General features: G+C 38.7%; 1 protein-coding gene across 14 annotated transcripts; it reads right to left on the bottom strand.

Moving 5' to 3' along the window:
• Positions 1-92,401: 92,401 nt before the first annotated feature.
• LOC149240432 (nudix hydrolase 19, chloroplastic-like) lies at positions 92,402-484,269 on the bottom strand. 14 transcript variants are annotated; one of them, XM_089373698.1, is made up of 14 exons: positions 483,993-484,267; positions 433,137-433,231; positions 416,721-416,816; positions 352,976-353,151; positions 352,669-352,804; positions 352,452-352,553; positions 352,145-352,201; positions 332,116-332,243; positions 331,794-331,995; positions 262,526-262,712; positions 259,568-259,623; positions 118,346-118,406; positions 117,151-117,230; positions 92,402-92,974 (listed from the first exon to the last, which is right to left on the bottom strand). In XM_089373698.1, exons 1-14 carry the CDS (start codon positions 484,102-484,104, stop codon positions 92,807-92,809), a joined length of 1,656 nt encoding a protein of 551 aa, XP_089229824.1. In that variant the 5' UTR covers positions 484,105-484,267; the 3' UTR covers positions 92,402-92,806. The 14 variants fall into 14 exon arrangements, 13 of the variants coding, with proteins under 13 accessions (XP_089229824.1, XP_089229825.1, XP_089229831.1 ...); XM_089373699.1 differs by having other exon boundaries at positions 483,999-484,266; XM_089373705.1 differs by having other exon boundaries at positions 433,137-433,211; positions 483,999-484,266.
• Between the last annotated feature and the right edge of the window lie 92,447 nt (positions 484,270-576,716).

The following is a 576,716-nucleotide window of genomic DNA, read 5'->3' as shown; positions in this document are numbered from 1 at the left end:
AAGAAGTTGCATGTGCTAGAGAGGAAACTCAAGGAAGAATAAGAGCTACACAGATGAGAGAATGAGCCGCAGTAGGAATAGGTACAGCAGGAAATGCAACATGCATAGATGGATGAAATTGTGCTCGTACAAGTTATAGATCCATCCCAGCAGCTGGCGCAGAGAAGACAAGGTGAGTAGTGTTGTTGGTAGTAGGAAAGGGAATTCAACAGCATGCATGTCATTATTGCACACATGCGATCCAACCCATTTGACACACTCACCGAGGCGAAGACAAGAAGAAATTCCAACTGGAACTGAACATGTAATTTGACAAGTTGATGTGCATCATCACTAGAATACACTTGGATATCAACACAGACACTATGCATCATAATTTTGTTGGTCTAGCCACACTTAAGACAATGATGTGAATGCTATCAAATGAGTCAAACAGAGGGGCCATATCAATGTACCCAGATGCAACAGAGGAAAGAGTTCGCTTTCAGTGGGATGTCACCATTGAGCGCACGGACACCATCATGGGTGACCAAGCTTGGCATCAGTACGCCACCATCTACCATCACAAGGATGTCAAAGAGTTGGTCTCACCACAATGGTCTGAGTGTTAGTGATGTCTTGCATGGCTTACTCAAGCCATCTTATCTCACATGGGTACATGTGCATTTTAATGTAATGTCATGTAAGTGAAAGTCCAAGTGTTGATAATTGGACGTAACATTCATGTAGTAGGTGAAGAGTCATGAGGGTAGATGAAGAGTCACAAAGGGGAATGTCAAGGGCCACCCCACCCTTTGCTATAAATAGAATCTCATAACCCATTGTATAGGCTTTTGGTCAGCCAAGCTTCCACTAGGAGTATCTTAGAGAAATCTTGGACAATATTGTAACAAGCCTTGGCTTCTCCATTGTGTAGAGCTAGTATATCTATTTGGAGGAGCAGGCGGTTGTGGCTGTAACATTCCACTATCGGAACTAGTGGTTGGACATGGATGTATTGTATGACTGGAACTTACACTTCTTAATATAACAAAGCCAACACGTTTCATGCATATGTTGTATTGTATTCCAGCTATCTTGTTTACTCTAAATGATATATGTATATGTTTTCTTACGCATGCATGTATGGACTATTCTTTATAAGTATGTATGAAACTTACTGAAATGTTCTAATTAGTTTAACCATCACTTTGGATTGATCATTATCTTTCTTTCTAGCTTGTGATGCATCTTTGCTCATGTGTTCCCTTCCAAGCCGCGTACTATTATAGGTTTCCAAGGGGCACACTCACCCCACTTTCCATGTGTTAGAACCATTCATGCACCTTCCTTGACTCGCCACATCTGTCGCACCCTTGCTACCAACAAGAACATCTTACTTTCCTCTATGAAAAACCGTGGTCAAGGAAATACCATACGAACCACTACTGGGACTCCTACACCAAACGATCTGAGGTCTAATTGGGACTTCTTACTGGGGAGAGCCCCTAACATGTTGGCGGGTCTAGCACTGTCAACAAAATCAAAAAGAAAGATCAAGGTAGAAACCATAAGACTGGGAGAGAAAATTTTGAAATTTCAGGTTTGAGGGAAGAGGGTGGCCTCATGAATTGCACATTACGTAATATTAACATTCAAGGAGAAGCTTAAGGCTTGAGACTATGCAATGTGCAATCTTAGCATGAGTAGACTGAAGGAGAGACTGTGCATTACACAGTCTCAGTGGCCAAGGATGAGGCTTAAGCCCTAGGACTGCGTAATGCACATTTGGGTAGGCTAGGAACTATGCATTATGTAATATCATAGGCCAAGCACGAGGCTTGAGCCTTGGAGTTGCAAAATGCCTAGTTGATCATGGAAACTACTGGCCAAGTAAAGGGAAAATATTCCCAGGAAGAGGATGGGAAAGTGGAAGATTTTAATGATGATGCAAGTAAGAGTGTTGCACTGATTAAGGGAAATCTATATCAGTGAAAATCAAGTGTAGAATATCAACATGCAAAAGGAAAAACAAGCATGCATAGGGAGCCACTGAAATGACGACCACTAATGGGAAAAAATAAGAAGTTGATGTGACACTTGTAAGAAGTGAACGACGAACTAAAAAAACACTTGTACAAGATAATATGAGATAAAATGCTAGCAACTATGAAGATAAATAATCAAAACAAAACTCACAGAAGTGAAACAACAAAAAGAAATGAAAAGTGACAAAAAGAATACTCACCCAGAAAAGCGTCGCAAACTTAACCAAAGGTTCCTTGATCTCCTTGGGAAAGCTAGAACTATAGGATCGAGTGCAAAAATGAGCTCTATGGGCATCTGTTATATATATCTAGGTTGGTTAGGGTTTCTGATGCATATACCTAAAACCAAGGAAAAAGTGCCACTTGTCTGAAAGTCATAATTAGCAGCTTAGTGGACTAAACTGGACATCAATTGGGAAACTCCTCCTTTTTAGGGATACCAACACTTGCTTTTCGAGAAACTAATTTTCCACACTGGAAAAGGAGATTGTGTAATTCCCATGTTCAAGGGATTAAGCAATTTCTTGCCTTAGTGAATTGCACAGCATATGAGGGGAAGGATAGCTCTGCACAATTTCTAAGCTCAAGCCTGGGTTCCCTCTCGAGATTACACAAATTCTAAGCTCAAGGTTGGTATACACCTCTTGATTACACAATTCAGATCCTCAAGGTTGGCCTACCTTCCAAGATTGCATAATTTCTAAAGGGAAGATTGACAAAGCTGCAAAGTCAAGGCAAAAGATGGCTTGTGTTTGAAAAGGTTCCGGTCGGGATCAAAACAAGACATCACAAGCACTGCATGAAATACATGTCTTCAAGATAGCATGAATACTTGATGGCAATGAACGATGAGCTCCTGTGGACAAAAGGGAGGCTCCAAAATCTAATCTTGGGCAAAATTTTGGAGGGTAGTTGTAGTAGCTACAAAGCCAAGATGGTCAATGATATTCCAAATTCATGGCATATCTCGGTGGTTGTGAATTGATGCAAATTGAAATAATGGAACATCAATTGTCAAACAACATGATCTCAAGTTTCCAACCAACTCAAGATTTTGATGTCTCACAATTTTGGTGTCGACTCACGGTTCTGGAGTTGCAACACTAGAGTCACAAGAGTGAGTTGCAACAATGAGTTGGGACACAAATGTTGTAGCAACGAGTTGTAGCAGTCAATTGTAGCACTAGAGTTGCAACAATGAGGTGTACCAACTAAGTAACATCAATTGTGACCATGATACACCCTGTGGTAACATTACAACCAGTAGAGAAACATTTTTGGCATGTACATTTACTCAAATATAAATACAAATATGATATTTTTCCAGTGTTATTCATAAATTCACGTAAAATACTAAGGAAATACAATGGAAAATAATTTAAGATTAAATCTCAAATATAACCATTAGAATGGACTAATGTCAGGTTATAGGAAACTAAAATGGAATTAAGAATAAGGAAAAGAGAATAAAAACATTTCAATTCTAAGGCCCATCATCTCCCTTGGTTGACAATATTGCATGACCTCATGCATCCTAGTACCTCTATATTAGCCATACTATAGAGACACTTCTTTTTTTCCACTGCATACATCTCGCTATTGTTAACATTTTTCAATTTCCTCAAATGCTTGTTCTAAAATGTCATAAAGTATCCTTCAGTCTTCAAAATTAGCATATTGAAAGAATTTTAATGAGCTCATAGAAAATCGGGTGGATTTGCAACAACCCTTTACAAGGTTTTGCAACAACAATTATGTTGTAGGAGTAGCAACATGCCTCTTTTAGCCATTATCTTCAAACTAATTTTCCATGAAGTTTTGAAAGCATACTTTTCCTATTTCATTCATTTTCCTCAAAAAACAATATTACTATCTAATGAAAATATTTCAAGATATAAACAAATCCTTTTCTATGCGTTAAACCTAGAGTAACAATAGTTGTGTTATAACAACAATAGAAACAACAAATAAGATGTTTTTATTTCCTACTACTCGTTTTTTTGTAGCAATGACAATATTTCTTTATGCCACTCTTGTTATTATACTTCCTTACTAAAACAAATGATGATAGTTATCAAACATATCCAAAAACTATTCATTTTGTAGTACAAGATATATTTATGTAGGAATGGATTCTATAATTGGTTCTTTCTATTGTAGGTTCTTGTGGAGCAACTTATTCCTCTCTAATTGACATTTTTTTCCATCCCCCAAACTAAAAATTGGTATTGATCTATTAGATATGATGTTTAAAAATGTGGACCTAAAGATGTCCATGGATTGAGCAAGAGAGATATGGCATTTGCAAATGTTGGTTATCTATTTCAAAAGCTTATTTTTCATTTTTTGGTTCTTGTGGAGCAACAACATCTTATTTTTATCTTGTATTGGTTATTGAGTGATAACAACAAGGTTTTCTATTTTTCTTATTATTGGTTCTTTTGTGACAACAATGAGGACTTTAAATTTTCTTATTGTTGGTTCTTGTGTGAAAATAGAAAGGCTTTATAGGGTATGTTGTAGTTCTTCTCATGCATGCATAATGGAGTGAAGTTGAATAACACCGGTGAGGAAAATTTATGGGAGAAAATGATAGTCACATTGTCCCCCAAAAAAAAATCAAAAGATGAAAAAGTGGGACAACGTTCTAAGTGATCTTCCAAATGAAATTCGACAACATTCAATGAGTATAGATTAAATTTAAAAAAGAAAAAAAACGTAATTACACCTACGCAAGAGGTGTTATAGAAAATAACTGATAGGTGTTGCAGCAATTGACTAGTAGATGTTGCAACAACTAATTGATAAGTGTCGCAAACACTATAATAACACCTATGAAAACACTTGTAGCAACACCAACTCTTGTAGCTGCATGTTTGGAACAATGTATTGTGAGATTCGCAACCTATGCATGATAGCTTGTGATGGTCCAAAATGAGGAAAACTTTTGCAAGGAATAACAATATGGATCTTCGATTCTTGGATCACCATGTGAGTTGTAAACTGAGATCTAGAAAAACCTTTTATGTGAGACTTGTGAATCGTTATTTAAAGAACAACTAAAACTTGAAGATGGAATTTTATTTCTATTTGCAAGATATTATATTGAAATAAGTTGGTTTTCAAACAAGATATTTCTAGCTATGCCCAAAGGGTTTTAACAGTTAGAATTATTATTATTATTATTATTATTATTATTATTATTTATTTTTATTTTTATTTTTATTTTTTATTTTTATTTTTTTTTCTTTCTGAGGAACCCTTGCTAGCAAGCTAGTTTTCAAACATTCTAAGGTCTAATGGTACCTAAGTTAGGCTTTAACCATCAATTTTATTAAGGAAAGAGATAGAAAAACAAGTTAATTCAATATTGTAAGTTACTTGAGCCACGTTATTACATCAGAAGGGATGGTATGAATAAGATGTGGGACTAAAAGATTAAGCTACAAGGGAAGCCACATAAACACGGGAGTTTCTTAACATTCAACATGAAATTATTTTGAACTAAAAAGGAGGAAATGCATGGGCATACCATAGTTTTGATTAATGAACAAGATGAGTAGAAGGTCTCATTGAAAGGCTTCACCTAAAGTAAGGGAATTTGAAATGTAGTGATAAGACTTGATTTCTAGAAAAATGTTATTTCACTTTAGCTTTACATCAATTCTTCATTTCACTTATTCTTTATGCATCTATAACTTCAATAAAAATTCGTCATGTATTTGATTTAGTTGAGAAACTATTGGGCCAAGCTTCTAGAATTTAGAGCTTAAAATCATGGTGCATGTAAGGACTCAAAATCACACTGTTTGAATGTCTATAGCATATGCCCCTTTGTGTGAAATTCTATCCTTGAGGGTTGCTTGTGTATGGATTGAAATTATTTTTCCTCTCAGGAACAACAAAAATTAGCACTTATTTGCAATAAAACATGAGAATTTATTCACCCATCACACATGAAAACATAGATTCACAAATAATAGTAATAAAATAGATCCAAATAAAGAAAAAAATTTGAGGTGTTGCAACATTGGTGTTGGGCATGCTGTAGCAATGAATTATGACATTGAGTTGCAAAAGTGACTTGTAGTATTGTGTTGTAGCAATGAGTCACAATAGTGAGTTGTAGTAGGAGTTACAACAACAATTTGCAAGCAGTGAGTTGTAGGAGCAAGTTACGATGAGTTGTGGCACTAGAGTTACTACATCATAATTGCATAAGTGAGTTACAACACCAAAGTTGAAGGAGTGAGTTTCAACACCATAGTTGTAGAAGCAAGTTGTGGAAATATATTTGCAATGAGTTGTGGCACCAAAGTTGTAGCAACGAGTTGCGAATAGAGTTATAGCAGCGATTTACAACACTAGAGTTGCAGTAATGAGTTGGACCAATCAAGTAACAACAACGGTGACCAAGATACACCATATGGTGACATTAAAACCTATAAAGCAACTTTTATGACACATTTTACTTGCACATTAACTCAAATATAAATACAAATTCACATAAATACTAAGGAAATGCAAAAAAACACTTTATGTCTAAATCCCACATATAAGCAATAGAATGGACTAATACAGGGTCATAGGCAAGTGAAAAGGAATTAAGAATAGGGAAAACAGGATGTAAAAGGATGTCAATTTTGAGGCTTGTTAAAACTATCCGAGGATTACAAATTTTGGTTGGGACTAGGGAATGCCATGGCAACCCCTGGCCCCTCGAATCACTAAAAAACATCATCTATAGCCCTAGAAGTTTGAGACCCCAAAAAAACATAGAAAATCTTAAAATAATATAGATAATCATTGATTTAGTGAAAGAGGTTGGGGGAAAATGATATCCACCTAGGTCAGGATATTTTCTGATGCATTTATTATAGTATGTTATGTGAATTTATTATTAAATATTAGAAAAATGATATATTTTTAGTTATCAGACACACAGTTAAGATTAGTACTATCAAGGTTAAGGGAAAATAAAACTCAAATAAGAAACATGTTTGGCAAGACACTTAAATTATATGTTTAGTCATTAAAATTAGAAATAAATTTTATTTATGTACAAATTAATTGATTTTTTACTATTTCATGTTACAAGAAAAAAGCCTAATATTAGTAGCTCTAATGGTGATGTATTTGCAAGTTATATTGAGAGCATACATGTTGCATGTTGGGAAAATGATAATATTTGTAACTCCATTCTTATGAATGAAAAATATCGATGGAAACATGGTCCATTATTAGTTTATGATGTTGTGACAAAAATGCAAATACGCAAAGGAAAAGATTTGAAAGGAAAGATAATTCAAATTTATCAAAAACCATAAACAATAATTAATTATCTTATAGATGGATTTTCAAGTGAAGGAGCTTGGCTTTTGTATGCATTCTTATGTTTGGATAAGATTTATGATTTAAAAGATCTAATATTTAATCTTGATTAATTTAGATGTGTTTACACTAATTTAATTTTTCAGACCAGTAGGTAACTCCACAATGCGATTTTATTTTGTATTAAGGTTGATCATGGATATATACATGGAGGGAGAGACTCCTGGGATTCACCTCCCAACGTATCTTCATGTTTCTATTCTCCTTATTTACCATTTACACTATTTTACATATATTCACCCAATCCCAATGATTAGGTGTCAACATTACCCCCCTTAATCTAAAGGGATGTTGGTGAGTCCAAGCATCATTCTGAATCTTTCAAACTTTTCTCTTCCAAGTGCTTTGGTGAAGATGTCTACAATCTTCTCATTTGCGGAACAATGGCATAGATGGATTTTCTTGGCCTCAACATTATATTGAATCATATGGTATTGATTTGTTTCATTTGATCATGAAACTTTGGGTTCATGGCCAAATTTATTGCAGAATTGTTGTCAATCATGAGTGGAGTTGAATGAACTTGTTTCACCTACAAATCTTCCATAATTTTCTTGAGCCACACAATTTCCTTTGTTGCTTCAGTTGTTGCTACACATTCTACCTCTGTTATGGAATTCGTTGGAACTCGTTGTTTGCATGACCTCTAGGAGACAACTCCTGATCCAAGACTCATAGTGTAACCTAAAGTAGATACCCCATTTTCTTTATCTCCATCAAAGTATGAATCAGAGTATCCAATCAATTTGAATTCACCCACTTGTGTATACTTGAGTCCAAATTCTTGATTTACCTTCAAGTATTTTATAGCTCTTTTTGTAGAAAACCAATGTCCCTCACAAGGTTTTTGCATAAACCTGGAGAGGATTCCAACAACAAATGAAATGTCTGGACTGGTAGTAGTTAGGTAGTTGAGACTTCCAACAAGTTGTCTATACTCTTTTTCATCCTAAAATTCTTTTCCTTTAATGGATGTGAGCTTTAAGTTCTGTTCCATTGGAGTGGTCAAAGGATTTCACTCAACCATGCCAAACATGTTCAACAGATCTCTAATGTACTTATTCAGGGAGAAGAATATAAAGTTCGAATGTTGAGTTACTTCAATACCACGATAGTAGTGAACATAGCCCAAGTCAATCATTTCAAAAACTTCCTTCAATTCCTTCTTTATGGATGCAATGTAGCTCCCATTGTTCCCTATCATCAAAAGATCATCTACATAAACCACAAGATATACAATTGATTTTCCAACTTTGTTGACAAACAAATTTGTATGATTAATATCATAATGTTTGAAGTTGAGTTTCAGAAGATGCTTAGTTAACTTTTCATACCAGGCTCGTGGTGCTTTCTTGAGTCCATACAAGGATTTCATAAGCTTTCATACTTTGTGTTCTTGGCTGTTTACAACAAATCCTTCTAGCTAGGACATAAAAGCATTATCTTTCAGATCTCCATTCAAGGAAGAAGTTTTTACATCCATTTGATGGATTTTCCAACCGTTCTGAGTTGTCAAGGCAAAAAGTGTCCAGATGGTATCCCATTTTTTTATGGGGGAAATCGTCTCCTCATAATTGACCCCTTATTTCGGTGCAAAAACCTTTGCCACAAGCCTGGATTTGTGCTTGTCAAGTGAGCCATCATCTTTATACTTGTTCTTGTAGACCCACTTGCAGCCAGTTGGTTTAGTTCCCAATGGAGGATCAACTAGCTTCCAAGTGCCATTCTTTATCAAGGCATTGTACTCCTTTTGCATTGCTTCTTTCCATTCTTCATGAGAAGTGACTTCTTTGAAGGAAGTTGGTTAAAAATATTTAGACAGATTCAATTTGCAATCATAAGAAACATCCATATTAACAAGTGAATTAGAATCATCTACGTCACCTCCATTTTTCTTGGTTGTACTTCGTGTTCCTGTCTTTCCAACCTCATCAGGATGAACACTTTTAAGTGTCTTTGTGAACCATTTTGGAGGACCTTTTTGAGATGGCCTAGGATGCTCAGTTGACAAAGTTGGGGCTAAGTCAAGATTTAGCCTCCCAATTCTGTCAATCACATCACTCAAATTATCATCAGTGGTTGGAGCTTCATGTGGGGGAGAGAGTGATTCAGAAGAAGATTCCACGGATTGATCTAGTATAGGAATCCCCCCTTCAAGATGTGGTATCTGATTATCATATTCTTGAAATGATTTTTCATGTTTGAATATATCCAAGCAATTAAGTTGTTTCTCAACAACATTGTCATCTTTGGAAGATTCACGAAATATTACATCTCTAGATACAACAAACTTCTTATCAACTTAATCATAGAGACAATATGATTTGGAGGTATTTGAATACCCCAAGAGGATACACTTATGACTCCTTGCACCGGGTTTGTTTCTTTGTTCCTTTAGTATCAAGGCATAACAGTTGAAACCAAAGACCCTGAGGAGTATTCTTTTTAATAGCATTAGATAGACATATATTCTTTACATACACAACACATATAACTGCATCATCCCAAAACATCAATTTTACATTCTTGAAAAACATCATGGATTGTACCATATTTAAGATTTTCTTGTTCATTCTTTCAACTACTCCGTTTTATTGGGGATTATAAGGCACAGTCGTTTTGATCCCATGTTGGTGAATATGGTTTTCTAATTCATTTGAAGTGTATTCTTTTCTAATATTGATGTGAATAAATCCGATATGAGATTGTGAATCATTTTCAATCCATTCATGAAATTTCTTGAATGTTTGAAAAGCATCAGATTTTTTCTTCAATAAATAAACCCAACACATTCTAGTGTAGTCATCAATAAATGTCATCATTTATTTATTTCCATTTGTAGAAGGAACAATAATTGAACCACATAAATCTGAATGAATGAATTCAATTTTTCTATGTTCCCTGGAATGTGAATCATGAAAAGATTGTTTGCTATGCTTTCCTAGAATACAAGCATAACATTGCTTAAGCTTCCCATGAATTGTAGGAAAACCAGTAACACCATTTTTCTTCAACATATGAAGGTTGTCATAGTTCAAGTGTCAAAATATATCATACCATAAAATACTTGATAGAAATGTACCTTCATCATAATGAGAATTGTCTGAGAAGTTTTGTGCATGAGCAAAGGTACCTTGCAACTTCAAAAGTCTTTCTTCTTCTATCCCTGTCATGACAAGTGAGTGACTTGATGATTTTATGACCTCAACCTTTCCATCAAACATATGAATGGAGTGTCCTTGATTGCATATGTGGACCAAGGACAACAAGTTTCTCCTCAACTCCAGGAGGTATAAAACATCTTGTGGAAGAAAGTCTGGAAGACTAGGCAATTTGAACATAGTTATACCAATCCCTAATGGCTTGAGTTTTGATTTGTCTGCAAAGTATATTGCTCCATCAACATTGTCAGTAAATTATTCAAAAAAAACTCTTCTAAATTTCATGTGGCAATTTTCCCCTGAATCAAGCAACCAATCATTTTTCCAAGAAGCAAGTGAAGAATTAAACAAGTCTTCAGTTACTCCAATATTGCAATGTGCCACAACATAGTGAGAGAATTCAGGTACTTTACCTTTCTCTTTGTCATGGGTTTTACCTTTGGCTTTATTTCTTTCCTGCTCAATTCTATCCCAAGGAAATTTACATTTGGATGCATCATTTCCATGTCTATTGAAATGTATGCAATGAATATCATACTTTTCTCCTTTGAAATGTCTACCCCCCTGCCTCTAAAATCTACTCTTACTCTTCCTCTTTGACCACCTCTTCCTCTAGAAGAATCTCGAGCATGATTCTTCTCTCTATGTGCAAGACACATAGCTTCTTCAGAAGACTGAGGATATGTCTTCTTCCCAAAATCCTTTTGTCTCTCTACAAACTTCTTCTCAAGGGAGTCAAAGGTAATATCCTCGAGGTTTCCACTTGCTTGCAATTACTTAAGATAATTTTAATAAGTGGGATATAGTGCCTTGAAATAAGCTATAAAAGGAATGTCTATTTGAACACCAATGGTTTTAATATCATGCATAATAAATCTTACTTCTGATGCTAAAGAAAGAGGGTCATCATTTTCCAATTAAAAACTGTACAATTTAATCATCAATTGGACAACTTTGAGTTCAGAGTGTGAGTCATAGATTTCCTTCAACTTCTGTAAGGCTTCAAAAGAATTTGAAAATGGTGAAATATGGTGACTCACATCTTCATTTACATATGCTGCAATCAAGGCATAGGCCTTGTTTTTCTTATTTTTCCAAATGGAAATCCCCTTATCTAAGGTGGGCTTTGCAGAGTCATCATCTCCTTCTCCTACACAAACTCCTTTCCACAACTCATTAAAAATGAGAGTGTGTTTAATCTTCCTTGACCATTTTGGATAGTTCTCTTTTCCATAGAGGATTACTCCAACAATAGATATGAATGAATGCACCTTAAATACTATCTACTGTATAAAAAATATACTCTGTTGCCAGTATATATAATTTTCACACCTAGTGGTAAAAAAAATAAGTTTTGGTGTAAAATAAAATAAAAAAAATACACTTTGATATAGGATAGAGGTAATACTTTGGGGAGTGGTTACTTGGGGAAGGTTGATGTGGGGAGGATATTATATGGGGTAGGGGATATATAGGGAGGGTAAAAAATAGTGGGGCACATATGACATTATTAACGTATGGGCCAATAGGGTATTAATGCTATTAGCATTGTATTAACGTTATTAACATACTCAACCAACTGTGAGTGGGTTGTTTATTGTAAGCCAGATATGGACACCGGTGAGGAGTGTTTGCAGCGTTTGCAGTGGACTATGTAACACGGAGTTTAACACAATTGACACCATCATTCAACATATACCAAGGAGGCAGTATTAAGGATTGGGGGGTATCCGGGTAGTAAGAGATGCGTGGGTGTACAGGAGAACCAGCCAAGGAGAGGGCCACAGGAAATCATAATGGGGGTATTGAATTGAAGGCGGATTGAATTAGGAGCACATTCAAGGGACCGAAAGGGTGTAACCGCTGATTGTGAGGGTTCCGAGGAATGGTGTCGAGGGATTGAACTATGCATGGGAGGATATGAAGAGGTTGGACTATGCTTGGGACATTGTTTCCTGTGCAGTGGGGAGGGACTGCAGTGGGGAGTCGACTGTGATAAAATCATAGTGGAGGCAGTGTACAATGTAATATAAATAAAAGATTGGGACTATATGGACTATGGAGTTAGTGCATAATTGGGGGAGATCCAAGAGGCTGAGGCTCGAGGGAGATGTATTAACATATATGGAGGAGGGACTATGTATTATAGCATTGAACGGAAGTAATTGCAACATAACAATGCATTGTTCTTCGCAAAGAGTTCCATATCATTCGAGAGTGATATTAATTCAGGAAAACAGAGTGGAATATGCATTCAATCCAAATACAGGACAAAGAATATGGAAGATTTTAGAAATGGGATAGACAGTAGAAATTGTAGAAGGGAGTTACAAAGAACAGGAAGGCTAAAAATTGAGTTGGCCCTAATACCATGTCAAGCAGGAGGTAACTCCACAACGAAAATTTTATTTTGCATTAAGATTCCTCATGGATATATACATGTAGGGAAAGACTCTTGGGCTTCAACTCCTAATGCCTCTTCATATTCCTATTCTCCTTATTTACTATTTACACTATTTTACATATATTCACCCAATTCCAGTGATTAGGTGTCAACATACTTAAATTATTTCTTCCATATTTGGTGGTTGGGTACAACATTAATATGTTGTGTACAAAAAGGAAGAAATTGCATAGCCATTGAAAATAATCCACTCCAATGCCATTTTTTTCAACAAAGAATTAATGATATTAAAGTTCTTCTATATGAAATGAAAGAAATTTGGTTTGAGGAAAGGAGATGTTAGTGAATCATGTGAGACAAAAATGTCAAATAAACCTCAACCATCATTATATAAATTGTTTTCACATGATCACATTAGGAGACACATGAACATCAAAGATCAAAATGACCCAATGGAAGCAAATAATAATGTGGAAGAAAATATGAAAAGCCTCTTGAGGATGATGAATTTATCATATATCAAGTTTTTGATTAGTTTTTAAGATGTTCTTAAAAACATGCTCAATTTTGCAAATTGTTAATAAGTTATAATTATAATGCTTTGAATATGAGATCTTTTATTATAAGAATAAATATCCATTTATTGTTTTTTTTATGATAAATATTTTTATTATGTTATTTGTACTTCAATTTTTATTTAAATCATTACATTAGAGAAAATAACATTAAATATTATATTTTAACATGAATGTATATACATGGTGTGTGTGTGTGTGTGTGTGCGTGTTTTTCCCTCTTTTTTAAGTCAATTTTTTTCGAAGAAAAATCGTACCTTTATTCAACCTATAAACAAGGAACAAATTACATTTTGTAGATGCCATTAGGAATTCGATCATGTCATCCTATTGGTTGATTACACAATAATAGAAAAAAATGAAGAAAAAATACATAATTTTGTTGGGGAAAATGTGACATTAATCAATTAACATCCCCTTTTTTCCTTTCTTTTTTCTGAACATTTCTCCAAACCCCATGATTGTGATCAGCGATTACGATTTCTAATTGATTTCCAACTTATTGCAAAGGGACTTATTTTTCTAAATATGAACTCTTGGATACATGGGTTCTCTTTATACCCCCTGATCTCTTTTAAACTATCCTTTCCTCTTTCTATTGTTCTGGTGATTTATTTTTTATCTAGGTGGATATTCGTGGCCACCTCCTTGTTCCACCTAGGCCTCCAGTTAGTTTTGTCCATTTCCTTGATTATTATAGCATTTACTATTTTTGGTAGCTTTTCACGTCTTAAACTTCCAGAGCTGTTTTGACCCCCTAAATGACATTTTTTTCAAGGTCCGCAATAGGCCTTCTACTTATGGGCCTGTGAAAAATCTTGTAGTACTAGGGGATATCTTTCCAAATAGGTAACGTACATGCCAAACGAAGGCTACATGGCCAATTTATGACCTCAGGAAGTTGGTTTCCCAACTAACCCTAACAGGGCCCACAAACTCTTGGTGTTTCATCTCCTAGGGTGGGCTTTGGTTGTTTAAAGTTTTCCTTTGTTGTTCAATAATAAAAAGGCCCTTGAGACTCATTGTAACAGTTCAGAGGAATGTAATCAGCACATCTCTTCTCAGAGATAAGCTACCATCGCTAGAGCTATTTTATTTCCATTATATATGTAAGCATATTTCATTTCTTTCATATTAATGAAATGAAGTTCTATTTCTGTTGCATCCCTCTGTTTATGTTTATATCTATATTTTTTTCATTCCTGCATAAGTCTGGATCAGTGGGATCAAAGTGGTCTTATTTTTCTCTGTTTTTCTTTGCATGTCCCCAATGAGGTCAGGGTATAGGGAGTTAGGGTTGGATCTAGTTCAACCTTTGCAATACTAGCATTGAAAACCCTGACGGCTTCCCATGGCGGAAGAAAATAAATACAAGGCAGCAAGAGATCCTTTCAAAATATTTCTCAAGGAAGCCCTCAAGCATTAGAGGCACACGGTGATGGATAACTTTTCCCAGATCCTTTTGCGGATACCCACAAATGACGCATCTTCATCCAACATCCACTCTGGAGGCGCCACTCCCTTTAAGGTACAAGTTAACTTTGACATTCCCATATTTGACGACCAAATAGATGTAGACATTGTAGATAGATGCTCAAATATGTTGGAAGGATATTTTCCAATTCATGACTTTTCGAATTAGGAAAATATCACTTTTTCACTCCTCAAAGCAGCCCCCCATGTCAAGGACTTGTGGGAACCTATTGTGAACAAAAGGACGAGAGGGAATCCTCACTGTTTTCAGCCACACCCATTTGGAATTATTTTTGAGATGCCTTCAAGGAACAATATTACCCTCTTGGGAGCTATGAAGAATACATAAAGTGGACCATGCAAAAATAGGGAAGGGAGCAAGATGTTCCTAAGTTCACAAATATTTTTCATACCCTTCACACGAAGATAGGTATCAAGGATTCTAAGTGACATTTGGTACTCAAGTACCACGACTGTCTACACAAATACATACAAGATGAGATGGAGTTCTTGAACATCTCCTCACTTAGCACCTCCTATCGATACATTGTCAAGATCGAGCAAAAATTTAAACAGAAGAAGAGAGACTTTGGATCAGTGAATCTGAAGCAAGGGAAAGGCGCCCCCAAACCCTAGAAAAAAGGAAAAGGCCAAGGTGGGGTGACCCAGGACAACCTGCCGAAGCTAAAAGCAAATAACAACACCATGAAGACAAAGAAGGACATAGGGAAATGCTGTGATTTCCATAAGAGCCCCACTCACAACACAAGTGAGTGTCAATACAAACAGTCACTGGTGGCCGAACTGAAGGATTTTGACTCATATGCATGTTTCGACTCTGAGTCGAAAACTGACAAGGGGAATGACAAAGGGAAGCATATTATTGATGCAAAGCCTATTGTCACCGTTTCCACCCCCAAGATCTAAAATATTGTGCCCAAAGATCTAAAGGAGGGGGAGCAACTCTTCCACTCACATATGTGGGTGAAGGGTACTCCATTTGTAATTCTTCGTCGATAGTGAAAGCCAAAAGAACCTCATTAACAGAGGTCGTGAAGTGCTTGGGCCTACTGACCACACCACACCCACAGTCATACACCATCGGATGGCTTCACCAAGGGGGAGATCTCCATGTCAGCCAACAATGTCTCCTTCCTTACAACATCAAGCCCTTCACAGATGAGGCACTATGTGACATTTCTCCTCTTGAAGTTTGAGATGTATTATTAGGCCAACCATAATTGTGGAAGTGACATGTTGTGTATGAGTCTAGGCCTTGCGCTATCATTATTTCTTTGCGTAATAAGTTATACGGGATACCAGAGGTAGTACCTCCTATCATCATCTCATTGATCTTTATGAAGAAATGTAGAAAGATCATTTCCGAGACCGGGAAATTTTTCTTCTTTATGATTTGCCCTTAGGGAAAGAAGAAGATTGTGGCCACATCTACAACCTCTAGACAGGGCTTCTCTACATGACAGTAGCAGATGGACAAGGCTATGGAAGAGTACAAGGACATCTTCACCTCACCCATAGAGGTACCCCTACACTGTTAGGTCAAGCACTCCATCAATCTGACCCTAGCCACATCGCTACCCAACAGACTGATCTACTGACACCCTATTCTAGAGAATAATGAAATTAAGAGGTAGATTCAGGAGTTGTTGCAGAAAACAAACATAATGCCAAGTTCAACACCTCGTGGGAGCCTGATCGTGTTGGTACATAATAAAGACAACACTTGGAGACTCTGTATTGACTATCGGATGTTGAATAAGATCATTGTCCAGAATAACTATCCAATCCCATGGATTCATGACCTTCTAGACTAGCTCAAGGCAACTAAAAATTTTAGCAAGATTGACTTGAAGTTCGGGTATCACCAAGTACAAATTGAACCTTCTGAAGTGTGGAAGATTGCCCTCAAATCCAAGGAGGGCCTTTTGAAATGGATGGTCATGCCTTTCAGGTTGACGAATACCCCCACAAACTTCATGTGGTTCATGGATGACATCTTGCAGTCCTTTACCAACTCGTTCATGGTAGTGTACCTGGATGACATCCTGATCTTTAGTTGGAGCTAGGAAGAGAACATACACCATATCGCATAGGTCCTCCAAACCCTACGACAACAAAAATTGTGCGCCAATTTGGAGAAATGCACTTTTGGTATGACCCGAGTTTAATATTCAAGGTACATCATTAATGAGAGGTGTGTGCATGTGGAGCCAACCAAGATACAAGTTATTTGAGATTGGCCAGCCCCAACCACTCTAACATAGATCCGCATCTTTCTAGGTCTTGCCAATTTCTATCATAGGTTCATGTTGGGATTCTCTCATATCACTTGGCCTTTGAGTCAAGTCACCAAGGGTGGAGTGAAAGAAAATTTCTTTTGGTATGAATCCCAAAATAAGTCATTTGTCGAATTGAAGCAACATCTCTGCTCTACACCAGTGCTCACATTATTGGACCTGCAACTATCATTTGAAATTGAGATAGACGACTTCAACTATGCTATTGGTGCAATTCTTACCCAATAGGGGCATCCGATGGCATATCATAGTGAGTCACTTTTAGATACCATCTAAAAGTATCCCACTTATGACAAGGAGATGTATGCTATTGTGTAGGCATGTCAACAATGGAAGCATTACATTTTGGGGAAGGAAACAGTCATCCACATAGACCACTGACCCCTACAGTTCATACAAACACAAGGGAAATTGCAAAATGATCGCCATCAGAAATGGTCCACATATCTACAACAGTTCCATTTGAAAATCAAGGACAAGAAGGGAAACACCAATAATGTTATAGATTGTCTCAGTCGACCACCAGTTATGGTGCTAACCATTGTGCTCGACTCTTGTGGACATGAGACTTCGAGGTGGCCACACCTTTACAAGAGAAATCCATAATTCATAAACACATACCAGATGCTCCTAGAAGGCAAGAAAATTCCATATTTTCACCTCTATGGTGCACTATTATGCCACATGGGACACCTACGTTTTCCTACAAGTGAGCATGCCAAGATGATTTGGGAGGTGTTGAGTAAATTAATTGCTTAATAAAAGAAACAACTAATCACCTAAACACTGATTATTAACCCGAGGAATATTTTTCTGTTTCAAGGCAACTTGCAAAATATATGCCAAGAACTTCCAACAGCTAACACTGGTTCTACATGATTGGGTTCTACATTATCAATCTCATTCCACAAGAAATAAAATGTAAGACTTGAAAAACAATACTAGATTTAAAAACCAGAAAGTAAATGACAGGAAAAGAATTATGCTAATCACATTGTTTGAATCAATACTAAATTAAACCACACATTGTTGAATTAGAAATTTAACCTATTGCACCCAACCAATTCAAATGCTAATCTAGGGAAGCAAATTAAATGAAATCTAGAAATTGCAGGAAACAACAAATCTAGAAAATGCAAGAGCAAACAAATTACTCTTAAAAAAAGGAAATTTACTTTAAGGGAATCCAATTGAAATTCAAACAAATAAGAACACAACTAAACTACTTTAGATGTTCAAGGCAGCATCTCATCCAAGGTAGTGGGCCCAACTACCCAAGAGTCAATTCTGCCTTAAAAAATAAATCAAATCAAATTACAAGTAGATAATTATGAAATTTCGTTGATAGCTCCTTTCATTAAAAATTAGAAATAGATACAATATAGCTCTTAGCTCTGCTTCTAATTCAATACTTGTCCATCTTCCCTCTTTGATCTCGGTTTTCATTTAAATACACAATGAGTAAAGGAAAGCTACAACTACATTGATTACATAATGATTTCCATTGCAATTGTAGATTGTCCACAACAAATTGATTAGCAATATTAGATATGAAATATATCTCCATCATGATTCAGCTGTAACAAGTTGAATATAGTATTGAAATTCGAAGAATTTGGAAATTGACCACAACAACAAATATGAGAAAATCACCTTTAGAAAACCTTGTGTTTCTCTCAATCCAGACCAACTTTTGGAAAACTGCTCATTGGAAAACTAATTTGTTTCGTTATGCACAAAACTCGTGACATCTCAGATTTTCAAGATTTATCTTCATTTGCCCAAAATGTCTAACACAAAACTGTCACTTTTTATCCCAGCGAATTTCTGAGTTGGAATATTTAATTATGAGTTGGAGATCAAATTTGCAATCTAGAAGGGATATTGGAGGTTAAAATGGTGAGTGGTGTTATAAGAAATTAATAAACCATCATTGGAAAAATCATGCATAATAATCAACAAGTTATTAAAAATAAAGGAGAACAAGTATTACTTATCCACAAGAGCATAAATAATTATGAAATGGAATTATATGATAAATTATGAAAAATAATGTGATAAAAGAATAGTATAATTGGATGAAATGGATGTTAAGAAGTGATAATAATAATGACAAATTAGTGACCCAACAGGACGCGCACTATAGTCAAGTCACTAGACATTTTGAAGTAGAGAAAACAGTGGCAATGTTGTAGAAGTATTTTTATTGGTTGAACCTTCGAAAGGATGTTGGGAAGTACATCAGATCCTACACATTGCCAAACCAACAATCAATAAGAAAGGCCTATATAATCCTCTATGTACTCCTATTTTGCCTTGGAAATCTATCTCCAAGGATTACATGTCGAGTCTTCCTTATACCAAGCTTGGAAATGACTGTGTGTTCATGTTCATCGATAGATTCTCTAAGATGGCCATTCTAGCAGCTTGTAAGAAGAGTATCATAACAGAAGCCACTATTAAGGTCTTCTTTGAACGAGTGTGAGTAATTTTTGGGATCCCACAGTCCATTATCTCAGATCAAGACAAAATGTTCCTAAGTACAATTTTGTCAAGCCTATGGTCGATGTTGGATACCAAGCTCACTAAGTCCACGACCTTCCACCCCCAAACTGATGGTCAAACAGAGGTCGTCAACACGATGATTGTGCACATTTTGCGCATGTACAACTAAAATATTCCAGGCACATGGAATGAAAGCCTCCCCTATGTCCAGCACTGCTACAACAAAGCTCTCCATAGCTTAACTCGCCATAGACCCTTTTAGGTGGCGTTGGGATTCTAGCCACTATGTCCCACTGATGCGGCCATACCATTTGCAACTACTCAAGAAAATTTGGCTCATGTCCAGTCCGATGTTGACCAGGATAACAACTTCATTGAGCCCATTCAGCACATCCTCCTGTAAGTCCATGACATATTGTACAAATCCAATGCTAAGTACAAGCAGCGTCATGACTAGCATTGAGTGCAACATAAGTTCCAGTTGTGATCCAGATCTTGGGGGGAGGCCCCCAAGATCTAAAACATTGAAATGACAAAAGAAAAAGAGGAGAATGCCCAATAAACAAAACCACAAAGAATTTTTTTATTAAAATAGAGAATTTGTTAAAGCTACATTATGGTGGACAACCTGTCCTTTTACAAAATGCGACTTGTTACTTATAGTATTTTTCGGTTACAATACCAGAGGTAAATTCCATGAGTGGATGTCAAAATACCATGTGAAAATACCATGGGTGAATGAATACCATGGGTGGATGTCACTTACAATACCATGGGTTAATAAATACCATGCGTGTATGCCACTTATAATACCATGGGTAAATTCCATGGTTGGATGAATAACATGTGAGGATGAATACCATGGGTTGATGCCATTTTCCATTCAGATCATTCCTCCCTCCTTAAGAAGCAATGGTCCCCATTGCATGAATTTCCCTCCTACGAAGCCTTTGTTGAATATGAAGAGCCACTAAAGAAAATGGTTTTATGTGGTTAACCCATAACCATGATGAACAAAGATCCGAGGATAGAGATACCCTACAATGATTGTGACCAATTATGATATTGATAGTGTGTGGCCTAGCAAATGGACTTCAATGAAGTGTGGGTTTGTGGACGACCCATAACCAGGATGAATGAAGATCCAAGGATAAAGATACCCTGTAATGCTTGTGACCAACTGTGATATTGATAATGTGTGGCCTAGAAAATGAACTTCGATGAAGTGTGGGTTTGTGGATGACCCATAACTATGACAAACAAAGATCTGAGGATAGAGATACCTTGTAATTCTTGTGACCAACTGTGATACTAACAGTGTGCATCCTAGCAAATGGACTTCGATGACAAGGATTTTGTGTGGTTGACCCATAACCATGATGTTGGTTGTTGATGAAGTAGCGGGTGCCTACATAACTTGGGGTAGAAGGGTACGTCTCCAAATAACCCAAGTCGAATGCTGCTATGCTGAAACTGATGAGTATGAAGAAGGTGCCTACTAATGCTACTCCAGAATTAAAATGGACATAACTCGGTCAATATAACTCAAAATATTTATTATAACCTATTTTTTGAAACAGAATGACCATTTTTCATCTTTCCATGTGCTGGAAATCTTTATCTGGACACTCTAGAATCTCATATTTGCACTGCAACTTTTCCACCATCACAAAAGTTCTGAAAAAATAGTTGATTTTAAATCAGCAATATCTCCCACATTTAACTTTGATTCGACCCTTTTTTTTGAAATTGAGCGATTTTTGAAGAGGATCTCAGATATGCAATCAAATTTCTGAAATTTTGCACCAAAATTTCAAAACAAAAATAGGAGAACCATCGTCCACAAATTGTCTTCAGAAACATTTATGTAACATAGCTGATTTTAAATTAGTGATATCTCCCTCATCTAGACTCCGATTCGGCCAATATTTTTTTTGAATTTGGGTATTTTTCGCAAGAAATCCAGATATGTTATTTTTTTTGTAAATTTTGCACCAAAAATTTCAAATATGATCTGCAAAATCACCTCCCAAAAACATTCCTGCAAAAAAATGAAAAAAGAAAAATTCTTCCCCCCTTGGCCCAAGAAAATGCTCTGTGGAGGACGTAGCACAAACCTGAAGTTTGTTGAATATTGCTGCAAAATTTGAAACTAAAATATGCTTCAAACCTTCATTCCCATGGAATCATAACCTGATCTGATACCAGTAATCCAGATCTTGGGGGGGGGGGGGGGGGGGTGGGCAAGATCTAAAATATTGAAATGACAGAAGAAAAAGAGGAGAATGCCCAATAAACAAAACCACAAAGAAAGTTGTTTATTAAAATAGAGAATAATTGTTAAATCTACATTGTGGTGGACAAACTATCCTTTTACAAAATGTGTCTTGTTAATTATAGTATTTTTCGGTTACAATACCACGGGTAAATTCCATCGGTGAATGAATACCATGGGTGGATGTCACAATACCATGGGCAAATACCATGGGTGAATGAAGACCATCGGCGGATGTCACTTACAATACCATGGGTGGATTCCAATTACAATACCATGGGTAAATTCCATGGGTGGATGAATAACATGTGTGGATGAATACCATGGGTTCATGCCATTTTCCATTCGAATTAAGGTGGGCGACAAAGTTTGGTTACATCTGCAGAAGGAATGCCTCGTTGGTTGCCACCTCAAGCTTCACCCACTACAATATGGGTTGAACACCATCACTAAGGGGAAAGTTCATTCAAGCTCAACATTCCACCATTCCTTGGTTCTCACCTAGTATTCAATGTGGGCTAGATGTGACCATACTTTCCTCCATTGTTGGACACATTCGACATTACTGAGCAGCTGACACAAATAGAGCTCAACCCAAGTTGCATTGATCATTCCACAAATGAAAGGATCATGGACACATAAATAAATAACACTTGCCAGCAAAGGATCCAACTATATCAAGTTGTCAAAGCAGGCCATCTCCTTCACCAAGGAAAGTGGCTCACAAGGGACCAGGTTCAACAAAACTTTTATCACCTCATGGGGCCTTTGCATGCAATGGGGACTATTGCTTCCTAAGGGGGTACGACTAATCCAAGTGGATATTGGTAGCCACCCTACTATTCCACCTAAACCTCCAGTTGGTTTCATCTATTTCCTTAATTATAACATCTTTTACTATTTTTGGCAGTTTTTTGGGTCCTAAACTTCTGGAGTTGTTTTGACCACCTAAACGGTGTTTTTTTGAGGTCTAAATCAGGCCCATAGTCATAGTATACAAGTATGGCCTACGAAAAATATTGTAGTATTCATAGATATCTTTCCAACGAGATATTGTACGTGTCAAACAAAGATCATATGACCAAGTTACAACCTTGGGAAGTTGGCTCCCCAACTAACCCAAATGGGACCCACAAAATCTTGCCATTTCATATTTTGGGTTTAGGGTTTTGGTTGTTTAGGTTTTTTCTATGTTATTCAATAATAAAACGTCTCTTGAGCCTCATTTTAATACATTTCAGAGGCATGTATTCACCACATATCTTCTCAGAGATAAGCTACCATCGCCCGAGCTATTTTATTTCCATTATGTATGTAGGAATATTTTAGTTCTTTGATATTGATGAAATGGAGTTCTATTTCTATTGCATCCCTATGTTTATGTTTATATATGTACTTTGATGCATTACTGCATAAGTCCAAATCGATTTTCTTCTAATTTTGTAACCTTTTGGATGTGAGACATGATCCCTGATTGGTCCCCAACTCCTTCATCTTCTTGGCTTCCATGTTGTGCTTGAACAACCATATTTGGAATATTTGGGCCTTCGTGTCTTCTTGTTCATCCTCATAACAATCTGGTATCTTCCATACCTTTGGCTTATGGGTTTTTCTTTTTTGGGATCTTTTTTTCTTGTTGGCATGTTTTCTATAGGTGCCCTATTTGAAAGCATATTCAACATCTAAATGTTGTATTCTCATAATCGAACACCTAGTTCCATTGAAATTTTTCATGTTTTAGATGGATATGAGTAGGTAGACATTTACTACGGTGTATCTCTACTCAAATTTTGGTTAATGTAAAGACACCTTTTTCAGTCTTGTTAGTGTATATTTATTTCAATTTTCCAAGAGTATTCCCAATATATTCCAAGACTTTATGATGCCAAAAAGGGAGAGTGAGATTGGGTAATTTCACCCATATCGGCATTGTAGTGACCACCATGCTTGTAGTATCAAATTATGGGAACCATGGGGTAATAAAAATCCCACAAAAAGACCAACTCTACCCCAAAACCATGGCCCATAATTTAGGACTTTCTCCCCATCTTTCTATGTGTCAAATTGAACTATGAAGAACCCCTTTGAACATAAACAAAGTTCACAATTAGGTGTCCAAGAAGAATATACCCACTTATGTAAATATTTAGTTCTCGGCCAAAAGCCATTAAATCTGCATATTAATGTCATAGATTGTTTATAAGCAAAAACCTATTTTACCTCTGGGGTTTGAAATCAATTGTTGGAGTTTTTTCCACTTGTTCAACTACATAAGGTCCTAGTGGATTTTGGATCTATTCAATAGGAGCCACAACCTTCCCTTTCACTTCATCCTTGAACGAGGCCAATCCATTAGGGTTTTTGACACCTGAAGCTCCACCTCGTAGCCTCATATTTAATATTATGGTAGAATTCTTTGTAATACCATAATCTTTCAACTGACAGATGTATTGTATCAATTTCCCCTCAAATAAAAATCTTCGTATAATTGTTGGTATACCCAAGATTTTCTCAATAGTTTTCTTCATATTTTCTACTAGATTTGAACCCCAAATCCAACAGATAAAGGTCTTCTCATTATTTTATTTTTTAAGTCTAAAAATTCTCTATCTTTGCTTATCTCTTGGTTATATCTAGGGAGAAAATGATGAAAGGGTTTAACAAGGGAGGCCAGATATGAAAGCTTCAATACTATGAGCCCCATATCCATTGCATGGTGTTTCTCCATCGACGTCTTCAGCCCTCATGGAATAGTGAATTTGGCCAGATCTAGAGACAAAAAGTTGAAAGGTGTCTCATGATCGTAAATATCAAAACATTTCTTTGGATCATAATCTAACGGGGTATCCTTGTGCACATAGATCTGTCCCACAATGAATTGAGAGCCCTCCTTGGCATTGTCCAGATCCTATAGTCCTTTTGCAAACCCAATAACCTTATTTTCACTCTTTTCATCCATAACTAAGGGAATAATGAATTCATCTTGAATCTTTGATGTATGCCAATGAGGATGCAACCAATTCTCCATGGAAAAAAATAATATCAAGACCATTTTTTCATGTGTTGATTATTGTTTCCAACTCCACTTGCCATGGGTTTTTGTCAACTATGACTAATTTATGATCGACAGTGACATCAGTGGAAGATACACAAGCACAATCCCTAACTCTCACCATCCTCAGTCTTTGAATTTGTTCGATTTTTTAGTTCCCAAGCCAGAGGTTATGTTATGTTATTCAAGTCTTTAAGTTAATTATCTCTATAGAAATGATTTATTTGACATGCCATTTCAAGAAAAAATCTTCTAAAATGTATATGTTATCTATGCTATATATACTTTTCTTCTAGTTTAAAAGTAGTGCTTTTCAACCATAACTATTTGTTGTATATAAAAGTAAAGAATTAAAAAAGTGTTAAAACTAATATTTTACACTATGTTTAAAAAATATGGCATGCTAAATTAATTAATGATATATAATTAGATGAATAATATTATCTTCAAAATACTAAATATGAATTTTATATTTTTTTAACATCGAGAAAATTGCCCCGGATGCGGGTGACATCAGGGACGAAGGAGGGGAGACACATGGAGGCCATGTGTGGCCTCATGCCTGAGACAGGCCTTTAATGCGTTCCGTCGTCGATGAGTTTAAGTGTGGGGACTGGGACGGCATTTCAATGCACAGTCCGGAGCTCAAGTGTGGTCTCAGAGCGCAGTTATGGCCTGCAGATTACGAGGAATTGCTGAAGAGATTAAAAACGATGAGGGGATGGATAGTTCTATGTTGTTTCGAGCTCAGAAATTGGAGCTTGGCTCACGGTTCAGGAAGAGCGCCCCTGTTGTGTTTATGGTTTGCGGAGCTGCTGCTCACGCCATTCCTCTGTCAACTAATTGTGGCCTCCAAGTGGAAAACGCGAAAGGTGAACGCTTCAATTCCTCCCTTGCGATTCTGTTCTTCCCTCCGGGTATCAGTGGGAATATGGTTCGGCCACGGCAACGTCTCCTCAGCCGGCGCGGCACTAGCCGAGGTGAGTCATCACGCCCCTCCGAGGCTTCAGCCCAATCAAGATGTTGTAGATGCCTCTGCCACAGAGTTGCAGAAGCACACCCCATTCAAGCGAGTCAATTCTTGGACTCGAGTAGCCCAGATTTGGACTCGGCACCTCTACCAGCGTTTGGCACGGCTGTCTTCTCTTTCAGCAGTTCTCAAGAGAATTCCCGCATCAACGCCCATGTCTCGGTCCTTTTCCTTGAGGAACCGAAGGACGAGAGCGAGAATCAACCCAGCAAGAAGAAGCACCAGGCAGGAAGCTCGAGGGATGCTGAGGGACCGCCAGAGGCTGCTCCAGAACAGGCTGCCAGTCCACCTCTGTCTCAGGCAGTGCCTTCTCCAGCGGAAGATAAGAAAGAACAGGACCCTCTCCCTGAGGACTATGGATGGTATCCAATTGTCGAGGAGGAACCGGAAGATTAGCCATCCTCTTGCTCAGAATCGTTGTTCAGGTTCTCCCATGTTATGTTATGTCTGCTTAAGTCTTCTGTTTGTTTTTGTTGTTTACGTTTGGGTCGAAAGTAGTTTTTTTAAATGGTTTTTGAAGCCCCTGCGCGGGTTCCTAATGAAGGTCTCCCTTTTCCTTTTTGATCCCCTGCGCGGGTTGTCAAGTCTGGTTCAGAAAACACTTCCATGGTTTAGAACCCCTGCGTGGGTGGTTTGTTTCAGTTGTGGTGCCCCTGCGTGGGCTGCTTTTGTTGTTAAACTCCAGTCCACAGTGCCATCCATGGCCTTGGACAGTATGACTCAACGACTGTAATTGTTCTCCTGTTTTGTATATAATAGAATAGCATAGTATTAACGATAAAAAAAAAACATCGAGAAAATTGAAAAATTAATTAAAAATACAATTTATATTATGAAAAAATAGACAAAATTGAAAAACACAAACATTTGAAAAATAATGTTGATACTTTATAGATAAGATGAATTAAAATGTAAGCCGCGATGGTTAGTTCAATTGGTTGAGTTCCTATCATTAAAGCACCTTGTTATTGAGGGATCATGGGGTCAATTCTCCTCGACCCTCTCAGGGTTAGGCTTCATTAATGAGTTGACATGAAGTCATCCCTTTATGTGGATACAACCAAAATAATATTTTTGTGGATGAGCAGTGATTGATCTCCGGAATCCATGGATCACATCAAAAAAAAGAAGAATCAAAATTCAAAAATGCCCCTCCTTCCCCCCCCCCCCCCACCTCAACAAAAAAAATAAAAATAAAACAAACTAACAAATAGAGTGCTACCATTAGCACCACTTATCAAAACAAGGGTAAAAATGTCACTAAATGTGGCCTTTAAGAAAATGAAAGCTATGTAGTGTTTCCATTAAATTGGTAACTATGCTTTCCATATAGGGCACTTTGGGGGCCACTTTACAACTCGCATTGCTACACACAAAATATTGAGTGTAGATTACCATTGGCTAACATTAGTCACTGAGTTCATCGTTATGTTAGATCTTGTCAGTTTTGCCATTTTTCTTAGGGAAACAACATTTTCCCATTTTGTCTTTGAAACCAATTGTTGTAGAAGCATGTGGTTTGGATTTATTTAAGTGAATTTAAAGATAATTCTACAAATGAATATCGATGTATTTTATGTAACATAGACTATTTCACTAGGTGGGTAGAAGTTATGCCTAGAAAGAAGGAAAGTAAAGAAGTTGTAACAAATTTCCTTGATGATAGAATAATCACAAGATTTTGGGCCCTAAATAAAATTACTATTGATATATTAGCTTTAGTCATTTTTTGCTTCAAATATGGAATAGTCATATCCCATTATTCTAATTACTACCTGCAAGGAAATGGATTGGCCAAATTTACTAATAAGAATTTCATAACTATCATTAATAAAACCATGGCTAAATATTAGCAGTAATAATAATAATTGAGAAGGTAAAAAAAAATATGCACTATGGACAAATTGTATCACAACTAAGAAATCTACTACGAAAATACCTTTAGAGACAGTTTATGGAATGGAAACAATGTTAGTTATCAGCCTTAAGATTTATGTGTATCATCTTATGCAACAATTCATAACAAATTAAGAACCATTTAAGCAAGAGTTAAACAACTTAAAGGGTTAGATGAATCAAGATGAAAGGCTTTTATCGAATGATGAGAAACTAAGGAAAAAATAAAGGAACACATCAAAAACCTTTCATAGAAGGGGATCCTGTGCTCATGTGGGATAATAAAAGGAAAATCCAAGTATTCAAAATAAGTTTGATCACATTTAGTTCTTAAAAAATCAAGATATTAGATGGAATTGATCCTTTCTACCTTACTATTTTGGATAGAAAGAGGTTTCCTTTTCTAGTTAATGGATAACTTCTCATAGTTTACTTCACAATCGACACTTAGTTTTAAAAGTAATAGAAAGCAGGATTAATAAGCTTGTAAATTAAAGTAGTACAATAATTTTCCTTCTCCGTGAATATTGCTTGTATTTCCTTGATTTAAAGTATTTCTTGACATCATGCACAATAAAGTGGTTTCATTTTATGTTTCATCTCTTGAAAGGAGAGAAAAAAGTAAAGAAGAGTCTTCTTTTTTTAATTATTTTCCCCAAATTTGGATGAACAAAAATGTGTCAATGGAGGTTGGGAGGGGCGCATACCACCCTACCATCTCCCATGGTAATTAAGAGGGGGGGGGTGTCTCCTACCCCTCCCATGCACCAAGCATGTGAAGAATTACTTCATATCTCAAGATGGTTCATCTCCTGCAGGAGCTCGGTCTTATTATGTTTTAGGAATATATTTGGCATTTATGCCCTATTCAGACTCCTTTCCTACTTCTAGTTAGGTTAACTTTTTGTTTTCTCTATGTAGAGGAATCTAAATTCAAAGTTTCCTATAATATGGAGTGATTTGTAGGCTTATATAGGATAGGTATCACATTTCTATGGAATTGCAATGGAAGTTACCCATGTATGCTGTTATGAAACTAGCTCAAGAAAAGATAGAAAAGATAGATCAATGCCTTAGAATTCAGCCTCTTCGAGGGGGCAACCTCCTTTACATTACATAAATGAACAATTATTTTATGATACAAATGACAAAACCTCCTTTCTATATATAGGAGTCTAAGGAGTCACAATATAATCCAGCCGACCTAACAATAATAATATAAAGCCACAAAAATAACAATAGAGGGATTCTATGGGGCACGGAAATAACAACATGGGGGTAATAGGGGCACAACAATATAAATAAGGGGTATAACTACAATAGTAATGGGGTAATCACTAGTATTATAGGGACCCAACATGCCCCTATCCTTCAAAAAAGTGTTGTCCTCAACGTTTGAGTAGTTTTGGATACTTCTGCATAAAATTCTCATCCTCCCATGTGGAATCTTCAGCGGATAAGTTCTTCCACTTGATAAGATACTCTGAAATTGATCGATTTCGTAGCTGTCGAGTTCTTGTTTCTGTGACTGCTTCTGGTTCCAATATAATTTTTCCTTCCTCATCAAGTTCTGGAAATATTGTTTGCACTGGGAGCTTGTCGCCTATAACCTTCTTTAAACATGAAACATGGAAAACTGGGTGCAATCGAGAAGCTGCAGGAAGCTCCAATTTGTATGCCATAGTACCAATCTTTTGCAACACCTTGTACGAACCATAATACTTTGGTGATAATTTATTATCCTTCTTAGCTTGCTTAGGGACATTTGCTTATATGGTTGTAGCCGTAGGAATACCCAATCACCTACATCAAAACTTCTTTCACTACGATGTTGATCTGCTTTCTTTTTCATTCTATTTTTTGCCAACACGAGGTTATCCTTTAAGAGTTGGAGGACTTGTTGTTGATGTTCGATGTGATGTTCCACTTCCTGAACATTAGAATTTTCTCTTAAATATGATGTGATGGATGGTGGTTGATACCCATAAAGTGCCATAAATGGGGTCATTTTTGTTGTTGTATGGAAGGAAGTGTTATACCACCATTTAGCCAAAGGCAACCATTTGACCCATTGTGTATATTTATTAGATACAAAGCAACGAAGATATCCTTCCAAACATTTGTTTACTATCTCAGTTTGCCCATCAGATTGAGGATGATAAGATGAGCTATGAGCTAACTGAGTACCAAGACAAGAAAATAATTCTGTCCAAAAATTTCCAGTGAAAATGGGATCTCTGTCACTTACAATAATCTTTGGGTTTCCATGTAGCTTTTGAATTGTTTCCATAAATGCAGTAGAAACTGTACTGGCTTTAAATGGATGTGATAATGCACAAAAATGTGCATACTTGGTAAGTCTGTCAACTACCACCATGATGACACTCTTTCCCTCAGACTTGGGTAAACCTGTGATAAAATCCATTGAAACCTCCTCCCAACATTGGCTTGGAATGGATAAAGGTTGTAATAGACCCGGTGTCTTAATTGTTTCAACTTTATTTTGTTGGCAAACCAAACATTCTGCCACAAACTTTTGAATATCTGATTTAAGGCCATCCCAAAAAAATTCCTTTTTAACCCTGTGGTAAGTTTTTAAAAATCCCGAGTGCCCTCCTAAGGGAGAAGTGTGCAATTCCATAAGAATCTTTTGTTTTAGCTGGGAATTCTTACAGAGGTATAAGCGATCTTTGTACCATAATGAATCATTTTGCCAGCTAAATGTATCAGACGTACTGGAATCTTGTTGTAGCTTTCGAATAAGTGCCCAAACTTCTTTATCATTCTTCCATTCCTCCCTTGCTTCGTTTATCCAATCTGGTTGGATAATAGAAATGGCACACAACAATGCTTCCACATCCTCATCCTTTCTTGAGAGTGCATCCGCCACCACATTTTGCTTCCCTTTTTTGTAGATGATTTCAAAGTCATAACCCAACATCTTTGTGACCCACTTTTGTTGCTCTTCAGAGGATAATCTTTGTTCTAAAAAGTATTTAAGGCTATCATGATCCGTTTTTACCTTGAAGTGTCTTCCCATTAGGTAGGGTCGCCATTTCTTAAGTGCATGGAGTATTGCCAACATTTCCTTCTTATAAATAGCTTTGCTTAAAAACTTTCCCTTGATTGGACGACTTTTAAAAGCAATGGGTCTTTCATCTTGCATTAGAACAACACCAATTCCATTTCCTGAAGCATCACATTCCACAATAAAGGTTTTTGTGAAGTCTAGTGTAGCTAAGACCGGTGCTTGGCACATTGCCTCTTTAAGATGTTCAAAGGCCTTTGTTGCTTCCGGAGTCCATGAAAATGCATCTTTCTTCAATAATGTTGTTAGAGGTGCTGCTATTCTCCCATAATTCTTAACAAACTTGCGATAATACCCTGTCAACCCAAGAAATCCTCGCAGATGCTTTATGGATGTGGGGATTTTCCATTCCTTAATGGCTTTAATTTTGCTAGGGTTTACCTTAACTCCTTCATGAGATACAATATGACCCAAATATTCCACCTCCTGGACTCCAAAGAAACATTTGGATCTTTTTGCATATAATTGTTTCTCCTCCAATAGTTGTAGCACCCTGTCAACATGTTCAACATGATCCTTCCAAGACTTGTTGTAGATTAGTATATCATCAAAAAATACTAACACAAATTTTCTAAGGAATGGTTTGAAAATTGAATTCATCAAACCTTGAAATGTTGAAGGTGCATTAGTAAGGCCAAAAGGCATGACCAAAAATTCATAATGACCCTCATGAGTTCTAAATGTCGTTTTCAGAATGTCTTCAATCTTCATTCTGATTTGATGATATCCCGAACGAAGATCCAACTTGGTGAAGTAAATTGATCCATGAAATTCATCCAGTAATTCATCAATGACAAGAATGGGGAACTTATCTTTAATAGTGAGCTTGTTGAGCTCCCTATAATCTGGACACATGCGCCATGATCCATCCTTCTTGTGCACCAATACTACTAGAGTAGAGAAAGAACTTTGACTTGGTTGAATTATACCAGCCTCTAGCATTTCTGCAACCATACGTTCATTTTCACTTTTTTGGACATAGGGATATCTGTACGGCCTGATGTTTGGAGGAACACTTCCTGGAATCAGATGAATAGCATGATCATGATCACGCATAGGTGGGAGACCTTTGGGAGTCTCAAATACCTTGGAATGATTGTCCAGGACTTTTTGGAGATCTGGAGAAATAGATGATTCCGATGTGGAAACATCTAGCGAACATAATTGTGCAATTACACCTCTTTTCTCCTTTTTTAGAAGCTTTGTCATACCATTAGAGCTAATTATCTTTCTTGGTTTCCCTGCAATACCCCTTAATTCAACTTCCTTTCCTTCCATAGAAAATTTGATGAAAATTTCTTGAAAATTAAAAGCTATTGTACCCAAGGATTGTAGCCATTGGACTCCTAGTACAACATCAACACCTCCCATTGGAATGGAAAGCATTGGGCTAGTCAATACATATTCTCCCATGGATAGCTTGATATTATGGCACCTTCCAGAGCAATTTATTGTTCCTCCATTTGCAATCATCACTTGAAACACTGGTGCTGGATATAGGAACCAATTCAATTCTTTTGCTACCCTACAATGAATAAAATTGTGGGTGCATCCTGAATCAATCAACACTATTACCTTTTTCTTCTTGATTTGTCCTTCTATCTTGATGGTTTGAGGAGTGGTAATTCCCGCCAATGCATTACAAGATATGGTCGGATTTATTTGTTCTTCATCTAGGCTTTGTTCCTGGAGTATATCTTCTTCTTTTGACCTTTCTTGCTCCTTTTCTTCTTCCTCTTCACAATCTATGTAGAATAATTTCTTCTCAGCACACTTATGACCTTTAGTGTATTTGCTATCACAACTGTAACAAAGCCCTTTTGCTCTTTTTTCTTCCAATTGTTGTGGTGTCAACCTTATAGGTTGTGGAAGACTAGGGGCAACAACACTTCCGTCTTTATAGTTGTGAGTGGTATGCTTCCTGGTTGCCATAATTTTGCTTTCCATTTTTCTTGCTAACCTGAATGCCTTCTCTAATGAATCAGGTTCCCAAAGGCGAACATCATGTTGGATATTATCCTTTAAAGACCCTATGAACACATCAATCCTATGCTCCTCTGGAATATCTTTTACCCTTATGTTCAATTTTTGGAACTCCTCAATTTGCTTCATTACTGAACCCTTTTGTTTGAGACTTATCAATTGGCTAAAAAAAGTGTTGCTTTTTGTATCTTCATAATGTGCTATCATTTCTTCCGTAAAAATTGCCCAAGTGATAAATTTTTTACAAGAGCAAAGCCATTGATACCATACAAACTGATTTGGTTCCAAATATACAGTTGCCATATCTACCTTTTGTGTGTTTTGCACATTATTGAGATCGAAGAACTGCTCCATCTGTAATATCCATGTGGCGGGATCCTTGCCATCAAAATTCCTCATATCAATTTTTGGAATATGGTGGGTCTTCGATCCAACATTAGCGTCTATGGAATCATGATTAACATTACTTTTTTTCACATCATGAGTTTCCTTTACAACCTTTTCACCATTAGTAAGTATTTCTTGTAGAAAATTTGTCAAATCTGTCTTCAAATCTTCCATGTCTGTCTTCAAATCTGTCTTCAAATCTACCATGTCTCTCTTCAAATCTGTCTTCGAATCATCCATCTTAGCTTCCATACCCTTTATCTTAGATTCCATGCCATTATCTTAGATTCCACGCCACTTATCTTAGCTTCTGTTAGCTTTTGTGAGCGTGACATTTGTTGCACTTGTTCTTGTAATTTTGATATATCATGTAGCATTTCTTCCTCTTCTTCATGAGTCATGCTAGAGCTTTTAGGTTCCTTACTAGGTGTTTGCATTTTCTTTCCTCGGGGCATCAGTTACTGATAATAATGCTTTACTATGCCCTTTGAATTCTGTTAAACCAAGCTTACACAAAAATTTAAAAAAAACTACTCACCTTTTTTCACTTTATAGAAGCCTGATATTGAATTTGATGTATCTCTGTAATTTCAGATCATCCAGTTCTAAAATTGCGACCTGTAGTAGCCTTCTGCGTCCTCTTTCCAATGCCACAAGTCTGACGCAAATTGGATTCTCCAAGGAAGGGTTATGTGAAATCTCCCACAGTGACTTGCTTTTAGACTAGTTCAGTAGAGCGAACTTGTACGACGTGCCACGAGTCACTGTTTCAACCTTTGAATCTGAAACATTACAAGAAACTACAGTCTGTCCTCTTTCTATACCTTCTTAGGAAATTTCAATCCGATCCCCAGAGAGAAAGTTATGACGATTTTCCCCAGGTCAACTGTTTTGAATGTAATTCAGGAGTCTGCAAAAAGACCAACTTCCTCAGATCATATCTCCGCAAATATAGCGCGAAAAGCTCTAAAATTCAGACCCAAGGTTCAGCGCGATTTTCTTCTCAAATGGGTTTTTTTTGCGACTTCTGAAACGTCACAAAAAAAAAGTTATAGCGAAAATGCCACGATGACCTGTTTGGAGCAGTGAAACCCTAGAGTCCAGAGCTCTGATACCAAATGTTATGAAACCAGCTCAAGAAAAGATAGAAAAGATAGATCAACGCCTTAGAATTCAGCCTCTTCGAGGGGGAAACCTCCTTTACATTACATAAATGAACAATTCTTTTATGATACAAATGACAAAACCTCCTTTCTATATATAGGAGTCTAAGGAGTCACAATATAATCCAGCCGACCTAACAATAATAATATAAAGCCACAAAAATAACAATAGAGGGATTCTATGGGGCACAGAAATAACAACATGGGGGTAATAGGGGCACAACAATATAAATAAGGGGTATAACTACAATAGTAATGGGGTAATCACTAGTATTATAGGGACCCAACATATGCATGTCAGATAAACCCCCTTCTAGACTTGGTTTCTCCTTCTCACTGATTAGGATACTGGGTGGAGATTTAAAACCAAGAACTGGAGATTTTGTGTTTTGGCACTCTATGAATTCATTTATATTTCATAAATTGAAGAAGGAGGAGGCCAACATTGCTACTCAATGGTCTGAGGGAGAGTTTTATTAGCTTCAACAAATTGGGGAAGCAGCCTTAGGGTAGTAGTTCCTCTTCTAACCTCTGACCCTAGTTATCTTTTTTGTGTTCGTGTGGAGCTTAATTATGGTCATCATATTATATTGTTTGAGGAAGTGTTAAATGCAATTTGAGTCTCAAGTATTCCTAGCTTTTGGTGGCTCCTATGTCTCTCTTTCTCTTAGTATTTTTCCCATATCCATCTGAGTTGGTTCATCCTAAGCTTGTTATTTCTCTTTTTAATGGTTTTTCCATTTCTTGCTTCTTCCGTCCTATGGCTCTCTAGATTTTTTGGGCAGTCAGTTGGCAATGATCCTTTGAGTTTGAGGTGTATTGGTCCATTTACCTGAGGTGGTTCAGGTGGGTCTGTTGGTCGTATAATGGATGGGACTCAGACAATTTTGGTTGAGCTTATCTGAGTTGTCTCTAGGTGAGTTGGTTAGGGCTCTACTTTCTCATATGTTTTCTATTTGAATGGTATTCAATGCCACATCAAAGGATATGTAGCCACAGGGGCAAGGGAGGACGTGGTTAACAAGGTCGATCATGAGTCTAGGCCTAGGCACAAGAATCGACTATTATTTTTCACTCAATGACTTCTCCAAGACTTTAGGAGGAGATTCATCAACTAGAATATTATGGAATTCATGATTGAAAGGAATACTCATATTCTAAAATTCTCGAGGATGTTTCTAACTCGGTTCCTAACCCTCATCACACTAGGGGAAGACAAAACTAATACCTACATTCTATTATCCTAAACTAGCAGATGAACACTCTTTTGGGTAGAGTCCTAAAAGAGAAGCTTCATAAGGATTAGAATGACATTATTTCTTCCTTGAATGATATCCAGAGGGTGAAACGTTACCAGTGTTCCTATTTGGAGAAATTGGATGCTCGCTTAGAAGACCTGGAAACCTATCTCCAATGTGAGCTTAAGCCCCCTACTACAACTAGTACAAGTTCACAAAAATGTAGGCCAGTCTCTCATTAGGGAGACTGGACCATATCTAAAAATAGACTCTCCTTAAGGATCCTTAAGGAAGAGAGGGATAGTTGTGTACTAAAAGACACAAAATTAACTAAACTAGAACTGAAACACTAGCCTAGCCCAAGTGGTCTTGTACATAACAAAATAGTAAATAAAAGGTCAAAAACCATAAAAATTCCACAATTATGCCGAGGTATCTGAATCTGAGACTACAACCTTGATGGGTACTTTTGCGTCATCTGATGTTCTTTCTGCCACTAGAGGAATGCTTAGATTTACTTCAATGTTCTCCATTCTCCAATATATATCCCTGAAGTTTCGATGTAAGTGCTCAAGGGAAGTAAAAACTTCATTTTCCAGTAAATATCCACAGTCTACATGTATTGGTTGAATTGCCCCCTCATATGCCTAGTGTCTAGGATCCAATAAACCCATTCCATAAGAACCTTTGTATCTTAGAGGAGAGTCCTTTAAGAGTAAGCTTCCCCCTCCACTTGGGTGATTTATTCATGTATGTGAGCTGGCGCGAGATCTCGATATCATGAGGAAAAATCCTCTACATGATGGTGCATGTGGGTATGACCCTGATTGTTCCACTCTTGATAGTTAAGCGACCACCCTTCTAACACATGCCCGTTGACGCAACATGGAGGATGTTATTTCCAAATGCCCCAAGGAAGGAAACTATGTGAGAGAATATAGATGCGGTTGATAACCATATTGAAAAATGTTTGAGAATGTCAACTAATTATAATATTTGAAATAATTGAGGGATCTCTATTTGATCTCAAGAAAAAATCATATAATCTATTTTTTGGGTAATTTAATTGACTGTTAAATTACTTGTCATTACTTGTCAAATTTGGGATTCCGTGAATTTGCGAAGCATACTTTCATTATATATGTTAGGGATCAACCTTCAACTTTTAAAAGTGATTTAATCTATTTCAAAATGATGACAATAAAATGCAGCTTATTTTTGAAGATCACTAAAATGAGTATGCACATGTTCTTTCCCAAAAGCTAGAGAAATAAATAAATTCAAAACAAACTAAGATAATGTTCAAGATTTATTCTATGAGACAAAAAAAAAAAAGATATTTTTTTATTCTATGGAACTTTGAAAGACAAAACCAATAGCTACATTCTATTATCCTACACTAGCAGATGAACACTCTTTTGGGTAGAGTCCTAAAAGAGAAGCTTCATAAGGATTAGAATGACATTATTTCTTCCTTGAACGATATCCAGAGGGTAAAACGTTACTAGTGTTCCTATTTGGAGAAATTGGATGCTCGCCTAGAAGACCTGGAAACCTATCTCCAATGTGAGCTTAAGTCCCCTACTACAACTGGTACAAGTTCACAAGATACGTTTCCTATGACTTCTTCTAATTCTTGATTTTAGACTACATTGCTTTGCAATTATTTTGTTTTATCATGCAATCTAGTGGTGGATAGGTATTGTTATGATTGGCTACAATTATTCTATTTTGATATTGCTTTTTTCAATCACCAACCAACAAATCTGGTTTCCCTCGTGGCAGATTTAGGCCAATAATATTTTGGACTATGTGATTATCATTGATGTACTTTGAATTTTGAAGGTAATATCAAACTTAACTCACAAAAAAATCTGTAATAAATTTGTTTTTTAAAACCAAGATGTTTATCTCACCCTAGCTTGTTGAACTAGTTTGTTTTCATGAGAATTAATAGGAGTTGATGATTGATGCACAATGGAGATTTTAAAGTTCTAGAGATTTCTACGATTTTTGTGCACTCTATTTTGAGCACCTCTTCAGGTTGGAGCTAGTTGTTAGCTCCTCACATGTTAAAATAACAAGAGCATTTTTTTTGCTTGTGATTTTTTCACAATCAATAGTTCCATGATTGATATCTATCGTTATTCATAGAGATTTTCTAGAGATGATCCTTACATTTTCTCAACTAACTCTCATACTGATATTTTGATGGTGATTGAACCATGCATTGCTATATCTCATGTTTTGATTATATTTGATGATGTTTCTTTCTATGTTTGTCATGAATGTGATGATCATTAGTGTAATATGATAATGATTCATCATTCTCTAAATTTATGTCTCCTATTAGGTTGTATTGTGGTGTATTCATAGTTTTGTAATAAATAGACACTAAAGTAAATTTGGAATCCAAAATTGGTCTCTTAAAATTGCAAAAACATTTGTTATGTCATACTGAAGTATCAGTGTTATCTATCCACATTATTTCTTAATGATAATTTATAATTCCCACATTATTTATTAATGATAATTTCTAATTCAATTGAGTTAGAATAGAATTATAAAATGAGAATTAAAACTAATAATGAAAAGTTAGTTAAGTTATTTTTTACATTTAAATTAGTTATATAATACTATTATATATATATATATATATATATATATATATATATATATATATATATAGATATATATATATAATTCATTAGCTATATATGATATTTAAATATATTTTTGTGCACATAAAATAAAATAAATGATATAATACTATGTAATATTATTATATTAATTTATATATAAAAAATTATTTATATAATATTATTATATTTAAATTATCTATATAATAATATTATATTCGTAATTATAATTATAATTATTATATTATTAGAATATTTTTTACTATAAATTATATATGTTTTATGTAATATCTATTTGTTAATTAAATGATATATAATTTAGTCACATAATATTTCACAAAATAATTATACTATAATATAATATATATTGGTTAAGTAATATATAAGTTGGTTAATATTTTTTTTTAATATACTTGTTAATATTATTTATATATGATATCTTTTGTTATTATTATTATGTGTGTGAGAGAGAATTGTATTATTTTAAAAAATGGGATTTACAAAGTGGGCTACAAAAATGCAGGCCAGTCTCTCATTAGGGAGACTGGACCATATCTAAAAATAGACTCTCCTTAAGGATCCTTAAGGAAGAGAGGGACAGTTGTGTACTAAAAGACACAAAATTGACTAAACTAGAACTGAAACACTAGCCTAGCCCAAGTGGTCTTGTACATAACAAAATAGTAAATAAAAGGTCAAAAACCATAAACATTCCACAATTATGTCGAGGGATCTGAATCTGAGACTACAACCTTGATGGGTACTTTTGCGTCATCTGATGTTCTTTCTGCCACTAGAGGAATGCTTAGATTTAATTCAATGTTCTCCATTCTCCAATATATATATCCCTCAAGTTTTGATGTAAGCGCTCAAGGGAAGTAAAAACTTCATTTTCCAATAAATATCCACAGCTTGCATGTATTGGTTGAATTTTCCCCTCATATGCCCAGTGTCTAGGATCCAATCAACCCATTCCATAAGAACATTTGTATCTGAGAGGAGAGTCCTTTAAGAGTAAGCTTCCCCCTCCACCTAGGTGATTTCTTCATGTATGTGAGCTGGTGCGAGATTTCAATATCATGAGGCAAAATCCTCTACATGATGGTGCATGTGGGTATGACCCCGATTGTTCCACTCTTGATAGTAAGCGACCACCCTTCTAACACATGCTCATTGATGCAACATGGGGGATAGAGCAACTAAACGCTTAGGTTCTAGCAAATTCCAAGGAAAATATAGGGGTGAATTGGAGCAGGGGGGTGCCACATTATACATAAGCCAAGAAAAGAAAATTTATGAACATAGGGGGCATCCAGGAAAGGATCTGACACAACTAGACGCCTGACGCCAACAAAGAGCTTATAGAGATACCAAAAAGAGAACCAGACTTGCAAAATAGTAAATCCAAGAGAGAGGGAAAGAACCAAAGTCATTAGTAGGAGTTTAAAGGCATAATCATTAGCTACAAAAAGGTTCCATAACTAAGAGCAAGAGCCACCTAGCAAGAAAAGGGGAAGACCTGCCAATAGTACCAAAGAGTTGAGAACTAGATAGAAAACAACTCAGAACTATGTCCCCACCTAAACACCTTGCTAACTTCCCTACAAATTAACCAAAATAACTGATTTAAACTATGTCCAAGAAAAAACACATTATTACCCATTTCTAAATCGAACCACAAAGTTGGGAGGGAAGTGACACCCTTGATGGAAAATGTTTTGATGGCTACTCCATGCATGCATCTTCTCAATCCCAGTCACTGGAACTTTAGTAATTTCCACCACTAATCACTGCTTACTCCATGGCACAGAATTATATCGATGCATGTCTACAAATTTAATGCCCTGAGAAGAGTAATATCGTTCACACTCATCACACAAATGTTCCACTCGATCAAATCACTATCTACTCACTATCGTCACCTCTCCATCTTATTTCTTCGCAAATTATGATACCACTATGCTACATTTAAAAGTGTCAGGGGCATGTTTCCATGTTTCCCAATTCATTTTCTAGGTGGGATGGTGGCAACCCAGCCCTACCCCATTCAGGACTGAGAATTCTATCTAAGCCAAATACTGACCTGCAACCTTTAGAGGAAAATATACCAAGATATTGCAAGTGGATGACAATGGTGGAGAGGAGTCTAAACACTTATAGCTCACAAGTAATTAGAAATTTTGTTACTGATTCATCGAGCATGCATACGAATAAGAGTTGGAATACAAGACATAAGGGAGGAAACATGTTCCTGGAGGGATTCTAGTCTCCTAATCAATGAGACATTATAGATGTGGGTGACATTTTAAACCTTTCAGAGCATGTTTATGATGATTTTTTATTCTCCTTCCACTAGGAGCTTTGTGAAGCCTTGGGAATGAGCAAAATCCATCCCCATATGAAGACCAATAAGTTCAGTAACATTATTACTACTAGTATTAACCATTCTATAATAAATAAAGATTGGAAAGTCTATTTGATCTTGAAATATTCCCCCATATCCCATTGGCCCTAGGTTACCTTTGGAAGCTCCATCAAAATTCACTTTTAGTAAAGAGGGCGAGTGAGGGATCTAATTAACATGACTAGAAGTGGGGGGGTGGGAGGGATGAGAAGGAGAAGAAGGCAACTCTAGGGGGGAACCACCCAAGCAGAGGTTTAGCTTCACTCCTTAGATCCTACTAGTCCTATGGAGACCAAGAGAGGGTGAATATTGATTCCTTAACCTAGATTACAATAGAATTTTGGGTGGAGTCTGATGGGATAGACCATCCTTTAAATTTCTTTGATTATGTTCTTTCCAAATTCCCCAAGGAAGGAAAATATGTGAGAGAATATAGATGCGGTTTATAACCATATTGAAAAATGTTTGAGAATGTCAACTAACTATAATATTTGAAATAATTGAGGGATCTCTATTTGATCTCAAGAAAAAATCATATAATCTATTTTTGGGTAATTTAATTGATTGTTATATTACTTGTCATTAATTGTCAAATCTGGGGTTCCGTGAACTTGCGAAGCATACTTGCATTATATATGTTAGGGATCAACCTTCAAATTTTAAAAGTGATTTAATCTATTTCAAAATGATGACAAGAAAATGAAACTTATTTTTTAAGATCACTAAAATGAGTATGCACATGTTCTTTCCCAAAAGCTAGAGAAATAAATAAATTCAAAACAAACTAAGATAATGTTCAAGATTTATCTATGAGACCAAAAAATGATATTTTTTTATTCTATGGAACTTTGAAAGACAAAACTATTCTAATATGATTAAAAAGGAAACCTACATTAAAGAAGCTTCTCTTGTGAAATCTTGAAGCAAATATATGCTGAATCTATTCTAAGAATTATTCAAATAAATTTGATCTATGAGTTTTAAAACAAAATCAAAATATGTCTACTTGTGAATGCAAATCTATTCTATAGACTCAAAATTCCTCTAAAGAGAAGTCCTAAAATAGAAATGAATAGAGCATAAGATTATTAATGTGCATATTCAAAACTAGAGCTGAGACTAAACATAAAATAAATGTTTTTAGTTTTTTTTTTTGGTTTTGTTGTTAAGCGCTCAACCTATGATGAAACAAAGAAGAATAAACAAACATCTTATTCAAAATAAAATATCAGAGCTTCTAAATGGAATGAAATTCAATTAGCAATGAAAATCATAAATAAATTAATTCATAATGAAAGACATCTAACTATTCTCGCACGTCTTCAGGGGGGCCTCTTGATGAGTGTGAGTTATTGGAAACTCAAATCACATGAAGAAGATTTCCAATAAAAATTACGGGAATGCAATAACATATATGTGTATTAAGTGGAGTGTGAAAAGAAAATTTTCTTCAGTATAATAATTATTAGAAATAACATCAAAATTTGAACTATGTTTTGCTTCCAAATGAAGCGTTTATATAGAGTTTAAATTGTAACCACATTGAGAATCTTATCGTTGAGAATCAGAATTGAAATGACACCTCATTTCCATGAATTTACTGAAGCCTAATTCATTCCAACTCATTTTTTCTTGACTGGGTATTAATTGACACATTGTCGCATTGTTTTCTCACGCAATATGGAAAATATGGGTCCAAAGAACCTTGAAAATCTCCCAAACGGTAACGAATTTTAGGAAAATGCGCCTATCGGAACCTGATCGGGCTCGTGTTGAAAAAAACCCACGTTTTCATTTTCAAAATTAGTTTTCATTTTCTCAAGAACAACATTTGCAGTTGACTAGTCAAAAATGTTGTGGTTTTCCTTTGATCTCTTTTTGGAGGTCCACATGTGCGAGCTAGTTGGAGTTTTACCAATACAAATCCATATTGGAGCTTCTAGAAACTAAGTCCAATTGTCACATTTCCTCTAGAGTGGTGCTGCTACCTTAACCATGGAGATAGCTATAGAAATTGACTTGAGCTGCAAAATCTTGAACTAGTCAAACTGTCATTAGTAAAACCAAGCAAAGTTCTTCTTAATTCATTAAAAATAATGGAAATAATAATAATAAACCATGTAAACATGTATGCACAAATTTGGTGCGTTTATGAAGAAATATGGTTAAAAATGATGACAATGGGTGAATGGGATGATGTGAAAATGGATGGTTTCATCAATAAAACCATGACAAGTTGTAGGCCCAACATTCTCCCACACTGGATATTTTGCATGTCCTCATGAAAATAAAGCTTTTTTCATAATCCAATAGGTTCCTAGTGTTCCTTTATTTTGGTATTTCAATTGAATCCTTGACTAAAGCTCCAAGAGATTAATATTGACCATCTATCTCAATAAGATGCACTTTTCTCTCTTTGTTTTCAAGATTACACATCTGGTAGCATAAATCTCTATTTCTACACTTGCTTGTTGAGTCATTAAAGTAAGAAAGAAGAGTTATCCATTCTCCTTTGAAATTCAAACAAGTTGAAGTATTAACTTACTAGGCTTCTCATGAATGTTATAAAGGTAGAAGTAATGCCCATTTATTTATTCTTTTCTTAATTAAAAAAACCCTTCATTATTTATTATATGCAACTGGTGTGAAAGGCAAGGGTGCCCACATAGTAGAATATCCAAGTATTTTTCACCATTTTTAAATCCTTTGCACATATAACTCTTTCAAAAACTTGGAAACAACTTACAAGGGTTCTTGTCACTACTTAATTGTGCTCAAATTGTTCAATCCTTGGTAGAATACCATATTGTGAAGAACACATCAAGAATTTTACTCCATTTATAGAATGTGCTTTCCATCCTTGTGAAGTTCATCCCATTAGCATGGTTGGAAATGATCATAGATTGCAACCCATAATGCTTGTCTTCTTATCATCCATTCATAGAAATATTTTTCATAACAACCAATCCTACTTCAACAATGTTGTCAAATAGTTTCTTCAAGAACTCACCAACTAATGAATGATATTCATGTGAAACATGAGTGTTTTCTTGTTAATGCAAGTAGACTTCCCATTTTGAAGCTTTAACAAGATGAGTTACACAACACAAAATAAGAGTTGTACATAAGGTTTGTACAATTTATCAAGGAGAAAATATACTTCCAAGTGATTTCAAGAGTGTGTGAACAAAGCCTTGTTGCAACCTTCTTCTTCTTGTGGTTCTGTACTCATCATTTCTTAGCTTCCATTAAAAATATGAAGATGAAAAATATGACACATAATTTAAGTGCTCCATGTACTTTTTTATCATGTGTTACAAACATGTACTATGATGGTTCATTAAGAAAAGCATCTCCATATTTTGAATTAGTATCATATGAAGGCAAAAAGGTTAAATTGTTCATGAAGGAAGTATGAATCAATTTGTATTGCAGCAAGAAGAGAAAGTTAAAGAAGAGAGTGGTGGGAGACAACATTATTACTAGGAAAACATAAGGCATTATGAAGGAAAAGATTATGCAATCATGGTATGGGGTTCAACCATAACAAGGTTTGTAGAGTATCTAATAAGGGGTGAGATATGGAAACATTTATGTGGGATTGATTATGCATGCAAAGAGGAATAGGAATGAAGGGTTGAGAAATGGTTTGAAGAATGTGGATATGATTGGGTGAAATACATAGATCTTGTTTTTTACAATAGCTTTCTTATTACAATTTCTAAAAATTTTAACAAATTAAAAATCTTGAAGCTAGTTATACATCAAGTTTTCCTTTTGGAATTGGAGAAGAGAACATGATTTGATGGTTAATTTGGCTCAGGTACCCTGATCCATGATGCGTTGACCACCACTTTGATTTTGCTCCACAAAATGTTTCTTTTTCATGTAACAGACTTGTTTTTCCAATTTCTCTCAAATGGTAAATCAAATTCTCCTGAAATTTTTTGAGGTTGTTACCATTAATGTTATGCATCTTCCCACAAAACATCTAGGCCAATGGATGCACATATATTAATAAAAATGAGAAATGGTTATAGATGACGGCGATCAATTCCTTGAATAATACACATTGGAATTTCTTGAAATTTTGTTTATTGTTTTACCCTATCATGATGCATTTACCCTAAAAATTTCAGGACCAACATATTCACAGTTTGCAAGTTATGATCAAATCAATTTCTTTCATGTTTCAACCATCACACTATCCAATTTTACAACAAAAACATATGCCACGAACTCATTTTAAGGCCAAATTGAGTGCTTCAAAAGGAAAACGATGTATTTTTACCTTTTTTACCACCACATGCCTTTAGAATCCCATTTTGATGAAGAAAATATGCTACTGTGAAAAAATACTAAATTATGTCTTGATGTATGCACAATGGTGAAAAATGAAAATATGTCGTAAAAACCCCACTGAAATCTCCTGGAAATTTGTTTTCTTTTCCTTTTAATTATTCTTGTGTCTTTCTCAATTTAACATACCTTGAGAAAACCTAGTGTCTCATAATTTTTTATTTATGCTCCAATCTCTTGCGATATTTGTGCCAAAACTACCCTGGAACAAGCTCCTTCAACAAACAAACAAAATAGACTGCTACAACAATGGCTACAGAAAATGCAACTTTCTGTAAGTGTTGCAGACACTGTCAATTTCCACAGCTATCTTTGTTTTTCTTTTTAAATTTGTTTTCTCTGAGTTTGAATTGTTGACTTGGATTGTGTATTACACGCTAAAGTAGAGACCATGAAATATGATGCATGTTGACTAAAATAGACCCAATTTTGTTGATTTTCTTGAAAAGGAAATGAATGAAGAAGAGTTGCAGTGGTGTCATCATGCTATTGTTGAATGACAGAAAGATGAACATGCTGCTACAAGAAACTAATAAAATATATTGCTTCAAGTCGTTTTTGATTCCACAAAACCATATATTCTTCATCAAAACCAAAATTCACAGTACAATTCTTACCATGTGAATAAATGTGTGGAAGTCAAGCATGGAAAGAAATCATTGGATTGTTAATCAACTATCAAAATCGTTAACTAATGTGAGAAAAGTCATCGATAATGTAAATGAGTGTCAATGTACTTGAGTGCATCTTGTCAGGGATGAATGAATGTATTGAAATCAAGTCACCTACAATATCTGACAATCAAGAGACATTGTTGTATTCCCATTATTTTTAGCGAGGAGGCTTGCTATTGATGTATGCAAGTTCCAAGGCCCTCAAAGACAAATCTTTGATTTTGATCCCAGATAAGGTGTTGAAGTCGATGGGACAAGATTTGTTGGAAGGCGGGCCTTATGGAATCCCACATCATCCAACTTGAGCATAGAACTAAAAGTGATTTGAAGAACCAGAATAAAATATTGAAACTATCATGAAATTGCAGAAATTATTGTGAATGTTTCTCGCCAATTTCTTGGTTTTTCAAGCAAAGATCATGTCCAATTGTGCCAACAAGCTAGTTTTCACAATAGGACTTATTTTTCTCTTTATTTTTATTTCCTTTTTTATATGTCCTACTCTACTTGAAAAAGAAATTGTGTTCAAGTAAATGAATACTTCCAATGGAACCATGTGCATAACAAGATGATAGATAAATTCATATACATGTTTGAAAGATATTCTTAAAAAAAAAAAACTAGTATATGAGAGACTAGCTTCCTTGATTGAGATGATGTCAACAAATATTGAAGAATTGATCACTGGGATCCAATAACTGCCTTGAACCAATATTTAATTTAATATTGTCTTCCTTAGTTTCATGCTATCATGCCATGCAAGTCTTCAGAGATGTGATCCCCATTCATAGAATCTAGTGATAGACATGCAAGAAACCCTTCAATTGCAGGTTCTAAAGGCTGCTTTCCATCAGATGTGATCTGTGATTCTTTAGTCTTCTCTAGATCTTGTTTTGGATGTTGTTCTTTAATGATAACTGGACGTTCATTTTGCAATACCTTGACATTGTAAGTGGGTGGAGGTATTTTATTATTGGTGATTCGAAATAGTTGTGAAGCTAGTTGTGTGGGAATGGATATTTCGAGTGCTTGTGTTGGTGGTAATGGGAAAGGTTGAAATGAAGTCAACTAAGGGTGAAACTGATGTTGTGGTGGAGGTGAATGGTATGGATAGCATTGAGATTTGTATTGAGGATAGTGAGGAAAATATTGAGGATACGGTGGAATTTTTCTATAAGGCCCTTGCCAACTTTGTTTCCAAGATTGGTTTTGAGGTTGGGATTGAGATAGCCAAGGTTGCCAAGGCAAAAACGTTTTACAATTACTTTGAGATTGTTGTCCATAACCCTAAAATTGTGAGTTAATATCTTGCATCATATCGGGTTGATGAGGTTGTCATGGTCTTCTTGGAGATACATAATAGGATTGTTCCAATGTTTGATTTTCTCCCTAGTAAACTTCCTTTAACCTTGGTAATGATGGGAAAAAATTTAGTAGTATGTGATCCTGCACAAATTTCAAAAATTTTAATGTTATCAAGTGGGCATTCATGAAAAGCATGTTTCTTTCTACATTTAGGGAAAATTATAAATGAAGCAACAATCTCAACTTTTTTCTTATTTTACATTCGTAGCATATCAATTTGTTCATTTAAATTACTAATAATTTCTAGCAAATTGTTAAATTCAGTTTGACTTACCAATCATGCTGTGAACTTACTTACTCTTGCCATAAATGGATCTTGAGGAGATCTTCCATATTTTTCTTTTCCTCCTTATATGTTCTTGCAAAGTTCACAAATATCTTGAAAGTACAATTGAGAGACATCTCCTTTGTCGATCAGGTTAAGAAGATAAATCCATTCATCCCTTATAGCATTTACTAGGAGAGTTTTTAATGTGTCTAATCCTAAATTATTCAATTTATACCTTTTGATATTATAAGTAAATTTCTCCATTAAATCTTCTAGGCTTTCATCCTCTTTTTGATTCATCTTAAAGGCTTCACTGCTAAGGTCATGGGGTATGTAATAATCTTTATATGTTCCCAAAAATACTCTTTTCATATCATTCCATGTCCTTATAGAAATTGTTCCTAAATTCACGAACCATCTAAGAGCTCTATCCTTCAATGCTGTTGGAAACAAATTCAATTTTTGAATGTGTAATGAGTATCCATAAGATCTACAAAGTATTTTAAATTCAAAAAGAAAGGTTTATGGGTCTTCTAATCACATACCTTTGAAGTTAGAAAGTACATATGGAGGAATGTTCTTCATATGAATGTTGAGATTACTTTCTTGAATGGGAAATCCAATAGGATCTTCCTCATTGTCATCATCTCCATCCATTTCTTCGACCTCCTTTTTTTCACCTCTTCTTCGACCTTCAAAAATATGAATTCATGATGTGAAAGATGATGTGGTTCTTATTGCACCACGTGATTTAGTAGGGGTGGTAGGTGATTGAAGTCCCTTTTTTTAATGAATTTACCTCTAGGATGTACTAAAATGAAATTAACCTTATGAAACTAAATGGATTCAAATAAGAATGAGATGAAATTGAAAGCTAACAACTATGTATACTTCCCCGACAATGACGCCAAAATGTCAAGTAATTTAATTGATTGTTAAATTACTTGTCATTAATTTTCAAACCCGGGGTTTTGTGAACTTGTGAAGCATACTTGCACTACATATGCAAGGGACCAAATTTCAACTTTTAAAAAGTGATTTAATCTATTTCAAAATGATGACAATAAAATCAAAGTTATTTATGAACATCACTAAGATGCATATGCACATGTTCTTTCCCAAAAGATAGAGAATTAAATAAATTCAAAACAAACTAAGATAATGTTCAAGATTTATTCTACGAAACAAGAAAAAATGAATTTTTTTATTCTATGGAACTTTGAAAGATAAAACTATTCTAAGATGCTTAAAAAGGAAACATACACTAAAGAAGCTTCTTTTATGAAATCTTGAAGCAAATATATGTTGAATCTATTCTAAAAATTATTGAAATAAATTTGATCTATGATTCTTAAAACAAAATCAAAATTTTCCTACTTCTGAAGGCAAAGATTCTATAGACTCGAAATTACTCTAAAGATAATTCTTAAAAGAGCAATGAATAGAGCATAAGATTATTGATGCGCGTCATAAAAATTAGAGCTCAATCTAAGCATAAAATAAATGTTTTTAGTTTTTCCTTTAGTTATCTTGTTAAGTGCTCAACCTATGATGAAACATGCTTTCCGTGGAAGCATGTTCTTTCTTTGGACTTTTGTAAGAAAAGCGAGAATTTTTTATTTTGAGTCAGAGAGTCAACACAAGACCAAGTCGACCTATGTGGCAACTATTTGACTCTCCTAGAAAGCTATATATACGAGTCAACTTGACCTCTTGGGAGATCATTAATACAGACTACACATCACATCGATTTTTGTGCAAAACAAGAACATAAATCAGTTGAAGTCAAAGGAGAGAGAAGAAAGTCAAAGGAGAGATAAAAGTTGAGTTTTATGCCTAGTTATGCTCACATGTGCAAAATGTTTTGTGGTTTTATGAGGTTGTTACATGGAAAAAAATCGATCTCTATTGCAGGGTTGAAATTTTCTCTTGTTTGAACAAAATTCAAAGATTTTGACCGACATTGACTTTGTTTTGATTGGAGGAGACTTGGAGGAGGGTTGACTTGGATCTTTGTGGTGGTATTTGGTATTGGTCTTGGGTCTTGGATACCTCATTTGATCTGATTCTATAGGAAAGGGATTGTTGGGTTTTCCCCCTTTTAGGTTTTTGGATTGGCTTGGAACCTAATTTCTAATGTTCTTTGTCTCTTTGTGATCTTTATGCTTTGAATTTTTTGTATAATTGCTTAATGAAAAGAACATAAAAATAATAAGAAGACAACTAGAATTCATAAGTAATTATTAGGAAAGAGGAATAAAGCATCAAACTATAGCACTTGGTTTCTCAACATGGTATCAGAGCTAAGGTGAAGGAAGGAAGCTTGAAGATCACAGTTTGTTGTTTGAATACATATTTGCAGTAACTATATCTTATCTCTCTTTTCAATGGTAGGGTACATGGTGGAAGGTCTCAAGGCTCTAAGGAGTCTCTTTTGAATCCATCAAAGGATACATCATCAACTTCATCTATAATCTGTCTAAGAAAATTAAGGATGGAAGTATCTACTCTGCACTTATAAGTTCATTTCAAGATGAAAGCACATGGGTAATTGATTGCGGAGCTTCACGGCATATGACAGGTGAACATGGACATCTCAATACCCTATCTAGAGGAAGATTTTCTCATAAAGTCTAACTTGGAGACAAAAATATCTATTTGGTCAAAAGGATTGGAGCTACCTCTATAAAGTTGGAACCCAGTGAGCACATTCGTATCAACAACATCGTCTATGTCCCAAGCTTGAAAAAGGATTTTCTTTCTATTTCTTGTTTAGAAGATAAAGGAGACATGGTAGCATTTATTGATGGAAAATTAATTGTTTTGGAAAAGGGATCTAGCATAGAAAGTGTAAGGACTATTGGAATTCGCGAGGGGAGGTCATATAGACTAATAAGTCCTCCTCCTCAAGATTTAGTACGTTTAGACATCAACCCTTCTGAGTTGTGACGCAAAAGTTATGGCCATCTCCATTACAAACTATTTCCATCCTTGAGTCAAATGGTTATTGGTATGCCTCAATTAAAGGAAGAACATGAAGGAGTTTGAAAAGGGTGCGCCTTTGGGAAAAATGTGAAAAATCCATTCCCTAGAAGCGAATCTAGATCTAAGGAAATCTTGGATCTAATATACTCTGATGTTTGTGGGCCCATGTCAAAAAAATCACTTGGTGGTCATCAATACTATGTAATATTTATTGATGATCATTACAAAAAGACTTGGATATATTTCTTGAAAAGGTCTAAGATTTTAAGGAAGAATTTGAGAATATGACAAAAAAGAATATCAATACTCTAAGATTAGATAATGGAGAAGAATATACATCCAAAGAACTTGTGGCTTTTTGCAAAGAAGTTGGGATTAAGAAGGAGTTGATGACCCCCTATAATCCTGAATAGAATAGTGTAGCTGAAAGGAAGAATTGATTTATTGAATATTGTGTAAGAGCCATGCTACATTACCAAGACCTTCCTAAGTTCTTATGCAGAGAAGCCTCTATGACAACAGTCTACATTCAAAATAGAAGTCCTCACAAAATTTGTGAAAACATGACCCCAGAAGAAGCATTTACTGGAAAGAAGCCTAGGGTTGGTCACCTCATAATTTTTGGATGTCCTGTCTACATTCATATTCCCAAGGACAAGAGGAAGAAATTGGACCCTGTAGGTATGAAAGAATCCTCGTTGGTTGTAGCACCTCATCAAAATCATATAGAATATAAATCAATGAAGAATGTTGTATTGAATTAAGAAGAGATGACATGTTTGATGAAAGCATTGCATATAAGAAGTCCATGGATATCCCCATTGACTCTGATGAAGAAGGGCTTATCCAGTTCCTAATGAAGAGATTCCAAGGTAAGAAAATCCTCCAAAACCTACAAGTGTTCATCATGAAGATCCAAAAGGACCAAGCGAACATATACAACTTGTCATCATTCCAGAAACTTGAAAGGACTAGCTTGGTTAAGATAAACTCTATAAGAAGTTGAAGGACATGCAACAACAAAAGGGACATTCAAAGAAAGCAAGATACCCAAGAGATATTTAGGTTATGTGGAATATATGAACAAAGTCATTGAAGTATAATCTACCTCTTACAAAAATGCAGTTGAACATCAAGTATGGAAGAATGAAATGTTAGAAGAATACCAATCAATAATGAAGAATGAAGATTGGGAAACCAAACCAAAATACAAGTCAATTGTGACCTCCAAGTGGGTGTACAAAATCAAGCATGCAATTGATGGTAGTATTGACAAATACAAGGCAACATTTGTGGCTATAGGATTCTCTCCACAAAAAGGAATTGAATATGATGAAAACTTTCCTCCTATATCCAGATACACAACTATTAGATATCTCATCTCTATTGCAGCCTCCATGGGATGGGATATACATCAAATGGATATAAAGACAACTTTTCTAAATGGCACAATTGATGAAGAAGTCTACATTGAGCAACCTCAATGAATTGAAGTGCATGGAAAAGAAACTCATGTATGCATATTAAAGAAGGATATATATAGCTTAAAACATGCCTTATAGCATGGTATGCCAGAATGGATGTTTATCTAATAAGACTTTGTTTCATTAAAAGTACTGCAGATCTGAACCTACACATCAAGGTAGTAAAAGATGAGCATGTGATCATATTACTTTATGTGGGTGACTTACTAATAGCAGGTGTGGAACATCGAATTTATCAATGCAAGGAGGAACTAGCAATTGAATTTGACATGAAAGATCTTGGAATAATGCACTCTTACCTGGGGCTCAAAGTATGGAAGAAACCTAGTGAAGTTTATCTTGGTCAAGGAAATATGTGATTAAGATTCTATAGAAATTTGGAATGATGGATAGTAAGCCCATGAAAACACCCATGATCACCAATTTAAAGAATATAAGGAGTTCATACTTAAGTTTTGTTGATCCAACATCTTATCAACAACTAATTGGTTCTCTGATGTATCTTACTAACAACTGACTAGATATATGTCTTGTACTAAATACTCTTAGCCAATTTCAGATGGAGCCTAGACAAGGCCATTAGATAGTGGCAAAGCACATCTTAGGATATGTTTATGGAATGATAGATCATTGTTTAAGAGAAATTGTAGGGAATGAGATTCAATTATTGGGCTATACATATTTTGATTGGGTAGGCAGTGATGCAGATGAAAAAGTACTATAGGTGGTTGCTTTTGTTTGGAATTCGCTATGGTTTCATGGATGAGTAGAAAATGAGACTCGATTATGTTGAGTGATACTAAAGTTGAATATATGGCATCCAGTGAAGTTAGTCGTGACACAGTTTGACTCTGTAAGTTTCTTGGGCTCTTTAAGTTGCTTGTTGATTTGTTTGAAGGACCTTTCGATTCGACCATCATATGTTGTGACAATCAAAGTTGTATAAAGATGACAAAAAATATAATTTTTCATGAAAGGAAGAAGCATATAGATATCAAGTATCACTACATCTGAAGCATGTTTCAGGATGGAGTCGTGAAGGTATAATACATCTCCACTAACGAATAGGTAGCAGATATATTGATGAAGTCCCTTCCTAACAAGAAGCTTGAGTATTTGCAAGAGAAGCTTGGGCTTGTGGATATTCCCTCCCTGATTGAGAGGGAGTGAGAGTAGACACCGTGTTCTCGATGTGTCATGTACTATAGCTAGGACTAACATTCGCAAGCCTAGTTCATGAACACTATTAGGGAGAATGGTAGATTTGATAAGCATCTGGGACCAATATTTTTTGAAGATCTTCACTATGACCAGGACTAACCACCATAAGTCAAGTACATTGATATAAGATAAGAATAGTCTTGAGGATTGACATTTCTTAGTGTCAAGTATTGTGACAATGGATTAGGAAATGGTCCTATGAGGACATACCTTAGTGAACACCTAGGTGGGGTATGTGCCTCAAAGGGGTGGTGGTGTCCAAATTTATACCTCCCAACATTGTGCTTTGATCTAGTGAAGAGATAGAGCTTACATGTCAAGGTCTTGGTAGTTTGACAATGTTTCCTATGATGATATAATAATCATTGATGCTTATCAATTTGGATCCTTTCTTATATGAATATTTCAACTTGAGAGTATCTTGGTGTGTCATTATGAATACCTCCCTAGTTAAGAAGGAGTATTGAAAATGTAAATAGTGTTGGTCTTCATAATGTAATAAAATGTATTTTTTATGATTGACATATTTAGTATATTCATTATTATTATTTTATTTTTTGGCCAAAGCACTTTATTCATGCTTATAGAGTCAAAAATAAATGTATTTGAGTCAAGTACCATTTGGACTTTTGTAAGAAAAGAAAAAGAATTTTTATTTTGAGTCAAAGAGTCAACACAAGACCAAGTCGTCCCTCCTTGGAAAAGTCATCCTATGTGGCTACAATTCTACCCTCCTAGAAAACTATATATAAAGTCAACTCAGCCTCTTGGGAGATCATTCATACACACTATACATCACATCAATTTTTGTGTAAAACAAGAAGATAAATCGGTCGAAGTCAAAGGAGAGAGAAAAGATGAGTTTTTTTCCCTATTTCTTCTCACACATGTGAAGTTTTCTTCAATTTTTCTAGGTTGTTACAGGGTTGAAATCTAACCTCTATTACAAGACTAGAATTTTCTGTGTTGTGTCCAAATTTAAGAGATTTTGACTAGTGTTGAATTTTGTTGACTTTGACTTGATTGGAGGAGACTTGGAGGAGGGTTGACTTGGATAATTGTGGCAGTGTTTGGTCTTGGTCTTGGGTATTGGATATATCATTTTTATATGATTCTATAAGAGAAGGATTGTTGGGTTTTCCCCCTTGTGGGGCTTTTCCCTAGTTTGGAGCCTAATTTCTAGTGTTCTTTGTCTCTTTGTGATCTTTATGCTTTGAAGTTTTGTACAATTGCTTGATGAAAAGGACATAAAAATAATAAGAAGACAACTAACATTCGCAGGTAATTATCAAGAAAGAGGAATCAAGCATTAAATTATCTAGCACTTGGTTTCTCAACGACCTATTCTAGTTTCATATATTGATGCCCCACTTCTAATTGATATGCTTCATTGACAGAAAAAGTAGCTTTGGATTTATACCCCCATTGTAATTTATCCTATTCATTAGAGAAAGTGATCTATCTATTTTGCAAATTTCTCCAGAAGTTCTACCATACTACATTTTGTTGGGTCCCTATAATACTAGTGATTGCCCCATTAATATTGTAGTTGCATCCCTTATTAATATTTTTGTGCCCCTATTATCCCCATATTGTTATTACTGTGCCCCATAGAATCCCTCTATTGTTATTTTTTTGGCTATATATTATTATTGTTAGGTCGGCTGAGTTATATTGTGACTCCTTAGACTCCTATATATAGAAAGGAGGTTTTGTCATTTGAATCATCCAAGAATTGTTCATTTATGTAATTTAAAGGAGGTTTCCCCTCGAAGAGGCTGAATCCTAAGGTGTTGATCTATCTTCTCTATCTTTTCTTGAGCTGGTTTCATAACATTTGGTATCAGAGGTTTGGATTCTAGGGTTTCGCTGCTCCAAACAAGTCATCGTGGCATTTTCGCTATAACTTTTTTCTGCGATGTTTCAGAAGCTTAAAAAAAACCCATTTGAGAAGAAATCGTGCTAAATCTTAAGTCCGAATTTCAGAGATTTTCGCACTATATTTGTGGAGATATGATCTGAGGAAGTTGGTCTTTTTGTAGACTCCTGAATTACATTCCAAATAGGTGACCTGGAGAAAATCGTCATAACTTTCTCTCTAAGCATCAGATTGAAATTTCATAAGAAGGTATAGAAAAAGGACGGACTGTAGTTTCTTATATATATATATTTAGAGCCAAAGGTCGAAACAGTGACTCGTGGCACGTCGTACAAGTTCGCTCTACTGAACTAGTCTATAATCAGGTCTTTGTGGGAGATTTTTCATAACTTTTCCTTAGAGAATCCAATTTGGATAACACTGGTGGCATTGGAAAGAGGACATAGAGGGCTACTACATTTTTCAATTCTAGAACTAGATGATCCGAAAGTACAAAGATACATCAGAGGCAATATCGAGCTCCTACAAAGTGAAAAAAGGTGTGTAGATTCTTTTAAATTTTTGCTTAAGATTGGTTTGAAAATTTATTTTGAAGGAATTCAAAGGGCATAGTAGAGCATTATTATCAGTAATTGATGCCCTGAGGAAAGAAAATGCAAACACCTAGTAAGAAACCTGAAAGCTCTAGCATGACTCATGAAGAAGAGAAAGAAATGCTACATGATATATCAAAATTACAGGAACAAGTGCAACAAATGTCACACTCACAAAAGCTAACAGAAGCTAAAATAAATGGCATGGAATCTAAGATAAAGGGCATGGAAGCTAAGATGGATGATTTGAAGATAGATTTGAAGACAGATTTGAAGAGATACATGGCAGATTTAAAGACAGACTTGAAGACAGACATGGCAGGTTTGAAGACAGATTTGACAAATTTTCTACAAGAAATACTTACTAATAGTGAAAAGGCTGTAAAGGAAACTCATGATGCGAACAAAAGAAATGTTAATCATGATTTCATAGACTCTAATGTGGGATTGAAGACCCACCATATTCCAAAAATCGATATGAGGAAGTTTGATGGCAAGGATCTCGCAACATGGATATTACAGATGGAGCAATTTTTCGATCTCAATAATGTGCAAAACACACAAAAGGTACATATTGCAACTTTATATTTGGAACCAAATCAATTTGTATGGTATCAATGGCTTTTCTCTCGTAAACAAATTATCACTTGGGCAATTTTTACGAAAGAATTAACAACACATTATGAGGATACAAAAAGAAACACTTTTTTTAGCCAATTGATAAGTCTCAAACAAAAGGGTTCAATAATGGAGCACATTGAGGAGTTCCAAAAATTGAAAATAAGGGTAAAAAATATTCCAAAGGAGCATAGGATTGATGTGTTCATAGGGTCTTTAAAGGATAATATCCAACATGATGTTCGCCTTTGGGAACCTGATTCATTAGACAAGGCATTCAGGTTAGCAAGAGAAATGGAAAGCAAAATTATGGAAACTGGGAAGCATACCACTCACAACTATAAAGATGGAAGTGTTGTTGCCCCTAGTCTTCCACAACCTATAAGGTTGACACCACAACAATTGGAAGAAAAAAGAGCAAAAGGGCTTTGTTACAGTTGTGATAGAAAATACACTAAAGGTCATTAGTGTGCTGAGAAGAAATTATTCTACATAGATTGTGAAGAGGAAGACGAAAAGGAGCAAGAAAGGTCAAAATAAGAGGATATACTCCAGGAACAAAGCCTAGATAAAGAAGAAATGAGTCTGACCATATCTTGTAATGCATTGGCTAGAATTACCACTCCCCAAACCATCAAGATAGAAGGACAAATCAAGAAGAAAAAGGTAATAGTGTTGATTGATTTAGGAAGTACCCACAATTTTATTGATTATAAGGTAGCAAAAGAATTGAATTGCTTCTTATATCCAGCACCAGAGTGTCAAGTGATGGTTGCAAATGGAGGAACAATAAATTTCTCTGGAAAGTGGCATCATATCAAGCTATCGATGGGAGAATATGTATTAACTAGCCCAATGCTTTCCATTCCAATGGGAGGTGTTGATGTTGTACTAGGAGTCCAATGGCTACAATCCTTGGGTACAATAGCTTTTAATTTTCAAGAATTTTTCATGAAATTTTCTATGGAAGGAAAGGAAGTTGAATTAATGGGTATTGCAAGGAAACCGGGAAAGATAATCAGCTCTAACGGTATGACAAAGCTTCTAAAAAAGGAAAAAAGGGGTGTAATTGCACAATTATGTTCTCTAGATGTTTCCACATTGGAATCATCTATTTCTCCAGATCTCCAAAAAGTCTTGAACAATCATTCCAAGGAATTTGAGACTCCCAAAGGTCTCCCACCTATTGGTGATCATGATCATGCTATTCATATGATTCCAGGAAGTGTTCCTCCAAACATCAGGCCATACAGATATCCCTATGCCCAAAAGAGTGAAATTGAATGTATAGTTGCAGAAATGGTAGAGGCTAGTATAATTCAACTGAGTCAAAGTTCTTTCTCTGCTCCAGTAGTATTAGTGCACAAGAAGGATGGATCATGGAGCATGTTTCCAGATTATAGGGAGCTCAACAAGCTAACTATTATAGATAAGTTTCCCATTCCTGTCATTGATGAATTACTGGATGAATTGCATGGACCAATTTACTTCACCAAGTTGGATCTTCGTTCAAGATATCATCAAATCAGAATGAAGACTGAAGACATTCCAAAACAACATTTAGAACTCATGAGGGTCATTATAATTTTTGGTCATGCCTTTTGGCCTTACCAATGCACCTTCAACATTTCAAGGTTTGATGAATTCCATTTTCAAACCATTCCTTAGAAAATTTGTGTTAGTATTTTTTGATGATATACTAATCTACAACAAGTCTTGGAAGGATCATGTTGAACATGTTGACAGGGTGCTACAACTATTGGAGGAGAAACAATTATATGCAAAAAGATCCAAATGTTTCTTTGGAGTACAAGAGGTGGAATATCTGAGTCATATTGTATCTCCTGAAGGAGTTAAGGTAGACCCTAGAAAAATTAAATCCATTAAGGAATGGAAAATCCCCACATCCATAAAGCATCTGCGAGGATTTATCGGGTTGACAGGGTATTATCGCAAGTTTGTTAAGAATTATGGGAGAATAGTAGCACCTCTAACAACATTATTGAAGAAAGATGCATTTTCATGGACTCCAAATGCAACAAAGGCCTTCGAACATCTTAAAGAGGCAATGTGCCAAGCACCAGTCTTAGCTACACTGGACTTCACAAAAACCTTTATTGTGGAATGTTATGCTTCAGGAAATGGAATTGGTGTTGTTTTAATGCAAGATGAAAGACCCATTTCTTTTGAAAGTCATCCAATCAAGGGAAAGTTTTTACACAAAGCTATTTATGAGAAGGAAATGTTGGCAATACTCCATGCACTTAAGAAATGGCGACCCTACCTAATGGGAAGACACTTCAAGGTAAAAACAGATCATGATAGCCTTAAATACTTTTTAGAACAAATATTATCCTCTGAAGAGCAACAAAAGTGGGTCACAAAGATGTTGGGTTATGACTTTGAAATCATCTACAAAAACGGGAAGCAAAATGTGGTGGCAGGTGCACTCTCAAAAAAGGATGAGGCTATGGAAGCATTGTTGTGCGCCATTTCTATTATCCAACCAGATTGGATAAACGAAGCAAGGGAGGAATGGAAGAATGACGAAGAAGTGTGGGCACTTATTCAAAAGTTACAACAAGATTCTAGTACGTCTGGTACATTTAGCTGGAAAAATGATTCTTTATGGTACAAAGATCGCTTATACCTATGTAAGAATTCCCAACTAAAACAAAAGATTCTTATGGAATTGCACACTTCTCCCTTAGGTGGGCACTTAGGATTTTTAAAAACTTACCACAGGGTTAAGAAGGAATTTTTTTGGGATGGCCTTAAATTGGATATTCAAAAATTTGTGGCGGAATGTTTGGTTTGCCAACAAAATAAAGTTGAAACAATTAAGACACCGGGTCTATTACAACCTTTATCCATTCCAAGCCAATGTTGGAAGGAGGTTTCAATGGATTTTATCACAGGCTTACCCAAGTCTGAGGGAAAGAGTGTCATCATGGTGGTAGTTGACAGACTTACTAAGTATGCACACTTTTGTGCATTATCACATCCATTTAAAGCCAGTACAGTATCTACTGCATTTATGGAAACAATTCAAAAGCTACATGGAAACCCAAAGATTATTGTAAGTGACAGAGATCCCATTTTCATTGGAAATTTTTGGACAGAATTATTTTCTTGTCTTGGTACTCAGTTAGCTCATAGCTCATCTTATCATCCTCAATTTGATGGGCAAACTGAGATAGTAAACAAATGATTGGAAGGATATCTTTGTTGCTTTGTATCTGATAAACAGACACAATGGGTCAAATAGTTGCCTCTCGCTAAATGGTGGTATAACACTTCCTTCCATACAACAACAAAAATGACCCCATTTATGGCACTTTATGGATATTAGCCACCATCCATCACATCATATTTCAAAGAAAATTCTAAGGTTCAAGCAGTGGAACATCACATCGAACATCAACAACAGGTCCTACAACTCTTAAATGATAACCTTGTGTTGGCACAACATAGAATGAAACAACAGGCAAATCAACATTGCAGTGAAAGAAGTTTTGATGTAGATGATTGCATATTCCGACGGCTACAACCATATAAGCAAATGTCCCTCAAGCAAGCTAAGAAGGATAATAAATTATCACCAAAGTATTATGGTCCGTACAAGGTGTTGCAAAAGATTGGTACTATGGCATACAAATTAGGGCTTCCTGCAGCTTCTCCATTGCACCCAGTTTTCCATGTTTCATGTTTAAAGAAGGTTATAGGCGACAAGCTCCCAGTTCAAACAATATTTCCAGAACTTGATGAGAAAGGAAAAATTATATTGGAACCGGAAGCAGTGACAGAAACAAGAACTCGATGGCTATGAAATCGATCAATTTCAAAGTATCTTATCAAGTGGAAGAACTTATCCACTGAAGATTCCACATGGGAGGATGAGAATTTTATACAGAAGCATCCAGAACTACTCAAGCGTTGAGGACAGCACTTTTTTGAAGGAGAGGGGCATGTTGGGTCCCTATAATACTAGTGATTACCCCATTAATATTGTAGTTGCATCCCTTATTAATATTGTTGTGCCCCTATTATCCCCATATTGTTATTACTATGCCCCATAGAATCCCTCTATTGTTATTTTTGTGGCTTTATATTATTATTGTTAGGTCGGCTGAGTTATATTGTGACTCCTTAGACTCCTATATATAGAAAGGAGGTTTTGTCATTTGAATCATCCAAGAATTGTTCATTTATGTAATGTAAAGGAGGTTGCCCCCTTGAAGAGGTTGAATTCTAAGGCGTTGATCTATCTTCTTTATCTTTTCTTGAGCTGGTTTCATAACACATTGTCTAGCTTAGGGTGTCAAGTCTATGGTGGGGTCCATTAACACCATCATTGGCATGATTCCTTCTTGTCTAGTAATCCATAATTTTGATTCTACCTCATGCTAACATCTATTGGTTTAAACTTTTTAACTCAATTTGGTCCCCAAATTTGGGTAGTAGCTACCAAGAGTCATCCCATAAAAAGCATGTGTGACCATTTTTAATCTACCAAAGAAATGTTTTTGAATCAGACTCCTACCTTTTTTCCCAGTATCCACACTGATGATCTAAGGGTTGAGGTGTTCGATATAATCAAGTTTTGTTGAGATTTTTGAGGTGCATATTTGCATTTCCATATTATTTTCTAGAAATCCATACCTCCTTGGAGCCATCTCCACCAAATCTTCACATCCAATACCATTTCTATGATGGAAGGATCATGCAATCCTAGTCTTCCCTTGAGCTTTGCTCTACATACTTTGTCCCAAACCATTAAGGGCCATTGATTTTCTAACCATGAGGCACCCCGGAGGAAATATCTTTGAATTTTGTGAAATTCTTGGATAATGGATGATGGTTCCATCATAGTTAAACAAAGGTATAGAAGTAGAGCTTGAAGGATTGCCTTGAGGACTATTAATCATCTGACCAATGAGAGATTAAAAAGCCTATCTTGCCAATTTGTTATGAAATTTACTAAGAATTTACTCCCAAAAACTCCATTTGAGAGAGCTTTTCACTAAGGGAGAGCCTAGGTACTTTGACAATATTTTGCTAATTTGGATCCCCAAGATTTGTGCTACATGAGTACGAATAATCACAATGTGTTAAAGAAAAATTCCTAAATTTATTTCTATTAATATCCATACTCCAATCCATGGAAAACTAATCCAAGATGTTATTGAAAGAACAAGCTTCCCACATTGTTGTGGTTCCCAACCCCATGGTATCATCTACAAACTATTGGTCGGTAAGTGGGAGATCCTCCCCATACAATCAAATACCTTTTAACCTTTTCTCATATATTGTTGCTTTGAAGGAATTCCCAAATCCTTCCACTATTAAGATGAAAAGGAATGGAGGTAGTGGATCTCCTTGTTGGTTCCATCAAGAAGAAGAGAAAGGAGAGGATGGAAATCCATTAACCAAGATCGAGAATGTGGCTAAGGATATGAGATTGTAAATCCATTCAATCCATTCACTTACAAAACCAAAGGTGCTCATGATACTACATAGAAATTTGCAATTCAATTTGTCATCGGCTTTAGATAGATCCAGTTTAATCATCATTCTAGGTTTTGTTATGATTTTCAAAGTATGAATAGCTTTATGTGCAACCATGATGCCATTGAGAATTTGTATTCCCTCTACAAATTATGTTTACTCTAGAGAGATTATCTTGGGAAGGAAAGGTTTAAGTCTATTAACTATTATCTTGGTGATAAATTTGTAAATTACATTCCAGAGGGAAATAGGTTTGTAGCCATTAGATTCCTCCACTTTTTTATTCTTGGGCACCAAGGTTAAGAAAGTGATGTCCATATCTCTAAAAATAGATCGAGAATGCATAGATTCCTCAACTTCTTGCTAGAATTCATTCACAATGATTGGCCAACATGATTGAAAAATTTAATTGTGAAACCATTGACTCTACAACTTTATTATGGGGCATTACTTTGATTGTAGTTTCAACTTCCTCATAGGATATATTTCTAAGCAAGCCCTCATTTTATTTAGCTATTATAATCTATGGAATATAATGAGTTATTTGTTGGATTTCCCTCATTCTATCAATTATGGGCTTAGAGAGAATATTATGGAAAATTCATACCAACTCTTGTGAGATCTCCTGATGCATTTCCATTTTTCTCCCTTTGAAATAATTTAGTGAAGATATCATGTTATAGTTTCAATGCTAGAGCCTTGATTTAAGAAAGAAATCTATGTTTTTTCACCTTCCTTGGCCACTGGATGCAATATTCTTTCTGCCACGGGATCTCTTATTTATTTATTCTTTCCTCCAACTCTTGAAAAGTTTATTCCTCTTCCTTGATTAAGTTCTTAGACCTACCATATAACATTAACTTTTGTTCGATTTCTACCATTTTTTGTTATATTTTTTTCTTCTTCTAGAATGTTTCCAAAATTCCCCTTCTTCCAATATTTTAGTTTCCACTTGATGTGTTTAAGACTTTTATAAAGTATAAATATTGGCAATCCCTTTACACACCATAACTCACCCCACCATTGTTGAATATTTAATTGAGTTATAAGACTTAATGCATTCTAGAAATAGATCTTTTTGGTATTTTTTTTTATGATCGCTTTGCTAACAAAACATCTTAGAAAATAAATGAAATATATCTATCTGTTTTAATGGAGAGAAAACTATGTGAAATTGTGATGAAAACTATCTATGAGAAATTACAATGTAAATGAAAACTATCTACCCTTACAACTCTCTAGGGGGACCTCCCATGAGTGTACGATTGCCATTGATCAATCGATTGCTCAACTACGCTTTGAAAAACTAAGTATTATATTAATCCAAAGAAGTCTCTTGAAAAAATATTGCAAATACTTTATTAATCAACAACTAACTGTCTTTTTGGTTTTTTCCTCATGACTTTTATACATTTATTTATCGGACAGATCTAAGAGTCATGTGTCGATAGGAAATTTAACTAGTCATAACCTAAGAAGTAATATTAAATTGAAATTATATTTCCTCATGATTTGCTACTAGAAGAGCAAACACAAGGGATTCATCTCGAACATATCTTCTTGCCATCGAACAAATCATCTCCACACTCACTTGATATCATCACGATCTCCCGTCGAAACTTGCTTGACTGTTGAAACGTCATAGCCAGAGTTGACTTTTGGTTTGACTTCTAGATCTTTCGATCTTTGTATCTTTCCAAATCATGACTATAGGTGGACATCCATGTGTGGAACAATTGTCATTTACAAGTACCTTTCATTCCTTCTTTGGTGCATTGAAAATTGTCTAACCATGGAGATGGTTGCAAAATTCTACATTAGCTGCGGAATGAGCAAGATTTTGTAACTGTAGAGATGTTTTAATTATATTTCATAAATAAACAATAGATTCTAAAAAATGTATGATTAATACCTTTTATATGCTTGAGTAAGTATGTGATGACCTTAATTAGGTTGAAACTGCAACAAGATGGTCACAAAAAGATAAAGGAGAAGAAAAAGGGTAGTAAAAAATAAACAATTTCAGACTTCAACATTCCCCCACACCAAAGGTTTTGCATGTCCTCATGCATCAAAAATTCAAAATTGCTTTCTTCTTCTTCTTCAATGTACAATCTCAAAATCTTGTGCAAGCATATCTAGACTAGTACTCCTTCTTCTCTTTCTAATGTTGAAGATTGTCCTTGGTTTCTTTACTAGGATTTTACTCTACAATCCCCTGAATATGCTTTTGAGAAATCTATTAGTTGCATTGAATTTCTTGTTTTTCTTGTACCAATGGCATAGATGAAATAGTATGTTATCATTATGAGTCCTTAATATTTCATTTTGTGCCTTTGCTGCTTCTCGTTCCTGTGTAAGATGTTTATTAAGAACTTCTAACTCATATATATCTTGCTTCAGAGCATCCTCAATTCTATACTCTTCAGTCGTATGATCTAGTACAGGGGTTTCATCAAATGTATTCTCTTTATTATGAGAGGTGGAGTTTACCTTTTGTTGCATTCTTTGTTCCAGAGACTCCATATAACCATAGATTTCTTATTGTATTGAATCAATATCTGGTGTTTTCCTTGTCAAACTCAATGCTTGAGGAGGTGTCCTATAACATATTTCTTCGAGATTAACCATTTACAAAGATTGTAGATTTGAGAGTTTGGAAATTCTCTTGCTCCTTCTTAGTTTTATTTATGATTCTTCAATGTTCTGTCTATTCTTCCTTTTTGTTGGTTTGTTCCTGTTTCTTCTTTTCTGTTTCTTCATTCTCTTCTGGCAGTTTATTACTTGAACTAGCTTTTCTTCTTCTAACATTTTGTTTTCCATTTTTCTATTTATATTTTTCAAAATATTGAGAAAGAGGATTGTCATCTTCAAGTGGGTCTTCTAGTTCCTTTGTTTAAGTTTGCCCCGAATTTTCCTTTTCATTTTATTCTTTAGGGTTAGGGTTTGGAAGTGAACTGCATTGACTTATTCTAAACCTTTTACTAGTTCCTTCCTCCTGAGCTTCTACAAAGTGATTGCAGACTAGAAAATCTTGTCAATTATCTCCTTTAACTTCTAAATGTGCTTCTATGAGGATTTTAATAAGTCCATGATGATAGAGGGTATTATCAAGGGAATGTGGTTCTCGTTGCACATTAGAGACCATATTTCTAAGCATATCGACAAAGAAATATGGAAAATTGATTTCATTTCCATCAATACAATGCATCAAAAGTCGAGCATGATATAAGAACATGGTTCTGAATCTTCCTTCACAGGTAAAAAAGTTATGAATAATTAACAATAAATTCCTCCATTTTCCTTCAATGTTATGACTAGAATATCCTTTTCAAAGATAAAAATGTCCATACCTGGATCTCTGAGGAAGTTTACCCAGTCTCTCTCTTTGATTCTTTTATTCTTAAACCAACTCTCACCATTTTGGGGTAATTTCGTAGCTTCTTCCATGATGAAATCTGTCAGTATAAGTTTAATGTCACCAATTTCTGCCTTGACCCCATCAAAATCTTGAGCAAAAATTTTGGTCAACCTTGTCTCATGCCCATCAATTTTTTCAAAGAACTTGAGCCAACCTACTTGCTACAAGTATCCTCTGACTCATGGGTATTCCTAAATGAACTTGACTACATTAGGTTTTGATCATACGATGATTCCCATGGTGGAGAGAAGTATCGGTCCTGCATTGTTTCTTCTTGACATAGGTGATGGAAGATTGACAAGAAGGAGGTAAACAAATTGAATGGTGAGGGGTATGGAATGATAATAGACCGGAACGATAATGGAATGATATTGGAATGGGGTGCTTGCGGGGTATTTGACTTACGATAGGAATAAACCTTTTCGCAGTTCCCATGATTTTTAGATCTGATTTCATAGGAACGATAATGTTTATGTGATTTCAAGTAGGTTTTATGTGAGAGGTTAATTTATGATGATGGAATGAAGTTGTAATGGCTATGGTAGTGGGGCATAATTTTTAGGCATTTAATAACGTCTTTTCATAACACAAGATATTTAATAAAATCATCCAACAAATTAAAATCTAGTACTCTTATATGAAAATAATTTAACATTCTACATATCTCATTAGGATATTCCTTGGTTGTAGATTCTTTGAATGTGAAGTGTTTTATCTTGTCTTGACTGTAGAAATTGGATTCAGTTGCGTAATTGAAGGTTAGCTGTGGAATGGCATTAATTATGTTGTTGTTTATTCCTTGAGATTTGTTGCTCAATCAGAAGAAAATTCCTTATTGTTGTTGCTTCTTTGATGATCATTGAATAAGTTTGGTCTTCAGAATTGTTTATTACTACTAATAAATAGTGAAAAAATAAGGGAATTGTGAAAATGTAAACTACCAAGAACTCTTGGATTTCAGTTAATATTTTCTATATAAGCATGCCGACATTGTTGGTTTTCATGCTTACACCTTTATATATATATATATATATATATATAAGATTACATTGGAGTTGGAGAATGGGGGGGAAATCTCCTTTCTTGTCCAACTTGAATTCAAAGTTTTCTTGAAAATATTTGACACATTCTTGCAAATATTTCACAAAGTAACTTGTTCATCATCAATAGTTTTGATTTTGAATGCTCCATTATCAAAATAGTATCAATCTCATAAGGACCAAGCTAATGAGTTTGAAATTTCGCTTGAAAGTCTTTGAATTTGGAATAAAAAAGAAGAGCCCAGTCATTTCGCTTGAACCTTTTAGCTTTGATAAATTTGGCATGCCATCTTGATCTTTGTTGCTGAACTATATTGGTTCTTTGGATAGCATCTTGTCGAATATCATCTAGCTCGTTCAATTGTGTTAGTTTATATTTTCAAGCTTTAGATAGATCAAGGCCAAATTTATTTTTTGTCCTAAAGGACACCACTTGGAACTCAATTGAAGAAAAACTTGCTTCCCATAGACAAGCTCACAAGGAGTATTCCCAAATGTGTTTCTCCATGTGGTTCGATATGCCCATAACACCTCTGGAAGCTTTTCTACCCAATCTCTTCTATTCAGATGCACAGTTTTGGTTAGAATTGCTTCAAGTACTTTACTGGTGGACTCTACTTGTCCATTGGCTTGTGGATGATATGGAGTAGACTTTCAATGATTGATTTTATATTTCTCCATTATCGTTTGCACCAATTTGGATGTGAATTGAGTACCTTGATCTGTTACAATTTCTCTTGGAACACCAAAACGAGTAAATATATCCTCAAAAGCAAATGTAACTACAACATTTTCAGTTGCAAATAAAAGAGGTTTCTGCTTCTACCTATTCTATAACCTAGTATGTACAAACAAGTATATACCTCTTTTATTTAGATGGAGGATTTATTTGCCCAACAAAATCTAGAGTCCATTTTTTCGAAAGGTTCTACAAGTACTTGTGGTTGTAGAGGCATCTCATCTTATGGAATATGCTTCCCTGTTCTTTGACAAGTATCACATCTTTTGACATATTCTTTGGCATCTTTAAAAATAGATGCCAATAATATCCCAAAAGAAGCATTTTGTAAGAAGTTCTTTTGTCAGCAAAGTGTCCTCCACATGGCTCGTCATGGCAAGCTTTCAGGATTTCTGGTACCTCATCTTCTTGAGCACATCTTCGGATGATCAAATCAAGTCCATTTTTGTATAATTCTTCATCTATCCAAGAATAAGGTGCACTCGTTTTGATAATGTTTTGTTTTTCCCTCGCTGGTAGTTATGGAGGTAATTTCCCTATAGCTAAGTAATTGGTAATATTTGCAAACCAAGGTGTTTCAGTATATGCTACTAAAAGATATTCATCAAAAAGTTGTCTTTTACAGTAACAACATCATTATTATTCTACATTCTAGAAAGAAAATCAGCAATTGTGTTTTCTTTTCCTAGTCTATCAAGAATAGTAATGATGAATTCTTGTAATAATAACCATCTTGTAATTTTTTCATAAGTAATTGGTTTGTTCATCAAATATTTAATAGTAGAATGGTTTTTATGAATGAAAGTTTCATAACCAGTGATATAATGATGAAACTTATTGATGGCATGCACAACAACTAAAAACTCATTTTATGTTACAATGTAATTTCACTCTACTAGAGTCAAATTTTTCTTGTATAATAAATAGCATAAGGAGTTAACTATTTTTGTCCCCACACAGCTCCTAAAGATGTATCTAAAGCATCAATAGAAATGTGAAAAGGAAGAGACCAATTAGATCCTCTTAAAATTGGTGCTTTAGTTATCTTTTGTTTCAATGTCTCAAATGATTTTTGACTGTCAGAATTCCAAATAAATTCACAATCTTTCGTAAGAAGTTTGAAAAGTGGAGTGGCTATTTTTGTGAAATTTTTTTATGAATCTTCTTTAATATCCAATAAATCCAAGAAAACTTGTAACAACTCTTTTACACAAAAGAACTGAAATTTTAGAAATTACTTCTACTTTAGATGTACCCACTTTAATTCCATCACTTGAAATGTGGTGGCCTAAAACAGTCCCTTCATTGAACATCATAAAACACTTCCCATGGCTTAATGAAAGGTTTGTTTCTTTACATCTAATAAGAACTTTTTCCAAAATTTCAATAGCTCCTTCAAAAGTTTCTCCATATGCAGTAAATTCATCCATGTAAACTTCCACACAATTGTGAATTAGATCAAAAAATATACCCAAAACCATTCTCTGAATTGTTGCAAGTGCATTACATAATCCAAAGGAAAGTACCCTATAGGCATATGTTCCGCATGGACATGTAAAAGTAGTTTTATCTTGATCTTCTAGTGCTAGTTGGATTTGATTGTATCCACTAAAACCATCAAGAAATGAAAATTATTTCTTCCTTACCAAGGTATCTAATACTTTATCTATAAAAGGTAATGGAAAATGATCTTTCAAAGTCTCTTTGTTAAATTCTTTGTAATCAATACATACTCTCCATTTTCCATTTTTCTTTGGAACAATTACCAAAGGTGACACCCATTGACTATCTAATATCAAATAGATGAAATTCACATTAAGTAACTTTTGTAATTCCTCCTTAACAATTTTTCTCAAATTAGGATTCATCCTTCTCTGAGATTGTCTAGCCGGTTTGACATTTTCCTGGATATAAATATGATGCATACAAGTTTTAGGATCAATCCCTTTCATATTAGTATATTCCCATGCATAAGCAGAGGAATGTTTTTGCAACATCTTTATCAATTTCCTCTTTTGAAATTCTTCCAAGTTATCATTAATATTTAATGTTTTTCTTGGAAAGATTTCTACTTGAGAATTGCCAAAAATTTTGATAGAATGTAAATCCAAGTGATGAGATGATAAATATTCAATATTGCACTATTCCTGAAAACTTTGATCTTGCTCAAAGTATTAAGAATAATCATTATTATTCATTAAGTTTACCAATTGATATTCTTCATATATTTGTGAAAGAGTAAACATTGGTTGAATATCTTCAAAGTCTTCATTATCATCATCTATCCAAATTTCACTTTCTACTTCAGTTATTTTTTTTGCAGGTGGATATAATGTGAATTTCTTAGTGGAGTTTCCATAAAAAATATACATGTCACCATATCTACAACTTATAAATGCATCAGTTGTAGCTAGCCAAGGTCTACCAAGGATCAATGGATGGCCTCCTAAATTATTCTTGGGAGTTAAGATCATAAAATCAACAGGATATTCCCAAGAATCTAAAGAAACAGACACATCTTCCAATATACCATCTAGTTTGATAACATATCTATCTGCTAATTGTAACAATGTAGGAGTATATTGAAGATTAGGAAGCTTTAATTGATCCATAGTTTGTTTACTCATGATATTGATAGTTGCTCCTAAATCAATCAAAGTGTTTGGAATCTCGATACCATTGATGTGAATTTTTACAATGGGGCTACCTAGATCTAGATATTTTTGAACAATTGTTTTCCCCATCATAATATCAACAATTTTCCCTACCAGTTGGATCTTTTTGACATCTTTTCTTTTTCTTCTTGGTTTTCTAATGCATAGCTCCTTAATAGTTTTTCTAAATATTGGTATTTCCTTTATAGCTTGAAGAAAATGAATTTTGATGCAAATATTCTTAAGTTCATCTAGCATATCGTAATCTAGTAAAATAATTTACATTTCTATTCCTTTATCAAATTTGAGCCTTTCAGGAAAAGGTGGATCCTATAATGAAACAAAAGGTTGTTTTACTAGATGAATTGTAGGATCTTGTTTTATTTTCTCATCCTTTGATTACATAGGAACATATTCCTTTAGAGGAGTATTTTCTTAATCAAGATTTTCATCTCTTTCATGAACTTTATCCTCTTTATATTTTTGGATGGAAATTGTTTTTGAATTCTTTTGAAGAACCATATCAAATAAAAGTTTAACATAATTTAGACCTAATGGGTTTATCATACTAGCTTGAAAATTTTGACCTTCAATATTATAGGCAACTTGTTGGTTTTTATTATTTGGAATTGGGAGTGGTTGAGTAAGTAGTTGATTTCAGTTTTGAGGGAAAGATAATGGAAGTTGTTGATTTGGATTTTGGAATTGAGGGGATTGGTTTGGTTGAGGAGGATATTATTATGGTGAAAAAGAAGAATAAGATTGTTTAAATTGAGGATATTGTGGATTTCTACCATAAGGATTTTTCCAACCTTGTGTCGAGAATGGATTTTGAGGTTGTGGGGGCCAAGGTTGCCAAGGCAGAGGTGTAGTCCTGTTATTATGTGGTTGTGCAAATGACTAATATTGAGTATTGAAACCTTGAGTCATATTCGTTTGTTTATTTTTCCATGTTCTTTTAACAATAAAACAAAGTGATTCAACCTGACTTGTTCCCGCCTCATCTTGAAAAATAACTTTAAGACTATGTATTGAAGAACATTCCCTTGTATCATGATTTTCAACACATGACACAAATTTCTATACTATCAAGAGGACATTCTCTCAAGGCATGTTTATTTCTACATTTGGGACAAAAATAGACAATGCAACATTCTCATCTTTTTTCTTGTTTTGTATCTTGAGAGTATCTAGCTATTCACTAAGATTCCCAAGAATATATTTTTTGAAGTTATCAAAGCAAATTACCTATTTCAGCTCTAATAATTGTTCTAGTTGCAGATTTACTAATTCTTGACATGACAGGGTCTCTTGAATTTTTACTAGTTCTAGCCTTGCCCCTTGAAATATGTTTACACAAATAACATATTTCACTGAATGAAAGTTGAGAAACATCTCCTTTTCCCATTAAGTTTAGAAGGTCAATCCATTCATCTCTTATGGATTTCAACAAAAGAGATTTTAATTTCTCATCATCTAGTTCATGCATCCTATCCCTTTTAACATTATAAGCAAATATTTTGACTAGGTCTTCAAGGCTTTCATCCTCTTTTTGCATCATCTTAAAGACTTCATCCTTAAGGTTATGGGGCATACAATAATCCTTATATTTTTCAAATAACATTGTTTTCATTTCTTCCCATGTTCAAATAGTATGTGTTCCTAATCCCATAAATCATTTACGTGCTCCATCTTTAAGAGTAGTTGGAAATAGTTTCAAATTCTAAGTATCAAGCAAGTAGTCATAAGATCTACACAAAACTTCAAACTCAAAAAGAAATGTTTCTAGATCCTCACTTCTTAAACCATGGAAATTGGGAAGAATAGAAGGTGAGATGTTTTTCATTGTGGTTGTGGTATCTTCATCAAAGTTAGGAAATCCATAAGGATCTGGTTCTTCCCTATTGCCTCTTCCACCTCCAATCCTAAGTTCACCATTTACATTGTATAATTCTCTTTCTCCTTCCCCTGTCATTGTAGATTCTTCAGAGCTAATGTAAGGTTCAATGATGGGATTATCTATCTCTTCTTATGATTCCTCTACTAATGGTATATCATAATAAACTTCCTCTTCTTCACTAGGTACCTCTAGTTCTTGTCCTAAGAGTTGTTCTCTTGTTGAAGAGAGAAATATTACTCCTTCTGTTGGGGATGCAGGTTCATCAACTACAACTTCAATAGAAGAACTTGGTGAATTTCTAGGTTGGATTTCAGATCTATGCACCTCAGGGAGTTTATGTCTACCTGCAAATGATGGAATGCGAGTGTCAATGGATGGTGTGGCACTATGAGGTTTAGCGGGAGTGAGTGGTGATGTTGGAATTCAAATTATTCCTCTACTTAAAAATCTACCGCTAAAATCTCTCTCTATGCATAAATGATTTTTATCATGCTTTAATTATGCATCTACAAAGTTAAATGCACTTGAAATGATATGCAAACAAAGAATAGAATCCTATCTACACTTCCCTGAAAACGATGCCAAAATGTTGTGTAATTTAATTGATCTTAAATTACTTCATTAATTGTCAACCACGGTTCGCGTACTTATGAAGTGCATGTGCACCATATATGTTAATTGCATAAAACAGATCCTAATATTAATTGCAGAATTGAAATCTTAACACTACTTTGCAAAAGGAAATCTTAACTCTATTTGTAGAAAAGAAATTCTAACACTAATTTGCAGAAAGAAATACTAATGTTATTTTCTTGTAGAAGAAAAGTAAATCGAATGAAATTGTAGCTTCAAGTGATTACTGATGTGTGCTAATAAGCTCTGAAAACCATCTATTCATTATCCATGAAATTTAACTGAGTTATAAGACTAAATGCATTCTGGAAATAAATCTTTTTGATATTTCCTTTTTTTGAGTGCTCTACTGACAAAACATCTTAGAAAATAAACAAAATGTAACCATCTGTGTTAATAGGGAGAAAACTATGTGAAATTGGGATTCAAATGAAAACTATCTATGAGAAATTACAATGTAATGAAAACTATCTACCCTTACAACTCTCGAGGGGGGCCTCCCATGAGTGTAAGTTCCTCATTGATCAATCGATTGCTCAACCACGCATTGAAAAACAGAGTAATATATTAATCCATAGAAGTCTCTTGAACAAAGCTTGCAAATACTAAAAAATCAACAACTAATTGTCTTTTTGGTTTTGCCTCATGACTTTTATACATTTCTTTATCGATTTGATCTAAAAACCTTCTGTCGATAGGAAATTAACTAGTCTGCCATCTAAGAAGTAATATTAAATTGAAATTTTATCTCCTCATGATTTTCTATTAGAAGAGAAAATCATGAGGGATTATTCTCAAACATATATTCTCATGATTGAACAAATCATCTCCACGCTCGCTTCATCTCGTCATGATCCCCTGTCGAAACTTGGCTAACTGCTAAAAGGTCATAGTCAGAGTTGACTTTTGGTTTGACTTCTAGATATTTCGATCTTTGTATCTTTCCAGATCATGAATATAGGTGGACATCCATGTGTGGAACAATTGTCATCTATAGGTACCTTTCATTCCTTCTTTGGTGCATTGAAACCTATCTAACCATGGAGATGGCTACAAAATTCTACATTAGTTGCAGAATGAGCAAGATTTTGTAATTGTAGAGATGTTTTAATTATATTTCACAAAGAAACAATAGATTCTAAAACATGGATGATTAATACCTTTTATATTCTTGAGTAAGTTTATGATGACCTTAATTAGGTTGAAACTGCAACAAGATGGTCACAAAAAGATAAAAGAGAAGAAAAAGGGTAGTAAAAAAGAAACAATTTCAGGGTTCAACATTCCCCTCCACCAAAGGTTTTGCATGTCCTCATGCATCAAAAATTCAAAATTGATTTATTCTTCTTATTTAGTGTACAATCTCATAAGTTTGTGCAAGCATATCCAGACTAGTACTCTTCCTTCTCTTTTTGATGTTGAAGATTGCCCTTGGTTTCTTCATTAGGATTTTACTCTACAATCCCCTGATTCTATTTTTGAGAAATCTATTAGTTGCTTTGAGTTTCTTGTTTTTCTTGTACCAATGGCATAGATGCAACAATATATATCATTTTGGGTCCTTAATATTTCGTTTTGTACCTTTGTCACTTCTCGTTCTTGTGTAAGCTGTTTATTAATAACTTCTAACTCATATATATCTTTCTTCAAAGCATCCTCAATTTTATACTCTTCAGGAGTATGATCTGATAGAGGGATTTCATCAAATGTATTCTTATGATTCTGAGAGGATGAGTTTACCTTTTGTTGCGCTCTTTGTTCCAAAGACTCCACATAATCATAGATTTATTATTGTATTGGATCAATCTCTGGCGTTTTCCTTGTTGGACTCAATGCTTAAGGAGGTTTCCTGTAATCTTCTTTGAGATCAACCATTTCCGAAGATTGTACATTTGAGAGTTTGGGAATTCTCTTGCTCCTTCTTATAGTTTTATTTATGATTCTTCAATGTTCAGGCTATTCTTGCTTTTGTTGGTTTTTTCATGTTTCTTCTTTTCTGTTTCCTCATTTTCTTTAGGAAGTTTGGTACTTGAACTGGCTTTCTTTCTTCTAACATTTTGTTTTCCATTTTTTTGTTTATATTTTTCCAAATATTGAGAAAGAGGAGTGTCATCTTCAAGTGGGTATTCTAGTGCCTCTATTTCATTTTGCCCCAAATTTTCCTTTTCATTTTCTTCTTCAGGGTTAGGGTTTGGAAGTGACCTGTGTCGACTTCTTTTAACCCTTTTACTAGTTTCTTCCTCCTAACCTTCTACAAAGTGATTGTGGACTAGAAAATCTTGTTAATTAACTCCTTTAGCTTCTAAATGTGCTTCTATGAGGATTTTAATAAGTCCATGATGATAGAGGGCATTATCAAGGAATTTCGATTCTCGTTGCACACTAGAGGCCATCTTTCTAAGACTAAAGAGGAAAAAATATGGAAAATTGATCTCATTTCCCTCAATAAAATGCAACAGAAGTCGAGCATAATAGAATAAAATGGTTTCGAACCTTCCTTCACAGGTTAAATTTTTTTGAGTAATTAACAGTAAATTCCTCCATTTTCCTTTCAATGTTGTGACTGGAATTCCCTTTTTAAAGATAGAAATTTCCATACCTGGATCTCTAAGGAAGTTTACCCAGTCTCTCTCTTTGATTTTCCTATTCTTAAACCAACTCTCTCCATTTCTAGGTAATTCCATAGCTTCTGCCATGATGGAGTCTATTAGTATAAGTTTAGCGTGACCAATTTCTACCTCAACATCATAAAAGTCTCAAGCAAAAGCTTTGGTCATCTTTATCACATGTTAATCAAGTTTTTCAAAGAACTTGAGCCAGCCTACTTGCTGCAATTGTTCTTTGACTCGTGCGTATGCCTTAAGGAAATTGACTCCATTAGGTTATGATCAGATGATGATACCCACGGTGGAGAGAAGTCTCAGTCCTACACTGTTTCTTCTTGACAAAGGCGATGGAGGATTGACAAGAAGGAGGTAAACAAACTGAATGGCGAGGGGTATGGAATGATAATGGAATGAAGTGCTTGTGGGGTATTTGACATATGATAGGACTAAACCTTTTCGCTTGATTTCTTACAATTTTTAGATTTGAATTCATAGGATCAATAAGATTTATGAAAATTCAAATGGATTTGATGCGACGGTTAAGTTATGAGGATGGAATGAGGTTGTAAAGATTATGGTAGTGAGACATAATTTTTAGGTAGTTAATAAGGTATTTTGATAATCGAAGATTTTTAATAAAATCATCCAATGAATTAAAATATAATGCTCTTATATGAAAATAATTTAACATTCTGCATACCTCATTATGATATTCCTTTTTTGTAGATTCTCTGAATGTGAAGTGTTTTATCTTGTCTTAACTATAGAAATTGGATTCAGCTACGGAATTGAAGGTTTGCTGCAGAATGACATTAATTTTGTTGTTGTTTATTCCTTGAGATTTGTTGCTCGATCAGAAGAAAATTCCTTATTGTTGTTGCTTCTTTGATGATCATTGAAGAAGGTTGGTCTTCAGAAGTGTTGCTTACCACCTGTAAACTTATTAGAAAAAGAGGGATAAAAAGAAATAGGGAAAAGATAAGGGAATTATGAAAATCTAAACTACCAAGAACTCTTGGTTTTCAGTTAAGATTTTCTGTATAAGCATGCCAACATTGTTGGTTTTCATGCTTATATATATATATATATATATATATATATATATATATATATATATGCAGTTGGAGACTGGAGAAAAAAATCTCCTTTCTTGACCAACTTGAATTCAGATTTTTCTTGCAAATATTTGATAAATTATTCATTTGTTAGTGGTTTATGATATAATCTTAATCTATGACCATTAACAAGGAAAGTAACTTGTTCATCATCAATAGTTTTGATTTTGACTGCTCCATTATCAAAAATAGTATCAATCTCATAAGGACCAAGCCAATGAGTTTGAAATTTCCCTTGAAAATCTTTGAATTTGGAATAAAAAAGAAGAGCCTAGTCACCTTGCTTGAACTTTTTAGCTTTGATAAATTTTTCATGCCATCTTGATCTTTTTTGCTGAATTATGTTGGTTCTTTGCATAGCATCTTGTCGGATCTCATCTAGCTCATTCAATTGTGCTAGTCTTTGTTTTTTAGCTTCAGATAGATCAAGGCCCAATTTAGTTGTTGTCCTAAAGGTCTCCACTTGGAACTCAATTGGAAGAAAAACTTGCTTCCCATAGACAAGCTCATAAGGAGTATGCCCAGTTGTGTTTCTCCATGTGGTTCGATATGCCCATAGCGCCTCTAGAAGATTTTCTGCCCAATCTCTTCTATGCAGATGCACAGTTTTGGTTAGAATTGCTTCAAGTACCTTATTGGTGGACTCCACTTGTCCATTGGCTTGTGGATGATATGGAGTAGAATTTCAATGTTTGATTTTATATTTCTCCATGATCTTTTGCACCAATTTGGATGTGAATTGAGTACCTTGATCTGTTACAATTTCTCTTGGAACACCAAAACAAGTAAAGATATCCTCAAAAAGAAATGTAACTACAACATTTTCAGTTGCAAATAAAAGAGTTTTAGATTCTACCCATTTCGTAACATAATATGTACAACAAATATATACCTATTTTGTTTAGATGGAGGATTTATTGGCCCAACAAAATCTAGAGCCGATTTTTCAAAGGGTTCTACAAGTACCGTTGGTTGTAGAGGCATCTCGTCTGATGGAATGGGATTCCCCATTCTTTGACAACTATCACATCTTTTGACATATTCTTTGGCATCTTTAAAAATAGATGGCCAATAATATCCCAAAATAAGGATTTTGTAAGTAGGTCCTTTGACATCAGCAAAGTTTCCTCCACATGGCTCATCATGGAAAGCTTTTAGGATTTCTAGTACCTCATCTTCTCAAACACACCTTTGGATGATCAAATCAGGTTCAGCTTTGTATAATTCTCCATCTATCCAAGAATAAGGTGCAATGGTTTTGATAACTTTTTGCTTTTCCCTGGTTGATAGTTGTGGAGGTAATTTTCCTCTAGCTAAGTAATTGGAAATATTTGCAAACCAAGGTGTTTTAGTAGATACTGAAAAAAACATATTCATCAGGAAAATTGTCTTTTATAGGACATCACCATTATTATTCTTCATTCTAGAAGGAAAATCAGTGACTGTTGTTTTCTTTTCCTGATCTATCAATAATAATAATGTTAAATTCTTGTAATAACAAGAATTGTTAAATTCTATAGCTAAGTAATTGTTCTGTTCATCAAATATCTAATAACAGAATGGTTTGTATGAATGAAAGTTTTGATAACCAATGATATAATGATGAAACTTAGGGATGGCATGCACAACAGCTAAAAACACATTTTCTATTACAATGTAATTTAACTCCATCAGGGTCAAATTTTTCCTTGTATAATAAATAACATAAGGCGTTAAATCTTTTTATCTCAACACAACTCCTAAAGTTTTTTGAAGCATCAGTAGAAATGTGAAAAGGAAGAGACAATTAGATCCTCTTAAAATTGGTGCTTTAGTTATCTTTTGTTTCAATGTCTCAAATGTTTTTTGACAACGATAATTCCAAATATATACACAATCTTTTGTAAGAAGATTGAAAAGTGGATAAACTATTTTTGTGAAATTTTCTATGAATCTTCTATAATAACCAATAAATCTGAGAAAACTTTTAACATCTCTTTGACAAACAAGAATTGAAATTTTAGAAATTACTTCTACTTTAGATGTATCTACTTTAATTTCATCACTTTAAATATGGTGGCCTAAAACAATCCCTTCATTGAACATCATAAAACACTTCTCATGGCTTAATGAAATGTTTGCTTCTTTACATTTAATAAGAACTTTTTCCAAACATTCAATTGCTTCTTCAAAATTATCTCCGTATATAGTAAGTCATCCATGTAAAATTCCACACAATCATGAACTAGATCAGAAAAGATACCCAAAACGTCTCTCTAAAATGTTGCAGGTGCGTTACATAATCCAAAGGGAAGTACCCTATAGGCATATCTTCCGCATGGAAATGAAAAAGTAGTTTTATCTTGATCTTCTAGTGCTAGATGGATTTGGTTGTATCCACTAAAACCATCAAGAAATGAAAAATATACCAAGGTATCTAATACTTGATACCAAGGTATCTAATACTTGATCTATAAAACGTAATGGAAAATGATCTTTCAAAGTAGCTTTGTTCAATTCTTTGCAATCAATACATACTCTCTGTTTTCCATTTTTCTTTTGAATAATTACCAAAGGTGACACCCATTGACTATCTGATATCAAATAGATGAAATTCACATTATGTGTTCCCAAAAGGGTAATTACGTAGTTTCTTCCATGATGGAGTATGTCTGTATAAGTTTAATGTCACCAATTTCTGCCTCGACCCCATCAAAATCCTAAGAAAAATCGTTGGTCACCTTTGTCTCATGCCCATCAAATTTTTCAAAGAACCTAAGTGAGCCTACTCTCTACAAATGTTCTCTAACTCATGCATATGATTGAAGGAACTTGACTCCATTAGGTTCTGATTAGACAATGATACTCATGGTGGAGAGAAGTCTCGGTCCTGCATTGTTTCTTCTTGACAAAGGAAATGGAGGGTTGACAAGGAGGAGGTAAACAAACTTAATGGTGAGGGGTATGGAATGATAATGGAATGGGGTGCTTGCGGGGTATTTCATATATGATAGGACTAAACCTTTTTGCATGATTTCCCATGATTTTTAGATCTGATTTCATAGGATCGCTAAGATTTATTGAATTCAAATGGATTTGATGTCACAGGTTAAGTTATGATGATTGAATGAGGTTGTAACGATTATGGTAGTGGGATGTAACTTTTAGGTAGTTAATAAGGTCCTTTGATAATCGAAGATTTTTAATAAAACCATCCAATGAATTAAAATCTAATGCTCTTATAAGAAAATAATTTAACATTCTACATACCTCATTATCATATTCCCTTGTTGTATATTCTCTGAATGTGAAGTGTTTTATCTTGTCTTGACTTTAGAAATTGGATTCGGCTGCGGAATTGAAGGCTTGTTGTAGAATGACATAAATTCTCTTGTTGCTTAATCCTTGAGATTTGTTGCTTGATCAGGTCGAAGTAGTGACCATAGATCTTGAGGTCGTAAGTAGAGACCTAGAGATCGAGTCTCTCTAGAGAAAGCCAAGAAATACCTAGAGACCGAGATTCTCTAGGGAAAGCTTAAGAGAAGCAGTAAGAATAGAGATCGAGTTCTCTAGAAGGAGCCAAGGGAAGCAGTGTCAGAAAGGCAGAGCAAAGGAAGAGGAAGAGTATTTAGGTTTGTAACAAGGTTTTTGGAAGGATACAAGATTCAAGGGTTTGTGCCATGGTCTTGGTAATTATCAATTGAAGATCTAAGAAGAAGAATTTTGATTGGGTTTTCCTCTTAAGAGGTGAGAGGTTTTGGACCTGGCTAGAGAAGCCTATATTATGTGTCACTTGTCTCTTTTATGATTTCATGGTGGCAATTGTCTTGATGAAGGAACACATTAATAAGCTAACAAAGAATTGAATATAAGACTCAAAAGAAAAAGAGCATCAAAAGAAATTATCAAGAAGAGAAATTGTCATTTATTGAATTCCCTAGATTTCTCAACATGGTATCATAGATTAGGTGTTGAAGACAAGAAAGGGCAGTCAAGGCAAGTGAGCACACAAGAGACAATATTCAAAGAAGGATCAAAGAAATTCAAAGTATTCCAAGCAAGAAATCTAGATCTTCATCAATCTGAAACCCTAGATCTACATCTACTATATTGAAGTCATCCTCAAGAAGGAAAACAAGAAGAAAGATCGAAAAACCCTAGAAGCACTTCAGAGATCATCACTTATACATCATCAAAGAAGTAGAAGCTCTTCAAGAAAGAAGGAAGACTAGAACATTCAAGAAATATCGTGAATCAAGCTCTCCCTCATCAATCACTCAAGAAGAAGATCCTCTATCAACATCGAGATTAAAGAGGAAGCAAGCAACAATCACTCAAGTAAGTCTATGACTATATCTGATAATATCAAAATGTCTTTTTGCAAGGAAAGCAACAAATTGGTTGGGTCTGTAAATTACCTTGCATGGAAGAAAAGGACAAACCTAAATCTTATTGAAAATGAGGTCATGGATCACATCAAGGGATCGGTAACCCAACTTCCGAAGGAAGATACTCAAGCACATGCTAGATACATGAAGGGAGAAGTGAGAGCCCAAAGGATTCTTATAGAATCTATAAAAGACTCTCTAATCCCATATGTATCAAAGTTGGAAACTGCAAAAGCTATATATGACAAATTGGTAGAGTTGTTTTCTGTAAGTATTGAAGGAGAAGTAATCTCATTAAGGCAAGAAATCTACAAACTGAAGATATCCAAGGAAGATGGAATAGCCTCATACTTCATGAGGATATCAGAAATTCAAGATCAACTACAAGAACTAGGAGAAGCCATGTCTGATAGGGAGATGACCACAGTGGTACTAAATGCACTACCGGAAGAATGGGGTAACTTCACTTCAAGCTTATATGGGAAGAAAGAGACTACTCCATTTCAAGATCTATGGTCACTCTGTAAGATCAAAGAAACCAGACTGAAGGCAAAGGTTGATGTTGGACCAAATGAGCAGAATCAAGCATATGCTGCTATGACAAGAAGAAAAGGGAAATTTGGAAAGTTCAGTCCTCAAAAGAAAAAGAGGAACATGGATAAAGTAAGATGCTATGGATGTCAAGAACTTGGGCACTATAGAAGAGATTGTCCTAAACGAAGTAAGGACAAGAGGAATAGGGAAGAAGCCCACATTACTGAAGAAGTGAAAGAGCTTGAGTCAAAGAAATGTAAGAATGAAGAAGTAAAAGATCTCTACTATGACTGAGATGATCTTCTTCATTGAAAGGTACTTTTCACTTGTAAATTTATAGATAGAAAACAATGTATATAAGATAGGATGCATCTAATTAGAAAGTAGCATCATGATAGAAGCATTAGAAGTAAGAGCTCACGACATGGGAAGCAGAAAGTATGTCTGGTACAAATTCTACTGATTACAAAGAATAGGAAGCTCTTAGGAAACCTCATTAGGGAAGCAAAGGTCATCATTGACTAGGATCATCATGGTCAATAAGGAAACATTTGTCGGGTGAGGATATGAAAGATCCTCAAATCTCTCTAATGGAATCCTCATTAAAGGATTCATTGATCAAGAAAGGAAGCAAAGGTTTTCATTGAAATTCCAACTGGTGGGATTCAAGGGATGATGGTATGATGACAAAAAATGAAAGTAGGTCTAAAGGATGAAGTTCCTTCGTTCAAATGAAGTTGCTGCAGGAAATTTGGACGCCTGAAAGGAAAGATAAGGTATGTATGCTCACATATGATATTATGAAAGTCATGTCATATGGTTGCAGATAATATGATCAAAAGAAGAAGGGATCTCCTACTCCGAAAGATTGCAGAAAAGCATAAGTCACACTAGATAAAATCAACATAATATGTTCTCATATGAATCATGAAGGAGCTGACTTCAATCAAGGAACTCTGATTGAAATTTCCTGGGAATGAAGTGTGTGAGAAAAGACAGGAAGAGATCGTGATAATATGCAACAAAGGTAGAAGGTATTCAACATCCAAAGTCCAAGAATATTTGACTAGAATATCTCCCAGAAAGATGTAAAGACTCTGATAGAAGTCGAAAAAAGATAGGAAACCTTGACAATGGAAATCTATGGGAGATGTGTCAATCTGCATGCAGGAAGATGTCATGGTGAAAAATTATCACAAAGGTAATTTTGATTTGAAGTGTTCATTGATTATTTTTGGACTAATATCTAGATGGGCTTATGTAGTACTGCCAGAGGGAAATCTGTGGATGACTTCCAAGCAGACCATATAGAAGGATGTAATGTCCTTCCGAAAAATATGGCATGAAAGAAGAATGACATGAAACAAAGCCAGATGAAAAATATGATGGATCACTTGCTGATGAGTTGAAGACATGACTGACTCATGGATAAAAAGTGATGGCTGATATGTGCCCTATGTAGAAGTTCCCCAGAAATGAAGACTCCTTGACAAAGAAGAAATTCATGACATCGAAGGAAGGAGCTCTTCAAGCAGCTGGTAGTTACAGGACCTCCACATGAAGGAGTTGTGATAGGTCCCTATTTAAGAGGGAGCCTGAGAAAAAGTTTCTTACTTGGAAGAAACTTGAAATTTCCTAAGCAGGGAGGTTAGGTACATTCCTTTGTGATATGAATGAGTACATTCCTTTAATGGAATATGTCCTCCTAGTTTGAAAAGGAGAGATATACAAGCCATTTTGGTCTTCAACTAGGAAGACAGAATGGAGGATTGTGTAATTATTTGGCATTTGATACTCTTTGGGGATGAGATAGGGCATTCCATGAAAGAGCAGATAGGGCATTCCATGAAAGAGTAGTCGTGAAGGACCAATATTCTTTGAGGAATGGGGAGTCCAAGATAAGAATAGTCCTCATGGAGCATACCCTAAGAAAACCCAGGTGGGGTATGTTCCAAGAGAGACAATGATGAGTGTGTCTATAAATCATTGGTCTCGCTGGCATTGAGCTCAGATATTGTGGAGAGGTGGAGTTGTTAGTAAAGGCCTTGCTATGTAACAATGTTGGTTAATATGATGCTATAACAAATGAGTTATAAATATGAATTCTTCTTAAGAGATTCTTCAGATTGAGAAAGTCCAAGGTACCATTATGAATACCTCCTTAGTTAAGAGGGAGTGTTGAAAATTGTAACTAGGTTCTATCTTCATAATGGCATATAAATATGATTTTATGTAATGAGATGTAAATAACAAAACAAATTTATTATTTTAACTTGTTTCATGGGTTTCATGAGCAAGGGATTTTGTTTTTGAGTCAAGACACCAATTAAGAGTCTTTAGGATTTATTTGTCATCTAGTCATAAAATGTAAGAGTCATTGTCATGTAAATGAAGACATGTTACACTTTGTAAAAGGTCAATATTATCTATGTAAATTATCCTCCAAGAACTTGTCACCAAACATCTTCAAGTCGGCCTACAAACAATGAGGAAGCTGCTAGATCAAGTCGGATGTCAAGTGGGCCTAAAGGGCAGTGAAGTAGGTGTATATATATCCTAACTCGTCCTCTATTTGAAAAAAAAAATCGACTTACTTGAGACAATAAGAAGTGTGAAAGAAGGAAGAGAAGTAGCAGTACGAAGAAGGAAGAGAAGGAGAAGTGTGAAGAAAGAAAGAGGATTCTTCTGGGTAATACGAAATTAGGGTTTCTTCTGGGCTAGCGAAAAGACTTTCTTTTGGGGCAACACAAAGTCCGGGCAGTAGAATCTTCTAGGCCAGTGCAAAGTCTGGGCAATAGAATATTCTAGGAAGTGCGAAGTTAGGGAAGCAAACGAAGGAACCTTCTGGGAGGTCGAAGTGGAGATCTAAAGACCGAATCTCTCTAGAGGAAGCCAGGAAAGGCCTAGAGACCGATATTCTCTAGGGAAAGCCGAAGAGAAGCAGTAAGAAGGATAGAGATCGAGTTCTCTAGAAGGAGCCAAGGGAAGCAGTGTGAGAAAGGTAGAGCAAAGGAAGAGGCATAGTATCTAGGTTGGTGACAAGGTTCTTGGAAGGATACACAACGTCAAGGGTCTGTGTCATGGTCTTGGTACTTATCAATTCAAGATCTAAGAAGAAGAATTTCGATCGAGTTTTCCTCTCAAGAGGTGAGAGGTTTTGGCACTCACTGGAGAAGCCTATATTATGTGTCACTTGTCTCTTTTGTTATTGCATATTGGTAATTGTCTTGATGAAAGAACACATTAATAAGCTAACAAATAATTGAATATAAGACTCAGAAGAAAAAGAGCATCGCAAGCAATTATCAAGAAGAGAAATTGCCATTTATTGAATGCCCTAGATTTCTCAACACTAAAGGGTTTGAAAATAGAATTTATCAAACCTTGAAATGTTTAAGGTGCATTTATAAGTGCAAATGGCATAACCAAAAACTCATGATGACATTCATGTGTTCTTAAGGTTGTTTTGGGAATGTATTCTTTCCTCATTATGATTTGATGATATCCCTAACGAAGATCCAACTTAGTAGAGAAATTTTTTCCATGCAATTCATCTAATAGTTAATCAATGACAGGAATAGGAAACTTATCTTCGTTTGTCATTTTGTTGAGTTGTTTTTAGTTTGGACACATTTGCAATGAACCATATTTTTACATAACCATCAACACCGGTTAAGAGAAAGTGCCCTGGCTAGGTTGAATGGTCTCTGCTTCTAACATTTCTTGAACTATACGCTCAATCTCAACCTTTTGTGCATGTGGATATCTGTAAGGCCTAATGTTGGGTGGTACACTTCTAGGTTGCAAATGAATAACATGCTCATGATCTCAAACATGTGGAAGACCCCTAGGCATTTCTCCAAATACCTTAGCATGATTGTTCATAAAACTTTGAAGATCTACTTGAGCGAAGGATATAGATGTTTGAACATCTAATGAACACAATTGTGCAACTACACCTTGATGTCCCCTTTTTAGCAATTTTTTCATGCTATTAGAGCTTATCACTTTACTGGGTTTCCCTTGGACAACTCTAAGCTCAATTTTCTTCCCTTCTAATAAAATTCTTACAAAAAGATCTTGAAAATTAAGAGTCATTCTTCCCAATGATTGTAACCATTAGACCCCTAATACAACATCAACACCACCCATTTGGATTACAATCATGGAACTAACCAATAAATACTCCCCCATATTCAGCTTAATATTATGGCACTTCCCTAAATAATTTATGATATCTCCATCTGCAAGCATCACTTGAAATTCCAGTGTTGGATATACAAAGAAATCAAGAAGTTTTTTGAATTTGTAATTGATGAAGTTATGGGTACTGCCATAATCAATCAATATTGTTACCTTTTGTTTTTTGATATATCCTTCTATTTTGAGGGTTTATGGAGTACCAATGTCGACAAATGCATGACAAGAGATTGTTGTAGTATCTTCTAGCTCTAGATCTTGTGAAGTTTTCACTTATTGATCTTCTTCATCTTCACAATCTATGTAGAATAATTTCTTCTCACTACATTTATGCCCTTTACTATACTTGTTGTCACAGTTGAAACATAGTCCCTTTTCTCTTCTTTCATCCATTTGTTGAGGAGTCAACCTTGTCAATTTAGGAAATGGAGCATGATTTTCTCTATAGTTATTAGTGACCGAATTTTTGTGGACATTTTTATTTTCCATTTTCCTTGCTAGATGCTTTCTTTTAAAGTTCCCATAGTAAGTCTAACAAATTATCCTCTGAAACATTCTTTACTCTAAGACTCCACTTTTGGAATTATTGAATGTGCTCTATAACTGGACCTTTTTGTTGAAGATTTACCAATTGACTAAAGAATGTGTTGCTCTTAATATCACTATAATGTGCTATCAATTCCTCTGTAAAAGTGGACCAAGAAATAACATAATCACTTTTGTTCACAAAGTCATTGATACCATACATGTTGGTATTGTTTTAAAAACATGGATCCAATATTTACGCTTCGTAGGGATTCCACTTGGTGTAGCTCAAAATATTTCTCCATTCAATTATCAATGTTACATGATCACTACCATCAAATTTCCTCATCAATATTCAGAATGTAGTAGTTCTTTGGTGCTAACATGAAGCCTTTTTGATGTGGATCTTGGATTGAAATTTCATGATTATGGTTTTGTGATTCAAAATTTTTGTTCTCCAAATGTGATAACATACTCCCCACATGAGATTGATTCTCAACAACATGCTTCTCATTATGTTCATAATTTCCTTGGATCTCCACATCCCTTTTAGGAAGCCTCTCCAAAAGAAGACTTTCCATGGAAATCATGGATTTTTGTATTTCTTCCTTATTTTCATTCATCTTCTTCCACATTTCTCTTTTAAGAATTTATTGAGAACCTGAGAAATTCACATTTTTAAAAATATGACCATTCATTTCATTAACTTTCTTCTTTAATTGAGATAACGTAAATTCTAAGTCTTCACTTTCTTCATGAATCAAGGATGTGATTTCAATAGATTTAATTGGTGTAGTAGCTTTCTTTGGAGGGGTGTCGAAAAGAAATAATAGCACTCCTCTTTATTACAACCAAAATAGACAGTATTTCAATCAACAATTAAATCAATAGTAAGTTATGTATGTTAATTTGAAGAATATTAGAATGGTTAAAGTTGTATTAATATATCTCTAAGATTTGAGGCCTTCTGGATCTGATAATTTGTTCTGTAATACTCTGATACATAATTCTTGCAATTCCGTAGGCGTGAACCAAATTTAATGTGTCAATTGAAAGTTATAGTAACTTTCGCAAAACTTGCTAATCTTTTGGCATCTTCCCACGAGCAAACTTGTATAGCATGTCGTGTGTCCAATTCCTAGACTATAATTCTAGAACTTGTACCTGGGCTACTTCTATATGTCTCATGAAATTCCTAAAGATTCCACTAGCTAAAAATTCCTAGACAAGAAGATATGGCAAAAATACCAAGCTTGCCTATTTAAAATTTATTTCATGATTGTTCACAAACCCTAAATTCCATAAGTTATAGCTCTAAATGTATAGCAAACCAAATTCTAAAAATGGAACCAACAATTCCATGAGGTTTCTCCTTAATATGGTCCATTTCTTGAAATATAACTATGGAACTTGTACTTAAGGTACTTCTACATATCTCTTGAAATTCTTGAAGATTTCACTATCTGAAAATTCTGAGACAAGAAGATATAGCAAAAATACCAAGTTGGTCTATTTAAAAATCATTTCTTGATTGTTCAAAATCCCTAACTTTTATAACTCTGAAAGTATGGAGAACCAAATTAAAAAAATGGGACTAACTATTCCCCAAGATTTCTCCTTGATATGGTCCAAGCTTCACTTCATGAAGCCTTAGAGAAGAAAGTTATAAAAAAAATTACAAACTGACCTATTTGACACTGATTTCTAGAGCATACAAACACCCTTCCTTCCTTGGAGCATATCTCTGAAAAATAGTGAACCGATATCTTTAACTTGAACCAGATGTTCACCACGATTTTGCATCAACGTGGTCCAAGTTTTACGCTCTAAAACCTCAAAGAAAAAAAAGAAATAAATAGCGAAAATGTCGAGCTAGCTTGTTTGAGATAGAATTTAAGAGCATTTAAAAACCCTAACTTCCTCGGACCATATTTCTAAAAATATAGCAAACCAAGATCTGAAAATTGAACTTGATATTTCCCAATATGTCTTCTCAATATTCTACAAGTTTCATTATCTAAAACCTTGTATGAAAAAAGTGTAGCAAAAATTCCATGATGACCTATTTGAAACAACAAAACCCTAAGATCATGAGCTTTGATACCAAATGTTATCCACCTTAAAAATGATAAGAGACCAATAATTATAGTCCTTTTCAAGAGGGAAACCTCTTTTTACGATAAATACAATGAACAAGACAATAATTGGTGATCCTAAGATTAGGTCTCCTTAATATATATATCGGAGATAAAGGCTACAATTATAATAAAATGGGACCATGAGGGGCTCTAGCCTACATATCAATATAAAATGTAATCACTCAATACCTAGAGCTTAATAAGGGGCTTTTGGGTTAACATGGGGCTTATATAGGGCTTAACAAGATCCAACTCAATTATGATTATTGATCTAATTTCTTGAAACTTCATTAGTTTTTGAATTTCAACTCATCAACATTATTTTTCTTATGAGACCCATTTTAGACCCCAAATTTATTCCATTATGTGTTTTCTTTAGAGTCAAGTGTATTACTAGATACCTAGGTGTTGTTCCATGTAATTTTCTCATCACCCATAGCCACTTCCATGCATATTCAATAAATTCCCACTCATGGCTAACTTGTCATATGTTTTACATCAAGGCCCCTACTTAATAGTTCCGTGAAGGAAAACTCATCGTAAGAGATAAGCCCAAGGTTGAATATGTAACTAAAATAAAAAACCAAATGATAAAGCTTGAACCATGCCACCTTGAAATAAAACCAACGGCCCAAATCCCATGCTTAATAATGAATATTTAAAGAAAGGTACCAATTAGATAAAAAAGGAGACATGAAAGGGGTAGTAAGAAAAAGAGGTTCAAGGAATGGTAATTCGATGCTAAGTGCTCCCTCCCTTTAAAGGCACTCATGTGGATGAATATCTTTCAAAAATCATATGGCAAAGAGAATCACAACATAAGTTTCCCCTCTTAACATCACATCCAGTTGATCACCCACACTTACATTAATGTTATAGGAAATGCATCTTGTCATAGGGGTTTTACATGTAATAATGATTAATGTTGTCCTTGCCTTAGTCATATAGGAAGGGGGTATAAGTTAAAATATTCATTTGGCTATTAAAAATATGACATTTGTAACCAATCACCTAATGATACATATCTGGATGCAATAAACAATCATTTGAATAAAATGCTCTTGCATTGGGCTTCAGATAAAAAAGGAGACATGAAAGGGGTAGTAAGAAAAAGAGGTTCAAGGAATGGTAATTCGATGCTAAGTGCTCCCTCCCTTTAAAGGCACTCATGTGGATGAATATCTTTCAAAAATCTTATGGCAAAGAGAATCACAACATAAGTTTCCCCTCTTAACATCACATCCACTTGATCACCCACACTTACATTAATGTTATAGGAAATGCATCTTGTCATAGGGGTTTTACATGTAATAATGATTAATGTTGTCCTTGCCTTAGTCATATAGGAAGGGGGTATAAGTTAAAATATTCATTTGGCTATTAAAAATATGACATTTGTAACCAATCACCTAATGATACATATCTGGATGCAATAAACAATCATTTGAATAAAATGCTCTTGCATTGGGCTTTGTAATAACTACATTGGGATCTATATGCCTACCTCAAGATTTATCTCTACATTGGAAACTATCTACTCTTTTGCATTGGGATCCATTACAAATGCCTTAGATCACTTCCATGCTTTATAGAGGTCATTGCACCTTTGAGGATGTGCTTTCACATTTGTTGAACCTTTTTATGGAGTTGTCTATTTTAGAGAGCCCACATGTGCCACATGTGTGGCCTAATTCACCATTTTGAGGAAGAATTCTTGGTTGTTGAGGCAGTTATTTTTCTTGATGATGTCGTTAGCTTGGGTTGTTAAGGTCCTTTTGACTCCTTGCTCACTCATTGCAGAGATTATTGTATAGGTGGTATAACCATCTCATATTATAGTGTATTGTTGATCATATCTCCATAATTAATTGAGGTAACAATTCTCCTTGATTTTCTAGACCAGACCTATCATTATATTATTTTTTATAAAGAAGGTTGCTAAATCTCTTTCAATAGAACAGAAACATCTCCCATTATGAACTTTGCTAGAAGCTTGTGGATAAAGCTCTTTGTCTAATTTTTGGTTTATGCTATGGATGTTTAACTATAGCACGCTCTTGGAAATTCTTCCTATACGGATGTCTATGCAAATGGATGGATGTCGATGCTTTAGATCCTTTTGGTACTTATTTTGAAATATATATTGTGCAGGAGTACTAGTGAAATGTTGGTTGTATGCCCTCTTGTCCTCCTATTGATAGATACCTCAAGGCTATTGGAAAATTTTGGGTGAGGATTTTCATTGGACAATTTTGAAATTTGTTTATGCTACTAAAATGATTTGGTAGGGTTTGAAGTCTTCAACCCTAACTATCTTTTTAGTCAACCTACAACTTCTCAAGAAGAGTTTTAGTTGATCACATATGCCCGATCATAAACTAGACACTAGCAGATTCGTGTTCCGACCAGAATTAAAATTAAAATTCAGTTTTTTCCTTTTTGTTTAAGTAGATCTGAAATTTCTGTAACTTACACCTTCTGTTTTCATTCCTAGGACACTAAACATTTTGGTGGATTTTCACTATTTTATGTTGGAAATCAGTCTTTTGGAATATCTATCTTGCTGTGATCTTGCTAGCCCAGATTTCTATGTTAGATAAGATTGAATCAACACATTCTAGTGGTTGTTCTATGCAATTAATTTTCAGTTTAGTAAGCTACTTTCTTTTTAGAAATATTTCTTGTTTCAGTCTTGAAAAAACCATAATTTCATATTATTTTGAAGGGTTGAAGCTTACTACCATAATTTATTTATTTATAGTTCAATTCAATTCACTTTTAGACAAGTTTTATAGAAGCCTCGATTAGCTTTTAAATCTGGAATTTGTAAGTGTTAATACAAATAGGTTCACATCATAAAATAACCAAGCTTGATCAATTGAACTCTTAACTCAAATCTGGAATTAATCTTAAATAATCAACTCAATCCCAAATATATCATCATTCAAAGTTGGTTTTAATTGAGTAATAACATAGGCAACCTTAGAATTGTTTTGTCTTCACTTATGGAGACTAATTGCTGCTAGGGAAATCTCCCAAGTGTTAGGGTTTATCCCAACCTTCAAAAAGGAATAGTTGTCTAAGTGATAGCGGCAATTCTTTTGAGTTACACTAAAGCTCAGTGCCTTGTGCGGGCTTTGCACTAAGGGTGTAGATTTGTGTGATATCACGTATTATGTTAAGCAAAACCCCACCAAAGAACCAAGCATTCCACATATGCAAAACGCAGGTCTCCAACTAAAATGTGATCATCAATAAACTAATATCCATCAAAATGCCAACATTTTGGTTCCAAGACCAAAAATTTTGAAACTCAATTTGCTAAGGTAAAGGCCTACTATATGAGAGGTAACAAGTACAAAAACACACATGACCAAAGTATTTTATAACCAACTGGTCTTAAACAACTCCTATTGTTTAATATCCTAAATTTTTCTCACCTGAAAATGTGTTCACTCAAACACGTGTAATACATGTTGGGACAGAAACATTACATGTGCAAAACATGTAAGACATGCATCCAACATAGGGCACATGGGCGGGTCCAATGAATCCATGTGTCGGCATGCAAGAGGGGGAAGGAATCTTATTTTGTAGTATAATTGGATACTTAAAATTGATTATCATAAACTAAATGAATCCATGTGTCAGCATGCAAGAGGGTGAAGGAATCTTATTTTGTAGTATATTTGGATACCTAAAATTGAATATCATAAACTATATATATCATGAGAATTTTGGAATGTTCCTTGTGGGCATGTTCTCACTCAATGGGAATTGAACAAAAGGTTTCAAACCACTGGAGAGAAATTGTGTGCTATTTAACCCGGGGAAGTTGATATATGATTTTAAAAAATACTAAAAAGTTTTGAAGTTTCGTGGATAGTATGGTCTGTTCCTTTATTCCTAGTGGGATAACTGTCTGGTAGACCTATAAAGCGAGTGGATGCATTAATTTCGTAGATGAGATAAATTTCTGGTGAATTAGTGTGCCTCTCTCTGAAAAATCGCATGGGAGCATGAACACAGTAATATTTACGAAACATTTAGATGAACAACATAAATTAACAGCAATAGTGTTGCACTAGTAAGCAGGATAAAGACTTACCATTAGTAGGAAGGGACATCACTAGAGCTATTTCAACAATAACATGATCGACTCAGGTGTACATTTGTCAAACAGTTTTATCTTGAGTGATCTGCAAATTATTTATCCCAGGAGGGATGCTTGGCTTGCAAGCGAAAAGGATGCTGAGACATTCACGAGATAGTACAAAGACACTTTGTAATTTCCTTGCATTGAGATGGTAATAAGTCAGTTTCCTTGCCATATAGTCTATATTTTGCATTCCATAACCTGTAAACTTTATATACACGCAAGATTTCAGCAATCAACCATAACCAAAGTTCGAAGGTCACATTTTATGTGAATAATAAAATGATGAATCTACTTCGAATAATATTCATGTTCTGTACAATGAGAATATTTATGTATCACGCCAAAGGAAATATTAAACGCCTTGGCAACTACAACACAAGATGATAGCTGTTATAACCAACAAACAGTAAAAAGAATAACAATAAACAATGTGCATAATGAATATCTATATTTTACAGTAAAACTCTTGCACCTTATTATAAATTTCAGGCTGCTCTCATTTAAAGAACTGTCTCAGTGAAAGAATAATATCGAGGTTTTGGATGGTTGACAGATGTGTGAAATTCAATAATATACTGCACCAGATAACCAAGACTTGAATATCTGAAAGATACATTGACCTCATTATATGACCAAATAAGATTTCTTGATTGCTTATCAATGATCATATATCATGCTGCCAATGGTACATTTTCCATAGAAAAGAAGGGGCTAGATTGTTTCCAAATGTTTTGAATTTTGTAAGAGCCAATATTCACATAGACAAATTGAATACATAGTGCCTGTGCTTGATTCAGATTTTTGTATCTGAATCAATACCCGTCCCATGAAACCGAAATCTCGTGGAAGGGGAGCCACTGATGGAGAAGAACAGCTGTCACTGCATGGTTTGCCTGGCCATATGCTTGTGAAATACCATAGATATGCACAACTTTCTGTTCAGGATGATGCTCTATTCGCCCTCCACCCAATGGATCAGCCTGAGAAAATACAAAGGAACCACAACTAAAGTTAAAGTACTCTGGATAAACTCAACGACCAATTATGAAGTCCGTTAGAAAATATTCATTCCAGCTGTAATCATCGAGGAAAAGAATTGTAGGAAGGACAAGAATTGTAGGAAGGACAATAGGCATGTCAATATCTTTCTTGTATATAAGGAAAGAAATAAGGGAAATATATTATTGACCTAAAACTATCCAAAATGGTTCAATGGACTGAAAACCATAAGAACGCATACGGCAAGGCAGTGCCTGAGGCATCTCCAACTTAGTGCAATAGAAAAAGACACTAATATAATAAAGGACACACCCAAAGTTACAGCTGTAAATGAGTGGAAGGTCTACTTCTCATCTCCAACCACTGTAAAATCAAGGAACCTTAAATTATAAGGTTTTCCTGTCAAAGGGATTCCTCTAAAGATACAGGCTCTTCAATCAAATAGTGTCATCTTAAGTCATGAAGCTTCCATACCAAATTGTTCCGCATGAGTTCCCAATCAACCTGCAACTTAGTAGAATCGCTCTACTAATGACACACTTCTTTCTTTTATAATTCTCTCTTTTATAGAGTGGTGTGGAATAGATTTCTCTAGTGACGAGACAGATCCTCTCTCTTGTAGTGTGGTTTCAATAATAACATCAAAGTGTCAATTTTGAGTAACAATGCAGAATTCTATATTGACATCTGTAGGGGATGTGTTGACATTTGACAAAGGATCATATTGACATTTGTAGGGGATGCATCAAGAGCCATGGGACTCCATCATGTGTTTGAGCATCATTTCTTTCCATGGGCACTTTAGCACCTTCAGCAGTTTGTTAATTGCCCCACATTAGTTGCGAGATGATGCACTTGGGCCAGTGTGACCCAGTCAGCTTAGTATCAAATTTCAATAGGGAAGCTGATCCAAGGGCCACAGGAGATTTGTCTCACCCTTGAGACATGGGACGGCAGACACCATCATCAGAGCCCTCATTTGGAGCATTGTACAAGCTATTCTTTCATTTGGAGACCCATGAGACCAGTAGATGTGCCCCAAACCCACTTTGGGACTCCACATGATGACTTACATGGAAAATTAGGGGTCATCCCCTAATTCATCTTTATTGGATCCCTTTCTCTCATCATGGCACTTAGAAGACTCAAGGAGGCCCTCCAACAGCCCTTCTTCATCATAATGTCATCAATTTGGCTTAATTATGGATGGATTTTTCATAACTTGTGATAGCTACTTGATCGGCTTCTGACCAAGGCTTGCTCTTGCACATTAATTCATAATTTTGGGGGCTCATTAGGCTAATTTGATTAGGAGAAACTCATATAAATAGAAAAGAGTCTCATTTGTGAGAACTCATCATCATCACCTAGATGCTTGTCTTGGCAAAGACTTCGCACTTTTTCTCTTGGATGCTAGTGGAGACTCTTTGATGCATTTTGATATTAGGAGCTAAAATTTCGATCTTCTTTGGAGCTACTTCATGATTTATGGATGGATATATCATATTGCCATTTTGTAAGTGCTTTTTGAATATTTTTCTTGGAATAATGTCTAATGTATGGAATTGTTGCAATTAGTTAATGCTTTTGTGCCCTAATTTGTTGAATATCATTTTGAAAAGCTATTTTGTAGGTAATTGCATATATTACTCATTGCATGACAATTGATTAATGTTCCTAGTGGATGAGATTTCATTTTTCTTCAATGAAACTCCATACATCTTGGGTGGGTAATGTTAAAAGTTGGTTGCTAGGGCATCAATCTTTAGCCTCCTTAAGGGCGATTTTGGCTAATTTTGAATTGAATCTTAGACTCCATAGCCCAAGGGACTAGGCACTAGTCCAAGAAGTTTGGTGATCAATCCTTCTTCTCTTCGTCTTTTCTCTCTAAATTTTTGGCCCCTCTTTCCTAGGATAGCTAGCTAGGGCATCAAGCGAAATCTTATAGAGGAGGAATTTTTGGATTCCTTCCATACAAAACTCTTCTTTGAGGTCTTGTCAAGAGGATCTCCAATTTTGTCAATTTTAAAGAACAATGGTATGCTCTATGCTAAGCACAATTTATTTCAATGTTCCTTAGCAACCCAATAACAATTTCCAATTATTTCTAGTAGCAATCACATCAACCATTAATCACATTGACAATAAATGCCAATAAAACATAAAAACAAATGCAGAAGACAAGCCAAGACAAGAGGACACCAGATGTGGCGGATCCCAGGGAAAAACCCCGATGTAGCGAAAACCCTCTGATCAAATCTTCTTATTATTATTCAATAGTTCAACAGAGAGAGAGAGAGAGTACAAAAGTCAAATAGACCAACCCAATAGAAAGTCAAATCATCCCTGTCAAATTCTACAGTCAATTGCAGTCAAACTTCAGCCCTAACCAGAAAGTCAATGTTGGGCAAAGCAGCGTCAAAACACCTCCTTTGAAGCTCGATCAAAGGTAGTCCAATTCAGTCTCCAACAAGGGTCAAAGTCAACCCAAAACAATCCCAACAATTATGGTCAAACTCGGTCAACAACAGTCAGCCCTATGGTCAAACAACCCTGTGGTCAACGTAGGTCAAACAACCCTACGGTCAATGTAGGTCAAATAGCCCCAAACACCTCAATTTTCATGCCATTTAATAGGCCTCAAGAGAGCGAAATTTTGCCTCCAAAAACACAATAAAATCGGCAATGGTCAACTCTGGTCAACAGTCTGAAATTTCAGGTTATGTTTTAGCTTAGAAAAACAATCCTCCTAGTCGCACGTGAGAGAGAGAGAGAGAAGATGCCCAAGTTGTACAAACCAATCTGATGAAGAGAGAGAAGAATGATGTCCAAATGAGGTGTGAGATCTCTTCTATTTATGCATTTTGTTGTGGGTGAGGAGACACATCATTGGGCTTCTTGAGCCTACATTAAGCAGAGGCCAACCTAAACAATTTGCACATGTGAGAGAATAAATTCAAAATCACATTTCTGCGTATTTATATCAATCTTGGACATCTCGAAAAGAGGAATCCAATGCAATAATCATCTCCATCATATGAGTTGTCCCAAGGTGGAATTTGGCCCTAGTTGCCAATTTTAACACTCCCTCTCAATTAGGGAGTGTTGACCACTACCGGTCAACTACCCATGCAGTACACCCCCTTTTCTTGGCAAAAAGGGGTAGCACCTGATCGACGTGTCTGTGCCATCCTGCAGTCATCAGCAGCTTTATCGATTTAATTGTAAACCCAGTCTGCATGTATGAATTGTAAATAATCCTAGCAGATATGAGTCGTGTATGTAAATTGCCTAGGTGGACCTAACTTTCTAGTGGTAATCTACGTCCCGGAAGGTTTTTCGTCTCACCGATCCATGATCGGCAGAGTTTTCCTTCAGCCTGACCCCAAAGCCGGGATGGATTTTGTCATTAGAACTTTAGGAGAATCCTAGTGTGTTAATCTGCTAGATTATAGTTGTGTCGCAGAACTGGGTGGTTTATGAGGGTCTATGTTAAGTGGGTTTGTCCCCTTAAGATGTAAATTGTAAAAGTCATGATGTAATGTGTCTTGAGGGTTAGAAAATGTTTTAAATCCCCTCATGAGTCCTAAGTCCTAGGTCCTAGGAGATTTTTCCAAAGGCTAAGTTCGAGGATCCATTTTAAAATGAATTAAAAAATTAAAAAAATAAATAAAAATAATAAAATAAATAAAAATTAAAAAAATTAAAAAAATTAAAAAATGAAATAAATAAAAAATAATAAAAAATTATAAAATAAGGCAAAAACCCTAAATAATAAAATAATAATATTTTAAGTGAATGCATGCAAAATATTATTTTTTAATAATTCGACGGATGAGATTAAGAGATGTCTTGATCTCCATCGACGGTCGAGATCATTTCGACATGGATCACTCGAACTAGCCGTTGGGATCATTTCCTTTAAATAGGGTGCTAGGGGTCATTTCAGATCATAGGATCTGTGAGTCTGGTACTGAAGAAGCTCTCTTGTAAATCTGTTTCTGGTTAATAAAAGAAGACTTTGGGGTCCAAATCTTGCTGGTGTTACTCTCTGGAAGTGCTGTGAGCTAATTTAGTTTCTGCATATTTTATTTTCAGCCATTAATAATAGCTTATTGTAGTGTATTGTGAGCACAGGTATCTTGTTCACTTGCTAGGGTTTGAGTGTTGTTAGGGTTTCTGAAGTAATGGCAGGTATCTCCATTACTTTTTGAGATCTAGCAGCATTTTTGCCCTCTTTACTGATGGTTGAAGTGAGCTGTGCAGGAAACCCTTATCGAAGAAGATTAGCGGGCGTTTGGAGAAGTTCTGACAAGAAAGCAGTTTTGACATCCATTTGGTGTAGGCTTCGTCTTTGAGAGGCAGCAAGGGTTATGATTGAATAGATAGTGGTATATTGGGCAACTGGTGCAAATATCTCATCATAGTCTACTTCCTTTTGAGAGAAGCCTCGAGCAACGAACCTGGCCTTGAACTTTTCAACACTCCCATCAACACCATATTTGATTTTGTAGTGCCATTTTGAAGTGACCACTGACTTGTCTTTGGGTCTAGGAACCACATACCAGACGTCATTCTTCATGATCGATTCATATTCCTCATTCATCGCATCCTTCCAAACTTGGTGCTTCACGGCTTCTTCGAATGTACATGGCTTAGATTGAACTATGGTACTCATAGAAGCTAAGTACCTTTGGTAGCTGTTTGGATTTTTGCTTTCACGAAATGTCCCCCTTGGTGCAACATCTCTCTCAGCATCTTCAAGAGTATCTTTGAGCCACAAAGGTCTTTTTCTTGAAGTAGAGGGCTCACTAGGAGGTGCATCAATGGGATCCATCGGACCTTCAACATCAGGCATCAGATCATCTTTCAAAGATTCATCCAACTTTCCTGCATCTTCATCATTGTCCTTCCTAGGGATAGGAAGATCTTGAACTTTCCCAAAGGCAGAATCTTCATCGAAAGTGACATCATGACTAATTTCCACTTCTCTTTGACCAGGCACATAAATTCTATATGCCTTCAAAGTTTCATTGTAGCCCACAAAAGTTCTTTTCTTCCCAGATGCATCTAGCTTGTTTCTTTTCTCCTTGGGCACATGAAAATATACGAGACAACCAAAAATTCTAAAATGAGAAACATCAGGGTTCTTACCGCTGAAAACTTCTTCAGGTGTCTTGAAGTTCAATGCTTGATGCGGGCATCTATATTGAAAATACACAACGGTGTTGGCAGCGTCTCCCCATAAGAACTTTGGTAAACCTTGGTCATGAAGCATGGCACAAGTGGCTTCTATGATATTTCGATTCTTCCTTTCAACAACACCATTTTTCTCAGGAGTATATGCAGTAGTGATCTCCCTCTTAATGCCAACTTGTCTACAATAGTCATTGAATTCATTTGACTCATATTCAATTCCATTATCAGTGCTCAATATTTTGATCTTCTTCCCTATTTGATTCTCGACCAAGGATTTGAAAGAGTGGAACCATTTGAACACTTCATCCTTCGTTTTCAAGAAATAGATCCATGTTTTGCTAGAGAAGTCATCCACAAAAATTGCGTAGTACAAGTATCCTCCTAAAGATGTTACATGCAACATACCTGATAGATCAAAATGGATCAATTGAAGAATATCGGTAGTTTGACTTTCACTTGAGGAGAATGGTCCCTTGTATGTTTTCCAGCTGCACAAAACCCTAACAAACTCCTTCATGATCTATGTTGAATTCGGGCATGCCTAAGACCATCTTCCTTACATCAGTTAAGGTTTTTTAATGAAGGTGAGCAAATCTTCGATGCCATAATTCTAATTGAAGAGAAGTATCGCAAGTCATTGCTCCCAAAGGACTTCCTCCAACCTGAGAGAGACCTTCAACCCTAAATCCAAGTGTAAATGCATCTTTCGGGTTCCTTTGCCAAACACGAACCTTCCCATCAATGAATGTCACTTTGAAACCTTTATCTTCCATTACAGAAATAGAGACCAGGTTCTTTTTCAAATTAGGTACATACTACATACAATACTTCTTGTTGATAAAGGGCTTGACCCTGATTTAAGTGAAGAGTGACGGTACCAATCCCACGAGGTAGGTGCCATTGTCCCCAAGTATAATCTCCAAATTTATCTTCTTTTCAACAAAGTTTGAGATGGCCTCCTTGTACCCAGTGAAGTGCCTTGAGGCACCACTATCAATCAATCAATGATCCAATATATCTGGAGGAGAGGCAGCGGTGCGAGCAAAAATAAGATAGAATTACTTTTGCTTATCTACAACATTAGTTTCTTCATACCTAGAGTTTCTCGACTTCATGGGAGGACAGCCATTTCCATATCGAGCAGCAGGAACATTCCTTTTTCCTTTGTTGTTGAACTTGTTGTTCCTTTGATTGCCATTGCCTTTGTAGTTGGTGTGGTTGTTGTTGTCATCATCCCTTGGAGTACCCTTCTTATGAGAACATTCTCTAGCAAAGTGGTCAAACTTGTGGCAATTAAAGCATCTTCCTTTTCTTCCTTCTTTGAATCGCGGTTTAAACCATTGACCTTGTCTTCTTGGACCAACATTGTTCTTCCTTTTAGCATGAGTGGAGAAAGTAGTGGGATTATTTCCATTTGAGGGCTTATCTCTTTCCATCACCCTTATTTCTTCTTAAGTGCATCTAGCTAACAATTCATCAAATCCTGGAATCCTGTCATTGTTGAGGATGTTAATGTTAAACACATCCCATTCTCTTGTAAGGCCTCCAAGTGCAATAAGAGTGAGCTCCCTGTCACCAACAACTTCTCCAATAGATAGGAGATCATTCTTGATTTCGGCAATATTCATGAAGTAGGATTGAATGGACTCTTCTATCCATCTTGATGTCTTTCAACATGTTCTTGAGAAAGAGAACTTTACTTACATTATTTACTTTGAACATACCAACCAGCTTGTTATACATCTCCTTAGATGTTTCCAAATCAAAAATATAGGCAACCAAAGGCTTGCGAATAGAATCAACAATAATTTTCTTAGCTTTGACCTCACCTTTTTTATACTTTGTTTTGCAGTAGTGGGTGCATTTGAAGGAGGCTCCACCACTCTTCCTTTGGCATAGTCCATAGCATCATTCTCTTCCAAAGTCAAATCTAGAGACATCTTCCATGCATGATAGTTAGATTTGTCGTTAATCTTGTCCTGAGATTTGAAGTAAGATGTAGTCGTCATTGAGGCTAGCTCCAAATTCTTATTCAACAGCTTCCCTAAGTGACTGCTTTCTCACTCTTCCTTGGGCTTTGACTTCACCTGAGCTCTGATACCATGTTAATTTTAGATAACAATGGTATGTTCTATGCTTCGCACAATTTACTTCAATGTTCCTTAGCAGCCCAATAATAATTTCCAATTATTTCCAATAGCAATCACATCAACCATTAATCACATTGAAAGTAAATACAGATAGAACATAGAAAAAAATGTAGAAGACAAGCCAAGACAAGAGGACACTAGACATGGCAGATTCCAAGGAAAAACCCAAATGTGGGGAAAACCCTTTAATCAAATCTTCTTATTATTATTCAATAGTTCAGCAAAGAGAGAGAGTACAAAAGTCAAATAGACTAGCCCAATACAAAGTCAAATCAGCCCTGTCAAATTTTGCAGTCAAACTTCAGTGCTAACTAGAAAGTCAACACTGGTCAAATCAATAGCAAAACACCTCCTTTGAAGCTTGGTCAAAAGCAATCCAATTCGACCTCCAGCAAGGGTCAAATTCAACCCAAAATAGTCCCAACAATTTTGGTCAAACTTGGTCAACAACAATCAATCCTGTGGTCAAACAACCCTGTGGTCAACGCAGGTCAAACGGCCCCAAACACCTCGATTTTTGTGCCAATTAATTTGGCCTCAAGAGAGTGAAATTTTGCCTTCAAAAATGCAGTCAAATTCGGTCAAATTAGCAATGGTCAACATTGGTCAATAGTCTGAAATTTTCGATTCTGTTTTAGCCTAGAAAATAATCCTCCTAGCCACACGTGTGAGAGAGAGAAGATGCTCAAGTTGTACAAACCAATCTAATGAAGAGAGAGAGGAATGATGTCCAAATGAGGTGTGAGGTCTCTTCTATTTATACACTTTGTTGTGGCTGAGGACACACATCTATTGGGCTTCTTGAGCCTACATTAAGCTGAGGTCAACTTGAACAATTTGTACATGTGAGAGAATAAATTCAAAATCACACTTCTGCTTGTCCGAATGAGATGATCTTTATATCAATCTTGGACCTCTCGAAAAGAGAAATCGAATGCAATAATCATCTCCATCATATGAGTTGTCCCAAGGTGAAATTTGGCCCTAGTTGCAAATTTTAACAAGTTGATTCCTTACAGTGATTTATCCATAAATCCTTGTGCCCTAGGTGTGCCCTAGAAGGGAAACCTTGCTTGTATTTCCTTGGATAGGTGGCTTTCTTGAGGGTTGTATGAGCTTTGTATTTGGTGGAATAAATTATAAGAGACCCTTTCTCCTCCCTTGTGTTGACCTAATGAATACCTTGGAACCATTACTTCCCACGCTTATTCATTAAACGCTAGGTCCAACGTAAGTCCTTCTTAGGTCTCTCAAGAGGAGCAAAGAGAATTTTAAAGTATCAAATCATCACATAAGGCTTCTTGAGAGGTCCTATCTCATCTTTTGGAGTCTTGACCTTAGTTATATGTTACCATTCCATATCTCAAACCTTAGGTCTTGACCTCTTCTTAGGTCTTTCTTGGAGAGCCTTTAACTTCCTTGAAGCATTGAACCATTATTGTGTCTCTCCTTGAATGGGCTTAGTGGAATCACTTCACATCTAAATCATTGACCTATTCATTCCAAGTGATTCCTTTTGTACCGTGACTCCTCCCATCGGTGAAAGTCCGTAAAGAGAAGGGGACCTTGACTGAGGTGACAATGGGTCATTGTCCCATTGTTGTCACCTAGTCTAGTAGTTGTCCTTTATGTTTCCCTTCCATAGGACCCTGCTAGATTGTGTGGTAACAATGTCCTTTCTCATTAAATATGGTCCACTTCGATAGTTTTATGGTTCTTACATCTATGATGTTGATGTCACTTTATTATCTAAGTATGTGTTAGACCTTTTCTCCCAAGTATAGCTACCAGCCCTTGAGGGATCGTATGATGCTTCACCAACACTTTAGAGAGAACTTTTTGCCTACCTGATGAAGCATGACATCATCCTTGGAGAGATTTCGGCTCACCCATGTGGACTAATGGAGGCTCACCTTTTTAATGCTTTATCATTGATTTACATTTCTTTGATGGTGATTTGTGACCTATCCAACATGTAATCACCTTTTAATAATATTGTAGGGATTCTTAGGCTAAATTAACAAAATTCAACTTGTTTTTCCTCATATAAATAGAGGGAGGTCAAATTCCTTTGGATCATTGTCACACTTGGAGATCAAATCATACTAGCACATGGCTCTTCTCCCTTGTGTGCTATGTAGCTCTAGTTGGGTGAATTTCTCATGAAGGATGATCGTCAATGGTTCTCTCTCTTGGATGATTATTGGTGATTCTTTGATGATATGTGCCAATTTATTGTAAGTTATCTTCTTCCATCTTGTACCTATTGAAGAATTGGGATTTAATGAAATTTTGACCAATGTTTTCTTGATGTTTTATGGCTCTAGAATCTCCAACAAGATTTTCCTCAAGTTTTTCTTCAGGGACATAGTTTTAGCTTCCTCCCTTGGAATCTCCAAAGAAAATAGAAGGATACTAGGGTTTAAGGGTGTGATAAACACTAGTTTTTCTTCATCATTCTCCTTGAAACCGCTTTTGTCAATCTTCCTTAGATTTTTAGCCCTAGACTCCATTAGCCCTTCACTAGGAAAGATGCCAATCTCATCTCTTATGCCAATCCCATAAACAAGTAAAATAAAACCTTGAAATTTTATATTTTACATTTTCTTAGGTAATTAGCACTAGGTTAAAAAAAATATCACTTTTTAGCATTATTTGCCTTGGAACTTATTTTCCTAGGGTTATACCGTGCATGAGTTCATTTGAAAAAGTGAAAATATCATTTTACATGCATTTTTTGGCCTTAAATAGGGTTTATGTCTAAGGCTTCTATTGTTGTTATGTGTTTCTAACAATTGAAAATTGTTGTAATTTATTCTCTTGTTTACTCATTAATAAACCCTAATTTACGCTTGTTTATCATAGAGTTTAGGGTTGTTTTCTTATCGTTCTTATAAAGCATTTACATGTTGTATATTGTTGATTGAAACCCTAATTTATACAATCAAAATGTAATTTCTAGACTGCATGTGTTTGGAAACCTACATGAGTCTTTATTTGTCACACTAAGCCATAGGGACTTTTGAACTCGCTCTCTTGAAATTGCACCTTAAATCACCCAAAACCCTAATCATTGCATACTCATCCTTGGGTGAATCTTGTTGTAGAATCCTTAGGGGCCATTTAGTTGTCTACTTGAGTTACTTAATCCATAAGATCTTTTGGGGAAGCCTCCCTCGTGGGGATTGTATTCAACCACAAAAAAGAGGGAATTAGTTGTTGAGGTGACTGTGGTAACTCTCCCATGGATAGCTTAATGAGCCTTTGCACAAAGGTGCTAGATTTTGCAGCAACATTTTGGCATTGTTGTTGGGGTAAAGTTGGGTCCTTGAAATTTGATTTTTATGCTTCAATCCTTTTGATGAGTATATCTCAAAGCTTAGATTAATTTCCTCATCTATTGACTCCATATTCTAATTAGACTTTGGAGCTTTTGGCCTAAGGCTTGGCATAAAAGCTACTATTCCTCCTGTTATCCACCAAAATGTGGATAACCCCTAGGAGGAAATTTTTCTCCTCTTTGGATAGCCAACGAGCCAGCAACCTTATGATTAGCACATAACATTATGCCTAGATCGCACACCTATTGCTTCAGTCAAATCTCTCTCCCATTTGGCATTTCTTCTTGAAGGAAGGTGGGTCATCTCTCGACAGGTACTTTACCCATTTTGCAATCAAATTCTTTATTTTAATGTTATGAGCATACTAATATGAATCCCTAGGAAAACTGAATGATTAATCGATCTCGATTGTATTCTTGTTCCCTCATTTCGCCTGGGAGGTTAGTCTTTCACTCTAGTCCAGTGGGACCTACTTTGAGGCCTTAGAATTTAGAAAAGGCACTAGTGGGGAAGAATTGATTGAAGTAGAGTGTCCAAGATTATCCATACATACCACTCTCTTTCTCTCCTTGTTATCCATCTCCATTCTTCGGGTTGATAGTCATTGGTCAATGGGATTGGCAGCCTTCACCCGCATCCTTGAGTTAGGACTCAAAAACATGGCCTACAAGTTGATACAAATAAAAGAAAGTTAAAAGGATAAAACATACAAGGCCAAAATGAAAGAAAATTGTAAAATGCAAAAGATGGTTGGGACCTTAGTGCATGGGAAAAATCCTAGCGTGAACTCTACCCCATAGTTTTAAAAACCAAAACCTGTGACCGGACCAGTCCACCTAATAAATTGGGTTTCAAATCAGAACTGGTCAAACCAGGACTGGTCAGGTCTCAATGAACCAGTTTTTAAAAAAATATATTAAATAATTAGTTTTCAATGAAAAAAAACTTTTCTTAAGATTTAAAACCATGATTCCAAGCCAATAGAGACAAAATATGCAAAGTTTCCTCATCTATATACCATGTAAAAGTGAATATATCAAAATGGCACCGAGTGCAATACATATCATCGACAAAATACATAAGCAATGAGGCTCTAAATGGCCTAAAATGTCCAAAAACAATGCTACAAGCTATGACGCCATTATCCTACTACAAGACTACAAGTCTACACATGATCAATCATCGAATTCATCACCACTACTAGACACGGGATCATCATCAGGAGCTACATAGACATCATCTAGTTCAAACTTCAGAGTCGGAGGATGCCTAAACGTCATCTACAACCTTAGTAGTAACACTACCACCAATAACAATAGAAGTGGACCTAATGGAAGCACGAGTTGGTCGAGTTGCATGACTAGTGTCTTCCATTGGTTGTTCGCCTTTGCTTGATGCGGCTACTAATCCTAGTCCTGATGGCGCTACCAAATTTGCTTCTTCCCCCCCTTAATGCCATATCAGTATCAAAATCAACATCAAACACAGGATCTTCAGTCTCCTCCACCCATTCTGATGTTGGATCAATATCATCCAACACAATGGGATCTAGATCAGGTGTTTTGTTCATCATTTGGTTCCGCCGTAGTCGAAGGTTGTATTGCACGAAGACAACATCATTTAACCATTTTTGTTCCAAACGATTTCTCTTCTTCGTGTGTATGAGCTCAAAAATAGACCAATTGCGCTCACAACCTGAAGCACTACAGGTTTGGCTGAGGACTCTAATTGAAAACTTTTGCAATTGAAGGCATTGGTCGCCAAATGATTCCCACCAATGTATTGCAAAGAAAAAAACATTAATTAGTAACTTAGTTCATTTCATTACTTATTTACAAATTACAAGTATTTATAGATAATTTGAATTGTACATTTGTAAACAATTTAACTTGAAAAGAAAAACAAATTGGAATTGCTTACCTGGTTTATCCACATATCTTGCCATCTTTGACAAGTTTTTGCCAAATGTACCTATTCCATAGAGAAAAGAGTATGTTGTTTATGTATTTCCAACTAGTCTGCATGGATAGGGACCATGCGCTCCAAGCAATCAATCAATCCATCTTTGACCTCCCCAACTTGTAGATCTCCTACCCGAGTTGTATAATGATACTTTGGGTTCAAAAAATACCCAGCTACATGTATAGGACGATGGAATTGATTGTTCCATTTGTTATCAATGATCTCCCATATGCGGCCATATTTAGCTAACCTATCCTTGTAAGTTCCCTGTATCTGCTCCTTTTCCTGATCCATAGCCTCATAAATGTAGCCCATGGCCAATTATTCCCCATCCACCATCCTTAGCACCTTAACAAGGGGCTCAGTAATTCTCACAAGCTCTATAGACCATTTCCAAAAATAATTGTCAAAAACTTTATTTTTGGTGTCTTTGCGATCTTGTCTACGAGCCCACCGAGAGTCAGTGTAATCATCAGAAGAAAACATTTTCTGCAGGTTTTTTTTGTTGAGAATTGAGACATTGCAATGTGATGAAGTGAGTTGCAAATCTCATAATTGCAGGCCTAACAAGCTCTTTTCCCCCAGTGTTTTTCCTAATTAGGTGCAATACCCACGAGTGGTTGTAGATGTATTTTGTAATGCACATAGCATGCTCTACATTGTTTTTTACCCACTCCACTTTGCCTAGGTCCTCAAGCATGAGGTCTGTGCAATGTGCAGCACATGGAGTCCAAAATATAGTCTTATATTTGGACTCAAGCATCTTTCCAGCAAGAACATGGTCTAAGGCATTATCTATAATGACCTACACAACATTATGCACCCCCACTTCCTGAATAATCTCATCCAAAATGATCTGAAAATGGGGCTCTTAGGCTTCTTGTCTAACTTACAAGAACCTCTCCCACTTCCAAAGCTTGAATATTCCCAGGTCTTTAATGATTAACCAATGCGGAATTAAAAATGCTTGACAATATAGTGTATGCTTATGCTTGTTTTAAACTTATTATATGCTTTAAAAATCTGTTGTTTTAGCTAATATGTGAATGTGCTTAAACATATATATAAGTGCATATAACAGTGAATAAGGCAACAACAAACAATCGCACATAAACAACGATTTAATTTGGAGTTCACCCACAACCCTTGGGCTACATCTCCGTGAGCTCTAGTTAATTCAACTAGGCTCTCTGGGATTATGATATTAGTCTTTTTTACAAGCTCTTGGCCCAACTCCTGTTGTTTTACACAAAAACAATGGGTTCAAACACCATTTAATCCCCTAGCTCTTGAAGCTCTGGCTCTTGGTTCTTGCTCTTGGCTGTTGGCTGGCTCTTGGCTCTGACTCTGGCTCTTTGGCTCTTGGTTCTGTCTCTTGGCTCTGACTCTGGCTCTTTGGCTCTTGGTTCTGGCTCTTGGCTTTGACTCTGGCTCTTTGGCTCTGGCTCTGGCTCTCTGGCTCTTCACTCTGGCCTCTTTCTGCCTTTTGCAACCTTTAGCTCTCTGGATTTTCACCTGAACTCCAAATGACCCCAAAGGCTCCCTCAGCTGCTCTGCATTGTAGCTCTTCGGCTCTCTCTCTCTCTCTCTCTCTCTCTCTCTCTCTCTTTTCTTTCTCGGCTCTCTACTACTACTACTTTCAGCATTCAGCAACAAACAACAACTTGGCCACCGTCAACAACTCAGTAGCCCTTGTTCTCTGTCGTTCTGTGGCTTTTAAGCCAAATCGGCGTTGTCTGTTCATTGTCCCTCTCGTGCTCTTCGTCTTCTTGTTTTGGTCCACTTGAATCCCTTCTTTGAGCATTAGTAATCATTGCTAAACGCCCTCAGGGATGAATGCCACCTATTCCATAACGGAAGGAACCATTGGCACTTAAAATTCCCTAGAAACAGTCATTCTGTGTTAACATAGGAAAACGCTGCAATACACGGAAAAATCCGCAGGAAACACTATTCCCGGACTTCAAATTTTCATAAATGTGCTTTATTTTCCTATCGGTCTGCCTGTGAGTCGCTATCGCATGTCGCAATGCCTGCTCCATAGGTTTCCCCTTTGTATTTTTAAAATACGTTAAAACATGGAAAATAACGCAAATATGGCTTTGGGCGGATTTGAAATGTTATATATTTTCATTTTGGAACCCTTTCGGGTCCAGTTTACATCGCATTGGCGCTCCCCTTTGTATTTTGCTTGATAAACAAAATACACGAAAATACGTTAAAAAAGCCATCGAATGGACTTCAAAATATATTAAATCTGGCTTATCGCCCCATCGGGTCCGTCCATCGCATCGCGTATATAACATAAAACATATCGGCCCTGCTCCATGGTAATGTGCTGACGTGATATTGTGATGTGACTTGTCGCAATCGCATATCGCATAAGCCCGTGGCCTTCCCATATAATATGGTTTATGCCAACGCCGATTGCGATTGCCGATCCGCCTGTCACCATCGATGCGATATGCCAATCGGATCTGGACCGTTGATCGGCCAAATCCGACGATTCTTGTTCACTGCCTCTTTGACCTCCGATAGGCTCGTTTTTTATTGTTTTCTCATGTTTTTAGCCTCTTTCCCAAAGAATAAAAGGTGAACTTATGTTTATGATAACTCCTTCATCTGAAGTCCGTTTTCATCCATTCAAGTTGCGGTGGATTCAAAATGAGGAGATCTCTGCAATGAGACAATTTCCGAGAGCAAACTGTGAATTTCATTTTCGTCTAATTTACAAAGGATTTGTGCCATTTAGCACTTTTTCCTCTTATATGAAGTCTTTTGAACTTAGAGGTTTATCCAGGGATCCATTTTTGGATCACGCCATCCTACTAAAAGAACTTTTGGTCTCCAAAATACTAATATACTAATCTGAACAGTAAATGAGAGTGACTCACCCTCTTCTTTCAGCCTCCCTACACTTGCCTTGCATAGTGCCTCTAAACCAAAGTTTCTGATCACTTCCCTTCTTGGATGGGCTGGTCTTCTGGGAAAGAACTGTCTTCCTTCTTGCCTTCCTGTAGAACTTCTACTGAAATGGTCATAGAAGGTAGTTTGAGCTTCTTTGCCTTGATCATTGATCCAAGGTGACTCAAACAAATGTGAAGTGCATCTGCTCCACAAAACTTTCATTTGTACCTGTTTGACAAGCTGCCAACAATAACTATTAACAACAACAAGCATACAGACAACAACTGGATGGACTAAACTCCTGCTTCAACAAAAGAAACAGATTTTCACATCTTGTGAACACCTCCATGTCTTACATCTACATACAAATGATAGATTAAATACAAGCCCACAAAACATGCCTTTAAACAAATGACCCTTCAAGTCAAGCATGTAGAAAAAGACCATTAGGACTCTTTTTCAAAAGATGAAACACTTCATCATTATCTCCATTTGGAGACCAAGTTAACTTCTCCCAAGTCAACATGGTATCACATGCATGTCAAAGCAATCAACCCTGCAAGTTAATTACACATACATGTTCAAAAACAAGGAAATCATCAACATCCATGTGTTCATGCATCTCATGTTCGTGCATGCATTTCATTCTTCAACTTTCACTTAAGCACACTGTACTTTCGAAGCTATAATGAAATATAATGTAGATGCATCAATAGACATGCAATCTTAATCAGATAATAACTCTAACCATTTCTTACCAATCCCTTTCAAAGGTACTACCTTTCTTTGCACATCAGCATCATCATGTGAATCATTCTGAGACACATCATTCATGGAATCTTCACTTCCATTTCTGCCATCTTCTCTTTCCACTTTCTTCAGCTTTTGTGGAAGCATTGTTGGATTCAGTGTCCAACATTTTGCAGCAAGATGTCCTTGCTTATGGCAGTAAGTGCATTGCATGTGCATCCTCTTGACAGCATGATTTGCCTTGTCCAATGGACCTTTGGCTTCTTGCTTATTTTCCTTCTTCTGCTTTTTGTATGCGTCCATTTTCTTCCAACATCTAGAAACATCATGGTTATCCAAACCACAAAAGGAACATGCAACTCTTTCCCCATACTTATGTGGAAATTTATCATGCTTTGCAAAATCAAAAGGAATATGATTAGAACCAGATTTATACCTGCCTCTTTCACCTGTATTGCCTTCATGAGGAGGTGAAGCAAATGAAGAAGTGGCTCCCTTTGGAACACCTTCAATCTCTTCAAGGCTATTGGAGTCTCCCCAACTCTCTGGTTCAAGTGTGTGCTTCTGAACACATGCATCCTGCAATTGATGTTTCAAGCTATTGTATTCCTCTTGAATACAACCTTCACACTTTTGAGGTAGAGGACATGAAATGAAACTCCTTCTTGGGACTGTTTCAATGGCTTTCATGGCAGCTTTGGGACTCTCTCCATAAGATTGTCCATAGCCACGACCCAAATACTTAGGCCTCTCCTCAATCATTATTGGTTTAACAATACCTTGTGCATGCTTTCCCAAGCCCTTTCCTTCATAGCCCATCTCGGATATTAGCTTGGACCCTATGCCTTTAGTATGTTTTTCAAAAGAACCAATACAATCATTCTCAGAAGAATCTGAAGACAAACTGGAATGGCTTACCTCTTCTTCAAGCTGATATTTGACTAAGGCTTCTTGGGCAACAAAGAGTTGTGTTTCCAACTCATGCATTCTCTTCAAGTTCATATTTGCAATATGAAGTTGCCTCTCCATTTTCTGCAATTTGTTAGAAAGCAACTGCTTCTCTCCCTTCATGGAATTCAACTGTGCTCTAAGCATGTTGCTCTTCCTTCCATGCTCATACATTTCTCTCACCATATTCATCATGATGAACAAGTTTTGCTTCATGTCTTCATCAAAGACTTTTGTGAAGAAAGGAGAATTTGAGGACTCACTTGAAGAAGTTGTCATTATGCCAATGAACAAAGAACTTCAAACAAGATTAACAAAGAGATTTATTCTAGCAACCTTTTGCAACAAAGCTCTGGTGCTTCAAGGACTGCTTTGAGGTCCTTTGGGATAGGATAATGCCTTTAGCCCTTCTTCCTTCTTGTCCTTCTTGGATTGAGCTACCAATAGCTTTCCCTTCACCTCTGCAAACTTAGAAAATAGGTAGTCTACAAAACAAGCATACAATCAGCGTCTTGCTGTTCAAACACCTTTCAGACAAGCACTATTTTCTTTGTCAATCAAGTATTCTGATATAACCTTCTTAAAGGTGTGGTTAATCAATCTTAAGCTCTGATACCACCTGATCTGAAAATGGGGCTCTTAGGCTTCTTGTCTAACTTACAAGAACCTCTCCCACTTCCAAAGCTTGAATATTCCCAAGTCTTTAATGATTAACCAGTGCGGAATTAAAAATGCTTGACAATATAGTGAATGCTTATGCTTGTTTTAAACTGATTATATGCATTAAAAATCTGTTGTTTTAGCTGATATGTGAATGTGCTTAAACATATACATAAGTGCATATAACAGTGAATAAGGCAGCAACAAACAATCACATAGAAACAACGATTTAATTTGGAGTTCACCCACAACCATTGGGCTACATCTCCATGAGCTCTAGTTAATTCAGCTAGGCTCTCTAGAATTATGGTATTAGTCTTTTTTACAAGCTCTTAGCCCAACTCCTGTTGTTTTACACAAAAACAGTGAGTTCAAACACCATTTAATCCCCTGGCTCTTGAAGCTCTGGCTCTTGGCTCTGGCTCTTGGCTCTTGGTTCTGGCTCTTGGCTTTGACTTTGGCTCTTTGGCTCTTGGTTCTGGCTCTTGGCTCTGACTCTGGCTCTTTGACTCTGGCTCTGGCTCTGGCTCTCTGGCTCTTCACTTTGGCTTCTTTCTGCCTTCTGCAACCTTCAGCTCTTTGACTTTTCACTTGAACTTCAAGTGACCCCAAAGGCTCCCTCAGCTGCTCTGGGCTGTAGCTCTTCAGCTCTCTGTCTCTGCTCTCTCAGCTCTCTACTACTACTACTTTCAACATTTAGCAACAAACAACAACTCGGCCACCATCAACAACTCAACAACCCTTGTTCTCTGTCGTTCTGTGGCTTTTAAGCCAAATCGGCACTATCTGTTCATTGTCCCTCTTGGGCTCTTCGTCTTCCTGTTTTGGTCTACTCGAATCCCTTCTTTGAGCGTTAGCAATCATTGCTAAATGCCCTCGGGGATGAATGCCACCTATTCCATAATGGAAGGAACCACCGGCACTTAAAATTCCCCAGAAACAGTTGTTCTATGTTAACACAGGAAAATGCTGCAATACACGGAAAAATCTGCAAGAAACACTGTTCTCGGACTTCAAATTTTCATAAATGTGCTTTATTTTCCTATCGGGTCTGCCTATGAGTCGCTATCGCATGTTGCAATGCCTGCTCCATAGGTTTCCCCTTTGTATTTTTAAAATACGTTAAAACATGGAAAATAACGCAAATATGGCTTTGGGCGGATTTGAAATGTTATATATTTTCATTCTGGAACCCTTTCGGGTCTGGTTTACATCGCATCGACGCTCCCCTTTGTATTTCGCTTAATAAACGAAATACACGAAAATACGTTAAAAATGCCATCAAACGGATTTCAAAATATATTAAATCTGCCTTATCACCCCATCGGGTCTGACCATCACATCCGTATATAACATATAACATATTGGCCCCGCTCCATGGTAATGTGTCGACGCGATATTGCAATGTGACTTGTCACAATCGCATCTCGCATAAGCCCTCAGCCTTCCCATATAATATGGTTTATGCCAACGCCGATTGCAATTGTCGATCTGCTTGTCACCGCCGATGCGATATGCTGATCGGATTTGGGTCGTTGATCGGCCAGATCTGACAGTTCCTGTTCATTGCCCCTTTGACCTGCGATAGGCTCGCTTTTTGTTGTTTTCTCATGTTTTTAGCCTCTTTCCCAAAGAACAAAAGGGGAACTTCTATTTATGATAACTCCTTCATCTGAAGTCTGTTTTCGCCCATTCAAGTTGCGTTGGATTCAGAATGAGGAGATCTCTGCAATGAGACTATTTCTGAGAGCAGCCTGCGACTTTCATTTTCCTCTGATTTACAAAGGATTTGTGCCAATTGGCACATTTTTCCTCTTATATGAAGTCTTTTAGACTTAGAGGTTTATCCAGGGATCCATTTTTGGATCACAAAAGCTCAAATAGAAGGGTTTCATCCTTCACCTTATTAGATGCATCAATTGATCTCAAAAACATAGTTCTTTGAGAGCAAGAAACAAGGAAATTAATGATAGTGTGGTTCTTTCCATCGATCCATCCATCTAACATGATGGAACAACCTATTTTCAGCCATGACTTTCTATACTCAGCCAAATACTCATCAATGGAAGAAATCTCTTTTTGCAAAAGAGCTCCCCTCAAGTCATGCATAGTAAGGCCTTTGAAGCCCTTTCCGGTAGCGATAACAGAGTCCCACATAGCTTGGTAATAAAGTGAACAAGCAACATTAAATGGGATATCTACATCATACCACCATCTAGCAATGTATTGATAAGAAGTATCTTTGCATTGTTTTTTCTAATGTTCATCCAAAGTGGGTTGACCACTTGGCTAGGAGGGTGTGGGATTAGCAAAGGCAGTGGTGGTAGAGGATAAGAAATAACTCTCGATGTTTGTTCTCTTTGTTCCTTTAGATTGTTGGCCAAGAGCAGGAGGAACATAGTGAAAGGGGTGATTGGTGGAAGGGATAGAAGAGGATTCTTCAATCTCATAATCATCACACCCACTCTCTTTCATGGCTTGTAATAATTCCCTCTCCCTTGAAATTTCTTCTTGGATGGCCTTCTCCCCAACCTTATTCTCCTCAAACTTTTCAAACTTGGCAAGGTATTCTGCCCTAACAGGACCTAACACTTCCTATGGTGCTTCACGTGGCTTTACTTGGCCTCTTATCCCATCCAAGTGTTGTTTCAATCCGAGAATACCCCCACCCCCAATAGACTTATTGCAAAATTTGCACATCATTTTTCCATCAATCACATCGCAATGAGCCCATGTAGTGTCCTTGGTTTTTGGAAACATGTTGGCTTGAAATAATTAAAATTTGCAAAGAAATGTGTCATTTAAAAATAAAAAATTACAACTAAGAAAAATGGAAACCTAAGATAAATTTAGGGAAAAAATTCATATGTAACCTACAAAATTTGATAGCATAGAACTAGAGATTTTATAGCACATAATACCTAAAAAAATTTAATATATGGACAGCAGTGAAATGATGAAATTTTCAAGTGAAAATCCTTACCTAGAAATGCAAACTAGCTTCCTTAGCCTCCTCTTGAAGATGCCAACTCTACTAACAACTCCAAACTATCTCCAAAATAGCTCAAACTCCAACTCGAAGCCTTCAAGATGAGTATTCCAGCAAAAACTCAACACTCTCCAAGCTCCCAATCAAAGTCACAAAAACTCCAAATGAGATGTGTGAGGCAAATGAGGTGGGTGAGCTCCTTTTAAAGGCTTGGAGAGGGAGCTCTTGGAGGGAAACAACCCTTTCCCTCCAAAACACCCAAGAAACTTCCTAAAAGAAGTCGTGTGGGTCCGTTGCGGCCTTGGCAATGAATTGACCGATTTGGGACGGAACCAGGCAGTTTGACCATAAACTGGCCGGTTCCATCCCAAACCAGTTGATTTGGGCCATTTTTTGTGGATTTTTGGCGAAATGGGCCCTTAAACCAAGTTTTTTGTCTAGTTTGACCAAGTCGCCCAATGAACTAGTCGGTTTGACCGGTTTTCGGTTCAATTCGGCTGGTTTTTAAAACTATCCTCTACCCACCCCACCCCCATCCCCATTAGCCATCACCCAGTTCCTCAAGCAATTAATGCTTCATCCAAAGAGGGGAATTATTCAAAGTCCCAACCCTAAGGAACAATACACTGTCTCATCTCAAAGGGGTATTGGAAATCACAAAAACAAGCTTGGGCTCCTAATTTATGCACCTAAATAAAGATAAATCATTCAAAGTAAAAGGCACATTAGAGGGGTGGAAACTGCATGCCAATGAAAAGAGTAACTCATGCCTCCACAATTGCTCCCTCATAGTTATACACACTAGATGTTGGACTCCCATTAGCTATTCACATGGCTATGACATTTGTCCTAAGTCTTACCTACTCCACAATCATCACTCACCATCACTCTTCTCTCTTTAAAGAGTGTGAGTTGGGCCGAAATGTGATCTTTCATGGTTTGAATTTCTCTAGGAGATGGTTTTTTTCTTGCAGATAATTTCCGAGTATTGATTGAAGTAATTCTTGTCGAAATTTTTGTAAGTTTACAACATATATTCTATATTTCACATCTATTTGCATAGTAAGGTTTCTAATTGTGCCATGTGCCATGATATAAATTTTTAAATTTATCTTGAAATGTTGCTCCTTTATAATATGTGAAATTGTTTTCCATGAATTCTTTAAGAGAACTCCTAGTGTGCATCTCTTACAAGGAAATCGTTAGGGTTTGATACCTAATGACCTACTCGTCCCCCCTACTTCAACAAGTTTGTTCTCATTGATTTTACCCTAGAAGACTCCGTTGGCCCGTTTAGAACTCAACACTAGTCATAATATTTTTGATCAACCCTCTTTCTTTAATAAATTGTCCTTTTTCTTTCTAATTTCTAGATCTTTAGGGTTAGGGCTAGCGTTTTATGTGAAATATTGCTAAGAAGTAAATTAGTAATTTATGACATTAGATGACATGCATTTAACAATTATATAGAAGCAAAATCTAGCATGATATGAATGTTAAAAACTTAAATCCCTCTTTCAGGGCTGATGTCATCATTCTTTTTCTATTTATGCATAGTTTCAGCCATAAAACTGCATTATAAGCCCTAGATTGTAAATATCTAATTGAAGATCTTGCCCCTTCATTGATTAATCCTTAAAGACCCTTTCTTTTTGGTTGTTGTGTTACATCTCCGCTAGCTTGAAGAGGGCCTCTCCGAGGCAACACTTGGATGATCCAGAGTTGTCTCAAAGAGCTTTGGCGTATGATCCCATTCTCTATGTTGTATAATTGATTTCTTTTGAAAAAGGTGATACACAACTACTTTTCAAAGAAACAATTCCCACCTATAATTGGGAGAATTGAAAACATTCAAAAATCATTTGGTATTCCATGTCAATGTTAAAATTGATGTGTTTCAAACAATGTTATCAAAATCGAACCGTTGATTGAATTGGTAGACCCTCTGAACTAGGAACTGATTAGAACTAGATTGAAACCAATAAAAAAATCAGACCAAAAAAACAATCAACGAAAAGCACATAAATTATTCAAATTTTAATGAAAAACATATATATTCATGTGCATCCATATGAATCCAAACTATTCGTACACAAATAAGAAAAATTTATCATTTATATGGAATGTAAGGGTAAGGGTGCATATACCCAAAACAGCATTGAGTGCAATCTATCTCTAAACCGAAAATACATCAATAGCATTGAGTGCAATCTATCTCTAAACCGAAAATACATCAAGAAGCAAGCCCTAGATGGCCTCTAGCATCCAAAAAATCATGCTACAACAAATACCTACATATCATCAAAATCATTGCCTACATTGGGATCTTCGTCATCAATATCACTCGCTAAGCATTAAAATGAGATAGAAAAAACCATAGCATGTCAAGTCAAGGTTTTGTTTGAGTTATGGGTACATTTTTAGTAGGGTCATGATAGAGAAGTTCAACAATAAATGCAACTAAAATCAAGGTACATAGGGTTTTTGGTGCTCTCGATTAAATGCTAGTTCCATACCCTCGTACATGACAAAATCCAACAAAAACATTACAATCCCCCGAAAATCCTGAAATCCTAAAAAATTGTTGTCTTTTATATTTTGAGTGGGACCTAAAATTCTACTTTCTCTACATGAAATCCAATGAAGTTGGAACCACTTAAATACTCTGAGTCAATTAATGGTAATGTTAAAAATTTAAGTAAAAGGGTCTCTTTTACTTTAAGAATTTAACATTACCATTAATTGCATAGCATTAGTAGGGCAATATGGCCAAATACTAGGCTTCCCCAATCATAAATTATTGCTTTAAAAAAACGCGTTCAAAGGGCTCTTGGTAGTATTGTACAAAACTGGCCGATTCAGTAGACCATTTATGTTCCGAACCAGCTGATTCTGCACAAGAACTGATTGGTTCATTACTAAATGGGCCTTTTACGGTCTGTGACACCAGTTTGTACCAGTTTTCCCTCAAAAATAGTGAGACTGGCCAGTATAGTTCGGTCTGATCCAATTCTGATAACACGGGTTTCAAAAGAACATGGACTCATTGCCCCTTGGAGCACATGCCCATATGTTAGCTTTCCTACCTTTCATCTGGCGAGGATCATCAAGAAATTCATATGTCACTCTGCTGTAACTCTAATGTCTGTCTGCTGCAACTCTGGTGTTTATTCTAAATACTATAAGGTGCATTTTCAAAAAAAGAAGCCAAGAAATTAATTTTGAACTAAGCATGAGATAATCTAATGTACCTGAAGTCTAGATGGCGCAATCTTGTCTCGTGTTTGCTTCATTATATCACCATGGTATGCCAAAGCAGAATTTCCCCTCACTATCTAGAAAGCATAACATAATAGAGAGTCAAATGTCTAATTCATCGCTACTGTAAAATTCAATATGCAAAACAAATATTAACATGAAAAGGATGGTGGCAATTCAAATTTTATAACAAAAAATGAGCATTATGTTAATCATTTATATAATTCAGTATAGAAAACAAATATTAACATGAAAAGGATAGTGGCAATTCATATTTTGTAACGTTAAATGAGCTTTATTTTAATCAGAGATATTTATATCAAGCTTCATATCATATTTTGGACAGAATTGTTATGGTGATACATAAGCGCATAATACATTAGTAAATACCTTAATCTGAAGATCATGGCAGCAAAATATCCAAATATCTATTTCCCGTCCTCCAGCAGTAATACTATCTTACACTGACATGAGTTGTTGATAATGTGGCAGGTAAGGGGTTCAAATGGGTTTTCTGATAGTACGTGTTTGAGGACTGCAACTAAGGGTTTCATTGGGTATTTCCAATAAATATTTCATATAATACCTAATTATGCAAATTGTAGCTAGTACGGCAATCATAGAATATATGTTAGCCTGTGACTCCCTAGACAATCACAAAGTCTGAGACCATATAAACATGAGCTGTAAACCTTATCCTTGATGGGATGTTGTCATGATCCACTGATGAGATGTGAAAACTCAAAAAAATATTCCAGCAAAGTTACATGACTTCTAATCAGTGGGATGTATCTTAAATAACCCCAGAATATTGAAAATACACATGGAAAACAATTCTGGATAGTTAAGGATTTGTATGAGTAAAACTTACTTGGATATATCTCTTGCACTTACAAAATTGTTGGGTCTCTTGAATGATTTTTGTTATAGGTTATTGTAAATCTGCAAAATGCTCAATATACCATCATGAAATATGTGTGTTTAAGTGCAAATATAAAAGATATAACTTTCCCTTGGCTAAAATATGGAAATGTTAGCTCAACATCCAACAGGTCAACTAGTTATTTTAAGATAAAAATTGAAAATACAGGCTAGTAAGATATTCTTTTGGATTTTATCTTATTAAAATAGAAAAAAGAAAAATATTTGAGCATTTTGAACAAATTTGTTGTTTTAAATGTGACTTACCTTGGCCCAATATTATCTCTTCAATTGCTGGGTTGCGAATCACAAGCCCTTCTAGGTTAGCCTTGCAATTTAGGACAAGAAATGAGGTTGGAGTCAAAAAACAAATTGCTCCCATTCTTGTCTAAGATAACTCCAATTTCCAATTCCAATCAAGAGCAATTCCTTGCGATATGCCTTTAATCTCTAGGTAGACTATGGGATTGGATGAGATCTTCCCCTAGTTGAAGATATCTCTAACAAGTATTTATCCAACCACTTGGATCCAATATTACCAACCTCCAACAAATGGAACTTGATTATCCCTACATGACTATATATAATATTCCAAAATTACAAATTTGCCAAAAAAATGCTTAACCAAGATTTTACCCTAAATTTCTCCAAACAGTAGCAAAACATGCACCATGAGATTACAGCAACAAAAACAGATTTACATTATGGAACCCAGAAAAGCTGCAAACTCATAAGAAATACTGCAAACTCAGGTTTATTAATAAAGATATAATATGTCAGTACAATAGCTAAAGTTAGCTGAGATAAGATGGCCACAAAATAGTTTTCTGCAAGTTGAACCTGGCCTCCACAAAAATAACTGAAGATGATGCCCAAGCTGAGGATCTGAGTGGTCCTCACTCCAATATCACTGAAGCTCTATGAAACTCCTGGATGAAATCTCCTCAAGGAGCATTGGGTTTTCATCCAACACTCAACAACATACCCAAGGGTTTCTGACCTGGGGCTATAGTAGCTAGGAACTAGGTTCTCCAACTCTCAACAAAGACAAAGCTCAAATCCAAGATGTCCCAAATAATCTCCTCCTCCTTTTAAAGGCTCCATAGATAGATCTCCAAGCCTCTAGAAGCATTTTATTCTATTATTTTATTATTATTCTAGAAGCTCCTCCAATTGACTTTATCTTAATTGACCTTTAATTTTATTTTATTTCACTTAAGTCACTTTTGGCCTTTTTCCTCCAGTTAATTATTTTTCCCTTTTTTCTTTAATTAAATGATTAATTTAAGTCATTTTTAAACAGGGAAAATGGTAAATCGCCCACCATACTCTCTTCAGCCACTGGAAATCAATTCTTAGCATCCCATCCTATAGATTTTCTCATTTTGGTTCCAACAAACTATTACACTGAGGTATTCCATCATATATTTCTCCCAGAATGCCACCTCAAGCATAATGAATTAAAGTCAGGCCTAGTAATAACCCTATTTTATGAAAGTTGTCAAAATGCAACAGAATGAAAGGAAAGTTGTGCGAATGATGGAATATGCCAAGCAAATGCCATCAGATCCCATAAAAACTCCTCAAAACTCCTCCAAGACCCCTAATGATGTAATCCTGCTCCTACAACTTGGCCATCACATACCCTAGAAACCCATCCTACTTATACTATAGAGGAAAATAAAAATGGGGACATGACAAATCCTCCCGCCCCAAAATTGCTTTCCCTCAAGAAATTCATATTTGTCCGCTACAGAGGCATCTGCAAACTAGTACTAGGATCCCATACGAACCACTGTGTTACGCCATGCCTCCACAAACATGAATGGATCCCTCAATACCTAGATCTCAAACAAGTTGTTGACTCAATTTGCCATCAATGGACCCACCTGGATCCCAAATCCACCATAGCCAATCATCCTCGTCGATACCCCAAGGCTTTGGTTGTGCTCTATCTCTAACCATAAATGATTCTCCATCAATAGAATACCAACTCATCACCTCTCTCCAGTCCAACCCTTGGCATAGACCAAGGTCAACCCCACACTACTTATGTTGGGCAAGTGCTACTGGAGAGTTGATGAACTATCGATCCACATCTTGCTGCCAACTGGAGCATGTAGTACCCCTCATCTCTATAAGCCCCTGTTGTACTACTATCCTGACTAAGAATGATACTCTGTCAATAAGTTACCAACTCATGATCTCTCGCCAATCCATCCTGCGAGAAGGATCAGATGCATAGGCACATGTATATGCGATAAGTGTTGGAAAAATGGATAGAGGCAGCTATTAATCTTCTTTTTCCTTGTTGGAAAATGTAACTAGGTTCGTTTTCATTTAACGTATTTGAGTCATCTTGTAATGTACTTGTCAAAACAATAAGGAAAAGAATTTTTATTATTCTTATTGTGACTTATTAAAGCATGGGTTTCATGCTTGGGTCACCATGTTTTAGGTCAAAGTCCCCATTGAAGACTTCTAGGATTTATTCTAAGTCAATAGAGTCATTGTACTTTTAAAGAGACCCTTCTTGGGCTTTTGAATCCTGTAAAAAGGTTAAGCATTCAATCAAGTATAATTTATGTATCCTCCACACCAAGTCGGCCTAGAAGAAATCAAGTCGGCTTAAGGACCCTAATTCGACCTCACATGGAGCCTATAAATACAAGCACATCGAATTCATTTGGAACACACTCTCTCACAAGAAGTTTGATATCTCTTGTAGCTGCAAAAAGTTCAAAGTCTGTTGTTGGGAAGTCAAAGGAAGTCCGAGTTGTTGGAAATATTGAGAAAGGGGGGGGAATTAGTATTTACTTTCAATTATTATTTTTATTAGTTAAAATCATTTATAGTTGGAACACAAAAATAGATAACACGAATAGATGCTTTTATTAATGTGATCTTTGCAATAAATCAAGTACAATATATATATATATGGTTTCAATCAGTTGCCAAGCACCAACTTGGACTCTTCGTGAGGCTCCAACCTCTAGAGCACCAACAATGTCTTGTCAAGGCACCAACCTTGAATTTAGGAAGAACCAACTCCCACGACACCAATCCCTTCAGTTCTGAAGTACCAACCTATTAGGTCCCTATAATACTAGTGATTACCCCATTACTATTGTACTTGTATCTCTTATTAATATTGTTGTGCCCCTATTGTCACCATATTGTTATTACTATGCCCCATAACATCCCTCTATTGTTATTTTTGTACCTTTATATCAGTGTTGATAATATCGCCGAGATATCGGCGATATTCGGAAATATCGCGATATTTTCGGCGAGCCGAAATATCGCCGACCAAATATCGCGATATTTTCGAGTTTTGAAAATCGCGCGAGATTTACGATATTTCAGCAATATCTCGAAAAATATCGCGTGACGACCTAAAATATCGCCGGTGACCCTGAAATCATTCCGCGCGGCCTATATAATTCGATTTTTGGTTTTTTTGAAGTCATTTTGGTTTTTTCTGAGCGCTGGAAGTCCAATGTGGTTGCTGCCAAGGAGGGTTTGAAGCCAATATTCGCCAATACGCCATCAACAACGAAGATTTCTAAGCTGCAAGTGCCAAGAACTGTAAGACAAACTCGATTCTCATTCTTCCGGTTCCCTACAATCATTTGCTTGGTTTTTGATTTGATTTCAAACTGCAAGGGTTTGCATTGAACCACAAACATGAACCACTTCCACCGGACAGGAGCAATCAACAGACAAGTCACAAAAATACGCTGCCATTACCATATAATATATATGCACAGCGTGACAGCATAGAGGATTTACAGATGGCAGCTGTGTAATTAATAAATTATGTAATATGCTAGGCTGCAGAAACAATCAAGCATCTAATCATAATGTGCGGCTACAAAATATTTTCAGTGTTCAAACTTCACAATTACCCATTCTGCAAAGTTCAAACAACATTCAATATACAGTTTCTCATGATCTTAAGTTTTAACTTGATGTCCTCATGTGACATGTCAGTTTTTGGAAAGAATGTAGCAGTAGAAGTATGAATGGGATAAATGAGCATATATTCCTCCTCTTCTACAGCATTTATGCCCAAAAGATGTAGGGAATCATCACCTACAGCAGGTCTAGACTCTAAATTTTAAAGTTATAAACCATTTGCAAACTACATATGTCATAAACCATCAGTAATGTGATGTCAAGTTTATGAATGGAATGAAAAACGCCTCTAAAACCTCTCAATAGGTATAAATTTATAATGCTGGCCCATGGGGATATTGAACCGTCAAATATTTGATTACCCTCGAAGAACAAAAATTTCAGGCCTATACACTTTAATAGAATGCCCACAATTATCTAAGTTCCTGACTTCTTCTATTTTCAACATACTTCAAGAATGTCCATTGTCTACCTGATGGATCTTAGAACTTTAGAAGCCAATGATAACGCTTACAAAAACTCAGATGAAGAGAAGGATGATGATATTCTCAAAGATCCGAACCTTTTCAACTGCTAAAAACATGTTGTCATGGATAAGTATCAAAGTTTGAAGAAGTACTGTTGGAATTTGGAAACCTCATCTTTTCTCTCCCATATCGATGCAATCATCAAAATCCTCCCTCCATCAGCTCAAAAGGTGTTGCCTTCTTCTTCAAAGATTGCACCCTGCCTTGCTGGTTAAAGATGTAACTTTCTCTGTGCTCACTGCTATGAACTTATGAAGTCTAATAATGCATTATGCACCTACAGCAGTGGTATAAGTTATAAGTTATAACAGTTATATATTTTTCCCATGCTTGGCATAATTCTGAAAGAAATTGTTCTCATTCCATGGCAATTTGCTATGTGTTTCATGTGCCATTTGGATACCTCACGTTACAACATGTTCATACTCTTTTGTTCAAAAGTATTCAACAGTCAACTCGTATTACACTTCTATTCAACAGTCAACTTGTATTACACTTCTATTCAACAGTCAAGTTAAAACTGTTTTGTAAAATGATGTGGTTATTTCAATTTGTAATTTAAAAATTTCGTATTACTTATTAAGTTACTAATTCCAAATTTTTTTTGGTGCTCTAGGTTTCCGTTTGAGTTAGCCCACTACAAAATACAAATATGCCAAAAGCCTTGGACCCATTTTGGGAGTATGGGAGCCCTGATGGTGGGACAAATCGTGCATATCTTACATGAAAATTGTGTGGGGACAAGATGACAGGTGGGATTACACGACTGAAATACCATCTTGCTAGACTCAGTGGACACGATGTTGGGCTTTGTACAGTTTCTAGTCCGGAGCTTATACAAAAAGCTCTTGAGGCAATTGAAGAAAAGGACAAAAAGAAGGAAGAGGCAGAAAGAAACAAAGTTGAACGTGCAGGTAGATCTTTCGGGATATCTTCTCCTGATTTTGGTGTTGAGGGTAGTGGGCCTAGTGGCCCTAGTGGGAGGGGCTCCACAACTGGCACACCATCACATGCTACTGCTAGCGTGAGTGCGAGGTCATCATTTTTTGTTCCACGAACAGGCGCTGGAGCACAACCTGGCATAAAATCGCTTGTTAAAAAAAAGAAGCAAGAAGCAGATAGAGTCATGGGGAGGTGTATTTTTTGGAGCAACTTACCTCTCAGCATCACGAAAACCAATCCATTTTGGCAGCCAATGTGTGATGCTATTGATGTTGTGGGCCCAGGGTACAAAAGTGCCACATATGAGGAGTTGCGGGGGCCAATTCTTCAAGCAGAAAAACAAGACATCAACTCTAGATTGGTGGAGTTGAAAAAGACATGGGAAGTCACTGGATGCACAGTAATGTCTGATGGTTGGACAGATAGGAAGGGTAGGACCCTTCTAAATTTCTTGGTACATTGTCCTAAAGGTACCATGTTTATTAAATCGTTGGATGCATCAGAACATATCAAAGAAGCAGCAACGATATGTGAGTTGTTAGATGGGTTCATTCGGGAGATTGGTGTGCAGAATGTGGTACAAGTCATAACAGACAATGCAGCTAATTATGTGTCTGCCGGCAGAATGCTTATGGAGAGGCATCCCACATTGTTCTGGACTCCATGTACAGCGCATTGTCTTGATTTGTTGCTTGAGGATATGGGGAAACTCTCCTTCATCAAGGAGGCAGTTGATATGGCTAGGAGCATCCCCAAGTTTATTTATAACCATGCTTTTGTTCTTAGCCTTATGAGGAGGTTCACTAGAAACAAGGAGTTGCGACGTCCTGCCATCATACGTTTTGCCACAACCTTTATTACTCTTCAGTCTTTGCTTCGATGTCAGTTCGAGTTGAAGCAAATGTTTGTGTCTAATGATTGGCGTAATTGTAGATACAAAAGGAGACCTGATGGGAAAGCCATTGCAAAAATGGTGTACTCTGAGACATTTTGGCGTGGAGTAGAAGAAGCATGTGCAGTTAGCGAACCTATAGTAAAGGTTCTTAGATTGGTGGATGGAGAGAAGCCTGCAATGCCTTATTTGTATGAGGGATGTATAGGGCCAAGGAGGCCATTCGTTCCTATAATGCAAACAAGGGTTCTGCTGGCCTTGATAGGCAGATGATGTTATGGGATGTGATTGATAGTCAGTGGACAGGGATGCTTCATCGACCCATTCATGCAGCAGCACTCTTCCTCAACCCCGCATTTTCATACAAATGCAACTTTGATTTTGATGGCGAGGTGATGGAAGGGCTCCATTCCTGTATTCAGAGGATGGTACCTAATCTTGAGCTTCGTAGCAAAATCAATCACGAGGTACAGTGTTATCAGGATTGTGTTGGCCTATTTGGCTTTGATGATGCCATTAGGGAAAGGGCCCTCTTCATGCCACGTAAGTGACAAGTCATCACTCATTAGAAATTAGAAATTTGAATTTAATTATGTTTTAACTTTTAAGTTTTTGAATTTTTTATTTCATTATTTTGTTGTAGATATTTGGTGGCGAAGCTATGGTGCAAGGGCACCAAATTTGCAAAAATTGGCTATACGAATCTTGAGTCAAACATGTAGCTCTTTAGGGTGTGAGCGCAATTGGAGTGTATTTGAGAAAATACACGCCAAAAAGCGCAACAGGTATAACTTTGAACTCAAGCCTTCAGTTGAGCAATTACACTTATTGTAATTTTTAATTTTTAATTTATGACCTTCAACTTCAAGTGTCAAGAGTCAAGACTCAAGACTCATTACTTTTTTTGACATTCTTACAGGTTGGAGTTCGCACGCCTCAACGATTTGGTGTATGTGCATTACAACATCCGACTTCGAGTGAGGCAAATAGAATCACCAATGGATCCAGATGCCATTTCCTTAGACAATATTGATGTATTGTCTCCGTGGAGGGTGGAGTCTGAGGAGCCCATATTGGAGGAGTCACCTTCATGGTTAGAACCAGTGGCAGATGATCCATTAGAGCAGGGGCAGCAAGAGGAGGACTCAGAGTCAGAGGAGCAGCAGCACTTAGAGGAGGAGCAGGAGGAGCAGAAGGAGGAGGACACTGCGGGAGCATCAGCATCAACACCATCTGCTATAGATATAGGAGAGCATAGCTCCATGCCTAGCACTCATTATTTGACATTAGGTGCAGAGGCAGGGTCAGGGCCTTCTACTACTAGGGGCAGGCCTGGCAAACAGCCCATCATGTTTTCTCGTAAAAGGGGGAAAGGGCAGTAGATAGATAGCTGCTAGTTTTATTTGTTATGCTACATGTAACTCATGATGATGAGATACTTTTATATATGTGATGTTATTTTGTTACTTGTATTGGTTCTCCACATTTGAGTCCTTGAATGGCCAATTACCAGGGATCAGCAGGATTTGGTATCGCCTTTGATATATCATTTCTATTTGACATCATATATATCAGTGTTTTCTTCATATTTATGTGCCAATGTGTTTATTTCATGTTGTTATTGCTTTATATGTTTAAAAATCTGAAAAAAAAAATGAATATATTATGCATTTTTTATGTTTGCCGATATTTGCCGATATTTTGCCGATATTGCCGATAAGATATTTTTTGGACCCTCGCCGATATTTTCCCGATACCAATATTATCAACACTGCTTTATATTATTATTGTTAGGTCGGCTGGGTTATATTGTGACTCCTTAGACTCCTATATATAGAAAGGAGGTTTTGTCATTTGAATCATCAAAGGATCATTCATTTGTGTAATGTAAAGGAGGCTACCCCCTCGAAGAGGCTGAATTCTAAGACGTTGATCTATCTTTTCTATTTTTTTGTGAGCTGGTTTCATAACATTTGGTATCAGAGCTTTAGATTCTAGGGTTTCGTTGTTCCAAATAAGTCATCATGGCATTTTCGTTATAACTTTTTTTCTGTGCAGAAGCAAAAAAAAACCCATTTGAGAAGAAATTGTACTGAACCTTAGGTCCTAATTTTAGAGCTTTTCGCGCTATATTTGCAGAGATATGATTTGAGGAAGTTGGTCTTTTTGCAGACTCCTGAATTACATTCCAAACAAGTGACCTAGGGAAAATCGTCATAACTTTCTCTCTGAGCATTGGATTGAAATTTCGTAAAAAGGTACAGAAAGAGGACGGACTGTAGTTTCTTATATATACTTTTCAGAGCCAAAGGTCGAAACAGGGACACGTGGCATGTCGTACAAGTTCGCCCTACTAAACTAGTCTATAATCAAGTCACTGTGAGAGATTTCGCATAACTCTTCCTTGGAGAATCCAATTTGGATAAGACTGGTGGCAGTGGAAAGAGGACACAGAGGGCTACTACAGGTCGCAATTTCAAAACTAGATGATCCGAAATTACAGAGATACGTCAGAGGCAATATTGAGCTCCTACAATATTGAGCTCACATCATCAGTTTCCTTTACTACCTTTTCACCATTAGTAAGTATTTCTTGTAGAAAATTTGTCAAATATGCCATGTCTGTCTTCAAATATGCCATGTCTGTCTTCAAATCTGCCATGTCTCTCTTCAGATCTGTCTTCAAATCTATCTTCAAATCATCCATCTTAGCTTCCACGCACTTTATCTTAGATTCCACGCCATTTATCTTAGCTTCTGTTAGCTTTTGTGAGAGTGATATTAGTTTCACTTGGTCTTGTAAATTTGATATATCATGTAGCATTTCTTCCTCTTCTTCATGAGTCATGCTAGAGTTTTCAGGTTGCTTACTAGGTGTTTGCATTTTCTTTCATCGGGGCATCAGTTACAGATAATAATGCTCTACTATGCCCTTTGAATTCCTTCAAAATAAATTTTCAAATCAAGCTTAAGCAAAAATTTAAAAAAATCTACACACCTTTTTTCACTTTGTAGGAGCTCAATATTGCCTCTGATGTATCTCTGTACTTTCCGATCATCCAGTTCTGAAATTGCAACCTGCAGTAACCCTCTGTGTCCTCTTTCCAATGCCACCACTCTGATCCAAATTGGATTCTCCAAGGAAAAGTTATGCGAAATCTCCTACAGTGACTTGATTATAGACTAGTTCAGTAGAGCGAACTTGTATGATGTGCCACGAGTCACTGTTTCAACCTTTGGCTCTGAAAAATATATACAAGAAACTACAGTCCGTCCTCTTTCTGTACCTTCTTACGAAATTTCAATCCGATGCTTAGAGAGAAATTTATGACGATTTTCTCCAAGTCACCTGTTTGGAATGTAATTCAAGAGTCTGCAAAAAGACCAACTTCCTCAGATCATATCTCTAAAAATCTAGCGCGCAAAGCTCTGAAATTTCGATCCAAGGTTCAGCGCAATGTCTTCTCAAATGGGTTTTTTTTTAGCTTCTGAAACGTCGCAGAAAAAATTTATAGCGAAAATGTCACGATGACCTATTTGGAGCAGCGAAACCCTAGAATCCAAAGCTCTGATACCAAATGTTATGAAACCAGCTCATAAAAAGATAGAAAATATAGATCAACGCCTTAGAATTCAGCCTCTTCAAGGGGGCAACCTCCTTTACATTACATAAATGAACAATTCTTGGATGATTCAAATCACAAAACCTCCTTTCTATATATAGGAGTCTAAGGAGTGCAATATAACCCAGCCGACCTAACAATATAAAGCCACAAAAATAACAATAGAGGGATTCTATGGGGCAGAGTAATAACAATATGGGGACAATAGGGTCACAAAAATATTAATAAGGGATACAACTACAATAGTAATAGGGTAATCACTAGTATTATAGGGACCCAACACCATGGGAAAATATGTATTGACTAGCCCAATGCTTTCCATTCCAATGGGAGGTGTTCATGTTGTACTAGGAGTCCAATGGCTACAATCCTTGGGTACAATAGCTTTTAATTTTCAAAAACTTTTCATGAAATTTTCTGCGGAAGGAAAGGAAGTTGAATTAAGAGTATTGCAAGGAAACCGGGAAATATAATCAACTCTAACGGTATGACAAAGCTTCTAAAAAAGGAACAAAGAGGTGTAATTGCACAATTATGTTCGCTAGATGTTTCCACATTGAAATCATCTATTTCTCTAGATCTCCAAAAAGTCTTGGACAATCATTCCAAGGTATTTGAGACTCCCAAAGGTCTCCCACCTATTCATGATCATGATAATGCTATTCATCTAATTCCAGGAAGTGTTCCTCCAAACATCAGGCCATACAGATATCCCTATGCCCAAAAGAGTGAAATTGAACGTATGGTTGCAGAAATGCTAGAGGTTGGTATAATTCAACCTAGTCAAAGTTATTTGTCTGCTCCAGTAGTATTGGTGCACAAGAAGGATGGATCATGGCGTATGTGTCCGGATTATAGGGAGCTCAACAAGCTCACTATTAAAGATAAATTTCCCATTCCTGTCATTGATGAATTACTAGATGAATAGCATGGATCAATTTACTTCACCAAGTTGGATCTTCGTTCAGGATATCATCAAATCAGAATGAAGACTGAAGACATCTGAAAACAACATTTAGAACTCATGAGGGTCATTATGAATTTTTGGTCATGACTTTTGGCCTTACCAATGCACCTTCAACATTTCAAAGTTTGATTAATTCCATTTTCAAAGCCTTCCTTAGAAAATTTGTGTTAGTATTTTTTGGTAATATACTAATCTACAGCAAGTCTTGGAAGGATCATGTTGAACATGTTGACAACGTGCTACAGCTATTAGAGGAGAAACAATTATATGCAAAAAGATCCAAATGTTTCTTTGGAGTACAAGAGGTGGAATATCTGGGTCATATTGTATCTCATGAAGGAGTTAAGGTAGACCCTAGCAAAATTAAAGCCATTAAGGAATGGAAAATCCCCACATCCATAAAGCATCTGTGATGATTTCTCGGGTTGACAGGGTATTATCGCAAGTTTGTTAAGAATTACGGGAGAATAGCAACACCTCTAACAACATTATTGAAGAAAGATGCATTTTCATGGACTCCAAAAGCAACAGAGGTCTTCGAACATCTTAAAGAGGCAATGTGCCAAGCATCGGTCTTAGCTACACCGGGCTTCACAAAAACCTTTATTGTGGAATGTGATGCTTTAGGAAATGGAATTGGTGTTGTTTTAATGCAAGATGAAAGACCCATTGCTTTTGAAAGTCGTCCAACCAAAGGAAAGTTTTTACACAAAGCTATTTATGAGAAAGAAATGTTGGCAATACTACATGCACTTAAGAAATGGCCACCCTACTTAATGGGAAGACACTTCAAGCTAAAAACGGATCATGATAGCCTTAAATACTTTTTAGAACAAAGATTATCCTCTAAAGAGAAACAAAAGTGGGTCACAAAGATGTTGGGTTATGACTTTGAAATCATCTACAAAAAAGGGAAGCAAAATTGGTGGCAAATGCACTCTCAAGAAAGGATGAGGATGTGGAAGCATTGTTGTGCGCCATTTCTATTATCCAACCAGATTGGATAAACGAAACAAGGGAGGAATGGAAGAATGATGAAGAAGTGTGGGCACTTATTCGAAAGTTACAACAAGATTCCAGTACATATGATACATTTAGCTGGCAAAATGATTCGTTATGGTACAAATATCGCTTATACCTCTGTAAGAATTCCCAACTCAAACAAAAGATTCTTATGAAATTGCACACTTCTCCCTTAGGAGGACACTTGGGATTTTTAAAAACTTACCACAGGGTTAAGAAGGAATTTTTTTGGGATGGCCTTAAATCGGATATTCAAAAGTTTGTGGCGGAATGTTTGGTTTTCCAACAAAACAAAGTTGAAACAATTAAAAACCTAGGTCTATTACAACCTTTATCCATTCCAAGCCAACGTTGGGACGAGGTTTCAATGGATTTTATCACAGGTTTACCCAAGTCTGAGGGAAAGAGTGTTATCATGGTGGTAGTTGACAGACTTACCAAGTATGCACACTTTTGTGCATTATCACATCCATTTAAAGCCAGTACAGTTTCTACTGCATTTATGGAAACAATTCAAAAGCTACATGGAAACCCAAAGATTATTGTAAGTGACAGAGATCCCATTTTCACTGGATATTTTCAGACAGAATTATTTTCTTGTCTCGGTACTCAGTTAGCTCATAGTTCATCTTATCATCCTCAATCTGATGGGCAAACTAAGATAGTAAACAAATTTTTGGAAGGATATCTCCGTTGCTTTGTATATGATAAACAGACACAATGGGTCAAATGGTTGCCTCTAGCTGAATGGTGGTATAACACTTCCTTTCATACAGCAACAAAAATGACCCCATTTATGGCACTTTATGGATATCAGGCACCATCCATCACATCATATTTAAGAGAAAATTCTAAGGTTCAAGCAGTGGAACATCACATCAAGCATCAACAACAAGTCCTCCAACTCTTAAAGAATAACCTCGTGTTGGCGCAGAATAGAATGAAACAACAGGTAGATCAGCATCGCAGCAAAAGAAGTTTTGATGTAGGTGATTGGGTATTCCTATGGCTACAACCATATAAACAAATGTCCCTCCAGCAAGCTAAGAAGGATAATAAATTATCACCAAAGTATTATGGTTCGTACAAGGTGTTGCAAAAGATTGGTACTATGGCATACAAATTGGAACTTACTACAGCTTCTCAAGTGCACCCAGTTTTCCATGTTTCATGTTTAAAGAAGGTTATAGGCGACAAGCTCCTAGTTCAAACAATATTGCCATAACTTGACAAGGAAGGAATAATTATATTGGAACCGAAAGCAGTCACAGAAACAAGAACTCAATAGCTACGAAATCGATCAATTTCAGAGTATCTCATCAAGCGGAAGAACTTATCCGCTAAAGATTCCACATGGGAGGATGAGAATTTTATACAGAAGCATCCAGAACTACTCAAGCGTTGAGGACAACATTTTTTGAAGGAGAGGCACATGTTAGGTCCCTATTATACTAGTGATTACCCCATTACTATTGTAGTTGTATCCCTTATTAATATTGTTGTACCCCTATTGTCCCCATATTGTTATTACTATGCCCTATAGAATCCCTCTATTGTTATTTTTGTGCCTTTAGATTATTATTGTTAGGTCGGCTGGGTTATATTGTGACTCCTTCGACTCCTATATATAGAAAGGATGTTTTATCATTTGAATCATCAAAGAATCATTCAATTGTGTAATGTAAAGGAGGTTGCCCCCTCGAAGAGGCTGAATTCTAAGGCGTTGATCTATCTTTTCTATCTTTTTGTGAGTTGGTTTCATAACACAACCTCAAGGACTCCAACCCTTTGTTGTAATTGTCTGGATCTATTTGGTTGTAATTCTCTGCTCCCAACCCTGCTGGACCTATGGCTTACTTCTGTCCTCCTACTCCTTCCACTTCTGCCAGAACTTCGGCTCCTTTTTTTTTCTTACAGTTCGTCAGCACCTCAAACTTTCCCTTGTTCTCTGTTTTATATGCTTGACACTCCTGACCTTTGGCTTCCGTTTGTTTCCTCTTCACTCTCTTGCTCTTTCGGCTTCCTCTGCACTCACTCTTCAGCTTCCTCTGTCTCTTCGGATTCATCAAATTCTTACAAGACACGTTCATGAGGAAGAGGGGTCGTATTATAATAATATTGCATATTAAAGAAATAACTATATCAAAGAGGCCCCCCTTTTTTCAATATTCATACAATGGACCCAAACCTATCGGAAGCGTTTATTTGACTTTAAGCCCCGAGCAACACATTTATCGAAACCACAGGAATACATGGAAATACACGGAGAACCCCACACCGAAACACTTAGCCGGACTTCAAATATTTATACACCTGGACCTATATATCTTCGGGTCCGTATGTATATATCGCAATCGGCATTTTATATCATTACACTCCTTCAAGACTTGCGTTAAACGACGCGACACAACCTCCACCGTCCGATCAAGTCCCTTATCCGACAGTCAGCTTCTCACCCGATCAATAAAGTTTCTCGGTGTTCCTCCGTCGTAGATGAAACCTTTAGTTGATCCAGCGGCCGATAGTGATTTCAGGCGCACAAACTGCATGACCCTTAATCAAATTTCGGACCCAATGGAAATTATAAATCGCCAATGTAAAAAAGTTCGAGTCCGAACTCTCGCTCAACACCTGTTCACTTTTTTAACCCGAAATCCGTTGGATGATGAGGCCCGAGTGTTCTACGGCTTGCAAGATTACACTAGCGCGCAGGTTAGTCAATAAAATCAATGGTGTAGGATGATTGTGGTAAGTCACTTTTGCGTCAGGAGCTAACTCTTCCAACCTTTATAAAATCGGAGGTTTCGAGGGTGGCAGCCCTTTATAACTTGTGATATGAGGGTTCCGATGGGCGGACGCGATGTCATATTAAGGATTGTTGCTATAACTTGTTCGAGTCTATGTTATTATATCACATCTATATAATATATATACTCCTCCGCTCTTTGCTTCTCGTGATTTCAAATGTATCTTCCTCTATGCTTCTCTTGCTCCGTAACCTGCTTCATTGAGGGCTTCCGATAGACTCTTCCTCTCACTTTTTGGGCATACATTACACACAATACTCCCGATATGGCTCCTCCTCAATCTTCCACTCTTATACTTGCTTCTATTCTCTGTTTTGATAACTCTGTTGCTCTTTGTTCTTCCGATAGCAGTTTCCCTTGGACATATCTCTCTGTGACTTCTGATGGCTCTGTTTATGTACCTTCGCTGATGCGATCCTCTTTCCAATGGCTTTGCTCTTATTCTTCACAAGTATCCTCTACTTCTCCTTAGTTTCATATTGACATTAATGACAATCTAGATCAAAAATCTCCCCCTTTGTCATTGATGGCAATATTCTTCTTCTCTCCCCCTTTGACATCAGTAACAAAGGAATGCACAAGGACTCCCCCTATCAAACTGCTCCCCTTGTCCTGCAACATCTTTATGAATCAACTTAAGTGATGCTAAGGAGATAACCTCCATCTTTTGACAAAGATGTTCAAACGCTTCTCGAGGAAGAGTTTTTGTGAAAATATCAGCTATTTGCTCCTTAGTATTGATATATTCCAAGATGATGTTTTGTTCAGCTACTTGTTCACGAAGGAAATGATACTTGATTGGTATATGTTTGGTCATTGAGTGCTTCACTGGATTTTCGCTGAGGCTTATTGCACTTGTGTTATCACAATAGATGGTAATTGGTTGATTTGTACCTATGTTGACATCCTTTAGAGCTTAGGAGATAACCTCCATCTTTTGACGAAGATGTTCAAACGCTTCTCGAGGAAGAGTTTTTGTGAAAATATCAGCTATCTGCTCCTTAGTATTGATATATTCCAAGATGATGTTTTGTTCAACTACTTGTTCACGAAGGAAATGATACTTGATTGGTATATGTTTGGTCTTTGAGTGCATCACTGGATTTTTGCTGAGGCTTATTGCACTTGTGTTATCACAATAGATGGTAATTGGTTGATTTGTACCTATGTTGACATCTTTTAGAGCTTCCTTCATCCATAGTATTTGAGTACAACAATCTACAGCAGCTATATACTCGGCTTCAGCTGTAGATAGTGATATGGATGTCTGTTTTTTGTTGAGCCAAGGTACTAAACAGTGTCCTGGGAAGAATGCATTTCCACTAGTACTTTTCCGATCATCGACACTTCCAGCCCAATCAGCATCGGTGTATGCAGTCAAAGTAAGAGTTGAGCTCTTAGGGTACCAGAGACCAAAATTAGGAGTTCCTTTTAGGTATCTAAGAATTCTTTTTACAGCCAACAAATGGGATTGTTTAGGAGCTGATTGAAATCTTCCCACCATTCCTACTGCTTGCATAATGTCAGGTCTCATAGCAGTTAAGTACAAAAGGGCTCCAATTATTGACCTGTAATGAGTTGCATCTACCGGAGGGGAGTCATCATTTTTGCTCAATTTGCAACTTGTGGTCATAGGTGTGCTCATGGGTGCATAGTCTTCCATTCCATATCTTTTAAGCATGTCTTTAAGATATTTGGCTTGAGATATAAACATGCCTATCGTGGTTTGAGATATTTGTAGTCCAAGGAAGTGAGATAACTCTCCTATCATTGACATCTTGAACTCTTTTGACATATTTTGAGAAAACTCATGGCTCATCTCATCATTATTACTAGCAAAAATCAGATCATCAACATAAACAAGTGTGACTAGTAACTTATCCTCATCTGTCTTTATGTAGAGATTACTTCCTGCCACCCCCTTCTTGAAGCCTTGTTGTTGTAGATAGTGATCCAATCTTGCATACCAAGCTCTAGGAGCTTGTTTCAACCCATATAATGCCTTTTTCAACTTACAAACAAAGTCTTTTCCTTCTGTTAGATTAAACCCTTCTGGTTGCTCCATGTAGACTTCTTCCTTGAGTTCCCCATTCAGAAATGTTGATTTTATGTCCATTTGATAGATTTTGAATCCTTTTGAGCAAGCAAATGCCAAGAACATCTTGATAGCTTCCACACGAGCTACTGGTGCAAATGTTTCTTCAAAGTCAATTCCTTCAATTTGTGAATAGCCTTTACAAACAAGCCTTGCCTTGTTTCTGATGATTTGTCCATCTTCATTCATTTTGTTTTTAAACACCCACTTGGTTCCTATTATGTTTTTGTCCTTTGGACGAGGTACCAGCTCCCATGTCTCATTCTTCTCAATTTGAAACATTTCTTCTTCCATGGCTGTTACCCAATGAGGATCCTTGCTTGAGTAAATGTTTCTGGTTCTATCATGGATAGAAGAGCAACATCATTCTTCTTTGGTGTACTAGTCATCCTTCTTCGGGTTTGCATCCCTTCATCCATATTACCAATAATCTGCTCTTCTGGTGATATTTTTGGAGAAATTTCATCTTTGAAGGGGTTTGAGATGATTCTTTTTCCTTGTTTTTTCCTTGGTATTTTTCTTCTTTTTCAAGTTCTTCTTCTTCAATGAGAGGATCAACTTCATGTTCTTCAATTTTTTTTCTGGAAAGTCTTCATCAATTTTTAAATCAATGCTTTCCACTATTTTCCGTAGTTGGTTATTGTAGCACTTGTAGACTTTGCTTCTTATAGAATATCCAAGAAAGATCCCTTCGTCAACCCATGAATCAAATTTTCCTGGTGAGTCATCATTGATTTTTATGAAGCACTTGCTTCCAAAAATCTTGAAGTATTTTACTGACGCAGGTCTTCCTTTCCATAATTCATGAGTCTTTCCATTATTTGGTCTCAATTGAGTTCAATTCAAAATTTCAATGTATAGATAGTTGTCCCAACTACTTCTTTCCAGAATTTTGTCTGCAAGTTAGCTACTATTAACATTGTTCTTGCCATTTCTTGAACTGTTCAATTTCTTCTTTCAACTACCCCATTTTGCTTTGGTGTTCTAGCAACAGAGAGATCTCTTTTACTTCCATGTAATTTATAGAATTCATCAAATTCTTTTGATGTGAATTCTCCCCCTCTATTTGTTGAATGTTCTGAGACACTTAATCTTAGAGTCCTTTTCATTTTCCACAAGAGCTTTAAGATTCTTAAAACACTCAAATGTTTCGGATTGATATTTTATAAAATATACCCACATCATTCTAGTATAGTAATCAACAAATAAAGCAAAGTACCTTTCTCCTTGGAGTGTCGGAGTTCTAGTTGGTCCACATAAATTAGCATGAATGATCTCCAAAGGCTTTGATGTAGAGAACTCCTTGGTCTTGTGACTTGTTCTAGTTTGCTTTCCATGTTGAAATGGGCCACATACTCCTTGATTTGGTTTGAATAACTTTGGAATGTCTCGTACTGCTTTAATTTTGCTGATATTGATCTAGTTATCGAAGCTTGTATGTCCAAGTCACTTTTGCCACAACCACCTTTCATCTGTTTGACTTAAGTAGCATTTATCTTCTTGAATCTTGTTCAGAATATAGATGTTGTCTGGTGTTCTAACCCCTTTCGCCACAAGTTCCCCTGAGGCAGAGTTCCTTATTTCACAGTCTTTGGTGCTAAAGACAACATTATGTCCTTGATCACAGATTTGGCTAACACTCAGGAGGTTATGTTTGAGCCTGTTTACTAGCAAAGCATTTTGAGCTTTTCCTTTTCCATTAATAAGAGTAACAGTTCTTTTTCCAGCAATTTGGGCAAATCCACTTCCAAAGGATACATTTCCTTCCTTTTTGTTCAATGAAACAAACTTCCCTTTGTCCCCTGTCATGTGTCTGGAGCACCCACTATCCACAAACCAATGATTATCATTATTTTGAGCACACAGAGCTAGGCCACATTTATCCGTGTTGGGATTCTCACTTCCTGCTTTTCCTCTTTTGAGTGGGCAATTTTGTTCATTGTGTCCATTATTATTACATAATGAACAAATCAGATCAGATTTGGCCAAGGGATCAAAAGAATTGTAGGTCTTGATTTGTCCTTGCCCTTTGGGGCCATATGGTTTGTTTATTTGATCCTTCCATTTTGGTGTGTCATTCTTACGAGCCATGCAATGTCTAGCTTGATGATCAAAAATTTTACAATGGAAACAATGCCCAAAAAAGATAGTTTTGTACCTTTTGTAATAGCCATGATTTGAATTAACATTCTTCCTTGGAGTTACTCCCACTTCATTCTTTGGATTTGAGATGGGCCTTTGATGAAATAACCTTTCTTCCTTTGGGTTGCTAGAAAGTACGTCGGCATAGATTTTCGCATTATTCTTAGTACTTGATGATTCTCCTTTAAAACCTATTCCAGATTTGTCATGTTGAGGTTTTTGATTATTTAGGATAGTGTCAAGTATTTGAGAGCTTTTCCAACCCTTTTTAACATGCTCCAATTCCTTTCTTAGAGATGTTATTTCGGCTTTACGTTCCTCGCAGGCTTTCTCTTTTTCTTTTAGCTTATTTTTCAAGAGATCTTCCCTTCTTTTTATTTCCTCGTTTTCTACCTTGAGAGAAATGATTTTATTTCATAATTTCTCATTTTCTCCAATGGCACTTATTAACAATTCATCTACATTTCCATCTAGCCCTGAGTCATCATCATTTGTGAATGCCATGAATAATACTTCTTAGCTTCTAGCATGGTCATTTTCTTCATCTGATTCCTCATTACCACCTTTGCAGTGAGGGAACTGGTTACTTGATTTCTTTTTTATGACTACAAATTCATCTTCATCAGACTCACCTTGCTTAGAGAGGAAATTCTTCTTATTGAACCCTTTCTTTTTGTATGCCATCCTTTTAGAATTTTCTTCATCATCACTATCATGTTTATGATGACATTTTGCAGCATAATGACCTATTTTTCCACATTTGAAACAAATAAGAGGGTATTTACCTTTTAGCTTAGATCCTTTCTTCAACCTTCGTACAAATTGTGCCAATTTGGATTCAACATTGGAGTCATGACTCATCACTACTGACATTCCTTTCTTCCCCTTTTTTGATTTTGAGGCCTTGAATGCCTGTTAAAATTGGCAACCAGGGCAAAACTTCATGTGAGTCATCGTATTCATGGCTCATAATATTTTTATTAGATTCCTCTCGTTGAGAGGTGTAGGATTGATATAAAGATCATCCAATTCCGATAAGTATTCATGGAGATATGAATTTATTTTGATTATGGAATTATTATCAAGCCGACCTACAACTCATGTAGGCTCAGAAGCCCAACAGTCACATCTATTCACCCACCAACGTTGTGTATAAATATAAGAGGACTTTTCCTCATTTAGACTCACTCATCTCATCACATCTCTCTCTCTCTACTGCGCAGATATGAGTCTCTTCTCTACTGCGCTGAAATGGGTCTCTCTCTCTCACACATGTGAAGCCGGAAGCTATTGAATTTGAAGCTGCAACTACAGAAGTAAAGATTGACTTGCGTGGCCTAGAAGATCTCCTCTTTGGAACTGCGTTGTAGGTTCATCTGAACCTCCTTTGAAAGCCGCAACTTTTGGTGGTGGAATGAAGTCAATCTGACGAACGGTTTGCAAGATATCAACTGCCCTAGTTTGAAGCCGGAAACTGCTGAAACTGAAGCTGCAACTGCAGAAGTAAAGATTGACTTGCGTGGCCTAGAAGATCTCCTCATCTGAACTGCGCTGTAGGTTCATCTGAACCTCCTCTGGAAGCCGAAACTTTTGGTGGTGGAATGAAGTCAATCCGACTGTCGGTTTGTGAGATATGGTCTGCCCTAGTTTGATAATGAAACCGCTAATGCTGATGCTACTGATCTAGGGTTTGCTACTGCTGATATGAATCAGATTTATTGTACTATTTCTCTCTGCTGAATTATTGAAGATAAAAGAAGATTTGATCAAAGGGTTTCCCCACACATTGTGGGGTTTGTCCCTGGCTAGCCGCCACATCTTGTGTCTCTTGTCTTGGCTTGTTTTCTGTCGATCGTTTAATGTTCTATCTGCACTTTACTTTATGTACATGTGATTGCTAATCGGTGGAATATAATAAGAAAAAGAAGTAAACTGTTATAAGCATAGAACATACCATAACTTAACATGGTATCAGAGCTGAGGTGAAGACAAAGCCCGAGCAAGAGCAAGAGCAATCATCGAAGAGAATATTGGCAAGGCTATCCTAAAAGAACTATGGGGTCCTCAACACTCTTTCCTGCTGAAGACAAGCTCCGTGAGAAAGCTGACTATCACGGATGGAAGATGTCTATCGATCTAACCCTTGAAAATCAAGGAGTGTTGGATCATGTGAGAGGCAATATTGTTGAGCCTCCATCAAATGCATCCGCTGCTGCCTGGAACAAATGAAAAAATGGAGAAGTCAAAACAATAGAAGATCATCCGGGATTCTATCGACAAGCACTTGGTGGCCTACATCTCTGAACTGAACACCTCCAGGAAATCTATGATAGACTGGTGAGTTTATTTAAAGTTAATGATGCAAATCAAGTTTTGTTTCTTAGAAATAAGCTGAGGGAAATCAAGAAGGGTAAAGATGAAAGTATGCAAGCATACTTCTTAAGAATCACCGAGATCAAGAACGATCTCCTATCTATTGGGGAAACTATTACTGACAGAGAAATAGCACTCACAACTCTTGAAGGATTACCATCTGAATGGTATGTGTTCAGGACTACTCTTCTGAACTATAATGTAATTCCTGGTTTCGAGGAATTAATGGCTAGATGCATTCAAGAAGAAACAAGGGAAGAAGTGTAAAAAATGCCCATGCCTAAAGGTCCTCCTGCTGCCTTTTCTTTTCATGCAAAGAAAAGAAATAATTCCGGGACTAAATCAAAAGGAAAGGCTGGACCTAAGGCTAGAAGAAAATGATGATGTTACATTTGCGATAAAGCAAGTCACTATGTATGAGATCATGAGCATCATGATGAATGAGATCATGGACATAAAGGACAACATGAAATCATGGAGATATAGGACAACATGATGATGTTGCACACTAGTTTGAGTAGCATTATGATGGATAAAATCATGGACATGGGTAGCATGATGATAATCATGATTAGAGCAGCATGGTACAGTATGCAGTGGTGCAACTAGAAATCCCTCTGATGGCAATCAAAGGAATGACAAATTCAACAGCAAAGGTAAGAGGAGAGCTGGGAGGATGAATTAAATGCACCTGACCTCTGAAAGAACGTGGTGTCCATCTCGGCAATGGAAGACAAAGGCTACAAGGTAACCTTCAGCGATGGCAAGGTACGTGTATCGAAAAATAATGTTAAAGATGCCTTTACTCTTGGGTTTCGTGTTGATTCATTATATCAGGTCAATGAAAGTCAGGAAGGTGTCATGTCTTATGACACATCTCTTTAGTCCAAACTTTGGCATCGGAGGTTTGCCCACCTTCATTACAAAGCTCTACCCGATGTAAGACAAATGGTGACAGGGATGCTCGAATTCTGAGTAGAGAAAGAAGGTGTATGTCCAGGATGTGCCGAAGGAAAGCTCAAAAGGGGACCATTCCCCTCAAGCCAAAGCAAGACCTCCGATATATTACAGTTGGTTCACTTAGGCATATCTGAGTCTGGCATTAAGAGGGAGACTACTACACCAAATACTCCTGAGCAGAATGGTGTGGCGGAAAGGAAGAACCATATGATTGTGGAAGTTGTCTCTATAAGTAGATGATGTAACAATGCTTGATGTGGAAGAACCCATGGATCTGATTGATCCTCCTCCACATGAGCCTTCCTCTTCTAGGAAAAGGCGTCCATGGCTTAGGGGGCTACTTGATGATGCTGAACGACATGCTGCACCCTGAGGAACCTTCCATCAAAGTAAGAAACTTAACAGGTATCAGGGATACCTTACCATCATGAGCACGATCATACAAAATGAGCCTTCATCATTCTCAGATGTCGTCAAGCATTAACTATGGAAGGGTGCTATGACCGAAGAATATGAGTCTATTATGGAGAATGATGTCTGGGAAGTAGTTCCCAGACCCTGGACAAGACAATTGTTACTTCAAAATGGCTTTACAAGATAAAGCATGCAGCAAATGGAAGTATGGAAAAGTATAAGGTTCATTTTGTTGCTCGTGGTTTATCCCAGAAGGGAGGTATAGACTATGATATTTACACCTGTTGCTAGATATACGACCATCCGCTCGATCATAGACCTTGCCGCTTCACAAGGATGGAACCTACATCAGATGGATGTCAAGACTGCGTTCTTGCATGGCTCGATCAAAGAAGAGGTCTACGTGGAGCAACCCGAAGGATTTGAGATTTATGATCGAAAATCTCATGTATGCAGGTTGAAGAAAGCTCTCTATGGGCTAAAGCAAGCACCCCGAGCATGGTATGAGAGGATCGATAGCTACTTGATGAAGCTGGGATTCACTAGGAGTGAAGCCGATCCTAACCTTTACTTTAAGGTTGAAGATGACAAGCCTCTCATACTGGTATTGTATGTGGATGACCTCTTTCTAACAGGTGCAGACCCTCTCATTTACAAATGTAAGAGGGAGCTGGCCTCTAAATTTGAAATGAAAGACCTAGGACTGATGCACTACTTCGTAGGACTTGAAGTATGGCAGAAGCCAAGGGAAATTTTCCTATCTCAAGGGAAATATGTGGTAAAGATATTGGAAAGATTTGGTATGATGGACTGCAAGCCTGTGACTACCTCGAGGATCTTAACTTTTAGAAGTTATATGGTAGTGATATCGGACCAGATTTGGGAAATGCCTTTGAGTTTCATAAACTCATTCGCATTGATGTTCTTGGTGAACCTCCGTCCAAACATATTTTTTGCAGTTAGCATTGTGAGCTCATATTTGGTTGAGCCTCACTGGATTGATGTGAGGAATCTTCTGAGATGTCTTCAGGACACAATCTCTCATGGATTAAGATACGCTGCCGGAGATGTGAGACTACTTGGATATACTGATGTTGATTGGGCAGGCAGTGTGGTGGACCGTAAGAGCACTTCCGGGTGTTGTTTCACCTTGGGATCTGCTTCGATATCCTGGATGAGCAGGAAGCAGAAGTCGGTGGCTTTGAGCACCGCCGAAGCAGGATATATTGTTGCTAGCATAACCTCGTGTGAGGTAGTCTGGTTGCGAAAGCTCTTTAGTGAGCTGTTTGGATTTACATTGGATACCACTGTGATTCTCTATAACAACCAGAGGTGGGATTCGATTATTGAGGAATCCCGTATTCGTCGATTGCTCCAGCAGATAGACATCATCTTGGATATGGTAAGTTGATGAGCAAGGAGGCTCCATCGCATTAAGATGATGTACAGGTTGATACACCTTGTCAAAGCCCCGAGGAAAGATTTAATCTGTGATTTTCCCAAACGACTTGGAGTCGGTAAGAAACCCTTGTACAAGGGTCCTGCATGTTGCATACATTGAGCTCTGGGAGCTCTGAGGGCCTGCAGTTATTACTGGAGCAACATACGACCACAGGGTGACTCACCCTCCCCTGGTGGTGCACACTGGAACAAGATGATTCGCTCTCTTGTGGGACAAGATGATTCGCTCTCTTGTGGAACAAGATGATTCGCTCTCCTGTGTAGCAGGATGATTAGTTCTCCTGTGAGGCCTGGATTGATGTGTTGTTCTCCATGGCGATTGTAGCAAGATTGATGTGTTCTCCTGTGAGGCCTGGATTGATGTGTTCTCCATGGCGGCCTGGATTGATGTGTTCTCCATGGCAATTGTAGCAGGATTGATGTGTTCTCCTGTGAGGCCTGGATTGATGTGTTCTCCATGGCAATTGTAGCAGGATTGATGTGTTCTCCTGTGAGGACAGGATTGATTAGTTCTCATGTCAAGGCATCCTACCCATGCAGTCTGGGACTCATGGGAAGTACCTCTCATCTGATCAATGAACAGGGAAATGAAGTTAGGGACCATAGTAGTACCGATGGACGCATCGTTGTAACTACCGTACTCCCTACGCTAGGATGACCTCCATTGATCTGGGATCAATGATACTGGTTTGGGACCAGTGGTAGGAGTTGTACCATACTATGATGCTGACTTTGGGTCGGTTGAGACTGGTCTGGGATCAGTGGTACATACTCTGAGACTAACTTTGAGTCAGTGGAGGATGATATTGGTCTGGAACCATTGGAGTTGTACTCACTATGACGCTGACTTTGGGTTGGTTGAGACTGGTCTGGGACCAGTGGTACATACTCTGAGACTGACTTTGAGTCAGTATGATACATCCTCGATCATTTCTTCTTCTTCATAATTCAGACAAAAGCAGAGTAGAACAGAACAAGGCAAGAGCAGCGCAGAACAGAACAAAACAATACAGATCAGTGCAGGGCAGAACAAGACAAAGCAGAACAGGCAAAATAGAGCAGAGCAGGGCAAGGGTCAGGTTGTACAAGGCAGTGCATTTGATGGATGAATAGTAACGACCGATAGACAGATTGCAGATGAAGTTCTCCATGGTTGAAAGAGAGTGTTAAAATTGGCAACCAGGGCAAAACTTCATGTGGGTCATCTTATTCATGGCTAATAATATTTTTATTAGATTCCTCTCGTCGAGAGGTGTAGGATTGATATAAAGATCATCCAATTCCGATAAGTATTCATGGAGATATGAATTTATTTTGATTATGGAATTATTATCAAGCCGACCTACAACTCATGTAGGCTCAGAAGCCCAACAGTCGCATCTATTCACCCACCAACGTTGTGTATAAATATAAGAGGACTTTTCCTCATTTAGACTCACTCATCTCATCACATCTCTCTCTCTCTACTGCGCAGATATGAGTCTCTTCTCTACTGCGCTGAAATGGGTCTCTCTCTCTCACACATGTGAAGCCGGAAGCTGTTGAATTTGAAGCTGCAACTGCAGAAGTAAAGATTGACTTGCGTGGCCTAGAAGATCTCCTCTTTGGAACTGCGTTGTAGGTTCAGCTGAACCTCCTTTGAAAGCCGCAACTTTTGGTGGTGGAATGAAGTCAATCCGACGAATAGTTTGCAAGATATCGACTGCCCTAGTTTGAAGCCGGAAACTGCTGAAACTGAAGCTGCAACTGTAGAAGTAAAGATTGACTTGTGTGGCCTAGAAGATCTCCTCATCTTAACTGCGATGTAGGTTCATCTGAACCTCCTCTGTAAGCTGAAACTTTTGGTGGTGGAATGAAGTCAATCCGACTGTCGGTTTGTGAGATATGGTCTGCCCTAGTTTGACAATGAAACCGCTAATGCTGACGCCACTGATCTAGGGTTTGCTGCTGCTGATATGAATCAGATTTATTGTACTATTTCTCTCTTCTGAATTATTGAAGATAAAAGAAGATTTGATCAAAGGGTTTCCCCACACATTGTGGGGTTTGTCCCTGGCTAGCCGCCACATCTTGTGTCTCTTGTCTTGGCTTGTTTTCTGTCGATCGTTTAATGTTCTATCTGCACTTTACTTTATGTACATGTGATTGCTAATCGGTGGAATATAACAAGAAAAAGAAGTAAACTGTTATAAGCATAGAACATACCATAACTTAACAATGCTGCATCTTTGGAACTTAGGCAACCTTTTCTCATCTCATAAGCAATGAGGATTCCATGGAGTTCATCCATCTTGAGAGTATCTAGATCCTTCACTTCTTCTATGGCACTTACTTTGGAGTCAAATCCATCTAGGAGAGATCTTAAGACCTTTTGAACAATGGTGCTTTCTTCAATGTTTTCTTCCAATCCTTTAAGAGAGTTGACCACTTCAGCTATTCGAAGAAAGTATGATGCAATATCTTCTTCATCATCCATTTTTAGACTTTCAAATTGCCTTCTATGAGTTTGAAGCTTTGCCTTCTTGACTTTGGAGTCCTCGTCGTATAAGCTAATTAGCTTATCCCATACTTCTTTGGCAGAGTTACAATTCATGACTTTTGTAAATTCAGAGTCAGTGATTCCACTAGTGATGGAGTTTAAGGCTTTTGCATTAGCAACGTAGACTTTCCTCTCGTCTTGATCTGTTGGAAGAGTGGAAGGAGCTATGTACTCATTTAAGACCAAATGCCAAACCTCAGATCCAAGGAACATTAAGTAATAGGACATTCTCTTTTTCCAGAAACCAAAATTTGTGCCATTGAACAGAGGAGGTCTTCCTAACATTTCTTGATTTCTCATCATGACTAAGAATCCTTCTTCAAGCTGTTAGGCTGATATGAAGAAGCTCGTTCTGATACCAATTGTTGGAAATACTGAGAGGGGGGCTGAATTAGTATTTCTTTTCAATTATTATTTTTATCAGTTAAAAACATTTATAATTGGACCACATAAATAGATAACAAGAATAGATGCTTTTATTAATGTGATCTTTGCAATAAATCAAGTACAATATATATATATATATATATATATATATATATATGGTTTCAATCAGTTGCCAAGCACCAACTTGGACTCTTTGTGAGGCTCCAACCTCCAGAGCACCAACTCTGTCTTGTCAAGGCACCAACCTTGAATTTAGGAGCACCAACTCCCAGGACACCAATCCTTTCAGTTCTGAGGCACCAACCTCAAGGGCTCCAACCCTCTGCTGTAACTGTCTGGATTTGTTTGGTTGTAATTCTCTGCTCCCAACCCTACTGGACCTATGACTTACTTTTGTCCTCCTATTCCTTCCACTTCTACCAGAACTTCGGCTCCCTTTTTTTCTTACAGTTCGCCAGCACTTAAACTTTCCCTTGTTCTCTGTTTTATATGCCTGATACTCCTGACCTTTGGCTTCCGCTCGTTTCCTCTTCACTCGCTTGATCTTTCGGCTTCCTCTGTCTCTTCGGATTCATCAAATTCTTACAGGACACGTTAATGCAAAAGAGAGGTCGTATTATAATAATATTGCATATTAAAGAAATAACTATATCAGAGAGGCCCCCCTTTTTTCAATATTCATACAATGGACCCAAACTTATCAGAAGCATTTATTTGACTTTAAGCCCCAGGCAACACATTTATCGGAACTACAGGAATACACAGAAATACATGGAGAACCCCGCACTGAAACACTTAGCTAGACTTCAAATATTTATACACCTGGACCTATATATCGTCGGGTCCGTATGTATATATCGCAATCGGTAGTTTATATCATTACACTCCTTCAAGACTTGCGTTAAATGATGCAACACAACCTCCATCGTCCGATCAAGTCCTTTATCCAACAGTCAGCTCCTCACCGAATCAATAAAGTTGCTCGATGTTCCTCCGTTGTAGATCAAACCTCCAGTTGATTCGGCGGCCGATAGCGATTTCGAGCGCACAAACTGCTCGACCCTTAATCAAATTCTGGACCCAATGGAAATTATAAATCGCCAATGTAAAAAAGTTCGGGTCCAACCTCTCGCTTAACACCCGTTCACTTTTTTAACCCGAAATTCGTCGGATGATGAGGCCCGAGTGTTCTACGGCTTGCGGGATTACACTAGCGCACAAGTTAGTCAATAAAATCAATGGTGTAGGATGATTGTGGTAAGTTGCTTTTGCGTTAGGAGCTAACTCTTCCAACCTTTATAAAATCGAAGGTTTCAGGGGTGACAACCCTTTATAACTTGCGATATGAGGGTTCCGATGGGTGGATGCGATGTCATATTAAGGATTGTTGCTATAACCTGTTCGGGTCCATGTTATTATATCGCATCTATATAATATATATACTCCTCCGCTCTTTGTACTCCTCCGCTCTTTGCTTCTCGTGGTTTCAAATGAATCTTCCTCTATGCTTCTCTTGCTCCGTAACCTGCTTCTTTGAGGGCTTCCGATGGACTCTTCCTCTCACTTTTTGGGCATACATTACACGCGATACTCCCGATATGGCTCCTCCGATGTGGCTCCTCCTCAATCTTCCACTCTTACACTTGCTTCTCTTCTCTGCTTTGATAGCTCTGTTGCTCTTTGTTCTTCCAATAGCGGTTTCCCTTGGACATATCTCTCTGTGACTTCCGATGACTTTGTTTATGTACCTTTGCTGATGTGATCCCCTTTCCAGTGGCTTTGCCCCTGTTCTTCACAAGCCTTCTCTGCTTCTCCTTGGTTTCATATTGACATTAATGACAGTCTAGATCAACACGAGTTGGGTGGAGTCTAAGGAGAAGAGAAAAATCAAAATTTTGGTGCCTCTCTCTCTGTTTCATGCCCTAGATTTGGGAGATCAAAGTCTTCCAAGTTTCACTGATGTCAGAAGCTGACTGATGCCGGAAGCTGCTGCCTGGTTGATGTTGCTAGGAGGTCGAAATTCTGAGAGGCTGACTTGGTGTGGAGGGAAGGCCTGGTCTTGGTCTATGGTGAAGAGTCTTAAAGAATACTATTGAAAGGAAGATTTATCTTGATTGGGACTTCGCCTTGAGCGGGGTTTTGCCTTGGCATGTGCCTACATCTAGTGTCTATTGTTTTATGCAGTGTTGATAATATCACCGAGATATCGGCGATATTCGTAAATAGCGCGATATTTTCGGCCAAACGAAATATCGCGATATTTTCCAGTTTTTAAAATCGCGCGAGATTTACGATATTTCGGCGATATATTTGAAAATATCGCGCGACGACCTTAAATATCGCGGGTGACCCTGAAAACAATACGCGCGGGCTATATAAATCGATTTTTGGTCTTTTTGAAGTCATTTTGGTTTTTTCTGAGCGCTGGAAGGTTGCTGCCAAGGAGGGTTTGAAGCCAATATTTGCCAATACAGGTACGTATTTTTAAGAAATCTGACTTGCACCATGAAAGAGTAATTCAAATTAATACGCATGAGAAAAAAGTCCGATTTAAGACTGTGTGCCCAACACATTGGCAATGTCACTTATGATGAATAGCATCATTTTGACTCTTGAGTATGTGCTTCGTGTGGTGCTGGTACCGAACGATCCTGCACTAACTGCTTCAAAAAATATTTGAATAAGGTCCTGTTTTTCCTTGTAGGTGATAAATGTTACTCTCCTTCCATTGTATATTCAAATGTAGCAATCTCTGCGTTTCCTTTTCAATATTTTGTTGATTAACTGCTTCAAGGAATTATAACGATGGCTAGGCACCGTTATGTCATTTAAGGAATGCCAATGCGTGCAACTTTGTGAATTGAAATTAAGATTGAAAACTTTACACTTTTACCTGTGTGGCAGTGTGCTATTGATACCACAGTTCTAAGATGTAGATGATTCTAATTTCTGAGAGCCCATTTGGTGATCAACTATTCTGGGTTCAGCTGATTCCGTAAATGTTTTGCAATCCTAATAGGGCCCATTACCATATTGGCATATAATATATATGGCAACACATGATAATTATTAATTATAATTACATGGGTCAGAATTCTGTGGGTGTTGTTTTCTTTTTGTTTTTGCACTGGATCATGTATGAGAACATGTTTTCTTAAAGATAACCCGATGTATGTTTTTAAAATTTCTGAATGTTGCATTGTGTGGTTTTGGAATTGGACTCTTGTGATTTATAATTATGCACAGCGTGACAACAGTGGTATAAGTTATAAGTTATAACAGTTATATATTTTTCCCATGCTTGGCATAATTCTGAAAGAAATTGTTCTCATTCCATGCCAATTTGCTATGTGTTTCATGTGCCATTTGGATACCTCACGTTACAACATGTTCATACTCTTTTGTTCAAGAGTATTCAACAGTCAACTTGTATTACACTTCTATTCAACAGTCAAGTTAAAACTGTTTTGTAAAATGATGTGGTTATTTGTAATTTGAAAATTTCGTATTACTTATTAAGTTACTAATTCCAAATTTTTTTTGGTGCTCTAGGTTTCCTTTTGAGTTAGCCCACTACAAAATACAAATATGCCAAAAGCCTTGGACCCATTTTGGGAGTATGGGAGCCCTGATGGTGGGACAAATCGTGCATATCTTACATGCAAATTGTGTGGGGACAAGATGACAGGTGGGATTACACGACTGAAATACCATCTTGCTAGACTCAGTGGACATGATGTTGGGCTTTGTACAGTTTCTAGTCCGGAGCTTATACAAAAAGCTCTTGAGGCAATTGAAGAAAAGGACAGAAAGAAGGAAGAGGCGTAAAGAAACAAAGCTGAACGTGCAGGTAGATCTTTCGGGATATCTTCTCCTGATTTTGGTGTTGAGGGTAGTGGGCCTAGTGGCCCTAGTGGGAGGGGCTCCACAACTGGCACACCATCACATGCTACTGCTAGTGTGAGTGCGAGGTCATCATTTTTTGTTCCACGAATAGGCGCTGGAGCACAACCTGGCATAAAATCGCTTGTTAAAAAAAAGGAGAAGCAAGAAGCAGATAGAGTCATGGGGAGATGTATTTTTTGGAGCGACTTACCTCTCAGCATCACGAAAACCAATCCATTTTGGCAGCCAATGTGTGATGCTATTGCTGTTGTGGGCCCAGGGTACAAAAGTGCCACATATGAGGAGTTGCGGGGGCCAATTCTTCAAGCAGGAAAACAGGACATCAACTCTAGATTGGCGGAGTTGAAAAAGACATGGGAAGTCACTAGATGCACAGTGATGTCTGATGGTTGGACAGATAGGAAGGGTAGGACCCTTCTAAATTTCTTGGTACATTGTCCTAAAGGTACCATGTTTATTAAATCTTTGGATGCATCAGAACATATCAAAGATGCAGCAACGATATGTGAGTTGTTAGATGGGTTCATTCGGGAGATTGGTGTGCAGAATGTGGTGCAAGTCATAACAGACAATGCAGCTAATTATGTGTCTGCCGGCAGAATGCTTATGGAGAGGCATCCCACATTGTTCTGGACTCCATGTGCAGCGCATTGTCTTGATTTGTTGCTTGAGGATATGCGAAAACTCTCCTTCATCAAGGAGGCAGTTGATATGGCTAGGAGCATCCCCAAGTTTATTTATAACCATGCTTTTGTTCTTAGCCTTATGCGGAGGTTCACTAGAAACAAGGAGTTGCGGCGTCCTGCCATCACACGTTTTGCCACAACCTTTATTACTCTTCAGTCTTCGCTTCGATGTCAGTTCGAGTTGAAGCAAATGTTTGTGTCTGATGATTGGCGTAATTGTAGATACAACAGGAGACCTGATGGGATAGCCATTGCAAAAATGGTGTACTCTAAGACATTTTGGCGTGGAGTAGAAGAAGCATGTGCAGTTAGCGAACCTATAGTAAAGGTTCTTAGATTGGTGGATGGAGAGAAGCCTGCAATGCCTTATTTGTATGAGGGCATGGATAGGGCCAAGGAGGCCATTCGTTCCTATTATGCAAACAAGGGTTCTGCTGGCCTTGATAGGCAGATGATGTTATGGGATGTGATCGATAGTCGATGGACAGGGATGCTTCATCGACCCATTCATGCAGCAGCACTCTTCCTCAACCCCGCATTTTCATACAAATGCAACTTTGATTTTGATGACGAGGTGATGGAAGGGCTCCATTCCTGTATTCAGAGGATGGTACCTGATCCTGAGCTTCGTAGCAAAATCAATCGCGAGTTACAGTGTTATCAGGATTGTGTTGGCCTATTTGGCTTTGATGATGCCATTAGGGAAAGGGCCCTCTTCATGCCACGTAAGTGACAAGTCATCACTCATTAGAAATTAGAAATTTGAATTTAATTATGTTTTAACTTTTAAGTTTTTGAATTTTTTATTTCATTATTTTGTTGTAGATATTTGGTGGCGAAGCTATGGTGCAAGGGCACCAAATTTGCAAAAATTGGCTATACGAATCTTGAGTCAAACATGTAGCTCTTCAGGGTGTGAGCGCAATTGGAGTGTATTTGAGAAAATACACGCCAAAAAGCGCAACAGGTATAACTTTGAACTCAAGCCTTCAGTTGAGCAATTACACTTATTGTAATTTTTAATTTTTAATTTATGACCTTCAAGTGTAAAGAGTCAAGAGTCAAGACTCATTACTTTTTTTGACACTCTTACAAGTTGGAGTTCGCACGCCTCAACGATTTGGTGTATGTGCATTACAACATCCGACTTCGAGTGAGGCAAATAGAATCACCAATGGATCCAGATGCCATTTCCTTAGACAATATTGATGTATTGTCTCCGTGGAGGGTGGAGTCTGAGGAGCCCATATTGGAGGAGTCACCTTCATGGTTAGAGCCAGTGGCAGATGATCCATTAGAGCAGGGGCAGCAAGAGGAGGACTCGGAGTCAGAGGAGCAGCAGCACTTAGAGGAGGAGCAGGAGGAGCAGGAGGAGGAGGACACTGCGGGAGCATCAGCATCAACACCATCTGCTATAGATATAGGAGAGCATAGCTCCATGCCTAGCGCTCATTATTTGACATTAGGTGCAGAGGCAGGGTCAAGGCCTTCTACTACTAGGGGCAGGCCTGGCAAACAGCCCATCATGTTTTCCCGTAAAAGGGGGAGAGAGCAGTAGATAGATAGTTGCTAGTTTTATTTGTTATGCTACATGTAACTCATGATGATGAGATACTTTTATATATGTGATGTTATTTTGTATTGGTTCTCCACATTTGAGTCCTTGAATGGACAATTATCAAGGATCAACAGGATTTGGTATCGCCTTTGATATATCATTTCCATTTGACATCATATATATCAGTGTTTTCTTCATATTTATGTGCCAATGTGTTTATTTCATGTTGTTATTGCTTTATATGTTTAAAAATCTGAAAAAAAATGAATACTATGCATTTTTTATGCTTGCCGATATTTGCCGATATTTTCGCCGATATTGCCGATAAGATATTTTCTGGACCCTCGCCGATATTTTCCCGATACCGATATTATCAACACTGGTTTTATGTGTTGTTGTTTTTGGTAATTGTTTATGAACTAAAGAAAGAAGATATAAATAATCGTAATAATAAGAACATCACAAGTAATTATCAAGATCAAGAAAATAATTAATGGCTTTCTGATTTTCTAACATGGTATCAAAGCTTTGGTGAAGAAGGAAGTAAAAGGCAGTCTCATGCACTTGATCAAGGAACCATTCAAAAGGATTATCTCAAGGACGGAATCTACTATATTCAAGGAAGATGTCTAACACAATCAAGGGAGAGAATAAAGTTGAAGGAGCCTCTAACTACAGGGCCTAGAAGAAGAGGATTGACCTCATCCTTAAAAAGAACAAGATAATAGACATGGTCAAAGAAAAAGTAAAGAAGCCTACAGAGTATTCCAGTGATGATGACAAAGTGAATTTTAGGGAACTAGAATTGCTGGCCATGACTCTAATGATAGAAGGAATAAAGGACAAACTTGTCCCATTCATAACTAACATCGATCATGCTTAGGAAATGTATGAAGCCTTGTCAAATTTATTTACTATTAAAAACATTGGTCAAGTAGCAAGTTTGAAAAATGAGCTAAGGACCACAAAGATGACTCAAGAAGACACAGTGGCATCCTTCTTCGTGAAGATAGCAAGAATCAAGGATGATCTTTTGGCCATTGATAAAATTGTTCCAGACAAAGAACTTGTGATCACTGCCCTATTAGGATTTCCACCTACTTAAGGTGCATTTGTTACAGGACCTAACAATTGGAAGGTAGCTCCAACCTTTGAAGAACTATGGGTTGCCTACAGTCATGAAGAATGAAGGATCTCATTAGCTACCAATCTTGAAGGAGTATCCTGACAATACAAAAAACAAGAAGAGAGAAAGAGATCAAGCCAACTTTGTTGAAGAAGGAAACCCAAAGAAAGTCAAGCCCGCAGAATCTGACATTGGGGAAAGAAAGTCAAGACCACAGAATCTGACATTAGGGAATTACAATACTAAGTCCTTTGCTTGTAGCTTTAGATATCTTGTTTTATATTTTTTAGAATTTATAGGTTTTTAACATATTTTGGAAGAGACATTTTTATTGTTTTTATAAGTTTGTAGGTATCCCTCAAGTTTTGGAGGGAGCCCCCAACAACTCCCAAAGATAAGTATATCATTTCCTTTCAGTTGTTGGTTCCATGTACTCATTTAGTTTTGGTTATATTAAATACTAATCATCATTCTCCCTCTATTGTCTTGACTAGGAAGACATCTGCTATATCCTCAAGGAGTATGGAAGAAAGCAACCCAAGTTAAGGTTTGTCAAGAAATAAAGGTATGTCTTAAACTACAAAACATTGATTTATTTATAATAAATGTTTATTCATCTAACAATCTATTACTAACATTGTTGTGTCTAGCTATATTGAATCATATTGATTCTTATTTTGGGTGATTCATCACTTAATAAATCTACCCCACTCCTACTCTTAATTGATTTTATAGAACCATAGATAGTTTCTCGAAAAACCTTAACCTAAGGGTATGCTAATGTGAATGTATAAAACCCTAAACTGCTTAAGGATATTGTGAAATGCTATTTGAAGTTTTATTGATGATATCATGTTTGGGATTTTGGTATGATCAAGAAAACCAAACTTGTTAGGGTTGAATGATAAGTTCTAAAATCCTGAATCTTTGAAGTTTTGGTAATTTTTGGGTTTGCTATGTTCCTATATTGAAACTCTAACCCATTAGTGTTTGGTGGAATGTGTAAGTAAGACCCTTATAATGTCTTAGAAATGATTTTCCTGGTATGTGTGTGTTTATCTAGTCAAACATGTTGTATAACTCTCACTGATACTTTATGAAGTTGGGTTTGACTAACACATGATATGAAATGCCTTTGCATGATGATAAAATCCTAGGTATTTATAAAGATGTCCTTTTGGTCGAAACCCTAGCTTGGTCTAGGTCAGTATATGTCTAATGTATTAATGATATCAGACATATGATATGCTCATGTATGATTATGAATTCCTAGATATGTGTGTTGACCTAGTTATTGATGGCCCTTGTCTAAGATTCTAGGATGATGACATTTGGAAATCTAGGGTTTTGCAACTAAAGCCTAGTAGGAATTAAATTCTCTAGTATGTGTGATATAACAATCTGAGATCTATTTATATAATGATTGTTGAGATTGTGAAAATGAAATTCTAGGGTTATGGAGTTGAACCTTAGTAGAAGTAAAATCTCTAATGACAATATGATGATTTGAGATTTGTGTAAGATTGTTGAAATCTGAGTTTTGGTTGAGATTGATGGTTGATTGAAAATCTAGGGTTTGCAACTAACCCTAGTGGAAGCTAGTCATGTTAATGACTAAGCTATGATTGACTTTGATTGATTCTTTTGTATGAAATCTAGGATTTGTATGAAACCCTAGTGGAAAGTCTAACATATGAATTCTAAAAGTTGTAGAATCCCTTGTAGATCTATATTTGTCTGAATTGTTTCTAGGGTTTGCTATATGTTGTAGTAGGGTATGTTACACCTTTTGAATGAAATATTGAAACCCTAGATGGAATGAAAGTTGTTATGAAGTAGTCTAGGGTTTATGACAAAGTCCCTAGCAAGATGTTGAAGAGTATTTATCTCTCGTTTTGGTATCTGATATATATAAGGTTGAAATGCTTTTGTGATTCAAATATGGATAACTTCACGCTTCTATAGATTTGGTTGTACTTGTTGTCAAAGTTGTACAGGTACACAATCTTCAATATGGTGAAGATGTTCGTTGATGTAATAAGCATGATGGGGATGATGGTAATTTCTGATGAAATGGTTGGAAGCCACGAAAGATTCTCCGATGACAAAAAGTTGATCTCCCTGAGGAAGCCTGAGATCTCCCTAAGATTAAGAGGGAGTATGGATGAAGAGATGCTCCTCGGTTGAGAGGGAGGGCATAGCTTGCCTTTGATTGAAGAATGAATTTCGGAGGATTTGTTGTTGCATAGAAAGTAGGAAAGGAGAGTGTATGATGGAGGAATCTTCTATCAGAGATTCGGTTAATAGTCCTACTATGAAAAGATGAGAAGCAACATCAAGTTGCCTAAAAGACCTCAAAGGTTTGTCTTTGCATATGTGAAAGTATATTATTGATTGGGATTGTGTTTGTACAAGTAAATCTCTCGAAGGATTTGAAAGGACGTTGGTTTAATTAGGAGAGGTTGGTCATCCTTGATCTGTTGGATCAAGGGTGTTGGGGCTTTGTGAGTGAAGCATTTCCTAGGAGGACATCTGGTTAGCACTTTGTGTTGATGTCTAGGTACGGAAGTTGGAAAAAATGGTGTTGGTTATAGAGCTTTGTTTTGGATACACACCTAGATCTTTGGGTTGGTGGTTAGCAAGTAAGCATAATGGTACATAGAGGGGCTGAAAGCTTGAGTCCACCTTATTCCCACTTGGATAGACTTCCCTGGTCAAGAATCTAGTCCGTGTCATTATGTGCCTAAATTCTTGAGAGACCAATGGATAGATTGCCCTGGTCAGGAATCTAGTCTATGCATTGCGATGCCCAAAGTTCTTCATTGTTCATATAGTTTGAGATCTTCCATTGTATTTGTATATGATGAATACCTCCCTAGTTAAGAGAGAGTGTTGGAAAATGTAACTAGGTTCAGTCTTCATTTAATATATTTGAGTCATCTTGTAATGTACTTGTCAAAATAATAAAGAAAAGAAATTTTATTATTAATATTGTGACTTATTAAAGCATGGGTTTCATGCTTGGGTCACTATGTTTTAGGTCAAAGTCCCCATTTAGGACTTTTGGGATTTATTTTGAGTTAAAAGAGTCATTGAACTTTTAAAGAGACTCTTCTTGGGCTTTTGAATCATGTAAAAAGGTTAAGTATTGAGTCAAATATAATTTATGTATCCTTCACATCAAGTCGGCCTAGAAGAAATCAAGTCAGTCTAAGGTCCCTAATTCGACCTCACATGGAGCCTTTAAATACGAGTACATCGAATTCATTTGGAACACACTCTCTCACAAGAAATTTGATATCTCTTGTAGCTGGAAAAAGTGCAAAGTATGTTTGTGGGAAGCCAAAGGAAGTGCAAGTTTGGTGGCGTCTAAGGAGAAGAGAAAAATCGAAATTTTGGTTCCTATCTCTCTTTGTTTCGTGCCCTAGATTGGGAGATCGAAGTCTGTTTTGTGCCCTAGATTGGAAGATCGAAGTCTTCCAAGTTTCATTGATGTTGGAAGCTACCTAATGCCGAAAGTTGTTGCGTACTCGAAGTTGCTGGAAAGGAGGTCGAATTCTAAGAAGTTGACTTGGTGTGGAGGGAAGGTTTGGTCTTGGTCTAGGGTGAGTGTCTCAAATAATATTATTGAAAGGAAGAATTTCTTGACTGGGTTTTCCCCTCGACGGGGGTTTTCCCCTGGCATAGTGCATACATCTAGTGTCTATTGTTTTATGTGTTGTTGCTTTGGTAATTGCTTAATGAACTAAAAGAAAGAAGATATAAAGAATTGTAATAACAAGAAACATCACAAGTAACTATCAAGAATAAGAAAATCTTTCTGGCTTTCTAATTTTCAAATATCCTTTAACCTTGATATTTTCTCGTGAACCTTAATTATCTTCTTTAGTTAGATCTTTTCATCAAACAATATCAAGAACAATAACCACAACAATAAAGGACACAGATATTAGGCTCTTAGCCAGGGAAAAACCCCTCCAAGGGGAAAACCGAAAACTCTTCTATTCTTAGAATCTACTTCAAATGTAAAACAAAGACCCAAACCCTAGACCAAGTCCTTCTCCTAGTACCAAGTTAGCACTTCCTCAAGTCCTTTGATCCTGCACCAAATTGCTACACACTGCAACCTCAACCGACCAGTTTTGATATTGCAACTTCGAACCTGCAACTTCGGCCTTGTAGCTTCTCTGGAAACTCTAATCCAACCTCCTCTTGAGACCTTCCTAAAGCAAGTCAGCTCATCCAAGGTCAACGAGGTCAATATAGGGTTTTCTTCCTTCCAGCAACAAGATTATGCACTTCGTCCTACTGCAACTCGGGCTTGCAATTTCAACCTCCTTCTGCAGCACCAAAAACCCTAGAACTTTGCACATGTGAGAGAGATAGAGCCCAAAATAGATATTTTCATCCTTCTTTCTTCTCCCAAACCTTTGCTCCTCTTCTTCTTGCTTCCTAGCTTCAAATCGAACTCTTTCATGATAAATCGAACTTGTTGAGTGAGTGTCTCCAAATAAGGTCGAACTTCTCCTATATATAGCCTTCTCAAGGGATCAAATTCCCTCCTTTAGGCTAACTTGTGCTTCTGGAGTTTTTAGGACTTTCTAGACTCAAAAATAATTCTTTTTACAATTACATATTGCCGAAAGGGTCTTATAAACATGATGTTGACTCCTTTGACTCAAGGCAATAAATCCTAAGACCTAACAAACCCTAGAAGCACGAAGAACATGCTTTTACCTAGAATACCATCAATAATGAGCATGATACCCATGCTTTAATAATAATTCTTTTTATTTTTCTTTTCTTGTTTGTTACATAGGATACATATTGAAATGAGGACAACAATTATGAAGACCAAAATTAGTTACATTTCTCAACACTCCCTCTTTAACTAGGGAGGTATTCATAATTGTATAACCAATACAACATCATATCTCAAACTAAAGAGTTCTCACAAGAAGATTTGGATTGATAAACCATACTAAAAGCATCAACATCATGACCAGCACTATCCCTTATGCCTAACTGGACAAACTATACTTTAATCAAGAGCATTATGCTAAGAGGTTTTATGTGTGACACCGCGTTACCTCTACAAGGTACATAACCCATCTGGATATCTACAAGGTATGTCCTTTTAGGACAATTTTTATTTTGGATCTCCATACCTGAGTCCTCAAAGAATATCAGTCCTCTTTGATCACTCTTATCTTGGATACTTGTCACATCCTCAAAGAGTGCCAGTCTCTTTCCTTTCTTGGATGTTGTATCCTCAAAGAAACCACAGATTCTTATCCAATCCTCAGCCATTCTCTCTTCATCACCTGAAGAGGAGAATGCGCATGTGATGTCCAACATCACTCCCTCTCAACCAAAGAGGACATCCCTATTCTCCTTTATTTCTTGAGAATAGTACCATGCTCCTATACAAGGAGACTCCTTTACTCCCTATCAAAATCAAAGATCTAGACTTCCTTTCTATTTGGGAAATCATCATCACAAGCCTTACAACGTGTCTTCATAAGAGTATCAACTACCAGTTGTTCATAAATGTCCGGCTCCCTCTTTCCTCTGCATCATCAAGTTTTCTTTCTTTCAAGGTATCATGGAGCCACCTTCTCTCTTCAATCTTGTGACAGGTTCTAGGCTAATCTTTTTGCTCATCACTTTCTTCTTCGATATGAAGGCATTACATTGAGCCTTCCCAAAACTTCAAGTTGATCATAGATTCTTCTTGAAAGTGATCTTCCTTTGACCTTTAGGTTATCTTCTTGCACTGCTACCTTTTAATCCCAAGATGTCCACATCTTGATTTCACAATTTCCAAGTACCAGAAATTGAGCTTCCCTCAATAATCCTTATACATTTTCATCAATACAGTAGAACTTGCCTAAACTGTCATCATGTATCCCTACAACATTCTACCAAGTAGCCAAAATAATATGTTAACCAAATAGCCAACAATAACGAAAATCAAACTTACCAGTGGTTGTCAGGGGTTGTTGGCTACTGGCTAAAGAGATGCCTAGGAGAAAAATTCTCCTATGGGGACACCCACTTTGGTGGGTAACATGCTTCAAGTTGAAGCTCGACTAGGATTTTTTCAAGGCACAAAATTGATTTAGGGATGATGATGTCACCTCTGTTATGGGAAATTTTACAACAATAAATGCTCGTTTTGCATTTTAAAAGGTATAGGGAGGTAAATCCTAGGTTTCTATCCACAAACATACATTCATAATAACCCTACAATCAATTTGGCCCTAGAAAAATCCCTAGAGGCCTATCTTGAAAAGCCTAAGAGATATAAAAAAAGAGAAAATATTGTAGTTTTGAATTATTTTTATCAAAACAAATTTACCAGTGCCTAATCCTACCTAGGTTGATGGATTTTTGGTGCAAATTTTGGAGAAAAAAGGACAATTGATTGGAGTAAGGGAGGAAATGTTGAAATTTCTAAGTATTACCCATTCAGAACTTTTCTGTATTCTCTGGTTTATTTCACCTACTTGTTTAATTACTAACAAGTTATTTAACCATATAAACACTGAAATAAACACAATACAGTCTCAACCATCTATAGATCAACAACTGAAAGAAATGAACACACAAGGGACACCGTTATTTTTGGACAAATCGTCCCCGGAAAAACCCAACTTGGGAAAATTGGTGCAGCAGTTCTGAGGGTTTTATTATTAAGTAGCTTTTCTTGAGTACACTAGGTGCCAAACTGCCTCGTCCGACACAGAAAATAGTTTGGCAGTAATACCTCTCTTCAGAAGCAGATATTCTGAAAGTCTGCTCCATGAAACCCTCTCCAGCCCACTCTAAAGCCCTACATCAGCCCTCCTGGCCTCTGCATCAGCCTGAAACCCTCTGCGTCAGCCCTCTGAGGCTCTGCGCAACCTTTTTGGCCCTCTGCGTCACTTTTGCAGCCTCTGCGCCAGTCATGCAAGCCCTTCTGGCCTCTGCATAGTCACTGCTGACCTCTACGTGGCTCCTTCTGGCTCTGCATTTGCCTTTCTGCCTCTGTACTAGTCTTCCGGCACTATCTCTGCCTCTCTGCCTCTGCATTCACTGCCCCTTGCTACAATACTGATCACTGGTTCAATTTCTCTTAGCAAACCCCACTCTAGAGAATCGAACTGATTGATCACTCTTGTGTATCTCCAATTGACCCTCAAGCCTCCTCTTATACTTTTTATGTTGAGTCTTCAACGGTAAAGATTACATCTCTAATCAACGGCTAAGATTAGATTTGGTTTGATCCATGTCATTTAGAACCTTCTAACCCAATTTTATATTAATACCCATTAATATTTTTATTTTCCCAAGTTTAGACTTAGGAACCCATTAAAAATATTAATTATTTTGGTATCTCCTTCACCGGGTAGAATTTCGCCAAACCATTTCTGGGTCTTGGAGATCTCATGTGTTTTAGCCTCTCCACCAATTTTTATGGCTAAAGCACATCCAATGCTACCCCAAATCAACAAGAAAGATATGTTTTCCTGTTAAATTATGGTATGTTCTATGCTTAGTGCAATTTACTTATTTTCTTTTTATTAGTCACAGATTAGCAATCACATATACATAAAGTAAAGTGCAGATAGAACATTAAATAATCAACCGAAAACAGGCCAATACAAGAGACAAAAGATGTGGCGACTAGCCAAGGACAAACCCCAAATTTGGGGAAAACCTTTGATCAAATATTTTATCTTCAATAGTTCAGCAGAGAGAAACAGTACAAAATCTGAATTCTGTAATTTTATATCAGCAACAGCAAACCCTAGATCAGCAAAGTCAAACTTGGTCAAACTAGCTAAAATTGACCTCCAAAATACTTGGTCAATTTCTGGTCAACTTGTCCTCGAACAACCTGAAGAAACAGTCCTAGAACAGCCCTAAAAGTTCAGTCAAAGTGTAGATTTCTGAAGTCAACTGCAGCCCTAAACTAGGGCAGACAATTCCGGTCAAACCAGAGGTCAAATCACCTCGATTTTTGTGCCAAAAATTGTGGCCTACCTAGGAGAGGCAACCACACCCAATCCACACTCCTTGAAGGGTCAACGCTGGTCAACGCTAGTCAAACTAGCTTGCTGCCCTGTTTCTGCATCCTTTTAGCTCTAGGACGTCTTCCTTTTCATCCACACATGTGAGAAAGAGAGAGAGACTCTTTCTGCGCAGGAGAGAGAGAGAGATGTGTGTTTGAGTGAAGTGTCCAAATGAGGAGAATGCTCCTTGTATTTATATGCAAAATGTTGGGGCTGAATAGACATGATTGTTGGGTTTTTGACCCTACATAAGTTGCTGGCCGACCTTGACAATTTGTCCATAATCAAAATAAATTCATATCTTCATAAATACTTATCGGAATCGGATGATCTTTAGATCAATCCTACACCTCTCGACAACAGGAACCTAAGAAAAATATCAGCATCCATAAATAAGGTGACCCACATGAAGTTTGGCCCTTGTTGCCAATTTTAACACTCCCTCTCAACTAGGGAGAACTTCATCTGCAATCTGTCAGATCGTCACTACTGTCCATCCATCAAATGGACTGTCCTGTACGTCCTGACCCCACTCTACTCTTCTCTGCTTTGCTCGAACTATGAAGAAGAAGAAATGATTGAGGATGTATCATACCATCCTCCACTGACCCAAAGTCAGTCTCAAAGTGTATACCACTCTCACTAATCCCAGATCAATGGAGGTCATCCTAGCATAGGGAGTACGGTAGATACAACAATGCATCCATTGATAAAACTTCTATGGTCCCTATCCTCATTTCCCTTCTCATTGATTAGATGAGAGGTACTTCCCATGAGTTCCAGACTGCATGGGTAGGATGCCTCGACAAGAGAACTAATCATCCTGTCCAGTAGATGCCACGAAGAACTAATCATCCTATTCCATAGTTGCCACGGACAACGAATCATCCTGGCCCACAGGAGAACTAATCATCCTATGCCACAGTCGCCACGGGGTGTCACAGGGGAAGGTTGAACCTTTACCCTATACATAGTGCACCACTAGGGGACGGTGAGTCACCCTGTGGTTACATGTTGCTCCAAGAAGTACCCCGCACCCCCTTGGAGCTCCCAGAGCTCAATACATCATACTTGACCCTCATTAGAGGGTCTCTAAACGACACCAAGTCATTCTCGGAAAGTCAGGAATTTGACCTTTCCTAGGGTCTTTGTCAAAATGTCGGCGACCAGTTCATCTGTACCGATATGTTGGAGCCTTATTGCTCCTCGCTGCACCATATCTCAAATATGGTGGTACCTGATATCGATATGCTTGGAGCGATCATGAAATACGGGATTTTTTGATAAACGTATCTTGCTCTGGTTGTCACATAGAATCATGGTGGTATCCAATGTAAATCCAAACAACTCACTGAAGAGATTTTGCAACCAGACTGCCTCACAGGAGGCCATGCTAGCAGCAATGTATTCTGCCTCGGCGGTGCTCAAAGCCACCGACTTCTGCTTCCTGCTCATCCAGGATATCGAGGCAGATCCCAAAGAGAAACAGCTCCTGGAAGTGCTCTTTTGGTCCACCACATTGCCTACCCAATCAGCATCAGTATACCCAAGTAGTCTCACATCTCCGGCAGTGTATCTCAACCCATGAATGATTGTGCCGTGAAGATATCTCACCAGATTCTTGGCACCAATCCAATGTGAGTGACGAGGCTCAACCATACGTTGACTCAAAGTGTTGACTGCAAAGCATATATCTGGACGGGAGTTCACCAAGAACATTAATGCTTTGACAAGTTGTCGATACTTGGTAGCATTTCGTAAAACGGGTCCAGCAGCACTATCGCTTAACTTCTTGAAGTCAAGCTCCATCGGGGTAGTTACGGGCTTGTAGTCCACCATGCCAAATCTTTCCGGTATCTTCACCACATATTTTCCTTGAGATAGGAAAATCTCCCCTGGTTTCTGCCAGACTTAGAGTCCTGAGAAATATTGCATGAGTCCTAGGTCCTTCATCTCGAACTCATAAGCCAACTCCCTCTTACATTTGTGAATGAAAGGGTTTGCACCTGTTAGAAAGAGGTCATCAACATAAAGCACCAATATGAGAGGCTTGTCATCTATAACCTTAAAGTATAGGTTAGGGTCGTCTTCACTTCGAGTGAATCCCAACTTCATCAAGTAGCTATCGATCCTCTCATACCATCCTCGGGGTGCTTTCTTTAGCCCATAGAGGGCCTTCTTCAACCTGCACACATGAGATTCTCAATCATAAATCTGAAATCCTTCGGGTTGCTCCACATAGACCTCCTCTTTGATCGAACCATGCAAGAATGCGGTCTTGACATCCATCTAATGTAGGTTCCATCCTTGCGAAGGGGCAAGGGCTACGATGAGCGGATGGTGGTATATCAGGCATTAGGTGCAAATATTTCATCATAGTCTATAACCTCCTTCTGGGAGAAGCCACGAGCAACAAAACAAGCCTTATACTTTTCCGCACTTCCATCAACTGCATGCTTTATCTTGTAAAGCCATTTTGAAATGACAACGGCTTTGTCCTAGGGTCTGGGGACCACATCCTAGACATCATTTTTCATAATGGACTCATATTCCTCGGTCATAGCATCCTTCCATACTTGATTCTTGACGGCATCTATGAATGATGAAGGCTCATTTTGGATGACCGTGCTCATGATGGTCAGATATCCCTGATACTTGTTCGGCTTCTTACTTTCACAGAAGCTTCCTCACGGTGCAATGTGTCCTTCAGCATCATCAAGTGTCCCCCTAAGCCATGAAGGCCAGTTCCTAGAAGAGGAAGGCTCTTATGGAGGAGGATCAATAGGATCCATAGGTTCTTCCACATCAAGCATTGTTTCATCTTCCTTTTCCTTCAGTGCCCTGGTGTCAGCTTCTTTAGATCCTCTTAGAGTAGGAAGATTGTCTACTTTGCTAAAAGCCATATCTTCCTCAAAAGTGACATCATGGCTAATCTCGACTTCTCTTTGACCAACCACATAGATTCTATAGCCCTTAGTATTTTCCCTATAGCCCACGAAGATTCCTTTGTTTCCAGATGCACCCAATTTATTCCTTTTCTCCTTCTGCACATGAAAATATAGAGGGTTTCCAAAAATTCTAAAATGAGATACGTCAAGTTTCTTACTAGTGAACATCTCTTCGGGAGTCTTGGAACCCAATGCTTAATGAGGGCATCGGTTTTGTACATATACTACAGTGTTTGCAGCTTCAGCCCATAAAAACTTCGGAAGTCTTTGATCATGGAGCATGGCACGGACAGCTTCCACAATCGTATGGTTCTTCCTTTCTGCCACACCATTCTACTTAGGAGTATATGGTGTAGTAGTCTCTCTCTTAATGCCAGCCTCATTGCAAAAGTCATGAAACTCATTGGATTCATATTCAGTTCCATTATCAGCCCTTAAAGTCTTGATCTTCTTCTTGGTTTGATTCTCGATCAAGGCTTTGAAGTGACGAAACTAGGAGAACACTTCATCCTTCGTTTTCAAGAAGTATATCCAAGTCTTGTGAGAATAATCATCTATAAAAGTAAGGTAATATGAATATCCTCCCAAGGAGTTCACAAGCATCATACCAGATATGTCTGAGTGAACCAATTGCAATATATCGGAGGTTTTGCTTTGGTTTGAGGGGAATGGTCCCATTTTGAGCTTTCCTTCAGCACATCCTGGACATACACCTTCTTGTTCTACTCGGAATTCGGGCATCCATGTCACCATTTGTCTCACATCGAGTAGAGCTTTATAATGAAGGTGAGTAAACCTTCGATGCCATGGTTCGGACTGAAGAGATGTGTCACAAGACATGACACCTACCAGACTTCCTCTGACCTGATATAATGAATCAACTCGAAACCCAAGAGTGAAGGCATCTTTAATATTCTTTTTCCATACACATACCTTGCCATTGCTGAAGGCCACCTTGTAGCCTTTATCTTCCATAGCCGAAATGGACACCAGGTTATTTTTTACATCACGCACATATAATACATCTTGTAGGTGGATTGTATTACCCTGATTTAATTTAAGAGTAACATTTCCTACGCCTTTCACAGAGTATTTTGAATTATCGCCAAGAACAATTTCCAAGTTGGTTTCCTTCCCTATCAGATTATAGAGAGCTTTTTTGTAACCAGTGAAGTGCCTTGAGGCACCACTATCAATAAGCCAATTTCCCTGCGAGTCCGGGGGAGCAGAAGTAGATAGAGCTATTGGTAGATAGTATTCATCTTGCTTATTGTTAACAGTGTTAGATTCATACCTGGAATTTCTTGCTTTCTTGAATGGTTGTCCTCTTCCTTGATTTCCAGCAACTCTTTTACCTCAGCCATTTGACCTGCCATTCCTTTGATTGCCTTGAGATTGATTTTGATCATCATCCCGGTGTGAGTTCATTTTTATCAGGGCACTCCCTTGCATAGTGACCTGTTTTATTGCAATTGTAACATCGTCCTTTTCTTCCACCCTTTGGTCCAGCCTTTCCTTTGAATTTAGCCCCGGAATTGTTTCTTCTTTTAGAATGCGAAGAAAAGGCAGCGGGATGACCTTTAAGTGTGGGCATTTCTTATTCTTCCATCCTCGCTTCTTCTTGAATGCATCTCGCCATTAATTCCTCAAATCCAGGGATCACATTATTGTTGAGGAGAGTAGTCCTGAATATATATCATTCAGATGGTAGTCCTCCAAGAGTTGTGAGTGCCATTTCCCTGTCAGGAATTACTTCCCCAATAGATAGGAGATCGTTCTTGATCTCGATAATCCTTAAGAAATATGCTTGCATATTTTCATTCTTTCCCTTCTTAATTTCCTTCAGCTTATTTCTAAGAAACAAGACTTGATTTGCATCATTAACTTTAAATAAACTCACCAGTCTATCGTAGATTTCCTTGGAGGTGTTTAGCTCAGAAACATAGGCCACCAAGCATTTGTCGATAGAGTCCCGGATGATCTTCTTTCGCTTTGACTTCTCTGTTGGTCCATTTGTTTCTAGCAGCAGTGGATGCATTTGATGGAGGCTCAACAATTCCGCCTCTCACATGGTCCAACACTTCCTGTTCTTCTAATGTTAGATCAAGAGACATCTTCCATCCGTGATAGTCAGACTTCTCATAGAGTTTGTCTTCAGCAGGGAAGTGCGTTGAGGACCCCATGATTTCTTTCAGATAACCTTGCCAACTTTCTCTTCGGTGATTGCTCTTGCTCTTGCTCTTGCTTGGGCTTTGTCTTCACCTCAGCTCTGACACCATGTTAAATTATGGTATGTTCTATGCTTAGTGCAATTTACTTATTTTCTTTTTATTAGTCACAGATTAGCAATCACATATACATAAAGTGCAGATAGAACATTAAATAATCAACTAAAAACAAGCCAATACAAGAGACACAAGATGTGGCAGCTAGCCAGGGACAAACCCCAAATTTAAGAAAACCCTTTGATCAAATCTTCTTTTATCTTCAATAGTTCAACAGAGAGAAATAGTACAAAATCTGAATTCTGTAATTTTATATCAGCGACAACAAACCCAAGATCAGCAAAGTCAAACTTGGTCGAACTTGCTGAAATTGACCTCCAAAATACTTGGTCAATTTCTGGTCAACATGTCCTCGAACAGCTTGAAGAAACAGTCCTAGAACAGCCCCAAAAGTTCAGTCAAAGTGCAGTTTTCTGAAGCCAACTGCATCCCTAAACTAGGGCAGTCAATTCCAGTCAAACCAGAGGTCAGATCACCTTGATTTTTGTGCCAAAAACTGCGGTCTGCCTAGGATAGGCAACCACACCCAATCCGCACTCCTTGAAGGGTCAATGTTGGTCAACACTGGTCAAACTAGCTTGCTGTCCTGTTTCTGCGTCCTTCTAGCCCTAAGACATCTTCCTTTTCATCCACACGTGTGAGAAAGAGAGAGAGACTCTTTCTTTACTATGTTATATACTTAGGGGGGATAATATGGGGTACCAAGGGAGGTACCCAAGGTAATAATGTAATAATGGGATGGGCCATAGTAATAAATAAGGTGGTTAACCCATATCATGTAAGGGACCACAAGTAGTTAATAATAATGTATTGGGCCCATGGTATTAGTTTGATGGTATGAGGGAACCATGGTAATGACCCATGGTATTGTATGTATGAGGCCTATATAGAGGCTAGAGACTCCACATGGAGGAATATAGTGAAGGATTATTGTATGAACAGGCATATGGCTTGTGGAGTGTTCTCCTTCCTTAAGGAGTAAATGTATGGTGTTGCCCTACCTTAAGGGTTTGATTAATAAAGAATCATTTCATATTATTTTTGGGTTAGATCCACAACAATTGGTATCAGAGCTCTGATACCAATTGTTATAGATCTGACCTAGAAATAATAGAGATCTGATAACAAAATATAAGACAATGCAAATAAACCCAGAAATAATATGAAATGATTCTTTATTAATCAAAACCCTTATGGTAGGGCAACACCATACATTCACTCCTTAAGGAAGGAGAACACTCCACAAGCCATATGCCTGTTCATACAATAATCCTTCACTATCTCCCAAGTGGAGTCTCTAGCCTCTATATAGGCCTCATATATACAATACCATGGTTCCCTCATACCATCAACTAATACCATGGGCCCATTACATTATTATTAACTACCTGTGGCCCCTTACATGACATGGGTTAACCACCTTATTTATTACTATGGCCCATCCCATTATTACATTATTACCTTGGATACCTCCCTTGGTACCCCATATTATCCCCCTAGGTATATAACATACTGATAGTGCTAGGCTCTATATTTTCAACTTGTTCATGCTCAGTTACAAGTCTTTCTTGCAGAGATACATAAGATTGTTTAGGCTTACCTGATCCTAATGCTCCTTTTCGTGATATCTTGCTTTGTTTGACAATCTTCTCAGGGTCAGGCACTGGGCCAGCTGATGATTTCTGAGGATTTCTTCGAGTATGTCTCACAAACTGAGCCAAAAATGTAATGTGGAGTCGCCAAGAGGTTCGACCTCCAGTAGAGTCGCCAAATAGATGATTACAACCAAAAATGTGTCCAGCTATGTTGCAGGAAATGTGGGGCAGGGGTACGTTTCCGTACGGAAACTGGTACGAAACGGTGAAACGTGTTTGGTACGGCCGTAAAACGCATTTCCCACCGTACTGCCACTTTTCACGAAACTGAAACGTGGCCAGTACGGCTGGAAACACGTTTCATGGCCGTACAACCCACATTTCAGCATTTACTTGTGTTTTTTTTTTTTTTTTAATTTTAATTTGTTTTCAATTTATTTTTAGGGTATGTCAGTGACTTCTAGTTGCTTCTAGATGCATGTCTAAAGTTATAAAAGTGAATTTTTGCCCTAGTGTTGATATGCAGTTCATGGTAATGTTAAACAGGATGTTCGAGAGTGGTTTTTCCCTCATTGGATTTCATATGGAGAAACTAGAATTTTAGATCTCACTCAAAATCCAACAGACTTATCTGTTTTTCAGGATTTCAGGATTGGGGGGATTGCAATGTTTCCATTGGATTTGATCATGTACTATGGTATGGAACTTGTATTTAATCAAGAGAACCAAGCCCTCTATGCAGGGGAAACTCCCCATAATCAAGAGCATGTAGGGTACTAGGGTATGAAACTTGTATTTAATCAAGAGCACTAAGGTCGTTCGACTATGTAGGAGGAGACTCCCAATACAACAGTGGTCCTTCTAAGGAATGGGATGTGGATGCAGAAAATCCTGATTTGGATCTCTCTCTTGCAGCGTTATAGTCTTTATTGTACTTGCAGCCTCATATATTAATATAAATAAAGGCTGATTTTGAGATTTGGATATATAATAAAGGTTGCTTTTGGATATTCCGATATTTTTATTTTCATTATGTAATCATTCATGAGTAAATGTGATGTAAGTTTAATCTTAATGTTTAAATGTAATAAATTATAATGTACCATTTATGCTTTATGATTGCACATATATATATATATATATATATTCGTGTTTCCCCATTTCCAAAATTTGGGGAGATTGCATTTCGTATCGCTTCCCCTTTCAGAAACTCATACCCGTTTCCCCGTTTCGTGCAACCTAGGTGTCCAGACCTTGTCTATCATCAAAGTTGGATCTGTGTCGTTCTCCTAAGGAAGCTGAGCTTCAATCTCCTCTCCCCGGCAACGGCGCCAATTATGTTAGGATTCCAAGAAACTCTCCTAGGTTGTAGCTCAGAGATGCCTAGTAACATATAAATTCAACTATTGTTGCAGGTTTAATGGAAGGAATGATGGTTTGGTTCAAGCCAGATAACCACTTTCACTCTGTTTCACTCCAGACATGCATGAACACCCTCAAACTACAAGGCTTTAGACCACCAATGCTCACAGTTTAGATATAAGGTGAATATGAGGAATACTAACCACACCAGCAGATGCACAAGACCATGTGATGGCCGGCTGCAACTAGTAAAGAAACCTGTAAATCTAATCTATTAATGCAAAGACAGGATGACAACTCTCCTACATTAGATAGAAAGAAACCTGATTAACCTATTCAGTGATGCAATCAATACTTTAACACAAAGATAAGATGACAATTATCTAGTGTTAAACGCCAAGAGCTCAAGAACACAGCATATCAAGCACAAGCTTAGAACAAGAAGAAAGCAGACAGTGAGCAGTTAACAGCAAAAGAAGCTTGTATTAGCTAAAAATGAAGATGAAACACTACAAGTGACAAAATGTCTACAGTCCCCAGAAGTTGAACCTTACATCAAATGTTAACCTTCCATTACCTCTTACTTCTAGATATTTATAAATTTACAATACTAGGGCACTTGGCCGTTCAGGTATGGAGGGGTCATAATTGACCACCAACTGCATTTAACCGCCTGATGGAGTCTCTGAACGTGTTTGCTTGCTTCAGTGGGTGAATCCAATCTGTTCAGGTGTTGTGTTGTCCTTTTAGGCTATTGGAGTGCTCGTACCGGTGGAGTCCATGACTGGTAAATTCAGTTACAGAGTCATGCTTGTCCTTTTCTCCTTTCGGCCATGCTTTCTGTTAAATATGGTTGTTGGGGGTCTGACTGTGACTGATGATGGCGGAGCTAGTCATCTCCTTCTTCGAGCAATAGAATGGTCAGAGGACGTGGAATGCATGGGTAGGTGGACGATTTGAGTGAGCGAGAAGAATGACCGTCGGATCGGGGAAATAAACGGCGGAGACGGCTTCGACGAAGGCTATCAGCCAAGGTGAGAGCGGGGTGAGTTGGAGCCGCTGGATCTTCAACGAACGGTCATTGGGCGACGAAACTGCACGGGTGTTTAACGGGCGGGGCGGTTTGGTTGAGCAGTAAAGGTTTTCATCGCACCGCTTTCGAGCACTAAGCGGTAAATGCCTAGGGTCGAGCGATTCCACTCAGTGATCGACACGTAGCAGCGGATGAGAGAGAAAAACCGCTCTTATCGCACGCTATCGCTCGATCAAATTGTCGGCACGATGAGAGCGAAGATCGTCAAATCTCAGTGGAGATGATCTGACAGTCAAGAGTGGTAGAGCAGGTCGCCTTTATCGGGTGCGACAGGAGCCGCTGGATCGGCGGGGAAGATCAACGGCGGGGATGCAATGAGGGTTTTATGAGCGCGGGAGGGCATATGGGTATGGTTTTATGGTTTATTTGGGATTTTACACTTGGGGCTAAGGTTAAGAAGGGGGTTACATTGTCGGGTTTAGGAGGCAAATAGGGAAACGGAGGTGGTGGAGAGTAATCGGGGTAGAAAGAAAAGGGAAAATGACCCATGAGGGGCCCCTTTGAAGACACCACCAATCAGGTCGAGCGTTTCTCTGACATTAGAAAGTCAGCGCCGCATAGCAGGGCTAACACTAGCTCTTTCTAGGGATGAAATCCTCCCTGTGAGGTTTCAAGAACCGTAGACCACTGCTTTTCACACAAAAACAAGATCAGCAATATTTCCTAGTGTTCCATTGGGCATGGAGTCTAATTAAGCCTACGCTAAAACTTTAAAAGAACATATTTACAATGTTGAGGCCTAAAAGCCTTAAACCACATAAATCTTCAAAAACTGCCCATTAACTGGGCCATCAAAAACTATTTCTCCTTCTATACTTTGCAACATGAAAGTGTTGTTCCCCTAGATCTGAGCAATGACAAAAGGTCCAGTCCACAGAGCATCGAACTTCCCATGATTGACTTTCTTTTCCTTCAGTGCATCCCATTTAAGCACCAAGTCTCCCACTTGAAAATTGTCCATTTTTTCCTTTCTATCGAAAGCTTCCTTGATTCTCTTTTGATGTGCTTCAGACTTCTCAATTAGTTGATCTCTAATTTGATGTACTTCAGCCAAGTCACTATTCCTCTTTGCCATATCATTTTCCTCATTCTGTTCTTCCTACAAGAACCTTGCCACAGGGAGGGTCAATTGGATTGGGAATACAGCCTCAGTGCCATATACCAGCTTGAATGGAGAATTGCCCGTGGATTTCTTGGTGGTCATCCTGTCTGCCCACAATGCAAACTTCAGTTTCGAATCCCAGTTCCTCTTGTTGTCTTCCAGCAGCTTTTTGATTATCTTTATCAGGCTCTTATTAGATGATTCTGATAGACCATTACCTTGAGGGTAATTTGAGGTGGAATGCACTAGCTTAATGCCCATTGAGTCACACATGCACCAACTCTTTTGCCCTAAAGGCTGCTGCATTGTCTGTAACCAATTTGTGTCAACAACCCAACCTGGGGAAAATATTTTCTGTCAAGAACTTCATGACCACAGGGCGATCAGCTTTCCTAGTAGGGATGGCCTCAATCCATTTAGTGAAGTAGCCAGTGGCTACTAAGATCCATCTGTGTTGGCCACTGGAATGTGGATTAATTTCCCCTATGAAATCCAAGCCCCATTGCTAGAAAGGGCCACTGGCATGTATTGGCTTCAAGGGTAAGGACTTCAACTGTTGTTTTCCTTCAAACCTCTGGCATTTGTCACAGGATCTCACAAATGAAAAGACATCAGAAAACAGAGTGGGCCAATAATACGCAACTCTGAGGATCTTATGGGTTGTGGTTTTCCAATAGTGATGTCCTCCACAAATGTTGGAATGAAACTGATGCATGACCTCGATAGATTGCTTTTTGTCCAGACATCTTAAAAGGATTCCAGATGCATCCTTCCAATACAACAAGTTTTCATGAATACAGAACTTGGCTACCCTGAGCTTAATAGTCCTAGCTTGGCTTGAACTAAGGCCTGGAGGAACTTCTAGCTTCAGCAAAAATTGAGCTATTGTAGAATACCATTCACAAGAAGCTAGATTTTCAGCCAACAACTGGTCATGTCCTACTGTTGCTTCTTCTGTCTGTCTGTCACCTGCGTTTGTGCTTATCCAATTCATGTCCAACATCCTACAATTTTCTTCAGCCATCAGCTTGGCAAGGCCCTGACCTCTGACAAGCTTGGTGGGCTTCAATTCTATGTTGAATTCAATAAGCTTTGCAATCCATTTAGCCCTTCTTCCATCAACATCTGGCTGCGCTAGGACATCCTTTACTAAAGCAGAGGGCACATATGCAACTACCTTAGAGTGCAGAATGTATATTCGGAAAGATTTGATAAGGGCATAGGCCTGTTTTTCGATAATATCATACCTTAGTTCAGCATCCCTTAAGGTTTTGCTGAAAAATGCCACTGGATGCTCTGAACCCTCATCATCTTTCTACAATAAGACTGCTGCAAGGGTGTCACCAAAAGCAAAGGAGAAGATATGGAACTCCTTGCTGTAGTCTGGGATGATCAAAGTGGGAGCTTCCATAATAGCTCTCTTGATGGCTTCAAAAGATCTTCTTGTTGCATCAGTCCATTTGATCTCTGATCCCTTTTTTAGCATGGAGGTGATGTGTTTTACTAGTTCTACAAAATTAGGAATAAACCTCCTTACAAAATTTATTTTGCCCAGAAAGGATTGGATGTCCTTTTTTGATCTTGGGACAAACAAGGCCTATATTGCTTTCACTCTTTCTGGGTCAATCTTGACACCTGCAGCAGAAACAATGTGTCCTAAAAGCTTGCCCTCTTCTAAAGCAAATTGTGACTTCTTAGGATTCACTGATATCCCAAACCTTTTGCACTTCAGAAACACTTTCTTCAAATGCTACAAATGATCTTGATGGCTGTTGGAGTATACTGTTATCTCATCTAGGTAGACAAAGACAAATTTATCCTTCTTTCCCACAAACGCTATATCTATGGCTCTTTGAAAGGTAGCCCCAGCATTCATTAGCCCAAAGGGCATCGTAGAGTACATAAAAGTGCCCCAAAGAGTGGTGAAAGCAGTCTTTTCCTAGTCGTCTGGATGTAGAGCAACTTGGTTATACCCCCAAAATCCATCCAAGAAAGACATAACTTTAGCTCCTGAGACCCTCTACAGCAAATGCTCCATCTTGGATAGAGGATAATTGTCTTTCTTAGAGCATTTGTTCAGGTTCCTGAAATCAACGCATAGCCTGATTTTTCCATTTTTCTTCCTCACAACTACCAAGTTGACTACCCACTTTGAATATCTCAGAGGAACTATGATTTTGGCAGCCAACAACTTCTTGATTTCCTTTTCAATCAGAGGGAGGAGCAAAGGATTAATGGGTCTCAGCTTCTGCTTGAAAAGAATGGTGTCTTTCTCCAATGGGATCTTATGCTCGATGATCTTTTTGTCATAAGTTTTAAGGTCACTATATTCCCAGGCAAAGACATCCGCAAATTGCTTCATTAAGGTGCAGTACTCAAAACTTTGGGCAACAGACAAATGGGTGGACAGATTTATATACTTTGGATGATCCGGACTCCCTATGTTATGCCTATGGACTGCAGACTGAGCTTCTTTTTGGGCAATCTTATGAGCCACATCGTTATGGACAAACAACGTCTCTAGAGGCACTTGCCCTTTAGGTATATGATTGCTAGGAAACTATACAATGTTGTCTTCGCCAATTCTGTTCTTTAGCTGGGGCTGGGGACATTCCTCCAAGGTTTCAATTTCTTGGTCAATTTGCATTTCAGAGAATTCATCAATGACTTGCAGAAACCTATTTACTTCATCATCATCCTCAAAGACTTTTCAGTGTTGGACATTATCAGGCAAGGATGGTCTATATTTTATCTGGACTTCATAAACCAATTTAGGGGGCATGGGAGGGATGAACATGCTAGCAGACACAGCAAGGAAATCGGCAAGTTGATTTTTTACTCTAGGGATATATGAGATACAAAAACTATCAAAAGCATCTTTGAGTCTCCATACCTCATCTCTGTATGCTTTCAGCCTTGGGTGTATTGCTTGGAACATTTTGTTCACTTGTTGGATGATGAGATCAGCATCTCCAAACACCTTTATGTCTCTGATTCCCATGTCTTTAGCAGTGTTTAAGCTCAATATCAGAGCCTCATATTCTGCTATATTGTTGGTGACCTGAAAAGTCAGTTTGAAAGACATATGTATGCTTTCTTGTCTTGGAGACACCAGCACCACTCTCGCTCCTGCGGTTTCCTTTGAACAAGCTCCATCAAAGAACATATCCCAAGGCTGCATTCCTCCCTCCTCCGTGGCCTGGCATACTGGTTTCTTGAGCTGCACCGAGGCCCTATGGGATTCTTCAATTTGGAGAATACTGCTCCAAAATTGATGTCCACAGCGTAAATGGGATGATTAGTGGGATTCTTCTCATCACTGATAATATAGGCCAGCTGAGCTTCCCTGTATAGCCTTCTGCTTTCTACTCCAAAAACTAAGACAGTGGCATAAGACAAGTCATTTTGAAATGTCCCACGCAACCTCTTAATCCACCCTCTGGAAAGTAGCATGCCAGACATAGGGGGGGACATCCGCTACTACAATATCCATCATCGTGCTCTTCATGGGCAGCTAAGTTAGGGTGATAGCCAAGTCTTTGATTAACCCCAGACATTTCACCTTCCTCGAATCAAAGGAGAACAAGTCATGATAAGGTCTGCTAATATCAAGGCCTAACTCTTCCTGAAAGCTTTGGGCATCAGATTATGGCTGGCACTTGTGTCCAGCAGACAGTTGTGGAGGATTTTGTCATGAATGGTCAAGGAGACATAAAATGATGGGGAATTATCATTAGCAGGTTCAATCATTGGGCTAAGCACAACTGTCCGTTTATCATCTTGTAAATTCACATAGTCATTGGATGCTTATGTGGCTTTTAGCTCAAGGGCATCAAGGATAGGCTTTCTAAAGACCTCACTCTTTACAAGTTTTATCAGAGGCACAAATATTTTTAACTTCTGAACCTCTGATTCAAAACCGAAAGGGAAAAGAGACTTGTCAGGGACTCTTACCTCTGGAGTTGGTGCTTAGAGGATGATGGGATCAGCTGTTGGTCGCTTCTACTTGCTGATCTGGTGCTCTGTGGGGACAACAACTCTTTGGGCAGGATTCTCCTTGACATTACTCGTTCTTGACCTCAAGTTATATCTTTGCTAGTCTTCAGTCTATAGAACAGCTTCTCTGTCCCACTCTTGACTGATCTGGTCTCTGAGTAATGATTCTTCGCAAGCAGCTAGTGTCAAAAAGGTAGCACTGCCCTTGTCTTCCATACAGTGAATCTCATCCTCTTCATGAAACTGTTCCTCCTCCATGACTACGTTCTAGAAAGGAGCCTTAACCCTTTGTTCTTCACTGGCCTCTTTCCCCTCTGAATGATCTGCAATTGTTCGTTTTCTCTTCTGAATGGATTTGGATTCCTAGGAGCAAATGTATTAGGAAGCCTTGCTTTCCCAGAACTCTGTTGAATCTTCAGTTTGGATATCTCGGCAACCAATGACTCTATCATCTTAGTCATTTTGTCTATTTTAGGTTCTGAAGATGAAGAAAGACTCACCTCTCTGCCTCCTTCTATCAACATGTCCTTTGAGTTTTTCTGCAACCCTGATATTAGATTCCACCTCCAAGGCTGCATCTTGCATTTCGGCTAGAGTAGCACATCTTCTTTCTCTTAATAGCAAGTAGAAATCAGAATCAAAGGCATTGGCATAGGTGAGTTTAGCAGAGGTGGGGGTAGGCTTCACTTCAGCTGGTATCTTGCTATACATACGATTGAATCTTTTATTAAAATCAGACAATGACTCCCCATTTTCCCTTTTCAGGTTGCCAAACTCAGTATGGTAGTATAGCAGATCTTTCTTATCTCCTCAATGCTTTAAAAACACTTTGTCTAATGCCCCAATGTATAATATAGACCTAGGGGTCAATTCTCTGAACCACTTTCTAGCCTCTCCATCAAGGCTTTGGACAAATACTCTCATCCACACATCATCTTCACTGATATCTAGGTTATTAGCATAGCTATAAAAAGACTCAAGGTGTTCTTCAGTTGTTACTCCCTCTGTACCAGTGAACTTAGGCATGTATTTTTGATATTCTCCTGCAGACATGGCATTCAAAGGAATAGGCAGAACCAGGGGTCCATACCTAGCAGCTATGATTCTTTCCATTTTGGTAGGTGCTTGTGGGCCTGCCATGATTGGGGTAGAGGGAAGGATACTGGCAGTTTGAAAGGTAGGGAGTTGAGAAATGACTGACAGGGCTAAAGGAATATGATGGACTGGAAGGGAGGCTTTCTTTGGACTGAGATCCAAAGGGGAACTTATTGAACAAGGAGCTTTATGAATCTCTGGGAGTATTTCTTTACTGATAGTGTTAGGCTCTATATTTTCAACCTGTGCATGCTCAGTTACAAGCCTTTCTTGCAGAGATACATAAGATTGTTTAGGCTTACCTGATCCTAATGCTCCTTTTCATGATATCTTGCTTTGCTTGACAATCTTCTCAGGGTCAGGCTGTTATGAAACCAGTTCAAGAAAAAGATAGAAAAGATAAATCAACGCCTTAGAATTCAGCCTCTTCGAGGGGGCAACCTTCTTTACATTACATAAATGAAAAATTCTTGGATGATTCAAATGACAAAACCTCATTTCTATATATAGGAGTCTAAGGAGTCACAATATAACCCAGGCGACCTAACAATAATAATATAAAGCCACAAAAATAACAATAGAGGGATTCTACGGGGCACAGTAATAACAATATGGGGATAATAGGGACACAACAATATTAATAAGGGATACAACTACAATAGTAATGGGGTAATCACTAGTATTATAGGGACCCAACATGCCCCTTTCCTCCAAAAAGGTGTTTTCCTCAACGCTTGAGTAGTTCTGGATGCTTCTGTATAAAATTCTTATCCTCCCATGTGGAATCTTCAGCGAATAAGTTCTTCCACTTGATAAGATACTCTGAAATTGATCGATTTCGTAGCTGTCAAGTTCTTGTTTCTGTGACTGCTTCCGGTTCCAATATAATTTTTCCTTCCTCATCAAGTTCTGGCAATATTGTTTGAACTGGGAGCTTGTCGCCTATAACCTTCTTTAAACATGAAACATGGAAAACTGGGTGCAATCGAGAAGCTGCAGGAAGCTCCAATTTGTATGCCATAGTACCAATCTTTTGCAACACCTTGTACGGACCATAATACTTTGGTGATAATTTATTATCCTTCTTATAGCTTGCTTGAGGAACATTTGCTTATATGGTTGTAGCCGTAGGAATACCCAATCACCTACATCAAAACTTCTTTCGCTGCAACGTTGATCTGCCTGTTGTTTCATTCTATTTTGTGCCAACACGAGGTTATCCTTTAAGAGTTGGAGGACTTGTTGATGTTCAATGTGATGTTCCACTGCTTGAACCTTAGAACTTTCTCTCAAATATGATGTGATGGATGGTGCCTGATATCCATAAAGTGCCATAAATGGGGTCATTTTTGTTGCTGTATGGAAGGAAGTGTTATACCACCATTCAGCCAGAGGCAACCATTTGACCCATTGTGTCTGTTTATCAGATACAAAGCAACGAAGATATCCTTCCAAACATTTGTTTACTATCTAAGTTTGCCCATCAGATTGAGGATGATAAGATGAGCTATGAGCTATCTGAGTACCAAGACAAGAAAATAATTTTGTCCAAAAATTTCCAGTGAAAATGGGATCTCTGTCACTTACAATAATCTTTGGGTTTCCATGTAGCTTTTGAATTGTTTCCATAAATGCAGTAGAAACTGTACTGGCTTTAAATGGATGTGATAATGCACAAAAGTGTGCATACTTGGTAAGTCTGTCAACTACCACCATGATGACACTCTTTCCCTCAGACTTGAGTAAACCTGTGATAATCCACTGAAACCTCCTCCCAACGTTGGCTTGGAATGGATAAAGGTTGCAATAGACCCGGTGTCTTAATTTTTTCAACTTTATTTTGTTGGCAAACCAAACATTCCGCCACAAACTTTTGAATATCCAATTTAAGGCCATCCCAAAAAAATTCCTTCTTAACCCTGTGGTAAGTTTTTAAAAATCCTGAGTGCCCTCCTAAGGGAGAAGTGTGCAATTCCATAAGAATCTTTTGTTTTAGCTGGGAATTCTTACAGAGGTATAAGCGATCTTTGTACCATAACGAATCCTTTTCCAGCTAAATGTATCAGACGTACTGGAATCTTGTTGTAACTTTCGAATAAGTGCCCACACTTCTTTGTCATTCTTCCATTCCTCCCTTGCTTCGTTTATCCATTCTGGTTGGATAATAGAAATGGCGCATAACAATGCTTCCACATCCTCATCCTTTCTTGAGAGTGCATCTGCCACCACATTTTGCTTCCCTTTTTTGCAGATGATTTCAAAGTCATAACCCAACATCTTTGTGACCCAATTTTGTTGCTCTTCAGAGGATAATCTTTGTTCTAAAAAGTATTTAAGGCTATCATGATTCGTTTTTACCTTGAAGTATCTTCCCATTAGGTAGGGTCGCCATTTCTTAAGTGCATGGAGTATTGCCAACGTTTCCTTCTCATAAATAGCTTTGTGTAAAAACTTTCCCTTGATTGGACGACTTTCAAAAGCAATGGGTCTTTCATCTTCCATTAAAACAACACCAATTCCATTTCCTGAAGCATCACATTCCACAATAAAGGTTTTTGTGAAGTCCGGCGTAGCTAAGACCGGTGTTTGGCACATTGCCTCTTTAAGATGTTCGAAGGCCTTTGTTGCTTCTAGAGTCCATGAAAATGCATCTTTCTTCAATAATGTTGTTAGAGGTGCTGCTATTCTCCCATAATTCTTCACAAACTTGCAATAATACCTTGTCAACCCAAGAAATCCTCACAAATGCTTTATGGATGTGGGGATTTTCCATTCCTTAATGGCTTTAATTTTGCTAGGGTCTACCTTAACTCCTTCATGAGATTCAATATGACCCAGATACTCCACCTCTAGTACTCCAAAGAAACATTTGGATCTTTTTGCATATAATTGTTCACCTCCAATAGTTGTAGCACCCTGTCAACATGTTCAACATGATCCTTCCAAGACTTGTTGTAGATTAGTATATCATCAAAAAATACTAACACAAATTTTATAAGGAATGGTTTGAAAATGGAATTCATCAAACCTTGAAATGTTGAAGGTGCATTGGTAAGGCCAAAAGGCATGACCAAAAATTCATAATGACCCTCATAAGTTCTAAATGTTGTTTTCGGAATGTCTTCAATCTTCATTCTGATTTGATGATATCCTGAACAAAGATCCAACTTGGTGAAGTAAATTGATCCATGCAATTCATCCAGTAATTCATCAATGACAGGAATGGGAAACTTATCTTTAATAGTGAGCTTGTTGAGCTCCCTATAATCCGGACACATGCGCCATGATCCATCCTTCTTGTGCACCAATACTAATGGAGCAGAGAAAAAACTTTGACTCGGTTGAATTAAACCAGCCTCGAGCATTTCTGCAACCATACATTCAATTTCACTCTTTTGGGCATAGGGATATCTATACGGCCTGATGTTTGGAGGAACACTTCTTGGAATCAGATGAATAGCATGATCATGATCACGAATAGGTCCGAGACCTTTGGGAGTCTCAAATACCTTGGAATGATTGTCCAAGACTTTTTAGAAATCTGGAGAAATAGATGATTCCAATGTGGAAACGTCTAGCGAACATAATTGTGCAATTACACCTCTTTGTTCTCTTTTTAGAAGCTTTGTCATACCGTTAGAGCTGATTATCTTTCCCGGTTTCCCTGCAATACCCCTTAATTCAACTTCTTTTTCTTCCACAAAAAATTTCATGAAAAGTTCTTAAAAATTAAAAGCTATTGTACCCAAGGATTGTAGCCATTGGACTCCTAGTACAACATCAGCACCTCCCATTGGAATGGAAGGCATTGGGCTAGTCAATACATATTCTCCCATGGATAGCTTGATATTATGGCACTTTCCAGAGCAATTTATTGTTCCTCCATTTGCAACCATCACTTGACACTCTGGTGCTGGATATAAGAAGCAATTCAATTCTTTTGCTACCTTACAATGAATAAAATTGTGGGTACTTCCTGAAACAATCAACACTATTACCTTTTTTTTCGTGATTTGTCCTTCTATCTTAATTGTTTGAGGAGTGGTAATTCTCGCCAATGCATTACAAGATATGGTCGGATTCATTTCTTCTTTATCTAGGCTTTGTTCCTGGAGTATATCCTCTTCCTTTGACCTTTCTTGTTTCTTTTCTTCTTCTTCTTCACAATCTATGTAAAATAATTTCTTCTCAGCACACTTATGACCTTTAGTGTATTTGCTATCACAACTGTAACAAAGCCCTTTTGCTCTTTTTTCTTCCAATTGTTGTGGTGTCAACCTTATAGGTTGTGGAAGACTAGGGGCAATGTTTATAGTTGTGAGTGGTATGCTTCCTGGTTGCCATAATTTTGCTTTCCATTTTTCTTGCTAACCTGGATGCCTTCTCTAATGAATCAGGTTCCCAAAGGTGAACATCATGTTCGATATTAGCTTTTAAAGTCCCTATGAACACATTAATCCTATGCTCCTCTGGAATATTTTTTACCCTTATGTTCAATTTTTTAAACTCCTCAATGTGCTCCATTATTGAACCCTTTTGTTTGAGACTTATCAATTGGCTAAAAAAAGTGTTGCTTTTGTATCCTCATAATGTCAGTTCTTCCGTAAAAATTGCCCAAGTGATAATTTGTTTACGAGAGCAAAACCATTGATACCATACAAACTGATTTGGTTCCAAATATAAAGTTGCAATACGTACCTTTTGTGTGTTTTGCACATTATTGAGATCGAAAAATTGCTCCATCTGTAATATCCATGTTGCGGAATCCTTGCCATCAAACTCCCTCATATCGATTTTTGGAATATGGTGGGTCTTCAATCCCACATTAGAGTCTATGAAATCATGATTAAAATTTCTTTTGTTCGCATCATGAGTTTCCTTTACTACCTTTTTACCATTAGTAAGTATTTCCTGTAGAAAATTTGTCAAATCTGTTTTCAAATCTGCCATGTCTGTCTTCAAATCTGCCATGTCTCTCTTCCAATCTGTCTTCAAATCTATCTTTAAATCGTCCATCTTAGCTTCCACGGCCTTTATCTTAGATTCCACGCCATTTATCTTAGCTTCTGTTAGCTTTCGTGCAAGTGACACTTGTTGCACTTGGTCTTGTAATTTTGATATATCATGTAGCATTTCTTCCTCTTCTTCATGAGTCATGCTAGAGCTTTCAGGTTGCTTACTAGGTGTTTGAATTTTCTTCCCTCGGGGCATCAGTTACCGATCATAATTCTCTACTATGCCCTTTGAATTCCTTCAAAATAAATTTTCAAACCAAGCTTAAGCAAAAATTTAAAAAAATCTACACACCTTTTTTCACTTTGTAGGAGCTCGATATTGCCTCTGATGTATCTTTGTACTTTCGAATCATCCAGTTCTAGAATTGTGACCTGCAGTAGCTCTCTGTGTCCTCTTTCCAATGCCACCAGTCTGATCCAAATTGGATTCTCCAAGGAAGAGTTATGTGAAATCTCCCACAGTGACCTGATTATAGACTAGTTCAGTAAAGCGAACTTGTACGAAGTGCCACGAGTCATTGTTTCGACCTTTGGTTCTGAAAAATATATATAAGAAACTACAGTCCGTCCTCCTTCTGTACCTTCTTACGAAATTTCAATCTAATGCTCAGAGAGAGTTATGATGATTTTCCCCAAGTCACCTGTTTGGAATGTAATTCAGGAGTCTGCAAAAAGACCAACTTCCTCAGATCATATTTCCGCAAATATAGCGCAAAAAGCTCTGAAATTCGGACCCAAGGTTCAGCGCGATTTCTTCTCAAATGGGTTTTTTTTAGCTTCTGAAACGTCGCAGAAAAAAATTTATAGCGAAAATGCCACGATGACCTATTTGGAGCAACGAAACCCTAGAATCCAAAGCTCTGATACCAAATGTTATGAAACCAGCTCAAGAAAAAGATAGAAAAGATAGATCAACGCCTTAGAATTCAGCCTCTTCGAGGGGGCAACCTCCTTTACATTACATAAATGAACAATTCTTGGATGATTCAAATGACAAAACCTCATTTCTATATATAGGAGTCTAAGGAGTCACAATATAACCCAGCCGACCTAACAATAATAATATAAAGCCACAAAAATAACAATAGAGGGATTCTATGGGGCACAGTAATAACAATATGGGGATAATAGGGGCACAACAATATTTATAAGGGATACAACTACAATAGTAATGGGGTAATCACTAGTATTATAAGGACCCAACATAGGCATTGGGTCAGCTAGTGATTTCTGAGGATTTCTCCGATTATGTCTCACAAACTGAGCCAGAACTATAATGTGGACTCGCCAAGAGGTTCGGCCTCCAATAGAGTCGTCAGATACATGATTACAATCAAAAATGTGTCTAGACTTTGTCTATCATCAAAGTTGGATCTGTTTCGTTCTCCCAGGGAAGCTGAGCTTCAATCTCCTCTCCCCGGCAACGCCGCCAATTATGTTAGGATTCCAAGAAACTCTCCTAATTTGTAGCTCGGAGATGCTTGGTAACATATAAATTCAACTATTGTTGCAGGTTTAATGGAAGGAATGATGGTTTGGTTCAAGCCAGATAACCACTTTCACTCTGTTTCACTCCAGACATGCATGAACACCCTCAGACTACCAGGCTTTCGACCACCAATGCTCACAGTTTAGATATAAGGTGAATATGAGAAATACTAACCACACCAGCAGATGCACAAAACCATGTGATGGCTGGCTGCAACTAGTAAAGAAACCTGTAAATCTAATCTATTAATGCAAAGATAGGATGATAGCTCTCCTACATTAGATAGAAAGAAACCTGATTAACCTATTCAGTGATGTGATCAATACTTTAACACAGACACAAGATGACAGTTATCTAGTGTTAAACGCCAAGAGCTCAAGAACACAGCATATTAGGCACAAGCTTAGAACAAGAAGAAAGTGGACAGTGAGCAGTTAACAGCAAAAGAAGCTTGTATTAGCTAAAAATGAAGATGAGACGCTGCAAGTGACAAAATGTCTACACTCTCCAGAAGTTGAACCTTACATCAAATGCCAACCTTCCATTACCTCTTACTTCTGGATATTTATAAATTTACAATACTAGGGCACTTGGTCGTTCAGGTATAGAGGGGTCATAATTGACCACCAATTGCATTTAACCGCCTGATGGAGTCTCTAAACGTGTTTGCTTGGTTCAACGGGTGAATCTAATCTGTTCAGGTGTTGTGCTGTCCTTTTAGGCTGTTGGAGTGCTCGTACCGGTGGAGTCCATGACTGGTAAATTCAGTTACAGAGTCGTGCTTGTCCTTTTCTCCTTTCAGCCATGCTTTCTGTTAAATATGGTTGTTGGGGGTCTGACTGTGACTGATGATGGTAGAGCTAGTCATCTCCTTCTTCGGGCAATAGAATGGTCAGAGGACGTGGAATGCATGGGTAGGTGGACGATTTGGGTGAGCGAGAAGAATGACCGTCATATCGAGGAAATAAACAGCGGAGATGGCTTTGATGGAGGCTATCAGCCGAGGTGAGAGTGGGGTGAGTTGGAGCCGTTGGATTTTCAGCGGATGGATCGGGCGGTCATCCGGGATGAAACTGCATGGATGTTTAACGAGCAGGGCAGTTTCGTCGGGCGGTAAAGGTTTTCATCGCACCGCTTTCGGGCGCTAAGCGGTAAATGCCCGGGGTCGAGCGATTCCACTCAGTGATCGACACGTAGCAGCGGATGAGAGAGAAAAACCGCTCTCATCGCGTGCTATCACTCGATCAAATTGTCGGCGTGATGACAGCAAAGACCGTCAAATCTCAACGGAGATGATCTGACGATGGAGAGTGGTATAGTGGATCGCCTTTATCAGGTGCAACGGGAGCCGTTGGATCAGCGGGGAAGATCAACCGCAGGGATGCAATGAGGGTTTTATGAGTGCACGAGGGCATATGGGTATGGTTTTATGGTTTATTTGGGGTTTTACACTTGGGGCTAAGGTTAAGAAGGGGGTTACTTTGTTGGGTTTAGGAGGCAAATAAGGAAACAGAGGTGGTGGAGAGTAAGCAGGGTAGAAGGAAAAGGGAAAATGACCCATGAGGGGCCCCTTTGAAGACACCACCAATCAAGCCGAGCGTTTCTCTGACATTAGAAAGTCAGCGCCGCATAGCAGGGCTAACAGGTATTAGAGCCAAGTTGGCCAACATAGCATGGTGAATTGAGGTCAGTGCATGGAGCTGAGAATTTAATCGCCAGATTGAACTTGTGTGAAAGCTGGTGTGTTATTGTTAAGTATTTTATGCTTAGTAATTTTTTTTAGCTTTGTTTTATGTAATTTGTATTCCTAGAGTAAACAAGCGTATAAATAGCTACAGTAGACAACATAGAGCAGACCAGCCTTGCGCAGTGTTCGTGGAAGCAGATTTGTGTTACAAGAAAAACTATGTAGCAGATCTGCGTTGGAAAAACGTTGTGTTGAAATCTGAAAAGATGAGTGAGTTCTGGCTTGGCGCCAATGCTGTAAATTAAAGTGAAGCCTGTATGTGCCGCTGTGGTGGAGTGGTATAGCTGACGGTTTGTGGGAAAGTCACTGCAACCATAATCTGTGTGCTTGCGTGCCTACATACCTGCTTGGAGAAGCAATGTGCACTGGAATGAAATTGTACGGCGTGAGTCCAAGTCCCAATCGATCTGTGGATCAAGAGATCTGCATGGATTAATACTCGTGGGCCTATGTTGAAGTCTCAACATTAATTTTTAAAGTCTCAATAACATGTTTTTAATATACCTGAAATATGAATGGAGTGATTTATGTGACTTTGTAATTAAAAAGTAGTTTATATGTCATTCATTCAACGTGGACATGGAGTGAGGAAAAGACTTTGAAACTTATTGTTTGTGACTTTAATATTTATCAGTTTGAGAATTAGTGGAGACCATCAGCGTGGATTTTTTTTAAAAGATCACCACTACAATATATGTTTTTAATAGCTCTTTTGTGCGAGTGAATAAAAAGATTGTTTATTTGTTAATGTAAAGAGAAATAAGGAGAGAGAATTACTGGGAAAATGAAGGTATGAGAGAGAATTAGTGAGAAGAACATGAGAGTTAATTGAGTTTGTATTTAATTTTAAATGGAGGGTACATTTGCAACCTCTTAAATGGATATTTTGTAATGTTTTTTAAGAAAAAGGAGATTTGTAAGTGAGATGAAAATTGAAGGTGAGAAGTATTAATCACCATCATTCATGATTACTTATTTTTGAAGGAGAAATTGATTGTAATTGCACATTTATTGTGCCATATTGTACTCTTCCAATTAATAATAAAAAAAAGATATTTTGTGGTGGTGGGTGAGTCCCAATTTTTGGGACATTCTGTTCTTGTCCGGGTTGAAGTGGGACACATTGTGTTCTTTTGTGCATTTTCTCTCTATCACTCTCTCTTACTCTCCTCATGGCAACAAGCAATATTGTATTGCCTAAACTTGTTGGCACAAACTATTTTTATTGGAGCAAATGTATGCAACCTATATTCATCACCAAAGATTTATGGGAATTTGTAACTGATGGATACACTATGCCTTCTCCTAATGAATTCAAAGCATTAAGTGATAATAAAAAGAAATCTCTTAAGGAACTTATTAAGAAAGATAATGAAGCACTTTCACTTATAGGAAGCGCTCTTGAAGAATCTATATTTCCAAGAACCAATGGTGCAATATCATCTAAAGAAGCATGGAATATCTTAAAAAACACATATGAAAGTGTTGTTGTAGCTAAACTGGAAATATTAAGGAGGAATTTTGAAAATGCCCATATTCAAAGTAATGAATCCATTCATGATTATATCACAAAAATACAAGATCTTGTTAATCAGATGAGATCATTAGGTGAAGATGTTCCAGAAAGAAGGCTAATTGAAAATATTTTAAGAAGTGTTTAGCCTAAATTTCAGATGGTCACTACTAGTATTATGGTCTCCAAACATTTAAATACCATGATAATTGATGAATTAAGTGGATTCTTCTTAATTTTTGAAGAGAATCAACCATCTGAGCAAGTAGAATATGCCTTTTCTGCAAAGCATAGAGGAAGAGGAAGGAGTAGGGGTCTGTTGTTGCACAGATTGCCACGACAACGCTCAGACCGGGGGCTGTCACCTGATCCCCGATCTCTCCGTTTAAGCCTGTCTCCCGCGGCTAAGGGGGGTAGACCCTATAGGAAAATGGATGACCAACTGTGAATCAGTTGGGTTGGGAGACACGAAGGACAACCAGCACTAAAATGATTTTATTAAGTTAATAGACCAGTGCCTTATGGAGTTAATGATTAAACGATTGTTTATCGAAAGCTGCAGGAATATGAACTTTATAATTCCATGATTAACAATCATTTATAAGCAAAAAACCCAAGCGATGTAAGATTTTCCACAAATGCACAACGCCTTAACGATGATCCAGCGATTAAACTTCAAGAAAAATTAAATGCTTTAAAAGATCATAAAATTTAAATGCTGGCCGCCACCACTTTCACATAGCCAACTTATAAATAAACATTAAATGCACTTAGCTATAGAAAAATATCACAAAAAGACAACAAAATGATTTTTTTAAATTTATTTTTTTTTGTTAAGCTTTTTCAACAAAAAATTTATTATTTTTTTTATTTTTTATTATTATTATTATTATTTTTTTTTTTAAAGTAAAAATTCTAAGCTAAAAATAAAAAATAAAACAAAATAATTAAATTTAAACTAAATTCTAATCTAAATTTCAAACTAAGGTCTAATCTAGAATCTGAAAGATAACCTTTTTTATGATTTTTTAATGATTTTTATTTTTTTATGAATAAAACAAACCTAAAAATATCTAAAAAAAATAAAAATAAAACTAGAACTTAAGCAAAACTAAATAAATAAAAAGTCTAACTCCGAAAGTCGAATTTTTTTATTTATTTTTATATATTTACATAGTTCATAAAAAGGAAAACATAGGCTAACTAAAATTATCAATACTAAATTTAAGATCAAAATCAAAAAAAAAAAAAATGAACTAACGCTAACACTTTATCACATATATATGAAAAGGAAAAACTTATAGAATCTGAATCCTAAAAAAACTTAAATCGAAATCAAAAAATAAGAATTTAAACTAAAAAAAAACTTAAAAAATCTAAATCTAAAAATCCTAAAGAAAATCGAATTTTTATTTTAATTTTTATAAAACCAAAACAAATTGAAAAAGGGACCTACGCTTAGTTCCTAATCATATCAAAAAATGAAAATCAGATTTTAATCTTTTATAGAGCCCAAACAAAAAAAAGACTTACGCTAAACTATAATCTAATCGAAAATTCTCAAATCGTGTTATGCTGAACCCAAAACGACTGTAACAGCGCTCCAAGACGTATCAACTGGCCGGTAAAATAATAAATCGTGATTTCTTACAGCCTTTGCAGGTGACGGCGGGATAGTGAGCGTTAGCAGGCTTGCAGCTTCCAGCAACTAGATGGTGTCCACGGTGCAGCAGCGCGGGTCTAAAAAATTTTAACCGGTGCTCAGAAAGCTTGAATCGTTACCCATGTCGTATTGTCTGAATGATTTCTGCGCTTGAACAGATGCAGGTCCACGGAAGCTTTGGCGGCGGCAGCAGCGTGAAAGAGAAGGCCCACGCAGGTTTGCAGGTGGCCAGCGTGAAATAGGAGGCCCACGCAAGTTTGCAGGTGGCCTGTGCTATTGAAATTTTTTTTTTTTAACTGTTTTGTGTACAGGTGACGCCCAGAAGGAATCGATTTGCAGGTGGCCCTGCTCCAGAATCAATTTGAAGGAATCTGATCCAGATAAACTGCTTTAACCCTGTTCCAAAATCGAAATTAAAAAAAAAAAAAATAAATTGCTGAGCAGGACGGCAGAATGGAAATCACGTGGAGTTTGATGCGGGTATGGAGCTTATGGTGCGGACTAGCAGAAAATTTATGGTAATGGAGGACGCAAGGGTTTGTGGGTTTAGCATGGAGGAGAGTCGTCAAAAAAGAAAAGGAAGTGGCAGCAAGTAACGGTGATAACTGAAGTTTTTTGAATAAGCAATTTTGCGTGGGACATGAGGCTGCGGAATGAAATGGAGAGCGAGCAGTGAGTAATTTTGCAGACTTTGGCAGCATACAGGAGTTTGCAGCAAATGAGGAGCTGCAGAGAGAAAAAATGCGCGGATAAAATACTGCTTTGATCTGGTGTTTGCAGGAGGCAACCACTTGTTTTCTGGAGATGAAACCCTCTCAAAAGATTTCCAGATCTGAAAGTAACAGGATTTAAAACCCTTGGACAACCAAAACAGAGACCCTGCAGAAACTAGATTTCTTCCTAGACCTGCAACCTACAAACGGAAAACCAAAAACCCAGAAAATATATGCAAGGATTAAAAATAAAACCCTACAAACCAGCGATGAATTTACAATATTTACAGATCTAAGGCTCTTTAGCAGCCAGATTTGTCAATAATCCACAGCTATATTATCAGAATTTAATTTTAATGTAAAACGCTTTAGGTAACCCTGCATGCATTCATAAAAAATATTTCGAATGATAAGCCCGAGATTAAGAACTGGCTGGGCTCTTTCAGAAAACACAATCCGGGAGTTGGCTAGTTCAGCTGCGAACTTCCCCTAACGCCCGGTAAACTCAAAACTAAGATTTCCTGCACAGCTTAAAATCAACCATTAACATAGAGGGAGAAAACAATAGTAAAACCCAGATCAAATGGAGATACCTGCCACTATGTTTCAAAATTTAAACTATCATTCAAACCCCAAAAATCAGACAAGATACTAGTGCCTAGATCAATCTTCATTAAGCTATCCTCAATGGCTGAAAATAAAATTATGCAGAAAAATAAAACAATCTTACAGCATTTTCAGAAGAGTAACACCAGCAAGATTTTTAACCCCAAAGTCTTTCTTTATTGCACAAAAAACTGACTACAAGAGAGCTTTCTTTAGCACCAGACTCTCAGATCTAATCTGATCTCAAATGACCCCTAGCACCCTATTTAAAGGAAAAATTCCCAACAGCTAGTTCGAGTGATCCATGTCAAAATGATCTCGACCGTCAATGAGGATCAAGACATCTCTTAATCTCATCCGTCGAATTGAAGTTCTGCATTTATTTACTCAAAAATATTATTATTTTATTATTTTTAGGTTTTTTTTTACTTTATTTTATTATTTATTATAAATTTTATTATTTTTTTTTTTTTTTTTTTTTTTTTTTAGTTATTTTTTTAATTTTTTAATTTTTTAATTTTTAATTTATTTTTAAATGGATCCTCGAACTTAGCCTTTGGAAAAATCACCTAGGACCTGGGACTTAGGACTTATGAGAGGATTAAAAAATTTTCTAACCCTCAAGACACTTTACATCACGACTTTCACAATTTTACATCTCAAGGGGGAGAACCCATTTGACATAGACCCTCATAAACCACCCAGTTCTGCGATAACTATAATCTAGCAGATTAACACACTAGGATTCTCCTAAGATTCTAATGACAAAATCCATTCCGGCTTTGGGGTTAGGCTGAAGGAAAACTCTGCCGATCATGGATCGGTGAGACGAAAAACCTTCCGGAACGTAGATTATCACTTAGAAAATTAGGTCCACCTAGGCAATTTACATACATGACTCATATCTGCTAAGATTATTTACAATTTATACATGCAGACTGGGTTTACAACATAAATTGATCAAGCTGTCGATGACTGTCGAATGGCACGGACATGTCGATCAAGCGCTACCCTTTTTGCAAAGAAAAGGGGGTGTATTGCTATGGGTAGTCGACCGGTAGTGGTCAACAGGGTCAATATCATAACCAAAATCAAAACAGAAATCAGCAAAGTTCACAAGGAAATGCATCACCTTCGAGGTAGAGGAAGGAATCCTGATCAATTCAAAGGAAGAGGCAGAGATGGATCTCACAGAAGAGGACAAAGAAGAGATAGAGGCAGAAATGGAGGAAGAGGTGGAAGACCACAGTGTTATTATTGCCAAAAATTTGGCCATCTTGAAAGAGATTGTTATGCAAAAATGCAAGATATGGAGCGTGAGGGTGTTAATATAGTTAATACAGTTGTTGAAGAAACTAGGAATGAGAAGTTATTCCTCTCAAGTTTGATGGCACATAGTGAAGAAAGTGAAGCATGGTATATTGATTCAAGATGTTCAATTCATATGACATCTCAAGAGGAGTTGTTTACCATACTTAATGAGAATTATTCTGGAAAAGTCATATTTGGTGATAATAGTGTTTCTAAAGTGAAATGGAAAGGCACAGTTGCAATAACAGCATTACATGGAAATAAGAAGTTAATTGAGGACACTTTGTTGACATCAGCATTAAGGAAGAACCTACTTTCTGTGGGACAAATGATGGAGCAAAACTACAAGTTAGTGTTTGATAATAAAGAATACTTGATCACGGATAAGTTAAATAAAAATTTAGTTGTAGCAAGAGGTGAAATCACTGAAGACTGAATTTTCAAGCTCTCTTTTGATTCAAGTAATTCACAAAGTTTGAATACAAAAGAAGAAGCAAATAATAAGCTTTGGCATTATAAGATGGGACATCTAAATTTTCAGAGTTTGGTATCGTTAAGAAAGCAGAACATGGTGAATGGTCTTCCTTGTATCAAGTTGGATGATGATGTATGTGAAGGATGTATTTTTGGGAAACAACACAGGGAAAGTTTCTAAGATAGAACATGGAAGCCTAGAGAACGTCTAGCGTTGGAGCATTCAGATTTGTGTGGTCCAATGGAGACTGTGTCTTTTGGAAAGGCACATTATTTTCTCACTTTCATTGATGATTATTCTAGGAAGACATAGGTGTATTTTCTACAAGAGAAGTATGTAATGTTTTCTCATTTTCTTGAGTTTAAGGCTTTAATTGAAAAGCAAAGTGGTATAAAAATTCTCACCCTAAGAACAGATAATGGGGGAGAATACAAGTCAAATGAGTTTTTGAATTATTGCAAGAAGAATGGAATAAAGCGAGAATTTACTAATTCATACTCTCCTCAACAAAATGGTTTTGCAGAGAGGAAGAATAGGACCATAGTTGAAATGGCTAGGAGCATGTTAAAAACTAAGTCTCTTGGAAATGAGTTTTTGGCTGAAGCAATACACACAGCAATATACACTCTTAACCAATGTCCAACAAAGGCAGCATTGAATTTGACTCCAGAGGAAGCATGGTCAGGATACAAACCAAGTGTTGCACATATGAAAGTTTTTGGTTGCACTGCATATGCACATGTTCCCAAGGAAAAGAGGAAGAAATTGGATGATAAGAGGGTGAAGTGTATCTTTATTAGATACAGTATTGAATCAAGAAGTTATAGGTTGTTTGATCCAGAGGCAAGGAAGGTGATAATAAGCAAAGATGTGTTTGATGAGCAGGGAATCTATCAGCCACATCAGGTACAATTTGAATTAAGGAAAGATGTTGTGAATATTGGTGATGAATCAAATTGCAAGTCACTAAAGATAGATGAAGTTAAGAAGGAACCTAAGCGCCTTGAAAGGGGTCATTTAGAAAGCAGTATGTTGGATAGAAATTTTGAAAGAAGGGTTACTAGATCTCAAAGTTCTCTAGTGAATTATGCACTTATGGGACAGGTAATGAAAATGGATGAACCATGGGATTATGCAGAAGCATCAAGAATGAAAGAATGGAACGAAGCTGTGGAAGCAGAATTCAATGCCTTGGTGAAAAATGATACATGGGACTTGGTCAAATTACCAAAGGGAAAAGATGTAATTGGAACTAAGTGGGTTTATAAAACAAAGAATAAATCAAATGGCACAATTGATAGGTATAAGGCCTGTTCAGTTGCAAAGGGATATGCATAGAAAGAAGGAATTGATTATACTGAGACATTTGCCCCAGTGGAAAAGTTGGATACAATCAGGATGGTTCTTGCATTAGTTGCACAATACAAGTGGGCAATTTTTCAAATGAATGTTAAATCAGATTTTCTAAATGGTTATGTGGATGAAGAAATTTATGTGGAGCAACTTAAAGGTTTTTAAGTGCCAGGAAAAGAAGATTATGTTTATTAGTTGAAGAAGGCCTTATATGGTCTCAAGCAAGCACCAAGGGCATGGTATTTAAGAATTGATAAGTACTTTCAAGATCATGGCTTAGTTAAAAGTTTATCTGAGCCCAATCTCTATATCTTTCAATCAAGACAAGACATTCTGATAGTTGTCATATATGTTGATGATTTGATCTACACAGGGAACAGTACAAAACTATTTCAAAGGTTTAATTCACATATGATTGCTAAGTTTGAGATGACAGATCTTGGTGAGTTTCATTATTTCTTGGGTATTGAAGTTTGGCAGAAGGAAGATGGTATTTTCATGTCACAAGCCAAGTATACTTGGGACATTTTGAAGAAGTTCAGAATGTTGAGTTGCAAGCCAACGACAACTCCTTTGGATGTTGGGTTGAAGTTATACAAACATGATGACTCCAACTCAGTTGATGTTACTTTGTATCATGAATTGGTTGGAAGTTTGATCTACTTAACTACAACTCGACCAGATATTTCTTTGGAGTCAGTATGGTATCAATATTTATGGCAGAACCCATGGAATTAAATTGAAAAGCAGCAAAGAGGATTTTAAAATATCTGCATGGAACAATTGGTTATGGTTTGGTATTTGGGTCTACATAAGATTTCAGTTTGATCGGTTGTGCAGATTCAGATTGTGTTGGATGTATGGATGATAGGAAATCAACTTCAGGGTATTCATTCAGTATGGGTTCAGCGACAATTGCTTGGAGTACTAATAAGAAACCTATAGTTTCTCTCTCGACAACAGAAGCAGAGTATGAAGCAGCAACGTGTGAAGCAGTTTGGTTAAGAAGAATTCTAGAGGATCTACATGAACAGCAAGAGAAAGCCACTCAGTTGATGTGTGATAATCAAAGCGTTATTCAGATGACCAAGAATCCAGTTTTTCATAAGAACAAGCATATTGATATTCAGTATCATTTTTCTTGGGATCTAGTTCAGCAAGGAGTGATAGAGATCGAGTACTGCAATACAGATGAATAGGTGGCTGATATATTCACCAAAGCACTATCTAAGGAAAAGTTATGCAAATTCAGAGATGATCTTGGAATATTTCCAAATGATCATTATGGGGGAGAAATGTTGGAATAATGATCCATTTGTTAATTGTTAGTGTTATTGTAAAGTGGTTATTTTGTGTGAGAGAATTGTGGACTGATTTGTGGATTGATTGATTGAGAAATTTGTGGAGTTGACAAAATCTCGAGACCTCTCCTCATGTATAAATATATGTCTGTGTCAATGAAATTTGATTGAGTTAGTGTGTGTGAGCTATGTGCATTATTGTCAAATTATTCTTACTTTGCTAATTCTTTTGTTGGTGTATTTCCTTCAAAATGGAGATGAGATATAGGGAATGATGGAAAGTGGTAAGTATGGAAAAATCATGGACACACTACTTCAGTTCAAATTTCCAAAGTGGTGCCCCTTCGATAACCCTAAGGCCTCAACTAAGGTCGCACTGAACTAGGGTCAAAAACTAATCTCCTAGCAAATTGAGTGAACAGGTTTACATTCAAGATCGGTCAATCGTGACCCACCTTCCTTCATGATGAATCCCAGATGGTGAGAGGTGTCTGACAAGTGCAAATGATGGAGGATCGTGGCACCGTTAAAAAAATGGCAACAATTAAAAAATTATGTGAATGTAATTTTTATCTCAGTAAATATTGTTTTACTGATCAAGCAGTTGTATAATGATAGGCAATTTGTAATGATGCCTACAACTTAAAATATTTGAACCTGAGAGACAAATTATATGGGAGTCATTATTTGACCTTGATTAATAAAAGTATTATGATCCCTTGCCCTATTGAGGTTTCCTTGACACATTGTCAAGATTTTACCACATATATTTTGTGTCCTTGTTTATAATTTCAATTTCCTGCTTGTTTGTGAATTGTGCATTTTTTGTCTTGTTAAATGAAATTTACAGGCTCAAAAATACAGACAAGTGGTGTTAGAGCAATGTATTTGTGAGGGTTGTGAGATATAGAGAGCAAAAGACTCAGGAGAAAACAGAGTCGTTTGAAGCCACCATTTCAAATGGAGTTTGCTATGCAATAAAAGGAAGTCAAGTTGTGGTTTCCAGAGCCTTTGTTTGAAGCCACCGCATCATAATCGTCTTTCACGACAGCCACCATTTATTGGTTGAGTAAGGGGGGCTGAAAAATATTGTTTCGAGTCTATTTGTGGCCAATTTATGAAGCCAATGCGCAACATTATAGCAAAGAAGAAAAACGTGTGAAGTCGTCAACCCACACAGCGTTGTGATATGTTTCAAGTGGATTTTGCAGATTCGTGGAGGAGCCCATAGATTCTAAGAGGAGTCAAATCATTTTTTTGAGTTCCAGTTAAAAGGGTGCAGAGAAGCAGCGACGCACTGACAGAGAAAGAACCAGCCGCCGAATGAAGAGACCACGAAATAAACCAGGAGCTAGTCATTGCATAAAGGAGTCTACACAGAAAAATAAGCCAAAAACCCTAGCTAAACGCTGAAGTTTTTTGGGCAGAAGCAAAGTCTCAAACCCTAGCTGCTGATTTCATAAGGAATGGGTATTTTATAAATCCTAGCAGCAACTTTTTGAAGGAAAAAATTTTCTTGTCAAGAACGAAAAACCTATTAAAGAAAAAATTGTGGAAGATATTTTTTTGTAATGAAAATATTTTGAAGAGAATCAAATTTTTAAAAGAACAAAGTTTATTGGTGTTTTTTTTTAAAGTAGGGTTTATGGAATAAGGAGCGAAATAAAAAAGGGTTTGAGAAGTATTTAAAGAACCGAGATTTTTCTTTTTTAACAAGAATTTTTGGATAGCTTTTTGTTAACAAAAGAAGGGGATTGAAGACATTTTTAAATTTTCTTGGGAGAAGAGCCTGTGTAGAAGGAAAATGGAAAAAAAGACTAATGTCAAGTTTGAGGTGGAGAAATCCAATGAAAAAAATAATTTTGCATTGTGGACACTAAAGGTACGAGATTTTCTACTGCAACAAGGGTTGCACAAAGCATTATATGGGGCAAGAAAGAGACATGTCAACATGACCAATTTGGACTAGGACATCAACACTCGAGCTCTCAGTACCATAGCTTGAGCCTGTTGGATGATGTTCTCTTCAACATTGTCGAAGAGAGCTTAGCAGTAGGTCTGTGCAACAAATTGGAGAGTTTATATATGACCAAGTCTCTAACCAACAAGATTTGCTTGAAGAGGTAGTTGTACAACCTCTAGATCAAGGAGAGCACTAATATTGCAAACCACCTAAATTATTTAATACTCTTCTTTTCTAGTTGACCAGTATGGAGGTAAAATTTGAAAAAGAAAATAAAGCCATTACATTTTATGCTCCTTGCTCGAGTCAAGGTACCAATTTGAGACTTCGATTAGTTTGAGCACAACTGAGTCTCTGGAATTTCAATTGGCTGTGGGAGCTCTATTATCTAAAGAAGAGTGGAGGAAGTCTAGCATTGAAACTTCCACACTAGAAGTTATCATAGCTAGAGGCCGATCTAGGGAGAAATAAAGAGGCACTTCTAAATAAATGTCAAGAGGCAAGAAGGGTAAACCGAAATGTTAGTTCTACAACAAAATAGGGCATATCAAGGACTACTGGAAAAGACAAGAATCTAGTGAAAACTCAAAGAAGGAAGCAAATCAAGTCGAGTCAAGTATGATAGATGAAGTTTTGTCCATTTGCAAAGTTTCTTAGCATTTTAAAGATTGGTTTTTCCGCTTCTCATCACATGACTTCGCACAGAAGATGGTTCACTTGATATCATGTTGTGGATGGCAGTTTGGTGCTAATGGGTAATAATGTATCATGTCAGACTGTTGGGGTGCAAAATTTTAGAATAAAAATGTATGATGGTACAATAAGAACATTGACAAATGTCAGACATGTACCTAAGTTGAAAATTTGATTTCTTTGGGAGTATTTGATTTGGATGCTTACAAATTTACAGGTCGAGGTGGAATACTAAAAGTTTCAAAGGGCTCTTTGGTTGTTATGAAGGAAGAGAAGATTAGAAACATTTACAAACTTAAAGGAAGTACTCAGGTCAATGAGGCAACAACTCTATCTGAGGAGGAAGGAGAAGTTACTTACCCGTGGCATTGACGACTACATCACATGAGTGAGAAGGGCCTTCAAGTACTACTAATGAATCACAAATTACTTCCAAAATTGAAATCTTTGAATTTAAATTTTTGCAACCATTGTGTATATGAAAAACAATGTAGATAGAAACTTAAAGCTAGCAATCATAATAGTAATGGAATTTTGGATAATATTCATTCTGATATCTGGGGATCATCTCCTACAGTGTCTTATGGAGGTGCATCCTAGTTTGTAACATTTATTGATGACTACTCCAAGAAATTTTGGGTTTACATGTTAAAAAGAAAGGCTGATGTATTTAATGTTTTTAAACAGTTTAAAATTATGGTGGAAAAGAAAATAGGAAAAAAATTAAATATTTAAGAATTGATAATGACGATGAATTTTCTTCCTTAGAATTTGAAAGGTATTACAAGGATGAAGGGATTGTTAGACACAAAACCGATGTTTATACTCTTCAGTAAAATGGTGTTGTTCAACGTATGAACAAGACTCTTATGGAAAGAGCAAGGAGCATGATCAACAATGCTAATCTACAAAAGGAGCTATGGGCAAAAGCAGTGACCACTGCTTGTTATTTGGCAAACAAATCACCTTCAATTGCTATTAACTGTAAAATTCCTAAAGAAGTTTGCTCGGGTCAGTCTCGTGACTATTCAAACTTTAAAAGATTTGGTTGTGATGCCTATGCTCTTATTGCAATGAATCAACATTCTAAATTAGACCCAAAAGAAAAAAGCTATGTCTTTGTTGGGTATGACAATATTGTGAAAGGATACAGGTTGTGGGATCCTTCAGCGCATAAGAGCATCGTCAGCAGAAACATAATGTTTGATGAATCTCTGCTTCGAAAAGCATATGTTGAAAAAGATGAACAGAAATAGGTATAGCGGGATCAGCAAATTCAATTGGAGACACAACAATTTTCAGAAAATCAGAAGCAAGAAGAAGCTTCTAAAGAAAAAGATGAAGAAGAGATAAAGGAAAGTGTAGAAGTTCAACAACCTGACACTCTTAGGAGGTCTATAAGGGAAAGAAATCCTCCCAAGAGGTATGAAGGTTTTGCTTAATTTGTTGCCCTGTTTACTGAGGATTGGGAACCTTCTTGTTATCAGGAAGCAATGAATGATGTGAATAAGGAAAAATGGAAGACGGCTATGGAAGAGGAAATGGATTCCTTGGTCAAGAACAAAACCTAGGGCCTTGTAGAACTTCCTATAGATAGAAGTGTCGTTGAATGTAAATGGGCCTTCAAATTGAAGAGAGATGTTGATGGAAATATTGAAAAATATAAAGCAAGGTTGGTAGCAAAAGGGTGTTAATTTTTCTTAGGACTATATTTTTCTTCGCTTCGATAATTGCATTTCTTCATTTACACATTAAATTCACCCCATAACATCATAACATTATTCAGATTTACATCATTATTCAACAACATATGCAATTATGTAGAAAGAACAATATCATCATCATCAATGCAGCAGAACATAAAGGAACAATAGAAGAAAAGCATTCACACATAGGGACACCAGAATTGGTCAGAGACCAGGGAAAAACCCACTATGAGGAAAACCCTTTCAAATTCTTCTTCTTATTAGATTATCATTGAATGATTCAGCAAAAGTGAGTATAATGATCCATATCTTCATCCATACAACTATCCAACAAAAATCAACTAAACAATATCTGTGAGATTGTTGAAGTTTCTATGTTTACTTAGTTAGAAACCCTCCATGCACTTTATCTGATCTATTCCTACCTACTTGTTATGTTACTTAACAAGTTATTTACAATGTAAATACTGAAAATAAACACTAGTGCATGCTCAACATATTACAGATCAAGAACTAAAGGAAATAGAAACAATCACACCATATGACACCATTATTTTTGGACTAATGTCCCCAGAAAAACCCAATGTGGGAAAACCGATGCAGCTATCTGAGGGTTTTCTTATTAAGCCATATCATAGTACAATCTGGGTGTCGAAACTAGCCTTCCCAATAGAGAATTTCCTTGGCAATAACACCTCTCAGTTTCTAACAAATCTCCTGACTGAAACCCCGGATAATCCTTCCGACAACTCCTCAGCACCAATCTTCCCTAGAAACCCCAGCATCAGCCTCTCCCTAGACTGCGTTAGCCCCTCTCTTCCCAGTGTTGGCCCTACGTCACCCCGGATGGGTCTACGTCAGCCTTAGGAGGCCCTGTGTCAACCCTCTGGCCCTCTACATCAACAATGTTGGCCTCTCTAAGGCTCTACGTAACTCCCAGCTGCATCTGCGTGGCCCTGCGTGAGCTTTGGCTGGCTCCGCGTCACTCTCCCCAGCAATTGCGCTATTCCCCCGACACTATCTCTTCCTCTCTGTCTCTCTGTACTCAATGCCCCTCAACTGCAACTCCCGATCACTAATTCTATATCTCTTAGCAAACCCTGCTCTAGAGAATAGAATCACTGATAACCCTGGTGTGTTCTCCAAGTGACCCTCAAACCTCCTCTTATACTTTTCATGTTGACATATCAACGGCCGAGATTAAGTCCCTAATCAACGACTAAGATTAGATCTGGCTTGTCCACGCCTTTTGGACCATTCTAACACAGTTTCATATTAATACACATTAATATTTTATTTAAAAATATTAATTGTTTTAATATCTCCTTAACTGTTTAGAATCTGCCCAAACCCTTTCTGGGTATAGGAGATCTCATGTGCCCCAACCTCTCCACCAAATTTCGTGGCTAGAGCACATCCGATGCTACCCCAAATCAACACTCCCTCTTAGTGAGGACTATGCCCTAGCAATACTCCCCACCGAGTATTACTCTGATCATCTGACATCGGTCCCTGTGTTGATGCTAGGCCTGCTACCCACCATCCTCTGCACTATTGTATCCTGTAGTACTACCCATGGTTCTGCCACTGCCACTGCCACATCTATACAACAGCTCCCTCTCCATCCATGTTGTTGCTGGACCTTTCACCTAGCACTACATCCACATTGCACCTCCTCTCATCATGTTGCATCATGCTACCCACTGCTACACTGCAACTCAGTTACTAAGAAGTAAGTAACCGATCTCCCAAATAACCTCTTTGTTGGGCTAGAGACACCCACTGATGCTGAAGCTCCTTCTGCCGCTGACAAGTGCTCCCGCTCTGACATCTATGCTGCTGCAACAACTCCCTGCATCTCGCACCGTTACACACCTCTATGTGCCATCCTGCACTAGTGCAACACTCCTGTGCCCCTCGCACTGCTGCAGCTTGCTAGCCTCGTGTTGTCTCGGGACTACTGCACTGTAGCTCTCTCTGTCGCTCCATCCGCATCTGTCTCTACCCTACTCAGCCAGTCCTTCCACTCCTCTTCAAGGCTCCCATAGCAAGGTCTAATCCAAGAGGCTAGGTATCTCAAGGATCCTGCCCCTCATCGCCTGTAGTCCACCTGACTAAGCTCGATGTCTCCCCACTTCCACTCGAGTGGCACATGTGCACTCATGGCACAGTCATCGTTTGTCAACACTTTCTTCTCTGCCCTTGTTGGCGCTGCCTTAGTCTCGGAAGACTCTCCCTTACTCTTCTTCCTTGGACACTAGGTCACATAATGACCTAGCTCCCCATAGTGGAAGCACTTGATCTTGGAGAGATCCTTCTTCTTCCTCTTTTCCTGCTTTCCCTCAAATGCTAGGGCAACATCTTCCTCCTCCTGCTCGACTTTGATCCCCTTACTGTTGCTACCCGTCTTCGACTATCGTCTGATCTCTTCCTCACGAAGAGCCGCCCACATCTCATCCAAAGGTGCAAGTGTCCCTCTGCCCAGTATACTCTAGAAAAATACCCCCAAGTCTTCTGAGACTGCATTCAGGGCCGTCCTCACCCTCAACTCCTGATCCGGCCCGGCTTCTATAGCAGTCAACTAATCTTGGATCTCATTCAGTCCTCTAAGGAAGTTGTCGATCGGTTCTCCCTTCTTCATCTGATACGACCTCAACTGATTCTCAAGTAACATTCTTCTTTGCACAGAAGTATGCTGGTATAGTTTCTTGAGGGCCTCCCACATCTCATATGTCGTTTCCTTCTCAGCAATGTGTGGTACTACATGGTCCTTGACCCCGTCAAGGATGATGCTCTTAGCCCTCGCCATTGCCTCCTTGTACTTGCCATTATCATTGGGGTCGACTGGGATAGCTATAACCTTTAAGACGAAGTTCTTGACACGATTTCTATCAAGTACGAATAAGATCATGGCCTTCCAGATTGCAAAGTTCGACCCTCCGTCCAGTCTATCCTGGTCTCTTACTTCGTGTAGTGCCATGATGCTCTTCTACTTCCCTCCTAGAAGTTCTCTATTCGACTCCTCCGAGTCTCTACTTCCCATTTGGAATTTCTCTTCTAGACTCCCTCTAAGTCCCGATTTCCCCCCTGGAAATCCTTCTGCCGCTGTCGAAATGCCCCCTACTCTGATCGTCTTGTGCAACCGCACCACTGATTCGGGTTCCTCAGTAGCAACTCCTCTTGGCCTTGCTCTGTCAGGTACTGTTCTAACTACAGTACCTCACCAACTCCACTCTGCAATATTCCCACAGCCTTCTAAACCCCAACAACCTGAAGATGGGAGCTCCTAGGCTCTGCGCAATCCCGGCACTAGTTACCCAGCCTACTTAGCGAACTGCGTCAGCCCTCCCAGCTTCTGCGTGAGACTCTCTTTGCCTTCCTTAGCCTCTACGTTGCCTCTTCCCGGCTCACCCTTGATGACGCAGGCATTGCATCACCTTCCCTTGTTGCTTCTCTGCTAGAAACAACTTTTGTCACCTCAGGACAGTTGTTTTCTGCTGCTATTGCTTCGTTTGGCTGATGTCCTTAGTCCTCCTATGATCTGCAATCACGCTCTGATACCATGTTGAAGTTTCTAAGTTTACTTACTTAGAAACCCTCCATGCACTTTATCTAATTTATTCCTTCCTACTTGTTATGTTACTTAAAAAGTTATTTACAATGTAAATACTGAAAATAAACACTAGTGCATGCTCAACATATTACAGATCAAGAACTAAAAGAAACAGAAACAATCACACCATATGACACCATTATTTTTGGACTAATGTCCCTGGAAAAACCCAATGTGGGAAAACCGATGCAGCTATTTGAGGGTTTTCTTATTAAGCAATGTTAGAGTACAATCTGGGTGCTAAAACTAACCTTCCCAACAGAGAATTTCCTTGGCAGTAATACCTCTCAGTTTTTAACAAATCTCCTAGCTGAAACACCAGATAATCCTTCCGGCAGCGCCTCAACACCAATCTGCCCTAGAAACCCCAGCGTCAACCTCTCTCTGGACTCCGTTAGCCCCTCTTTGCCTAGTGTTGGCCCTGCATCACCCCGGATGGGTCTGCGTCAACCTTAGGAAGCTCTGCGTCAGCCCTCTGCATCAGCAACACTGGCCTCTTTGAGGCTCTACATAGCTCCCAGTTGCCTCTGTGTGGCCCTGCGTGAGCCCTGGCTAGCTTTGCGTCACTCTCCCCGGCTATTACGATTCTCTCCCAGCTGTATCTCTGCCTCTCTCTCTCTGTACTCAATGCCCCTCAGCTGCAACTCCCGATCACTAATTCTATCTCTCTTAGCAAACCTCGCTCTAGAGAATAGAATGACTGAGCACTCTGGTGTGTTCTCCAAGTGACCCTCAAGCCTCCTCTTATACTTTTCCTATTGACATATCAATGACCGAGATTAAGTCCCTAATCAACGACTAAGATTAGATCTGGCTTGATCCATGCCTTTTGGACAATTCTAACACAGTTTCATATTAATACACATTAATATTTTATTTTCCTTAAGTTCAGACTTAGGGACTCCATTAAAAATGTTAATTATTTTAATATCACTTGAACTGTTTAGAATCTGCCCAAACCCTTTCTGGTTATTGGAGATCTAATGTGCCCCAACCTCTCCACCAAATTTCTTGGCTAGAGCACATCCGATGCTACCCCAAATCAACAAAGATGAACCCAACCATGCTCATACTCAAGAACCTGGATTCAGAAGCCTGTAATGAACTGTCACTATTTGAGGTCAACTACCGAACACTACGGTCAACGAGTGAAAACTTCAATCAACAGAAAAAATACAACTTTAGGTCTGAGTCGCAGGAAGGAAGTGGGCATGCGAGCGACTGTGTAATATCCTAAACAAGATACTTTGCTAAATTTGCAGAAATCTACCTTAACCAAAATTTCTCCATAAAATAACCATTCAATTAACAAAAGATTGCGATGTAAAATAGAACAAATAGAGTGCATGCAATTCAATAAAACGATAAGCAGAAATAATCTCAGCTTTTATTATAATAGAAACTGGGGTTTACATGTTGATATAGTAGAATAGCTGAAATGGAAAACTAGACTCAATAATTGCCTCCAATGTTGTGCTGGCCCTCCAAAATTGAACAAAACTACCACTGCTAAGCTCTCCTATGAATTCTAGATGACTTCACCAAGGGGAGATGGATGCTCAATAAATCACCCGAGGGTTTCCGTCCTGGGGCTACTAAGGAAGTGGAGAATCGGGTTCCCAACCTCTCATACAAGGAGAAATATCAGATCCAAGATGTCCTCTAATGGCTCCTCTTACTCTTTTATAGATCTGATGGACCCCTCTAAAAGCTCATATTTTATTATTGTTTTAATCATTGAGATCATTTCCCTCAATTAAAATATCTTTTTTAATGTGTGAAAATGGCAAATTGGCCAACATGCCTCCTCAAGCCATTGTAACACACTTCTAACCATACCATCCTGTAGATATTCTTTTTCTAGTTCCAATGAGTTATTACCCTATGGTGTTTTCTCAAGTATTCCTCCCACAATGCCACCTTAAGCGTAATTAATTGAGTCAAGACCATTAATAACTTTGTTTTTGGAAAGTTATCAAAATGCGCTGCAACGAAAGGAAAATTGTGTGGATGATCAAATATACCAAGCGAATGCCATCGACACTGTTGTCGCACAGAGTGTCTAGGCACCATGACAATGCTCAGATCGGGGGCTGTCAACCTGATCCCCGATCTCTCCGTTTAAGCTGTCTCCCTACAGCAAGCTAAGGGGGGTAAACCCTCTGGATAAATGGGATGAAGGAGAACCAGTTGGGAATCAACCGGCTCGAGAGACACAGCAAGGCAATCAAATACTTGATTAAGGCTTAGCAATACTTAAGATTAATGAGACTTTAAATGATTAATACCAGTGCCTTATGGATTTGATTATCAACTTCTGCTCAAAAAACAGAGATATGAAAACTCTTTAACAATCGCTTGAAAATATTTGCAAAATGTCTAACATGTAATGAGCATTAAATAATCCAAGCAATGACGATAGATTTTCAATAGATGCAAGATCTTCAACAAATGCACAATGCCTTAGCAATTAAATTTCAATAGATACATATACCTTAATCAACCACGAAAATTTAAAAGCTAACCAACTCAGATCCTAGATTTTAAATGATTGTACTTAAACTTAACCACCTTCCTATAGTTAATCTTCAAATATAAAAATTTACGCACATTTAACTATAGAGAAATAATGAATACCACAAAAATTTCCCTTTGGCACAAAAAGGACATCGAGAAGAAATTTTTAAATTTGACAATCTTGATTACTTCTTAGGTGACTTTCTTGATATTTTAAGCAAAATGTGACCCAGATAAATCGAAAAAGATTTAATAATAACTTCTTCGTTTTTTTTAATGGGCTAGAGGCCACAAAAAATTTTGAAATCTTTGTCCCAAAATCACATAAAAGTAAAAATGAAGCCCCTTCGTTTTTACCTTTTTATTATATTTTTTTTTACATGAATAAAATCAAAATCAAAATCGAGAAAAGACAAACAAAATTATAAAATAAAACAACACTAAATAAAGATTATAAAACCTAACACATGAATATATACAAAAATGAAATCAAACGCATAAGAGAAACCTAGCCTTAACACATTAAAAATAAAAAAAATCGAAATGCTATCTAAATCTAAAGTTACCCGCACACCTACATAAAAAAAAAGAGGCTCAATTATTATGGATGCGTTGTGATTGTAGGTCTGAGGGAGTTCGATGGTAAGGCATGGGAGATAGCGGAGGAAAGAAGGCCGTCGAGAATAAGAGCAGCATGCAGCCAACAGGATAAGGGAGGAGCTGGAGACTGCGGACAAAGCTGGATGGAGGTGGGTCGAAGACGCAAGGAAAAGGTCATGGAATGGCTGCGTGGACCAAGGGTTTGCTTGATTTTGCAGGTTTGGACGAGGAAACTCACACGAGAATGAACGGAGGGAAAGTCAAAGGATTCTGGCAATGTTTGGAACGAATGAAATCACGGGAAGGATGCGGATAGGGAGAAAAACACAAAAAAGAGGGTTCGATAGGATAGCTTGAGGGTGTTCGTTCGCCACAGCGACGCATAGATGGATTCGGATTCGCTGAAGGGAGTTGCGTGGATTTGTATGGAGCTCGTATGGCAGCGTAAAGGATGGCAAGTTTGCAGGTCGATGGAATGAGGAGCTGCGTAGGGAGCAAAAGAGCTTCGACGGAGGGTTTAATGGTAGGGAATGGATATGCAACAAGGAGAGCTGCGTGGAAGTTAAACGCAAGCAGAGAGGACTAAGGGATAGACTGCGTGGAGAGAAAGATAGGCAGATGGAGAGATAAGGAGCAGCGAATGAGTGACACGCTGATCTGGAGGAAGATTGCAGAGGGCAGCGATACAAGCAAGGGTTTTACACAGCTTGCTTAAAAAAATTTCGAAATTTTCTTGCAACAAAAATGAAACCCCAGGCAGCAGCAGACAAATGGGCCAGAAAACCCTCAAAATTCTCCAGAAATCTTAATAAAAATTTTAAATCCTTCTGCTTCAGATTTGCCTCGTGAAAAACCCACCAAAAAAAAAATATCGAGAACTGAAATAAATACCCCTGCAAGAGTTGATTCTGAGGCCAGATCTTACCCTCCAAGGCCTAGATCTGGCTTCAAAACTAGACTTCACCTTCAGATCTGCAACCTGCGATGACAAAAACAAAACACCCAAAAACAAAATATACAATGATGAAATTAAAAACTCCAAAAAACCCAATTAAATAATTACAGTAATTACAAGCTGAAGGCTCTAAGTAGCCAAATTTATCATTATGCCACACATATTTATTAAAATTTTAAATTTAAGGTGAGGTGCTTCGAAAAAAACCCTTCATGCATCAACAATGGAATTTCTAATGATAAGCCCAGGATACAATCAAGTTGGGCTCTTCAGAAAATGCTAATCGAGAGTTGGTTGGTCCAACTGAAAACTTCCCCGAATGCCCGATGATCTCAAAATCAAGGATTCCCTACACAGCTCAATTCAACCATTAACATAGAGCGAGAAAACGATAATAGATTTCAGAGCTAATAGAGATACCTGCCATTATATCCAGAAATTAAATTACCATTCAAACCCTAGTGATCAAGCAAGATACATGTGCTTAAATCACTCTTTAGAAAGCTATTATCAATGGCTGAAAAGGAAATCTATGCATGAAAATAACACATCTTGCAGCATTCCCATGAAGAATAACACCAGCAGAAATTAACCCCAAAGTCTTTCTTTATTGCACATGAAAAATGATTACAAGAGAGCTTTCACTTAGCACACAACTCCAAGATCAAATGCCCTCAACTGACAACTGACCTCCTATTTAAAGACAATCTTCCAATGGCTAGTTCGAATAATCCTTGTCAAAACGATCTCGACCGTTGATGAGAATCAAAATTTCTTTTAATCTCATCTGTCAAAATTTTAAATATTGAGGAAATTTCGAAATTATCAATTAGACGCATTTTAATTAATTCAAAAATTAAATTTTTGAATTAATTTCCTCAAAATTTTGACTTTGACTTAACCCTAGGGACCAAGGGCATAAAATTTAGCAAAATAATCAATTAATCTTAGTCCCTGGACCTTTTAAAATTTAATCTTTAAAGGACCCACGAATTTTGCCTTTGGAAAATTTAAATTTACCTAGGACCTAAGATTTATGAGGGGATAAATTATTTTTCTAACCCTAAAGACATTTCACATCATGATTTTTACATCTCAAGGAGAAAACCCATTTGAAAAAGACCCTCACAGACTACCCAGTTCTGCGACACAAATATAATCCAGCAAATCAATTAATTTGTAATAAAATAACCTAACCAAATAGTTAAGATTATTCCCAAATGACTTTTACATAGACTCGAAGTAGCACACTAGGACTCCCCTAACATTCTCATGACAAAATCCATTCTGACATTGGGATAAGGCTGAAGGAAAACTCTACCGATCATGGATCGATGAGACAAAAAACCTTTCGGAATGTAGATCATCACTAGAAAATTAAGTTTACCTAGGCAATTACATACATGACACATATTTGCTGAGATTATTTACAATCTACACATGCAGAAAGGGTTTACAATGTAACACGATCAAGCTGATGATGATAGTCGAATGGCATGGACACGTCGATTGGGCGCTATCCCTTTTGCGAAAAAGGGGGTGTACTGCTATGGGTTGTTGACACGTAATGGTCAACATCTGGCTCTACTTGGGGACACATTGCTGCATTGTAGGAATGTGAGAATCCAGAATCTGCATCCATGCAACACACCACAAAACATAAGTAGCATCCATCCAAAAAATCATCATATAACATTAAACACAAAAAGATATAAGTTCTTCATTTATTAGCCATAACATGAAAAGTAAATCTAATCCTAAAACAGAAATGAAAAGTTTAAATGACATGGTGTAGGGTTAGAAATATAATACAGAGGATGCCCCATGGCATTAGATGTTATCTTTGAAGAATAGCTTGAGCATTTGGCCATTCGCAGGTAGGTCAAGTGGTTCGCCATACAATCTGCTCAAGTGGAATGAGTTTAGTCCAGCAATGTCTCGGATAATGTATGGTCCCAGCCACAAATTGTCAAATTTCTTATGTTTTCCTGGTTTTTCATTCTTGCGATCCTAAAGAAGCACCATATCTCCAACTTGCAAAGATCTAGTTCGAGAAGATTTATCAAAGCTTTTCTTAATGTTAGATTGACTTTTACATATATTATCAAACGTTGTCCTACGAGCTTCATCCAACTCCACAATCTAATCAATTCTATGTTGAACAACATCTTTATTAGTGGAAAAATATTGACGGAGTTGATAAGCTGGCAATTTCAAGTGCACAGGTAAGGTTACATCCAAGCCATAAACCAATTCAAAGGGACTTCTACCAGTAGCTTTCTTTTTAGTAATCCTATCTGCCCATAAAGCATACTTGATTTTGCTATCCCAAGATCTTTTATTATCTCATACTATCTTCTTGATAATGGTTATGAGATTTTTCTTACTTGATTCAGCGAGACCATTACCCTGAGAATAGTAATTTGATGAATGAGATAAGACAATTCCATACTTGAAACAAAAAGACGAAAATTCTGAAGAACTAAAGGCCTTGGCATTATCAGTAGTGATCTTAGCAGGGACACCAAATCAATAATGATATTATTTTCAATGAAATCCATAATGACCTTTTTAGTGGCATTCTTAGTAGGGATGGCTTCAACCCATTTAGTGAAGTAATCAGTGGCAGTCAGAATCCATGAGTAGCCATTGCTAAAACTTTCATGAAACTTCCCAATGAAATCCAGACCCCAATGCTGAAAAGGTGCCTCCACAACCACAGGTTGTAAGGGCAGGGCAGCAAGCTTCCGTTTCCTAGTGAACAGTTAGCATGCTTGACAACTTCTAACAAAGTTATGCACATCAGAAAAAATCAAAGGCCAATAATAACCAGCTCTCAGAATTTTGTGGGCAGTCGTTCTAACAGAATAATGACCACCACAAAACCCTGAATGAAACTCAAAAACTAACTTCTTGGACTCAATTTCATCAACACACCTAAGTATTATGCCCTCAGGATTTCTCCATCCAAGGCCATCCTTCATGAGGTAATACTTGGTGGCTTTTAATCTAAGAGCCCTTCTCTTATGAGTGACTAAATGGTTAGGACATGTAAGATTTAACAAGTAATAAATAATGTCCTTGTACCACTCATGCTCTCCTAATCTTTGCAGCTCAGGTGAAGACGAATCGTTAAGACAAATCAAACCAAGAGCTTTTTCATTACCTTCGGTCATCATTTGAGCCAAGCCTTGGCCTTTGACTAACTTGGTGGGTCTAATCTCTAAATCATATTCCTATATTTTAGTAACCCACCTAGCACGAGTCCCTAAGCAATCAGTGTGAGTTAATATATCCTTAGCAGCAGAATGTGGGACAAAAGCAATGATTCTGGAATAACCCACATAAGTCTTCAAATGCTTAAGAGATTTGACTAAGGCATAGGCTTGCTTTTCCATGGTATTGTACTTTAATTCAGAATTTTGAAGCACTATACTCATGAAAGCAATAGGCTTCTCATGACCATCTTTATTTTTCTGCAATAAGACACTAGCAATGGTATCCTCAAAAGCGGAAGAGAAAATCATGAAATCCTTAGAGTAATCAGGACTGACTAAAACAAGGGCTCTTGCAATAGCACCTTTGATTTTCTGAAAAGCCTTTTTGCCATCTTCTTGCCAAACAAATTTTACATCTTTTTTCAGAAGACTTTCAATAAGCTTAGCTACTTCCGCGTAATTTGGAATAAATCTTCTAAGAAAATTTGTTTTTCCAAGGAAAGATGGAAGGGATTTAAGATTATGGGGAAGAGGAATCTTTCGGATTGCCTCAACTCTTTCAGGATCAATCTTGATTCCATCTTTAGAAATGATGTGACCAAGTAATCTCCCTTCAATTACTCCAAAAATAGACTTAGCTGGATTTAAAGAAATCTCGTACTCTCTACATCTATCAAAAACTTGCCTAAGTTGACTTATATGACTAATCCCATCCTTAGAAAAAACGGTAAGATCATATTGATAGATTTCGATAAATTTCCCAATTAAACCTTTGAAGGCATAATCCATAGCCCTCTGAAACGTAGCCCCATCATTGGTTAATCCAAACGGTATTCTGATATATTCGAAAGTACCCCATGGTTTGGTGAATGTAGTTTTGTGACGATCCTCCTTTTTAACACAAACCTGATTATACCCAGAAAAACCATCTAGCAATGACATCATTCCAAAACCAGTTACTCTTTGCAACATAGTCTCCATGTTTAGCAAAGGGTAATTATCTTTCATACATGCTAGATTAAGGTTTCGAAAATCGACACAAAGTCTTATTGTACCGTTCTTTTTCCTAACAATCACCAGGTTGGAACACCATGTTGAATGCCTCGTTTGAGCAATAATTCTTGCTGCAAGCATCTTTGAAAGCTCCTTTTGAACCAAAGGGGCTAACTTAGGATTTATCTGCCTGTGCTTTTGATGAAAGGGTTTAGCATTTTCATCTTTAAAAGGGATAGTGTGTTCCATGACATCTTCCCTATAACCTTTTAATTCATCATAAGAAAATGCTAAAACATCCTGATATGCACAAAGTAAATTGGTTAACTTTTTCTTTTCTTCAACATTAGTACCCTTACCAATTTTAATAATCTTTGGATCCCTAGAAGTACCAATGTTTACCTCGATGTATTCGCCTGGATCCATTTTATTTTCCTCTTTCAACTTTGTGGCATCATGCCGGTCAAAGTGCTGTTGTAAAGAAACCACATTCCTAGGAGTAGGATTTATGATATCCTCATGATCATCAGACCCATCCTCCTTAGAATCTATCCGAAAATTTTCAAACTCATCCAAATTATCAAGAAAATGAATCACTTGTTTCTCGTCATCAAAAATTTGTCAATCCTCTGAGTTATCTGGAACAAAAGGCCTCAATATAACTTCCATTTTTATCTTATCCTTAATCAGCCCATCAGATAACTGCAAAGTAGAAGCAGCTATAGCAAGCTCATCTGCCGAATTATTCTGCTCTCTTGGGATGGCCTCAAGGTCAAGGACATCAAAGTGTTCCATAGTATCCCATACAACATTTCGATAATTCCTTAACCTTTGATTTTTACATGTAAAGTTATTTTTAATTTGCATGATAATTAAGTCAGAATCCCTCTTGATGCTGAGCAACTTAATTTTTAAAGCCTTTGCCAACTCAAGACCTAGCAACAAAGCTTCATACTCAGCAACATTGTTGGTTGCTTCAAATTCCAATCAATAGGCAAACTTGAAAATATGACCAAGGAGTGATTTTCACACTATTCCTGCACCTTTACCATGCATACATGATGCACCATCAAAATACATGTACCAAACTTTATCCTTGAGATCCACAATCTTTTCATCAACCTTATCATCGAGAAGAACTATGAAATTAGACATGATAGCATAATTTCCAATGTCAGATTGCTCTTTAATTATCTCATTATGAGGTCTCTTAGGGTCCTCAACATGGAATCTTCTCTCGGGCTCTCTATTAAGTCTCACAAAACCATCACCTCAAAGAGAAGGAATCATAGCATATGATCAATTCATTTGAATACTCCCTCCTAGATCAAAGGCCCATTTTCTAGATAAAAGCATACCCCAAACATCAGGCACATCAACAACAACAATGTCCATAACAATCACAATGTCAGGGTAAATTGATAAATGAACCTGTAAATCCTTGATCAAACCATGAACTTCAATCTTCCTAGAATCCATGGCATATATATTGTAGTAAGCCCTAGAAACTCTCAAACTAAGCTGTTCCATGACCCTCTTGGTCATGACACAAGCTGACGCACCAGAATCCAACATGCAATTATTCAATTTATACCCATTAACCATCAAAGTAATAAAGAATGGCTGATGATCCTTGTTATCTGAATCTAAACTTTGCAAATATATAGGAGCATCCTGATAATCAACCTCTGGTGCCTTCTATTGAGAAACATTCATTTGAGGACCTTCAATAGCTTTTAGTAACTTGGCCCTTTGGAAAGGAATTTTCACAATCTCGGAGACAGGAGCCCAGATTTTTTTCATTACTAAACCAACTTCCCAAATCGACATCTAATCCAAAGTTTGAACCCAGGTTAAAAATTCGAGGGGGAATTTGATTCCTGCTTTGATCTTTATCCCTTCTTTGATAAGTCAAACCCTTATCTTTAGCAATTTCCATGATTTGCTCTGGAGAAGGTTTTTCGCTATATGATTTAATCATAATATCATCTTCATTCTCGAAATTATTTATACTGAAAGTTGATGTGGGATGCATAACATCTCAACTGTTTTCCTTCACTTCCATCCAGTCTTTCATAGACAAAGGAAATTCTTTACCCACTACATTTATTTGATTACCTGCCCCAAACATTCCATTATCCAAAATCCTCCTAGCTATGGGGCAAGTAGCCTCCTCATGAAGAGCATCACAAGCCCGACAATAAGGCGGAGCACCATCGACCAACTTAGTATGTTCAAGCGGATTAGGTGGTCTCTGCTCACTAGATTGGCCTTTCTTCTGCTAATTATTATTTCGATTACTATTATTTCTAGGCTGGAAATTTTGCATTTGAGCTCTTTCCATTTGGACCAACTTATTCTGCAAAGTAGTTATTTCCTTAGCATGGTTAGAGGTTAATTTCACTTGGTTAATCTCCATGCCTTCAATTTTTTGCAGTAATTTCTGAACAAGGTCATTATTAGGTTCTTGAACCTCTTTTCCTTTAGATTCTTTCAATTTCGTTGAAGCCTTATCAGAACCTGGGATTTCAGACTTCCCAGATGTTGCTTTATCTTTTTCAAGCTCTACTACTAAAGCTTGACAATCCCTATAATCAGGAAGTTTAGCACGTCTTAACTCGTAAGAGGGTTCAGGGCTAAAGGCATCAATATAAAAGTCCCGAAGAGATTTATCAGTAGGTTTATAATCTTGAGGTAATACCTTAATAATATCATTAAACCTCTTGTTAAATTCTTCTGCGGTCTCATTTTCTCTCTTTCTAATGATATTGATAGCTTTCACAAGATGCCTTCATTCTCTCTTATCTCCATGCTTTTCCTTAAAGGCATTAACAATCAATTGCAAAGAATCAAATGAATTTTGAGGCTTTTCCGTAAACCAGTCTAAAGCGTCGCTCTCCAAGGTAAGAACAAAAAGGGTCATTTTTACATCTTCATGATTAAAATCAACAGCCCTTGCATACTTACCCAGCCCTGAACTAAAAGATTTTAGATGAGAATTAGCGCTAATTGCATTATTGCCCTGAAAGACAGGTAACTTATCCATCCCATGCTTTGGAATATCATTGGGATAACCTTGAATGTTAGCAAAGTTACAAGGGGCGAATATGTCCATGATGTCGTGCTCGATTGAGCTAGTAAAAAGCAAATGGATATCAGAGAGGGCTTCTTGTCCGAAATTAACAAGAAGGGTACGGCAAGAGAGTTTTTGTAATCATACTCTGAGAGCCCTTTCAAGATCAGGAGCAGGATTAACCAAACTACTTGGATGTCTTCTAGTATACACTCTTGCAGAAGATAGATGAAGTGGAGTCGCCACCCAGACAAAAAGTCTAACACAAAATAACCCAAAAGCAAGGAGCCAAGGACAAGGAACTTATCCTGGTGAGAGGTGAAAGGGATGAGAGGAAAGAAATGAGATGAATGTCGAAGAAACCAAGGACAGAAAAACTATATCCCTAGCAACGGTGCCCAAAAATGTTGTCGCACATAGCGTCTAGGCACCGCAACAATGCTCAGATCGGGGTTTGTTACCCTAATCCCTGATCTCTCTGTTTAAGTTGTCTCCCTATAGCAAGCTAAGAGGGGTAGACCCTATGGATAAATGGGATGAAGGAGAACTAGTTGGGAATCAACCGGCTCGGGAGACACAGCGAGGCAATCAAATACTTGATTAAGGTTTAGCAATATTTAAGATTAATGAAACTTTAAATGATTAATACTAGTGCCTTATGGATTTGATTATCAACTATTGCTCAGAAAACAAAGATATGAAAACTCTTTAACAATTGCTTGAAAATATTTGCAAAATGTCTAACATGTAATGAGCATTAAATAATCCAAGCAATGACGATAGATTTTCAATAGATGCAAGATATTCAACAGATGCACAATGCCTTAGCAATTAAATTTCAATAGATACAAGTACCTTAATCAACCACGAAAACTTAAAAGCTAACCAGCTCAGATCCTAGATTTTAAATGATTGTACTTAAACTTAACCACCTTCCTATAGTTAATCTTCAGATATAAAAATTTACGCACATTTAACTATAGAGAAATAATGAATACCACAAAAATTTTCCTTTGGCACAAAAAGGACGTCAAGAAGAAATTTTTAAATTTGACAATCTTGATTACTTCTTAGGTGGCTTTCTTGATATTTTACGCAAAATGTGACCCAAATAAATCAAAAAAGATTTAATGATAACTTTTTCTTTTTAATTTTTTAATGGGCCAGAGGCCACATAAAAAATTTTGAAATCTTTGTCCCAAAATCACATAAAAGTAAAAATGAAGCCCCTTCATTTTTACCTATATTATATATATATATATATATATATATTAGGTGAATAAAATCAAAATCAAAATCGAGAAAAGAAAAATGAAATTCTAAAATAAAACAACACTAAATAAAGATTATAAAACCTAACGCATGAATATATACAAAAATGAAATCAAACGCATAAGAGAAACCTAGCCTTAACACATTAAAAATAAAAATAAAAAATCGAAATGCTAACTAAATCTAAACTTACTCGCACACCTACATAAAAAAATGAGGCTCGATTATTCTGGATGCATTGTGATTGCAAGTCTAAGGGAGTTAGATGGTAAGGCATGGGAGATAGCGGAGGAAAGAAGACCATGGAGAATAAGAGCAGCATGCAGCCAACAAGATGAGGGAGGAGCTGGAGACTGCGGACAGAGCTGGACAAAGGTGGGTCAAAGACACGAGGAAAAGGTGATGAAATGGCTGCGTGGACCAAGGGTTTGCTTGATTTTGCAGGTTTGGACGGGGAAGCTCATGCGGGAATGAACGAAGGGCAAGTCAAAGGATGTTGGCAGTGTTTGGAAGGAATGAAATCACGCGGAGGCTGCGGATAGGGAGAAAAACGCAGAAAAGAGGGTTCAATAGGATAGCTCGAGGGTGTTCGTTCGCTGCAAGGACGCGTATATGGATGCGGATTTGCTAAAGGGAGTTGCGTGGGTTTGTATGGAGCTCGTATGCAACGTAAAGGATGGCAAGTTTGTAGGTCAATGGAATGAGGAGCTGCGTAGGGAGCAAAAGAGCCTCAACAGAGGGTTTAATGGCAGGGAATGCATACGCAATAAGGAGAGTTGCGTGGAAGTTAAACGCAGGCAGAGAGGACTGAGGAATAGAATGCGTGGAGAGAAAGATAGGAAGATGGAGAGATAAGGAGCAGCGAATGAGTGACACACTGATCTAGAGGAAAAGTGCAGAGGGTAGTGATACAAGCAAGGATTTTACATAGCTTGCTTAAAAGAATGTCGAAATTTTCCTACAACAAAAATGAAACCTCAGGCAGCAGCAGACAGATGGGCCAGAAAACCCTCAAAATTCTCTAGAAATCTTAATAAAAATTTTAAATCCTTCTGCTTTAGATTTCCCTAATGAAAAACCCACAAAAAAAAATATCTAGATAAGAAATAAATACCCCTGCAAGAGCTGATTCTGAGGCTAGATCTTACCCTCCAAGGCCTAGATCTGGCTTCAAAACTAAACTTCACCTTCAGATCTGCAACCTGCAATGACAAAAACAAAACACCCGAAAACAAAATATACAATGATAAAATTAAAAACCCCGAAAAAGCCAGTTAAATAATTACAGTAATTACAAGCTGAAGTCTCTAAGTAGCCAGATTTATCACTATGCCACACATATTTATTAAAATTTTAAATTTAAAGTGAGATGCTTCGGAAAAGACCCTTCATGCAACAAAAATGGAATTTTTAATGATAAGCCCAGGATACAATCACGCTGGGCTCTTCAAAAAATGTTAATCGGGAGTTGGCTAGTCCAACTGAAAACTTCTCCGAATGCCCGATGATCTCAAAATCAAGGATTCCCTGCACAACTCAATTCAACCATTAACATAGAGCGAGAAAACGATAATAAATTTCAGATCTAATAGAGATACCTGCCATTATATCCAGAAACTAAATTACTATTCAAACCCTAGTAATCAAGCAAGATACCTGTGCTTAAATCACTCTTTAGAAAGCTATCATCAATGGCCGAAAAGGAAATCTATGCATGAAAATAACACATCTTACAGCATTCCCATGAAGAGTAACACCAGCAGAAATTAACCCCAAAACCTTTCTTTATTGCACATGAAAAACAATTACAAGAGAGCTTTCACTTAGCACACAACTCCAAGATCGAATCCCCTCAACTGACAACTGACCTCCTATTTAAAGACAAATCTTCCAAAGGTTAGTTCAAGTGATCCTTGTCAAAGCGATCTCGACTGTTGATGAGGATCAAAATTTCTTTTAATCTCATCCATTGAAATTTTAAATATTGAGGAAATTTCGAAATTATCAATTAAATGCATTTTAATTAATTCAAAAATTAAATTTTTGAATTAATTTCCTCAAAAATTTTGACTTTGACTTAACCCTAGGGACCAAGGGTATAAAATTTAGAAAAATAATCAATTAACCTTAGTCCCTGGACCTTTTAAAATTTAATTTTTGAAAGGACCAACGAATTTTGCCTTTGGAAAATTTAAATTTACCTAAGACCTAGGACTTATGAGGGGATAAATTATTTTTCTAACCCTCAAGACATTTTACATCATGATTTTTATATTTTTACATCTCAAGGGGGAAACCCATTTGAAAAAGACCCTCACAGACTACCCAGTTCAGTGACACAAATATAATCTAGCAAATCAAGTAATTTGTAATAAAATAACCTAACCAAATAGTTAGGATTATTCCCAAATCACTTTTACATAGACTCGAACTAGCACATTAGGACTCCCCTAACATTCTAATGACAAAATTCATTCCAGCTATGGGAAAGGCTGAAGGAAAACTCTGTCAATCATGGATTGGTGAGACAAAAAACCTTCCGAAATGTAGATCATCACCAGAAAATTACGTTTACCTAGGCAATTACATACATGGCACAGATTTGCTGAGGTTATTTACAATCTACGCATGCAGAAAGGCTTTACAATGTAACATTGTTAAGTTATGGTATCTTCTATGCTTATAACAGTTTACTTATCTTTCTTATTATTATCCACAGATTAGCAATTGCATGTACATAAAGTAAAGTGCAGATAGAACATTAAATGATTGACAGAAAACAAGCCAAGACAAGAGACACAAGATGTGGCGGCTAGCCAGGGACAAACCCCAATGTGGGGAACCCTTTGATCAAATCTTCCTTTATCTTCAATAATCTAGCAGAGAGAAATAGTACATAAATCTGATTTACATCAGCAGCAGCAAACCCTAGATCAGCCAAACTAGGGCAGACAATATCTTTCAAACCGACCATCAGATCCACTTGATTCCACCACCAAAAAATGCGGCCTTCAAAGGAGATCCAAATGAACCTACAACGCAGTTCTGAGGAGGGAGTCTTTTGGTCAACGTTGGTCAAACTTTGGTTCTCCAGTTGCAGCCTTAAAACTGCGTCCTTCCTTCCACATGTGTGAGAGAGAGTCTCTTTTCTGCGTAGTAGAGAAGAGCCTCTTTTCTGCGCAGAGAGAGAGAGAGAGAGATGTGATGAGATGAGTAAGTCCAAATGAGGAAAAGACCTCTTGTATTTATACACAACTGTTGATGTTTGAATAGATGCGACTGTTGTGCTTCTGAGCCTACATGAGTTGTAGGTCGACTTGATAATTATTCCATAATCAAAATAGATTCATATCTCCATAAATACTTATCGGAATCGGATGATATTTAGATCAACCCTACACCTCTCAACGAGAGGAATCTAATAAAAATATTATCAGCCATGAATAAGATGACACACATGGAGTTTGGCCCTAGTTGCCAATTTAATAGGAATCTAATAAAAATATTATCAGCCATGAATAAGATGACCCACATGGAGTTTGGCCCTAGTTGCCAATTTAATATTCCCTCTCAACTAGGGAGAACTCCATTTTCAATCTGTCTGTTGGTCGCTACTATTCATCCATAATGCACTGCCCTGTACAGCTTGACCCCTCCTTTGCTATGCTCTATCATGCCTGCACTGCTTTGTTCTGTTCTGCCCTGTTCTGATCTGCTCTGCTCTGCTCTGTTCTGCTCTGCGTTGCTCTGGTTTGTCCAAATTATGAAGAGAAAGAAGTGATCGAGGATGTATCATACTGCCTCAAATTCAGTCTCAGAGTATGTACCATTGGTCCCAGACCAGTCTTAACCGACCTGGAGTCAGCGTCATAGTGGATACAACTCCTACCACTGGTCCCAGTCTAGTATCATCCTCCACTGACTCAAAGTCAATCTCAGAGTGCGTACCACTGGTCCCAGACCAGTCTCAACCGACTCGTAGTCAGCGTCATAGTATGTACCACTCCTACCACTGGTCCAAGACCAATCCTTCACTAACCCGAAGTTGGTGTCAGAGTATGTACCATTGGTCCCAGACCAGTCTCAACCGACCCAAAGTCGGCGTCATAGTGGGTACAACTCCTACCACTGGTCCCAGACCAATATCATTGATCCCAGATCAATGAAGGTCATCATAGCATAGGGAGTATGATAGATATAGCGATGAGTCCATCAGTACTACTATGGTCCCTATCCTCATTTCCCTGCTCATTGATCAGACGAGAGGTACTTCCCATGAGTCCCAAATTGCATGAGTAGGATGCCTCGATAAAACTAATCAATCCTGTCCACAAGAGAGCGAATCATAATGTTCCACAAGATAGCGAATCATCTTGTCCACAAGAGAGCGAATCATGCTATCCACAATCGCCATGGAGAACACATCATTCAGGCCTCACAGGACAACTAATCATCCTGCTACACAATCGTCATGGAAAACACATCATCCAAACCTCATAGGAGAACCAACCATCCTGCTACATAGTCGCCACGAGGTGTACATGTATACCACCAAGGGATGATGAATCACCCTGTGGTCATATGTCACTCCAAGAAGTACCCCACACCCCCCCGGAGCTCCCAGAGCTCAATACATCATACAGGACCCTCATCAGAGGGTCTTTGAACAACACCAAGTTGTTCTCGGAAAGTCTGGAATTTGACTTTCCCTAGGGGTTTTGTCTGAATGTCGGCAACCTGTTCATCTGTACCGATATGTTGGAGCCTTATTGTTCCTCGTTGCACCATATCTCGAATATAGTGGTACCTGATATCGATATGCTTGGAGCGATCATGAAATACGGGATTCTCTGACAAACGAATCCCACTCTGGTTGTCACATAGGATCACGGTGGTATCCAATGTAAATCCAAACAGCTCACTGAAGAGCTTTCGCAACCAGACTGCCTCACAGGAGGCCATGCTAGCAGCAATATACTCTACTTCAGCGGTGCTCAAAGCTACCAACTTCTGCTTCCTGCTCATCCAAGATATCGAAGCAAATCCCAAGGTGAAACAGCACCCGGAAGTGCTCTTACACTACCTGCCCAATCAGCGTCAGTATATGTCTGAGTGAACCAACTGTAATATATCGGAGGTCTTGCTTTGGTTTGATGGGAATGGTCCCCTTTTAAGCTTTCCTTCGGCACATCCCGGACATACACCTTCTTTCTCTACTCGGAATTTGGGCATCCCTATTACCATTTGTCTTACATCAGGTAGAGTTTTGTAATGAAGGTGGGCAAACCTCCGATGCCAAAGTTCGGACTGAAGAGATGTGTCACAAGACATGACACCTAGTGGACTTCCAATGACCTAATATAATGAATCAACACAAAACCCAAGAGTAAAGGAATCTTTAACATTATTTTTCCATACACGTACCTTGCCATTGCTGAAGGACACCTTGTAGCCTTTGTCTTGCATTGCCGAGATGGACACCAGATTCTTTTTGAGGTCAGGTACATATAATACATCCTGTAAGTGGATCGTATTACCTTGATTCAATTTGAGAGACACTGCCTACACCTTTCACGAGATATTTCATATTATCTCCAAGGACAATTTCCAGGTTAGTTTCTTTCTCTATCAAATTATGGAGAACTTCTTTGTAACCAGTGAAGTGCCTTGAGGCACCACTATCAATGAGTCAAATTCCCATTGAGTCCGAAGGAGCAGAGGTAGATAGAGCAGCTGGGAGATAATATTCATCCTACTTATTTTCAACAATGTTGGATTCATACCTGGAATTTCTAGCCTTCTTGAATGGTTGTCCCCTTCCTTGATTTCCAGCACTCCTTTTACCTTTGCTATTGAATTTTCCATTCCTTTGATTGCCATGAGAGGGATTTTGATCATCGTCCTAGTGTGAGTCCTTTCTATCAGGACACTCCTTTGCATAGTGACCTGCTTTATCGCAAATGTAACATCGTCATTTTCTTCCACCCTTAGTTCCAACCTTTCTTTTTTTATTTAGTCCCGAAATTATTTCTTTTCTTAGCATGAGAAGAAAAGGCAGCAGGAGGACTTTTAGGCATGGGCATTTCTTGCTCTTCTACCCTTGTTTCTTCTTGAATGCATCTAGCCATTAATTCCTCGAAACCAAGAATTACATTATTGTTCAGAAGATAGTCGTGAACATGTACCATTCGGATGGTAATCCTCCAAGAGTCGTGAGTGCCATTTCCCTATCAGCAATAGTCTCCCCAATAGATAGGAGATCGTTCATGATTTTGGTGATCCTTAAGAAGTATGCTTGCATACTCTCATCCTTACCCTTCTTAATTTCCTTCAGCTTATTTCTAAGAAACAAAACTTGATTTGCATCAGTAACTTTAAATAAACTCACCAGTCTATCGTAGATTTCCTTGGAGGTGTTCAGGTCAGAGATGTAGGCCACCAAGCGCTTGTCGATAGAGTCCCGAATGATCTTCTTTGTTTTGACTTCTCCGGTTTTCCATTTGTTCCTGGCAACAACGGATGCATTTGATGGAGGCTCAAAAATATTGCCTCTCACTTGTCCAACACTCCTTGATCTTCTAAGGTTAGATCGATAGACATCTTCCATCCGTGATAGTCAGCTTTCTCACGGAACTTGTCCTCGGCAGGAAAGAGTGATGAGGACCCCATAGTTCTTTTAGGATAGCCTTGCCAATCTTCTCTTCGGTGATTGCTCTTGCTCTTGCTCGGGCTTTGTCTTCACTTTAGCTCTGATTCCATGTTAAGTTATGGTATGTTTTATGCTTATAACAGTTTACTTATCTTTCTTATTATTATCCATAGATTAGCAATCACATGTACATAAAGTAAAGTGCAGATAGAACATTAAATGATCGACAAAAAACAAGCCAAGGCAAGAGACACAAGATGTGGCAGCTAGCCAGGGACAAACCCCAACGTGGGGAAACCCTTTGATCAAATCTTCCTTTATCTTCAATAATCCAGCAGAGAGAAATAGTACATAAATCTGATTTACATCAGCAGCAACAAACCCTAGATCATCCAAACTAGGGCAGACAATATCTTGCAAGCCAACCATCGGATCGGCTTGCTTCCACAACCAAAAAATGCAGCCTTCAGATGAGATCCAGATAAACCTACAGCGCAGTTCTGAGGAGGGAGTCTTCTGGTCAATGCTGGTCAAACTTTGGTTCTGCAATTGCAGCCTTAAAACTACGTCCTTCCTTCCACGTGTGAGAGAGAGTCTCTTTTCTACGTAGTAGAGAAGAGCCTCTTTTCTGTGCAGGAGAGAGAGAGAGATGTGATGAGATGAGTAAGTCCAAATGAGGAAAAGACCTCCTGTATTTATACACAACTGTTGATGTTTGAACTTTGAATAGATGCCACTGTTGGGCTTCTGAGCCTACATGAGTTGTAGGTCGGCTTGATAATTATTCCATAATCAAAATAAATTCATATCTCCATAAATACCTATCGAAATTGGATGATCTTCAGATCAATCTTGCATCTTTTGACGAGAGGAATCTAATAAAAATATTATCAGCCATGAATAAGATGACCCACATGGAGTTTGGCCCTAGTTGTCAATTTTAACAAACACGATCAGGCTGATGATGATAATCGAATGGCACGGACACGTCGATCGAGCGCTATCCCTTTTGCGAAAAAAGGGGGTGTACTGCTATGGGTCGTTGACATGTAATGGTCAACACGGACCTCATAAAAACTCCATGAAACATCTCCAAAAGCCCTTGGGTCCGCTGATGAAGTAAACTTGCACCAGTCACTTGTCTGCCCCAACCCTGAAAATCCATCCTAACTATGCCATGAGGAACACCAGAAAAAGGAACATTACAAGTCCTCCCACCCCAAGATTGCTTTCCCTCAAGCAATCCAAACCTGTGGACTAGTCTGGTGGCCCAATGCAACTAAGACCCAATGTCTAGATCCCATACAAACCACTGGGTGATACTATGCCTCTGTGTCAACCCACCATGAATGAACCCCTCAATGTCTAGATCCCATACCAATCTCTGACTAAACCTGTCATCAACAAATCCTCCTGGATCCCAGTGCCACCAAGAACAAGCATCAATGCTTCATGGCTCTAGTTGTGTTATAGCTCCGGCTGTGAATGGTGTCCCATCAATTGTGTACCAACTCATTACCTCTCTCCAATCCAACACTTGACTCAATCCAACGCCAATCCCACTCTCCTGATGCTGGAATGGAATGTTGAAGAGTTGCCGACCTATATCCCACTGCCAACCGAGGCATGTAGTATCTGACATATCTAAGGGTCCCCACACTACTACGCCCCTGACTAAGAATATCACACCATCAATGGGATACCAACTCATGACCTCTCGCTAATCTAATGCATGGACACCTATGTAAAGAACAAGTCTACTAAGCTTATGTGGGTCCCTGCTAAACTCATGATGCCCTTCCTGGTCAATCAACAAGATCTATCTAACGAAACTTGCCCCTCTCCCTAAAATAGGCAAAAGTGAGCAAGATGTGTTGCAAGCCCTGTCTATGTACTCCTGGAGAGGGGTGTGACCTAGAGATACTGCAGCTCTACTAGCTACCACTGCGCCTATCTGCACCTCATCAATGGGTAGGCCCAGAGATGGGAGCACTAGTATCTCCAAAAGAGTCTCTCTCATCTAACTAGAAACTCCATGCTCCACCTGTCCACCCGTCACCTGCAAAATTGTCCTGTCAAGTCCCAACATCTCCTGATGACCAATATTTGCAAATGCTACCTCCCTGGTGGCTTCCTGCACATCTGCCTTCTCCCTCCAATGGCTGGCCCCAAGGGTGTCTACTCATCCTCCATCATGGACTCAATATGGGCCACTAGCTGACTCTCCAGAAATGGCCCATCCCACACACTATGTGTATCATCTGACTCATGCTCCTCTATGTGCTCTCTATGTTGAAATATCAGCGGCTCAGTTGCTCCCTGATCTCCTCCCTCATGGGAACAATGAGTTGTTCATTATACTCCTCTACCACACATGGATGCATATCTCGGCTACTATCATCAACTCCAAATGACTGCTCGTTCCTCAAAGGCATCCCCATAAGAACCCGTGGACTCAACTAAAAAAGAAGAATCCTCATCTAGAAAGTCAGAAAGAACCTCCTCCCGATCTACCTCTGCCATTTCCTTCGTGTCAACCTTGCATGAGTGGTCAAGTTCCCAATGTTCCTTGCAGGTGAAGCAAAGACCCCTTCTCCTTAACTCATTCTTGTTACATGATCCATCAATCCTTAGCAGCTCCTCCTTGGTCATTTGTCTTCTGAATAGCACAATGTTCTGCTCAACCAACCTTTCGGCTAGTTCATAAGTAGCAGGTGAAATCAATTGTTCATTCCTCCAAATGGCCAACAACTCAAATTGAATCTTCTTGCAAATCGCATCATAGTCTCCCATTATTGAAAACAAAATGGACAACATGTGTGTCTTGACCATGTCGGGATGATGTTTCTTAATGCTAAAGAAGCATCGGAACATCTAATGGATCAATTCATCACACCCCAAATCAAACATGATTTCATATGTCCTAACCATGGCCATGATTTCTAGAACCTCAAGCTTCATCCAAAATGTAGAACCTACATTGTTGTCCAAGTCCTAAAATGTCTTTACTATCAGCATGAAAACTATCCTCATAACATCATCATTGAAAGGAGGTATAGGTGCAGTCAGTCTCATGATGTTATTAAGACAAGATGCAACTCGAATTCTAACCCCTTCACAAGGTTCCTCCAAGAACTTGGGTTGTATGAGAGCAAGCATAGCTGGTCTTAGAGCCCAAATGAGTTTCTTCCCTTCTAACTGGTTCACTTCAGAAAGGAGTGCATCTAGTTCATCTAGTTTGAAAAGGACTTTCCATGTGACTCTCATGTGCTTCAAATTTGTCCCAAGTGCAAATATTTTGTGCCCTATTTCCCACTCCTTTTGCACATCCTTTGGGTGTTCTCTCTAAAGAACGGCATAGATACCCTTGGAGAAGAGACTGTTGTTTTGTTTTGGTTTTTGATCAGGATTGCAGTCCCTTGATGTATGGTGGCTCAAGGAACTGTCCTTTGTATTGTTGAAGAGTTTTGTGAGTTCGTCCATAGTTCAACCCAATGATGATAAGTACAACTGTGATAACGAGGCCACTGCTTTCCCGATTTGTTGAATTTCTCAATGAGGTGTTTTGACAAACAGTTTGAGGACAAATTGTTGTAGTTGTCTTTCACAATTGGCCTCAAATTATACAGGTCGAGGTCTTTGCAAAAGAAAACCTCAAATAACTAAACCACTTGCATTTATAAGCTCAGAAAATGTATATATTTCATTGTTGTTAAAATATTCATTAAAGTGAAAGATTTCAGCATATATCAACTTCTATTGATTGTCTAAGCATTTATAAACACTAAAAATAACAAAATTTGGAACCTAGTTGCGTATGCTGTAGATATGAAACCTAGTTGTGAGCGACTGTGAGCTTTTAGTCACTCCCTTGAGCCTACAAGTTAGCGACTAGTGGAATTCGTCCTTTGGGAAGGCTGTGACTTGTCGCCCAGATTCTACAGGAACTGCGACAACCGCTCAAGGTGAGGGTTGTCACTCTAATCCCCACTCACTCTGTTCTAGTTGTCTCCCAACAACAGGCTATGGGGGTAGTCCCTATGGAAATGAGGTGAAAGAAAACAAGTCAAGAAACAAATTGTTTTGGAGACATGGATGAGTGGCCTAGCTACTAGATAGAATTTAGCAAGATTAATGATTAGATTAGATTTTAAGTATGAGACCAGTACGTTATGGAGTCACAATTCTTGCTTATTATAAATTTAGACCAAGTAACCCAATGGACACCCGCTGCTTAATATGATAGACTAACTTATATGAGATGCAAGCCCTAAGAACTAGGTGTGATGCAAGGATGTTGGTAAATTTTAGATTAAATGCCTAGTCTAATTTGAACATCTCCCTTAACTATTTTCAGAAACAGTCTTCAGAGTAGGTTGTGAGATGGAGGCCAAAAGGAAGCAAGCAGTGGCCTGATTAACGATACCTCCCCTTGTGTTCCAACCACCCATTGCCTCCAGCGCCGCAGAGACTGTGGCTCTGACAACTACAAGGTCACTGTGTTAACCACTAAGAAGGGTTGAATCCCTCAAGCTAATTAGAAAATGGTTGCCCTAGGAGTCTATCAACCAAGCTTATGCTTGGAGGTAAGTTATTAATGCAAACTAAGTCCTAGGATGCTTATGCAATGATAGAGTGAAATTATCTTGAGTTAAGATTTGTTTATGTTATTTAATTACTTAATGAGAATTATCTTATTAGCAAGAGTACTTTAACAATGATTAGATAACAATCTTAAGGCAAGATAGGTGCTTAAAGATATAAGTGTCAATATTCAACAATAATCCACAAGTTGTTTAACCAATTCAAAGAAATTAGAGAACTTATCCACCAATGATTATCAACACAAGATGCAAATCAAAGTCACTCAAGAATATTCTTATGTCAGTACCACAACGCCAATTAGATCTTAGATGCTCAAGTTACCTGTTTTATCAACCAGATTAGACTCGGATTTTTGAGTGATTTCAAGCGCAAACATAGACAATTCTTACGACCAAAATGAGATAAGAAAATATTGGATTTCCAACAACTTAGATCAGCAATAATACTTCAGAAATTTCAGAACTTATTAGTGTTATGACAGCAGTAAGAGATTCACTTTAGATCATGAAAATTACCAAGCATGTGAAACAAAAAAATATCCAATGATTAGCACATATAAATTTATGATTTTAGCTGACTTTAAGATGAAGTATTCAGTGGTAAATCAGATCTGAAGTAACTTATTACAGCAGTAAACAAATCTGCAGATCAGCAAGCCAATGATACTATGACAAGTGCCCAATAAGCCCAAAACTAGGAAAAAATTACTAAAACTGAAAAACTTCATGTTTTAGGGTTTTTAGAGTGTATGATTGAAAACATTTCAGCACTGATTCAGTGATTTATGCAGTAAATTCCAGCAAACAAAAACTTAGATCTAGGTTAGATGATGAATGCCCAAGTGGCCAAAATTAAGAAAATTCAAATTTTGTTATTTTGAGTTATTTTGACCAATTTAAACGTGATTTTAGAGCTTAATTATCATTGTTATTCAACAAAATTTACGGCAGTAGTAAAACAGTGAAATGCTAGGGTTTAGAGCAATGTTGTGAAAAGCGCGAGCGGGATTAAATCGGCGCGGGGAACGAATCGGAAAAAATCGGAAAAATCGTGAAAAAAATCGGAAAAAAGCGGGAAAAAATCGTTTGGTACAAAAATATTCATTTTTTTTCAATTTTTTTAATATCTAAACCATCTACAACATAAAATAAATACATTGACACATAAATATGATAAAAAAACTAATATATAAGATGTTTAATATCATTTCTAGCGCTAAAATCACACATAACATTGAATCATGTCCTGAATAGTAAGTCCTGACTCTTGAGTCCCAACTCAACCTCAAAATATCAACAAAAAATATGATAATGTATCTCATCATGTCATAATGTCATATACAATAAAATGAGGTCTAATCCTATTGATTTCCTCTACCCCTCTTGCGAGAAAATGCCACAGCTTTCCCTTTCCCTCTAGATGTAGATGCTGGTGGAGATGGCAGTGGAGTCTGATGTGCTCTAGAAGCTGAAGAACTAGAAGTAGGAGCTATAGGAGGTAGACCACGTCCTCTACTGGTGGCAGGGGTAGCCCGAACAGGTGGTGTCACCTGGAAACATTACAATCTCCCAATCCTGAAATCCTGAAAAACTGATAAGTCTGCTGGATTTTAAATGAAATCTAAAATTCTACTTTCTCCATATGAAATCCAATGACGCTGAACCACTCTCAAACATCCTGAGTCATTTCATGGTAATGTTAAAAATTTAAGTAAAAGGATGAAAATCAAGATTAAGGAGAATGTCACTTTTACTTTAAGAATTTAACATTACCATGAATAGCATATCCATACTAGGGCCTAGACTTGATCATTAAGCTGCCCCACTCAAAAATTATTTGTTTCTTTAAAAAAAAAATTGCATGAAAAAACCCAAATACCAAATGAAAAACCAAAAAAAAAATTATAAAATCGTGCTGTCCCGGCAACCCAGCGCTTTTTTCGCAAAAAATCGTGAATCGGCAAAAAACAATAGCCGATTTTTCCATGTAAAAAGCGCGATTAAATCGGCAGGGGGAAAAAAACGCAATTTTTTCAAAAAAGCGCGATCTAATCGTGCTTTTCACAACACTGGTTTAGAGAGCAAACCCTAGGCCCAAGGCCTTGGAGATCTCTTGGTGAAATTTTTTTGAAACTTTGGGATCAAGTTGCCACTTGAAAAATAGACTTTTTGAGGCCCAAAACCTGCTAAATCACTAAGTATTTAGGCCAGAAAATTCAGATATGGGTTTAGGGCAAACTAGGGCTAAGGAAGGCCAATGCTAGGCCAAATAGGGCTAGCGTTGAGGCTTGGAGGCTAAAGGAAGGCGGATCAGGAATCAAAAATGGCCAAGGAGGGAAAAACCAAAGGCAATGAGGCAAGGAAAGCCCTAAAAGTTTGGTCGTTGGGGCTATGGGGCAATTTAGGGCCCTAAAGGGCCATGGCTATCCCAAAGGGCAGTCGCTTACGGAAATGGAGGGGGAACGAGGCTCCTTAATCCCATGGCCAAGCCAATTAAGGCCTTAAAACCCCAACACAAGGGCTTGAAAGGAGGGTTGAGGCCCTTAGCGGCTACAGCCTGCCTCCAAGAGCCGAAAAGGCTAATGCAGAGGCAAAAAAAGTTGATGCAGGGGCCTTAGAGGCTAACATTGGGCTAGAGGAGGCAGGATCTGGGCTCGGGGGGCCTAAAAAATGAAGCCCTTGCTTCAGAAAAACTTTTCTCTTCCAGATCTAAATTCTGCTGCAATTTTTCCAATGACTAGCCCTGCAAAAAAATTCTAAAAACTAGATCTTACCCTCAAGGGCCTAGATCTAGCTCTACTTCAGCCTCTTCTCTTGATTTCACCTGCAAAAATGAGAATAAAACACTCAAACCCAAATAAATACAAAATCTTAAAAAAACCCAAAACCCCAATTAACAAAATTAGTTTACAAATAAATCTACAAAATTATTTTACAAATATACAAACAAACAAGGGTTTTGAAAATTTAATTTTTTTGAGAAATAAATTTTTATGGCTATTTTCTTTGATAAATGGCTAAAAAGACTTTAGAAACCCCATGCACACTATAGCCTTAGTGAAGATTTAATCCACCACATAAATATTCAGGATCCAAGCAAAGTTGATCCTTGCCCATAGTTTGTGAACTTGGAGACCAAGGACTGAAGTACTTGCAAACACTATGTATTTATCTCAAGACACTTTGTTAATCATATGGTGAATCAAGTCACATAATATTAGCCCAAAACTATCAATAAAATGATTTTATCTCCATCTAATGAAAAATAGATCTTACCATTTATCAGCACAACATAGGAAAGCTCATAGTCTGTACATACCACAAATCAATGAACATGGACACCTCAAGTTGCACCCCAAAGTCTTTATTGTGATAGAAAAAATAGTTCCCACTGGAACAATAGTTTATATGAATGTTTCAGCAACAATTTCGTAGCCAGAAATCAGATGGCTAGAGACTCAAATGACTCTAATTTATAGATAAATCCTCCAAGTGAAAAATAACGACTAATTTCCTCGATCATTGTCGAAATAATCTTGGTCGTCGAAAAATACTTGATCATCTTTTAATCTCATCCGTTGAATTTTTATTTTTGAGGATTTTCTCGAATTTATCATTTAATTCCATTTTAATTAACTCAAAATTAATTATTTTGAGCTAATTTCCTCAAAAAATTGACTTTGACTTGACCACCAACGTCCAAGGGTCCATTTTTTCTTGAAATATTCAATATTCCCTTGGTAGACCTCCAAAAATTTTTTTTTAAGAACCACGAATTTTTCAATTTTAGAATTTAATTTTCCTAAGACATTTTAATTTGATTCTAATTAATTAAATTTATGCCTTAGGATTTTAATTTAATTTTGCCAGAAAATTTAATTAATTGACACATGCAAGAATTAATTAATTTGTTTGCCCTCTACTGTTGATTTTTGGTAGCATCAGATATGCTCTAGCCATGAAAATTGGTGGAGAGGCTAAGGCACATAAGATCTCCAAGACCCAAAAATTGTTTGGGGAAATTCCACCCAGATGGAGAGATATTAAAATAATTAAAATTTTTAATGAGACCCTAAGTCTAAACTTATGAAAATTAAAATATTAATAGGTATTAATATAATATGGATGAGAAAGTTCTAAATGACGAGGATCAAGCCAAATCTAATCTTAGCCTTTGATTAGGGACCTAATCTCGGTCGTTGAATCGTCAACAGAAAAAGTATAAGAGGAGGCTTGAGAGTCAGTTGGAGATACACCAAGTTGATCAAGAATTTGATTTTCTAGGGCAGGGTTTGCTGAGAAATCGAGTTAATGCTCTGTTGCAGCAAGGGGCAGTTCGGTAGAAGGTCGAGAATACATATCAGAGAGGCAGAGAAAGTGTTAGAGAGACAGCGCAGAGCCTTGGAAGGCTGGTGCAGAAGCAACCAAGGCTGACACAGAGGTTGAGGAGGCCAGCACAGGTGATGCAGAGGGTCAATAGGCTGACGCAGAGGTAGTAGAGGCTAGCAGAGTTGACGCATGGTTGATGTTAAAATTGGCAACTAGGGCCAAACTCCATGTGGGTCATCTTATTTATGGCAGCTGATATTTTTCTTGGAATCCTCTCGTCGAGAGGTGTAGGATTGATCTAACGATCATCTGATTCCAACAAAAATTTATGGAGATATGAATTTATTTGTAATTACTTGACAAATTGCCAAGGTCAGCCGACAGCTAAACGTGTAGCACACATGTTCAACGTCTCATATAAATACAATATAGGTGGAGGCATTATTTCACCATCTCATCTCACACATTCTTCTCTCCTTTATTGATTGGGTTTACACATAAGGAGCAGCACACGCACATGGGAAAGAAGAGGACGAAGTTGGAGGACGCAGGAAAGGAGGACGCAAATCTATTTGACTATGTTCACTTTGACCAAGGTTGCAGCAAGTCGCTTTGACTAGCATTGACCAAGCGTTGACCTTTCAGGAGTGCGATTTTGTTGTGGCTGCCTCTCCTAGGCAGACCACAGATTTTGGCACACAAACCGAGGCATTCTAACCTCTGGTTTGACCAATGTTGGCTGCCCTAGTTTGTGGCAGCAGGTTGATATCAGTTGACTGCAGTTTGACTAGGTTTTTCAGACTGTTTATGGGTTGCCTCTTCTTGTTGTTGGAGGCCTAAATGACCGGGAAATTGACCAAGCATATTGGAGGTCAATTTCATCTTGTTTGACCAGATTTGACTTTGCAGGTTAGGGTTTTCTACTGCTGTCCTAAAATTACAGATTTATGTATTTTTACTATTTCTCTCTCTGTTGAACTATTGAAGATTATAGAACAATTGATCAAAGGGTTTCCCCACATTGGGGTTTGTCCCTGGCTAGCCGCCATAACTAGTGTCTCTTGTCTTGGCTTGTTTTCTGTCGATCTATTAATGTTCTATCTACATTTTACTATATGTTAATGTGATTGCTAATCAGTGGCTAATAAGAAGAAATTGAAGTAAGTTGCACTAAGCATAAAACATACCATAAATTAACAGTTGAAGAGGCAACGCTGAGGAATTTTTGTGGGGCGGATTGGGAGTTGAGAGGCAGATGCAGAACTGTAGAAGGTGACGCAGTTCCAAAGAGAAGCTTGGAGCAGCGTTTGTTGTCCAGCTAAGGAACTGTCGAAGTTGTTGTGGGATCAATCATCCAGTTGCTGATTAGCCGAAATATCTGTCTCCGAGGAGAGGTACTTCTGCCAAGGAAAACCTTTGAAGGGTGAGCCATTTCTGGCACCCTAGTTGTATTCAGAAACTACATAATAATAAAACCCTCATATTTGTTGCACTGGTTTTCCCGCATTGTGTTTTTTCGGGGACGATTGTCCAAAAATAACGGTGTCCCTTGTGTGTTTGTCTCAGTTATTTTAGTTGTTGATCTGTATATGTGTTGAGGTTGCATTTGTGTTTATTTTGGTATTTATATTTATAAATAACTTGTTAATGGAAAGAACAAGTAGGAGATAATAAACCAGATAATGCAGTAGGGATTTTTAATGTGTCAGAGTTAGAAATTTCAACATGGTATCAGAGCGTTGCAAATCACAGGAGAACTAAATATGCCAGCAGAAGAAATCTAAAGATTTTGCAACAGAAGCAGTTGTCCCGAGAGACAACGGCGTTCCAGAGCAGAAGCAACTAAAGAGGAAGTGAAGCAGAGCCTACGTCATCATTTCGGGCCATAAGGAGGGTTAGCGCAGAGGCAGAGAGGGATAGATCAAACCTACGCAGTGCCTGGTCATCTTTCTCAGCCAGGAAGGATTGACGTTGTGGCCAGGAAGAGCAGATTCAGCCTTTGTCGGGATTGCGCAGAGCCTGAAAAGCTCAGTTTCTTTAGTTGTCGGAGCTTGGGGAGTTGTGGCCAAATTATGATTTGAAGAGCTGGTGGGACGTTGTTTCCGTCGAAGCAGAACAATGTCTAAGGAGGCGGGACAAAGGTAGAGGGAGTCACTACCTCGATGGATTTCTAGCCAAGGAATCCAGATCCTAGTTACAGTTGCAAGGAGGATTGGAGAGGAGCGGTTCGACAATTGGATAAAGGATTTCCAAAAGGGAAATCAGGATTTAGAGGGAGATTTCCCAGAGGGGAGTCGAGACTCAGAGGGAGTCCAGAAGAGGAGTTGAAATGGCAGTGAACGAACTAAGGGATCAAGACAGGTTGGACGGTGCTTCCAACTTTGTCATTTAGAAGGCCAGGATCGTGGCAGTCCTGGATCGACATCGCATCAAGGACTTTGCCTTGAAAACCATGGCTATCCCAGTTGACCCAATTGAGAGCGAGAAGCATGAGGATGTACCGGCAAGGGCAAAGTGCATGATCCTATACAGGGTCAAAAATCATGTCATGCCACACATTGCTGAGAAGAACACAACAAAGGAGATGTGGGCCACCCTGACCACCTTATACCAGGGCTCTTCCGTGCAACGGAAGATGCTATTGGAGAATCAATTGCGGTCATATCAGATGCAAAAGGGAGAGCAGATAGATCCCTTTCTTCTCAGGTTTCAAGATATTTGCGACCAACTTACTTCTGTGGGGTCTACACTGGACCCAGAGTTTATGGTCAGGACTGCCTTGAATGCAATCTCCGAGGAGTGGGAGACATTTGTCCAAAGTATTTTAGGCAAGGCTACTCTTCCCGGTTGGGAGGAGATGTGGGCAGCTCTTCGACGAAAACAGATCAAGAAGATGACCAAGGCGGGGAGTAGTGGGAAGGAAGCTCAAATTAAGAAAGAGGAGGAGGAGGATCAACTCTAGCATATAGAGACAACAAGGGAAGAGGAAAAAGAAGGACATCTCCAAGGTTAAGTGCTTCGATTGTGGGGAGCTGGAACATTGTTCATCCCAATGTCCCAACAAGAAAAACAAGGGATAGGCTTCTAATTCAAACGCAGCTCCAGCTAAGGCGGAGAAAGAGGTTGAGACTGATGACGATTAGGCCATGAGTGCTCATAAATCTCTAGAGAAGAGGTGTGCCATGAGTGCTCATAAACCTCTAGAGAAGAGGTGGGGAGACATCAAGTTGTAGTCAGGAGGACTAAATACTAGGGGCAGGATCCTTGAGGTGCCCAAACTCTTGGAACACATCCGGCTACGGGAGCCCTTAACAAGAGTAACATGATGACAGGTGTCGGGTGGAGCAAATTGTAGTGGAGCAGCAAGGCAGTGCTTGAATGCAGAAATATGAGGTAGCACAATGGAGGTTGCAGCAGTGCGAGAGGCACATACGTGTATGCAGCAGCGCAATGGCAGCAAAAGTTGCACGGGTTAGCAGCAGAGGCAGCTTCAACATCATGAGGTTTCCAGACTGAACAGGATGTCAGTGGTTGGGAGAAGTCAGTTACTTACTTCTCAGTAACTGAATTGCAGTGCAGTAGTTAGCAATGGCAGTGCTAGCGGCAGCATGGGCAGCATATTGAGAGGGAGTTGTAGTACATATGTGGCAGTGGCAGTGTCATGGGCACCAGTACAGGAAGCAGCAATGCAGTGGATGTGAGGCAGCAGGCCAAGCATAAGCACAGGTACCGATGCGGAAGATTAGAGTGATGTTTCTATGGTGAAGCATTACTAGAGCATATTCCTCGATAAGAGGGAGTGTTGATTTTTTGGTAGAATCGGATGTACTCTAGCCATGAAAATTGGTGGAGAGGCTAAGGCACATAAGATCTCCAAGCCGTAGAAACCGTTTGGGGAAATTCCATCGGGATGGAGAGATATTAAAATAATTAATATTTTTAATGAGACCCTAAGTCTAAACTTAGGAAAATTAAAATATTAATGGGTATTAATATAATATGGGTGAGAAAGTTCTAAATGACGAGGATCAAGCCAAATCTAGTCTTAGTCGTTGATTAGAGACTTAATCTCGGTCGTTGAATCGTCATCAAGAAAAGTATAAGAGGAGGCTTGAAGGTCAGTTGGAGATACACCAAGTTAATCAAGAATTCGATTTTCTAGGGCAAGGTTTGCTGAGAAATCGAGTTAGCGATCTATTGCAGCGAAGGGAAATTCGGCAGAAGGCCGAGAATACATATCAGAGAGGCAAAGGAAGTGTTGAAGAGATAGCGCAGAGCCTTGGAAGGCTGACGTAGAGGAAACCAGGACTGATGCAGAGGCTGAGGAGGCCAGTGCAGGTGACGCAAAGGGCCAATAGGCTGACGCAGAGGAAACAGAGGCTAGTAGAGATGACGCAGGGCTAAAGAGGCAACACTGAGGAATTTTCGTGGGGTAGACTAGGAGCTGAGAGGCAGACGTAGAGCCATGGAGGGTGATGCAGTCCCTGGAGGGTGACGCAATTCCAGATAGAAGCTTGGAGCAGCTTTCGTTGTCCAGCTAAGGAACTGTCGAAATTGTTGTGGGATCAATCATTGGGTTGCTGATCAACTAGAATATCTGTCTCCGAGGAGAGGTACTTTTGCCAAGGAAAATCTTTTAAGGGTGAGCCATTTCTGGCACCCTAATTATATTCATAAATTGCATAATAATAAAACCTTCATATCTGTTGCACTGGTTTTCCCGCATTGGGTTTTTCTGGGGATGATGTTCCAAAAATAACAGTGTCCCTTGTGTTTTTGTCTCAGTTATTTCAGTTGTTGGTCTGTATATGTATTGAGGCTACAATTGTGTTTATTTCGGTATTTATAATTATAAATAACTTGTTAATGGAAAGAACAAGTAGGAGATAATAAACCAGATAATGCAATAGGGATTTCTAATGTCTCAGACTTAGAAATTTCAACATCTAATATTTTAACCATGGTGTCTAAGTATGAGGAGCCACACATTAAAATATTTTTTACATAAGATTTACAATTTCAACCCTTAAAGTGGGAATACCCGTTCGGCTTAGACCCTCAAAAAACATACTCAATCTGCAACACAATATGAGCTAGGAGACCAAGTGATTTGCAATAAAATAATTTAGCCAAATAGCTTAAATTATTCTCAAATCACTTTTACATAAGACTCAACTAGAACACTAGGACTCACCTAAGACTTTAACAAAGAATTCCACCCTAGCTTCGAAGTGGGGTTGGAGGAAAAACTCTGACGACCATCCATATTTAGAAACACAAATGAATCAATGAAACGAAAAACCTCCTAGAATGAAACTCTCGCCAAAATAATAGGCTTACCTAGGTTATTACATACATTCACGATCTTACTAGCATCATTTACATTACATAACTTGCAAAATGGTTTTACAATAACACATGAACCGCTGATAAATGATCTGATCCCGTTGAAAAAAATTGGTACTTTCACTTCCTTGGAACTTTGAAAAAACCTATACAACACGACTGAGAAACAAAACCCTAGAAAAATACATGCGAGCTTTGGACCCTACAATTTCACCTTTGAGTGAACCCATTTATCCGCAAACCAGCCTCAGACATGTGCGAGCCAAAAACAAGAAAGAGAATATAAGAATGATCCATGATGATGTCCAAATGAGGTAGAGGTCACTTGCATTTATAGCCTTCAAAGGGTCCAATTTGCTTTAGGGTCGACCTAATCAAATTTGCACATGTGGGTTTGTAATTCAAAAATATACTTTCCCTTGTCCAAATTTGATGATCTTTAGGTCAATTTTGGTCCTCTTGAAAAGAGGCATTCAATGTCATCACCATCTCCATCAAATGAGTTGTCCAAAGTGGAATTTGGCCCTAGTTGCCAATTTTAACAAAGGGTATTCTCAGACATAAGCTATTGACTTTCATGAGATTTTTTCATCAATTGTAAAACTTGTTTCTTTTCGTACAATGTTAGCTCTAACTACATTATTTGACCTTGAGTTAGAGAAATTAGATGTTAAAATAGCTTTTCTTCATGGAGATTTGGATGAGGAGATCTATATGCAAAGACTAGAAGGTTTCGTACAAGATCGCAACAAGAGATTAGTTTGTAGGCTCAGGAAATCATTATATGTCTTGAGACAATCACCCATGCAATGGTACAAGAAATTTGATTCCTTCATGGTGAGTCGGAACTTCACTAGAAGTGAATATGACCATTGTGTGTATTATGTACTTTGAAAGTTTCAATGGTATATTCATTATCTTGGTTTTGTACATTGATGATATGCTTTTTGCAAGCAAAAGCATGGAAGAGATCAACAGGCTAAAAGTTAATCTTGCTAAGACGTTCGATATGAAGGATCTTGGAGCTGCAAAATAGATCTTGGGCATGGACATGCATAGAGACAGGAAAAATGAAAAGATCTAGTTATAACAGCAGAAGTATGTGGAGAAAATACTTGTAAAGTTCAGGATGAACAATGTGAAACCTGTTAATGTCCCTTTGACTTCCCATTTTAAGCTTTCTTCAAGTTTATGTCCTAGTACTGATGAAGAAAAGGAATATAAGTCTTGTGTATCATTTGCTAATCCATTAGGTAACTTAATGTATGTGATGGTGTCTACAAGACCTGACATTTCACATGCAGTTGGAGTTGTCAGTAGATTTATAGCAAATCTAGGGAAAGAACACTGGGGAGCAATGAAATGTGTGATTTGGTATTTGAGAAGCACAAGTGACCATTGTATCATCTTTAGTGGTTGTAGTGATTCATTCTACGGATATGTTGATTCAAATCATGTTGGTGACTTGGACAAGAGGAGATCTACTTCAGGATATGTCTTTACTCTTGCAGGTTGAGCGATTAGTTGGATGTCAAATCTTCAGGAAACAATTGTTTTTTCCACCACTAAGGCAGAGTATATAGCTGCTTCACATGGCTATAAAGAGATAATCTGGTTGAAGGGTCCACTAGGTGAGCTTGGAAGGATGCAAGAGAAATTGAATGTATTATGTGACAGTCAGAGTGTTATTCATTTGGCTAATAATCCAGCTTTTCACAGCAAGACTAAACATATAGATGTAAAATACCATTTTGTAGTAGCGCTCAAAAAGGTCCACACATAGGAGAATTGTGCAGAAATGTTCACGAAACTAGTTTTGGTAGAGAAGTTATGATAGTGTTTGGCTTCTCTTGGCTTGCAGAAAAGATGATGAATGGGCAAGGGTAAGGGATTAGGAAATTTTTTGTCAAGGTGGAGATTGTTATAAAATGAAAAGAATTAAAGAAATATGTAAATGTAATTTTTACCTCAGTAAATCTTGTTTCACTGATCAAGTGAATGTATAATGATAGGCAATTCGTAACAGTGCCTATTGACTAAAATACTGTAGCCCGAGAGGCAAATTGTATCAGAGGGTCATTTTTTGACCTTGATTAATAAAAGTATTCCAATCCCTTGCCCGGTGGAAGTTTCCTTGACACATTGTCAAGATTTTACCACATATATCCTGTGTCTATGTTTATAATTTCAGTTCCCTACTTGTCTTTGCATTGTGTGTTTTTCTTTTTGTTAAATTAAATTTACAGGCTCAAAAATAACAACAGGCATATCATCATGTGTTGAGCAAATATAGGGCTATTGACTAGCTATCTAGCTATCCAAATGGAGGAGAAAATTCTCTTATGGAGTTACCCACTTTTTGGTGGGTGATAGGGGACTAGGAGGGATGGTGCCTCACTTGGACACCTTATCTTGTGGATTAGATTAGGTTGTTTGTGGATGTAGTCCACCTCTCTAGTGTTGACCTCCCTCACCTATTCTATATAAAGGTGACAAAGAATCTTTATCTATAGCAAAAGAGTTGAAAGATTTCAATAGATCATTGTTTCTTGAAGATGAACGAGTCACAAGCTTTTGTTCTTGCCATAAACCAAGAGAGAAAATTGCTAGTGTTTGGCAAAGACAAAAACTAATGAAGACATGAAGCACTAGGGTAGATGTCCTTGTGTGAGAAGATCCGAGTGTTTGTAGCAAAGAAACCTTAGAGGAGACTTAGAGAGCATGTTAGTAGCAAGCTTGGAGAAAGAGCAAAGATGGACTTGTTGGCATTCATGTTAGCTTCTTGTTGAGCCTTTGGAGCAGCTAGGAGCAGCATGATGTGATGCCTTGCTAAGTAATATTTGTTGGTTAGGGTTTTTGTTGATGGAGGATTCCCTTGCTAGGGTTTGGACTTATTTGGATGGATAGAAGCTACAACCACATCTCTCACCTAAAGAATGACAAAGGATTGTCAAGTAACTTTGGATACATTGTCCTAGCTTGAGATGAGCTTAGAGGACAATCTTGTACCAAGTTATGAGACATTGTTGGTATGTACTTGTAACTTCTTTTGTTGTATATATGAAGTGTATTTTGTTGTCCAAACCTTGTGCACTTGCAGATCTGAGTTGAAATTATGTTCTTATGGGGATTGAGTAGCTTCTAGTGTTGATTATGTACAATGAACGGCTTTTGTTGAGTGATTTGACAAGTAAATAGAAGTTAAGATGGAAGATTTGTGTGTAGGAATTTACAGGGTAAGTTCCTCAGATAGAACACTGAAGGACACCACTCAATCACAGATCAATACACCAGTACTCTTGACGTGGTTAAAACCCTCAAAGAGGGAAACAATCCACGGCCTGAGCCAACTGGCCACTTCAGGCAATTTATTAATAAAAGAATGAAAATTTACATAAGCTTCTCTCATGAACAGTCACCTTACAAATGACCCTCTGATGCAGGAGCATTCAGCGCAAGGAAAATCATTGTAAATAGTAGACATAAGGGGTCATGCATTTTAGGGAAAATAGTTCCTAAGTCTCAAGTCAATTTAATAGTTAGGCTCTTAAGTGTGATTTTATTAGATAATGGGAGAATATGTAAATGCTCTCAAAATAAATGAGAACATGAGTGGTAGGAGTCAAATCCAACTCTCTAGGAGCAAGGGAGAGCTTTTAGGCATAAATGGAAGAATAGATGTGGACCATTGAGCGATAAAGAGGCTTTTCTGTTTTAAAACAGAGAAAAACTAGAGTGGATAAAGTCTGCCACATATATATATGCATGCATGTAGAGCTTTAGGGCTTTTTGTTAAAAGGATGGGATCATAGTAATCCAATCAAAATTCCTATATAAACGAATGTAAGCCTACGGGCAAAGGGGAGAGGCCACCAATAGTAGAATCAAGCCTGTATTTGTGTGTGTGCGAGACCCAGGAGTCTTGGATGTAATCTGTCTTTTACATTAATATATGCAAGTTTATTTCTTGTCTGGGTCATGATGCTTAAGTAGTAATTTACGTGTGAGTTACTTGTGAATTCGTAGGCTCTGTTGTAGGTTGCAGGGAGAACTCTGTAGTACGCAGAGGGATAGAGTGATTCAGAGGAATCACAATGGATTTCAAATCCAAGTGAAGAATAAACAGAAGAAGAGTTGCACGATTCAAAAGAATTGAAGTAGATCATTGAATCCATTAGAGTTCCGCAAGAAGGATGGAGATCAAAGGAGTGTGAGCGCAAGTCTAAGCTGAGAATAGATAGTGCACAGTGAAATAACAAAGATCCAAAACCTTTGAAGAAACCATGCCGCAAAAGAAATACTGAAGACTTAGTCGAATTCCTAAGTAAAAGGAATAAACAGAGAAGTATTGATGCTCAGCAACCGTTGGATCAGTTAGATCAACGGCTGAGATTGTGTCACATCAACGAAGTCCTTTTTCTATGTTATCGGAATGAGCCTTGGAGATTTGCATGGAGCAATTAGCGATTAATCATGGACCGCTGGATCATGGCCAGATCAACAGTCATGATTAAATCGCAAATCGGTGATCAGAGGTGACAAAGGGTTAGCAGTTTAGTGGAATTGCAATATCGCTGATAGCGATATTGGCGATCGACATTGGCTATACATCGGCGATTGGGGGTTATGGTGATCGGCGATCGGAGCGATCGCTATCGAAGATCAGAGGATGGAGTGGCGCGGTGGACTTGTAACACTGCAGACCCGCCGATATTTGTTAAAGCGGGTTTATAAATTTTGATGTCCGGTATGTGTTCTGGAATGGAATTTGTGTATGTTTCCCGTGTATTTGTGTTATGTGTGTGGATCGGGGTTTTAAGGCTTGAACCACTATATTGTAATGCTTACAATGGTTATTTAGGCTCCGACAAAGGGATGGCTCCGATTTTAAATGTAAGTCCACGGTTTAAAAGGCTATTAGCCTCAAGTGCACTTCCGATAGGCTTTGTGGGCCATAACCCATAGGTCTCAGGATCGATTATTTAAGGGAAAAGGATTTGGATTAACCATTAGTGGTATTAGAGCAGATTTGTAATCTGTAAGGGGAACTTTGAAGTTCTTGTAAGACTGTAGCAATTCCAGTAGAGGCTTGGAGTAAACAGGTACAGAGGATTCCTTGAAGGAAAGAGGACTTGGAAACCAACCAGAGGATAATCCATTCAAAGTGCAGAAGAATGGGAGAACAAGATCATGCATAGATCTGGGAGGTAAGACAGAGTATTTTATCTCAAAGTTAAATTGAATATTGTTGGTTGCAGATGAAGCATCTCAACAAAGGACAGCAAGAGAAGTTGTAAGGGAAGAACTAGATGTGTTCTTGAATACAAAGTAAGGAGAATACTCTAAAAGAGAAGTGGCAGTGAACCTGAAGAATCCAATAAAAAATTGGACAGAGAGGATAGCTGAAGTGTTCTCAAGAGAGAGTGAGAGATTGCAGAAGCCTAGAAGGAGCAAAGGTGTTGCTCAAGGGGAGGTTTGTTAAGTTATGGTATGTTCTATGCTTATAACAGTTTACTTCTTTTTCTTATTATATTCCACCGATTAGCAATCACATGTACATAAAGTAAAGTGCAAATAGAACATTAAACGATCGACAGAAAACAAGCCAAGACAAGAGACACAAGATGTGGCGGCTAGCCAGGGACAAACCCCACAATGTGTGGGGAAACCCTTTGATCAAATCTTCTTTTATCTTCAATAATTCAGCAGAGAGAAATAGTACAATAAATCTGATTCATATCAGCAGTAGCAAACCCTAGATCAGTAGCATCAGCATTAGCGGCTTCATTATCAAACTAGGGCAAACCATATCTCACAAACCGACAGTCGGATTGACTTCATTCCACCACCAAAAGTTTCGGCTTCCAGAGGAGGTTCAGATGAACCTACAGCGCAGTTCAGATGAGGAGATCTTCTAGGCCACGCAAGTCAATCTTTACTTCTGCAGTTGCAGCTTCAGTTTCAGCAGTTTCCGACTTCAAACTAGGACAGTCGATATCTTGCAAACCGTTCGTCGGATTGACTTCATTCCACCACCAAAAGTTGCGGCTTTCAAAGGAGGTTCAGATGAACCTACAGCGCAGTTCCAAAGAGGAGATCTTCTAGGCCACGCAAGTCAATCTTTACTTCTGCAGTTGCAGCTTCAAATTCAGCAGTTTCTGGCTTCAAACTAGGGCAGTCGATATCTTGCAAATCGTTCGTCGGATTGACTTCATTCCACCACCAAAAGTTGCGGCTTTCAAAGGAGGTTCAGATGAACCTACAACGCAGTTCCAAAGAGGAGATCTTCTAGGCCACGCAAGTCAATCTTTACTTCTGCAGTTGCAGCTTCAAACAGCTTCCGACTTCACATGTGTGAGAGAGAGAGACCCATTTCAGCGCAATAGAGAAGAGACTCATATCTGCGCAGTAGAGAGAGAGAGATGTGATGAGATGAGTGAGTCCAAATGAGGAAAAGTCCTCTTATATTTATACACAACGTTGGTGGGTGAATAGATGCGACTGTTGGGCTTCTGAGCCTACATGAGTTGTAGGTCGGCTTGATAATAATTCCATAATCAAAATAAATTCATATCTCCATGAATACTTATCGGAATCGGATGATCTTTATATCAATCCTACACCTCTCGACGAGAGGAATCTAATAAAAATATTATCATCCATGAATAAGATGACCCACATGAAGTTTTTCCCTGGTTGCCAATTTTAACACTCCCTCTCAACCATGGAGAACTTCATCTGCAATCTGTCTATCGGTCGTTACTATTCATCCATCAAATGCACTGCCCTGTACAGCCTGACCCTTGCCCTGCTCTGCTCTATTCTGCCTATTCTGCTTTGTCTTGTTCTGCCCTGCACTGATCTGTACTGTTTTGCTCTGTTCTACTTTGCTCTTGCATTGTTCTGTTCTGCTCTGCTTTTGTCCGAATTATGAAGAAGAAATGATCGAGGATGTATCATACTGACTCAAAGTCAGTCTCAGAGTATGTACCACTGGTCCCAGACCAGTCTCAACCAACCCAAAGTCAGCGTCATAGTGAGTACAACTCCAATGGTCCCGGACCAATATCATCCTCCACTGACTCAAAGTCAGTCTCAGAGTATGTACCACTGATCCCAGACCAGTCTCAACCGACCCGAAGTCAGCATCATAGTATGGTACAACTCCTACCACTGGTCCCAGACCAGTATCATTGATCCCAGATCAATGGAGGTCATCCTAGCGTAGGGAGTACGGTAGTTACAACGATGCGTCCATCGGTACTACTATGGTCCCTAACTTCATTTCCCTGCTCATTGATCAGATGAGAGGTACTTCCCATGAGTCCCAGACTGCATGGGTAGGATGCCTCGACAGGAGAACTAATCAATCCTGTCCTCACAGGAGAACACATCAATCCTGCTACAATTGCCATGGAGAACACATCAATCCAGGCCTCACAGGAGAACACATCAATCCTGCTACAATTGCCATGGAGAACACATCAATCCAGGCCTCACAGGAGAAATAATCATCCTACTACACAGGAGAGCGAATCATCCTGTTCCACAAGAGAGCGAATCATCTTGTCCCACAAGAGAGCGAATCATCTTGTTCCAATGTGCACCACCAGGGGAGGGTGAGTCACCCTGTGGTCATATGTTGCTCCAGTAGGAACCGCAAGCCCTCAGAGCTCCCAGAGCTCAATGTATGCAACATGTAGGACCCTTGTACAAGGGTTTCTTGCCGACTCCAAGTCGTTTGGGAAAATCACAGATTAGATCTTTCCTCGGGGCTTTGACAAGGTGTATCAACCTGTACATCATCTTAATGTGATGGAGCTTCCTTGCTCATCGACTTACCATATCCCAAATGATGTCTGTCTGCTAGAGCAATTGACAAATACGGGATTCCTCAATAATCGAATCCCACCTCTGGTTGTTACAAAGAATCACAGTGGTATTCAATGTAAATCCAAACAGCTCACTGAAGAGCTTTCGCAACCAAACTGCCTCACAAGAAGCCATGCTAGCAGCAATATACTCTGCTTTGGCGGTGCTCAAAGCCACCGACTTTTGTTTCCTGCTCATCCAGGATATCGAAGCAGATCCCAAGGAGAAACAACACCCAGAAGTGCTCTTATGGTCCTCCACATTGCCTGCCCAGTCAGCATCTGTGTATCCAAATAGTCTCACATCTCCGGCAATGTATCTTAATCCATGAGAGATTGTGTCCTGAAGACATCTCAGAAGATTCCTGGCATCAATCCAGTGAGGCTCAACCAAATATGAGCTCACAATGCTAACTGCAAAACATATGTTCGGACGGAGGTTCACCAAGAACATCAACGCGAATGAGTTTTTGAAACTCAGAGGCATTTCCCAAGGCTGGTCCGACATCACTACCATATAACTTCTAAAAGTTAAGATCCTCGAGGTAGTCACAGGCTTGCAGTCCATCATACCGAATCTTTCCAATATATTTACCACATATTTTCCTCGAGATAAGGAAATTTCCCTTGGCTTCTGCCACACTTCAAGTCCTTGGTCCTTCATTTCAAATTCAGAAGCCATCTCCCTCTTACATTTGTGAAAGAGGGTTTGCACCTGTTAGAAAGAGGTCATCCACATACAACACCAGTATGAGAGGCTTGTCATCTTCAACCTTAAAGTAAAGGTTAGGATCAGCTTCACTCCTAGTGAATCCCAGCTTCATCAAGTAGCTATTGATCCTCTCATACCATGCTCGGGGTGCTTGCTTCAGCCCATAGAGAGCCTTCTTCAACCTGCATACATGAGATTTTCAATCATAAATCTCAAATCCTTCAGGTTGCTCCACATAGACCTCTTCTTTGATAGAACCATGAAAGAACGCGGTCTTAACATCCATCTAATGTAGGTTCCATCCTTGTGAAGCCACAAGGGCTATGATCAAGCAGATGGTCGTATATCTGGCAACAGGTGCAAATATCATAGTCTATACCTCCCTTCTGGGATAAACCATGAGCAACAAAATGAACCTTATACTTTTCCATACTTCCATTTGCTGCATGCTTTATCTTGTAAAGCCATTTTGAAGTAACAATTGTCTTGTCCAAGGTCTGGGAACTACTTCCCAGACATCATTCTCCATAATAGACTCATATTCTATGGTCATAGCATCCTTCCATAGTTAATGCTTGATGACATCTAAGAATGATGAAGGTTCATTTTGTATGATCGTGCTCATGATGGTCAGGTATCCCTGATACCTGTTAAGTTTCTTACTTTGATGGAAGGTTCCTCAGGGTGCAGCATGTCCTTCAGCATCATCAAATATCCCCTAAGCCATGAAGGCCTCTTCCTAGAAGAGGAAGGCTCATGTGGATGAGGATCAATCGGATCCATGGTTCTTCTACATCGGGCATTGATTCATCATCCTTTTCTTTCGGTTCCCTGGCGTCGGCTTCTTGAGAGCTCCTCAAAGTCGGAAGATTGTTCACCTTGCAGTGAACTTTTCTTCAGGAGTCTTAGAACCCAATGCTTGATGAGGGCATCGATTTTGTACATATATGCCGGTGATTGTAGTTCCAGCCCATAGAAACTTTGGAAGTCTTTGATCATGTAGCATGGCCCGGATAGCTTTCATCATCGTGTGGTTCTTCCTTCCCACCACACCATTCTGCTCAAGAGTATGTGGTGTAGTAGTCTCCCTCTTAATGCCAACCTCAGGTATGCCTGAGCAAACCAATTGTAATATATCGGAGGTCTTGCTTTGGCTTGAGGGGAATGGTCCCCTTTTGAGCTTTCCTTTGGCACATCCCGGACATACACCTTCTTTCTCTACTTGGAATTCGGGCATCCCTGTTACCATCTGTCTTACATCAAGTAGAGCTTTGTAATGAAGGTGGGCAAACCTCTAATGCCAAAGTTCGAACTGAAGAGATGTGTCATAAGACATGACACCTAGCAGACTTCCATTGACCTAATATAATGAATCAACACTAGACCCAAGAGTAAAGGCATCTTTAGCATTATTTTTCCATATACATACCTTGCCATCGCTGAAGGTTACCTTGTAGCCTTTGTCTTCCGTTGCCAAGATGGACACTAGGTTCTTTTTGAGGTCAGGTGCATTTAATACATCTTGGAATTTCTAGCCTTCTTGAATGCTTGTCCTCTTCCTTGATTCCCAGCTCTCCTCTTACCTTTGCTGTTGAATTTGTCATTCCTTTGATTACCATGAGAGGGATTTTGATCATCGTCACGGTGAGAGTCCTTTCTATCAGGGCATTCCCTTGCATAGTGACCTGCTTTATTGCAAATGAAACATCGTCCTTTTCTTCCACCCTTAAATCCAGCCTTTCTTTTCGATTTAGACCCAGAATTATTTCTTTTCTTAGCATGAGAAGAAAAAGCAGCAGGAGGACCTTTAGGCAAGGGCATTTCCTGCTCTTCTACCCTTGTTTGTTCTTGAATGCATCTAGCCATTAATTCCTCGAAACTAGGAATTACATTATTGTTCAGAAGAGTAGTCCTGAACACATACCATTCAGATGGTAATCCTCCGAGAGTTGTGAGTTCCATTTCTCTGTCAGTAACGGTTTCCCCAATAGATAGGAGATCGTTCATGATCTCGGTGATTCTTAAGAAGTATGCTTGCATACTTTCATCTTTACCCTTCTTGATTTCCCTCAACTTATTTCTAAGAAACAAAACTTGATTTGCATCATTAACTTTAAATAAACTAACCAGTCTGTCGTAGATTTCCTTGGAGGTCTCTAAATCAGAGATGTAGGCCACCAAGCGCTTGTCGATAGAGTCCCGGATGATCTTCTTTGTTTTGACTTCTCCATTTTTCCATTTGTTCCAGGCAGCAGCAGATGCATTTGATGAAGGCTCCACAATATTGCCTCTTACATGGTCCAACACTCCTTGATCTTCAAGGGTTAGATCGATAGACATCTTCCATCCGTGATAGTTAACTTTCTCACGGAGCTTGTCTTCGGCAGGAAAGAGTGTTGAGGACCCCATAGTTCTTTTAGGATAGCCTTGCCAATCTTCTCTTCAATGATTGCTCTTGCTCTTGCTCGGGCTTTGTCTTCACCTCAACTCCGATACCATGTTAAGTTATGGTATGTTCTATGCTTATAACAGTTTACTTCTTTTTCTTATTATATTCCACCGATTAGCAATCACATGTACATAAAGTAAAGTGCAAATAGAACATTAAACAATCGACAGAAAACAAGCCAAGACAAGAGACACAAGATGTGGCGGCTAGCCAGGGACAAACCCCACAATGTGTGGGGAAACCCTTTGATCAAATCTTCTTTTATCTTCAATAATTCAGCAGAGAGAAATAGTACAATAAATCTGATTCATATCAGCAGTAGCAAACCCTAGATCAGTAGCATCAGCATTAGCGGCTTCATTATCAAACTAGGGCAGACCATATCTCACAAACCGACAGTCGGATTGACTTCATTCCACCACCAAAAGTTTCGGCTTCCAGAGGAGGTTCAGATGAACCTACAGCGCAGTTCAAATGAGGAGATCTTCTAGGCCACGCAAGTCAATCTTTACTTCTGCAGTTGCAGCTTCAGTTTCAGCAGTTTCCGGTTTCAAACAAGGGCAGTCGATATCTTGCAAACCGTTCGTCGGATTGACTTCATTCCACCACCAAAAGTTGCGGCTTTCAAAGGAGGTTCAGATGAACCTACAGCGTAGTTCAAAAGAGGAGATCTTCTAGGCCACGCAAGTCAATCTTTACTTCTGCAGTTGCAGCTTCAAATTCAGCAATTTCCGGCTTCAAACTAGGGCAATCGATATCTTGCAAACCGTTCGTCAGATTGACTTCATTCCACCACCAAAAGTTGCGGCTTTCAAAGAGGTTCAGATGAACCTACAACGCAGTTCCAAAGAGGAGATCTTCTAGGCCACGCAAGTCAATCTTTACTTCTGCAATTGCAGCTTCAAACAGCTTCCGGCTTCACATGTGTGAGAGAGAGAGACCCATTTCATCGCAGTAGAGAAGAGACTCATATCTGCGCAGTAGAGAGAGAGAGATGTGATGAGATGAGTGAGTCCAAATGAGGAAAAGTCCTCTTATATTTATACACAACGTTGGTGGGTGAATAGATGCGACTGTTGGGCTTCTGAGCCTACATGAATTGTAGGTCGGCTTGATAATAATTCCATAATCAAAATAAATTCATATCTCCATGAATACTTATCGGAATCGGATGATCTTTATATCAATCCTACACCTCTCGACGAGAGGAATCTAATAAAAATATTATCAGCCATGAATAAGATGACACACATGAAGTTTTTCCCTGGTTGCCAATTTTAACAAGGTTCCAGATAGAGGACCCGTGCTTGCAAAAAAAACTGAGTGAAGAGAGCTTAGTGAGGTAGGATTGCAGCCAGGAGGACTAGCTGTTATAGAGGCTTGTTGCAAAGGAGCTCATGAAGAAAGAAGAGAAGAAGATGACTACTGATAGTCATAGCAGAGGTTCAGAGAGAAGCCACAGCAGAGGATATAAGAAAGAGGATGCCAAAGCAAATGGAAAGAGGATGAGTCAAGAAGAAATTGACAAAGAGGTTGTTGAATTAAAAGAACAACTCAATGCATTAAGGAGAATGCTTGAGGAAAGCCAGAGACTAGGTTGGGTCTTGAGGAAGAAGCCAATGGAATGGCATGAGATGCAGAAAAGGCTACAACAAAAGCAAGTAAGGTGGCTGAAAGAAAAACTCAAGGAAGTTGAATTAGAAATGGAAGAATCCATTTGTGAACCAAAATAAGGAGAAATTCTGAGAAAAAGTGAAGACTACACTGAAGCTAAAGAATGGGGATCAAGTGAAGATCTCATGGACTATTGGGATAGTTCAAAACAGCATGAGAAGATGCTGACTGAAGATGAAGACTTGAAGACTGAAACTTCAAGTGAGATTTTAAATCTGACAATTTGTGTATGTTTGCAGGGGAAGGACAATTGGCTGATATTGTCATGAAGAAGGAAGAAGACCCGCAGAATCTAAATTCTGTTCTGGAAAAAGATGAGATAGATGGATCTCATATACAGCTGGAGAAAGATGTCAAGCAACCAAGTGAAGGGCTTGAAGAGATTGAAGAGACTATCAAAGAACTTATGAATCATATGAATGATTTAGAACAACAAGGAGATATGATGGCTAAACCATCAAGTGAGACCATAGGGTCTTATATTTTTAAAACTGATAGTTTGTGTATGATGGCAGATATTGCAGGAGAAATGCAGTCATTTGAAGATATCTTCAGAAGAGAAGATAAACAGCAATAGACTATGTTAGCTGAAAACATAGTAAAGGATCATCAATTCACTATGGTGATAGGCATAATGGAGATAGCCATGGAAGCTGTTGAGACAGACAGTAGGGAAGAGGGACATCTACTAAAAGATGTTAAGGAGGACCCTACGGAAGGGATTTAACTTTGGAAAAAGGAACACTAACAAAGGAGTGCTTTGAAGAGGATGGACAGTCTTTTGAAGATGTCGAAAGTCTGGAGTACTCTAGGAGAACAGAGTGTGACGAAGAAGACCTCTTGAATGAGGGAAGTAGTGATTTGCTACAGCAGAAATACCTTGAGATTACAAGGGTCAAAGGAAGACAGTATTTTAATATTGTAACACAGCATGTGAAGGATGAAGCTGGAAGAAGAGAGCATTGTGATGAAGTGCTTGCTAAGTGTGAAGAGGAAATTAAACTGCTGGAGAAACTGATGAGAGAACTGATGGTAGAACAGAAGCTACAGTTACAGTTTCTGAGGAAGAAGATGTGTCTCAAGTAACCATGGAGACAGGAAGATGTGATAATTTGTTTGCAGGTTCATTAAAAAGCATGAATGAGTATGAGTATGTGATCAAAGAGATTGAGCAGAGATTGTTTGAAGATGGTAAGGAGGTAGTAGGAATCAAACAATTTCAAAGTGAAGATAACCAACAGTAGGTTAAAGGAGGAGAAGTTCACTACTGTGAACCCAAGTAGGAAGACATCATTAGAACAGATGGTGTGGAAGAGAGACTATTGGACAGTCTCATGATTTCTGCTGAGAATTTGAATCAGCATACTGATGTGCTGACAGAGGAAAAGGAGAAAACAGAGCAACAAACTAAATTGTTGCCAAAGGAAGATAAGGCACAACAGCCTTATGTTTTTTATTTTAACAAGTGTTTTGAGTATGCAGGTTTTGTTGCAAGTACTGGAGGAGATTTGGCACAAGTGAACAACCACATAAAGATGAAAGAAGAAGAGAATTCTATGGAAGAAATCAATCCATGGAGCAGAGAAGTTAATTTGTTGGAGAAAATGTTGAACATTCATGATTTAATCATGAAAGAGGGTAAGGATGACAGGGAGGCAGCAAGTAAACAAAAGAATGAAGCAAGTAAAGCACGAGTCAGTAAAGCAAACCAAGCAAAAGTGGAGGCAAAGTCTACAGCGATGTATACAATGGCAGCAAGCAAAGCCAGCGTAGAAGACAGCAACAGCAACCTGGAACACAAAGAAAGAGAAAGAAATATGAAGCAGAAGATGGGTCAGCCCAAAGATATGCTAGACATAGAAATTGAAGAAATGTGGCAGCTGATGGTGAAGAAGTTCAAATGGAGGAAAATGATAATAGCAGCAAGCAAGATCAATCAGAAGTTGAACCTGATTGACAGGAAGAAGAAAATGGAGCAAAAGACAGTAAAAATGCAGCAGCAACAAGGGAACAAAGCAAGTGGATAGTTACAGAACAAAGTGTGGGATCCAGGACGACAAAGATCAGAAGTCACATGATCAGGAGATCATGAATATTTTCTACTTTGGGTGTCTGATGCAAGAGCATTCAACCTAAGAAAAATCATTGTAAATAGTAGACATAAGGGGTCATGCATTTTAGGGAAAATAGTTTCTAAGTCTCAAGTCAATTTAATACTTAGGCTTTTAAGTGTGATTTTATTAGATAATGGGAGAATATGTAAATTCTCTCAAAATAAATGAGAACATCAGTGGTAGGAGTCAAATCCAACTCTCTAGGAGCAAGGGGGAGCTTTTAGGCATAAAAGGAAGAATAGATGTGGACGATTGAGCAATAAGATGGCTTTTCTGTTTTAAAACAGAGAAAAGCTAGAGTGGATAAAGTCTGCCACATATATATATGCATGCAAGTAGAGCTTTAGGGCATTTTGTTAAAAGGATGGGATCATAGTAATCCAATCAAAATTCCTATATAAACGAATATAAGCCTATGGGCAGAGGGGAGAGGCCACCAATAGTAGAATCGGACCTGTACGTGTGTGTGTTCGAGACCGAGGAGTCTCAGATGTAATCTGCCTTTTACATTAATATATGCAAGTGTATTTCCTGTCTGTGTCATGAGGCTTAAGAAGTAATTTATGTGTGAGTTATTTTTGAATTCGTAGGGTCTGTTGACCACTACTGGTCAACTACCCATGCAGTACACCCCCTTTTCTTGGCAGAAAGGGGTAGCACCTGATCAACATGTCCGTGCCATCCTGCAGTCATCAACAGCTTGATCGATTTATGTTGTAAACCCAGTCTGCATATATGAAATGTAAATAATCTTAGCAGATATGAGTCGTGTATGTAAATTGCCTGGGTGGACCTAACTTTCTAATGATAATCTACGTCCCGGAAGGTTTTTCGTCTCACCGATCCATGATCGGCAGAGTTTTCCTTCAGCCTGACCCCAAAGCCGGGATTGATTTTGTCATTCGAATTTTAGGAGAATCCTAGTGTGTTAATCTGCTAGATTATAGTTGTGTCGCAGAACTGGGTGGTTATTGAGGGTCTATGATAAAGGGGTTTTCCCCCTTAAGATGTAAATTGTAAAAGTCATGTGTCTTGAGGGTTGAAAAATGTTTTAAATCCCCTCATGAGTCCTAAGTCCTAGGTCCTAGGTGATGTTTCCAAAGGCTTTGTTCGATGATCCATTTAAGAAAATAAATAAAATAATAAAATAAATAAAAAATTAAAAAATTATAAAAATGAAATAAATAAAAAATTATAAAATAAAGCAAAAACCCTAAATAATAAAATAATAATATTTTGAGTGAATGCATGCAAAATATTATTTTTAATAATAAGTTAACAATTTCGACGGATGAGATTAAGAGATGTCTTGATCCTCATCGACGGTCGAGATCATTTCGACATGGATCACTCGAACTAGCCGTTGGGATCATTTCCTTTAAATAGGGTGCTAGGGGTCATTTCAGATCATTGGATCTGTGAGTCTGGTACTGAAGAAGCTCTCTTGTAATCTGTTTTCTGGTTAATAAAAGAAGACTTTGGGGTCCAAATCTAGCTGGTGTTACTCTCTGGAAGTGCTGTGAGCTGTTTTATTTTCTGCATATTTTACTTTTCAGCCATTAATAATAGCTTATTGTAGAGTATTGTGAGCACAGGTATCTTGTTCACTTGCTAGGGTTTGAGTGGTGTTAGGGTTTCTGAAGTAATGGCAGGTATCTCCATTACTTTTTGAGATCTAGCAGCATTTTTGCCCTCTTTACTGATGGTTGTTTTGAGCTGTGCAGAAAACCCTTACTGAAGAAGATTGGTGGGCGTTTGGGGAAGTTCTAGGCTGAACCAGCCAACTCCCACAGGCTTTTCCTTGCAGAGCCCAGCTGATTTTGCCCTGGGTTAATCAATTAAATTTACTTTTCTGGGTTGCATGAGAGATTTTCTTGAGCCTTTTCACAGCAAATTTGAAGTTTCTGATATTTTGAAAATATTTATGTTATTATGGCTAAATCTGGCATTTTGGGGGCCAAAATCTGTAAATTACTCAGCTGATCTAGGGTTTCAAATTTTTTGCTTTATGCAGTTTTCATTAGGGTTTTGTTTCTTTGAAATTGCAGGTATAGGGTTTTGAGAAATTCGTCAGGGTTTCTGGAGCTGGAAAGATCAAAATTTTCTTTTCAAGTTATTGGATTACAGTTACTGCAGCGCTCAAAGCAAGCTCCAGTCCTTTCACACAGCTGCAGTCCAACTCTCATACAAAACTGTGCAGCTGCAACGACAAAGAGCAAGTAAATAAATCGATTTTCACCTTTCTCTCTCAAACAGCTAGTGTCCAGCGCTGCCCAGCCATCTGTGTGCAGTGTATTTCCCCATTCGCAAGCAATTCCGTGTTGAGTTTCATCATACGTGTGGGGTTTTCTACACTTTCATTTCCTCCTGTGTTCAACTTTTGCTACCAGCGTTGAGATTCTCTGCCCATCCAGCGTCATTTTCCAGCTTACATTTCAAAATTATATTCGCTGCCGTCCAGAGGCATTACACGCAGGCCGTTGGCCCTCATATCGTTCTCCCCCTCACGCTGTTGACAAATCCTCAAGTCTAAATCCTCTCTCTGCGTCTTTCTTTTCTACCGCCGACCTGTGCAAGACTGTCGAAGCTGTCCTCCTTTGTCACGGTTTATGCATTCCACGCGTACCAGATAATTCACGTGAACAAATTTCTGTGTGTCGTGTGGCATTCTGCGGGTGCTTCAGGTGAGACGTAAACGCTGGTGAGTTTTTTTACGATTTTCGAATTTTTTTGAAATTACTATGCGTTGAGGTATCTTTTCGTTTTAGTCCTGATCTCATTTGAATTATAAAAAAAAATAAAATAAATATATACATCATTTCGTTAGGTTTTAGTTAGATTTAGTTAGACTTTAGAATTTTGTTATTTTTAGATTTAAATTTTTATATATTCTCGATATGTTTGCTTAGATTTTTTTTTTTTATTAAAGTTTCTTTTTATTATTTAGGTTATATATATAAATGTATATGTTAGTTTTTGGGCTTTTATTTTAGGATTTTTAAAAAAATGTATTGTTAGGGTTTAGAAATTTAGCCTTTGTTCTATTTTATAGTTAGATTGATAATTATAAATATATATATATATATAGATATAAATAAAAAAATAAAAAATAAAAAAATTAATTAGGGTTTACGTTTATATTTTGTTTAACTTTTAGATTTAAAGCTTTAGTCTCAGATTTAGATTAGATTTTAAAATTTTGTTTAAAAAAATATATATATATATATATATATATATTGTGGAAATTTTATTTTCGCCACATTCAGTTGTTTTTCTCAGGAAATTATCATGTTTTTACGCTGAGATTTAATTTTTCAAGTCTGAATGTAATATCTGGTTAATGATTCATGATTTGCGTGGTTGTTAAAAGCGTTCATCTTTTCAAAATTTTCAGTTACTGAATATCGTTATTGAGCTGTGGAACGTTTTTTTGTTTTAACTGATATCTTGCATCGTTCTAGTCATTTGATGATAAATGATTGATGTTCATGGTTTGTATTTCTATATCATCTAGCAAGTAATCATTTAAACATAAATCTTGTAAGACACTGGTCTGCTAAATTAATCAAATCCTTGTAGTGCCTTTCATATCGTGTCTCCCAACCAACTGGTCGACAGTTGGTCTTTCGTCATATCATAGGGTCTACCCCCCTTAGCCGCGGGAGACAGGCTTAAACGGAGAGATCGGGGATCAGAGTGACAGCCCCCGGTCTGAGCGTTGTCGTGTCAATCTGCGCGACAACATTTTTTGGCGCCGTTGCCGGGGATAGAGTTTTTTCTGTCCTTGGTTCTTTCATCTCAAGCTTTTCCTTGCTTTATTTCTTGTTCAAGTGGCGACTCCACTTCATATATTATCTTCAAGAGTGTACACTAGAAGACATCCAAGCAGTCTGTGCAACCCTACTCCTGATCCTGAAAAGGTCCTCAGGGTACGATTACACAAACTCGCCTCTCGTACACTTCTTGAAAACCTTGGACAAGAAACCCTCCCTGATATTCATTTGTTATTTAAAGGGCAAGCTAGACACAACATCATGGATATGTATGCCCCTTGTGATTTTTCTAATATTCCAGGATATCCCAACGATATTCCATCTGTTGGGATCGATAAATTGCCTAATTTTCAAGGGAATAATGCGATTAGTGCTAACTCTCATTTGTGAGATTTTAGCATATGGATGGCTAAATACGCAAGATCTGCTGATTTTGATCATGAGGATGTCAGAATGACTCTTTTCATCTTAACTCTAGGAGGCGATGCTTATGATTGGTTTGCAGAAAAACCTCAGAATTCATTTAACTCTTTACAATCAATCATTAATGCATTTAAAGAAAAATATGGAGATAAGAGAGAAGGAAGACACTTAGTAAAAGCTCTTAGCCTAATAAAAAAGAGAGAGGATGAAAATGTTGAAGAATTTAATAAAAGGTTTAACGGAATTGTTAGAGAATTACCTCAAGATTATAAACCTACAGATAAAACTCTCCAAGATTTTTATATTGACGCCTTTAGTCCTGAACCATCTTATGAATTAAGGCGTGCTAAACTTAATGATTATAGAGATTGCCAATCGTTAGCTATAGAACTTGAAAAGGACAAGGCCACGTCTGGAAAGTCTGAGATCCCAGGTTTCGATAGGGCTGCTACGAAACTAAAGGAACCTAAGGGAAAAGCAGCCCAAGAACCTGAAAGTGAGCTTGTTCTAAAATTGCTTCAAAAAATTGAAACTATGGAAATTAATCATAATAAGGAGATAACCACTTTGCAGAATAGGTTGATTCAAATGGAAAGATCGCAAACGCAAAATTTTCAACCTCGAAACAATAATAATAGAAATAACAATTGGCAAAGAAAGGGTCAAACTAGTGAGCAGAGACCTCCTAATCCGCTGACTAACTTGGTTGATAATGCTCCTCCTTATTGTCGGGTTTGTGATGCTCTTCATGAAGAGGCCACTTGTCCCATTGTTAGAAGAATTTTAGATAGTGGAATGTTTGGAACAGGCGATCAAATAAATGTAGTAGGCAGCAAGTTTCCTTTGTCTTTGGATGATTGGATAGAGGTTAAGGAAAGGAGTTGTGATGTTGAGAATCTTTCATCAGCTTTTAGTATAAATAACCTTGAAAACGAAGATGATATTTTGGCTAGGTTATATGGTGAAAAACCCTCTCCTGAACAAATCTTGGAAATTGCTAGAGATAAGGGTTTGACCTATCAGAGAAAGGATAAAGATCAAAGCGGGAATCAAATACCCCTTCGAACTTTTAACCCTGGTGTAAACTCTGGAATAGATGTCGATTTGGGAAATTGGTATAACAATGCTAAAATCTGGGTTCCTGTCTCCGAGATTGCTAAAATCCCTTCCCAAAGAGACAACTTACTAAAAGCGATTCAAGGTCCTCAAATCAATACTTCTCAACAGAAGACTCGGGAAATTGGCTATCATGATGCTCCAATATATCTGCAAAGCTTAGATGCTGATAACAAAGATCACCAGCCTTTTTTCATCACCTTATTAGTTAATGGGTATAAATTGAATAATTGCATGTTAGATTCTGGTGCATCTGCTTGTGTAATGACTAAAAGGGTCATGGAGCAACTTAACTTAAGAGTTTCTAGACCCTATTATAACATATGCGCCATGGATTCTAAGAAAATCTAAGTACATGGTTTAATCAAAGATTTGCAAGTGGGCCTCTGATCTAGGAGGAAGCATTCAAATGAATTGGTCATATGCCATGATTCCTTCTCCTAGTGGTGATGGTTTTGTCAGACTAAATAGAGAGCCCGAAAGAAAGTTTCATGTTGAAGATCCTAGGAGACCTCATAACGAAATAATTAAAGAGCAATCTGACATTGGGAACTACGCCATCATGTCTAATTTTATAGTTCCTCCCGATGATAAGATTAAGGGTCTCAAGGATAAGGTTTGGTATATGTACTTTGATGGTGCATCATCTAGGGCTGGTAAAGGTGCGGGAATAGTGCTTAAATCTCCCCTTGGTCACATTTTCAAGTTTGCCTATCGATTAGAATTTGAGGCAACCAACAATGTCGCTGAATATGAGGCTATATTGTTGGGTCTTGAATTGGCCAAGTCCTTGAGGGTTAGATTGCTTAGCATTAAAGGAGATTCTGATTTAGTTATCATGCATCTTAAGAATAAATTCACATGCAGAAATCAAAGATTAAGAAACTACAGAAATGCTGTGTGGGATACTATGGGGCATTTTGATGCCCTTGACCTCGAAGCAATTCCGAGAGAGCAAAATAGTCTGGCAGATGAACTTGCTGTAGCTGCTACTACTTTCCAGTTGTCTGATAAATTAATTAACGATAAGATTAAAATGGAAGTAATATTCAGACCATCTGTGCCAGACAACTCAGAGCATTGGCAAGTTTTTAATGATGAAAAACAAGTCATTCGTTTCCTTAATAGCTTGGATGAGTTTGAAGATTTCCGGATAGTTTCTGAGGAGGATGGATCTTCAGATCATGAACATATCATAAATCCTACTCCTAGAAATGTGGTTGCCTTAGAGCAACATTTTGATCGGCATGATGCCACGAAGCTGAGAGAAGAAAACAAGATGGACCCAAGCGAGTACCTCGAAATTAACATTGGTACTTCTGAAAACCCGAAAATGGTTAAAATTGGTAGAGGTACTAGTTTGGAAGAAAGGAAAAAGTTAACTGATTTACTTCGTGAATATCGAGATGTTTTAGCTTTTTCCTATGATGAATTAAAGGGCTATAGGGAAGATGTTATGGAGCATACTATTCCTTTAAAAGACGAAAATGCTAAACCCTTTCGGCAGAAACTTAGACAAATCAATCCTAAATTGGCCCCCTTGGTCCAGAAAGAACTTGCAAAGATGCTTGCAGCAGGGATCATCGCTCAAACTAGGCATTCGACATGGTGTTCGAATTTGGTGATTGTTAGGAAAAAGAACGGTACAATAAGACTTTGTGTCGACTTTAGAAACCTTAATCTAGCATGCAAAAAGGATAATTACCCTTTGCCAAACATGGAAACTTTGTTGCAAAGAGTAACTGGCTCTGGAATGATGTCGCTGCTAGATGGGTTCTCTGGGTATAATCAAGTTTGGGTTAAGAAGGAAGATCGACATAAAACCACTTTCACGACGCCATGGGGTACTTTTGAATACATTAGAATGCCTTTTGGATTAACAAACGTTGGGGCTACTTTCCAAAGGGCTATGGATTATGCCTTCAAAGGGTTAATCGGGAAAATTATCGAAATTTACCAAGATGATCTTACTGTTTTTTCTAAAGATGGTATCAGTCATATAGATCATCTTAGGCAAGTTTTCGATAGATGTAGAGAATATGGAATTTCTTTGAATCCGGCTAAGTCTGTTTTTGGGGTGACGGAAGGGAAATTACTCGGTCATATCATTTCTAAGGAAGGAATCAAGATCGATCCTGAAAGAATCGAAGCAATCCAAAAGATTCCTCTCCCGCATAATCTTAAGTCCCTTCAGTCTTTCCTTGGAAAGATAAATTTTATTAGAAGATTCATCCCAAATTACGCAGAAATAGCCAAGCCTATTCAAAGTCTTCTGAAGAAAGATGCGAAATTTGTCTGGCAAGAAGATGGCAAAAAGGCTTTCCAAGAAATCAAGTCTGCTATTGCAAAAGCTCCTGTCCTGGTTAGTCCTGATTACTCCAAGGACTTCATGATTTTTTCTTTCGCTTCTGAAGATAGCATTGCCGGTGTCTTGCTTCAAAAGAATAAAGATGGTCACGAGCAGCCTATTGCTTTCATGAGTAGAGCACTTCAAAACTCCGAATTGAAGTACAATACCATGGAAAAGCAGGCCTATGCCCTGGTCAAGTCTCTTAAGCACTTTAAAACTTATGTGGGTTATTCTAAAATCATTGCTTTCGTCCCACATTCTGCTGTTAAGGACATATTAACTCAAACCGATTGCTTAAGGACTCGTGCTAGGTGGGTTACTAAGATACAGGAGTATGATTTGGAAATCGGACCCACCACGCTGATCAAAGGCCAAGGTTTAGCTCAGATGTTAACTGAAGGTAATGAAAAGACTCTTGGTTTGTTCTGTCTTAACGATCTATCTTCGCCAGAATTGCAGAGATTAGCGGAGCATGAGTGGTATAAGGACATAGTTTATTACTTAACCAATCTAGCATGTCCTAACCATTTAGTTAGGAGGACATAGTTTATTACTTAACCAATCTAGCATGTCCTAACCATTTAGTTGCTCATAAGAGAAGGGCTCTTAGACTAAAAGCCACTAAGTATTGCCTTATGAAGGATGGCCTTGGATGGAGAAATCCTGAAGGCTTAGTGCTTAGGTGTGTTGATGACGTTGAGTCCAAGAAATTAATTTCTGAGTTTCATTCAGGATTTTGTGGTGGTCATTATGCTGCTAGAACTTCCGCCCACAAAATCCTGAGAGCTGGCTATTATTGGCCTACGATTCTTTCTGATGTGCACAAGTTTGTTAGAGCGTGTCAAGCCTGTCAACTTTTCACTGGGAAACAGAAGCTTGTTGCCCTTCCTCTACAACCTGTCATTGTAGAGGCACCTTTTCAGCATTGGGGTCTGGACTTCATAGGGAAGTTCCATGAAAATTCTAGCAATGGCTATTCATGGATTTTGACTGCTACGGATTACTTTACTAAATGGGTCGAAGCCATTCCTGCTAAGAATGCCACTGAAAAGGTTATTATGGATTTCATTGAAAATAACATCATTACTAGATTTGGCGTCCCCGCTAAGATCACTACCGACAATGCCAAGGCTTTTAGTTCCTTAGAGTTTTCATCTTTTTGTTTCAAGTATGGCATTGTCTTATCTCATTCGTCAAATTACTATCCTCAGGGTAATGGTTTGGCTGAATCAAGTAACAAAAATCTCATAACCATTATCAAGAAGATAGTAGGAGATAATAAGAGATCCTGGGACAGCAAAATCAAGTATGCTTTGTGGGCAGATAGAATTACTAAGAAGAAATCTACTGGTAACTCTCCCTTTGAATTAGTTTATGGCTTGGATGTTACCTTACCTGTGCACCTGAAGTTGCCAGCTTATCAGCTTCTCCAGAATTTTTCTACTAATAAAGATGTTGTTCAGAATAGAATAGATCAGATTGTCGAGTTAGATGAAGCTCGTCGGACAGCTTTTGAGGCTATATGTAAAAATCAATCTAACATTAAGAAAAGCTTTGATAAATGCTCTCGATCTAGATCTTTGCAGGTTGGAGATATGGTTTTACTTTGGGATCGCAAGAATGAAAAACCGGGAAAACATAAGAAGTTTGACAGTTTGTGGCTGGGACCATACATCATTAGAGATATAGCTAGGCTAAACTCATTCTACTTGAGCAGATTGGATGGCGAACCACTTGATCTACCAACGAACGGCCAAATGCTCAAGCTGTTCTTCAGAGATGATATCTGATGCCATGGGGCATCTTCTGTATTGTATTTCTATCCCTACTCCTTGTCTTTTCAGCATTTCATTTCTGTTTTTAGGATTAGATTTACTTTTCATGTTATTAGTTAGTCAATAAATGAAGAGCTTTTATTTTTCCTGTGCTTAATGTATATGATGATTTTGGAATGGACGCTACTTATTTTTATCTGTGTGTTGTATGGATGCAGATTCTGGATTCAAAATTTCCACATATCCTTGCATATATAATGCCTAAGAGACATGAGTATTCCACAGGACATGGCCTTCAACAATTACAATTATTAAAATTAAGTATATTACTATGGTTGCTAGTTTGATCTTCTATATCTATCGATTTGGAAGATGTATCATGTAACTAACTTTCTTTTAGTGTAATCCCTGTATAAAATTAATATTCCTGATCAAATATTAAGAGCGAAAACAACCTTCTAATAATTACATACAAATAAATCGACTATGGACACAAGTTTAGACCTCAATATCAATGCTTCAGTGTGAATGTATTGAACTTACAGAACCCTTCTAATATGTTGTATATTCTAATACAATAAGGAATATCTGATATATGTTATTAAATTAGTAAATAATTGGACTAGTTAGCCTTACCAGTTTTTGGCTTCCATTGTTGTCATGTATACGGATAAGTACATACTTAAACACTCCTGCCATAAGAAACAGGTAAGGTACTCAAAATTTATAACAAGTTGTTGAGAAATCACAGCAGATTCATATGAAATATTAAAACTATTAGTAAATCCAAACTTTGTCAATTGTTTCCCTAATCATGCTTGATAGGGAGAGTAATGTAAACATGATACGGATACATATTAATAAGCCAAAAAAAACAGATTTACATATATGACATTTCATTTAAATAGCATCTTATAATGAAGTCAACAAAACCTGAAAACACTAACAAAATTAATTATGTAGCCTTAATTGTTGATTTTTTAGCTTCAGAAAGTCGTTTGCACAGGCTTGTGTCTAGCATGCAAGAGAATAAGTTCTCTTTAGGTGGTTATTCGAGAGAAGCAACTAATATGATCTCCTTCCTAAGTATCAACTTAGGAAAAAGTACAATGATTAATTATTTAATTAATGTTGACTTTAGGCTAATATTTATCTAAGAATAAATATCAAATTAATGCGACTTAGATCTAATCTCCACCATTGATCTAAGAAGTTTTAGATTTAATCTTATCCATCTATCACTTTGGCGATTACGGATTTGGCCCACGGAGAAATTATAAAGAGAACCTATGGGAGAGGATGAAAACACAATCACAGTGCTATTGTTGAGAGAGTGATTTTCTCAAGGAGTGAGATATTCCAGCATTGGAGAGAAGGGAAAAGGATTGCAGCAAAGGAATTCTGAGAGCAAATTTCTGGGAGGCCGAGTCTAGGAGAGATGGCCAAGTATTAGAAAGAAGCCAAATTATCTAGGGGCTCATTTTTTACTAGTGCCTAGGGGTTGTATGAAGGGAGAAAAAGGGGTTGAGTTAGCTGGTAGACGAGGCCGATTTTCCAAGGCCAAAATTTTCAAGAGGGTTGAATTCCTTGCGGCCAATTTTCCACAAGGGCCGATTTCCAAGTTCCAATAGTTGTAATTTTTCTATGTATTCTATGTGGGTCTAGGCCCTTATTTTCCGGAGTAATATAAAGTGAAAGAAGTTGTTTGGACAGAATTTTTTGTTGTAGTGTGATTGATTTCCCTATTTTATTTCCGCTACAAATTTAATTTTTGAAAGTTAAAATACCAATGATTTTATTTTCCAACAGTTTTCAGATTTTATTGAGTAAATAATTTTTTCGTATAAAATAATTGTTGAGGTATAAATAAATCAGATCTGGTATTAGATATTTAACAAGGTATCTGAGCAACAAAAACCTTTTGAGGAATATCATACAGCACAAGGGTTATACAATAGCAAAATATTTTAGCAACAGATTTATTTTTTTGGCAACAAGGGTTTTGTGGTTGAAATCGATCTAGTGAAACGGCATCATCAAGTCTGAGTTTTGAATACAGGTTGGAGGGGGCTGCAAACTTCAGTCCATGGAAAGAGAGGATCACCATTGTTCTAATGGAAAGTAGCGTATGGGAACTTGCGGAAAAGGAGATCCAAGTTCCTTTAGATCCTACACAAGTAGCCGAACACAATCTGAAAGATGTGAAGGCTAGAGGGATCATATTGGACGTTGTGAAGGATCACATAATCCCTCAAATACTAGGGAAGCATACAACTCACCAAATGTGGTCAGCATTGATGAACCTGTACCAAAGTAACTATCAAACCCTGAAAATGGTGCTAAGAGAGAAACTAAGAAACATAAGCATGAACAAATCTAAAATCGTAACCTCATACTTCACAAGAATCCAGTAGGTGCGTGATGAACGATCAACTATTGGGGAAGTTATGGATGAGGGTGAACTTGTTAAGATAACCCTAAGTGATTTTACCAAGCAATGGGCTACCTTTTAAACAGGTATCCTTGCTAGAGACAAGCTTCCTTATTGGACAAGATTGCAGGATAACTTTACCCCAAAGGAGATATGGGAGAGTTTGATATTTGGTGGACCATGTAGAGGTGTAGGAGATGAGGAACTTTCTATTGTTGGGCAAGCAAAGAAGAGCAAGGGTAAAGCCAAGCAAAACCAAAGTGGAGGAGGCTCTCCACGGGGAGAGAAAAAGGACATCAGCAAAGTCAAGCGCTTTGCACGTCACAAATATGGTCATTATGCTAGACAGTGACCCAAGAAAATAATTTTTGGGTATAAAATAATTGCTGAGGTATAAATAAATCACATCTGGTATTAGAGATTTAACATTAATTATGATCATGCTTTACTTAGAAAATAGACCAATATGTTCTTATCATTTTAAACCCCCACTAACATAAACAATTACCAAGCTAGATCTAATAGATCATCTGAAGCATAAACAATTACTAAGCTGATCTAATACAGCATTTGAAGCAAAAGCTTGTTTAGCCATCCAACCATAAGCTGAGAACGCACAGCAAAAAAGGATCATAAACTCATGTCATTGAAACTTAAGAACTGAATTTGTGCTTGAATTGTGTTCAAAGCTTCACTCATAAAAAACTTTGAACATGCAAAGCATTAAAACATGCTGCAAAAAAGAATGATAAACTCATGTCACTGAAACTTAAGAATTGGATTTGTGTTAGAAGTATGTTCAAAGCTTCACTAATAAAAACGTTTGAGGATGCAAAGCATTAATTCGTTTATAATACATATCTTGCAGTGCACGAGGTTTGCATGGAAGTTGCTTGGGAAATTTCAGTGATTCAAAAAATGAGAGCTTGATTTATTCTAGTGTTATAATTTGTTGGTGTACCTTGATAGTTATAGTTTCTGATTTAGATCTCAAAAATAAGTCATTTCAACTCTGACTACTGTTCTACTTCTAACGTTGAATACTATTTGCTTTGATTCCAGATATAAAAGAACAAAGCAAGATTAACATTAAGTTGGTGACTCTTAACAGATATGTCATTCATAGTACTGAATGAAGAACAAACCAAGAAATTTAAGATTACCTTCATCAATTTGAACAGTCTCTATCTCATCTCCTGCCCAGTTGTTGCATCTTGTTTCGGCTATCCATTTTTCCATTAGGTAATGAGCTATCGCATCCTTCCCTGGCACATGAAATTTCACACCAGGGGGGAGAGACTTTCCTGACAGTACTGCTCTCAGAAGATCCTTGTGTATCCATTTTGCATCCTGTTAGTACGATGAAAGCTACCTTTAAGGTTTTACACATGGAAATATCTTAATATATTATTTGACCTAACATAATTAGAATATATGTTTTAACAGTCAGCCATAGCTTGTTTAAGCTACATATCAACGAGCATCATTATTGTTTACAAGAAAATACATACTAAAGTATATAGACATTCTGGACATGGAAAGAAACTGCAGACATAAAGAATCAGAAAAGGTGAATAAAGTTCAAAAACAATGAAAATAGATATCTTCGTGAAGGCTTGAGATTTTAAAATTTCAATTCAAGGTATAAATATTTTGCACAATATATGAAATAAATAAAAGCTATGTTCTGATGAGTCGCATAACTAATAACAGTAAAGTAAACTTACGTATGACTCTGATAAAGAAGGCTTTATAGATAATGAGCATGATGACACATGCAAAATCTCAGTGGAGAATAGCGAAGCAGTAGATAACGTATTTTATAATGTGATAGTCCTAACCAGAATTGAAACTGATATTGCAATTGAAATTTTAGTGATGACTTAAAGTGACGAAAGTGATGAATGGTACTAATACACAAAATCATAAACGTATAGTAGATCCAAATTCCAATGGGAAAGTACTTGAATCATCTCCCAAAAATAATATGTCAAAGCTAAAAGTAATAATTGAGAAATGTAAGAAAAAATGAGAGGTCAAAACAATAAATTATATTACTACTACTGAAAGGGAGTAATGCGGACCAAATGCTTCTGCAGTGTGCTCCACAAAACCTGGCCATTGGGGAGCTACTATTTGACATGTTCATATTTTCAAATAAGAACCCATGTTAGGTTTAACAGAAAATTCATATGTAAGTGCAGGTTAAGACTCTAGACACACTCTTGGCATAACTGGGATGCCAGGTGTTACCTCCAAGACCTACACTCATTCAAATCAATAACCAAAGTGCAACCATCGAGGCACCTAGGAAGGTTGCCCATTGTCACCACAGCAACTTTCCTCTCACTTTATGCTGGTTCTTTTCCAAACAAAGGGGCAAACCCTAGAAATGATAGTTTATGATACACTTCAGGAATAAAGAGATGGTGGACTGCCAAGACCAGTACCTATAGTAAGTAAATTTATTAATGTTCAACTGATGACCACAAAAGTAGGTCAATGCGACTGAAGAAGAGTACAGTGAGTACGACTACAATGTGAGAGTGCAAGCACATCTCCTAAAAAAATGCTAAAAATAACATACAGAGGGAGAAACCAGAGGTAGTGTTGCCAGGACATCTATATAAGAGACCATGGTATAATACAAAATACTCAACAGTCTGCACCACAATACAAAAGAATAATGGCCTGCTAAAAGGGAATGAGTGTGTGAGATGGTAAGGTCTGGCAATGGAGATAGAGATGTCAGGGACTCCCGAGTCTAATGACCAATGGCGAGGGATGCGAACAATTGGACGATGGAGTTGGGGTCAATAATCAAGAGGGTTCAAATAGTATGGTAGGCAGCATAGTTAGGTCGTTATAAGCATGCTCTGACCACATATATCTACTTCAATATGCAAAGAATTAGAGGGCCTTGTTAACACAAAAATCCACTCGCTAGAAAAGTAACTTGATGAACCTATGGTGGAAATTCCAGTATAACATTTAGGAGAATCTACCCAATAGTATCACATGCAAATTCCTCTCTCCATTTGGTTGGTGCTCGCCAACCTTAGGGGCATGTCCCTAGACTTGCATCTGCTGCTTTTCCCTGTATACCTACAAAACAAAATATAAAACAGCACACAAATGCTTCTTTGGCATGCAACCAAGCTTCCAAAGGGGTTATAAAAAAAATCTTTTACATATAGTGATGGGATTCTCTTCAACTTTAGTTTTAGATGATGAGAGAAAATTCAAAAGAAAAGTGCCTTTAGATGGCAGATTTGTTACGAAAACAAAGACCTAAGAACTTCTGAAAATTGCATGAGAAACCATCAAAACGCCAACAAGCACTAAAACCAAAGATAAGAGCATGACAAAGCTTTATTCTGCATATACAAAGAGGCTGATTGCTCCAAAGAGATCGATACAAAACCAATAGAATGTTGTTTTCTGTACAAGAAAGTAGAAGCTAGAACAGAGAAACAAAACAAGAGAGAGTATGTTGCTGCTAAAGAAGATCCCCCCCACCCCCAAACAATAGCAAGCTCCTTTTATCAAAATGTGAAATCAAATTAGCCTTGCATGAATAATTCCTGTTACCACAAAATCTAAGAGGGCCCTAGGATGGAAAATCTATGGGACTGCTACAAGATTAAGTGACAACAATGAGACAATGACCCATTGTCACCATAGCCAAGGTCCCTTGCTCTTTACAGACTTTCATCGATGGGAGGAGCCCCAGTATGATTATAATTTATGATCACCTATGATAGATATTCCAGGTTTGAAGGTTCAAGGTGATGGAGCTAGAGCTCATTCAAAGAAAGCCTCAATAAAGGTACGAGGCTTCAAAGAAGCAAACCGTTCTCTAAGAAAAACCCTAGAAAAGAAGGACCAAGACCTAGGGTTTTGACTCTTGAGGTTTCTCGATGGTAATAGGTAGTCACAAGGTCAAGTGTAATGACCCATCTCAAATTACAGGCAGCATAGGAATATTAACATGCATACAAGGCATGCATATAATAGCAACATATGCATGCATCGCATGCACTGTGCTGGCATGCATATTAGCTTATTATGAAAATTCCCAAGTAAAGGGCAAACGAATTAATTATTGAAAGTGTTGCACTCGAATTCATACCAATTTAATAACATAAAATTTCTATGCATGGAAAATGAATTAATTGTTAAAAGAATTAATTAATATCCTATTTTATAGTATATTAATTTCATTTCATTAATAAAATTTCAATTAAATAATAAATTATTATTAATATTACTATGGGACAAGATTAATTTAACTTCATAATCCTTGGGCAAGTCATGCTAAAGTACTTTAAAGATCCTCTTCTCGAAGTCAGTTGAAGTGAAAAAGTTCAAATTTCCAATTAATATATATTTAAGTAGAAATCTGTTAAAATTGGCAACCAGGAAAAAACTTCATGTGGGTCATCTTATTCATGGCTGATAATATTTTTATTAGATTCCTCTCGTCGAGAGGTGTAGGATTGATATAAAGATCATCCGATTCCGATAAGTATTCATGGAGATATCAATTTATTTTGATTATGGAATTATTATCAAGCTAACCTACAACTCATGTAGGCTCAGAAGCCCAACAGTCGCATCTATTCAAACACCAATGTTGTGTATAAATATAAGAGGACTTTTCCTCATTTGCACTCACTCTTCTCATCACATCTCTCTCTCTCTCTACTGCGCAGAAATGAGTCTCTTCTCTACGGCGCAGAAATGGCTCTCTCTCTCAACATGTGAAGCCGGAAGCTGTTGAACCTGAAGCTGCAACTACAGATCCAAAGATTGACCTGCGTGGCCTAGAAGATCTCCTCTTTGGCACTGCGTTGTAAGTCCATCTGGATCTCCTCTGAAAACCGCAACTTTTGGTGGTGGAATGAAGTCAATTTGACGAACATTTTGCAAGATATCGACTGCCCTAGTTTGAGGCGGGAAACCGCTGAAACTGAAGCTGCAACTGCAGAAGAAAAGATTGCCCTGCGTGGCCTAGAAGATCTCCTCTTTGGAACTGCGTTGTAGGTCCATCTGGATCTCCTATGAAAGCCGCAACTTTTGGTGGTGGAATGAAGTCAATCCGACGAACGGTTTGCAAGATATCGACTGCCCTAGTTTGAAGCCGAAAACTGCTGAAATTGAAGCTGCAACTGCAGAAGTAAAGATTGACCTGCGTGGCCTAGAACATCTCCTCATCTGAACTGCGCTGTAGGTTCATATGAACCTCCTCTGGAAGCCGCAACTTTTGGTGGTGGAATGAAGTCAATCCGACGGTCGATTTGTGAGATATCGTCTACCCTAGTTTGATAAATAAGCTGCTAATGCTGATGCTGTTGATCTAGGGTTTGCTACTGCTGATATGAATCAGATTTATTGTACTATTTCTCTCTGCTGAATTATTGAAGATAAAAGAAGATTTGATCAAAGGGTTTCCCCACACATTGTGGGGTTTGTCCCTGGCTAGCCGCCACATCTTGTGTCTCTTGTCTTGGCTTGTTTTCTGTCGATCGTTTAATGTTCTATCTGCACTTTACTTTATGTACATGTGATTGCTAATCTGTGGAATATAATAAGAAAAAGAAGTAAATTGTTTTAAGCATAGAACATACCTTAACTTAACATGGAATCGGAGTTGAGGTGAAGACAAAGCCCGACCAAGAGCAAGAGCAATCACCAAAGAGAAGATTGGCAAGGCTATCCTAAAAGAACTATGGGTTCCTCAACACTCTTCCCTGCCGAAGACAAGCTCCGTGAGAAAGATGACTATCATGCATGGAAGACGTCTATCGATCTAACCCTAGAAGATCCAAGAGCGCTGGACCATGTAAGAGGCAATATTGTTGAGCCTCCATCAAATGCATCTGCTGCTGCATGGAACAAATGGAAACCGAAGAAGTCAAAATAGAAGATCATCCGGGACTCTATTGACAAGCACTTGGTGGCCTACATCTCTGAACTGGACACCTCCAAGGAAATCTATGATAGACTGGGAAATGGCACTCACGACTCCTGGAGGATTACCATCCGAATGGTACGTGTTGAGGACTACTCTTCTGAACTATAATGTAATTCCTGGTTTCGAGGAATTAATGGCTAGATGCATTCAAGAAGAAACAAGGGAAGAAGAGCAAGAAATGCCCATGCCTAAAGGTCTCCTGCTGCGTTTTCTTCTCATGCTAAGAAAATAAATAATTCCGGGACTAAATCAGAAGGAAAGGCTAGACCTAAGGGTGGAAGAAAAGGACGATGTTAAATCTGCGATAAAGCAAGTCACTATGCAAGGGAATGCCCTGATAGAAAGGACTCACACCGGGACGATGATCAAAATCCCTCTGATGGCAAATCAAAGGAATGACAAATTCAACAGCAAAGGTAAGAGGAGAGCTAGGGATCGAGGAAGAGGACAACCATTCAAGAAGGCTAGAAAGTCCAAGATGTATTAAATGCACCTGACCTCAAAAAGAACTTACTGTCCATCTCGACAATGGAAGACAAAGGCTACAAGGTAACCTTCAGTAATGGAAAGGTATGTATATGGAAAAATAATGTTAAAGATGCTTTTACTCTTGGGTTTAGTGTTGATTCATTATATTAGGTCGATGGAAGTCCGCTAGGTGTCATGTCTTGTGACACAACTCTTCAGTCCGAACTTTGGCATCGGAGGTTTGCCCACCTTCATTACAAAGCTCTACCCGATGCAAGACAGATGGTAACAGGGATGCCCGAATTCCAAGTAGAGAAAGAAGGTGTATGTCCGAGATGTGTCGAAGGAAAGCTCAAAAGGGGACCATTCCCCTCAAGCCAAAGCAAGACCTTCGATATATTACAGTTGGTTCACTCAGGCATATCTGAGGCTGGCATTAAGAGGGAGACTACTACACCACGTACTCTTGAGCAAAATGGTGTGGCGGGAAGGAAGAACCGCACGATTGTGGAAGCTGTCCAGGCCATGCTACATGATCAAAGACTTCCGAAGTTTGTATGGGATGAAACTACAAACACTGCCGTATATGTACAAAATCAATGCCCTCATCAAGCATTGGGTTCCAAGACTCCTGAAGAAAAGTTCACCGGTAAGAAACCTGATGTTTCTCATTTAGAATTTTTTGAAGCCCTGTATATTTTCATGTGCCGAAAGAGAAAAGAAATAAATTGGGTGCATCTGGAAAGAACGGAATTTTCGTGGGCTATGGTGAAAATACTAAAGGCTATAGAATCTATGTAGCCGGTCAAAGGGAAGTCGTAATTAGTCATGATGTCACCTTTGACGAAGATATGGCTCTCAGCAAGGCGAACAATCTTCCGACTTTGAGGAGCTCTCAAGAAGCCGACACCAGGGAACCGAAAGAAAAGGATGATGAATCAATGACTGATGTAGAAGAACCCATGGATCCGATTGATCCTCCTCCACATGAGCCTTCCTCTTCTAGAAAGAGGCCTTCATGGCTTAGGGAGCTACTTGATGATGCTAAAGGACATGCTGCACCCCGAGGAACCTTTCGTGAAAGTAAGAAACCTAATAGGTATCAAGGTTAGCTGACCATCATGAGCACGATCATACAAAATAAGCCTTCATCATTCTTAGACGCTATCAAGCATCAAGTATGGAAGGATGCTATGACCGAAGAATATGAGTCTATCATGAAGAATGATGTCTGAGAAGTAGTTCCCAGACCCCAGGACAAGACAGTTGTTACTTCCAAATGGCTTTACAAGATAAAGCATGCAGCAAATGGAAGTACGGAAAAGTATAAGGCTCGTTTTGTTGCTCGTGGTTTCTCCCAGAAGGAAGGTATAGACTATGATGTGATATTTGCACTTGTTGCCAGATATACGACCATCCGCTCGATCATAGCCCTTGCCGCTTCACAACGATGGAACCTACATCAGATGGATGTCAAGACTACGTTCTTACATGGCTCGATCAAAGAAGAGGTCTACGTGGAGCAACCCGAAGGATTTGAAATTTATGATCGAAAATCCCATGTATGCAGGTTGAAGAAGGCTCTCTATGGGCTAAAGCAAGCACCCCGAGCATGGTATGAGAGGATCGACAGCTACTTGATGAAGTTGGGATTCACTAGGAGTGAAGCCGATCCTAACCTTTAGTTTAAGGTTGAAGATGACAAGCCTCTCATACTAGTGTTGTATGTGGATGACCTCTTTCTAACAGGTGCAGACCCTCTCATTCACAAATGTAAGAGAGAATTGGCTTCTGAATTTGAAATGAAGGACCAAGGACTTGAAGTATGGCAAAAGCCAAGGGAAATTTTCCTATCTCAAGGAAAATATGTGGTAAAGATATTGGAAAGATTTGGTATGATGGACTACAAGCCTGTGACGACCTCGAGGATGTTAACTTTTAGAAGTTATATGGTAGTGATGTCGGACTAGATTTGGGAAATGCCTCTGAGTTTCAAAAACTCATTCGCGTTGATGTTCTTGGTGAACCTCCGTCCGAACATATGTTTTGCAGTTAGCACTGTGAGCTCGTATTTGGTTGAGCCTCACTGCATTGATGCCAAGAATCTTGTAAGATATCTTCAAGGCACAATTACTAATGGATTGAGATACACTACTAGAAATATGAAATTGCATGATTATTCGAATGCTAATTAGGCAGGTAGTGTGGAGGATCACTGGAGCACTTTTTAGTGTTGTTTCTCTTTGGATTCTGCTTCGATATAATGGATGAGCAAGAAGCAGAAGTTATTTGCCATAAGCACCACTGAGACCGGATACATATCTACGAGTATGATCTCGTATGAAGCTGCCTGGTTGGGGAAGCTCTTCAATGAGTTGTTTTGAACACATACCATTGTGATTCTATGTAACAACCAGAGGTGGGATTCAATTATTGAGGAATCCCATATTCTTCGATTGCTCCAGCAGATAGACATCATCTGGGATATGGTAAGTCGATGAGCAAGGAGGCTCCATCGCATTAAGTTGATGTACAAGTCGATACACCTTGTCAAAGCCCCGAGGAAAGATCTAATCTGTGATTTCCCAAACGACTTGGAGTCGTCAAGAAACCCTTGTACAAGGATCCTGCATGTTGCATACATTGAGCTCTAGAAGCTCTGAAGGCTTGCGGTTCTTACTGGAGCAACATACGACCACAGGGTGACTCACCCTCCGCTGGTGGTGCGCACTGGAACAAGATGACTCGCTCTCTTGTGGGACAAGATGATTCGCTCTCTTATGGAACAGGATGATTCGCTCTCCTGTGTAGCAGGATTGATGTGTTCTCCTGTGAAGCCTGGATTGAAGTGTTCTCCATGGTGATTGTAGCAGGATTGATGTGTTCTCCATGGCGATTGTAGCAGAATTGATGTGTTCTCCATGGCGATTGTAGCAGAATTGATGTGTTCTCCTGTGAGGCCTGGATTGATGTGTTCTCCATGGCGGCTTGGATTGATGTGTTCTCCATGGTGATTGTAGCAGGATTGATGTGTTCTCCTGTGAGGACAGGATTGATTAGTTCTCCTGTCGAGGCATCCTACCCATGCAGTCTGGGACTCATGGGAAGTACCTCTCATCTGATCAATGAGCAGGGAAATGAAGTTAGGGACCATAGTAGTATCGATGGACGCATCGTTGTATCCACTGTACTCCCTACGCTAGGATGACCTCCATTGATCTGAGATCAATGATACTGGTCTGGGACCAGTGGTAGGAGTTGTACCATATTATGACGCTGACTTCGGGTCGGCTGAGACTGGTTTGGGACTAGTGGTACATACTCCGAGACTGACTTCGTGTTAGTGCAGTACTGGTCTGGGACCAGTGAGAGTGGTACATACTATGACGTTGACTTCGGGTTGGTTGAGACTGGTCTAGGACCAATGGTACACTCTCTAAGACTGTGATACTAGTCTGGAACCAGTGGTAGGAGTGGTACTTACTATGAAGCTGACTTCGGGTCAGCTGAGACTGGTCTGGGACCAGTGGTACACACTCTGAGACTGACTTTGAGTCGGTGGAGGATGATACTGGTCTAGGACCAGTGGAGTTGTACTCACTATGATGCTGACTTCGGGTTGGTTGAGACTAGTTTGGGACCAGTGGTACATACTCTGAGACTGATTTTGAGTCAGTATGATACATCCTCGATCATTTCTTCTTCTTCATAATTCGGACAAAAGCAGAGCAGAATAGAACAATGCAAGCGCAGAGCAGAACAAAGCAAAATAGTATCGATCAGTACAGGGCAGAACAAGAAAAGCAGAACAGGGAAAATAGAGCAGAGCAGGGCAAGGGTCAGGCTGTACAGGGCAGTGCATTTGATGGATGAATAGTAACGACCGATACACAGATTGCAGATGAAGTTCTCCCTGGTTGAGAGGGAGTGTTAAAATTGGCAACCACAGAAAAACTTCATGTGGGTCATCTTATTCATGGCTGATAATATTTTTATTAAATTCCTCTCATCGAGAGGTGTAGGATTGATATAAAGATCATCCGATTCCGATAAGTATTCATGGAGATATGAATTTATTTTGATTATGGAATTATTATCAATCCGACCTACAACTCATGTAGGCTCAGAAGCCCAACAGTCGCATCTATTCAAACACCAATGTTGTGTATAAATATAAGAGGACTTTTCCTCATTTGCACTCACACTTCTCATCACATCTCTCTCTCTCTACTGCGCAGAAATGAGTCTCTTCTCTACTGCGCAGAAATGGGTCTCTCTCTCACACATGTGAAGCCGGAAGTTGTTGAACCTGAAGCTGCAACTACAGATCCAAAGATTGACCTGCGTGGCCTAGAAGATCTCCTCTTTGGAACTGCGCTATAGGTCCATCTGGATCTCCTCTGAAAGCCACAACTTTTGGTGGTGGAATGAAGTCAATCCGACGAACGGTTTGCAAGATATCGACTGCCCTATTTTGAAGCCGGAAACTGCTGAAACTGACGCTGCAACTACAGAAGTAAAGATTGACCTGCGTGGCCTAGAAGATCTCCTCTTTGGAACTGCGTTGTAGGTCCATCTGGATCTCCTCTGAAAGCCGCAACTTTTGGTGGTGGAATGAAGTCAATCCGACGAACGGTTTGCAAGATATCGACTGCCCTAGTTTGAAGCCGGAAACTGCTGAAATTGAAGCTGCAACTGCAGAAGTAAAGATTGACCTGTGTGGCCTAGAAGATCTCCTCATCTGAACTGTGTTGTAGGTTCATCTGAACCTCCTCTGGAAGCCGCAACTTTTGGTGGTGGAATGAAGTCAATCCAATGGTCGGTTTGTGAGATATTGTCTGCCCTAGTTTGATAAAGAAGCCGCTAATGTTGATGCTGCTGATCTAGGGTTTGCTACTGCTGATATGAATCAGATTTATTGTACTATTTCTCTCTGCTGAATTATTGAAGATAAAAGAAGATTTGATCAAAGGGTTTCCCCACACATTGTGGGGTTTGTCCCTGGCTAGCCGCCACATCTTGTGTCTCTTGTCTTGGCTTGTTTTCTGTCGATCGTTTAATGTTCTATCTGCACTTTACTTTATGTACATGGGATTGCTAATTTGTGGAATATAATAAGAAAAAGAAGTAAACTGTTTTAAGCATAGAACATACCTTAACTTAACAAAATATGATTTAATGTATCTTTAATTTAAAATAAAGATGACCGACTCAAGTAATAAAATATTAATGGATAAGGACAAGAATGATTGGAGGAAAAGAGGGTAGGATTTCTTCGGAGGAAAGGATCCTTCCCTACATAAAATCTAAAAGGAGAAGTGGGTTGGGGGGCACTTCTTGTTAATTTTAGATAACAATGGTATGTTCTATGCTTTAGAGCAATTTACTTCAATTTTTCTTATTAGCGCAATATCAATTTCCAGATTAGCGATCACATTAACATTGATAGTAAATGCAGATAGAACATAAACAATAAGAAAAAGACAAGCCAAGACAAGAAGACACAATATTTGGCAGACGCCAAGGAAAAACCCCAATGTGGGGAAAACCCTTTGATCAAATCTTCTTATTCTTCTTCAAAAGTTCAGCGCAAAGAGAGAGAGTACATCATACAAAATTTACTTGCCCAATCACTGTAAAACAGTCTAGTCAAACAGCAGTTAGCAGAATGCCCTAACAAGAAAGTCAACGTTGGTCAAACTAGCAAAAAGTTTCGTCCAAATAAGCTCGGTCAAACCCAGTCAACTCAGCCTCCAAAGGCAGTCTGAATCAGCGCAAAACAGTCCTGAAATTCTTAGTCAAAGTCATTCAATGCAGGTCAACGTTGCGATCAAAGTTGTTGCAGTCAACGCTAGTCAACCTGCCTAGAAAATCTCTGAATTAGTGCCAAAATTGGCAGCCTTCCCAAACAGAGATTCTCCCACAAAAACCGTAGTCAAATGAAGTCAAGCAATGCCCGGTCAACGCTAGTCAAAGTTGGCTGCAACTCGGTCAACGCAGAGAACAAAAATGCCCTAGTTAAACCTTCGCACGTGTGGAGAAGAATAGGCTGCCTGTGATTTGTATAACCCAATTAGATGAAGAGAAAGAATGGAATGTTGAGTTGTGAATATCCAAATGAGGAAAAGGCCTCTTCTATTTATACACAACGTTGAGGGTGAAGAGACACATTTGTTGGGCTTTGTGAGCTTACATTAGACTTCTGGCAGACCTTGACAATTTTTCCATAGAAGAAATAAATTCATAATTCCATTTCTACTTGTTAGAATGAGATGATCTTTGGATCAATCCTGCACCTCTCAAAAAGAGTTATCCAATACAAATATCATCTCCATCATATGAATTGTCCAAGGTGGAGTTTGACCCTAGTTGGTAATTTTAACACTCCCTCTCAACTAGAGAGAAATCCACCTGCCAAACCATCTGTCAATCTATACGATCTTTGTCATCACTGCTCTGCTCTGCTGAACCATGAACAAATAATGAAGAAGAAATGGTCGAGAGTGTATCATACCAATCTCCACTGATCCGAAGTCAGTCTCCATTGGTCCCAGATCAATATCAAACATCCTAGCATAGGGAGTACGGTAGTACACAATGTGTCCATCGGTAGTACTATGGTCCCTATCCTCATTTCCCAACTCATTGGCCAGATGAGAGGTACTTTCCATGAGTCTCGGGCTACATGAGTAGGATGTATCGGCAAGAGAAAATAAACCATTCATCCTGCTCATATGCCATAGGAGAAGGTGAACCACTCATCCTATGCATATATCAACCATAATGCGGTATCACAGGGAAAAGTGAACCACTCACCCTGTATGCAGCGCGCCACTAGGAGAAGGTGAACCACTAACCCTATGGTCACTCATAGCTCCAAGAAGTACCCCAAGCCCCCCAAAGCTCCTAGAGCTCAATATCCAACTCAAGTGGAACCCTCATGAGAGGGTCTTTCCACGACTCCAAGTTGTTCACGGAAGGTTAAGAATTTGACCTTCCCCAAGGGCTTTGTAAGAATATTTGCAACCTGTTCATCAATCCCAATGTGATGGAGCCTTGTTGCTCCTCATTGTACCATATCCCGAATGAAGTGGTACCTGATATCAATATGTCTGGACCAGTCATGAAACACGGGATTCTCAGAAAGATGAAACCCACTTTGGTTGTCGCAGTAGATCATGGTGGTATCTAGCACATGCCCAAACAGCTCACTAAAGAGCTTCCTCAACTAAACAGCTTCACAGGAGGCTGTACTAGCAGTAATATATCCGGCCTCGGTGGTGCTCAAAGCAACTGATTTTTGCTTCCTGCTCATCCAAGATATCGATGCAGAACCTAGTGAGAAGCAACATCCCGATGTGCTCTTATGATCCACCACACTACTAACCCAGTCAGCATTAGAATAACCATGGACCCTGAAATTCCCAGTAGTGTATCTGAGTCCATAGGTGATTGTGCCCCGGAGATATCTTAGAAGATTCTTGGCAGCAATCCAATGTATGTGATGAGGCTCGACCATAAATTGACTCAATGTATTCATTGGAAAGCATATGTCCAGACGGGAGTTCACTAAGAACATCAGGGCCCCCATGAGTTGACGATACTCAGAGTCAGAAGGATTTCCCAAATCAGGCCCAACAACACTTCCGCATAACTTCTTGAAGTTAAGTTCCATCGGAGTAGTCACGGACTTACAATCCACCATCCCAAATCTTTCAAGTAGCTTCACAATGTATTTTCCTTGAGAAAGGAAAATCTCACCTGGCTTTTGCCAAACCTCCAAGCCTAAGAAGTAGCGCATCAATCCTAGCTCCTTCATCTCGAATTCGAAAGCCAACTCCCTCTTGCATTGATAAATAAGAGGGTCTGCACCTGTCAGAAAGAAATCGTCCACATAAAGTACCAAGATGAGAGGTCTATCATTTTCAACCTTGAAGTAAAAGTTCGGATCAACTTCACTTCTTGTAAAACCCAGCTTCATCAGATAGTTTTTGATCCTCTCATACCAAGCCTGGGGAGCTTGCTTCAACCCATAGAGGTCTTTCTTCAACCTGCATACATGTGTCTTTCAATCTTGAACTTCGAATCCCTCGGGTTGTTCTACATAGACTTCCTCCTTAAGTGAACCATGCAAGAAGGCGGTCTTGACATACATTTGATGTAAATTCCATCCTTGAGAGGCAGCAAGGGCAATGATCGAACAGATGGTGGTATATCGAGCAACTGGTGCAAATATCTCATCATAGTCCACACCTTTCTTTTGAGAGAAGCCTCAAGCAACAAACCTGGCCTTGAACTTTTTAGCACTTCCATCAGCTCCATGCTTGATCTTGTAGAGCCATTTCGAGGTGAGAACAAATTTGTCCTTGGGCCTAGGGACCACAACCCGACATCATTCTTCATAATCAACTCATACTCTTCATTCATAGCATGCTTCCAAACCTGGTGCTTCACAGCTTCTTCGAATGTGCAAGGCTCAGTCTACACTTTGAACAATGGTTCTCATGGCAACTAAGTACCCTTGGTACCTATTCAGCATCTTACTTTCACGAAATGTCCCCCTTGGTGCAATATGTCTCTTGGCATCTTTGAGAGTGTCCCTAAGCCGTGAGAGTCTCTTTTTTTAGGAGGAGGGCTCATGGGGAGGTGGATCAATGGGATCCATTGGTCCTTCAGCATTGAACATCGGCTCATCTTGCAGTTCTCCTTGCTTTCCTGTATCTTCTTCTCTGTCCTCCCTTGGAATAGGAAGGTTCCTAATCTTCCCAAGGGCAGTATCTTCATCGAAGGTGACATTATGACGTATTTCCACTTCTCTTTGACCAAGCACATAGATTCTATATGCCTTTGAAGTTTCACTGTAACCCACAAATGTTCCTTTCTTCCCAGATGCATCCAATTTGCTTCTCTTTTCTTTCGGCACATGAAAATACACGAGGCTACCAAAAATTCTAATATGAGAAACATCAAATTTCTTACAAGTGAAAACTTCTACGGGAGTTTTGGAGTCCAATGCTTGATGAGGGCATCTATTTTGAACATACACGGCAATGTTGGCAACTTTTCCACATAGGAACTCCGGAAGGCCTTGATCATGAAGCATGGCACAAGTGGCTTCTATAATAGAACGATTCTTCCTTTCAGCAACACCATTTTGCTCAGGAGTATATGTGGTAGTAATCTCCCTCTTAATGCCAACTTCTTTACAATAGTCATTGAATTCATTTGATTCATATTCGGTTCCATTATCAATCCTCAATATTTTGATCTTCTTTCCTATTTGATATTCAACCAAGGCTTTGAAAAAGAGGAACCATGTGAACACTTCGTCCTTCTTTAATAAATAAATCCAAGTTTTGCGAGAGAAGTCATCCACAAAGATAGCATAATAAAAATATCCTCCCAAAGATGTCACAGGAAACATACCAGATAGATCAGAATGAACCAATTGCAAAATGTCGGTGGTCTTGTTATCACTTTAGGGGAATGGTCCTCTTGTATGTTTTCCTTTAACACATCCCTGACAAACATCTTCATGTTCTACTTTAAATTCAAACATACCTATTACCATCTTCCTTGCATCGGGTAGAGCTTTATAATGAAAATGAGCAAACCTCCAGTGCCATAATTCGGATTGAAGAGATGTGTCACAAGACATAGCTCCCAGTGGACTTCCTCCAACTTGATATAGGTTGTCAACTGTGAATCCAAGAGTAAATGCTTCTTTGAAATTTCTTTTCCAAACACATACCTTTCCATCAATGAATGTCACCTTGAATCCTTTGTCCTCCATCGCCGAGATAGATACTAGGTTCATCTTTAGATCGGGTACATAGAGTACTTCTTGTAGATGAATGGTGTTACCTTGATTCAATTGAAGAGTAACATTCCCCACTCCATTCACGAGATAGGTGGCATTGTCTCCAAGAATGATTTCCAAATTTATATCCTTTCCTATCATATTTGAAAGAGCTTCCTTATACCCAGTGAAGTGCCTTGAGGCACCACTGTCAATCAACCAATTTCCCAAGGTATCTGGAGGAGAGGCAATAGAGATGGCAGATATTAGATAAAATTATTTTTTCTTGTTATCTACAACATTAGATTCATCATACCTGGAGTTTCTTGATCTTTTGGGAGGTCGACCATTTACATGTTGAGTAGCGGGAGCATTCCTTTTTCCTTTCTTGTTGAACCTGCCATTTCTTTGATTGTTGTTGCCCCTAACATTGTTGTTATCATCATCCCAAGGTGTATCCCTTTTATTAGAACACTCCCTAGCATAATGGCCAAACCTATTACAAATGAAGCATTACCCTTTTTTCCATCTTTGAATCCCAATCTTCCTTTACATTGCTTCTTTGAACCTACATTGTTCTTCTTTTTAGCATGAGCGAAGAATGCAATAGGATCATTCCTATTTGAAGGCATGTCTCTCTCTATCATCCTTGTTTCTTCTTAAGTGCATCTAGTCAACAATTCATCAAAATCTGGAATCTGGTCATTGTTGAGGATAGTAGTGTTGAACACATCCCATTCACGAGGGAGACCTCCAAAGGTAATGAGAGTGAACTCCCTATCAGCAATAACTTCTCCAATTGATAGAAGATCATTTTTTATTTTGGTAATCCTCATGAAGTAGGGTTGGATATCTTCTCCTCTTCCCTTCTTTATGTCCTTCAACTTGTTCTTGAGAAAGAAGACTTGGTTTGCATTTGCTAGCTTTAAATATGCTAACCATCTTGTCAAACATCTCCTTAGATGTGCCCAAATTGGAGATGTAAGCAACTAAATGCGTATGAATGGAATCCCGAATGATCTTCTTAGCTTTGACCTCACCTTTCTTGTACTTTGTCTTAGCGGCAGCAGGTGGTGCATTGAAGAAGGTTCAGCAATCTTTCCATGCACATAGTCCATAGCATCATGCACTTCCAAAGTCAAGTCAAGAGACATCTTCCATGCATGATAATCAGACTTATCATTGAGCTTGTCTTCAGATTTGAAGTAAGATGAAGAGGCCATTGAATCTTGTCCTTATCCAACAAATCTTAGTGATTTCTTTTCTCACTCTTGCTTGGGTTTTGTCTTCACCTCAGTGTCGATCCCATGTTAATTTTAGATAACAATGGTATGTTCTATGCTTTAGAGCAATTTACTTCAATTTTTCTTATTAGCCCAATATCAATTTCCAGATTAGCAATCACATTAATATTGATAGTAAACGCAGATAGAACATAAACAATAAGCAGAAGACAAGCCAGGACAAGAGGACTCAAGATTTGGCAGATGCCAGAGAAAAACCCCAATGTGGGGAAAACCCTTTGATCAAATCTTCTTATTATTCTTCAAAAGTTCAGCAGAGAGAGAGTACATCATACAAAATTTACTTGCCCAATCACTATAAAACAGTATTCAAATAGCAGTCAAAAAGATGCCCTAACTAGAAAGTCAACGTCGGTCAAACCAATAGAAAGTTTCCTCCAAATAAGCTCGGTCAAACCCAGTCAATTTGACCTCCAAAGACAATGTGAATTAGCCCAAAACAGTCCTGAAATTCTCAGTCAAAGTCGGTCAACACAAGTCAATGTTGTGATCAAAGTTGTTGCAGTGAATGCTGGTCAACCTACCCAGAAAATCTTGGTATCTGTGCCAGAATATGCAACTTACCCAAACTGAGATTCTCCCACAAAAATCGCATTCAAATGAAGTCAAACAATGCCCGGTCAACGCTGGTCAAGGTTGGTTGCAACTCGGTCAACACAGAGAACAGAAATGCCAAGTTAAACCTTCGCACATGTGGAGAAGAACAGGTTGCCTGTGATTTGTACTAACCAATCAAATGAAGAGAGAATCGAATGTTGAGTTGTGAATATCCAAATGAGGAAAATGCCTCTTTTATTTATACACAACATTGAGGGTGAAGAGACGCGTCTGTTGGGCTTCATGGGCTACATTAGACTATTGGTCGACCTTCACAATTTGTCCATAGAAGAAATAAATTCATAATTCCATTTCTACTTGTCAGAATGAGATGTTCTTTAGATCAATCTTGCACCTCTCAGAAAGAGGAATCCAATAAAAATATCATCTCCATCATATGAGTTTTCCAAGGTGGAGTCTGGCCCTAGTTGCAATTTTAACACTTATGGACGAAAATTTGGACAAGTAGGTAGAAAATGGAGAATTTGTGAGATAAATTTTGTGAAATGATGAATGAGCCTTGGGGCTCAGGATTTTGGATATAGATCTATGAGATTTGCGCCCTGTTCTCAAAGGTTTTGGGCACGGGGGCCAAAAGACTTCGATTTTGAAGCCTTCTGGTTTTAGGATTCGGAGAGACTGATCCCAGACAGGTAGGGAGGAATTTGGTAGGTTTGGTACTAGGAGAACAACATCATCTAGGGATCAACACCAACTCAGAAAAACTAGGTATGCTGAAAAAATCAAGGTATGTACATATATCTAAATTGGTTTGTCTAGTTATCAAATTGAAAAAGTATATTCTGCTAGAAATGAAATTATAATTACAGTCCGTTAGAAATGAATTTAGATACACAAGCATATACTGCTAGAAATGTCATTACAATACCAAGCTTTACATCAAGGCCCAAGAGGAGAAAGAGTTTCTTATGATTTATTCCAATGAATACTAAGATCATACAACCCTCAAGGAGGTCCCCAGACTGAGGAGCTACAAGTTAGGTTTTTCCGTTGTAGAGCACATCTAGGGCACAAGATTCTATGGATGAAGAACCGTGAGAAATTTACCAAACTTGGAGATCTTCTAGACAAGACCTTAATTAAGAGCCCTGTGGTCATGGAATCCGCCAATTCACCCTCTAAAGAATTTTGCCTGATGCCCTAGCCTAGCCGTCCAAGAGGAAGGGGACCGAAAATTTAGAAGGAGAATTAATGGAGAAAGAGGAGTTTGATCACCAAATTCCTTGGACTAGTGCCTAGTCCTTTGGGCAATGGAGTCTTACGATGCTTAAGATAAGATAAAAAGTCTTCCCAAGGGGCTCGTTACCAACCTCAAACATTTACCCTCTTCAAGATATAATGGAGTTTCATGAAGAATCAAGGACATTCTTCACTAGGAACATTCATCATATGCCATGCATTGAATAGCATATGCAATACTTTATCGAAAAGCTTTCCAAACTTAATCTTCAACACTTAGGGCATAAATTCACATATTCTAGAGCAGAGATTCCACACATTAAACAATTTTCAAGGAAAATTTTCATCAATATTAAGCACTTACAAGAGACATGCAATATATCCATCCATCATTCAAGAAAAAGCTCCAAAGGAGAAATGTGAATTATCTTCCACACATCAAAATGCACTAAAAGAGTCTCCAATAGCTCCAAAGAAGAAGTGTGAGTTCTTTTCAAGAGAAACAATCCAAGTGTGATGATGATCTCTCACAAATGAACCTAATTTCTATTTATATGAGTCTCACTAAGTTGAATTAGCCTATTAGCCCCAAAAATATTAAAACAATGTGCAAGTGTAATGTTCCAAATTGAAATTTACAGCTAATAACGGACACATGAACTAGGCTATAGCAAATACAATTACAATTAAGCGTGCACCATCAAAAACACCAAGAAACTAGGTGAGTAAGCTAAGCCATTTTATTAAATCTGGAATAAATGGGAATACAGTAACAAGGAACAAGTGCACCTGGGCTTGCATAAGCAAGCTAATTGAAGCTCGGGTGAGATAGATGTCTCCCGTGAGTAGAAATTTCAACCCCCAAATGGCCTATGCGCTGAACCACTCCTGCTATCTAAAAATAGTTCAAATCCCCTATTGGACTACTCGGATATGTAATGATCCACCTACAATTACAAATAGAATGTGAATATTAGCACACATATGAGCCACCCATATGATAGCTACATATGCATGACGCGAATGTAATGCATTAGTATACATATCGGCTAATGTTGGACTCTATCTATGCTTAAGTTAATAGATTGATTATCGAAGTAACTCACCATAATACATACATATATATAGCGAATGGGGCCTTTTGATATATATATATATACCACCCATATATATCTATATATATATGATTAAGTCCTGAATCAAAGATATATGTATATAGACAACCAAAATAATAAATTATGAATGAAATTTAAGTAATGTATAATTTAATTTAATTATATGTTAAGAATAAAGTGAATTATTAAAAATTATAAATAAAATAAGTAACATATTCCATAAAACATTATATTAAACTAAATAAAAGAAAACCATAAAATAAAATCAATTCACTCAAAAGAAACAAAGTCGGCAACCTCAATGACTCACGTAATATATATACACTCATTTAACATAAGGGAGACAGAGAGACATTGCAGGCGGCATGTAATGAACAAGAGTCAAGGAGATGACAGATAGGGTGGTGGAGAGTTGGAGATGGTGGAAGGGAGCTTATAAGGGAGTCAAAAGGGGATTTTGAGGGGGGAATTTTTATTTTGGAGAATGGAGAAAACAGAGAAGGAATTTACAACAGAGAGCCACAAACTGACCAAAGATTACTGAACCTTGATTGTTCTTGATGCTTTTGGGCACAGGGGCCAGAGTGCTGAAATTCTGAAGTATTTTGGAGCAAGGTACCGAGGTTGTGCCCAGTTTGGTAGGGAGGTTTCAGTCTTTTGGTAACGGAAGCGGGAGTGGAAGCAAGTCAGAAGCATCTTCAACCACAGAAACCGCAGGTACTCAACATCAAATTGACAAATTATGATATTCTGAAAGGTTACACCCTATTAAAAATTTTAAATTTAAGGCTTTACAGGATTGACCTGAAATTGATGTTGTAGCTTCCTCTTAATTTTCCCCACAGGACCCAAAAGGGAATTGGTCCCAATCCTCTAAACCAAAAAACCCACAAAATGGAGCAAATTACCAGCAGCTACTAGCTGGGAAGAGACACCTGTTTGAGCCCTTTAGAGTGCTTAGAAAATTTAGCCAAATTAATAGTGGCCTCTCATCAACAAACCCGGAAAAACCCAGAATAGGTCGGGCCTAATTCCAACCTTCCAAAATTGGCCCCAAATAATGTGAGCACCCTCTATAGCTAGGTAATTCGTACTGCCTGAAGAATAGCTGCCAAAGCCCTTCAAAATTAGTTGAGAATACCTCCAAGAATTATCGTTGTGCCCCTAGTAATTTCCAGCCCCAGCTCCGGTTCAAGCCTCCACAATCAATGTGCTCCTCTAATGACTGCACAGGCCAACCAAACCCCTTCTACACTGGCCCGGGAAGAGGAATTTCGACTATATCTAATCCACTCAGCCAACCCTTCAGGCCACTACAAAATCGTCGCTAAGTGCCAAGAGAATATGTCTCTAAATTCTCGGAACCCATGTTGTCATGAAGCTCACTCCCCACAAGAGTGTGTGGTCCCTTACTGCGCCCGGCCTGCGCCTCAATAGCTTGAATCTCCCTGTGAAATCCCTCAAGAATAGCTCCAAGAATGTAGTAAAGCTCCCCTAAGGTGGCACTCGAAGTCCACCGAAGGAGTTGAGATTTCCTCTCGGAAATCTCGTGTGCTAAACAGCACTCTGCTGACCCAGCTATTAGCTTGAGCAAACAATGGTTCAAATATCAAATGAGCAAAATATCCCAATTGCTTCCCTCACCCTTCTATTTATAATTGTTGCCTTACCTTTCCTTGTGGGTCCCTCCAAATATTTCGACCTCCCTTCACAAGATTGTCTTTTCCTCCAAGGGGTGTGTATTCCTTGAGGGGTCGCCCCCACATTCCACCAATTCCACAATTCTTGTTTCCCTTTTTCTCTAAAGTGGGGCCTTCTCCTTACCCAAGAATCAAACCTTCCTTTGATTTCTCCATTCTCCTAAGTTGTGGGCCAAAATATTCCCCAATTGCCAAAATTACAAAAACATAAATTCTTCTTAACAAAACTAATTAATTTGGGGACATTACAGTCCTCCCACACCAAAAGTTGTTCGTCCTCAAGTAATGCCTAAAACAAGCACCCTCTCGATCAGCTTACCCACATAATCACTGCACCCAATACCAGGGTCCCAAATGTACCACCCAACCATCCCTAATCTTTGCCCTATGCTACCAGGGTAACAAGCCATCCTGGTCAACGTGAGGCATCACTTGCTCCACTCGTTGTCCAGCTCAGCATAGGCACCAAACGCCCTCTGCAGACCGCCACTAAGTAGAGCATCACGATGTTATGACATCTTGGCCATCTCCTCGTGAAACTGCTCCACTGAATAGTCCCTCTCATGCATTTCAGGAGTAGACTCTTGAAGTTGCAATCCAACCTTTATTGGGTTGAGCCCTCGTCTGCATGAGCCTCCCCTGATCTCCTCTGATTGATTTCCCTGCAATACAATGGAAGTCCCCCACGCTATCAAGGAATCTCTGAAACCTGATGGAAGATCTGGATGACCCTCCCATGTAAAAACCAGCTCACCCCATGGATAGTTGTACTGCTAAGTACTGTGACGCTAGAGTCCCATGCCCATCGCAGCAAGAAACTGTCTTGCTGACCTACAACACCCTAGTCATCACTGACTACCTAGCATGCTCGTACTAGAGCTTCCTCTTTGATAAATCTCGGCCATAATCTATGCGATGATCGAGGCTAGGCCCAACCTGCCAAAGTGACTCAACAGTGCCAACGCCTATCACTCCATCGTTGGCCCCAATCCTGAGCAACATCTGCCTCACCCTATGGTGAGGGCTTCGGTGATTCCCCATGTGTCTGCCTGTGAATGAATTAGTTCGCCTGTTATCTTAACCATGCTCACTGAGGAATGGACTATCCCACCAATCCACTGGATCCCTGGATTCCATAACCATACTGGAGGTCCACAACCCCCAATCCTCTCTACTTGCTGTTGTGATATGCTGCTCGCTGTTGGGACCCCTTTGTGCCCTGACTCTGACTCCTATAGGTATTCAATAGGTAGACACTGAGCATCAAGAACCTGCGTCGCGAATAACCAACTGCTCTGCACCTGCCGAATCACACAACAAGATTTGTTATCCCAGCTCCTGATGATGTGCCCGGGTACTGCCAGAAGCTTAGGCATCATCCTGCCAACAAGGACTACCATCCCCCACACCTCATGCTCACCTAACACCTCGCGCTAGACATGAAAAAGCACCATGCAACTCCCTCTCAATCAGCTCCCCAAGTGTGAGCCCAGGGGTGGAACATATGCTACCTCGACAATCAACCACGCCATCCCTAAGCCTATATCCGTCAACTCGTGCACCTACCAAGTGTCTCAACTAGAGAGGCTCCTCCCGGCCCATGACACGCGGTGTCTCATCCAACTGCCTAGGGTGAGCCTCTCATGCCCTACTGCCTGAATGGAGAGAATCAAGGGGACAACCAAACACTTTGTGAATGTAAGCAACATTGGAGGATGATGGGTGGGTATGTCCCAACACTTTGTGACTGTAAGCAACACTGGAGGATGATGGGTGGGTATGTCCCAAAGGGTATGATCAAGAGTCTTCTGGAATGCTCAAGGGTAATCCTATGGACGACCCTCTCTCTGCCTTGGATCTACTAATAACCCCCTCGAAGCCCTATCTCCACTAAACACGCTGTCCCCAAATGCTCAACAATGTCCTCATCGAAGCTAGGTGAGCTGCATCGAATGGTACACCTAATGCCCCTGTTCATAAGTTCTCTTAGGAGGCAAAGCTCCAAGATCCCGTTGCATCGCATCATGCGTCACTACATACAACCAAGCATCAGCACAGTCCTTGACATGCCACTGTACGCCACAACTTGTCCATGTACACCACTGGATACACTTGGCTACGGCTATACCATCATGTATCATCCTGTGTCCCACCTATGTCACTACACCTGTCACTCCCCGCATGTGCTCAATGCAATGTGAGGCACTCCAACTCCACAACGCAATCCAACCAATGTTCCACCAAGACTCTGGGACGGGGAGACGCGAGTGCGGGGAGACACACAAGGGGGACGTGTGGGAGTACCCTCATATTTTAGGGAAATTTAGGGGTGAGGGGGGGACATCGGGGTATATAATTTTTAATATATATATATATATATATAGTTCAAATTCATATTCAATAGTGAAAGCATAAATACAATGATACATACATCATTGAATTAAGTAATGAAATACATTGATCCATACTCATCATCCTTGCTAATACATAATGATTCATCCGTAGACCACAAGATTCAATAATGAAATACTTTGATACATATTCATCATTCATTATTCACCATTCTAGAATCTACATTGATTTAAAAATTAAATTCATCATTCATCATTCTAGATTCTAAATTGATTTAAAATTAAAATTCATCATTCATCATTCTAGAATCTAATTAGTACTAAGCAAAATAGACTATAATAGATACTGAAATATAAAGACTAGAACAGTAAATTGATATAACTAAAATAAAAAACAGTGGAGTGATGAGTCTAAAAGTCACTCTAAAGTACACAGAGGGCTTGGTGCTCTTGATTAAATACTAATTCCATACCCTTGTACATGACAAAATGCAACGGAAACATTGCAATCCATCGAATCTTGAATTCCTAAAAAAATGTTTAAGTCTGTTGGATATTGAGTGAGATCTAAAATTCTACTTTCTGCATATGAAATCCAATGAGATCGGAACCACTCTCAAATACCCTGAGTCATTTCATGGTAATGTTAAAAATTTAAGATAAAAATGAAAGATAAAAGAGAATGTCACTTTTACTTTAAGAATTTAACATTACCATGAATTGCATAGCATTAGTAGGGCAATATGATCAAATACTAGGTTTCCCCTGTCATAAATCATTGTTTACAAGAAAATTTAAGGGGGACGCATAGCCCATTTTGAGGAGGGATGCCCAGGCGTCTCCCTTTTGGGGAGTCGCGTCCCCCACACTGGGGAAACGTCCCCTCTTGCGTCTCCCCATGTCTCCCCAAAAGGGGGACGTGGGGAAATGTTTCCCCAGACATCCCCTCGTCCCAGGTGCGTGAGGTGCGAGGGGTGCGCGCACCCGACCCTGGGGGAGGCATCCCTGTGGAACACTGAATCCAACATACTACGGCACACCCCCATGCCTCTCCAAGCCCATCTGCAGACCATTGCTCCACACTAGATGCTCCTACACATCCCTAGATGGGATGGCCTGAAGTTGTGTCCATATGCGTCAACCCGCACCCTACCGACATCGTCACCTCCACTGTTCTATCACCATACCCTCCGATGAATGGATCTCCCCTCCAAATCCTCCGAGAGGGGCCCACGAAGTGAATATCCCTAGGTACCAGCAGTGATGCCACCACTGCTCTGCTCCTCTATGCCCCACACAAATGTGAAGAATCCCCAACTCCATACAAGGCATTGTCTAGTGGCCTACCAATGCCACCTCCTCCGACAAACTCCTGCCAAAGTATGTTTATCATCCTGTGATCCCATGCACAACCGTCATACCAAGACAACCCAAGGAATCTGCCCATAAGCTAGTTGGCCACTGATGCTGACCAAAACTCCCTTAGCGAATGTGCGTGCTCAGCTGCTAGGTCAACTATACCATCCACGTCATAGTCAACCGGCATACTTGGGAAATGATAAGCAGTCCCTCTCGGATCCCAATGCCAGTCTGGGCTTTCGGCATCCTCAGTGCTTGGAAGCTCCTGCTGAGCTTACACCCGGGTTCACTACCATCTCCATAACCCACTCCACCGAGTGCCAACTCAAAATCTCTCGCCATCCAAGCCTAAAAGAGGGATGAAATGCGTGAACTCCTGCACATAGAACAACCCCAACATGCAGATGCTACACCCTGTGCAACTCAAGTCGTCTCATCTCGATATCCTAGTCAAAACATGAAATTTGACTAGGTAGCTCTGTCTCTCTCTCTCCAATGGGCAAAGGTAACTTAATAGTGTTGCCAACCCCATCTATGTATGCTTGAAGCGTTAGTTTTGGTAACATCGGATGTGTTCTAGCCTTGAAATTTTGTGGAGAGGCTAGAATACATGAGATCTCCAAAACCCAAAAATCATTTCTAGAAATTCCGCTTAGAAATAACTTAATTAGATTATTAACCAGTTTTTAAATATTTCCTAAACTAGAATACATGAGATCTCCAAAACCCAGAAATCGTTTATGAAAACTTCGTCTAGAAATGACTTAATTAGATTATGAACCAGTTTTTAAATATTTCCTAAGTCTAAACTTACGAAATATGGTTAATCAATCAGTATTAATGAAGTAAATGTGATAATCATCTAGAAACTCACATGGATCGATTCAGAGATGATCCTAGCCATCGATTATGTTTTAATCTTGGTCGTTGGTGCTCCAATAGAGGATTATAAGAGGAGGTCAATGTGGTGATGGAGAAGACAATTCAACAGTTCGATTTCTGAGTAGATTGATTTCCAGAGTGGCAACAGTGAGTGGTAGGAGAGAGGGCTAGAGATCGAAGCAGTGGGGCAGAAACAGTGAGGCTAGACCGGCACTTCAGATCCAGCAAGTACATTTGCAGATAAGCAGAAGAGCCACAGAGAGGCTGACGCTAGGGCAGTGCAGTAGTCTCTAGAGGCAAGATCGATTTGCTGAGAGGGAGAGACATTTTCAGTTCCATAGTCCCAAAAAGAATCCCAAAGTGTCGGAAAAGCATCTTTCCAGTCAGCAAAAGGCAAAACAACTTCATCAGATACCAGTCTAAGGCTAGACGTCCAACAAGATGCACAAAGCAGTGCAGAGGCTGACTGAGAGGGTCAAAGGGCCAAAGTTTTGAAGGCAAGTCATGCCGGGAGTTTGCCTGTGGGGTGAGGAAAATTCCTCACTAGATGTTTGCCAATATTTTTCTCTGTAGGATTGCCAGATTTCGGCATCCAATTGTACTCAAAATTTCTCATTGTTGCTTGATAATAATATCCTCAGTTGCTGCACCAGTTTTCCCAAGTTGGGTTTTTCCTGGGACTTCTGTCCAAAAATAATTGTGTTAATTTTATGTGTGCTAGCATTTCTCAGCTTCATAGGCTTAAGAAGGGTTCAGAGTCATATTCATCTATTGGGGATGATAACTCACACTATAACTTGATTCATTTCGAATTCCCAACACCTTTGTCTTGGGTACCTTAATCCATTGATTGGTATAAATCAATAATGTCTATAAAGAAAAGCATGCCCAATCTGATCAGCCTGTTCAATTACTTCTAATTCTGGGCTCCGTATTCAGGCATCCAGGTTGGGTGGGTCCGGTGGATCTTAAAAACGTATCCAAACACGCTTTGGACAAAGGCACATTAGTGTTTAGGTTCGTAGGCATCTAAGGGATTTCGAGTGCGTTAGCAAAATTTTATTTGTGAAGGTTGCAGTGTATTTATTTTGATATTTTCATAGCAAATAAATTGTTAATTAATTAGCAATTAGGAGAAATAATATCAGTTGTTGCAATAGAATTCCAATTTGGATTTTTTACATGATATCAGAGCGCAGTTGATCAACCAAAGAGCTTACAAAAAAGAAGGAAAGGAATTTCGCTGCCCAGCAAGGACTGTAAGCCGAAATTCCTAATGGCAGCATAGTATTTTGCGAGGAGGCCGAGTTGCTTGAGGAAAGTTCAATTTTTCTACGAGTGGGGCAAAAAAAATCGATCCTTCCAGACCGAGTGATTACAGAGGCAAACGGAGTAGCTCAGTACTTTCGTTGAGAAGATCTCTAGTTGGGCACAGACGTTTTTGCAGCAGTTCGCTAGTGCAGAACCAGCATCAGAGTGGAAGAGAGAAGAGCACACACAGGGGGAATATTTTCCTCGGGGGAAATCTAGTCTCAGGAAGTTTGATTTTTCCCTTGCAAATCGACAGTCATTGTGAGCAAATCTTCTCAATCCAGAAGGGAGTGCGAATAACAGAACATCAGTTAAGCCAAAGGAAAGAGGAGGTTTTTGATACTTCGCTGAGATGGCCACTACAGGGCTTCGTGATCAGGATAGGTTGGATGGAGCTTCCAACTACACGCTCTAGAAGGAAAGGATGTCCTTCCTTCTATATGAATATGGCATGAAAGCCTATATTGATATAGTGGTGGAAATTTCCACAGATGCAGATCAGCGAAAAGAGTACAATAAGGAGATGGCACAGGCGAAGCGGTTGATACTAGATGGAGTCTAGGATCATATAGTCTCACATATAGCTAACAAAGACACTGCCAAGTAGATGTGGGATGCTCTCACCACGCTATATTAGGGTACTTCTGAGCAGTGGAAGATGTACCTCGAAGAGATGTTGAGGCTCATCCGGATGTAGAAGGGGGAAGGCATAGACCCCTTCCTCACCAAGATTCAGGAGGTCCAGGACCAACTGTCAATTGTTGGGGCAGCACCTCAACCCACAGAGCTTGTGAGATTGGCACTCAACAGTGTCTCCAAGGAATGGCAGGTCTTTGTCCAAAGCATATTGCGCAGAGACAAGTTACCAGAATGGGGCAAAATGTGGGTTGACTTGCAGCAGGAGGTATTGAGGCGAGCTCCTCTAAAGAACTCCATCAGTGGCAGCAGCAGCGGACAAAAGCAGGTGAAGGAGGAGGAGAATGTGGCCCTCGCATATAAGGGTCCCAGTCAAGGACAGGGGGAACAAAGGAAGAAGAAGGATCTATTAAAGGTCAAGTGCTTCAGGTGTAGAGAGCTTGGTCAGTACAGTACCCAATGTCCTCTCAGGGAGAAGGACAAGGAGGAGAAGCAGGACCAACAGGCAACTTCAACAGAGATCGATAGGCTTTCCTCTAGGCTGGAGGAAGACTTCGTGATGTTTGTCGATATACCTCCAGGAGTGAGGTGGGGTGACTTGGTGGTGTAGCCCTAGAGCACTACAGATGGGCAGGATCCCTGAGGAGTCCACCTCACAGATCAATACCTTGTTATGGGAGCCCACAATATTTAGTAGTAGGATGGATCAGTGACAGTTGATGCAGTCAGATGCCAGAGTGACAGTTGCAGAGACTGTTGAATTTTCTAAGTCTATCCGTTAGAAAATTAATTTGTATTCTACTAATTTATTTCTTCTACTTGTTTAAAATCGAATAAGTTATTTAATGCATTAAATATCGAAATAAACACAATACAGTCACAATATCTACAAATCATCAACTGAAAGAAAACAAGCACACAAGTGACACCATTATTTTTGAACAAATGTCCCCGGAAAAACCCAATGCGGGAAACTGGTGTAGCTTTTCAGAGGGTTATATTATTATGCAGTCTATCTGAGTACATCTAGGTTCCTATCCAGCTCACCCGACAAAGAAAAATACACGACATCAATACCTCTATATCTGGAAATAGGTATTCATAAAATTTGTCCCGCGAAACCCTCTCTAGCACAACTAAAGCTTAGCGTTAGCCCTTCTGGCCACTGCATCAGCCGTAGGACCCTTTGTGTCAACCCTCTAAGGCACTGCGCAAGCTTTGGGAACGTCTGCGTCACTCCCTCTGCATGGATGACGCAGTCTCTCTGGGCTTTGCACTGCCTCTATTGGGCTTTGCGTAGCCCGGACTGGTTGCTGCACTTGCTTTCTCTGCTTCTGTGCTAGTCTCCCAGTATTGTCCCTGCCTCTCTGTCTCGTACTCACTGCCCCTCGCTACTAATGACTGATTCAACTTTTCTTAGCAACCCCTCTCTAGTGAAATGAATGACTAATCACTTGGTGTCTTCTCCAACTAACCCTCAAGCCTCCTCTCATACGTTTCTCATTGGTCCTTCAACGACCGAGATTAAATCTCTAATCAATGGCTAAGATTAGATTTGGCTTGATCCTTATCCTTTGGGACATTCTAACCCAGTTTTATATCAATACCCATTAATATTTTATTTTTCCTAAGTTTAGACTTAGGAACCCATTAAAAATATTAACTATTTTAATATCTCCCAAACCAGTTAAAATCTGCCCAAACCCTTTCTGGGTCTTGGAGATCTCAAGTGCTTTAGCCTCTCTCCCAATTTTCATGGCTAGAGCACATCTTATGCTACCCCAAAACAACACTCCTTCTTAGCGAGGACTGTGCTCTAGTAATACTCCCACTAAGCATCACTCTGATTATCCGGCACTAGTACCTGTGCGAATGCTAGGCCTCCCCGCCCAACATCCTCTGCACCGTTGCATCCTATACTGCTGCCCATGGCCCTACCACTGCCACTACCGCATCCGTACGAAAACTCCCTCTGAATCCGTGCTGCTGCTGGCCCATACTCCCAACACTGCATCTGCACTGCATCCCCCTCTCATCACGGTGCATCGTGCTACTGCACTGCAGCTCGATTATCGAAAAGTAAGTAATTGATCCAGCCAAATTCTGACATCCCTATCAAGCTAGAAACACTCTCGATGTTGAAGCTCCCTCTGTCACTAACAAGTGCTCCCTCTACTGACCTATGCACTGCTGCAACAACTCCCAACATCTCGCACCGTTGCACACCTCTTTGTGTCATCCTACACTGGTGCAACACTCCTGTGCCTCTCGCATTGTTGCAACCTGCTAGCCTCATGCTGCCCGGGACACCTGCACTATAGCACTCTGTCGCTTCATCTGCAACCATCTCTACCTACATCAACCAATCCTGCTACTACTCTTCGGGGCTCCCATAGCAAGGTATAATCCAAGAGGTTAGGTACCTCAAGGATCCTACCCCTCATCGCCTATAGTCTGTCTGACTATAGCTCGATGTCTCCCCACTTCTTCTCAAGTGGCACATGAGCACTCATGGCACAATCGTCATCCTCCTCGACTTCTTTCTTCGCCCTCGCTGGCGCTACCTTGGACTCAGAAGCCTCTCCCTTGTTCTTCTTCCTCGGAAACTAATTCGCAAAATGACCCAGTTCCCCACAATGGAAGCACTTGACCTTGGAGAGGTCCTTCTTCTTCCTCTTCTCATGCTTTCCCGCAGATGCTAGAGCCGTATCCTCTTCCTCCTCCTTCTTGATTCTGACCCCTTTGCCAATAATCCACACCTCAGTCAATCGTCTGATCTCTTCTTGACGAAGAGCCGCCCACAGTTTTTTCCAATCCGGAAGACTCATCCTGCGCAGTATGCTCTGGACAAATACCTCCCTATCCTCTAAGACTGTGTTAAGTGCAGTCCTCACCATCAATTCCTCATCCGACGTGGCCCCTACGGAAGGTCACGGATCTCCTTCAACTGACCGAGGAAGACATCTATCTGCTATCCCTTCTGCATCTGATATGTCCTTACCTGATTTTCCAGGAGCATCTTCCTCTACATGGAAGTATGCTTGTACAATGTCTTCAAAGTGTCCCACATCTCCTTCGTTGTTTCCTTCTCGACAATAGGTGGTACCACATGATCCTTGACCCCATCAAGGATGATGCACTTTGCCATAGTCATTGCCTCCTTGTACCTATCATTTGCTACCAGGTCAACTGGGATAGCCATCGTTCTCAACGCGAAGCCCTTGATGCGATGTCTGTCTAGAATGGACAAGATCTTAGCCTTCCAGACCACAAAGTTGGACACTCTGTCCAACCTATCCTGATCTTTCAACCCATTCACAGCCATCTCATTGCTCTTCTTTTGACTCCTTTGAGTCTCTCTACTTCCCCCCTGGAAGTCCTCTGTTTGACTCCTGCTGAGTCTCTCTACTTCCCGCCTGGAAGTTCTCTTCTAGACTCCCTCTGAGTCTCAATTTCCCTCCTGGAAATCCTCCTGCCAACGTCAAGTTGCCCCACTCCAATCGTTTGTGCAACTGCAACACTGATCCGGATTCCTTGGCTAAAAATTTGCCTCGGCAGCAACTCCCTCCACCTTGGTCTTGCCCTGTTAGGTACTATTTTGACCACAGTACCCCACCAGCTCCGCTATGCAAACTACCCACAGCCTCCTATGCCCCAGCAACTGAAGGATTGAGCCTCTTGGCTTTGTGCAATCCCCGCATCGGCAAAACAACTCCCTTAGCCAACTGCGTCAGCCCAACTTGCCTCTGCGTGAGCCTGTTTCTACCCTCCTCAGCCTCTACGCTGCCTCTCTTTGGCCCAAATTGATGGCGCAGTCCCTCTACGTCACTCCTTCCTCTGCCGCTTTCTACAAGGATCAGCTCTGTCACTCGGGACAGCTGAATTTGCTGCAAATGCTCCACTACGTTGATGCCTTCAATTTTCCTGTGAACTGCAACCACACTCTGATACCATGTTGAATTTTCTAAGTCTATCCATTAGAAAATTAATCTGTATTTGGCTAGTTTATTTCTTCTACTTGTTTAAAATCAAAAATCGAACAAGTTATTTAATACATTAAATATCGAAATAAACACAATACAGTCAGAACATCTACAGATCATCAACTGAAAGAAAACAAGCACACAAGTGACACTGTTATTTTTGGACAAATGTCCCCGGAAAAACCCAATGCGGGAAAATTGGTGCAGTTATTCAGAGGGTTATATTATTATGTAATCTATCTGAGCACATCTTGGTGCCTAACCGGCTCACCCGACAGAGAAAAAGACACGGCAGCAATACCTCTATATCCGGAAGTAGGTATTCAGAAAACTTGTCCCATAAAAACCTCTCTGGCACAACTGAAGCTCAGTGTTGGCCCTTCTGGCCACTACGTCAGCCTCCTGCTGACCTGCGTCAGCCCCAGGACCCTCTGCGTCAGCCCTCTGAGGCAATGCGCAACCCCTAGGAGCCTTTGCGTCACTCCCTCTGCCCTCTGCGTGCATGACGCAGTCTCTCTGGGCTCTGCGCTGCCTCTTTTGGGCTCTACACAGCCTGGATTAGCTATTGCACTTGCTCTCTCTGCTTTTGTGTTGGTCTCCCAATATTGCCCCTGCCTCTCTGCCTCATACTTACTACCCCTCGCTACTGATCACTAATTCAACTTTGCTTAACAACCCCGCTCTAGCAAAATGAATAACTGATCACTCTGGTGTCTTCTCCAACTGACCCTCAAGCCTCCTCTTATACTTTTCTCGTTTGTCCTTCAACAGCCGAGATTAAATCTCTAATCAATGGCTAAGATTATATTTGGTTTGATCCTTATCCTTTGGAACATTCTAACCCAGTTTTATATTAATACCTGTTAATATTTTATTTTTCCTAAGTTCAGACTTAGGAACCCATTAAAAATATTAATTATTTTAATATCTCCCAAACTGGTTAAAATCTGCCCAAACCCTTTCTATGTCTTGGAGATCTCATGTGTTTTAGCCTCTCCACCAATTTTCATGGCTAGAGAACATCCTGATGCTACCTGAAATCAACAAAGACTAGTGGCAATAAGATGTTGGGGAGCGTAGTGCAGAGTTGGCAGCAGTGCAGTTGGCATAGAGCAGAGTCAACAATAACGTTGATCCTTCAATGACAACGCAGATGCTAGCAGCAGTCAAAGACTCAAGTGGTAGATGCATTATACTGATCATAGTTGATTCAATATTTTGGATGATTTTTAGTTGCAGATGTTGCAATTGCAACAGCAACAAATGAGAGGGAGTTGCAGTGTAGATGCAGTGTTGGCAGCAGTATGGCAGTGTCAGCAGCAGCACAGATGCAGCGTATATCAGAGTTGCGCAGTGGTTGGTGGGCAGTATGGCCAGACATCAGTAGCGTGACAAGAGATGATGTAGAGACAGGGTGTTGTGGCAGGGTGTGCAGCACTAGAACACATTCCTCCCTAAGAGGGAGTGTTAGTTTTTGTAGCATCGGATGTGTCCTAGCCTTGAAATTTTGGGTAGCGGCTAAAATACGTGAAATCTCCAAAACCCAGAAATCGTTTCTGGAAATTCCACCTAGAAATGACTTAATTAGATTATGAACCAGTTTTTAAATATTTCCTAAGTCTAAACTTAGAGAATATGGTTAACTAATCAGTGTTAATGAAGTCAAGGCAAGAATCATCTAGAAAGTCACACAGATCGATTCAAAGATGATCCTAGCCATCGATTATGTTTTAATTTTGGTCATTGGTGCTCCAACAGAGAATTATAAGAGGATGTCAATGTGGTGATGGAGAAGACAATTTAGCAGTTCGATTTCTGAGTAGATCGATTTCCAAAGTAGCAACAGTCAGTTGCCGGAGAGAGAGCTAGAGATTGAAGTAGTGAGAAAGGGGCAAAGGCAGTGAGGCTGGAGGAGGCATTCCAGATCCATCAAGTGCATTTGTAGAGAGGCAAAAGAGCCACAGAGTGGCTGACGTTGGGGCAGCGCAATAGTCTCTAGAGGCAAGATCGATTTGCTAAGAGGGAGAGACGTTTTCAGATCCAAAGGCCGGGAAGGAGTCCTAGAGTGTTGGAAAAGCATCTATCTAGTGAGAAGAAGGCAAAACAACTTCATCAAAGACCAGTCTGAGGCTAGATGTCCAGCAGGCAGCGCAGAGGCTGACGTAGAGGGTCAGAGGGCCAAATTTTAGAAGACATGTCGTGCCGGCTGTTTGCCTGTGGGGTGACGAAAATTCCTCACTAGATCTTTGCTAGTATTTTTCTTTGTAGGATTGCTAGATTTCAGCATCCAGTTGTACTCATAATTTCTCACTGCTGCTTAATAATAAAACTCTCGGTGCACCAGTTTTCCCAAGTTGGGTTTTCTATGGACTTTTGTCCAAAAATAATTGTGTTAATTTTGTGTGTGTGCTAGCATTTCTCAGCTTCCAATGTTTTTTTCTCTGCGGAATTTTATTTGTTAAGGTGCAGCGTATTTATTTCAATATTTTTCGTAGCAAATAAATTGTTAATTAATTAACAGTTAGGAGAAATAACATTAGTTGTTGCAATAGGATTCCTGTTTGGAATTTTTACAAGAAGAGGGTTGCTCTGACGATCCAACGTGCACTCTAGCTATACTAGTAAGGAATCCAACCACTCCCCAATGTGAGTCAATTTGGTCGCTGACTCGACACAAACCGCTCTCATGCCCTCCAGCTCCTCGTTTTGCTACAGAATAGCCTCTGACACTGACATGGCATTCCTTTTTAATGCTAGAAGGTCGGCCTAGAACTAATGGACCTGTTGTGGGTGGCCATCATCTAATTCCTTTGTATCTCCTGTGTTGGCGTTATGATACATGTGTTGTACTTGATGGCAACCCACTTGTAGCAGAACAACTCACTTGTATATGGTAACTAAATGAATCTATGTAACTAGATGAATCTACAGGAAAGATATCAGATGTGACAAAATGCAGAGCAGTTTAAAGGAATCATTTCAGAAGTAATATGGAAAATCACATTATAACAAGTCTATTCAGAGGGAACAAAGTAATGGTACAATAGAATAGGATGAAGGAACAAAAGATTACAAATCAGAATCAAGAAATTGAAGAAAGAGAATGGTTTAAGAAGTATATGTTGGTTCACCTTGTCCAAATAGCGTATACAGGCGGTCTCATGGAACAGAGGAATTGTATAAGTATGCACGCACTTTCACAAAAGGAAAAGCGCATATGAAATGGAAAATCAAGGTTTTGGTCCAAGGTATTGGTCCGAGGTATTTGGTCCAAGGTATTGGTCCGAGGTATTTGGTCCAAGGTATTGGTCCGAGGTATTTGGTCTGAGGTTTTGGTCCAAGGTATTGGTCTGAGGTATTTGGTCCAAGGTATTGGTCCGAGGTATTTGGTCTGAGGTATTGGTCCTAAGTGGTTTTGGTCCAAGGTATTGAGAAAGGCCTAAAACTATATAAGGAGGAGAAGATCAAAGGGATAAGAGCACAAGTAATGAATATCTTATGAAGTGTTAGATCAAAAGAAAATATGCATGTTATGGGTTTTTGATGCTTTGCTTGATCTAGACTAAATATGCACCTCATTTGATGATGGATGAGATCTAATGATGGATCAAGATCATAATGACTTATCATTATGTGATCTGATAATGGATGGGCTAGATCTGATTACTAACACATGTTTTATCCTCTATATGTGATGGTCTGGGTATGTCTGAAGTTGGGAATTGCAGCGAAGTTATAGGTATTTGCAAATCTATACGTTGGTTCGCTTTGGTGAAGGTGCATATACACACTGGTTCGGCTCTTCCAAGCAATGTTTTTAAAACCAGAACCGGTGACCGGACCGGTCCACCTAATGAACCGGTTTACCGACCGGAACCGGTCTAACCGGGACTGGTTTGGTCTAAACGAACCAGTTTTTAAAAAATACATTAAATAATTAATTTTTAATGAAACAAAACTATTTTTAAGATGTAAAACCATGATTCCAAGCCAATAGAGACAAAATATGCAAATTTTGCTCATTTATATACCATGTAAAGGTGAATATATCAAAATGGCACCGAGTGCAATACATATCATCAACAAAATAGCAAAATACATAAGAAATGAGGCTCTAAATGGCCTATAAAGTCCAAAAACAATGCTGCAAGCTATGAGGCCATTGGCCTACTACAAGTCTACAGTGTACACATGATCAATCATCAAGTTCATCACCACTACTAGACATAAGATCCATCATCAGGAGCTACATAGACATCATCTGGTTCAGAGTCTGAGGATGCCTCAGCCTGATCTGCAACCTCAGTATCAATGCCACCAATGACAATAGAAGTGGACCTAATGGAAGCACGAGTTTGTCGACCTGCATGACTAGTGCCTTCCATTGGTTCTTTGCCTTTCCTTGATGCCACTATTGATCCTGGTTCTGATACCACCACATAATCTGCTTCATCCCCCTGCCAAAGCCATGTCGATATCAAACTCAGCCTCAAACACAGGTTCTTCAGTCTCCTCCACCCATTCTGATGTTGGATCAATATCGTCCAACACAATGGGATCTAGATCATGAGTTTTTCTCATCATTTGGAGCTCTAATTGCATTTATTGTTTACCCCCAAACCATGAAATCCTGAAAACCATTAAGTCTGCTGAATTTTGAGTGAAATCTAAAATTCTAGTTTCTCCATATGAAATCCAATGAGGTCGAAACCACTCTCAAACATCCTGAGTCATTTCATGGTAATGTTAAAAATTTAAGTAAAAGGATGAAAATGAAAATTAAAGGAAATGTCACTTTTACTTTAAGAATTTAACATTACCATTAATTGCCAACATTGTTAGGGTTGAAACACCCTTAGTTCCCCCCCAAAACCCCTCAAACACAGTGAAAAATATGCTTTTTTAACTTTATGGTGGGTGTGCCTAAAACCGGCCGGTTTAGGACAGAACCGGCCGGTTTGTTACAAACCGGCCGGTTTTCACCAGTTAGGGCAAATAAATGGAGAAATCAGCGTTTAAACCGGGTTTTTTGGCCGGTTTAGACCGGTGGGCTTGCTAACCAGCCGGTTAGACCGGTAACCGGTTTTTAAAAACGGTTTTTAAAACATTGCTTCCAAGTAGAGTATGCAAAAGAAAAGCTTGAAGTTCAAGAATGACTGATCTATTAGACCAATGTTGTTGTTTTACTGTTGTCTGTCAATGAAGTCTTCTTAGATCTGAAAATAAAACTGAATGCATAAAGAGTTTGTGTCTCATTGATTAACTGTTTGAGAAAGAAGGGTGATCCTTGTTGCTATCTGTTTAGAACTTTGTAATAAGACAGCAGATCTTCAAAATATCACTGATTGGCACAGTTTGTGGTTCATAGGTTTTATGATTCAGTATCTTTAGAGGTATACGCAGGTTGGGCAAAAGGAAGTAGCGTATACACACAGGTTTGCTTCATTAAAGGAGCATATGCATTCTAACACATGCCTTTTGAGGTTATAGTTAGTTTTGGTTGTTGATGCAATGTTCTGGGTTCAGATCTGTGCACTAGTTACAGTGATCTGTCTATTCCAGTTGATTGGTTGAATTTTATCAAGTTTGAATGAATGGTTGATTCAGTTGTGTCAGAGATTCATAGGTTTCAGTAATTGATTGTTTCAGTCATATCAGAGATTGATGATTGGGTTTCAGTTATATCAGAGATTGATTGGGTTCCAGTGATTGGTTGATGCAGATGTATTTGATGGTTGTATTACAGTGGTGATTGATTTTGAGCTTCAATGTTACTAATGGGTCCAGTATGAAAATTTGATGAAACGAGGCCTTCATGTGTATTGTTGTGTACCAGGAGCATCCACTCTAAAAATTTATGAAACGTGGTCCCTGGAGGATACTAAGGGTTGGAACCTTCAATGAGGAATTTGAAGTTTCCTGCCAGTAGTGGTTGGTGATTTGATCAAGGGGTTAGAGCTCCCTTCCAGTAGCAGCGGGAGAACGAGTGAAGGTTGTAGCCCTCTAGCCTTCTGTAAGTCGGAGCCTACATACTTGTAAATGTATTGGCTAGTGCAAGAACTAGGGGGTTGTAGCTCCTTTCCAGAATAAGCTGGAGAACGAGAGAAGGTTGTAGCCTTCTGCAGGGGGGTGCCTGCGTACTGGTATGAATCTGCACCAGTACAAGATTGTAAAGAGATTTTCTTATTATTAAAAAAAGACAGGGACAACAGCAGCAGGTGGTTTTCACACACATCGGGTTTCCACCTTAAATCTTGGTGTTCATGTGTGTTTCTTATGTGTAATGGTTTATTCTATTATTACTGCACATGGTTATTGTTTAATGTTTAATAAAGTACTGATCACTGATTAAAGATCAACATATGATGAATTAACTGAATCATAAGTTCACTGGATATATGCTGGTTTCCTTAAGAACAGTTGCGTGCACACACGAGTTCCCTTCTATGAAGTAGCGTATATAAATCTAATTATGGAAATGAAAAAGTTATTGATTTGTAAATATTGATTCACCCCCCCCCCACTATTATTTCCAACGTATATAGCTATACCAGTAGGGAATCCAACCGCTCCCCAACATGAGTCAATTTGGTTGTTGACTCGGCACAAACCGCTCTCATGCCCTCCAGCTCGTCGTTTTGCTGCAAAATAGCCTCTCGCACTGACGTGGCATTCCTTTTTAATGCTAGAAGGTCGGCCTAAAACTGATGGAACTGTTGTGGGTGTCCATCATCTAATTCCTTTGTATCTCCTGGTGCCCCAACAAGGGGGAATACGTCTCTTGGCACCTCCCCCTTCTGCTAAGTGCTGCTATCACCCAAAAACCCAGACACGACCCTGGTCACCTCATCAACGGATGGCACTACTGGTGTATGCTCTACTCTCTCCACTAAGATATTAACTCGAGTGGTCAAGGGAGTCTCCAACAAGGGTGACTTGTGCATCACACTAGGTGTATCTACATGCTCCCCACAATCCGGTGTGCTCTCAACCTCATGCTCAACCTCCTCCTCTGGCTCATGATATCTAAAGCCAAGTCTCCACCAACAAAATCGCCCCCTGGTCTCACCCTCTTACTATCCTTGTCCTACTTGCTCCTTTTCAAGAGATCTGGTACCCTGATTCTGTCGAATTTCCCCACATGATGTAGAAGGTTGCACCCCCACGGCTTGTGTACCTCTAGTGTCTCTATATAAGGGTGAGGATGGATCTGGACTATCACCCTACTCAACTGGGCCAACCTCTCATCGTCCCAACAGATTCCACCGTAGAATTTCTACACACTTAATTTCTCTTGAGCCATGGGTTTGTTTATGGTTTCACCCGTCACTGTGTATTCATACCCAATGCTGCCATGTTCTTGTTGGCTACCCACAGTTGGGCCAAGATCAAGGTTCTGATACGACTGTAATATTCCAAATTGAAATTTACAGCTACTAACAGACACATGAACTAGGCTATAGCAAATAAAATTACAATTAAGTGTGCACCATCAAAAACACTAGGAAACTGGGTGAATACGCTGAGTCATTTTATTAAATCTGGAATAAATGGGAATATAGTAACAAGGAACAAATGCACCTAGGCTTGCATAAGCAAGCTAAGTCAAACCTAGGTAAGATAGATGTCTCCCGTGAGTAGAAATTTTGACCCCCAAATGGCCTATCCACTGAACCAAAAAATTGTGCCACTGCTGCTACTTGAAAATAGTTTGAATCCCCTGTTGCACTGCTCGAATTGGCCGAAAATTGTTGTTGTAGCTTCCTCTTAATTTTCCCCACAGGGCCCAGAAAGGAATTGGTCCCAATCCTCCAAACCAAAAAACCCACAAAATGGAGCAAATTACCAACAGTTATTGGCTGGGAAGAGACACCTGTTTGAACCCTCTAGAGTGCTTAGAAAATTCAGCCAAATTAATCTTGGCCTCTTCTCAACAAACCCAGAAAGGGTTGGGCCTAATTCCAACCTTCCAAAATTGACCCCAAATAATGTGAGCACCCTCTATAGCTGGGTAATTTGTACTCCCTGAAGAATAGCTACTAAAGCCCTCCAAAATTAGCTGAGAATACCTCCAAGAATTATCCTCATGCCCCCTGGTAATTTGCAGCCCTAGCTCCGGTTCAAGCCTCCACAATCAACATGCCCCTCTAATCTCTGCGCAGGCCTAGCCAAACCCCTTCTACGCTGGCCCAGGAAGAGGAATTTCGACCTATATGTAATCCACTCAGCCAACCCTTCAAGCCACTACAAAATCACTGCTAAGTGCCAAGAGAATATGCCTCTAAATTCCTAGAACCCACGTTGTCATGAAGCTCACTCCCCACAAGAGTGTGTGGTCCCTTACTGCGCCCAGCCTGCTCCTCAATAGCTCGAATCTCCCTATGAAATCCCTCCAGAATAGCTCCAAGAATGTAGTAAATCTCCCCTAGGGTGGCACTCGAAGTCCACCAAAGGAGTTGAGATTCCCCCTCAGAACTCTCGTGTGCTAAACAGCTCTCTGTTGACCCAGCTATTAGCTTGAGCAAACAACAGTTCAAATATCAAATGAGAAAAAGATCCCAATTGTTGCCCTCACCCTTCCATTTATAATTGCAGCCTTAACTTTCCTTGTGGGTCCCTCCTCCAAATATTTCGACCTCCCTTCACAAGATTGTCTTTTCCTCCAAAGGGTGCATATTCCTTGAGGGGTGACCCCCACATTCCACCAATTCCACAATTCTTGAGTCCCTTTTTCTCTAAAGTAGGGCCTTCTCCTTACCCAAGAATAAAACCTTCTTTTGATTTCTCTATTCTCCTAAGTTGTGGGCCAAAATATTCCCCAATTGTCAAAATTACAAAAACAGAAATTCTTCTTAGCAAAATTAATTAATTTGGGGACATTGCAGCAAGTGACATGCCTTGGTCACAAACCAACCAATTAGCTTTTACAAATTATAAAATAACCATCCAAGTGCTAGTTGAATTGATGACGTCATGTTGATGTAGGGTCATTGGAGGGCCACGTTGAGTCCTCTAGGTACCAAGATGTGAGAGAGGGCTCCGTAAGTCACAAACTAGGGGATGGCCACTAATTCTTCATGCAAGTCATCATGTGGGGCCCCAAAGTGGATTTGGGGCACAAATGTTGATCGCATGGGTCTTATGTAGATAGAATAGCCTACATAATGCTCCAAATAAGGGCTCTAATGATGGTGCTTGCCCTCCCATGCCTAAAGGGTGAGACAAACCTCCTCTACACCTAAGACCAACTGCCACTCCATATGGTACGTCTGCTAGGCACACTGGTCCAAGTGCATCATCTCGTAAATAATGTGAGGCAATAAACAAATTGTTGAAGGTTTTGAGGCTACCCATGGTGTGAAATGATGCTCTACAAATGATGGGAGCCCGAGGCTCTCAACGCATCCTCTACGGTGTCAATATGATCCTATGGTGGACATGAGCCCTAAATAAGTTGCCCAACCCATGATTAAACCACTTGCCAATCACATACAATGTCCAATGCACCTCCTCACCTTCACGTCCCATAATTCATTAGTGCATCTGAGTGAAACAAGCATGTTTATCAAGGGTACAATGAGACTTCCTATGGGGTTCCCTTCCAAATTTGGAGCTTTGTGCTCGAAGTAGTGTTATCTACCTCGGTAGGAGTGGTTAATAAACTACCCTATTAGGTGTTCCCAACCCCTAAGGGGAAGGACAGGTCCAAGGTACATCCTTCAATTGATAGGGTTCATGTGAATAATGATGAGATGGATGAGAACAGAGGGGTTTGAAGGCTAAATGCCATAGGTTCAAGGGTGACAGTGATGAGGAGTGTCCACATGTTGGGTATATAGATGTAGGAGGGAGCAATCGTGGATACATGAGTTACCTCGGCCTTTGTTTTTCCACCCTTCATTATTTTCCTTTTGTCCTTTTATGATTTTTCTTTGTATTACTGCTCTGGGCTCTAGCAAATAAGAGCATGTGGTAAGAGATATGCAGCAACTATTACCTCCTTAAGGTGAGGCAATTCATCCTCCACCAGAGGTTGGGATTTGCATGGGTTCCTTAATGATGTGGGGGTGCTCATGTGCCCTATGAACCAAGGTGATGGCCATAATGATAAGGGGTAGAGCTCATGTTTGGCTTCTGCCCACGTGCTATTTAAATGTCTCTACCATCTTTTGCATTTTATAATATACTTTTCTTTTGTTTCTTGCTTAGGGTTACTTGGGAGCAAGAGCAGAAGCGGGGAGCAACATTTTCAAAAGCTCTTAGGTTGGAAGCAAATTTTTATATAATATATATTTGTATATATTTTGATGCATATATGTCAACAAAAGCTTGTAGAATGATGAATTAGATATAAAAAGCACAAAAACATGGATTAAATGATATAACATCCACCATCTAGAAGTTATAATCTTCATCAACCACATGTCCACAAGTTACAAGTTCTCATTTATATAGCACATAAGGGTGCACATAACCAAAATAGCATCAAGTGGAATCCATCTCTGAACTGAAAATATATCAACAAATAGGCTTTAGATGGCATCTAGCATCCAAAGAAGTCATGCTACAACAAATACCTACATATCATCAAAATCAGTGCCTATCTTGGGATCTTTGTAATTACTAATTAATATCACCCTCCAAGCATTAACATAAGATAGAAAAAACGTAGCATGTCAAGTCAATATTTTGCTCAAGCGATAGGTACATTTTAAATAGGCTCATGATACAGGAATTCGACAACCAATGTCATTAACATCAAGGTACATAGAGGGCTTGGTGCTCTTGATTAAATATGAGTTCCATACCTTGGTACATGACAATCTAATGGAAACATTGCAATCCCCCCAATCCTAAAATTCTGAAAAACTGATAAGTCTACTAGATTTTGAGTGAGATCTAAAATTCTACTTTCTCCATATGCAATCCAATGAGGTTGGAACCACGCTCAAACATCCTGAGTCATTTCATGGTAATGTTAAAAATTTAAGTAAAAGGATGAAAATGAAAGATAAAGGAGAATGTCACTTTTACTTAAATTTTTAACATTACCACGAAATTATATATCAATACTAGGGCCATAGACTTGAATATTAGGCTACCCCGCTCAAAAACCCTTGTTTCTTTGAAAAAATTTGTGTTTGGAACATCTCTGTGAAAAAAAACATTGCAAAAAAACCAGGGAGAAATTTTTTTTTACAGGAGAGCACTCCCAAGTCACTCCCTCTTGGAGTGCACTTCGGGAGCAGATTCGAGGGGGCTCTCCCCCGTAGCCTTGTTCTTTCTTGTGGCCTTTATATTCTTTTAACTTTCTTTTAGCTCCATCAACCTCTAGAGCAACATTTCCAAGCCCAACCCAGAGATGTGGACAAGGGGAGGGGGTGTGCCATTGCCTTGTGGACCCAAAGAGGAGAGATGATGAAATAGGGCTTGTAATGTGCAGAGGGGAATGAAAATAGTGAAACAGGACAATGGAACCGCACCACCAAAATAGAGGTTTCCCAAGTAGTGCCCTTCTTAAAGCCTCAAGCCAATTGGGGAGATCCCACGGGACTAGGGTTCAGGAGTAACCCCCCATTTAAGGTGAGAAATCAAGACCCCAGTCAAAACCCTTCCTTCTTCCAGGTCACCCAATAATCCATGCCCAATGAAGAAAAAGCATAAGCACCCGATTCCACAATGAAAAACATACCATCCGGGTTGGATTGCCCACCTTCGAACATATGCTCTTGACAAATGGGTGAGGAGACATATGACTGATTCAGGGAGTGGATATCAAGTGTCACAATATATTGGCTACATTGGTGGTTGTCAAGGGTTGCTAGCTGATGGCTGAAGGGATGTCTAGGAGAAAAAATTTCCTATGGGATCACCCACTTTTGGTGGGTAACAATTCCCAAACTATGTGCATTATATCTCTTGGAGACCTTTACATGTGCTTCAGTTAGCTAGTGATGAATTAGAATGATGTGGCCATTCACATGGGTAAGTGGGGATGCTTTGAGCCCAACTATCGTCAAACTAGAGGGGAAAAGGCATGCGCTCATTCAAGTAAAGATACTCTAATTGATGTGAGGTGTCCTTTCTCCAGTCAACTAACAAGGCATCCTAATTAATTGAAGCATGCAACTCCTTATCTTAAACTAACTATCTTATTAACTCCTCCAAGCATGCATGCGATCTAGTTCACTCCAATAAGGTGCCAACTCACTGCTCCTAAATCAATGCATGCATCCTAGTAATCTTCAGTTAACTCAAGCAAGTGCTCAAATTAACTCCAAGACTCTCTCGATCTTATCTATGTGCACTAAAACACAGCCATGCACCTTGTCACCCTTAGGAACTACCACGTGTCACCTTGTATGCATGCCACATGTCACTCCTCAAACTTGCCACATGTCATCACCACAAGCTACCACGCATCACAACTAGAAGCTACCACATGTCATCACCAAAACTACCACATGTCACCCTACTATAAATAGACATGCCAAAAATAGTAGTTCCAAAAAAAAATAGAAAATTTCTAGAATAGCTAGTGGAACTAGTTCGAATATAGCACGTTAAAAATATAAATTCCTTGCATGGTCATGAAACTATAATCATTGGATTTGATTTTTAATGAGTCAAATATGTGATCATATCTAACATGCAACCAGTTGTAAAAATAGCAGTCTTGCATGTCGCCCAAAAGCAGCTCATCGAAATCATGAGCTCAGAAGGATCTCAAACATGCCATCATCACTAGCATGCAAGTCTTTGAACCTTGTCTCGTGAAATGTACGAGCACTACCATAAAAAGGAACACTCTCTAATCTGAATAAAAGGCCTATGCAATATTTGTCTCTGAAACAAGATCACATCACCGAACCAATCCCATACCTAAACTCTATGGTACCACCCCTGGCTCAAGCAAGGTTGCCTCTAGAAATGCCCTTGAATGCCAGCCTAATGAAAAGTATTGCCCCTTAGCCCTCTAGAGTTGCAAGGGGGTGATGTTATTAGTTAACAGGCCCTCCAACTTTGTCTCTATGGCAGCACGCTGATCTCTCCACTCAATGATACTTCCCAAGTAGCTAACAATTAAATTTGTGTCCCTCATGCAAATGGTTGAGAACTTGTTTCTCAAGAGCATCTTTGTAGAGATGTTCACACTCACGCATAATGCAATTATAACATCATACATCTCCTTGTCGAAATTATTCCTTGCAATGTGAGTGATCAAATGATCCTTCACCAATCAAAAATGACTCTATTTTCCTTGGTCTTTTTTTATTATGCTTGGCCTACAATTTCCAATCAACAAGTGTAATTATCTCTTTATCAACATGCTCCCAAAGCTCAACCTCTTCCAAAAGCATTTGAAACTATACTCCAAGATGTAAAATTGGAGGCACCTTTCAACCTATCACACTCTCTAAGATCAATGTAGTCATCCCTACAAATATGAAGCACAGCTCAAAGAAAAATCAACAAATCAAGTAGATCACCCTAGAAGGGTTCAAGTGCTTCTTCCCAAGCACATTAGGGTTTCACACAAAACGACCTATAATAGGTCTACAACCTATCCCAACCATAGAACAACAGAAATCTCCAACACCCTCTTCACCAAAGGGAGTTGATACCATGTGGAAATTTCATGAAAATTGTTCTTAAGAAAAAACTAACAAAATTTTACCTTAAAACTTGAGGTTCCTCATATTTGTTTACTTTGAACTTTCAGCCTTATGGCCAAATTTGAAATATAAATCATAGCAGCATATATTTCACTTCCCAACCTGTTACCCACCAAAGTGGGTGACCCTATAGGAGAAATTTTTCTCCCATCATCTCTTCTAGTCAACGGCCCCTAAAAGCCAGTAGAAGTTGACGACGATGTACCATTCCTATATCTGCCACTTCCATCAGTCATAAGTTTCCTCACCCATTTGGCAAGAGCACATGTTGGAAGGTGGGCTTTTGATCAAAAGGTATATTATTCATTTTGCTATCAGGTGTTTATGCTTGTTTGTATTTTGGGCATTTGACATGGATTATGGGATAATCTAAAAGGAAGAGGGGTTTTGACCGTGGTCTTGTTCCCTCACCTTAAATGGGGGCTAATATTTCATCCTAGCCTAATGAGACCTCCCCTAATGGCCCAATGGGTATAGGAGGAGCACTACTTGGGAAACCCTGATTGAGATAGTATAGTCCCATCTCTCCCTATTCCATACTTACCACTTTCCATCTTAAATTACAAACCCTATATTCCACCTCCCTTCTTCAGGTTCAATTGAACATCAATTCTCTGGGATTTGGCACCATACATCCTCATACGTGGGTAGCGCCCAAAACTTTGCCTTGGGAGATTGATGCAGCTAAAAGAACAAGAAAAAGCATATTATGGCCACAAGCAAAACTAAAAGAAGATCAAAATGCAAAAGATGGCTAGGACATACACATTTGTCATTAACACATGGGAAAAAGCCTAACATGAGCTCTAACTCACTCATTATGGCCATCATTCGATTCCTGAGCACATGTTGCTCTTCATATTATGAGAAGAAACCCTTGAATGTTCCAACCCTTGGTGGGCAATGTGTTGTCTCACCAGTAATGTGGTAATAACTATTGTGCATCATACAAAGCAAGCTCTAACCCTTCGAGCTACGAGCAGTAATACAAAGAAAAATCAAGAAAAAAGTAAAAGGTGCACAAGAGGGGTAGAAAAACAAAGGTTGAGTTGGTAAATCATGCATCCATGATTGCTCTCTCCCCACATCTATACACTCGGGATGAGGAGCCCATTATAGTTGGTCCCTTTAACCATGGCACTTGGCCATGAATTCTTCTCCCCTTTGTTCCATCATTATTCACATGACACCTGTCAATTGGAGGGTGTACCAAGGACATGTCACTTCCCCTTAAGGGATGGAAACCCCTAATAGGGTAGTCTATTAGCCACTCCTACCTAGGGAGGTAACACCATTCCGAGTTCACAGCCTTAATTTTGGAAGGGAAGTTTTATTTGAAGCATCAAAATGCCCATTACTTTCAAGCTTGGTTCACTTAGACGCAAAAAAATATTAAATGTACTGAATCATGTAGTTGTTAGAACTATATATTGTCTGTAATTGCCAGGTTGTTCCATAGCCATGGCTTGGGTAACTTAACTAGGGCCCAGGTCTTTTAGAGTAGCATATTAACACCCACAGGTGGAGTGTTGAGAGCCATGGGACTCCAAACACTAGCAGAGCATTCATACATATCCATGGGCACCTCTAGCACCCACAGTGTACCAACAATTTGCCCTACATTATGACATTTATGGGATGATGCACCTAGACCCAACATGCCCCTAGTCGACTTAGCACTCTTAGAGGGAGGACACTTGATCCAAGCCCTAGAGAGGATGGTCTCATACCATGAGACAAGGGAGGAATAGCACCACCTTAAGATCCTCAACATTGGAGCAGAGATGAGCATTTTGACCACCTGGAGACCCATGAGACCACTTTTGTGCCCCAAGATGGAAATTGGGGTCCACGAAGGACCATTGACAAAGACCTAAGGACCAATCCTTAGGAAGTGATTTTCGAGGGCTTCTACTCACATCTTAGCACCAAGAAGCCTCAATGCTAGCCCTAGAAGGGCTCACGCATACATGACGTCATCAGTCTCTCTCTTACAACTCACACATGTGGGAAAGAGTTATGTTTTATCATTGGCTACTAGGTCAGCTTGTGATTAGCACATTATTTTATGATTTTGAATGGCATTAGACTAAAATTAGAAGTTGAATTCCTCATATAAGCAGAGAAATCATTCATTATATCAAATCATTATCACAACTTGGGATTTATGGCTTCTTCTTTCTTGTGGAGGACTTCGATCTATGAATGCACTTTGATATTTGGAGTTGATTTATTTGTCTTTGGAGCTATTCTTTGGATCAATGGATGGATTCTCTTTGCATGTTATCTTGTAAGTACACTTATTATTGAATATCTATTTTCTTATATGTCTAATGTATGGAATAATGTTGAATCTAGGTCTTGCAATTGTGCCCTAATTTATTGAAAATTTATTGAATGCTATCTAGATGATCTATTGCATGCATTACTCATACATAACATGTGAATGAATGTCCTAGTGGTGAACTTTAATTAGCTCTCCCATGAAAATTCCATTATCCTTTGCATAGGTAAATGCTTGAATTTTTGTTGCTAGGGCATCAAGAATTTGGCCTCCTTAGCAACTATTTGGTTGTCTTATCACATCATAGACTCCATATTCCCAAGGGACAAGGCACTGGCCTTATTTTGTTGGTGATCAATCTTATTTTTATCCATAAATTCTTCTTCTCTAAATTTGGCCCCTTCAAGGCCAAGCTTGCTAACTAGGGCTTGGTGTGAATCCCTAGACAAGCTTCATTTGTGGGATTGGAGAGCCTAAACATCAAGAGGATTGCATTTGCCACAAAATCTATCCCTTTGGTGGGCATCCACTTCAATATTGTACATAAATTTCTTTTCCCTAGTTGTTTGCCCTAAGGTAAAACCCCAGTCTAGTCTTGCTTCAACATAGGGGCTTGTTTGAGGGTTTCATGAACCTTGAGCTTACTGATATTCATTGCTTGAAACCCCTTCTCTTTGCCTTGACCTTTGGCCACCCCAACACTCAACCAGTCCATGAAGACCTAGGTCTTGTGCTCTTAACCCTAGGCCTCTATAAGGAAAGTGAATTTCCTCTAATTGGAGCCCTAAGCCCAAATTGTGCCTTTCTTGTAGAAGATCTCATTGATTCACCTTGTACCCTAACCCTAGAATATCCATTAAGTGACCTCCTCACATACCGAGACTCCTCCCATCAATGAAAATATGTAAAGAGAAGGAGGTTTTAGCTGTGGTGACAGTGGGCCACTACCCTATTGTTGTCTCTTGGTCTAGTAATAGCCTTGTAGGGTACCTCTCTCCATGGCCTACTAGATTTTTCAACAACATTATCGGCATTCTTGCCGAGGAGGAAGCAATTCTACCTTCCCATAGATCGAAGCATCTAGGTTATTTGAAGAGGTGAATTCTCCAATGACAAAATAGATCCTCTTCTGGCAACTCCTATATAATTTGACAATGGAAGTAGCTACCCATACCTTCTTGACATATCATCAAAGGGATGAAGGGTCTCCTGGTACTCCTTTCTTTGACAAAGTGAACATGAGGAGGATTCCTCCTTGGATGCAATATGTCCTTTATCCATTAAATTTTGAAAACATAGGATCCTCTCATCCTCTACCTCCTGATTATGACAAGATACCATGCTTTTATGGTAGAAAGCATGAAGATCCTAAAGCACATATTCATCCATTTGAACAGTCTTGCTCTGGAAAGCATATTGAAGAAGATGTGTAGACAAGTTTGGCATCTAAGAGTCATAGGAGATTTTTACTTAATTGTGTCCCAAATCAAAGGCTCTTTTAACACCAAAAATGAAAGATTGAGGCAATACAAAGAACGAGTAGTAAATATCATAAAGGAATTTGAGAAATTTTCTATAGAGGCAGTCCGAGGAGAAAATAATAGCCTTGCTGATGTCGTTGTTGTGGGAACCTCAAATTTCCAATCCCCTGATGATGACATTGCCAAAATAGGAAAATATGTTATAGAAGCCTTTTACAACTCGTTGTGCTCGATAATATTGATCACTAGCTGGTCTTTGATGACGACAAAGAAATAATATGTTTCCTTCAAAACAACATATTTAATATCAAAGAGCCCAAAATTCAAAAGGAAATTGTCAAGGAAAGGCAATTTGATAGGAATGATAGAAGTAAATACAAGGAAGGAGCCCAGGAGCTCTCTGATGTTGTAGAAATTAACCTAAGCTGTCTTTCCTCCCCTCAAATGGTTAAGATAGGAAAGTGATTGTCCAAAGAAGAGAGGGATGAACTCGAAAGATTGTTGATTCAAAGATGTTTTTGCCTAGTCTTATCAAGACCTTAAAGCTTATAGCCCTAACATCATCCAACATACCATTCCACTCCAAGGAGCTAAACCATTCAAACAAAAGTAAAGAAAAATGAACCCTAAGCTAGCACCTTTAGTCAAGGATGAGCTCCAAACGATGGTGGATGCTAGTATAATTGCCCCTATTAGACATTGTTCATGGGTTTCTAACCTTATGGTTACTCAAAAGAAGACAGGGAACATTAGGATGTGTATAGACTTTAGGGATCTAAACTAGGTAAGCCTCAAGGACAATTACCCCATGCATAACATGGAAAACCTCTTACAGTGAATAACTAGATCTAACATGATGTCCTTCCTCGACGAATTTTCCGCATATAATCAGGTGGTGGTGAAGGAAGAAGATCAAATGAAGACCACTTTCACCACCCCTTGGGGAACCTATAAATATCTAAGAATGCCATTTGGGTTATTAAACATTGGATCTACCTTCCAAAGGGCCATCGATTTTTCCTTTAGGGACCCCATAGGTAAAATCAAGGAAATATAGCAAGATGATCTGACTATCGCATCTAAAGAAGGCATGACCATTGTAAACACCTTAGGAAGGTATTCGACAAATGCAGGCAATAGAACATATCATTGAATCCTAAGAAGCCCATATTTGCAGGTGGACCAAGGAAAGTTACTTGGCCACATTTTTTCCAAAAATTGAATTAGCATTAACCCAGAATGAATAGAAGCTATCAAGGGAATCCCTCACCCAAAGGATAAGAAGGCTTTAAGATCATTCTTCGGTAAAGATTAACATTGTAAGAAGATTTGTACCAAATTTCGCTGCGATTGTCAAACCCGTGAATGATTTGTTGGAAAACGATACTCCATATGAGTGAGACAAATCCAAAGACAAGTTTTTTAAAGAAATCAAGGATAGAATAGCCTCAGCCCCCATCTTTATCAATCCTGACTATTTAAAGGATTTCATCATTTACTCATTCACATTTAAGGACACAATTAATGAATTCTGATGCAAAAAGACAATGAGGGAAATGAGAGACCGGTAGCATTTATGAGCAAACCCCTGCAAGATGTCAAGATGAGATATACTCTCACTAAAAAGCAAGTGTACGCTCTTATTAAGTCAATGAAATATTTCCAGGTCTACGCAAGATACAACAAAATTCACGCCTTTGTACCATATCCTATTGTCAAAGATGTGTTATCCTAGAGTGGTTTCTTAGGATTAAGAGACAAATGGGTCACCAAATCCAGGAGTATGACTTAGAAATTTGACCCAAGAATATCATTAGGGGGCAGGGCCTGGCAGAAATGTTGACTGAAGGAAATAATTAAGCTATCCAAATGGGAGAGGAAAAGCAAGTTTGCGCAACTGCTATAGAATTAAAAGAAGATGAGTGGTACTCCAATGTCATATACTACCTTAGAAACTTGTTCACCCCTTCTGATTTGGTGGAGCATAAAATAAGAGGCCTTAGATTGAAGGTTGCCAAGTATTCCCTAACCCAAGACGACCTAGATTGGATGAGCCCTAATGGGGTCATTCTCCGTTGTGTGAACAAGGTTGTTTTGAAAATTGTAACTAGGTTGTTTTGAAAATTGTAACTAGGTTTGGTCTTCATAATGACCTAATTGTAATCATGACATTTCATATTCTTTATAAATAATGAAAAAGAAAGAAAGATTAATTATATTTTATTTTGGAGTATGGGTTTCATACTCAAGTTTGAGTCAAAAGCATATTCTTCGTGCTTTTAGGTTTTCTAGGTTTTTCTAGGTCTTTCTAGGATAAAGAATATTATTGGTCATGTGTCATAGTCCCATTTGGACTCATTGTAATAAAGAAAGACATTTTCTTTATCAAGAAAAAGCCATTTTGTATCCCAAGACCAGGTCGGCCCAAGAGCAAGATCAAGTCGTCCCAAAGGAGGATTATTTGACCCCTCAAGGAGGCTATAAATACAAGGAGCTCGACCTCATTTGAAACACTCATCCAAGTCAAGTTCGATCTGCAATAGTGAAGGAGAAGAAGAGCTAGAAGGACAGAGGAAGTAAAAAGCGAAGTTTCTTGGGTTGTCTCTCTCTCTCTCTCTCTCTCCACACGTGCGAAGCTAGGGTTTTTGTGAAGTTGCAGTTGCAAGAGACTGAAATTGCAAGGCTGAAATTCTGAGAAGCAGTGGTAGGGCTGAAATCCTAGGACGAAGTTGCAATAGGTCGAAGTTTAGAAGTTGCCTTGAAGAAGATCTTGTTGGGGGCTAACTTGGTGCTTGGTAGGGTTGTTGGCTTTGGTCTTTGGGTCTTGTAAGCCTCTTAGTAAGTAGATTCTAAAGAAGAAGAGAAGCAATATTTTGGGTTTTCCCCTTAGAGGGGTTTTTCCTTGGCTTGGAGCCTATATCTTGTGTACTTTGTCTTGTTGTGATCTTCATTGTTTTGGTAATTGCTTGATGAACAAAGATCTAATAAAGTAATAAAAGGCCAACACATATCACAAGTAATTATCAAGTTAAGGAAAATCATCTATAATACATAAGTCTCCTGATTTTCCAACATGGTATCAAAGCTAAGGTGCAAGAAGGAGATTGAAGATCACATCTTAGTTGGCACTATGGCAAGGGTTATAAGGAAGGGTTTCAAGTTTCTTGGAAATCTTGCTACATCTATCAAGGATTGTATATTAAAGATCATCTCCAAGCTTGCAAAGGAAGTAGTAGATGGAAGTTTGTTCTCCGCTTTATCCGACACTTTCAAGGACGAGAATGTATGGGTTATTGACAGTGGTGCCTCCAGACATATGACGGGAGAATGCAGTCAACTTCAAACCCTATCTAAGGGTAACTCATCTCATTCAATCGAACTTGGAGACAAGAAGAGTTATCCAGTGAAAGGGATTGGATCTACTTCGTTGTCACTCGGGTCTGGTGGAAGTATTCACCTCAACAATATTCTATATGTTCCAGGTTTGAAGAAAAACTTACTTTCTATTTCTTGTCTAGAGGATAAGGGTGATAGAGTTGCTTTTGTTGATGGCAAGGTTTTGGTTTGGGGTAAGGGCTCTAGTATTGATGATGCTAGGGTGATTGGGATTTGTGAGGGGACATTATATAGACTTTTTACACCTCTATCTCATGCCCTAGTCCACTTGGATGTGAGTCCTTCCGAACTATGGCATAGAAGGTATGGACACCTTCATTATAAGATTTTTCCATCTCTAAGTCAAATGGTCAATGGCATCCCTAAATTGAAGGAAGAACATGAAGGAACCTGTAAAGGATGTGCTCTAGGAAAGAACGTAAAGAAATCATTTGCAAGAAGTGATACCAGATCTAAGGGAGTTTTAGATCTCATACATTCAAATGTATGTGGAACTATGGCAGTTAAGTTCTTGGTGGGCATCAATATTATGTAACCTTCATTGATGATTTTTGAAGGAAAACTTGTTTATACCTCTTCAAGAAAATGAGGTGGAGAATCTAACCGAGAGAAGGATCAAGACTCTAAGGTCAAACAATGGTGGAGAATACACCTCCAAAGAGATGATAGCTTTGTACAAGGAAGAGGGGATCAAAAGGGAGCTTATCATTCCCTATAATCATGAACAGAATGGTGTGGCTGAAAGGAAGAATAGAACTATTGAAGAAAGTTTCAGGGCCATGCTACATGATCAAGATCTCCCTCAATTCCTATGGGGAGAAGCATGCATGACAATTATGTATTTGCAGAACCGAAGTCCTCATAGAGAACATGACTCTGGAAGAAGCATTTACGGAAAAGAAGCCATTTGTGGAACACCTTCGAATATTTGGGTGTCCTATGTATATTCATATACCTAAGGACAAGAGAAAGAAGTTGGATCCTACCAGTCTAAAGGGCATCTTTGTTGGGTATTGTGCTTCATCAAAGGTGTATAGAATCTATGTTAAGGAGGATCATTGAATTGAAATAAGCAAGGATGTAATCTTTTTTATGAAAGAATAACTTTCTTCGTTGTTTTGTCTAGAGATAGACCTTGGTTGTGTTAGCTTCTTGATGAGATATTCTTCTTCCTTTCTTCGAGATGTTCTTTCACTTAAGGAGACGAGATTCTTCTTGAGATAGGCCTGCAAACTTGATGTGACTGAACGCAACCCTAGTTTTGCCACGTATGGTACAAACCCTAGAGAATTAGGGTCATTTTCCTTCACTAGAGAGATAGGCTCCTTCGCTCAGCTTGGGAGACCTTGTAGACTTGATTTCTCACCCAAACAATGATATTTCATGGACTGTTCTCTAGTTGTTGTTATGTCGCAAACTTACCTTCCTCTTCTTCGCACATATGATTGTTTCTAGCCCTAGAAAAAGTCCTCTTCACTTCGGCCTTCTTCCTCCTTTCTTCGCTTGTCTTAGAGATCCTTTGGACTAGGCTTTTCCCTTACTTTCTCAGCTACTTTTCTTTTATGATTTCAGAGATTGATGGAGGACGTTGGGGGGGGGAGGACAGCCTCTATATATAGAGGATTGTCCCTCCTTTAGGCCGACATTAGGCCAACATGATGTCTTTGTTGGAAATTGGATAAACCAACTCTCCCTGTGTGTTTCGTGACATGGACTAACTGCCTCTCGTGGATCCTTATTTCTAACGATGCGATAAGTGACTAACACCTGTAGGTTTTGGTCTAACGACAATCGTGATTCCCAACAAGTGGTATCAGAGCGTAGGTCACGAGTTCAATTCACACCCGGCTCGCGTTGGGGAGGGAGATTGTTGGACATTGGATAAACCAACTATCCTTGTGTGTTTCGTGACATGGAATAACCACCTCTCATGGATCCTTATCTCTGGCGATGCAATCGTTGACTAACACCTGCGGGTTTTGGTCTAACGGCAATCGTGATTCCCAACAGTCTTTAGGCCGACTTGATTGTTTCTTCATCATTTTCATCGTTTAGCTTCCTTTTGGAGGACGTTGTTGCATGGAGAGGACTTGCACTTGTCTTAGGAGGTATTCCTTTGACCTTATACAATATTATATATAGTGTAACATGCCATCTAAGGGTCTTACATAAATACATTGACACCGCTTCCTAGAAGCACTTACACATGTGCTTGACCTATTTCAATGAGCAAGAAATTCATTGACAAATAATATAAAAATATTTTCTCTTTTCTTGAATAAATACAAATGTCAAAATTACATTTATGAAAACTGAACCTAGTTACATTTTCTTCAACAAATTGAAGGCAAAGTAAAAAGAATTAAAAACGCAAAATTTACCCTCTTTTTAAGATTATAGGCAAAAATAACTTAAATTCATTGTATTAACTTTTAATTTTAAGAAGCGAAGATAAAGGAAAGACATAATATAAAGAATAAAACCCACAAAATATAGCACACCATGGCTCATTGGCAGCTGACAGAATTTGACAAATCTGCAGTGACTATACCAATGGCAGACTATGAGCAATTCATGGAATCAGTGAAACGGCATGGAACACCAAACGGAAATGAAGACGAAGATAAATGTGAACATCTCATAATAAAAATCGAAGCACCCATCGAATGACTCCATTTATAATACAAGTTTACATATCTGACATCCTGTTTTCGTCTTTTAGCATCGCAGCAAAGCAATATTGAAGTTCTTGAACTTGTGAATAGTGGATTCAAAGTTTCAATTCCAAGTCAATTTTAACTTCTAACAAGTCTATTATGCAGTGTTGCTGCTTAGTGTTTATCTCTTATGCAAAAAGTAATTGACAACAGAAATAAGTGATAGGTAGAAGTTATATATATATATATATGAAATTAGTATTTAAAACACTTTTTAAAATTTTATTAACTCCAAACTAATAGAGCAATGAATGGATTTTATTAAAATTATAGAAATATAGAAAGTTTATAGTTATTAACATTTTACTATGTGAGAATTTTAACATATTTTGAAATTTCTTTACAACAACTAGTAGACATGGTAAAAATAAATGTAATTAGAAATTCCATTACAAATATCATGTAGACAGTTGTCCATCATTTTTTATGCAAATACTTGTTTAAATTATGGTAGGCAGCTATCCACATGGCATTCCTTCATAAAAATTGGTGGGCAGCTATCCACATGGCATTCCTTCATAAAAATTGGTGGGCAGCTATTCTGTAAGGTATGACACTTGGCTAATAGAAAAAAAAAAAAGGATTTTTTTATTTTTTAATATAATTTTTATATATCGTAATTCAATTTAAAACCAAGTAAAAATAGTTATCAACTAACTAGAAAAGAAAACAATAACATTTTAAAAAATTAAAATTTAGTTTTTAATTTTCAAAATATTTAGTTTAATATTTTTTTTTCAAAACTTTAATAAACTTATATAATCTGTTTAAAAATTTCAAAACTAATTGAAATTCAGTGTTTTTGGACCAAAATCTAAAACAATATAAGCTGCCTTCCGCAGGTATAATAAGATTACAAGTGAAAATAGTTCAGAAATATTATATTAACTGTTTTTAACAGGCGAGAGCTATATTCCAGGAGAGAAAATTGACTGCAAGAAAATATAAAGAATACAACCCACAAGATACAGTATAACATAGTTGATGGACAGAGACCCTGTTGACCACTACTGGTCAACTACCCATGCAGTACACCTCCTTTCTGTTGGCAGAGAAGGGTAGCTCCTGAGCGACATGTCCGTGCCAGCCTACAGTCATCGACAGCTTGATCATTTTGTTGTAAACCCAGTCTGCATGTTTGAATTGTAAATAATCTAAGCAGATCAGAGTCATGTATGTAAAGTTGCCTAGGTGGACCTAACTTTCTAATGATGATCTGCGTCCCGGGAGGTTTTTAGTCTCACCGATCCATGGATCGGCAGAGTTTTCCTTCAAACCCGACCCCAAAGCCGGGATGCATTTTGTTATTAGGACTTTAGGAGAATCCTAGCGTGTTAATCTGCTAGATTATAGTTGTGTCGCAGAACTGGGTGGTTTATGAGGGTCTATGATAAAGTTGGTTCATCCCCTTAAGATGTAAATTGTAAAAGTCATGATGTAATGTGTCTTGAGGGTTGAGAAATGTTTAAATCCCCTCGTGAGTCCTAGGTCCTAGGTCCTAGGGGATGTTTCCAACAGTTTGGTTCAAATGATCCATTTAGAAAATAAATAAAATATTAAAATAAAATTTAAAAAATAAAAAATAAAAAATTCATAAAACAAAGCAAAAACCCTAAATAATAAAATAATAATATTTTTTGTGAACACATGCAAAATATCATTTTTAAATAAAATCGATGGATGAGATCAAGAGGTGTCTTGATCCTCATCAACGGTCGAGATCAGTTCTACATGGATCACCCAAAACTAGCCGTTGGGATCATTTCCTTCTTATAGGGTCTTAAGGGGTCATTTTAGAGGTTTATCTGATCTGTGAGTCTGTACTGAAAGCTCTCTTGTAAACTGATTTCTGATTAATAAAAAGACTTTGGGGTTCAAACTGGCTGGTGTTACTCTCCGGAATTGCTGTGAGGTTTTCATTTTTTCTGCATATTTCAGTTTTCAGCAGTAAATAATAGCTGGTTTTCAGAGCATTGTGGGTACAGGTAGCTTGCTCATGTGCTAGGGTTTGAATGTTGTAGGTTTTTTTTTTTTGGAATAATGGCAGGTATCTCCATTATTCCTTGAATTCTAGCGGCATTTCTTGCCCTCTTTGCTGATGTTTGCTTGAAGTGTGCAGGAAACCTTTAGGTGCAGGGTATTTGTGGGCGTTTGGGGAAGTTCTGGGCTGAACCAGCCGACTCCCACAGGCTGTTCTGTGCAGAGCCCAGCTGATTGTGCCCTGGGTTAATCTGTTAAAGTTTATTTCATGTTTTACATTGAGAAATTTTCCCTCTGATTCATAGTAAAGTTCAAATTTTCTGATATTTCAAAAGTACTACTGCAATTATTGTTAAATTTGGCTGTCCAGAGCTGTAATTTTTGTTATTCTAGCTAATTTTTCGAGGGTTTTACTCTGAAATTCTGCATATATCTGCGAGATTTTGTTGTCTGTCTTTCAGGATTATAGTGTTGCTGTCCTGAGAATAAAAGTGCTTTCTTTGGAGGCTGGCATAAGCGTGAAATTTTGTTTTGTCACCGAGTTAAAGGAACCAGGTACTTCATATTTTCAACATGGTCGATTAATGTGAAATGAGCAACACGTTATTTCATGCAGGAATCAGGTAAGTCCGTCGTGAACGCTGATACATCTCTCAGAAAGTCGATTTACAAATTCGAGCTTGACTTATGAAGGGTTTGATAAATGTATAGAACAGATTTCTAGAACGCAAATCTCGATATATTTTGAGCCATATTCACTCCGAAATCTTAGTATCTGGTCCAAATCCTTTCGATTTCGTGTTTCCCTCAGCGTGAATTGTGTTTGTTTGGTGTGTTTGAATTTTTTATGGTTTCGAGCCTTTCCCCTGGACGTCACCTGTACACAGAAATTCTGAAGACAGCCTGATTAGCTTTCACCCAGTGTTCCTTCTTTCAGTGATACGACTTAGTTCTGTTTCATTTCTCTTGCCTCCTCATTCGCTGGTTTTTCCTTTTTTTCGGTTTATGGTCCTCGACTGATTGCATCACCTTGCTGGTTCCATTGCCAATTACGCTGCCGTCAGGGTTTTCGCCTCAGATAAATCGGTTTTTCTCATCAACAGTCGATCAGCAAACTTCTCAAATCTCTGCTCTCGTCAAGCGAAACCCCTGCCTCATTTTTGTTTCCGAAATTTCTGGTTTTGCTGCATCCAATTTTCAGTCCCCCGCGTGCATCGATGCTGTGATAAATCGAAACCTCGCCCCAAGCCTTCGTCTGCGTGTTTGAGCTTGATTCGCATCTCTTTTCCGCAGTTTGATTCACGCCGGCCAGGTCACGATTTCTCTTTCGCGTATTCTCCTTTCGTTTGGCAGGTATTTTTCGATTTGTTTGGGCATCAAATGCGTGGTCACGTCTTCGACTAGGGTTGGCTTGTTCAAACTTACGCATATGTGACCATTGCGTTTTCATTTTTTGATGCGTTTGGGCTGTTGTCTTAGGTGTAGTCGTAGTTTTAGTTTAGGAACGTAGTTTGTTGGTTTAAGTTTATGTTTTAGATTTTATTTTATTTAGTTTAGAGTCCTTAAAATTTTCATGTATTAGCGTTAATTTTGTATTTCAATTAGATTTTAGATTTGATTTTAATAATATAAAAATAAAAAAAAAAGGGGATCTTGAAATAGTTTAGGCTTAGTTTATTTCTCTTATGGTTAGATTCTAGAATTTTCTTTTATAGTTTGTAATTATTTTATGTTTTGTTTTATTTAGATTTTAAAGTAGCTTTAAATTTTGTCATAAAAAAAAAATAATAATAAATAAATATGTTTTTTTTTTTTTTTTTTTTTTTTTTTGTCTTAGCCTTATTTTAGATTAATTTTTTAAATTTCTTTTCTTAAATAATAATAATAAAATTAAAAAAAAAAAATAAATAAAAATAAAAATAAAAAAAAATTGCGGAAATTGTCTTTGCCAGTTCATTCTTTTATTTATGCTGTATCTTTCACGCTGAGATCTGAATCCAAATTAGATATCTGGTTTTACTGTTATTTGAAGCGAAATTATTTCTCTTAGTTTTGCTGGATATCGTCATTCGAAGAGCTTTGTGGTTTTTGCTGGATATTTAAGGCATTGTTCTGATCATCTGATAATAAATGGTTGTTGTCCGTGGTTCATGTTCTTCGATCATCTAGCTAGTAATCATTTAGATCTCTTAAGGCACTGGTCTGCTCAATTCGTCAAGTCTTTTAGTGCATCTCGTCTCCTGGCCCAACTGTTTGGCAGTTGGCCTTCATCTTTCCTCAGGGTCTACCCCCCTTAGCCGTGGGAGACAGGCTTAAACGGAGAGACCGGGGATCAGAGTGACAGCCCCCGGTCTGAGCGTTGTCGTGTCAATCCGCGCGACAACATTTTTTGGCGTCGTTGTCGGGGATAGAGTTTTTCTGTCCTTGGTTCTTGCTTTGCAAGCTTTCCTGTGCTTAACTTCTTGTTCAAGTGGCGACTCCACTTCCTATATTATCTACAAGAGTGTACACTAGAAGACATCCAAGCAGTCTGTGCAATCCTACTCCTGATCCTGAAAAGGTTTATAGGGTGCGATCACACAAACTCGCTTCTCGTACACTTCTTGGAAATCTTGGACAAGAAGCCCTCTCCGATATTCATTTGCTCTTTAAAGGTCAAGTTAGGCGCAACATCATGAGTATGTTGGGTCCTTGTGATTTTTCTAACATTCCTGGAGCCCCCAATGATATTCCATCTGTTGGGATAGACAAATTGCCTAGCTTTCATGGAGATAATGCCGTTACTGTTAATTCCCATTTGCGAGATTTCAACATATGGATGGCTAAGTACGCTAGATCTCCTGATTTTGATCATGAGGATGTCAGGATGACCCTTTTTAGCTTGACTCTAGGAGGTGATGCTCATGACTGGTTTACAGAAAAACCTCCTAATTCGTTTGACTCTTTACAATCAATCATTAATTCATTTAGAGAAAGATATGGAGATAAAAGAGAGGGACGACATCTTGTAAGAGCTCTTACTCTGATGAGAAAGAGAGAAGACGAAACTGTTGAGGAATTTAATAGAAGGTTTAATGGCATTATTAGAGAATTACCTCAAGACTATAAACCTTCAGATAAAACTCTCCAAGATTTTTATATTGATGCCTTTGGTCCTGAGCCATCTTATGAGTTAAGGCGTGCTAAGCTTACTGATTATCGAGCTTGCCAAACCTTAGCTGTAGAGCTTGAGAAGGACAAGGCAGCTTCTGGGAAGTCTGAAATCCCAGGGTTTGATAGGGCTGCTACGAAACTAAAGGAACCTAAGGGAAAAGCAGCCCAGGAGCCAGAAAGTGAGCTTGTTCTTAAATTGCTTCAAAAAATTGAAACCATGGAAATCAATCATAATAAGGAGATAAACACTTTGCAGAATAGGTTAATTCAAATGGAAAGAGCGCAACCGCAAAATTTTCGGCCTCGAAATAATAATAACAGAAATAGTAACTGGCAAAGAAAGGGTCAATCTAGTGAGCAAAGGCCCCCTAATCCGCTTACCAACCTGGTGGATGATGCTCCTCCTTACTGTCGTGCTTGTGCTGATTTTCACGAAGAGTCCTCTTGTCCCATTATCAGAAGACTTCTTGATAATGGAATGCTTGGGACAGGTGAGCACATAAACGTAGTAGGGAGCAAGTTTCCTTTGCCCATGAATGATTGGATAGAGGTTAAGGAAAGGAGCTATGATGTTGTGAATCCTCAATCTGCTTTTGGTATAAATAACCTTGAAAGCGAAGATGACATTTTGGCCAGGTTATATGGTGAGAAACCCTCTCCCGAGAAAATTCTGGAAATTGCTAGAGATAAGGGTTTAACATACCAGAGAAGGGATAAAGATCAGAGCGGAAATCAAATTCCTCCTCGAACTTTAAGCCCTGGTATAAACTCTGGAATAGATGTCGATTTGGGGAATTGGTTTAATAATGCTAAAATCTGGGTTCCCGTGTCTGAGATCGCTAAGATCCCTTCCCAAAGGGACAAGTTACTAAAAGCAATTCAGGGTCCTCAAGTCAACGCTTCTCAGCAGAAGATTCGTGAGGTTGACTATCATGATGCTCCTATTTATCTGCATAGCGTAGATGCTGATAACAAGGATCATCAACCCTTCTTTATCACCTTATTAGTCAATGGGTATAAATTGAATAACTGCATGTTGGATTCAGGCGCATCTGCTTGTGTTATGACTAAAAGGGTTATGGAACAGCTTAACTTAAGAGTTTCCAGACCCTACTATAATATATGCGCCATGGATTCTAAGAAGATCGAGGTACATGGTTTAATTAAGGATTTGCAAGTTCATCTTTCGGTCTACCCAGACATCATGGTGGTTATGGATATTGTTGTCGTTGATGTACCTGATGCTTGGGGTATGCTGTTATCTAGGAAGTGGGCTTCTGATCTAGGAGGAAGCATTCAGATGAATTGGTCATATGCTATGATTCCTTCTCCTAGCGGTGACGGTTTCGTTAGACTAAATAGAGAGCCTGAGAGGAAATTTCATGTTGAAGATCCTAAGAAGCCTCGTAATGAAATAATTAGAGAACAATCTGACATCGGGAACTATGCTATCATGTCCAATTTCATAATTCCTCCCGATGATGAGATTAAAGATCTTAGGGATGAAGTCTGGTATATGTATTTTGATGGTGCGTCCTCTAGTCATGGTAAAGGTGCTGGAATTGTGCTTAAGTCTCCCCTTGGTCACGTATTCAAGTTTGCCTATCGTCTAGAATTTGAAGCAACCAACAATGTCGCTGAGTATGAAGCCATATTGTTGGGCCTTGAATTGGCCAAAGCCTTGAAGATTAAGTTGCTTAGCATAAAGGGGGATTCCGATCTGGTTATCATGCAGCTTAAGAACAAATTCACATGTAGAAATCAGAGATTAAGAAACTATCGAAATGCTGTGTGGGATACTATGGAACATTTCGATGCCCTTAACCTTGAAGCAATTCCTAGAGAGCTGAATAGTTCGGCAGATGAACTTGCCGTAGCTGCTACCACTTTCCAGTTGTCTGATGAGTTAATTAACGATAAAATTAAAATGGAGGTAATATTCAGACCATCTGTCCCAGACAACTCAGAACATTGGCAAGTTTTTAATGATGAAAAGCAAGTCGTTCGTTTTCTCAATCGTTTGGATGAGTTTGAGGATTTCCGGGTAGTTTCTGGCGAGGATGGTTCTTTAGATCATGGACATATCATAAACCCTACTCCCAGAAATGTAGTTGCCTTAGAGCAACATTTTGATCGGCATGATGCCACGAAGCTGAGAGAAGAAGACAAGTTGGATCCAGGCGAGTACCTTGAAATTAACATTGGTACTTTTGAAAATCCGAAAATGGTTAAAATCGGTAAAGGCACTAGTCTGGAGGAAAGGAAGAAGTTAACTGATTTACTTCGTGAATACCGAGATGTTTTGGCTTTTTCCTATGATGAGTTGAAGGGCTATAGGGAAGATATCATGGAGCATACTATTCCCTTAAAAGACGAAAATGCTAAACCCTTTCGGCAGAAACTTAGGCAGATTAATCCTAAGTTGTCCCCCCTGGTCCAAAAGGAGCTTGTGAAGATGCTTGCAGCAGGAATCATCGCTCAAACTAGGCATTCGACATGGTGTTCGAATTTGGTGATTGTCAAGAAGAAGAATGGTACAATAAGACTTTGTGTTGATTTTAGAAACCTCAATCTAGCGTGCAAAAAAGATAATTACCCTTTGCCAAAAATGGAAACTTTGTTGCAAAGAGTAACTGGGTCTGGAATGATGTCATTGCTAGACGGTTTTTCTGGGTATAATCAAGTTTGGGTCAAAAAGGAAGATCGACACAAGACCACGTTCACAACACCATGGGGCACTTTTGAATACATCAGAATGCCATTTGGGTTAACAAACGCTGGAGCCACTTTCCAGAGGGCCATGGACTATGCCTTTAAAGGGTTAATCGGCAAATTTATCGAAATATATCAAGATGATCTTACCGTTTTCTCCAAAGATGGTATCAGTCATATAGATCATCTTAGGCAAGTTTTCGATAGATGTAGAGAATATGGAATTTCTTTGAATCCGGCTAAGTCTGTTTTTGGGGTAACTGAAGGGAAATTACTCGGTCATATCATTTCTAAGGAAGGAGTCAAGATCGATCCCGAACGAGTCGAAGCAATTCAAAAGATCCCTCTCCCGCATAACCTCAAGTCCCTTCAGTCTTTCCTTGGAAAGATAAATTTTATTAGAAGATTTATCCCGAATTATGCGGAAATAGCTAAGCCCATTCAAAGTCTTCTGAAGAAAGATGTGAAATTTGTCTGGCAAGAAGAGGGGAAAAGGGCTTTCCAAGAAATCAAGTCTGCTATCGCGAAAGCTCCTGTCCTTGTTAGTCCTGATTACTCCAAAGATTTCATGATTTTTTCTTTCGCTTCTGAGGATACCATTGCCGGTGTCTTGCTTCAAAAGAATAAAGATGGTCATGAGCAACCTATCGCTTTCATGAGTAGAGCACTTCAAAACTCCGAATTGAAGTACAATACCATGGAAAAGCAGGCCTATGCCCTGGTCAAGTCTCTCAAGCATTTTAAAACTTATGTGGGTTATTCTAGGATCATTGCTTTCGTCCCACATTCTGCTGTTAAGGACATTTTAACTCAGACTGATTGCTTAGGGACTTGTGCTAGGTGGGTTACTAAGATACAGGAGTATGATTTAGAAATTAAACCCACCAAGCTGATCAAAGGCCAAGGTTTAGCTCAAATGTTAACGGAAAGTAATGAAAGGACTCTTGGTTTGTTTTGCCTTGACGACCTATCTTCACCAGAATTGAGAAGATTAGCAGAGCATGAATGGTATAAGGACATAGTTTACTACTTGACAAATCTTTCATGTCCTAATCACTTAGTCGCTCATAAGAGAAGGGCTCTTAGACTAAAAGCCACTAAGTACTGCCTTATGAAGGATGGCCTTGGATGGAGAAATCCTGAGGGCATAGTGCTTCGGTGTGTTGACGATGTTGAGTCCAAAAGATTAATTTCAGATTTTCATTCAGGATTTTGTGGTGGTCATTATGCTGCTAGAACTACCGCCCACAAAATCCTGAGAGCTGGCTATTATTGGCCTTCGATTTTTTCTGATGTGCACAAGTTTGTTAGAACGTGTCAAGCCTGTCAGCGGTTCACTGGGAAGCAGAAGCTTGCTGCCCTTCCTCTACAACCTGTTATTGTAGAGGCACCTTTTCAGCATTGGGGTCTGGACTTCATAGGGAAGTTCCATGAAAATTCTAGCAATGGCTACTCTTGGATTTTGACTGCTACTGATTATTTCACTAAATGGGTTGAAGCCATTCCTGCTAAGAATGCCACTGAAAAGGTGATTATGGATTTCATTGAGAATAATATCATTACTAGATTTGGTGTCCCCGCTAAGATCACTACTGACAATGCCAAAGCTTTCAGTTCTTCAGAGTTTACATCTTTTTGTTTCAAATATGGCATTGTCTTATCTCATTCATCGAATTACTATCCTCAGGGTAATGGTTTGGCTGAATCAAGTAATAAAAATCTCATAACCATTATCAAGAAAATAGTAGGAGATAACAAGAAGTCTTGGGACAGCAAAATCAAGTATGCGTTGTGGGCAGACAGAATTACTAAGAAGAAATCTACTGGTAAATCTCCCTTTGAATTGGTTTATGGCTTGGATGTTACTTTACCTGTGCACCTAAAATTGCCAGCCTATCAGCTTCTCCAAAATTTTTCCACTGATAAAGATGTTGTTCAGAATAGGATAGATCAGATTGTGGAATTAGATGAGACTCGTCGGACAGATTTTGAAACTATATGTAAAAATCAATCTAATATTAAGAGAAGCTTTGATAAATGCTCTAGATCTAGATCTTTGCAGGTTGGAGATATGGTTTTACTTTGGGATCGCAAAAATGAAAAACCAGGAAAGCATAAAAAGTTTGACAGCTTGTGGTTGGGACCGTACATCATTAGAGACATAGCTGGACCAAACTCATTCCACTTGAGCAGATTGGATGGTGAACCACTTCATCTACCAGCGAACGGCCAAATGCTCAAGCTGTTCTTCAGAGATGATATCTGATGCCATGGGGCATCTTTTGTATTGTATTTCTATCCCTACTCCTTGTCTTTTCAGCATTTCATTTCTGTTTTTAGGATTAGATCTACTTTTCATGTTATTAGTTAGTCAATAAATGAAGAGCTTTTATCTTTCCTGTACTTAATGCATATGATGATTTGGGAATGGACGCTACTTATTTTTATTTGTGTGTTGTATGGATGCAGATTCTGGATTCTCACATTCCTACCAGTGCAGCAACGTGTCCCCAAGTAGAGCCAGATGTTGACCACTACTGGTCAACTACCCATGCAGTACACCTCCTTTCTGTTGGCAGAGAAGGGTAGCTCCTGAGCGACATGTCCGTGCCAGCCTACAGTCATCGACAGCTTGATCATTTTGTTGTAAACCCAGTCTGCATGTTTGAATTGTAAATAATCTAAGCAGATCAGAGTCATGTATGTAAAGTTGCCTAGGTGGACCTAACTTTCTAATGATGATCTGCGTCCCGGGAGGTTTTTAGTCTCACCGATCCATGGATCGGCAGAGTTTTCCTTCAAACCCGACCCCAAAGCCGGGATGCATTTTGTTATTAGGACTTTAGGAGAATCCTAGCGTGTTAATCTGCTAGATTATAGTTGTGTCGCAGAACTGGGTGGTTTATGAGGGTCTATGATAAAGTGGGTTCGTCCCCTTAAGATGTAAATTGTAAAAGTCATGATGTAATGTGTCTTGAGGGTTGAGAAATGTTTAAATCCCCTCGTGAGTCCTAGGTCCTAGGTCCTAGGGGATGTTTCCAACGGTTTGGTTCAAATGATCCATTTAGAAAATAAATAAAATATTAAAATAAAATTTAAAAAAAATAATAAAAAATTCATAAAACAAAGCAAAAACCCTAAATAATAAAATAATAATATTTTTTGTGAACACATGCAAAATATCATTTTTAAATAAAATCGACGGATGAGATCAAGAGGTGTCTTGATCCTCATCAACGGTCGAGATAAGTTCTACATGGATCACCCAAAACTAGCCGTTGGGATCATTTCCTTCTTATAGGGTCTTAGGGGGTCATTTTAGAGGTTTATCTGATCTGTGAGTCTGTACTGAAAGCTCTCTTGTAAACTGATTTCTGATTAATAAAAAGACTTTGGGGTTCAAACTGGCTGGTGTTACTCTCCGGAATTGCTGTGAGGTTTTCATTTTTTCTGCATATTTCAGTTTTCAGCAGTAAATAATAGCTGGTTTTCAGAGCATTGTGGGTACAGGTAGCTTGCTCATGTGCTAGGGTTTGAATGTTGTAGGTTTTTTTTTTTTGGAATAATGGCAGGTATCTCCATTATTCCTTGAATTCTAGCGGCATTTCTTGCCCTCTTTGCTGATGTTTGCTTGAAGTGTGCAGGAAACCTTTAGGTGCAGGGTATTTGTGGGCGTTTGGGGAAGTTCTGGGCTGAACCAGCCGACTCCCACAGGCTGTTCTGTGCAGAGCCCAGCTGATTGTGCCCTGGGTTAATCTGTTAAAGTTTATTTCATGTTTTACATTGAGAAATTTTCCTTCTGATTCATAGTAAAGTTCAAATTTTCTGATATTTCAAAAGTACTACTGCAATTATTGTTAAATTTGGCTGTCCAGAGCTGTAATTTTTGTTATTCTAGCTAATTTTTCGAGGGTTTTACTCTGAAATTCTGCATATATCTGCGAGATTTTGTTGTCTGTCTTTCAGGATTATAGTGTTGCTGTCCTGAGAATAAAAGTGCTTTCTTTGGAGGCTGGCATAAGCGTGAAATTTTGTTTTGTCACCGAGTAAAAGGAACCAGGTACTTCATATGTTCAACATGGTCGATTAATGTGAAATGAGCAACACGTTATCTCATGCAGGCATCAGGTAAGTCCGTCGTGAACGCTGATACATCTCTCAGAAAGTCGATTTACAAATTCGAGCTTGACTTATGAAGGGTTTGGTAAATGTATAGAACAGATTTCTAGAACGCAAATCTCGATATATTTTGAGCCATATTCACTCCGAAATCTTAGTATCTGGTCCAAATCCTTTCGATTTCGTGTTTCCCTCAGCGTGGATTGTGTTTGTTTGGCGTGTTTAAATTTTTTTTGGTTTCGAGCCTTTCCCCTGGACGTCACCTGTACACAGAAATTCTGAAGACAGCCTGATTAGCTTTCACCCAGCGTTCCTTCTTTCAGTGATACGACTTAGTTACTGTTTCATTTCTCTTGCCTCCTCATTCGCTGGTTTTTCCTTTTTTCGGTTTATGGTCCTCGACTGATTGCATCACCTTGCTGGTTTCATTGCCAAATACGCTGCCGTCAGGGTTTTCGCCTCAGATAAATCGGTTTTTCTCATCAACAGTCGATCAGCAAACTTCTCAAATCTCTGCTCCCGTCAAGCGAAACCCCTGCCTCATTTTTGTTTCCGAAATTTCTGGTTTTGCTGCATCCAATTTTCAGTCCCCCGCGTGCATCGATGTTGTGATAAATCGAAACCTCGCCCCAAGCCTTCGTCTGCGTGTTTGAGCTTGATTCGCATCTCTTTTCCGCAGTTTGATTCACGCCGGCCAGGTCACGATTTCTCTTTCGCGTATTCTCCTTTCGTTTGGCAGGTATTTTTCGATTTGTTTGGGCATCAAATGCGTGGTCACGTCTTCGACTAGGGTTGGCTTGTTCAAACTTACGCATATGTGACCATTGCGTTTTCATTTTTTGATGCGTTTGGGCTGCTGTCTTTAGTGTAGTCGTAGTTTTAGTTTTAGGAACATAGTTTGTTGGTTTAAGTTTATGGTTTTAGATTTTATTTTATTTAGTTTAGAGTCCTTAAAATTTTCATGTATCAGCGTTAATTTTGATTGCAATTAGATTTTAGATTTGATTTTAATAATATAAAAATAAAATAAAAAAGGGGATCTTGAAATAGTTTAGGCTTAGTTTATTTCTCTTATGGTTAGATTCTAGAATTTTCTTTTATAGTTTGTAATTATTTTATGTTTTGTTTTATTTAGATTTTAAAGTAGCTTTAAATTTTGTCATAAAAAAAAAAAAAAAAAAAAAAATAATATATGTTTTTTTTTTTTTTTTTGTCTTAGCCTTATTTTAGATTAATTTTTTAAATTTCTTTTCTTAAATAATAATAAAAAAAAAAAAATATTGCGGAAATTGTCTTTGCCAGTTCAGTCTTTTATTTATGCTGTATCTTTCACGCTGAGATCTGAATCCAAATTAGATATATGGTTTTACTGTTATTTGAAGCGAAATTATTTCTCTTAGTTTTGCTGGATATCGTCATTCGAAGAGCTTTGTGGTTTTTGCTGGATATTTAAGGCATTGTTCTGATCATCTGATAATAAATGGTTGTTGTCCGTGGTTCATGTTCTTCGATCATCTAGCTAGTAATCATTTAGATCTCTTAAGGCACTGGTCTGCTCAATTCGTCAAGTCTTTTAGTGCATCTCGTCTCCTGGCCCAACTGTTTGGTAGTTGGCCTTCATCTTTCCTCAGGGTCTACCCCCCTTAGCCGTGGGAGACAGGCTTAAACGGAGAGACCGGGGATCAGAGTGACAGCCCCCGGTCTGAGCGTTGTCGTGTCAATCCGCGCGACAACAGACCCCAAATTCGACAAATCTACAATGGCTATACCAATGGTGGAGAATGAATCCTAATGGGAACAGAAGATGTATAAAAATATAATCTCTGAAAGTGGTATATGATACATCAGAAACTCGTTTATGCTCCCAATCACAAGTACTTAACATCTTTGTAAGTGACAGATCACAATATTCTCAATACAAGTGTAAATTGCATGATATTTTGATAAATTATGGAATACATCCCAGAGTCAAACTCCTAGGCATGTTTTAATAACAGAAAAACTGTCGCTTGCATAAAAGTGTCAGAATTATAGATGGATAACTTGATAGTTCGTTGAAATAGAAGCTATAGCTAGGCTGTTAGCAATTAAATAGATTCCATGGATAGTAGAAAGATTAGGAAATACCTAGAATTAGGAGGGATTCACTGTAAACCCAGAAAATGGAAACAAGCAAAAGTGACTCTGATAGCCACATGTAAATTGGATGAATTTTTAAGACAATATATTACCTCTAACTCATTATCATTTACAGCAGGCTTTGGCAAAGAATCAACGTCACGAATTGAAGAAAGGCTTGAGTTATCAATTGGTACTACTTGTTCGCGTCGCATTGGTGAAACTTTAGAGGCACTAGATTCATTTTTTTCTGCACTAGCTATAAATCCTACCATAAGAGATGATGGGAAAGGCCATGGCTGAGAAGCAATATATCTGCACAAAGAAGAAAAAGGCAATCCAAAGTCAGTACAGTGCAAGGTATTTAAAATGGTTAGAGAAAACATAGGCATATAGATACAAAAGTAATTGAAAATATGTAAAAATTACTAGCACCTTACGCTGCTTTCGTCTACGATTATTCCAGCCTCTTCATGCACCTCCCTTGCTATAGCCATTTCAAAAGTCTCCCCAATTTCAACAAAACCTGCCAATAAAGAATATCGGCCTGGTTCCCATTTACTCTGCAAAACGAACAATAATCGCCAATTTTGAAAACAAATTAGTTTTGAAATTATATTATATGAATTTAAAGTATTTATTAACTTCCAATATTATATGAATTTAAAGTATCTATTTACTTCCAAAGTTAATAAGTTTGTTTTCTACTTGAAGGGGTATTGCAAAAAAAAATATTTTGATTAGGTTAATTTTTCCAACACCATTTCGTGAATTTTTCTTAGTTACTATGTGGAATATTAAATTTAGCCAATTTGTTATGTGTTAAGACGTAGGTTCCTTTAAATCAAAATTATTCCTTATAGATATTAAATTTAAATTACTCCTTAATAATCTTTATAACGTTGATTGCCTAATTTATGTTAATAAATTCAAGTCTTCATATCATATACATTTTTAGTTTTAGGTCTCTATCTATATAAAGATATGTTAATAAATTCAAGTCTTCATTTTTAGTTTTAGGTGTCGATCTATATTTTTATATCTTATTTATAAAGCTTCTAGGCCTATATATTTGTTAGGCTAATTAGAGAATTAATCATGTCATTAATGAAGATATCTAAAGTTAATAGCCCTTCCATGAGCATAATAGGATTAGAAAATGTTAGGTAGTTTTACGAAGTAATACTATGAACTAGGAAGATCTCTGTAAGCATTATTACGCATCAGAATATATTACCATGCATTAGGACAAGGAAGTAACAATTCCACCCTCCTTGACCTTAGTATCAGTGACACCTACTTGTATGTAATAATAGCAGAAAACTTATCCCTGCATATGAGCTTGAATTTACGAAATTGAATTTATTAATCTAAATTGTACCTCAGATACTTATAGCGATATTTTGTGTTCGGGAAAAAACTACAAAGGTAAAGACATATCAATGACGACATTATCTAGCAGCATCACCATCAAAATCGCCATCACCATCTCCATCTCCACCACCAATACCATCATCAACACCAACCGCTTCAGCGCCTGAGCTAACCATTATAATGTGTTCATTGGAAGCCATCTTGGAAACACTAAAAGGGTCGCCAACAGCCAATACCAAGGAAGAACGCCCTCACCTTGAGGGAGAGAATTCAAAGGGACCCAAAGGTTTCTAGAGAATTGCAAAAGATTAAGTTTCCAGAATTTTCAGGAGGGCGAGCCGAAGAACCTGATGAAGCATGGATGGAAGGAACGACAAGATGTTTCACGCTAAGAGAATTGTCTTCCATCTCTAAGACAAATATCGTTATATTTCAGCTAAGGGAAAGTGCCTTGATTTGGTGGGCAAATCTAGAGAGACAATTGCATCTCACAACAGACAACATTCCCTGGGTTGTTCGAGGAAATATTTTGCGCAAAGTATTTACCACCTTACTTTCAAGAGCAAGATGTTGGAGCTTTTCACATGTTAGTCCAACGTAACAAAACAGTAGAAGAATATGAAATGAGGTTTATAGAACTCGTCAAATACGTTACTTATCTAGATACTAATGAATGTCAAGCTAAGTGTTTTGTGTATGGACTAAATCCTTGAATCGGGGCCATAATTAGAATGTGGAAGTCATCATCAGTAGCAGAGGCAGTTGAATATGCCCGCTATACAAAATAGCATCTAGTGATCAAAAGGGATGTCAGGCCGACAAGGCCCCCACAGCGAGGATTTCCAGGGAGGACTCCCCGGAACTTCTTCAGGGGAAGTAGCTCGAGACCACCTCCTTATCGTAATAGATTTTCCCCAAGAGGAGTAGGAGCAAAATCCCATGACAGTTAATGGTATATCTACAAAATCGTCAAGATCTAACACAACTAAGTGGAACTCTCAAGGAACTACTAATAGAGGAAGAAGTGTGAGAGGAAGTAGCACAAGAGGACAAAGCTCCTTTTCTAGAAATTCAGCATCTGACTCAAGGGGATCACCCAAGGTTCATTGTTGAGGATGTTGAGGACCACATTTTCAATGTGATTGTCTGGAAGCCTCGTCAAGTATAATGCATAGAGAAGGAAAAGAACCATCATCAAATACCCAATCATAGAATCCATCCAATAGTCAACAACAACCAGGCAGAACATCAACACACTGTAGTGGAGTCCCCAAGTACTATTAACAGCATAAAACTCAAAATCTTATTTGATATTGGTGCTACTGATAGTTTCATTTCACCATATGCATTAAATAAAAGTGGGTTGGCGGCCCGCAAACAAAACAATTTTAGACAAGTAGAAATGGCTTCAGGAGAACTTCAATCTATAGATTTAAGTGTTGAAGGATGCAAAGTTGATCTAAGGGTTTGTTCAACTAAGTTAAAAGTATATGTCACAACCCTAGGAACTTATGATCTCGTCATAGGGATGGATTACTTAAAAGCTCATCAAGCTTGGGTAGATTGTTATGGGAAAAGAATTCTCTGCATAAATAATGAAGGAAAGACAATCCAAATCCAAGGTATTAAGAGGAAAGTATCTTTACGCTTCATCTTAGCAATGAAAATGAAGTGTTTCCTAAGAAAAGGTTGTTAGGTATATTTAGTTAAGGAAGTAAGCAAGGACAAAGGGCCATCCTAGAGCAATATCTGGTGTTATCTGAATTTCCAGATGCTTTTCCAAAGTAACTACCAGTTACAGAAAGAATAGGTATCCAATGCCCTGAATTGATGACCTCTTTGACCAAATGAAAGGGGCTTCTATCTTTTCAAAAGTCGATTTATGGTCAGGTTATCATCAATTAAGAATTAAGGAAGTGATATTTGTAAGACTTCTTTCCGAACACGCTTCAAGCATTATGAATTCACGATAGTACCATTTGGATTGACCAATGCACCAGCAGTATTCATGAATCTTATGAATAGTGTTTTCCGCAAGTATCTCAACCATTTTGTACAAGTCTTCTTAGATGATATTCTCATCTACTCCAAAAATTAAAAGGAGCACGAAGAAATTTGCAAATAGTATTACCCTGTCTCAAGGAACACCAGTTATATGAAAAGTTATCCAAGTGTTCCTTCTTTCAAAAGAAAATTCATTTCCTAGATCATATTATATCTACTGAAAGGATTTCCGTAGATCTTGAGAAGGTAAAAGCAATCATGGATTGGGCGACACTGAAAAATGCACATGAAGTATGAAGTTTTATGGGTTTATCCAAATACTATCGAAGGTTTGTAGAAGGGTTCTCAAAAATTGCAAAGTCTATCATAACCCTCTATCATAAAGGAGTTAGAGATGAATGGACTAAGCAATATCACATGGCATTCTCTAAGCCTAAAAGATTGTTGACCAGTGCACCAATCTTGCGAGTACTTGATGTGGACAAAGTCTTTACAGTATGTACTGATGCATCCAAACCAATGTTGCACGAAGCGGGAGCGAAGCGGAAGCGCGAAGCGGAAGCGCAGAGCGCGAAAGCGTCATTTTCCAAAAATCTAGGAAGCGAAGCGTCCGCGGAAGCGTCTGCTATATATATATATATTTTTATATTTTTTTGCATTTATACTCAAAACAAACATCCCAAATACCAAATTAATTGTAGAAGACATGAAAACATGCATATTTTTGCATAAATCAAGATAGATATGGCATCCATGATTCCATTGTAGTTACTAGTATGTACAACAATCATCTATATTCTAGCTATTACAAACATACATCAAATTTTTAAGCATATTATAAAACATAAAACATTTAAGCATATTATAAAACATAAAACATAGAGCATATTATGATTTATCTAGCAAGTGAGCAACTGTCAACATTTGTCATGTCCAAAATTTAAATAATAATGTTTACAAAATATGTCACTTGATCACCGCCAAGCCAAAAAGGTTCAAAATTCAAATTCACAAGTCTACAAGTCTAATGAGTAATCTATGACAAAAAGAAGTAGATTGTGAATATATCTACTAATCTCTCCTCCTTCCACCACGAATAGAACGTGATGGCGGGCCTCCACGTGGTGGCAATGAAGAAGATGGTCCCTGTGTAAGTCGTGGCACTGGAACTGATGAAGAAGAACCCCCTGCCGTTGGTGTTGAACCATGGAACCTAGAAACCAAGGGACCAGATGGGGGTGGGGGTGGTGGCATATCAAGACCCGTGTCATCATCCTAGAATCGCTCAAAAAATTCATGCAAAAAAAAAAAACACTAGTTAACAAAAAAATTAAAAACATGAATTAGAGAAATGCTTTATAAGGGAAAATTGGAAAATTCATACCACAATGGACATACCTGGATAAGAGCCTCCTCTATTTGCTCTAGTCGCAACACTCCATCCTCCAAATTGGTCTCCTCTGGATTCTTGTCCCAAGTCAACAAGTCTTTATTAGACTTTGCATCTTCACAGTAATGGGACAACAATCGCAAGTTGTAATGAACATAAACCAAGCTCTCTGCCCGGTCTAAATTCAACCTGTTCCTTTTAACACTGTGGATGAAAGAATAAGAGCTCCAACACCTTTCTGCAGAAGAAGTGTTTACCACCTGTGATAGCACCCGCAATGCCAAACTCTGTAGAAGTGGAGTAGGCCCTCCATGCATGTTCCACCACTCAAGAGCAGAAAAATGCTCTCGATCTTGAATTGCATGCATGCTCCCAAATGGACCAGTGTTGCTCGTATAGTTGCTCACCTGTCTCCGTACCAATGCAGCCTCCTCATTATCAGGGATTAATCTACTCAATGCAGCCATATATTTTTCGTGAACCTCTCTATCTTGGTGTGGTTTTTTCCTGCTCCCCCCCCCAGGTGCTGGTGTTGAAAGCCATGATGGATGATAGTATTTATGTGTCAAAACATATGCTAATGCATGCAATGGAACATTTAGCATTTCCCATCGGTTTTCCACCTCTGCACGAATATAATTGTACAAGGTGGTATCTCTAGGCTCAACAATGTCTTTAATCTGCCCCAACATGCTATCCATTTGCTCATACACCTCCCCAATTACTGGTCGATCTGAATCTGCAAACTTGATCATGTAATAAATTGGTTTGGTGAATTGCAAAACATATTTAACCTGTGACCAAAAGTAACTGTCAAGAACAGTGTCCTTGACTTCATTAGCACCATCTGTGTCAGTGTTAATTTCATCCCATGTTTCAGCACACACCAGATTAGTTAAAGCTTGTCTCACCCTCACTAGCCGCCTAAAGGTGAGGTAATAACTAGCAAATCTTGTCTTTGCAATTTTAAGCAATTGCAACTTGGAGAAAGTGCCATAGAAGTAGTTTACCCTTGTATGCCCTGTGATGAATTTAATGAGCTGCTTCCCTTTCCTGTAAACCTCAGCAATCCACCCACAATCTTTGTGTTTCACAATATCATGCATCAAAAGGTTCAATGTGTGAACCAGGCACCCAGACCAAAAGATGTGTGGATGAGTACGCTCAATAATTTTTCCTGCTGCCTTACAATTTGCTGCATTATCTGTGATCACTTGAACCACATTATTCGGACCAACATCTTTGATTGATGTCAAGAGGAGATCTGCAATGTTTTGTGCAGTTGCACTGATGGAGGAGGAGTCATGACATGCAATAAATACTGCACCACTAGAAGAAACACCAAGAACATTTATCAAATGTTGGTTTCTAATATTTGTCCACCCATCTGATACAATGGATACCCCAGAATCCACCCACTCATGTGTAAAACGTGTCAAAGCTCTTTGAACCTTAGCTTTTTCTCTTTCTAATAACACTGTTCTAGCTTTCTCATAGTTGGGGGCCTTGTATCCTTTTAGGGCTTCATTGATGGCCTTTACCATGTCATGCCAATAGGGAGAGCGAAGCACATTGAATGGTACACCGCAAGCACACAGAAAACGGACTATCTTTCCATCCACATCATCCCTCCCAGCAACATTAAGGAAATCCCCTATTGTTCTTCTACCTCCAGAGGTTGCAGAAGTACCATGAGGAGATGGGCAACTACCAAATTTAGAGGTTGAACTTGATTCAGAATGAGTTTTTTGTTTCTTGTTTTTTTGTTGTGCAGCCATCTCTATTTGGATGTATTTTGTTCTTTGTTCAGCTGAAATTTTTGGGCAAATTTGTACCCCCACAGAACCCTTTTTTTCATCACTGTCCAGCACCCCACAAAGATGCCTCCTCAGACGGGTATATGAACCACAATATGGTCTTCCTCCATGACAATCATGAGGGCACATCCATTTGTAAGATCCACCACCCTTTCCCCCATCAAGTTTGGTCACATAGTTCCACAAGGGTGTTGATGTACCTTTCCCATCTTGTGCTTCAGTGTCCCCTTCAAGTTCATCCCCTTCCTCTTCAAACCCTTCCTCCTCATCATACATTGGGTCACCAAGTTCATCCCCTTCCTCTTCCCCTCTATTCCTCACCTTTGCCATCATTAAAACCAAGAGTGGAATGATACATAGAAGCCAAAAGAACACCATCTTGGAATATGGATATAGGTGGTGGACAACCTGTAAATAAAGGAGCAAGTAGAGACAATGGGAAAGAGTAGGAGAGGGAGGAGCAAAATACAATTTTTTTTTCAAGAAAACAAGGGAGTTTGGGGTTTGAACTTACCTCTTTAGCTCTTGTAGATGAAGTCCTCCAAGCTCCTCCTCCTTCTCCTAGCTCCTCCTTCTTCACTCCTCCAAGCTCTCCTCTCTTCTCCTCTCCTTTCCTCTCTTCTCTTCTCCTCTCCTCTCTTCTCTTCTCCAACTCTCATAAACTCAAAGTGAGAAAATGAGAAGAGAATGGGGGCTTTATTCTTTTCTAAACTCACCCTAAACTAACCCTAACCTCACCCTAACCCACCCCCTCATGCTAACTTAAGTGAACTTTTTAAAAAAATTAAAAAAAAAAACCGAGTTATATGCTGCCCGCGCGGAGTTTACTGGAAGCGCGCTTCCGGGCCTGAAGCGTTGCGCTTCCGGAGGCCCGAAGCGCCCTCCGAAGCGCGGATCCGGGCCAACGCTTCATGAATTCCAGGAATCGTTTTTAAAAAAAGGAATCGCGCTTCAGAAATTTGGAATCGCGCTTCGGGGAGAGGTTCCGGAACGCTTCCGTACGGGACGCGATTCCGGCCTCGGATCCGGGGGGGGGGGCGATTCCTGCAACACTGATCCAAACAAGGATTAGGTGCCATATTAATGCAAGACAGAGGAGTAATAGTGTATGCCTCAAGGAAATTAAAGCCTCATGAAGAACTCTACGCCACGCACGATTTAGAATTAGTCATTGTAGTGTTAGCTTTAAATATATGGAGACACTACCTTGTAGCAAAAAGCTTTATGCTCAAAAGCGACCAACAAAGTTTACAATATTAGTTTACCCAAAGGGACTTGAATGCTAGACAAAGACAATGGAGTGAGTTCTTCCTAGTGAGGGTTGAGTTATTCCCAGTGAGGCAGTGCAGAGAAATGCACAGTGGCTTCAGATTGGTAGTTCAATTTGCTGGAGAGAAATTTGTTCTCAGCTCCAAAGGTCAAGCAGAGGTTCCAAAATGTCGGAGAGACAATTTTCTCAACAAAGGTAGGCAAAATGACTTCATCGAAGACTGATTGGAGACTTGACATCAAAGAGACTGCGCAGAGCAGCACAGAGGCTTCAAGAGGCCGAGTTTTCTAAAGGTTGGTTGTGTCGAGATTGCTTGTGGAGGAAGGGTAATTCCCTTCAATCATTTTGCCCAAATATTCTTGTTGTTTGGATTTCCAGTTGGGCATCCATAGATGTACTCAGATTTCCACTGTAGCATAATTAAATAAAACCCTCATCTGTTGCATCGGCTTTCCCGCATTAGGTTTTTTTAGGGGACTTTTGGCCAAAAATCAGTGTTATTTTTATGTGTGCGCTAATATTTTCTCAGTTCCAGCGCTATTTATTTTCCGCAGTTTTATTTTTGATGGTTGTAGAGTGTTTATTTCGATGTTGTCATAGCAATAAGTTGAATAATTAATTTATCAGTTAGGAGAAATAATACTAGTTGTTGAAATAGGATTTTGTATTGGAATTTTCACATGGTATCAGAGGGTGAATGATCAGTTGAGAAGCTAAGAAGCGGAGAAGGGAATTTCGTTGCTTAGAAGGGGCAGCAAGTCGAAATTCCTAGAGGCAGCACAGTTCATTGCCAAGCAGACCGAGCTGCTTGGGGAAGTTCGATTTTTTGAGTGCAGGAGGCAAAAAAAGTTTGAATTTCCTAGATCAGTGATTCTAGCAAGCAGAGGGAGCAGCAACAGCTTAGTTTTTCGTTGAGCATATTCTTGTTTGGACGCAGAGGTTGGACGCAGAAGGTTTTGCTACAGGTTGTAGAAGCAGAATCCACGTCGAGTGGAAGAGAAGCACATACAGTAGAGGGAAGGGAACTTCGAGTCTCGGAAGTTCGAATTTCCAATTGCATATTGGTAGTAGCAGCTTATAGGACCACGCATTCTAGAAGGGAGTGTGAGTAGCAAAGTAGCAGTCGAGCACATGGAAAGAGGGAGTTTTCAACTTGATTAGAGATGGCCACAATTAGGCTGAGAGATCAGGATAGGTTGGAGGGTTCCTCCAACTATGTCATCTGCAAGGCCAGGATGTCCTTCTTATTAAGATGAATATGGCTTGAAGCTCTAGATAGACAATGTTGTGGCAGTTCCCTAGGATGCGGATCAGCTGAAGGAATATAGAAAGGAGATGGTGTGGACGAAGCAGTTGATCCTGGATGCAGTCCAAGACCATATTATCTCACACATAGCTAGCAAGGATATTGGTAAAGAGATGTGGGATGCTCTCGCCACACTGTATCAGGGCACTTCTGAGCAGCGAAAGATGTTCCTGGAGTAGAAGTTGAAATGTATCAAGATGCAGAAGGGGGAAGGCATAGATCCCTTCCTCACCACGATTCAGGAGCTCTGGGCCTAGCTTGCAATTGTTGGGCCAACGCCTGAACCAACAGAGTTAGTGAGATCGGCACTAAACAGTGTCTCTGACAAGTGGCAAGTTTTTGTCCAAGTATATTGGGTAGAGACAAGCTACAAGATTGGGATAGGATGTGAGCTGACTTGCAGCAGGAGGAGTTGAGGCAAGCTCTGGTAAAGAGCTCCATCATGTTGATTTTTGTGTACCTTGGGAGGTACTCCAAGCCCTAGCATTCGAGGGTTGGAGGTCAAAGCACCACAAATGGTCTTGTGGGCTTGAGGACCAAGCTTGGGGGTTTTGGCACCCATCATGTTTTGGGACAAAACCATGATGATTTCATGGCATGTGATGGATGAGGATGATAGTGCTCGAAAAGACGATTCCAATGCATCGAAAATCGTCCGAATCCAAGTTGTCATATGGGATAAAATGAATTTTGAATTTGACATGGTAATTATGGATATTTCAAATTGTCAACTTGAAGTAAATCACAATTAGACGTGTCGGTTCAAGTTGTTTTCGTGGAGGCCTTGAAAGGCTATATATAGGAGACGTGAAGTCTCATTTGGGGCATCCAAGAGTGCATCATTTCATAGGATTTTCTCTGAAATAGGTCAAGCCTAAGGAGGAGGATGAAGGTGAGATAAAAGTCTAGTTTTTGGGCATACATACACCTGTGATGAGGCTGAGAAGCTATAGGAAGTAGGCCGCAGGCCTAGAGGCAATTTCGGGCATGATTTGTGGTGTTGTTTATCTCTGTTTTGGGTCTGAGTTGAGCTAGAAGGGAGGCTGCATACCTTGAGGAGAATCTGATACCTGTGCATGGACTTTTTAGGACTGTCTTCCCTATGGTATGATGCCACAGTCCTATTCTGTGTTTGCTTATTTGGCCACAGTCCTATAGAAGAGTTTTGTGAGGATTGTTGTCCTTAACAAGCTGAAATAGTGTGCCATCTATAGCAATGAAGGGAGGAGGATCTTGTGGAGAGGAAGCCGCAGTCTTCTAGGTGCCTGTTGGAGTGTTTTAGGGTTGTGACAAAATTTTGTGGGTGCCCTAACCATTGAGGAACTACAACAGCACTCACAGTCAGAGGTATGTTGATGAGATAGTGTTGAATTTGATGCTAGAGGATCAATCCTAGGTTGGACAGATGTGCTTGTCATCTTTGTGAGTTGTTAAGGTGACAAGGTGCCCTAGACATGTTGTCATAAAGGACCTTGTACAACAAAAGGTGGGCACACTTGGCAATCCATGTATTGGATCATTGGTTGGATCAGATGATAGGCAGCTGTGGGAGTCAAGGAGAGGGGGCAGATCTATTGATCAGATGCCCTAGTGACAGATCCCACAGAGATAGTGCAGCGTGGTGAACAACAGCATGCTTAGAGGTGTATTGGGTCAAGGGTTGACTCTTGCAAGGATCTGTTTGATGTGTTGATTATAGCAGCCCTTAGGAGTTGTTTGGTGGATCCCATGTGAACTGTTGGGAGGCCTACCAAGCAGCCAAGGTGACAGCAGTCACATTAGATCAAGAGGCAAGAGGACAACAACAAGGTATGTTGCAAATCGACTCATGTACGATGGATTGATGGTGTCCTAGGTAAGGACACATGGAAGATTGGTGAAGTTTGTGGGCAGCCATGTGTAAGGATCTCCCAGGTATGAAGATGCCCTAACTAGGTGCAGATGCTATAGCGTGGACTTGGTCTCTCGTGCACTGTTGGAGGGCAATGTGAGAGAAGCCCATGTGTGGACGAGATTGGACACTTATGGTCTACCGGAGGACAGTGTCCATGTTGGAGCCGAAGTGCAGTACCTTGTGTTGGAAATAATACTAAGAGGGGGGGGTGAATCAATATTTACAATTCAATAATTTTTCATTTCCCAATCAGATTTATATATGCTACTTCAGTGAAGTGAACTTGCGTGTGTACGCAACTATGATTAAAGAAACTAGCGTATACCCAGAGAACTTATGATTTTGTTAATTCATCATGTGTTGATCTTTCATCAATGCATCAGTACTTTATTATATAGTAACTATGTGCAGTAATAACATAATAAACCATCACACATAAGCAGCGAACATGAACACCAAGATTTAAGGTGGAAACCCAATGCGGGAGAAAAACCACCTATTGTTGCCGTCTTTGTCTTTTTTTAATATAAAGAAAATCTGTTTACAATCTTGTACTGATGCAAACACATACCAATATGCAGGCACCCATCTGCAGAAGGCTACAACCTTCTCTCGTTCTCCAGCTTCTACTGGAAGGGAGCTATAACCCCCTAGCTCTTGCACTAGCCGATCTGTTTACTAGTACGTAGGTGTCAGCCTAGTACGTAGGTGTCGTCCTACAGAAGGCTATGACCTTCTCTCTTCCTCCAGGGACAAGGTTTCATAAATTTTCAGATTGGATGCTCCAGGTACACAAAAACATAATATGAAGGTCTCGTTTCATCAAATTTTCACACTGGACCCTTCAGAAACTTTGAAGCTCAAACTCTAACAATAATTGCATCAACCAATAATCAGTCAATCTGAATAGTCAGACCACTATCACCATAACACTATGTTTAATCTGCATCATCATTCATAACCAACTGCAACCTCAAAAATCATACATCAGAATGCATACACTACTTTAATGAGCCCAACCTGCATGTATACGCTACTTCCTATAACCAAACCTGCGTATACCTCCAAAACTACTGAATCATAAAAACTTCTTAATCAAATATGTACCAACCAGTAATATTTTGAACATCTGTTGTCAAAATACAGAGATCTAGATGGTCAGCAGCAAATATCACCCTTCTCACTTAATCAATCAATCAATTAGACACAATCTCCTGATGCATTGAGTTCTACTTTCAGATCCAAGAAGACATCATTGACAGACAACAGTAAACCAGCAACAGTGATCAGATAGATCAGTCATTTCTGAATAACAGGCTTTTCTTTTGCATACACTAAGTGGGAGCTTCGAACTAGCATGTATACGCACCTTCACAAAGGCGAACCAACATATAGATATGCAAATACTAACTTACAACATTGTTGCTATTCCAAATTTCAGACATACCCAGATCATGACATTAAACAATAAAACATGTGTAAGCAATTAGATCTAGCCCAACCAATATCAGATCATTCAATGATAAGTCATTTCAGGTCTCATGATCCTGATCCAACATTGAATTCAAGGTGCACACAATATTTCAAATTATATCATAATCATAGCCCCTGCAACATAAAATATACTTTAGATAGAAGTATTCCTAATAAACCCCTTTACTTGCACACATGGCCCTTTGATCTTCTCCTCCTTATATTGTTTTTGGCCTTTCTCAATACCTCGAACCAAAACAACACTTAGAACCGGTGGTATTCTTGGACGGGATCAAATAGTCGTTACTCCGTTCAATATTGTGGGCTAATACCATGGTATTGACCCTTGGTATTCTTTAAACTTGAATTTCCTTGTTTTTCCAACCCATACACGCTTTTCCTCTTATGAAAGTGTGTGCATACATATATATGCTCTTTTTGTTCTATGAACTAGCATGTATACGCTTCTTTGACAAGGTTAACTTGTGCATACAGCTTAAGCTACCTTACAACATCCTTTTCCTTCAACTTCTTGATTTTGATCAATAGACCTTTGTTCCATCATCTTGTTCTTTTGTACCAATGCCATGTTACCTCTGAATTGATCTGTTACAATGTGAGTTGCCCTTTATCAAATCTGAACTGACCTGTGAGTGAGTTGCCATCAAGGACAACACCTATATAATAATACCAACACCTTGATGGACAAAGGTGATTGTTAGCCTAGCAGTTGTTGGAGCTCAAGGGTCTAATCAACCAGGAGCATGATTAAGTAGTCTGAGACTTGCATGTAGAGAAGGAATTTTGCAGTAGATGATGGAAAATCCTCCTAGCCCGTGTTCACTGTAGGAGATGGACATCTTGCAGTAATAGGTGGAAGCCCCCCATGCCCTATATTGGTCTTCATCGTTGCAGCACAAGAAGACCATAGTGAGCTGAAATGCCAGAGTAGCGGAGGAGCAGCATTGGGAAAATTGAGAGTTGTTCACAAGTGGAGCTGTGAACAACTCGACAGGAGTCTCGATGATTTGTGCCCTTGATGGATGAAGGGACAACTAGATAGCAGATTGGATAGCCGAGATTCAGTGGCCAGATGGACTTGGAGCATTGATATAATACAAGGGGCTCCCGTAGCAAGGTATAATACAAGAGGTTGGGTACCTCAAGGATCCTGCCCCTCAATTCTTGTTGTCCTCCTGACTACAGCACGATGTCTCCTCACTTCTTCTCAAGTGGCACATGAGCACTCATGGCACAATCGTCATCCTCCTCGACTTCTTTCTCCACCTTCGTTGGTGCTACCTTAGAGTCAGAAGCCTCTCCTTTACTCTTCTTCCTCGAACACTGGTTCGCATACTGACCTAATTCCCCACAATGGAAGCACTTGACCTTGGAGAGGTCCTTCTTCTTCGTCTTCTCCTTCTTTCCCGCAGGTGCTAGAGTTGCATCCTCTTCCTCCTCCTTCTCGATCCTGACCCCTTTGCTACTACTCCCCGTCTTGGTCAGTCATCTGATCTCTTCTTGACAAAGAGCCGCCCACAGTGCTTCCCAATATAGAAGACTCGCCCTGCCTAGTATGCTCTGGACAAATGTCTCTGAATCCTTGGAGACTACGTTAAGTGCGGTCCTTACCATCAACTCTTGATCCAGGGTGGCCCCTATGGAAGTCAGTTGGTCACGGATCCCCTTCAACCGACCGAGGAAGACATCTATCTACTCTCCCTTCTGCATCTGATATGACCTTCGCTAATTCTCCAGGAGCATCTTCCTCTGCACAGAAGTATGTTGGTACAATGTCTTCAAAGTGTCCCACATATCCTTTGTTGTTTCCTTCTCGGCAATGTGTGGGACCACATGATCCTTGACCCCATCAAGGATGATACAATTTTCCTTATCCATTGCCTCCTCGTACCTTTCATTAGCTATCGGGTTAACTGGGATAGCTATCACTCTCAAGGCGAAGCCCTTGATACGATGTCTGTCAAGAATGGACAAGATCCTGGCCTTCCGGACTATGAAGTTGGACGCTTCGTCCAACCTGTCCTGATCTCTCAACCCATTCACAGCCATCTCGCTGCTCTTCTGTCGACTCCTCCGAGTCTCTCTACTTCCCACCTGGAAGTTCTCGGTTCGACTCATGCTCAGTCTCTCTACTTCCTGCCCAGAAGTTCTCTTTTGGACTCCCTCCAAGTCCCTATTTCCCTCCTAGAAATCCTTTTGCCAACCGTCAAGTTGCCCCTCTACAATCGTATGTGCAACTGCAACACTAATCCGGATTCCTTGGCTAGAAATTCGCCTCGGCAACAACTTCCTCTACCTTAGTCTTGCCTTGTTCGGTATTGTTCTAACCACAGTTCCCCACTAGCTTCGCTCCCGCAAACTGCCCACAGCTTCCTTCACCCCAACAACTGAAGGATTGAGCCTCTTAGCTCTGCGCAATCCTGGCACCGGCAAAACAACTCCCTCAGCCAACTGCGTCAGCCCTCCTGGGCTCTACGTGAGCCTCTCTCTGGCCCAGACTGATGACGCAGCCCCTTTGCATCAACCCTTCCTCTGTTGCTTCTACAAGGATCAGCTACTGTCACTCGGGATAGCTGATTCTGCTGCAAATGCTCTACTCAGTTGATGCCTTTAGCTCTCCAATGATTTGCAACCACGCTTTGATACCATGTTGAATTTTCTAAGTCTATCCGTTAGAAAATTAATATGTATTCTGCTGGTTTATTTCTTCTACTTGTTTAAATTTGAACAAGTTATTTAATACATTTAAATACCGAAATAAACACAATACAATCACAACATCTACAGATCATCAGCTGAAAGAAAACAAACACACAAGTGACACCGTTATTTTTGGACAAATGTCCCCAGAAAAAACCAATGCGGGAAAATCGGTGCAGTTATTCTAAGGGTTTATTATTATGCAGTATTTCCTTGAGTACAACTGGGTGCCTAACCGGCTCACTCGGCAGAGAAAATACATGGCAGCAATACCTCTATATTTGGAAACAGGTATTCAGAAAACTTGTCCCATGAAACCCTCTCCAACACAACTAAATCTCACAATCCTCTGAGGCACTATGAGACCCTATGCGTCACTCCAGCAGCCTCTATGTGGATGATGTAGTCCCTCTGGCCTTTCCGTTGTCTCTACTCGGCTCTGCGTGGCCTGAACTGGTTGTTGCTCTCGCTCTCCCTGCTTCTGTGTTGGTCTCTCAGAACTGTCTTTACCTCTCTGTCCAGTACTTACTGCCCCTCGTTGTTGATCACTGATTCACTCTTGCTTAGCAACCCCGCTCTAGCAAAATGAATGACTAATCACTCTGGTGTGTTCTCTGACTGACCCTCAAGCCTCTTCTTATACTTTTCTCATTGGTCCTTCAACAGCTGAGATTAAATCTCTAATCAACGGCTAAGATTAGATTTGGCTCAATCCATGACTTTTGGAACATTCTAACCCAGTTTTATATTAATAACCATTAATATTTTATTTTTCCTAAGTTTAGACTTAGGAACTCCATTAAAAATATTAATTATTTTAATATCTGCCAAACCGGGTACAATCTGTCCAAACCATTTCTAGTCCTTGGATATCTCATGTGCTTTAGCCTCTCCACCAATTTTCATGGCTAGAGCACATCCGATGCTACCCCAAATCAACATTGTATCATTTACTTCATTTTATCCTAGATTTAGCTTTCGCATTTTCTAGGAGTTGCATTTGCACTCCCAAATTATACTTGTAAACATTGTATCCTTTTGTCCCATTGACCTATTTATGGTCATTCATTGGACATTAATAAAATTATATTGTCTACTACAAACATGACAGAGAAATGGGTGGGGAAGTCCCTTAACACAACACAGTGGAAGAAGTTCACAGCACTAGCCATGTGTGACTGGAAGAGAGAGACATGGCATCTACGACATAAAGGAAGAGAATGCTTGATGTTCATATGCTCAGAAGAGAAGGAAAATGGGAAAAGCACAAACACAGAGGAAAGAAGAATTAACCCAATGGTATTACAAGTAAAATGAGTAAAGCCAACATGTGAACCATTCACAATCACAACATTTTGAAAACCAAAACCTCAAACAAATATGTGAACACCACCAAAGAAGAAAATTGGGCCCAAATATGAAACATGAACCCTACAAAACCCGACCAATGACAAACATGTTGTAGAGTGTTAGGGTAATTTTTCCCTAGGGTTTTCTTGCACAATTAGGTACTTGTTCAACAAATATTTTTCATAATTTACAAGGTACCAGTTGTAATACAGAAGACATCCTTTGTACCCACAGTCAACGATATCACACTTCTGAACAATTCATAAGATAGAACTTCAACACAGGATATATTTCCACAATCAACAAATAATGAACAACACATTTCAACAATTGCAGCGTTAACTGAGTTTGAACAACCAGACAATCCAATCAGTCTCACAGTCTGAAGTTTCACAGGAATTCGACACTTTACTTTTTCAACTACACTATGTAATACAACTGGCTAGAATATAAAAACTAACTGCAGATCAGACCCTGCTCTGCTCCGCTACTACTCAAACCAGGTTAAGAATGAAGGCGCAAGTATTAAATTTTGTTTTTTCTTGTCGGGACTCCTCAGACCATATCTATGTCTTTAGCAAGGGTGTGATTACTTTGTTCCTAAGTCACCTGACACGGGGATTCGGGACACGTAGGATTCGGGATTCGTGGTGTCGGATTCGGGACACGCTGACCCCCCGGAACAGGACACGTTAGGACACGTTATATATTATTTTATATAATATATATATATATATATATATAATATATTTATATATATATATATATATATATATTAAAATTTATTAAATATTATCATATTTCTTACACAAATTTTAATTAATGATACAAATTTATTGATTTCAAACATAGATCTTCATCTATAGCTATTAGCATGCATAGTACATACAAAATTCAAATAAATGTCAATGGTACTAGTCACATAAATGATAAATCTATTAAAAATTTAAATCATGATTCATAATTCATAACTGAAAGACAACTTACAACTACAAGATAGTAAGATAAACACACTGACAACTGTAGTTTTCTCATTAAGTCATCAAATCAAAATGTGTTACATAGGCAGTGTTAGTGCAATGCCAATGGCAAATAGAAATAGAAAATATAAAACAACTACAGGTATACAAGCCTCAAGGCATCAATCAGCATCAGAATCAACATCATTGTCCCCATCATCATGGTCCCCACTGCTCTCCTCTACATCCTCCTCCTCCCCTGTATCCATAGTCGCCTTTGCATCTGCTGGTATGGAGGCTGACCCCTCTAAGTCATCAAATCTAACAGGCTCTAGCACTGGATCATTGAGATCCATGTTGGCCAATGCCAACTCAACAATGGTGTCCAGACCCATATCATCAGGAACAGTGTTACTTGGGAGCGGGAGTGAAAGCGGGGAGCGGGAGCGACATATTCAGAAGCTCTTGGTTTGGTGCTCTTGATTAAATATGAGTTCCATACCCTAATAAATGACAAAATTCAATGGAAACATTGCAATCCCCCAATCCTAAAATCCTGAAAAACTGATAAGTCTGCTGGATTTTGAATGAAATCTAAAATTCTACTTTCTCCATATGAAATCCAATGAGGCTGGAACCACTCTCAAACATCCTGAGTCATTTCATGGTAATGTTAAAAATTTAAGTAAAAGGATGAAAATGAAGATTAAGGAGAATGTCACTTTTACTTTAAGAATTTAACATTACCATGAATAGCATATCAATACTAGGGCCTAGACTTGATTATGAAGCTACCAAAATGCTCTACTCCTTGCTGCAACAGCACAAATCACTTACCAAATGAAAATATTAATGAGCAAACACGCCCTTTTCATACCCGCGCTGAGCTTAGCGAGTCCTGGAAACCGGACACGTGTCCTAAAATCACGACACGCCCCTGAAAATTGTGACACGCCCTCGGACACGACGTGTCCGAAACGGACACGACGTGTCCTGTGATTTGGACACGAATCCGGACCGAATCGTGTCGGATTCGCCGGATTCGGGATTCGCAGGGGGTTTAGGACGAATCCGGTTTCCTAGCTTTGTTCTAGCTTCCACGATGTATCTTGGCCCACAGCGTGCCCTTCTAAACACTTCGTTCAGCTTCACGACCAGTATCCACCTACAGCGAGAATGCTAAGGTTCCTGTCCTTTAGTGCACTAGACAAATTGCAAGTGCTTCACAGTCTTTCAAAACTTCCAAATGAAACCCAAACTCAGCTACAGGGATGACGTCCCAATTCAAGCAATCTAGTCACACCTTCTTCACTTTGTTCTTCTTAGAAAATCACCTTATCGGGACTCCTCAAACATTATTACAAGTTTTGTTGCCCTAATCTGAAGATTTTTTGTGGCCAAAACAAAAAGCACAAGAGCAAGCTTTGTTGCCTCCCAGTGGTCATTATGTGCTAGAGCACGCTACCCTTCCAGACAGAGATTCTCCTACAACACAACATCAAACAAACAGAACTTCACTATCCCTCAACTTGTAATTTTTGTGCCAGAATGATATCATAAGGCAAACAAAGGCTCCAATGTCTTCCAAAAGATATTCTTGTGCCCAGAACATAACAAGACCAATAGAAACTTGCTTCCTCAAAGAGAACTCACGTGCCAAAACAAAGAGAAGAAATAGGAGGATGTCAACTTAAGGTGGAATCTTTCACCACCGAAATTGACAAGAAGAAAGGGGTCATACAACCCTCAGAGCCTCGGGCTCAAGAAAAAAGCAGAGATATATTGATCCAAAACGAATTCATCCCTCTCATGTTTATAGATTTCCTATAGGGGTCTCTTCTTCTTAAACTGAGTAAATTTTACTCCAAACCCCAATTTTGAGTTTTTTTGCCCAGCTGCCCTAAAACTTGCCCAACATAGGGTATTTTGGGGTTTTTCCCCTTTATTGAGGACTATAGCCTATGGGGATTGAAAGGCTATTTTGTCCCTTAGGCATTCCCGGGAACATTACACATATAGAATCCCTAACAGCATAAACATGCACCCACCTGCAACTTGAAACCCTGTTATACCCAACAACAGAAGGTGGCAAAATAATAAAGCAAGAACACATAATCCTAGGAAGTAGATTAATATGCAAGCAGACACAGGCCGACAAAAAGAGGTGTGATTCATTTCTGCATCTTTGGTGTATCTCATATATTCATTTTTTAACAAATCTAATGTCGTGGTCCATAGTTCACCAAATCTCTACTTGAATTGGCTTGGCCCTCGATCATAGTCTCAATTAACCATTTAATGGGTGCTATTGAGTAGTATTGTGCATATGTTGGTTGTGGTATAGTACATACTGCCCAATTGATGCATGAGCAATGTTACAAGGTTCATGTTGGGCTCCAAAGCATACTTTTATCATTTACATCGATGTTTTCTCAAAATGCAAGGTGACTAGTGCCTTACAAAAATAATCAAAGGCACTTTCTAACGCATTTTTTAACAAAAACATATTGAACTTTATGCTAATATGCTTATGTGATCGTATTTCAGTTAACAAGGTTGCAGCCATCTTTAGTGATATATCTCACCCAAACCAGTCCAATGTTGATTTTCAACAGAATCATGGAATGGCAGGGTTTATGCCATTGTGGCTTCAGTATGTTCATGTTTGTGTGAACTCTACATTCAAATAGAAATGCAAGCAATTAAAGATACTTCCATCGAAAAAAATATGCAGAATATTAAGATTTGGGCATAAGGTCTATGGCACTTACACTGATCTCTAGAGTCTACACTTCTCAGGGGTATCATTTTGATTACTTAGTAATAGTTGAAAAGTAATGTAAGCGACTAATATAACTAAAATCAAATGGAAAAGAACAAATAACCATTCACGTAATCTTTCTTACCTGCCTCCCAAGGAGTACATAGTCCCCATCAGCAATGACCATTATAACTGCAGGGTCCTGCACCGCAGCTAATTTAATCCATGACTGAAAACTATGCAGTGCTCTTTGCAAATGCTTTGAATTAATGATGTCATCTAAGGCATCAGCTTGCAAGGTTGCACCCTATTTAGGAGCCGGGTAATTATTTACAATTTTTCTAAACTAAGTGGTGAAAAATTAAAAACCCTGTAGTAGTACATATTGTTTACAAGGATATTTCTGTGCTGTGTATCTCGCCGTGCCTGTTTCCTAAAAGATATGAGCATACCAGTCGTGGATATACAACAGCATTACATGACTCGGATGAGCACTTTAAACTATGTCCACCATCTTTTGATACTTTCCTCATACCACAATGCCCACAGAACCTCTGTAATATTAAAGAGAGAAGAAAACAGTAAACATAAAAATAAGTTTTATGATAAGATACTTGAGAAAAGAAATATTGTAATAAACTTGAAATACAAGAGATTAAACCGAAATACATTTTGGCTATGCCACTCAATCATTCCCCGTGCATAAGCAAGTAACCCTGCCTCTGATGCCTTCATGTTAGGTCCATATCTACGAAGGTCCACCAATTCCGTCCCTTCTAGCCACATAGGCTTGGTTCCTCCTGCACTGTGAAAAGATCAGCAATTACATCAATGGCGCTATAGTTCACCTGTTGCATTTTCTTGTTCTAGTATAAACTTGCCCTAAAGAAAAAAGCAATAAGAACAAGTACATTTCTCTATAATACATGCAGACATATATAAAAGCACAAGCTCATTGTCAACAAAATAAAAGTACCTGAAAAAATCGGCCACATCAATTGCAAAGACAGGAGTATCATCATTTGTTGTTAATCCAAGAAAAATAGGATCGCAAGACTGTAAATGGTCTCTTATAGTATCTACCTTGCAAACTGGGATGATTAGTGGCTGTCCATCTTTTACCAAATTTTTGTTTCTTGCTACTGGCACCACCTGTGAGAATAACCACGTCAATTACAACTCAGTATACCAGGAATTGTATAAAATAAACATGTAACACGATCTAAAGACATGATATTACACTGCAATAGCCAGCTAATGCAAAAACAGTTCTCTTAATCAGCAACCTCTTTTGCAATGAACAGCGAATATGTCAGGACTCAGAGGTCCAGAAAATAAAAGTTTAAGAGTGTCAACAAACTAAAAACATATTCCGAACCAGAACTACAGCAGAACTGGTTTGTCCGAAAATCACGAACTGGACTTCAACCAACCTAATAACTGATGATAAGACATGGTCAAATAAAAATATACATAAAATAATCAAAATTTAATCATATAGATAGATAGACACTATTACCCCTCAATTTCACTTCAGACTCCAAAGTACCTCACTTTTTTGGCCAAATTTTTTTCTTGTATCTAAGCCAATCCCGTGCATATCTGGAGATGATACCAGAACCCAAGGTTCTGTGATCAGTTGTGCCATCATAATGATTTGTATTATGTATCATGATCAGCCAAAAGTGTGAACATTGTATTATCTTGTATTATGTATCATGATCAGCCAAAATTGTGAACATTGTATCTTATTGTACGATACCATAGTTAGTGATCTATGTAAAATGTTTTTTTCATCTAGGTGGTTTATCTAGACCTTTGTCATTACTCATGGCCTGTCCTCTTCGTCCCTATTTCAAGGTAGTCCCTGCCCTTATGGCTTGTACTAAGCATCTCATGGAGGCCATTTATGGCTGAGATGGGTGTGCGGAAGCTTTGGAGTGGATCTATTAAGGCACATGACTTAGGGAACCCCTAGGTATTTTTTACTTTACCCGTATGTAAAAGTGTTTCTAATGTATTACAAAGGTTGTCACACCTAGAAAGCACAATTACTTTATCACTAGCCATGGGTCTACCTATGTATTTGTTGCACTTTGACCTGAGTGATTATTTACCTAGCACTTTTAGGACTTATGACATGTATTTAGCACTTGAGATCTTGTAAAACCACCTCATGAAGTATTTCTACATATTTATATGTAGTGAGACCAGGGAGACCCCTTCTCCACAATGCACTAGGCATTCTTGGGCTATTCTTCATGCACATGGACTGGTCATAGACTCATACCATACCACAACACATTCCATAGAGTGCTCAGCCACATCATCACCTTTGGAGCCCCATGTCTTCCAACTTGGAGATTGCATTACTTGACTGTTTGAGCATCTATTTCACATCTGTGGACTAGTTTTACTTTCCTAGACATGTCGCAGGTGGTTAGCATGATTTTGGGAGGAGGTTACATATTGGAGACCTCACTTATGATGGCTAGGCGCTATTTTGAATGAGTTATCCCCTCTTGGAGCATCCCACATGCCATACATGTGGCCAATTTCTCCTTCCTCATCCCTATTGACTCATTTTGTGAATCAATCTATCTTTGAGGGTATTTTTGAGGTTGTTAACATGCATTATGGAGGAACGTTGGCCACCCTTGACCTCATTCTTCCTTTTCTGGGGTGGGACATCCTCTCTCTTACGAAAATATTGTACATGTGGCACAATTACTTGAATAGTTTCTGTATTTTTGACCTTGTCCTCATGCTTAGTTGAAGGATAAATCTTTTTTGTGATCTCATAGGCTAAATTTAAAGAGAAAGATAAGATATTTTTATTAATGTCCGACAAATTATCACAAAAGTAGGTCAATGAGACTAAAGAGTACAACTAGTATGAAAACAATGTGGGAGTGCTAGCACAACTCCTAGAAAATGCCAAAAATAATGCAAGTAAAGAAACCTATATATATATAGGCGTGTGTGTGTGAGTAAAATTCTGACAAAGGTACAATGATATAAAACAATAAGTGAGTTTGTCCAAGACTAGAAAGGTGGACAACACAACACAAGAGCTTGTCAAGAGAGAGAGAGTCAGAGAGGGAGATTAGTCAATGGGGCCGATGATGTCAAGGTCTCCTCAATCTGATGGCCAAGGGCAAGGGGGGCGTACTAGGAACTGGCTAACTGTTAGAGTCTTTTGGTACCATCAACGAGCCCAGTTGTCTACTCCTAACAATCGAAATAAGGAAACTTCAAATAGATCTCCAGTTGCTCCTTAGATCTGGGAGGCAGTCTAATGAATGGGATGTGCTCTACTCTAGATTCATCTAGAGTTGATCTCTTTAATGCTCCATGAACATGTGTCTTGATGTATGTTCCAACATCGCCAAACTGGTCTCAATAATACCGAGTGTCCCTGTTGCCACAAAATCTAGCAGGCCTGGTGCGAAGTCCCACTAGGCAAATCGAACCTTAGGGCAACAAGAGATCAGTTGCCATTGCCACCTTAGCAACCTTTCTCCTGCTATCTAGTGGTATTCAATAACAAGGCAGGTTTCCTAAATGCTCACCTAAAGGGGATTCAAAAAGAATGGGTTAAGGTGATTGAATGAGGTCTAAAGATTGGAATATAACACTAGTGAATCCTAGAAGGCCTGAGTAATCTCTGCGAAAGTTCAAGTACTTTGTTCCTAGACCAATTATATGGCTGCTATAAGTTAGGGTTTTGTGGATTTTCAATGATAAGGCAAGCAATGCCATATAACAGCCAAAAAGAAAAGGTCTTTTAATGATTCATCAACAACGGTAAAATACCTTCAAATAGATACCTAGGATCTAGGATTTACAATGTAGTTTTATGGCTGAAACTATACATAAGCAGCAAAGGAATGTTGATGTTGTTGAAAATTGGCAGTTAGGGGAGCAATTTCCTCATTGGAGAAGCCCAGCATCCCCAATGGAGGTCCCTCTTCTACTTGAGAAAAATTAATTTTCACATGGAACATATTATTATTATTATTATGTTGGTCTAGGTCAACATGAAAAAATTCTTAGTCAGCCTAGAGAGAGAAATTGACCCTCCTCCAACCCATATAAATACAAGTTCATTGACCTCACTTGGAAACATCATCATCACATCACATCTTCATCTATTGGTTCGATATATTTTGAAAATTGCAGGGATGAGTTCACACGTGCGAAGGAGACAGAGGAGTTATGTTGACTAGCGTTGACTTTTTGTTTTGGGCACTCTTTGACCAACGTTAACTTGGGTTGATTTGACGTGGTTTGACCGAATCTCTAATCTGTTTTAGAAGGCCAAACTCAGGGAGACTTTGACCGAACTTCTGGGCATACTTTGACTACTTTGACCACAGATCTAAGCTAGGGTTTGTAATATTCCTAATTAGCCATGGATAATTGGAATATTCGATTTTGTCCAATTTTTGCCTTCTATAGTTATTTGTAAATAAATAAATAAAAAGTGAGGATGGGGGACATAACTCACTTTAAGAATAAAAACAGTCACTTCCTAGTAGCACAACGTTATGACTTAAAGGGGAGCTAAGGGGGCCAAAGGGGGGCGCAGAACTGGGGCCCACACAGACACATGGAGAGACTGCGCAGGAGGAAAGAACACGTGGCAAGAAGGGAATCACACAGGAGGAGGTGAGCCTAGGGATTGTGAGAGGCAGAGGTTATAAAATAGAGAGGAGCCCCCTCATTTTGGATCATTCAGTTATGTGCATTTTGTGCTAGTCATTTCGACTTCTAAGCACACTGGCTGTTTAGCTAGTCTGCAGCACTGTTTAGTGCATTGAGTGTCTCCGTTCAGAGATTTCACCCTTAGCCCCAAGGGACTTCGAGTGCCTACTCGGGCAAGGTATTTCCTTTGGCATTTCAGCAGTAATTTTATCAGCATTCCAGCAGCATTTTGGAGGACTGCGTAGCACTGCGAGAGGGACGCAGTTCTTTTTGGCAGTAGTGTTGGATTGGGGTTTTGCAGGAGGATTTAGGCTGAGTGATTGAGCAGGGGACCAGCCCTTGCATTTAGGAGGATTTTGGCAGAGTTTCATGCGGAGTTCTGGAGGGGTTTCTTCAGTGGCAGCGCAGAGCATTGAGGGACTACGCAGATCCCCAAGGGGGTGATTTTCAGAGGTCGGCTATTCCAGGAAAGCTTTCTGGGTTTCTCTGGGTTTTTGGAGTAGAGCCCGATTCCAAAGTTTCAGCATTTTCTGAGGAGGAGAGCAGCCCCAAATCATTATTTGTTTTCTAGTAGCAGCAGCACGGTAGTTCTCCAACAGCATCCACACAGAGAGGCCATTCCTTGTTATTCTAAGAGTATTTCTTCACTTGCCTTGTGCAAGTCGAGGTGCCACCTGTCTGATCACCTCTTGTACTCATTTTATTGCTCAGTATAATAAAATGGCTTAGCATTTCTCGCTGCATTTCTTGAGTATTTGCTTATATTTCCTGTTTAGATTATTATATGTTGTACCACTGTTATTTTGTCATTTCTGGGTTATTATATCATCTGAACATATTTGGTTGGAGTTTTGCTAGGGTTTGAGGAATATTCCGAGTTAGGGAAATTACAATGGTATCAGAGCATAGATCTGGCTCAACCTGTGGAGCTAGCAATCTATGACACCGGGGGAAAAACCCTACATTTGTTACAGAGGTAGAAGATACAGAGACACTGGATGTAGGTTGGAGAATACCTACGGAGAGGGAGACTGTGTCCCGGTGGTGGATGCAGAACAAGAGGAGTTGGTGGTTGACGCAAAACAGAAAGATCTGGTGGTGGACGCAAAGCAGATGGCAGACGAGGACGGGAAGAGATTTGCGGATATGCTCATCAAATCAGTGCAAGATCTGTCGAGGCAGATTGAGGGGATGTGGCCGAGATTCACGACAGTAGAGGCCAGACAGGGTGAGAGCCCACAAGTTTTTAAGATTGGTGAGGGTTCAGGTGCATCCCATCATTTTCCAGAGCAGCGTGATACTGCATAGCAGGTGGCCTCGCATGCCCCTACACGCTCTACCATGCCCACGTTCTTAGGAGCAGACACGGGGGTCGGAGCCCAGCAGGAGGCAGAGCCCGACCATATGGGCGATTATTTTGCAGAGTACCAGGCATACGGGCAGCAGTTCAAGGATGCCCTTTCATTCAGAGACTTTGTTCAGCTCCAGCGAGATAGTAGGCCCGCGATCATCACAGAGAGAATCGGCATTACCATGATGGTGACACCCACAGTGCAGCGAGTAGATTCCACTTGCCCACATTTGATGGTTCATCAAACAGTTCGGCAAAATCTTGGGTGGAGAAGCTGGACATTTATTTCCAGCTCAACCAGATGTCGGAGGTAGAGGCCATCAAGGTGGCAACATTGCATTTGGATGGCGAGGCCCAGGATTGGTGGTTCACGGGATGGTTACACTCGGGCACTCTACAGTGACGACATATGCGGAGTTTACTAAGAGATTGATGGAGCGATTTGATCGGAGAGATCCAGAGCAACATTTTGTTGAGCTAACGAGGCTCAAACAGACAAGGAGCCCAGAGACGTACATTGTAGATTTCTTGAGGGTCTCTGTGATGGTGCTAAACCTCTCCACGGCACGGACGGTCTATATGTATGTTGAGGGGTTAGCAGAGCCACTTCGGGATCTAGTCTGATCCACTAGACCAGCTACGCTCCAGAACGCTATCAGCAGGACCCAGGACTTACAGGATGTCTTACCCAGGTCCCAGACACCTTACCCCCAAAGACAGTCTTTTCAGTCTAAGGGGAAGGATGTGAGGATTCCATCTCCAAAGGAGAATCCAGGACAAGTACAGATTGAGGACAATGTCAGGAGGGAGCTGAAGAAGAAGCGGTTGTGCTTCACATGTCAGGAGCCGTGGGCACCGAGACATAGATGTGCTGCTAGCAAAGCACACTTATTGAGGTCTTCTCCGAGATCAGTGGAGAAGAGGATGACGAGGAGGATGTGGAGGCAGGAGATAGCCATGCCATTAAGGGACCTTTGCCACCTCCACCGCCAGCAGCAGGTGGTGCATCTTTTGCACCCACCGAAGGGGCCCTTGCAGCATTGCGAGGAGTTCCCAAGTATCTAACGCTACGCGTACGAGGGACAGTACATTGCCAGCACGTATCAGTTTTTGTTGACAGTGAGGCGACCCACAACTTCATCGATGCACAGATGGTTGAGCGAAGAGGTATTCAGACAGAGAGCTTCGATGGGTTTTCAGTTTTGGTCCCAGGAGATTAGACCATGACGTGTGCTCATTATGTTCCAGAGCTTTCAGTGATGATGGGCACCTACACATTGACTGACCACTTTTTCGTGGTCGATATCCCAAACACCAACATGATACTGGGTGTTCAGTGGCTTATTACTCTAGGGAAGGTCACGACGAATTGGAAGACCCTAGAGATGGAGTGGGATGATGAGAAGACAAGGAGACATGAGAAGATACGGGGACAGCACACATATCCACCTCAGACTGTGTTGGCTCATCAAATGGAGGCAGTGTTCTGGAAGGGAGACATAGAGTGGGTAGTGGAGCTACGTGCATCAGAGGCAGGGACTACAGGGCAGACGGTACATCCAGAGATACAATCCATCCTTGATCGGTATGCCATACTGTTTAGGGAGATTCCACCAGGACAGCCACCGGATCGGGGGTTTGAGCACACCATCGAGCTTGAGCAAGGCATACAAGCAGTGATCACTACCCCCTATAGGCACCCCAAGGCCTATCGGGATGAGATTGAGCAGGCTATCCAGGAGTTGCTGGCTCTTGGGCACATTTGACTGAGCACGAGTCCTTTTGCTTCTTCTGTGGTGTTGGTGAAGAAGAAGGACGGCACATTGAGGATGTGCATTGACTATAGGGCCCTGAACAAGAAGACCCTAAAGAACAGGTACCCCATACCCAGGATCGATGAGTTGATGGACGAGTTGAGGGGAGCACGATTCTTCTCAAAGATTGATTTGAGATCTAGGTACCATCAGATTCACGTGAGGGAGTAAGACATTCCCAAGACCGCCTTCAGGTGTCACTATGGGCACTTTGAGTTCTTGGTGATGCCTTTTGGGCTAACCAACGCCCCCGCTACATTTCAGTCTTGCATGAATCACATCTTCCGTAGTCATTTGAGGAAGTTTGTGTTGGTATTCTTTGATGACATTCTCATTTACAGCAGGACTTGGGAGGAGCATCTCTAGCACATTGAGACGGTATTGCGTATCTTACAGGACCAGCGGTTCTATGCCAAACTCTCCAAGTGCGAGTTTGGGTTGACGGAGATGTTGTATCTGGGACACATCATAGGGGTGGGCGGAGTGAGAGTCCACGAGGAGAAGATCAGGGCCATCAGAGAATGGCTTGAGCCGAGAAACGTGACAGAACTTCGAGGATTCATTGGCATTTGTACTTACTACCGGAAGTTCGTCAAAGGTTTCTCGTAGCTTGCTGCACCCCGGACAGATTTGACGAGGGAGGGGGCATTCAGTTGGTCAGATACGGCGCAGTGAGCCTTTGACAAGCTCAAGGAGGTTATGAGTAGCTGCCCAGTGCTTGTGTTGCTAGATTTTACGCAGCCATTTGTTTTGGAGTGTGATGCGTCAGGAGAGGGGATCGGAGCAGTGTTGATGCAGGGAGGTCACCCTATAGCCTTTGAGAGCCGGAAGCTCCTTCCGCACGAGAGGTTGTATTCTATATACGACAAGGAGATGATGGCCATCATGCATGCATTGGCTAAGTACCAGCAATATTTGGTGGGTAACAGGTTCAGGGTGAGGACTGATCACAACAGCCTCAAGTTCTTTTTAGAGCAGAAGCAGCTACAGGAGAGGCAGCAGAAGTGGATCAGCAAGATCCAGGCATAGGACTTTGACATTAAGTATGTCAAGGGTAAGAACAACATGGTAGCAAATGCCCTTTCACGTAGACCAACCACATTGTCTCTTATGAGCTTGGATACAGACTGGAGGGCTCGACTCTTAGTAGAGTACTCCAAGGACAGGTTTGCATGTGAGGTTCTAGATGGGCAAGTGGCAGATGACAGGTACAAGGTGGTCGATGAGATCATCTATTACAGGGGTCGAATCTTCTTGACTGAGGGGTCTCAGCTCAAGAAGAAGATACTCCAAGCATCACATGATTCACCATTGGCAGGACATCAGGGGTTTACCAAAACCTACAGGGCCATTAGGGAGAGGTTCTCATGGAAGGGCCTCAAGGAGGACGTACTCCAGCACATCCGGGAGTGCGATGTTTGCTAGAGGAACAAGGGAGAGATGAGCCATCCCGCGGGATTATTGCAGCCTCTTCCCATTCCGGAGGGGAAATGGGAGAGTATTTCGATGGACTTCATCATAGGGTTGCCCATGGTACAGGGCAAGGATTGCATCTTTGTCGTCGTTGACCGACTGACAAAGTACGCACACCTTTTTTCCATATTCGCACGCTATACAGCAGCACAGGTGGCCGAGCTGTTCTTTCGAGAGATCTTTAGGCTACATGGTCTTCCTAAGACCATCGTCAGTGATAGGGACAGCCGTTTCATGGGCGGGTTTTGGCAGGAGCTTTTCCGATTGGTTGGGACGAAGTTGACACTGAGTACCAGTTATCACCCACAGACAGATGGGTAGACAGAGATAGTTAACAAGTGGCTAGAGGGCTACTTGCGTAACTATGTCAGTGGGCAGTAGCGAGCATGGTTGAGGTGGCTGCATCTAGGGGAGTACTGCTACAATACTTCACATCACATGTCCATTGGTATCTCACCATTCTATGCCTTATATGGGTATCATCCTTTATCTTTTGCTGACATGATGTTGGGTGATAGCAAGGCTCCCAGAGCCAAGATTTGGGTCAAAGAGAGTCAGGATATTCTCCAAGCTCTCAAGGATAACATGGCTACAGCACAGAACTAGCAGAAGCTGTATGCCAACAGGGGTTGAGTGGAGAGACAGTTCGAGGTAGGGGACATGGTCTACCTACGATTACAGCCATATCGACAGTCGTCACTAAAGCAGAAGGGGGCTGAGAAGCTCAAGCCCCACTTTTATGGGCCGTATAGGGTGATACGCAAGGTTGGACAGGTTGCATATGAGTTGGAGCTGCCCCAAGGCAGCAAGATTCATAACGTTTTTCATGTATCATGCCTGAAAAAGGCATTAGGGTAGCAGGTGACAGTGACAGATGAGCTACCACCCATGGATGATGAGGGGTATTTGGTATTGCAGTCGGAGGCTATCATTGATACCAGAGAGAGGCAGCTACGAAGCAGGACGGTCCGGGAATTCTTGGTGAGGTGGAAGAATTTGCCGGATGAGGATGCCACTTGGTAGAGTGAGAAGATCTTGCAACATCCATCACTTCAGTTGCTTGAGGACAAGCAACATTTTGCCAGGGGAGACTGTAATATTCCTAATTAGCCATGGCTAATTGGAATATTCGATTTTGTCCAATTTTTGCCTTCTATAGTTATTTGTAAATAAATAAAAAAAGTGAGGACAGGGGACATAACTCACTTTAAGAATAAAAAAAAGTCACTTCCTAGTAGCACAACGTTGTGACTTAAAGGAGAGCCAAGGGAGCCAAAGGGGGATGCAGAAATGGGGCCCACGCAGACACATGGAGGGACTGCGCAGGAGGAAAGAAACACGTGGCAAGAAGGGAATCATGTAGGAGGAGGTGAGCCTAGGGATTGTGAGAGGCAGAGGCTATAAAATAGAGAGGAGCCCCCCATTTTGGATCATTCAGTTATGTGCATTTTGAGCTAGTCGTTTCGACTTCTAAGCACGTTGGCTGTTTAGCTAGTCTGCAGTATTGTTTAGTGCATTGAGTGTCTCTGTTCGGAGATCTCAACCTTAGCCCCGGGGGACTTCGAGTGCCTGCTCGAGCAAGGTATTTCCTTTGGCATTTCAGCAGTAGTTTTATCAGCATTCTAGCAGCAGTTTCAGCAGCATTTTGGAGGACTGCGCAGCACTGGGAGAGGGACGCAATTCTTTCTGGCAGTAGTGTTGGATTGGGGTTTTGCAAGAGGATTTACGCTGAGTGATTGAGCAGGGGACTAGCCCTTGCATCTAGGAGGATTTTGGCAGAGTTTCAAGTGGAGTTCTGGAGGGGTTTCTTTAGTGGTAGCGTAGAGCATTGAGGGACTGCGCAGATCCCCAAGGGGGCGATTTTCGGAGGTCGGCTATTCAAGGAAAGCTTTCTGGGTTTTTCTAGGTTTTCGGAGTAGAGCCTGATTCCAGAGTTTCAGCATTTTTCGAGGAGGGGAGCAGCCCCAAATCATTATTTGTTTTCTACCAGCAGCAACACTGCAGTTCTCCAGCAGCATCCACGCAGAGAGGCCATTCCTTGTTATTCTGAGAGTATTTCTTCACTTGCCTTGTGCAAGTCGAGGTGCCACCTATCTGATCACCTCTTGTACTCATTTTATTGCTCAGCATAATAAAATGGCTTAGCATTTCTCGCTGCATTTCTTGAGTATCTACTTATATTTCCTGTTTACATTATTATATGTTGTACAATTGTTATTTTGTCATTTCTAGGTTATTATATCATCTGCACATATTTGGTTGGAGTTTTGCTGGGGTTTGAGGAATATTTCGAGTTAGGGATATTATAGGGTTTGAGCACAAGTTGACTTTGAAGGATGACCAAATCGTAGGCATAATTTCTAGATTGTTTTGCCAAGGTTTGACTGAAGAAGGAAGGGCACATTCATTGTTGGTTTGACCGAAATTTTCTGAGCAAGTTTGAGCATTGACTAGTGTTGAAGGAAATGTAACTAGGTTTGGTCTTCATAAATGTACTTTTGATATTTGTATTTATTCAAGAAAAGAAATATTATTTTTATTATATTTGTCAATGAGTTTCTTGCTCATTGAAATAGGTCTTGCACATGTTAAAGTGCTATAGGTGACCCAAAGAGTCAAAAGAAATGTTGAAGACCTTAAGGGCATGTTACACTATGTATACTTATGTATTAGAGTCAAAAGAATATACCTCCAAGCAAAGTTAAGTCTCCTCCATGCAATGGCACCATCAAAAGAAGCAATCCGAAATAAATAGAGCAAGTCGTCTTGCAGTCTTCAAGTTGGCCTAAAGGAGGGACATACCTCTATATATAGAGGTTGTCCACTCCTCCAATGTCAAGCTCACTCACCTCTGAAATCAGTGAAGGTAGAAGACTGAAAAGGAGAGAAGAAAACGGAAGCTAAAGGATCCTCTAGTGCAGCAAAGAAGGAGAAGTCATCACCGAGGATTAAGGATTGTTTCTAGGGTAAAACGCAGCCACACGTGCAAGAAAGGAAGGGTCTTCCTGCGGTCATAACAGCAGCAACTCATAGTCAACATATCTCATCATTTGGGCTAGAAACATAGGCCTAAAAGGCCTCCCACTCAAGCAAAGAAACAAGGAAGAAAAGCAAATCTAATAGGACTGTCCTAAAGCCTATTATAGTCACACGTGAGAAGAGAAAAAGGTTGTCTTTGCTGTCATAACAGCCCTCCTATTACAGTCATACAAGTCTATTGGTTGGTGAAGGAGAGGAAGACATCATCCCATGTGAAAGGGTCTCTTCAAAGATCAAGGATAAGTGTCTCTTCTAGAGCAAGTGCAACAAGATCTATCAACAGTTGAAAGAAGAATGAAGTGTCGGGAAACGAAGTGTCGAAAGGAGAAGAACAAAGTGTCGGGGAGACACAGTGTAGAAAGTAGGAAGGACTTGACTTGTGTTTGGAGGATACTCTGGTCAAGGGTCTAAGGTTTGGCATTGATCAATAAGAAGCTTCAATAAGAGAAATTTACTAAAGGGTTTCCCTCTCAAGAGGAGAGGTTTTGGCCCGGGCAGAGAGCCAACATCTTGTGTTCTTTTTCTTATGTTTTTGGTAGCAGTTTGATGAAGTACACACCCATGCATTAATAAGAAGAAGAAGAAGATTAAGCTAACAAGACAAATCGTAAAACGACTTCACAAATTGTTATCAAGTCAAGAAGAATCACACTACACCTAATTTCCCTAGATTCTTCAACATGGTATCAAAACTAAGGTGAGACATCAAGGAAAGGGCATCTCAAGAACACCCATAAGGTGACTCATCAAGGAATAAAATCTCAAGAACATCTACAAGGTTGAAGCATCAAGCCAAGAAGTCTCAATCACTTCAAGAAGGTCTACCATCTATCATTCATCAAGGAAGACTACAAAGCAAGAAGAAGAGCCTTATATAAAGGCACCTACAAGAAGAGCAAATCAAAGAAGGACCTACATCATCTACAAGCCATCAAGCAAATCTCATCATCAAGCAAGTCCACTTGGAGAAAGAAACTTGAAGAACATCAAGATCTAAGGAAGGCAAGCCATCAAGTCTTCAAGGAGAAAGCAAGTCCACTACATCTCAAAATCTATCAAGTAAGTATATGTCCCCTTCTGAATATACATCAATGTCTTTTTGCAAGGAAAGCAACAAATTGGTAGGTACCAATAACTTTCTTGCATGGAAGAAGAGGACTGATTTACTTCTCAAGGAGAATGAACTTCTAGAACACATCAAAGGGAATATCACTATCCCTGCTAAGGAACAAACTCAAGCCTTAGCCAAGTACAATAAGGATGAAACAAGAGCTCAAAGGATTCTAATAGAATCTATCAAGGACTCTCTCATTCCTTATGTCTCCAAACTTGAAACATCAAAAGAAATATATGATAAACTAGTAGAGCTATTCTTAGTAACCACAGCTAGAGAAGTGATATCTCTACAAAATGAATTGTACAAAATAAAGATATCAAAGGAAGGAATAGCTCCCTACTTCATGAAGATCTCTGAGATGAGGGATCAACTTCAAGAGCTAGGGGAAGTCATGTCTGACAGGGAAATGACAATTGTAGTACTCAATGCTCTACCTGAGGATTGGGGCAACTTCACATCAAGCATATATGCCAAAAAGGAAGCCACCCCACTAAGTGAAATGTGGCCTCTATGCAAGATAGAGGAAACAAGACTCAAAGCAAAGGAAGATGTGGGATCAAAGAGGCAAGCATTTGCTACCATGGCCAAGAGAAAGAGAAAATTTGGCAAATTTGGTCCATGATGAACAAGCAATAAAGATATGTCCAAAGTCCAATGCTTTGGATGCCAAGGATATGGACACTACAAAAGGAATTGTCCTAAACTTAAGAAGGACAACAACAACAAAAGAAAAAGGGAAGAAGCTCATGTAACTCAAGAAATGAAAGAAGAAGACAAGAAGCAGAAAAAGGAAGATCCTCCAGATCTCTACTATGACTAAGTCAAAACTCTCTACTTAAGTCTTCTTTCAAAGTTTTGAGTAGTATAGGAGCATGTAGAAATAGAATAGAATGCATGGTTAAAGATATCTTCTAGAATATAGGAGCATGGTAGATATAGCTCAAGATATTCATGTAGAAGGAGCATACCTAGTATAGGACCTCATCCACAATGAAAGAAAATTGATCATGATTAAGAATCTTAGAAGGCCTCCATCATCAAAAAGGAAGAAATGTTTGCAGGGTAAGGATCTTCTAGATCCTCTGATAGAATCTTCAAAAGAAGATTCATAAACAAGAGCAAATGTCTCATTGGGAGTCCCATTCATGGGATTCAAGAAAAGGATGATATGCAGGCAAGCTAAGATGAAGCAAGAAGGGCCACACCATGGACAATCAAATGAAGCCAAGATGATCTAAGGAAAATCAAGATGAGGTATGTATGCATCAAAGTTAAGTCATGTCATCATATGTATATTATTGAGTCATGGGAATAGTTCTATGACATGATCAAGTATGAAAGAATCTCTTTCACCAATGACATGCTTGAAGGCATGTACTACAATGCAATAAAGGTCAACAAAAGGATATGCTCACATAAGGAGTATAAGATTGCTGACTAAGAAGCACGTGAAGAAGAAATGTTGACTAGTCCAAGAAGCAGGCAATGAAGAAGTGCTCCCACAAGGAGCATAAGGTGGTTGACCAATCTATCCAAGAAGATGCAAATGAAGAAAGAGATCAAGCATGTGAAGAACACCATGGTTACAAAGAATCACTATTTGACAAGATACTTTGAAGACATCTCTTGAAAGAAGGCATGACAACTCTGACAAAGGAAGAAAAAGATCAAAGGACCCTTGACACCTGTGAAGGCCTTGGAGATATGAAAGGTGCAAATAATTGATTCTACTCTACAAAGATGTCATGATGAAGAAGCCATCCAGCAAAAGTACCATTTAATGTTGAAGCAATATCAGGATGAAGTCATGAAGGGCTACTAGATCGAAGTATGGAAACAAGAAAGTACAATGAAGCATCCATATGAAAAAGTATTTTGACGCATAGACAAGATGACAAAGTTGTAGCCAGATGACAACAGAACCTTATATATGACAAGAAGGCCACTTTCCACGAAGGAAGCAATGACATGACAAATCAGGAAGGAAAGTGATCGATGGATGGTGCCCTACCAAGAAGAAGTTCGAACAAAGACATCATGACATCAAAGTAAAGGAGATCAAGCAGCTGAAGGACCCATGAAGAAGTTGTTGATGAATGGGCAAGTCCCTAGCTAAGAGGGAGTTCTGACAAGTTCCCAACTACAAAGGAACGTGGGCAAGTTACCTGTCAGAGGAAACTTGGGCATGTCTTCCTCATTCAAGAGGAAGGGATAGACACAACATTCTCGTCTTCACTTGGGAAGAAAGAATGGGAGGATTGGGTAATCATCTGGCATCTAATACTCTTTGAGAATGTGTAGGGCATCCAAGACAAGAGTAGGCAAGAGGACCAATATTCTTTGAGGGCTAGGAACCCAAGATAAGAATAGTCCTAGCAGGTCATACTTAGTGAACACTCGGGTGGGTATGTACCTTATGAGACAATGAATAAGGTGTCTATAAGTCATTGGTCTCGCTAGCATTGTGCTATGATCCATTGAGAGATAAGAGTTGTCAGTGAAGGCCTTGCTGTCGAAACAATGTTGGTTACGATGATGCTATAATAGATGGATTGCTAATCCGGTTTCTCTTATGTGAATTCTTCAAGATTGAAAAATAGCCAAACAACTTGTAATGTTGTATGAATAACTCCTTAGTTAAGAGGGAGTGTTGAAGGAAATGTAACTAGGTTCGGTCTTCATAAATGTACTTTTGATATTTGTAAAAGAAATATTATTTTTATTATACTTGTCAATGAGTTTCTTTCTCATTGAAATAGGTCTAGCACATGTTAAAGTGCTATAGGTGAGTCAAAGAGTCAAAAGAAATGTTGAAGACCTTAAGGGCACGTTACACTAGGTATACTTATGTATTAGAGTCAAAGAATATACTTTCAAGCAAAGTTATGTCTCCTCCATGCAATGGCACCATCAAAAGAAGCAATCCGAAATAAATAGAGCAAGTCAGCCTGCAGCCTTCAAGTTAGCCTTCAAGTCGGCCTAAAGGAGGGACAGACCTCTATATATAGAGGTTGTCCACTCCTCTAATGTCAAGCTCAGTCACCTCTGAAATCAGCGAAGGTAGAAGACCAAAAAGGAGAGAAGAAAACGCAAGTTTAAGGAGCCTCTAGTGCAGCAAAGAAGGAGAAGTCATCACCGAGGGTTAAGGATTGTTTCTAGGGTAAAACGCAGCCACACGTGCAAGAAAGGAAGGGTCTTCCTACGGTCATAACAGCAGCAACTCACAGGCAACATATCTCATCATTTGAGCTAGAAACATAGGCCTAAAAGGCCTCCCACTCAAGCGAAAAGACAAGCAAGAAAAGCGAAGCTAATAGGACTGTCCTAAAGCCTATTATAGTCACACGTGCGAAGAGAAGGAGGTTGTCTCTGCTGTCATAACAGCCCTCCCATTACAGTCATAAAAGTTTGTTGGTTGGTGAAGGAAAGGAAGACATCATCCCATGTGAAAGGGTCTCTTCAAAGATCAAGGATAAGTGTCTCTTCTAGAGCAAGTGCAAGAAGATCTATCAACAGTTGAAAGAAGAACGAAGTGTCATGGAACGAAGTGCCGAAAGGAGAAGGGCAAAGTGCGGGGAGACAAAGTGCAAAAAGGAGGAAGGACTTGACTTGTGTTTGGAGGATACTCTAGTCAGGGGTCTAAGGTTTGGCATTGATCAATAAGAAGCTTCAATAAGATAAATTTACCGAAGGGTTTTCCTCTCAAGAGAAGAGAGGTTTTGGCCCTGGCAGAGAGCCAACATCTTGTGTTCTTGTTCTTATGTTTTTGGTAGCAGTTTGATGAAGTACACACACATGCATTAATAAGAAGAAGAAGATTAAGCTAACAAGACAAATTGTTATCAAGTCAAGAAGAATCACACTACACCTAATTGCCCTAGATTCTTCAACCACTGGTTAGGGCAAGTCGTAGACTGTTGTTGACTATACTTTTATAGGACCAGAAACTGCATACTAGTTCTTTGACCAGATTTGACTTTATCTCTCATCTTTGAAAGGTTTTTGGATTGGATGAATTGGATTAGTCAAAGCTTGACTTCGACTCACTGATGGATGTACTATGTATCTCTTGCTAAACACTGATTGACTGATAGAAGAAGAATCTGGTTGGGTTTTCCCCCTTGTGGGGTTTTTCCTTGGTCTTTGACCTAAATCATTGTGTCTCATTGATCTTGGATATCTTCTATTGTGCATATTGTTTACTGTTCTATCTACAATTGCTTATTATTATTGGGTGACTAATTATTATATTGGCAAAGTGAATGCTACTAGAAGAAGAAATTATTTAAGTGATTGTTACAGCATAGAACATTGTGAAAAACTAACATGGTGTGAAATTTCCTTGAAATTGCAGCAACTGGAAATTAATTCTTCTAACTGATTAATTATGCAGTTTATTTGTTATGGCAAATAACGAATAAATCGCACTGCAATTCTTCACAATAAAATTACGCCACGGAAAATAAAAGAGAAAATAGATGCACACACACAATAAAAATGACACCAATATTTTTGGACAAAATTCCTCTGAAAAAAACCTAAAGCGAAAATCAGTGCAGCAGATAAAAGTTTATTTTTATTATATACAGCAGCAAAATTTGAGTATAATAATCTACATGCCAAACAGGCAATCCTCTAGCAAAATAATCTAGCGAAATACAAGTGAGATTGTCTCACTCCACAACTGATCTGGCTCCAACAACTGGCTCAACTGAGCTACTCAAAATGCCCCTGCATCAACCTCTGCACAGTGCTTGTACAGGCCCTACTCGCATTACATGTGGAGCTTCACGGAATTTGTCATTTTGCCTAACTCTACCTCTGGAAATGATTCACTTGGCCTCCTGGAAATTTTCCCGACCTCTAGCACCTGAATCGATCTCCTCTTCAGCTGAATCGAAATGCCCTCTGAAGCTTATGCGCTACCTCACTAAGGAAATAATGCGGCCCTCCGACTGTTGACTCTCTAGCACTAGAACTTCACCGGAAATCTCTGTTGCTACTCCCTCTTGCTTCTACTTTCCTTCTAGCTCAAAATCTTCTTCCCTGCTCAAACTCCACAACTGGATAGCTTGATCTGCCAAGGAACTCGCTCTCCTTGTGTCTCACAACTGTCTCAAGTGTATCTTCTCCATCCCCATTGACCTGCTCTTATAATCTCTCATTGGAGCACCAACGACCATGATTAAATCATTATCAACGACCAACATCATCTCAAACTCAATCCATGTGAGTTTCTAGAGCATTCTCACATTCCTTAATTAATTACAATTAATTAACTAGTTTTCCTAAGTTGGACTTAGGAAAAATTTAAATGATGACTAATTAATTTAATTAAGGTATTTCGCAAGGTTATCTCGTGAAACCTTTTCTAGGTTTTGAAGATCTTGTGTTCTTAGTCTCTCTGACACAAATCGTGACTAGAACACTTGTTCGATCTTACAAAAACTAACAGTCCCTCTTAGCAAGGAAGGTGTTCTCCCATAACATCTTCCCTCATGATGTTGATGTCTAACATTTGTAACAACTTTTCATTGTCCACCAATCTATGGCGCATACTCTTATTCATCTGCTAGCCCTATAGTTGAACCATCCTACATCTGCGGTGTTGACACTACATTGTGCCACCCTGCACTACTACCAACACTGCTTTGCGCTGCATCTAAACTCATGTTGTTGTTGTTGCAACTGCTGCAACTGAGAACCAATCTACTGATCCACTGTGTCCTTGTACTGGCTCTGCAACTATCTCCTGAGTCTCTGACTGCAACTAGCATTTGCATTGTCTACTGAGTAACTGTCTATGCCCGACTATCTCTGCACCCCTCTCGTAACTGAATGCAACTATCTCTCAAGATCAAACTACGCCTACTGACACTGGTCCTTCTACTACTGAAAAATTGTGGGCCACTGTAGCCAAGGTGATGATCCATGAGGAAACATTTGTCTGATGTTGTCCTCCTTGGACCCTGCCCAATCCTGCAACTCTGAAGTACTAGGCTCCACCTCCATCTAGAGGTATAGTCGTTATCAATGCAAACTCCTCCATCTTGGAGGTTAACTCATCTATGTCTACCGAAGTTGTTGCCTGTTGCTCCCCCTTCTTGCCCTTCTTCCTCTTGGGACACTAGGGTTGTAGTGACCAAACTCACCACACCTAAAGCATTTGATCTTTGACAAATCCTTCTTTTTCTCTCCTCCCTTTGAGCTTTGTGCCTGACTAGAACCCTTCTTCACGTTTCCTTCACTGGCAAGGGCTACATTATCCTCCTCCTCCTCAACCTTTCGACCCTTTTCTACTGTTGTTGGTAGTAACCTGGACAAGACTGAGCGTTAGCTCCACCTATGTAAAATCATTCCATAAGCATTCCTAATTAGGCATTTTGTCTCGTCCAGTAATTCCCTGAACAAACGTGGCCCACACTTTGGTAAACCCATTTAGTGTTATTCGCACAAGTTCAATGTCCTCTAGTTTCTGTCGAATTCTGGTGAGATACGGAGTTATGCCTTCACCCTTCATCATCTTTGTGGTCCTCAACTTCTCCTTGAGAACCATTTTTCGATTCTCAAATGGATCCTAGTATAACTTCACAACGGCATCCCACATGTCCTTTGTCGTATTCTTCTATGTAATGTGTGGAACAATATGATCTCGAACTCCATCCAAGACCATCCTCTTTGCTTTGGCCATATCCTTCCTATACTCGTGGAACTGGATAGGGTCTGTCAGTACAGCTACAACTGTTGTCACGAACTCTTTCAGGCCATGCTCATCCAACAGGAATAGCATCCTAGCCTTCCAGATACCAAAGTTCGAGGCTCCGTCAAGTCTATCCTGATCTCTGAGACGTACTGCTGCCATCCCTGCGAAAACTCAAACGCTGGGGAAAAAATGAACCAGGAAACTCCCTCTTTCCCGTGGCCCTACTTTTGTTACTCACACTCCTTGAGGAATGCACAGTTATGCCTTTGTTTGCATCTAGATGTCCTTCTCAGATACTCACATTGCCTGCTACCTCAACTGGACAACTCGCTCAACCTTCTGGAAGTCTTTCTCTGGAATCTGGCACACAATATGTTGCTCCTGAAGCCTTGCATTAGTTGACTGGAAAAATTGTTACGACCTATTGCAGCTGGAAATCTCGAATCTCCTCCTGATAACTGGATCTAGAAGCCCTTTGAGAAAATTGGAAGTCTCCTCTGTGTGCTTTTCTCTCGCATCCATTGTTGACTTGTTGTTGCAAAACCTGCTACAAACCAACTACGCCCAGCTCTACTCAACGAACTAACAGATCTACTCACCTGAAACCTCTATCTCGCAAATCCATAACCTGCAAATCTTTGCTTTTGATGTTGATCGAATTTTCCTTCTGCCTAGAGTTGGAAATCCCTCTGCCTCTGAAAATTCACACTTCCTAGTGATCTGCACAAATCTGAGAAATTTTGCTCAGAACTCCCCCAAAAACGGAAAATTTTTTTACCTTAGCTACTAAGCCTCTGATCTGATCAAAATTGCTCTTATACCATGTGAAATTTCCTTGAAATTGCAGCAACTAGAAATTTAGTTTTCTAGCTGATTAATTATGTAGTTTATTTGTTATGACAAATAACGAATAATTCACACTGCAATTCTTCACAATAAAATTACGCTGCGAAAAATAAACCGGAACTGAGAAAATAGATGCGCACACACAATAAAAATGACACAAGTATTTTTCGACAAAACTCCCCGAAAAAAACCTGAAGGGAATACTAGTGCAGCAGATGAGGGTTTATTTTTATTATATGCAGCAGCAAAATCTGAGGACAATAATCTAGATGCCTGAAAGGCAATCCTCGAGCAAAGTAATCTGGGCAAAATACATGTGAGACAAATTGTCTCACTCCATGTTAAAAGTCCTGAATCTAACAAATCAGAAACCCCTACTACAATTACTAGTTTACAATCTCCTACTTGTTCTTTACATTAACAAGTTATTTAATTGCATAAACGTCGAAGTAAACACTATTGCAGCCTTCACAAATATACAAATCATGCATTGAAATAAACTGAGACAATAACACAAGGGACACCGTTATTTTTCGACAATCGTCCCAGAAAAACCCAATTCGAGAAAACCAGTGTAGAATATAGAGGGTTTGTATTATTAAGCAGATTTCATGAATACAACTAGGGTGCCAAAAATGGCTCACCCAACAGAGAATATCCTCGACAGTAGTACCTCTATCCGTAGACAAATATTTCGGCAAATCAGCTACCGGAGGATCAAACCCCACAACGACTCTGGTTGTTCCCTATGCTGAACAGCGAAAGCTGCTCCAAGCATTGCTCAAGAACTGCATCACTCCTCCAAAAGTTGCGTCACCCTCTCCCGGCTCAGAATCTGTTGCTCTACTCTCAGTCTGCCCCACAGAATCTCCCCAGCATTGCCTCTAAAGCCTAGTGTCAGCCTCTGCGGCTTCTGTGTCTCACTGCTTCAGCCCTTTGTATCCTTTGCGTCAAATTTACGGCCTCTGCATCAGCCCTTCTAGGGCCTACACTATATCTCCTAACACTGCGTTTCCTCTCTACTATGTATTCTTCAGCCTAGGATGAAAATCCCTTGTTCTGCCCCTCACTGCAACTCTGATCACTAACTTGATTTCCTCAGCAAACCTTGTCCTAGAAAATCGAATTCTTTGATCACTTGGTGTATCTCCAACTAACCCTCAAGCTTCCTCTTATACTTTTCCTGTTGATGAATCGACGGCCGAGATTAAGTCCCTAAACAACGACTAAAATTAAAATCGACTTGATCCTCGTCACTTAGAAGTTTCTCACCCATATTTTATTAATACACATTAATATTTTTATTTTCCTAAGTTTAGACTTAGGAACTCATTAAAAATATTAATTATTTTAATAACTCCTCATCAAGGTGGAATTTCTCTAAACGATTTCTAGGTCTTGGAGATCTCATGTGCCTTAGCCTCTCCACCAATTTTCAAGGCTAGATCACATCCGATGCTACCCAAAATCAACACTCCCTCTTAGTGAGGAATGTGCTCTAGCAATGCTTCACCATAGAAGCATCACGCTAATCCTACACATCGATCCTCTATGTTGATGCTTGGCTTGCTGCCCCACATCCACTTCGTCACTACTTCTTGTATTGCTGCCCATGACACTGCCACTGCCACTACTACATCTGTACTATAGTTCCCTCTCAACAAGTTGCATCATGCTGCCCATCAATGTTTTTAAAACCGGAACCAGTGACCGGACCGGTCCACCTAATGAACCGGTTTACCGACCGGAACCGGTCTAACCGGGACTGGTTTGGTCTAAACAAACCGGTTTTAAAAAAATACATTAAATAATTAATTTTTAATGAAACAAAACTATTTTTAAGATGTAAAAACATGATTCCAAGCCAATAGAGACAAAATATGCAAAGTTTGCTCATTTATATACCATGTAAAGGTGAATATATAAAAATGGCACCGAGTGCAATACATATCATCGACAAAATAGCAAAATACATAAGAAATGAGGCTCTAAATGGCCTATAAAGTCTAAAAACAATGTTGTAAGCTATGAGGCCAATGGCCTACTACAAGCCTACAGTGTACACATGATCAATCATCAAGTTCATAACCACTACTAGACACAGGATCATCATCGGGAGCTACATAGACATCATCTGGTTCAAAGTCTGAAGATGCCTCAGCCTGATCTGCAACCTCAGTATCAATGCCACCAATGACAATAGAAGTGGACCTAATGGAAGCACGAGTTTGTCGACCTGCATGACTAGTGCCTTCCATTGGTTCTTTGCCTTTCCTTGATGCCGCTACTGATCCTGGTTCTGATGCCACCACATAATCTGCTTCAACCCCTGCTAAAGTCATGTCGATATCAAAATCAACCTCAAACACAGGTTCTTCAGTCTCCTCCACCCATTTTGATGTTGGATCAATATCGTCCAACACAATGGGATCTAGATCAGGAGTTTTGCTCATCATTTGGAGCTCTAATTGCATTTATTGTTTACCCCCAAACCATGAAATCCTGAAAACCATTAAGTCTGCTGAATTTTGAGTGAAATCTAAAATTCTAGTTTCTCCATATGAAATCCAATGAGGTCGAAACCACTCTCAAACATCCTGAGTCATTTCATGGTAATGTTAAAAATTTAAGTAAAAGGATGAAAATAAAAATTAAAGGAAATGTCACTTTTACTTTAAGAATTTAACATTACCATTAATTGTCAACATTGTTAGGGTTGAAACACCCTTAGTTTCCCCCCAAAACCCCTAAACCACAATCAGGAATACACTTTTTGCAAGTTTTGGTGGGCATGCCTAAAACCGGCCGGTTTAGGACGGAACCGGCCAGTTTGATACAAACCGGCCGGTTCCGTCCTAAACCGGCCGGTTTTTCACCGGTTAGGGCAAAAAATGGGTGAAAGGGCCTTTCCAACCGGGTTTTTTGGCCGGTTTAGACCGGCGGCCTTGCTAACCGGCCGGTTAGACCGGTAACCGGTTTTTTAAAACGGTTTTGAAAACTATGCTGCCCATACCACTGCCACTGTTAACTGTTGCACTACAACTCAATTACCAAGAATTAAGTAACTGACTTCACCCAAATACTGACATCTCGGTTAGTCTGGAAGCCTCGTGATGTTGAAGCCACCTCTGTTGTTATCTTGTGCTCCCTCTGCTGCTACTGCGTTCTTGCAACCTCTTTTGTGCCCTCTCGCACTGCTGCAACCTCCACTGCATCGCTACAAACTTGTGCACTCTAGCACTGCCTTCTCGCTCCATCACACCTTGCTCCACCCGACACCTGTCATCATGCTACTTTCTTTGAGGGTTCCCATAGTTGTATGTGATCCAAGGGTTTGGGCACCACAAGAATCCTGCCCCCCCTTCTATAGTCCTCTCGGCTACAGCTCTATGTCTCCCCACCTCTTCTCTAGAGGCGCATGAGCACTCATGACATAATCGTCATCAGTCTCGACATCCTTCTTCGCCTTTGCTGGAGCAGCCTTTGAGTTGAAAGCTTCTCCCTTACCTTTCTTCCTGGGGCACTGAGAGGCATAATGTCCCAGCTCCCCACAGGTGAAGCACTTGACCTTGGAGATGTCTTTCTTCTTCCTCTTATGTAGCCCCTATTGTCCCATTGATGCGACAGTTGCATCCTCCTCCTCCTCCTTGATTCAAACTCCCTTACCGCTACTCCCTGCCTTGGTCAATCTCTTGAGCTCTTCCTGTTGAAGAGTTGCCCACATCTCCTCCCAATTGAGGAGAGTTGCTCTGCCCAAAACGCTTTGGAAAAACGTCTCCCACTCCTCAGAGACTGCATTCAAGGCAGTCCTGCCCATGAACTCTGGATCCGGTGTAGACCCCACGGAAGTAAGTTGGTCGCGAATTCCTTGCAACCTAAGAAGGAATGGATCTATCTCCTCTCTTTTCTGCTTCTAATATGACCTCAGCTGATTCTTCAATAACATCTCCGCTGCACATAAGAGCCCTGGTATAAGGTGGTCAGCATTTGCCACATCTCCCTTGTTGTGTTCTTCTCAGCAATATGTGGTATGACATGATCCTTGACCCCCTCTAGGATCATGCATTTCGCCTTCGCCTGGGCCTCCTCATACTTCTCATTTCCATCAAGGTCAACTAGGACAGCTACTACTCTCAAGGCATAGTCCTTGATGCGATGTTTATCCAAGATTGCCAAGATCCTGGCCTTCCAGATGACAAAATTGGAAACCCCATCCAATCTGTCCTGATCCCTCAATCTGTTTACTGCCATCTCTGCTCCTCTTCTCTAGACTCCCTCTAAATCCTAATTTCCCTCTTGGAAATCCTCTAGCGAACTATCAAATAACTCCTCTCCAATCCTCCTTTTCCGCTGCAACTTGGATCTAGATTTCTTGGCTAGAAATCTATCGAGGTAGTGCTTCCTTCTACCTTCGTTTAGCCTCCTTAGACATTGTTTTGCACTGACAGAAACAGTGTCCCACCAGCTCCACAAATCAAAATCTGCACAGCTCCCTTAGCCCCAGCAACTCGAAGAATCTGAGCCCTTCAGGCTCTGTGTGGGTTGAATCTGCTCCTCCCAGCTAACTGCGTCAATCCTTCCTAGCTCAAAAGGATGACGTGGCTCTGCGTGACCCTGTTCTGCCCTCCTCTACCTCTATGCTAGCCCTGATGGCTGACACAACTACTGCGTCTTCCTCTCCCGACTCAGAATGTTGATGCAGGTACTGTTGAGCCTTTGCGTCACACTCTCTACGTTGCGTCACTCCTCCTCTTGCCTCTTCAGTGCTAGAACAACGTTGTCTCTCGAGACAACTGCTTCTCTACTGCAAATTCTCAGATCTCTCAGCTAGTGTCTCCAGTCGCCTATGATCTGCAACCGCTCTGTTACCATGTGAAAATGCCTAAATCTAACACATCAGAAACCCCTACTGCAATTACTAGTTCACAATCCCCTACTTTTTCTTTACATTAACAAGTTATTTAATTGCATAAACATCGAAGTAAACACTATTGCAGCCTTCACAAATATACAGATCATGCACTGAAATAAACTGAGACAATAACACGGGGGACACTGTTATTTTTGGACAATCGTCCTCGGATAAAACCGAATTCTGGAAAACTGGTGCAGCATATAGAGGGTTTGTATTATTAAGCAGATTTCGTGAATAAAAGTAGGGTGCCAGAAATGCCTCACCCAACAAAGAATATCCACGACAGTAGTACCTCTATCCAGAGACAGATATTCCGGCAAATCAGTAACCGGATGATCAAACCCCACAACGACTTCGACTATTCCCAATGTTGGACAGCGAAAGCTGCTCCAAGCACTGCTCAAGAACTGCATCACTCCTCCAAGAGCTACGTCACCCTCTCCCGGCTCAGAATCTGCTGATCTGCTCTCAATCTGCCCGACAAAATCTCCCCAGCACTGCCTCTGAAGCCTAGCGTCAACCTCTACAGCTTTTGCGCCTCACTGTGTCAGCCCTCTGTACCCTCTACATTAGCCCTTCTAGGGCCTGCTCTCTCTCTCCCGGAACTGTGCTGCCTCTCTGCTATGTATTCTTCAGCCTAGGATGAAAATCCCTTGCTGAACTGCCCCTCACTGCAACTCTGACCACTAAGTCAATTTCCTCAGCAAAGCTCGCCCCAAAAAATCAAATTCTTTGATCACTTGGTGTATCTCCAACTAGCTCTCAAGCCTCCTCCTATACTTTTCATGTTGATGAATCAACGGCCGAGATTAAGTCCCTTATCAACGGCTACAATTAAAACTGACTTAATCCTCGTCACATAGAAGTTTCTCACCCATATTTTATTAATACACATTAATATTTTTATTTTCCTAAGTTTAGACTTAGGAACTCATTAAAAATATTAATTATTTTCCCCAGCCGGGTGGAATTTCTCCAAACGATTTCTAGGTCTCGAAGATCTCATGTGCCTTAGGCTCTCCACCAATTTTCAAGGCTAGAGCACATCTGATGCTACCCAAAATCAACACTCCACAACTAATCTAGCTCCAACAACTAGCTCAACTAAGCTACTCAAAATGCCCCTGCATCAGCCTCTGCAAAGTGCTTGTGTAGATCCTACTCAAATTGCCTATAGAGCTACCCGGAATCTATCATTCTGCATGACTATACCTCTGGAAATGATTCACTTGGCCTCCTGGAAATTTTCCTAACCTCTAGCACCTGAATCAATCTCCTCTTCACCTGAATCAAAATGCCTTTTGAAGCTTTTGCGCTACATCACTGAGGAAATAATGTAGCCCTCCTACTGCTGACTCTTCAGCACTGGAACTTCACCAGAAACCTCTGTTGTTGCTCCCTCTTGCTACTGCTTTCCTTCTGGCTTGAACTCTTCTTCCCTACTCGAACTCTACAACTGGATAGCTCGATCTTCCAAGGAACTCGCTCTCCCTGTGTCTCACAATTGTCTCAATTGTATCTTCTCCATCTCCATCGACCTGCTCTCATAATCTCTCGTTGGAGCAGCAAAGGCCATGATTAAGTTGTTATCAATGGCTAAGATCATCTCAAACTCAATCCATGCGAATTTCTAGAGCATTCTCACTTTCCTTAATTAATTACTATTAATTAACCAGTTTTCCCAAGTTAGACTTCTAAAAAATTTAAATGATGGCTAATCAATTTAATTAAGGTGTTTCGCAAGCTTATCTCACGAAACATTTTATGGGTTTTGAATATCGCGGGCTCTTAGCCGCTTTGACATAAATTGAGACTAGGACACCTATCTGATGCTACAAAAACTAACACATGGTATCAGAGTTGAGGTGGAGACAAGCCCAAAGACACACAAGCTATCACCCCTTGAAGATATCTTATCTGTTTTTGAATATAATTTGACTTGGTCAAGATGTCTACCTCATACTTCAAGGTTCAGGAGAAACTAAATGACTCCTCCAACTTTGTTGCTTGGAGGGCTAGGTTGAATTTGACTTTGGAAGAGAATGTTGTTATGGAATATGTTGAAGGTAAGGTACCTGAGCTTTGGAGAATGCAACCGTTGTTGTCAAGTGCAAATACAAGAAAGGAGAAATCAAAGCTAAAAAGATCATTATCAATTCCTTGAAGGATCATCTGATCACTTATGTGTCAAAGATGAAGAAGTCCAAGGAAATGTATGACAAGTTGATTTGAATGCATGAGGTCAACAATTTGAGTCATATCATCACTTTGAATAATCAACTCAGGGACATCAAGATGAACAAAGGTGAGAGCATTCAAGCATATTTCATGAGGATATCTCAAGTCAAGGATCAATTTTTGTCTATTGGCGAAATTATACTTGATAAAGAGTTGGTGTTGGTTACACTTGGAGGCCTCCCTGTGTATTGGGAAACATTTATCACAACCATTAGCAACAATGACAAGCTCCCCACATTTGATGAGCCCTTAGGCAAATGTACTCAAGAGTAGTCCAGGATGATCTCAAGATGAAGAATTCAAAAGCATGAGGAAGGAGAACTCACTACCTTTTCTACCCAAGCCAAGAAGAGGAAAGAAAGAGTAGGACCATCTCATTCAAGAAACCCTGCTCCATCATCCAAGAACTCCAATAGAATATTTTGAAGGGACTTATCAAGCGTTCAATGTTTCAAGTGCAACAAGCACGGTATTATGCGCGAGATTGTCCGAAAAATATAAGTGCTCCAAGGTCCAACAACAACAATTGTGGCAACAACAAGAAGTCTAAAAATAGAAGAAGATGAGAAGCTCTGGTTTCCCGTGAAGAAAGTCTTCGTCCTCAAAAGAGATCAAGGAACCCGAGGTATGATAATAATGCAACTGAAACTCAATCTGAATACTTTCTTATTTCTCCTCTTTCTAGTTCCTCTCCTCCAGATTCTTTTGATAGTTGGTTAGTAGATAGTGGGGCTTCTATACACTTCATTGGTTAGCGTGAAGTCCTCTCAATCGTAATTGATAGGGAGTCCAGTTTGAAGATTATCCTTGGAGATAATGTTACATATCCTATTAACAGGACTAGGTCTCTGTCTTTTCATTTGGATTTTGGTCAATTGACCTATACATCTACAAGATGTTCTATATGTGCCCGGATTGAGAAAGAATCTTGTAACTATATCTGCCATGGAGGACAAAGGATTCAAAGTTGCTTTCATAGATGGAAAGGTCATTGCTTGGCCAAGGAAATCTAGCCTGAAGGATGCCTTCACTTTGGGGTCGAGAATTGAAGGCCTTTATAAAGTCAATGGAAGACCAATCCAAGCATTGGTCCATGATAGTACTCATGAGTGTGAGGTGTGGCATCAAAGATTCGCTCATCTTCACTACAAAGTTTTTCCTGATATGACAAAGATGGTTTCTGAGCTGCCTAAGATACGATTAGATGATGGAGTTTGTCAAGAATGTGCCAATGGAAAACATGTGAAGGGACCATTCCCTTCTAGTAACAACAGGTCTAATGGAATACTTCAACTTATACATTCTAATCTTTGTGGACCCATGCCTGTGACCTCTCTTGGTGGCTATTTGTACTATATAATCTTTGTGGATGACTTTTCCCGCAAGACATGGATTTTCTTCTTAAAGAAAAAGGACCAAGCATTTGACATGTTCAAGGACTTCAAGGCACTAGTGGAAAATCAAACTGGAAAGAAGATCAAAATTTTGAGGACTAACAATGGAGGAGAATTCACTTCAAATGAATTCATTGAATTTTGCAAGGAAGTTGGAAAGGAGATCATCGTACCTTATAACTCCCTACAAAATGGTGTAGCTGAAAGAAAGAACAGGATTGTTATGGAAGCAACCAAAGCTATGTTGCATGATCAAAAGTTGCCAATGTTTCTATGGGGAGAAGTTGCTAACATTGTTGTCTATGTTCAAAATAGAACTCACCAAGCCTTAGGTGACAAGACCCCTGAAGAAGCCTTCACAGGTATGAAGCTTGAGGTTAGACATGTTGGAAAAATGTAACTAGGTTCAGTCTTCATTTAATGTATTTGAGTCATCATGTAATGTACTTGCCAAAAGAATAAAGAAAAGGATTTTTACTATTATTATTATGACTTATTAAAGCATGGGTTTCATGCTTTGGTCACCATGTTTTAGGTTAAAGTCCCCATTGAGGACTTCTAGGATTTATTCTGAGTCAATAGAGTCATTGTACTTTTAAAGAGACCCTTCTTGGGCTTTAAAATCATGTAAAAAGGTTTAGTATTGAGTCAAATATAATTTATGTATCCTCCACATCAAGTCGGCCTAGAAGAGATCAAGTCCGCCTAAGGACATCAATGCAACCTCCCTTGAAGCCTATAAATAGAAGCAAGTCGAATTCATTTGGAGTATCTCCTCTCAAGCAAGTTCGATATCTCTAAGGAAGCTGAAAAGTGCAAAGTGGGTCTAAGGAAGCCAAAGGAAGTGTGAGTTGGGTCACGGGTGGAGTCTAAGGAGAAGAAGAAAGATGAAATTTTGGTGCCTTTCTCTCTTTGTTTCGTGCCCTAGTTTGGGAGATCGAAGTCTTCCAAGTTTTCCTAATGCCGGAAGCTGCCTGAGGTCGGAAGCCGCTACATAGTCGAAGTTGCTGGAAGAGACATTGAAGATCTGGGAGACTGACTTGGTGTGGAGGGAAGGTTTGAACTTTGGTCTTTGTCTAGGGCAAAGAGTCTCAAAAAATACTATTGAAAGGAAGAGAATTTTGATTAGGTTTTCCCCTCGAGGGGGTTTTGCCCTGGCATAGTGCCTATATCTGGTGTCCATTGTTTTATGTGCTTTTGCTTTGGTAATTGATTGATGAACTAAAAGAAAGAAGATATAAAACTTAATAAGAAGTCAAGAACATAACAAGTAATTATCAAGTATAAGAAAATATTTCTGCCTTTCTCATTTTCCAACATGGTATCAAAGCTTTGGTGAAAAAAGAAGAAAAAATGGCAGTCTCAAGCACTTAATCAAGGAACCATTCAAAAGGGTTATTTCAAGGAAGAAGTCCAATATATTCAAAGAAGATGTCTAACACATCAAGGGGGAGAACAAATTTGAAGGAGCCTCAAACTACAGGTCTTGGAAGAAGAGGATTGATCTCATCCTTGAAAAGAACGAGGTTCTAGACTTTGTCAAAGGAAAAGTAAAAAAGCGTATAGAAGATTCCAGTAATGCTGACAATGTAAAGTTCAAGGAACTAGAATTGGTAGCCATGACTCTAATGGTAGAAGGAATAATGGACAACCTTGTCCCATTCATAGCCAACATCAATCATGCTCAAGAAATGTATGAAGCCTTGTCAAAGTTATTCACTATTAAGAACATTGGTCAAGTAGCAAGTTTGAAGAATGAGCTAAGGACCACAAAGATGACTAAAGAAGACACAGTGGCCTCCTTCTTTGTGAAGATAGCAAGAATCAGGGATGATCTTTTGGCCATTGATGAAATTGTTCCAGACAAAGAACTCATGATCACTGCTCTATTAGGATTGCCACCTACTTGGGGTGCATTTGCTACAGGTCTTAACAATTGGAAAAAAGCTCCCACTTTTGAAGAACTATGGATAGCCTGCAATCAAGAAGAATTAAGGATCTCATTAGTTGCCAATTCTGAAGATGTTTCAAAAGCCTACATTGTTCAACATAAAGGAAAGAAATCGAAAGGACCAAAGAAGAAAGTTGACATGTCCAAAGGAGAATGCTATCAATGTCATAAGAAGGGTCACTACAGGAGTGACTGTCTTGACAATCCAAGAAACAAGAAGAGAGAAAGAGATCAAGCCAATGTTGTTGAAGAAGAAGATCCAAAGAAAGTCAAACCTGAAGAATCTGACATAAGGGACTTACACTACTAAGTCCTTTGCTTAGTTATTCTATTTTGTATTTTTGTTTTAGAATTTATAGGTTTTTAACATGTTTTTGGAAAAATACATTGTTTGTTTTTGTAAGTTTACAGGTATCCCTCAAGCTTTGGAGGGAGCCCCCAACAACTCCCAAAGATAAGTATCTCATTCCCTTTCAATTTTTTGTTTCATGTACTCATTTATTTTTTATTATATTAATACTAATCACCATTCTCCCTCTACTATCATGCATATGAAAACATCTGCTATATTCTCAAGGAGTATGAAAGAGGGCCTCTCAAGACAAGGTTTGTCAAGAAACAAAGGTATGCTTTAAAACATTGATTTCTTTGTAATAAATGTTTATTCATTTGACAATCTATTACTAATATTGTTGTGTCTAGCTATCGTGAATCATATTGATTCTTATTTTGGGTGATTCATCACTTGATAAATCTACCCCTCCTATTCTTAACTGATTTTATAGAACCCTAAACAGGTCCTAAGGTATGCTTGTGGTAATGTTTGAAACCCTAAACTGCTTACGAATATTAAGAAATGCTATCTAAAGTGTTTATTGATGATGTCATGTTTAGTATTTTGGTATGATCAGGAAAACCTAACTTTTTAGGGTTGAATGATAAAGTCTAAAATCCTGGACCTTTGGAATATTGGTAATCTTCAGTTTGCTATGTTGAAACCCTAACTCATTAGGGTTTGGTAGGGATGTGTAAGCAAGGCCCTTATAATGTCTTATATTTGATTTTCTTGGTATGTGTATGTTTGTCTGATCAAACCCTAGTCTAATGACTCTAATCAAATTTGTTGTATATCTAACTCTTATTGATCTTTGTGAAGTTGGGTTTGACTAACACGTGATATGAAATACCTATGCATGATGATGAAGTCCTAGATGTATGAGTTGACCTATTTGTCGGTGGTCATGAATCCTAGAGTTTAGAATTAAGCCCTAGTCAAAATTTGCCTTTCTAGGATGATATTATTTGTGAAATTCTAGGGTTTTGGAGTTGAATCCTAGTAGAAGTAAAAATCTCTGATGTATGATGATAATATGATGATATGAGATTTGCGTAAAATTGTTGGAATCTGAGTTTTATTTGGCATTGATGTTTGATTGAAAATCTAGAGTTTTCAACTACCCTAGTGGAAGTTGGTCATGTTAAGGACTGAGCTGTGATTGGTTTTGATTGAAACTTTTGTATGAAATCTAGGATCTATATGAAACCCTAGTGGAAAATCTAACATATGAATTCTGAAAGTTGTTAGATGCTTTGTAGATCTATATTTTTTTGAATTGTTTCTAGGGTTTGCTATATGTTGTAGTAGGGCATGTCACACCTTTGAAAGAAATATTGAAACCCCAGATGGAATGAAAGTTGTTATCAAGTAGTCTAGGGTTTATGACAAAGTCCTTAGCAAGATGTTGAAGAATATGTGTTTCTTATTTAAGTTTGGATATCTGATATATGTAAGGTTGAAATGCTTTTGTAATTCTGATATGGCTAACTTCATGCTTCTATAGATTTGGTTGTACTTGCTATCTAAGTTGTGCAGGTACACAATCTTCAATATGGTGAAGATGTTCGTTGATGTGATAAGCATGATGGGGATGATGATAACTCTGATGAAATGGTTGGAAGCCATGAAAGATTCTTCGATGACGAAAATAAAAGAGATATCCCTTAGATTAAGAGAGAGTTTGGATAAAGAAATGCTCCCTAGTTGAGAGGGAGGGCATAGCTTGGTTTTGATTGAAGAATAAATTTCGGAGGATATGTTGTTGCATGGGAAGTAGGAAAGGAAAGTGTATGATTGAGGAATCTTCTGTCAGAGATTCGGTTGATAGTCCTACTATGAAAAGTTGAGAAGCAACATCAAGTTGTCTGGAAGACCCCAGAGGTTTGTATTTGATTACGTACATATGAAAGTATATCACTGATTAGGGTTGTGTTTGTATAGGTGAATCTCTTGAAGGTGTTGATAGCATGTTGGTTACGAATCAGTTTGACTGGGAGAGATTGGTTATCCTTGATATGTTAGATCTAGGAGTGTTGAGGTTTTGTGAGTGAAGCATTACCTGGGAGGACATCTGGCTGGCACTTTGTGTTGATGTCTAGGTCCCGAAGTGGGTAAAGGTAGTGTTGATTATAGAGCTTTGTTTTTGGATACACACCTGGATATTTGGGTTGGTGATTAGCAAGTAAACCTGATGTTACCTAGAGAGGATGAAGGCTTGAGTCCATCTTATTTCCACTTGGATAGATTGCCCTAGTCAAGAATTTAGTTTGTGGCATTGTGGTGCCTAAATTGTTGAGAGACCAATGGATAGATTGCCCTAGTCAGGAATCTAGTCCATGACATTGTGGTGCCTAAAGTTCTTCATGGTTCATATAGTTGAGATCTTCCTTGTACTTGTATATGATGAATACCTCCCTAGTTAAGAGGGAGCGTTGGAAAAACGTAACTAGGTTCAGTCTTCATTTAATGTATTTGAGTCAGCATGTAATGTACTTGTCAAAAGAATAAAGAAATGAATTTTTATTATTATTATTGTGACTTATTAAAGCATGGGTTTCATGCTTGGGTCACCATGTTTTAGGTCAAAGTCTCCATTGAGGACTTCTAGGATTTATTCTGAGTCAATAGAGTCATTGTACTTTTAAAGAGACCCTTCTTGGGCTTTTTGAATCATGTAAAAAGGTTTAGTATTGAGTCAAATACAATTTATGTATCCTTCACATCAAGTTGACCTAAGGACATCAATTCGACCTCCCTCGAAGCCTATAAATAGAAGCAAGTCGAATTCATTTGGAGTATCTCATCTCAAGCAAGATCGATATCTCTAAGGAAGTCGAAAAAGTGTGAAGTAGGTCTAAGGAAGCCAAAGGAAGTGCGAGTTGGGTGGGGTCTAAAGAGAAGAAGAAAAATGAAAGTTTGGTGCCTCTCTCTCTTTGTTTCGTGCCCTAGTTTGGGAGTTCAAAGTCTTCCAAGTTTTCCTGATGTCGAAAGTTGCCTGATGCCGGAAGCTGCCAGATGCCGAAAGCTGCTACATAGTCGAAGTTGCTAAAAGAGAGGTCGAAGATCTAGGAGGCTGACTTGGTGTGGAGGGAAGGTTTGGTCTCTGTCTAGGGCGAAGAGTCTCAAAGAATAATATTGAAAGGAAGATAATTTTGACTGGGTTTTTCCCTGGCATCGTGCCTATATCTGGTGTCCATTGTTTTCTGTGCTTTTGCTTTGGTAATTGCTTGATGAACTAAAAGAAAGAAGATATAAAACATAATAAGAATTCAAGAACATCACAAGTAATTATCAAGTATAAGAAAATATCTCTGCCTTTCTGATTTTCTAATAGGACATTTGAGGATCTTTGGTTGCCACATTTACTTTCATGTGCCAGAGAAGAGGACCAAGCTGGAAGCTTCAAGAAAGAAAGGTACTTTTGTTGGTTATTGCGAAAATTCTAAAGCTTATAGAATATATGTACCTAGTCAAAGAAATATAGAGTTTAGCAGGGATATGACATTTGATGAAGACGTTGCTCTTAGGAAAGAAAAGGACACTCCACCCCTTGCCAATGTTGAGAGAGAGGATGATGCCATGGATGTACAAGAAAAGCCTCTTATGCCTGAGCCTGAGCTTGATTTTGCTAATGAACCCATGGCACCCATGGATCCCCCTCCATGCGATCCTTCCTCTACTAGGAAGAGACCATTATGGCTTCATGACACTTTACAAGATGTTGAGAGACATGTTGCCCCGAGAGGAACCTTCAAAGATAGCAAGAAGCCATGTCGATACCAGGGATACACTGTAGCTATGAGCGACATTATACAGGTTGAACCATACACTTTTGAAGAAGTTGTGAAAGAACAAGTTTGGGAGGATGTTATGGCTGAGGAATATGACTCCATCATGAAGAATGATGTATGAGAAGTGGTTCTAAGACCGGAAAGTAAATATGTTTTGATTTCAAAGTGGATCTACAAAATTAAGCATAGTGTTGATAGAAGTGTTGAAAAGTACAAGGCGAGGTTTGTAGCTAGAGAATTCTCCTAGAAAGAGGGAGAAGACTATGATGAGATTTTTGCACTTGTTGCTTGATATACTACCATCCGATCTTTTATTGCTCTTGCTACTAGCTAGGGTTGGACACTTCAGCAAATGGATGGGAAGACTGCGTTTCTACATGGCATTCAGAAGGAAGAATTATACTTGGAGCAACCACAGGGCTTTGAGGAGCATGACTGGAAGACTCATGTGTGAAAATTGAAGAAATATCTTTATGATTGAAGCAAGTTGTTAGGGCTTGGTATGCCCGCATTGATAGCTTTCTAATGAAGCTTGGATTTATGAGAAGCAATGTTAATCCGGTCCTCAACTACAAAGTTGACCAGGGTATGCCCTTCATTTTAGTATTATATGTTGATGATTTATTCTTGACAGATGAAGAGCCTCTTATTCTCCAGTATAAGAGGGAGTTGGCCTTTGACTTTGAGATTAAAGTCCTTGGTTTGATGCACTACTTCTTGGGCCTAGAGGTGTGGTAGAGACCTAGTGAGATTTCCCTTTCTCAATGAAAACATGTTGTCAAGTTGTTGCAAAGATTTGGGATGGTGGAATGCAAGTCTATGGCCACTTTGTGTTGAAGCTACCAGACCTAACTTGGCTAATGCTTCTGAGTACCGACAATTTATTGGGACATTGATGTTCTTAGTGGACACTAGACCAAACATATGTTTTGTTGTCAACACTTCGCTAGGGTTTCTTCTCCTTCCTAGGGTTTTTCTCCTCCTTGCAAGAATTTTGCACTCTTTTCTTCTCCAACAACTACAGATCAAACTTGTTGTCAGTAACTTCAAATGAGGTCGAATTGTTGCCTTTATATAGTGGTTTCTGGCTCCCAAATAGGCCGACTTGTCTTCCTCGAGGCCGACTTGGTGGAGGAAGCCTAAATGACTCAATTTACATCAAAATAAATTTCTTTCTTGATAGATAAAGCCCAAGAAGGGTATATTACATAACGACATGGCCAAGGACTCTTGACATAAACCCTAGAAGCCTAAAATGGAGGCTTTGACCTAGAAATAATGTAATAAGAGCATGAAACCCGTGCTTAATAAATAATTTTCTTTTATACATAACTTTCTTTTCTTTCTTTTGACAAATGTATTACATCATGATTCAAACATAATTATGAAGGTCGGTACTAGTTACATTCTTCAATATCTAGAACCTCTGAATCTTGGTGTGGTTTTCTCTTGGTCCCCCCACTAAGTGTTGGTGTTGAAATCCATCATACATGATAGTTTTTAGGTGTAAGAACATATGCTAAAGCATGCAATGGAATCTTTAACATTTCCCATTGTTTTCCCACCTTTGCAAGAATATAATTGTACAAGGTGATATCTCTGAGCTTAATAATGTCTTTAATCTGCCCCAACATGCCCTCCATTTGCTCATACACCTCCCCAATTATTGGCCAATTTGAATTTGCAAACTTGATCATGTAATAAATTGGCTTGGTGAATTGCAAAACATATTTAACCTGTGACCAGAAGTAATTGTCAAGAATAGTGTCATTCACTACATTAGCACCATATCTATTAGCGCTCATCTCATCCCATGAATCACATGTCACCATTGCACTTAAAGCTTGTCTCCCCTTCACTAGGCACCTAAAGGTGAGGTATGTTGCTGCACAAACTAGAAGGCCTAGTTTGTAGGCTAAAACTAGAGGGCTCAACAACACCTTGGGACTAAGGCCCACTATCACCACAACCCAAGTCCCCTTCTCTTCTTAGACTTTCACCAACAAGAGGAATCCTAGTATCCCTCACTTGTGATAGATGTATCCAAGATTGGTTTGAAGTGATGCAAGAAGGCTCATTCAACAGGGAAGTTCAATGAAAGTGTGAGCTTTGGGAGAAGCTAGAAGGACTTTCCAAGAAAACCCCCTTGAAAGAAAGACTACATGAGACCTAGGGTTGAGAAATTTTATGATACAAGAGTTCATGCAAGTTCAAGGTAGATAAGAGAAAAGGTTGCAAATGATATACTTCAACAAGTACTAAAGTACAAACCTTTTGAGAATCCCCAAGTTGAAGGATGGCTTCTGGGGTTCCCACTTGGTGTCATAGCTAGGGCATCAATTATATTGAAATTCCACTATCAGATTCATCCAAAAATTGAGGATGCCTAGAGGAGACACTAAGGAAGAGTCTTATCTAGACATAATCCAAAAATTCCTTCTCGCTAAAAATTTTCACCAAGCCCTAGATGGGCTTCCTTATCCTTAAAGGGATGAAGAGAGAGAGGTAAAAGAGGGAAAAGAAAGATGATTCGTTGAGTTGAAAGTGATCACTAAGGATTAGGACCAGTGCCTAGCTGTTGGGGGGATTAGAGTCAAAAATGATCATGGTTTGGTAATTTCACTCTTCAAGGAGGCCTAAAGAAGCAGTTTCGCTATCTATGGATGTAGCTACACGGCAGTTTTAAACTTTTACACTTCGATGGCAATCGTTATGGAGTTTGAAGGATGGAAACGTAAATAATCTTCTAGGAACATTCATTCATTCATTATCCAATGAGTAACATATGCAAAATTTTCTAATAGTTCCAAGGCCTTAAACACCTTTTCATGAATTAGCACACAATAATAACCATAAGAATAAAATTCCATGCATTAGACATTCATTATTTCATAAATATAGCATTAAAAAGGCACTTACAAGACAATGAAGAGTATATCCATCCACAAGAATGCCAAAAAGATGCTCCAAGATAGAAATTGAACTTTTCCAAATATCAAAATGCATTAGCTTCATCCAAATCTCTCCACAAAATTGGAGGCTGAAAATCCTCAATGAGGTAGCCGAAAATCCCAAGTGTGATGGTCAATACAAATGAGGCTCTACTTATATAAGCCTTTACAAGTTTGAATTAGCCTAATGAGCCCCTAAATTTGTTCTAATGTGCAACATAACACTAACTTTTGGTGACAAGCCCACCAAATAGCTCAAAGTGTGAATAATAAGCTATCCTATTAAGGCCAAAATGGTAAAATAATGGTGCAAAGGGCCTTTGGAAGGCCAAGATGAGTCCCCATTGTGCCATGATGAAGGGGAGGGCTCCATAAATGATGATCTAGCGGGTGGCCCCTTGATATCCAAGCAAAACATCTTGTGGTGCTCCCAAGTGGTTGTGGGGCACAAGCAATGGTCTCATGGGCTCCAAATAGCTCCACAACAAGTCAATGATCCATTAGTGAGGGCTATAAGATGACTCATGCCCTCCCATGTCTCTTTGGAAAAGAAAAAACCTCATCTGGGCTCTGGATCAACTGCTAAGTATCAGGTGTCAATGTGTGGTCGGTTGGGAAACGTGGTCCAAGTGCATCATCATCTTTGTATGAATGGGGCTCGAACAAGCAATGTGTGAAACTAAAGAGACCCATGGTGTGGCAATCAATGCTTTGCTATGGTGGAGGCCCATGGCTCTCAATGCTCACCCTACAAGTGCCATTATGACCCTTTGGAGGGCTTCGACCCATATTGGGAGACCAAGTGCAAGATGAAGACCCACCTGCAATCTTGTATAAGGTCCTGTTAGAAAATGTAACTATGTTCGGTTTTCAATAATGTACTTGGATCATTATGTAATGTACTTGTCAAAAGAATAAAAATAATAATTTTTATTGTTGTAACAATGACATATTAAAGCATGGGTTTCATGCTTGGGTCATCATTATATTAGTCAAAGTCCCCATTGTGGACTCCTAAGATTAATATCGAGCTTATAGAGTCATTGTATATTCGAAGAGACACTTCTTGGGCTTTTGAATCATGTAAAAAGGTTTTGTATGAAGTCAAATATGAAATCATGTGTCCTCCACATCATGTCGGCCTAAGGACTGCCATTCGACCCATAAGAAGCCTATATATTGAAGGAGGTTGAAGTCATTTGGATCACTACCTCTCAAGGAAGTTCGATATCTCAAGAAGAGTTGGAGAAGCGCTAAGTTTGTTGTCAGGAGGATGAAAGAAGTGCGAGTTTGGGGGAGTCTATAGACAAGAAGAAAATCAAGCTTTTGGTGCCTCCGTCTCTGTTTCGTGATCTGGGTTAGGAGATCAAAGTCTCCTAAGATTTCGTTGTTTCCGGAAGCTACTGCCTAGTTGAAGTTGTTGGAAGGGGTCTAAGATCTTAGAGGCTGACATGGTGTGGAGCGAAAGTCTAGTCTTGGTCTAGGGTAAAGGGTAAAGAGTCTCAAATAATATTATCGAAAGGAAGAATTATCTTGACTAGGTTTTCCCTTTGAGGGGGTTTTTCCCTGGCATGTGCCTATATCTTATGTCTCTTGTTTTTGTGATCTTCATATATGTATAATTGCTTGATGAAAGATAAGATAATAAAGAAGTAAAAGAAGCCGACACACTCAAAAGTAATTATCAAGAAAGGACAATCAAACCCTAATAATATCTTTGATTTTCCAACATGGTATCAGAGCTAAGATCAAGAGAAATCAAAGATCACTTTGTTGGTATAAATTCTCCCTCTATGGTGAACTACATAAGATTGGGTTACAACATTGCTGGAAGATGGATCAAGAACATCATTTATTACTTATTCAACAAAGTCAAGAGTCAAGGACTCTCGGTTGCCCTTACAGGTTCTCTTACTGATGACAATGCATGGATCATTGATAGTGGAGCATCGAGACACATGACAGGTGAAAGCAAGCAACTTCATATACTATCAAAGGAGTCATCCTCTCATGCAGCGGAATTGGGTGACAACAAAGCTATGTTGTTAGAGGCCTGGGATCTATATCATTGAAGCTAGATAATGTATCGAAGCTGCATCTCAACAACATTCTCTATGTTCTGGGTTTGAAAAAGAATTTACTTTTTATTTCTTGTTTAGAAGATAAAGGGGAGAGGATTTCTTTTGTTGATGGAAAAGTATTGCTTTGGGGAAAGAACTCTAGTATTGACAAAGCTAGGGTTATTGGAGTTCGTGAAGGAAGTCTTTAATGGGTTATCACGCCATCTCCTCAGGCTTTGGTTCATATGGAAATAAGTCCCATTGAACTATGGCATCGAAGGTATGCTCATCTTCATTATAGGATCATCCCTACTCTTAGTTGACTGGTTCATGTTATACTTGATATCAAGTTAGATCATGAAGGTCTGTGCAAGGGATGCTCTTTGGGGAAGCATACTAGAAAGCCATTTCATCATAGTGAATCTAGATCTAAAGAAATATTAGATCTCATCCATTCTGATGTATGCGGGCCCATGTCTGACAAAACACTTGGAGGACATCTCTATTATGTAACATTCATTGATGACCATTCAAGGAAGACATGGCTCTACCTACTCAAAACTAAAGATGAAGTATTTGATAAATTCAAGGAGTTCAGGGTTGAGGTGGAAACCCTAACCAAAAAGAAGATAAAGACTCTAAGGTCTGAAAATGGTGGGGAATACACCTCTAAAGAGTTAATTTCATATTGTAATGATGTAAGTATTAAGAGGGAGCTCATTGTTCCCTACTATCCCGAACAAAATGGATTGGTTGAAAGGAAGAATAGGTCAATTGAAGAAGGCATTCGAACTATGCTCCTTAATCAAGATCTACCGAAGTTCTTCTGGGGTGAAGCAACGATGACTATCGTGTACATTCAAAATAGAATTCCTCATGAGAGTCTTGATAATACTACACCTGAAGAAGTATTCACGGGAAAGAAGCTGAGTGTGGATCATCTCCGCACATTTGGAAGTCCAGCATATATCCATGTTCTGAAAGACAAGCGAAAGAAGTTGGACTCGACAAGCATCAAGGGAATATTTGTTGGTTATAGTCTTTCCTCAAAAGCATATAGAATTTACATAAAGGAAGGAAGACACATTGAAGTAAGCAAGGATGTCATATTTGATGAGAATCAAGTTTACAAGAAATCAAAGGATATTCCTATTGATTCTAATGACGAAGAAGTTCCATATTTGAAGAAGAGGAAGTTCATCATGAGAACTCTACTACAAATGATGAAGAATAAGGACAAAGTGAGCCTATTCAATCGGTGGTTATCCCAACCACAAGGAAGAGACCAAATTGGTTGAAAGCTACAGCAGAAGATGCTGAAGGACATGAAGTTGTGAAAGGGTCCTCCAAAGAAAGTAAGAAACCAAAAAGGTATTCTGGTTATGCTGCATATATAACAAAGTTGATTGAAATCGAACCATCTACATTCCACGAAGCTGAGCATGAAGAGGTTTGGAAGAAAGTTATTCAGGAAAAATATCAATCTATCATGAAGAATGGGGTTTGGGAAATCATTCCTAGACCTAGTAAAAAATCAGTTGTCACATCGAAGTGGATCAATAAGATCAAACATGTTATTGATGGAAGTATAGACAAGTACAAAGCAAGGTTCATCGCAAGGGGTTTCTCCCAAAAGGAAGGCATTAACTATGAAGAAACATTTGCACCTACTTGTTAAAATTGGCAACTAGGGCAAAACTTCATGTGGGTCATCTTATTCATGGCTGATAATATTTTTTATTAGATTCCTCTCGTCGAGAGGTGTAGGATTGATATAAAGATCATCCGATTCCGATAAGTATTCATGGAGATATGAATTTATTTTGATTATGGAATTATTATCAAGCCGACCTACAACTCATGTAGGCTCAGAAGCCCAACAGCCGCATCTATTCAAACACCAACGTTGTGTATAAATAAAGAAGGACTTTTCCTCATTTGGACTCACTCATCTCATCACATCTCTCTCTCTATTGCGCAGAAAAGAGTCTCTTCTCTAATGCGCAAAAAGGGTCTCTCCCTCACACATGTGAAACTAGAAGTTGCTAAAACTAAAGCTGCAACTGTAGAAGTAAAGTTTGACCTGCATGGACTAGAAGATATCATCATTTGAACTGCGTTGTAGGTTCATCTGAACCTCGTCTGAAAGCCGCAACTTTTGGTGGTGGAATCAAGTCAATCCGACGGACGATTTGCAAGATTATCGACTACCCTAGTTTAAAGGAAGCTGCTGAAACTAAAGCTGCAACTGCAGAAGTGAAGTTTGACCTGCGTGGACTAGAAGATCTCCTCATCTGAACTGCGCCGTAGGTTCATCTAAACCTCCTCTAGAAGCCGCAACTTTTGGTGGTGGAATCAAGCCGATCCGATGGTCGGTTTGTGAGATATCGTCTACCCTAGTTTGATGATGAAGCTGCTAATGTTGATGCTACTGATCTAGGGTTTGCTACTGCTGATATAAATCAAATTTATTGTACTATTTCTCTTTGCTGAACTATTGAAGATAAAAGAAGATTTGATCAAAGGGTTTCTCCACACATTGTGGGGTTTGTCCCTAGCTAGCCGCTACATCTTGTGTCTCTTGTCTTGGCTTGTTTTCTGTCAATAGTTTAATGTTCTATCTGCACTTTACTTTATGTACATGTGATTGCTAATCTGTGGAATATAATAAGGAAAAGAAGTAAACTGTTATAAGCATAGAACATACCATAACTTAACATGGAATCAGAGCTAAGTTGAAGACAAAGCCTGAGCAAGAGCAAGAGCAATCACCGAAGAGAAGATTGGCAAGGCTATCCTAAAAGAACGATGGGGTCCTCAACACTCTTTCCTGCCGAAGATAAGCTCCGTGAGAAAGCTAACTATCACGGATGGAAGATGTCTATCGATCTAACCCTTGAGGATCAAGGAGTGTTGGATCATGTGAGAGGCAATATTGTTGAGCCTCCATCAAATGCACCTCCTGCTGCCAGGAACAAATGGAAGAACGGAGAAATTAAAGCGAAGAAGATCATCCGGGACTCTATCGACAAGCACTTGGTGGCCTACATCTCTAAACTGGACACCTCCAAGGAAATCTACGATAGACTGGTGAGTTTATTTAAAGTTAATGATGCAAATCAAGTTTTGTTTCTTAGAAATAAGCTAAGGAAAATCAAGAAGGGTAAAGATGAGAGTATGCAAGCATACTTCTTAAGAATCACCAAGATCAAGAACGATCTCCTATCTATTGGGGATACTATTATTGACAGAGAAATGGCACTCACGACTCTTGGAGGATTACCATCCGAATGGTACGTGTTTAGGTCTACTCTTCTGAACAATAATGTAATTCCTGGTTTCGAGGAATTAATGGCTAGATGCATTCAAGAAGAAACAAGGGTAGAAGAGCAAGAAATGCCCTTGCCTAAAGGTCCTCCTGCTGCTTTTTCTTCTCGTGCTAAGAAAAGAAATAATTCTAGGTCTAAATCGAAAAGAAACGCTGGACCTAAGGGTGGAAGAAAAGGACGATGTTTCATTTGCAATGAAGCAGGTCACTATGCAAGGGAATGCCCTGATAGAAAGGACTCTCACCATGACGATGATCAAAATCCCTCTCATGGAAATCTAAGGAATGGAAAATTCAATAGCAAAGGTAAAAGGAATGCTGGAAATCAAGGAAAAGAGCAACCATTCAAGAAGGCTAGAAATTCCAGGTATGAATCTAACACTGTTGACAATAAGCAGGCTGAATATTATCTACCAGCTCCTCTATCTACCTCCGCTCCTTCAACCTCAATGGGAATTTGGCTCATAGATAGTGATGCCTCAAGACACTTCACTGGTTACAAAGAAGTACTCCATAATCTGGTAGAGAAAGAAACTAACCTCGAAATTGTCCTTGGAGATGACATGAAATACCTCGTGAAAGGTGTAGGCAATGTTTCTCTCAAATTGAATCAAGGTAATACGATCCACTTACAAGATGTATTATATGTACCTGATCTCAAAAAGAACCTGGTATCCATCTCAGCAATGGAAGACAAATGCTACAAGGTAACCTTCAGCGATGGCAAGGTACATATATGGAAAAATAATGTTAAAGATGCTTTCACTCTTGGGTTTCGAGTTGATTCTTTATATCAGGTCAGTGGAAGTCTACTAGGTGTCATGTCTTGTGACACAACTCTTCAGTCCGAACTTTGGCTCTACCCGATGTAAGACAGATGGTAACAGGGATGCCCGAATTCCAAGTAGAGAAAGAAGGTGTATGTCCGGGATGTGCCGAAGGAAAGCTCAAAAGGGGACCATTCCCCTCAAGTCAAAGCAAGACCTCCGATATATCACAACTAGTTCACTCAGACATATCTGGTATGATGCTTGTGAACTACTTGGGAGGATATTCATATTATCTTACTTTTACAGATGACTATTCTCGAAAGACCTGGATATACTTCTTGAAAAGGAAGGATGAAGTGTTCTCTTGGTTTCGACACTTCAAAGCCTTGAACGAGAATCAAACCAAAAAGAAGATCAAGATCTTAAGAACTGATAATGGGATTGAATATGAATCTAATGAGTTCCATGATTTTTGTAAAGAGGCTGGCATCAAGAGGGAGACTACTACACCATATACTCCTGAACAGAATGGTGTGGCGGAAACGAAGAACCGCAAGATTATGGAAGCTGTCCGAGCCATGCTACATGATCAAAGACTTCCGAAATTTCTATGGGCTGAAGCTGCAAACACCGTCGTATATGTACAAAATCGATGCCCTCATCAAGCATTGGGTTCCAAGAATCCTGAAGAAAAGTTCACCAGTAAGAAACTTGATGTTTCTCATTTTAGAATTTTTGGAAGCCCTGTATATTTTCATGTGCCGAAAGAGAAAAGAAATAAATTGGGTGCATCTGGAAAGAAGAGAATTTTCGTGGGCTATAGTGAAAATACTAAAGGCTATAGAATCTATGTAGCCGGTCAAAGGGAAGTCGTGATTAGTCATGATGTCACCTTTGACAAAGATATGGCTCTCAGCAAGGTGGACAATCTTCCGACTTTGAGGAGCTCTCAAGAAACCGACACCAGGAACCAAAAGAAAAGGATGATGAATCAATGCCTGATGTAGAAGAACCCTTGGATCCGATTAATCCTCCTCCACATGAGCCTTCCTCTTCTAGGAAGAGGCCTTCATGGCTTAGGGGGCTACTTGATGATGCTGAAGGGCATGCTGCACCCCGAGGAACCTTTCGTGAAAGTAAGAAACCTAATAGGTATCAGGGGTACCTAACCATCATGAGCACAATCATGCAAAATGAACCTTCATCATTCTCAGATGCCGTCAAACATCAAGTATGGAAGGATGCTATGACCGAAGAATATGAGTCTATTATGAAGAATGATGTCTGGGAAGTAGTTCCCAGACCCCAGGACAAGACAGTTGTTACTTCCAAATGGCTTTACAAGATAAAGCATGCAGCAAATGGAAGTACGGAAAAGTATAAGGCTCGTTTTGTTGCTCGTGGTTTCTCCCAGAAGGAAGGTATAGACTATGATAAGATATTTGCACCTGTTGCCAAATATACGACCATCTGCTCGAGCATAGCCCTCGCCGCTTCACAAGGATGGAACCAACATCAGATGGATGTCAAGACCGCGTTCTTGCACGACTCGATCAAAGAAGAGGTCTACTTGGAGCAACCCGAAGGATTTGAGATCTATGATTGAAAATCTCATGTATGCAGGTTGAAGAAGGCTCTCTATGGGCTGAAGCAAGCACCCCAAGCATGGTATGAGAGGATCAACAGCTACTTGATGAAGCTGGGATTCACTGAGAGTGAAACCGATCCTAACCTTTACTTTAAGGTTGAAGATGATAAACCTCTCATACTGGTGTTGTATGTGGATGACCTCTTTCTAACAGGTGTAGACCCTCTCATTCTCAAATGTAAGAGCGAGTTGGCTTCTGAATTTGAAATGAAGGACCTAGGATTGATGCACTATTTCCTAAGACTTGAAGTGTGGCAGAAGCCAAGGGAAACTTTCCTATCTCAGGGAAAATATGTGGTGAAGATATTGGAAAGATTCGGTATGGTGGACTACAAGCCTGTAACTACCTCGATGGAGCTTGACTTCAAGAGTTAAGAGGTAGTGCCGCTGGACCTGTTTTACGAAATGCTACCAAGTATCGACAACTCGTCGGAGCATTAATGTTCTGAGTGAACTCCTGTCCAAATATATGCTTCGCAGTCAACACGTTGAGTCAACATATGGTTGAACCCCACCACATACATTGGATTGGTGCCAAGAATCTGTTGAGATATCTTTGTGGCACTATCACTTATGGGTTAAGATGCACTGCCAAAGATGTGAGAATATTTGGATACACAGATGCTGATTGGGCAGGCAATGTGGAGGACCGTAAGAGCACTTTCGGGTGTTGTTTATCCTTGGGATTTGCTTCGATATCCTGGATTAGCAGGAAGCAGAAGTCGGTGGCCTTGAGCACCGCCGAAGCAGAGTATATTGCTGCCAGCATGGCCTCCTGTGAGGTAGTTTGGTTGTGAAAGCCCTTCAGTGAGTTGTTTGGATTTACATTGGATACCATCGTGATCCTTTGTGACAGCCAGAGAGGGATTCGTTTGTCAGAGAATCCCGTATTTCATGATCGCTCCAAGCATATCAATATCAGATACCACTATATTCGAGATAAGGCGCAACGGGGAGCTATAAGGCTCTAACATATTGGTACAGATGAACAGGTCGCCAACATTCTGACAAAACCCCTTGGGAAAGTATAATTTTTGACTTTTCGAGAACAACTTGGAGTTGTTCAAAGACCCTCCGATGAGGGTCATGTATGATGCATTGAGCTCTGGGAGCTCCAGGGGGGTGCGGGGTACTTCTTGGAGCAGCATATGACCACAGGATAATTCACTATCCCCTGATGGTATACATGTACACCCCGTGGCGACATTGTAGCAGGATTGATGTGTTCTCCTGTAAGGCCTGGATTGATGTGTTCTCCATGGCGATTGTAGCAGGATTAATGTGTTCTCCATGGCGATTGTAGCAGGATTGATGTGTTCTCCTGTGAGGACAGGATTTATTAGTTCTCCTGTCGAGGCATCCTACCCATGCAGTCTAGGACTCATGGGAAGTACCTTTCATCTGATCACTGAGTAGGGAAATGAAGTTAGGGACCATAGTAGTATCGATGGATTCATCGTTGTATCTAGCATACTCCCTACACTAGGATGACCTCCATTGATCTGGGATCAATGATACTGGCCTTGGACCAGTGGTAAGAGTTGTACCATACTATGACACTGACTTCGGCTCGGTTGAGACTGGTCTGGGACCAGTGGTACATACTTTGAGACTGACTTCGTGTCAGTGCAGTACTAGTCTGGGACTAGTGAGAGTGGTACATGTTAGCTCTGCTACATGTTTAAGCATTTTTTAGGGTCAATGATAATTTAGCAGTATTGTTGATGCTTGAAGGGCTTCGCGGCAGTCTTTCCCCTTCTGCTCCTGCAGGTTTCCCTATACCCTCTTAACCTTTCGTTCTCTGTTTTCCTCCTGAAACTTCTTCGTTCCTTGCCTTATCCATATTCCTTTGTTTAATCTCTCTTTACCCTAGCGCCTCTGTTAATTTGTTTTAATACAGCAAAACCCTGTCGTAATCTCTTCTTTTCCCAGCATCCGGTCTTTTTATATAAAACCTGTTGAACCCCCCATATTAACCTATTTTTGTTTTAACCCCTGGGCGCAAGGTTTAAGTCCATCTGACCGTATTCATATAACCCGCGCCATAGCCCTTCTTGTCACTTTTAATCTGAGTCGTTGATCGTATCTACCGCGATCTAATGGTGATCGTTCTTTTGCCCGCGCATTAAACATCGCACGCCTTCCGCATCATCCAACCGTCCATTGGAGATCCGACGGTAGTCGCACCGTCTCCCGCCGCAACCTGCCCGCTTGTTAATGCACGGGGAGAGTGGTTTCCCGCTAGTCGCGGAAGCCACGCGGCGCCTTTTTGTTGGATCGTGCCCCGCTATACGAATACCGCCGAGCCCCGGAAGGCGGTGCGGGGAATACCACCCGCCTCCCAAAACCACTCATCTCGTACGTCTCCCCGCCGACTATCTGTTGCACATCTTCCCCGTGCAATGGCCGCCCGATTATCCCCGCTTATGATCCGACGACTCTCGCTCTCCCGTTCCCATTGACCTCCGATACCCCACGTAATTCGATCTTCGTCGTTGATTTTATTGATCCAATGGCCCATCTTCTTTCACCCACGATTGCTCCCGATAGCTCCTCCCGATGTGATCGTAGTCGTTGATCTATACGATCCGACGGCTCACGATGCTCTCCCCGCTCCCCTGTCTTTCGATAGTCTCCATACGCCGATCTTCGCCGTCCGATTGCTTAATCTAACGGCTAGTGTTTATTCGCCTTCTGCTCATGCTTCTGCCATGTTTTTGACTGTCTGGAGCTCCCGATGGACAGCAACGATCAATTACCTGTACCCAGCATTCAATCTGCAACCAACCGCATTTAAAGAAGAGCATGGCCGAGGACAAACAGGACAACCTCGAGCAGTGAAAAGCATTTATCAGGCATGGAACTTAATTCATGATTCACTCCAGCTGCCAGAGAAGGATATCAGAATATCAGAAAGGGTCATTGTGTCCATTAAAGCGCTGAGAATTGCAGTAGAGGCCCGTTTCATATTGTAAATGTGGTTGGTGATCATTTATTGACATCTCCCTGCTTAGTAGCAAAGATATTTTGTAAACCAATCTCTATATATACCTAAAAACACAATGATGAGTGGTTGATCAATGTTATTCTGTTGCAAGCTTCAACTTCTGGAGACTGCAACTACCTTGTAACCTGCAGCTTCTCGTCTGCATTTCCAGCTAATACAAGCTTCTTTTGTTGTTGATTGCTCACTCTCCACTTCTTCTTCTTGTTCCAGGTTGTGCTTGTTTTGCATTATTTCATGTGCTGTTAAGTTTAGCATTAGAGGGGTTGTCATCTAACCTTTGTGTAAAGATTTAGCATGTATCATTGAATTTGTTTGCAGGTTTCTGTTCTTTTGTTAATTTTTGGTATGTTCTATGCTAGAGCAATTTATTTAATTTCTTTTCCATATTAGCAATCACATCAGCATAAAGTAAACTACAGATAGAACATAAATATAAATCGCAGAAGACAAGCCAAGACAAAAGTACACAAGATATGGCGCAAGCCAGAGACAAACCCCACAATGTGTGGGGAAACCCTTTGGTCAAATCTTCTTTTATCTTCAAAGTTCAGCAGAGAAAGAGAGAGAGGGAGATAGTACATTTACAACAGAAGTCAACACTCTGACTTGCCTAGATCTAAGCATAGATCATCTTCAATTGAAGACATTCTGCTTCAACTGATACATATCATCGTGCTGCTTCTGGTCCTCTAGTTGCACCACTGCATACTGCACCATGCTGCACTAAACATGATAATCATCATGCTGCCCATGTTCATGATCTTATCATGCTGCCCTTCATGTTCATGATCTTATTATGCTGCCCATACTAATATGCATCATCATCAAACTGTTGTCCTTACAGATGTGTATCTAGAGAGTAGGTCGAGACAAGGAGTGTCCCTTCAAGACTCTTGTCTTCACAAGTATCCTTGAGACAGCGTATCTCCATGACTATGCATAAGGTGTCTACGTACAACGTATAGATATATCCATGACCTGCATATAAATGTTGCCATGGCCTGCAAATAAATGATTCCATGTCCTGTATATAATTTCCATGGCCTATATATAAATTCCATGGCTGCGTATATGTATCTCAATGCCCTGCATATAAGTCTTCTCCTTTATAGTGTTAAGGGCATCACGTGGTTGTAGTTTAGGGTTACGTAATGATGTCATCTTCACACTGTGATTGGCAGTTACAGGTCTCTCATGACTGTGGCTTCCTTCTATGACTACGTTGATATGTCTCCCATGACAGCGTGAAGATGCCACTGCCTTCATTTGCCTGCAGATCTTTATGTCCTGTGAGGTATATCACCATGACTGCCCTGCATATCATCACTGTCCAGCATTTCAATATATCGTAATGAGATCTGCGAGATATATCTCTGTGTGGACAGCATATATATATTGCGTATAGTTTCCAAATCTACACTGCCAGATCTCAGATCACACACGGATTCATCATTTCTGTCCTGCGTATATTTGTTGCGTGAGGGTATCACTTAACTGTTTTCATACGTCATGAATATGACCGGCTATATGACTGCGTTATATATCCGCGTTCCTTATATGTGACAGTCTAGCGTGAGGCGGATATTTAAATTGCGTTCACCATAATCCTGACTGCGTTGATGCACTGTGTACCACGCTGCTAGATCCATTATAGGCGGAGTCTGATATATTACAAGACGAGACTGTCTCAACATGACTGCACCTAAACATGGTGCAGTCAATACCCTTTTATGACTGCGGCTAGGTTAGAACAGCGTATGACATATATTTTTTGCGTAAGGTCTCATCCATTAATTCCATAAGGTCTCCCAGCTGTTCATACATTCATGACCTGTGTATAGATGATTTCATGGTTGCTTCCAAGAACTGCGAATGTGATAGTGTATAAGTACTCTTTATGCCTTGCGTATAGCTGAGGTAGGGCTCCTTCCATCTGCGGCTTCACCATGACCAACGTGTAAGGTTATGACTGCATTGGATTTAGGGCATCATCAAACTAGGTCAACGTATTCCTTTTGTGACTCTCCTTCTCCAAAAACCCAAGACGTGGAGAGGAGATCACATCAAGAATGTGTGAGAAGAAATGACTTCAAGTCCTCTATATTTATACTAAATCATATATGATGAATAGTCATGACGTTTGGGCTTCCTGACTCTACGTAAGGGCTGGTCGGCTAGATAATAAAACCATAATCTAAATAAATTCATATCTCCATAAATACATATCGGAATCAGATGATCTTTGGATCAATCCTACACCTCTCGACGAGAGGGATCCAATAAAATTATCAGCTGCCATAAATAAGCTGACCCACATGGAGTTTTGCCCTAGTTGCCAATTTAACATCTTTTAATACCAGAGAGTTGTCATCCTGTCTATGTGTTAAAAGACAGATTTATAGACCTCTTAACTGGTTGCAGCTGGCCATCACAGGGTCCTGTGCATCTGCTGGTTTGATCAGTCTTCTCCATCATCACTTATTCCTCAAACTATGAGTAATTGGTGGTCTAAAGCCTTGTAGTCTGGGGGTATTCACCCATGTCTGGGGTTAAGCATAGTAGAAGTGGTTATCTGGCTTGAATATGCAGCATTTCTTTCATTCATCCACCATTTTTCCAACATTTTTGTTGAGTTTGTAATGTTCCCGCGCATATCTGATATACAACCTAGGAGAGTTCTTGGGGTGATGACATTAATTGGCGTCGTTGCCGGGGAGAGGAGAATTGAAGCTCAGCTTCCCTGGGAGAACGACACAGCTTCAAGCTTTGATGATAGACAAGGTTTGAACACATATTTTGGTTGTAATCATCTATCTGGCGACTCCACTGGAGGAAGACCATCATTTGGCGACTCCACATTGAAGTTCTGGAGCAGTTGGTGAGGCATGCTCAGAGATATCTTCAGAAATCAGCAGCTGAACCAGTGCCTGATCCTGAGAAGATCGTTCAGCAGAAGAAAATATCGAAGTAAGGAGCATCAGGATCAGGTAAGCCTTAGAATTTTTATGTATCTCTGCCAGTGTAGAAATACCTTCAGAGATTCATACAGCTCCTTAGTCATTCATTTCCCTTTCGGACCTCAGTTGAAAGAAGCATCCATGTTGTCCATTATATTCCTCTGTTTCTGTCATACTCTTCATTGATTCAAACCAATCGGCTCACCAGTATCCTTTCATACACCCGAGCCATGGCAAGTCAGCAAGCTCTTACAAAGATAGAACGGATAGTTGCTGCTAGGTATGGACCTCTGGTCTTGCCTGTCCCTTTAAATGCCATGCCTGCAGGAGATTATCAAGAATTCATGCCAAAGTTTACTGGTGCAGAAGGAATAACAGCTAAAGAGCATTTAGAAGCCTTTTATAGCTATGCTGATAACCTGGATATTAATGAAGAGGATGTCTGGATGAGGGTTTTTGTTCAAAGCCTAGAAGGGGAAGCTAGAAAATGGTTTAGAGATTTACCCCCTAGGTCCATTGCAGACATTGATGCTCTAGATGATGTATTTTTAAAGCACTGGGGAAATAATAAAGATCTGCTCTTTTATCATGATGAATTTGGAAACTTGCAGAGAGAAGATGGTGAGCTGCTGTCTGATTTTAACATCAGATTCAATCATATGTACAGTAGAATGCCAGCCGAAATAAGACCTACCCCTACTTCTGCCATGATTACTTATTCTAATGCCTTCGATTCTCAATTCTGCCTGCTGTTAAGAGAAAGAAGATGCACTTCTTTGGCTGAGATGCAAGCTGCAGCCTTTGAAGTAGAAGCAAACATTATTGCTACAGAAAGACTCGAAGGTGATGATGAAAGCAGAAGGCAGGGAGGTGAATCCTCATCATCCTATGATCCTAAGATCGAGGAATTGGCCAGGATGATTGAGCTTTTGGCCTCTGAAGTTTCCAAGTTAGAGGCTGAGCAGCATTTTGAAGAAGTAGGAGCTCATTGTTCCATTTCTTTTCCAACTCCAGATCCATGTAGAGGAACACATGAGCATGTGCAGATTTTGCAGAGAAACAGAGATACAAACGAAGATCAAAGGGTGAAGACCCTTTGTCAAAATATAGTCATGGAAGAGGTGCAGCATGAGGAGGAGGTCCATGGTTTGGAAGGTGCTCCTTTCCTAACCAGAGTTGCCTATGAAAAAGCATTATCAAGAGGCACTGCCTGTCAGTTTGTTGTGCCTGCAGAACAGCAAGCTTGCCAGCAGTGGCAGCCAGCAGCAGATCCCTTCTTCCTCCAAGAACCTGTGCTTAAAGCCTGCTCATCTTCACATGGCTATGCAGATCTGCAAATTAGCCAGCCTGCTATCATCCCCAGTCCAGTGATTGAAAAGGGAGAGGAAAGCTCTCCATCATCTTTTGTTTCTCTGTCTGATCAAATGACAATCCCTCACAGTTGCCACTTAAACACTGAGGCAGAACATAATTCAATGCTCAAGGCTGAAGTTGATCATCTCAGTCTTGATATTTTGATACCTGCTCAGATGGTCTCCATACAAAATGAAAGGGCAGCTTGCCAGATAACAGAGGAAGAGGGTGCACAGTATTGGAATCCTTCCTTGGAGGTGGACTGTTCTCAGCAAGATGTAGGAGCAAAAATTGTTTCTGTGTCCCCTGCACAAGAATACAGTGGTGCATCTTTCATATTAATTGTGCAGACTACAGAAGACACAGACATGTACACAGCAGCAATGAGTATTCAGCTGGTGTACAAAGGCTCCCATGAAGAACATCCAAGGAGGAAAATACATAGAAGGGGAATGAAATTTGATCCCTATCTACCTATCAAGCTCAAATGTCCTAAACTGTTTGAGGTGGAGGATCAAATAAATCCTGTCCTGCTGATCTATGATGAACCAGCTGATAGGCAACAATTTTGGTGGCCCAGCAAATGGGCAATTTTTGAAGTTTAAGTTTTCAGGCTTTAATGATTGTAATCAAGTTCTTTTACAGTTTCCTGTTGTATGCTTAGTTGACTCCATGCCCAATGGATACTAGGCAAGTGTTTTTATAGTTGTTTTTGCATGAAGGCATTGGTCTGCAGGTTCTTGAGACCTCACAGGGAGGATCTCATCCCCAGAAGGAGCCAATGTTAGCTCTGCTACATGTTTGAGCATTTTTTAGGGTCAATGACAGTTTAGCAGTATTGTTGATGCTTGAAGGGCTTCGCGGCAGTCTTTCCCCTTCTGCTCCTGCAGGTTTCCCTATACCCTCTTAACCTCTCGTTCTCTGTTTTCCTCCTGAAACTTCTTCGTTCCTTGCCTTATCCATATTCCTCTGTTTAATCTCTCTTTACCCCAGCGCCTCTGTTAATTTGTTTTAATACTGCAAAACCCCGCCGTAATCCCTTCTTTTCCCAGCACCCGGTCTTTTTATATAAAACCTGTTGAACCCCCCGTATTAACCTATTTTTGTTTTAACCCCCGGGCGCAAGGTTTAAGTCCATCCGACCGTATTCATATAACCCGCGCCATAGCCCTTCTTGTTGCTTTTAATCTGAGCCGTTGATCGTATCTGCCGCGATCTAACGGTCATCGTTCTTTTGCCCGCGCATTAAACATCGCGCGCCTTCCGCATCATCCAACCGTCCATCGGAGATCCGACGGTAGTCGCACCGTCTCCCACCGCAACCTGCCCGCTTGTTAATGCGCAGGGAGAGTGGTTTCCCGCCGGTCGCGGAAGCCACGCGGCGCCTTTTTGTTGGATCGCGCCCCGCTATACGGATATCGCCGAGCCCCGGAAGGCGGTGCGGGGAATACCGCCCACCTCCCAAAACCGCTCATCTCATACGTGTCCCCGTCGACTATCTGTTGCGCATCTTCCCCGTGCGATGGCCATCCGATTATCCCCGCTTATGATCCGACGGCTCTCGCTCTCCCGTTCCCGTTGACCTCCGATACCCCGCGTAATTCGATCTTCGCCATTGATTTTATTGATCCAACGGCCCATCTTCTTTCACCCGCGATTGCTCCCAATAGCTCCTCCCGATGTGATCGTAGTCGTTGATCTATACGATCCAATGGCTCACGATGCTCTCCCCGCTCCCCTGTCTTCTGATAGTCTCCATACGCCAATCTTCGCCATCTGATTGCTTAAACTAACGGCTAGTGTTTATTTGCTTTCTGCTCATGCTTCCGCCATGTTTTTGACTGTCTGGAGCTCCCGATGGACAGCAACGATCAATTACCTGTACCCAGCATTCAATCTGCAACCAACTGCATTTAAAGAAGAGCATGGCCGAGGACAAACAGGACGACCTCGAGCAGTGAAAAAAATTTATCAGGCATGGAACTTAATTCATGATTCACTCCAGCTGCCAGAGAAGGATATCAGAATATCAGAAAGGGTCATTTTGTCCATTAAAGCACTGAGAATTGCAGCAGAGGCCCGTTTCATATTGTAAATGTGGTTGGTGATCATTTATTGACATCTCCCCGTTGTTATTTTGTTGCAAGCTTCAACTTCTGGAGACTGCAACTACCTTGTAACCTGCAGCTTCTGATCTGCATTTCCAGCTAATACAAGCTTCTTTTGTTGTTGATTGTTCACTCTCCACTTCTTCTTCTTGTTCCAGGCTGTGCCTGTTTTGCATATTTCATGTACTGTTAAGTTTAGCATTAGAGGGGCTGTCATCCCACCTCTGTGTAAGGATTTAGCATGTATCATTGAATTTGTTTGCAGGTTTTTGTTCTTTTAATACCAGAGAGTTGTCATCCTGTCTGTGTGTTAAAAGACAGATTTACAGACCTCTTAACTGGTTGCAGCTGGCCATCACAGGGTCCTGTGCATCTGCTGATGTGATCAGTCTTCTCCATCATCACTTATTCCTCAAACTATGAGTAATTGGTGGTCTAAAGCCTTGTAGTCTGGGAGTATTCACCCATGTCTGGGGTTAAGCATAGTATAAGTGGTTATCTGGCTTGAATATGCAGCATTTCTTTCATTCATCCACCATTTTTCCAACATTTTTGTTGAGTTTGTAATGTTCCCGAGCATCTCTGATATACAACCTAGGAGAGTTTCTTGGGGTGATAACAGTACATACTATGACGCTGACTTCGGGTCAGTTGAGACTGGTCTGGGACTAGTGGTACACTCTCTGAGACTGCGATACTGGTCTGGGACCAGTAGTAGGAGTGGTACTTACTATGAAGCTGACTTCAGGTCGGTTGAGACTGGTCTGGGACCAGTGGTACGCACTCTAAGACTGACTTTGAGTCAGTGGAGGATGATACTGGTTTGGGACCAATGGAGTTGTACTCACTATGTCGTTGACTTCGGGTTGGTTGAGACTGGTCTGGGACCAATGGTACATACTCTGACACTGATTTGAGTCAGTATGATACATTCTCAATCATTTCTTCTTCTTCATAATTTAGACAAAAGCAGAGCAGGACGGAACAAAGCAGAGCAGCGCTTAACAGAGCAGAGCCATACAGATCAATACAGGGCAGAACAAGACAAAGCAGAACAGGCAGAATACAGCAGAGCAGGGCAAGGGTCATGCTGTACAGGGCAGTGCATTTGATGGATGAATATTAACGACCGATAAACAGATTGCAAATGAAGTTCTCCCTAGTTGAGAGGGAGTGTTAAAATTGGCAACTAGGGCAAAAATTCATGTGGGTCATCTTATTCATGGATGATAATATTTTTATTAGATTCCTCTCATCGAGAGGCGTAGGATTGATATAAAGATTTGATTCCGATAAGTATTCATGGAGATATGAATTTATTTTTATTATGGAATTATTATCAAGCCGACCTACAACTCATGTAGGCTCAAAAGCCCAACAGTCGCATCTATTCAAACACCAACATTGTGTATAAATATAGGACTTTTCCTCATTTGGACTCACTCATCTCATCACATCTCTCTCTCTCTCTACTGCGCAAAAAAGAGTTTCTTCTCTACTGCACAGAAAAGGGTCTCTCCCTCACACATGTGAAGCCGGAAGTTGCTGAAACTGAAGCTGCAACTGCAGAAGTAATATTTGACCTGCGTGGACTAGAAGATCTCATCTGAAGTGCATTGTAGGTTCATCTAAACCTCCTCTGAAAGCCTCAACTTTTGGTGGTGGAATCAAGTCAATCCGACAGACGGTTTGCAAGATATTGACTGCCCTAGTTTGAAGAAAGCTGCTAAAACTGACGCTGCAACTGCAGAAGCGAAGTTTGACCTGCGTGGACTAGAAGATCTCCTCATCTGAACTGTGTCATAGGTTCATCTGAACCTCCTCTGAAAGCCGCAACTTTTGGTGGTGGAATCAAGCCGATCCGATAGTCGGTTTGTGAGATATCGTCTGCCCTAGTTTGATGATGAAGCCGCTAATGTTGATGTCGCTGATCTAGGGTTTGCTACTGCTGATATAAATCAGATTTATTGTACTATTTCTCTTTGCTGAATTATTGAAGATAAAAGAAGATTTGATCAAAGGGTTTCCCCACACATTGTGGGGTTTGTCCCTGGCTAACCGCCACATCTTGTGTCTCTTGTCTTGGCTTGTTTTCTGTCGATTGTTTAATGTTCTATCTACACTTTACTTTATGTACATGTGATTGCTAATCTGTGGAATATAATAAGGAAAAGAAGTAAACTGTTATAAGCATAGAACATACCATAACTTAACACTACTGCAAGGTACACTACCATTAGATCGTTGGTTTCATTGGCTGCTACAATGGGGTGGAATATCCATCAAATGGATGTTAACACGGCATTTCTAAATGGGACCACTAATGAGGAAGTGTACATCGAACAACCTGAAGGATTTGAAGTGAATAGCAGGGACTCTCATGTTTGCAGACTCAAGAAGGCCCTATATGGCTTGAAGCAAGCACCAAGAGCATGGTATGCAAGAATGGATGCATATCTTCTCAGAATTGGGTTCGTGAAGAGTATTGTTGATCTGAATCTATGTATCAAGGTCGTGAATAATGAGCCCGTTATTATTCTAGTATATGTGGATGATCTATTCATCACTGGTGTAGAACGAAAGAATCAAGAATGCAAGAAGATGTCGGCATTTGAATTTGATATGAAGGGTGTAGGACTGATGCATTACTACCTAGGTCCAGAAGTATGGCAGAGACCTAGGAAGATATATTTGGGGAAAGGAAAATGCATCAGCAAGTTATCGCAGAAATTTGGGATAATGGACTCCAAGCTGATGGTTACTCCTATGATCAGCAACCTCAAGAACTTGAGGAGCTCCAACTCTAGTCTTGTGGATCCTACCTCATATCATCAGTTGGTGGGTTCCCTGATGTATCTGGTAAATACTAGGCCAGATATATGTTTTGCAGTGAACATTCTTAGTCAGTTTCAGTTGCAGTCCCGTCATGATCACTGGATAGTTGCCAAACATAAATTGAGGTATCTTTGTGGCACTATACATCAATGCCTAAAGTATGATAGTAAGGAAGTCAAGCAAATTGGCTTCACAGACTCTGACTGGGGTGGCAGTGAGACCAATGGAAGGAGAACTACCGGAGGATGCTTTAGTCTAGGAGCTATTATGATCTCATGGATGAGTAGGAAGCAAGATCCCATTGCATTGAGTAGTGCCGAGGAAAAATATGTCGCTGCATGTGAAGTAGGAAAAGAGGTTGTTTGGTTAAGGAATCTTCGGACAGATTTGTTTGAGAAGTCTTTGGGTCCTACTATGATTAATTGTGAAAATCAAAGTTGCATCAAGATGTCTAGAGATCCCGTGTTTCATTTGAGGACGAAACATATCAATAATAAGTTCCATTTTATTAGGAGCTTGGTGCAGGATGGGATCGTGAAGTTAGAGTATGTTCCGACAAATGAACAAGTAGCAGACATACTGACAAAGGCTCTTCCTAATAAGAAGTTTGAATATCTAAGGAACTTGCTGTGTTTGGTAGATTATTGTGATTATATTAATGATAAATAAATGGAAGAGATTTGTTGAGGCTTTGTGAGTGAAGCATTGCCTAGGGAGACATCAGGCCGACACTCTGTGTTGATGTCTGGAATCCCAAAATTGAAAAGGTGGTGTTGTTTATTGAGCTCATTTTTGAATACACAACTATATGTTTGGGTTGGTGGTTAGCAAGTAAGCTTGATGGTACCTAGAAGAGCTGAAAGCTTGAGTACACTTTTGTCCCACTTGGATAGATTGCCCTGGTCATGTATCTAGTCCATGGCATTGCGGTGCCTAAATTGTTGAGTGAATGTATGTATAGATTTCCCTGGTCACGAATCTAGTCCATGGCATTGCGGTGCCTAAAGGTTCTTCATGTTTTCATATAGTTTGAAATCTTTTGTATATGTACAATATGAATACCTCCCTAGTTAAGAGGGGGTGTTAGAAAATGTAACTATGTTCGGTCTTCAATAATGTACTTGAGTCATTATGTAATGTACTTATCAAAAGAATAAAGAAAATAATTTTTATTATTGTAACAATGACTTATTAAAGCATGGGTTTCATGCTTGGGTCATCATTATATTAGTCAAAGTCTCCATTGTGGACTCCTAGGATTAATATTGAGTTTATAGAGTCATTGTATATTCGAAGAGACCCTTCTTGGGCTTTCGAATCATGTAAAAAGGTTTTGTATCAAGTCAAATATGAATTATGTGTCCTCCACATCATGTCGGCCTAAGGACCCCCATTCAACCCACAAGAAGCCTATATATTGAAGGAGGTCAAAGTCATTTGGATCACTCACTCTCAAGGAAGTTCGATATCTCAAGAAGAGTTGGAGAAGTGCAAAGTTTGTTGCCAGGAGGACGAAAGAAGTGCGAGTTTGGGGGAGTCTCTAGAGAAGAATAAAATTGAGCTTTTGGTGCCTCTCTCTCTGTTTCGTGGTTTGGGTTAGGAGATCGAAGTCTCCTAAGATTTCGTTGTTGTCGGAAGTTGCTGCCTAGTCGAAGTTGCTGGAAGGAGTCGAAGATCTTGGAGGCTGACATGGTGTGGAGGGAAAGTTTGGTCTTGGTCTAGGGTAAAGAATCTCAAAGAATACTATTGAAAGGAAGAATCATCTTGATTGGATGTTTCCCTAGAGGGGGGTTTTTCCCTGGCATGTGCCTATATCTTATGTCTCTTGTTTTTGTGATCTTCATATATGCATAATTGCTTGATGAAAGATAAGATAATAAAGAAGTAAAAGAATCCAACACACTCACAAGTAATTATCAAGAAAGGAGAATCAAACCCTAATAATATCTTTGATTTTCCAACAAATCCAATGCGTCTTCTCACCTTCCAGTACAATCAACCATTAGTGCAATTGAGTAATTAAGCTTGCTAAACAAGGGAAAAAGTGGACACTTCATAGTGGCATGCCCTTCCAAATGGGCTTCAATATGTACAAGTGTTTCTTTGCTCGACAAGAGAGGTTAATAAAGGACCCTATTAGATGGTTTCAACCTCTAAGGGAGTGACAGGTCCATGGTACATCCATCAAATGGCAGGGTTCAAGTGAGATAGTGATGGAACAGAATGGGAGGGCAAAGGGAAGGCTCCAAGCCACATGCCATGGTACAAGGGTACTTATGATGAAGGAAGCCCACACCAGGGTGTATGAATATAGGATGGAGCAATCATGGTGCATGAATTACGCCGGCCTTTATTTTTCCACCCTTCTCATATGCCTTATGCCTTTTATTGATTTTTCTTCATTTTACTGCTCGGGGCTCAAGGGGATGAGAGAATGATGTGTAAGATGTAGCAGTGAATACCCCCTTAAGGTCGGGCAATTCATAGCCCACCATGGGTTTGGGACAATCATAGGTTTTTTAATGATGCAGGGGGCACTCATAGGGACCCTAGGAACCAGGGTGATGGCCATAGTGATAGGCGATAGAGCTCATGTTTGGCTTTTGCCCCCGTGCTAAATTCTTTTGTCCCGAACATCTTTTGCATGTTATGTTACATTTCTTGTTGTATGTGGCCAAATTATGCTTTTATCTTTCTTTTTAGTTGCATCAATCTCCAGGCCATTGTTCTAGGCCAAACCCAAAGTGTGGACAAGGGGAGGGGGAGGCTAACACCTTATGGACCCAATGGACAAATGTGGACCCAAATGGGGAAAATTTGAACATGGCTAGTAATGAGTGAAGCGGAGTGAGATATATGGTATCGAGAAGCAGGACCACACAGCCAAAATCGAGGTTTCCCATGTAGTGCCACTCCTAAAGCTAGTAGCCAATAAAGGAGACCCCACGGGACTAGGATAGAAGATTAACCCCCAAGTTGAGGTAAGGGAACAAGAGTACAGTGCAAGCCCATTCTTTCCACCGAATCCCCCCACTAATCCATGTCCAGATGTATCCAAGAAAAGCAAGCATAAACACCCAATTACATAATGAAAAGTCATACCTTCAGGTTTGGAAGCCCCAACTTCAAACATACAATCATAACAAATGAGTGAGGGCACAATGGATGGCTCAAGTGGCGGAAAATAATGGCACATCGAGCTATCTAGTGGCTCAAAGGGGCTATTGGTTGTTGGTTGAAGACAAATCTAGGAGAAATTTTCTCCTATAGGGGTCACCCACTGGTGGAGGGTAACAAGGTAATAGCTTGCAAATCTAGTTTTTGAAAGTTTAAGCAATTGCAACTTGGAGTAAGTGCCATAAAAGTAGTTTACCGTTGTACGCCCTATGACATATCTAATGAGTTGTTTCCCTCTCTTATATAGTTGATTAATCCATCCACATTCTTTATGCTTCACAATGTCATGCATCAAAAGGTTCAATGTGTGCACCAAGCACTCGAACCAAAAGATGTGTGGATGAGTTTGCCCAATGATTTTTCCTGCTCCCTTACAATTTGTTGCATTATCAGTGATCACTTGAACCACATTATTATGACCAACATCATTAATTGTTTTCAATAGGAGATCAAATGTTTTGAGAAGATGCAGTGATGGAGGAGCAGCCACTCAGTTAGTGACTCCCAGTACAAGGAGATTTCAAGCCAAGTGGGCAAACGAGTTGTTTAGGGGGGATCAAGAGAGAGTTGGACCTCCCAATACCACATTCAGGCGGAGTAAGCAGCCACAGAGGTACACCGAGTAATGACTGAATTGATAGACTCCAAGCCAAAGGAAAAATTAGTAATAGGCTCAAATGGGGTGTACAAGGTGGATCATAGGAGCATGGTTGGAAGGAACATGTCTTCAAATCAAATTCCACAGTAGGAAGTAGGGAAATCTTATAGATCAAAGGAAGCAGTTGCAACAACGGATAACCTGGTGATGTTGAAGACAAATCTAGGTGGAGGATGTTCTTCCAGAAGTACCTTCCTTTAAGAGGGAATGTTGAAAACGTAGCGAAAAAAGGACTTATGGCTTGTACCTTAACCAATGAAGACCTCAAATTGTCTTTCTCCCATTATGAGTCGAGCTCATGATTTAGACTTCAATTAGGATGAGTTATTTCCACTTTACTGGAATAATCATCAAGTTAGCATGTGCACAGTTAGATCTTCAATTAAGTGGAGTCTTCATCAGTTTGACTACAGAACGAGGTGGCAGTTACCAGTTTAGTTAGAGCAAGTTAGTCTTCAGTCTTGATTGAAGAAAGAATGAGTTAGTCTCCAGTGTTGATTGGAGAGAGAACAAGTTAAGAACTCCAGTGTTGATTGGAGAAAGGACAAGAAGAACTCTCAATTAGCTCTCAATCAGAACTCGACTTCTAAAATATAACTAGGCCTCGTTGCATGTTCGAATTGGGTCTACAAGGAGGAGGATCAAGGCATTGGAAATCATAGGAAATCATAAGTTTTGTGCACAAGGTTTGTGAGACAAGACAGTTCACAAGTTTGTGAGAGTATCTTTGATTGTGGAGAGCATAGACCTTGTGTCCTAAGAAATAGCAAATCACAAGTGCACTAGGATTTAGGAGTTTGATTGTGCGCATTTTTGAGGAGCTGGTGTCCTAAGAAATAGGAGGAAAGAAGTGCGCAAAGAAATAGGAAGACTTGAACTAAGAAATAGGCGCCAGACTTGCACTAGGAAATAGGGTATTTTTGCAAGGAAATAGGGCTGCCGAGTGCGCAAGAGAATACGAGCTGGGATAGCGAATTAAAAAGGCAATTCAAGGAGGCAGCAAAGGAAGAGTTGTGAGCTAGAGGGCCAAGATCAAGCAGTGAACAAGGCAAGTTCAAATCAATTGTATCAGCTGAGATTTATGAGAGGAAGCAGAATGCTTTCAAAGAGGCAGATAGCAAAGGAAGAGTTGTGAGCTAGAGGGCCAAGATCAAGCAGTGAACAAGGCAAGTTCAAATCAATTGTATCAGCTGAGATTTATGAGAGGAAGCAGAATGCTTTCAAAGAGGCAGATTCTTTTGTAATAGATCCAATTGCTCAAGGACAATCAATAAAATACCACATCAAGGAAGCAGGTTTTCCCTGATGGATTTCCTGAGAAAACAAGTGTGTCAATTTGTGTGCATGTGTTTTTTTATCTCTGGTGTTTTTATTCCACTGCTTATGAATTGTTAAGAAACTCTATATCTTGGTGAAAGTAAACTAGTTTTCAGTTATTCATCTAAGTAGTTGCAGAGTTTCATGGAAATTTAACACCAAAGCCTCCTCAGCCACCCACTAATGGTTAGCAGTCAATGCAGCCAACAAATGCAGATTCCTCATTTACTAGCTGGGGCCCTGCCCTAGATGATGATGACCACCTCCCTGCCAAAGTTGGTGTGATTACTTACTTTATCTATGCTCAATCTATGACCCTATGTTCATTGCTGCTGTGACTCTCTGGTCTTTAGACTCTTACCTAATATGTGTGTGGTTGCAGATGTTTTGGATCAAGCCAGCCCATGTTATTTTATGGTTAGCTGTTGCTCATGCTTGTGGAGGCTGCTTTGGTGGCTCGCTTTTTCATATTAAAGAGTTTTAGAAGCTGACTATATCAATAATCAAAGGAAGATAAAATTCAAAAAAAAATAGATGTGTATCGAAAAAAAGTAAATACCTGAATACACCTACATGGCTGCCATGAAATAGCCTACTAATTATAGATTCTTACTGATAGCTAGTAAATAAACTGAGTTTGACATCAAAAAACTGCATGAACAAGGTCTTTATTATCATGTCACACAGTATACAAGTTCAGAAATCTATCAATCCAACTAAGAAATGCAACATTCAAAACATTTCAGAATCATCAGTTTCTTGCAAAATAAAAACACATAAGTCAAACCTATCATGTCTACCTAAGATCATTATAATTTCAAGTTTTGTTAGTGCCCCAGCAATCACCTCAGAATTTGAAATAAAGTTTAGACTTACCAGAGAATCAGGGCTCGAAAAAGCATTTAGAAGCCAAGAAGACTCTGTACGATACTCAGCAGCACGTTTGATTCCTGAATCAGAAAAACATATGGCCTTCCCAAGAAGAGAAGAAAATGTTGATCATACTATATACTATCATATAAAAGACACCATTGCATATACAGTGCTTGAAACCTTTAGTGAATATAAGCTCCAAATGATAGCAACATAAGCTATATAATCTATAGATGATTACTTCCGAACTCATGAAAGGGAATAGGGTTCCCAAATATTGATGTGCATCTAGAACATTTACTAGACAAGTTGCATTAGGAGTCCCAAGAATCACATCGATGGCCATGAACACAAACTGATTGCACTTATACAATACAAAAATAGATCTACAGAATTGACTTCTAGTCAACTCAAGAGGGAATAGAATTTCAGAGTTAATGTCTGCATACCATAAACCTCCCATTGTTACAGTACAACAATCAATAAAATTATTTTTTTTCCTTTCCTGTGGAAACCTTGAAAACAATATAGGGACATGCACATGTGAAGATCACCAAGATAGGATATCAGCATAGCTTTCTTGACATGTTTTTTATCAATAACTATCTAAAATCAAGGGGAAAATGTCAATCAAATATGTACATAAAATTTAGCATAAAAATGGAACCCCTATGATTACCATGTCTACATAAATGATGAAACAGACTAAACAGCCTATACAATCATACAAATAGAAGATTCTGATTAGCAAGAAAAGTACTCTTCAATTTTGAAGCTATTCTGCATATATTGATTAACCATGTGCCAAATAGTAAAAGAAAAGGCTTCCCTATTTAATCCGTATAAGTAAAACCCAGGCTGCTGTGATCAGATAGGTCTTAAGCAACATATTTGCAAACTGTTGACATAAATTTTGAACCAGTAAGGTCAGACAAAGAAGCATAAGCTGAGCCATCCACTAATATGTCAATGTGGCAGGATTCCAAAACCATGTACCTGTTACCTTACCATGTGGGTAACCACTAGGGGAACTATTTTCCCCTATTGTTTCAGCCACTGTCAACTAGGATCCCAATTCCCCACTCTTCTCAAATCACTACAAGTCACCTGAAGGGAAGCTTCCCTAAACAGCACTCACATAATATATCTCTATGGTTCTGACCATAAAGGGAAGTAGTGATTTTGCGTTTATTTTATATTGCCTACAAAGATGACACTAAACTCTATCAATTTGCTGGAAATTGCTTAACAAGAGCTCTACCAGTTGCTTTTCTTACTTCAACTCCTAATTTGCTTGATAATACTTCCCACATGAAAACTACTCGACAGAAACAAGATTGTGTTAAAGTGCTAAGTAATTATGTGAGACCTGTTGCTGCACAATACTAGCATGCCTAGTAAATAGGCTAACACTAGACGGCACAACAACAATTTGGCACTAAGGCCCACTGTCACCACAGCCTAAGTCTCCTTCTCTTCTTGAATTTTCAATTTTTCACCAACGGGAGGAGTCCCAGTATCCCTCACTTGTGATAGATGTATCTAGGATTGGTTTGAAGTGAGGCAAGGAGGCTCATTCAATGGAAAGGTTCAATGAAAGTGTGAGCTTTGGGAGAAGCTATGAAGACTTTCCAAGAAAAAACCCTTGAAAGAAAGACTACACGAGACCTAGGGTTGAGAAATTTTATGATATAAGAGTTCATCCAAGGTCAAGGTAGATAAGATAAAAGGTTGTGAATGATATACTTCAACAAGTACTAAAGTACAAACCTTCAAAGAATCCCCAAGTTGAAGGATGGCTTCTAGGGTTCCCACTTGGTGTGATAGCTAGGGCATCAATTATATTGAAATTCCACCGTCAGAATTCGTTCAAAACTCGTGTAGGCCTAGAAGAGACACTAAGGAAGAGTCCTATCCCGACAGAATTCAAAGTTTCCTCCTCCCTAAAATTTCGCACCAAGTCCGAGATGGGCTTCCTTATCCTTAGAGGGACTAAAACGAAAGGTAAAAGAAGGTGAAATAAGTATAATTTTTCAATTGTATGTGATCACCAAGGATCTAGGACCAGTGCCTAGCAATTTGAAGGATTGGAGTCAAAAAATGATATTGATTTGGTAACTTCACTCTTCAAGGAGGCGTGAAGAAACAGTTTCAACTTTCACTATCTATGGATGCAACTACACGGCAACTTTAGACTTTTATACTTCGATGGCAATTGCTATGGATTTTCAAGGATGCAAATGCAAATTATCGTCTGAACATTCATTCATTCTTTGTCTAATGAGAAACACATGCAAAAAATTCCAATAGTTTTCAATGCTTCAAACAATTCGCATTAATTAGGGAACATTTAATCACTATAAGAGAATTTTTCCATGCATTAGACATTCAACAAAACAGAAATATAGCATCATATAGCACTTAAAAGACAAAGAAGAGTATATCCATCCACAAGATTGTCAAAAAGAAGCTCCAAGAGAGAAAACAAACTTTTCCAAATATCAAAATGCATTAGCTTCATCCAAATCACTCCACAAAAGTGCAGGCCGAAAATCCTCTAATGAGGTAGCCAAAAATCCCAAGTGTCATGAATTCAAATGAGAGTGAGTCTCTCATATTTATATAAGACTCATAGGTTTGAATTTCTAAAAATGAAGACCCTATAGTTTTAAAACAAGGTAAAAAACCCTTGGTTACAAGCCAACCAAGATAGATTTACATCTATGTTGCACGAAACTTCTAAGAACCTGGCGTTTCAGGCCGTACCCGTACCCGAAACTCCAAAACTCGGCCATCATGTAATCATCTATGAGAGTTAATATTGTTAAAATTGGCAACTAGGGCCAAACTTCATGTGGTTCATCTTATTCATGGTTGATAATATTTTTATTAGATTCCTCTCATCAAGAGGTGTAAGATTGATCTAAAGATCATCCGATTCCGATAAGTATTTATGGAGATATGAATTTATTTTGATTATGGAATAATTATCAAGCCGACCTACAACTCATATAGGCTCAGAAGCCCAACAGTTGCATCTATTCAAACATCAACAGTTGTGTATAAATACAGGAGGACTTTTCCCCATTTGCACTCACTCATCTCATCACATCTCTCTCTCTCTCCTGCGCAGAAAAGAGGCTCTTCTCTATTGCGCAGAAAAGAGACTCTCTCTCACACGTGGAAGGAAGCTGTTGAACCTGAAGCTGCAACTGCAGATCCAAAGTTTGACCAGCGTTGACCATTTGATCTCCTCCTCTGAACTGCATTGTAGGTCCATCTGGACCTCCTTTGAATGCCCGATTTTTTGGTGGTGGAATCAAGCCGATCCGACGGTCGGTTTGCAAGATATCGTCTGCGCTAGATTTGATGATGAAGCCACTAATACCGATGCTACTTATCTAGGGTTTGCTACTGCTGATATAAATCAGATTTAATGTACTATTTCTCTTTGCTGAATTATTGAAGATAAAAGAAGATTTGATCAAAGGGTTTCCCCACATATTGTGGGGTTTGTCCCTAGCTAGCCGCCACATCTTGTGTCTCTTGTCTTGGCTTGTTTTCTATTGATCATTTAATGTTCTATCTGCACTTTACTTTTGCACATGTGATTGCTAATCTATGAATAATAATTAGAAAGAAAAGTAAACTATTATAAGCATAGAACATACAATAAATTAACATGGTATCGGAGCTGAGGTGAAGACAAAGCCCGAGGAAGAGCAAGAGCAATCACTGAAGAGAAGATTGGCAAGGCTATCCTAAAAGAACTATGGGGTCCTCATCACTCTTTCCTGCCGAGGACAAGCTCTATGAGAAAGCTGACTATCACGGATGGAATGTTGTGATTTCTATTTTCATCCATTCTTGAGGTAAATTGAGAGGATCTTGGCTGATTGTAGCTTTTGTTCGTCCTTAAGGTGAATTGTCCCTGATTTACCTGGTGATCTCTGTTTGGCTTTTGCTCATATCTTCTTGCAGCATCGAGATAACTCTTCGAGGTGGATGCTTGAGATGTTTCTCCATTATACCCCAGACCTGTCTTAATTAGAGGAGAGCGCTGTATATTGATGATCTCATCCAGAGTTTCAGATCCTTTAACAAATTTAAGATTGAGAGCCTTTGTTTTCTCAATTTCTTTTTGAAGCCCAACAATTTCACATTCTAAGTTTTCAAGAGATTGTTTCTTTTCATCAAGTTGGATTTGCAGAGTCTCAATGATCACATTCTTTTCTTCTAAGCATGTCTTGAGTCTAGACATCTCCTCATAATAGCTATCTATATCTAGAGCATCCATGTAATCATCATCTTCAAAAGCCATTAAAAGTTTATAGGGATTACCTCGTTCATCTTCATCGCTGTTTGATAGACCATCACTGTCTTCATGGGTGTAATAGCTCTTCTTATTTGCATTCTGTTTCTTGTTCCATCTAACAGGTTCCTTTCCCTTGTCAATCTTATCCTTATGAGGACATTTGGCAGCATAGTGACCTACTCTTCCACAAGCAAAACATTTGAAGGGTAACTTACCTCTGAATCTGCCAGTACCTCGTTGAAGATTTCTGACAAAATTTGATTCTTCTTCTTCTTCTGACACATGACTTGATTCAAGGTACTCTCCTTTGCCTGAAGCCTTGAAGGCAGCTTCTCTCCTATCTGAAGGACCTCCTTTTCTCATTTCATAAGCGGTTAGAATTCCATGCAGCTGTGACATGGTGAGAGTTCGTAGATTCTCCTTTTCTTCTATGGCGGACACTTTAGATTCAAACTTGGTGGACAAGGATCTTAGAACTTTTTCAACCACAATAGCCTCTTTTATTTCTTCACCCAAGTTTTTCATGCAGTTAACAATCTCATCTACCCTAAGGAAATAGTTAGCCACACTTTCATCATTATACATTCTAAGATTCTCATACTGAATCTTGAGGGTTTGAAGTTTAGCACGCTTTACCTGTTCATCTCCTTCGTAGCTCAAGACAATCTTGTCCCATATTTCTTTTGCAGATTTATATTGCATAGCCTTTACGAATTTTGATTGAGATAAGCATCCCAACAGAGTATTGACTGCTTTAGCATTTGTTTCATATTTCTTTTTCTCGGCCGGATCTGTAGGAGTAGCTGAAGGAAAAGTGTAGCCTGTCTCTATGATATCCCAAACTTCCGTACCAAGAGATTGAAGATAGGTAGTAACTCTTACCTTCCAATAATTGAAGTTTGTCCCATCAAAAATCGGTGGCCTGATTGATGCTTCCCTCTCGTAGTTGCTCATAATGAACGATCTTCCTTCAAGCGATCAAGCTTCTCTGAAGCACCTAGCTCTGATACCAATTGTTGAAAATAATACTGAGAAGGGGGGATGAATCAGTATTATCACATTAATAAAACTTTTTCATTTCCATATTCAGATTCATATATGCTACTTCCACAACTTCTTATGATTCAGTTAGTTGATCCTTAATGAGTGCATTAGAACATTATCAACCATATTAACAGTAAACTGGTGCAGTAAAATAGAACAGACCATCACACATAAGTCACACACATGAACACCATGATATAAGGTGGAAACCCAATGTGGGAGAAAACCACCTGCTGCAAGTCTCTATCTTCTTTCAATTAGAAACTCCTTTTACAATGATTTTGTACCGGTGCAGTCCTTTACCAGTACGCAGGCTGCAACCTGCAGAGAGCTACAACTCTCTCTCGTTTTCCAGTCTCTCCTGGAAGGGAGCTACAACCCCCTTACTTCTTTCAAGGACCACTTTTCATAAATTTTCAAACTGGATCCAAGAAGATCAAATGATCATGAAGTATAAATGATTCTTTAGAAATACCCAAACCTCAGATCAATACATGTTTTCTTTATACAGCAGATCACCCACGCGCCAACCCATGCACTAGCTATAAATAAATATCTGATCTGGTCACCTTTTAATCAGAGGTTGTATATGCCTGAATCATACCATAATGCAGAGGTCATACATGTTATAGAGCACCCAGAGGCTAGACACAAGACAAACCCAATATCCGGACCCAGAGACCTTTAGCGAATCAACAGAAGACGCTATATCAGAGTTAAGGAATGGCTGCTACTTCCCTGCGATTGGCTGCTCTCAACTGAACTGCAATACCCCCGAAGCGATGCGGATCTGCCGTCCTGCGCGCATTCTTCTTGAATTCGGTTCAGTTGATTGCTCCTTGACAGATCATAAGAATGCCGATCTGTTCTCCCTTAAGATCTTCAATTCATTCTCAATCCTTGCCACCGGATCCCCTTTTTCTTTATATAGCCATGCTTTTGATAATACCATGAATCGAAACCAGAGGATCCGAAACCTGAGGCGCAACTGTTTTGACCAATTCTCTTAAGAGAAGGCTTAAGCGGGAAAACTATGATAGCGGTCCAAAACCACAAAAGGCGGGCTTTTAACTTAATGCATCCAAACTAATAATATATTGGGTCCAATCCTTATTGCTATCGGCGCCTGCCCATCTCATGTCCGATCCGATGGATCGGATGCGACATGCCCCATTAACCAGCCTTTATTTATATATCGGGTCCGCTCCTCATCGCTAACAATACATGCCCGGCGTCTGATCCGATGGATCGGTTGCGATATGCCCCATTAACCAGCCTTTATTAATATATTGGATCCGCTCTCATCGCTAACAATACATGCCCGACGTCCGATCCATGCGATATGCCCCATTAACCAGCCTTTATTAATATATCGGGTCCGCTCCTTTCATCGCTATCGGCGATTTGAAGTGGGAGGCTTATGGGCGAACACCGCGGATGCGATTTAATATGAAATGCTTTTAATTCCTTCATCGGGTCCGACCCCTCTTATCGCAATCGGAGGATTTCACCAAAGACACATAGCCGGATGCGATATTATTATGAGCCATGTTTGATGCCACCATCGGGTCCGCTCGCAATCAGAGGATTTCACCAAAGTCACATAGCCGGATGCGATATTATTATAAGCCATGTTTGATGCCACCATCGGGTCCGCTCGCAATCGGAGGATTGGGGTGGGTGACCCTTTATGTATTCCGATATACTGTGGACGCGATATTTTTATAAACCATGATTAATGCCTTCATCGGGTCCGCTCCCAATCGAAGGTTTCAACGAAGTCACTTAGCCGGACCCCCGACGCGCATGGATGCGATATTAATATAAACCAAAGTTAATGCCACCATCGGGTCCATTGCGATATGCTTCCGGGTCACACAGCCGAAACACCATTGCGCCGATATGCCGAAACATATATATATATATATATATAATTGATATGCGATATGCCAAAACTTCGATGCCGCAATTATATTATTCATGTAACCGCCGAAAGGGGATATAATGCATATATATGTGTTTTACGCACCCAACCAACTCCCGATAATATAAATGCATGCATATATGGATTTTAGTAAGCCCGATAGCTCCCGATAGTGATAATGAATACATATATGGGTTTTAAGCACCCAAACACCTCCGATAACATTAATACATGCAAATATGGCCTTTCTTCTCTAATACATGAGTATATGGCCTTTCTTCTCTCCTCTTGGCTCTTCTTGTCCCCATCATGGTGTATATAAGAGACATGACCGTCTAAGAGAGGGTTGCCATCAAGTTCAACATATGTTCATAATGCCATAATGCCAACAATGCAGCTCCTGCCATAACTTCGGTCACAAAGCAGCTCAATGTGTTGCCTACAAAACAATCATGACTAGAGAAGCCCAAAAGCAAAGAAGTATGACTGGGATTACAAAAAGGACCTATAACAACTTCTCGGCTCTTGAAAATGAAATTGAATGCTCTATCTGTAATAAATTTGGTCATGAAGACTCTGAATACAAGAAAATCAATGGTACATCGACAGCGGATGTTCGAAGCATATGACAGGTGATAAAGAAAAACTTGAATCATACACTGCTTTAGAAAAAGGAAAGAAAGTTTCATTTGGGAATGATACTCTTGCTGCCATAAAAGGAAAAGGTATTGCTCAATTGAAAGAAAAGGTCAAAGCAGGAAATGTTTTGTACGTTGATGGATTGAAACATAATCTTCTAAGTGTCAGTCAGATGTGCGATCAAGGAACCGAGGTAATATTTAGATCAAATGGATGTCGTGTTCATGATCTTGATACAGGTGAAACAGTGATCAAAGGCAAAAGAACTCCAAACAATCTATACATATTTGAAGAAGGACAACAACAATGCTATCTGAGCAAGGATGATGAGCACTGGTTATGGCACCGGAGGTTGGGGCATCTAAGTTTTTCACAAATAAGGAAAGCATGCAAGTATCAGGCAGTTCGTGATCTTCCAGATATCAAAATTCCAGAGAATACAATATGCAAATCATGTCAGTTTGGTAAACAAACCAGGACTAACTTCCCTGAGAAGGAAGGATCAGCTAGCAAACCTCTCGAACTTATTCATACAGATGTATGTGGTCCATTTAGGACAAGGACACCTCGAGGAGAGGAATACCTTATATTATTCATTGACGACTTCTCCAGGTTTGTTTGGTTAGGACTTATGAAACACAAAGACGAAGCATTTGAGAAATTCAAATCCTTCAAAGCCTTGGTCGAAAATGAATCAGATCACAAAATTAAGTGTCTCAGGTCTGATAGAGGTGGGGAATTTACCTCAAATGAATTTTTCGATTTCTGTGAAGAGTATGGAATAAAAAGGGAATTCTCTACAGCAAGGACTCCTCAGCAAAATGGAGTGGTGGAAAGGATGAACAGAACAGTCCAACAAATGGCCCGCGCCATGCTTGATGAATCTGGAACTCCTGCAACCTTCTGGGGTGAAGCTGCATATGTCGCGGTTGTTATTCTCAACAAAACAAATGTCTGAGTAAACAGCACTCAAACTCCTCATGAGCTCTGGTATGGTAAGACTCCTTCAGTAAAGCATTTTAAAAATTTTGGAAGCAAATGCTATATTACGAATACTGATGAACAGCTTGGCAAACTTGAGCCTAGAGCAGATGAAGGCATTCTCCTTGGTTATTCGCCTTATAGTAAAGCATATAAGTGTTACAATACAAGACTTGGAAGAATTGTTGACAGCATTGATGTAGTGGTTGATGAAAAAGGATACATTCCTAGGCAAGTAAATCATGAAAATATCGAAGAAGATGAAGACTACCCTTCAAATCAGACTGATAATGAAGAAGAAGAACCTCAAGAGGCTCCAGAGGAACAGATAAGGATAGAAGAAAAGACTCCATCCAGGCATGTTCAAAAGAATCATCCAGAATCTCAGATTTTGGGGCAGAAAGAGGCAGGTGTACAAACAAGAAGAACAATAGCAGAAGCCTCAAGCTACTTGGCATTGCTCTCCTCCACTGAGCCACAAAATGTAAAAGAAGCATGCAGAGATGAATGTTGGGTCAAGGCTATGGATGAAGAACTTGAGCAGATCGAAAAGAACAACGCTTGGGAATTAGTTCCTAGACCAAAAGATAAGAATGTCATAGGGACAAAATGGATCTTCAAAAATAAGTTGAATGAAAATGGGGAAGTAGTTAGAAACAAGGCAAGACTAGTTTGTAAGGGATATGCTCAGCAAGAAGGAATAGACTTTGAAGAAACTTTTGCTCCTGTTGCTAGACTTGAAGCTATCTGAATGTTCCTTGCTCTCTCAAGCTTTCAAAAATTCAAAGTATTTCAAATGGATGTGAAATCAGCTTTTCTGAATGGAGATTTAGAAGAAGAAGTATACATTGAGCAGCCAGATGGGTTCATTCTTGGGAATGATCCAAACCTTGTATGTAGACTGAAAAAGGCTCTCTATGGTATTAAACAAGCTCCAAAGGCTTGGTACTACCGTTTGGACAAATATCTTCATCAACAAGGTTTTTCAAAAGGATCAGCAGATAGCAATCTTTATATAAAAATTGAAAATGACAAGTTGCTAATACTTGTTGTGTATGTAGATGATATTATTTTTGGCAGCAATGAAGAAACTATGAGTCAAAACTTTGCCTCGGTAATGCAGAAAGAATCGAAATGTCCCTGCTAGGTGAACTGACATACTTTCTTGGATTGCAAATCCAACAAAATAAAGACGGTATCTTCTTGTCTCAAACCAAGTACCTCAAGCAGATTTTGAAGAAGTATGGCATGGAAGATTCAAAACCAGTATGTACTCCCATGGTTATAGGATGCAGTCTTAGTGCGAATGATGAATCGGCTGCAGTTCATCAACCAACATACAGATCTATGATTGGAAGTCTACTTTATTTGACAGGTACCCGACCAGACATCATGCATGCAGTTGGAATAGTTGGAAGATTTCAGACAAACCCAAAGGAAACTCATCTTCAGGTAGTAAAGAGAATCTTCAAATATCTTCAAGGAACTCAAAACTTTGGCTTATGGTATCCTAGAGATACAGATCTCACACTTCATGCTTACACAGATGCAGATTGGGCAGGAAGTGTGGATGACAGGAAAAGCACAAGTGGTGGTGCTTTCTTTATGGGTTCCAGATTAGTATCTTGGTTCAGCAAGAAACAAAGTTCGATTGCTTTATCTACCGCTGACGCAGAATATGTGGCTGCTACATCTTGTTGCACCCAACTTCTTTGGATGATGCAGACTTTAAAGGATTTCCAAATCACTTGTACTCCACCTATCCCCATCTTATGTGATAATACAAGTGCAATCAGCATTTCAAAGAACCCAGTCATGCATTCAAAAACCAAGCACATACCAATCAAGTATCATTTTCTCAGAGAACAAGTGCTTGAACAAAAGGTCAAGTTGGAATACATTTCTTCTAAGGAACAAGTGGCTGATATATTTACCAAACCATTGCCCAGGGAGACTTTTGAATACCTCAGGCAGAAGTTGGGGGTTGTCGACGCATCATCCTGCTGTTAATTCTCAGATTGGTGCTTGTACGCGAGGTTCTGATGGGGTATACGCGTACAAGGTTCAGGGGGAGCATAATTCATTGTTGGCATTATCGTATTACAGAAGGAGGAACATGTTGGGTAAATGAACTGTATCTATCCATGGCAATAAAGATGTTGAATTATGTTATATGTAGGCAGTATAGCGCGGTTCCTATTTTATATATAGCCAGAATAGCTCGACTTTTTGTCCTAAAGTCAGAGGGGCAATCTCAGGAGGAGCAAGCTCTCAGGGGGAGAAATAGTTAGGAGAAGCAGATATCCGCCCTTTGCCCTTGATGTCAAAGGGGGAGAGTGCTTTTTGGATGGTGTTGTTGCCATCAAGTCCAAAGGGGGAGATTGTTGGCATTATGGCATTATGAACATATGTTGAACTTGATGGCAACTCTCTCTTAGACAGTCATGTCTCTTATATACACCATGATGGGGACAAGAAGAGCCAAGAGGAGAGAAGAAAGGCCATATACTCATGTATTAGAGAAGAAAGGCCATATTCGCATGTATTAATGTTATCGGAGGTGTTTGGGTGCTTAAAACCCATATATGTATTCATTATCACTATCGGGAGCTATCGGGCTTACTAAAACCCATATATGCATGCATTTATATTATCGGGAGTTGGTTGGGTGCGTAAAACCCATATATATGCATTATATCCCCTTTCGGCAGTTACATGAGTAATATAATTGCGGCATCGAAGTTTCGGCATATCGCATATCAATATATATATATATATATATATATATATATATATATATATATGTTTCGGCATATCGGCGCAATGGTGTTTCGGCTGTGTGACCCGGAAGCATATCGCAATGGACCCGATGGTGGCATTAACTTTGGTTTATATTAATATCGCATCCATGCGCGTCGGGGGTCCGGCTAAGTGACTTCGTTGAAACCTCCGATTGGGAGCGGACCCGATGAAGGCATTAATCATGGTTTATAAAAATATCGCGTCCACAGTATATCGGAATACATAAAGGGTCACCCACCCCAATCCTCCGATTGCGAGCGGACCCGATGGTGGCATCAAACATGGCTTATAATAATATCGCATCCGGCTATGTGACTTTGGTGAAATCCTCCGATTGCGAGCGGACCCGATGGTGGCATCAAACATGGCTCATAATAATATCGCATCCGGCTATGTGTCTTTGGTGAAATCCTCCGATTGCGATAAGAGGGGTCGGACCCGATGAAGGAATTAAAAGCATTTCATATTAAATCGCATCCGCGATGTTCGCCCATAAGCCTCCCACTTCAAATCGCCAATAGCGATGAAAGGAGCGGACCCGATATATTAATAAAGGCTGGTTAATGGGGCATATCGCATCTGATCCATTGGATCGGACGTCGGGCATGTATTGCTAGCGATGAGAGCAAACCCGATATATTAATAAAGGCTGGTTAATGGGGCATATTGCATCCGATCCATCGGATCGGACGCCGGGCATGTATTGTTAGCGATGAGGAGCGGACCCGATATATAAATAAAGGCTGGTTAATGGGGCATGTCGCATCCAATCCATCGGATCGAACATGAGATGGGCAGGCGCCGATAGCAATAAGGATTGGACCCAATATATTATTAGTTTGGATGCATTAAGTTAAAAGCCCGCCTTTTGTGGTTTTGGACCGCTATCATAGTTTTCCCGCTTAAGCCTTCTCTTAAGAGAATTGGTCAAAACAGTTGCGCCTCAGGTTTCGGATCCTCTGGTTTCGATTCATGGTATTATCAAAAGCATGGCTATATAAAGAAAAAGGGGATCCGGTGGCAAGGATTGAGAATGAATTGAAGATCTTAAGGGAGAACAGATCGGCATTCTTATGATCTGTCAAGGAGCAATCAACTGAACTGAATTCAAGAAGAATGCGCGCAGGACGGCAGATCCACATCGCTTCGGGGGTATTGCAGTTCAGTTGAGAGCAGCCAATCGCAGGGAAGTAGCAGTCATTCCTTAACTCTGATATAGCGTCTTCTGTTGATTCGCTAAAGGTCTCTTGGTCCGGATATTGGGTTTGTCTTGTGTCTAGCCTCTGGGTGCTCTATAACATGTATGACCTCTACATTATGGTATGATTCAGGCATATACAACCTCTGATTAAAAGGTGACCAGATCAGATATTTATTTATAGCTAGTGCATGGGTTGGCGCGTGGGTGATCTGCTGTATAAAGAAAACATGTATTGATCTGAGGTTTGGGTATTTCTAAAGAATCATTTATACTTTATGATCATTTGATCTTCTTGGATCCAGTTTGAAAATTTATGAAAAGTGGTCCTTGAAAGAAGTAAGGGGGTTGTAGCTCCCTTCCAGGAGAGACTGGAAAACGAGAGAGAGTTGTAGCTCTCTGCAGGTTGCAGCCTGCGTACTGGTAAAGGACTGCACCAGTACAAAATCATTGTAAAAGGAGTTTCTAATTGAAAGAAGATAGAGACTTGCAGCAGGTGGTTTTCTCCCACATTGGGTTTCCACCTTATATCATGGTGTTCATGTGTGTGACTTATGTGTGATGATCTGTTCTATTTTACTGCACCAGTTTACTGTTAATATGATTGATAATGTTCTAATGCACTCATTAAGGATCAACTAACTGAATCATAAGAAGTTGTGGAAGTAGCATATATGAATCTGAATATGGAAATGAAAAAGTTTTATTAATGTGATAATACTAATTCACCCCCCCCTCTCAGTATTATTTTCAACATGGAAGATGTTTATCGATCTAACCCTAGAAAATCGAGGAGTGTTGAACCATGTGAGAGGCAATATTGTTGAGCCTCCATCAAATGCAACCGATTGAAGAATATGTTGCTATATATAAATAGGAAGAAAAATGTATGGTTGAGGAATTTTCTGTCAAATATTCGGTTGATAGTCCTACTATGGAAAGTTGAGAAGCAACATTTGTTGTCTGAAAGACCCAGGAGGTTTGTATTTGATTATGTACATGTGAAAGTATATCATTGATTGGGGTTGTGTTTATACAGGTGAATCTCTCGAAGGATTTGATAGCATGTTTGTTAACATTCAGTTTGATTGGAGAGAGATTGGTCATTCTTGATCTGCTGGATCAAGGGGTATTGAGGCATTGTGAGTGAAGCATTTCCTGGAAAGACATCTAGCTGACACTTTGTGTTGTTGTCTGAGTCCTGAAGTTGGAAAGGTGGCGTTAGTTATTGAGCTTTGTTTTTGGCTACACACCTGGATTTTTGGGTTAATGGTTAGCAAGTAAGCCTAAGGGTACCTAAAGGGGTAGAAAGCTTGAGTCCATCTTAGTCCCACCTAGAAAGATTGCCTTGGTCAGGAATCTAGTCCATGGCATTGCGGTGCCTAAATTAATAAGTGAATGTTTGGAAAGATTGCCTTGGTCAGGAATCTAGTCCATGGCATTGTGGTGCCTAAAAGTTCTTCATGGTTCATATAGTTTGAGATCTTCCATTGTATTTGTACATTATGAATACCTCCCTAGTTAAGAGGAAGTGTTGGAAAATGTAACTATGTTCGGTCTTCAATAATATACTTGAGTCATCATGAAATGTACTTGTCAAAAGAATAAAGAAAAGAATTTTATTTTTATTATTGTGACTTATTAAAGCATGGGTTTCAGGCTTGGGTCACCATGTTTTAGGTCAAAGTCCCCATTGAGGACTTCTAGGATTTATTTTGAGTCTATAGAGTTATTGTACATTTAAAGAGGCCCTTCTTGGGCTTTTGAATCATGTAAAAAGGTTGCATTGAGTCAAATATGAATTATGGGACCTCCACACCATGTCGGCCTAAGAAAAGATCAAGTCGGCCTAAGGACCCTATTCGACTCCACAAGAAGCCTATAAAACGAAGCACATCGAATTCATTTGGAGCATCATTCTCTCATCAAGTTCGAATTCTCTTGTGGCTGGGAAGAAGTGCGAAAATCTCTTGTTGTTAGGTAGAAGTGCGAAATTCTCTTGTAGTTGGGAAAAGGTGTGAAGTCTATTGCCGAGAAGCCGAAGTGAATGCGAGTTTGGGGAAGTATAAGGAGACAAGGAAAATTGAAATTTTGGTCTCTCACTCTCTCTGTTTTGTGTCCTGGATTGGGAGATCGAAGTCTTCCAAGTTTCATTGTTGCCGAAAGTTGTCAATTGTCGTAAGTTGTTGCATAGTTGAAGTTGGTGGGAAGAGGTCGAAATTTTGGGAGGCTGATTTGGTGTGGAGGGAAGGTCTAGTCTTGCTCTAGGGTGAAGAGTCTTAAAGAATATTATTGAAAGGAAGAATACAATAGGCTTTTGGTAATTGCTCGATGAACTAAAGAAAGAAGATATAAAGAATCTTAATAATAAGAAACATCACAAGTAATTATCAAGATCAAGAAAATATTTACTACCTTTCTGATTTTCTAACAAAATCCACCTCTACAATCTCTCCAGCCACTGAAAGTCACTTTCCACCATCCCATCCTATAGATCTCTTCGTTCTGATTCCAATGAGCTATTACACTAGGTGTTTCATCAAATACTCCTCCCAAAATGACACCTTAAGCATATTTAATTAAAATATGCTCATTAATAACCTCGTTTATGGGAATTGTCGGAATACAACGAACCAAGAATAAGTTGTGCAGATTTGAACCTGATGATGAATTATGCCAAGCAAACTCTGTTGGACCCCATAAAACTCCTCCAAAACTCTTTGGGCCCACGAATGATGTAATATCGCTCCCGTCAACTCGCTGTCACATACACTGGAAATCCATCCTAATTGCATTGTAAGGGAAACTGAAAATGGGGACATTACAGTTTGTCAAACTTCTCTTGGGGTGGTGTTGCCAAAGTATTTTCATTGTGGATTGCCTTTGAATGTGCAATTATTTTTGTTAGTTTTCTTCATTGGAAATGAGTCATCTTCGCAAATAGGTGGATGATAAAACATACGGCAGAGAAATTTAGAACACCATAGGGTTGAGAAATAGCCATTTTATATAAAAGGAGACATTGAGCTACGTGCAATAGGGATCTGTCTCCGTTTCAATTGGGTGGAAACACAGTGTTCAGGGCAGATTTGGCAACCAGATTTGTAATTTTCTACAAGGATGAAGAATATCTTGAGATTGAGGGGAAGGCAAATATGTTGGCACTCCTTGCCTTAAGAAGGGGCTGTTTGTATAATTGCATCATGGATCATTGATATGTATGATTTGATGTGCAGTAATGTAATACAAGATGCATTTCCAAAAAATAAAAGAAGAAGAACATGATTTGTACTTCAGAGTTAAAAACCTTGTAATGCAAAACACTTGGGAAGACAAAACGGATTAAGCATGCACTTATCAATGCATAAATCCAACCACACTAGCACAAACCCACAAATTTCATTAAGCATGCACTTATCAATGCATAAATCCAACCGCAGTAGCACCTACAACAGCCAAGTACAAAACCACAAACGCAATTAATCAAGCCTCATAGAAAGTAATCTGAGAACTTACTTGAACAGTTGATCCAGTCTCTGTAGTAAGTCTAGCAGCTTGCCTCTCCATGTTTCTTAACAGACGCCGTCGTTTCTTCAAAAATGGCCAATTTTCTGATTATTCATCAATGTTATGGTAAAAAGAACACGTTAACAATTCTTTTCCGTCATGTATGCTCACTAAAACTAGAAAACTACTTCATAAACCATTGTTTGGAATCCTCTTAGAAAAGTTGAATCCCATTAGTGATGATGAAAAGAATCTTGGCTACTTAAATTTAATGATATCCACAGGAAGAAAGCAATGCATATGTAATTTCAAATCAGGCATATAGACGAAAAAAGTGATCTGTGAAAGAGGATGTGTGTTTTTGAGTTGTCAAGCATAGCTACATCATTTCAAACTTCAAGAAAACCCTAAGTTTCCCTTTAGGAAATGTCCAAACAGGTTTTGCAAAAAGAAGTACAAAACACCCACACAAATATGTATAGTTTGATCATTTTAAAATATATATATATACACACACAATATGTGTGTATTGAAATCATTATCAGATTTATATTGCACTTTTCTGTAATTACAAGCAGGAGATAGACAAAATGTCAATGACTCTCCTAGATATATGTTTATGTTCATTTATTAAACAGTCCTAAGATCCTGCTATTATATGTCAAGAATCAGTTTCTTAGCATATGTTTCGGACAAAAAAAATTGAGTGGCAATCTTGCCACTAGATGTTGTGTTAGTATTAGGTAGACACTACAGTTTGAAATATTGTTTCACCTGAAAACAGTGGTATGGCATCCAAAAGCCATTTATTCTACATTATTTGTTAGGAATGTTACACCTCAGATTATTTGCAGTGTACCCTACATTTTTCATGAGATGCGACCACTATGATGAGCCAAAAGTGTGATGATTTTGTTGTATTTGGCCATAATGGGATTATTGATGAACAAGTGTTGGTTAGTTGGTAACTGAGATCTTGGGGGGGTGGTAATGCTATAGGAATTTACAGGATAAGTTCCTGTTGTAGCGGCTACAACCACCCTCCAAAATTTTTCCTTAGCTTCGTTTTGGAGCCTCCCTACCAACCATCCTCAGCAACATGTCTTGCACTGTCAAGTACACAAGCTTCAATGGTTTTCTAGCAGATTGCCAGCTTGTGCATGATAGCTTGTTGCACCCCCCTCACAGGTTGTTTCTCCGGACTTGGTCCAGCTGCAGGCTGAGCAACTCCCTCAAGAAATTGCGCAATTCTGGAGGGGAACCAGCCTTCCCTCCAAAAATTGCGCAATCCTGTCTGGCAACCTGCTGGGCTCCAGAATTGCGCAATTCTGCCTGTCAACCTTCACTAGAAAAACTGCGCAATTTGTCCCAGCAGGATTGCTCAGCCCAGAAATTGTGCAATCCCTCTGGGACAGCCAGCCCATCAGCTAGCAAAAATTGTGCAAATCCAACCAGGCAACCTACTAGGCTCAGAAATTGTGAGATGCAATCAGACAGGCTTCCTTGAGAAACCTGCGAGGTCTGACCCAAGACCGCTGCTTAGCCCAGAAATTGCGCAATCCTGGAGACAGTCACTTGTTCCTTTTAGAAATTGCACAATCCCTCTAGGACAGCCATCTCTGCTCAACCCAGAAACTGCGCAGATTTTCATCCCAAGCTCGTAGACCAATGCATGTGCCTTCAGGTTGACCAATTCCCTCCGGGACGGAGCAAAATTGATTTGCATGCATGGGCTTCTTTTCCCAAGGCAGCATGCAAAGGCATCCCTTGATTCAGGGATCTATTTTTAGTAGTTGGGGGTTACATGCAAGGATCATTTCAAAAACCTCCCACCAAGTGTCGCTTTTCCTAGATTTGTGGCATGCACGTTCCAACCTCGATTTTATCAAAACTCATCAACTGGACGTTGCAGAGCTCATTCCTCACATTGACCTTACAGCTCTGACATCCCACCTTGCATCTAGGAGTCATTGGCACATTCAGCTCAGTTGTTTTGGGGTAAGCCCGCCTTTCATATCTTGCATTACGTTTCTGTCACTTTTTCTGTTTCGCTTTGTGTGAGCATGATTTGCTTGAATTCAGTGAGCGCTTGCTGTCGTTTTGATGTATGTTAGCTTGTGGAAGCACCATTTCAGTTTTCGTTCACATCTCACTATTGTCGCATGCATGACACTGTTTTTGCACGGATGGTCGTCATTGCGGCGACTCGCTTCACACACATGCATGTTTTCCCGTTCTCTGAATCTTGCACTTGTTGTTTGCATGTATGATCATTCACTCTTGTTCGCACTCATCTCACCATGCATTCAGACTTCTCATGTTTTCAGTCGCCCGTCGACCGAAATGGGCTACCTTGGCCCAGACCGTACCTTTCCCGACTAGCACTGTGCATTTCCGAGAGCGAAGGCTCTGCCTTCCCTCCAGAAATTGCGCAACTGACCTCTAAGCTTGCATTGCGCAATTCTTGGAGGCAATGTCCTCCTGGCCCAAAAACTACATAATGTAGTTCACTGGTTGCATGTCACTGCTGACTGAAATTGCGCATTGTGCAGTTTCAATCCTCAGCAGGCCAGGCTAGACTATGCATTGTGCAGTTCCAGCAGTCAGTCAGCCTCCTGACAACCCGGACTGTGCCTTGCACAGTTTTGGCAGTCAGTCTCCCGACCTCCCGGCAGAAATTGCGCAACCTTCACGTTCAATCACACAGGTATGTTGCAAGTCAGTCCTCAAGTTTGTTTTGGTTTTCGACTGACAGATTGCTTGCCATGAGTGTTGCTATGTCTCTAGGAACTACAGGTGTTCGTCTGTCTCTCAGCAGCACAAGTACAACGGCTTCCAAGAGAGCAAATTCAAAGACATTGTTAAGAGCGCAACCAGGGATGCAGTCGGTCAAGTGTTTATGAACTTGCCTATCCACGAAGACATCAAGTTGTTCATGGACAAGGATATCAAGATCAATGGCAATGGCATCACAGCGAGCAGCACCATTAGCAGTAGCAGAAGGCAGCACACCTACACGCGACGAATGCAAGAGGAAGGTTGTTGACAGTGTAGAGGCGGAGCAAAGCTGCAAGTTCAAAGCAGATCCACTCATGATGAAAGCAGCTTTGGAGATTGAGGCTATGAGGTGATGGCGCGACATGAAGATCACGCGAAGGCAGAGAACGGAACAAAGAAGGAGTTGCATGTGCTGAAGCAGCAACTCAAGGAAGAACAAGAGTTACATAGACAAGAGAATGAGTTGCAACATGAACAGGTACAGCAAGGGGCACAACATGCACAGACGGATGAAATTGCGCCCGTACAAGTTATGGATCCATCCCAGTAGTTGGCACGGAGCAGACAAGGTAAGCAGTGTTGTTGATCGCCTGCAAGGGAATTCAGCAACATGCATGTCATTGTGCGCAAGCATGCAATCCCACCCATTTGGCACACTCGTCGAGGCGACGACATGAAGCAAGTCCAACTGGAGCTGAACATGTATTTTGACAAGTTGATGCGCACGGCCACCAGCACATGCTTGGAGATCAACACAAACACTTTGCATCAACATGTTGCCGGTCCGGCCGCACCCAGGACGACCATGTGCATATTATCAGATGAGTTTGATGGAGGAACCATATCAGTGTACTCGGATGCAACAGAGGCAAGAGTTCGCTTCAGCAAGATGTCACCATTGAGTGCACAGACACCATCACAGACAACCAAGCTTGGCATCAGTTTGCCACCATCGACCATTACAAGGATGTCAAAGAGTTGGTCTCACCACAACGGTCTCAGTGTTAGTGATGTCTTGCATGGCTTGCTCAAGCCATTTTGTCTCACATGGGTACATGTGCAGATTGTATGTAGTAATAATAATAATAAACTATTTTTCTTTCTTTTGATAAATATATTTCATTATAAATCAAATACAATTATGAAGACCAAACCTAGTTACATTCTTCAACATGAGAGAAATTAGAGGAGTTACAAATTGGTCCCTTGAAAGATCAATGGATCAAGAAGCTCTTGAAGAGTTTACAATGGTAAGATTTATTGGTTTTTACAATAAGTTCACAGTTGCTCTTCTTTGGGTGTTCCAAATCCTCAATGTTGATGAAAATTCGCCAACATCTCCCCTTGTTATGGCAAGAACCTACTAAAAATAAGCAAACAATTTAGTTTAGAATGTGGTGAAAAAGAGATTAAAACAATCTAAAACTATTAGCATGTGTTAGCCCAAAAATTTAGTAAAAATCCTACAATTAGACCACTGAATTCCTACTCTAGTTTGCCAAGGAAAGACCAAGGGAACTTGGTCTTTTCTTGACAAAGAGGATTGTTGTTAGCACAAAAGTCCAAATAAAGCCTTAAATGCTTGATTTGCAATGTAAAGCACAACAAAAAGAACCAAGAAATATTGATATTTAATTGAGGAAGGAAGGAAAGATGGAAATTGGGGGGGTCTTTGAAGCCCTCTTGAGATCCCTTTTTGAAGCCTTTTGGAGATCGTTTGGTGTGGTGGGACTAGTGCTCCGCAAGTGGCTTGAAGGTGGTTGATTCAACCGAGAATGTGGCCAACTCCAAGCTTAGAGGTTAAGTTGTATAACACTAAAAGGAAACTTGCAAAACAACATAAGTAGCATAGGTGATTGCTTACATAATGACATGATTAGACATTGAATATGCATGTACCAATCAACGCTGAAATGTGTAACTAGGTTCGGTCTTCACAATGACATGTAATTAAGATTTTATGTAAGTGATGTAAAGAAGAAAAATAAAAGTATTGTAATGCTTGCATCATGGGTTTCATGAGCAAGAGATTTTATTTTTAGTTAAGGCTCCCATTGAGAGCCTTTAGGAATTTTGTCATCTAGTCATAAATTTATAAAAAGTCGTTGTAATGAAGACATGTTACGCATTGTAAAGAGTCACACTTGTCTATGAAAATTCATCCTCCAAGACCCTGTCACTAGCCCTCTTCAAGTCGGCCTACAATGAATGGAGAAATCTAGAAGATGATGTCGGCCCTCCTTCAAGTAATCATGTAGGCCTAAAGGACATCAGCAAACATGTATATATAGCAGTGCTTGGACTCATTTAGAGGCAAGCAATTCGGTGAAAACAAGCCTCTATCATAAGTGCGAAAATCATCTAAGGACCAGAAAGGAAGCGGAGGTCGAAGGAAGCATAGCGAAGGGAGAAACACTTTTGGAAGTTTGATTTGGGCTAGTATATTCTCCCACGTGCGAAGGCAGCAGATCCGAAGGCATCTAGAGAAGGTCGAAGAACTTGCAGTTACATTGAGGTGATCTTGTTTGGGTAAAGGATCTCATTCTAAGAAGCCGAGAAGAAGTGCTATAGGTCTCTCTCTCTTGAAGAGACTAATCAAGGAACGAAATTGTTCTAGGATTTCTAAAATAGGATTGCAGACCTAAGAGACCGAGATTCTCAAGGAAGCCGAGAAACAAAAGAGGAAGAGCAATATAGAAAGGAGGAGACCAAGATTCGCAAGGAAGCTGAGGGAGAGAAGAGGAAGAGCAGTGTGGAAAGAGACTAGTGACTTGGTCTTGGGAGGACTCTACTGTCAAGGGTCTTTGTCATGGTCTTGGTGGTCGTCAATTGAAGATCTATAAGAAGAATTTCATTTGAGTTTTCCTCTCAAAGAGTGAGAGGTTTTGGCCCTGGCTGACAAGCCTATATACTGTGTCTCTTGTTTTTTATTCTTCATGATTTGATAATTGTCTTGATGAAAGGAACACAATAATAACCTTAAGAACTATGTAACCAGATTTGTCCTATAGGCCCCACGAATCCCGAATCCATCGTGTCCGACGCGATTCTCTCCAGATTCGTGTCCAAAACCCATGACACATCGTGTCCTTTTTTGACACGTCAAATCCGACTGCATGTCACGATTTTTGCAGTGTGTCACGATTTTGGGAATCGTGGCCTGTTTTCCAGGGCTCGCTAGGCTCAAAAAGTGACCTGCGCATGTATGAAAAGGGCGTATTTTCTCATTATAGCCACGCATATTTTCATTTGGCAAGTGTTTTGTGAGTTGTTGGCAAGTGAAGAAGGGTTTGCAGCAAGGAGTTAAGGGAGTAGAGCATTCAGCAAGGAGAATCAAACACCAGGTAAGTGCATTTCACCTCCATTTTTTTGCATTTCTTACAACAGTTTGTATATGATTTTTTGTTTACAAATATGTGCATGCTTTGTTCATTTCTTTTACAGTATTCATGGCTCAATCAAAGGCAGCAGTTAGGGGGCAAAGGAAGGGCAAGAATGTCATGGGTGGAGATGCCCCTCCTCCCCCAATATCATCAGAGTCTGCTGCAAGTAATGTTGAGGGAAGAGGACCTAAAGACAATGATAAATATCCATTGTGGAAATATGTCACAAGAGAGGATGGGCCAAACACCAAGGGTAAGGGAGGAGGCAATGTGCAATGGAAATGCAACTTTTGTAACATTTCTTTCAAAAGCACATATTATCGTGTGAAATCACATTTGTTGGCTTTACCTGGTTGTGGGATTAGAGCTTGTAGAGCTGTTTCTTTACAAAAGAGAAGAGAATTGGAAAAGGAGGCCAATGTTGGCATGGAACATGTGGTTTCAAAATCAAAAAAACCCAAGAATGAAGACCCCCTTCCATTTTTGAGGAAAGCCACCACCAAATTTCCATTTGAGAGTTCTACTTCTACTAGGGGACAAGCATCAAAAAAAGAGCATTTGGTCCAATGGACAAGATTTTCCAAAAAGAGAGACGGGAAGAGCTTGATCTCACCATTGCCTTCTTCTTATATCAAAACTTCATATCATTTAATGTTGCACGTTCACCTCTATTTATTGAGATGTGTCGAGCTCTAACTCAAGGGGCTCCAGTAGGGTATGTGCCTCCTGGGTCAGAGAAGCTGAGAACCACATTGTTGATGAAGGCAAAAAAAGAGGTGCAAAAAATGCTTGAGCCTATTGTAGCATCATGGCCAACATCTAGGGTTAGCATTGTTTCTGATGGGTGGACAGATCCAGCACAACACCCAATCATCAACTTCATGGTGTCTTCCTTGAGTGGTCCAGTTTTCATGAAAGCAGTGGATACACTTGGCGAATACAAGGATGCACAATTTATGGGTGAGTTATTTATTAAAGTTATTGAAGATGTAGGTGTTGATTCTTGTGTGCAAATCATTACAGATAATGCACCTGTTTGCAAGGTTGTTGGCATGATTGTGGAAGCTAAATATCCACAAGTGTTTTGGACACCTTGCATTGTCCATTCATTGAACTTAGCACTGAAATCCATTGCTTCTGATGTGCTTTGGATTGGAAGCATTATTGAAGATGCAAGACATATCCGTAACTTTGTGCAAAATCATACAAATGCCCTCACTATCTACAAGGAGTACAACAATCTATCATTGTTGAAGATTGCTGATACATGGTTTGCATCTTCATTCATGATGTTGAAGAGGTTGAGGGAGGTCAAGACCGCTCTTGGGTCCATGGTTATTTCTGAGTTTTGGTCTTTTTGGAGAAAGACAGATCAGGTAGCCTCTAAAAGAGTGAAGGACACAGTGCTAGATGATGCTTGGTGGGAGAGGGTAGATCTAATTATTCGGATCATGGACCCTATCATTTCTTTGCTTCGATTTGCAGATACAGACAAACCCATCCTAGGAGAGGTTTATGAGGGATGGGATTCCATGATTGAGTCTGTGAGGAGCATTATTCTACAGAGTGAGTGCCCCGAGTATGAGACATCACCAGAGGCCTTCTGTGATACCATACATGATATTCTTGTCAGCAAATGGGACAAGAATTGTAAACTTTACATTGTTTGGCTCACTCATTGAACCCCAAATACTACAGCCATGAGTGGCAGAATGGTGGACCTTCCCGTAGATTCCCTCCTCACATGGATGGTGAAATCTCACAGGGGAGGAAAGAGGCATTCAGGCGGATTTATCAGGATAGTGCATTGCTTGCTGAGGTGGAGGATGCCTTTGCAGAGTTTTCCACTGGCAATGGTTGATTTGTAGGTTATGATGTGATTAGAGACAGGGGGGCTAAGAAGCTCTATTCTTAGTGGGCAAATCATGGGGCAATAAGCCCTCCTCTTCAGCAGTTAGCCATGAGGCTCCTCTCTCAGGTGACTTCATCCTCTTGTTGCGAGAGGAATTGGAGCACATATGGGAATTTGTATAGTGTGAAGAAGAGCAAGCTTGAGCAGTCCAGGGCAGAGATAATGGTGTATGTGCACACCAACCTTCGTCTTATTTACAGGCAGAGGGAAGAGTGGTTGAGGGGAAAGACAAAGATGTGGATGTCTTTCCTGATGATATGGGTCTGGACACCACTGTTGAGTTGGCATTGGCCAACATGGATCTCAATGATCCAGTGCTAGAGCTTGTTAGATTTGATGACTTAGAGGGGTCAACCTCCACACCAGCAGATGCAAAGGCGACTATGGATACAGGGGAGGAGGAGGATGCAGAGGAGAGTAGTGGGGACCATGATGATGAGGACAGTGATGCTGATTCTGATGCTGATTGATGCCTTGAGGCTTGTATACATGTAGTTGTTTTATATTTTCTATTTCTATTTGCCATTAGCATTGCACCAGCACTACCTATGTGACACATTTTGATTTGATGACTTAATGAGAAAACTACAGTTATCAGTGTGTTTATCTTACTATCTTGTAGTTGTATGTTGTCTTTCAATTATGAATTATGAATCATGATTTAATAGATTTATCATTTATGTGACCAGTACCACTGACATTTATTTGAATTTTGTATGTACTATGCATGCTAATAGCTATAGATGAAGATCTATGTTTGAAATCAATAAATTTGTATCATTAATTAAAATTTGTGTAAGAAATATCTAATTTTTAATATATATATATATATATATATTCTAATAAAATAATATATAACGAATCCTACGTGTCCTATTCCGCGGGCTCAACGTGTCCAAATCCGACACCACGAATCCCGAATCCCCATGTCAGGTGACTTAGCTTAAGAAGAGAAGATCATAATCAAGAAGTAAAATTTTATCACAAGCAATTATCAAAAGAAGAGAAATATCCTAATTATTGATGCCCTAGATTTCTCAACATGGTATCAGAGCCAAGGTACTAAAGTCAAGGAAGGGCATCAAATCAAAGAGACACATAAGAATCAAGGTTCAAGAAAGGGATCAAAGCAAGACAAAGAATACCAAGCAAGAGATCAAGATCTTAATCATACCGAAACCCTAGATCGAAGAAATCTACTTCAGCAAGAGTTTCGGAGGAAGCAAGAAAGAAAAGATCAAAACCCTAGAAGCATTTCCGAGATCATCAAGTGGAAGCTCTTGAAACACTAAGGAAGACTAAATCAAAAAACATTGTCATAATCTTCAAGAAGGTTCGTAAAGCAAGCTCTCCCTCATCAATCTTTCAAGTGTTAGAAAATCACAAAGGCAATAAAGATTTTCTTGTTCTTCATAATTACTTGTGACGTTTCTTATTATTACGATTCTTTATATCTTCTTTCTTTAGTTCATCAAGCAATTACCAAAAGAAGTTGCACATAAAACAATAGACACCAAATGTAGGCACATGACAAGGCAAAACCCCCCTCAAGGGGAAAACCTAGTCAAGATAATTCTTCATTTCAATAGTATTCTTTAAGACTCTTCACCCTAGACCAATACCAGACCTTCCCTCCACACCAAGTCAGCCTTCCAGAATTTCGACCTCTTCGCAACAACTTTGACTATGCAATAGCTTACGACAACTGGCATCTTCCGGCAATAGTGAAACTTGGAAGACTTCGATCTCCCAATCCAAGACACGACACAAAGAGAGAGAGAGAGAGACCAAAATTTCAATTTCCCTTGTCTCCTTAGACTTCCCCAAATTCGCACTCACTTCGGCTTCCCGACAACAGACTTTCAGCTACAAGAGAACTTCACACTTCTGCCCAAAAACAAGAGATTTTCGCACTTCTTCCCAGCTACAAGAGAATTCGAACTTGATGAGAGAATGATACTCCAAATGAATTCGATGACCTTCCTTTTATAGGCTTCTTGTGGGGTCGAATAGGGTTCTTAGGCCGACTTGATCTTCTTCTAGGCTGACATGGTGTGGAGGTTACATAATTCATATTTGACTCAATACTTAACCTTTTTACATGATTCAAAAGCCCAATAAGGGTCTCTTTAAATGTACAATAACTCTATAGACTCAGAATAAATCCTAGAAGTCCACAATGGGGACTTTGACCTAAAACATGGTGACCCAAGCATGAAACCCATGCTTTAATAAGTCACAATAATAATAATAATAATTATTTTCTTTATTCTTTTGAAAAGTACATTACATAATGACTCAAGTACATTATTGAAGACCAAACATAGTTACATTTTCCAACACTCCCTCTTAACTAGGGAGGTATTCATAATGTACACATACAATGGAAGATCTCAAATTATATGAACCATGAAGAACTTTATGCACCACAATGCTATGGACTAGATTCTTGACCAGGGCAAGTTATCCAAATAGTCACTCAACAATTTAGGCACCGCAATGCCATGGACTAAGATGGACTCAAGCTTTTAGCCCCTTTAGGTACCCTCAGGCTTACTTGCTAACTATCAACCCAAAAATCCAAGTGTGTATTCAAAACAAAGCTCAATAACCAACACCACCTTTCCAACTTCAAGCATCAACACAAAGTGTCAACCAGATGTCTTCCCAAGTAATGTTTCACTCACAAAGCCTCAACACCCCTTGATCCAGCAGATCAAGAATGACCAATCTCTCCCAATCAAACTAATTGGTAACCAACATGCTATCAAATCCTTCGAGAGATTCACCTGTACAAACACAACCCCAATCAATAATATACTTTCACATGTACATAATCAAATACAAACCTCTGGGGTCTTACAAACAACTTAATGTTGCTTCTCAACTTTTCATAGTAGGACTATCAACCGAATCTTTGACAGAAGATTCCTCAATCATATGTTTTCCTTCCTACTTCTCATGCAGCAACATATCCTCCAAAATTCATTCTTCAATTAATACCAAGCTATGCCCTCCCTCTCAACCAGGAAGCACCTCTTTATCCGGACTCCCTCTTAATCTTAGGGAGATCTCTTCTATTCATGCTTCCTCTGGGAGATCAGCTTCTTCTTTTTCGACATCGGAGAATCTTTCATGGCTTCCAACCATTTCATCAGAGTTATCATCAACCTTGTCATGCTTATCACATCAACGAGCATCTTCACCAGGTACCTGCACAACTTAAATAGCACCCCTTAAGGGAAGACAGGTACTTAAAGATTGTGTACCTGCACAACTTAAATAGTAAGTGCAACCAAATCTATAGAAGCATGATGTTAGCCATATCAAAATCACGGAAGCATTTCAACTTTATTCATATTAGATACTCATTAATTATAAACAAGAGACATATACTCTTCAACATCTTGCTAGGGACTTTATCATAAACCCTAGACTACTTTATAACATCTTTCATTCCATCTAAGGTTTCCATGTGTCTTCCAAAGGTATGATGTACCTTACTACAACATATAGCAAACCCTAGAAACAATTCACACAAATATCTACAAAGTATCTAACAACCTTTCAAAATACAGATGTTAGACTTCTTACTAAGGATTCATATAAATCCTTGATTTTATACAAACAAATCAATCAAAGTCAATCACAGCTTAGTCATTAACTTGACCAGCTTCCATTAGGGTTAGTTCCAACCCTTCGATTTTCAATCAACCATCAATTAGTGACTAACATGACCAACTACCACTAGGGTTAGTTTGCAAACCCAAGAATTCCGAACAATCATCAAACTCAACCAAAAATTCAAATTTCAACAATCTCTTCACATATCTCAAATCATATAGTCAGCATTCATCAGAGATTTCTACTTCAACTAAGGTTCAACTCCAAACCCTAGAATTTCATTTTCACAAATTCAACAATCTTATACAAATATCAAATCATCATATTTCGGAGATTTTACTTTGACTAAGGTTTAACTCAAAAATCCTAGATTTCCACAATCTCAACAATCATTAAATACATGGATCTCAAATTGTTACATTTCACACTAGACAATGTTACTACTAGGATTTAACAAAACCTTAGATTTTCATTTTCAACAATTATCTAATAAATTTCAGATTGTTATATCACACATACTAGACACCTTAACTTCACTAGGGTTTAGCTATAACACCCTAGATTTCCAGATATCATCATCCTCGAATCTCAAACAAGGATTTCCATTAAATCCTAAAACAAGGACTTCCATTAAATCCTAAATTTATGACCATCAATAACTAGGTCAACACACATATCTAGGAATTCACACTCATTAATCAATATTAATACATCTGACCTAGACCAAGCTAGGGTTTCAATCAAAAGGACACATCTATATATGCCTATATTTCATCATCATGCAAATATGTTTCATATCATGTGTTAGTCAAACCCAACTTCACAAATATCAATAAGAGTTAGATACACAATCATTTTGATTACACCAGGGTTTGATCAGACAAACACACACATACCAAGGAGATCATTTCTAAGATAATATAAGGGCCTTGCTCACACATTCCACCAAACCCTAATGAGCTAGGGTTCCAATGTGGAAACATAGCAAACCCTACATTACCAAAACTTCAAAGGTTCCGAGATTTTAGACCTTATCACTCAACCCTAATAAGTTAGGATTTCCCAATCATACCAAAATCCCAAACATGACATCGTCAATAAAACTTCAACTAGCATTTCACAATATCCCTAAGCAATTTAGGGTTTCAGATATTCACAATAGCATACCCTTTGGTTAGGATTTTCCAGAACCTGTCTAGGGTTCTACATAGTCAATCAAGAGTATGGGCGAGGAGGGTAGATTTATCAAGAGATGAATCACCCAAACAAGAATCACTAAGATTTGAAACAGCTAGTCATAACAAAGTTAGTAATAGATCATCAAATGAATAATCGTTTCAATCATTGTGTCTAAAGCATACCTTTGTTTCTTGACTAACCATGTCTTGAGAGATCCTCTTTCTTGCAAATGTTTTCCCTAATCAAGACAATAAAGGGAGAAAGGTGATTAGTATTCAATATAATCAAAATTGAATGAGTACATGAACCCAAAACTGAAAAGACATGAAATACTTATCTTCACAAAGAAGAAAGCCACAGCGTCTTCTTTAGCCATCCCATATTCTTAATAGTAAACAACTTTGACAAGGCTTCATATATCTCCTGAGCATGATCGATGTTAGCTATGAATGGGACAAGATTGTCTTCTATCCCTTCTACCATCAGAGTCATGGCCACCAATTCCAATTCCCTGTATTTTGTTTTGTCAACGTCATTGACTTCTTCTATAGGCTTCTTTACATTTCCTTTTACCAAGTCCAACAACTTGTTTTTCTCGAGGATTAGGTCAATCCTCTTCTTCCAGGATCTGAAGTTAGATGCTCCTTCAAGTTTGTTCTCACCCTTGATTGAGTTAGACATCTTCCTTGAATATAATAGACTCCTTCCCTGAGATAGTACCTATGAATGGATCAAGTGCTTGAGACTGCCTTTTTCTTCCTTTTTCACCAAAGCTCTGATACCATGTTAGAAAATCAGAAAGGCAATAAAGATTTTCTTGTTCTTGATAATTACTTGTGATGTTTCTTATTATTACGATTCTTTATATCTTCTTTCTTTAGTTCATCAAGCAATTACCAAAAGCAGTAGCACATAAAACAATAGACACCAGATGTAGGCACATGCTAGGGCAAAACCCCCCTCGAGGGGAAAACCCAATCAAGATAATTATTCCTTTCAATAGTATTCTTTGAGACTCTTCACCCTAGACCAAGACCAAACCTTCCCCCAGAATTTCAACCTTTTCCCCGCAACTTCGACTATGCAGCAACTTATGGCCACTAGCATCTTCTGGCAACAGTGAAACTTGGAAGACTTTGATCTCCCAATCCAGGACATGAAACAAAGAGAGAGAGAGACACCAAAATTTCAATTTTCCTTGTCTCCTTAGACTTCCCCAAACTCTCACTCACTTCGGCTTCCCGGCAACAGATTTTCCCAGCTACAAGAGAACTTCGCACTTCTACCCTGCAACAAGAGATTTTCACACTTCTTCCCAACTACAAGAGAATTCGAACTTGATGAGAGAATGATACTCCAAATGAATTCGATGACCTTCCCTTTATAGGCTTCTTGTAGGGTCAAACAGGGTTCTTAAGCCGACTTGATCTTCTTCTAGGCCGACATGGTGTGGAGGTTACATAATTCATATTTGACTCTTAACCTTTTTACATGATTCAAAATCCCAAGAAGGGTCTCTTTAAATGTACAATAACTCTATAGACTCAGAATAAATCCTAGAAGTCTACAATGGGGACTTTGACCTAAAACATGGTGACCTAAGCATGAAACCTATGCTTTAATAAGTCACAATAATAATAGTAATAATAATTATTTCTTTATTCTTTTGACAAGTACATTACATAATGACTCAGTGCATTATTGAAGACCGAACATAGTTACATTTTCCAACATCAAGGAGTAATCTTCTACTATCAACATCAAGATTAAGGAGGAAGCAAATAAAGAAAGCAGCATGTACTCAAGTAAGTTTATGACTTCATTTGAAACTATCAAAATGTCTTTTTGCAAGGAGACCAACAAATTGGTTGGGGCTTCAAATTTCCTTGCATGGAAGAAAAGAACACACCTAAACCTCATTGAGAATAAAATCATGGATCACATCAAGGGGTCAATAACCTAACCTCCTAAAGAAGATACTCAAGCACATGCTAGATTCATGAAGGGGGAAGTGAGGGCCCAAAGAATTCTCATAGAATCTAGCAAAGCTCTCTCATCCCATATGTATTAAAATTAGACACTGCAAAAGCAATATATGACAAATTGATAGAGTTGTTTTCCGTAAGTACTGCACGAGAAGTTATCTCTCTAAGGCAAGAACTCTACAAATTAAAGATCTTAAAGGAAGAAGGAATAGCCTCATATTTTATGATGATTTCAGAAATAAGAGATCAACTTCAAGATCTGGGTGAAATAATGCTTGACAAAGAAATGACCATTGTAGTATTGAATGCACTATCGGAGGAATGGGGAAACTTCACTTCAAGTATTTATGGGAAGAAAGAAGCCACTCCTTTCCAGGATCTATGGTCATTATGCAAGATCGAAGAAACCAGACTGAAGGCAAAAACTGATGTAGGATCAAATGAGCAGAATCAAGCATATGCTACTATGACAAGAAGAAAATGAAAGTTTGGAAAATTTGGTCCTCAAAAGAAAAAAAAGAACATGGCTAAGGTGTAGTGCTATGGATGTCAAGAATATGGGCACTATAGAAGAGATTGTCCTAAGTTTAAAAGGGAAAATAACAAGAGGAATAAGGAAGAAGCCCATATTACCAAAGGGGAAGAACCTGAGATAAAGAAGCCTAAGAAGGAGGAAGTGAGAGATCTCTACTATGACTGAGATAATCTCCTTCACTAAAAGGTACTCTTTTGTTGTAAATTATAGATAGGATGCATCATATTAGAGAATGGCATCATGGTAGAAGCATTAGAAGATCCCGTGACATAGCAACATGAAGGATGTCTAGAACAAAAATCTATGGCAATCAACTATGTAGGAAATAGCTCTTGGAAACCTCATTGAAAGCATAAGTGATACTTATGGAAAAAGGAAGAAGTCATCTAGGACAAGGCTCGTCATAAATTGGTCAATAAGATAACATATGCAAGATAGGATAGACGAGATCCTCCAAATTCTTTGATGGAATCTTCATTGTAAGGTTCACTGATCATGAGGGAAAGCAAGTGTTGAATTCCAAACTTGTGGAATTCAAAGGATGATGGTATGATGACATAATAGTAAAAGGGGATGAAGCTCATTCCTTCAAAGGAAACTGTTGCAGGAAGTCTCGATGACCTAAAGAAAAGATGAGGTATGTGCGCTTACATTTGATATTATGGAAGTCATGTCATATGGTTGCACATGGATCACTGCTTTATCTTAAGAGGCATGATCAAAGAAAGGATCTCCTCCCTCAAAGGGATGCAAGAATGCATGGGTCACATATTTACTAGATGAAATCAACATAATATGTTCTCATATGGAGTATGAGGTGGTTGACTATAATTGAAGAACTCTAAAGCTCCTAGGAATAAAATGTCGTGAAATATGCAACAATGGTAAAGGTAGTCAACATCTAAAAGACCAAAAAGATTTGACTAGGATATCTCCAAGAAATATATGAAGACTGATGAAAGTCTGGAAAAGATGGAACCCCTTGACAATAAATATATTTAGGAGATGTGTCAACATGTATGCAAGATGTTGATGCCTACAGGAAGATGTCATGATGAAAGACCATCACAAAGGTAACTATGATTTAAGTGTTCATTATTTATGAACTAGTATTTGGACGGGCTTATGCAAGGCTACCAAAGGGAAGAACTGTGGATGTCTTCCAAGAGAACCATGTAGAAGGATGCAAGAACCTTTCGAAGAAGAAATCATAATGAAGGTAGCATACATGAAGCAATGCCAGATGTCGATTGATGGATCACTTTCTGATAAGAAGAATGATGACATGACTGACTCATTGATAAAGGTGATGGATGGTTTGTGCCCTATGAAGAAGTCCCAAAAGATGAAGACTCCGTGACAAAGGGAATTCATGACATCGAAGGAAGGAGTTCTTCAAGCAGCTGGTTATCCCATCATCTCCACCTAAGGAGGCAGCTGGTTGTCCCATCATCTCCACCTGAGGAGCTATTGTAGGTCCCTATTTAAGAGGGAGCCTGGAAAGAATTTTCTTACTTAGAAAAAAACTTGAAAATTCCTAAGCCAAGAGGGAGCTTAGGTACATTCCTTCTGGAGGAATGAGTACATTCCTTCATGTGAAAATTTTTGAATCTAGAAACAGAGATCCTATTGCAGTCACTGGTTTAACATCTCCTACTTGTTATTTCATTCAACAAGTTATTTAATTACATAAACATTGATGTAAATACTATTGCAATCTATACTGATATACAGTTCATAAATTGAAGCAATAATTGAGACACACACATAAGGGACACCATTATTTTTGGACAACACATTCCCGGAAAACCCAACTTGGGAAAACCAGTAAAGAAAATAGAGGATTTTATATTATTAAGCAAGCAGAATTTGAGTACAACAGGTTGCCTCTCACACCGGCAAACCTTACAGAGAAATCACGGTAGCAAGCAATACATACGAGGATTTATCTCGTCCCCAAGCCTCGGCTGATCCGATGAGCGATCTAGTACCCTCCCAACAAATATTGTGGAGTCCCTACGCAATCACTGCGTGGGCCTGCGTCCTGCCTCTAGAGGACTGCACCACCCCAACTGCTGGATGAAGACTGTCATTCAACCCTCCCAGCTCAGAACTTCACTTCCCCAGCAAAATCTCGGACTATAGACGACACTCTGCACTACCACTGCGTGAGTCCCTCCTGGACTGCATGAGCCCCTCCTGGACTGCGTGAGCCCCTCCTAGGCTGCGTAGGTCTTTGCGATGTCTTCCTCTAGCTCAAGTTGCCTCTCTACCACGTACTCTTTGGCTCGAAACTTACTTTCCGATCCAAATCTCTGCTTCTACCCCTCTCACTGCAACAGATTCTCTCAGCAAACCATACCCCAAAAAATCGAACTGACTAATCAATATGCTCACTCGGTGTATCTCCAACTAACCCTCAAGCCTCCTCTCATACTTTTCCTGCTGATGAATCAACAGCCGAGATTAAGTCTCTAATCAATGGCTAAGATTAAATTAGACTTGATCCTCGTCTCTTAGAAGCTTCTCACCCATATTTTCATTAATACCCATTAATATTTATATTTTCCTAAGTTTAGACTTAGGAACCCCATTAAAAATATCAATTATTTTAATAATATACAATCCAGGTGGAATTTCACCAAATGATTTATGGGTCTTGAATATATCATGTGTTCTAGCCCCTCCACAAAATTTCAGAGCTAGAACACATCCGATGCTACCCAAAAATCAACACTTCATTGGAATAGATATGTCCTCCCTATTGAGAGGGAGAGATAGACACATCATTCTGGTCTTCACCTAGGAAGACAGAATGAGAGGATTGGATAATCATTTGGCATCTGATACTCTTTGAGGATGAGATAAGGCATCCAAGATAAGAGTAGTCGTGGAGGACCGATATTCTTTGAGGACTAGGGAGTCCAAGATAAGAATAGTCCTCATGGAACACATGCTGCGAACCCGGGCAGGGTATGTTCCGAGAGAGACAATGATGAGAGTGTCTATAAATCATTGGTTTTGCCAACATTGAGCTCAAATCTTGTCGAGAGATAGAGCTGTTAGTCAAAGCCTTGTTATGTAACAATGTTGGTTCATATGATGCTAAACAAATGGGTTACCAATCTGATTCTTCTTATGAGAAATTCTTCAAATTGAGAATGACCAAGTACCATTATGAATACCTCCCTTGTTAAGAGGGAGTATTGAAAAGTGTAACTAGGTTCAGTCTTCATAATGACATGTAATTGTGATTTTATGTAAGAGATTTAAAGAAGAAAAATAAAATTATTGTAATGCTTGCATCATGGGTTTCATGAGCAAGAGATTTTTTTTTAGTTAAGGCTCCCATTGAGAGCCTTTAGGAATTGTGTCATCTAGTCATAAAAGTATAAAGAGTCATTGTAATGAAGACATGTTACACATTGTAAAGAGTCACACTTTTCTATGAAAAGTCATCCTCCAAGACCTTGTCACTAGCCCTCTTCAAGTCGGCCTACAACGAATGGAGAAATCTAGAAGATGATGTCGGCCCTCCTTCAAGTAACCATGTCGGCCTAAAGGACATGAGCAAACATGTATATATAGCAGCACTCGACCTCATTTGGAGGCAAGCAATTCGGTGAAAACAAGCCTGTATCATAAGTGCGAAAATCATCTAAGAAGGACCAGAAAAGAAGCGGAGGTCGAAGGAAGCATAGCAAAGGGAGAAACACTTTTGGAAGTCTGATTTGGGTTAGTATATTCTCCCACGTGTGAAGGCAACATATCCGAAGGCATCTAGAGAAGGCTGAACAACTTGCAATTACATTGAGGTGATCTTGTTTGGGTAAAGGATCTCACTCGAAGAAGCGGAGAAGAAGTGTTATAGGTCTCTCTCTCTTGAAGAGACTAATCGAGGAGCGAAATTGCTCTAGGATTTCTAAAATAGGGTTGCAGACCTAAGAGACCGAGATTCTCAAGGAAGCCGAGAAATGGAAGAGGAAGAACAATATAGAAAGGAGGAGACCGAGATTCTCAAGGAAGCCGAGAGAGGGAAGAGGAAGAGCAGTGTGGAAAGAGACCAGTGACTTGGTCTTGGGAGGACTCTACTGTCAAGGGTCTTTGTCATGGTCCTGGTGGTCGTCAATTGAAGATCTATAAGAAGAATTTCGTTTGGGTTTTCCTCTCAAAGGGTGAGAGGTTTTGGCCCTGGTTGACAAGACTATATACTGTGTCTCTTGTCTTTTATTCTTCATGATTTGATAATTGTCTTGATGAAAAGAACACAATAATAACCTTAAGAAGAGAAGATCATAATCAAGAAGTAAAAGTTTATCACAAGAAATTATCAAAAGAAGAGAAATCTCCTAACTATTGATGCCCTAGATTTCTCAACTAACTGAGAAGGCAATAAACACTTATGGCCTTCTCCTTAGACGGCAATGCCCCTAGCTAGGGCCTAGGCTACAAAATTGAAGCAAATTCAACATGAAAACATATACAACTAACCTCTAATAGGCTCAATGCACACCTTGTCACTAGCCCTCTTCAAGTTGGCCTACAACGAATGGAGAAATCTAGAAGATGATGTCGGCCCTCCTTCAAGTAATCATGTTGGCCTAAAGGACATGAACAAACATGTATATATAGTAGTACTCCGCCTCATTTGGAGGCAAGCAATTTGGTGAAAACAAGCCTCTATCCTAAGTGCGAAAATCATCTAAGAATGACCAGAAAAGAAGGGGAGGTCGAAGGAAGCATAGCGAAGGGAGAAACACTTTTGGAAGTCTTATTTGGGCTAGTATATTCTCCCACATGTGAAGGAAGCAGATACGAAGGCGTCTAGAGAAGGCCGAAGAACTTGTAGTTACATTGAGGTGATCTTGTTTGGGTAAAGGATCTCACTTGAAGAAGCCGAGAAGAAGTGCTATAGGTCTCTCTCTCTTGAAGAGACTAATCAAGGAGCGAAATTGTTCTAGGATTTCTGAAATAGGGTTGCAGACGTAAGAGACCAAGATTCTCAAGGAAGCCGAGAAATGGAAGAGGAAGAGCAATATAGAAAGGAGGAGACCGAGATTCTCAAGGAAGCCGAGAGAGGGAAGAGGAAGAGCGGTGTGTAAAGAGACTAGAGACTTGGTCTTGGGAGGACTCTATTATCAAGGGTCTTTGTCATGGTCTTGGTGGTTGTCAATTGAAGATCTATAAGAAGAATTTCATTTGGGTTTTCCTCTCAAAGAGTGAAGGTTTTGGCCCTGGTTGACAAGCCTATATACTGTGTCTCTTGTCATTTATTCTTCATGATTTGATAATTGTCTTGATGAAAAGAACACAATAATAACCTTAAGAAGAGAAGATAATAATCAAGAAGTAAAAGTTTATCACAAGCAATTATCAAAAGAAGAGAAATCTCCTAACTATTGATGCCCTAGATTTCTCAACAAATCGAGAAGGCAATAAACACTTATGGCCTTCTCCTTAGACAGCAATGCCCCTTGCTAGGGCCTAGGCTACAAAATTGAAAGCAAATTCAACATAAAAAGATATACAAACTTACCTCTAATAGGCTCAATGCACACCACACAAATCTTGCACCATTAAACCTCCAAAGTCTTTGTTTATTGATATAAAATAGTAACAAAATGATAGCATTTCCCCAAGCTCAAGCTTCCAACGCTAGTTTGCAATCAGCAATGGAGTTACAATTTATAGAAACTTGGGAGAAAATCCTAAATGAGAAATGAGTCAACAGATGTCCATGGGAGCAAATCCCAATCTTGGCTCGAGTTCCCAAGTGGCCCATGAACTGTTGTGTATGTTGTGCATACCCTCTCCAAGTGGCTTTAGGTGGCAACATGTATGTCTGTGAGAGAGGCAATGTATCTCCCTTGTTGGTTGCATGTGGACAAGTGTACAATGAGGAGAAGTAAAGGGAAGTGCACTCCCACACAACTCGAGCTTAACTCAACCAATAATCCTTGTTGTCAATCCATGGCAAGAGAGGCTTTCCAACAATTGTTGCGTGTTATCTCCATGGCAGGCCAGCATATGAGTCTAAATCTGTTGCGTATGGTACCTAATGGACAGGTGTAGATGGAGGGGAAGTGAGGTGGGAGTTAACTCCCCTTACTCTTAGTTGTTCCCTCACTTTAACTCACCCACAACAGTGATCAAATCCATAAACACAAGAGGAGGAAACTCAACCTCCACATGGGAAACTCGACCCTCAAACTGGGAATTGACTTGGCCTCCACATGGTAGTGATCTTGGCCTTCTTATGTGGCCTCCAAATAAGCTCTTAACTTGGCCTTTGAATGCCAAGTCATTGTTGCCACACAATCTAGCAAGGGTCCTAAGGGACAACTACTAGACCAAATGACAACAATGGGGCAAAGACCCACTGTCACTCTAGTTAGTGTCCCCTACTCTTTACGAACTTTCATCAATGGGAGGAGTCCCGATGTGATGGAAACCACCAATAATGATAGGATCAATGACAAGTTATGATGTGATTTCCAAGGCCCATTCAAAGGAGAGGGTTAAATAAAGGCTCAATGCTTCAAAAAAGGTTCTCCAGGAAAGACCTATGAGGAGAACTAGACCTAGGGCTTATGATATTCAATGGCGACAAGAAGACCTAAGATCAAGGCTCCAAAGATGATAGGGAGCTTTCAAGAAACTTTGTAAGATGGTTATATCCCCTTACATAATCTTTCGCTATTCTTGAGAAGGACCTAGGAAGGGACCACACGAGAACTAGGGTTTTGTATAATATTGGGAGAAGGCTCTTCAAAGCACCCTCTAGGTCAAGTTGAGATGAAAGAAAGGGTTTGAATGATTTATTCCATCGAATACCATGCGCCCAAACCCTCAAGAACACCAACACACCTAAACGTTCAAGATGAGTTTCTAAGTTTAGGGCCAGGGCTTCCGATTTCTTGCAAATGAACCGAGGAAATTTCATGAAACCTTGAGGAATCCTAGGGGAGACACTAGCGCAATACTTTATCCAATTGGATGTGAAAAATTCCTCCCCTAATGAATTTCGCAGAAAGCCTTAGAGGCTAAAAATTTTGGAGGAGAAAAGGAGAAGGGAAGAAGGGGTGATCACCAAATTTACTCGGATCAGTGCCTTGTCCTTGGGCTATGGAGTCTATGTGATTCAAAATTTGGCCGAAATTGTCTTCAAGGAGGCTAGAAAATGATGCCCTAGCAAGCACTTTCTAGCATTTACCCACCCAAGATTTATGGATTTTCATGGAAAGAAAACAAGTTCTATTCCACTAGGAACATTCATCTACTTGTTATCAATGAGTAACATGTACAAATTTGCAATCTACCAATCCTTTACAATGATATTCAATAATTAGGGCACAAGAGAAAGAGCTAGTTACAAAATTTCCACACATTAGACATTTTTCATGTAAAAATATTCAAAAAGATTACTTACAAGACAATAAGAGATATATCCATTCCAAGATCAAGAAGATGGCTCCAAGAGAGAATGAAATTTCAGCTCCAAAAATATTGAAATTCATTGAGAGCTCTCCAATAGACAACCAAGAAAGAAGAGTGGAATTCTGAAGAAGAGATATCCAACTTCAAGTGATGATGGTTTGTAATGAGACTAAGTTTCACATATTTATAAAACCTCTAGCAATTCGAATTTCTTATTACAAAGCCCCTAAAACATAATAAATGATGTGAAGACCCTTGGTTACAAGCCAACCAAGATAGATTAATCATTAATTATTAGTTTATTTCTCTTTTATCCCATGTCATTAATGTGAAGTGCTCCTTGATGCTAGTGTTGAGGCCTCATGTGCTAAGGATGAGGGTGAGGGCCTCAAAAGTGATGAATAAGAGGGGGATGCCCTCCATATGCTGCAAAACATCTCCAAACCCCAATTTGGGCTCTGTGGGCTCCAAGTGGGTCTCATGGATCTCCAAATGGCTCAAGATCAAGTCAACGCTCCATTAATGAGGGATAGAAGATGACACATACCCTCCCATGTCTTCCCGGGAAAGATAAACCTCCTTTGGGCCCTAGATCAGCTGCCAAGTATCAGGGGCAATGTTTAGCCAGCTAGGCAACATGATCCAAGTGCATCATCATCTCTATATAACTAGGGCACGAACAAGCAATGTGGTGGTGCTGAAGAAGCCCATGACGTGGCAATCAATGCTCTATATGGCTAGAGGCCCATGGCTCTCAACGCCCACCCTACAAGTGCCATTATGACCCTCTAGAGGGCTTGGATCCAGTATAGGTAGGCCAATTCCAAGATGAAGACCAACCTGCAATCCTGTATAAAATCCAATGCGTCCCTTCACCTTCCAATACAATAATTCATTAGTGCAATTGTGTAAATAAGCTTGCTAATCAAGGGCAAAATTGGACACTTCATAGTGGCATGCCCTTCAAAATGGGGCTTTAGACATGCCCAAATGTTTCTTTCCTTGGCAAGAGTGGTTAATAAAGGATCATTTTAGGTGGTTTCAACCTCTAAGGGAATGGCAAGTCCATGGTACACCCATCAAATGGCAGGTGCCATGTGAAATAGTGATGGAACGGAGTGGGGGCAATAGGGGAGGCTCCAAGCCACATGCCATGGTACAAGTGTAGCTATGATGAGGGAAGCCCATACCTTGGGTGTATGATATAGGAGGGAGCAATCATGGTACATGAGTTACCCTGCCCTTTGTTTTTCCAACCTTCTTTATATGCCTTTTGCCTTTTATTGATTTTTCTTCATTTTTATTACTCGGGGCTTTACGGGGATAAGAGCATGATGTGTATGATGTAGGAATGCTTACCCCCTCAAAGTGGGGTACTTCATCGCCCACCGGGGATTGGGACAATCATGGGTTCTTTAATGATAAGGGGTGCAGCTCATGTTTGGTTTTTTCCCACATGCCAAATTTATTATCCAGGCCATCTTTTGCATTTTGTGGTACATTTCTTGATGTATGTAACCAAATTATGCTTTTATCTTTCTTTTTAGTTGCATCAACCTCTGGGGCATCATTCCAAGCCTGACCCAAGGTGTGTACAAGGGGAGGGGAAGGCTAACATCTTGTGGACCCAATGAACAAATGTGGACCCAAATAGGAAAATGTGAAAAGGGCTTGTAATGAGTGGAGGGGAGTGAGATATATGGCATCGAGAAGCAGGACCACGCAACCAAAACCAGGGTTTCCCATGTAGTGTCACTCCTAAAGCTAGTAGCCAATAGAGGAGATCCCACGGGACTAAGATACAAGATTAACCACCAAGTTGAGGAAATGGAACAAGAGTATAGCCAAAGCCCGTTCTTTCCGTCGAATCCCCCCACTAATCCATGCGCAAATGTGCCCAAGAAATGTAAGCATAAACACCCAATTACATAATGAAAAATCATACCTCCGGGGTTAGATGGCCCACCTTCAAACATACGATCATAACAAATGAGTGAGGGCACACAATGGTTGGCTTAGGTGGCAGAGAAGTAGCACATCAAGCTATCAAGTGGCTACAAGGGGTTGATGGTTGGCGGCTGAAGACAAATCTAGGAGAAAAATCCTCCTATAAGGGTCACCCACTGGTGGTGGGTAAGATCTGGCTCCAACTGGGACATGAGCTCTCAGTAGAGTGCATGAACCATGTACTCAAACGGGGAGGTCATGAGAACACCAGCAATCTCTTGGGACTGTAGACCTGTCACTTGCACATCATAGACAAAGAAAACAAGGGCAGCATGTTTTGATGGCGTCCTTTGATCACCCATGCTTTTGTTAGTCCATGACATCAACAGGAAATAAAATCTACTCTAAAATGCAAATTTAATCTTACACCCAATCTAACATGAGAATATAATATGATATTAAATTATAATGGAAAAATCAATATGCAATGCATCCTACTCTAACATGCATATGATATGCAAACACTAAGTGTAATCATAGAGCCAATGCAACCAACATAACATCCAACTGATATCAAACTTACAACCTCTATGATTCATCGTGATATATGAAACATGGCAATCATGACATTGATGTGTTAGGTCACATGGGTGGGAGGTGGGAAAATAAGGTGACCACATACCGAAGATTATGGATGAAGAGGGAATAAAGGGATGCAACTTGCTCCATTGGATTCTCTCTTCAAGCCAAAAGATAGAGATATCGATGATCAATCTCATGAACTTCCGATGAAGGGCCACCTCAGGCCTATCATCCTCATCATGGTCCTTCTCAGAGATGTCATACTTCATAGTAGCCCTAAGGTCATGATGGAAAGAAAAAGGATGTGGTTGGCAAGGAAGATCATTACAACTATGATACTCATCATGAGGATCATATTGAAAAGGGAAAACCATCGCGGGCCCACCATTCTTAGCATATGGCTGGGAAACAGTTACTTCATCTTGATGATATGGGGAATAAGGCAAGGCAAAATTCCTATCAGTATCATCATTGATATCATAAATAGGGTCTTTGTCAAAACGATGATCATTAATTTCTCACTTCCCTTCCTCAATATGCAAGTAATCACTAATGTCAATGTCCAAGGGGGGAGTGGGGTCCTCTTTTCCAAGATCTTTCCTCCTGCTCATGCTCAAAGCTTCCTCTTGAATAACTAATGCTTGGCTATTGGAATTTCTAAGTATTACCCATTAGAAATTTTGGACAATCATCCCCAGAAAAATCCGACTTGGGAAAACTGGTGCAGCAGTTCTGAGTGTTTTATTATTAAGCAACTTTTCTTGAGTACAATGGGTGCCAAACTAGCTCACCCAACAGAGATAAAAAATCTGTCAGTAATACCTCTCTTCAGAAGCAGATATTCTGAAAGCCTGCCCCATGAAACCCTCTCCAACACAATCTGAAGCACTGTGTTAGCCCTTCTGGCCTCTGCATCAGCTTGAAACCCTTTGTGTCAGCCCTCTGAGGCTCTGCGCAACGTCTCTGGCCCTTTGCGTCACTTCTGCAGCCTCTGCGTGGATGATGCAACCCCTTTTGGCCTCTACACAGTCACTACTAGCCTTTGCATGGCTCCCTCAGGCTCGGCGTCTGCCTCTCTGCTTTTGCACTGGTCTTCCGGCACTATCTCTGCCTCTCTGCCTCGTACTCACTGCCCCTCGCTACAACTCTAATCACTGGTTCGATTTTTCTTAGCAAAACCTGCTCAAGAAAATCGAACTGGCTAATCACCCTCAAGCCTCCTCTTATACTTTTTCTGTTGAGTCTTTAACGGCCAAGATTACATCTCTAATCAACGACTAAGATTAGATTTGGCTTGATCCATGTCCTTTAGAACCTTCTAACCCAATTTTAAATTAATACCCATTAATATTTTTATTTTCCTAAGTTTAGACTTAGGAACTCCATTATAAATATTAATTATTTTAATATCTCCTTAACCGGGTAGAATTTCCTCAAACCATTTCTGGGTCTTGGAGATCTCATGTGCTTTAGCCTTTCCACCAATTTTCATGGCTAGAGCACATTTGATGCTACCCCAAATCTACACTCCCTCTTAGCGAGGAATGTGCTCTAGTAATGTTCCACATCTGAACGTCACTCTGATCATACGGCACTAGTACCTGTGTTGATGCTTGGCCTTCCCGCCCAACATCCTCTACACTACTGCATCTTGCACTGCTGCCCATGGCTCTACCAATGCCACTGCTACATCTGCACTGCTACTGGTCCTTTCTCCCAACACTGCATCTGCACTGCAACCCTCTCTCATCATGTTGCATCATGCTGCCCATAGCACCACTGCTGCTACTGCTACACTGCAACTCAGTTACTGAGACAAGGGTAACTAATCTACCCAACTACTGATATCCTTGTCAAGCTAGAAACACTCTCGATGTTGAAGCTCTCTCTGCCGCTATCTCGTGCTCCCTTTGTTATCTCTGTGTTGCTGCAACAACTCTGTGCCTCTCACACCACTACAAACCTCTTTGTGCCTTCCTGCACTGCTGCAACCTCCTCTGTGCCTCTCCCACTGCTGCAATCCCCACTGCGTTGCAAGGGACTACTGCACTATAGCACTCTCTGCCACTTCATCCGCATTCGCTTCTACCAACATCTGCCATCCTGCTACTGTCTCTTCGGGGCTCCATTAGGTAGATCTGATCCAAGAGTTTGGGTACCTCAAGGATCCTACCCCTCATCACCTGTAGTCTTCCTGACTACAGCTAGATGTCTCCCCACCTCTTCTCTAGAGGTACATGAGCACTCATGGTACAATCGCCATCATCCTCTACCTCCTTCTCCGCCTTCGTTGGCGTTGCCTTGAAGTCAAACGCCTCTCCCTTATTCTTCTTCCCGAGACACTGATTTGCATAATGGCCCAGCTCCCCACAGTTGAAGCACTTAATGTTGGAGAGGTCCTTTTTCTTCCTCTTCCCCTTCTTCCCCACAGATGCCAGAGTTGCCTACTTTCCGTCTTGGTCAGCCGTCTGATCTCTTCTTGGTGAAGAGTTGCCCACAATTCTTCCCATCCTAGAAGATTCACTCTGCCCAAAATGCTTTGGACGAACGTCTCCCACTCCTCGGAGACTATGTTCAGGGCGGTCCTCACCATTAACTCTTGATCCGGTGTAGCCCCTATGGAAGTCAGTTAGTCTCGGATCTCCTGCAACCTGCTGAGGAAGTGATCTATATGCTCCCCCTTCTGCATCTGGTACGACTACAGCTGATTCTCCAGTAGCATCTTCCTTTGCACAGAAGTACCTTGATACAATGTCTTCAAGGTATCCCACATTTCCTTTGTCGTCTCCTTCTCGGCAATATGTTGGACCACATGATCCTTGACCCCACCAAGGATTATGCATTTCACCTTAGCCATCGCATCCTCATACCTTTTGTTATCAGCTGGGTCGACTGGGATAGCCACAGTTCTCAAGGCGCAGGCCTTGATGTGATGTCTATCTAGAACAAATAAGATCCTGGCCTTCCAAATGACAAAGTTGGACGCCTCGTCCAACCTGTCCTGATCCCTCAATCCGTTCATGGCCATCTCTCTGCTCTTCTTTTCAACTCCTCTGAGTCTCTAGTTCCCTCTGGAAGTTCTCTCTTAGACAAACTCTGAGTCTCTACTTCCCACCTGGAAGTTCTCTGCTAGACTCCTTCTGAGTCTCGATTTCCCTCCTGGAAATCCTCCTACCAACAGTCGAATCGCACCTCTCTGATCTCCTATGCTCTTGCAACACTGATTTGGATTTCTTGGCTAGAAATCCGCCTACGTAGCGACTCCCTTCTACCTTAGTTCTATCCCATTAGGTACTTTTTTGTCTCGACAGCAACAGCACTCACAAGCTTCCTATGCCCCAGCAATTGAAGAACTGAGCCTCTAGGCTCTGCGCAATCCCGGCACTCGTTGAATTGCTCCACTAGCCATCTATGTCACTCAAACTTGGCTGAGCAGGATGACGTGGCTCTTCGTTAGCCTCTTCTGCCTCTCATTGCTTCTGTGTTGGCCCCTTCTCAGGCTCGAACTGATGACGCAGGCCGTCTGTGTCAACCCTTCTCTGTTGCATTCTGCTAGGAACAGCTTGTGTCACTCGGGACAACTGTTTCTGCTGCAAATTCTCTGATTCAGCTGGTGCCTTCAGATCTCCTGTGATCTGCAACGCTCTGATACCATGTTGAAATTTCTAAGTATTACTCGTTAGAAATTTTATCTGTATTCTCTAGTTTATTTTGCCTACTTGTTTAATTACTAACAAGTTATTTAATCATATAAATACTGAAATAAACACAATACAGTCTCAACCATCTACAGATCAGCAACTGAAAGAAATGAACAAACACACAAGGGACACTATTATTTTTGGACAATCGTCCCCGGAAAAACCCAACTTGGGAAAACCAGTGAAGCAGTTCTGAGGGTTTTATTATTAAGCAATTTTTCTTGACTACATTGGGTGCCAAACTGGCTCACCCGACAAAGATAAAAAATCTGGCAGTAATACCTTTCTTCGAAAGTAGATATTCTGAAAGTCTGCCCCACGAAACCCCCTCTAGCACAATCTGAAGCACTGTGTCAACCCTCCTGGCCTCTGTCTTAGCCTAAAACCCTCTGCGTCAACCCTCTGAGGCTCTGTGCAGCCTCTCTGACCCTCTGCATCACTTCTACAGCCTCTGCGTGGATGACGCAAACCCTTCGGGCCTTTCCGCAGTCACTGTTGGCCTCTGCGTGGCTCCCTCAGGCTCTACGTCTGCCTCTCTGCTTCTGCGCTTGTATTCCGGCACTATCTCTGCCTTTGCCTCGTACTCACTGCCCCTCGCTGCAACTCTAATCACTGGTTCGATTTTTCTTAGCAAACCCCGCTCTAGAAAATCAAACTGACTGATCACTCTGGTGTGTCTCCAACGGACCCTCAAGCCTCCTCTTATACTTTTTTTGTTGAGTCTTCAACAGCTGAGATTACATCTCCAATCAACGGCTAAGATAAGATTTGGCTTGACCCATGTCCTTTAGAACCTTCTAACCCAGTTTTATATTAATACCCATTAATATTTTTATTTTCCTAAGTTTAGACTTAGGAACTCCATTAAAAATATTAATTATTTTAATAACTCCTTAACCGGGTAGAATTCCCCAAACAATTTCTGGGTCTTGGAGATCTCATGTGCTTTAGCCTCTCCACCAATTTTCATGGCTAGAGCACATCTGGTGCTACCCCAAATCAACATTGGCAATTTTGGAAATCCTTAAGAAAGCCATCAAAGAATGCCTCAATTAATCAGATGCTCCTAGGTTTGTAATTATGATACAATGAATTATGACCATGGAGGGATCTCATGAATAACATTATGAGGACATCGTGTTGAACCACTTCAGCCTTTGAGGCATATGCAGCAAATCTTGCTACATGATTAATTGCAGAAAGGGGATCACCATCAAACTTGGGCACCCCACGTATAATATGTCCAGGTAACATGATTAGGGTACCTAGGGATGGCAACAATGTCCAGGGCGGGTTATTCATCAAAAAATGTTTCACATGTCTATTGTGTAGGATTCGCCAGGGTGAATTCAAAGGTGCCTTGATAGATGCTTGTTTCACCCTACAAGCATTGCCTTTGAAGCTCAATGAAGAACTAGGGCTTCGTTCTTCCAATGGAGTCGCCATCAGTGATGTCATATAGGAACAAGACACACGTCTCGTGTCCCGGGCAACGAGACCAGAAATGTCGCCACACAATCTAGCAGGGGTCCTAAGAGGGGTACCTAAGGGACAACTACTAGACCAAATAACAACAATGGGACAAAGACCCATTGTCACCTCAGTCAGTGTCCCCTACTCTTTACAGACTTTCACCGATGGGATGACTCCTGGTATGATGGAAATCACAAATAGTGATAGGATCAATGACAAGTTATGATGTGATTTCCAAGGTCCATTCAAAGGAGAGGCTCAAATAAAGGCTCTCCAAGAAAGACCTATGAGGAGACCTAGACCTAGGGCTTATGATATTCAATGATGACAAGAAGACCTAAGATCAAGGCTCCAAAGATAATAGGGACCTTTCAAGAAGCTTTGTAAGATGGTTATATCCCTTTACATAAGCTTTCGCTATTCTTGAGAAGGACCTAGGATGGGACCACACGAGACCTAGAGTTTTGTATAATCTTAGGAGAAGGCTCTTCAAAGCACACTCTAGGTCAAGCTGAGATGAAAGAAAGGGTTTGAATGATTTATTCCACCGACTATTATGCACCCAAACCCTCAAGAACGCCAGCACACCTAAACATTCAAGATGAGTTTCCAAGGCTAGAGCTAGGGCTTCCGATTTCTTGCATATGAACCGAGAGAATTTCGTGAAACCTTGAGGAATCCTAGGGGAGACACCAGCGCAGTACTCTATCCAATTGGATGTGAAAATTTCCTCCCCTAATGAATTTCACAGGAAGCCCTAGCTAGGTTGTCTAGGTTTGGAGGCCTAAAATTTTGGAGGAGAAAAAGAGAAGGGAAGAAGGCGTGATCACCAAATTTACTTGGATTAGTGCCTTGTCCATGGGCTATGGAGTCTGTGATTCGAAATTTGGTCAAAAGCGTCTTCAAGGAGGCTAGAAAATGATGCCCTAGCAAGCACTTTCTAGCATTTACCCACCCAAGATTTATGGATTTTCATGGAAAGAAAACAAGTTTTGTTCCACTAGGAACATTCATCTACTTGTTATCAATGAGTAACATGTACAAATTTGCAATCTACCACTCATTTACAATGATATTCAATAATTAGGGCACAAGAGAAAGAGCTAGTTACAAAATTTCCACACATTAGACATTTTTCATGTAAAAATATTCAACAAGATTACTTACAAGACAACAAGAGATATATCCAATCCAAGATCAAGAAGATGGCTCCAAGAGAGAATGAAATTTCAACTCCAAAAATATCAAAATGCATCAAGAGATCTTCAATAGACAACCAAGAAAGAAGTGTGAAATTCTCAAGAAGAGATATCCAAGTTCAAGTGATGATGGTTTGTAATGAGACTAAGTCTCAAGTATTTATAAAAGCTCTAGCAATTCGAAATTCTAATTATAAAGCCCCTAAAACATAATAAAATTATGTGAAGACCCTTGGTTACAAGTCAACCAAGATAGCTTAAGCATTAATTACTTTTTTATTTCTCTTTTATCCCATGTCATTAATGTGAAGTGCTCCTTGATGCTAGCGTTGAGGCCTCATGTGCTAAGGATGAGGGTGAGGGCCTCAAAAGTGATGAATAAGAGGTGGATGCCCTCCAAATGTTGCAAAACATCTCCAAACCCCAATTTGGGTTATGTGGGCTCCAAATGGGTCTTACGGGTCTCCAAATGGCTCAAGATCAAGTCGATGCTCCATTAATGAGGGCTAGAAGATGACACATTCTCCCATGTCTCCCCGAGAAAGCCAAACCTCCTTTGGGCCCTAGATCAGCTGCTAAGTGTCAGGTGCAATGTGTAGTCAACTGGGCAACATGGTCCAAGTGCACCATCATCTCTATATAACTAGGGCACGAACAAGCAATGTGGTGGTGTTGAAGAAGCCCATGGGGTGGCAACCAATGCTCCGCATGGCTAGAGGGCCATGGCTCTCAACACCCACCTTACAAGTGCCATTATGACCCTCTAGAGGGCTTGGATCTCAAATAGGGAGGCCAAGTCCAAGACGAAGACCCACCAGAAGTCATGTATAAGATTCAATGCATCTCCTCACCTTCCAATATAATAATTCATTAGTGCAGTTGAGTAAATAAGCTTGTTAATCAAGGGTAAAAATGGACACTTCATAGTGGCATGCCCTTCCAAATGGGGCTTTAGACATGCCCAAATGTTTCCTTCCTTGGCAAGAGCGATTAATAAAGGATCCTATTAGGTGGTTTCAACCTCTAAGGGAGTGGCAGGTGCATGGTACACCCATTAAATGGCAGGTATCACGTGAAATAGTGATGGAACGGAGTGGGGGCAATAGGGGAGGCTCCAAGCCACATGCCATGGTACAAGGGCAGGTATGATAAGGGATGCCCATACCTTGGGTGTATGAATGTAGGAGGGAGCAATCGTGGTACATGAGTTACCCCAGCCTTTGTTTTTCCACCCTTCTTTATATGCCTTTTGCCTTTTATTGATTTTTCTTCATTTTTACTGCTCGGGGCTCAAGGGGATAAGAGCATGATGTGTAAGATGTAGGAGTGCTTACCCCCCCTTAAAGTGGAGCAATTCATCGCCCATAGGGGTTGGGACAATCATGGGTTCCTTCACGATGAGAGGGGCACTCATAGGGGCCCTAGGAACCAGGGTGATGACAATAATGATAAGGGATGGAGCTCATGTTTGGCTTTTGCCCACGTGCTAAATTTTATTGTCTTGACCATCTTTTGCATTTTGTGGTACATTTCGTGATGTATGTGCCCAAATTATGATTTATCTTTCTTTTTAGTTACATCAACCTCTGGGGCACCTTTCCAGGCCTAACCCAAGGTGTAGACAAGGGGAGGGGGAGGCTAACAGCTTGTGGACCCAATGGACAAATGTGGACCCAGACAGGGAAAATGTGAAAAGGGCTTGTAATGAGTGGAGGGGAGTGAGATATATGGTATCAGGAAGCAGGACCACGCAACCAAAATCAAGGTTTCCCATGTAGTGCCACTCCTAAAGCTAGTAGCCAATATAGGAGATCTTGTGGGACTAGGATACAAGATTAACCACCAAGTTGAGGAAAGGCTCGTTCTTTCCACCGAATCCCCCCCACTAATTTATGCCCAAATGTGTTGATTTGGGGTAGTATCGGATGTGCTCTAGCCACGAAATTTGGTGGAGGGGTTAGGGCACATGAGATCTCCAATACCTAGAAAGGGTTTGGGCAAATTCTAAACAGTTTGGGAGATATTAAAATAATTAATATTTTTAATGGAGTCCCTAAGTTTAAACTTAGGGAAATTAAAATATTAATGTGAATTAATATAAAACTTTGTTAAAATGGTCCAAAAGACATGGATCAAGCCAGATCTAATCTTAGCTGTTGATTAGGGACTTAAACTCGGTCGTTGATTCGTCAACGAGAAAAGTATAAGAGGAGGCTTGAGAGTCACTTGGAAAAGACACCAGAGTGATCAGTCATTATGTTCTCTAAAGCGAGGTTTGCTAAGAGAGATAGAATCAGTGATCAGTTGCAGCGAGGAGCAGTGAATACAAGGCAGAGAGGCAGGGACAGTGCCGAGAGACAAGCGCAAAAACAGAGAGAGGCAGACGCAGAGCCAGAGGGAGCCATGCAGAGGCAGCAGAGACTGCCCAGAGCCAGAAGGGCCTGCGTCATCCACAAAGAGGCTGCAGGAGTGACGCAAAGGGTTTCAGGCTGATGCAGAGGCCAGCAGCGCTGACGCTGAGCTTCAGGTTATGCTGGAGAGGGATTTCATGGAGTAGGCTTTCCGAATACCTGTTTCCAAAGAGAGGTATTACTGCTAGAATTTTATCTCTGTTGGGTTAGCCAGTTTGGCACCCAGTGTACTCAGAAAAGAACTGCTTAATAATAAAACCCTCAGATAGCTGCACCGATTTTCCCGCATTGGGTTTTTTCGGGGACATTAGTCCAAAAATAACGGTGTCATTTGTGTGCTTGTTTCTATTTCCTTCAATTGATGATCTGTAATGTGTTGAGCATGCACTTGTATTTATTTTCAGTATTTACATGGTAAATAACTTGTTAATTAACAGAACAAGTAGGTAGGAATAAATCAGTAAAGTGCATGGAGGGTTTCTAACTGTTAGACTTAGAAACTTCAACATGGTATCAGAGCGTGGTTGCAGATCACAGGAGAACTGAGGACATCAGCAGAGCAGAGCAGCAGCAGCAGAAAACAGTTGTCCCGAGTGACAGAAGTTGTTCCTAGCAACAAAGAAGTAAGGAAGGGGTGACACAGTGCCTGCATCATCAAGTTCGAGCCAATAAGAGGTTGCGCAGAGGCTGAAGGAGGCAAAGACAAGCTCACACAGAGGCCAAGAGGGCTGACGCAGTTGGCTGAGGGAGCTAGTTTTCCGGTGTCGGGACTGTGCAGAGCCTAGGAGCTCTCACCTTTAGGTTGCTTGGGTTTAAGAGGCTATGGGTAAGTTGCAGAGTGGAGCTGGTGGGGTACTGTAGTCAGAACAATACCTAGCAGGGCAAGGGACTAGGATACAAGATTAACCACCAAGTTGAGAAAAGGCTCGTTCTTTCCACCGAATCCCCCCCACTAATTTATGCCTAAATGTGTTGATTTGGGGTAGTATCGGATGTGCTCTAGCCACGAAATTTGGTGGAGAGGTTAGGGCACATGAGATCTCCAATACCTAGAAAGGGTTTGGGCAAATTCTAAACAGTTTGGGAGATATTAAAATAATTAATATTTTTAATGGAGTCCCTAAGTTTAAACTTGGGGAACTTAAAATATTAATGTGAATTAATATAAAACTTTGTTAAAATGGTCCAAAAGACATGGATCAAGCCAGATCTAATCTTAGCCGTTGATTAGGGACTTAAACTCAGTCGTTGATTTGTCAACGAGAAAAGTATAAGAGGAGGCTTGAGGGTCACTTGGAAAAGACACCAGAGTGATCAGTCATTCTGTTCTCTAGAGCGGGGTTTGCTAAGAGAGATAGAATCAGTGATCAGTTGCAGCGAGGAGCAGTGAATACGAGACAGAAGCAGGGACAGTGCCGAGAGACAAGCGCAAAAACAGAGAGAGGCAGACGCAAAGCCAGAGGGAGCCACGCAAAGGCAGCAGAGACTGCCAGAGCCAGAAGGGCCTGCGTCATCCATAAAGAGGCTGCAGGAGTGACGCAGAGGGTTTCAGGCTGATGCAGAGGCCAGCAGCGCTAACGCTGAGCTTCAGATTATGCTGGAGAGGGATTTCATGAAGCAGGCTTTCCGAATACCTATTTCCAAAGAGAGGTATTGCTGCCAGAATTTTATCTCTGTCGGGTTAGCCAGTTTGGCACCCAGTGTACTCATAAAAGAACTGCTTAATAATAAAACCCTCAGATAGTTGCACCGGTTTTCCCGCATTGGGTTTTTCGAGGACATTAGTCCAAAAATAACGGTGTCATTTGTGTGCTTGTTTCTATTTCCTTCAATTGTTGATCTGTAATGTGTTGAGCATGCACTTGTATTTATTTTCAGTATTTACATGGTAAATAACTTGTTAATTAACAGAACAAGTAGGTAGGAATAAATTAGTAAAGTGCATGGAGGGTTTCTAACTGTTAGACTTAGAAACTTCAACATGGTATCAGAGCGTGGTTGCAGATCACAGGAGAACTGAGGACATCAGCAGAGCAGAGCAGCAGCAGCAGAAAACAGTTGTCCCGAGTGACAGAAGTTGTTCCTAGCAGCAAAGCAGCAAGGAAGGGGTGACGCAGTGCCTGCATCATCAAGTTCGAGCCAAGAAGAGGTTGCGCAGAGGCTGAAGGAGGCAAAGACAAGCTCACACAGAGGCCAAGAGGGCTGACGCAGTTGGCTGAGGGAGCTAGTTTTCCGGTGTCGGGACTGTGCAGAGCCTAGGAGCTCTCACCTTCAGGTTGCTTGGGTTTAAGAGGCTGTGGGTAAGTTGCAGAGTGGAGCTAGTGGGGTACTGTAGTCAGAACAATACCTAACAGGGCAAGGCCAAGGAGGAGGGAGTTGCTACCGAGGGTTTCTAGCCGAGAAATCCGGATCAGTGGTGCAATTGCACAGACGATCAGAGTAGGGGGCATCTCGACATCGACAGAAGGGTTTCCAAGAGGGAAATCAAGGCTCAGAGGGAGTCACATCGAGAACTTCCAAGAGGGAAGTAGAAGAGCAGCATGGCACTACACGGAGTAAGAGACCAGGATAGACTGGACGGAGCCTCAAACTTTGCAGTCTGGAAGGCCAGAATCTTATCCTTATCACAGAAATCGTGTCAAGCACTTCACCTTGAGGACGATAGCGATCCCTGTTCACCCAGTTGATAACGACAGGTACGAGGAGGCAATGGCGAGGGCCAAGAGCATCATCCTTGACAAGGTCAAGGACCATGTAGTACCACACATTTCCGAGAAGGAAATGACAAATGAGATGTGGGAGACCTTAAAGAAATTGTACCAGCATACTTCTGTGCAGAGAATGATGTTACTAGAAAATCAGTTGCGGTCATACCAGATGAAGAAGGGAGAATCGATTGACACCTTCCTCAGTCGACTAAATAAGATCCGGGATCAGCTGACTTCCATAGGGGCCATGCCGAATCAGGAATTGATGGTGAGAACAACGTTGAACACAGTCTCAAAAGACTGGGAGGTATTTGTCCAGAGTATACTGGGCAGAGCGACCCTTCCACATTGGGAAGAAATGTGGGCGGCTCTTCGCCAAGAAGAGATCAGAAGGCTAAGCAAGGCGGGAAGCAACGGCAAGGGGATCAGAGTCAAGAAGGAGGACGAGGAGGATGTTGCCCTAGCATCTGAGGGAAAGCAAGAGAAACGGAAGAAGAAGGACCTCTCCAAGTTAAAATGCTTCCACTGTGGGGAGTTGGGTCATTATGCGACCCAGTGTCCAAGGAAGAAGAACAAGGGAGAGGCCTCGGAGACCAAAGCAGCACCAATAAGGGCACAGAAGGAAGTGGAGACAGATGATGACTGTGCCATGAGTGCACACACGCCACTTGAGTGGAAGTGGGAAGACATCAAGAAGTGGGGAGACATCAAGCTGTAGTCAGGCAGACTACAGGCAATGAGGGGCAGGATCCTCAAGGTACCCAGCCTCTCGAATTAGACCATGCTATGGGAGCCTTGAAGAGGAGTAGTAGGACTGGCGGATGTGGGTAGAGACAGATGCGGATGAAGCGGCAGAGAGAGCTACAGTGCAAAGTTCCCAAGACAATGTGAGGCTAGCAGGCTATAACAATGTGAGAGGCACGGGAGTGTTGCAACAGTGCAGATGGCATAGAGAGGTGTGCAACGGTGCGAAATGCAAGAAGTTGTTGTAGCAATGCAGAGGTCAAAGAGGGAGCACTTGTTAGCGACAGAGGGAGCTTCAGCATCAGGAGTACTCTAGCCTAACAGAGAGGTCGGAGTTGGGAAATCAATTACTTACTTCTTAGTGACTAAGTTGCAGTGTAGCAGTTAGCAGTGGTAGTGCTATGGGCAGCACGATGCAGCATGATGAGAGGAGATGCAGTGCAAACGCAGCAGTGGTAGTGGCAAGGCCATGGGCAGCAGCACGGATGCAGAGGGAGTTGTCATACAGATGCAGCAATGGCAGTGGCAGAGCTATGGGCAGCAATACAGGATGCAACAGTGCAGAGGATGATGGGCAGCAGGCCTAGCATTGACACAGGGACCAATGCTAGATGATCAGGGTGATACTCAGTAAGGAGTATTACTAGAGCATAGTCCTCGCTAAGAGGAAGTGTTGATTTGGGGTAGCATCGGATGTGCTCTAGCCACGAAATTTGGTGTAGAGGTTAGGGCACATGAGATATCCAATACCCAGAAAGGGTTTGGGCAAATTCTAAACAATTTGGGAGATATTAAAATAATTAATATTTTTAATGGAGTCCCTAAGTCTAAACTTACAGAAATTAAAATATTAATGTGAATTAATATAAAATTGCGTTAGAATGGTCCAAAAGACATGGATCAAGCCAGATCTAATCTTAGCCATCAATTAGGGACTTAATCTCGGCCGTTGATTTGTCAACGAGAAAAGTATAAGAGGAGGCTTGATGGTCACTTGGAAAAGACACCAAAGTGATCAATCATTCTATTCTCTAGAGCGGGGTTTGCTAAGAGAGATAGAATCAGTGATCAGTTGCAACGAGGGGCAATGAGTACGAGACAGAAAGGCAGGGATAGTACCGAGAGACCAGTGCAAAAGCAGAGAGAGGCAGACGCAGAGCCAAAGGGAGCCACGCAAAGGCAGCTGAGACTGCCCAGAGCCAGAAGGGGCTGCATCATCCACACAGAGGCTATAGGAATGACGCAAAGAGCCAGAAAGGTTGCGCAGAGCCTCAGTAGGCTGACACAAAGGGTTTCAGGTTGACGCAAAGGCCAACAAGGCTGACGCTGGCTTCAAATTGTGCTGGAGAGGGATTTCGTGGAGCAGGGTTTCCGAATACCTGTTTCTAGAGAGAGGTATTGCTGCCAGAATTTTATCTCTGTCGGGTTAGCCAGTTTGGCACCCAGTGTACTCATAAAAGAACTACTTAATAATAAAACCCTCAGATAGCTGTACCAGTTTTCTCGCATTGGGTTTTTCCGAGGATATTAGTCCAAAAATAACGGTGTCATTTGTGTGCTTGTTTCTGTTTCATTCAGTTGTTGATCTGTAATGTGTTGAGCATGCACTTGTATTTATTTTCAGTATTTACATGGTAAATAACTTGTTAATTAACAGAACAAGCAGGTAGGAATAAATCAGTAAAGTAATGGAGGGTTTCTAACTGTTAGACTTAGAAAATTCAACAAAATGTGCCCAAGAAAAGCAAGCATAAACACCCAATTACATAATGAAAAATCATACTTTCGAGGTTGGACGGCCCACCTTCAAACATACGATCATAACAAATGAGAGAGGGCACACAATAGCTAGCTAAGGTGGCAGAGTATAGTAGCACATCGAGCTATCAGTCAGTTGCAAGGGGCTGCTAATTGTCAGCTGAAGACAAATCTAGGAGAATAATCCTCCTATAGGGGTTACCTACTGGTGGCGGGTAATAGGCACTTCACTTGACTAAAGTGATGGAGACCTTCTTTGACTAGGAACATGTTTTTATGCGTCCCAAGTTTATTATTTTTTCAATGTTCCTTGTTTTTTTCCTCACTTTTGAGTAAAAGTGAATTTTCGTGAGGAAATATTTATTTTTTGCAACCCAAAGTGGGTACTAGGATAATGTCGAGAATTTGAGTATGAATTTTGAGTATTCACATGCCATACAATATTTCCTAGTGCCACCTTTCAATTATTACATGCAAATTTAATTAAAAATTCTCGTTCTGCAAGAAATTTTAAATTATTAGAAAAATCCTATAAATACCTAGTCAAATTCCAGAAGACTCTGGGAAATGACTAACATGGTAATATGCATTGGCCCTAGACTTAGAAAACCACTCAAGGCCCAATTATCAAGACGCACTCCAACTTTGGAGGTTATGAGTGAAAAAAATCGACTAATTATTTGTCACTGAAAAGCAAAAATAATTAGTCAAGTGAAAAAATCACTCTAGAGTGACTTCCTTAGTAACCAGGTCCCAAGGGTCTAAGTCTGTTACATAAGTTTATCATGCTAGTGTCATTTATTACAATTACCTTGTGGGGGTACAGAATTTGCATAGAAAAAGAGAGAGAAAGGGGCAAAATGCCTTGCTAGACTTCTGATCTTCAAAAAAATTTAAAGTGCCTTGTCCATTGGGCAATGAGGTCCTTGTTTCAAGCCATGTACATATGAGCAGGTAACAAGGGCGTTGCAACATTTCCATTGGATTTTTTCATGTACCAGGGTATGGAACTGGCATTTAATCAAGAGCACCAACTCCTCTATGTACCTTGATGTTAGTGGCATTGATTGTTGAACTCGTCTATCATGACCCTACTAAAGATGTGCCCATCACTCAAATAAACTCTTGACTTGACATGCTAAGCTTTTTCTATCTTATTTTAATGCTTAGAGGGTGATATTAATGATGAAGATCCCAATACAAACAATGATTTTGATGATATGTAGGTATTTGTTGTAGTATGATTTTTTTGGATGCTAGAGGCCATCTAGTGCCTGTTTGTGGATGTATTTCCGATTCAAAGATGGATTGCACATGGTGCTATTTTCGTTATGTGCACCTTTACATGCTATATAAATAAGAACTTTTGCTTATTTGTGTATAGATGGTTTGCATTCATATGGATGCACATGACTAAACATGTTTTTCTTTGAAATTTGAATATTTCATGTGTTTTTGGTTGAGCAGTTTTTTGGTCTGCTTTTTTTACTAGTTTTGACCAATTCCTAGCATGGGGGATCTACCAGTTTGATCAAAGGTTTGATTATGATAACAATTCTCAGAACGGGGCAAAATGTCCTGTAGAGTGTGCTGAAGAGGAGTCAAGCCAACCCTTAAGGGATCTCTACTACATGTGTGGCACCACCTGAAACAAACCTCTCAAAATCAAGTGGGATCAACACCATTAGGGACAAAAACCATTAAGGCATCATAATGGACCGTATCTAATGCTAGGGGCATAGAAATACTTCACACAAGACTTACCTTCAAATGTCTTTCTAAATCAAGATTTGTAATTATGTTACTTCACTTACATTAGGGATGATTATGTCAACAACCCTATTAGGTGTTTCCAACCCTAAGGGGAGTCACATGTCATAGGTAGACCCATCAATTCCTAAGTGCATGTGATAATGTGATCAAGGAGTGGGAAAGACTTCAAGGAAGATGTCATAGCCATGAAACCCATTGATGGAGGTCCAACATCCTAAGCATAATGATGTAAAGAGGGAGGAATTGTGGATGCATGAGTTGCTCATTTCCTCGACCTACTTTTGCACCCCTCTGTGTGCCTTTTATTTTAACAATTTTCATGCAAAGTCCGGGTGGCCAGTTTACCTTTTTTATTTTCAATTACCCTTTAAAAGCATAGCAACTTATTGCTCATCAAGATTGGGACATTCATAAATTCATTTATCTTAGGTGAAGCATTAAATGAACACGATGATGGCTAATGAGGGGGGTAGAGCTCATGATAGGCTTTCACCCACATGCTAAATAAGTCCCAGCCATCTTTTGCATTTTACATTTTTTCTCCATTGTGGTTTTATATGCTTTTATCATTCTTTCAACTACATCAACCTCCACGGCCACAATTTTAGGCCCTAACTAGAAGATGAGGATAAAGGGTGTCAGTCCCAATGACCACTGGCAATCATCCCAAACCATGGATGTAAAGAAATGAGAAACATGGAATGTCATAAGTATGGATTAACTTGGGCACACTACTTCAATTAGTGCCTCCTATTAGTGCCCCTCCTAAACCATTAAGCCTTCGAGAAAGTCCTACTAGATTAAGGTCAATCATCCATTTGCTTAGTGATTATTAAATGAAAGCACATGATTTCTAAAACGGTTAAAGTACCTATTGATAGATAACCCACCTTCCTTCAAGAAGAATGCTAGATGGAAGAGAGCACTAACTAGAACAATAGGTGGAGAGCTATGACATAAAGATATATGAAGACCGCCATAGAGTTGTTGGCTCATTGGCAGTGAAATGAGGAGAAATTTTCTCCAATGGGTTTTACCCTTTTTTTATGGATAACAAGGTCAAAACCCATATTTTTATTTTATATAGATATTTAATTCTAGAAAGTTGAAAAGTGATAATTCACTTCAAATAGTGATGAATTATTGCCTAGAAGTGAAAAAATAACAAGGGTTCACAAGTACTTACCTTTTACGCTCAACCCTTGAGTGATGGTTTTACTTACCACTCAAATTTGTTATTGTAAATTGTATTGCAAACCTGTAAAACCCTTGGAAAGTGCCTTGAATTCACTTTTGATCAACTTTCCTACACAAGACAAGCAAGCTATACTTTTCTCGGTCCAAATGGATAAGATTCAAGCATAACTCAAGAGAAAAACTAGCTGAAAAAATAAAATTAAGCTCAAGCTAGTGAAATGTTATTTGTATTTTTATATTTTCTGAATTTTTCTTTTTTGTATTTTATGAAACATAAATTTGAAAATAATTTTGAATTTTTAAATATGTGGTTGGTGAGGTGAGGCTTAACTTGGCCTTGGAAATAGCCTTGGAAATTACTTTGTCTAGCGTTGGATTGCAGTCACAACCCCTTCTAAATCAAACTTGTATTTTTGGATTAAGATGTCAGTTTGGAGTTGAAGAGACTAGTCACCATCACTCTAGTCTAAGATAATGTATCGATGCCCAAAGCCAACTAGGAGCAATTTCCCATGGGAATACCTCTGGCCAATGCATAAACTATGGAACCTTTAGAAATCTTGTCTTTGCATAAACAAAAAAAAAAAAAAAATCCCTAATTAAGGTTATTCCAACAATTAGATTTTGATAACCCTAATCCAACAAAAAGAAAGTGAGGACTAGCACCCTAGCCTTCCTCTTTCATGTGACTATGTAGCCCCTCAATGGATCGATCCAAAGCATTGTGTGATTTTAAAAAATCTGCAAAAACCTTATATAGCATGATATCTAAGAATGGCTAAAAAGACATAAGATAGAAGAATTAATCCACAAGACAAATTGTTTGCACCAAAATAAGTTCTGATAATGGCATGATGATCTCACAATTCACAACAACACAAATCGAATGAGGGGCTCGCCTTATATAATTTTATTTTGAAAGGTTAGTTTAAATTTAAAACCCTCTCCCAAAAATTATGATTTGACCTATCATCCACAGCCCGAAAACTAAGTCTTCACAATGAAAAATATTTGTTACATGAGAAATAATCCTCAAGAGGGGGGTTGACTTGCTTCCATAGAGAAAATGATTACTCTAGGAGGGCCAAATTTGCTTTAAAGAGGCTCAACTTGGCTTGAATGGAGTCGATTTGCTTGAAGAGGGGTTTGCTTTGCTTTGAAAGAGGTTTGCTAAACCTTCAAAAGACTAGATCTTGCCCAACTTTGGTCCAACATTCACTTGACTTTGTTAGGATATTCCAACACATAGGAAATAGTCAAGTATAACATGGTCTAGTGTAGAGTTAGGTAAAGTGTGTTTCTTTACTATGTACTTTTGTAACTTACAATCTGAAGGTCACAATATGTAGTGATCCGACGATTCATTATCTCCTCGATATTACCGACACTTGATCCGTGGCTTAATACCCGATTGGTCCATGATCTCTATTTAAAGACCATGGAGGGTCATTTGTAAGGTAACCGTTCATGAGAGAAGCTTATGTAAATTTTCATTCTTTTATTAATAAATTGCCTGAAGTGGCCGCATTGGCTCAGGTCATGGACTGTGTCCCTCTTTGAGAGTTTTAACCACGTCAAGAATATTGGTGTATTGATCTGTGATCTGTTTGTGAGCGGTGTCCTTTGGTGTTCTGTCTGAAGAACTTACCATGTAAATTCCTACATGGTATTAGAGCTATTTGAGGGCCGCATCCGTTGGTGATCCAAATTTGAAGTCGGTAGAACTGCGTCCAACTGTCGTTTCCTAGATCCACTGTTTCTGACTGCTTTCGGGCCGAGAGGACTGCTCTATTGTGTTAGGAGCATCTGTTCCAGTGAGGAACCCCTTTTGTTTGACGCAAAAAGGTTTCTAGTAGCCCTAGCTACGTCATTTTTAAGATCTTGAAGTATACAGTGTTTATTTGCAATTTTTTGTTATTTTCTCTTTGTTTATTTCGGTTTATTTAGCTCTTTGTGTTTTTATTACCGGATCTATACCTTTCATTTCTGCGTATGCTCTTTTCCCCGCGACTCTGTGCGATCTAGGCAAATCAAAAACAGAAAGGAAGGATTTTTCTCATACGTATGCTCTTTTCCGCCGCGCCTTAGTGTGATCTCGGAAAATCAGGAACATCGAGCAAAATATTTAGTTTTCGGCTAGAGCTAACTTCAAGCCATAAGGTTTGTTTTCTTTTTGTATGTCCGTGTTGGGTTTTGTGTTTTTTGTTTTATAGGCAAAAAAAACTTTCTCAGGTAAGCACGCACCCCAAAGCTTCAGTGACTAAAAAAACCCTTTCTCTTTTCCAAAAATTACAAACCTTTTAAACTAACTCACTTGGTCCAAAGATACTTTATGAGAATAGAGGTCTCAAGTTCAAGTCTTTCTTTTTGTTGAATTACTTTTTCAAAAGGCACATGTAACTTATGTTTTAAAGTTACTTTATGTAAAAGTGTTCTCGCCCATTAGAAAAAGTCTCTTTATCTTTTATTTAAGTTACAATTTAGTGGGTAGCTCATAAAGTACCATTGTAAAAGTGACTTTCACTTATTTATAAAAGTGAGTCACATAAAATCTTTTTTAAGTGAGCTAATTAGATTAAGTTTGGAAAATGGGGGATTTTTTTTAAATATAACATTATCATTCATTTCCGCACATTCACGCACTTCATCGGCATCTTCAACAACTTTTATTCAAAAAGCCATAACTTCTTCATCCGGAAGTCGTTTTCAGAGCCGTTTTTTTTAATCAACCTATTTTTTCGAGATCTTTCCATTGGAACACTTATTTTCAGCATCTACAATTTTAGTTTCTGTTAAAATGGAAAGTCCATGCCAAGTTATTCTTGACAGCACCAACTACTTCCAATGGTGGTCCTACATTGTGGATTTACTTAGAAGTAAAGGTCTTTACAGAATAGCCTCAGGCCAAGAAACCAAACCTAAAGATGAAGATAAGGCAGCCAAATGGGAAAATAGGCAAGATCAAGCACGTGGGTTGATAGGGATGTCTATTTCTCCAAACCTTAGATTCCATATTGCAGAACTTGATACCCCTAATGAAGCAATGAAACAAATCACTAAAGTTTTTGGAATTAAAAATGAAATTAGAGCCCATCAACTTGAAAATGAGTTGCTTACGTTGGACCCCAATAATTTTTCTTCCATTGAAGATTTTTTGTCCAAGTTCAAGACCCTTAGACTTCTCTTGGAAGGTGTTAAGGTTAAGAAAGAAGATGGTAGCCTTATCTATTCCATTCTTACTAAGTTGGGCCTAGACTACTCTGTGTTCGTTTCCACCTTCCATTCTACAAGAGAAGCCTTCATTTCTCAAAGACAAGACTACAAGTCCCCTTCCTTTGATGCCTTTTGTGATTCTTTAATAAGAGAACAAGAAAAACTCTTACATTTTGGTCTTTTTAATCTTGGAAACTCTTCTAAGAAAGCCTTAGTCACCCAACAGCAACCAAATTCAAAGAATCTTAAGAAGCCGTATCCTAAAAAGAATGGTCCTATACCAAACAAGAGTCCTAAGCAATTTCAGCCTCAAAATGAAAAATCATTTCAACAAAATGATAAGGCAAATAAAAACAAAGGGAAGAACACTGATAGACATTGCCACTTTTGTAATCGAGATGGCCACTTATAATCCAAATGCTTTAAAAAGATGGAAGCCTTGGAAGCAGCAATGAAGAAGCATAACATCCATTTGGAGCACTCTTCAACTTCGACTTCATCTTCAGGAATAGCACTTTCTACATGTGGTTGTCAAGCATCTCGTTCTGGATATGCACTAAATGTATCTTCTTCTTCTCATTCTCATGAGTGGCTCATTGATTCTAGAGCTTCTTATCACATGGCAAAAAACAAAGTGATGTTTTCTTCTTTAAATGATTGTAACAACAAAAATATATATGTTGGTGATGATAGATCTCTTAGTGTTGTAGGGACTAGAACTGTTCATATAGACAATGGTCAATTTAATGATGTATTATGTGTTCCAACCTTATCCTACAACCTTCTATCTGTAAATCAAATAACTCATTCAGGTGAAGGTAAAATCGTTGAATTTTCACCTCACGATGTTGTAATTAAGGACCTAAGAGATCCTAGACAGATTTTAGCTACTGACATTGCTGATTATTCTACAAGGTTGTATAAGTTTAACAACTTTGGGTCATCAAATCTTCCCTAGGTATTTGTTGCTCATAATGATGAAGTGAGCAAACTTTGGCATGAGCAATTTGGTCACTTAAACTATCGCTCCCTTTAGAATCTATGTAAAGAAAATATGGTGACAGGTCTTCCAATGGTATCTTGCAGAGATGGTGTTTATTCTGGATGTGTACTCGGAAAACATCATCAGGATAGTTTTGAAAAACGTGCCTCTTGGCACGCCTCAGCGCCTTTATAGCTTGTGCATAGTGATTTATGTGGTCCACTTCCAGTTGTTTCATTCTCTGGCTACAAGTATTTATTAACTTTCATTGATGATTTCTCCAGACGCACTTAGGTATACTTCTTAAAACTTAAGAGTGAAGTATTTAACATGTTCTTGGCCTTTAAGGCCTTTGTTGAAAAGCAATCTGGACATCAAATTCTTAAGTTAAGATCTGATAATGGCGGAGAATATGTTAACAACAAATTCATCAACTTTTACACTGACGAATGGAATTCAAATGCAACATATTGTTCCATATACACCACAACAAAATGGCGTAGCTAAAAGGAAGAATCACACCTTAAAGGAAATGGCTAAATGTATGCTTCAATCTAAAGGACTTAGTTTTAACTTTACGCAGAAGCAATTAACTGTGCAAATTAAATAGTAAATTGCACTCCTACTAAGGTTTTAAAGAATATCACTCCAAAAGAAGCATGGAGCTCAATTAAACCAGATGTAAGTCACTTTCGTGTTTTTGGAAGTGAAGCATGGGCCTATATTCCAGATGAGAAACATAAAGCTTTAGTACGTAAGAGTGAAAAATGTATTTTTGTTGGATATAAATTGCACTCCTACTAAGGTTTTAAAGAATATCACTCCAAAAGAAGCATGGAGCTCAATTAAACCAGATGTAAGTCACTTTCGTGTTTTTGGAAGTGAAGCATGGGCCCATATTCCAGATGAGAAACATAAAGCTTTAGAACGTAAGAGTGAAAAATGTATTTTTGTTGGATATTCTAAAGATGTCAAAGGATATAGACTTATTCCACCTAAGTCCAAAAATGTTATCATTAGAAGAGATGTAAAGTTTGCTGAAAATATATCGGCCTACGAGCCTAGTTCGGCGGATGTGCCACCTCTCTCTATCCCTTCTACTTCTAAAAATATTTTTTCTTCAGATGATGACAGCGAGGATGACAATCATCCCCCACCTTCTCAGGTTCCTCCTTCATCTCCTCAGCTTCCAAAATGGGTCAATGCTACTCTGGATGCAGCAGGTGCACTTGCCGGTGATCCTTCAGATTAGTGACGTACACGTTCTCAATTCAATAGAGCCTCTGCTTTACTGGCTCAAGCTTTAGCGAATTATGATCTTGACACCTTTGCAGAAGCTTCAGGCCATCCAGATTGGGACGCAGCTATGAATGAAGAATATCGTTCACTATTGGCAAATGATACATGGGATCTTGTTCCTCTACCAAAGGGATGAAAACTTGTTAGATGCAAATGGGTTTATAGAACCAAGTATGGACCAGATGGAAAAGTTGATAAACATAAAGCTCATCTTGTTGCTAAGGGTTTTTCACAAGTAGAAGGCACTGACTATACTGAAACCTTCTCCCCTGTTGCCAAATTGAACTCTATCGGCCTTGTTCTTTCCCTTGCTGCCTCTTTCAAATGGGAATTCCATCAGATGGATGTTAAATTTGTCTTCTTGCATGGGGACTTGCATGAAGAAATCTATATGGAACAACCTACTGGCTTTATACAAACAGACTCCAGCCTTGTATGTCGGCTTAAAAAATCCCTTTATGGTCTCAAGCAAGCCCCTCGGGCTTGGTTTGCCAAAATGGATAGCTTTCTTTTAGAAACTGGGTTTTCTAGGTGTCATTCTAACAATATTGTCTACACCAAGAAAGTGGGAAAGTCTCTTATCTTTCTTGTTCTTTATGTTGATGATCTTATCCTTACTGGTAGTGAGCCCAACCTTATAAACCATGTGAAGTCCAGCCTTAAAAAGAAGTTTGAAATGATAGACTTAGCACACTTGCATTATTTTCTTGGTCTTCAAGTCTTGTAATCCAAGGAAGGTACATCCCTTCCCCAGTCCAAGTATGCCCGTGATCTTCTACACCATTTTCACATGGAAGACTGTAGACCAACCCCTTCTCCCTTTCAGTCTGGAGCCAAACTTTCAGTCACTTGTACTTCCCCTGAAGTTGATGCTACCTTATATCGTCAACTTGTAGGAATACTTTTGTATCTGACCCATACTCGTCCTCACCTTTCCTTTGTTGTTGGCCTTATTGCTCGGTTTATGCAAAACCCACATGAAAGTCATTGGAAAGCAGCTAAAAGAATACTTCGTTATGTTCGAGGTATAGTTCAGTTTGGGATTCATTACCGTGCAAAAGCATCTCCTCTATTGGTTGGTTTCACTGATTTTGATTAGGTTGGTGACCCTGATGATCGGAATTCTACTGCAGGTTATGTGTTCACTCTTGGTTTAGGACCTATTACATGGGCTTGCAAAAAACAAAGTGTCATTTCTCTTTCTTCAGCAGAAACAGAGTATCGTGGTGCCGTAGAAGCTAGTAAGGAAGCCCTGTGGCTTCGTCAGATCCTATCAGAGTTTGGCTTTCAGCAGCAGCATCCCGCTACACTTTGGTGTGATAATCAAAGTGTCATTCAACTATGCAAAGATCCAGTCCAACATCAGCGCAGCAAACACATTGAACAACACATGCACTTCATCAGAAAGCTCATTCATGACCATGTTCTTGAAGTGCAATATTGTTCAACAGATGATCAAGTTGCAAACATCTTTACAAAGGCTCTCACAGAGGCGAAGTTTACTAAACTTCGATTTATGGTTGGAGTTCAAGAAGTGTCAGTAAGGGGGGATAGGCTCTAATGCCTCCTTCCTTCTCCTATTGTGTCATATTTGTACATCCTTCAATCCTATCCCGAGTTGTTCTTAAGGGGGGATGTTAGGATATTCCGACACATAGGAAATAATTAAGTATAACTTGGTCTAGTGTAAAGTTAGGTAAAGTGTGTTTTTTTACTATGTACTTTTGTAACTTACAATCCGAAGGTCACGATATGTAGTGATCCAATGATTCGTTCTCTTCTCGGTATTACCAACACTCGATCCGTGGCTTAACACTCGATTGGTCCATGATCTCTATTTAAAGAGCATGGAGGGTCATTTGTAGGGTAACTGTTCATGAGAGAAGCTTATGTAAATTTTCATTCTTTTATTAATAAATTGCCTGAAGTGGCCGCGTTGGCTCAGGCCGTGGACTGTTTCTCTCTTTGAGAGTTTTAACCACGTAAAGAATATTGGTGTATTGATCTATGATCTGTTTGTGAGCGATGTCCTTTGGTGTTCTGTCTAGGGAACTTACCCTGTAAATTCCTACAGACTTGACCCTTAAACCCTCAACATCCACTTGGAGAGATCAAATGGCAAACATGAGGAAGTCGACTTGGTCCATTTGACTTAACTTGCAATACTCTTTTCCCTTTTTGCCCAGCAACTTGACTTATTTCGAGTAATTAACCCTTTTCATCATTTAATTAGTGCCAATGGCTAGATTTGACCATTCAAATGACCCAAAAAACCTCACAGGCATGGGCCAATCTCTCACTTTAGAGAGCCAAATAATACTGGATCCTCAACAACTTGCACGATTTGAAGAATTGGACATATGGATTTTGCTTCGAATAAGTTTTAGATGAATTTTGACAGGGATACCCCATTCTACCAAGTATGGACCTTAATTTGCCCACATTAGCCCACACATAGCACACATACCGCAGAAGAGGGTACATCCACCTTTAAGTGGGAATATCTCCTGATGACTTCACCTTTTGATGCCCTCAAATTCACGAGCACTGCGTTTCAATGAGATATCATAATTTTTCCGAAAAAGTTAACTTTAGAGTAATTTCAAAGTTTCCAAGAGGCCAAATCTCAAAATCTATTGACTTATACGTGACTGTACGGATCTCATTAATGGATTATTTAGCTAAACTTCCGCAAATGCAGATTTATATTAATTCAAAGGCCAGAATTTCTAATAATCATGAATTATACCCATGACTGTTAAATGCCTTTTAACCCATTCCAGACTTCACCTTGAACCCTAATTGACTCCACCACACTCACTCGTCAAAGTAAAAAGTCCATCTACCAGGTATTATAGGCCTATGTCACTAGCTAGAAACTATTAAGAACCCATGTATTCGGAAAATAACAATGATTACTATCCAATTTTAATCTACATTATATTAAATCCCAATCACTCTAAAAGAAATAGTCATTCCTTCAAATATTACAGACATTTATTCTTCACTATGACATTTGAATATATCGAGGAGGGAATTTCATACCCTTACCGGTGGTAACGGGACGAGTGAGCAATTGGGCCGGATAACTTTGGAGTCTGGTGGTTTGTTGGAATAGAGACTTACACCAGCTAGTTATGGCCATGGCCATAGCCATACGTAGCGCAAGCTTAATCTTCGCTAAATCCCCTTCTTCGTATTTGTATGTGAAGATCCCAGCTTTGTATCACAGAACAGAACACCTTGTCATATATATCCAAAATCATTTTGTCTAACATGGAAATTTGGAGCAAGCAAATGCGAGGGCGTTGAGTCTTTAGCATGATATGTTTAACAATAATTTGACGGTAAGCTAACTATTTCTTTAGCTTGTTTAATTTAATATTTATTATATTTTATTTTATTTTTTAAATTTGTTGATATATTTTGGGTTAGATTGTGAATTTTTATTATATAAATAGATTTAGTAATTTAAAAAGGGGTAAATTACGTAATTTTAATTTATGATTTTAATAATAATAAAATTGTTAGATTTTAAATAAATTTGACCAAAAAATATGTGGAAATATATATATATATATATATATATATATTTTGGGTTAGATTGTGAATTTTTATTATATAAATAGATTTAGTAATTTAAAAAAAGGTAAATTATGTAATTTTAATTTATGAATTTAATACTAATAAAATTGTTAGATTTTGAATAAATTTGACCCAGAAAAAATTAATAATAATAATATAATATATATATGAGTTAGATTATGATTTTTTTTGCTTTTTTAGTTGAATAGGCTAAAATATAGAAGAGTTAGACTATGGCATTTTCGTTTCTCTAATTGCACAAACAATAACAATAGCATTCTATGGAGAGCAAAGATTCTTATTGCTCAATTAAGAACTAACTCAAATCAACTACGGTGTGAAATGGGTTGGTGGAAAAAATCTAAAGAAGCTTGGGAAGAATGCGTGTGTACTTTTTACACTTTTGGGGCAATAGAATCAGAAAAACATTACATTTTGGAATGTGATACTTTCAAAGACATCAGAGACGGTTACAACAGTATGTTAACATCAATTCCTTGGCATTGTCTTTTCAGTGAGGGGATTGTTAGAAGGTTGGGTCAGCTCATCATTAATTTGAGTAATAAAATGCTTGTATTGCAAAAGGTGAAAAGTGAGGAAGTTGGTGGTCCCATAGACTATTTCTAATCACGCGGGCGTTAAAATTTTATTCATTCATTCATTCATTCATATTGAAATTTTTTAAGAATACACTTACTAACAATATAGTGTGCTTGGGGTTTTTAAACACTCAAGGTTTTAAAAACATCATTAACAAAGTTTATCATAATTATTATAGAATATATGGGGTTTATAAGGTGTTAACCACACCAAAATAGAGGGGGTTTATAAGGTATAAGGTATATGAACCCTCATATGCCTTATACCTATGTCTTTAGGAATGTAGAATTATTATATGCCCAATGTTTTTGTACAGGTGTATATGTTTTTTGTTTTTTGTTGGGACTGAAGGTATTTAGTTTACATATGATGAACACATTGGAAATATATGTACAGGTTTCATACTAATTGAATTGCCATCATTTTTTCTCCCTTAAAAAAAAGAAAGAAAGAAGGTATTAACCACACCCAAAAGGTATGTCAATTTCGATTTTTTTAAGGGTCTTCAGTCTATTAAATATGATAGCATCTTCCCTCACACATGCTAATATCATCAATGGCATTGGTGTCATGACTTGTGGACAATCTTTGGCTTATGGTTGTTATCCATCTAACATCTTACATGTTATTATTAAAGTATTATTTCCCTATGACGAGATTGTGTTCCACATTAATAAACACTCTTAATGTTATGTTTAATAATAATAATGTAATTTTAAGGTCATGAGGTGGTCAAACACCAAATTAATCTATGAGAACCTCTTGTTTGTAGGACAAAGTCCCCACTCTATACAACAATTTGACTACTTCAGTCTATAGAAGTGTACATGCTCCACCCCTCTCCATATTCAATCTATGACCTCTCAAGAGACACATGTTCTTAATCATTAGTCCAATTCAACAATATTAAAGTAGTGTGTCCCTATGATTAAATCTTTTTCCACATTAATAAACATTATTGATGATACATTTAAATTGTTTCTTAGGACACATGAAACTATCATTGGGAACAATAATCCACTACATCTTAATGAAATAGGCACTAATTAGAACAACAAAAACTACATTCATACATGATTATCCCCATGTTAATGATGGTGCATTTTAAATTTACATAGGGGACAATGTGACATTGTGGCCTAGTGTCAAAATAAAGAATTCATGAAACATGAGTCTCAAGTTCTATCATTATTAGTGATGGCGATACTCTTGTATTGGTTAATCAAGTTGCATATTATTTAAAACTTGTGCTTGAAAGTAGGTGGTGATTATCTAAGCCAACTATATATGGACTCTTATGTTTGGGAAGTTACTTTCAAACTATGTTCTTGTGAATTGTTATACTTACACTTACTAGTGTCAAGGGATAGATAAACTCAACTTCATCCAAAAAAGACAAGAGAAGAAGCATGATTTTCTCAACTAAGCAGGGGAAGGTGAATTTAAAGCCATTGTACTAAGCATAATTTCTAGAGAAAATGTAATGGGAGTTGCCCATGTAAGGACTAACCAAAAGTAGGGAGCAAGCTTGGATACCACTATGTCCATAAAAAGATGTAATTAAGATCATTATAATGAAAATTTATATGTCACTTGAAAATTTGTATGAATGAACCTTCATTATTTTGAGAAATCTTTTACAAGGGAGGATGGCCATCAATACTTAAAGATTCTAAGAACTTCAAGGGACCTTTCCAAGGTTCTCCTTGAAGCAGAGCATTGCTCAAAACACCCATTTTGCAGAGATAAAACACTTACCCAAACATTGAACATTCCAAATATTATACATAGACATAATATAGTCAATGGACCTACCAACATTGTAACAACCCCCGGTTAAAGTTCATGTAATAAAGAATAATAAAGGCAAAATAAGAACAAGTTCATGGGATGTGTCTTCCAAGTTGAATGTCGGGCAAACACTATAGTGGGCATCACTTTTGGTTTATTTATGGCTATGGAAATTGGCAAAGGCAAAGAGGCATTAATTGTTAGTTAATTATGAAAATAAAGGAAATTAGGAGAAAATGAAGGTGAAGAGACATAGATTTGCATGTTGTCCCTCTTGAGCTTGTGATACTTCAACCCAAACTTAGCCTGTGAATGCATAGTTGAACTAAATGTTCATATACTTATATATACGTATATATCCAAGGCTATCTCTCTTGAGCTTATGGGTAAATACTAGCCCAACAACCAAGACACTTTAAGTGAAAGTATTCATGTGACTAATAAAGATTGATCTATCTCTTCATACATTGGCCAATTAAACCAATTTGCAAGCTTAGGATGGATACAAAAATAAACCATTCATAAGAAAATATTCAAGGAGCACTTCTATATAGGAAATCATGTTTCTTATTGTTAGCCTGAACAGTTCACCAACATATTGGCTAGATATTTAACCATTTCAATCCAATTAATTAATCATTAATATAGATTCCCATATCTTCATGCTCAGGCAATCCTAGGTTAATTTCAAGCTCAGAAATATCCATAAGAAATGAACCATTCCTTAAAATATTTACACAAGATATTGAGATTCCTCATTCATGTAGGAAAACAACACTCCTCAACATTATCATGACATTATTTCAACACAATAAATAGAGACATGATAATCAAATGCACAAAGACATAAGAGAATACTTATCTTATAAGATATATGGAAACTAAGATTGGGATTCTAACTCTCCACCCAACCTTAAACAAGATAAAACCACATTTACTTGTAGTTTTCACTTATGTGCTAGATTCTACTGCTTGAGGAGGAGTGATTTTGAGAGGAAACTTAACTAATATTTACAATTGAAATTGGATGTCACAAGGTCACTTGATCCGAACTTAAACAGGAATGCAACAAAATATAGATATAACCATAAATACAGAGATGCAGTAGAAATAACACTTCATTTCATTAATATAAAAATACTGAATATGCTTACAAACAGAATGGAAATAAACTAGCTCAGGCAGTGGTAGCTTATCTCTGAGAAGAGATGTGTTGGCTACGTGCCTCTAAATTGTGTTACAATGAGGCTTAAGGACCTATTTATTATTGAACAATAAGTGAAAACCCTAAACAACCAAAACCCTAACCCCGGGAGATGTAACGCCAAGAGTTTGTGGGCCCTGTTGGGGTTAGTTGGACAGCCAACTTCATGGGGTCGTAACTTGGTCGTATTATTTGTGTTTGGTGGTACGATACCTTGTTGGAAAGGGCTCTCTGAGTACTATAGTATTTGCGGCAAGCCTATGCCTGTGGCTACGACTACGGGCCTGCAGCAGGCCTTCAAAAAATGTCATTTAAGGGGTCAAAACTGCTCTAGAAGTTTAGGACCCAAAAAAATTGCTACAAATAGTAAATGCTGAAATAAACAAGAAAACACATGAAATGGACTGGAGGTCTAGGTGGAATAGGTAGGTAGCCACCAATATCCGCCTGGATCATCACTTTGCCTTCATCCACCAACTACAAAAGCTTCCATTTTGTCTTTTAGACTTTACAGAGATGATTAACACTTGTGTTAGGTTACCATGGTACAGAGAGTCTCAACTCACTTTTAGAAGAAGAGATTCCACTTCATAAGGAAGGTTCATTAGTGGATAAGCTATTGATGGGTGAAGAGATCTCCTCTCCAGGTACTTAATTAGTGAATCAAGCATTGGATATTCGGCGCCAAGGCAACTCTTAGTGATTCATCAACCCTCACAAACACCTGAGTATCTCTTCCCAATCAAGTAGATTCATTAATCCACAAGATTCTAGTGGGTTCTTCATCCTTCAGGTGAGGCACTACTCTCTATAATATTTCACCTAGCAAGCCTCTCAAGGTTTCCTCAACTGGTTCATCTCTTGTAGATCTCAATCACTATTATTATGATTGTTGTTCTCCACGACACCTCCGATGCTTGGAGGAGTTTTTCCCATTGCTCACCATTGTGTGTTTTTAATTGTGAATTTGTCCCTGAGTTCTCTGCTCTTCCTCGTTGACTTATTTTCGTGCCCCCAAACAAACTAACCATTTGCCTTTTTTGAGGCTCCATGTAGGTCAAATGCCTTAAACAACGCATCCCATTCCTTCTTTAATTTTTTTCCCTTTATTTTTTGTTGTTAGAGCTAAGAAACACATGGGTTTGTCCTTATCTTATTTATTTCACAATCAACCCATTAAACTTCTTAGCCAACCCATAGTTGATACATTTAAAATCACCAATTCCTCAAGCAATCTCGCTCCCCAAGCAACTAGAATTTGTGTCCCTTTCTCTCATCCTTTTTAAATAATTACAATTATTTGAAATGAGTAAATATTAACCAAGCGTTGTCACAGTTCCCTCCCCCTTGGGGGGGACATTGTCCTTGGTGTTCAATAACCATACACGAATAACACATGCTTAAAAACCAAGCACAACTAATATGGAGCTTTATATATACACTTTTGTACAATATTTACAATTTATTTACATTTGTTTTAGCCGTGAAATGAAAAAGGGTATGTTGCCCGCATCTAGTCAACCATTTCCCACATGACTTCCTCGAGCCCAAAGTGCCTCCACTACGGTTTGACTTTCTCTATTGCTCAATTTTAGAGCGTGAGCTACCTCCAATCCATGATGCATAAAGGTTCTGATTGGAACTCTCCCTCTAGTTATACATGTAACACATACCAATCAATTACATGATTAAAATCCTAAACATATCTTTTAAGCAATGAAACATGAAAGACATCATGAACTCTTATTGATGGAGGCAAGGCTAGCCTATAGGCCACTAGCCATATTCTTTCGAGCACTTCAAATGGCCACAAAATCATGGTGCCAACTTAGCACGTAACCCAAATTTCAAGGATCTCTTCTTGGGTCTAACTCACATGTAAACATGTTCCCTACCTTGAAACTCTTTGTGCCCTCCATGTTGATCTGCATAACTCTTTTTCCTATCATGTGCCACCTTTAAATTCCTTCTGATGGTTTTCATTTCCTATTCCATGTCCTTCAACGTATCAAGGCCAATAAAGACCCTATTCACTAGATCATTCCAATTGATAGGAGTATTAGAAATCCTCCCATAAAGTGCTTCAAATGGGCTGATTTTTAGTGACACCTGATACCCATTGTTATATACAAATTTTACAAGTGGAAGATATTCCTCCCACTTCCTTAGCTGATGCATTACATACATTCTTAGTATGCCCTCAAGAACTATATTAGTTCTTTATGTTTTCCCATCAATCTGTAGATGGTAAGTTGTGCTAAATGCCAACTCAGTTCCTAATCTTGCAAATAGTTCTCTCCAAAACCTTGAAGTGAACTTGGCATCTCTTCCCGAGATGATTTTCTTGGGCACTCCATATAATCTCACAATTTCCTTTATGAAAATTTGAGCTACTTCACTTGTTGAATTTGTAGACTTAACAACTACGAAGTGAGCCACTTTTCTCAACTTATCAACCACTACCATGATTGCATCATGTTGTTTAGAATTCTTTGGCAGCCTTGTAATAAATTCCATAGAAAGCACTTCCCACTTCCATTTTGGAATGGATATAGGCTACAATAGACCAGCTGGGTGCTTACAATCAACTTCACCTGTTGGCATTCTATGCATTTGGAGATGAAATTAGCCACCTCATTCTTCAAGCCGGACCAATAGTAAAATTTCTTGATGGTTGTAAGAGTCTTTTCGTAACTTGGGTGACCACAATATGGCTTTGCATGAAACTCCTTCAATATCAATTTCTTTAGATTGCCCTCATTTTGCACATAGATTCTATTCTTGAATCTAATCAACCCATTTTCTGAGAGGCAATATTCCTTGTCCTATTCACCCTCAGACTCTTGCTATAGTTTCTCCTTTAACTGTTGATTATTTTCATCTTGTTGCCCTACATTTTTTATCCTTTATTCAAGATCAATTCCATAGGAACTTGTGGTTGCTATACAATTTATTTGCACTCTCCTTCTGAGTGTGGCCAACCATCTAGCTTGCCTTGCATTTAATTTAGCTTCATCAAACAAATATTTCAACCCTCCATGGCTAGTGAGTAGAGTAAATTTTCCACCAAGAAGGCAGTGTCTCCACATTTTCAATGCATGGATGATGGAAGCCAATTCTAGGTCATGAGTTACATAGTGTTTCTCGTGTTCATTCAACTTTCGAGATCCATAACAAACCACTTGGCTTAAAACTCCACTAAGCCCTTCTTTAAGTTGTGATAACGCATTTTTTCATAGACCGTAACTTTCATCCATCGCTGCTTTTGCAATGGCCATTTGTTACATTGTGTACAATTACCTTCCATCATATTACTTTGACATAGTTTCCATCATAGTGTGTTACCCAAAGCAATGCTTCATCATGGTCTTATCATTGTTGGGTGGCCATGGAATTTGTCTCTTTATTGATAAAATCGTTACGCCTTAACGTGGTTCTTATCGCAGTACGGTATCATAGAACCTTTAAAGAGCCTCACTTTCTTCTTAGAAGTTTGGATCAAGCATTGTTGAGGCCAAAAGCATGCACTTATACTCATTGCTTAAAACTTTTCGGATAAGGGTTATCAACACAAAATGGTTTCATGTGTAAGTTTTGTCAACATGTTGGTGTAGCATCACAACTCTCTCAATAATTTACATAGGGGAACAAATGTGAGATAGCATGTCTCTGCATGCAAAGATCTTGAGTGCACAATAAATGATAGAGATAGCAATCATATGATAGATAACTAAGTCAATTTAGAACAAAGATTTTGCAACACTCCAAAAGAGATTTCCTTATGATCTTGCAAATACACATGATAAAGATGCTTCAAGTTCTTTCTTGGGAGGAAGATATGCTATGCAATTCCTAATATAATGATACTATAATGTGACTAGAAATTCCATGTAATGTTCATGAAAATTCAAGCCTTGAAGATGCAAAACTTGAAATGAACCAAAGTGAAGCATAATCCACAACATAAGATCCCTGAACATGATTTGGAATGCATACCATAGAGAAATATGGCTTAAATATTCATCATGAAAGAAATAACTTCACTAAACCCTAATGCATTTGATAGAAGAACCAAGGGAACCAAGGGGGATAGATGTAATATACATCGTAAAGGCATGTGAATCAATAGGGTTTGATGAAAACTAGGTCAATGAAATATCTGACCATTTCAAAGACATAAACATAACCCTTGAGACCTGGACCAATAGAGGGGGACCCAAAATTTGATTGTTAGGCTAAAATTTTGGTTGTTGTTGTAGTGGCTACAAAACTAGGCCAACCCTATCATGTACACATTTACACATTATATGTACATTTAACCCCATATATTCCCCCATTTGGGAAATATCATGCACTTTTAACCCCACATATGCCATAACTCAAAAGGTAAGGAAATTGAGCTTAGAGGCATTCAAGGGAATCGCTTAGTGATAAGCTCTAACAACATGTCAAAAGTACTCAAAAAGGGACAACATGTGTAATTACAAAATTATGCTGGTTAGATGTTCAAACATCTTTATGATTTGCTATGGAAAATCTCCAAAATATTACCAATAATAATTTCAAGTTATTTGGAGAGATGCCTAAGGGTCTTCCACCTACTCAAGATCATAACCATGTTATTCATCTATAACCTGGAAGTGTACCAGCTAACATTAGACCTTACAAGTGTTTATATGCACTAAAGAGTGAGATTGAGTGTTTGATTCAATAAATGTTAGAGGATGCCATGATTCAACCTAGCTAAAGTGTTTTCTCTCCACTAGAAACAATCTTTGAAAAAAGGATTAATAAACTAAGAAATTAAGTTGTTATTGAGTACCTTATCAAATGGAAAAACCTGCTAGTGGAGGAGGCAACATGGGAAGATGAGTTATTCATGCTAAAACACACACAATTACTCAAGTGTCGAGAAAAACACTTGTTTGAATGGGAGGGGCATGCTAAACCCTAGAAAATCCTTATGCTAATCGTAAAACCCCCGATTAAGACCTAGATATTGATTTATTACATTTATATTGTTGTATTGTTATGTAGGCTAAAACCTTTCCCTGTACCCTTTCACTATAATTGTACCCTTTGTCTGCTATATATACACCAAGGAGGCCTAGTCTTAGGATCACCATCTTGCCTTGTATTATATTCATTGTAAAAGGAGGTTCCACCCTTGAAGTTGATTTATTCGTTGAATTACTATCAATTTTAAGATGCATGGTTCATAAAATCCAAGAAATTAAGGATTGTGAAAAATAAATGGTTTTAATTGAACACATAGAAATCATTGACACAAATATTCTTCTAGGCATTTGGATCTCATCATATCTCTACGGTGCTAATAATATGCACAATTAATTTTCCTAGCATTTCTAGAGTATCCTTTTACAATAAGACATTAAAAAAAATTAAAAAAGGATACATAGGAAACCATCTCAAGTGGGATGTATTGGGGTATCTTAGAGGACTACTCAAATATACGGTTATTGAAAATTTTGGCCAAATGAATTTGATAATATGGATGGAGACCAATTTGATAAGCTAGAGTAGGTAATGTGACTTGAATATAGTATTATTTTCTCCAAATACCTAAAAAACAAGCCAAAATATCTTGTTGTACAAAAAATTAAACTCTCTAATATCAAATTCACTCTTCTCGATGTGGTAAATAAGTGGTGATATCGACTAGATATTGATCAATTAATATGGAGATGCAAGTTCCACAAAAAAAAAAATTGTGTTTTACTAAGAGTTGAATTATTATTGAATCTTAGAAACAATAACGTACTTGTAATTCCATTAGCAGGAATTCAATGATAATTGAACCATTAACTAAGATGGTGTTTACATGCCAAAATGAACCACCAACAGTTAGGGGTCTCCTCGGTGTGAAGTCCCAATTATACCTCACACCGTTTGGGATAGGAGTCCCATCCGGTTTGTGTGCTCCACTGCCACCATGTGTGTGTGTGTGCTAGTCTTGGCTTTTAAATACATAGGAATAAATCTAAGGCTAAGTGTGAAATGCTTAAAGAATGAGATTAAATCAACCCTTAATTGACAAATTTCATAACATAATATAGGAAAGTAACAATAGAATAATCAGGAAGAGTATGCCTTAAGAGAGAACCGGATAGCTAAGACTAACTAAGACATACAAAAGCAGGAAAGTGTTAGAAACCAACTACAAATTAGCTCACAATTAATTACTAACATTTGCATGGAATTAAAGAGAACAGATCCAAAACAAACATACAAACTTCATGCAACAAATTATTTCATTAACATGTAACCAATAATTAGAAACACATGCATTTACAACAAAAGCATTGGATAACCATTACAAGTGCCATTAACATGCACATGAATCAATGCAATAATTGAAAAGATTCTCATTAAATGTTGATAAATCCAAGCACATGCACTACAAGTATCAAAATCCAATAGTGGAATGAGAGAAATTCATATCGTCTCTAAAACACAAACCCTAACATCACAATCACTTATCCTATAATCTACTAAGAGCATATGATATAATTAAATCCTTTAATCCTACAGCTATGATACAAGATTCAAATGCCCAAATCCCCCTAGAATGAAGCATGAGGGTCCTTTTATGTAAGTGGGTTGGTGACTATTCACCTCTCTCATGACCTTGTAGATTCCCTCATTTCTCATTCGACTCTAAAATTTTTCAATGCTAAATGACTCTTGGACTAAAGTTTGTCATTTGATTTTTACATAAAATAACATTTCTAATATGCCAAAGAGCATTAACAAGCTTTGATGCCATAACATGACGCTTTATTTGCTGAGTAATTGTTCCAGTAGTTCCGACCTTTGAATGGTATCAACCTCAACTCTAAGAAGGTTTATAGCATTATTGAGCTTGCTAGCAAGAGCTAAAATATATTAACTTGAGTCATACGCATAGGGTCCTTGTAATATTCCTGCAATTAAAAAGGCTTGTTAGTTTCCTCATTTAAAGCCAAGATTCATTTTAACAATGTATGATTTTGCATTTAAATGCCCCACAATGCCTCTGCACAGATGGATAAACCCTAATCGATGAAATCATGAAAAAAATAGGAAAAGAGGATTATCATTGCTATAATCTAAGGCACAAACTCCAGACATTGTCTCATTGTCCTTTAATGATTTTCAAAGGAATATTATATTTATAGAACTTCTACGCTCTACACATTACTACAACTATGATTTTCAAGATTAATGTTATCCTCATACTTTAATCAAATATTAGAAAACAAGGATATTTCTAATATGACATTTGCAACAAAAATTGGGTTAATGCCATAACACATGGATTCATATATATGCTGCAGTATCCCTGAAGAAACCTCATTCATGCATGCATGTGACCAACCATTAGGGAAAAAGATAAAATGATCCAACATGATAAAATATAAAAGTCCTAACATAATAAAATATAAAAAGATAACAACAAGCATCTCTCCATGTATCATGAATCAAATCCATTATGTTAGGCAATCTACTTAGAAAATTTAAGGCTCTAAACACAGCATAAGTGGTATATCCTTGTGAATATTTTTATCTTTAGGACCAAAAGGAAACAAATAGTATAAATTCCATAATTCTTTTCCTAATGGCTATTTGGGTGGTAGTAATGTCACAAAGAAGCCAATGATGTCTACCTTGTGAAAACAACCAATTCTGTTATCAAGTGTTAAACCACACACATCGTCCCTTCTGCCTTCAGATATATGACTTGAGGTTTGTTATCTTGGAAGTTTGGAAATATATGTAAACCATTTACCAAAGGCACAAAAAATGTAGCTTGTAAACAATGTGCCATTGTTTTGAAAACTCTGCAACATCACAACTTGTTTCACCAATAAAGTTATTAAATAAGAAAACCCTAGTTGCATTCAATCTATCTTCATTAAGCCATAATCTCGATATTATCATCCCATGGAAAAATACTTTATTTTTTCCTCTTTTAATCTCTTGAATGATGGATAATGTGGGAGTTAGAGAGAGGGTAATATATGGAACATCAACTTGAAAAGTGTTGAGAATATGGTGCACAATGAAAACCATAATGCCTAGGTATTATGCTACACTTGGCAAGGTCAAGAATTTTATATCATTATGACCTTAACACCTGCATAAACTTCTCTCATGTCAGTTCATACGTTATATTCTTTGCATTGTTCTTGTTTGGGGATTTGACATTGTCTTTGATAACAACATTTAATAACCTCATCACTTTATTTATCTACATCTCCAATGCATTTCTTATATAATGGTTCCATCCCATTGCTTGGATAATCTCCACCACATGGTTCATTAAATCCTTTCATCAATGGCTTGATCATGATCTTCACCCTATCGTAGTGTTTTAACGTGTTACCTATTCAATGCACCAACATTTAATATATCCTTTTCATGTGTTGACAGATATGACCTTTGACAATGCTGATGTATAACCTCATTGTGTAGTATTATTGCATTTTAATAAAGTCTCTGTCATAGTATTATTTCCTTTTTTGCCTTGTGCGACTATAACCCATTGAATAATGTTTTAATGCTGTTGGGTTGTGTTATATTCTTTCCACGTAGTTAATAGGGGGTTTGAAGGGCACCCGTAACCCCACTTTATGGGGTCCGGGGCAGCGCCCCAGAAAATTTTGGTTTTGGACCATATGTTAGGTTGGGCGGACCCACCTATGGTTTTGTGCATGATTTTCGCACATGTTTTTTGGACGCGATGGTTTTCGGTCCATGGTATTGGACGCGATGGTTTTCGGTCCATGGTATTGGATGCTTCGGCATGTATAAATATGTATCGTAACATTGAAAGGAACATAATGAAAAATCAAGCTGGTAGTCCCGATTTTGGGATCCAGGGAAAAATCTCTGTGCATATGTGTTTTATGGGTTATGCTCTCGCATTGTTTATTTTCTTTGTTTAAGAATTCGTATGCAGGTAATTTCTGTACAGGGTTAAAACCTACATTTGGTATCAGAGCTGTTTTGGCTTCAAGGGGACGCCTTTGTTGCTGAGGGGTTTCGCTCGGGCCTGTGGTAGACCCTGTTCAGTGGGAGATATGCAAGATCGATTCTGGTGGTGAAAGAAGATGGCGAGCAGTGGAAAGATAGAGATTGAGAAGTTCAATGGTCAGAATTTTGAGTTGTGGAAACTCAAGATGGAGGATCTGTTGGTGGATAAAGATCAGTGGATCGCGGTAGATCCGGGTACTAAACCATCGGGAGTGACCGATGAAGAATGGAAGAAGTTGGATCAGAAGGCAAAGAGCACAATACGATTGTGTGTCTTGGATTCAGTATTACTGAATGTATCAGGGGAAACTACGGCAAAGGCTTTGTGGGTCAAGTTAGGGACTTTGTACCAATCTAAGTCTCTGGTGAATAAATTGTTCCAGCGGAAAAAGCTGTATAACCTGAGGATGAAAGATGGAGACTCGGTGACAGAGCATCTGAATGCGTTTAATACTGTGGTAAGTCAGTTATTATCTGTTGATATTAAAATTTCAGATGAAGATAAGTGCATCAGTCTGTTGTGTTCTCTACCAGATTCGTGGGATAGTCTGGTTATTGCAATAGGTAGCAATGCAACTGCTTTGCAGTTTGATGAAATAGTCTCAGCCTTGCTGACGGAGGAGATGAGACGGAAAAATATGGACAACCAGAATGGTGATGCCTTGTCTGTACGAGGACGGTCCCAGAACAGAAACAAAAATAAGTCATCGAGTGGGAGATCTAAATCTAGAGGGAGATCTAAATCTCCAGGAAAACCTACAAAGGTGGTGTGCTAGAAATGCGGAAAGGAAGGGCACTTCAGAAGGGATTGTAAATCTAAAGCTCCTGATAAAGGAAAGGGATCTGATGATGCTCCTTCTGCAGAGGCGAAAACCACCTCAGATGAAGGTGGGGATGTGTACTTGGCTTCTTCAAGTACACATGTAGATCATGAGGCATGGTTGATTGACTCAGGTGCATCCTTTCACTTCACTCCCCATAGAGAGTGGTTCTGCGAGTATGAGAAATACGATGGTGGTGATGTCTTCTTAGGAGATGATAGGAAGGCTAGAATCATTGGTCGGGGAAAAGTAAAGTTGAAGTTGCAAGGTGGAAGGGTTAAAACACTTCCGGGTGTTCTACATATTCCTGCATTGGCCAGAAATCTGATTTCTGTAAGCAAGTTGGATGATGCAGGTGTAAAGACGGTGTTTGAGAAAGATACCTGCAAGATGGTTCGAGGAGCACTGATATTAATGCGGGGAGTTCGGATTGGAACTCTGTACAAGCTGCAAGGTAGCACTGTTGTTGATGGGTGCAATAGTTCTATGGTTCCTGAAAATGGAGTAGAGAATCTAGTGGTCTCTGGAGAGAAGACCATGTTGTGGCATCAAAGGCTTGGACATATTGGAGAGAAGGGCCTTCGAATACTTCATGGTAAAGGTATGGTAGAAGGTATGAATAATAGCTCTCTGGATTTTGATTTCTGTGAAAATTGTGTATATGGGAAGCAGAATCGGGTGAGTTTCCCCTCTGGTGGTAAGAGGACGAAATAGATATTAGAGCTTGTGCACAGTGATGTGTTTGGACCTGTGAAGGTTCCATCACTGGGTAAGTCTGTGTACTATGTATCATTCGTAGATGACTTCTCAAGGAATACATGGATATATTTTCTTAAGAAGAAATCTGAAGTCTTTGACAGGTTTAAAGAATTTAAGGCTCTAGTGGAAAATCAGACAGAGAAGAAGATAAAGGTGCTGAGGACAGATAATGGTGGAGAATTTTGCAGCAAGGAATTTGAAGAATTTTGTAAGAAGTGTGGTATAGCACGACAGAAGACTACTCCATATACACCTCAGCAAAATGGAGTCGCAGAAAGAATGAACAAGACGTTGATGGAAAGGGCAAGAAGCATGCTCAGTGGTGCCGGGTTAGGATAGGAATTCTGGGCAGAGGCGGTGGATATTGCATGTTACCTGATCAACAGATCACCTTCATCAGCGTTGGAGGATAAGACTCCACAAGAAGTATGGACTGGTAAGAAACCCTCTCTTTCACATCTAAGGGTATTTGGATGTGATGCATATGTACATGTTCCAAAGGAGAAACGAACCAAGTTGGATAGTAAATCTGAAAAGTGCATCTTTATTGGGTATAAGGATGGTTTAAAGGGTTATAAGCTTTGGAACCCAGTCACACGGAAGGTTTTGTACAGCCGAGATGTGTTGTTCAGAGAGGTAAAAGATGTTATTCAACATGAAGTCCAACCAAAGGACCCTGAGAAGATAGAGTTTGAGCCAAAGGAGGAAGAATCAGACTCTGCAGCAGAGGAGGAATCAGAAGATGAAGAGCCACAAACTCCGGCTGTGAGAAGATTAGTTCGAGAAAGAAGGCAGCCAGAAAGGTATATTCCATCTGCTTTCAGTTCAAATTTTGCTTTGTCTGTTACTGATAATGATCCCAGAACTATGAAGGAAGCAGTGGATTCAGAGGATGGAAAACTCTAGAAAGAGGCCATGGTTGATGAAATGACATCTTTTCACAAAAATGAGGCTTGGGATCTGGTGGAGTTGCCGGCTGGAAGGAAACCCATTGGCAGCAAATGGGTGTTCAAGAAGAAGACACATGCAGAAGGAAAGGTGGAGAAATACAAAGCTCGGTTGGTAGCAAAAGGTTATTCCCAGGTGCCGGGAATTGATTTTTGTGATATTTTTTCTCCTGTTGCCAAGGTAACTTCTATTAGATTACTTTTATCTGTTGTTGCTACTTTTGATTTTGAGGTAGAACAGATGGATGTGAAGACAACATTTCTTCACGGGGATTTGGAAGAGGAAATCTACATGAAGCAACCTGAAGGCTTTGCGGTGAAGGGTAAGAAAGAACTGGTATGCAAGTTAAAGAAGTCTCTGTATGGGTTAAAACAGTCACCAAGGATGTGGTATCAGAAATTTGATACATTTATACGGGGACTTGGCTTCACCAGAAGCAAAGCAGATCATTGTGTGTATTTTAAATTAATTAGTGACCGTATTATTTATCTGGTCTTGTATGTGGATGATATGTTGTTGGTTGGAAATGACAAAGAAATTATCCAGGATTTGAAGACCCAATTGTCCTCCAAATTCGACATGAAAGATCTTGGTGCTGCAAACTATATTTTGGGCATGGAAATTAAAAGAGATCGGTCAAAGAGGAAGCTCTGGTTAAACCAGAGGAAGTATGTCGAGACAATACTCCAGAGGTTTAATATGCAGGATAGTAAACCGGTGAAGGTTCCTATTCTTGTAGGTGTGAGGTTATCTGCTGAATAGTGTCCCAAGACACAAGAAGAGGAAGAGGACATGTCCCGTGTTCCATATGCAAGTGCAGTGGGTAGCCTGATGTATGCAATGGTCTGTACTAGACCAGGCATTGCACATGCAGTGGGAGTATTGAGTAGGTTTATGTCAAAACCTAGGAAGAAGCACTGGACAGCAGTGAAGCGGGTTTTCAGGTATTTGCGTGGCACCAGTGATTATGGTTTGTGCTACCAAGGAAGACCAGGATTGGACAGAGTGTTGGATATTCATGGCTTTGTTGATGCAGACTGGGCTGGAGATCTGGACTAGAGAAGATCTACAAGTGGGTATGTGTTTAACCTATTTGGAGGTGCAGTCAGTTGGATGAGTAAGAAACAATCTGTAGTGGCACTATCAACTACAGAGGCAGAATACATGGCAACCACTCATGCAAGCAAGGAAGCAATTTGGTTGCAGAGATTGTGTTCAAGTATGGGGTTAGTACAGGGAGCTATAAGAATAGACTGTGACAGCCAAAGTGCAATTTTCTTGGCAAAGAACCCTGCTTATCATTCAAAGACAAAGCACATTGATGTTCAATATCACTTTGTGAGGGATATGATAGAAGACAGAAAGGTGTTGCTGGTAAAGGTGGACACTTTGAAGAATACTGCAGATGCATTGACAAAATCTGTGAACTTTGAGAAGTTCTCTTGGTGTAGAGAAGCAATGGGAATCTCAGGGATGAAAAAATGACTAAGCTCTCTTGTGGCCCCTTGTGGAAAGAAAACAACAAGTGGGAGATTTTTGGGTTGTGTTATATTCTTTCCACGTAGTTAATAGGGGGTTTGAAGGGCACCCGTAACCCCACTTTATGGGGTCCGGGGCAGCGCCCCGGAAAATTTTGGTTTTGGACCATATGTTAGGTTGGGCGGACCCACCTATGGTTTTGTGCATGATTTTCGTACATGTTTTTTGGACGCGATGGTTTTCGGTCCATGGTATTGGACGCGATGGTTTTCGGTCCATGGTATTGGATGCTTCGGCATGTATAAATATGTATTGTAACATTGAAAGGAACATAATGAAAAATCAAGCTGGTAGTCCCGATTTTGGGATCCAGGGAAAAATCTCTGTGCATATGTGTTTTATGGGTTATGCTCTCGCATTGTTTATTTTCTTTGTTTAAGAATTCGTATGCAGGTAATTTCTGTACAGGGTTAAAACCTACAAATGCAATAGTTTATATCCTCCCTCCATATTATCATGGCCTTATATATATAACCTTTCAAGGTAACTTTGCAACCATTTTATGGTTTGTAACACAATATTTTCATGCTTTTAAATACATTCAATGAATTTTAATATCCCTTCACTACATTGGTTTTGTATCCCTTTGTAGAAATTTGATAGAAATGTAACTGCTCAAGAAATTTAATCTAAAATCAAGAGACACAACTCTACTCTACTAATCCGCTGATTGAAATTCACAATTTAGAACAACATGCATAGACATGCAATAAGAAAACCACAAATACATAGTGATTTCTAGGGGAAACTAACTGGGAAAAACCCCTCAAGCCTATTTTACATTAATCAATGAATTGAGGAACTATTGCAATTGCTAGCTCCAACTCTGAGCTCAACCTGCAAAAGAATAACTGTTCTCCTGCTCAATGAAAAAGCTCTGGCCAACACTTAGCCAAATATTTTCTCACCAAGGTCCCTATTTCCTTGCGCAAATCTAGAGGAAATTAGCCCCTATTCGTTATGAATTTCCTCCAAATTGAGTATGCAATTCCCAAGGATTAATCACTGATTGCATGCAACACATGTACACTGAACACTAGTTTACAACTGATGTTACACTACCTTGGAATCTCCACCACAATTGAACAATTCAAATTCCTTGCATGCATGAGCTATTTTGGTTATTGATCAATTAACTAGATGATCTCCAAGTTAGACTACTGTCCCACTACACAACTGACCTCCAACTAGTTTTATTAATTGTTAGAACTAGTTTAATTGAGTACAACTGGAAATAATTGAACTAGATTGCTATAAATTATAAATCAACACATGAAAATTGAACTCCAAGCCCACTAACTCAAATTTACTAAGCTAACTGAGTGACAAGAGGCACCTCACCTCAGTTAACTACCTCCAAGTTGTCTATTGTTGTGGAAATTTCAAATTTTCTCAATCTGACCAAGGCTAAGTCAAATTGAGCCTTTCTTGCTACATTTTTTTTCAACACTCCCTCTTAGTAAGAAAGGGATTATTAACCACTCCTATCTTGTACTTGTGGAATTCGAAATTCCCTCTTGAAAAAACCTTTGTCAAGATGTTAGCATCTTGTTCCTTAGTCAGAATGTATTGTAGCAACATTATCCTCCTCTGCACACAATCCCATAAATGATGATACCATATATCTATATGCTTTGATCGATTGTGAAATCCTGGATTCTCAGAGCTTAATGCAACTCTGATTATCAAAATAGATCATAGTTTTATCCATCTCCTAAGAAAACAATCCCACAAGTATCTTTCTCATCCAGATTGCCTCACATACTTCTTGAATTGTTGCCATGTATTCAACTTCTGCTAAGATGAGTGCCGCATACCTTTGCTTCCTGCTATACCAGGATATTTATACAAACCCAACATTGAAAATTCCACCTGATGTACTTGTTCGGTTGGATGGAATCCCTTCCCAATCTCCATCTGCGAAGCCATACAACTTCACTCCCTATGTCCATCTATACAATAATCCATACTGGGTAGTGCCTCTAAGGTACCGTAAAACATGCTTTGCTGCATTCCAATACAATTCGATAAGCCTAACCATAACTTGGATCAACTGGTTGACTGCATAACACATATCTAGTTGCGTGTTCACAAGACACATCGGTGAACCCACTAGCTGCCGGTAAATGGTAGCATCAACCTCTTCACCTGAAGTGACATTCTCCTTCCTCCAGTTGGTCATTAGAGGTGTCTCCATGGGCTTACAACTCTCCATGAGAAATATCTGCAGTATCTTGATGGCATACTTTCCTTGAGACATAAACAATTTCCCATTGCCTTGCCATACTTCCATCCTGAGGAAGTAGTGCATGAGACCCATGTCTTTCATCTCAAATTCCCATGCAAGTTCCTCCTTGCAATAGCTAATCAACTGCTCATCGCTTGTCAATATTAAATCATCAACATATAAAACAATGATAAGTAATTTACCTTCTATCAAAATATGATAGAGGTTCACATTTGCTTCACTTCTGGTGAATCCCAATCCAGTGAGATAACTATCAATCTAAGGGTACCAAGCTCAGGGTGCCTGTTTGTGACAATACAATGCTCGCTTGAGTTTGCACACATGAGACTCCTAATCAAATGTCTCAAAACCTTATTGTTGCTCTATGTATAATTCCTCCTCATAACACCATTGAGAAATGCTATTTTTACATCCATCTAATGGATCTTCCACCCCATCTGCGTAACCAGTGCAAGAATTGATCTAATTGATGAATACCTTGCTGCAGGAGAAAAGGTTTCCTCATAGTCAATTCTCTCAACATGAGATAATCCTTTGGCCACAAATCTAGCCTTATAATTCTCTATGCTTCCTTCTGATGATGATGATGATGATGATGATGGTTAACGTCCGCTGAGACCAAACAATGATCTATCGGACCTAAATAAACAAATTGTTTATTTTGATTTAAGATTTTATTCCTATGCTCAAAAAGCTTGGAGAGAAGCCTCCCGAGCTCACTATAATTTTGACATTGTAAAAGGCTAGGAAGGTCAGTATTGTAACAAATATTGTGAAATTGAGATCTAATGTGGTTGTATGCAGGGCACTCTAAGAGGAAGTGGTTTTCATCCTCGATGCTCCTATTCTCACAAATATGGCAGATCCTTTCCATCCATGGCGTTTTAGGAACTGCCCAACGACGTGTTTCACTATGGAGCTCATGAGAATTCGTTCTAATCTTTGCTATATTAATTTTCTTCTTTGAGCTAGTTAAAATAGAAAGATACTTTTGATCTTCAAGGGTGGGGTTGATGACCTTCTTATAATAACTTAATTTTCTTTTAGACGCTAAATCTTTCTCACACCACAATTTTTCTTTGAACTTAGAAGTAACAATATCTTTAATGTTATTTATGTTTTGTAAAGCATCATTCTCGTTGATCTCCCAATAGTTTAACCAGGCCCTTGTGTCTTTATGCCATCCTCGGTTGAGCCTTAGGTGGTTTTGGCTGGAATTTAAAGCTAGCTTAGGAAGTCTATGATTGTCTATGTTATTGAGCTTGTGCTTGTACAACAGAAACCTAAGCATAGCTAGGCTCTCAATAGGGGAAAGACCTGCTTCTATAAGGAGAATAGGATAGGGTGTATTACTTTTAATTTTCAGGTTATAAGTTATAAAACGCTTCTAGATTTGCTCAATCTTTCTCCATGATTCTCTGGAGAAGCTGCAACCCCAAACCTCACAGCCATATAAGATAACAGGAGTGACTAAAGTTTCAAAGAGGAACTTCTTTTTATCCCACATTACGAGGTTTGATGTTTTACAATTGTTTTTAAGACCAAAATAAGCTTTCCACCCCCCATTAATCCTTTTCTCAATGCTATGGTTCCAGTTGAGCTTGTGATGGATATCAATTCCTAGGTACTTGTAAGAATACACTTCCTCCAAGTTATTATTGTCATACATAAAATTAGCGTAAGTGTCCTTCTTGGATTTGATAATCATAACTTTTGTTTTGTCAGTGTTAACAGTCATACCCATGGTAGAGCAGAAATCCTTAAGAAGCTTGAGTTGCTTATCAAGATCAGAAGGGCGCCTTGCCAAAAGAACAATATCGTCAGCATAGAGAAGAAGGATAACGACTATCCCAGCTAAGATCGTGCCATCACATCCTGCTTCCTCTAAATAGCCTTCGAGCTTATCGATGTAAATGCCAAATAGGGTAGGGGAGAGGGGACAACCTTGTTTAACTCCGATGTTACACTTAATATCTTTCGACCACCCCTCATTGCTCTTTAGCTTGGAAATTACATTCTCATATAACCTTATGGCAGCAGCTCTCAACTCAAGAGGAACCTTTAGCTCTTCTAACGTATTCCAAAGGTTGTATCTAGGAACTGTATCGAAAGCCTTTCTAAAGTCCACAAAGCAACAAAATAAATTGGATTTATCATTACGACATTCCTCCGCAATGATCCTAAGCGTAACAAGGTGGTTTGTTGTTGAGTGATGCCTTCTGAAACCTGCTTGGCCTTTAGCCCGCTTACCTTCACTTTCAAGCCATATGCTTAACTTCTTTTCCAGAATACTACCATACAACTTGGCTAAGAGAGGGATGATCATAATTGTTCAATAATTAGAGGGGTTATTTGTATCCCCACTTTTAAAAATAGGGATAATGAGGCTCTCAGTCCAAGGTTTAGGGAACCCTTGCTTGACTGCTTGATTGAAAAGCTTGTGGATGTGGGGGATGAGGACAGGACCTCCAATTTTTAAGATTTCCGCCTGGTAACCTTTAATGTCCTTAGCTTTCCCATTAGCGAGGCGATTAACCCTAAACTTAATGTCTTCTAAAGAGAAAACTTCTTTCATTGTGAGCAGGGTTTCCAAATTATCCATGACATTTGGAGATTCATAAAGCTTTTTAAGATAAGAATTCCAATCGTGAAGAGAAATTTTATTATTATCCTTAGTCTTCCTAGTCAGAATCTGCCTCCAAAATTTCTTAGGAGCTACCTTAGAGAGGTGTAAGAGATTCTCCTGTCTTTGACGAATGTACTGCATCTTTTTCCTTTTAATTAGGGCTTTGTATATTTTTATCTTGTCTATTTTAAGAGAATCATCAATAGCTTCCTTAATTGCTCTCCTCGCACTTTTACAATCTTTGTCATACCATGGATTGGTTTTGCTATTTCTTTTATTATTTGAGACTTCAATTGAGAACTTGTTAATAGAATATGAGAGGGTTGTAGTAAAATTATGATATAGGTCTTCTATGTTGTCTATACTAGATAAAGGAAGCAAATTAGTTTTTAATTCATTTAGAAAGAGATCCTTTTTATTTCTATCAAATATTAAGTTCTTTTGGCTGTAAGTATTATTTTCTATGGGAACTCTATGCATGACAAAATTGAGAGTTATAAGTAAAGGCCTATGATCAGAGTCAGGTTCGTGGTCGTTTAAGATGTCAAAATTTACCATTTTGTTGTATAATGGGAGATCGGAAATAACGTAGTCTACCACACTACTACCAAGTCCATGGATGCAGGTCATCTTGCTAGAATTGGGCCACTTCTTTAGACCATTGCAAATTATGAGATCCTGAGCACTACAGAGCTTGACTAGCTCTGACCCAAACAAATTTTCCCCGAGGTCTTCAGAGCTCCTTTTGTACTTACTAGCCAGGGTAGGGTCTTCGTCTAACCAAAGAGGATTAGGGTTGGAATGATTGCTTAGAATAATAGCTTGGTTGTTTGAAGTTCGAGCATTAAAGTCACCTATTAAAAGGATATTACCGTCATTCCTTAGGCTAGAAATATCATTCTCTAAACTATTGTAAGGGTTAGTTTTATCTAGATTCTTCTTCTTATAGAAGTTAGAATTGATGGGGGGAAAATAACATATTGCTATGTAGGACTTTTTATTATTAATGTCTTTGATCTCTATCCAACTAAATTGGTTGTAAGGGTCGTTTTTATAAATCCTAACATGGGGGGAGATATTCTTCTTAATGTAACAAGCTATTCCCCCAATGCCTCTACGAGAGGATCGCTTGTTCCATGTAGACCATAGCATAAAGCCATCTATGTTAGGGACCTTAGATTCTTCGTGCTCCCAAGTTTCAACAAGAAAAATAATATCAACATCATTTGAAATCCAACTTAGCTTGGGGCCTTTGTTCCATGGGAAGCCCCGACAGTTCCAAGAAAGGATCCGAAGCATGTTTAATTGCTATTGATTACTATCTCGAATAAAGGCTTTTCTATTTCTGATTATTGCCCATTTTCCTTCCTTTCTAGCTTCTTTTACCTTTTGAACCTCCTTTCTTAATTCTGCTTGATCTTCTGGAATGAGATCTTCATTTATGAATATTCCCGTTCCTTTTAGACTTGAGGTTTTACTAAGTATGTTGTGCTTATGATCAGTAGAGCTCACCTTTATGCAGATTAGTCTTCCTTTATTCTCGGTTAATTTCCCCAACCTTGTTGCTTTTGTGAGACACATTGTTTCAATTTGTAATCTATTATGTAATTCTGTCTGGACTAAGGCTAAAGTATCCTCATCTTCTTCTTCTTTTAAACTGAAGATTATAAGGTTAAAGGCCCTTTTGTTACGTTTGTGGTCTAATTCTATTAATTTTTTCATTTCATCTTTAATTGGTTTAATATCTAACTTATCTACCACATTATTTAGGGTGAGGCGGTTATTAACTTTTTCTTCTAATTCTTTAATCATGTCTTTCATTTTAAGACCTTCTAAAGTATCAGCGTCTCGTTGCTAGGATGGTTGGTTAGTATCTTGGTTTTGTTTTTCTATAATCTGCAATCTAGTCTCCATTGCCTCCATTTTATTCTCCAGTAGTTCTATTTTATTTTCTATTTGTTTTTGGATCGTGTTTTCAAGAGATGCAAATTTAACCTTGAAGATCCATTTTGAGCCTACAACTGTTTTTTCTGTTGGTCTTGGGACCAGTTCCCAAACACTGTTCTTTATGATTTTAGGGCACCATGGTGCAAATGACCAAGTATTTTGTTCTTGAGTTCACCAACATCTCGACTCTGCACTTTTTCTACCTTACTGCTTAATGCAGCGCAATCTTCCACATAAAGTTTGTACAAGTTCTTCACACGAACCTGATCTGCTTCACCTACCCAATGGCTATGCATCTCAGAAACCTTTACAGAAGATTACATCATAGCCACAGTCTTCCAAAACTGCTACAAAGACAAGGTTCTTCTTCAGGCCTGGTACAAACATGACATCTTTGAGGTGAAGAGGGGATCCCGACTCCCTCTTAAAGGTTACTATACCAATCCCGGTAGCACTATACCTTCCATCATCCCCAAGCTCAATATGCATATGGAGATCTTTCTCCTCTAGGTCACTGAAAAACTCTCTACACCCTATCATGTGGAATGAGGCACCTGAATCCAAGTACCACACACTCCCATCATAGTGCTGGAAATGCAAGCAATCAGGGTAAAGTCTAGCTTGAACTGTGAATCTAATTATTTAGCTCATGATCCTCCTGAGCTCTTCTTGCTAGAATTTTTATGTGGACACTTTGTAGCATAGTGCCAGAATTTAGGACAATTGGAGCGTTTTATTTTGGACAAGTCTTTCCTCTTACCCGCTGGCTAGAATATCGTTTATTTTGATATTTCTAACCTTTTCCTTTGTTTCCCTTCCCAACCAATACAACATTTTCTTCATCCCCTCCCTTGGATGAAACTCCATCTTTGGTGTTTCGCCTGATTTCTTCTTATACCAAATTAGACCATAAGCGTTCCCAATTCAGTAATTTCTCCCTCTTTTTCACTGAGTCCTCGTAGCTATGCTAGGATTTTGGAAGGCCTACAAGAGTTAGGATCACCAGGTCATCTTATACAACATTCACACCAACCCCTCTAAGTTCATTCCTAACTTGTGTATGGAGAGATACTGCAATATAGTATCATTCTTCTACATCTTAATGTTTCAAATTTTGTGTTCCAAGGCCAATTTTCTATGGTCACTGTTATTTTTGAATAGCTTAGTTAGTGCCTTCCACATAGAAAATGGTGTCTCTTTTCCATGGATATTTGAGACAATGTGGTCTCTCACTCCATCTAGTATTCTTCTCCTCACCTTGGCTACATATTTCTTCCATTGGGCTAGGTTGTGGGCATAAGCTGATCCTTGTTTTGGAATGTCTTTCTTGACATAATCCAGCAAGCCATTGTCATCAAGCACTTCCTCCATGTGATCCTTCTAGGTAATGCAATTCAAGCTACCTTCCAAGACACTATAATCTCAGTCCATTGAAGGCCATTCTCTGAACTTTGAAGAAATCCTGCTACACTGAAGCTGCAAATTCAAACTTCTTGAGGAACAAACTCGAAATTCTGGTTCTAATGTGAATCCTACTCTTCTACCACGTAAAAATTTGATAGAATTGCAATTTCTCAAGAAATTTAATCTAAAATCAAAAGACACAATTCTACTCTACTGATCTATAGAATAAAATTCACAATTTAGAACAACATGCATAAACATGCAATACTAAAACCAAAAATACACAATGATTTCTAGGGGAGCCCAACTAGGAAAAGCCCCTCATGCTTGTTTTGTGTTAATCAATGAATCGAGAAATTATTACATTTGCAAGCTCCAACTCTGAGCTCAGCCTACAAAAGAATAACTGTTCTCCTGCTCAATGAACAAGCTCTGGCCATCATTTAGCCAAATATTTTCTCACCAAGGCCCCTATTTCCTTGCCTAAATCCTGAGGAAATCAACCCCTATTCTTTAAGAATTTCCTCCAAATTGATTACGCAATTCCCAAGGATTGATCATTGATTGCATGCAACACCTGTACACTCAACACTAGTTTACAACTGATGTTACACTACCTTGGAATCTCCACCACAACTGAGAAATTCGAATTCCTTACATGCATGATCTATTTTTGGTTGATTGTTAGTTAACTGGATGATCTCCGAGTCAGACTGTTGTCCCAATGCATAACTGACCTCCAACTAGTTCTATTAACTATTATAACTAGTTTAACTGAGTACAACTAAAAATAATTGAACTCGATTGCTATAAATTAACAATCAACACTTGCAAACTGAACTCCAAGCTTACTAACTCAAATTTATTGAGCTAACTTAGTGACAAGAGCCATGTCACCTTTGCGAACTTCCTCCAAGTTGTCTGTTGATACAGAAATTTTAAATTTTCTCAATTTGACCAAGGCTGATCTAGGTGGATATTAGTGGCCACCCACCTATTGCACCTACACCTCTAGTCAATTTCATCAGTAGCATTTACTATTTTTAGCAGTTTTTTCAGGCCCTGAACTTCCAGAGATGTTTTGACCCCCTAAACGACATTTTTTTGAGGTCTGCAACAAGCCCATTGCCATTATGGGCCTGCCACAAATCCTAGAGTAATCAGAGATATCTTTCAAATGAGGTATCATACATGCCAAAAGGAGATCATATAACCAAGTTATGACCTCGGGAAGTTGGTTGCCCAAATAACCCAAACGAGGTCCACAAACTCTTGGCATTTCATCTCCTGGGGTTAGGGTTTTGGTTGTTTATGGTTTTCCTTTGTTGTTCAATAATAAAAAGGCCCTTGAACCTCATTGTAACACAATTAAGAGGCATGTAGCCAATACATCTCTTGTAAGAGATTAGATACCATTGCCCGAGCTAGTTTATTTTCATTCTGCTTGTAATCATCTTTCAATTCTTTGATATTAATGAAATGAAGATTTATTTATGCTACATCTCTATGTTTATGTTTATATCTGTATTCTGTTGCGTTCCTTCATAAGTCCGAATTAGTGGTATTAGAGTGGTCTTCTCTTTCTTTGTTTTTCTTTGTATGTCCCTGACAAGGTTAGGGTATAAGGAGTTAGGGCTCGAATTAGTTGAAACTTTGCAAGACCATCATCACAAACCCCGATGGCCTCCCCAGGAAATCAAGAGGCTTGTTGTCTCCACCCTTCAACTGTTCAATAACTGGAAAAATATATAGGGAATCTAGACTCCTGATCTCTACCCTCCAGGAAATCCAAAGGCTTCACCTACACCCTCTAGAGAATCCCGAGGCTTCTCCTCCACCCTCCAGGGAATTTAGAGGATTCACCTCAACCCTGAAACACAGTGGTTCCACCCAATAAGGGAATCTAGAACCCAATGTCAACCGGTTAACAAGAAAAGAAGACTCCAAAAATTATTTCCAAGAATCCAAGAGCTAAACCTCTATCCAGGATGTCAAGGGATTCCAGAGAAAGCTCATCTCCATCCTCCATCCCCATGGGTGTCCCTAGGTTTACCCTCACCTTGAGAAGCTCCTCCCTTCCCCTACGACTCAATCAAAAAATAAGACAACTCCTTTAGGAGCCTTGGAACCAACCAAAAGTGCCTCCTTGCATCCGCTTCTCCACTGTGATCTCCTCCACCTTCTTCTTTCTTTGCGTTTCAATGTTCTTCAGGTTCACCACACTCCTGAGTGTGTGCTCTCCCTCCTCTTTTCTGTTAAACTTTTCCCTCTCTATCCTCTCTCTTTTCCTTCTCATCCATGGTGGTTCTTTTCTTCGTTTAATAACCTTTGACATATGACATTTCTAGCATATTTTTCTAACCAATGGAAAGTGAGCCATTTATCCCTTTATCCTTAATTGGTTAATATGGTTCCTTCTCACGTGATTTGAGTATTAAAAATAATGGTCAACCTCATTTATAGCTTCATAATTCTTTCTTATCAAACCTACCAAGAGAGTATGGGTTTTGACATACCTTATTACAGTTCATAAATTTTGACATTTAAGTCCATTTGTAACACCCTCCTCCCACATCTACCCAGGGAACTAGCCAATCGGGTTAAACATGCAAGGAGAGGCTACTATGGTTGGATTTGACCTCTTATGTGACCTTAAGGAAATGGAATCGACAGAAACACAACACACAAACCTTCCACATTAGCTACAAGAGCCATAAAAACCATGCCAACACTTCAGGTAGCTTGCCCCTGGGTCCCACTGAAACTTATGATCACTTGCCCTCTGGAATCTCTCATGCTATGGGCATGCTAGTGTCCAGGGACCTCTGGACACCCTCACAAGCTTGCAGGCCAGCGTCCAGGGACTCTTTTGTCCAGTTTTGTGCCATAATCCTCAAGATTTGAGCCACTTTTTTTGGCCCAGAGCCCAGGTCACTGCCCAAACTAGAATGATATCTTAAGAGTAGTAAAATAATAGGGAAACAATGATGCTAAAGAAAATACTTGAACAAGTCCTTAACCATTTTCTTACTAGCCATGGTAGACATGTCGTCAAACATATCACCAACATGTAATCTACAAGTGTAAACGACAAAACTAAGCATAGGGATCTCATACTTATCTGAGAATCGCTAAGAACCATTGTTCCTTCATGTCATTTGCTGCATTATCCTCTATTAGGTCATAGATGCATTGCCCATTCATTTACAAGTAAAAACATGATGAGAGCCATACATGGCCACTGTCATAAAACATATATATAACTAGCATAATACTAGCAGAAATATCAATGAAATCACAGCCATATGATCCACATATAATTCAATATAATACTCATAGAAATACAAGGAGAAATAACCTTTCATTAATGATGCAAAATCCAAACCTGGGATGGGACTTCCACATTCCACTCAACTATAAAATGGCTGAGCCAAATCTCTCTTCAGCCATTCACCTCCGTGCCATTTTCCAAGCATGAATGTGGGACTCATAACCAACTGAAACGAACCAAATAATCATGGATTCTACCGAAGTTCTCCACCTACACCGTGAGGAATTTGAATGCCTCCTAGTCTCTTAGACTTTACTGTAATCCACAGTTTGATCCAGGGATCACTAGGTCCTACACTGAGACCCACTCTCCGGGATTTACCATACATTCCATCCCAGGACTACTAGGCACAACTGAGAGCAATCCACGTCTTGGCTTTATCGTATATCCCATTGTTCACTGATAAGGATTCCTAGGCCCACCGAGGCAAAAAATCTTGACTTTACCACAACCCACAGTCTAGCTTAGTGGTTACTAGGTTTGTGGATTTACTGTGATCCATAGTCCGGTTCAGGGACCACTATGCCACATGTTTTTCATTTCGGAGATCCACCCCACTCAGCATCGAATCCGTCTGACAATCCAACTCAATCGAAGTATGAGAACCCATATCATCAAGGCTATCAGGGAATGGCAAGGCTAGGTTGAAAACACTGTCACACCTAGAAAACCCATGCCATGATAGAAGAAAACCACATGCAACACCATGAATGCCAAATCTAGAAAGGAAAATACACATGTAAATTGATACCTACAAAGAATCCTGCTGTAGCTGCTTGATATCGCCTTTCCCTTCTTGATATTTGCTTCCTCTTGACTTCTTTTCCTTTCTTGCTCCAATGCTAAAATTCTCCAAGAAAACTCTAAGTGTCCAAGAGAGAGAGAGAGAGGATAATGAGAGAAATCTAAAACTGAACAGACAAAAGGTTACACTGACCAAGCCCGCCAGTTGATCCTTAAAATCCTTTTTATTAATGAGGCCTCTATTTTCTTCATTTTCCATTTTTCTCCTTCATTTTTCTCCTCACATGCAACCTGTGACCTTTCGCCTTCCTTCTCTCCTAATTTCCATTATTTTCATAAATAAAATGCCAAATAATTCCTCTTTCCTTTCCAAATCCTTTTCCATTTCCTTTGCCAATTTCTTTAGCCATAATAAATTGAAATAAACACATGCTTGGATGTTTTTGCCACCGTTCAACTTGAAATACACGTTCCATCAACTGTGGTCTTATATATTCTTACATGGAATTTTAACCAGGGTTGTTACAGAACCATCCCCCCTTAGGGGAACACTGTCTTCGATGTTTAATGACACATATAACCAACAAGACTGTTGCAAACAAAAAACACTACCCATGGAGCTTTATAACATAGCTTGTTACAATATTTACAATGACCATCTGCTAAATCATGACAAACATACCATTTACTGGAGCTTTATAACACAGCTCATTATGATATTTACAATAATAACCACATATACGCACATACACATTTTCTTCAACCATGAAATAATCATACTGTCTATGGAGCTTTATAAATCCAGCTCGATACAATATTTACAATATACACACATGTACACATACACACATTTTCTCAACCAACAAATAAAAGGATATGATGCTCGTTTCAATCAACAAGGGAATCTTGAGGCTCACACCTCCACCCTCAAAAGTAGTACTAGGATTCACCTACTTCCCAGGAAGTCCAGAATCCACTGCAAAGTCAAATATGCATCCAATGTCCAACTCTATGATCCTATGCCACTTGTCCTCTAAATGAACAATTACCGACTCATTGTTCGAGGGCACACTCCCAATGTGTATTTGATTCCGTCTACAAATGATAATGACCAAAACAAATCCATCCTCGTCCTTCCCTTCTCTACTACATAGTCCCTCGGAAATTCGGTTACCCCTTCCGTGCAGTCACACACCTTCCAAGTTCCGCTGGCACCCCCATCCCGAGCAGTCCATCCCTCGGCAAGGCTTCCTCACATCGGAAGATACAAAAACCAAGGCATATCCTTGCCTCAAAACCATCATACACATCATATCATGCTTATGGAAATCAATGGACACTATTGGGTACTAGTGTCCTACAATGGCCCTGCTCCTGAAGTGCTTTACCAACATACTACTACATTTTCAAATTCCTTTCACTGATGTTGCTAATTATTGCAATTAGTTTCAACCACCCAACCAGTCATTTCCATGCTTCCTGTACTAAGCACATAACTTCCATGAGATTTAAAATAAATTGAAATAAATTCACATCATACCTCATTAGTAGCTCTTCAATAAGCTACACTTGCAATCCTATTTACTTCCTATCACAACAAGTCAAACTAGTATCTTTGACCAAATCATCATGTATAAACATATCACATCAGGTTAGCTCAAAACACAACCATCATAGATCAAAATCATAAATCACATGCAACCATCATAAACCAAAATCATAGATCACATGCAACTAAATACATCCATACCATCTCTCAAGGGACTCCAATTCCCTTGATAGATCTAGCTATAGCTAGACACCAACTATTATACCTGTCAAATACATGTCCATGAATATATCACATATCCACATAATTTTAGAAAAATCAAGGTTAAGAAGACTTCCTGTATGCAAAGCACTCATTCGTTTGGAATTAGGGTTTCCAAACATAGCCAAAGGAATTCTTGTCCCATTCCTTTCTTTTACCTTTTTACCTTGTTGCAATCGAGGCTTACTATGTATTTTCACTTCACCCAACTGTTAGTTATATAAACACATCAATTGTTACCTTGTCACGCTAATACCAAGCATGTTTCCTTGCAATTGCTCACACATGTCAGTCACATGTTCCACAAATTAAGGCATCATATTTACTAATTTGGAATCAACCTTTACCAAGACTAACAATCATGTCATAACAATAGTCAACTCATGGTTATTAGACATAATGCTACAACTGTCTCCTACTACACTCAAGTATATGTCAACTGTCTCAACACATATGCGTGAGAAAAACCATCTTAAAACAAGATCATTTCTTGATGCAATATTATAGACACATACTCATATCACGTGATTAATCAAACATTCAACGACAGATAGATGACATAGTAGACACCAACACTCAAACACCAAATAGATGACATAATCAAACATTCAAGCACAAAGTAGACAACATAAGCAAGCTCATACCTTGATGTATTTCAGGGGATACTATCTTGTCTACAGAATCAATCTAGTTAGCTCGATATAACTTCACAACACATGAGATCTAACACAAATAATATCATGATATCCATACCAATCACTAGCTAGCACATTCACTTCACAAATCATAAACAATTATCATTCATACATAATAATCACATATGCATAGTCAGTCTAGATTAGTATGACATACTATCACAAAATATTAACTCATACCTCAATGTCATAACCCTAACCATTTGCATAGACCAATCCAAATTAGTATGATACGTATAACATCAAGATATTAATGCTATAACCCTAATCATCAAGTTAACTGATAATAAAAAATAAGTTAACATACAACATGCTCATTAACAACATATAACATAATCATCAAGCGCCGAGCTTATCTCGATTACAGATTGCTCAAGCTCGTTGACGTTGCCAGTGGGCCCCATCCGTCTCTGTTACCAATTCCGTCAGCGGACACTTCCATTAATACTTTCAATATTCCGACCACTCCACAACTATCCTGATTTCTGACACCTCTGACAGCCGACAACCGGAAGCTAATACAAGTGGTGGATAAGACATGAAATTAAATTCATTCAATGCTACCTATGCACCAAAGGATTTCAAAATTCACATGTTTTCCCACTTGATTTCAAATTGAAAAATTGCTCACGAAATTTATACAACAGGTTGTTGAATAGGGGAATAGATGGCTCTCTACTTCATTTTTAGCTTCTCGCATACCGGTGCCAGCACCGTCCCCCACTGAAACAACATCCAAAGCAACTCCATAATGGACATAAGCAAGAGGCTCCTCATGGCGAGATCTCTTCTCCATCTAAAGGAAGGTTGCGATTGCAGGTGCTCTTTCTCAAGTTGGGGTCATGGATATGATTTGGGATCAAATGTAGGTATTCAAGCTATGTAAGCTTCCTTCACAACCTCACTAAAACCCCCTCCAATACCATATTATGATCTCAACACTTTTAAAATTTATATTGAGAAAAAAAAATAATTTACTTGATTCCATTTCCTTTTAATTGATATTACTTTGCAGTGGAGGATACACAGTAGTAGAGTTGAAGGTAGAAAGAAGAAGATTAATTCTAGCATAACCAAAACAAGTAGTTGATACGGTTATTAAAAGAGGTTAACAGATTACCATATCTTGAAAGAAGATCTCTTTCGTGAGGATGATGTAGCCATATAGATTACCATATCCTGGAAGAAGATCATCACTTTCATGAGGACGATGTAGCCGTATAGAGAAAATATGAGGGTGATGTAGCCATACAGATTACCATATCCTGGAAGAAGATCATCACTTTCATGAGGATGATGTAGCCAAACAGAGACAATATTTTCAAGGTTGATTCAACTAATTCCAACTAAGTACCAAATTAAGTTTCTCGATTCAATTTCAAAAATAAATCTTTCATGATGTGCAAGTCCAACAAACGCTCTTGCTAGGAAAAGATGTACTATGGATGCATTTACATATTATTTTTATCATTTTATTAATTATCAATCAAGAAAGTGCTATAGAATTTCTGAGTTTGAAGTTGTCATTTGAGATAAACTGCATTGTGCATGACCATATTACACTTAATCCATAAAATTGGCCTTAATTTTACATGTTGGTTTCCTAATAAGTTTCCAATTAGACTCCTTGACTATTATAATTCTAAAAACAAAAACTAATTCTGAATACATAAGTTTCCAATTAAACTTGTTGACTATTATAATTCTAAAAACAAAAGCTAATTTTGAATACAAGTAGGACAATGATGAATTTTCGAGCCTAATAGAAATGTGTAAACTATTTAGAATCTATTGAAAATGATTCGATTCACATCATATTCTTATGTGAAAGGACTTTTTCTATTCAGTTCTTGAAAGTAATTTTTTGATAATAAAAACATCTACCGGTGCTCTTGCCAAGATTGCCCCTTTTCATCACCAGAAATTTAGGGAGGCCATTGAAATTGAAAAGAGGCCGAGCAATCTCAATAGGGATGAAGGATGGAAAATTAACAGCAGCTGGATCCCTGCCATTTCTTCTTAGCCTGCCCCTTGTCCCCTCCCCTTGTGTTGTCCTTTAGTATGTTCGTCTTCGCTATTCGATTTCTTGACGGTTTGTTTAGTAATCTTATTTAATTCCCTTCTGGATTGGTAATAAGAGCAGATTCGTTAAATTTTATTATGTATTTTAATTCCTTTTTAATTAACTTAATTATTATTATTTATTTATAATAACTATTATTATTATTGTTTAGTTAACATTATAACTATTATTTATTATTATTATTATATAATTATAACTATTAATAACTATCAACAATCCTTCTCCTAAGGGTTTTAATTAGAGAGATTAGATTATTTAACTAACTTCATTAGTTAATCTTCTAATAAACCATTTAGTCCAAATACTATTAATATTACAATATTGAATATTTATGCCTTTAAATAAAATGAGTTAATTATAAATATTATCTCCTTTCTCCTCAGGGGTCATAAGAGAAATGATTAAAAACCAAAATTAGTTTTTCTTTTAATAAACCTTTACTTCTTATATAATATTAAGGGTTATTATTAAATAAATTGGGTTATTTAACTAAATAAGTTAGTTATTATTCTAACAAATTATTTATTGCATATACTTTTGATATTATGATATTAATATTTCAGCATTTAAATAAAATAAAAATTAATTATAAATATTAACTTAACTAACTAAGTTAGCTATTCTTCTAACAAATTATTAATTGATTTATTCCATATACTTTTAATAATATAATATCAGTGTTTGAACCTTTGAATAAAATAAAATTAATTATAAATATTATCTTAAATAGTAATAATATATTCTTTCTCCAAAGGGTTAGTAGTTGAAATGATTTAAGTTATAATAAACCTTTATTATTTAGATTCCATTATAACTTTTTATCTATATTCAATTAATAATTAAAATAATAAAATAACTAACTTATAAATTATCTAAACTAATTCTCCCTATCCCTATCTTTTGGTCCGGTCTAGTCAAATATAGCGATTTCCTGGTCTATTATAGCTGTTTCTAGTCAAATATAGATGTTGGATGATCTTCTCTCTCTCTATTTAACATGCAGCCATGATCTGGTTCTTCAACTTGTCTTGACCTGACGATGAACCACACTTGTTGGTTCGAAACCATGGACAATTGATTGATAATGTGATTTACGCCGAAACCCCTATCATATACTTATACTTGTTATGGATCACAGAAGCCTAAATTCTACAACATCTACTTGTATAAAAACTTCTTTAATTATATTTTAAATTTTTACAAGTTTTTGAATATATTTTTAGTTGCAATATTTGTTTGAAACTGTAACATTTTTAATTATATTTTAAATTTCTATAAGTCCTTGGATATAAATTAGTTAGCAATATGTTTTTGAAATTGTTTCTTCAAATTCCATGTTAATTCTTTTCATCGAGAGACTACTTTTCGATCAAAATTAACCTTATAGGAGTAAGAACCTAACTTCCTTGATTCCAAAACTTCAAAGTAATATTTTTGACAAATTAAATATGCAATAAAAGAATTATTATTTACTACCAAAACTAACTTAACTTTTAATAATAGTAGTACAGGCTTGAAGTTAGAGGATTCCAAAATGCAAAAGTTTTCTCTTCCCTGAAACTTGTAAGACCTTTATGTCCCTAAATAAAACAAGAGATTTTTTTAATGACGAAATGGACAAAAACAAGATGAAGATTTCTTATATCAAATAATTTATTTATTACTTATTTGAAGTCGGTGGTAATTTGTATTGGATAGTTTTCCTATATATTAATCAGACAAAGAATATGCTGTCAAATATATTATTTTGAAATTGTCATTTGAATATGTTGAATTAAACTATTTTTTTAAGGATCTTATTACACTATACATAGTCATAAGAATATGCTTAGTTAAATTTGTTTAGTCTCCCAATATGTTTAGTTATAATATTTACATTATACCTAGTCATAAGAATAACAAGGTTTTTCAATAAATAAAATAAATAGAAAAATAGTTTAACTATTAAAGGAGGGTAAAATATTTATCTATTTTTAATTGTAATATGCCAAGTCACTCTATAATACTCAATTTTTTTTTTAGTTTGACTTCAGAAAGAAGACATAAGTTCAAAAGAACATTAATTGTAAATACATTGTTGTATGGCAAGGTTCTATGTGGCCATGGAATGTAAAGCTCTTGTTTGGTAATTAAAGACTCATCATCTTGATTGGTATTTAAAATAGTGAAGTATTTAAATCATGTCTGCCATATTGTTTAAAAAAAATATTGTGAACTATAATTGCTTTAATTGATGAGTTTAAAATTTGTAAAAAAAATTATAATAATTCAAATTAGTATAAAACTTAGATACCAACACACTTTCCTCTTGAAATCTCCAAGACAAATGAGAGGTGGTATACTGCAACTTTTAGATTTTGAATTTAAATTTGAAACTCAAACAAACTGCCCCATCACATTTAATATTTAAACTACCTTGCCAACTCACCATATCACTTACTCAACCATTTGGAAACTCACCATATCACTTACTCAACCATTTGGAAAAATGGATGACCAAAATATGGGAGGAAGAGGAGGTTGGAAAAGTGCCAAGAATATCAATACCATACATACATACATCTGGATAACATAGTCTTAAGGACTCTTTATCTTGGTGGATAGTTCTCATCATTCTCCCATTGCTCATCAGTTAAATAATTGATACATTGAAAATATAGATTTTGGAATTAATTCAAGAAAAACTATGACCTTAATAATTCTAGCCAATAGGAACTGTAACCCATAGTAACTCTAACCAATGAGAACTATTACCACAATGAATCTAGTTGGCAAGAACTTTGATCAATGAATGAATAAAATGATTATAGGTCGTTGGTCATAATAGTTCCCTCATCAAGAAATTCCCTATAACTACGACTAATAAACATTGGTTATAGTTCTTGTGAGTCAAGGTTCCTAACTAACAAAAGAATTATTCCCTAGAACTATGAATGAAAAGCAAAGATCATAGTTTAATTTCATAGTCAAAGCTCTCACATCATAATTCTTGTTGTCATGATTCTTGTAAAATAAAGTCATAGTTCCTAATTGACAAGGGAACTATGAACAACAAAGGAATGATTCCTAAGGTCATATTTCATGAGGGTCAAAGTTCTTGAGGTCATAGTTACTATGCGTCATAATTCCTAAGGGTTAAAGTTCTCAAGTTCATAGTTCTTATATGTCATAGTTACTATGCTCATAGTTCTTGTGGGTCATGTTTTCTATTGGTTAGAGATCCCAATCATAAGAAAGCTCATAAAATTTCTTCAATGAGAGTTGATGAAGTGCCTATTGGAAAATGAGAGAGGGAGGGAAATATAAATAGAGAGAGATGGAGAGAGAGAGAGTAGAAAATGTGTAAATGGAAATAGAGAAATAGAGTGTTGGGAATAAATTAGTCATAATGGTATAAACAACAATTACATCCATATGATTCCATTCCATCAAATTCCACAATATGAGGGTTTTCAAATTCCACAAAAGCAGTGTTTTCAAATTTCACAAAACTAAGGTCTTCAAATTTCACTTCAATATACATCGACAGACATCGCCAACTTGTGATGCATGGTAAATATGGTGTGTTTACTCACATTTTCTAATTATGCACTCAAATTTGAACTCACTATGTTGGAGTTTCCACATTCCACATTGCTATGGTTTTCAAATTCCACAAAGCAAGGGTTTTCATAGTGCATAAAACTAAGGTTTTCAAATTGCATAATTATATTTCCTAATAATGCACACACACTTTTGAGCCATGCTAAGCAGGTAGCCTTGCTGGGGTCCTAGTTGGTACCTTGGGCCTTACTGAGCCTAGACAACTAGGAACACATGTGAATTCCTAAGAACAAGTACACATTCCTGTGGGCATGTGTTCCTCAAGATAGCCCCATTTCCACTTCTGGGGTCATCATTCTTGCGCAAGTGCCCTTAGTTGATTCTCACTAGTTTTTTCAATTATGCATAATCCTTCTCAAGCTCTCATCATAGAATTTCTCACAAAATTCCTTCATACACTTCATGCTAGGTGTTTTCTCATTAGTCTACATAGTTTCTTTCTTTTACCACATATTAAGTTATTTCCACACATATGTGATTCCACAACCACTTGCCACATACTTATTTACAATATAACAATAGAGTGCTAAGTTATTTCATCATGACCATAACCTAATTAAAAAATCCTCCATCACGTTCTAGTTGATTTCTTACACTTGTTTGAGAAAATTCCACATATTTAACTTTATGTATCTATATATTACTCTTTTATGTTTATCTCATCATTCTAGATTGGTCATGGTTATGAGCACTGCAATAGGTTATCATCATTCATTTCTTAAAATCCCCATTTCTTTATACTTATTTTTCTATCTTCTCATAGGTTTGTATTCTTTGAGGGGTAAGTTTCTTCCAATCTTGACTTCATTCATATGTAATTTATGGAATGGTGATACTATTTCCCATTTATAATTTATCTTGTTTCAGATTGAATTATTATAGTGTTCTTCATCTATCTCAATGCTTTCATAGTGGAAGAATTAAATGAATCAACTTGTATAGTCTTTTTTATCAATGGGTCCTAATTTGGGTATGAATTCTTCCAAATCCATTTTGAGGCATTAAACATTTTTTTCTTGGGTAAAAAAATTCTTGTTTGTGCGAGACCATCTGGTACTCGAACTTTGTATGCAAAATTTATGCCTCTCGCAAGTTTATCTACCATACTGACCACCATGCTACAAGTCGATGTCACGTTAATCCCCGTTACTCATGCATATGGGGCTAGCCATGTGTGTAATTTAAAAAATACTCGAGAAGGTCCAAAATCGTAACTCTAGTTGAGGGTTGAGGGAGTCAAACGTTTCATATAGTTAGCTATTGGGTTATGTTAAATACTAGGACACTAGGAGGAGTAGGGGTTACATTTCATATTATTATATTCTCTTCCATATTTGAGCAAAGCAATTAGGAGTGGGATGTTAGAGAGAAAAAAAGGGCTTAAGATTTTGTAACAAATTTATAAGCCATAAGTCTTAGGTAATTCTATACAGAGTACCTCTTTCTTTGTATCTACATATTTTTCCATACTAGAGAATAGAGATCAAAGCAACCTCACCTTCTAGCTAGGTTTCTCCCATAAGGGTTTCCCAAGGGAAAAATTGTGCTTACTTTGATTAGTGTGTGTATTTCTTTTCACTCTATATTGCTTGCATTTCAACTAATTTATATTTAAGCATACAAACAATAAATAAAGAATCTGAGATCTAAAATAATTAATATTCACAGTGAAAAATTCAATATTTATCAGATCTATTATGATGAATTGTTCCAATAGAATATCCACGATAATTTACTGGTCATATCCACATCTTGCCTGAACGAATAGTGTCTTATTTACTACCACATGTTAGGTCGATCAATTGAACATATTATGTGATTGTATGTTACTTCATCTTTGATGTTCTTTTCTTAATGTCCATGGTTAGGCTTTTATCTCCATTCTTCCCATCTTCAAAATGCAACATCCTCAAAGCAAGAAAATCCAATAACCATTAATTAGGAGTTATGCTCAACAATCATCTTGAATCCATTTTATATTTGAACCCATCATTCATATCAACTGGAATTGCATTTTCAAACTCTGCCATGATCATGAAAAGTAAGAAAACTTTCGGTAAAAATCACATCATCAGAGTTTTGTTGACGCGTTTCGAACCATCCAGTGTGGTTCATCGCTAGAACAAGATGATGAACCAGATCTTGGCATCAAGTTAAATAGATGGAGAGAAAAAATTTAGTCGTTATAATATAATAGTTAGATATGACTAAATAAATAATATTTTAATATAAGGAAATAATTGTTAGAATATAGTTGTTAATATTGGCCATGATTGCCAAGTTGTTACTCTCATTAATCGTATCAGAAGATTCTATTATGAGGACAAGTATAAAAGACAAATAATACATAAAATAATTACCAATATTTATTTTCCCACACATTACAACTATTTATTGGTTGTATCTATATTTCATTTCCTTTGTAGCACTAAATAAGGTTCCAAATTCCTTTATCCTCCCTTAATTAACTATATAAACCTCATTGTGTCTAAAATGTAACAATAAACCTTTATATTCACATAAAGTTACTCATATTCATGAAGTCATATAATTTCAATTTACTTTTATTTTTTGAATGGTTATACATATTTATCAATATTAACCAAATTATCCTCATCATAACTTAGTCCACAATAGTAAAATTAATATTTATACAAAAATATAAATCACAATAAACATTAATGTAAAAGTGTTTCCCAAAAATTTCATATGAAAACATTAGCTTCTTACATATTAACTTGTTGCATGTCTTACTTTTTTGAACTTGTTATAGAATATTTGAATTCATTTTAATCATTCTTCCGAATTGTGGAATATGCAATTCTCTAACTTTATTTCATTGCATCAATAACTCTGTTGTTATGGATAATCTTCATGTCTTTGTTTCTACTTTTTGCTATTGTTGTTATTTTTAGGAGGATGCATATATGTTGCTTAGGCTGCACCCGAGGAATTTCACAAAAGAGCATCTATTATCCAATGGGAAGGATGACTCTTGCAATTTGTTACTCATATTTTAGATGCATAATTAAGTAGCTAAAATCTAGAGAAATGCATAATCTTTTAAGAAGGACCTAGTCTATTAGGTGATGCCTTGAATTTCTAGACATATAGTGACAGATGGCAAGCCAATGGTCAAATCAAATTTAAGGTTCCTCAGATTTTATGTGGATAAACTTTTGAAAATCTAGGAACCCATTCAAATTTAAGGATAGAATCTTAATATAATGAATATCATTGATAATAAACACTTTTTAATTGAAAAATATACAAAAAGGACTAATTTTTCCTTTTGATTTAATTTTTTTCATTAAATTTAAGTAATCTTCTTAAATTTGAAGAAGGTTTGTGTAGTATACCTAAGGTATATTATAAGAAATATTATCATAATGCAGTAAATAAATATCATGTAACAATTGTTCTATAACTAATCAATATTATATATTAATGATTATATTACATAATAACAGTCATATGACTATTGTTACATAATACTTATTTATTACATTACAATCATAAATTTAATAACATATCTAAAGTATATTACATTTTTTGAAATAATTAAATTGTAGCTAATGGTTGAGGGCATGTATTTTTTTAGGGAAGTCAAATTTTCAAATCTAAAAGGGGTTTCCCATATTCACATTTATTTTATAGTAAAGCCAAAATCACTGAAATATTTTATTTATGATCCAATTTATTTATTATTAATATTTTTTAGATGCCACATATTAATTTTATATTAAGAATCCAAAGAATTGCACACCTCTCAAATGTTCAAATCTAAAAGGGGTTTTCCCATATTCACATTTATTTTATAGTACAACCAAAATGATTGAAATATTTTATTTATAATCCAATTTTTTTTATTTATTATTAATATTTTTTAAATGCCACATATTAGTTTTATATTAAGAATTGAAAGAATTGCACACCTCCCTTTTATTGTTTTTATTAGAAATTCTTGTTAAGAAATTATTTTTTTCACTTTCAATATATATATTTATTTTCTTTCATATATATAATAGTATAGGTATTTGAATAGTTTATCTAAATCTTGTATTGGAATATTTTGAATAAGTATAAAAATTATACATCTTCCACACTTAAAACTGGAAATATATATATATATATATATTATATATATATATATATATATATATATTAAATTGATATAAAATTTTGTTATTTCACATTAACATCTAAATATTTTACTTGTAGTTGAGTGTGAGACTAAAATATTTTTATATCTTCTAAGTTGTAATGTAATTTAAAGTAATCAAATAGGTATATATATATATATATATATATATATATATATATTTTTTTTTTTTTAATTATAGTCGACATTATTTTTTTATTTAGAAAATATTTCATTTTCTTTTTTTTTTCACTTTTAATTATTTTTATCATTTTTTTAAGTTGATATAAAATTATGTTATTTCACAGGAATATCAGAATATTTATTGATGGTGAAATATTCTTACCACACTTTTTGAGTTATAATATTGACACAAACTAAGCAAGCACAGTGAGAGTGAGATTATTTATATTTTACTAGTACAACCACATTAAAAATATTAATGTGGTTGATATTGCCGAAGGCTTCATAAATATAACCAAAAAAACTATAGCAACACCAAGAATGTCTTACTAATGCACACATTTACTTGATTAATCATGTATAAAAAGGTTATGGGTCAACTTTAACTTAAGAAAAAAGGAATTATAAATGAATGTTATAAATAATAATGAGGAACTTACATGGAGGAAATGATTAGAATTGGAATAATCTCAAATCCTTAGGAAATTGGTGGGTGGGGAACCACTTGGCACGAATATAATTTTTTAAATTTATTAAAAGTAATGGACCATTTTGCTAAATAAAATTTGCTTATATATAAATGAATGTTATAAATAATAATGAGAAACTTATCATGGAAGAACTTATTAGAATTGGAATAATCTCAAATCTCTAGGAAATTGGTGGGCAGGAGCCATGGGACAAGATTATAAATTTTTAAAATTTTTAAGTCTAAGCATATGCCGAGCATGAGCATATCCTTTGAGAATCAATTTAGGCCCTCAATTAAAAAAAATCAACAAATCCTTATCCACCTAAAGTTGAAATAAGAAGCCTTCAACAATAATGCTTTTAATTAAAACCAACCACTAACCAAATAAATATATTTATTTTTGTTTTTAATTATGGTTACCACCATTTTTTATTTAGAAAATATTTTATTTTTATTTTAAAAAGAAAAAGAATTACACATTTCCTTAAATATAGAATTTTTTGCAACACTAACTTAGGAAAAATTGAAGAAAAACATACAAATTTTATAAAAAATATATATATATATATATATATATATATAGATAATTTTTAATAAATTTCAAAAATATAAAACTATTTAAATAAAATTTCTAAAATAATCATAATATTAATATCAATTACATTAAATTGATAATTTTTAATAAATTTTAAAAATATAAAACTATTTAAATAAAATTTCTAAAATAATCTTAATATTAATAACAAATAAATCTTAATAACAATAAATAATACTAATATTTATAATTTTATTTTTAATTACGACTTTTCCATAAATTAATATTCAATATTAATAATTATTTAAATTTTAATAATTAAAAACAAATTAATTGACTCTATCCCTGAATACCATGAATGAGCGAACAACTTACTCGTGTGTGATAAATATATATTTTTAAAGTAATTTCAATGCGTTAACCATTTTTCTGTGCATTTATTCCATTGCACAAGCTAGCATCTGCTCGATGCTGTAACTGTGTACGTTGAATTTAATTCAATTCCTCAAGTTGTCGGCTAAACGACGTTGTAACACAAGCTTTTGGTTGTCAAAGTTTTACGAGATAAATAATTCCGATAATGAATATCAACATCTGTCTCTATAAATGGAGACGGAAAAGTGGGTCCAAATAACCACGTAAGAATGTTAAGTGAATTTGCAATCGAGATAAGGGCTGCCATCATCAAGCTAACTACCATGTAAATACAACAAGTTAACCTATAACATACTCATGAACAACATATAACATAATCATCAAGTTATCTAACATAAAAAAACAATAACAATGCATATGACTATAGGTTACTATCATTCATGACTATCCAACACATGTGCATATGACTATAGGTTACTATCATTCACGACTATCTGACACATGTGCATATGACTACACTAATCAACTAGCATCTACCATGCATGTAACCATAACATCAATAGAATGAAAAACATACCCATAACCATAATGCATATAAAAATCCTTAACCTACATACCTACATGCCCAACATACAAACCTGTATGATGATTTGCTCTTGCTGCAACCTCATTATGATGATTTGCATCTCTTGCTCTATCTCAACCAACATATTAGCATCATAACATACCAATATAATCATGATGACCTAATTGCATACAATGAACTCACAATGCATGCTTGACCTACCATACATGCATAACCATAACCATAACAATGCATGCATAACAACATATAAACACCGACATGCATAACAAACACATATACAACGATACACTCATGATGATACATCTCACAACAACACCATCAACCTTCACATGACGACATCACTACAACCATGATCAACCCCATGCAAATGCAACAAGCACATGGTCTTATAATGCAAGAAACACATACGAAATTAACATGAATTCATGCTCTGATACCACTCTATAACACCCTCCTCCCACATCTACCCAGGTAACCGGCTAACTGGGGTAAACATGTGAAGATAAGCTACTTTGGTTGGATTCAACCTCCTATGTTACCTTAAGGAAATGGAATCAATGGAAAAACAACACACGAACCTTACACATCAACTACAGGACCCCTGAGAACCATGCCAACACTTCAGGAAGCTTGCCGTTGGGTCCCACTGAAACTTCTGATCACTTTCCCTTTGGACACTCTCATGCTATGGGCATGCCATCATCCAGGGACCTCTGTACGCTCTCACAGGCCTACAAGCCAGTGTCTAGGGACTCTCTTGTCTAGTTCTGTGCTAGCGTCCCTGGGATTTGAGCCACTTTTTCTGGCCCAGAGCCCAGGTCACTGTCTAGAATGGAATGATATCTTAAGAGCAGTAAAATAATAGGGAAACAATGATGCTAAAGCAAATACTTGAACAACTCCTTAACTAGACCCCTACTAGCCATGACAAACATTTTGTCAAACATAGCATCAGCATGTAGTCTACAGGTGTAGACTATTGGGTGTGTGTTATATTCTTTCCACGATTATCCCACACGCTGGGTGTAGTAGGGGGGGTGGCAACCCCCCTGCACAGGGTCTGGGGAAGTGCCCCGAGGGTTTTTTTTGGACCCTATATTAGGTGGGCAGACCTACCTATGATTTTGTTCATGGATATCACACATGGTTTTGGGCATGATGGTTTTCTATCCATGGTATTTTGTAGATCTGGTCAAGGGAACTACACTTATGTTATAATCCAGGGTTAATGGATTCTTCAACATGTATATATATGTATTGTAACATTGAAAGGAATATAATGAAAAATCAATCTGGTAATCCCAGTTTTGGGATCCAGGGGAAATCTCTGTGTATATCTGTTTTATGTTTTATGCTCTTGTCATTGTTAATTTTCTATTTTTTAGAATTCGTATGTAGGTAATTTCTGTACGGGGTTAAAACCTACATAAACAACATAATTAAGCATAGGGATCTCATATTTATCTGAGAATCGCTAAGAACCATAGTTCCTTCATGTCATTTGTTGCATTATCATCTATTAGGTCATAGATACATTGTTCATTCATTACAAGTAAAAACATGATGAGAGCCATACATGGCCATTGTCATAAAACATATATAGAACCAACATAATAACAACAAAAATATCAATGAAATCACAACCATATGATCCACATATAATTAAGTATAGTACTCATAGAAATATAAGGAGAAATAACCTTTCATTAATGAGGCAAAATTCAAACCCAATATGGGACTTTCACATTTCACTCGACCATAGAATGGTTGAGCCAAATCTCTCTTCATCCATTCACCCCTGTGCCATATTCTAAGCATGAATGTGGGGCTCATAACTAACTGAAAATATCCAAACAATCATGGATGATACCAGAGTTATCTACCTACACCGTGAGGAATTTGAGTGCCTCTTAGTCTCTCAAGCTTTACCGTAATCCATGGTATGATCCAGATATCACTAGGCCCTACACCGAGACCCACTCTCTAGGCTTTACCGTACATCCCATCTCAAGACTACCAGGCCCAATGGAGGAATCCACCTCTTGGCTTTACATTATATCCCACCATTCACCAACAAGGATTCCTTGGCCCATCAAGGCACACAATCCTGGCCTTACCACAACCCACAGTTTAGCTTAGGGGTTACTGGGCCAGTGGATTTATTGTGATGCACAGTCTGGTTCAGGGACCACTAGGCCATTTGTTTGCCATTTCGGAGATCCACTCCACTCAGATTTGAATCCATCCGACAATCCATCTCAACCGAAGTATGAGAACCCATCTCATTAAGCCTATCAAGAAATGGCAAGGCTAGGCTGAAGACATTGTCACACCTGGAAAACCCATGCCATGACAGAAGACAATCACATGCAACACCATGCATGCAAAATCTAGTAAGGAAAATACACATTCAAATCGATACCTGCAAAGAATCCTGCTGCAGTTGCTTGATCCTCTTTCCTTCTTTTCCTTTCTTTCTCTAATGCTAAAGTTCTCCAAGAAAACTCTAAGTGTCGAAGAGAGATAGAATAATGAGAGAGCTCCAAAACTAAATTGACAAAAGGTTACACTTACCAAGCCCACCAACTGATCCACAAAAGCCTTTTTATTAATGAGGCCTCTATTTTCTTCATTTTCCTCCTCACATGCAACCTGTGACCTTTCACCTTCCTTATCTCCCAATTTCCATTATTTTCATAAATAAAATGCCAATTAATGCCTCTTTCCTTTCCAAAGACTTTGCCATTGCCTTTACCAATTTCCTTAGCCATAATAAACCGAAATGAATACCCACTAGGACGTTTTTCCCACCACTCAGCTTGGAATACGTGTCCCATCAACTGTGGTTTGATATATTTTTACATGGACTTTTAACCAGGGCTATTACACCATTAAAGGCACAACAACCAAATCTTCAATGGCTATCCCAAGGTAGTCCAATTTTCCTGTAACAAGTAACTGAACATCCCAAGAAATCAACCACCTAGTCTCTGGAATCCATGTCCCATAAATCAACCCATAATTCTTTTATGAAAAATATTTACATTGAAAAATGAGGTTAAGCAATTGGGGTTGTCACAAACCCCTCCCCTTGGGGGAACACCATCCTTGGTGTTCTTTACCAATATGTAACAAAAATACATGACTAAGTAATTACATACTGCTTATGGAGCTTTATATGTACAACTCTATACAATATTTACACATATATACATTTTCTTCAACTAACAAACAAAAAAGGATATGCTTCCCTCATCGAGTCATCCATTTCCCAAGTGGCTTCCTTGGGTCCAAAGTGCTTCCACTGCACTTTGACTTGCTCTATTGCTTGATTCTGGAGCATGGTGCTCCTCCGATCTAGGATGCATAGTGGCTCTAGTTGGAACTCTCCCTCTAGTTCAACTTGTAGCGCAAACCAATAAATCACATGATTATAATCATGTGCATATATTTTAGGCAAAGAAACACAGAAAAAATCATGGACTTTTATTGATTGAGGTAAGGCTAGCCTATAAGCCACTGGTCCAATCCTTTCAAGGATCTCAAAGGGCCCACAATATTGTGGTGCCAACTTGTCACATGGCCCAATCCTCAAGGAACTTTTCTTAGGTCTTATTCGCAAATAAACATGTTCCCTAAATTGGAAATCTTTATGTATCCTATGTTGGTCTGCATAATATTTATGCCTGTCTTGTGCCACCTTTAAATTATGTCTTATAATATGCATTTCCTTCAGCATATCAGGTCCGATAAGGATCATTTTCAATGAATCGTTCTAGTTGATAGGAGTATTGAAACTCCTCCCATACAGTGCCTCAAATGGGTTCATTTTCAAAGACTCTTGGTAGTCATTATTATATTCGAATTCTACATGTGGAAGTTACTCTTCCCACTTCTTTTGTTGGTTTTCCCATATGTCTATGGGTGATAAGTAATACTAAAGGCCAATTTAGTCGCCAATGCTACAAACAACTCCATCCAAAAGTTGGAAGTAAACTTAGCATCCCTATCTCAAATGATCTTTTTGGGAACTCCATGCAACCTCACAATCTCTATTATGAAAATTTGAGCTACCTCACCAACTAAGTTCGTGGATTTAACCGCCACAAAATGAGATACCTTGCTCAACTTGTCAATCACCACCATAATGACATCATGTTGTCTGGAGGTTTTTGGTAAATCGATAACGAAATCCATGGAGATCACCTCCCACTTCCATTCCTGAATGGGAATAGACTACAACAAACCTTCTATATGTTTTCACTCAGCCTTTACTTGCTGACATTCTATGCATTTAGCAACAAAATCAACCACTTCTTTCTTCAAATTCGGCCAAAAATAAAACCTTTTAATGGTTGTGAGTGTCTTTTGATATCCAGGATGGCCTGAATATGGCTTGTCATGGAACTCTCTCATGATGAGCCTCTTCAATTCCTCACTATTTGGCACATATATTCTATTCTTGAATCTAATTAGACCATCACCTGTGAGATGATACTCTTCATCCTCACTAACTTGTTGTAACTTTTCCCTTAATTGTTGATATTTTTCATCATGTTGCCTTGCATTTTTGACCCTTTCCACTAGGTCCACTTCATAAAATCTTATGGCTTCCAAGTGATTTAGTTGAATCCTTCTGCTAAGTGCATTAGTCAATTTTTTCTCTTTACCCTTTATATATTTTATTTCAAAATCAAACTTACTGAGCATGGCTAGCCATCCTGCTTGCCTTTCATTTTAACTTGGGCTAGTGAAATAAATACTTCATCCCTCCATGATTAGTTATAAGGATGAATTTTCTGCTAAGAAGATAGTGCCTCCACATATTCAACGAGTGAGTGATGTAATCCAACTATAGATCATGAGTTACATAATTTTTCTCATGTTCATTTAGATTTCAGGCTCATAGCATGTCACTTGACCTTCCTACATCAAGACTCCACCGAGCCCCTCCTTGCAGGAATCTTTGCATACCACAAAATCATTATCAAGATTTATAATCCTCAACACTAGTGCATTCATGAGCATCTGTTTCAATTTCTCAACTCTTATTGCGCACTCAACTCTCCATTAAAATTTATTTCCTTTTCTTTGCAAGGATGTGATGAGATGGCCTATCTTGAAGAGATTCCCAATGAATCTCCTGTAGTGACCTACCAATCCCATGAATGATCTGAGCTCATTCACATTCTTTGGTGTTGGCCATTCCATGGTTGATTTAACCTTCTCTAGGTCAACTGCTACTCCCTCCCTTGAGATGATATGTACCAAGTAATGAATCTATGATTGGAAGAAATTGCATTTATTAAGATTTGCATAAATCTTATTCCCCCTTAGCAATTACAATATTTTTTCCAAGTGCCTTTCATTCTCTTCTTCAGTTCTTGAATACATTAATATATGATCAACAAAAATAATGATTTTTTTTTTTTTTTTTTTCCAAATAAGGACAAAAAACACTATTCATTAGACACCTGAAAGTGGCATAGGCATTAGTAAGCCCAAATGGCACTACCACAAACTCATAGTGTCTGTATCTTGTCCTAAAAGAAATTTTATGGATATCCTCCTCTTTGATGCACACTTGATGATACCCAGACCTCAAGTCAATCTTAGAGAAGTTTGTTTCTCCTCTCAGTTGATCAATTAAGTCATCAATCTATTGCAATGGATACCGATTCTTAATAGTCAATTTGTTCAATTGTCGGTAGCCAATATAGAGTCAGAACATCCCATCCTTTTTCTTCATAAATAATATTGGGGTTCCCCATGATGACACACTTAACCATATGTAACATTTATCAAGCATTTCTTTCAACTACAACTTCAACTCAACCAGTTCATAAGTGCTTATCCTGTATGGTGCTGCTCCAGGCACCAACTCAATCGAAAAGTCTAATTGTTTGTGAGGAGGCAATATGGGAATATCCTCTGGAAACACTTCTTTGAACTGTTACAGTGTGAGATACTTATTAAGTAGTTCACTTTCTTCTTGCCCAATGCTATTACTAGCCTCTTTATCACTGGATATTTTCACAACAAACCATTTACAACCCTTCCGACAACTGCATTTATCCTACATTTCTGTGACTAGTCTAATTGAAATTGGTTTTTTTTTTTGAATTATAATATTTTCCTTTTCCCAACATCATCCAAGCATTCAATTTATTTTTCAAAACAGTCCACCTTGGTCCTATGCATGTATGGCCAATCCATGCCCAATATTATGTTATACTCACCCAATGGCAACAAGTTTAAGTGTGTTGTTGTGGGCATGCCATTGAGTTCAAATTCACATGATTTCACCCAATGACTAACTTTTCTCCTTGTCTTAATTTCCAATTGAACCAACCATGGTTCTATGTGCAATTACTTAATTGATTTGCACTTTCCCATAGGCTTTGGGTTGACATAGTTGTAGTTAAAACTAGGGCCAATGCATTGATCACACATCTTACCTTCCATCTCAATGATGGACGCTTGGTGATTTTCCTAGCGATTATCCATGACTTCCTAGATTCTGGCAAGCTCTGAGCTACGTCCCCCATTGTGCGAGTTTCCTGGGAATTATAAATCTTAGGGCCCACATTCCCTTGATTCAGGAAGTCCCCTTTCCATTGGTTTTCACCACACATCCAACACTTCAGTGGCTCTTTAAATTCATATTTTTGTTGTTTTGTTGTTGGTTGCTACATATTTCCTTTAGAATCTTGGATGGTTTTATATTGGAACCAATTCACAACAACTGGGTGCCTACTTTCCTTTTTATTAGTGACTTTATTGAGCCATTTCTTTTTATTTCTAGCATTTTCCTTGGCCTTCCAGTCGTTTTTAATCTTTGGCCTATGCCTTGCCTTCTCATAGCAATGTTTTAAATTCTTAATAGCATCATTCAACATCTAAGGTTCCAAAATCTCAATTCAATCCTTGAATATTAGAGGTAGGCCACTGATAAATTACTAGATTTTTGCCTTCTCATCTTTATGATTTGGTAGGTATCTCAACACCTCTAAGAACTCAGTGATGTATTCCTCTTCTGACACCCGTCCCATTTTGAGCTCATAACATTCATTTTCCTTATTGTCATAATACTACTTAGACAAATATTGATTCTTGAAAAGAAACTTAAATTCACTCCATGTCAATTCTTCCTCAATGTTTCCTCTAACATTCTTCATATCTTCCCGCTAGATTTCGAACTTTCCCTTCAAGTTATAGGTGGCAATATTGGCTTTCATATTTTCAAAATAATTATGAATTTGAAAAATTTCTTCATGCCCAACAACAAGGATTCTGCATATTCATATTTCTTCACATCTCCATCAAATGTGGGTGGCTTTGATTTCTTAAATTCCTCTAGCATATAATCCCTCTCTTTTCTACTTTGACGATGATGATGATGAGAGTGATGATGGTGCCTCTTAGTGGTAGAGCTGGAATATCCACCAGACTAATGCACATAGGTGCTAGTCCTTCCTTCTGGGGTACTTAGTGGTACATTCCATTTCATAGTATCTTCACTTACCTGTTTATGCCTCTTCATGGACCCACCACCATATTCCCTATTCATTTTCTCTTCTGATCTTCGAGGGCTTCCCTTGCCTCTGTGACTAGTTCCCTGCTCATAATGCTTCTGCCTCTGCAAATTTGAGAGGCTCTGCAAGAGAAATGCATTGATTTCAACTTGATTTTCCTAAGCTCTCACCAACCTTCATTATTTGCCTTAAAAATGTTGATCTCAACCCTTAGGTTTCTCAAGGTATCCAACCAATCTAAAGAGTTTTCCACTCCCCCTTTGCCAACTAATCTTTCTTCTTCATTTGATTTGGCCTCTTCATTTCCATGTTGTGACTAATCCAAGCTATACTGCACCATTCTAGTCCTCATTCCTATCTTTCACAGTATGTTTCTACTTATAATGTGCTTTAGAATCACACAAAACCATTAGTCACATAATAAATAACTCAAAAACAGGAAATCATGCCCCTGTTTCCGCTTTTACAGAGCTGTTAAACCATATACAACAAAAGCCCATGTCAGGACAACATTATCAACAACCAACAAATTATTAACACAATATATAGGCCTGCATAATCAACAAAATATATAACTGTGAGTACCACTTTAATTTATCAAAGGAAGTGAAACAAGTCATTTTTCCATTCCTACCAGTTTAACAATCACAAATCCAACATATCAAATATATACAGTCAAACAATTATACCGACTTTTAACACCTAACATTTGTTTAGTTTAAATCTAAAAATCATCATAAGGCCTTCTTGCAGAATGCTATTTTTACTTACCCCATGATAGAGCCCATCCAGTCCAAGTGTTGAGCCTGGATGCTCTAATACCACCTATAAACACCTCCACACCTTACCCTTGGTGGAAGATGTTCACATGATAATCCAATATCCCTAGTAAATAGTTAGAGAGATGGGATAATAAGATTTTTCTTTCTTCCTAGAACTAGAAATAAGTCGAATCCATTGATATCAAAGTTTGCCTTAATCCAACCTCTGGATCAGAAGTTATGATCATTTAAAATTTTGATGAAGCTTAGGGTGCCATGTCATCATCCCTACCACATGGACCCACGTTTCCAATCATCCTAGCACCACATGGAAGGTTGTAATTATATTTCGACCTACTCATTAACTTCTAGGTCCCGAATCCTCACCCCAACTATAACTCTTGGTGCACCTCCATTAATTGCCTCCGGGGTGAACCTTCCAAGGTTGAACCTCCACTATCCCCGATTCCATTTCCCTAGAAAATACTCCCGGGCTAGCCTAACTATTTCATTCAATGTGTGTATTATGATTTCTTCTGGGTCAAAATTTGGCTACCCCCAGTTCCATTTCCCCAGGAAATAATCCTGGTGTACCGCGACTATTTCTTCTTGTATGCCTCTGTTGTTCTCCTCCAGGGTCCAGCTTCTCATATCCTTGGCTACTCTTCCCTAACAACAATGCCTAGTCTTATCCCGACTATTACTTCCAATGTGCCTCCAATTCCTTCCTTCGGGAAACATAACTATGGTGTACGACATCTTCCCGCTCATCCTCTTGGCAGGAGGCATAATCAAACATTTAACCGTGCCTTTTCCATGTCCAAGAATCCTTCCAGGTTATTCATATATGGTTGATTGGCTGAGACTATAAGGTTAAATCTAGGTGTGAGGTTGCAACCACACCACTCATAGAAAAACTTCACCATCGCATGAATTAAGGAGGTTTTACCAGATCATGAGAAACACGCTCGATCTTGAATCCAATTGTTTTCCATAGAGGGTTTTCCCCCTTCCTGCACTATGTATCATTGACAAGGGAGTCTTATCTTGGCTTGGCTACGGTGGTTCGACAAACTTCTAACATTCCACCAGAATTCCATCATGACCATTAGAGTTTGCTAAGGCACCAACCGGTGCTATCCCTCCTGAGATTACCATAGGTTTCTTCTTCAAGGATCCATGGGTTTCACAAGGTACTGAGAAGGCCACAAGGAGATCGATACTCCTTGAAGATCTGCACTCGAAGGTGCTCCCTATGGCTTGCAACGACCCAACCAAAAACTCTGCGACACTTGTCAAGGATCTCTTGGACTTTTGGATATTATCATAGAATAGATGTTTATTCCTCCGAATGAGGTAACATCCCATGGAACACCATGACTATCATCAAGCATTCAAGAAATAAGCTGCAACACTGTCTCATTACCGATATGGTGCACGAATTATAGCGTCCAGTTTAAGGAGGTTCAACATCAATGCAAATGGAACAAGGATGCATTCTACTGAGACTACAAGGCTGGAAAATCAGGTCAGCCATCCCATAAGGTCACGCTCTATTCATGAGAGCTCATAGATCCTTTGAACCAAGTCTTAATTCTAATGGATGTGTATACCCATCACCAAGGCACACATTACAACAGGCTAAAGATGCCCTTCATGTAAATCACAAGTTAATAAGAATAAGGGAGGTCAAGCCTCATATGGGTTATTCCAATGCCTTTTATGTTTTGCACTGTCCATTAGTCAATTGTGTAACAATACACATTACAGACACACATTTTCCTTGTGCATAGCAACATCATTACAAACAAAATGAAAAATAAATTCATTGCCATGTAAATAATACATAGAGTACTTATCTTTTGATATTTCAGGGAAACTAAGTTAGGGACAATGACTCCACCCAACGATAGATAGCTGTAGCTAGACCTCACTTGAAACTATCATCCCTGAGGCAGATTCCAGAGACTGAGATGGCTTGCTCAAGGGATTGTGTACCATCTTCTAGTTAAAATAGGGACTCCAAAGGCTCTTCCACCTCCACCCACCAAACAAATAATAGTTAACAATTCCATAGGGAATTGAAAGTCCTGCTGCCTCCACCCTTCAACTATCCAACAACTAAAAAACTCTCCAAGGAATCCAAATTCCTCACCTCTAGCCTTCAAGGAATCCAAAGGCTTCACCTCCACCCTTGATGGTATCCAGAGGCTTCACCTGCACCCTCTAGGGAATCCATAACCTTCACCTCCACCCTTTATGGAATCCATAGGCTTCACCTCCACCCTCCATGGAATCTAGAGGCTTCACCTCCACTGTCTAGGGAATATAGAGGCTTCACTTCCACCATGAAACGCTATGGTTCCACCCATTGAGGGAATCCAAAAACCTCTATCAACTAGTCAATAAGCAAAAGGGACTCTAGAACTTCCCGCAAGGAATCCAAGAACTAAACATATACCCAGGATGTCAAGGGATTCTAGAGAAAACCCATATCCATCCTCCATCCCCCTCGGTGTCCCAAGGTTTACCCTCACCTGGAGAATCTCCTCCTATGCCCTATTGCTCAACCAGAAAACAAGACAACTCCTTTGGGAGCCCTGGAACCAACCAAAAGTGCCTCCCTGCATTCACTTCTCCACCATGATCTCCATTGCCTTCTTTCTTTATGTTCCAATGTTCTTCAGGTTCACCACACTCCTGAGTGCATGCTATCCTTCCTCTTCTTCGTTCGACTGTCCCCTCTCTATTCTCTCTCTTTTCCTTCTTGTTCACTATGCTTCTTTTATTCGCTGCATAACTTTTGACATATGACACTACTAATAGATATTTATAACCAATGGACAGTGAACCAAGTATCCCTCTACCCTTAGTTGGTTAATGCGATTTCAACAACCCATTCCTTCTTGAATGCTTTGAGCGTAGTTCAGGTCAACCTCATTTGTTGGTATGTCCTTCTTTCTTGTCAAACCTCCCAAGAGAGTATGGCTTTTGGTGTACCTTCTTGTAGTTCATGCATTTTTACATATTATTCCATTAAAGGCACAACAACTAGCCTTCAATGGTTGTCCCAAGGAAGTTCAGTTTTTCTATAATAAGTAACTGAACATCCTAAGCAAGAAACCACCTAGTCTTTGGAAATAGTGTCCCATAACTCAGCACATAATTCTTTTATGAAAAATATTTATATTGAAAAATGAGGTTAAACAATTGGGGCTGTCACATCTATGCTGATAAGAATTGAAGTTTTGGAATGGGAAACATGGGTGCAGGAAAACGCTCTTCCTTTTTCCCTATTCACTGATCAAGATAGGGTCTCATGAAGAAAAGGGGAGGGGTTAGTAGTTGTAAGAATATGCAGACAAACTCGCATAGTGGTCATCAGATGAAAAAAACATATGGTTGAAGAGATAGAGCTCAAAGTAGTGAAAATGAATGATGAAAACACAGATGATGCCTAAGCTAGTGATAAAAGGTTTTGAGTATCATTCCCTATGTGTTTATGAAAAAGGCCTTGGAATGTGTGCTTAAGCATGAATGGATAGTGGGAGGCTCAGAGGAGGATTGAACCACCTATTGCTTACTGAGTAAGTTGATAAACCACTAAGTGCTTTCTAAATAAGTTGATAAACCTCTTAGTGCCTGCTAAATAATCTAATAAACCATTTTGATTCGTACTATATGGATGATAAACCCCTTGAAAGGTTAATTTGATCCATTGTGGTGCTTTCTGGAAGAGTTGATAAACCACATGGACAGTGGACTATAGGCCCTTGTAATGCTTGCCCCGAAAACATAGCTGATAAACCACCTAGATAACAAATTTAGACTCCTGAAACTGAGTAATACCTCAAGTGGGCCTTGGGAAAATCCCATGACTGATCTTGGGACTTGGAAGCTATAACTATTGTCTCAATTTAAGAAATAAGCATTGGACACTGTGATTTGATTGGTTGAGCACCTTTTGAAAAAAGAGGGGAGGGAATTTATGATAACCATGTTTTTGTAAGATGAGAAAAAAAATGGTGAATATGACAACAAGAACCTGAGCTCTCTGTTGGTGCTAAAGTCTAGTGTTGCGTCTAAGAAATATGGGGTTTATCCTCCTTAGGGAGCGAAACAAAAAGAGAAACTATCTTAGATCCACAACCAAAGTTGATAGCCTCAAACCTATTTAATATATACTATGTATTGGTGAACCAAAGAATTCAACCAATATATATATAAAGACACAAATAATTCCACAAATCCAAGAGGGATACAAATTCCATAATGCCACAAATTAGGACCTCTCGGTTTTGTAATCTACAAATACTCGAATCCCTGCAACAACAACTCTGGACATGCAATAGGATGCAAATATCTCTGTTGCATCCTCCACAATTTTATTCCTCACTTGATTGAAGGTATTCCAATGGTGTGAGGGAGGAACATGAAGTTGTTGTGAATATTCTCAGGGATGTTGGCTTATGTTATATTGTAGATAAGGGGGGAGGGCGTTTCTGTCACATGCTGTGGTGGTGCTGTAACGTTAGATGGATCAATAAGTGGACGATGAGGCTATCACAATAATCAACCTTAGTTGACTAAAAAAACACACTCCGTTCCCATTAATGTAACATGACTACTCATAAAATGGAACTCAAATAACAACAAAAAACACTCTGCACTTCACTATCAAATGTAAATCAGTGTGGGCAGTATCCATAATCAACTTAACTCAATAAATTGGAGAAGCTCCCGAAACACATAATTAAACCAATCAATTTAACTCAATACATTGGAGAAGCTCCCGAAACCCATAATTAAACCTTAGGTGTGGTATATATATATATGATATGATATATATATATATATATATATATATAGATATAGTGAGACTCCATTCATAGGGAGTTAAAAATATTTAGCAGGGAAGGAAACACATGTGTGAATACTATGAAAAAGTCTTATATTATTCATATGTTGTAAAAATATATAGAAGTTACCTATTTATAATTATGAAGGAGGCTTAGTGTTACCTAAACATTGTGAGTAGATACATAACAACCCTATGCAACTTTACAACTCATAAAATTTAATTTCTTAGGAAAGTGCACATTGAAAAATATCAACACTAGCAGATGATACCATCCATTGATAACAAAATAGTATATTCATCTCATTTGAGATCATACTATAAAGAATGATAGGAAATAATATGATACAATACTGGTATAAATCCATCTTAATTCTAAATCTACCATGCACATAGATTGTGTAGATTACATAGCTTAAACTTGCAATTACAACACTATATTTTAGATAAAATTGACCAATAAAATAATACTTGAAAAATGGTCATGATATAGAATAGTAATACTATTCAAAATGTTTTAACCATAAAAAAATAGTTTTTTAATTGTTTTATATAATATATATGTATACATAAACGACATTGAAATATTTACTTAACATTGACATTAAAATATTTTATTTATAATTTAGATTGCATTTTTCTTTTAATTATTTTTCCTCTTTAATCATTATAATATTTTATTATGATTATTAAAACTGAAATTGATATTAAAATCAATTTGATAACATGAATATTGAAATATTTTTTTTTTAGATTTTATATTAAAATAATTTTAAAACATTTTAGAATTATATATATTTTCTTTAGGGAAATATAAAATTATAAGATATTCTTAACTTTTACTTTATGTTTCTTTAAATTAAATTGATATAAAATTATTTTACTTTATATGTACAGTTAATTATTTTATTTGTAGTTAAGAGTGAGACTAAAATATTTTTATTACATTTTCTTTAGAAAAAAACCTAAACAAACACATATTAAAAATGAAAGTAGAATTATTAATAGTTTATAATTTTTTGAATTAATGCTTACTTCCATAGGGCTATTGATAAATAACCTGGATAGTGGAATCCATCTCCTCAATGTTTGACCAAGCCTTGGTATGAATTTTTCCTTGAGAAAGTATCCCCTTAGTCTTTATATATGGCTTTAGAGTGGTTAGCGGCAAGAGAGATTGCATTGTGCTAGCCTATGGATGGGCGAAGAGTTGAAGTCCCTTCTTCAGTTGCCATCCATCTCAATATATTCAGATAAGTATAAAGCCATTCATATTTGGATTACAAGTTTTGGTAGTCTTGTGCTATTAATGATTGTTAGTATTTTCATGTGTGAATGTTTGAATGTTGCCTTTAGACTCATTTCTAGCTATTTAGGATATTGTTGTTTCAATGAATTGTAGCACCATGGAGTTGATATACTTATGATTTATAAACTTATTTTCATGCTTGGGGCTCAGTGTCTACATGGCTGAAGTTGCAGGTTCTTATTTTGTGAAAGTTGTTGTGAACTGTAAATCTATGCAAATTTACTTGTTGTTGTAGTTTGGATTGCAGCTCTAATTGTTTACTCAGAATCACCATAATAGAAAATTCCTGATAAACTCCCTAAGAGTTGATTTGCAAATTTATTTAACCTATTGGATACCAATGACCAGTTCTCAGTGATATCCTATAGAAAATTCGGCATTCGAGTTGTTGTTCCCTTGCCTTAATAACTTCCTAAAATTGCCACAATTATTCATTTCTTATTGCACGCAAGCAATCCAAGAATTCAAGGTCCAGAGATGGCACTGAGTACTCACTTGTATAGTGGATTAGATACCATCCCGGGCCAAATACCCCATGTTAATAATGTTTGTATATGGCGGTTCAGGGAATCAAGAGGTTGGTAGTGACTAACACTAAAGCGGAGGTTGGATCTCATCCGAGATCTGATCTCCCTCTTCATATTGTGTCATATCTGCTAATCCAGGGATCCGATGACAAGAATGGGAAACACCTAGGCACATACCTGATGAGTTTTGGTTTGAATTGCTCTCAAGGGTAGAATATATTTAGGTATATGGCTATTTGTGGGTGGTGAGGGGCAATGTAGAGTTGAAAGGCCAGATAAAAAAAAAACAACAAAAAATGCTAATGAGTGGGGACACAATGAACCTTGTTTTATGCTAACATGGTAGTGTCAGAGGGGCTACCACGTGGACTGCATGTGGTAGGTGCTGTACCCTACACTATATTAACATTATAGCTCACTCAAATCCAGTGATCCAGACATCCATGGGTTGCCATTGTGCAACACGAGGTTGAGGGGTTAGATTAGCCACACGATGGATATAGAGGTGAGGTAACAAGTTCTACCATGATAGTGGGTCCCATGCTGAGATGACGAGGCTATGCCACAATGTCCTGACAAGGACCACATGGGTGCTATGTGGAAGTCCATTGATGATGTGGCCTAATATCATTGGCCAAAATTTTGAAGTGCATAAATTTTAATCTAGGAGTTGTTTTGAAGTAAATTTTATATTTCTAGAAAGCTATCAATGAGATGATTGCGATGGTGTTATAAGTTGTTGGATTTAAAATCTTTGAGGAAATGAGGATTTTGTAACCCCATCTCCATAATAGACCTTAGTGGTAAGATTAAATCAACAAGTAACACCTCCCATAGCCTTAGATGGGACAAGGGGGTGGGAGAGAGTGTCATAGAGTGGTATGAGAGCCAAATTTAGCACTAAACATTTGGGACAAAGATGAGGTTTCATTACAAAGTTGTATCAGAGCTAAAGTTCAGCATTGGACCTTTGGGGAAAATTTTAGGTTCCATTACATAAGTGGAAATAGAGGATAGGTTCCACACTCATACTGAATGGGTCTAAACAAGAAATTTAGAACTCTATTATAAAATAATATTTTAAACAAAGGTTTAGTATTAGACATTTGGAAATAAAATTGAGGTAAGAGAGATGGATAAAATTAAATTGTGATTTTAATTACTAAATGTATGTTGAATATTAGACTTACAATTGATGTGGATACTAATCTTGATGAAATGATGATGTGATAATTTTCTTGTTAACCTGCACATTGACATGGGATTTGACATTGTGACCAGCTTTAGATCTGCATGCTTGAGTGTAGATATGCCAAGCTGTTGAGTGATATATATATATATATATATATATATATATATATATATATATATATATATATATATATATATATATATATATATATATATATATAGCTAACAATTGTGTGTGGAACAACACATAAGAAGACACAAATTTATAGTCGGGAAATCAAGGAATGAACAACATAATGGTACAATACAATATGGATAGATCTCAAGATAATCAGGAAGAGGACTTAGTTGGGAATAAGACAAGGGAAAATTCCCATGATTGGATGATCACCCTTAGAAGATTAAGGGATGAATTAAGAAGTTGTATGGTAGACATTGAAAGGATTGTCAAAGCTCAAGAAAAGCAAGAATAAGTGAATGAAGTGATTTTGTAGATATTATTATAGCTAGAAAGGCAAAACAACATGAGTTTAGGGCCAACTATATAGGCAAGAACAAATCCAAGCAAGCTCCATCTGAAATATGGAAATATGGAATGGATACCAATAGAGTATAAGGTCACAAGTTAAAGAAAAGACATAAATAGATGAGTGAAGACATAGTGAGAGGAGTAATTCCACATAACACTCTAGGAAAAAATGCATACAATCATGAGTAGTTATCAAGTGCTGCAGCTAGAAGAAACAACCAGTAAAGGAGGAGTGAAAAAGGTCTAATTATGGAAGAGTTCAAGAAAGAAAAACCCCTTAGCTTCTGTTTGGTCAATTTAGTGTGTTCTAAATTGCTATTTAAAATGTCAATCCGAGATTCGTAAACTGAAGAAGTGAAGTGTACTATATGTACAAGATAACCATTTCCTTAGTCTTTTGCCGTTTTTGAGTTTTTTTTTAAGTTTGTTTTTGGATTTATCTTTCCCTAATGTGTGATGGCGAAAATGAAAGTTCAGTATGGATGGTAATGGTGATTTCTACAGTGATTTTCCAAACTTAAAAGTGTTCAAAAAGAAAGCTTTAAAATAACTGTAATGAAATCAATTCTTAAGAGAAAGTAAATGTATCAAACAATGAACTAATGACAATGGCCCAGTATCCTTGCTGCTGCATGAAAAAGAAAGTAAAAAATGAACTTAAGGCAACTCAAAAACTAAAAGAAAAGTAACTAATTCACACTACTTCAACTCTTCTGATCCTTTAGCCTTCAGCTCAATCTACCTTATGGGAAGCAATCATGAACAAGTTAAGCAATATGATATCTAAATTGCAAGAAATTCAATTGCATAAAGGAAACTAATCACACTACTTCAACTCTTCTGATCCTTTACCCTTCAGCTCAATCTACCTTATGGGAAGCAATCATGAATAAGTTAAGCAATATGATATCTAAATTGCATAAAGGAAACTAATCACACTACTTCAACTCTTCTGATCCTTTACCCTTCAGCTCAATCTACCTTATGGGAAGCAATCATGAACAAGTTAAGCAATATGATAACTAAATCACACTACAATAAGTAATATTTTGATTTCTTACTAATAGAGTCACTTGACTATAGAAAGAAACCATAAACAAATGAGTAGTATGATGTCTAAGTAGCAGAAAAATAAATAAGCAAAACACAATTTGAAAAATGACAGCGCTGGAATTAATCTTCAGAAAATGAAAATTAGCAGGAAGGACAAGATGATCTCATATGTCAGAAGTTGTCAAAAAGATGAAAATTTGCCCGGGCTGCCTAAGAAAACCTGTAGAAAAGCATTGATCAGTTGACAGCTATAAGAAAACTTAAATGAAAATGTAAACAACAGTGAATTAAAAACATCAAAACAACATGTTATATACAAGCTAATGATTATGAAAGCAAAAACATAATAAAATCGAATGAGAACTATATAGGGCTTTAGTGCGCAGGGGCCCTCTACCACCTCAGTCAGTCAACGAACAGTCACTAAAACGAGCTCAGGAAAGTAGTCTTCTCATGTATTAAAGCAGCAACAAAATATGTAAAACAGAGTGCAGTGGGGTGATAATAACAACAATTCAAAAATTACATCTCCAAAAGCTTCTACACAGCGTTTATAAACGTGTTATTTATAATGAAAAAGTGTTGTAACTAACTAACTAAATCCTATGCTGTTAATTGCGTTGCCAGAGACACGTAGATCTCCTCAGCCCGAGATCTAGCGTAATGGTCATCATGTCCATTAAATCCTCGGAGTGGTAGCTGTTGGATTCAAGTTACGGGGTTGATCTCCAAGTGTGCCGATATCTCCGTGAGCTGAGGATTGTGCCATGTAAACTTTCACGTGCTCAAAACAGAGACGTGCTACCGCTAAATTCCTTGGTTGGCTTTGCCTTTGACCCTTGTTGACCGTGACCTTTTATGGATGATTTGGCTGATCTGAAGGGACACGTTCCATGTACCCATCACCTGTAGCTTGCCCATGTGGCTCGTTTCTTCATAGGACGCCTGTAGCATAGCCTTTAACAAAATGGATGCGGAAACCTGTGCTGGCTACGGAAACTGACAAGTTTCCGCAGCTGCCTGAACAAAAATCTAAACCAAACAACAGTCATAAGCATAGTTAGAAAACCATGTCAGAAGCTCTTTTTAGACTATAATGCAATGATTTAACAACTTGGTGGATGAAGTAAGTGGAAAAAGAAGGCTGAGAGGGTGTATAGGAAGGTGCAGGTTTGAGGCTCAACATACCCCCACTGTGAAGGTGTTGCATGTCCTCATGCAACCAAAATTTAGTCATTTCCCTCTAATCCATATGTTCTGAGGCTTCTGCTAGGACATCTAGCCCTCTTTTCTTCTTCTTTGGTGCTAACATCATCCTGGGTTTCCTGACTAGACATTTGAACTTGAGATTAATCAATGCTCTGCTTAACTTTTTGCACTTTTTCTTCAGTTTCCTATTTTTCTTTTGCCACAGTCCTAAATGGAGCATAGTGTTATCATGGACAATCTTATCTACCTTGCTCTGCTCTTTGAGTGCTTCATTTTCCTGTTTGATATGCCTATTTAGGACTTCTAATTCAAATACCTCCTGTTTCAAAGACTGAACTTGTGCATCTAGTGGCAGAGTGGTACTCGGTCCTGCAGCTGATTGTTCTAAGGATTCCAGGTAGTTATATACCTCTTGTTGATTAGGATCTACCTTAGGTGTCTTTCTCGGACTAAGCTCAAAATCTGGTGGAGGAGGAGGACTGCTCTCTCTTTCCGGCCGAAAAGGGCTTTCATCATGTGGAGGACTTGGTTCAATGCTTGGCTGAGCTGGAGATTTCTCAAGTGTCTCTTCACCTAAATCGATAAAGTGAGGCTGTTTTTCTTGGGTTTTACTCACCTTTCCTTTTAGCCTAGTGCTCCTCCTTAAGTATGGATTAGTACTCTTTTCTTGTGTACTCTGTTTTCCTTTTTGCTTTTTCTTTGCTATAGCAGCAGCCTGAAGATGTACTAATCTTTCTGACAGTGGTTGATAATCCTCCTCTATGGATTGCTCAGGGGATGGATAGACTTCTTGGATGGTTCTTTTGCCTTTTTCTTTCTTCTGTTTCTTATTTTTAGCTCTATCTTCTTCTTCTTTTTGGACAGTTTCTTGAGTTTCTATAGTAGGGGAGTCTTGGACTGTAGTGTTCTTTTCTCTCCTCCTACTTTTCCTTGGAATCTTTGGTGGACTACTTCCAGAGGCCTCAGATGGCTCTTGGAAGTAGTTTCTTGTCAAGAATTGCTCCCAAGTATCTTTAGTTTTCTTCAACTGGTCCTCAATAAGAATTTTTATGAGTCCATGATGGTAGAGATGAGGTTCAATGTTGCCTATGTGTTTTTGAACTGTAATACTCATCTTTTTCAAACTTAACAGCAGAAAATGAGGCAAATTAAGAGTGTGACCCTCTAGGAAATTCATCATTAGTCTAGCATGATACATATACATAGAACCAAAACGACCTTCACACGTGATAAATTTCTGGATAACTAACAGTAAACTAGACCATTCCTCGTTTAGTGCACGAACAGGGATGCCTCTTGTAAATACGGTGGTATCCATACCTTTGTTTTGTAGCATGATTCTCCATATCTAATCGTCCACACTTCTATTTTTAAACCACCTTTCACCTTCTTGAGGTAGGCCTGTGGCAGCTGCTACTGTGGCCTCAGTCACTGTGAACTTCAAGTCTCCAATCTCCACTGTTTGTCCATCAAAAGACCGTGCAAAAGCTTTGGTCACCTCCTTGTTATGGCCTTTAAACTTTTGGATAAAAAGAACCATCTGGCTTTCTTCAGCAATTCCTTAGTTTGAGGATAACCCTCCAAGTATTTCGGTCCTTCTGGGTCTGCTCTCAGTAATTTTCCCATCCTCTGTTTTAAATTTCAACTGAGAGTTCTTCTGCGTGTGAGGGTTCAGAGAAAGAAATGGCTTGGTTACAGGTTTAGGATAGAATGTAGTGGCTGCAATCGGGGTTTGGAATAAACTGTAGTGGCTGCAATCGAAAATGGAGAACAGGGAATGGAAGTACCTGAATTACCGGAGGAACAGAGGGTGAGCAGCAGTAAACAAGTTCATAAAATAAAATGCGGGTGCATGCGAGGAGTATGGTATTAATGGAGTGGTAAACGAATGGAGTAACGTCGGGATTCTTTTGAATCAGATGACTGTGTATGAAATTTTTACACGTCTCAATGGACGGCTGCGGAAAATACGGCTAAGAAGAACCGTAACAAAATAGGTCACGTCTCAAAAGTACGGGTAATAAATGAAAGTGTAGTCAGTCTTGAGTTTAAACTCGGAATAATCATGAGACCATTGGAGAAATGAATGCAAGGTGTGTGGAAATATCGTGGAATAGGAGTGGTAATGGAGCCATTGTATCAAATCATTGCACATGGTAGAACTTGTTATGGTTTGATAATTATGCGTAATTATGAATTGAATTGTTATTTGATAAAGTTTTTTGATCATACCTTTGGAAACTTTGTCATTTCTTGCTCAAGACTTCTAACCAATTGCTCTTCCTTGATGTCTTGGAGATGCCCCATGTCTTTAGCTCAATTACACCTGCATTTCATGATTATTGCACTAACAGTTGACTGTAAATTTGAAAACAGAGTGATGCTGGCTGCGGAAATCGTTTCTGGCTGCGGAAACTGCTTCTGGCTGCGGAAACGGTTTCCAGCTGCGGAAACTGAGACAACACCCACTTAACTGAACAAAGATAGTTAGAGAAGAACTAACTGAATGAAAATAGTCCTGAAAGGGACTTTTATTGATGAAATGAAATGAAAGTGAAGTGGAGTGAAGTGAAATGGAAATGAGAATGGGATGGAGGTGCAGTGAAATGGCAAATGAGATGAAGTGAAGATGGAAAGAGAAGGAGAGGGGATTTTTTTTTTTGGAAAATATAGAGTGTCAGGTGTCCCTGATTTACACTCTACATTTTCTGTATAAGACCGCCAATCTATGATTGGTTTTCAGGCTTATACGATTTTTATTTTTTAATTTTATTTATTTATTTATTTTTTTTTTCACTGAAAGAAACAAAGGCTAGGCTGATGGGGGAGAAGGATTCTTCTCCACCAACCTTATTGCAGAATTCTCTTGGAACATTTTGACAAATTCCTCTTTTGAGAGTGGATTATGATAAATTTTCAATCGGTGGCCATTCACAATGAGAGGAGTTTGAAATTCATCAATAGTCTTGATTCTTACCGCTCCATTGTTAAAGACTTTGTCAATATCATATGGCCCAAGCCAATGAGTCTGAAATTTTCCTTTGAAGTCTTTAAACTTGGAATCAAACAGTAACGCCCAATCTCCCTCTTGAAACTTTCTCTCTTTGATGTATCTGTCATGCCACTTAGCTCTTTGATGTTGAACTAGATCAGTCCTTAAAATTGCATCTTGTCTAATCTCATCTAGCTCATTCAGCTGCTCCATTATGTGCTTTTGGGCTTTTGATAGATTCATCCCCAACTGAACTGCCATCTTGAAAGTCTTGACTTGAAACTCAATGGGGAGCAGGACTTCTTTCCCATAAACAAGTTCATAGGGAGAATGTCCTGTTGTGTTCCTCCATGTAGTTCTGTAGGCCCATAAGGCTTCAGGAAGCCTTTCTGCCCAGTCTTTTCTGTGTAGATGAACAGTTTTGGTGATGGTGCTTTCAAGAACTTTGTTTGTAGACTCCACTTGGCCATTTGCTTGCGGATGGTAAGGAGTAGATTTTCTGTGCTTGATTTTGTATTCTTCCATCAGCTTCTCCATCAAGTTAGATGTAAATTGACTTCCCTGATCTGTCACAATTTCTCTTGGGACATCAAAACGAGTAAAAATATCCTCAAAAAGAAATTGAACAACTGAATTTTCAGTGGCAGAAGGCAATGATTTGGCTTCTACCCATTTAGTGACATAATCAGTGCATACCAATATACACTTCTTTTGTCTAGATGGTGGATTAATGGGTCCAATGAAATCTAAAGCCCATTTTTCAAAGGGTTCGATGAGTACCTGTGGTTGTAATGGCATTTCATTTGAAAGAGTCGGTCTCCCAACTCTTTGGTAGCTGTCACACCTTTTGACATATTGTTTTGCATCTTTGAAAAGGAAAGGCCAATAATATCCTAAAGAAAGGATTTTATAGGTTGTCCTTTTGTCAGCAAAGTGTCCACCGCATGTTTTATCATGACATGCCTTGAGGATGTCAGGCATTTCATCTTCTCGAACACATCTTCTGATCACACAATCTAGCCCTCTTTTAAACAATTCATTAGAAATCCATGAATAACTTGAACTCTCCTGAATAATTTTTCTTTTTTCACCAGGAAATAGATGTGGAGGTAGCTTCCCTGTAACCAAATAGTTAGCAATATCTGCATACCAAGGAGTCCTAGTAGTTATTGCAAACAAATATTCATCTGGAAACTTATCCTCTACTGGAGAATCTTCGTTAGTATTTTGGATTCTAGACAAGAAATCAGCTACTGTATTTTGTTTCCCTGGTCTATCCAACACAGTAATATTGAATTCTTGTAAAAGTAAGAGCCATCTTGTAACTCTGCAGTTAGTAACAGGTTTATTCATAAGATATCTAATTGCAGAATGATCAGTATGGACAAAAGTTTCATAGCCAGTTATATAGTGTCTAAACTTATTGATTGCATGAACAACAGCTAAGAACTATTTCTCAGTCACAGTATAGTTTAACTCAGTGGGAGTCAAATTTTTACTGGTGTAGTAAATGGCATAAGGAACTAAATCCTTTTGTCCCAATACAACTCCTAGAGCTGTATCTGAAGCATCTGTGGAAATATGGAAAGGAAGTTTCCAATTCGGACCTCTCAAAATGGGTGCTTCAGATATTCTTGTTTTCAAAGTTTCAAATGCAGATTGACAATCAGGGTCCCATTTGAATTCACAGTCTTTTGTAAGGAATTTGAAGAGTGGAGATGCTATTTTGGTGAAGTTTTCAATAAATCTTCTATAGTATCCAGTAAATCCAAGAAAACTTCTAACATCTTTTTGACAATTTGGAATAGGCAACTTGGAGATGACTTCAACTTTTGATCTATCAACTTTAATCCCATCTCCTGAAATATGATGTCCTAAAATAATCCCTTCAGTAAACATCATAAAGCATTTTTCATGACTTAATGATAGGTTTATTTCTTTACATCTTATAAGGACTTTTTCCAAATTCTTTAATGCCTCTTCAAACGAATTACCATAAACTGTAAAATCATCCATATAAACCTCTACACAATCATGGATTAGATCGGAAAAGATTCCTAGTACTGCCCTTTGAAATGTTGTGGGTGCATTACATAATCCAAAAGGAAGTACTCGGTAAGCAAAAGTTCCCCATGGACAAGTAAATGTGGTCTTGTCCTGATCTTCAGGTGCTACCTGAATCTGATTGTAACCACTAAAACCATCCAAAAATGAAAAATACTTTTTGCCTGCTAAAGTATCTAATACCTGATCGATAAAGGGTAAAGGAAAGTGATCCTTCAAAGTTGCTTTGTTCAATTCTCTGTAATCAATGCATACCCTCCATTTACCATTCTTTTTAGGTACTATAACCAAAGGAGAAACCCATCGGCTATCTGAAATTGGATAAATGAAGTTTACATTAAGTAACTTTTGGAGCTCTTCTTTCACTATCTCCCTAAGGTTTGGATTCATCCTTCTATGAGGTTGTCTGATTGGTCTACTATTTTCCTCAATGTAGATGTGATGAATGCAAGTCTTAGGGTCAATACCTTTCATATCAGTATATTCCCATGCAAATGCAGTAGAATGTTTTTGCAAGATTTTGGTTAGTTCTTCCTGTTGTGATCTTTCCAAATTTTTGTTGATATTCAATGTTTTTCCTGGAAAGATCTCAATGGCGGAACTACCAAATTCTTCCATAGAGAAAAGAGACATTTGTCTAGATGATAGATACTCAATGTCAGAATCTAACTGAAATTGTGTGTTGTCATATTCTGAAGATGTTTCAAAGTTTTCTAATGTGTTCAGAATTTGACTATCTTCACTAACTTCAGAAATGGTAAAGACAGGTTGTATAGTATCTTCATCATCAATCCACTCATTATCTCCTATTTCTGTAATTGCTTTTGCTGGAGGATATAGATTGAATTTCTTTGTCGAATTACCATCAGAAATATACATATCCCCAGACCTACAACTGATGAAAGCATCGACTGTGGCTAGCCAAGGTCTTCCTAAGATGAGAGGGTGTCCTCCTAAATTACTCTTGGGGGTTAAAATCATAAAATCTACTGGATATTCCCAAGAGTCTAAGGAGACTGAAATGTCTTCTAATACACCATCTGGTTTAATATTTGATCGATCTGCAAGTTGCAGTAAAGTAGGTGTAAAGAGAAGATTAGGAAGTTTCAACTGTTCCATAGTCTGTCTACTCATAATGTTGATAGCAGCCCCTAAATCAATCAAAGTATTTGGAATTTCAACCCCATTGATATGTGTTTTGACAATTGGACTACCGGGATCTACATACTTCTGCATAGTAATTTTTCCCATCATGATGTCTGCAATTTTCCCTACCAGGTGGATTCTTCTTGTGTCTCTAGGTTTCCTTCCTAGTCTTTTAAGACTCAACTCCTTTATTGTTTTTGCTAGAATATGAATCTCTCTAATGGCTTGTAACAAGGGAATCTTGATACAGACATTCTTCAATTCATCTAGAAAATCATAGTCAGGAAACAAGATTTGTTTTTCCACCCCTTTGTCAATTTGTAATATTTCAGGAAAAGGAGGTGTGGATGAAGATGCAGGTTGCTCAACTATAGGAGTTGTGGGGGTTAGCTCTTTTTCTTTTTCTTTCTGAGTGTTTGGAGTTTGAAGAGAAACTTCAAAACCCTTATTGGCTTCAAGAGATTCTTCCTCAGAAATGCTTTGATTTTGGACATCTATAGAAGGTTTATCTAGAACTCTACCAGATCTGAGTTGTACATCATTGAGAGGAACAATCATATAGGCAGGAAATTGTTGACCTTCTACCATGTAAGCATTTTGAGGGTTTTTATTATTGGGGTTTGGCAATGGCTGAGAAGGAAGTTGATTTGACTTCTGTTGGAATGGAAGCAAGAGTTGAGAATTTGGGTTTTGTTGAGAGGGTTGTTGTTGTTGAAATGGCAATGATAGTTGTGGGTTTTGATTTGGAAGTTGTGGAGCTTGTTGGTTTTGAAAATATGGAGGATATTGATAAAATTGAGCAAATCTCCCATAAGGATTTTGCATACCTTGTACCCATGACTGAAAAGGATTTTGAGGTTGGGACCAAGGTTGTTGCCAAGGATTCCAATTTGGTGGGGGTTGAAAGTTCATAGAGTTGTTAAACCCTTGATTTTGTTGTCCCTGCCAAGGTCTCCTTGCAACAAAACAGAGAGACTCAATTGTATTTGGATCTTCTTGAAAGACAGCTTTGAGCCTAGGAATTGAAGGACAATCCTTGGTCTCATGATTCTCTGAACAAATCACACATGTTTCTACAACTTTTGCATCCAAGGGACATTCCCTGAGAGCATATTTTTTCCTACATTTTGGGCAAAAGATGGCTAAAGCTTCAGCTTCTGCTTTCTGGTTATTGTGGATCTTAAGGGTGTCTAGTTGCTCACTAAGACTCCCTAAGATATCAGTTTTGAATTCATCAAGCATATTGCCAATCTCAGCCCTACTTACTGATCCAGTTGCAGATTTGTTTGCTCTAATGAGAGAAGGATCTCTAGGCCCTTTTTCAGTTTTCGATTTTCCTCTTGAGAGATGGACACACAGTTCTGCTATGTCATGAAGTGGAAGTTGAGATATGTCTCCTTTTCCCATCACGTTCAAAATATCTATCCATTCATCTCTAATGGCTTTTAATAGAAGGGCTTTCAAGGTATCCTCATCTAAGTTACTCATTTTTTCTCTTTTCAGATTGTATTGGAATCTTTCAAGTAAATCCTCCAAGTTTTCATCTTCTCTTTGTACCATTTTAAATACTTCATCCTTGTGGTTGGTAGGCATACAATAATCCATGTATCTATCCAGAAATGTTTGTTTCATATCATTCCAAGTCCTAATGGATTGAGTGAGTAATCCCATGAACCATTTCAAAGCAGCTCCTTTCAATGTTGAAGGAAACAGTTTGAGTTTTTGAGAGTCTTTCAGATAATCATAGGTTCGACACACGACCTCAAACTCAAATAGAAATGTTTCAGGATCTTCATTTCTTAACCCATGAAAGTTTGGGAGGACAGATGGTGAAATATTTTTCATTGTTGCTCGAGAATCCTCATCGACTATAGGGAATCCAAATGAGTTATCTCCATCCCTATTTCCCCCATTGTTACCTCTACCTCCTCCATTATTTCCTCCTCCCCCTCCTCTACCCTTACCTCTACCAAATCCATTAACTCCCTCTTCTGTCATGGTAGTTTTCTCGGAGATTTCAGAGTCCTCTGGTTCCTCTACTAATGGCGAACGAGGAGGAATTTCTCCCTCTTCTTCCTCAGATGATTCTACTTCTTCAATTACAATGTGTCTCCCTGTAGAAGAAAAGAAAGGATCTTTTCCTAATTCAGATTTGATGGATGGTGAGGAAGAGTCTCCTAACTCAACTACTGTCTCTTGAATTCCAGGAATCCTAGGGCTAGGAGTGTAGGTTGGAGATGATGGAGGTGTCTCTTGTCTATTCCTTGAGGTAGAAGGAGTTGTAAAAATCGAACTCTTTGCTCTAGCTAAAAACCTTCCCCTAGAATCTCTTGCTCTATGCATGTCATTTTTTTTTTTTTTTCTTCAAGTCGGGATAATAATTCTCTTTCTGATCTTCCAGGTCACTCTAGGTGCAAGAAGAGAACATACTCAAGAAACTATTAAACCAATAACTTTCTCTTTTCTGATCCTCCTGATCACACTAAGTGCAAGAGGAGAGCATACTTTGAGAGGTTATCAATTTTCCTTCCTTGAAATTTTCTTGTTTTTTTTTATAAAGAAATTGGCTACCTAATTTCACTTCCCCGACAATGGCGCCAAAATGTTTGGTCAATTTAGTGTGTCCTAAATTGCTATTTAAAATGTCAATCCGGGATTCGTAAAATGACGAAGTGAAGTGTACTATATGTACAAGATAACCATTTCCTTAGTCTTTTGTCGTTTTTGAGTTTTTTTTTTAGTTTGTTTTTGGATTTATCTTTCCCTAATGTGTGATGGCGAAAATGAAAGTTCAATATGGATGGTAATGGTGATTTCTACAGTGATTTTCCAAACTTAAAAGTGTTAAAAAAGAAAGCTTTAAAATAACTGTAATGAAATCAATTCTTAAGAGAAAGTAAATGTATCAAACAATGAACTAATGACAATGGCCCAGTATCCTTGCTGCTGCATGAAAAAGAAAGTAAAAAATGAACTTAAGGCAACTCAAAAACTAAAAGCAAAGTAACTAATTCACACTACTTCAACTCTTCTGATCCTTTACCCTTCAGCTCAATCTACCTTATGGGAAGCAATCATGAACAAGTTAAGCAATATGATATCTAAATTGCAAGAAATTAAATTGCATAAAGGAAACTAATCACACTACTTCAACTCTTCTGATCCTTTACCCTTCAGCTCAATCTACCTTATGGGAAGCAATCATGAATAAGTTAAGCAATATGATATCGAAATTGCATAAAGGAAACTAATCACACTACTTCAACTCTTCTGATCCTTTACCCTTCAGCTCAATCTACCTTATGGGAAGCAATCATGAACAAGTTAAGCAATATGATAACTAAATCACACTACAATAAGTAATATTCTGATTTCTTACTAATAGAGTCACTTGACTATAGAAAGAAACCATAAACAAATGAGTAGTATGATGTCTAAGTAGCAGAAAAATAAATAAGCAAAACACAATTTGAAAAATGACAGTGCTGGAATTAATCTTCAGAAAATGAAAATTAGCAGGAAGGACAAGATGATCTCATATGTCAGTAGTTGTCAAAAAGATGAAAATTTGCCCGGGCTGCCTAAGAAAACCTGTAGAAGAGCATTGATCAGCTATAAGAAAACTTAAATGAAAATGTAAACAGCAGTGAACTAAAAACGTCAAAACAACATGCTATATACAAGCTAATGATTATGAAAGCAGAAACATAATAAAATCGAATGAAAACTATACAGGGCTTTAGTGCGCAGGGGCCCTCTACCACCTCAGCCAGTCAACGAACAGTCACTAAAACGAGCTCAGGAAAGTAGTCTTCTCATGTATTGAAGCAGCAGCAAAATATGTAAAACAGAGTGCAGTGGGGTGATAATAACAACAGTTCAAAAATTACATCTCCAAAATCTTCTACACAACGTTTATCAACGCGTTATTTATAATGAAAAAGTGTTGTAACTAACTAACTAAATCCTACGCTGTTAACTGCTTTGACAGAGACACGTAGATCTCCTCAGCCCGAGATCTAGCGTAATGGTCATCATGTCCATTAAATCCTCGGAGTGGTAACTGTTGGATTCAGGTTACAGGGTTGATCTCCAGGTGTGCCGATATCTCCGTGAGCTGAGGACTGTGCCACGTAAACTTTCACGTGCTCAAAACAGAGATGTGCTACCGCTAAATTCCTTGGTTGGCTTTGCCTTTGACCCTTGTTGAAGGTGACCTTTTATGGATGATTTGGCTGATCTGAAGGGACACATTCCATGTACCCGTCACCTGTAGCTTGCCCATGTGGCTCGTTTCTTCATAGGACGCCTGTAGCATAGCCTTTAACAAAGTGGCTGCGGAAACCTGTGCTGGCTGCGGAAACTGACAAGTTTCCACAGCTGCCTGAACAAAAATCTAAACCAAACAATAGTCATAAGCATAGTTAGAAAACCATGTCAGAAGCTCTTTTCAGACTATAATGCAATGATTTAACAGCTTGGTGGATGAAGTAAGTGGAAAAAGAAGGCTGAGAGGGTGTATAGGAAGGTGCAGGTTTGAGGCTCAACAACTTCGATGGATAAATTAAGAAGGATGAAGGGGAGAAAGCCTAGCTATTGATAATGAATAAATACTTTAGAGTCCATGATTACTTTGAAAACAAGAAGGCCAAAGTATCCATTTGTAGCTTGAAGTGGAAGGTTAATATATGGTGGGAGGAATTGATAAATTCCAAGGGAATTATAGAGAAATAACTGTCACAGGGAAGGGAAGGTTTGAGAAACAATTCTATGAGAATTACCTATCTTAGAGGTACTATGACAATAAGGTTAAAGAATTCCATGAGCATAAGCTAGGGAAACTTACCATTGATGAGTATACCAATAAATTCTTAGAACTATTGAGGTATATGTGTACATCAGAGATTACAAGGTGAATATTCAAAGATATCTTAGAAGGCTATTGCAATATTATCGATACATAATTGAGTTTGATGAGCCAAGAACCTTGGGGGAGACCATTCTAAAGGCCAAGTACTGCTACAATCAGTCCAAGCAAAAGGTTGAGTTTCAAACATATTAGGCTAGTTTCAAGTGAAAATGGAAAAAATCCTTAGGATATAAACAAGAGCGGAGGAACATGAAGTTCACCACCCCTGCTAAGGGTGAGTTTTAGTAGAAATTCTCTACTACCAATAGAGATCGACCTATGACATCAACAAGAGAAGAAGTAGAGGGGTTCAAGAAAGGGCCTTTGTAGTGTTGGAAATGTGGAGAGAACCAACTATAGAAGGACTTTCATCACCAACAAACACATAGAAATAGGTTTCCGAATGTGGAAAAAACAACAATGGTGAATGATGTAGCTCAAAATGTTCATCAAATTTGTGTTGCATTGGACAATGGTAAGGCATACTGTTATCACCCCAAGAAACTCTCCTAAGTTGTATCTCAGAGATGCTCGGGAACATTACAAACTCAACAAAAAGTTGGATAAATAGTGGACGAATGAAAGAAATGCTGCATATTCAAGCCAGATAACCACTTCTACTGTGCTTAACCCCAGACATGGGTGAACACCCCCAGACTACAAGGCTTTTAACCACCAATTACTCACAGTTTTAAAGAAAATGTGATGATGGAGAACACTGATCACACCAGCAGATGCACATGACCCTGTGATGGCCAGCTACGACCAGTTAAAAGGTCTATAAATTTGTTTTCTAATATACAGATAGGATGACAGCTCTCTAGCATTAAAATAACATAAACCTGCAAACAAATTCAATGATACATGCTCAATCCTAACACAGAGGTGGGATGACAGCCTCTCTAATGCTAAACATTAACAACACATGAATAAATGAAAAACATACACAACCTGAAACAAGAAGAAGAAGTGGATAGTGAGCAATTAACAACAAAAGAAGCTTGCATTAGCTGAAAATGAAGACCAGACGCTACAGGTATCACATCAGTTACAATCTCCAGAAGTTGAACCTTATAGCAAAATAACACTCATCAACCTATTACATTCTGTCTTCTGAGTATATATAGAATTTGTTTACAAAAACACTCTACTGAGTTCCACAAGGAGGGGTCATAACTGACCACCAACCACATTTACAGTTAGATATGGGCTTCTGATACAGTTTGATTGTTTTTAATGAACAAAATGGCTCTTTCTGTACTTTGATGTCCTTCCTGAACAAGTAGAATATTGTTTGAATGAATTTCAATAACTGTTGCAGTCCTTGAACTGCTCAAGGATGGTCCTTCTCATCCTTGGCCGTGCTGTTACATGAATGCAGGTAGCTGAGGATTTAACGCGCTGCGTACCGGGTCATCTCTTCCTTCTTCGCGTGCATAAACAGGCCAAAAACACTGAAAAATACATTGAAAACAAATAAGAGCCGAGAAAGAACGCTGGTCATTGGATGGATCACACGGACGATCAAGATCTGTTGACGGGAGGCATAGACAATACCGGGACAATATCAGCCATCGGATCGCTTAAATGAACAGTGGAGATTCGATTTGAGAGGCTATCGGGCAGGTAGGCAAAAAGGAGGATCGTGGGCCATCCGATCACAGGATGGACAATCGGTCGGCTGACGGGCAGCAGAGGTGAGCATGGGTTAATGAGCGAGGAGCTGTACCGGAAGGGCGGTAAGTGGTTTCCCTGCACCGCTCTTCAGGAATGGTGGTTTATGTACATGAAGGCGCGATGCAATCGAATTAAGACAGGGGGCTGGCAGGAAACTGCTTCCCCGCAGGTTATCAGTCATGCAGGTTCGTGGAGCGGGGGGAAGCGTCAATCGCTGGATCATGGCGATGGTAATCGGACGACTGCGGGTGAATGCATACGTTTCAGGGTGATGTGACAGGCGAGGGGCGGGCCCGGCTATGATTTTTATTATATGCGTGCATTATAAAGGGTTAGGACTATAGTGTCGGGGTAAAACGAATAATAGGTTTATATATGGGGTTTAATAGAATTAAAACAAAAATGTCCAAAAGCCGTGAAAAATAGGTTAATACAAGGCTTTTGTAGTGTTTAAACAAAAGGCGCGGGCGCTGGGAAAAGGGTTTAAAGGGGTTTAAACGGGTTTTGTGAAGAGATTAAGCGGGAAACAGAGGAATGGGGAGCCATAAGGGTGCAAGCGGAGTTTGAGTAAATATGGGTTTACACAAGGTTTAGGAAGAAAATAGAGATTACAGGGTTACAAGGGTATAAATGCCAACAAAGGTGTATGGATGAAATGAACTGCTATTACCTCCCTCCTTGAAAAGATACACGACCATGGTAGTCATTTGGTCCTCCAAACACACAAATGCATAGCAGAGCTAACACTGGCTCCTTCTGGGGATGAGATCCTCCCTGTGAGGTCTCAAGAACCTGCAGACCATTTCCTTTCCAGTTGAAAACAAATTAGCCAAAATTCCTAGTGTTCCATTGGGCATGGAGTCTACTGCATCTATACTAAAACTGATAAAAACCCAATATTTACAGCTTTAAGGCGAAAGACCTTAAACAACATAAACTTTCAAAAACTGCCCATTAACTGGGCCATCAAAAACTGCTTCTCCCCCCATACTTTTCAGTATGAAGGTGTTGTTCCCTTGAACCTGTGAAATGATGAAAGGCCCTGTCCAGAAAGCATCAAATTTCCCATGATTGCCTTTCTTCTCCTTTAATGCATCCCACTTCAAAACCAAGTCACCAACCTGAAAATTATCTGTTTTTTCCTTTTTGTCAAAGGCTTCCTTGACCTTTCTCTGATGTGCTGCAGCCTTTTCAACTAGTTGTTCTCTAATCTGATGTATTTCTGCCAAATCAGTGATTCTCTTTGCCATGCATTCTTCCTCATCCTACTCTTCTTGAATGAATTTTTCCACAGGGAGAATTAATTGAATTGGGAATACAACATCAGTGCCATATACCAGCTTGAAAGGAGAATTGCCTGTGGATTTTTTAATGGTCACTCTGTCAGCCCACAGTGCATACTTGAGCTTTGAATCCCAATTCTTTTTATTGTCCTCTAACAACTTTTTTATTATCCTGATCAGACTTTTATTAGAGGATTCTGCTAGACCATTTCCTTGAGGATAATATGAGGTGGAATGAACAAGTTTAATACCCATTGAAGCACACATTTCCACCAATTCTTTTGCCCTGAAGGCTACTGCATTATCTGTTATTAATTTATGTGGACAACCAAATCTGTTGAAGATATTCTCTATCAAAAACTTCATGACCACATTATGATCAGCCTTCCTGGTAGGGACTGCTTCAATCCACTTAGTGAAATAATCAGTGGCTACTAATATCCACCTATGCTGGCCACTAGAATGTGGATTGATTTCTCTAATAAAATCCAAGCCCCACTGCTGAAAAGGTCCTTTTGCCTGAATTGGTTTTAGGGGCAGCGATTTCAACTGTTGTTTTCCTTCAAATCTTTGGCACCTGTCACAAGATTTAACAAAAACAAATACATCAGAAAATAAAGTGGGTCAATAGTACCCAGCTCTGAGAATTTTATGGGCTGTAGTTTTCCAATAATGGTGCCCTCCACACATGCTGTTATGAAACTACTGCATAACTTCTTTTGACTGTTCTTTGTCCAGACACCTTAAAAATATTCCAGATGGATCCCTCCAGTAGAGCAGATTTTTATTGATGCAATACTTTGCTGCCCTAAGTTTTAAAGTTCGGGCTTGAATTTGAGTAAATCCTGAAGGGATTTCTAGCTTCAGCAAGAAATAATTATTTCAGCATACCAATTACATGAAGTTAGGTTCTCGGCCACTGACTGATTTCTGCCTGTTTCAGCTGTTTCTTCCTCTTCTGCCTGACCGTTTTTTGCAATTGTATATAGGAAATCAATATCTAAAGACCTGCAATTTTCTTCAGCCAATAACTTGGAAAGCCCCTGACCTCTGACCAGCTTGGTGGGCTTTAGCTCTATATTAAATTCAATCATTTTTGCAATCCATTTTGCCCTTCTTCCATCAACATCAGGTTGTGTCAAGACATCTTTAATAGCAGCAGAGGGTACATATGCAACTATTTTGGAATGAAGGATATAAACTCTAAAATATTTTAAGGATTTAATAAGAGCATATGCCTATTTTTCTATAACATCATACCTCAGTTCAACATCCCTTAAATTCTTGCTGAAAAATGCCACCGGATGTTCTGAACCTTCTTCATCTACCTGCAATAAAACTGCTGGAATGGTGTCTTCAGAGGCAAAAGAAAATATATGAAACTCCTTGCTGTAATCAGGACTAATCAAAGTAGGAGCCTCCATAATAGCCTTTTTAATAGATTCAAATGATTTTCTTGTTGCATCAGTCCATCTTACCTCTGATCCTTTCTTCAACATGGAGGTCACATGCTTCACCAATTCTGCAAAATTTGGAATAAACCTCCTTACAAAATTAATTTTGCCCAAAAAGGAATGGATATCCTTCTTTGATCTCGGGACAGACAAACTCCGTATTTCCTTTACTCTTTCTGGGTCAATCTGAACACCTGCAACAGACACAACATGTCCTAACAACTTGCCTTTATTTAAAGCAAATTGAGATTTTTTGGGATTGACCGAGATTCCAAACCTCCTGCACTTTAGAAACACTTTTTTCAAATGTTGTAAATGATTTTGATGGCTTCTGGAGTAAACTATTATATCATCAAGGTAGATAAGCACAAATTTGTCCTTCTCTCCCAAAAATGCTATATCCATAGCTCTCCGAAAGGTGGCTCCAGCATTCATCAACCCAAAAGGCATTTTGGCATACATAAAGGTGCCCCAAGGAGTGGTAAATGCAGTCTTTTCTTGATCATCTGGGTGCACAACAATCTGATTAAAGCCTAAAAATCCATCCAAAAATGACATCACTTTAGCTCCTGAGACCTTTTGCAGCAAATGCTCCATCTTTGGCAGAGGATAATTGTATTTCTTGGAGCATTTGTTTAAATTTCTGAAATCAACACACAGTTTGATTTCTCCACTCTTATTCCTCACCAGCACCAAATTTGCTACCCATTTTGAATACCTGAGAGGGACAATGATCTTGGAAGCCAACAACTTTTTAATTTCTTTTTTAATTAAAGGAAGTAGCATCGGATTTATTGGTCTGAGCTTCTGTTTGAAAGGAATGGTGTCTTTCTCCAGAGGGATTTTATGCTGAATAATGCTCTTATCATATGTTTTCAGATCATTATACTCCCAGGCAAACACATCAGCAAACTACCTCATTAAATTGCAGTATTCAGCACTTTGATCAGCAGACAAATGAGTGGACAAATTCACATACCTAGGCTGACCTGGACTTCCTATATCATGCTTACAGACTGCAGATTGATCTTCTTTCTGGGCAGCCTTATAAGGCGCATCATTTTGATCAAAAAGTCTTTCAAGAGGAATCAGACCCTTAGGAATATGATTACTAAGAAGCTGGACAATGCTGTCCTTACCAATTTTATTTCTAACCTGAGACTGGGGGTTTTCTAACAAGACATCATTTTCTTGGTCAATTTGCATTTCAGAGAACTCATCAATGACTTGAAGGAACCTATTTATCTCATCATCATCATAAAAAAATTTCCAATGGTAGACATTATCAGGGAAGGAAGGTCTGTACTTCATTTGGACTTCATAAACTAATCTGGGAGGCAAAGGAGGTACAAATAGACTGGCAGAGACAACAAGGGAATCAGCAAGTTGATTTTGGGCTCTAGGAATATATGAAATACATAAATAATAAAAAAGGTCTCTGATTCTCGATACCTCATCTATGTATGCTTTCAACTTTGGGTGCTTTGCTTGAAAAGTTTTATTTATCTGCTGAATGATCAAATCAACATCTCCAAACACCTTCAGATTCTTGATTCCTCTATCTTTACCTGCATTAAGGCCCAATAGTAGAGCTTCATATTCTGCTATGTTGTTTGTGACTTGAAAAACCAGCTTAAAAGACAACTGAATGCTTTCTTTCTTTGGAGATACTAGCACCACCCCTGCTCATGCAGTCTCCCTGGAACATGCTCCATCAAAAAACATCTCCCAAATTTGACTTCCTTGCTCTTCCTGGGCCTGAACTGTTGGTTTCTTGATATGCATTGAGGTCTTATGAGATTCTTCTATTTGGAGAATACATGCTCCAAAATCAGTGTCCACTGCATATATGGGATGATTAGTAGGATCCTTCTCATCACTGATGATATATGCCAGCTATGCCTCTCTATACAATCTCCTGCTTTCTCCTCCAAACACTGGGATAGTGGCATAAGATAGATCATTCTGTAATGTCCCACCTAGTCTCTTAATCCACCCTCTGGACAACAGCATGCCAAACTTAGGAGGGACATCTGCTACCACAATATCCATCATCATACTCTTCATGGGCAGCTGAGTTAAGGTAATGGCCAGATCCTTAATCAATCCAAGACATTTCACCTTCCTTGAATCAAAAGAAAATAAATCATGATAGGGTCTAGTGATATCAAGGCCTAACTCTTCCATGACAACTTTAGGCATTAAATTGTGGTTGGCCCCTGTATCTAGCAGGCAATTGTGGAGGATTTTATCATGAATGGTCAAGGAGACATAGAAAGATGGAGAATTATTATCAGCAGGTTCAATCATAGGGCTGAGCACAATGGCAGGCTTGTCATCTTGAAAATTAACAGAGTCCGTGGAGGTTTGTTTGGCTTCTAGCTCAAGGGCTTCAAGGATAGGCTTCCTAAATATTTCACTCTTCACCAACTCTACCAGAGGCACATATATTTTCAATTTCTGAACTTCTGACTCAAAGCTGAAAGCAGAAGATGATTTATCAGAACTTTTTACCTCTTGAACTGGAGCTTTGCGAATGACTGGATTAGCTGCTGTTCTTCTCTGCTTGATATTCTGTAGTTCTATTTGGACACCAGCTCTTTGTGCAGAATTCTCTTTGACATTTTTTGCATTGGACCTGAGGTTGTATCTCTGCTACTGTTCAGTTTGTAGAACAACTTCTCTGTCCCATTCTTGGCTGTCTTGTTCTTGCAGCAATGGTTGTTCATACTCAGCCAATGTAAAAAATGCAGCGCTGCCTTTATCCTCCATGTAGTGAATTTCATCCTCATCTTCTTCAAATTGTTCCTCCTCCATGACTACATTTTGGAAAGGAGCTTTAACTTTCTGATCTTCTTTTGATTCTTCACCCCTCTGCATAATCTGTAACTACTCATTTGCTCTTCTGAAAGGATTTGGATTTCTTGGAGCAAATGTGTTCTGTTGCCTTGTTTTCCCTGAATTCTGCTCAACCTTTAGCTTAGAAATTTCAGCAGCCAATGACTCTATCATCTTAGTCATTTTGTCTAATTTAGGCTCTGAAGATGATGCAGAAGAAGTAGAAGCCTGATTCCACAAGGAGGGGTCATAACTGACCACCAACCACATTTACAATTAGATATGGGCTTCTGATACAGTTTGATTGTTTTTAATGAAAAAAATGGCTCTTTCTGTACTTTGATGTCCTTCCTGAATAGGTAGAATATTGTTTGAATGAATTTCAATAACTGTTGCAGTCCTTGAACTGCTCAAGGATGGTCCTTCTTGTCCTTGGCCATGCTGTTACATGAATGCAGGTAGCTGAGGATTTAACGCGCTGAGTACCGTGTCATCTCTTCCTTCTTCGCGCGCATAAACAGGCCGAAAACACTGAAAAATACATTGAAAACAAACAAGAGCTGAGAAAGAACACTGGCCTTTGGATGGATCACACGGACAATCAAGATCTGTTGACGGGAGGCATAGACAACACCGGTACAATATCAGCCATCGGATTGCTTAAATGAACGGTGGAGATTCGATCTGAGAGGCTATCGGGCAGGTAGGCGAAAAGGAGGATTGTGGGCCGTTCGATCATAGGATGGATGATCGGTTGGCTGACAGGCGGCAGAGGTGAGCACGGGTTAATGAGCGGGGAGCCGTACCAGAAGGGCGGTAAGCGGTTTCCCTGTACCGCTCTTCGGGAATGGTGGTTTACATAGATGAAGGCGTGATGCAATTGAATTAAGACACGTGGGCGGCGAGAAACCTCTTCCCCGCGGGTTATCAGTTGTGCAGGTTCGTGGAGCGGGGGAAAGTGTCAATCGCTGGATCATGGTGATGGTAATCGGATGGCTGTGGGTGAATGCATACATTTCGGGGTGATGTGACAGGCGAGGGGCGGGCCCGGTTATGATTTTTATTATATGCATGCGTTATAAAGGGTTAGGACTATAGTGTCGGGGTAAAACGAATAATAGGTTTATATATGTGGTTTAATAGAATTAAAACAAAAACGCCCAAAAGCCGTGAAAAATAGGTTAATACGGGGATTTTGTAGTGTTTAAACAAAACGTGCGGGCGCTGGGAAAAGGGTTTAAAGGGGTTTAAATGGGTTTTGTGAAGAGATTAAGCGGAAAACAGAGGAATGGGAAGCCATAAGGGTGGAAGCGGAGTTTGAGTAAATATGGGTTTACACAAGGTTTAGGAAGAAAATAGAGATTACGGGGTTACAAGGGTATAAATGCAAACAAAGGTGTATGGATGAAATGAACTGCTATTACCTCCCTCCTTGAAAAGATACACGGCCATGGTAGTCATTTGGTCCTCCAAACACACAAATGCATAGCAGAGCTAACACATACTATTAAGATTTAGATATTGAGATGGAAGGTATGGTCATTAACCAACCATTTTTAATTTTAATTTCCTTGAGATCTAATTTTAGTTATATAAGCTTGAATGTCATAGAGATATGTGCTCTGCGAAGGAAAAATCATGAGATACCATGACTGGTCCAATTGGACATGAGAACCAAAAGTGGTGATGAACATAGTGAAATTATGCCCCAATGAAATAAGTGACATGCCCATTATAACCACACTTAATATTTTTTCGTTGGGCTTGTATTATGTTCTAATCGACATGGATTAACTAGAAACCCGTAGGACCAAAGTAGACTACAACCAAAAGTTTCTAGAATGCCTCGATGATGAAGGAGAGGAAACACTACTTCAGGGAATAAGGAAGCATAAAAGGGTGAACCTTGTATGCAGCCCAAGTGACCAATGAATTAGAAAAAAATAAGGGAAAAATGGAAGATCACCTAGTGTTAAGGAAGTTCAACAATGTGTTCCCGAAGGAAATACCAGGATTACTACCCAGAAGATAGATTGATTTTTCCATGAATTGCTTCTAGGATCAGTGCTTGCCTCGAAATACCCTTATCACATGAGTATGCCATAGTAAGTGGAGCTGAAGTTACAACTGAAAGAAATTATATACTAGGGGTATATCAGATCCTGTATGTTTCCCTGGGGAGCCCTAGTGCCTATTTGTAAAGAATGAGGATGACACACTATGGCGGTGCATTGATTACCGATAGTTGAATAAGGAAACTGTGAAGAATAAGTACCTGCTACCTAGAATTAATGATTTGTTGGTTCAACTAAGAGGGACTATGATATTCTAAAAAAAATATCTAAGGTTGAGCTACCATCAAATTCGAATTAAGGATGAATACATCCACGAGGTATCCTTTGGGACCAGAAATGGACATTATGAGTTTCTGGTGGTGCCATATGGACTCAAAAATTCCCCCACCACATTTATGTGTTTGATCAATAATGTCCTCATCCCATATTTGGAAAAATTTGTATTGGTTTTTGTGGATGGCATCTTGGTCTACTAAAAAACTATGGAAGAGCATGAAGAGCATTTGGAAGATGTATTGCAATCGCTAAGTGAGCACAAGCTCTATGAAAATCTCAACAAGTGTGATTTCTTTCAATCATAAATTTATTACTTGAGACATATCATTTCCGGGCAAGGAGTGACAATGGATCTCGAGAAGGTCAAGGCCATCATGGAGTGGCATACTCCCAGAAATGTCACAGAAGTTATATCTTTTATCGGATTGGCTGGATATTACTAGAGGTTCATTTGAGATTGAACAAATATTGGGCATCCCATCATAACTTCACAAAAGAAAGGGATAAAGTTTCAATGGATATAATAGTGTACACCTAGCTTTGAGAAACTTAAGCATATGCTCACACATGCACCTATCTTGAGAATAACTAATTTAGGGAAGGATTGATCATTTTGCAAAAATGTGTGCAAGGAAGGACTGGTGGGGTCTTGACACAAGAGGGGCACACGGTTTATTATAAATCAAGAAAAACTAAATGAACAAGAAAATAAATATGTCACTCATGACTTGTAGCTTCTAGTGATATAGTACACATATTGAAAATGTAAAGGCACTACTTACTTAGAAGGAAGTTTGTGTTGATGTCAGATCATGGAGGGGTGAGATACTTGTTTGAATAGCCCAAGTTAAATGCAAGACAAGCCATATGGTTGGCGTTTATTAGCAAGTTTGACTTTGAGATAAACCACATTAAGGAAAATGATAACAAGGTAACATGTGAACTTGGTAGAAGTCTACAAGTGGCTCAATTGGTAGGTATAAGCACTTGTGAAGTTGACATCAAGGAAAATATCAAAGAGGCATTACTACATGATGAGGATTATCAACATGTCAAGGAATGGTTGTAGTAGGATCCAAAAGGATCGGTGAGCAAGCATTACACTCAATAATGATGTCATGTTGAAGTTCAATGATAGATGGTATGTTCCTTGCATGGGTGAATTAAATAAGCTCATATTGGACAAGTTTCATAAAATATCTCTTTTAAGTCATATTGGTTATAAGAAAATCATAACCATGAAGAAAATGTATCATCGAACAAACATGAAAAATGAAGTTGTTGGTTACATTGTTAGGTGCTTGGAATGTAAACAAGTTAAAGTGGAATTTAGACACCTAACAAGATTACTACAATATATCTCAATTTTTGACTGGAAGTGGGAAGTTATATATATGGAATTCATCATAGGATTTCCAAGAATTTCTAAGCAACATGATGCCATAATGGTGGTAGTGGAAAAGTTGAGCAAGGAAACTCACTTTATAGTTGTCAAGTTCACCCATAAAGCCATTGACATAACTCATATATTCATGAAGTAGATATTTAGATTACATGGCATACCCAACACGATATTTTTCTAATTGGGATGCCAAATTCACTTCAAATTTATGGAAAGCATTGTTTGTTGGTTTTGGAACCTAGCCATATTTTAGTATGAAATATCATCGTCAGACTCATGGAAAAATTGAAAGAATGAACAAAGTATTAGAGGACATGCTAAGGATGTATATCCTGCATCAACCAAAAAGGTGGGAAGTATTCTTTCCTTTAGTAAGAATTACATGCAACAATGGGTACCAAGAGTCACTAAAGATGATCCCCTTCAAGGATGTGTATGGTAGAAAATGTAACACTTCCATTAACTAGAATGATCTAGTGAACAAGGTGCTTCTTTGACTAGATATTCTAAAGGAAATAGAGCAAGTAATTAATATCATGTAGAAAATAAAGGCAACCCAAGATAGGAAAAATAGATATGTAGATAAAAAAAGTAGACACAATGGATTTCGAGTGAGAGAGCATATATATCTCCACATCAGACCAAGGAAGATCTCATTGAGAGTGGGGTCTTGTGCTAAGTTGGCACCAAAATTTTGTGGGCCATTTCATACTTTGGAAAGAGTGGGTCCAATGAATTATAGATTGGCCTTGCCACCCACAGTGAAAGAACATGATGTTTTCACATTTAGTTGCTTAACCATTATGCAACCTGGATCACAGGCATATGACACTCCATAATCAAGTAATAGAGTAGATCAAGGTGTAATGGAAGCACTTTGGAATCGATGAAGCCACTCATGAAATGGAAAATCAAATTTTAGGTTTTAACCCTATATAGAAATTACCTGCAAACTAATTCTTAAAAACATAAAAATATACAATGGCAAGAACAAAATAAATATACATAGAGATTTTCTCCTAGAACCCAAACCAAGAAAACCAGATTTATCTTTCATTATATTCCTTTAAATGTTACAATACATTACATACATGCCGAAGCATCCACAAACCCCAATCCATTAACCTTGGAATAGAACATAACCATAGTTCCCTTGAATGGATCTACAAAATACCATGGGAAAAACCATCATCTCCAAAACCATGCATAAAACCATTGGTGGGTCTGCCTAACCATTATTGGGTTTGCATATTTTTTTTTTCTCAGGGCACTTCCCTAGACTTCATGTTGTGGGGGGGGGGCTACCGCCCCCTATGACCCCCACGCTGTGCCCGACACAACGTAACAATGCATGAAGCTAGTTGTGGAAATAATATAACACATACCCAACACAAATGAGGGTAGTATACTTGATTTCATTTACTATCTAAACCAATGTAAGAGCTATAAATATAAAATGAAATAATTGTAATTTTATTCCATGTATATAGAGCACTGAGGACATGTTCCCTTAAGGGGGTAGCGTTTATAATATCCCTTTTCACTGCACCACATGATTGTAAATATCCCTGTGTAAATTTTTGGATGTGTAAATATTAAGTGAAAATGAATTGATGGTTGGCTAAATGAAGAGACACAGATCCAACACTATCAGGGGAAGGTTGCATGGATTTCTTGGATTGTGAGTGGAATGCCATGGGCAGACCACACCCATCTTATTTATTTCCATTACCTGTCATAATGACCATGGCGCTGCTTGCACTAATATGCATTGAAGTTTTATAATGGGCAACATGGTGCAAGACAACACCCATCCTTGTTACATCCTTGCAGATTGAGACACGAAATGAGTGTCTTAGGAGGAAAAGGGGAAGGGTCAACAGTTGCAAGAGGATGTAGAAGAAATCAAGCAATGGACAACAAGCGAAGAAAAACATTTAGTTGAAGAGATAGATTTGGGAGAAACTAAAAATATTGATGAAACTTAGATGGTCCTTGAGCTAGTGCTGAGAGAGTTGGGGTGTCATTCTTTGTGTGGTGATGATGAAGGCCCTGGAATATGTGCTAAAGCCTAAGTGGCTAATGGGAGGCTCTCTGGAGGATTGAACCTCTTAGTGCTTGTTGAGTAAGTTGATAAACCATTAATTGCTTTTTGAATAAGCTAATAAACCACTTAATGTTTACTAAATAAGATGATAAACCACTCGGGTTCTCATTACATGGCTAATAAACCACTTGATAGGGTAAGCTGAGCCATTGTGATGCTCACTAGAAGAGTTGATAAACCATCTGGATAATGGTTACATGCTCTTGCAATTCTTGCCATAAAAACACACACGATAAACACCTAGGTAGTGGATTAAGACTCTTGGAACTAAGACTGCGCATTGGGTGAAGCCCGTGATTGATATCAGAGAGTAAGAGATTCAATTTGTGCTTACTGCTAGAGAGAAGTTGATAAACCACTTGGATAGTGGAATGTATCTTATAATTGTTTTACCAAGCCTTGGTGTGAATTTCCCTTGCTTAATTATCCCCTCAGACTTTCGATCTAGCTTGAGGGTTGTCAGTGGCAAGAGAGATTGTTGTGTGTCTAATGTATGTTTCGTTGGAGGGTTATTGTCCCTCTTTAGTTTCCACACATCTCAATATATTCAGATAAGTATAGAGTCATGCATATTTGGATTACATATTTTGATATCCTTGTGCTATTAATTATTGGTAATATAATATGTTATATTCATGTGTGAATGCATGAATGTTGTCATTACACTCACTACTAGCTATATGATACATTGTGGTTTCAATGAATGATAGCACCAAGTTCTTGTTACCATATTTATGATTATAAGCTATTTTATTGCTTGGGGATGAGTGTCTTCATGGCTGAAGTTGCAAGTTCTTATTTTGTGAATCTTTTTGCGAACTGTAAATATCTACAAATTTACTTGTTTCTATTGTTTGGATTATAATCCAATTGTTTACTCATAATTCACCATAATAAGAAATCCCTGATAAAATCCATAAGAGTTGAATTGTAGATTTGTTTAACCAGTTTGAGGCAAATGACTAGGCCTCGGTAATCTCCTGTAGAAAATTTGGCATTCAGGTTATTGTTCCCTTACCCTAAAAACTTCATAAGATTTCCATAATTCTCTATTTCTTATTGCATCAGAGAAATCCAAGAATATGAGGTCTAGAGCTGACATGAAGTACTCACTTGTGTAGCATTCTAAATACCGTCTAGGTCTAGATACCCCACATTAATAATTTTCTTATCTGGTGATTCAGGAAATCTGGAGATTAGTTGTCGCCAACACTTAAGCATAGGCTAAGTCTCATATGGGACCAAATCTCTCTCTTCTTATGTTGAAGTATACACCAATCTAGGGATTTGGTGGTAGATGGAGGCAACACCTAGGCACATAAATGAATGGGTGTCAGGATGGATTGCTATTCAGAGCAAAGTGGATCTGTGGAATCAACTATTTGAGGGTGGTGAGGGACAATGTAGAGTTAAATGGTCTAGATGGGCATTAGCCAGATACAATGACATACCAACAAAAGACACTAAGGAGTGGGGATCTAATGGATCCCATTTTAATATGACATGGTAGTGCCATGAGGGCCACCACATGTACGCCATGTGGTAGGTGGTGGGACCCACACTAGATTAACGTTATAGCTCACTCATATCTAGTGATCTGACCATCTGAGGGTATCGAGTTGCAACACGAGGTTGAGGGTCTCGATGAGCTACATGTTGGAAATAAAAATGAGGTAAAAAGTTCCGTCATGGAAGTGAGTCCCACACTGAGATGATAGGCCTATGCCATGGGGGTCTAACAAGGACCACGTGGGTTCTATGTGGAAGTCCACTCATGACGTGGCCTAATATCATTGGCCAAACTTCTAAAGGGCATAACCTTCAATCTAAGAGTTGGTTTGAAGTAAATTTTTTATCACCGGAAAGATCTCAACAAGCTTATCACAATGGTGATGAATGTTGTGAGATTTGAAATCTTTGAGGAAAGGAGGTTTTTGTAACCCCATCTCCATAAAAAATCTTGGGGGTTGGGTTATAGAAAAAAGTAACACCTCCAACAACTCAATATGGGAAAATGGGGCAGAAGGGAGTGTTACACATTCACACATAATGATTACACAATTTTGGTGTAGGTGGCATAATTTGTAATACAAAAAAGTTTCAGTTTCATGCATGGAGAAAGTTCTATATTCTAACTCAAGAGTATTCAATTTAGGTTAGCATGTTTGCATGACACATTATCGCAATTTAGCACTTGATCACAATCATTTCTTATCTTCAAACAACTCCAATCTTTAAAAAAGGTACAATTATAACACTGGTTTCCATAATCGTTCATACAAATGTTGATAATTATTCATTGATTTGAGCGATTTTATGCCAATACTTTCCTAGTTGGTGGAAAATAAAATTTCCAATCATATGGTGGTTCTTCATGGCATTTTCAATGCTTTTTGAAGTTGATGCTTGAAATTATCCTAGGATTCCCCTTCTCAAATCATAAAGAGCCTTTATATTATTGTGGCCCTTAAGGGGAAGGGCATCAAGATTAATTTATACTGAAAATGCGCTTGAATACCAAAATGTGGAATCCTTGTTAATGTAATGTATCCAATCACCTAATTAAATTGTAATCAATATTATTAAATAGAATTCATAGACAATTGGAATACAGTAGTATAATTAATTTTACCCATGACAAATTCATCAACAACTATGGATACATTCAACCATCTCAAATTTGAAACATAAAACATGATTAAACATGAATTATTATAGCTAATACATGGATAATTATAAAAGCATACATGTATAGTCAATTTCCCCATAAGACAATTACATATTCTTAATTATTCTAGCCTCTTTTGAGATATCCACAATGCCCATTATATCCATTATAGCTGAGTATCAGTACAAAATAGAGGCATATATTCTATCTACATTAAAAATACTATTGTAATGGTATTTACAATTAGCGTATAAATAAATAATAGACAAGCGATAATTTAATTCCTAAGCTAATAATAATTTCAGTCTTGTATCTTCATCAAATAAGCACTTATTACTCATTTATAGTTGCAACCACAATAATTAGCCATCAAAATATAATTAATAAGACTAAATACTTATCAAATAAGAATCACACTTGGGGAGATAGTTCCATGGGATCCTTTTCCCTCCTAGTGAGCACTAATTGAAGCAGGTACTACCATCATGCTAGGAAATGAAACAAGGGAAAATTTACTAGCTATCACACTGACTTCCTCACTCAATCTCTCATCTAAAAATCTCAACAAGTGAAGTAACATTTCAACCCATTCATTTTATAACATCTATCACACTCACTAGCCTCTCTTTCCCCCTCACATAAGGAATGGGATGCCCTTCACTGACAAATAATTCACCAATATATCCTACTTTCCTCCAGTGCTACAACACAAACTAGTGAGTAAATATTATTTCTAGAAACCAAGGAATCTCAATTGTAACTTTTGCCCATGAATCAACCATGAAAATTATATCCATTCACAAGAGAAAATGGTAGCAATCTATCATTCATGGAAGCATGCATACTATAGCAATAACATTCCAACATATCCCACATTAACATCTTGACATATGTGAATGATAAAATGAAATAATGCTTTTCCCCAAGTTTAAGAAAATACTCCTAGAAAGTCTTGCATGCATACTAAGGTTTCATGGGAAACATGTGGTCATCTAATAAGCTCAGTAAAAATAACGTATGTGACATAAGATAAGAATTATGAGGAGGACAATGGAGCTAGACACTCGACTTCATTAATAAAATAACATTTATTAGACTGATTGTTATTTCCCCTCTTGTTGGTTCATTTTCCCCATGGTCCTCTTACGGGGATACAATATGACACCTATATTCCACTTCTTGTACCCCAAAGGCCTACTTGGAAGGATTTGCATATAGTTTATTCTCTTCTAATATTGTTAAGACCCTGCCAACATGTTGTACATGCTCTTCCCAAGATTTGTTGTAGATTAGTATGTCATAAAAAATACGAACCTAATTTTTTTAAGAAAGGGTTTGAAAATATAATTCATCAAGATTTTAAATGTTGAAGGTGCATTTTTAAATCCAAATGGCATAACAAAAAACTCATAATGACCTTCATGTGATCTAAAGGTTGTTTTGGGAATGTCTTCTTACCTCATTCTAATTTTATGATATAAACAATGCTTTTCCCCAAGTTTAAGAAAATACTTCTAGAAAGTCTTGCATGCATACTAAGGTTTCATGGGAAACATGTGGTCATCTAATAAGCTCAATAAAAATAACATATGTGACATAAGATAAAAATTATGGGGAGGACAGTGGAGCTAGACACTCGACTTCATTAATAAAATAACATTTATTAGACTCATTGTTATTTCCCCTCTTGTTGGTTCATTTTCCCCATGGTCCTCTTACAGGGATACAATATGACACCTATATTCCACTTCTTGTACCCCAAAGGCCTACTTGGAAGGATTTGCATATAGTTTATTCTCTTCTAATATTGTTAAGACCCTGCCAACATGTTGTACATGCTCTTCCCAAGATTTGTTGTAGATTAGTATGTCATAAAAAAATACGAACCTAATTTTTTTAAGAAAGGGTTTGAAAATATAATTCATCAAGCTTTTAAATGTTGGAGGTGCATTTGTAAATCCAAATGGCATAACAAAAAGCTCATAATGACCTTCATGTGATCTAAAGGTTGTTTTGGGAATGTCTTCTTACCTCATTCTAATTTGACGATATCCAAAATGAAGGTATAAATTAGTAAAGAAAATTTCTCCATGCAATTCATCTAATAATCCATCAATAACAAGAATATGAAACTTATATTCGATTATAATTTTGTTGAGTTGTCTGTAAGGCTAGACACATACACCATGAACCATCATTTTTGATAACCATCACCACTAGTGAAGATAAATCACTTTGACTAGGTTGAATGATGCCAACCTATGCATGAAAATATATTGTTGGAGTAGCCTCTTCTAGCTATAGATATTATGATAGTTCCGCTTTTTGATCTTCTTCATCTTCACAGTTTATGTAGAATAAATTTTTCTCACTACATTGTGCCACTTACTCTACTAGTTGTCACAATTTAAATTCAATCCATTTTCTCTTCTTTCATCCATTTGATGAGGTATAAACCTTATTGGTTTACGAGAGGAAGCATGATTTTATTTATAGTTATTGGTGATCGATTTACTAGTGTCCATACTTTTACTTTCAACTATCATGCTCTATAGATTTACATTCAAAGAGATGCACCCCATGTTGAATGCTTTCCTTTAAAGTTTCAATAAATGGGTCTAACAAATTATCTCGTGAAATGTTCTTTACCATAACACTCAACTTTTGGAATTATTGAATGTACTATGAAACACGACCTTTTTGAAAAATATATACAAATCGATTAAATAATGTATTATTCTTAATATCTCTATAATGCACTATCAATTCCTTTGTAAAAATGGACCAAGATATAACATAATCCTTTTTTGTTTCACAAATCCATTAATACCATGTATGTT

This window comes from Pinus tabuliformis, chromosome 8 (assembly GCF_031772625.1).
Source record: "Pinus tabuliformis cultivar Carrire ecotype Pingquan chromosome 8, CPIR1, whole genome shotgun sequence".
NCBI classification, from domain to species: Eukaryota; Viridiplantae; Streptophyta; class Pinopsida; order Pinales; family Pinaceae; genus Pinus; species Pinus tabuliformis.
The sequence above is the reverse complement of the archived record's forward strand: the minus strand, read 5'-3'. Positions and strand labels throughout refer to the sequence as shown.

Excerpts from the sequence above, each read along its gene's own strand:
- LOC149240432 (XM_089373698.1), bottom strand. The coding sequence starts at position 484,104 with ATGGCTATGGCCATGGCCATAACTAGCTGGTGTAAGTCTCTATTCCAA. Across the intron at positions 352,805-352,975 it reads GATGTGGCCGATTTTTTCAG|TGCAGGAGGAACCAAGCCTA; the intron begins GTACTTTTATTT and ends ATCTTTTCACAG. Across the intron at positions 332,244-352,144 it reads ATGTACTCCTTGGGAGGCAG|AGTAAATGGGAACCAGGCCG; the intron begins GTAAGAAAGATT and ends TTCGTTTTGCAG.